The sequence below is a fragment of the Mesoplodon densirostris genome, chromosome 1 (assembly GCF_025265405.1).
Source record: "Mesoplodon densirostris isolate mMesDen1 chromosome 1, mMesDen1 primary haplotype, whole genome shotgun sequence".
NCBI lineage: Eukaryota > Metazoa > Chordata > Mammalia > Artiodactyla > Ziphiidae > Mesoplodon > Mesoplodon densirostris.
The window spans coordinates 202,727,755-203,236,988 of NC_082661.1; the positions used below are offsets into that span (position 1 = coordinate 202,727,755).

General features: G+C 38.0%; 1 protein-coding gene across 1 annotated transcript; it reads left to right on the plus strand.

Annotated features, from left to right (window-relative positions):
* The first annotated feature begins 6,951 nt into the window (after nt 1–6,951).
* Nucleotides 6,952–283,168, plus strand: TLL1 (tolloid like 1). Its single transcript, XM_060093650.1, has 21 exons — nt 6,952–7,120; nt 117,476–117,586; nt 121,199–121,279; nt 122,784–122,936; nt 123,427–123,544; nt 131,333–131,511; nt 143,563–143,668; nt 151,140–151,264; nt 159,614–159,729; nt 206,452–206,554; nt 209,053–209,169; nt 210,354–210,499; nt 220,233–220,428; nt 222,069–222,194; nt 223,305–223,465; nt 225,936–226,116; nt 234,112–234,237; nt 237,036–237,163; nt 274,971–275,184; nt 281,636–281,886; nt 283,034–283,168. Exons 1-21 carry the CDS (start codon nt 6,952–6,954, stop codon nt 283,166–283,168), a joined length of 3,042 nt encoding a protein of 1,013 aa, XP_059949633.1.
* The last annotated feature ends 226,066 nt before the right edge of the window (nt 283,169–509,234 follow it).

The following is a 509,234-nucleotide window of genomic DNA, read 5'->3' on the forward strand; positions in this document are numbered from 1 at the left end:
AGGACTTCATAGCCACAGAGCTCCTGTCAAACACCATGTTCCGTGCTAAGTGATTTATATACCAGATATACGAGATAACCACAGGAGGTTTAAAGGTGAGAAAAATCAAGCTAAGACAGAATGTGTCCAAAGACATCTAATAAATAGAACAAGGATTCAAGGACATTTTCTAATCCTAAGCTCTGCTTTTATATTAAATGTATAGATATTTTAAATTAATTTTCACTTATATTCCAATGTTAAATGTTTCCAGTGATGGCCTATATTACTTGGATTGCTGAAATAGGCTCAATTCTATTTTTGTCAGTTAAAAAATTATTTTGCTCTAGTACATATGTACATGCAAAATATGTGTTTTATGGGATTCATTCATGGGGAAGACATGGTCTAGATGAGAACAATGACTTGGATGCAGACAGAGTAGGCACTTCTGTCTAGAATATAATCTGTAGAGTCAGGAAGGAACAATACAAAGTGAGGTTTCACCAGAGGCCAAAGGAAGAATGGGCTTTTACTGGGGCTAGAGGCTCTTGGCCACTCTTAGACATGCAGTTCCCCACTGCCCAACACTTGTCAACTGAATTAGCAGAACTGCAGGTCCCCAAAGAACAGCCAGCTGAAGGAGCCAGTGGAGGGTCAGAGGTTACGTGGTGACAGTAATATGTTCATGAATGACTCAGTCCTTCTAACTCTTACTCCTTATCTTCAAAAGAGCATAGGATCAGAAAAATGTTTGCAAGTGATCGACCTAGATAATGGGCCTTATGGAGTTTAGGCATTTCTTTCTCACAAGAGGCTGGTACTACTTCTTTTTTATTTTATTTTATTTTATTTTATTTTATTTTATATTTTATTTTTGTGGTACCCGGGCCTCTCACTGTTGTGGCCTCTCCCGTTGCGGAACACAGGCTCCAGACGCGCAGGCTCAGTGGCCGTGGCTAACGGGCCAAGCCTCTCCGCGGCATGTGGGATCCTCCCGGACCGGGGCATGAACCCACATCCCCTGCATCGGCAGGCGGACTCTCAACCACTGCGCCACCAGGGAAGCTCATTATTTTATTTTTAAATTAAGTTATTCTCATTGTATTGAAAGAATATAGTATGTTTCATGGAAAGCTTCAATGCCTGTCTTTTAATCTTCATGAGTAAAGTAGAATGAAATGAAGTACAAATTTTGTTTGATAGGGAAATTGTGTAGGAAAACTTGGAAGACCTACCTTATTGCTCATAATATGAAAATATGAACACAAGATCATATTAGCTAAATCAAGGGGACAGAAAATGGCCAGATGAAAAACGTTCTAGATGTCAGTCACAGAAGTAAATATACTTGTATAAATTGGGGAATTTATAAGCAACACCAGCAACGTCACCTAAATCTTTATTTCAATTTGATAGGTCTTGTATCAGTGGAATTTTTCAAATAAAACTGTCCTAGCTTTATTTAATTTGTAACCAGGTTTGTGTGTGTGCTGAATTTCTTGTCTGACAGTGGAAAAGATCATAATGTACAGGTTTTCCCCATAAATCACTAGGAAAATGCCAATTAATAATAATAACCACCCTTTGTAATGTGTTTATCCCTACTAGAAAGTACATTACACTTATAATCTTACTTAATTCTTAGTCCAACCCTATTAGGTATTTCATTCTTGCTTCAAAAGTCAGGAGAGTGGAGCTAGGGAGGGAACTTGCCCAAGGCCAAACAGCTCCTCAGTGGCAAAGTCATACTTAGAACTCTGAGTTTTATGCTAATGAAGTCTATGTTCTTCACCAGTCTATCCACTGCTTCTCTCCAGCATAACCTTGAATAAGTCACTGCCTTAGAGTTATACCATTTAGGTCAAAGTGAAGGAGAAGAAGCCTGTTTTCAAATAATGTGTTTTAGAAGAGCTGGAAATAGTTTGACTTTTTACAACTTATTTATGATGATAATAGCAAACAAATACCAAAAGTGCACTCTATAGTAGGAACTGTAAGTACATCATATATATTAACTAACAATCTTTATAACAACTCTGAAATACTATGGAATAATAAGATAACCCCTGTTTTATGGATGAAGAACCTGAAGGCACATGAGATTTAAAAAGTGGGTCCAAAATTACCAAGCTATTAAGCAGAGAGCTGGAACATGTATTGAGAGACTACTTCCAAGTGATACACTTGTATCTCCCTAGCTCAGTGCTCAGGGGACAACACTGAAGATTCAGTAAAGACATACATTGAATACATACAGTTGAATACATATGGTGGACTCAAACCTATCAGTCTCACCAGGTGGGAAATGAGATGACCCCCCCACCCCACCCCTTCTTACTCCATTTCATTCCCTCCATTTCTCTTTGGCAAAGCTGATGTCTGAATAAAGAATACAATCATACAATCATTTCCAGGTGCCATTAGGCAATAATGCATGGTTTCTGAACAGATAAGTCAGAGGAGCCATTCTTGAGACTTCTATAGCAAATAATGCTTAAATAAGAGAACAAACCAAAAGTGCTGACAGAAAATACATGCAGCTTCTGTGCCCAAACATAGTCTTTCTGCATTGTGCTACTGGCAATGAGAATGGGTGATAAGCAGGTAGGAGAAGGAATAGACTGCAGTACAGGTGCAATGAATTCAGTTCCTATTGTCCCCCTACCTAACAGACAGCATCGGGTAGGGGAACATAGGAACTGAATTAAATCAGTGTTTATCAAACATCAGCTAACCTTCATGGGCTTCCTATATGGTTGACTTAATTTCATAAAGCGAGTAACTTGTTTTTTAAGCTAAGCATCATTATAAGACATGCATATACAACTGCAAATTTGTTGATTTTTTTCCTAACATACACACACATATGTAACTCTTAAATTTTTTTTAAGTTTATCACTATGTTACCCGAAATGATCTCATGTAGCATGAGTAGCATTTGGGACTCACTTAGAAATAAGAGGTGCTATGTAGAATTGCACAGGACTGAGAGAGAGCCTTAGAAGAAAGAAGGTAAAATAAAGCTTATGTGTTCTGTAGAGGGTCCCATGAGAATGGGGCAAAAGGCAGAGTTAAAAGGTCTGGAGTAGCTAAAAGCCATAAAAACAAAGAGTGTCTCTGTCTTCCACAACAAGGGCAAACTAGTAACAAGGGCAGTACAGCCAATCAGCAAGTACTAAAGAATGACCAGAGACTGTTAAGTCAGTAACCCCTGCTCAGACTAGAATCCACTGCAGAGAAGGAAGTCTCTTTTCTTTGTCTTCATTTCCTGGAGAGGTGTGTGTGTCTTCTTATAAATAAGCAAACACCTTCTGTAACACTTGTTGTGAAACAAACATTGCCTTCTGTTCACTTCTTCAGTCTGTCTACTTGCTACTAGGAAACAGAAATAAGGGACAGATTTTTGACTGAACGCAATATCATTCTAATTATCAAGAGTTGGGAACATACTGCAGTGGTGATGCATGAAATAATGTGATATAAAAAGTCATAGAATGTAAGATTAAAAAAAAAAAAGAAACTGTGGGAGGTAAACATCATTGAGACCCAGAGACTCATCTTCTCATGTAAAAATATTTGACTAAGATGAATATAGATTCAGAAGAACAACATTAATACAGAGTAGAATTTTTTTAAAGCCTTGAAGTACTAGGTTGAACCTTATAAAATTGCCTATATTTGCTGTTTTCAACCAACAGATTAGACAATTTCATAGAGCCAAAATATATGCACACTACTTAGCTAGCCGGTTGACAGGGGTGAAACCAATGGAGAGAAGGAACCACATTTTATTCCATATATGTCTGAGTTATCTCTTTTTACGAGGAACATGAGCAGAATATATTCATGTATTACCTGGTTTCATAGCAAAAAACAATCACTACTAGCTAATAACAAATTGACTAGATTAGGAAATAGATATTTTTAATTGATATTGTCTACAAGGCAAGTTTATTTTAATTACTGTGATAGCAAACAAGATATACCAGTTGCCATAGAGAGTACCTCTTGCTTCAGCTATATTTGGTGGCTTCCTCCCTAGGATTGCTGGGGTCGATGCAGTTCTGCTGCAAGCGGCAATGGTAGTCAGAAGCAGCTGCTGCCAGCTAGAAGCCAAGGTTCCTTCAGCATGTCTTACTGAAGCAATCAGTCTCCTCTTTTATCTTCTAAGGAGACTGGATTTACATAGGGCACATATCTATGGCTATATTCATATGATGGAACACTCAACTCCTTTCTCACATGTATTTTTTTTATGTTTTCTTGCAAATTCTTGCAAATTTATATTTTTCAAGGGCAGGGCAAAATCTATTTTTGTTTGCAATCATACCAACTATAGAAATACAGCTTAAAAGTAAGTATTTTATTATGATAAACTTAGATTTAATACATATTTTAAAATAATATTTAAAAATAAATCAGTGATTTGAGGCCTAGGATACCATGATGTAAATAAGTATTCTCTGCAAGTATTTTAGCTACAAAGAAACATTTCTACATTTTGATTTGAGCCTCTACTATGTCAATCATTCTAACTCTGAGTTACAAATTTATAAAATTGTAAAACTGAGCAACGATAAATTCTGTAAGGAAAATATAATAGGTAGATGTCCCTATATTGTAACATTTTTTCAGGACAAATGAATGAAACATACTTATTACTGCAAAGTAAATGATGTTTAGGCAAACTCCAGGTAAAAACTCTTGCAAACTTACGTGTGATAAAATAGCCTAAGGAAACGTTTGCAAGTCACTTAAATTAACAAGGGACATTTTAAAGGTCTGGGGGTAGGGAGTGGGGACACTGTCAGCAGCTCAAGAGGAGCCTCTAAAAGAAAGCTGTATTTCCTGGGCTTTCAAATAGGCTAAACAAAATACATTCTTGTTTAGAGGATGCACTAGAGGAACGCCACTATTAATTATGCAAACTTGTTTTTGATGGGTAAAAGAATTTGAGAATGACTCAGCAAGAGATTTCAAAACCAAATACTTCTACCTGCTTATTGAACATGTTCTTTCCAGATCTGCTCTCTTTTCTATGACCTGTGGTTAGAAGTTTGAAATTTATGGAAGGGAGGCTCCATTACTTTAGTGGCTTTCTGAGAAAGCCCCAGTTTTGCCAGGAACATGAATCAGTCAGTTCTACCCAGTCCTCCCATCCTTTTACTCTTAGTTTAAGTTGGAAATAATTGATACCTCTTCAACTTTAGCCTCTAATTTTTCTTTAACAAACATAAAACCTAGTCAGATCCCCTAACCAAATACTGGGTCTACCTGTCAAAGGTTTGTGTGTTTGTGTGTGTGTGTGTGTGCATGTGTGTATGTATGTGTGGATGTGTGTGGTTGCCTTCATATTTCCCTCTAGATGAGACTGTATGTTGATGGTAACTCAGAAAAGGGGGAGACATTTAGAAGTCAAATTAAGATGTAAAGGCAACAGAATATTTTTTACAAGTCACTGCTAAAGTGACAGTTCACGATTTAGTTGGAAAAGAGAAGGCTCCCAATCATGAGTCCTTTAAATTTGGGGGAGGAGAAGTCCTCTCACCTATTTTGGAAACTACTTGCAAATGTAGGGAAACCTCTGAATTGCTCACAACAGGGGTTTTGCAGAGATTTCCTCTGATTTTTTTCCTCCCCAATTTCCCACAGCCTGTGTTTGTCCTGCGTCTGCTAGGCTGACATGTGGTTTACCTCGCTAATCCTGCTGCCAGGTTTTACACACTCTCCTCCGAAGTAAAACAACTGAAGCCAGAGGATACTGAGCAACTCTGGGCATGGGCGCCAGAGCTGTCACAGAAAATTTGCTTCCCAAGTGTTCCTTCCAACTTCCCTTCCTGAGCCCGCGTGAGCCACAGCGCAGCCCTTGGCGAGGTCTTCGCGTTTCCTGCTGCTGCAATCTGTAACTGGATTTTGGATATTTTTTTTAACTGCAGTTCTGAGGATCTTAGTTCGTAGCACAACTTTGTTGCTTGGGGGACTTTGAAAGCAGTTTCCTTACCTCGGTCGCGGGGGCCCAGACACTTTTCCTCCCCTCCGGGCTGCACCGAGGCGAAGGCAGCAAAGGGGAGTCGCAAGCTCCTTGTGTATTGGGGGGGGGAGAGGAGGTTTGAGCAGAGTTGTCACCATCCCTCGCCCACCCCCGGTCTGGCGCTCTCGGTTGGCACGTATATCATCTATTAACTGCTGTTCCTGGACGCAGTGCATGATATATTCATTTTTATCTTTAGTAAATTATAAATGGAATTCTCGGCGCGCTCGTGTCTGACTGCTCGTGTAGGGCTACCGAAAGGAGGCGGAGAGGAGGCTGTGGCCCGGATCCTGACCCTGATTGTATGAATAAGTAAGCAGGATGCAAGTGATTGGGTTAGATGCTGTGAAGATTTTTTTTCTTTTCTTTTCTTTTCTTTTTCTTTTCTTTTTTTTTTTTTTAAGTTAGGAAGAGGGTAAAAAGACAGCCGGGGGTGGGGGGGGAAGGCAAACAGTGCATCCCCAAATCCTCCCACTTTCGCCCTTCTCGCAGCCAGTTGCCGTGCTGCTTCTGCGGCTTTTAATGTCTGGCGGCTAAGGGATGTCTGCCCCCCACCCGCGACCGCGGTCCCCACTTTCAGCTCAGACGCGCTGATGTGCAGACGGGTCTCGTCCTCCCAGGGCGGCGCCGGGTCTTGGGTGCGGGACACGCGCGGGGCCTGAGCCCGGGAATCTGGGAGCCTGAGTCCGGGAGCCTGAGCCTGGGGCAGCCGAGCCGTTGAACCGCAGGAAGGACGGCCGCGGGGAGGCAGCCTGGCCGCGCGCCCTCCCGGACCCGCTCCGTACCTGCCCCCGCCCGCCACCTAGCCCGCGCCGGGGGACAGGCCTCCCAGCCCTCTCTCGGCCCGACGGCGCCCCATGTCCCCAGACACCTGAGCGCCGGCCGCGCCGAGGAGCCTCCCACGGGGACAGCCACCGGTGCCCTTCCTCGCGAGGAAGATGGGGCTGGAGACGCTTTCCCTGGGGATGCTCGCGTGGCTGGTGGCCACGGGGGCTGTCCTCTGCGCGGAGCTGGGGGTCTGCGCCAGCCTCGACTATGACTACACTTTCGGTGGCAACGGAGAGGAAGAGGCGGAGGCGCTGGACTACAAGGATCCGTGCAAAGCCGGTGAGTGCCCTCTCGGGGCGAGACGACGGGGGCGCGGCTGGCGCTGGGAGGGCGCCGGGTCTCACCTGTCTCCTTCCCACCCCCTCCCCACCCCGAGGGGCCGCGCCGCCTTCTTTGCCGCAGCTCTGTGCCGGCGGGACCGGGTGCCAAGCTCTGTCTCCGAGTTTGGGGACCTCCTGGAGTTCCTACACCCCCATCCCCCACCCCCGCCCCGGCGCGGCGTGACGAGCCGCGGACGCAGCAGCCAGGGCTCTGAGTCCAGCGCCCGCGGCCCGGCGCTTCTCCGGCGGCGCCGCCCTGGTGCCGGGCGCCCGCGATCCCGCGCTCGGGCGGGCGGACTTCACGTCGGGACACCTTCGCCCCCTCTCGGCCAGGGTCCTGTGTGCGTCCCAGGCGACAAGGGGATGGCGACGCCCTCCAAATCTCCCCCGCTGAATGGATTCAGCGCATTTGCCCATTTCAAGAAACCTTAAAGTCACTTCCAAGTTGCCGTCCCATTTAAACTCGTTTCTCGCCCCCACACCCTGTTTGCACCCTGAGACCTGCGGTGGGACCGAGACGCCCCGCCCGGCCCTTCTCCCGCCGCCTGAGGTCAGAGTCACACGTCCTGGCCCCGAGGCCCTGTTCCACTGAGTTGAGGCCGAGGTGAACCTGGGTCGGTGGACCCACCATTCACTTTGCGAGGAAAGTGATCACGAGGGTGCTGGGGCCGATTAGGTGAGTGTCTGTAAGCAGAAGGCACGTTCTGCCGCATCTCAAGAGGAAGGGAGGGCAAAATCCCCAAAGTAGCTTTGCCGCTCCGATTCTGTGCGGATGGTCTGCATGCGATGTCTTCCTTTCCTTACTAGGTAAACCTCTTTTGACCTCTCTTGGGCCTGAAGTTAGGAAAGATGTACGCAAATGAAGGAAAATGCTGGAAATTCCCTTGTTAACTTGTACCTTTGATGGCACATTGTTCTGACAAGGAGGGTATGTTTGTGACAGGGAGCATATGTGCTCACGTTATCAGATCTTTCTTGGTGCACTCTTACTGCACGTAGTTCTTCAAAACTTGGAGTAGCTTAGCAGAAACACGTCAGTCTGGAATTCAGAATTCTGATTTAATTCAATTTTGCTTATAAGTTTCCTCATCACCTTTAACACTCAGTCTATCCCACCAGAAGTTTCCTAGGCCTTCCTTGACAGTTTAGAGGACAAGACACCTTTCTGCTGTGGTTGGGCAGCCAGAACTCAGTATACAACTCCCTAAACCTACTTTTTATTGAGAAATTTGTTTTGAATAATGTTTGAAACTGGGTGAAAATTGAGGGTTTTCTTGTTTTAGGAAAGGTAGAAATAAAGTATATTATTTCTAAAGATTGTCTACGAAAACACCTATTCTGATGCTCTGTTGTGTGAAAGATTCAGTCAGCTACCAATATAAGAAAATCAGGGCTTATCTATACATTGACCTGATTTCAGGAGCATAAATGTAGTTTTCTATACACATTAAAGTAAAAGCTTATGCTTTAAAAAATCATTAACTTCAAGTATGCATATATTATAAGAAGTATCAAAAGTTAGCTAATTCATTTTCAGAAGTTATGTTGTTTCAGGCTTATCTTAACATTAGAAGTTGTATAGAAGAAGGTTCTGTGAACATGTGTGTTTTTCTATTTAAGAGTGTTTGCAATTTTACAATTTAGTTGTACCATGTGTATTGAAACACATCTCAAGCATAAATGTCTATTTTCCTCAGCACATAAACATCCAGGCAAGATAAAAACAACAACAACAACCTTAAGAGCATTTACTTTTATTTTTCCTTTACTACTTTTTTTTTTTTTTTTTTTGCGGTACACGGGCCTCTCACTGTTGTGGCTTCTCCCGTTGTGGAGCACAGGCTCCGGACACGCAGGCTCAGCGGCCATGGCTCACGGCCCTAGCCGCTCCGTGGCATGTGGGATCTTCTTGGACCGGGGCACGAACCCGTGTCCCCTGCATCGGCAGGCGGACTTTCAACCACTGCGCCACCAGGGAAGCCCTCTGCTGGTTTATTTTTGAACAGAGCTGTCGAGGATAAAACAGCAATAAAACTAAATTTGAATGGATTATTATTCTAATCTCATTTCTTCCCAATTTTTGCGTACAAGAGGCAAACCTGTACATGTGTGTAATGAAAGAGACATAAGAATGGCCCAAGTGGAAGACTGAGAAGTATGGACAAAATCTGAGATCACTTTTAAATGATCAACCCTGCTTTTTTAACTTAGTGAAATGAAAGGCTTTAATTTACCATCTTGACTAAAGATTAGCAAAATCTTAGTCCCTCTTTTTGGCACTGTATAAGACAAATAAAAGTAATAACAGGGAAAAATTAAATAGTGCATTGAAATCCCAAACAAGAGTCAAAAAAAGGTCACTAAAATAAGAAAGATGAAGACAGATATGTGAAAGATAGCCCAAAAGCAAGAGGGGGTGCTCTCCAGACTCCAGGATACCTTTGATCTGCCCTTCCCCAAGAGCAGAGTGGAGGGCATGGCCCAGTGAATAAGGTGCTCTTCTCTAACAGGGGTCCTAAGGTTCCTGAAACTATATAGTGGCTTGATGTCATAGTGACTAGCATAGCTTTATGGTTTCAAAGCACTTTGACTACATGATTTCAGCTCAATGCACAGCCCAAATAGTGGAATTTGTTAATGTTACCATTACCCAGACAGGAAAACAGTTGCTCCATGAAGTCAAACCCATTTGTTAACGTTACCCAGAACTTGATTCCAAGTCTCCTTACTCAAAGTCTGCTTGTATTAAACAATTACACTGTATTCTTAGCTGGCCTTTTGGAGGTCTTCCTTGAAATGCAAACAACAGAAATTTGTCCAGGTTTATCTGAGTCTAAACTAATAGAAGTGCAGTTACTTTCATTAACTGATATGAATGAAATGACTAAACATAATTTCATCTTTGCTAAATACAGTGAGAATATAAAGTCCTTGAGGACAGAGATCATAACTGATTTTTAATGTTTATCACAGGGATGGATTAACATTGTTAGATATCTGGAAAGTTCTCAATACTTTCTCATATCTATAGACTATTAATATTGATCTTCATCCCTCATCTACATCTCATTCTAACCAAGATCAAATGTTACCCAAGGAGAAATATTACTTGTTAAAATTATGCCATCCTTAATATATTTGTGAAACAATATAACTTGTATGCCTTTCAAAACTCTGATTTGAAGTTCATGAAACTATAGGACAGAAAGGAAGACTTTGTGTTAATTTAACTTTGCTTTATAAATACATTTTTGATATAAATAGAAGTAGATAAGTCAGTGTAGCACAGCCTCAGATGTAATTTGTATAGCCAAATCCATTAGAAGAGAAAATAGGTAATTCATCTCTATATATAAACAGACACAAATATGCAGATAATTCAAAGGAATGTCTGTCTTGCACATTAAGGTGTCAGCACAATACATAGTCATCTGAATTTGAAATCAGATTTCTCTTACTTTCTCTAGCTCAGAAGGGTCCTGAGGGATACTGAGAAGCTGATGCTGCAGGAGGTCATCCCAGAACAGAGACTGAGGTGTTCTGTTTCATTGCTGTACTGTACAAGTAGATGTTAATCTGAGTATCTGTGAATATCTGTGAAGAGCCTGGGCTAATTCAGTGTGCAAATTAATCTCTCAGATTTGTCTATAGATTACCTGGAAAAGCAGAGACCTGATAAACCAACTCTGTGTTCTCTCCCTACTCCCTACCTGCTTCCTTCCTCCCTCCCTCCCTCCGCAACCCTTCCTCCCTTCTTTTCTCTTTTTGTATTTAAGGGGGTATCAGGAAAGCACAGGCAATTGGAAATATAATATCTAAAGAGGAAGATTGAATAAATTAGAATTTTGAATGATGAGTAGAGGCTGATAAGACTGATAAGGAAGTGTATCTTTATCCTCTTAAACAAGTGTGAAAACTCTGAAAAAAAGACTTCCCTACCTTTAATCTTCTGAGTAAATGGTTTATTTTTCTTGAAAAAAATCCAAGCATGATTAAAGGTCAATGACTTGCAAGTTTATATCTGTCTTTAGAGTGGCATATGCAAGCTTGTTTATATAGAAATAGGCTTTTGGTATCCTAAAGGATTATTCTTTCTGCTTTTCTTTATAACCAGTGTCCTAATGTCCTAGCATACTAATTCTTGGGGAAATTTTCATAAATTTATAATCTCTCAGTAAGATCTTGTCATTTTTTTGGTTCTCAGTGTTGTACTTTCTAGCTTCATTGGCAGCCTCCTAGGTATGGCATTTTAGAATTTGATGTTGAACCCTATGTCTACTTTATTCCATCATACTAATAAATATCCAAACATATATTTATTGCCTGGCACCTCTTTAGGTTGCCAAACCCTCATGTTAAAAATGTATTTCATAGAGCTGCTTCTCTTAGCTAGTCTCTTCTGTTTTAGTTTTCATTCCTCAGATCTTGATTTTTTTTTTTTTTTCTCCTCCTGCCTCTAGTGCCAACTCAGAGGTGGTCAAAATACAGTTTTTGCAAAAGGGATGGATAAGAATTCTGTATAGTTGAATTCTATTCATCATTTGCCAATAGTAATTCTTTAGCCCTTGTCCTGAGGGCCTACATTGATTTTTTTGGTCCACCAATGGCAGTTACTGATACTAGTTAGGAATAAGATAGTTTTATCTTAAATATATCCTCTCAGTCTAAGACGGCTCTAAAGCTCCTTTTCGTTTGCTTGTTTACACAGTCTCCTGAGATCTTCCCACTTTTTGTCTCTGAAGAGGGTAGTATGCTTTACAAATTCAAAATTTAACTGGCATACCTTCTGTGAGGTAGTTCCTGTAATAATTCATGGAACCTTTATGGTTTCCCCTCAAGTAGGTGCTCTTTGAGCCCTCCTTTCTCTGTTTAGGCCTCCTTAGCCCACAGAGGAACAGTTAAAACTGTGTAAGAGCTAGTGAAGGCTTTTTGAGAAAGTTAATATATAATTCCACAACTTTTCCTCTTGCCCTCATGATGGCTCACTTTTCTACAAAAGTCTAATATATACCATATATAGTTTCTTCTACAGAAAACGTATTTTCTTCCCCCATTGTGTATGTATGAATCTGATTTTTGTACATCTTAGCAACTTTCCCTGATTTAAAATTTAGATTCACTTTTTTGTAGTTACCACTATATTCTTTGTAAACCTTAAGAATATTAGTCACATTAATGATCCTTTAGGCCTCTCAATCAGTGAGTGTACTGGACAGGGGTTAACCCTTCAATGTTCCTAGAACTCAGGTAGATAGTATCAGATGCTAGTGATTTACTATCATTAATTTTTTTTCTTTTTAGACTGTTATCTATTGTTTCTAATAGTATATTAGCACCATCTGCTTAAAATGTTTAAAACTAGGACCTTCCCTAAGCTTTTCTAACAATGCCTGGAAAAGATAGAGGCAAATAATCCATTTAAAGTGCAACCTTGCACATCCTGCTGGGACCATCTGGTGTCTGGGGAGGTGGGGGAAGGGAGCTCTGCTGCTCCCCCAAACTGTAAGGAAGGCCCCCGCCCACAGCATTTTGAGCCCACAGTGAGGCCTGGGCTAGGCCAGGGTTCAGGTGCCTGGCCAGATTCCTGGGGATATGAGATTTCCTCTACTAAGGGAATTTTGAGGACTCTTACAGCTCTTTCATGTTCCAAGATCTGGAATTAATCATGGACTTATCCTTCCTAAATTAAGGTGTAGAGAGTTCTCTCCCCAACCCTGGATACAATAGAATGATTTAGCAATGTGGCTTCGGTGGTTTATTTCCTTTAGTTATCTATTGAAGAATGCTACAAGAGGAGGAACATTAAAAAATAATTTATAGCCTCAAAGCTATGAAACAAATTGCATAGAATGTGTTCTTCCTCAGAAATCAGAAGTGGGGGCTCCTTGCTTATTTATTTAGTTCTTGACAACATCAGCCCTGAAAGTGGGATATTAACTATTAAATTTTGAGACATTGTGGGCTGGCGAATGGAATGCTTGCTTTGTCGGCTCCTTACAAAATGTGTACTAATCCTGTCAAGCTGCATTTGTATTAAGAAGTATCGTAAATTAGGTGTTAATTGAAATTCAGAAAGTGAACCAATGAGGTGTTTGTCTTAATCAGCTCTTCTCCTGCAACTTACATTTATAGTTTAACCTAAAATATTTTCCATTGACCATATTAAAAAAACACAAAACTTCTCAAGTGATAATAGTTCCAAAAAGTTGAAACCATGGTCAGAAATGTTTCCAAATATACTACTTTTCGCAAAGCAAAATCTAATTTTATGTATTAATATGCTTCTAAAGCATTCATCTCAATGTTTGAAAATGACATTTCAACAATTTCTAACACACTGCCCCATTTTACAAATCAGGGAGTCATTACAGAGGTGTAGACACAAACCATGTATTTACTATCAGTGTCTTCTGTGTTGATCAACTTCCTATTGATGACACTTAATTTGTGTGATGAGGGAGGAAGATGTGGAATAGTTTTTGTATTCCTTACATTTCTCACTTTTGTTAAATTTCAGCACATGGATTGTGTGCCACCGGAGCACCTCGAATGGCCCCTAGCCTGGTGGTTGATATCAGCAGGTTCCAGAGTTCTAGTTTGCCATGAGTGGATTTGGAGTGTTAAGATAATCCCGGCCCCTGTGCAGCATTGGAACCACCTTGGCCTTAGTTCAGTCAGTTGACTATCCTGAAAGGATTGGAGCTCCATTCCTCTACCCTGATCTTTCTGATCCAAATACCTAGTAGTTGAAGTTTATGGTTTTGTGTTTTGTACTCAGATATTTGTGTTATTAAGTATCCCTCACTTCATGAAAGCTAAATCCCAGGGAAGAACATCATGCAGAACTAGAAAGTAGCCAAATGGAGAAATTTCCAGAGAATAAATCCTTGGACTCCATATACCTCACATATCTAGAAATTGCCTTCATGATTCATGTCAAAGTAACATAGCTCATATTTTTACATTGTAAAAAGTCTCGTGTCTTCACCACATCCCTATCAATTAACATTATTGTTAACCCTTTTGGACACATGAGGAAACTGAAACTCAGAAGGATCCAGTGTCTGGTCTGCCATCCCAGTTGATAAACAGTGAGAACTTGACCCCAGGTTTGGTATGTGATGCCTCTCTTTTTATGAATCTCCTTTGCTGGCTCTCCAGTCAGTACAAACCTATTAAGACTGGCAATTGAAGTGATGGTGTTTGCGCCATGCGATTCATCCACTGTGATTTTCTTTAGTGAGGATGAATCTTGCCTTCAACGTTCTTATATTTTATAAGCCATATACTGTACTGTCAGAGTAAGGCTAATACTTTCAATTGTATGGAATATTGGTCAGGCCCTACTCCCTTTCAAGAGAGTATTTCCTAAGTGTAGAGTCACAAATGAAATACCTCAACTATGTGTAAGACAAATGAAAATGAATACGACTAATTCTAATAGAGATATATTTGAGTGCAAAGTAGTCTAGGGGAGAAACTGCTATATGTTGCCCCAAGTATATAAATTGTGACAGCAGGCTTTCCATGTTGTTTAAGGCAGGGGTTGAATTGGATTCGAGTAGAATTCAGTCGTTAGTGTCTTCTTCTTGGCACAGGCCCTGGCGTTTTATGTGGTACCCATTAAATTGTTTCACATTTTAGATTGTTCTCTGAGTATTCATTGAATTCCTGCTTATGAGCCCATAAAGAGTGTGAAGAACATCCTTTCAAATGCAGGCTGTTCAGGAAAGTGGTTTACAGTGTACATTATGTATGTAAATGATGTGTGAATGCCTTTGAGAAAACAAATATGCTGTAAGGAAATAGTTAAATAACTTTATCTTTTCAATTCCAACTTGTCTAAAAGCCCTCAGGTCAAAAACTTGAAATCTTTGATGGCTCATAGAGTTAACTAAACTTCTTGGAACTCCAGTCTGGTTTCCTATGAGTAGGAAGTCTGGCACATTCAAATATATACTATGTGTAATATTTACTATATTACAATTTCTTAGAAGAAAACATATTACTGTTAGCAAATTATCATGTTGTCTAGGAGGAAGATTTTCTGCTTGTACTTTTTCTCTAACAAAGGATTAAGAATGAAAGTGGTAAAACAGTTTTTCTAAACCTAAGAACAAGGGGAGGTTTTCCTTTCATATTTACTTTTTAGTCCCAGGAGAAGAAATAATATATATATGGATCTCCATGAAGTGTGGCCTGCAGGCAGTTATCAGGGGAAGAATAATTAGGATTTGCCACGTGGAATGGGGTAACAGAAGTAATGACCTAAAAATCAGGGGCCTTGTGTTGCATTATGTTTCTATGCGCAAAGAGATTGTGAGCAGTTTGCTGGGGAAACAAGTGACCAAGAATTAAATGCAGAAAGAAGATTCTGATTATAGGCTATACCTCCCGTGTGTCCCAGGATTTAAATGTTTATAATAAGAACAGATTTCTCGTGTATGTGAGGGTGGAATGGAGCATCATACACAAAGCTGTATGCTTCATAAACAAGTATCCTTTAATATCCCTTATTTCTGTATTGCATGGCACCTGTAGCTTAGTGTTTTATGATAACATGTGTTATGTTACCCAATGATAGAATCAGAATTTGAATCCAGAATTCTGGATTCCATGTGCTGCCATGATGTTTCTTCCTTTTTCTTCTTTTTCTCCCTCTTCTTCTTCTTCCTCTACCTCTTGCCTTCCTCCTCCTCCTTCTTTTTCTTCTTCTTTTGGTATGAGGGCTTTTTTTTGCAATTTGGGGATGGCTTCAAAAATCATTTTCTTTAAAGATTTCAGGGAGGCCAGAATAGTGCATCTATTAAAATCTTGGGCTTTGGAGTGACATGGATATGAATTCTAATACTGGACACACCACATAGTAACTACACATAGTTTTACATAGTGAGTGGCTTTTGACAAGTTATTTACCACCTTTATGTTTTGGTTTTCTGATCTATAAAATGGGAATGATGTTATAATTCTCATGGTGTGTTTTTTTTTATAAATTTATTTATTTATTTATCTATTTATTTATTTATTCTTTGGCTGCGTTGGGACTTCATTGTTGCACACAGGCTTTATCTAGTTGCGGCGAGTGGGAGCTACTCTGTTGCGGTGTGCTCTCTTCTCATTGCGGTGGCTTTTCTTGTTGCAGAGCATGGGCTCTAGACATGTGGGCTTCAGTAGCTGTGGCTTGTGGGCTCTACAGGGCAGTCTCAGTAGTTGTGGTGCACGGGCTTAGTTGTCCCGCAGCATGTGGGATCTTCCTGGACCAGGGTTCGAACCCATATCCCCTGCATTGGCAGGTGGATTCTTAACCCCTGCACCACCAGGGAAGTCCCTCATGGTGTTATTATAAGAATTAAATGAATGTGAAGTAAAAATCACTCTGGAACATAGTAAACACTGTAATTTTTATTCATAGCATAAATATATAGGAAGTAGAGGGTTTTCTTTAAAATTGCAACTGCTTACATGTAAGAAGACGATCTTTATAAAAACGTTTGTGAGATAAAGTTATTTTCTCTTGCCATATATAAAAATGTATTCATATCTCAAGTCCTCTAAACCTTAAAATTGAGTTTAATCCCTCAGACAGACCTTTTTGTTTGGAAATATATCAGAGGTAACCAATAGAAATATCTTCTATGTGTTGTTCTCCTGGTTATTTGCTCAGATGCCTAATACACTCAAAATATATTCACAATTTTCAATTCATATTGCCTAATGTGTGAGTAGAATCTTGTCTATATAGTCTTTCAGTAATTTCTGGTTCATGTTTTATTTGCCATATGAATTAACTTGAAGAGCTTACATACTCACAACCCTATGTTTACACAGAGCTAAGTTTACACATGGATCTAAGCTACAAATATTCATAAATTCATCAAACCTTTATTGAACAACACATACTTACGGAAGTAGGAAAAATGATACAGTGCCTTACCTGGCATAGCCTTAACTTTACCATTTGTAGGTAGATGATAGTTAATGTATAAAGTTTTTTAAGTTTATTAATCACATATTTGTATGCTAAAGTTATTTCAATTTAGCATTTGCAAATGGATACTATTATAAATTATGATAATCAGAATATATATTCTTGTAAATTTTTCCTGGAATTTTCTTTACTCATGATATATGAAGAATAAAGCTTTGTGGAGAGTGTAACAACTTTTAGGTAACTAGTTTGTAGACTTTGTTACTTGGCAGTGGGCTGGGATAGGATGTAAGCAATTATTTGGATGTAGTCTGTATTGGCAATCATGCTTTCCATTTATTCTTTTCTCAAATATCTTGATTTAAAATTTTCAACTTATTTTTGTCATATTTTTCCATACCAGAGTACACCTCTGTCCTCCACAATATATCCCTTCCTTAAATGCATTTAAAGGTACATGGTTGGGCTTCCCTGGTGGCGCAGTGGTTGGGAGTCCGCCTGCCGATGCAGGGGATGCGGGTTCGTTCCTCAGTCCGGGAGGATCCCACGTGCCACGGAGCGGCTGGACCCGTGAGCCATGGCCGCTGAGCATGCACGTCCGGAGCCTGTGCTCCGCAACGGGAGAGACCACGGCAGTGAGAGGCCCGCGTACAGCAACAACAACAACAACAACAACAACAACAACAAAAAGTACTTGGTTAACTTTTTCTTTGTTTACAAATTAGGAGAAGCAAAAGCAAACGATAAAACAGATGAAATGAATATCTAGATTTTTTTATTTACACTGTTCTACCGTGGTTTCAAAAAGCAAATGTGGGCCTCCCTGGTGGCGCAGTGGTTAAGAGTCCGCCTGCCGATGCAGGGGATACGGGTTCGTGCCCCGGTCTGGGAGGATCCCATATGCCGCGGAGCGGCTGGGCCCGTGAGCCATGGCCGCTGGGCCTGCGTATCCGGAGCCTGTGCTCCGCAACGGGAGAGGCCACAACAGTGAGAGGCCCGCATACCGCAAAAAGAAAAACAAAAAAAACAAACAAACAAACAAAAAAGCAAATGTAAGTTTTTCTTTCTTTACATAATTCTAAGTGGGTAGTGGTATGGCAATTGGAAAACAAACTGGACTGGTAGTTAAGAAATGTAATTTCTACTATTGGTTCTGCTGTTGTATTTTCACGTAATCTTTGGGATGTCCCTTGATTTTTCTTTACCTCAGTCTCTGAGACTTAGAAATCTCTAAGCCTGTTCAAGTCCCAAAGTTTTCAGAATCCTGGTTTCTCTGACATCAGAACAAGAGCTCTTCTGATGTGGTACCAAGAAATCTCAGGGCCAGTGACCCGCACTGTCCACTCAGAGGAAAGGGAAGATTTTACACCTCTTCAGTGGTCAGTCTTGATAAAGCCTGAGGTTTCTCATGGTTCCAACCAAATCATGGCAGCCACCAGGTTGCAGCTGCGATAGGTTGTGCAGTTCCTTGACTTGACTTTGCCGAAACTGGCCTTGAAACCAATTTATGCATAATTTCCCACCGCTCTTTTCCAACCTCAGCCCATCAGTAAAAATCTGTCAGAGTAGTGACAAGTGCATCACATATGTGCTTATCAGAGAATGTTAGTCTCACATCAGCATCAGAATTGAGTGTTGAGTGTTGTTCAGTCAGATTTGTATGTTGGATGAGCAGAACATGGCCAGTGGATGGGAAAAATCCAACTCTTTCAAGTTTGAGGTCAATATTCATAATGGAAAGAACAAGAAATTTAGGCAAGGAAATTGCAGGAAAGTTTTTCTGGCTTTAAGCATTTTTACTAAATACACGACATATTAAAAGACACATTATATTAATCGCTTATATCTGTCCTTGAAAACATTCTTCTGCTTGGCACAAGAGCATGATGCTAATTATCTTCATAAAAGTCAAATTCAAAAACCTCCAGTTTACTGAATTGTCTACTAAGGAACTACTCTTTTCATCATAAGTTAACTTATGTATATATTTTTTAATGAAGAGTCTCAATTCTCAACCAAATCTTTACCAAAGGAAGTTTTCATTCTTGAGCTTTCATAATAGTAAAGAACGAACTCCAATAGAAATTAATAACATGAATCTAGGTAATGTAGTTTAAAGAGCCCTGGATATTGTGTCAAGAGACCTAGGTGTAAGTCTTGACTCTTCTGTGTTTAATTACATTATCTTGGTCTACTTACTGAACATTTCTGAGCCTAAATTCTCTCATTTGTAACATGGGGTTAGTGATACTTAGTCCATAAAACATGTAAGGGTAAAATGCACAAGGTCTTGGTAAACTGTGATGCACCATACAGATGCAAATTAACACAACCAGTATTTTGCAACTGATATGTTTCAGGAAGATGCTTGAGGTGTACAAATAAGGTGTGTTCCCTTATAGTAAGGATTTCAGTATCTGCCAGAAAAAAACAACATGTGTTTCAATTATCAATATGAATGTGTAATAAACAAAATACTGTGGTAACATAAAGGAAGGAATTCATTAATTATATTTGGAATACAGAAGGCTTGTAAGGGAAGGTGGCATTTGAACTGAATCTTGAAGTCTTGTAGTATTTTTCCTGGAGAAAATGTGGTGGAAAACTTTAGAATCAAATAACTAAATAAAAATTGAAGTTTAGAAGATTCATGGACTTTTATGAAAGGACAGTAAGTGGTAAATAATCTAACGTGGGCAGGGTATGTTAGGGTTTGTGCTTTGGCAAGAAATGATTCTGTTAGGTGCAATGTAAAGGATCTTTAATGCCTAACTAAGGGGTGTGAATTTGATCCCCTTGGCAGTGGGATGGGGACTTACTGAAGTTTTGAAGCAGGTCATTAGCTTGATAACAGCCACATGTTTTAAAGATAAGTGAGGATGTGAAGGATGGTCAGATATAGTTGCTGTAGGAAGTAAGGAGCAAGTGGGAGGAGGGAAACTTGCTGGAGTAAGAGTAGAGACAAGTATTGATGAGTGCTTGCATATGCACTGTGTCAGCAGTAGTAGAAAAGCGAGGTTCTATTTAAAAGACCAGTCAACAACTGGATGGCCTTGGGGTGGAGGTCGAGAGATATAAAGAAAAGGAAGAGTTCAAGATGATGTCTTCGTGGCTGCCTACGTGAGTGGCGTGAGAAACTGGTACAGATGAGCCACGTAAGAAACAGGATAAAAAACGCATTTGTGTTTTGTAAAACAAGTAAGTTTGGATCTCTTTGAGTTGCACAAAATTTTTGATGTTTGTTATGCAGGTCTTGGCCTGCTGTTGTTCTTTAGAGGTAGATTGGTTATACCTGGGCTTTTGTATTCTGTATTAACTTTGAAATCAACTCATCATGTCCCACAGTTTGGATTTAGATGAGAATTGCATTGAATCTATGGGTTACTTTACAGAGAATTATTTTTATGATATTGAGTCTTCTAATCCATGGATATGGTATATATCTGCATTTTTAGGCCTTCTTTAATACTCTTAATATTTTTATCTCTAAAGTTTCTTTCTTCATGTTTTGATAGACTTATTCACATATATTTTCTACTTTTGATGATATTTTGATATACAATTTTATAAAATTTCTCTTTTAAGTCATTTGCTTCTCTTGTGTAGAAATGTATTTGATTTCTGATGTAGTTAATTTTTATCCAAAATCTTTTCCAGTCTCTTATTAATTTTAATAATTTATCTGTATATTTTTCACATAGGTAATCAAATCATCTGAAATAAAAGTGTAGCTTTGTTTCTTCATTTACAATTCCTGTGCTTTTATTTAATTTAATTTATCTTGCCTTATGTGCTGTTAGTCTTCCAGTGTTATATAGAAGTGATAACTGAGACCTAGCTTACTCTGTTCCCAGTTTTAAAGAGAATGCTTTCAATTAGTTATCAATTATGCTACTTGGTGTCTTTTTAAAAAATAGATACCTTTTATCAGATTAAGGATTTCTGCCTTTCCTGAGATGATATAATTATCCTCATTTCACCTTTTAATGTGGTAAATTAGAATAATTGATTTACTAATATTAACCCACTTTGTATTTCTGAGATGAACCCAATTTGATCACAAGCTATCATTCTTTATATATCCCTATATTCAATTTGTTATTTAGTTTGGAATTTTTGTTTTATGGTCAGTAGTTAAATTGGCCTGAAACTTTTCTTCTTCTATTGTTCTTGTTAGGTTTTAGTGTCAAGGTATGCTTGCCTTATAAACACTCTGGAACAGTTTGTGGAAGATTGGAATTATTTGTTCCTTTTAATGTATTGACAGAGTTTCTCTTTGTTTCTGTTGGGTGTCTGGGAGTACTAACAATTCAGGACAAGTTTAAACTAAATTTTCTGCTTAAGTTTATTGGACTACCATGGTAATATAAATTTATAATGCAAAGCTACTTTGGGGGTGAGTTTTGCTTGTGAGATTTCAGAGGATATTAGCTTTTCTCCATTCTACTTAGGTTCAAGCTTTCAGAAAATCAGTTTTTGTGAAGTTACCTGAGGTGCTATGAGTCCCAAATTTGGGAGTCCCAGATTTTTGAGGGGTATTCTATTATACTTTTCAGCTTGGATGGACCTTGGACTGTGTCTTCTGTCCTCTGAGCCCTGCTTGACAACAAAATTCAGTAGCCATGTCAACCAAGCTTGGCACATGCCCTCAGTTAAGGGCTGGCTTTATTTAGTCTTCTGCTTATCTGTCTGGATTCCCTCCTTCGCTCAGCCATGAAAATGTTTTACTCATGTTGTCATACATTCAGGGAGATTTTTTAAAGTATTTTATCTAGCATTTTAGTTATGTAGGAAGCTCAGCCCCATAGTACCTAGTTTGTCATTTTGACAGAAACAGCAGTCTTTAAAAGGGACTTTAAAAGTTAAAAAGAACTTTAAAATATTAAACATCATCCAGACATTTTCTTCTAGATTTTAAAAATTATGATGATTAAATGGCTTTATTTAAAAACTCATTTATCATTATTTATTAAATATAACCATAGGTCTTCTATAAGAATATACCATATGTCTACTTTGGTTAATTGGTAATTTCATAATGATCGAGGCACCATTTGTTTTATCTGACCTTTCAGGATAGCTATGCACAAGAACTCCAGAAGTTTCATGAATTTTGTGTGACGACTTCATTGTAAATATAAACATTTTTATATCCTTCACTTAAAGGATTCAATTCAGATTTCACAGGGGAAGAACATCCATGTGTAAGTCAAACTAGCCATTGTGATTTGCAAGGGAAAGATGCACTGCTTGAATGAAGCAGTATACAAGTTATCTGCACTGACTTGCTGCCTTTAGGCAAATTTGATTACTCTAACCTTGCAGGATTATGCTTTTCTTAAACTTTCCAGTGAGGTTGATTGGGAATGTGTTTCTACATCTTTTGATGTTTAATGTATCTGTTTTACTAATTTTGAAAAAATAGAGAAACAACCCACCATCATTCGATATCTTCAATTTTTAAAAAAAATTTTTCTTTTTTATTTAAAATAAGAATAACTTCTTTGGGGCTTCCCTGGTGGCACAGTGGTTGAGAGTCTGCCTGCCGATGCAGGGGACACGGATTCGTGCCCCGGGCCGGGAGGATCCCACATGCCGCTGAGCGGCTGGGACCGTGAGCCATGGCCACAGAGCCTGCATGTCCGGAGCCTGTGCTCCTCAACGGGAGAGGCCACAGCAGTGAGAGGCCCTCGTACCACACACAAAAAAGAATAACTTCTTTAACCTCTTCTCACATGACTATTCAAAGTTTTAATAATACAATTTTAACCTCAATTAACATTTACTCATTCAAAATTTCCTGTATTGCCTTTTTAGTTACAGGACCTCAAATGAAATCTTATTAAGTCATAGAAATGTAGCTCTGAATGTACTTTTAGAGGTTATAACCTCAAACTCCTCATATTAGAGGCACTATAATATTTTGAAGTCCTAACCAATCCCAGTTATCATGCTTAACCTATTTTGGAGGAGATTATGCAAATCGATGGAGTTGGTAGTGGTGACTTGTGTATATGAAAAGAGGTAGATTAGAAAGGTCACTGGCATACACTGTGTCATTCACTGATTCGTTATTGTTTCCTGAAAATATGCCGTTAGTGATTGCTTTGAATTAAGCACTGTTCTTTCTATGCCTCTTTTCTTTTAAAACACAAATACTCTTTGCTGGGTAAATGTTAAGTCATTAACATGCAAATCATTAATGTGAAAGATCAGACCTGTTTCGTAAACATACTAGGAACACAGAAAATAAGAAGGTGGAGAAAGCAGCTCTGAGGACAACCCTAGCCTACTTTACCACTTTGCTTTTGGGTAGCTCGTAGTCTGGGTACTCCAATGACTCTCTTGCCGTTTAAATTTTTGCATTCCTTATATTGATGCCTCTGCATTATGCTCAGCCATTCTTAGTCAGCCTTGATCTGGGTTGTGGTTATAGAGATTTTTCTTCTCTAAAAGACAGTTTTAGAGATTTCATCTTTAAGACAGTAGCCATTTCCTTCAACTTCATTCTTTCTTTTAACTCCAAATTGTATTTGTCATTTTAAGTCATTAGTGAGCATGTAAGCTAGTACTGAGTTTTTGAGTGAGACTATCACTTGATAGTCTTATAAACTTCCATAGAATGATAATAAGTTTTAAAGTGCTTTTTTAGTAAGGTTTTCTAAATGAGTGTTCACTACTTAAATAAAATTTGATCCAAATTTAATGATAATATTTCTTGATATGGGACTAACTAAAATCTTGCTAAATTCAAGCTGTGTAAACTTCTGCTTCTGGCCAGGATGGAGTAACAGGGACCAGATTATCACTGTGCCTAAAACTGTACAAAATATAAGGAACAATAGTTCCCAAGACATTGGGGACCAGGCAACAAAGAAGAGTGGTCGTTGGGAAATAGGAAATAAATGAGGTGAGCCTATGACTGCCCCCAGCTTACTATGTATACAACAGGGTTGGAGAATCCAGGCAGAGACCAGAAGTTTCCCTGTGAGGAGATGGAGCTGGGAGTCCAGAATCCAAAGCAGCTAGAGTTTATGGGGCAAAGTACCAGAGAGGAGAGAGCTGCATGGAGAGAATTTTGGAGACCTGCAGAGAATTCCCAGCAATGTCCAACCCAAATACTCAGCAGACTAGTGATTAGTGCATACATGTAAGAAGACTACCCAATACTCAGGAAATAACTACCCAAAAGGATAAGAGGGGAAAATCCTTGGAGCTCACACAGAGCCGGTAAGAATGTTCTGTTGTCATCCGGGAGAGTGGAAAAACTTCATAATTTACTGGACATCAGATAGAGTCTGAGAAGAGTTTTTCCACAGTATTGGGAATAGCTCTAGCCTAAATACTGCTCTGGTCCTACCTATAAAAGCTTGAAAAAAAGATCAGAAAAGATCCAAGTAATTTAACTGCTTCCCAGAATAAAACTCAAGAGTATTTATAGGAATATAAAGATATCCAGCAACCAACAAGTTAAAATTCGATCAGCGTTGCTTCTGGCATCAAATCAGTTTTGCAGCATTGTTTTAAGAGGAAAAAAAAGAAAAAGATATGGAAACAATGAGAATGTCTAACATTAGGAAAATTGTTGACTAAAATATGTTATATCCTTAGTAAAAAATAAAATGAACATATTGAAAAGAATTAGTTAAAGCATATATGTGTTGATTCAGCTCTGTAAATCAACACATATATGCTTTAACTAATTCTCTATATTCATGATTTAATGAATGAAAAATAAAAGCAAACTTCAAAAAAAACACAAAAATTATATATTTTGTCTATATATTGTTTACATATGAAAAATAGAAAAAGGTATGGAAGAACACATGCCAGGTTTTTAATATTTGTTACCTGAGGAAATGGAATAGGCATAGGGTATAGAGACTATATAATTTTTTCTTTCATATAATTGAATTGTTTTATTTGTAAGATAAGTATAAAGTACTTTGTAATTTTTCAAGCCTTAAAATATTTAATAGGAAAAATTAATGACAAAGACTATGTAGGGATATTAAATATTTTTATAATACAAAATGACAGTATGGAAATATTAGTTGACTATATGCTTTCAGTACAACTGTAAAAATGGGATAAACATGTAAAAGATAAAGACTAGTAAGAATGTGAGAGTTTTTTTTAAAGAATGCTAGATTTATGTATACTTCCCCCTCTTTGTTATGTCTGAATGTTTGCGGGCAATAATAATGATAGTTCTATTATGTAAAGTATGTAAAATATAGATGGATGTGGGTGAAGTGTAGATGAGAAAACATAAAAATGAAAGTTATTAACATGGAAAGCTTATAAATCATTTTGCTTTTTCAATTTCCCCAAATTTTATGTAATGTTGTAATGTATTTATAATAAAGTAACTCAAAATCCAACTGGGCTTGCAAAGAACTACAAAAATATAATTCACAATGAGGAGGAAAATCAGTCAAATAAAAGTGTCTTAGAAATGATACAGATGATGGAACTAATTTGTTTGATTTTTGTTTGTTTGTTTTTTTGTGGTATGCGGGCCTCTCACTATTGTGGCTTCTCCTGTTGCGGAGCACAGGCTCCGGACACACAGGCTCAGTGGCCATGGCTCACAGGCCCAGCCACTCCATGGCATGTGGGATCTTCCCGGACCGGGGCACGAACCCGTGTGCCCTGCATTGGCAGGCAGACTCTCAACCACTGCACCATCAGAGAAGCCAAGATGATGGAACTAGTAAACAAAGACATTAAACTAATTATTATAATGTTATTTCATATGTTCAATAAGCTAGAAGAAAGATTTAAAAAATAATTTTTAGACATGAAGAATATTTAAAAAAAGACCCAAATCAAATTTCTAGAAATGAAATATCCAACATTTGAAATTTAAAATATATTGAATGGTATTACCAACAGATTGTACATTGCAGGAGAAAAGATTAGTAAACTTGAACATAATACAAGAAACTATGCAAGATGGAGCACAAAGAGAAAAGAGAATTTAAAGCACAATAGAGTATCAGTGAGCTGTGGGACAATGTTAAGTGGCTTAGTGTGCAAGTAACTGGAGTTGCTGAAGGAGAAGAGATAAATGGGGGTGAGGTGGGAGAGAACAAAGCCTAGAAAACTATTTGAAGGAATAATACCTGAAAATTTCTAAATCTGATGAAAACAGTAAATGTGTAAATGCAATAATCTAAATAAATCCCATGTACAAAAAGCACGAAAAAATCTGTATTATGTCACATAATATTTCTTAAATCCAGTGATAAAGAGAAGATAGTAAAGAAGCCAGAGTAAAGAACACATGACAGAGGAACATACAAAGGAATTACAGTTTACCCTTGAACAACTTGGGGGTAAGGACACTGACCCCAAACAATTGAACATCTGAGTACTGCTATCTGTTCCTCAAAAACAAAGGAATTGATAAATGACTCACCCAAGGGAAGGAGGCTGAGTCATTTTGGATAGAATCAAGACTCAAATCCGAGTTTTTTTGATTCCACACATTGTGATCTCTAATTGAACACAAACTTTCCTTGACATTTAGTTAATTTAAAGATCTGTAAAATGAAAATACAGATACTATGTTTATTGAAAAAAATCCATGCATGAGTGGATCCTGGCACTTCAAACCTGTGTTGGTCAACGGTCAACTGTATATAAGGAGGAGCAAGGATAGGAATGACTGCAGATTTCTCATTGTAAGCAATGTAATCTAGTAGATAGTAGAGTAACATCTTCAAAATACTGAAAGAAAAACAGTGTAAACTTAGAATTCTTTACCTAGTAAAAATATCTGTCAAGAAATGAAGGTGAAATACTTTTTCAAACCTACAAAAGCTGAAATAATTTATCCCTATCCAACTGACCCTACAAAAAATCTTAAAAGAAGTCCTTCATATACAATGGAATGTTACTCAGCCATAACAAGGAATGAAATCTTGCCATTTGTGACAAGGATGGACCTTGAGGGATAAGTGAAATGTCAGACAGTGAAAGACAAATGATGCATGATTTCACTTATCTGTGGAACCTAAAAAGTGAACAAACAATAAAACAGAAACATAGTTATAGATACAGAGAACAGACAGGTGGTTGCCAGAGGGGAGAGGTTGTGAGGGGAGGAAAGAAATAGGTGAGGGAGATTAAGAGGTACAGAATTCCAGCTGCAAAATAAATGAGTCACAGGTATGAAATATACAACATGAGGTATATATTCAATAATTATGTAATACCATTGTATGGTGATAGCTTGTAACCAGACTTATTGTGGTGATCAATATGAAATGTATAGAAATATCTAATCACTTTGTTGTATACCAGGAATGAACATAGTGTTATAGGTCAGTTATACTTCAAAAGCAAACAAACTCATAGAAAGAGAGATCAGATTTGTGGTTATCAGAGGGGAGGTGTAGGGGGAGGTGGAACTGGATGAAGGCAGTCAAAAGGTACAATGAATTCTACAAAATATTTAAGGAAAGAAACCCACCAATTTTCTAATTTTACTCAAAATTTTCCGGGGAACTGAAGAAAAATCATATGATCATTTCAATGTGAAAAAAAAAATCATCATGACTAAAAACTTAACAAACTTAAGTTTGCTAAGAATATAATGGAAGTTCCTTAATTTAATATACATTACCTACAAAAAATCTATAGCAAATATACCTAATAGGGAACTGTTGAATCCTTTTCCTCTAACATTGGGAATGAGGCAAGGATGCCCACTATAACCACTTCTATTCAGATTGTACTGGAGCTCCTTGCTAGTCCACTAAAGCAAGAAAAATAAAAGACATAAAGATTAGAAAGGAAGATATAAACATAAATGTCATTAGTAGTCAAGAAAATATGAAGTAAACCCACACTTACTAGAAGGACTAAAAAGAAAAAGACAAAACTGAATGGGAGAATGTGGAGCCACTGAAATTCTCATACAATGCTGATAAGATATAATCACTTTGGAATCCGCTTAACAATATCTACTGAGGATGACCATACGCACACCCCATAACTCAGCAATCCTACTCCTAGGTATGTGCCCAACACAAATGCTTATATAGGTTTACCAAAAGGCATATACAATAACGTTCATTTCATAAAAGCACTATTTGTAATAGTTCAAACTGGAAACAAAACAAATGCCATTAACAGAAGAAAGATAAATTGTAGTATATTCACATGATTCGATACTACACATAGATGAGAAGAAATGCCCCACAATGCATACAACAATGTGGATGGATTCCACAAACATTATACTTAGGAGAATAAATGAGACACAAGAGAGAAAAAAAAATAAAGAGTACAAATTTCCAGTTAGAACATAAATAAGTACTAGGGATGTAATGTACAACAAGGTAAGTATAATTAATACTGCTGTATATTATATATGAAAATTGTTAGAGAGTTAAGAAAGGTCTCATCACAAGGAAAAATATATTTTTTCTATTTAATTTTGTATCTATATGAGATGGATGCTCATATTATGATAAACATTTTATGATGTAAGTCAAATCATTATGCTGCACACCTTAAACTTACATAGTGCTATATGTCAATTGTACTTCAATAAAACTGGATGAAAATAAAAGTCCTCCAAGTAGATGGCAAATGACAAGAGATGAAGATCTGAATCTACTCAAAGGAATAAAAAGCATGGGAAATGGTAACTACATTGCTAAATGAAGACTTTCTCTTTCATTGTTTAAAACTTTCCTTCTGCCCTGTATTATATGTCTGATTTCACAAAGGATTTGATGTACTAAATTCTCCTGTTTAATGTGACTTTCCATACTCCATTTAATTCCTATCTTCTGGGCCATATCCACCTTGTCATCTTCTCCCTGTTGTCTTCCTATTCACTGGCAAATACTGCTTGCACCCCCTCCCTCCCTAGATTAAACATGCACACACCTACTTTTATAGAGGTGAGAGTTGGTTAAAATTAGCATCAAATACAACTTTGAAGGAGTCATGGAATAATTATGAGTGATAAATATTAGAAACATTTAGGATTAGGAGCTGAAATGAAGATAGTATCTAAATGTGTTAAAACCAATTTTATGATTCCTAATCTGTTTTCTAAAAGCATCATCAGTTGCTTTTATGACTCATTCCTCAGTCACTCACCAATGAGAGATCCCACAGATGTCCAGTGAGGCAGGTACCCACGTTATAGTCTAAGAATAATTCTGCTTATATTTTTAGAATAATAATGCCACAGCTCATTTCTAGGATAGGAACAGTTTTCTAAACATTATGCCCCAGGAATCAGAAAACTGCTGACTTGATTTTGTAAATAAAAGTTTTATTAAAAAAAAAGCTTTTATTGGAACACAAGTCATTTCTTTTACATCTTGTCTATGGCTGCTTTCACGCTATGACTGTGGAATTGAGTAGTTGCAACCACTAGAGTCACAAGCCTTCTTGCAAACCTAAATTATTTACTCTCTTTAAGAAAATGTTTGCTGACTCCTATAGTTAATTAAAATTAATAGCAGCAAACGCAGAACTTACTATGTGCCAGGTTATTTTAATATATTAATTGAAATATTAATTCTAATATACTTAAAAATCATATGAGGTAGGTTCTCTTACAATACTTATTTAACTGAGGAAACTGAGGTGCAGAGTGGTTAAATAACTTGTCCTTAGTCACAAAGCTAATAAGTAGTAGGGCCAGGATTTGAACAAAGGTGGCTTGACTCCAAAGTCTGGGCTTTTAACAGCTTGTCTCATACTGCTGCTCCAATTGAAGATATAAAGGAAATACAGATTTTTTTTTTTAAATCCAGCATGTGGGGCTTCCCTGCTGGCGCAGTGGTTGAGAGTCCGCCTGCTGATGCAGGGGACATGGGTTCGCACCCTGGTCCGGGAGGATCCCACATGCCGCGGAGCGGCTGGGCCTGTGAGCCATGACCACTGAGCCTGTGTGTCCGGAGCCTGTGCTCCGCAACGGGAGAGGCCACAACAGTGAGAGGCACGCCTACCACAAAAAAAAAAAAAAAAAAAGGAATCCAGCATGTGGAATACATGGTGAATTTATGGCGGACAGACAGCCAATTTAGGTGAAAATCAGGGAATTATTTTAATTATAAGAAAGAAGATAAGATATATTTAATTAGTTCTGGATTAATTATTGCAGTTTCTTCAGGCTTATTCATGAAAGAATAATTGTGAGAGAAGCCAATTTTTAAAAAATTGTAAGTTAATTTTTCAAATTAGGCCCGTATCTCAGTACAGTAATTTTACAGGACAGTAGACTCAGGCTCCTTTTATCAGCTTCTTCATTTCTCGATTTTGTCTTTCTGGTTCAGTGTCATATATGTGGAACTGTTTCACCGAGAAATCAAAATCATTTCCAAAATTTAGTTTCCTAACTTTGAGTTTTCTTTTAACCTGTTTTATATCTTCTGCATCAGTGTAGTACAGAAATCAGTAAACATTTATTCCAGTAATTGTTTGCAACTAAAACTTGTGAAACGAAACAGGTTCAAGAGATTCTGACAGCTTGCTTATTTTCCTAGAAGCTATTTGAGTTTGGATTTTTGACACAGTGGCCTCAAAAAAGTTTAAAAATTATAAGCATACAATTTGGTAACTGTTTCTCCTTATGGAGATTATGCTTGCGACCAGAATTTAGAGTTACGTTTTTATTAAAAAAACATTATGCCACAGCTTAATCTATTTTTGGACTCTAGGGCCATAATAGATAGTTCTTTCAATATGTGAAGCATGAGTTTTGTTCATCATGAGGTGTTAAAGCGATTCCTGTTTATCGTATCAAACATCCACAAAAACGTGTTCATTTCCTTTTAGTAGGTACCTGCAGAATATATGAGGAATTAAAGAGTATTTTGTGGAGAGTGTCATATCCTTCAAACTATAGTCAAACTATATCCTTCAGACTATAGTCTGGTAGGAAGTATTAGAAAAAAAGTATACAGATGATCATAATAAAAAATGCAGAAGTAAGGTCAACTTCACATAAGACACTATAAACTTGTGATAAGTTAAACAGCATTAAAATATTGAAATACTTGTTCAGGAAAATAATACAAGTTGATATGGAAGATAACAAATTTTTGCCACAAACAATGTTATAGGAATTGAAAAGGAAGAAATATTCTTTTACTAGTTCACCTTTGAACTGCTTTACAAAGAGGTGGAACTGGGTTTTAAGTAGATAGGAAGGATTAGATTATAAGAATACTAAGTATTTCTATAGCACTTAATTTTTTAAATGCTTTTTTATATCTAATCTGATTTTATAGCAACTTAATAGAACAAGTAGTATCGTTATTCTAATTTTTAAAGTAATTTGAAACCAAGAGGGGTTCAGTGGCTTCTGTGTACACAGCTGGTATGTGGTGGAAGTATTATTCACTCCCAGGTTTTCCAGCTCTGAATCCTCTTAAGTTCTGTATTGTACTACCCCTTAAAGGGAAGAGTGGAAAGCACAAAGCTAGAGTCAATCTGCCTGGGAAAGGAGGAAAGGAGGTTGGAAATTAGGCTGGGAGGCAGAGAGGGTCTAGGTTCTGAAGCTCCTTAAATACCTGAGAATAGATTTGAGGTGGGAGCAGAGATAGAGAAGATGAGTGGACCATTGTAGGACAGACATGATTGCGGCACAGACCAGGGTATTAGTAATGAGGTTGGAGGGAAGTGTTTAGATTCTGGGTGCATTTTGAATATAGAGCCAACTGGATGCGTGGGGTTTTGAGAGGAAGAGAGAGTCAAAAATGATTCCAAAGCTTAAAACTTGAGCAACTAGAAGAACACAGTTATGGGGAACACTGAGAGACGAGCAGGTCAGAGTTGAGTTTTAGATGTTTGGACTTGTGGAATAAAGATGCCAATTACACATCCAAGTGGTGGTGTCAAATGGGCAGTTGCAACACTTGAGTCTGGAGTTCAGTGGAAAGTCTAGGCTGGAGATAGGAATTTGGAAGCCATCAGAATGTATATAGTGTTTATAATGGTGAGATTGAGTGACATCACTAGAGGAATGATAGTAGATAAGAGGTCTGAGAACTTAGTTCTAGGGTGCTGCAGAATTCTGAGTTCCTGAAGGAACCAGTATGGGGCTTGAGACTAATGCAGTTGCTTTGGAATAATAATAATAAAAACAGAAAAGAAGCTGCTGGATGTGGGAAGAGCTCTAAGGGCATGTTGATCTGTAACTTAAGAGCGACATAGAGAAAATTTTTTCTAGACCATGCTATGGGCCTAATGATAATGTTAGACAATGAATACTTCAAGGAAAGTCCATCCTTAAACACTGTATTGATTAAATATTTTTATTTATTGTATGAAACAATGTTTATTTAGTTGTCACATAACAGAGTAAGAAGTAATAGGAATAATGACTCCCTATTATTCATTTTTATTTTTTTATTTTTTTTATTTTTATTTTTTTTTGCGGTATGCGGGCCTCTTACTGTTGTGGCCTCCCCCGTCGCGGAGCACAGGCTCCGGACGCACAGGCTCAGCGGCCATGGCTCACGGGCCGAGCCGCTCCGCGGCATATGGGATCCTCCCAGACCGGGGCACGAACCCGTATCCCCTGCATCGGCAGGCGGACTCTCAACCACTTGCGCCACCAGGGAAGCCCTCATTTTTAACATGAGGAAACTGGTATCAGAGAAGATGAGTTGCTTGTAGTTTTACAGTTAATAATAGCACTATTTTTGGTTATTAAAGTCAAGTCAATTTTCAATACCTATTATAGTCCCTGCTGCTAATTTTCTAGAGTGATGTGTTTTATAAGAGGGAACCAATTAGAGACCAGAGCAAAGTAGAGAGAAGTGATTGATGTTAAGGAAAATAACAGAAGAACATTTAGAACAAAGCGAGATGATCTACAAGGACATGAAGAATCATGGTGTGGTGAAAAAGCACTAGACTGATAATCAGGAAATTTGGAGACCAGTCCTGGCTGTTAAACTTTCTGGAAGCCTTGAAACTAATTTCTGAGAGTTCTGTATGTTGCTGAGAGCCTGACTTTCATGTAGGAAAGGATTTGTAGGCACATTAAAAAGGTCTGGGAGGACACACCTATCAAGGAGTTACTTCTGCGGAGAAGATTGAGCTTGGAAGGGCAAAGCAAAAGGAGACTTAATTTCCTCTATAGTGTTGTTTGATTTATTTACAATGAACACGTATTACTTAAGTTTCATCAAAAATAAAAATGGTAAAATACTGTAAGAGAAAATTCAATTCAGCAATTTCTAGACATCAGTAGAAAGATGTAGTTCATACCCATTTGATCTCTAAGTTTCTCCTGTAAAATGAGGGAGTTTGACTACAGCCCCCAAAACCATTTCCAACTCTAGCATTCTGGGGTCCTATGGAGAGCACAAATGTTAACATCTGGGGCCTTTTCCTCACTACTACATAAAAAAGAAACTTTGAACTAATATATTCATGAAAATCGGGTAACCAAAATGCTGTGGTTCACCAAAATGCTGAACTTGTAATGTCCATCTATACTAAGTTATTTAGTAAAACAATACATTATTTCACATAACCATAATAATCACTTGAAATAGTTGCTGTTATTATCACCTGTCATCTAATTTTACATATGAGGACATTGGGGCTTATCAAGATTAACTGGCATTCCCATGGTCACACAGCTGCTAAGTGACGAAACCCAAGCCTGAGTCCTACACCTGAAAGCTTAACCATGAAACAGTCTGATTTCAGTTTTTTAGGGGGTGTACACCTTCCTTGATGTGGAGAAGTAATGATTTATTTTAGTTTACAGAGTGGGAAAACCAGTTAGCTTGGTTTTTGTCAAGTACCTCATTTCTGAACCCGCTTTCTTTCAAGTTAATTTTTCAAGTTAACTCAGTTAACTGCTCACATCTCTTTCCAGTGCCTAACATTGTATAACTCTACCCTCATTCTTCAGACATAAATTGCACTGACCAAATTTTAATTTGTGTTTCTGAAACACAAATCCCTTCAAATTTATGGGTCTGTTTAACATGACAGTATTTATTTTTTCTACAGAAAAGTTAAAGGTTTTCTTTAAAATGATATTGTCTCTGAATTCAGAGCATTAGATAATAGACTTTATGTTGGCAGCACTGCTTGCCCCCTTCAACAGCCTACAGACCCACACATCCAGCTGACTGTCTTCCTGGTCCTAACGTACTGTCCTACTCAGATCTCCAGCTTGAGTCTGTGACTTCATTTCTCTCTTAACTCTTGGACATAGAGCACTCCCAGGTCTGACCCACTTCTCTGCAGCTTCCTAATTATCATTCCAAAACTTGATTTGGTTTGTCTACTGTTCTGTTTTCCTGCTCAGTTTCTATGACCTATATGAACGGCTCTCAGACCTATCAGAGCATCAGAATCACCCAAAGAAATGTTTAAATTACAGATTCCAAAGTACGTATCAGAAGTGCTAAATCAGTTGCTTGAGTTGAGAGCTGGAAATCTATATTGAAAAGAATTGCTTTCGTGCATAGCCAAACAGGGAATTCCTGCCCATGTGATATCTTTACCTGAAGCAGGTGTCCATGCCAGTTTTCTCCTGGTTCAATGATCTTTCTTCACCAGGTATGGGAAGTTAAAGAATTAGCTATCATTCTGTCATGGCACCTTGATTAGAAACTTTGTATTTGGGAATTATAATAAAAAGGCATTCTAATTTCCAGGAAAATGGTGTGTAAGCATTTTTCTGGAGATTAGAAAAATAGTTCTAAAAATAGAAATTATTTTTAGAATCATATTACCTATAGAGATGCTCATTTTACCAAAAAAATAAAAACAAAACCTTTTAGGTTAAATCCTTTTTCTCTTTTACCCTCTTTAATGAAACATAAAACACTTTATGCATTGGAGTTTACAAGCAAATTTTTCTTTAAAAATCATCATCATACCATATAAGCTGTGAGGTTATTACATGTTTATTCCAAAGAGTTTTTGAAATTAGAGATTTCAGCCAATTTTCCAATGGATATTTTTCTTAGTTGAATAACAACTCCAGATCACTGATTTTTTTAATCCCTTTTAGTACAAGGTTTTTTTTTGTTGTTGTTGTTTTTGTTGGGTTTTTTTGTTTTGTTTTGTTTTGTTTTGTTTTTTGCGGTACGCAGGCCTCTCACTGTTGTGGCCTCTCCCATTGCGGAGCACAGGCTCTGGACGTGCAAGCTCAGCGGCCATGGCTCACGGACCCAGCTGCTCCGCAGCATGTGGGATCTTCCCGGACCGGGGCACGAACCCGTGTCCCCTGCATCGGCAGGCGGACTTGCAACCACTGCGCCACCAGGGAAGCCCAGTACAAGGTTTTTGTAATTAAAATATTCAATGAAAATAAACCTATTTAGGTTAATTTACTTAGTGAATGTTTAATAAATGTCTACTAAGTACAAACAACCTTATTAGGTACTAGAGACAAACACAGTTTCTGTCTCCATTTTGCTATTATCTATTTTTGTTGTATGAAAAGAGCCTTTACAGAGCCGAGTGCTCTTGTTCGGCACATCATGCTACTTTTCTCTCTGAGGCAGCATATGCAGATTACTTTTTGAACCATGGCTTAATTACAAAGAACTGCTTAAAGCAAAGAAAATGATATATAATTTATTCACCTGAGAAATTCAGGGCAAAGCCAGTCCTGCTGAAGCATGGAAGTCTAGTTGAAAATATGTTAATACTGTGTTCCAAAACAGAATTCCATATTATTGAGTCTTCTCTCCTGCATCTTACACTTAATTTGCAGTTGTGCAAAATAGCAGCTGTCTCATAGTACCACTTAAACTGAAGTACTATGTAAAACACTTTTATTTCAGTTTCTAATTATTTACAGCATACACTAGGGAAGTTCCAAAGATATAAGAAGTTAATGCATTAAGTCTCCATAATTCTCTCCTTCTTCACCATTTTTAGTTGCTTATAGCACCAAGAAGAAATGATGTTTAAACTCTTTTCAGGAATGTTTATTTTTTTATATTCGTTATCTTCACTTGATAGTATTTTGTGTATGGCTTTTATTTTTTACCACGTGTAAAATATTTGTAGGTTTGTTTTTCCATTGCTGCCCCAGAGAACAGCAGGCTCTAGTAAAAAATGTATTTTTGCAGATTTGGAGAAGTCTTGAACTTATTCATGATTTTCCCTCAGATTTTCTTATCTAAATAAACACATAATTTTTGATTCCATGAAATGCAATTTGTACTGCTATTCAAACTCATAGAGTTCTCTGACTTCTGGAGAGTTATTGAAGGCTTGATGTCCAAGCCATTTCAGTGTTACCTGAGGAGAGACTTGGTGACCCCTCAGTTGGAACAGAAGGATGCACGGGATGACAGCGCAGACAGTGACGATGCTCTTGTGAAAAACTGTGAAGGTCTGAGATTCCTGCAGACTACTTGCAGGCTGAGGGGTTCACCGGCCACAGTTTCACAGATGCTGGCAGAAGCTTTTGTTTCTGAGAAAAACAACACCCAATAAAGCAAACAGTATGGACTTCATATTTGTGGGAGTTCTTTATGCACCCCAGGTCCCTCGGGGGTGCTGTGGAGGGGCCGAGTAGTTGGCGCTAACACGGAGGAGCAGAATCACAATCAGAGACCTCAAATGGGCTGCAGCCAAACCTCTCCAAACTCTGCCCTGGAAAGAGATGTTATACTGCTCAGAAAATAAATCTGCCCACTGCCCTATCTGTCTAGACTGTTCTCTATAAAAATTCCTTGAAAAGGTAGTCTAGACCGAAGGACATCAGTACTTACCACAAGATATGCCCACAAGAGACCTTTGGAGAATTGTCTCTCAATAGTCCTGAGCAATGAATATGATCATGATTTAAACTATTCCTATCAGAATTTTATACCCATTCTACTAATTCTGGTTACCTGAGTTTACCTTGGAGTGTATCTTTTTATATCACCAGTATCATAGGCAATATTGATGGTTAACAGTGTGGCTAGAACATAATGCCTAGAAGCACAGATGGAAGGGCAGCTCATCCTAGACCAGCCCCCTTTCATACAGATGAACACGGCATAAGCAGGTTCTAGGAAACATGTTCAATAACAATAGCCCAAACTGGAACTGTCTTTTAAAGAAGATCTGAGAAACAAAAAGGAAATAAGACATGTCAGAGAAATAAGGGCCAGCTATTCAGGCAGGACTATTGAGAACAGACTCTTTCTACAGTTGGAGTTAAAGCTCCTGGTTAGGATTGAGAGTTTAGGGGATGGTGTGATGTGATGAACCACAGGCTATCCTTTCTTTTCTTTTTTTTTTTTTTTATTTTTCCAGGTACTTAATTGCCTGCATTAAGATGTCTCTTTCTTTCTCTCTCTCTTTCTCTCTTTCTTTTTCTTTCTTTCTCTCTCTCTTTCTCTTTCTTTTTCTTTCTTTCTTTCTTTCTTTTTCTTTCTTCTTTCTCTTTCTTTCTTTCAATTGGGTTATAGTTGCTTTACAATTTTATGTTAGTTTCTGCTGTACAATGAAGTGAATCAGCTATACGTATACATATATCCCCTCGCTCTGGGACCTCCCTCCCACCCATCTAGTTCACCACAGAGCACTGAGCTGAGCTCCCTGCACTGTACAGCAGGTTCCCAATAGCTATCTGTTTTATACAAGGCAGTGTACATACCTCAATCCCAATCTCCCAATTCATCCCATGACCCTCCATGTCCAAATGTCTGCTCTCTACCTCTGCATTCCTATTCCTGCCCTGCAAAGAGGTTCATCTGTACCATATTTATAGATCCCACATATATGCATTAATATATGATATTTGTTTTTCTCTTTCTTACTTACTTTGCTCTGTATGACAGACTCTATGTCCATCCACATCTCTACAAATGACCCAATTTCATTCCTTTTTATCACTAATATTCTGTTGTGTATAGTACCACGTCTTCTTTATCAATTCCTCTGTTGAGGGACATTTAGGTTGTTTCCATGTCCTGGCTATTGTAAATAGTGCTGCAACGAACATTGGGGTGATGTGCCTTTTTGAATTATGGTTTTCTCTGGGCATATGACCAGTAGTGGGATTGCTCAGTCATATGGTAGTTCTATTTTTAGTTTTTTAAGGAACCTCCATACTGTTCTCCATGATGGCTATATCAACTTACATTCCCAACAACAGTGAAAGAGGATTCCCTTTTCTCTACATCCTCTCTAGCATTTATTGTTTGTAGATTTTTTCATGATAGCCATTCTGAGTGGTGTGAGGTGACACCTCATTGTAGTTTTGATCTGCGTTTCTCTAATAATTAGTGATGCTGAGCATCTTTTCATGTGCCTCTTGGCTGTCTCTATGTCTTCTTTGGAGCAATGTCTATTGGGGTTTTCCACCCATTTTTTGATTGTGTTATTTTTTGGGTTTTTTTTTTTTTGTATTCAGCTGCATTAGCTGTTTGTATATATTAGATATTAATCCCTTGTCAGTTGCTTTGTTTGCAAATATTTTCTCCCATTCTGAGGGTTGTCTTTTTTGTCTCATTTATGGTTTTCTTTGCTGTGGAAAAGCTTTTGAATTTAATTAGGTTCCATTTGTTTATTTTTGTTTTTATTTCCATTTCTCTAGGAGGTGGGTCAAAAAGGATCTTGCTGTGATTTATGTCATGAAGTGTTCTGCCTATGTTTTCCTCTAAGAGTTTTATAGTGTCTGGTCTTATAGTGTAAAACCAAAATGGTTTTCAATCCATTTTGAGTTTATTTTTGTGTATGGTGTTAGGGAATGTTGTAAGTTCATTCTTTTTTTTTTTTTTTTTTCTTTTTGCGGTATGTGGGCCTCTCACTGTTGTGGCCTCTCCCGTTGCGGAGCACAGGCTCCGGATGCGCAGGCCCAGCGGCCATGGCTCACGGGCCCAGCCGCTCTGCGGCATATGGGATCCTCCCAGACCGGGGCACGAACCCATATCCCCTGCATCGGCAGGCGGACTCTTAACCACTGCGCCACCAGGGAGGCCCAGTTCATTCTTTTATAAGTAGCTGACCAGTTTTTCCAGCACCACTTATTGAAGAGACTGTCTTTTCTCCATTACATGTTCTTGCATCCTTTGTCATAGATTAGGTAACCATAAGTGTGTGGGTTTATCCTTGGGCTTTCTATCCTGTTCCATTGATCTATATTTCTGTTTTTGTACCAATACCATACTGTCTTGATGACTGTACCTTTGTACTATAGTCTGAAGTCAATGACCCTGATTCCTCCAGCTCCATTTTTCTTTCTCAAGATGGCTTTGGCTATTTGGGGTCTTTTGTACTGCCATATAAATTATAAAACTTTTTGTTTTAATTCTGTGAAAAATGTCATCGGTAATTTGATAGAGATTGCATTGAATCTGTAGATTGCTTTGGGTAGTATAGTCATCTTCACAATATTGATTCTTCCAATCAAAGGACATGGTATATCTCTCCATCTGTCTCTGTCATTTCTTCTCAAGTGCACCCGGAACATTCTCTGGGATAGATCACATCTTGGGTCACAAATCAAGCCTTGGTAAATTTAAGAAAAATGAAGTCATATCAAGCATCTTTTCTGACCACAACACTATGATGTTAGAAATCCATTACAGGAAAAAAACTGTAAAAAACACAAACACATGGCAGCTAAACAATAAGCTAATAAATAACCAGGAGATCACTGAAGAAATTAAAAAGGAAATAAAAAAAATACATAGAAACAAATGACAATGAAAACGCAATGACCCAAAACCTATGGATGCAGCAAAAGCAGTCATAAGAGGGAAGTTTATACCAATTCAATCCTACCTCTAGAAACAAGAAAAATCTCAAATAAGCAACCCAACCTTACACCTAAATCAACTAGAGAAAGAAGAACAAACAAAACCCAAAGTTAGTAGAAGGAAAGAATTCATAAAAATCAGAGCAGAAATAAATGAAATAGAAACGAAGATAACAATAGCAAAAATCAATGAAACTAAAAGCTGGTTGATGAACAAAACTGATAAGCTTTTAGCCAGACTCATCAAGAAAAAAAGGAGAGGATCCAAATCAGTAAAATCAGAAATGGAAAAGGAGAAATCACAACTGACACCGCATAAATAAAAAGAATCATAAGAGACTACTACAAGCAACTATATGCCAGTAAAATGGACAACCTGGAAGAAATGGACAAATTCTTAGAAAAGTACAACCTTCCAAGACTGAGCCAGGAAGAAATAGAAAATTTAAACAGACCAAACACAAGTAACGAATTTGAAACTGTAATTAAAAATCTTCCAACAAACAAAAGTCCAGGACCAGATGGTGTCACAGGTGAATGCTATCAAACATATAGAGAAGAGTTAACACCTACTCTTCTCAAACTCTTCCAAAAAATTGCAGAGGGTGCAACACTCCAAAACACATTCTATGAGGCCACCATCACATTGATACCAAAACCAGAAAAAGATATCACAAAGAAAGAAAATTACAGACCAATATCACTGATGAACATAGATATGGAAACCCTCAACAAAATACTAGCAAACAGAATCCAACAGCACATTAAAAGCATCAAACACTATGATCAAGTGAGATTTTTCCCAGGGATGCAAGGATTCTTCAATATACACAAATTAATGTGATACACAATATTAACAAATTAAATAATAAAAACTATATGATCATCTCAATAGATGAAGAAAAAGCTTTTGACAAAATTCAACACCCATTTATGATAAAAACTCCCCAGAAAGTGTGCATAGATGGAATCTACCTCAGTATAATAAAGGCCAATATGACAAACCCACAGCAAACATCATTCTCAACGGTGAAAAACTGAAAGCATTTCCTCTAAGATCAGGAATAAGATAAGGGTGTCCACTCTTGCCACTATTATTTAACATAGTTTTGGAAGTCCTAGCCATGGCAATCATAGAAGGAAAAGAAATAAAAGTAATCTAAATTGGAAAAGAAGAAGTAAAACTGTCACTGTTTGCAGATGACATGATACTATACATGGAAAATCCTAAAGATGCCACCAGAAAACTACTAGAGCTAATCAATGAATTTGGTAAAGTTGCAGGATACAAAATTAATGCACAGAAATCTCTTGCATTCCTATATGCTAACAACGAAAGATCAGAAAGAGAAATCAAGGAAACAATCCCGTTCACCAATGCAACAAAAAGAATAAAATACCTAGGAATAAACCTATCTAAGGAGGGAAAAGACCTGTGCTCAAAAAACTATAAGATACTGATTAAAACTGGCTCTTTCAAAGTGACTTTTGTGTTAACTAGTCATATGATTGAGGTTATTAATGCTGAGGAGTATTTAGTACCCCCCTCTCAAATCAATATTACCAACTAGAAAACTGAGACCCAGGCAGTCTGGGAGACACCTAAAGTTACACAAGAGGGAAGAGCATATCTTCCTGGAGGTCGTTGGTTTATTCTAAAGGAGCACATTGTGTTCAGGTCGAAAATGAGTGAGACAGAGAGGTGGAGACTGACTGATCTCAGTAGGACTTTAATCCTCTATGTATAGAAAACTCCACTGGTCAGTGTAAATACCTACTCAAATTAGTATTGTATTTGGGAACTTGCCAGAATGTATGAAGGTGCAATTCAATTTATGATTAGAGCTCGGCCCTAGTGTGGAAAAATATTAATTGCCATTCAGAATAATTTTTAAAAGATGAATATCTGAAATACAAATACAGGATTGCCTTAAGCACAATAAACAATTAAATCAATTACAATTTACCAGTGAAACTTTCAAGCATTGAGATGTTTAGTGAAAGGCAGAGAATGTCAGACTGGTTTAAATATTTTCATCTGCAGTCAGAGGCATTGGCCATACTGAGCTGGAAGGTATCTTGGCATCTATTGGGATGATTTTCTTCCCTTTAAGGAGCCCCAAGCTCTTGGAACTCTGAAGCAGGACAGAGGGACCCTCTGAGGGTTAAGATCTTCACTTTTACTTATTCCTAATAGAGACACTCTACTTTTACCTGTTTCACAGCTTGGCTTCTGTTATTTAGAAAACAAACTTAAAAAATTGCTTGTATAGTATTTTATATCTTTTATTTTTTATTGAATATAGTTGTTTTATAATATAATATTAGTTACATGTGTACAACACAGTGATTCAATATTTTTATAGATTGTACTCCATTTAAAGTTATTACAAGATAGTGGCTATAATTCCTTGTGCTGTACAGTATATCCCTGTTACTTATTTATTTTATACATAATAGTTTGTACCTCTTAATCCCCTACTCCTATCTTTCCCCTCCTCACTTCCTTCTCCACATTGGTAACCACTGGTTTGTTTTCTATATCTGTGAGTCTGTTTCTCTTTTGTTACATACATTCTTTTGTTTTTAGATTCCACATATAAGTGATAACATAGAGTATTTGTTTTTCTCTGACTTATTTCACCAAGCATAATACTCTCTAGGACTGTCCACATTATTGCAAATAGCAGAATCCCATTCTTTTTTATGATTAAGTAATATTCCATCATATATATATATATATATATATATATATATATATATATATATACACACATATACATATATATATACATATATATTATATACATATATATATAATATATATATACATTATCTATATACTATATATATAGTATATATATCCATTCATTTCTTCATGGACACTTAGGTTGCTTCCATATCTTGGCTATTGGACATAATGCTGCTATGAATATTGGGATGCACATATCTTTTTGAATTAGTATTTTCCTTTTTGTCAGATAAATACCCAGCAGTGGAATTGCTGGATCATATGGTAGTTCTATTTTTATTTTTTTGAGGAACCTCCATATTGTTTTTCATAGTGGCTGCACAAATTTACATTTCCAACAACAGTGTCCTAAGGTTCCATTTTCTCCACATCCTTTTGAACTTTTGGTATTTGTAGACTTATTGATAATAGCCATTTTCACAGGAGTGAAGTGATATCTCATTGTGGTTTTGATTTGCATTTTTCTGATGATTAGCTATGTTGAGCATCTTTTCATGTGCCTGTTGACCATCTGTATATCTTCTTTGGAAAAAATGTCTATTCATGTCTTCTGCCTATTTTTAATTAGGTTGTTTGCTTTGTTTGATATTGAGTTGTATGAGCTGTTTATAGATTTTGGATATTAACTCTTTCTCAGACTTATCATTTTCAAATATTTTCTCCCATTCAATAGGTTGTCTTTTTGTTTTGTCAATGGTTTTCTTTGCTGTGCAAAAGCTTTTAAGTTTAATTAGGTCCTGTTTGTTTATTTTGCTTTTATTGACTTTGCTTTAAGAGACAAATCTTAAAAAAATATTGCTATGATATATGTCAAAGAGTTCTGCCTATGTTTTCTTCTAGGAGATTTATGGTCTCAGGTCTTACATTTATAGTCTCAGGTCTTTAATACATTTTGAGTTTTTTTGTATAAGCTGTGAGGAAATGTTCTAAGTTCATTCTTTTATGTGTGGCTTTTTTCCAGTTTTCCCAGCATCACTTATTGAAGAGACTGTCTTTTCTCCATTGTATATTCTTGCCTCTTGGTCATAGATTAATTGACCGTAAGTGTATGAATTTATTTTCTGGCCCCTTTATTCTGTTCCCTTGATCTATGTGTCTGTTTTTGTGCCCAAACCATGCTTTTATGATTCCTGTAGCTTTGGAGTATAGTCTGAAGTCTGGGAGGGTTATACCTCCAACTTTGTTCTTTGTTTCCTCAAGGTTGCTTTGGCAATTCAGGGTCTTTTGTTGTTCTTTTAGGATTATTTGTTCTAGTTCTGTGAAAAATGTCATGGGCATTTTGATAAGGATTGCATTAAATCATAGATTGCTTTATTTATTTATTTATTTATTTTATTAGTTTCTGCTTTATAACAAAGTGAATCAGTCATACATATACATCTGTTCCCACACCCCTTCCCTCCTGCGTCTCCCTCCCTCCCACCCTCCCTATCCCACCCCTCCAGGTGGTCACAAAACACCGAGCTGGTCTCCCTGTGCTCTGCGGCTGCTTCCCACTATCTATCTACCTTACGTTTGGTAGTGTATATATGTCCATGCCTCTCTTTCGCTTTGTCACAGCTTACCCTTCCCCCTCCCAATATCCTCAAGTCCATTCTCAAGTAGGTCTGTGTCTTTATTCCCGTTTTACCCCTAGGTTCTTCATGACATTTAAAAAAAAATTCCATATATATGTGTTAGCATACAGTATTTGTCTTTCTCTTTCTGACTTACTTCACTCTGTATGACAGACTCTAAGTCTATCCACCTCATTACAAATAGCTCAGTTTCGTTTCTTTTTATGGCTGAGTAATATTCCATTGTATATATGTGCCACATCTTCTTTATCCATTCATCCAATGATGGACACTTAGGTTGTTTCCATCTCCGGGCTATTGTGAATAGAGCTGCAAAGAACATTTTGGTACATGTCTCTTTTTGAATTATGGTTTTCTCAGGGTATATGCCTAGTAGTGGGATTGCTGGATCATATGGTAGTTCTATTTTTAGTTTTTTAAGGCACCTCCGTACTGTTCTCCATAGTGGCTGTACCACATAGATTGCTTTGAGTAGTATAACCATTTTAAAAATATTAGTTCTTCCAATCCAAGAGCAGGAATATCTTTACATTTCTTTGTATCATCTTCAATTTCCTTCATCAATGTTTTATGGTTTTCAGAATATGTCTTTCACCTCATTGTTTAAGTTTATTCCTAGGAACTTTATTCTGTTGATGTGATTTTAAACAGGATTTTATTTTTGTTTTCTCTTTCTGATAATTCATTATTAGTGTATAGTAAAGCAACAGATATCTGTATATTAATCTTATATCCTGCAACCTTTCTGAATTCATTTATTAGTTCTAGTATCTTTTTGGTGGAGAGACTTTAGGGTTTTCTACATAAAGTATCAAGTCATCTGAAAATAGTGACTGTTTTACTTCTTCCTTTCCAATTGGAATGCCTTTTATTTCTTTTTCTTTTCTGATTGCCGTGGCTAGGACTTCTAATTTTATGTTAAACAGAAGTTGTGAAGTGGGCATCCTTGTCTTGTTACTGATTTTAGAGGAAAACTTTCAGCTTTTTACCACTGAGTATGATGTTAGCTGTGATTTGGTCATAAATGACCTTTATAATGTTGAGATACCAACTTTGATGAGTTGGGTTATTTTTTTTATCATGAAAGGATGTTGAATTTTGTCAAATGCTTTTTTCTGTGTCTATTGAGATGATCATGTGATTTTTGATCCTACCTTTTGTTAATGTGGTGTATCACACTGATTGATTTGTGAATATTGAACCGTCTTTGCATCCCTGGAATAAATTCCACTCGATCATGCTCTATGATCCTTTATATGTATTGTTGGATTCAGTTTCTTAATATTTTGTTGAGGATTTTTGCATCAATATTCATCAAAGATATTGGCCTGCAATTTTATTTATTGTAGTGTCTTTGTCTAGTTTTGGTATGAGGGTAATGCTGGCCTCAGAAAATGAATTTGGGAGTGTTTCATCTTCAATTTTTTTGGAATAGTTTGAGAACAATTTATAAGTTGATAGAAGTTTGGATGCATGCATTTGTATGTTTTATTACATTTGAATTTTATGTAAAACACTATAAACAATTAAGATCTCAATTGGAGCATGTTGAAATATTTAGGGGAAGATATACTGATGTCTGTGATTTACTTAGAAACACACCAAAAATAAGGTAGATTGATGGGTAGATATAGGATGGATATACAAAGAAAGTATAGTTGCCTGCTAATGGTAGAATATAGATGGAAGATCTTAGGTGTGCTTCTTTCAACTTTGCTGTACATTTATAAAACTCACCAATATAGTTCAACTCTCTCATTTTTAAAATGAGGAAAGTGAGGTTTAGGGAGAAGAAGATTAAGTCATTGGCAGAGCAGCAATTAGAACCAAAAGAACTCATTCAGCAGCTTGTCTTTACATTCAAATTTGATCATTTGCCTCAAGATTTCTTTATATAAGTGTCAGAAAAATCATGAGTGTTATCAAAGATGAAAAAAGGTATCCTATTGTATTATTGAAACTCTTAATTTTGGGAAAATATCATTTTCCTTCGTTTTTTATTTTTCATGCTTGTAGCATTGAGGCAGTTTTCATGCTTCTTTTTGTTTAGTACATTAGAATCAATTGTGAATTTATATATTCTATGGTATTTATGAACCAACTATCCATTTCAGTTTTACATTCACATACAATTGAATACAACTGGCATTTCCTGATCAATGTATTCCTTTGAAAGTATAGCAGTGAAGGCAACTTCTTTAGAAAAGGTCCATGAACTTTATATAGATTCTCCTAATGTCTTTTTTGGGAAAACAAAAAAAATGGCTTTGCCTCTGGTGTTTGACTGGTATAAGTCGTAATGAAGGACTACTGAAAAATGGCTTCTCCTTGCTCTTATACTCTTCTAGAACATTTAGAGGGTAAGAATCTCTGAAGTCAAGACTACCTGAGGTTTAATTCTTGTGACATTTTTAAGTGTGAGATCTTGGGAAAGTTACTCAAGTTCTCTGAGTCTTTTTCCTTGGGTATAAAATAGGGATAATAATCATACCCTACAGATCAGAGTATTTAATAAAATCTATTATTACAACTTTTATTAATGGTAAGCTTAGAATTTGCTGGTGAATGACTTTCAGTTTTAACATTGTATGTTTATATTTTGTTTTGTTTATTTTACTTTTTATTTATAGCTGACATTTACTTTCATAAGAGATTGTGCTTCTGAATATTTATAGGATTTACATCTTCACTTGTCACGTCAATAAAACATGCACACTGTAATTCTTACAGTTCTTTATACAGAAACATGAGTCATCTATAAAGCACATTATGATTAGGTTTATTTATTCCTTAACTCTGTTCTCCTTTAAGATATTCTTTTTTATTTCTCAGATTTTAGTGTTGATTACTGCTTTCTAGTCTTCTCCCTAAAAATTTCAAAATGTAATAATTATAGACTTGTACAACTCAAACTGTAAGGAATATAGAATTTTAAAAGGGTGAGAAATTAAAATTTCAACCATTAGTGTAACTTTAAAAAATTGCAATGTAAAGATGCTACTTTTGGGCTTCCCTGGTGGCGCAGTGGTTGAGAGTCTGCCTGCCGATGTAGGGGACGCGGGTTCGTGCCCCGGTCTGGGAAGATCCCACATGCTGTGGAGCGGCTGGGCCCATGAGCCATGGCCGCTGAGCCTGCGCATCCGGAGCCTGTGCTCTGCAACGGGAGAGGCCACAACAGTGAGAGGCCCGCGTACCGCAAAAAAAATAAATAAATAAAATAATAATAATGCTACTTTTTCATATTAAGTGGATAAAGATATTCTTAATTGTAGTAGGCATCACTTCAGACTAATGAAAATGTGAGCTGGGATATATACATAAATAAAGCAAATACATTTTATTCTAAAATATTAAATATATTTTATCCACCCCAGCATACATATACATATAAGATAATAGTATATCATTTGAAGGAGAAACAAATGTCAAAGTTTTATGTACTGTAGTTCAGTAGTTGTGTAATGCTTTCTTTGTGTATCATCTCAAATTCTTTTTTTAATCATATTTCATAGTTTTCAACGTGACAAAATGAGCTCACTGTACAGAATCATAAAATTTGGAAGGTTGGAAGGAAGCTTTGAGATCTTCTGGAATTCTAAATTAGTGGTTTTAAATCCTTATTTCAGGAGGTTTTAAAGAATTACTAATGCCATACGCCAGATGCATTAAATTAGAATCTCTGTGAATAGGGCCTGAATAGTCCTAGTTTTCAAAAGCTCCCCTGGTGATTCTACCATGATGTCAATGTCAGAATCATCCATCTGTTTTTGTTTTTTGTTTTTTGGCAACATTTAGAAAGGAAACAGAAGTGCTCTAGATCTTGGTGAAGTCATAGACTATTTGCCTTCAGAATTAAAAAAGAATCTTGGTCTCCTCTTAAACCAGTGCTTTTTCCACTCTCACACACTGCTTTCCTTTGGTTACTCCAGACTGTGTTTTTCTTAATGAGTTCGTGTGGTCCTCAAAACCCTTGGGAGAGATCTATCATGTGTAGTCAGGCCTTGTTTTGGTGGATGAGCCTCACAGGTATCGTACATTTGTATTTTCTGAAGCACTGGGGAATGAGTGAAGATATTGGCTTAGCCCCTAGATACCTGAACTGGATTGGTCAAGCTGCTCCATAAACAGCATTATTTCTGGCCAGGAGAAAGTACAGTGTACTTTTAGTTGGCTACTCTAAATTTTATGCACTACATATTTATTATATTATATTTAACTTTTTCTGTGATAATGTACTATATGTGTAATAGACTAGTTTTAATTATGGGACATATATTAAGTTTAAAGATCATATAATAAAAAATAAATATTTAAAGTAATTCTACCTATTGTAAGATAATTTTACCTATTTTATATTAATTCTTATGATTTTGTTCTCATTTATAGACAACATTATTTATATACTATCTACAGTTAACTTGCCTTCTATGTATTCCAGAATTTTTTTAAAATATGGAGTTACAATATTGTCATGCCATTACAGCTAATTTCCAAAGGAATCAAAATGTGGAAAATCTGTTTATAAACCTTTTTTGATATATCCTTTTGAAAAATACAGTTTATTCTAGGTGTTCATCACCATTTCTTGCTGTGGCGGGATAATGTTATAGTCTCAAGTGACATGTGGCCAAACATGGATTCAAGGGTAGTGCCTCTTGAAGGCCTTGTTTAAAACACTCACTTTGGGATACTACTGTGCTTCTTTACTTCCAGACTGACCACTGCTCTAAGCAGTGTTGGGGCAATGCCTGGGCTGCCCGACCCCTTGAAGTTCAAGAAGAAGCACCAGGACTTCTCATGAGGGGAGGTCAGAATCAATGTAAGTGACTTCCTAACAGGGGCAGCTAAATCCCTTCAGTGATTTAGGTCTGTATGAAGTCAGCCATACGAAAGATTATTTCCAGTGTGTGGTGTTTGTCATCATCATACCCCAAAATTTTGCCTTTGACATAAAATAAAACTTCAGAAGCTTTCCTCAAGTGTTAATTCGTATGTATCTCTGGTGAAAAGCACAGTGCAAAGATATAATGTGTTCAATTTGTTGTTTCCTTAGGATTACCCATCAATATTTTCAATTTCATGAAAATATTACTTTAAGGAAACGAGTTACTTTGAAAATTTCCATCAATGATAGTTTAGAGAAAACTTAGAAAGTCTAATTTAAAATTTTTGTGAACTTTAAAGATGAGCGTAAATGTACTCATAAATGCATAAGTGGGCAAAGCTGCAAGATTTTATCTTTGAGAAAAGCTTTCATTTTGCTGTAATTTGACATTGTTGTTGAGCATTGTTGCTTAGTACAGATTTATTTCTTTTCAGTGATGTTACTTCATGAAATGTCAATCATGTAGGAATTCCCAAAGACAACAGTTCAGTAGATTGTATCAGAAAAAACTGATGTGTACAAATGGATAATAGAAATAGTAGAAATAATGTTCATTTGTGATAAATTATACGAGGCTAGGATTGGATTTTTCCTTTGGGGCAAAGTAAAGAAGTTGTAATATGATGCTTGTATTAAGATGTAGTTTTCATTAAGAATAGAAGAGGAGAAAATGATGAAATAATAGAAAATATCATAATACCATCAAGTTTATTCTCATTAAGTCCTGGGGATCTAAATATCTTTTCAAACAGTTTTCTTCTAACTGTTTATAAGTTACAAGGTTATGGTGTTTAAAGATAATGAGAGGATAATTTTCTTGTACTGTTGAACTCTAGAACTTTTGTGTAAAGTTATAATACTTCATTATATAGAAAGGACAACAAAGTTCTACAGTAAGTAAAGATTCAAACTGGTTTCTGTTCTTCTATCTAATGGCTTGCATCTAACTCTGATAAACAAGTTTAAACTTATATCATATAAAGTGATGTTTCACATATTGCTATTTTCCTTCATTGAATCCAATCCATAACATATTAAAATAATAAGTACTGGAAAATACCTAAAGCAAAAAGTCCCAGGTATATTTTAGGGTTCCCATAATCAGTTTAAAAGAGAGTCATTTAAGTTCTGTGAGTATCAGATCTGATTCCCTTCCCTGTCTACCCTCCTAGGTTGTTGTGAGGACGAAATGAGAGTAAATATGTAAAAGTACTATGTTAACTGTAACAGACTGTAGAAAATTTGTTAATCTTTTGGGCAAGATTTAGAACAAAACATTTAAAATACTCTGGGTATTTTATCCAGCAACGTTAGAGAAGGACATCTTCCTTATATAACTTTTATTTAAAAAGAGTAAGAAGGGACTTCCCTGATCATCCAGTGGTTAAGACTCCATGCTTCCACTGCAGGGGGTACGGGTTCCATCCCTGGTAGGGGAATTAAGATCCTCTCCTGCATGGTGCGTGGTGTGGCTAAAAAAATTAAAAAATTTAAAAGAATTTTTTAAATGTGAAAAAAAGAGTAAGAAAAACAGCAATTAATATATAGTGGGCTGAAATACATAGAATAACAACATCAAAATATTTACAAAAAGCAGCTTTAGCTACCACGGCATATACTGGAATCAGACTGCCTTTGTCAGCCATCTCTCCTCTCTCTCCCCTGCACTCTCTAACTTCTCCACTTCCTTCTCTCCCTTTCTCCACTCTGTTTTCTTCCTACTCCCCTACTTTCCAAGGTTGGTAAGACTTTGTCTCCTGACCTTACGTTTTATATTTTGTGGACCTTCTTTGTCGGTATTACATCACATAGACATCCTGGCAGGTTTTGTAGAAAGAGTTTGGACACCTTTCCCTTGGTGTTTTGTAGTAAGACAAGGTGGAGCTCTCAGCTGTGGACCAGAGAAAAGAGAGCAGTCTTTGGTCCCAGTTAGTAAAAAAACCACAGGCAGTGTTGACAGGAGTGTATGGCTGTACATTAACTGAGACAGTTCTGTGGTTTGAAACTCTTTAATTGTATCTGTCACTACCATTTACAACTAAAGAAAAATTTATTGAATCTCACCACATGTTTAGAATGAAAACTCAGAGAAGGGCAGAACCAGAAAAGTAATGAATAAAAAGGAAAGTAAACAGAGTTTGAGAAGAAATACAAAGAAACTTGAATTGCATAAACAGGATAGCAGTCAAAGGTGAATTTTTCTGTCGGAGATGAGTCCAGGAAGGCTGCTGGATGAGAGAAAGACAGAGAGCTCATTATACCAGGGTTGCTGTGGCTTGTCAGGGCTGATTTCAGGAGAGCTGACTGGAGTTCTGAAACCTGGAGGACAGCACACACCAAGAACACTGGAAGGGAGAAAAACACCAAAAATGAATGGGTAGCAGGAGGTAAGGAACTCATTTATCTTGGCATTCATAGTTTAAACATCATAAACTTAAGAGGAATATGTTTTGAAACTATTTAAACTTATTAACATCAAATACTTCTGTGATTCTTTGTTATTGGTTGTTTATTTTTTGAAGCCTGCAATTGAAAGAGTGGTTTAAAAAGTGCAATATTTGCATGAACATTTTATACCATTCTGTAATTACCCTGAGGTGGAAAATTGGGTTCTCCATTGTTCCCTTTTCTTCATTTATTATAATCATCCTTTTCCTTCCCTTTCTTCCTCTGTCTCTATCTGCTTCCTTTCCTTCCTTGTTTTCAGTTTTCCCACTGCAAGATTTTAGAATGATTTCTTTAGACTTACAGGTCCTCACTGGACAATGGGACATCTCACAAGTATTTTCGTCAAACATATCAATCATAGGCACCATAAACTCAAAGGAGATTAATGTGTCACAGTGAATTTTCAAATTTTCCCTGTTGCATAAAGAAACTGATATTGACAAAGACAACACAGTTAAAAAAAACAGAGCATTACTTCAATAATTTGGGTTATTTGTTAGCATTGTCTTATGATTTTCAGAATTTATATCTGTGTAAAAACTGGAAAATTTGGAATGTGATCTTTAGACAGAGGCTGCTCTTCTCTGAGGGTTAGAATCTGGTAACCAGAACAGGTTTTGAGAGTCGACCTCTGGTCAATTGATATTCCTTCCTCTGCCTGATTTTCTGCATTTGAGGGATTCTCAAGCTGCTGTAGTGTACCTCTGTCTCTCAGGTAGGAATATCATTAACTAGCTTGTATTTGTCTTTGAATAAATTACCAAAAACAGTGCCTTCTCTGAGCAGAAGAATTGCACCAATAGACTCTTCCTTTCAAGTGTGGCCTGGCACAGAGACTGGGCTAGGTTTAGGCCTCCGTGTGCCACCTGGAAACCATCGCAGATGAATAAATAGTACTACAGTTACATGCAGTAGCCCTACCTCCAAGCCATAGGACAATGGGAAAAATGGGAAATTTTCTCTAAACATGATGATGCTTTATATATTATCAAACCCCAAAATACAGCAAAAACTTGTTTTCACTCTTAGTCAATAATCAGAAACTGCTGACTTTTGGAATAAGCAGATTATCAACATTTTATCTGTCAGTTTTCAAAGTTTTAAATAAAGTATTATTTTAAATATTATATAAATAAATATTATTTTAAGTATAGTCATATGATATTAATTATTAGAAAAGTAAATCAGAAAATTGTTTCTATGCTATTCAGTAAGGCTTTGGCATAGAAAAATAATGCAATTTACATGAAAGGTTAAATTTTGAATACTATCATGGGTCAAAGAGTTGATGACAGTAATTTTGACTTGCAAGCCTTTGTAGCATCCCAGATTCTCAGCTAACTTGGGAACCTGTGGGTTGCAATAGAAGTAAGATATCAAATTGTGCTTCTATGTGTGTGTGTGTGTGTGTGTGTGTGTGTGTGTGTGTGTGTGTAGGTTTTTTCTATCCAGCTATCTTTTTATCTGTATCTATCCTTTTTTTTTTAACATATGAATTCCGGTTTTAAGACCTACTCAGGAGATAGCAAGCTGGATGAGAAAGGTTTGCAGTTAAAAACTTTACATTTAAAGCTGTAATATTCCTCTTAAATGTATGTAAAACATGAATATTAAAACCCCAGGAGAAATGAAATTTGGAAATAATGTGATTGGCAATTTACTCTTATCCTCTGGCTAAAGTTCCTATGAGAGAAGGTGACTCAGGGAGGGAAACAGAAGGCCACTCTGTCTCAAGAAACAGAAGGCAGAGGGTGAGTCTTGAATATCTTTTAGGTTCAATTTGCACAATCTAGTGATGAAATCACCTAGTTTTCAGGGATTCCTACTGTTGTTCTGGACATTTCAGCTGGCATTAGTGCCATGCATTCTTTTCATTGATATTTAAGCCAAAGTAGACAGGTGCTACCCAGTGTTACCATACCAGAGCCAGGAGCTGGAAGTCAGACCCCAAGAACTCCCAGCCAGATCGCTGTACTGTCCGACTCTGTTGCTTCACTAACTTCGCAATATTGGAACATTATTGTTTATACAATTGAGCAACTACAGTTTTGGACTCTGTTTATTAAATCATGATAAGGTTTTATTGCACTAGATGAGTGGAGAACACTAGGTTTATGCTATTCTTTTTTCTAAATTAATTCCAGCTTCTTTATCAAAATAAAAAATAATAGCTCTGGCCATTGACTATTCATGTTTGATATTACAGTTTTGAAATGTGAATTTCACATTATATTACTTATTTAGAATCTAGAACAGAACTCTAACTACTGAAGCTACCTTTAAGAATTAAAAAAATAATAATTAAAAAAACAAGTATATAAAAATCTCAGTTGGAAACTTTTGCTTCAATGAAGGAAGGCATGGCCTTTGGAAGATACATACTAAAATCAAGTGAAGGATATTAGCTTACTCTTTCAAACTTTTTATTTTCCTTTTATTTCCTTAGACTGTGTTTTGTAGGAATATTGAATTTGTGATTCTTATGTTTGATACTGATGAAGAGCCTTTAAGCAAGTTCAAAATAAAACTGGAAATTTTAGCTAGTTTTAAAAAATTTTTTTCCTTCTCTAGCTATTGCATTAGCAACCATAGACCAAGTGACATCATTGTTTTTAATAAAACAGATTAATAAAAATGTAAGAAGATTAAGCATTTTAGATTCTGGTTTCTATGCTTAATATGAGAATATTGGTTTGAAGCCAGTACATGCTAATTTATTGGCACTTTGCTTGAAGTAATGTAGAAGATTACCTCCTCTGAGATTGTTCACCTGGGGTAGTCATTCTCAGCCAAGGAGCAATTTTGCCCCCAGGGAACATTTGGCAATATCTGGAAATATTTTTGGTTGTCACAGCTGGGGAGGTGGGTTGCTACACACATCTAGGGAATGGAAGGCAGAGATGCTACTAAACATCCTACCGTGCATAGGACAGCCCCCAACAAAGAATTATCCAGTCCAAAATGTCAAATAGTGCCAAGGTTGAGAAGCCCTGGTCTAGGAGTGTTTATTGCTTCCTCCTATTGCTTTCCTTTTTCCTTTTCCTTCTTTCTTTTTCCATTCGTCTTACTTAAATAGGTATGTGTAGCTTTGTGGAGAAGGGTAAGTGGCTGTCTATTTTGTACTAAATGTAATCTTTTAAGAGTTATTTCCTAAGGTGTGGCTTGTACAGAATGAAAAGGTGGTCAGGAGGCCTGCACTTTGCTGTACAACCTTGGACATGTCACTTACCTCTTTCTTTCTCTAAAAGTCAGAACTGAGCGACATCTGAGGGGTTTTTTAGCCTAAGAAAATCAAAATATTTTGGCTAAACCATTCATTCAACCTCACACAAGCACCTTCTTGCATCAAATGCCATTCTAGGTGCTGTGAGCGAACTGATACAGAAGATCAGAAGATGTAGCTTCTGATTTCTCAATGCCTGTGATTTAACTGGGGAGACGGACATGTAAACAAAAGTGATCACACACTGTGAAAATCATTCTAATAAAAGAGGCTATTGGACAAAAGGAGGAATTTGCCAGATGGGGAGGCAGGGCACCCCATACAAAAGTAATGGCATAGGCGAAAGCTTAGGATTATGAAAGCCCTGTTAGGTTAAGTAATGTTGAAAAGTTTCAGTGTGATGGGATTATGGTTGCTGAATGAAAATGCTCTTCTTGTGTTGCTTTAAAATATCAAAAATTTACAAAAGAATTTGAAAGCTGTGAAAAATATATATTATCACATAGCCCTTGCACTGGAACTGTTGGTTCATGTCCAAAGTGTTCATCACAAGCACAGACAGCATGGATCACAGTCTGAGGATCCCATCAGGTCCTGTCTTTCCTACTGTACTTGTCTTAACTTGTGCCTGATCTGCTGCTTCATTGTTAAAACTGTGAATTGTGGTGCAGAAGAGCCAGGAACAACACATCCAAATTTTAGGAAGAGTCTGCTTTTCCCCTCTATCAAGTTCCCTGGAAATAGTTTAGAATTTTAATAATCCCCTTGGGGCAATGGACTTGGGTAATTAAAACAGCTGATTTAATTCACAAATGTAGGTGGGCCAAATGTAGTGTCATCCCATTCAACCTTCCTAAAACAAGTAGAGGGCATGATGACAGAAATAGTGTCAAGGCTTCTGCCATACATGGACAACAGGCAGCGCCAGTTTTTGGCTTGGTGACCAAACACTGGTCAGCATTGCTGAACTAGTGATTCTCAGCTTGGCCTAAGGCACCATCATACTCAATTTTCTTTTGCAGCTGTGAAAATCAGTATCTTCCCTTAGAGTATGTCATAAAAGAAAATGAGAGTATTCTGAGGGAAACTGATATTTTATCAGCTGTAAAGAAATAGACAAATTTTGCATGAGTTTTGCCTCAGCAAATCTGACTTTTCTCAGGAGAAGGGAGTTTAAGTAGAATAACTCCTTTTGCTGCTTTTCTTTGGAAATATCCAGATATAAAAAGAAGTCATGTAGTAGATATCACAGTGACTGGAGAGTTCAGGAAATCTCTCTTTTCTTTCCAGCCAAGAGCTGACTTTCTATTACACTTAACTTCTTGATGTCTGAACTTCTCCTTCTAGAAATGAATCTAATAGTACCTGCTGTTCTTGGCTCAGGACTTATGAAGTAATGTCTATAGAGTATTTGTGAAGAAAAAGGTTCTATAACAAAAATAAGTATTTTTCCACCCTTGATATCAGTTAGTTTCTGGTTTGTACGACTAAATTCTAAGTAGTCTGACATTTGGCAACCTCTTTTTTTTTCCCCATCAGAATGTAAAATTCATGATTAGCTGCTCATTATGAATTTGTCAGAACTTCACTTAACCTAATAAATATCCCAGAAAGAGTCGACTTGGCTAGAGCTGAATTAGTACAGCTTTGTGAATTTGGCCACTAAGTTAAGCCAATAGTTTTAAATCTGTACTGATCTAAGGAGAAATGTGCAGAAAGCAAGGCCGGGGTGCATTCTCCCAGAATCAGTGGAGTTCAGCTGTCAATCAGGGTGGTTAGAGGAGGAGGAGGTACAGATGAATGTGCTGAAGGTCAACATGTCCCCATTTGGTATGTAGAGACCAGCAGTGGTACTAGCAGAGGGACCATACTGAAGAATTAGTAGGCAAGCAATCCTAAGTGTGACTTACGAGATTTAAAAGTTTTGAGTTCTTAAAGATTGTTCATTATGCCATAGGTGCATGTTCTTTTATGGTCTATTAGATTTTGTTTCCTATGTAAATAATCATCTGCTGCCTGCTTAAGAGACAGCCGCACACGTTCATTTATAGATAGGCTGTGGCTGCTTTTGCATTACAATGGCAAGTTATGCAGTTGCAACAGAGAATTTATGGCCCACAAAGACTAAAATATTTACTATCTGTCTCTTTACAGAAAAAGTATGCTGACCTTTGCTTTAAAGAAATACCTTTGGTAAACAAAAACTATAGTTAAATTCTTTCAGTGTCCAATTCACCTAGACAAATGAAATTATTTTCTTTTGAAGAAATGATAACCCCAAATACTTTCTTTTCATCTTATTTGCTTTATAATACCTGAGAAAGTCTTTTAAAATGTGTTTTACACATTACTGAAATAATGTGTAAAAGGAAGTATGTTTCTTATGATCTATAAGCACTCCAGAAAAAAACATATGCATATAGTAGTATAGTGACTGCAAAGTGATCTCTAATAGTGTTACCAGTTGTATTAGGGAAGTGAATAAATAACATTAACAACAGCAAATATTTATAATGTGTTTATTCTGTATTAGATACTGTTCTAAGTACTTTTAAATTTTTTCTTCAGCAACCCTTTGAAGTAGGATAATAATTATTATTTTTTTAACATCTTTATTAGAGTATAATTGCTTTACAATGGTGTATTAGTTTCTGCTTTATAATAAAGTGAATCAGTTATACATATACATATGTCCCCATATCTCTTCCCTCTTGCATCTCCCTCCCTCCCACCCTCCCTATCCCACCCTTCTAGGTGGTCACAAAGCACGGAGCTGATCTCCCTGTGCTACGCGGCTGCTTCCCACTAGCTATCTATTTTATGTTTGGTAGTGTATATATGTCCATGCCACTCTCTCACTTTGTCCCAGCTTACCCTTCCCCCTCCCTGTATTCTCAAGTCCATTCTCTAGTAGGTCTGCATTGAAGTATGATAATTATCCTTATTTTATAGATGACATTTTTTAGTCATGAATACAGTTGAAGAATTTAACTTGTAAGAAGAACAACTAATAAAATATCATTTATAATATATTTCATGGGTTTATGAATAGTTACATTTCTTGAGACTGTAAAGCCAAGGCACTGACTGTATTACATGACAAATGTATTAAGAATGATGTAGAATAGTTTTAATAACAGGAGAATTGAATTGCAATTTGGTAGTTTTCTGTTCTGAGCTTAATTGAATTTTCTTAAACTTCTAAATTTAATTTTTTATACAGTTAGATTTCTATTGGGTTTATTTTTTTCTTTCTCCAAAGTTAATGCATTCAAATGAGCCCATATTGGAGACTGCAATGGCTGGCTTCATACTCTGCAGAGGATAGTCCTCCATTCAGCAGTTCAGTCTGAGGTACTACATTTACACAAAGAGGAAGTGGCTTGAGGCAAAGACAAGTTCTTAGCTGGTGGCCGGATAATTGATAAGCAAAGGGTATGATCCCCTATATGGCTTTTAGTAGCAAAGCAGAATCTATACTAAGTTGATCATTAAGCATGTCAGAGGAATGACTGATAAGAGTTTGAATGCAAGGAGAGCACTAAATGGGACTTAACTTTGCATGACAGTCAGACAAGGGTTGTACACTGTGGAATAGGTAGTGACATGTTTGCAGTCCAGTATTTCATGCCACTTATCTCTGCTAACTCTGGAACTTGTCTCGGGGAAGCACAAAAGAATACAATGAAAAGACAGAGACATTTGAGATGAGAAACTCCCCAATGTAGTCCACGCTCCACACCCCATTTTCCTGAACCCTTAGCACAGCCGTTTCAGCTATTCAGCATGTCGCCATTTGCTTTCTACTCTAAAAATGTTATTTAACTTGTTCCTCCTGCCACCATCTCTTCTAGATTGTTTCTTTATACTGGGAGATTCTCAACTGAAATATTTTTGTGGGTAGAAAGTGAGTATTGCTAATAAAGTATTTCTTATCCTTTACTCCTACCTTTATAAAGTTCTATCTGTATAGCTGTTTACCTCAAGATAAAGGGCAGATTCATGAACAGAGATAACTTATAAAACTTTTGAATTAGGGACATTCATCCATGTCTGCAGTAACCACATGTCAACTCAGGAGATGAAGCTCAGCTGCCAGGCTCGACATGAAGACCATGTAGTTGGATGTTCTGACATCCATGATTCAGAATCCCTCCTGTTCTTTAGAATTTACTTATAATCAGTTGTTATTGAACAGATTTAGAATTACTTGTCAGAAAAATATTTTAAAACAATCCATTAATAATAATTCTATAATTATTTTGTTTATGTAATGTATAAATCAAATGTTATTATATATTATTTATATAATTATTAAATTATTAATACATTAACCATACACTTTAATACATTAATATCAGTAGTGTATTCCTTATTCCTTTGACTCTGTGAATAAAGCTGTCCATTTTGTATACACTGATTTGAAAATTTAAATTTCCTCTTAGATGATAAGTTTGCTGCACTGCATTATGAATTGTGATGTTGAACTGTTTGATGTATGGAAAAATCTGTGAAAGCTACAGTGTAAATGTTGGTCAGATACACTACTGTTCTTATCAATTGTACAGTACGACACATGTTACCTGGGTATGCTTACAACTTTTGATTAGAATGTTAAAGCAGCCTTAATTATACAAACTTTATCAAAAAAATTCTTGTATGAGGCTTTACAAGTTTACGCTCTACTATATATGCCCCCCAAACCCCAAAAACAAACCAGAAACAAAACCTAAGCATTTTTCTTTTCTCTGTCCTATTTTTCAAGCTTCCACTGTATGCTGGTGGTGGTGTTGGGTGTAGTGATGGGTACTTAAAGCACCAAGTGCTTATCCCACTCTCATTTTGCTTAATTGTTCAGTAAGTTCACCTCCTTGTCTGATCAGTTTTGTCTCATTTACTCCCTGGGATGTTATGTGGGTGCATGGGAGCAGGGGAGAGGTTGTTTTTTGACATCATGGTCTTGGGTGAAAGGAAGCCTCAGATCTGAGCATCGTCCCTGGATTCTCATTGGCCTCTGCTGGGGCTGTGAAGATGCTGCTCTTGTGCCCACTGCTGTTTCCTTGGCTAGCGTTCACTGTGGAAATCAGGGATGATGAACTTGGGTCCCTACTGATGCAAACCCCATGGAGTTTCTCCATGGTTGAAGCTCCCAAGGTCTACAGTCCATTCTGTCCTGGCAGTCTGTCCTTCAGCTTTTCATTTCAGGACCACTTCGACTCTATTGCGGTAACTCCCTTGGAAATCTTATCCAGCACTGTCGATTACCTTTTCATCCTGCGCCGGGCTCAAAGAATATCCGCACCACGTTCCTCACCCCTCGGGGGTTGGGGAGTACTAACTTGCACGACCCCACTTTGGAGGAGGTCGACTAGGCCAGCACCTCCCTCTCAGATCTCCAAATGCTCCCTGCATTCATCTTTCTCTGAGCACCCCTGTACCGTTTGCTGTTTCAACACACGGTGTGGGAGCTGGAACACTTTTCATGGCTGATTCCCCTGCTGATTCTCTTACCTTTCGAATTTCTGTGAGCTTCTCTTATTTCTCTTTTTCTGGAAATACTCGTAGGTCATATCCACCTCCTTCTCAAGGTGGAGTTCATCCTCCCTTTTCAAGTGCAAAATGCGTACTGGGAAACACATTTTGTCATAGAGAAAAAATTTTAAAAATACAGTTATGCTTCAGAATATCATTTCTGTACCCTCTGATTTGTGACTTAAACTGACTGCACTAGTCCTGGCAACCAGAAGTTAGAGGATGAGGCCTCCTCCACATCAGGCAGTGATTCAAATGGAAAACAAGCACAGAAAGTTGTGCTTACAAATCAGACATGAAGATCTTGCATCCAACTTTAAAAGAATGTCCCAGGGAACTGAAGGCAGGGAGAAAGAGATTCAGTTGAAGAGAAAAACAAGAGGCACAGGAATACATTCCCCAGCTCTGCACCATGTGCTTTTTACTGCTTTGGTAGAGCTCATTCCAACAACTTCGGGTCACCTCTAGCCAGTCTCCTGGTGGCCTTATCCCTTTGTTAGTGGCCTCCAGGAATCTGGTACGTTTTAATGTGTTTGTCACCACAGCCACAAGATCTCATAATAAAAAGATGTAATAATAAAAAATAGTTAAATAAAAAACTGTAATATTTCTCATTGGTTCAAAATATGTGGAAGCTATTAATGGGAAATTGAATAAAAATATTAATTCTAACCAAAATTCTGTGTTTTCTTTGTTATGAAACAGTCAGTATTTGGGGCCTTGTTATTTTGTTAAAGTAAATATTAGAATTTCGAAAGTAATTTCTATAATCATAATAGCAGATGGTATTTTTTTAGTATCTTTAAAAACAATAGTATCAGTAATTCGGAATCATTGTGCAGACAAGGAAACTGAAAATCAGAAAGGCTGAGTCACAAAACTAAAAAGAAGTGGGATTAGGATTGAAATTTAGGTCTGTCTGAAGTCAGAACCCATGCCTTGTCAAGTCATTAAGCTTCAGCAAATAGATCACGTTAGAAATAATTCTGTGATGAAAAAAATCTTGTGACAAATAAACAATGTTTAGTGCTTAGTTATCTTCAGAACATGCTGAGGAAGTTATGCTGAAAGAGTTAGTATTACCTGTCTGACATCAGTCTCTTTTGCTGTAACATATATAAAATTAATGTAGTACTAACTTAATGCACATGATCTAAGTTTAATTTTTTTTTAGAACTAAGAATTATAAAATAAAACTCAGGGCTTCCCTGGTGGTGCAGTGGTTGAGAGTCTGCCTGCCGATGCAGGGGATACAGGTTCATGCCCCGGTCTGGGAAGATCCCACATGCCGCGGAGAGGCTGGGCCCGTGAGCCATGGCCGCTGGGCCTGTGCGTCCGGAGCCTGTGCTCTGCAATGGGGGAGGCCACAACAGTGAGAGGCCCGCGTACAGCAAAAATAAAAATAAAAATAAAAATAAAATAAAATAAAATAAAATAAAACTCAGATGTAGGGAACCAGACAAAACAAACATATAGGTTAGTGAATTGTAAGCTGAATACCCTTAGAATCACCATCCAAGTCAAGAAATAGAACATTTCTAGTGGTCCCAGAAGCTATCCATGTGCCCATCCCCTTGTCGTAGGCCTGTTGCATTCTTCATATATAACCATCACCCAGATTTTTATAATAACTACTTTTCCATGTGGTTGTATCAGCTAAGAGTGCATTCCTAGACACCATAGTTTAGTCTGGCCCATTTAAAAATGTGATATATCTTTTAAGTCTCCTTTAGTCTACAGGTTCCCTTTCAATTTCTTTCTTTTCCTTATAATCTATTTGAAGAAGAACTTATACCCTTTAACTGGTATAGATCATCATAAGAGTGTGACTTTGCTGATTTGGAGACTTGTGGTGCATTCAACCTGTTCCATTGTCTTTATGTTTCTCTACTTGGCAGCTGGGTCTAGATGTGTAATCAGACTGGAGTTAGATCTCTCTGCTGGTGGTATGTTCTTTTATCAGGATACACATTATGTCTGGTTTTAACTTTTTAAAGATATTAAGAGCTGTTGATACTTAATGCTTATAATGAGTATTAACTCCTTGAGAGTTACAAAATGATGATATTGTATCTTTTTTTTTCATTTATATAATTAAAAAAAAAAATCCTTCCACTCTTCTATTTTTTTTTTTTTTTTGGGCTACCCAGAGAGAAGAATTAGTTCATACAGGAAAGGCAGGATAAATGTTTGTTTCCTTCCCTTTATTTACACAATTATATAGGCAAAAATTTCATGCCCTGTCCTCCTCTAATGCAACAATTAGTGTTTTAAAAAACCATTACGAACTAATTCAAACATAGTTGATGTGCTTTAGCCTTCTGTGATTATCTAAAATTAGAAATCTGTCATGCTTTATTTATAGTGATTTTTGGTATAGCATTTTTAGTGGTGGCTCTGGGTATTAGAATATTCATATGTGACATCACCTAGTGGTATCAGCATTTTATTATTTTTCTTCTTTTAACATCTTTATTGGAGTATAATTGCTTTACAATGGTGTGTCAGCTTCTGCTGTATAACAAACTGAGTCAGCTATACATATGCATACATCCCCATATCTCTTCCCTCTTGTGTCTCCCTCCACCCTCCCTATTCTACCCATCTAGGTGGTCACAAAGCACCAAGCTGATCTCCCTGTGCTATGTGGCTGCTTTCCACTAGCTATCTATCTTACATTTGGTATATATGTAAAATATAGATGTATATATGTCCATGCCAATCTCTCACTTCATCCAGCTTACCCTTCCCCCTCTTCGTGTCCTCAAGTCCATTCTCTATGTCTGCGTCTTTATTCCTGTCCTGCCCCTAGGTCCTTCAGAACCTTTTTTTTTTTAGATTCCATATATATGTGTTAACATACGGTATTTGTTTTTCTCTTTCTGATTTACTTCACTCTGTATGACAATCTCTAGGTCCATCCACCTCACTACAAATATCTCAGTTCCATTTTTTTTTTATGGCTGAGTAATATTCCACTATATATATGTGCCACATCTTCTTTATCCATTCATCTGTTGATGGACACTTAAGTTGCTTCCATGTCCTGGCTATTGTAAATAGAGCTGCAATGTACATTGTGGTACATGACTCTTTTTGAATTGTGGTTTTCTCACGTTATATGCCCAGTAGTGGGATTGCTGGGTCATATGGTAGCTCTATTTTTAGTTTTATGAGGAACCTCCGTATTGATCTCCATAGTGGCTATATCAATTTACATTGCCACCAACAGTGGAAGAGGGTTGCCTTTTCTCCACATCCTCTCCAGCATTTATTGTTTGTAGATATTTTGTTGATGGTCATTCTGACCGGTGTGAGGTGATACCACATTGTAGTTTGATTTGCATTTCTCTAATGATTAGTGAAGTTGAGCATCCTTTCATGTGTTTCATGGCAATCTGTATATCTTCTTTGGAGAAATGTCTATTTAGGTCTTCTGTCCATTTTTGGATTGGGTTGTTTGTTTTTCTGATATTGAGCTGCATGAGCTGCTTGTATATTTTGGAGATTAATCCTTTGTCATTTGCCTTGTTTGCAAATATTTTCTCCCATTCTGAGGGTTCCCTTTTCATCTTGTTTATGGTATCTTTTGCTTTGCAAAGGCTTTTAAGTTTCATTAGGTCCCATTTGTTCATTTTTGTTTTTATTTCCATTACTCTAGGAGAAGGTTCAAAAGGATCTTGCTGTGATTTATGTCATGGAGTGTTCGTTCTGCCTATGTTTTCCTCTAAGAGTTTTATAGTGTCTGGTCTTACATTTAGGTCTTTAATCCATTTTGAGTTTATTTTTGTGTATGGTTTTAGGGAGTGTTCTAATTTCATTCTTTTACATGTAGCTGTCCAGTTTTCCCACCACCACTTATTGGAGAGGCTGTCTTTTCTCCATTATATATTCTTGCCTCCTTTATCAAAGATAAGCTGACCGTATGTGCATGGGTTTATCTCTGGGCTTTCTATCCTCTTCCACTGATCTATATTTCTGTTTTTTTGTGTCAGTACCATACTGTCTTGATTACTGTAGCTTTGTAGTATAGTTTGAAGTCAGGGAGCCTGATTCCTCCAGCTCCATTTTTGGTTCTCAAGATTGCTTTGACTCTTCGGGTTCTTTTGTGTTTCCATACAAATTTTGAAATTTTTTGTTCTAGTTCTGTGAAAAATGCCATTGGTAGTTTGATAGGGATTGCAATGAATCTGTAGATTGCTTTGGGTAGTATAGTCATTTTCACAATGTTGAATCTTCCAATCCAAGAACATGATATATCTCTCCATCTGTTGGTATCATCTTTAATTTCTTTCATCAGTGTCTTATAGTTTTCTGCCTACAGGTCCTTTGTCTCCTTAAGTAGGTTTATACCTAGGTATTTTATCCTTTTTGTTGCAATGGTAAATGGGAGTGTTTCCTTAATTTCTCTTTCAGATTTTTCTTCATTAGTGTATAGGAATGCAAGAGAATTCTGTGCATTAATTTTGTAGTCTGCTACTTTACCAAATTCATTGATTAGCTCTAGTAGTTTTCTGGTAGCACCTTTAGGATTCTCTATGTATAGTATCATGTCATCTGCAAACAGTGACCATTTTGCTTCTTCATTTCTGATTTGGATTCCTTTTATTTCTTTTTCTTCTCTGATTGCTGTGGATAAAACTTCCAAATCTATGTTGAATAATAGTGGTGAGAGTGGGCAACATTGTCTTCGTCCTAATGTTAGTGGAAATGTTTTCAGTTTTTCATGATTGAGAACGATGCTGGCTGTGGGTTTGTCATATATGGCCTTTATTATGTTGAGGTAAGTTCCCTCTATGCCTACTTTCTGGAGGGTTTTTATCATAAATCGGTGTTGAATTTTTTGAAAGCTTTTTCTGCATCTACTGAGATGATCATATGGTTTTTATACTTCAATTTGTTAATATGGTTTACACATTGATTGATTTGCGTATATTGAAGAATCCTTGCATTCCTGGAGTAAACCCCACTTGATCATAGTGTATGATCCTTATAATGTGCTGTTGGATTCTGTTTGCTACTATTTTGTTGAGGATTTTTGCATCTATGTTCATCAGTGATATTGGCCTGTAGTTTTCTTTTTTTGTTGCATCTTTGTCTGGTTTTGGTATCAGGGAGATGGTGACCTCGTAGAATGAGTTTAGAAGTGTTTCTCCCTCTGTTATATTTTGGAAGAGTTTGAGAATTATAGGTGTTAGCTCTTCTCTAAATGTTTGATAGAATTCTCCTGTGAAGCTGTCTCATCCTGGGCCTTTATTGTTGGAAGATTTTAAATGACAGTTTGAATTTCAGGGCTTGTGCTTGCTTGGACTCTTTATATTTTCTATTTCTTCCTGGTTCAGTCTTGGAAGGTTGTGTTTTTCTAAGAATGTGTCCATTTCTTCCAGGTTGTCCATTTTATTGACATAGTTGCTTGTAGTAATCCCTCAATATTCTTTGTATTTCTGCAGTGTCAGTTGTTACTTCCCCTTTTTCATTTCTAATTCTGTTGATTTGAGTCTTCTCCCTTTTTTTCTTTATGAGTTTGGCTAATGGTTTATCAATATCATTTATCTTCTCCAAGAACCAACTTTTAGTTTTATTGACCTTTGCTATCATTTCCTTCATTTCTATTTCATTTATTTCTGATCTGATATTTATAATTTTGTTCCTTCAGCTAACTTTTGAGGGTTTTTTTTCTTCTTTCTCTGATTGCTTTACGTGTATGATTAGGTTGTTTATCTGAGATGTTTATTGTTTCTTGAAGTAGGATTGTATTGCTATAAAGTTACTTTTAGAACTGCTTTTGCTGCATCCCATAGTCGTGGGATGGGTTGTGCTTTCATTGTCATTTGTTTCTAGGTATTTTTTGATTTCCTCTTAGATTTCTTCAGTGATCTCTTGCTTTTTAGTACTGTATTGTTTAGCCTCCATGTGTCTGCAATTTTTACAGATATTTTCCTGTAATTGATATCTAGTTTCATAGCACTGTGGTCAGAAAAAATACTTCATATGATTTCAATTTTCTTAAATTTAGCAAGGCGTGATTTGTGACCCAAGATATGATCTATCCTGGAGAATGTTCCATGAACACTTGAGAAGAAAGTGTAATCTGCTGTTTTGGGATGGAATGACCCGTAAATATCAATTATGTCCATCCTCTTTAACGGATCATTTAAACTTGTGTTTCCTTATTTATTTTCATTTTGGCTGATCTGTCCATTGGTGAAAGTGGGGTGTTAAAGTCCCCTACTATGACTGTGTTACTGTTGATTTCCCCTTTTATGGCTGTTAGTATTTGCCTTATGTATTGAGATGCTCCTATGTTGGGTGCGTAAATATTTACAATTGTTATATCTTCTTCTTGGATTGATCCCTTGATCATTATTTAGTGTCCTTTGTCACTTGTAATAGTCTTTATTTTAAAGTCTATTTTGTCTGATATGTGAATTGCTACTCTAGCTTTCTTTGATTTCCATCTGCATGGAATATTTTTCCATCCCCTCACTTTCAGTTTGTATGTGTCCCTAGGTCTGAAGTGGGTCTCTTGTAGACAGCATAGGTATGGGTCTTGTTTTTGTATCCATTCAGCACATCTGTGTCTTTTGGTTGGAGCATTTAATCCATCTACATTTAAGGTAGGTATTGATATGTTTGTTCCTATTAACATTTTCTTAATTGTTTTGGGTTTGTTATTGTAAGTCTTTTCCTTCTCTTGTGTTTCCTGACTAGAGAAGTTCCTTTAGCATTTGTTGTAGAGCTGGTTTGGTAGTGTTGAATTCTCTTGTTTTTTGTTTATCTATAAAAGTTTTAATTTCTCCATCAAATCTGAATCAAATCCTTGCTGGGTAGAGTAATCTTCATTGTAGGTTTTTCCCTTTCATCACTTTAAATATGTCCTGCCACTCCCTTCTGGCTTGCAGAGTTTCTGCTGCAAGATCAGCTGTTCACCTTATGGAGTTTCCCTTGTGTGGTAATTGTTGCTTTTCCCTTGCTGCTTTTAACATTTTTTCTTTGTGGTTAATTTTTGATAGTTTGATTAATATGTGTCTTGGCATATTTCTCCTTCGATCTATCCTGGATGGGACTCTCTGCACTTCCTGGACTTGATTTGCTATTTCCTTTCCCATATTAGGGAAGTTTTCAACTCTAATCTCTTCAAATATTTTCTCAGTCCCTTTTTTGTTCTCTTCTTCTTCTGAGACCACTATAATTTGAATGTGGTGCGTTTAATGTTGTCCCAGAGTTCTCTGAGACTGTCCTGAATTCTTTTCATTCTTTTTTCTTTATTCTGCTCTGCAGTAGTTATTCCCACTATTTTATCTTCCAGGTCACTTATCCATTCTTCTGCCTCAGTTATTCTGCTATTGATTCCTTCTAGAGAATTTTTAATTTCACTTTTTTTGTTGTTCATCATTGTTTGTTTGCTCTTTAGTTCTTTCAGGTCCCTGTTAAACGTTTCTTGTATTTTCTCCATTCTATTTCCAAGATTATGGATCATCTTTACTATCATTACTCTGAATTCTTTTTCAGGAAGACTGCTTATTTCCTCTTCATTTGTTTGGTCTGGTGGGTTTTTGCCTTGCTCCTTCATCTGCTGTGTATTTCTCTGTCTTCTCATTTTGCTTATCTTACTGTGTTTGGGACCTCTGTTTCACAGACTGCAGGTTCATAGTTCCCGTTGTTTTGACTGTCTACTCCCAGTGAGTAAGTGTGGTTCAGTGGGTTGTGTAGACTTCCTGGTGGAGGGGACTGGTGCCTGTGTTCTGGTGGATGAGGCTGTATCTTGTCTTTCTGGTGGGCACTACCATGCCCTTTGGTGTGTTTTGTGGTGTCTGTGAACTTACTATGATTTTAGGCAGCCTTTCTGCTAATGGGTGGGTTCTTTTTCCTGTCTTGCTATTTGTTTGGCATTGGGTGTCCAGTACTGTAGGTTGCTGGTCGTTGAGTGGAGATGTGTCTTAGTTTTGAGATGGAGACCTCTGGGAGAGCTTTCACCATTTGATATTACATTGGGCCATGATGTCTCTGGTCGACCAATGTCCTGAACTTGGCTCTCCCATCTCAGAGGCTCAGGCCTGACATCCAGCCAGAGGTCCAAGACCCTGTCAGCCTACATTGCTCAGTAGAAAAGCAAGAAAATAAGAGAAAGAAATAAAGAAATATTTAAATAAATAAAATAAAGTTATTAAAATAGAAAAATTTATTAAAGATAAAAACATTAAAAAGTAATAAAAAAGAAAAAAAGAGAGAGAGAACATAGCAGGCAACCAAACGGAAAAAACAAATCCACCAATGATCACAAGTGCTAAAAACTATACTAAAAACAAAACAAACAAACAAACAAAGGACTGTCAGAACTCTAAGACAAATGGCAAAAACAAAGCTATACAGACAAAATCACACAAAGAAGCATACACATACACACTCACAACAAGAGAAAAAAGAAAAAAAATATATATATATAAAATGAAAAAAGGAAGAGAACAACCAAATCAATAAACAAATCTACCAATGATAATAAGCTCTAAATACTAAACTAAGATAAATGTAAAACCAGAAACAAATTAAATGCAGAAAGCAAACTCCAAATCTACATTTGCTCCCAAAGTCCACCACCTCAATTTTGGGATGATTCGTTGTCTACTCGGGTATTCCACAGATTTAGGGTACATCAAGTTGATTGTGGAGATTTAATCCACTGCTCCTGAGGCTGGGGGGAGTAATTTCCCTTTATCTTCTTAGTTCACAGAGCCCCTGGGGTTCAGCTTTGGATTTGGCCCCACCTCTGCATGTAGGTCGCTTGAGAGCATCATTTGGGAAGTCTGAGGTCTTCTGCCAGCATTCAGTAGGTGTTCTGTAGGAGTCGTTCCACATGTAGATGTAGTTTTGATGTATTTGTGGGGAGGAAGGTAATCTCCATGTCTTATTTCTCCTCCATCTTGAAGGTGCCCCATCAATAATTTAATTAAATTTTAAATGTGTTTCTACTAACTGATTGACAGTTATTTTCTGGAAGAGATGAGAAATTACTGCTAAGATTGCTGCTGAACAATATGACAGAAGTTTTTTATGATATTTGAAGTCTTTGGATGTCTTCTCTCTCAACTTCAAAAATGTAAAGTCAGCTGGAAGAAGACAAGGTGGTTCCGAGCCATAGGAGCAGAGATGGGCAGCAGAAGAAATCTTGTTGCACAGCATTTTACTTCTTAAAAGGAAATGTGAAAACCTCCTCTCCATTTAGGTCTCTTTCCCTCCCCCAAATTTAAATATTTAAATTTAAGTATCATTGTCTTGAAAACTGTATGATATCACTTATATTTAGAATCTGAAAAGCTGAACTCCTAGCAATAAAGACTAGAATGCTGATTACCTGGGCCTGATGGGTGGGGGATATAGGGAGATGTTGGTCCAATAGTACAAACTTCCAGTTTTAAGTTGAATAAGTTCTCAAGATCTAATGTACTGCATGTTGATTATAGTAAATAATACTGTATTATACACTTGAACATTACTGAAGGAGTAAATCTTAACTTCTCACCACAAAAGAGAAATGGTAATTATGTGACATGAAAGAGGTGTTGACTAAAGCTATGGTGACCATCATTTTGCAATATATGAAGTTTCCAATTCAACCCATACACCTGAAAGTTGCACAATGCTATAAGTCAATTTTGTCTCAGTAAATCACTGGAAAAAATAAATATCACTGTTTTGAGTAACAGATAGTATTATAATTTTCATTCTAATCATCAAATATGACTTATAAAACCCATGAGGAAGAGGCCTTATTGTGTACACACCCAAATTCTGCTACTTCTCTTGTTCTTCCTTCCTTCATCATGCTCCAAGATCCTTTCATGTATCATTTGTCATTTCTTGGCCTACTCACTGGAAAAACTATGAAATATCATGTATTTTTAAAGATGAAATACCTGATGTGTTCATTCAGATATTGCTAATTCAAATTTTGGATCTTGGGATTTTCACTTATCTCTTTATTTCATTTTGGTTCTCAAGGACAACAGAGGGTGTTAGAATATTCCATGGTTATTCTGTCTCACATATCACACACAACATTCTCAGAATAACAGTACTAGAACTATTATTACCTATTCTGATTACTGAATACAATGAAAAAAAATGTCTTTGCATATATACATCTATGAACTTCAGAGCTTATAGCCATAACATATAATATTTTCTTCCTTCTAACCTTCATCATTTTTCCTTGTTCTGCAAATAACTACTTATTTAATGCTCCACACCAGTTCTTCTGTTGATGTCCCTCTAGATATTTTTATTGTCTGAAATTTGTTCTCTAATAGATTCCTGAAGAAGGGCTAATAGTAACCACCTTCTGTGAGTTCTTTCCTATTGACAACAGTTTACACTGAAAGTCAGTTTTGTTAACAATGATCTTTGGCTCAAATTTTCATTCTTTTTGAGCATCTTAATCATACTCTCCATTTATTTCTGAAATAAAGCACCACTCTGAAAGACAATTGTTTTCTTTCCCTTATACTTCATATACTCCTTTTATCTCAATGTCCACAGGATTTTTTTTTTCTTTCAAGTCCAGAATTTTACTAGATTATCTGTTGATGTTGGTAGTTATGGGTTGATACTCTCAGGTATATTATGTACTTTCTTAATATATTTTTAATATCTTTATTTTGAGAATTTTTTATTATAATTTTTATTATCTATTTCTGTTTCCTTCAGAGACTAGATATAAAATAATAGGATGATTATAAGGTCTTTTAATTATTTTGATAGTATTGCCTCACTAATTTTTTTAGCATCTAATATTATGTAAAAATTCAGAAGCTGTTGTGATTCCTGTTTTACTGAATGTTTCTCCTTTTTCTGACTCTTTTCATACCAGGTGTTCTGAAATTTCTCAATTATTTGCCTTAGTGTAAGTCTTTGTTCTTTCATTGGGCTAGGCACCAGGTGAAACCTTTTTTATGTAGAAAGTCTGGTTCTTCAGTTTGGGAAAATTTTCTTCTTTTATTTCTATTTTTTAATTGAAGTATAGTTAGTTTCAGGTGTACTACGTAGTGATTTGACATTTTTTTCAGTTAAGCAACAAATATTTATTGATGTTTTAATGCTGAATAGGACAAACATTTCCTGCTCTCCTGGAACTTAGAGTTTTGAATGATATGGAGACAGTAGTCAGTGCCATTGCAAGGGTTGAAACTCATGTGCCTCTTTACTCTTAGTCTAGTATTTTCTCCATTACCATCTTCTTATTTTACCTCTTATTGAAAAATTGCACTCCTTACTGAGTTTATTTTAAATTGTATTTAATTATTATAATACCTAAGGATATTATGAATATCATTCATTGTCTAACTCAGGAGTATAGCTATAACTACCCAATTTCCAGAATTAATACAGCCACTGAAAATTCTGTTTTTGATGAAATCCTTAATGATTTGACCTTTGCATATGTTATGAAATGATCACCATGATAAATCTAGTAACCATCTATCCCCATAAAAACTTACTACCATATTATTGACCATATTCTTTATGCTGTATATTATATCCCAATTTATTTATTTTATAACTGGAGGTCTTTACCTGTTAATTCTCTTCACCTGTTTCACCCAGTCCTTCCCCCCAGGAATCACACATTTGTTCTCTGTATCTATGAGTCTGTTTTCATTTTGTTTTGTTCTTTAGATTCCACATATAATTGAGACCATACAGTATTTGCCTCTCTCTGTCTTGTTTCACTTAGCATAATACCCTGTAGTTTCATCCATGTTATTGCCAATGCCAAGATTTCATTCTTTTTTATGGCTGAGTAATATTCTATTGTATATTTTTACCACATCTTCTTTATCCATTCATCGATTTATGGACACTAAGGTTGCTTCTATGCCTCAGCTATTGTGAATAGCAAACACTGTAGTGAACATAGGGATATATATGTCTTCTTAAATTAGTGTTTTCATTTTCTTCAGGTAAATATCCAGAAGTGAAATTGCTGGATCATATTGCAGTTCTATTTTTAATGGTTTGAGAGACCTCCATACTGTCTTCCATGTTGGCTACACCAATTTACAATCCCACCAACAGTGCATGAGTGTTCCCTTTTCTCCACATCCTCACCAACACTTGTCATTTCTTGTCTTTTTGGTAATAGCTATTCTAACAGGTATGAGGTGATATCTCATTGTGGTTTTGATTTACATTTCCCTGATGATTAGTGTCTTCTATTATTTCTTTAATTTTTCTCTCTTCCCTTTCTTAATTCTCTCATTTTATAATTCTTATTAGTTGAATTCTTGGCTTCCTGAATTAATTTTCTAATTATTTTCCTTTTGTTTTGTAGTTTTCACCTGCTATAGTCTGACTGTTTGTGTCCCCACAAAATTCATATACTGATATCCTAATCCCCAATGTGATGATATTTAGAGATGAGGCATGTGGAAGGTGGTTATGTCATGAGGGTGCAGCCCTCATGAAGGAGATTAGTGCCCTTATAAAAGAGGTCCCAGAGAACTCCCTTGACCTTTCTGCCATGTAAGGACACAGCAAAAAGAAGACTGTCCATGAACCACAAAGCAGGCTCTCACCAGCCAGCACCTTGGACTTCCCAGCCTCAAAAACTGTGAAAAATAAATGTCTGTCATTTATAAACCACCCAGTCTGTGGTAATCTGTTTTAGCAGCCCAAAAGTATTAAGACGCTATCTCTTTGCCTTTTTTAAGAATATAATTATATAATTTATAAAAGCCACGTTTTTCAAGTTTAAGTTTCATGTGCTGACAAATGCATGCAGTCATTTAACTGTCACCACAATATTCCAAACTTTCCTTGTGCTCCTTTGTTGTCAATCCCCTTACCCTGTTCTCATCTCCTGACAACCACCACTGTGTTTTCTATTCCTGGAGTTTCCCCTTAAAATCTCTGTCTTTTTGTTCTCTTTTCTTGTAAATTTCCTGAACTTATAGTTTTTCTAATTACCCTTCTAACAAGAATTTTAATTTAAGCTGTATATTAAATTTTTCTTAACATCTTGTTCTTATTTCATGGCTGCAATGTCATTTTATCTGTCTGTGGATATTAATTAAGGTTTCCTGAAAGTTTTTTCTGCATTTCCTCAGAGTTCCCTTTTCCTTTCTGTTTTGCTATTCTTTTTTTAAAGTTAAATATATTTTTCGGATGTCTGATGGTTCTTAACTATCCAATCATGTTCAGTGTGAAGTGCTGAAAAGCTGATTGGAAGTCTGTGTGCCTGGGTGGGTCTTTCAGGGTTTTGGGCTTCACTGCAGAGTGAATGTATTCATTGTTAACTCCAAAATTATTTGTAAATGTTTTGCTTGGTGTGGTTTGCTACCTCCAAAGAATGAGCCACTCATGTCCTTCCTGATTATTCTAGTCATACAAATTTGGGGCAGGAAAAGGGGGCTGTGGATCTCACTGATGGCTATGAAAATATCACTTAACCATTTTGTTTTGAATGCCACATCTCATCCTGGGTTTATTCTCTGCTTGGTGTTCCTAAGTCTGGAATCTGATTGGCTAAGTTTCTCCAGAACCTATAAAACTTTTTTCTGGGAAGCTTGACAGATCTGGATGAGATAGGGTTTGAGTATCCAAATATCCTTTAAACAAATTTTGAAAAGACCCACCTGTTTTCAGCCCCAGCCTCATCTTAGCCTTCCACTATACTTGGAGCTCTCCATACTTGAACCTTTCTAGGGTTCTAGAGGGTTAATTGGCTTCCTTCCTCTTCATTATTTCTTAAGGATTATCTTTCTTCCATTTTGCTAAGTCACCTATGCTTCCTCTATCTACTTACTATTTAGGTTTAAGGTATATCTTAGTTTCATTCAAGATGGTGTCTAAACTTTGCTTTCTTGCTCTATTTATTGTTTATGGGATGTTTTTGAGAGTAGAAGAGTATGGAAATGTCTTTAAATATCCATCTTGGGGCTTCCCTGGTGGCGCAGTGGTTGAGTGTCCACCTGCTGATGCAGGGGACACGGGTTCGTGACCCGGCCTGGGAAGATTCCACATGCCGCGGAGCAGCTGGGCCCATGAGCCATGGCTGTTGAGCCTGTGTGTCCAGAGCCTGTGCTCCGCAACAGGAGAGGCCACAACAGTGAGAGGCCCACATACCGCAAAAATATATATATATATATCCATCTTGAAATGAGAAGTCTACAGTCTATATCCTTAAATATAGCTATGGACTTCTCATACATAAACTGCAGTCTTTTACAGCATTTGACACAAGTAGCATACTACTCTTTTTTTAAATTGAGGTATAGTTGATTTATAATATTGTGTTCATTTCAGATGTACAGCACACTGATTCAGGTTTTTTCCAGATTATACTCCATTATAGGTTATTACAAGATATTGGGCATAATTCCCTGTGACTTTCATGGTTTTTATTACCTTTATTCTCTTATATCTTCCTTTCTCTTTGTCTATTCTTATGGTGCCACTGTCATCTATAATATCTGTGAAACATGGATGTAATTCAGCATTTTATAATTATCACTTTTTTGACTCTCCATCACTTGGATGATATCTTGTTTTAACCAAACTGCAATTCTGTATGTCCACCTTCTTACTGGGCATTTTCATTTCTGTGTTCTATCCATTTTAGTAAAAGTCAAATATTAAAATCAAAGATATATTTCTTACAAAGCCAGCTTCTCTTCTCTTTCCTACTTCAGGACACTATAGTTTTCCTATGCAATCATGCTTGACATTTTAGAAGTACCTTTAAATACAGCCTACATATATAATTGGAAATTAAATCAATCCACTTGTTTTTCTTTAAAGTTTTATGTGATTGCATTCAACGTTTTCTTTCCATTGCTGCTGCTTAAATCCAGTTTGAGCTATTTTTTCTTTTATTCTAATAAGAGATATACATTACACATTTGTATAACTAAAGAAATCTGCTCAGTGTAAATTCTGTCAAACTGATATAAGGATGTTGAAATTCCTAAAACCTGTACAAAATAGCTCTTTCTTTACACACACACACACACACACACACATACACATACACACACACTGTGTATATATATGTATACACTAGGCATAAAGATAGCCAAATAAATTGGTAATTTTATCATGGACAAATTTGTTGTGTGGAGAGGAGAAATTTATTTCTTAAGTTGGTCAAGAAAATAAAGTTTCTCAATTATATGCACATGTGCAGAGTAGAAATTGTTCCAAGAAAAATACCATGAGATTTTTTTGCCCTCCTAGATATTCCTGTCTGTGTTATTGTTAGGAAAGACATGAAAGAGGATGTGACTTTTACTTATCATATATCATCTGTTTTATTAAAGAGCAGAATGCACATGGCAACCTTTGTTATCTAATTTCTCAACTGAGTACAAAATTGGACAGCATCAAACTTGCTTGCATTTTGTAAGCATTCACCATGTATTGGGATATTTCTCCTTGGCGTTCTATATCCTGCTGCTTAGCTGGAAATGTTATACATTTGCTCAATCTTGTCTCTTAGGATTGCTTATTTCATTCTATATACAGAATGACTTAGAATTTAACGTGATTTTATTGTATCAGAGATTTCATTATCACTTTACATCATTTAGATCTGAGAATAAGATGTATTTTCTATATCTTCAGAGCTTTGTAATTGGATCAAGGTTATATAAAAACCTAAAATGAATGTCTTCTCAGTACATGTTTGAAAGACACGATTTGGTTTTCTGTAACTTTTGTTCTACTGTCTTTACTTCTGAACATAAAGACTTTACTGAATTAATTTACTCCTTATTTACTGGGTTATAAAAGAGAGAGCTTGAGAAGAGGTGATTCCTTTCAGGTCCTACAGAATAAATTGAGCTTGTTCTAATGATGAGGAAAGAATTAAATTTTAGGAGAAAAGTAGAGATAAATTGAAGACAAGAAATTGTTTAAAAGTATAAAAAGAACATATACCATGTATGAATGAAACAAAGTGCAAACCATTTTAGCATAGCTGAGAATTTATGAGGCAGGAAACAGAGGACAGGATATTTAATGAATGATGAAGCTAAGACATATTTTAATAATTCATTGCTGCTGAAATGTATCGACTGATCAAACTTAGCATTACACCTTAACAAAGATTGGGATTTTTATGGCCCAATACCAACATGAAATTGTATTTAAGTTTGAAGTACATTCATTTGAAAAAAGAACTTAAAATTAAGTAGAAAATAGGAAATAATTGTCCAAAGTACTTCCACATATAAGGAGTAAATGCTGTTACCAATAGCTAATTTTTATTAGCTTTCCTTCCTCTCTCTCTCTCTCTCTCTCTCTCTCTCTCATTTATTTATTTATTTTTTCTACATCATAAAACACAATTACTATATTCAGGTTCTCTTTCCTGTTATTTTGCCCTCCTTCCTTGTCACCTTGACTTTCTTTTTTTAAATTCTGGGATTTTAAAAAATTGGGGAGGTTGGGCTTCCCTGATGGCACAGTGATTGAGAGTCCTCCTGCCGATGCAGGGAACACGGGTTCATTCCCCGGTCCGGGAAGATCCCACATGCCGCAGAGCTGCTGGGCCCGTGAGCCATGGCCACTGAGCCTGGATGTCCGGAGCCTGTGCTCCACAATGGGAGAGGCCACAGCAGTAAGAGGCCCGTGTACCGAAAAAAAAAAAAAAAATTGGGGAGCTCTCAAGTCGAAAAATGAGGAAAAACAACACTTGTTGTTTGAAATGTGTTGACTTAAGGTAGGGTTAGAATCAATGACTTTAGATTTCCTCTAATCTGAGTTTAGGCCTCAGCTAGGATACTTACTAGCTGTATGACCTAGGTCTAGCTACTTTTCTTCTGTTAGCTAATAATAGCAAATATTTGAATATGTACGGTGTTCTGGTCATTCTTTTACATTTTGGTTATTAACCCATTTATTCATCACAAAAACTGGAGGTATTATTAAGCCATTTTACAGATGAAGAGATGGGAGCATGGATAATAACTAAGTAGCTTTCCCAAGATAACATAATTCATATTTTCTTCATCAGGGACATCTGATGTTTTTTCCAGTTTCACTTCTGGCCATTTCTCTACATAAGCCTATACTTCCAACACCACTGGCATTTGCAGTTGCCATTTCATATATGTGTGACTTTGTAATGCACTTATCACGGAGGTTCTTCCCACTACCCTGCCCATTTCTCTTCCTGGTTAACTCTTCATCCTCTTCCAAGATTCAGTTCCAACCCTAGCATCACTTCCAGCAGAAAGCCTTCCTTCTCTGTCCACCTATGGCTGTGTTAAAAAAAAAAAAAGATGATGCTGGGCTCCCATGGCATTCCTTGCTTTATCTTTTTACTTTGCTGTATAGTTACTGCTTTATTTGTCTATCTCCATGATCAGGCTAAGGCAAAAATTACTTCCTGTCTTTCTATTACCAGAGTCTAGCTGAGTATCTTTCAGTATGGAAGAACAATTGAGAGAAGAATATAATCTTTTAAATTATAAATTGGTATAGTTTGAATAACTTACTTATTTTAGCTTTTGCTTCTTCAGTTGTACTTCAGTTGGCTTCAATACTATTTCCATCCTCATAGGATAAGTATGAGAAGTGAGATAACATATGTTAGGTGCATACATGCCATGGGAAGCTTACTCAGTAAATGAGAGCTGTTTCTGGATTATTATTAGTGTCCTAGATTATTCACATACATAGGCTTTCTCAGAACACCAAACTATGTCGATTATCACTGGTCATGGATCTTCTTGAGCACCATTTATTTTCACTTCAGACAAATATTTTCTCTGAAAGAGTGTTTCATTTAAAGATTGGAAAGATCAGAAAAAAATCCTTCAGTTATCAAAGGTAAATAGGACATTCAAGTTCTCTTTATTCCTCTCTAAATTTGAAATGTTTGTCTAGGTACTTTAAAGCAAAATTAATTGCACTGCAAGATTAACTTCCTTGTTTATTTGCTATACTCAGCATAAAAGAAAAGATTGCCAGCTCATGCAAATAGAATAATTGCTTTAATGGATTTTCCTTCTTCTTTTTTTTTTTTTTCTTTGCGGTACGTGGGCCTCTCACTGTTGTGGCCTCTCCCGTTGTGGAGCACAGGCTCTGGACATGCAGGCTCAGCGGCCATGGCTCATGGGCACAGCTGCTCCATGGCATGTGGGATCCTCCCGGACCGGGGCAGGAACCCATGTCCCCTGCATCGACAGGTGGACTCTCAACCACTGCGCCACCAGGGAAGCCCGATTTTCCTTCCTTTTTATTTAACAATTTAAAAATTAACTTTCAAAATAATACATTTTAAGCTTTCACACAAAGAAGCAAAATGTTAATTTTCTTAGAAACCCCTTGATTTAAAAAAATCTTACTTTATTAGTTGTATACACTGTAATATCAGTTTTAATTAATTAAAATTAGTTAATTTAATTAGAAATCTTCTTAGAGAGCTTTGAAAGTTCCAAATTTTAAAAGATCATATGCTCTTCTCTCTTGGTAGTATTTTACATTTCTTGTTTCTTTTAGATATTCCTAATATGATTTTTCTTAAGAAGAGATAAAATGAATATAATATAAAAAGGTTTCTTTAAAAGAAAACCGCTTATCTCCTTAAAATTGAACCTTTAAAATTTCATGCCAGGAAGTATTAAGTAAACCATGAATCTGAGTTCTAATCTGTGGCTATTTGGAAATTGTTCCCTTATAGTCTTCCTAAGCCACATGTACTCTTTGGAAAATGTGAAGCAAAATGCTTATTACTGACCTCATCATTAAAGTCATAATAAGGCAAAGTCATGAAAAAGAAAATGCGTGTAATACGTAAAGCTGCTAAGTAGATTGGAGTTGGTTTTTTTTATTACATTGTGCTGTGTATTTTATTTGAATTGAACATTTATAGTTTTTTTATTTATGCTGTATATTGACTTTTGTGCATCATGATATTATTTGGTTAAGCTAGTCCACCTTCCTTTTAGGGACTGACTTCTTTATGCTTGTGTGTATATATTTTTAGTAGTTTCAAATAAATTCTTGTTTCAGACTTTATGAACTTAACTATTTGAGAATAAGCTGATATAACTTCATAAAAAAGGATAAAATGCCCCTTTGGAGGACATTCATTATTTGCAGATACTCTTTTTATCAGTGATCTCAACTGTTGAATTTGAGAGAAAGCCGTTAAAATACACTACATTAAAATTATTTTTATACATTAAATTGTGTCACTCTATTGATTAAACAACACCAAAAGCTGTCCAAAATACTTACAAAATCCAAATTCTTACCTGATTAGGCCTTTATCTGCTCTCCTACTTTATAGCAGGACCTTCTGTTCTGACTCAAAGTGCTTGAGTCTCCATGGCCATATTTCATTTCTTCTGACACAGGGCACTCTTTCTGGATTCAGGGCCTTTGCACATTATCTTCTCTTTGCTCTGAATGCTCTTGACTCATTTACTTAACTGACTTATACTTATCATGCAGGCCTCAAATGAAATATTACCTTCTCAGAGAGGTCTTCTCTATCAACCCCAACTTACTCTTTCTCCCATGTCCCCATGTCATCTGTCATGATATCATTTATTTACTTGATTATACATATATATTTTTTTCTTTTTTATTATCTTCTCTACCATAAATGGTAGACCTTGAAGATCTGGGATTTATCTATATTGTTTAATAGGAGCAGCACTATATACTAAAGGTTAAGAATGAATGATTAAGAACATATTTCTTCCCACATAGAGAACAGTTTATGCAAAGTTCCTGAGTCAGGAAGGAACCTGATGTGTTTCTTAAACTGAAGGAAGACCAGTGTGGATGGAGCATAATGGGTGACAAGATAATGACATGAGATAAGGTTACAGAATTTAGCAGGGCCTGGAAGGCAGTATTAAACTAAATTGGACTTATTTCATAGTATAAAGAGAAATCCTTGTAAGGTTTTGAGAAGGAGATAAAAAGGTCTGAATTTAAAGGAGTTCAGATTCACTGCTCTTGAAGATTGAATTAGGTGTAGGAAAGAGTAAAGCTGGGAAACTCCATTAGGAGCCTTGTACAGCATCTAGGGAAGATGGTAATTTGGATTTAAGGAGTGGTAGTGAAGTTTTAAAAAAATGGGAACTTGAGAGAAGATAATGTTGGTGCATTTTCTGCAGATGTGTAATTCTGGCATTTGTATTATAAGTTTGGCGTAGGGGATCAAAAAGATTTTGGACATGCTGTGTTGAAGATATCTGAGATACAAGTAAAGATGTCAACTAGGAAGGGGGTATGTGAGTTTTGAACTCGGAAAAGAGGTTTTAACTAAAGAAATTAATTTGACAATCTTCAGTATGTAACTGTTATTCAGATACACAGGACTGGATATAATTAACTGGGAGACACTGTTGGGAAGGAAGAAAGTCCAGGGAAAAAGCTTGAGAAATCCTAACATTTAAGAAGTAGAATTTTGCAGAGTCAGCAAATAGACTGGGGAGGAATAGCAAATAAGCTAGGATTGTGAGATGCTGAGAGAATAAGTGTTCTGCCTTGCGTGATGCAGCTGAGAGATTGAAATAAACCACCTGAAGTATTACTAATTTAGCAAGAGAAGCTTTAGTGTTGTTGTGGGAGCAAAAATGGGGCAGAAGTTCGTTAAAGAAGAGAGGAGGTTCTAAAGATAGCAAGCATAGACAACTTTTAAAAATCGTTTTGAATGGTAAGCAGAGAATGGTATAATAGCACTAGGGATATTTGGGGGCAGGAGAGGACTTTGAAAAGAATGATAGGTATTGGAGCAAGTTTGTATGTTGATGGGAGTCATTAGTAGAGAAGGAATGGATGGTGATTCAGCACAAAGCAGAGAAAATTCTCTGATAGGGCTTTCAGTGTGCTACATGTGGTGACGTCATAAAGGGGGATGGAAAAGGACCTGTATAATTGTAAAGTCTATTTATTTTTGCTCAAAGTGGTGAAATTGTTAATTCTAAGTTGATGGTATGAAGTGTGAATTATATATTGTAAGCCTTAGAACAACTGAAGAAGTTATATAAAGCTATGTAAAAGACTATATAAAAGATTATGGTAAAAAAAGTCAAGAAAATTGAAATGGAATTCTAAAAAATATTCAAAGTTATCAAAAGAGAGCAGGGAAGGAAAATCAGAAGAATGTAAGTTTTGTGGGCAGATTCTAAAGATGTTCCCCAAGATTCTTGCCCACAGGTCATTCAGCCAAACACCAGTCCAGGTACTGCTCTGAGAGGACTTTGCAGATGGAAGTCAAGTTACTAAACAGTTGACCTTAAAATAAGGAGATTATCCTAGATTGTTCAGGTGAGTCCACTGTAGTCCCATCAGCTCTTGAAAGCAGGAGACAGAAGAATCAGTCAGAGAAATGCAGTAGAATAAGTCAGAGAGCCCTGAAGTGTAAGATGAATGTGGGAAGGAAACAGCTCCACCTGCTCTTGCTGGTGAAGAGTGAGGCACACAGCTGTAAGGAGCCAAAAGAGGCACCAAGGAAAAGGGATCTTGGGGATCTCTGCCCTATAGCCCTAAGGAAACGAATTCTTCCAACAACCTGAATGAGCTTGGAAGATATGATTCTTCTTCAGACCTTCCGGAAAGGAACGTCACCTTACTGACACCTCAATTTCAGCCTTGTGAGACTCTAAGCAGAGGAACTAGCTGATCCTGGACTTCTGTGCTCGGACTTCTGACCTACAGCAATTGTGAGATAAATGGTGTTGGTTTAAGCCACAGAATTTGTCATAATTTGTTAGAGCAGCAATAAAAGTTAATACAGATTTTGGTACCTGGGAAGTAGGGTGCTTTTGTAACAAATACTTTAAAATGCAGAAATGGATTCGCACTCAGGGCTGTAGACAGAGGCTGAAAGAATTTTGAGGACTCTGATGGAAAACGCCTAGACTTCCTTGAACATGAAAGTGGACATTAAGGATGCTTCTGGTGAGAGCTTAGAATGGAGTGAGGAATGTTATTGGAACCTGGAGGAATGGAGATCATTGTCACATAGTGGCAGAGTACATAGCAACATTGTGTCCTGCAGTTATGTTATAAGCAGAACTTGTAAGTGATGAACTTGGATATTTACTTGAGATTTCCAAGCAAAATATGGAGGATGTTACAAGGTGTATTAGTCTGCTTAGGGTGCTATAACAAAATACCACAGAATGGGAGGCTTAAACAACAGAAATTTATTTCTCACAGTTCTGGCAATAGACATAATTTATAAGATGTTTTCCCAAGATTCTACTATTCTGGTTATTCAATAAAGTTAGTCCAACTACTGCTGCAAAGGGGCATTGCAGTTGTAATTAAGGTGTAACCAGCTGATCTTAACATAGGGAGATTATCCTGTTTTATTTAGATTGACTCAGTATAATCACATAAGACCTTAAAAGCAGAAGAGGAAGGTAAGAGAGTTAGAGAGATTCCACAAAAATAGAAGTCAGAGAGATTTAAAGTGAGAAGTCCTTAACTTACTGTTATTGAAGGGCAAGATGATGAGGAATGCAAGAAACATTAAGGATCTGAGAGGCTCCCAGCCAACAGCCACAAGTCAGCAAAGAAATTGGGACCTCATCTCTATTGCTGCAAGGAACTGAATTCTTCCAGCAACCTGAAAGAAGTTAGAAGCTCATTCTTTCCCAGAGCCTTAGTCAGTTTCAACCTGGTGATGCTCTAAGCAGAGGAACTATTTGAACCACACTGTGCCTAGAAACTCTGATATAATTAATGAGTTATTTTAAACCACTCTATTTATACTAATTTGCTACAGCAGTGGTAGAAAACTAACACAACAAAACCTAAGGAATGAATAGAAAAGTAATACTAAAATGACAGACATAAATCCAACCAAATCAATTATGTTAAAGGTAAACAGTCTAACTACAGCATTAAAGACTGAGGTTATCAGATTAGATGTAAAAGCAAGGCCCAACTATATGCTATCTATCAGAAAACTCACTTGAAACAGAAGGATGGAAAAGATATATCACACAAACTTGAATAAAAACAGAAGCTAGAGTAACTAAAGAATATCAGCTAAAGAGGGCTTCAGAACAAGGAAAATTATCATGGGCAAAGAGGAGTATTATGTAATGATGAAAGAGTCAACTCACTAAGGCATAAAAATTCAAGTAGGTCTTTTACAATAAAGCTTCAAAACATGTGAAGCAAAAGCTAAAAGAACTGAAAGAAATAGAGAAATCTACAATTATATTTAGAGACTTCAACATTGCTTTCTCATTAATTGCTGTAACAAAAAGGAAATTAGCAAATATATACAGAAAACTTGAGAAACGTAATAAATCAACCTGACCTGGTTGACATTTATGGAGCATTCTACTCAACAACAGCAGAATATCATTCTTTTCAAGTGTACATGGAACATTCACCAAGTTAGACCATATGTGGGTCATAAAATAAGCTTTATTAAATTTAAAAAATGAAATTATTAAAGCTATTTTTACTATAATGAAATTAAAGTAGAAATAGATAACAGAAGAATAGATGGAAAATCTCCAAATATTTGGAAATATTATATAATATAAATAACATACCAATAAATAACCCAGGGATCAAAGGAACAATAACAAAGCAAATCAGAAATATTTGAACTGAAAGAATATGAGTCTACAACGTATCAAAATATGCATGGTGTTGCTAAAGCAGTTTTTAGGAGGGAATTTATAGCACTAAATGCTTTCATTAGAAAAGAGAAAAACTTCTCAAAAAAATAACTTGATCTTCTACCTTTAGAATCTAGAAAAGGAGGAGAAAAAACATAAAGTAAGCAAAAGGAAGGAAATCATAAAGATCAGGGAAGAAATCTGTTAAATTGAAAAGAGACAAACATTAGAGAAATATTAGTGAAACCAAAAGCTGATTCTTTGAAAAAAAATAAAATAATATTAATAAATTTCTAGCCAGATGGACCAAGTGAAAAAGAGAGAACATACAAGTTACAAACATTAGGAATGAAAGAGGGGATGTAATTACTGATCCTAGAATTATTGAAATGGAAAACAATAAAAAAAATCCTTTATGCACATAAAATTTGACAGCTTAGATGAAACGGACTGATTCATTGAAAGACACAGACTACCAAACCTCATCCAAGAAGAAGTGGTAACCCAAACAGCCTATATCTATTAAAAATCAAATTCCAGTTAATATCCTTCCAAGAGAGAAAACTTCAGGTACAGGAGGGCTAGAATTTAAGACAAGATGCTGGGGAAAACACAATAATGGGAAAATCAGGCTATGGTATAGGTACAGGCCAAACACAGATTTATTGCACCAAGAGGAAATCCCAGACCCAGCCTGCTGGCAGGAATGGGCCACTGACCTAAGGACTGTCTGGGTCACAATTGGCCCATGGACTTAATTAAGGCCAGGCTTCAGTAGCTACATTCAAGAGGTCAAGGTGGTCTTTGAAGGAGAGAAGGAGTCTCAAGAGGAACGTGTCACATTAAAAAGGAAGAGCTAATTATGTGCATTACCCTAGTGATGCAGTGGGTATTCAGAGAAGAATTTTGACTTGATTGTGCATTACTTCACATTCTGGTGGTATTGGTGGCAAAGATAGTTCCTCTTTTATCATTGGGTACTTCCATAAGCTCCCTACTCATCCACTGTGTCCTGCACTGGAGTGAAGTTTCTTTAGGTGACAAATATAAGCACCTTGCTATACTCCAGATAGTGTTTTAATTCCATTATAGTCATTTGTCCATTTCCACCAAGTCAACCTAATTTCAGGTGTTAATGAATTTTTATTCTTTTTAAGCAGTGTGGTTGATCTTAAAGATCACAGTGCTAGATCACTGCTGATCTATTCTGTATTACATTTTGTGTAGCATTGTGGTTATTTTCTACTTTTGTTATAAATCTGAACAACTGCTCTGTTGTATTTTTTGAACAGGTAGAAATAAAAGGTTGACTTTTGCAGTTACAAATAGTACCTGTTAGAAAATATTTCTAAATGGAGAATTTCCTGCTCATCAAATTATTCTAATGAACTCTACAATTTTGGCCAAGTCAAGGAAAATGTGAAATGATGCTCTTCTAAATATGAAACAAACCAAAAGATTATACTAAATTTCTGTAATATTTCATTGTTAGTTTGTTCATATTTTCCCCTATTAAAATTATGAAATCTTATGACTCAGATATAACTTTAAAATTTTTTGGTACAATCTTGAAGAAACATTTGGAACATTTAAATGATTCTCTATTCTGGTTTTGAAGAAAACTTGTCTGAGAGTGAATTAAAAATTGTGCATTAACTTGAATATTTTAAAGAGTGATTTGAATAATGTAAAAGTGAAGTAGGGAGATCACTGGGCAAGGAATTAAAAACCTGAGTTTTAGATATTGCTCATTATTTAGTGACCTGGGGCTCCTTACTTAATTGTTGCCCTTCCATCTTATAGATTTCTTATAAAGATTGATGAGAATGGGTAGATTTACTTGTACATGAAAATACAAGCAAATAAATAAATGAAGGATTATAGGGTATTAGAAGATGTTGAGTGCCTTCTAAGGACCTACAGATCTACTGTTTTCATGGTTCTAATATATTAATAGTCAGTGGAAGGCACAATGGAATTGACTGTCTGCCAAAATACCAATGTTAACTCCCCAGTTCATGTGACTGGGGAGAAAAAAATCAATATTTTCAAAAGACAAATAGATCCAATAATTTAAAGGAAAAAGGTCTTTTTTTTGTCTTCCAAATTATACTGCACAAAGTGTCCCACACTAGAGAGCAAGAATGAGCTTAAAAAGAGAAAGAAAACTTGAGATATTGTGCAGATTTTATTGCTGACATGTTTGCTTAATTTCCAACTTTCCTTATGTATATTTCCTTAATTATAATCCTGGTAGATTCTTTTTTTTTTTTTACTAGTCTTTCAAAAAGACTTAACATGTCTAAGACGTAAAGTCAAAATGAAGGTCAAAATCAGATGTTAAAAGCAGTTGCTGTCTTGTCAAGGCATAGTAGTATAAGTATTAGGTTTGACATCATTACTACCAGTGCCATGCTGAAATTATGAGTGACTTCTATATTTTGACAATAATCATGGCTTTGGATAATAGAGGCAAGTCCAAGCGAATGTGTTTGGTATTTGTCCTTCATTTTTATTGTTATTGCTCAAGTTCTCACCCAACCTCAGTTTTCATGAACGATGAGGGGCTGCCAGATGGACAGCCTGTGCTTCTCACATACCTGGCTCCCCCAAGCTTCACTTCTCCATCTGGAGTCTGGTTAACTGCGCCAGTGCTGAAGCCCCAGGAACTAACTTCTACCTGCCTTTCCACTGCTGTGTTCTCTCCATGGAACATCTATTTATATATCACCTCATGCTGCAGCACCGAGCTGGTTTTGTTGTTGTTGCTTTCCATTTGCAGAGATGTTAACTGCAGTGGTATTTATTTGTCATTAAAAACGCCTTTGAATAGGTCATCCATTCCCTCTTTGCCATATTTTTGGTACAAATGAAGAGAGTGAATTTCACTCAGTTTAGTCAAGGACACAATGCCATTTATACACTTCTCTTTTAACAGTAGAGCATAATTTCGCTTAAATCTCTTTTTATAACTTTATTAGACAGAAGTTGTTTCTGAATTGGAATGTGAATGCTAGCCTTTTGTAATTGAAATAAATTCCATTGGAAAATCTTTGTGAGGTTCTAGGCCTAAGAAAGGATCCTGTGGCAGAATCACTTATAACAATTATGGTATTTCCTTGAATTTTTACTTACCTTGAAGGGATCTTTGTAATTAAACACAAGTGCTCACCTAATTTATCTGTTTCAAACTCTGGTGGCTAGAATTCTTAATTTGGATTCTATCTTGAAGTTTTTATTTTAAACTCAAAATTTATTTTTATTATATCTTATTTTGGATCTTTATTACTTTAATTCCTCTAATAATTACTGGCTTCTTTCCAACATTCAGTGATTGGATTTGTATAAGAATGTTTCAAAGGGCCACACAACACTACCCCATAAGAGTGAGGAGGGGGTGCCAAGTGCATGGGAATAGGAGGATTTTAAGAATGTCTGAGTAAGATAGACCATAACTACTTTTCTGAAATGCTCAGAATACCTAAACACTTGAGAGGAGTGAAAGGGGTAAATCAGTTACAGGGAGCAAGTGGATTCTTCAAAGGGAAGATTTTTTTTAACGATCTGGAAAATATTAATGGACTCATAAAAATGTAAATGGAACAAATTATGAACACAAACTTAATAATAGTACTGAGGGAAAAAACCCATCAGCCAAGCAGAGTATTGGGGTGTGATAGCAGAAGAAAGACAGAATTCTGAGACCATATTAATATTACAAAGACATTTAAATGAAGCACATATTTGGATTAGTTTCTTTTCATGATGGTCTTATCACTATTTTATGTTTGTCATGTCTCATATTTTCTTTCTTTGTCAGGGTAATTGGGAATATTATTATCTCAAAGCTCAGGGAGCATTGCATTTTGATTCTGGAATTGTAAGATTTTTATAGTGAGGATTGAAGAATAATAGACAAAAGATAATCCATATGAAGGGGAAAATGCATAATATTATTGGAAGACTGGAAGGATTGCAATTGTCTATAATTTTTCATAAACTGTGAGGAGCAAGGGTGAAAGCTCAATAAAGAGTCTCTATCTACATCTGGTAGGAGATGAGTCTCCGTGGTGATGGCTCTGAGGTTTATAGATTCACAGCTGCTGTGCATTCAGCATGAAAATGGATTAAGTGAAAAAGTAAGGTTGGGAGAAATGGAAGGAGATACCAGTGCAGCAGAACATCACTAAAAATATACCTGATCAACCAAATAACATGTGTTATGTGATATCTTTGCTAGAATTGTGTTGTCATTAAAGCCTTAATGAGAAACTTCTATATGCCAGAATTTCAAGATTTTAAGCTAAGTATGGCAGAGTCCCATTAAGATTATAACCCACTGGGTTATATTATATTAAAATAAACATGGAAGTGTTGGCTTTCTGTCAGAGAAAATAGAAACCAATTAAGACACAGTGATAGCCTAAAAGAGGAGTTTTTTGCCAATATTTTTTAAGGAAAAAGATTCAAACCATAATATTTTCTACCAAATATTATTTTTTCCAACCCATGAGATCAGAATTGTTTTATAGCTCATCTTTTAAATTAAAAGTCAGAGCTTTTCCCTCCATGTAACTGTAGCAATAGTTAGAAGGGGCCACATCAGGAGCCGTGACACCTTGGGTCAAAGAAATATCAACTGTGGTTTTGGAAAGCTACTTCCATTATTGCCTGGGTGGTGAAAGGAAAGAATATAAATGTGTATATGTTGATCCTTGAAGAACCTGGAAGTGTTTTGAACTGTTAATCATGGGACCTTCTTATTTGAACCTGGAAATTTTGTCTTGTCAATGTTAAATTGTATTCTAGTCCAGAATGCCTGAGTCCAATTTAAAGTTTTAATTTGTGTCTTGATGGTTGACCAGATAGCTTCAGTCATTACCAGTATGTTTGTATTTAATTATATTGAAATGCTTAGTTAGTCTATCCTACCATTGCATATGTAGTTTTACCTTTATTATTGTGTTCAGCAGACATTCATTTAGAAAGAGTTCAGGACCCTAAGCCATTAAGCACCAAGATTGTCTCTAACTTTATTTGGTAGAGTTGGAGTGCATAATACTGTAAATAGTCATATGTACACACATTTTTTTAAAGCCCTGCATATATACTGTATGTTTTCAAACAGGCTTCAAATTCTAGCTCTAACCCAAATAGGGAGAAAAATATATGGAAAATATCCTCAAATGGATACAACTTATGATAGCAGGAGTATCATAAATTGGTAATTTTTTTGTCATTATTTTAGAGATGACCTGACAGAATTTACTCAGGGTCTGCTTTTCTCTTTCTTTCATGGGTGTGTGGCATTCTTGCTTCATGAAAATAAACAATAGAGCACAGGTTCAGAATTATTCATCACTGTACTTAGAAGGAATTTTTCACATTAAAATATTGAAAACACTAACATCCTTTGAAGAATTTTGTTTTGTATATTTTATCATCACTAGGGCATATTCTTATCATATAAAGTTTATGAGAAGTTGTTATTCCTAACTAGAGTTTTACTATATGTAATATTGTATGTATAATTTTATAGGAATCTGCCATTCCCACACAATTTTTCATCCTGCATAACTCTAAGGGAATTTGTTAATATTAAATACACAAACTAAGAAAGATTCTGAATGTCTCATTACTATATAAGATGTAAATATTGAACTTCTAAAAAGTGTTCTAAGGCCATAGAAGACCACTTTTTGAAAAAAATAAAATTCAAATTTTTAAATTCTCTGTTTGCTTATTAATATTTGTAATTAATCAGATTTTAAAAAATGTTTTTTCACTACTTTTGTGCTTCGAGATATTAGAAGTGAAATATTTTTAGAATACTGTAAACATTGCTCTTTCCTTAAGGAACCCTCTTTTCTTTGATTTCTTTTTTTATATGAAGTATAGTTGATTTACAATATTGTGTTAGTTTCAGGTGTACAGCATAGCGACTCAACATTTTTGCAGATTACACTCCATTATAGGTTATTACAAGACAGTGGCTATAATTCCCTGTGCTATAGAGTATATCCTTGTTGCTTATCTATTTTATATATAGTAATTTGTATCTGTTAATCCCATGCCCCTAATTTATACCTTCCCCCTTCCCTCTCCCTTTTGGTAGCCATAACTTTGTTTTCTGTATCTGTGTGTCTGTTTCTCTTTTGCCTATGCATTCATTCGTATTATTTTTCAGATTTCACATATATGACATCATACAGTATTTGTCTTTCACTGATTTATTTCACAAAGCATAATATTCTCTAGGCCAATCCCCATAGCCACAAACGGCAGTATTTCATTCTTCCTAAGGCTGAATAATATTCCATTGTGTGTGTGTGTGTGTGTGTATCATATCTTCTTAATCCAATCATCTGTTGATGTACACTTAGGTTGCTTCTTTGTCTTGGCTATTGTAAATAATGCTGCTGTGAACATTTGGGTGCAAGTATCTTTTTGAATTAGTCTTTTTATTTTTTCTGGATACATAGCTAGGAGTAGGATTACTGGATCATATGGAAGTTCTGTTTTTAGTTTTTTGAGGAACCTCCATACTCTCTTCCATAGTGGTTGCACCAATTTACATTCCCACCAACAGCATACAAGGGTTCCCTTTTCTCCACATCCTCTCCAACATTTGTTATTTGTAGACTTTTTGATGATAGGAGTGAAGGGATACCTCATTGTGGTTTTGATTTGTATCTCTCTAATAATTAATGATGTTGAGTATCTTTTCATGTGCCTGTTAGTCATCTGTATATCTTCTTTGGAGAAGTGTCTATTCAGGTCTTCTGCCCATTCTTAATTTTTTTTTAATATTGTGTTGTATGAGCTGTTTGTATATTTTGGATATGAACCCCTTGTCAGTCACATCACTTGTACACATTTTCTCCCTTTCTGTAGGTTATCTTTTTGGTTTGTTGATGGTTTCCTTTGCTGATTGTAGTACATTTTGTAGTACAGTCTGAAAACTGGGAGGGGTATAGCTCCAGCTTTATTCTTTTTTTCTCAAGGTTGCTTTGGCAATTCAGGGTCTTTTGTGGTTCTTTTAGGATTAATTGTTCTAGTTCTGTGAAACATGTCCTAGGTATTTTGATAGGGTTTGCATTAAATCTATAGATTTCTTTGGATAATATGGCCATTTTAAAAATATTAATTCTCCCAACCCAAGTGCACAGGATATCTTTCCATTTCTTTGTGTCATCTTCAATTTCCTTCATCAATGTTATATAGTTTTCAGAGTATAGGTTTTCCACCTACTTGGTTAAGTTTATTCCCAGGTTTTTTTTTTTTCAATGTGATTTTAAATAATTTTTTTTTTTACTTTCTCTTTCTGACAGTTCATTTTTAGTGTATAGAAATGCAACAGATTTCTGTATATTAATCTTGTATCCTACAACCTTACTGAATTCATTTATTAATTCTAATCATTCTTGGGTGGAAACTTCAGGGTTCTCTAATTGAAGTATAGAGAAGTATCATGAAGTATCATGTCATCTGCAAACAGTGACAGTTTTACCACTTCCCTTCCAACTTGGACAATTTTCATTCCTATTTCTTGTCTGATTGCTGTGGCTAGGACTTCCAATACTATGTTAAATAGAAGAGGCAAGAGTAGACATCCTTGTCTTGCTCCTGGTTTAAGCTAGAAGGCTTTCAGCTTTTCACCATTAAGTATTGTGTTAGCTGTGGCTTTCTCATAAATGACCTTTTCAATGTTGAGATTTATCTCCTCTATACCTACTTTGATGAGAGTTTTTATCATTAATGGATGTTGAATTTTGTTAGTTGTTTTTTCTGCATCTATTGAGATAATCATGTGACTTTTATCCTCCCTTTTGTTAATATGGTTTTTCACACATATTGATTTGTGAATATTGAACCATCCATGTGATCCTGGAATAAATCCAACTTGACCATAGTGTATGATCCTTTTAATGTATTGCTGGATTCAGTTGGCTAATATTTTGTTGAGGATTTTTGCATCTATAGTCATCAAAGTTATTGGCCTGTAATTTTCTCTTTTTTTGTAGTGTCTTTCTGGTTTTGATATCAGGGTAATGGTGGCCTTGTAGAATTAATTTGAGAGTGTCCCTTTCTCTTCGATTTTGGAATAGTTTGAGAAGTATAGGTATTAGTTCTTTATATGTTTGGGGGAATTCCCCTGTGATGCCTTCCAGTCCTGGACTTTTGTCTGCTGGGAGTTTTTTTAAATTACAAATTCAATTTCACTTACAGTGTTGGTCTGTTCAAATTGTCTGTTTCTTTTTGACTCAGTCTTTACAGGCTGTATATTTCTAGAAATTTGTCCATTTCTTCTAGGTTGTCTAATTTGTTGGCATATAACTGTTCATAGTATTCTCTTTTGATTTTTTCATATCTCTATAGTATTTGTTGTTATTTCTCCCCTTTCATTTCTTATTTTGTTGATTTAGGTCCTCTTTCTTTTCTTCTTGGTGAGCCTGGCTAAAGGTTTATCAATTTTGTTTATCTTTTCAAAAAACCAGATCTTTGTTTCATTGATCTTTTTCTAGTTTTTTGATCTCTATTTTATTTATTTCCTCTCTGATAGGTATTATTTCCTTTCTTCTGTGGCCTTTGGGCTTTTTTTGTTCTTCTTTTTCTAATTCTTTTTGGTGGTAGGTTAAGTTATTTATTTGAGGTTTTTCTTGTTTATTGAGGAAGGACTGTATCACTATGAATTTCCCTCCTAGAACTGCTTTTGCTGCATCCCATAGATTTTGGAAAGTCATGTTTCCATTTTCTTTTGTCTTGAGGTATGTTCTGATTTCCTCTTTGACATCATCATTGACTCATTGGTTTTTTAATACCATGCTGTTTAGTCTCCACATGTTTGTTCTTTTCTTGTTTTTCTTTCTGTAGTTGATCTCTAGTTTCATACTGTTTTAGTTGGGGAAAAAAAGTGCTTGATATAATTGCTATCCTCTTAAATTTGTTGAAGTTTCTTTTGTGACCTCATATGTTACCTATCCTTGAGAACATTCCATGTGCACTTTGAAAGAATGTGTATGCTGCTGGGTTTGGATGTACTGAACTGTAGATATCTATTAAGTCCAATTGGTGTGTTGTGTCATTTAAGACCACTGTTGCCTTACTGAGTTCCTATCTGGATGATTTGTCCATTGAAGTCAGTGGGGTGTTAAAGCCCCCTACTATTATTTTGTTACTGTCTATTTCTCCCTTTATGTCTGTTAATGTTTGCTTTATATTTTTAGATGCTCTTGTATCGGGTACATATATGTTACAAGTGTAATATCCTCTTCTTATCTTCATACCTGTATCATTATATAACACCCTTCATCTTTTGTTATTCCCTTTGGTAAAATCTGTTTTGTATGATAGGATTATTGCCACCTCCACTTTCTTGTAATTTTTGTTTGCATGAAATATCCTTTTATGTCCCCTTGCTTTCAATCTTTGTGTGGCTTTAGCCCTGACATGAGTCTCCTGTATGCAGCATATGGGAAGGTTCTTATTTTTTTTATCAAATCAGCTACCATATGTCTTTTGATCAGAGCATTTAGTCCATTGACATTTAAAGTGGGTATTGATAGGTATGTACTTATTACCATTTTAGTATTTGTTTTCCAGTTGGTTTTTATCAATAGTTTGTCTCTATTCATTTCTTTTTCTTTTTGTTTCTCCCATTGTGGTTTAATGATTTTATTTTATATTATGCTTTGTTTCCTTTCTTTTTGGTTTTTGTGTATCTATTATAGGTTTTTGATTTGTGGTTTCCATGTGGTTCATATGTGTTGATCCATAATTATATCTTTTTTTTTTAATTGGAGTATAATTGCTTTACAAAGTTGTGTTAGATTCTGCTATACAGTAAATTGAATCAGCTATATGTATACATATATCCCCTCCTTCTTGAGCCTCCCTCCCATCCCCCATCTCACCCCTCTAGGTCATCACATAGCACCGACCTGAGCTCCCTGTGCTATACAGCAGCTTCCCACTAGCTATCTATTTTACACATGGTAGAGTATATATGTCAATGCTACTCTCTCGGTTCATCCCACCCTCCCCTCCCCCACCCAACGTCCACAAGTCCATTCTCTATGTCTGTCTCTCTTTTTCTGCCCTGCAAATAGGTTCATCTGTACCATTTTTCTAGATTCCACATATATGCATTAATATACAATATTTAATTTTCTCTTCTGACTTACTGCACTCTGTATAACAGACTCTAGGTTGGCTTTAAACTGATAGTCATTTTAAGTTTAAACACATTCTAAAAGATCTACATTTTCCCCTCCCCCACATTTTGTTTTTGATGTCATATTTTATGTCTTCATGCTTATTCCTTTACTGTTTATTGTAGTTATAGTTGGATTTGCAATTTCTGTCTTTTAATCTACCCACTAGCTTATTTAAGTGATCTTCAATACTTATTATATATTTGCCTTTCCTATAGGGATTTTCCCTTTCCTAGAGATTCTTACTTCTTTTCCATTTAGAGAAGACCCTTCAACATTTCTTTTAGGGTAAGTTTAGTATTGAGGAATTCTTTTAGTTTTTGCTTGTCTGAAAAGTTCCTTATCTTTTCTTCTATTTTAAAAGATAATCCTGCCATGTAGAATATCCTGTTTTTCCCTTTCAGGACTTTGGATATATCATGCCCGTTTCTTCAGTCTTGCAAAGTTTCTGCAGATAAATCAGCTGATAGCCTTATAGGGGTTCCCTTGCAATGACTCTTTGTTTTTCTCTTGTTGCCTTTAGAATTTTCTCTTTAACTTTTGTCATTTTAATTATGATATGCTTGGTGTGGGTCTCTTTGGGTTCATCTTGTTTGGGACCCTCTGTGCTTCCTGTACCTGGATATCTGTTTCCTTCTTTAGGTTTGGGAAGTTTTCAGCCATAATTTATTCAAATACATTTTTGGTACCCTTATCTGTCTCTTCTTCTTTTGGAACCCTTAAAGTGCACATGTTGTCACATTTGATGTTATCCCAGAGATCTCATGTGTTGTACTCATTTCTTTTTAATTTGTCTTTTTGTCTGCTGTTCTGATTTGGTGATTTCCATTATTCAACCTTCCAGATCACTTATGCATTCTTTTATGTCATTTAGTCTAGAGTGCTTCTAGAGTGATTTATATCTCAGATATTAAATTATATATTTTTGATTGGGTCTTCTTTATATTTTCTAGCTCCTTGTTTAAGTGATCTGTGTTTAGATCAATTCTCTTCCCTAACTCAGTTAGCATTTTTATTACTAGTATTTAAATTTTATGCCTGGGAAATTATTTATGTTTCATTATTTTTTCAGGGGTTTTCTCTTGTTCTTTCAATTGGGAGTAGTTCCTCTGATCTATGAATTTAGGTGAAACAGTTACCTATTGTGGTCTTGAAGGGGTGTTCTTATGTGGGAGTGTCCCTATGTAGACTGCATCTGCCCAACCCAGTGGGAGGACCTGTGGTAGAGGGCTGGATTTGATGTGAATGCCAGTCACATCTTTACTCAGGGTGTTTTGGCCACTATCACCTTATTAGGGGGAGTGGTTGGAGATGTAGGAGCTGGAGTTTGTGCAGGTTGTGAGGCAGGACTTTCTCTGCTCAGTGGCTGTCACCACATTGTCAGGAGTGGGGTCTGCTCTCAAGTTGTAGAGTGGAAGCCCTGAGGGTCAGGCTTAAACTGACTCTGTTTCCTTTATGTTTGTAGTTTTCCTTCTCTCTGTACTGGGGGCTTTGTCCCAAAGGAGAGGAGTGCTGAAGCAAGTGGGGCTCATGTACTCACAGAGGTCCAATGCTCTGCCTGTGTAAGTGTCTGAAGTTCTGCTCAGATGCATCCCAAGGCTGTGTTTCTTCCCGTCGTGGCCACTCTAGGTCTAGTGCCACACTGTGCTGTAGAGTGTGCTGTGGTGCACAGCAAGGCAGCTGTGGGAATTCTGGCAGCTACACTGCTTTCAGAAGTCTGGGCTGCTTCTGGGGCACTGCTTGAGTAAGCACCAACAATGACTGCTACCCCACCTGGGCTTTGTCCCAGGACTGAGTCATCTCTGCATCCCTAGGTCAAGTCTTTTCCCAGGTATTGGCTTCCCTAGATCCAGTGGCAAGGTATGGCATGGAGTGAGTGAGGCTAGGGTGTTCACTTGGCTCAGGCTGGGGAGCATGGTGCAGTAGCTGATGATAGGTCAGACCTCTAAGGAAGCACCCGTGTACTCCTCACGAGTGGAGTCTAGGCTTCTCCAGAACTTCTATTTGTCCCAGCAGTTCTGCGAGCAGTGAAAGGGGCTTGTCTCCTATGCATAGGATCCCAGGACTAGGAGGCCCGGTCTGTTGTCCTGCCCACTCCCCAGGGTAAGTGTCCACACATGTGATCTCCCTTTTCCTCTGATTCCCCTCCCAGGGACACAGGTCCTGATCTGATGCTTTTCTTCTCATCCTACTTGATTACATCTATATCTTTCTTACAGCCTTGGTTGTAAAGGAGTCCTGCCAGTTTCCAGTTAGTTTTCTATGAGAACTGTTCCATATGTAGATATATTTTTGATGTGTTTGTGAGAGAAAGTGAACTTCATGTCCTCTTACTCTCCTATCTTGATCTCCCTCCCTTCTTTGATTTCTACATGTATGAAAGAATGAACACAAGAATACATATTCACAATGGCCCTGGAAATGATCCAATGGGAATTCACTACAGTGGATTTACAAGTAACTGAAATATGACCAAATATTATATTCTTAAGCAGGTGAATTTTTTGAGATATTTAAAGTATATTAGAGAATATTACTTTCCACTCAATCTTTTTTTTTTGGAACCAGGTTCATTTATGTAACTAATGTTAACATAGCACTTATTATGTACTCAGCTCTGTATATGAAGCTGAAAATTTAGCATTGAACAAGAAAAACAAGGTCTCTGCTCTAATAAACTTTACAAAGCATAATGTACAATGAATAGTTAAGAAATGAAATAATAAAGAACTAAGACCTACAGTATACAACAGGGAAAGAAAATATAAAAAATAATATATATGTATGTATAACTGAATCACTTTGCTGTACAGCAGAAATTAACAAAGCATTGTAAATCAACTATATGTCAATTAAAAAAAGAAATAAAATAATTACAAATTACTATAAATGTTCAATCTTTGTTCTCTTCTGGTAAGTAAAAACCTTAGGAGGAGGTTGTGTTTCCATTTTAAATAGGAGATACAAGAATGTTAGCATTTAAAGTAGACATTATTCTTTTGACCACATATAACTGGATTCTGAGAATATTTGCCTTTGATTTTTTACCTATTCAAATTTCCTACTCTAGAGTATGCTTCTTAAAAAAGAAATTAACACATTATTTAAGTGATTATAGTTATTCTGTTTCAAAAAATAAATAGTCCATATAAAATTGAATTGGTTTACTGGTGATCCAATATTTTCGTGTGCAATAGAAATTGAAATTCATGAGTTTTTTTTCTCTCCAAGGTCACACCCTGTGGGTTGGTAGTTTTAGACTCTCCTTGGTTACTCTGGGTGGCTTATCTAGTGGATTCACCTACACCAACATCCCTGAGGTCTCTAAGCCACCACTTATGGTGCCCTTCTCAGGCCATGACTGCTGCATTTACAATAAAAATTGGTCAAGAAAGTATGGAGGTTTCTTAAAAAACTACAAATAGAACTACCATATGACCCAACTATCCCACTACTGGGCATATACCCTGAGAAAACCATAATTCAAAAAGAGTCATGTACCACAATGTTCATTGCAGCTCTATTTACAATAGCCAGGAGATGGCAGCAACCTAAGTGTCCATCATCGGATGAATGGATAAAGAAGATGTGGCACATATATACAATGGAATATTACTCAGCCATAAAAAGAAACGAAATTGAGTTATTTGTAGTGAGGTGGATGGACCTAGAGTCTGTCATACAGAGTGAAGTAAGTCAGAAAGAGAAAGACAAATACCGTATGCTAACACATATATATGGAATTTAAGAAAAAAAATGTCATGAAGAACCTAGGGGTAAAAACAGGAATAAAGACACAGACCTACATGATAATAGACTTGAGGATATGGGGAGGGGGAAGGGTAAGTTGTGACAAAGCGAGAGAGAGGCATGGACATATATACACTACCAAACGTAAGGTAGATAGCTAGTGGGAAGCAGCCGCATGGCACAGGGAGATGAGATTGGTGCTTTGTGACCACCTGGAAGGGTGGGATAGGGAGGGTGGAAGGGAGGGAGATGCAAGAGGGAAGGGATATGGGAACAGATGTATATGTATAACTGATTCACTTTGTTAGAAAGCAGAAACTAACACACCATTGTGAAGCAATTATACTCCAATAAAGTTGTAAAAAAAAAAAAAGAAAGTATCATGAGTTTCCCAAGGGAATTAACTGCTGCCAAACATATTTCTCTATTGTGAAGTGTATAACAGCAGCCCAATTCCTCTGATAATCAGGGTCAATTCCCCTTTCAGGATAGTGATTCCTTATCTTACCTGCTGGTGCTTTGGCACAAGAAGGCCAGGCAGCAGTCATAGTTTAAAATTCAATGGGATTCTTGCCTTGTCTTCAGGTGGAAAAGCTCTTTCTTTGTGAACAAAGACTTTAAATGTGCAGAGTACAGAGCTGTGGGTGACTAGAAGCAGAAATTTCCCAGTGGGTTACTGAAAGTGGTGTTAATGGGACCACTTCTATTTCTCCCTGTAGGCTTTTTATTGTGATGCCAGTCCACACTGAGCCTTTAAGAATTTGTTAGTTTTAGATGTTTCCTTCTCATCCAGTTTTAAGGGGTATCTCTTTCCTCATGCTCTGTTTCCAACAGTCCTCAAAATATCTGTGTACAGTTATCCAAGGAAATAGCTTAGGCCTCTGTGGAACAACTGAAGAATCGTTATTGTATATTCTTTTCATGGTGTTACAGGATTCTTCTTCTTGGAACCCTGATTCCTTCTTCAGTATATGGGTTACAGGTCTGAACACTGGTTCATATCCTGAAGCTCAATGAGGTATTTTTTGGAAGGTAAGAGTTAACCACTCTCAATCTTTTCATCCTACAGCTTCCATAATTTTTATTGTACACATTGCATAACACCCTTGGTCGACTGCCTGTTTATTTTGCCATTTGGATGCCACATTCTATGAACTATCTCATAACTCTCTGAGGGTCAGGGTTTCTGCATGTGACTCCAACCTTGCCATGAATTATGATAACTGCCTCTACCTGACTTGTGGTAATTGTTTATGTTAATTGAGCTTTATCCTATGACTTCTATTTTGGGGGGATTCTATCATACCCTTTATTGTCAGCAAGCCCAGTTCTGTTAACACCACCTTCTGCCATCAGTCTTGGCTTTCAGAGGATTATCACTTCTTACTGATGTTGGCTCTTTCACCATTGTGTTCCTTGTGTCCTTGGTAAGTGGTATATCTTCAGGGTCCTGCTATGTAGTATAGTTATCTGGTGGTCTTTCTGGCTGAACATAATATGTCCATTCACTCATACTTACTTCTCTGAGCCTTTTAATCCCTCTGACATTTACAATTTTGGCATTTCTCTCTTACTTAATGTAGGTCAGTGCTAATAACATGTTTATATTATCTTCTGGTGTCCTTTCAAGGGTATTAAAACCTGTATCCCAGGATAGCATTTCCAAATGAATAAACTTCTCTTGTATAACTTCATGTGCCACCCTTAGATTTGAGTCCTTTTGTACTCTTGGCTCCTCCAGGTACAAGTCAGCTAGGTTCTGTAGATACTTTCGGATACAGTCTCTTGCCTTCCATTTTAGACCGAACTCATCCTGGTCAACTTATTTTGTGATTTAACCCCAGTTATTATTAGTTTAGAGGCCAGAAAGGGAGGTGAGGGCAGATCTCATGGGGTGCATTTTATCTTTCAGGGTAGGGTCACTGCATCATCTTTAAATAAGGGGAGAACACTAGTACTTCATAGGATGGAGTAGGCCACTTCTTCAGACTCAGAGGTTTCAGAGAGATCTGGAAGCTCAAGATTTTCAGGTGAATCAACTCATATTTCTTCATTTGTGTCAGGGTACTACTTTTTCCCAAGAAGAACATAACTTTGCTATAGTTGACCTGCTGAGATCAGGAAGAGAGCCCTTCCTTAGAGCTCTATAACACTTGGGACTTGGTCCTGGACCTCATCTTTAATTGTGCTCTGCCATCAAGATGTAGGAGACAAGAGCATATTTATATGCTACTGAGGAGGCTTTCTGGTTTTCACCCATAGCTTTTGATTACTAATTAATTGTTCTCAGTCTTTTGTTAACATTTAACAAACATCAACAGCGTTTAACATTAGCCGCCTAATTTGCTGTCCTTAGAGTTACTATTTCCCCTGTATTGCACAAAACCTGATACATTACACTAGCATTCCCTTATATGGTCTACCATCACTACAGGAGAAAAATTTAACAATTATACTGTTATCTTTTGCCAGAGGCTATTTGTGTTCTACTTACAACCAGTGATGAAGTTCTCATTGCCAGCCAAAAATCTCCATTGCCAAGATATCATTTTAGTGTGTGCTTAAGTGTACCAATATTGGCACAAATTGTCACAGGCTGGGTTGCTCGGGAAGCAGACATGATGATGGACATTAACATGTAGGGGTTTTTCAGGGATAATTCCTGTGGGGAGCACCACTTGTGAAAGGAAGGGAAGGAAGCAAGATGGGCAAAGGAAGATATTGGCCTATAATGTAGTCTCAATGGAGGTCCCAGACAAATCTAGAGCTCTTATGCTAGGATGACTCATCAGAGATGTCCCAAGTTGCACTGAGGTGGGGCTACACCCTTATGTACTCTTCTCTACCAGTTATTGGATGCTGGCTACCTACACAAAATGGGTTTGGCTATGGATGGGGCAAGTCTTCAGCCAAGGGGACTGATAGCTGAAGTTTTACAGTCAACAACCTTTCCAGGATCTGGGAATAAATTCTTCAAACAAGAGGTGGGGTCTCAGCAGCTTATCAAAGCATCCTCTAAAAAATTCCATAGACATAGCAGCATTATTTACAATAGCCAAGATATGGAAACAACCTAAGTGTCCATCACCAGATAAATGGATAAAGAAGATATAGTATATATCTTATATATATATGTGTGTGTATATATATACACATATACATTGTGTGTATGTATACACACACACACACACACACACACACTGAGAAACTACTCTGTCATAAAAAAGAATAAAATTCTGCCATTTGCAACAATATGGATGGACCTGGAGAATATTATGCTTAGTGAAATATCAGACAGAGAAAGATAAATACTGTATATTGTCAATTATGTGTGGAATCTAAAAACAAAACAAATGAACAAATATAACAAAACAGAAACAGACTCACAGATACAGAAACAAACTAGTGGAGAGGAATGGGAGAATGAGCTAAAGGAATGAAGGGATTAAGAAGTACAAACTACCAGTTACAAAATAAGTAAGTCATTGTGATGTAATATACAGCACAGAATATAGTTAATATTTTATAATAACTTTGTATGATGTGTAATCTATAAAAATATCAAATTACAGTTGTACACCTGAAACTGATATAATATTATAAGTAAACTATAATTCAATAAATTAAAAAAAATAACATGGAAAAGACTCTAGTAGTGATACCCATCTCCCAGCCTGCTCCATATTTAGAGAAGCAGTGGAGCGAGGAAACAACTAGGCTACTATTTAGAAAAAACATATGCCCTTAAATGTAGTATCATGCTCAGACATGGGTACAGATCATTTCTGTCAACTGTTTAAGGAATCAATAATCCCACTCTTATACAAGTTGTCTGAGTAACTAGAAAAGAAATAATGTCTGCCAGCTCATTTTAGGAGGTTACTATAACTTTGAATCTAAATGTAGACAGGTGAAAGTAAGAGAAAAATATTATGGGCCAATCTCTTTTATAAATCAAAATGTTAAAATTCAAGATAGGAACATAAAAGTCTTCTTTGACCTAATAAAGTATCTGCCATAACCCTTTAGCTAAAAGCATAGTTAGCAGTAAAATATTACAAGGCTTCTCTTTAGAGATCCTCAAGATGGTGGAGGAGTAGGAGGATGTGGAGTTCATCTCTCCCCACAAATGCATCAAGAATACATCTAAAGGGGCTTCCCTGCTGGTCCAGTGGTTAAGACTTTGCCTTCCAATGCAGACTGTGTGGGTTCGATCCCTGGTCAGGGAGCTAAGATCCCACATGCCTCGGGGCCAAAATAAAACCAAAAATGTAAAACAGAAGCAGTATTGTAACAAATTCAATAAGGACTTTAAAAAAAAAAGAATACATCTACAAATGGAGCAATTCTTACAGGGCACTTGCTGAACATTAGCAGAGGACCTCAGACATCTAAAGTGACAAGAAAGATCCCCATCCAACCAGGTAGGCTGAAAGAAAGAAGGGAAAAGGAAGAGGAGAGGAAGCAGGATGGGACATGTGCCCCTTGCAGGGAGCCGAAGGTGAGGAGAGGTTCCCACATCTGGGGAAACCCCCTCACCAGTGGAGAGATCAGCTGGGGCAGAAGGGGAGCTTCTGGGGCTTGGAGGAGAGACCAGCAATGGTCTGTGACAGGCAGCACAGAGTGAGACCTACACAGATGGTCCATGCCACAGCCCTGTGTTCCCCAGCCTAAGATAGGTGTCCAGCGGTGTGCAAGGGGGCTGGGTCCTGGAATGTGGGGTTTGGAGAGCAGACCCAGGGAGGGGACTGCTATTGGCTGTGAGTAGACAGCCTGAGAGGACAGGAGTGAGGAGCTCCACTATCAGGAATGATCATCGAGGAAGCCTGGACCACCATGGAGACACGCAAAAGGTGGAGCTGCCATTGCAGCATCTCTTCTCACCCTCTGATTCCTGCCTCCACAGGCACTAAGGAAGGCTCCCACTGGAGCAGGCTCATGCGCCCCCGTCATCACCTCCTCCACCATCTACCTCCAGCCTGGGCAACACGCTCTCCTCGATCACCACCTTAGATCCCCCCTCCCTGAGGGGCTCACGCATTCCAATCACTACATAGTAGTGTGTATATGTCAATCTCAATCTCCCAATTTATCCCTCCCTCACTTTACCCCTGGTAACCATAAGTTTGTTTTCTACATCTGTGACTCCATTTCTGTTTTGTAGATAAGTTCATTTGTACCCTTTTTTAAGATTCCACATATAAGCAATATCGTATATTTGTCTTTCTCTGTCTGACTTAACTTCACTCAGTATGATAATCTCTAGGTCCATCCTTGTTGCTGCAAGTGGCATTATTTTGTTATTTTTAGTAGTTGAGTAATATTCCATTATATATATGTGCCAGATCTTCTTTATCCATTCCTCTGTTGATGGACATTTAGGTTGCTTCCATGTCCTGGCTATTATAAATACTGCTACAATGAACATTAGGGTGCATGTGTCTTTTTGAATTATAGTTTTCTCTGGATATATGCCCAGGAGTGGGATTGCTGAATCATATTGTAGCTCTATTTTTAGTTTTCTAAGTAAGCTCTGTACTGTTTTCCATAGTGGCTGTACCAATTTATATTCCCACAAACAGTATAGAAGGGTTCTCTTTTCTCCATACCCTCTCCAGCATTTATTGTGTGTAGATTTTTGATGATAGCCATTCTGAGTGTTGTGAGGTGATACTTCATTGTAGCTTTGATTTGCATTTCTCTAATAATTTGTGATGTTGAGCATCTTTTCATGTGCTTTTTGGCGATCTGTATGTCATTTTGGAGAAATATCTATTTAGACCTTACATTTTTTGATTTTTTTTATTGATCTACATGAGATATTTGTATATTTTGGAGATTAACCTCTTGTTTGTCACTTCATTTTCAAATATTTTCTTCCATTCTAAGAATTGTCCTTTCATCTTGTTTATTGTATCCTTAAAAGCAAACGCTTTTAAGCTGAATTTCCTCCTATTTGTCTATTTTTGTTTTTATTTTCTTTAGGAGGTGGGTCAAAAAAATCTTGCTGTGATTTATGTCAGAGAGTGGTCTGCCTATGTTTTCCTCTAAGAGTTTTATATTATCCAACCTTACTTTTAGGTCTTTATTCCATTTTGAGTTTATTTTTGTGTATGTTGTTAGGGAGTGTTCTAATTTCATTCTTTTACATATAGCTGTCCAGTTTTCCCAGCACCACTTATTGAAGAGACTGTCTTTTCTCCATTGTATATCCTTGCCTCCTTTGTCATAGATTAGGTGACCATAGGTGTATAGGTTTATCTCTAGACTTTCTATCCTGTTCCGTTAATCTATGTTTCTGTTTTTGTGCCAGTACCATACTGTTTTGATGACTGTAGCTTGGTAGTATAGTGTGAAGTCAGGGAGCCTGATTCCTTCAGCTCCATTTTTCTTTCTCAAGATTGCTTTGGGTATTCAGTGTCTTTTGTGTTTCCAATCAAATTGTGAAATTTTTTGTTCTAATTCTGTGAAAAATGCCATTGGCAATTTGATAGGGATTGCATTGGATCTGTAGATTGCTTTGTGTAGTATAGTCATTTTCACAATATTGATTCTTCCAATTCAAGAACATGGTATATCTCGCCACCTGTTTGTGTCATCTTTCATTTCTTTCATCAGTATCTTGTAGTTTTCTGAGTACTGGTATTTTGTCTCCTTAGGTAGGTTTATTCCTAGGTATTTCATTATTTTTGATGTGATGTTAAATGGAATTGTTTCCCTAATTTATCCTTATGATCTTTTGTTGTTAGTGTATAGGAATGCAAGAGATTTCTGTGTGTTAATTTTGTATCTTGTAACTTTACCAAATTCATTTATGAGCTCTAGTAGATTTTTGGTAGCATCTTTACAATTTTCTCTGTATAGTATCATGTCATCTGCAAACAGTGACAGTTTTACTTCTTCTTTTCCAATGTGGATTCCTTTCATTTCTTTTTCTTCTCTGATTGCCATGGCAAGGGCTTCCAAAACTATGTTGAATTATAGTGGTGAGAGTGGACATCCTTGTCTTGTTCCTGATCTTGGAGGAAATTTTTCAATTTTTCACCATTGAGATTGAGGTTTGCTGTGGGTTTGTCATATATGTCATTTATTATGTTGAGGTAGGTTCCCTCTATGCCCACTTTCTGGAGAGTTTTTATCATAAATGGGCACTGAATTTTGTCAAAAGCTTTTTCTCCATCTATTGAGATGATCATATGGTTTTTATTCTTCAATTTTCCATGTGGTGTATCACATTGATTGATTTGCATATATTGAGGAGTCCTTGCATCCCTGGGATAAATCCCACTTGATCACAGTGTATGATCCTTTTAGTGTGTTGTTGGATTTTGTTTGCTAGTTTTTTGTTGGTGGTATTTGCATCTATGTTCATCAGTGATATTGGCCTATAATTTACTTTTTTTGTGATATCTTTCTCTAATTTTAGTATCAAGGTGATGGTGGACTCGTAGAATGAGTGGAATTGTACCTTCCTCTGCAATTTTTGGAAGAGTTTCAGAAGTATACATTATATCTCTTCTCTAAATATTTGATAGAATTCACCTGTGACACCATCTGGTCCTGGACTTTTGTTTGTTGCAAGATTTTTGTGTGTGTGTGTGGTACTCGGGCCTCTCACTGACATGGCCTCTCCCATTGCAGAGCACAGGCTCCAGACATGCAGGCCAGTGGCCACAGGTTACAGGCCCAGCCACTCTGCGGCACGCAGGATCCCCCTGGACTGGGGCATCAACCCATGTCCCCTGCATCGGCAGGTGGACTCCCAACCACTGCACCACCAGGGAAGCCCTGTTACAAGACTTTTAATCATAGTTTAAATTTCAGTACTTGTGATTGGTCTGCTCATATTTTCTATTTCTTCTTGGTTCAGTCTTGGAAGGTTCTACGTTTCTAAGAATTTGTTCATTTCTTCTAGGTTGTCCATTTTTGGGCATAAAGTTGCTTGTAGTAGTCTCTTATGATGCTTTGTATTTCTTTGGTGTCCATTGTAACTTCTCCTTTTTCATTTTTTAATTTTGTTGATTTGAGTCCTCCCTTTTTTTCTTGATGAGTCTGGCTAAACCTTTATCAATTTTCTTTATCTTCTCAGAGAACAAGCTTTTAGTTTCATTGATATTTGCTACTGTTTTCTTCATCTCTATTTCACTTATTTCTTGTCTGATCCTCATGATTTTTTTCCTTCTACCTACTTTGGGTTTTGTTTGTTCTTCTTTCTCTAGTTGCTTTAGGTATAAGCTTAGGTTATTTATTTGAGATTTTCTTGTTTCCTGAGGTAAGATTGTATTGTTATAAACTTCCCTCTTAGAACTGCTTTTGCTGCATTCCATAGTTTTGGATCATGATGTTTACATGTAATTTGTCTCTAGGTATTTTTTGATTTCCCTTTTATTTCAGTAATCCATTGGTTATTTAGTTACATATTGTTTAGCCTCCATGTGTTTGGGGGTTTTAGTTTTTTCATGTGTTTGATTTCTAAACTCATAGTGTTGTGGTCAGAAAAGATGCTTGATAAGATTTCAATTTTCTTACATTTACCAAGGCTTGTTTTGTGGCCCAAGATGTGATCTACCCTAGAGAATGTTCCATGAGCCCTTGAGAAGAAAGTGTATTCTGCTGTTTTCAGATGGAATGTCCTATAAATATCAATTATGTCTATCTGGTCTAATGTGTCATTTAAGGCTTGTGTTTCCTTACTAATTTTCTGTCTGGATGTTGTGTCCATTGCTGTAAGTGGGGTGTTAAAATCCCCTGATATTATTGTGGTACTGTTGATTTCCCCTTTTATGCCTGTTAGCAGTTGCCTTATGTATTGAGGTGCTCCTATGTTGGGTGCATAATTTATAATTGTTATCTCTTCTTCTTGAATTCATCTTTTGATCATTATGTAGTGTCCTTCCTTGTCTCTTTTAACAGCCTTTATTTTAAAGTCTATTTTGTCTGATATGAGTATTGCTACTCCAGCTTTCTTTTGATTTCCATTTGTATGGAATATCTTTTTCCATCCCCTCACTTTCAGTCTGTATGTGTCCCTAGGTCTGAAGTGGGTCTCTTGTAGGCGGCACATATACAGGTCTTGTTTTTGTATCTTTTGAGCCAGTCTATGTCTTTTCGTTGGAGCGTTTAATCCATTTGTGTGCCCACAAAGCCCACAGCTGCTAAAGTCAGACCCATCCCAGCTGCAGGAGCACTTGTTCCCTTTCGGATGTTTCACAGGCGAGGAAGCCGTCACTGGAGGTGTAACTCTGAGGTTCACACAGCTGCAAGGAGAGATTTCTGCTTTTCTTCCCTAGTCACACAGCCCCTGGGGCTTAACTGTGGTTTTAGCCTCACCTCTGTGTGTGTCTTGCCGAATGGAGTCTGCTCTAGAGGTTGCTAGACCACATAGAAGCCCATCAGGCAGGAAGGAGCTGAGGCAGTGATCAGGGAGAGCAGACCACCCAGGTGGGAGGGGCTGGAGGAGGCAATGGCAGGGGCACATGAACCAGGTTTTGTAGGGGCCCTCCATAATACTCCTGTCCCTTCAGACTTTCTTTTCACAACCAACAGCAGTCCCCTCCCTGGGTTTTCTCTCCAAACCACACATCCCAGCACCCAACCCTCATGCACACCAGCAGACACCTGTCTCAGGCTGGGGCACACAGGGCTGTGGCATGGACAATCTGTGTAGGTCCCACTCTATCCTCCCTGCCACAGACCAGTAGCTGGGCTCTCCTCCAAGCCCCCAATGCTCCTCTTATCTGCCAGCTGATCTCCCACTGGTGAGGGGGTTTTCCCAAATGAGGAAACCTCCTTAGCTTCAGCTCCCCACCAGTAATGTAGGTCCCATCCTGCTTCCTCTCCTCTTCTTTTTCCCTTCTTCTTTCTTTCCTCCTACTTGGTTACATGGGGATCTCTCTTGTCCTTTTCGTTGTTCAAAATTGTCTGCTAGTGTTTAGCAGGTACTCTGTGAGAGTTGTTCCATTTGTAGATGTATTCTTTTTTTTTTAATAAATTTTGTTTATTTATTTTTGGCTGCATTGTGTCTCCATTGCTGCAGGCAGGATTTCCCTGGTTGTGGCGAGGGGGGACTACTCTTCATCACGGTGCACGGACTTTCCATTGTGGTGGCTTCTCTTGTTGCAGAGCATGGGCTCTAGGTGCATGGGCTTCAATAGTTGCAGCATGCAGCTCAGTAGTTGTGGCTCGTGGGCTCTAGAGCGCAGGCTCAGTAGTTGTGGCACACAGGCTTAGTTGTTCCACGGCATGTGGGATCTTCCAGGACCAGGGTTCGAACTCATGTCCCCTGCATTGACAGGTGGATTCTTAACCACTCCAGGGAAGTCCTGTAGATGTATTCTTGATCTATTTGTGGGGAGAGATGAACTCCATGTCCTCTTATTCCTCTGCCATCCTGGAAAGTCTCTATCGATTTTTTCTTTTTTTTTTAATCTCTCTTTTATTTATATCCTCTGTGATATTTTATTTCCTTCCTTCTGCTCACTTTAGTGTTTGTTTGTTCTTCTTTTTCTAACTCTTTTAAGTTAGATTGTTTATTTGAGATTTTTCTTATTTTTTGAAAAAAGCCTGTATCATTATGAACTTCCCTGTACTAACTGCTTTTGCTGAATCCTCTAGATTTTGTATGGTGTGTGTGTTCTTTGTCATTTGTCTCAAGGTATTTTTTAATTTCCTCTTTGATTTCATCTTTGACCCATTAGTTTTTTAGTAGCATGTTGTTTAGTCTCCATGAAATCATATAAATGCTTATTTTATGTTGATGAAATAAAGTGTGGACATTACGAAAAGGAAAAATCTCACTGATTAAAGCAAATATATGACAAATGTAGTCTATCAACCCCTTATAAAGCTAAAAGGAAGGTTAAAAGACAAAAGTAGTAAAATCACCTATATCCACAATAAGTAGCTAAGGGATACACTTCAACAAAATGATTTAAAACATGATGTCAAAGAAATTATATATGTGGGGATATTAAAAATACGGGTTTATTTATGACCTTTCTTTACATTTTTCAGACATTGGTTTGTTTTATAAGACTACAGTGACTTTATAATTTTTGCTCATGATACACATTTGGTAGTTTATTTAGCTTCTAAGTTATTCTCCTTTTAAAAATAACTCATCACTATTGCTACAGAGAAACTGGAGAATTTAATGGCCAGTTTTCCAATTTATATCTATTAGCTAAGACTTATGCCAGTTCTAAATATTTAAATTGAAATAATGGCATAATTATTTAATATTGAAATTTAAATAATGATTTTTCTGGTATTTATAAAGATTTTATTTATCTAATATGCATGTATTTCATTTTACATTTCAACATCTATTTCCTTCTAATTTATTATCTAAAACCAGACTTGAAACACTACTGGCAGATTATTCAGTAACATTAATATTGCAACTAGATAATAATCAGTCTTTGCTGTTTTCTTTCCTTCCAGCATGCCAGCTATGATGAACTCCTTTTTTTTTTTAGTAGTACTACTAAAATACTATTTCTTTTGTAGATCACTTCCAATTGTCAGTGAAGTACATCATCTCCATATGCCAATGCAGTCCATCCTTGTTTCTCCCCATCCAAAAACAAAGTCACCTCTTCTCTTCATTTGCCATATGAGACCATCAAGTGGTTCATATGGGGCACCAGCATTACCTCAAATTGAAATTTTTAGACAGACAGTGCTTCCGACTCAGAATCTTTTTTCTCTAAAAAATTACCTAAAGTTAGTGCCAATAAACTCCCAAATCAAATAAAGGGAAATAGTATAATACAGTGGGCAATAAGAGACGGTAAGTTTTTTAAAAAGTAAATTCTATCAGCAGGTTAGTAATATGAATCTATATCCTAGAATTTTCTAAGGCTCAACTGGAATAATATTGATGAGGGTGCTTTATTAACATTAAGCACCATACATTTAATATCAATATAAGTTACTGACACTTGATGGAACTTTTACAAAGTTCAAAATAATATTGACCAAGGATATTTCACAGATATTTCTAATTTTTGCTTGTTTTGGTGTGAATAAAGTTCCCTTTAATTATCCTTTCAATTGTTGAAGGTCTCTGAGACTATGAAGAGAAGGAATAGAAATCAGTATTCAGAGTCAAGTTTTTAGGATGTTAATGAGCTTTTAAATTTTGTAAAGGCTATTTCACTGAGCACATGTTGACTTGAGAGCTGTGCAATGACATAAATTAAGCAAAGAAAAAAAGACTCCAACCTTTGACTTGTGCCCTAGAGAAAATCTTTTACAAAGATGAATAATGGCCAGAAAGGTTAGAATATAACATCTTCTCTCTTAACCTATTATAACAATAGACTAATAAAAATGGAAAGTGAGAAAAAAGATTCTTCTGTTTTTGTGAAGAGGTGACCAGCCAATGGGTAAAACATAGCTAGAATACAGAAAATAACATTTTCATGAATGTCCTTACTTCCAGGAAGGCATCAAGATTTACTCCAAGAGCTAAGGTCAATATTTAGAAAATAAACAAATTTAATTTAAAAATGTAAATTAATTTAAAAAGAAATATCAGGGTGACTCCTACACTGGCCACAGATGTAGACAATTACAAGCCTAAGGGAAGAAAAAACAGGTGTTAGCTCAATTGTTATAAGACGGAGGACATAGGAAATATAAATAAACCAAACCTTGGTAGTGGTTGATTATATATTCATTATTTGAGCAGTATAAGAATGGCAGTTTTTAAAAACTTATGAGCTACAATAAACCATTTTTTTAAATCTTGTGACAGAAAATATTAGGCCATACACAAAATAAGTTTCAATATTTATTTTTATATTTATTGATCAAAGTACTTTTCTGTCAGTGTTTTTTCTTTTGAGTCAAAGAGTTCAAAATGAGTATTTGTGATGTGGTTGACATTTTTTAAATGTCCTGAGAAACCCTATCCATGGACATTGTGGGTTATAAATGCAGACTGACACGGTATTTTAATGGATTTTTTTTGTGGGAAAAAATTTTGTTTTCTGACTTAAAAAGGAAGATACAATTATTTGAAAATTTAGTATTTAATCACATACATATTGTGAAAGTGCATTAAAACAGAAAAAAAAGATTTAAAAAAGATAAATTGCTGCTTCTGTCTGTGTTCAGAATCTATTGATCAATCTAGGTTTATCTTGAAACTCATTAATATCATGAAAAATTATTATCAAATATCTCCATATTCTGGAGATATTTAGATATTCCTTGCATGGTATATATGTACATGTATATGCATATGTTTATTTGTTTTGCATTTCAGATTGAACATTTGATTCTGTGCTGAGACTATATTTTGTTTCCTGATTCAAGAAATAATCAAAACTGTGTTTAAATCGAGCAACAGTTTTGTGTTCCTTGAAGCAACCTCTAAATTTGGAGTATGTTTGGACAGTTTTTTTAAAAAATAATGGTCCAAACAGTTAGCTTTTTATACTGTACCACACCCCTTTCGTCCAAAATACCTGCCCTTGGTACATAAAGGCATCTTGTTTTGTTTTGTTTGGGCGCTACGGGCCTCTCACTGTTGTGGCCTCTCTCATTGCGGAGCACAGGCTCCGGACGCACAGGCTCAGTGGCCATGGCTCATGGGCCTAGCCACTCCGTGGCTTGTGGGATCTTCCCGGACCGGGGCACAAACCGTGTCTCCTGCATCGGCAGGCGGACTCTCAACCACTGCGCCACCAGGGAAGCATAAGGCATCTTGTTTTAAGGCGGCAGATGAGAGTCATATTATCCAGAAGCACCTTTCAATCCAGTTTATCGGAGAAAGATGAGTAAACTATTTTATTTAACTCATAATTTATACTTCATCACGTCACACTTTTTGTAGATTGGATGATTTTGTTCAGCTTATGTGATAGTATATGGTAGAAGTTATAATGCATATCTTGAAAAAACCCTATGAAATATTTTATATAAAGCATTGCATATGATTTTTTAATGAACAACCACTAAAATAACTGGACTACAAATTCTTATTATTAGAAATTTAAGAAAGAGATGTACTACATGAAAAATTTCTTACCCTTTTTTTTTGAAGATCATTTCTGAGAATCTATATAAAAAATATATCTTCATTTATTTTAGTGTTGTATCAAGAACTTTTAAAATGTTAGATAATTGTTTCCCAAACTTGGAACTTAACTTTCATGTTTGTCATTTTGGGGAAAAAATTTATTCTGTGCATATGAAATGCCACCAGAACATTATTTCCTCTTTTAAGTAAGGTAACGTTGTCTCCAAAATATATATATATTGGAACTTTTGCCAAATCTATCTTTTCCTTTGGAATTTGCTTAGTTGTTGTCAATCATGTAAAAATAGTTGACTTTCAAGCCTTCGCTGTTGCCCTTGTCTGAGGAGATTTTCCCTAGGTCTTTATTTTAGCCTACAGCAGCCAAAGTAGCTTTGTCAGGCCTTCACATGACATCATCTTCCTCCCTAAATCCAACATCAATAACAGCATAAAGTTTAAACTGAAAAAGTGTGATAAGCAAGTCCTCTTGGCTATTGTTGAATCTTTAAGTTATCTCTCAAATCCTATATGTCTCAAGATAACTGATCTGTTAGTTCAGTCATGTATTTCCTGAGCATATCATTGTGATGTTTAGGGAGAAAGGATACACTTCCCATAACTACACTTAATAATATATGCTATTGGAATAAAAAGAAAGACAGCTACCTTTTAATTGTTTTTTATTTTAAAGTATAAAACAGTAATTTCCTCTAGCTTGAAAGGATTTGAAATATTCTTTGGAATGGTTGAACACCTAGTATTTGGGGTCATAATGCAAATTTGTGAATTATGTCACATGCCTAGCCTCATTTTTGTTATATACAGCTATACCCCAATTCACTTACTCATTCACATTTTTTGTGCCTCAAAACATATACTGAGGACTACTTTATGTCAGGCACTCTGGCATTGAGTGTTTAAAGATGAGCAACACATCCTTCCTGTGGCCAGTATTTTTAAACATAGGTTGAGGAATCAGACAAGCGAAAGCCTGTTATGAAATCTTGTGTGTTGTAAAGACAGGTAGGACATGGAGGCGGGCAAGACCCCTAAGGGTTAGTTGGGGAAAGGAGCTTCCTGGGGGGGCTTTCTGTAAGAAATGCCTGAAGAGCTCTGTCATCTTGTCTACTACAGTGTACTCCCAAGTAGTCATCAACTATCAAGAAAATATAAGTGTTTTCTTGAGAATATTTAGTTTGTAAGTATTTTCTCCTGAGTGCATTGAAAGGCTCTGCTTTTTGCAAAAGTAGAGGTTCTTTACTTTGTGTGACCCCTTTTGGCAATCTACTATGGACCTCTTCTCTGGAAGACATGTGGTGATTGTGTTTACAAACTCATACATATTTTTTGCATACAGGTTTTAGGAAATCACAAGCTTGAAGTGTCCTTAAAGCTGGTCCCTGGACCCCAGCTTCAGAATTGCAGGACTATAGATCACTGGGAAATTGGGATGTGGGTGGAAGAGACGTCATTTAAAGTTAGAGTATAAGGAATCACAACCTTGGATGGCTTATTTTCACCATATATTCTTTTATAAAATGTGCAGTAAAAGCACCCTGTCTTTTTTTTTTTTTTTTTTTTGGTCTCTGATTAAAAAAATTTTTGTAGTACAATGAATGCAAATAGCCTTTGGGGAAAAACAAAATCTGTGGTTTTCCATGTAGTTTCAAAATTGTTATTTTTGACATTTTATTTTGGCCTACTGGTTAGCTACATCCCCATTTTTTGACTAGAATCTGAGCAGAATTCCAAACAGATAGTAAATACTCTAATTGCACTAAACATTTCCCTAGTATCGTAATTTAATTTATAACCAGTTTCCTATATTGCTTCTGTATCTGATATCACTAAACTCAAATCACTGTGTTAAATGGAGCTAATGACTGATAATTTATAGTTTTTAAAATTAATTAATTTGTTTGTTTATTTTTGGCTGTGTTGGGCCTTCGTTTCTGTGCTCAGGCTTTCTCTAGTTGCGACAGGTTGGTGGTGCGTGGGCTTCTCATTGTCGTGGCTTCTCTTGTTGTGGAGCACAGGCTCTAGGCATGCGGGCTTCAGTAGTTGTGGCATGCGGGCTCAGTAGTTGTGGCTGACGGGCTCTAGAGCTCAGGCTCAGTAGCTGTGGCACACTGGCTTAGTTGCTCCACAGCCTGTGGGATTTTCCTGGGCCAGGGATTGAACCCATATCCCCTGCATTGGCAGGTGGATTTTTAACACTGTACCACCAGGGAAGCCTGATAATTTATAGTTTTTAAAGTATTTCTCTTTAATTTTTGTTTTTTGATGTAAAATAAATAGAAAATACCATATAGAAAGAAAAACAAAAGGCTCCAAAGTGGACTTGAGAATTACAAATGTCTTGGAGCCTATATAAAAAATATATGTTCGGGCCTCCCTGGTGGCGCAAGTGGTTGAGAGTCCGCCTGCCGATGCAGGGGATGCGGGTTCGTGCCCCGGTCTGGGAGGATCCCATATGCCGCGGAGTGGCTGGGCCCGTGAGCCGTGGCCGCTGGGCCTGTGCGTCCGGAGCCTGCGCGTCCGGAGCCTGTGCTCCGCAACGGGGGAGGCCACAACAGTGAGAGGCCCGCATACCGCAAAAAAAAAAAAAAAAATATATATATATATGTTCGATTACAATGCAAATTCTAAATCCATATTAATATAAATTGTCATCGTCCAGCTTGCTATGCCAATGCATAAGTAAATAACATGCAGAAATAAGTCACTTAGACTAAAGTAGAAGGTGAATTAAGGAAACCTTCAAATGTGTGCAAAAAAAATTGTGCATTTTATACTATGTGATAGGTTGAAAATTCTAAGATGTCTATTTTTTGTTGCTGTAGACAATATCAAGATTTAATGGTATATATGGCCTACAGTATATCAAGTCTACACACATACAAATTGGCTTAGTCACTCACTATTGCTCCTGAAGCAATTCATGGTCATGGCATATTCAGAACTGCAAAGTTACTGAGGCTATTAGTTCAGAAAAAATAACAATAAATAAAAAATAGGCTATGTACTCCAGAGCAGTATTGTCTCCTTCGAGAATCATCTTGTCTTATGTTATTCTTATCCCAGAAATAATTTGTTTTCTTCTGTGAAGTGTTATATCAACTTGGACTGCTGATCTTCGTTTGATATAATCCATCAAGACATGAATCCTATTGTATGTGAAAAGTCACTACAAGAAAATAAAAATCTAAAACACATTTGAGTTTTATTTTACTACTACCTTTATTATATAAATGTAGTACAGATGAAATACACTTTATTTGGTTGAATGCTTAAGCTTTCAAGTCAACCAGCTGATTCAGAGAGGAGTAAAATTTATTGTTGGAGAAAAAAAATGATTCTAATAAAGATAATGACAATGATAATTATTTGTAGTAACGGGAGCTTCTTAAAAATGTAGATCTGAGACCTCTCCCCAGACCTACTAAATCAGAGTCTGCATTTTTACCAGATTTGCTGTGATTCCTGGAAAAATAAAAGAGAAGCACTTTTTTTAGTGTCCCTAACTGTCCCCCAGCACTAGGGAAGGAAGAGGCAGACTGAGTCACTGCCAGTTCGTGCTCACAACTACATGCATAGTAAATACATGATAGGAGATTTAAATAACTAGCAAACTTGTATCTACCTTAGAATAGTGAAAAATCTTGAAAAAAGAGACAGTGCAAAATTTATTTATGAAAACGAACAAGCCTTTATATAATTGAAAAATATTTTATTTAGGTAGGCCATCTATTTGTTAGGATGTCTGGCTTTAGGGATTGTGGAGACTTAGCAGTTTCTGCTGCATGTGTATGAAGCTGATTAGAATCTGGATTCAATTTCAGGCATCAAGACCAACTTCTTAGTCAGCGCTATTAACTCTTCTACAGACGCCATTTCATTGACAGTAGGGCAGAAGAGAGGGGTTGATGAGCGAATTCTAATTCTAATGAAGATTTTTTCATATGTTGAACTGATAACCTATCTTGAACTAATTTCTGTTTTCTTCCTTTCTTGATTTACACATAAATAAACCCCTTCTTATCTCATGTCAGTTTTGTATGAGCGAACTAAACTAAGTATACAATTTTATATGATAAACCTTTTTTTTTTTTTTTTTGGCAGTACGTGGGTCTCTCACTGTTGGGGCACGAACCCATGTCCCCTGCATCGGCAGGCGGACTCAACCACTGCACCACCAGGGAAGCCCTATGATAAACCTTTGATCAAAGCCTAAAGCATTGTATAGCTTTCAGGATTGAAGTTTATGGCTTAAAACTAATTTTATTAATTAGTTTTTATAGCTAAAATTCATACATCTTAAGGTTTGAATGTAGTAAAAGTGATTTGAAAAGGATGGATTTTGTCATTTTCTAAATTTTTTTCACTTTTTAACTTGAAATATAGTTGATTTACAATGTTGTGTTAGTTTCAGGTGTACAGCATGGTGATACAGTTATATACATATATATATATATATATATATATATATATATATATATATATATATATATATACAATTTTTCAGATTCTTTTCCCTTATAGGTGATTACAATATATTAAGTAGGATTCTCTCTAAATTTTTTCATGTAAATTCCTCCTCTCCTTTTTGGTTTTGCAGAAGAAAAATCTGAAGAAAAAATTTAAAAAGCAAATTTGTAAACCTGTGTCAAGAAACAAATATCCCAGAATTTACAATGCATTTGTCAATGTTTTACTATTTCATGATTAATTTATTCTCTCTCTTAAATTTGCTACATTTCCTAAAGATATTATATTTTGAATCTGATAGTACAAAAGGATACTTTTGGACTCAAATAAACAAGGAGGCCATTTTTTGTTATGCAAATGTATATTTTTGACCTTAAAAGTGAATTCACTTACTGGTTTAAATACATTCACAATGGTTTATAGAGCTTTGCTTTATTAAGTAGCATAAACTGCTGGGTATAAAAGATAGAGTGTTTCCAGGATCAGGGTAATGATTTTGATGGTCCTAAAAATATGGACAATGTCTTATTTGTCATTAATGATGAAAGGTCAGGACCTGGTCATTGCCTAAATAAAAGTTGACTTAATTTATACATTTTATAGAGACTCAGAGACAATGCCACCTTTAGAGAAAGTGCATTATAACTGTATAAAAATGTGATGAATAAGTTGCTATAACAGCACAATATTCTTTTGTCTCAATTGAACCTCACTTTATGAAGCTATCATAGCACACAGTTTAGTTGCTACTACCTCTTCTTCTACTTGTCAGTGAAGACCTGCTGATCTCAGACATCCATTGTAAATATAGGTATTCTTATCAGATTTTCACTTATTTGCAAATTAGCCATGATTGCTGAATTTTCTTCTCTTAGAACCCACCCACACCCCATAAATCTGAGTCCATTTCATTCAAAGATATAACTTTCTCCCTCTCCCCTCAAACATCAAAGTAAAAAAAGTGGGTTACGTCCTTTCACAGGTGGCTCATATTACACCGAAACAGGTCCAGTAGGTTCAGTTACACTTACTTTCTGAAATATCTCTACATCTTTAGGGACCACATTTCCACATTTTTTAGCAATATTTTTCTAATTAGCTTTGTTTGCATCGATTTTTGCTCTTAAATAATTTATATTTTAATTGAAATTTTGTTTTTTAGCTGTGTTTTGGGGTGACATTGCCTTAGACGATGAAGACTTAAATATCTTTCAAATTGATAGGACAATTGACCTTACACAGAACTCCTTTGGAAAATTTGGACATACCACAGGTACAGTTGATTATTTGATTCAGTTTGTATTCATTTAGAAGAAAATATACTCTTGAAATGCTAAAATACTCTTTAGATCATTTTTAATGTTCCAGTGATCAACTTTGATTTTCTTGATATGAATGATCCTATTTAGAAATTTAAGTTTTATTCATAGTTTTAATTTTATTAATTAATGTATTTAACAAAGATATTGTAGTGTTTACCATGTACCATGTACCGTGCCTGGTTTAAGTACTTTGCAGGTGTTAACTCTTTGAATCCTCATAATGACCCCATGAAGGTAACTGCTTATTGTGATTTACAAGTGAGGAGATGGAGATTTACAAGGTTATGTAGTTTTCTTATTGTCACATAGCCAGGAAATGACTGAGTCAGGACCAAAATTCAATTCTGAGGAAGGTTAAATTTCATAGTCTTGAACATTATATTCAGTTGCCTCCTATTTGGATATTGAGATGCAAAAAGTAAATTATTCTTAGAGTAATTATATACAAACTTATTTAGAAAAATTTATATATCTATTTTTATAATTTTTGTGAAAACCTGGAAGAGAATTTCAGTTTCAACTGTTTGAACATATTTGAATTATGCCTATATGAGACTTGTAATATTTTAAAAGACATTTGGGTCCTCATTTTAAAATATCTGTACTAAAATTTTAAAAGTATTTTATATTATCTTGATACAATTTTTATTCTGTATTTTATTTTGGAGAAAAATTGCAAGGTTAAAAATGTAAAATTTCTTTTTGTAGTTATTGCTAAAACATTTATTCAGTGTCATGCTGTTTGATTTCATTGAATCTCTCCTTCTGTCCAATGCTATTTTTATTTTCTTCTTGTATTCTATGGAAAATAAAACATAGTTCCTCGGTGGTATCTAGCAGACAAATATATTTTAGTCTTAAGAGTCTTTGCCCAATTTACTTTTTTGCAGCTTTTTAATTGGACATGTTTCAAAGATATCTAAAAGTTGATAGGATAATGCAAGCAACAACCATACACCTTGAAGATTCAGCAGTTGTTCACTTTACCATATTTGCTCTCTGTATGTGTGTGTGCATGCATACATGTATAAGTATGTATAAAATATTTTGAAGTGAATTGCCAACAACATTGCTTTTCAATATTAAATAGGTTAGCATGCCCTTTTAAGAATTAAAGACATTATTGTACATAATCAAAATATTATTACATATAAGAAATTTATGTAAGGTAATAAAACTTAAATAATACAGTACTTTAAAATAATATGCTTTAGCCTTTTTATATATAGTGAGTCTTTTCGGAAACATACACCAAATATATGAGGGCAACTGCTTTGCAATGTAATCGCAGATAGTACATTCCTATAGGTATGTTTATTGACAGACTCCAACTACTGTCTCACACTTAACACTGTCACAGACAACGGATTTGGATCAAGAGAGCAATGATATAGCTCAGCAAAATCTTAAATTTATCACATTACATTCTCAATTTTTATTAAGATTTTCTTTAGATTCAAACTTTATTCAGGTCATTTATTTAACCCATTGTCCTCTCTTTGTACTGGGGACATTCATTTTCTGTGATTTAGAACATTTTAATACTATGTAATTTTGTCATTTCATTTATATTAAGCTCTGAAATAGTAACATTTGGAAGTAAAATATCATTATTTAGATAAATAGCATAAAACAGAATTATACTATCAATTATAAAAATCATACTGTAAATATATATATGTGAAAGGTACATGTTTCAAAGTAATTTGCACTATTCAGTTGAATTTCAAACATCATAAAGAATTCTATATTTTAGTTTTTTCTAACTTTTCCCTTTCTTGTTAGTTTGTGCTGAATTGACTATATTTATTTTCTTATTTCAAAATGTATTGTCTTTCTCAAATATTTATTAGGTTTGTATATTTTTATTTAAAAATTTTTTACAATATATGAGAAATAAACACATATTAAGAATTTTCCTTTTTTCTATTTCAATGAACTATTTACACAGAATTTTATTTATATTGCTATAAATATTATTCAAAATTATTAAAACATTATTGACTTTGAGAGTCTTGAAATGTTTTTCCTAGCCTATAATTATTCTTATGCTAATTACCTTAATATTAACTAAGACATTTCTTTTTTCCTCATAATTAGCCTCTTTCTATACCTATTTATATGTGTTTCAGACCTACCTTATATGCAATATAATTGTTATGCAAAGGTCATTTCAAATACATTTTTACTATCTTTTAAAAATGTTTGTTGTAACTGCTTAGGAATGAATGCATTTAAGTATTACCTCATCTTTCTAAAATATTCAATGAAAAAATTTCAAAAATTTTTCTCAAGGGGCACAGCAAAAATGTGACGATGTAATTCAAATAATTAAGTGGATTATTAGTGAACAAGCACTCTAACTTATTTGCCTTATAAGGACTTAATTGATATTTCCTATAAGAGGCTTATATATTAATAATTTTTATTATTGTTTTTGTTTGTTATTAGCTTCAGTCTAGGTAATTAAGTTTCAGTATTAATTTCAAAGGGGAAAAAATATTGGAAGGAAATAGTTCAAACTATTTCCATGCAAGAACCGTTTGTGGTTTGTGTGAATTTCTGGTCCTCTTTCATTGTCTTAGCCCACAGGCTAATGAATCACTTGTTCTGACATCATTAGTGATCAAAATACTTGTTTGCTCAATGATACCTCTTTGTATTTGTCTATCAAAGATTCAAGGAGAAGGCAAAATAGGAGATAAAACTGGGAGAGCATTTTGTTAAAGCCCTGGAATGAGAATCAGAAGATTTGGATTTTTGTCAAATGATCTGCTTTCTGATATGACTTTGTTCTTAAAAATGAAAGAAGACATATTTCCTTATGTCACCCTCTGCTCTACATTTTGAGCTATAAAATTCTTTATATCACCTTTATAAATTTTGCAAATTGCATAACATAACTATGTACTTTGCAGCTGGACGTCTTTTTGGATTCTCACCTTGTGAATTTTTTTAAATTTATGTTATTGGTTTTTATAAATTATAGAAACTAATTTTCAAAATTTATTTGAATACATTATAAAATGTCATATGCTATTAGAAATATCTCAAAATTTATCCAAGCTTTGGGGCAAAAGTTGCAGTACACACTTGCTTTTTTTCCTGTTGCATGGAGAATTTACATACCTATGCTAGTCTAACATTTTTATTTCCATTTGCTTATTTGCCATCTGAAAATATTTAGTTTGTATTGGGAAAATAGCTGGAATGCACTCAACAGGAAAGAACAACTTGCTGTCATCCTATATATTACTATGTGATGTCAAGGTCACAATGAAGAAAAATGTTTCAAATTATCAATAGATGATGCAATTGCCATGATGTCCAAATAAAGTCATTTAGATTGCTCTCTTAATTTCTCTTACCCCCTTAGTTTTAGTTACTAAAATTTGTTATTGTAGAATTTTTACCCTCTTCTAAGATTTATAGATATTCATTACTTTAAGACCACATAAAAACAGATGTGCAAAGAGAAATCAATGTAGCCTATTACTATTGCTTATTTACAAGAACTTTAATTTACAGTGAAGTTAACTTACCATTTTCTTTTACTCTTTAAGGTGGATTTGGAGACCATGGCATGTCAAAGAAACGAGGGGCCCTCTACCAACTTATAGACAGGATAAGAAGAATTGGCTCTGGTATATCAATGTTTAAAGTTTCAGACACTTGATGTACAGTGAATATTATACTCGTAGTAGTTCTGTGTGCCATTAAGCTGCAAATTATGGAAAGGATATATGCTGAGAAAGAGTTCTTTATTCATTGTTATTTTGTTAGTTGATATCCAACGTAAGTTTTTTAGAACTTAATTGGGGACATTTGAAATATTTTAGCTTATTTTCAGCTTCTCTTTAATAAAAAAAATGTATTAGGTGTTTATTTTATTGTTGGTATTTATTTCCAGTAAATTGGTATTTTTATCAAGCATGGAGCTACATCAGTTTTAGTCAAATGTAAAAATATCATGACTGTTTCTTTTGAAATAAAATCCACTTAAAGTAAATTGTCAAACTGATTAATTAGATTAAAAAAATAATTGAAAATATTTTTTACCCTTCCAAAAATATATATAGGAAAACATTCAGAGAAACTGCCTTCTGGCTTAATGACTAGTTAATATTTAAAGTATTGAATTTATTAATCACTATTTGTAGATTTTAGAGTTTATTTTTCAAGTCTTCTGTTCAAAGTTCATATCCTAACATTTCTTCAATTGATTAATACTAATTAAATATTTTAAAGTGCCTGCTTTTAAGGATTAATTTTCCAAAGTGAAGATACTTTGCTCCAGGATATTAAAATGTTAGACATGTTAGGAGCACAGGCATAGGGCGCATACATTCAGTATTCGTTGTGTCTGAAGTGTATGTAAGTGGTAAACTATTTGTATCAACAATGATATATAAATAAGAAAAAATAATCATGAAAATTCAGGAAAAATAAAACAGTGACAAAAAAATTATGAAAGGTCACTAAGAAATGTTAGTGACTGCAGACTTGAAAGCTCTTCCACAATAGACCTCATTTTATGTTGGCCTGTTCACCTTGTGTACTGCTCTCTAAATCTTTTCTGTTGTGTGGATATGAATCCCGAGGAAATTGAAATAGACATAGCCCATTGTCTCAGAATCTGAGACCATATCTGTCTTATTCTATTTCATTTACTATCACTACAGTGTAATATTCACAATTTTAAGCTTTACTACAGAATATCAATTCTGATTTAAAGGACTAGGGATTTAGCAGGAGTAAGAAAGGTTTTGAACATCATAGGACTTTTTAAACATTGTCTTTTTAATTCTAGTGGTGAATTTCTTAGTACTCTAGTAAAGTAGAAAACAAAAGAATTTTTCTGTGGCTTACAAAGTCTACCTGACTTCTGTCCACTGTGGGCTGTTGTATGGAAATTCATCAAAATTTACTCATAGAGCATTACGAAGTAGTATTTTGACATGAACTACTTAATTATTTTAACACTTTTTTCAAGTATGTGATATAAATGAAGTTTTTCTTTAATGCATTTTGACTTCAGGCATATTTATATAAATGTGTAAATAAGACATTTTACCTTGTCCTTTAAGAGTTAAATGATTCTCTGACCAAGGACTTCTGTTTCACAGAATGTTTTAAATGTCACTGCAGGCTTGGAGCAAAACAACACAGTTAAGGAAAAAGTACCTCTAAAATTCTCAGGGCAAAATGAGAAAAATAGAGTTCCCAGAGCTGCTACATCAAGAACTGAAAGAGTATGGCCTGGAGGTGTAATTCCTTACATTATAGGAGGCAACTTCACTGGTAAGATATTCCCAGAGAGTCTATTTTGATAAAGAATTAATAATTATCATATAGATTAAGTGTATATTTTTAAAGAATACTAACATATAAAACATAGTATTAAATGAAACATGAGAAATATTCCATTCACCTGAGTTGTCAGTTAGGATGTCTTGAAATTTAAAAATATATTTAGTCTTGAGTTCTAAGAATCTAAAGAACTATTCTGGTTTTTAAATTGAATTTCAAATGTACCCATTAAATCTGGAAGCTGATTTCAGCTGACAGGAATAATGTATGTCTTGTTCACAGAGCCTTGTACACACATACTTGTAGAGACAGTAAGCTCAAACCTACTGATTATGAAGGCAGTGTCCACTCTCAAGAGTGGCTCACTGCAGTGCTCAGAGCTAGTATTCTTTGGCTGATGATAAAGGTGGTGTCTGACCTGTGTAGCCAGACCTGGGATGGAAGAGCCCACTGTTTTATTAATGTCATGCCATTTTTCCAGGCAGCCAGCGAGCCATGTTCAAGCAGGCCATGAGGCACTGGGAAAAGCACACATGTGTGACTTTCATTGAAAGAGGGGATGAAGAGAGTTACATTGTATTCACATATAGGCCTTGTGGGTAAGTAGAACCAGGGAATTACTTAAGTAAATTTAGAAGGGGAAAAAAAATCCATAGGTAAGATTCACTTTTTAATGTTTGCTTAGTATTTTGCCCATGAGAAAATATGCATTTTACATAAGAGAATATTATATATTAAATAAATATACTCTTTGATCACAGACTTCTGTGCATCCTCCACCACCACAGCTGCCTTTCCTTCTCTTCTAACTATATGGTGGCATTGCCAACATCCCACTAACCTGAGTTAGAAACCTCAGTATTGTTTTTAATGATTGATTTTTTAGTGATATCAACAGAAACATTTCTGCTGATATCCACTATGTCTTATGGTTCCCACTTTTATCCCATGTCAGTCCCCTGGTCCATTCATGTCTTTGTCCTCTCACACCGGCTGTACTCCAACTGCTCTCCAGTCTTGCCCCACCAATTCACTGCCACTAGAATTATCTTCAAAAAATACTCTTCAGAGCAAAATACTACACTTTTTGAGATTCCTCAGTGTTTCCTCCTACAGTGATATTTTCTAGATTTGCTTCTTACAGGATAACAGTACTCTCTTCAAAATAAACTATTCTATAAGTCGTGAAAATGCTGTGTTAAATTTTAATAGGTATTTCTACAAGCAGTGTGCTAAACCTTACTAATATTAAACGAATTGAAAGAAATATAGAATACAGTGTTCCCTAAACTTATTTTAAAAAGGGAACACCCATCTCACCCTGTTAATAGTGAAGAACGCATATCAGTATTCCAGAACACATTCTGGGAAATGCTAGCCTGAGAATAAAGCCTAGATGCTTGGATGTAACATTTAAGGAATGCCATGAACTTACCACAGCTTCCATCTGCTGCTTCTGCTGCCACCACTTCTTTCCACAAATCCCATAATCTAGCCAAGTTACAGTAACAGCAGTTCTCCAAGCAATGCTGTGTACTTTAAAAGATTTTTCGTTGTGAAAACTTTCAAATTTTTTCTCCCTATATTTCCAGTTAGTTGGAACTTATATTTAAATATTTGAGTATTTAAATTGTTTCCATTTTTGTTTGTTTGTTTGCTAAGAATACTTGATAGGGTGTGCTGTCTACTTTACACTGCATCACATCAAGAGGCACATATGCCTGGACCTACCACTTTAGTGATACTGTGATTGATCAGTGGATTCAAATGGTGACAGCCAGGTCCCTCAATTGTAAGTTCCCATCTTTGCAAAATAGTCATTTTCTCATGTTGTTCTTTTCTTTTATTGCTTCTAAATTTATTAGCTGAAATTCTTCTATAAAGAGGAATTATCTTTAATCAACTATAAGTATTTGAATACCCTCCATTATAGTTCACATAGAGAAGTAAAAATAAATGCATAATTCCTTTGGATCAAATAGTTCATGCCCTAATGACACATATTTTCAGGGTGGAGGAAGTATATATTTCACTAGGTATTGGGGGGATTACATCATCTGGCTTTGTTCCACCATATTTTCCTAGAACATTGAAGTTAACTTAAAAAGTAATGAGTTTTAAGTTTGGCCCTACTTAAGTGACATTAGGATAAATTATACATTATTATTTTTCTATATATTTTGATAATTTTTTTAGCTATGACTTATTTAAGCAATGTTTTCTTCTAAATTACTCTAATTACTTACTCTTGATAAGTTTTGGTTACATTTGAAGTCCCTCCCAATTCTTTATATGTATTTAATATTTTTAAATATTAAGGACATTTTAAGGTCCAAATCTAGACTGTCCTTCCTTCCTTCTGATTATCTAATAGGAGTGGATATAGCTCAGATTACATATTTCTAAATATATAATATATTCAAATCAATACATCTTTTCTTTACCCACCCTTCAATTCTGTAAATACATGCAAAGCACCAATCATTTATTATTTTATTGCTCAAATTCTGTTTGTAACAAATTCATATTTATACTCATTTTCTTTTATTAATTTGGCTCTTTTCAAAGTTTTCCATTTCAGTTGTTTTATCCTGCTAAACTATTTTTCCCCATTCACTATCATTCCTTCATATTTGTTTTTGTGACGTTTTAGTTGCTTAAATGTCTTTCCTTTCCTTTTTCATCAGTGGAAATCTTTCACATATTTCATGCTCACCCATTTTTGAGCTGCCTGCAGTGGGACTTTGCTCTACAACAGCTATAATAGCTCCATTTCCACTGTTGGTTCACATGTCTACCTTCATAAATGATGAGGGCAGGGAGCTTACCTCTGTGTCCCTCATGACACACAGCACACGGCTTTATAGGTAGGTGATCAGGAATGTACCAACAATTTACATGTCAGCTAAGGTACATTGTGTGTAATCCTGAGATTAAAAAATGTAAGAATTAGAAGGGGGTTTGAAGAACATGTACTTCATCAATTTAGAGATGTGAAAACTGAAGTTATGACTTTCCCCAAGGTACTTAAATCTGTAGTTAAATTCCTGAAATTAGACTCTTGAGCTTATTTGTGACTGTTATAGTAGTAATGTTGCATTTTGGTGATTTGTTTTGGTGCTCAAAGTTCAAAGTTTGCCCTGTATTATTTTTTCAGTGATAAGAAGGATGATAGTTTTTATAAAATTTGATCATTGGCCTGCTAATCATTCTAATCATTTTGTGACTTCTAAATTTCATTTGAAATTACCAGTATTGTCCAGTATTGTCCACAATTTCATTAAATTATGGTTATTTCATCATTCTTGCTATGATAATGCTGCATTTATATCTCATAAAAATCAATTTAAATTATTAAATAGTTTGACAGTTGGTATTACACAAAATAGGGAAGGCCATCTGGAATAAGATATACTTTGAGTCAAACATTTAACACTCTGTTGGATTTAGTATTGGGTCTTTTTTCCTATAAGAGCTGTGGCATATAATGTATCACATTTAGCAATACCTAGTATAAATATCCATAGAATATGGAGAACTTTTAAGGTGGTGCCATTGATATGGATGACAACATTTATCAGTTCTGTTCCTAGCTTTAATCTAGAAGGCAAATGTGTCTTATTACTTCTTATCACTGTCATCACTTTCATTGTGTTTACCCACTATGTCAGACAACTTGTAGCTCTTGCAATTTTTAAAAATAAAAGCTAAAATAATCTCCATACTTATGGGGGGAATTATTAAATATGGAATCACCTATATCATTTAGAACATTATATTTCCCATCTTATTCTGCTACAGTCAATTTTCATTCAATAAATATTTATTGCGTGTCTAATTCCATATCAGGCCTTTGATAGGTGGGAAAATAATAAAATTTTAAAATGCAAAAAGTAGAAATAAGATCTTTTTGCCCTTTAGCTCTAGTATATTTCCTATTTTTAAGTTGCATTATAATCATACATTATGTTTATATATATATCTGTATGCATGGTTTTAGGTATATGATATCTTTGCTTCATCTGCAGTGGATATAAGCTTTAACCCTCTATATTGACAAAAAGGCTTGAACTGGGCTATACATAATTTTCAATGAATGTCTATTAGCTTCAGTGGCATTTATTTATTTTACAAGATTATTAATTATAAACAGTAAAATGTGAGACCATTTAATAATAGAAGTTGTTTGATTTTATTCTTTGTTAAGTCAGAGATTTATGTAACTGTATTTATTACCTTCATCTATTATATGCTGATTTTTAATGATTGCTAAAAAGAAATCAAACAAACAAACGTAGAGTTAACTTATTTTCTTATTTTCTAGATTTCATATGCTTTAATTGTTTTTAACTTTGGTCAGTTTGATTATTCAGACTGTAACAGTAGTCACTTATTCATCCTTTCCTATTGAATTCTCATTTTGTGTCACTTACTGTACTAACTTTGGGGACTATAAAATTGAATGTAAGTTGTTTTCTCTCTGCAAGGATGTTATAGTTAGGCAGAGGAAGTGTGCTAGCCAGGATTCTTGTTCTCAGGCAACAGAGACTGGCTAACTTAAGCAGAAAAAAAAATAGTTTTTTTAAAGGAATTTATAGAATTATACTAATAGAAAAAGTGGAGAGACAGGCTGAAGGAGGAGTCTCAGCAAGAGCATGTTGAACCCATCACCTTGAGCATTTCCACCACTTCTTTGGATGCTTGCTGCTAATTACTAGAGTCTTAGCTCTGCCCTGCACTTAGGAGATCTGTTCTTTCAATAAGTATTTATTTATTAAAATTTTTGCCTTTTTATTTTTCAAAATTTTTCCAGTTTTATTGAGATATAATTGACATACAACATACTGTTTTAGGTGTATAACATGATGATTTTAATTTGTATATATTGTGAAGTGATCACCACAATAAGCTTAGTTAACATCCATCATCATATTTAGTTACACGTTTTTTTTTTTCTTGTGATGAGAACTTTTGAGATCTACTCTCTTAGCAACTTTCAAATATATGATATGGTATTGTTAACTTTAGTCACTATGCTGTACATTACAGCCTCAGAAATTACTTATTGTGTAACTGGAAGTCTGTACATTTTGACCCCCTTTCATCCATTTCACCCACCCTTAGCCTCCACCTCTGGCAACCACCAATAAGTTCTCTGTAACTATTGAGTTCTATTATGTGCCAGGCTGTATTCTAGGAGCTAGCATTATAGCATGAGCAAAACAGGTACACATTCTGTCCACCAAAAGCTTACATTCTAGGTGGGGAGGAAAAACCCCTGCAAAGATAAATGAAATATAAAATGTTTTAATAAACAATAAATTCTAGGACAAAAAGGAAAGTAGTGTAAGTGGGATGGAAGGACATTTGCACAGAAATTGAAAGAGAGGAGGAAACAAGCCATATGTATATCTGGGAAATAGAGTTCCTGACAGAGAAAATAGACAGTAAAAAGGCTCTGAGGCAAGAGTATGTCTGCATGCTCAGGGCACAACAAGGAAACTTCATGGCTTGAGTGGAGTGACAGGGATGATAATAAGAGATGAGATCTCTATGGTAAGATATTTGTGTGTGAAGATTGTGTAAGATCTTATAGTTTTTTAAAAATAAGTACTTTGATTTTCCTCTGAGCAAAATAGAGAGCCTGTATCAGTCAGCTTAGGCAATTTATAACATGGTAACAAACAACTCCCATATCCCAGGAGCTAGAGCAACAAACACTTACTCCTTACTCTTACTGTATATCCGCCACTGGTCAGCTGTAGCTCACTCCAGAGTTGTCACTATGGTGTCCAGTCTGCTGGAGAAGCCTCTTTTTGGAACCTTGCAGTTGTAGCAGAAAGAATAGAAACAATATGGTCAACCATATTTGCTCTTAAAGATTCTCTCCAGAAATGACACAGTTTGTGCTCACATGACATTGTCCAGAGCAAGTCACACCACTAAACCCAGCAACAGTAGGGTAGGGATGTATAATTATCTCCTAGAGAGGGGTAATGAATACTTTTGAATATTGACACGATTTATGACATAATCATTGGAGAATATTGAGTAAAGAAGTGGAGTAATCTGAGTTTACATTTAAAACATATCTTTATGCTGAGAAAAGACTGCTGTGGGGAGGGCATAAAACTTACAGGCAACTTTCTTTGTGCGTATAGGTTTTGCTCCACCAATCCGAGACCAAAGTAGGGAATAGCGGGTTTTGGATTACCTTCTTACTCTCTATGGCTTAGTGAGGCTTCTCTAAAATTGGTAAAATATTTTCTTGAAAGGATAGGTAGGGCTTATAATGGCCAAGCTTTAAAAGCAGCACTCAAATTTGAAACACAAAATCAAAAGCCATGTACAAGAAAACAGCATCAAACCTGGATGGAATTAGAAAGAAACTCAGACATGTTAAAACCATGTTTTTATAAACTGTGCATATTAAAAATAAACTGTGCATATTAACCTGTCATTCCATACATAATTGTATGTGCATATATTTAGCTATTTAGTCATTTGAGCATCTAGAATTCTTCCATTCCTGGACCTGTAGTATTTCAGAAACCAAACCACCACATCTTTCTTCACAGGACCATTGTAAAAGCCAGTGTGAAATGTATTTTTGCTTTCCATTATGAAACCCCATCTTATTTATTCGAAATTGTTATAGGTAAAATTATGCTAATAAAAGGTGTCTTAGATTAAAACAATCAACCACATTGCTTGACTATCTCCTGGATTTTGATTTGCAAAGTACTTTTTTCTCTGAATATAACCAGCAAAAATGATTCAGTGTGGGTAATTTAGTTGCTGTATAATCCTCAGATATTTCACTTTCATCACTATTGCTTTATGGTAGCAAATATTTCAGTTTAAATCTCTCCAAAATTTGCACATTTTGAGTTTTGCTACACCTAATACTTTACTATTTCAGTATGTAATAAATAACTATGTATGTATAAGTTTAAAAGTCTTGGTAAAAAAAAATCTACCTGAGAGCAAAAATACAATTCCCTAATTTTTTTCCCTACCAGTTACCTCACTTTTCTTTCTTTAATTGATTTATTAAGCTTAATTAACTGTTATAATAGATTCATAAATAATAAGTTGAATTACTTCTTCTAACTGGCATTTAAAGCCTACACAAATAATTGGAATGACAAACGTGCTTACTCTGAAAAGTGAAATTTGTGAAATGCATTTAAAAAATTTGGGCAATTAATTTTGGGCAATTTCCTCTTTTAACTTAATAAATTAGAAAAGGTGTTCAGTGTCCGGCACATTATGATTCCCATCTATTCAAGACCAGTTATTTACTGCCCTCTATTGCTGTCTAGAGGGGTGGCCCTTAGATAAGCTATTTTAATGTAAACCCTAAATTTTGAAGTTTTAAGTGTAATTTTATTTATAACTATGATTGCAGTTACCATATTATACCATTTAAAGCTTATTTTAAAGTGTGTCCCTATGTGTCCACCCTTGCATGTGTGTGCACACTCTCTCATGCACATTGACACACGTGCACGTATGCCCACATACACAAAATGAATAAATGGAATATCTATATTTTGGGTAGAAAAGAATCACTGAATATGTATAAATATCAATAAATTGAAGAAAACTTGTAGGAAGATGCTCTGCATGCTTCACATTCTGAAAGTCCAAGAGATTCTTTCAGAAGGTGAAATGGACTATCACACTAAACATTTGCCTGACCATTTGACACAGTCTCATAATTCTACCAGTTGTTGAATTTCCTTCACCAGTCAACAGTTAACCCTAGATAATTCACCTTTTGAAACTAATTTTCCTTGATTGACTTCTCTTAAAAGTTCTCTTCTTTAAAAAATTTCTCCCATAAGAGGAAAAGTAATTCCTTTTTAAATTAACCAACATTTTTCACAAACTTAATTGTTTTTCTCAAAGAGGAAAAATAAACTTAGCTTTTATTTTTAATAATGAAATAATGGATTATTGTTAAATAACCATATTGACAAAGTAGTTACCTAAATGGGTTTTGAGGATAAAAAATTGTATTAGAAATACATGTTGGTTGATGTCTTGAGTTTAACTGTATGTATAATAGCCATTAATCATCATCATAAGTATTTTATTTTCTGATTTATCTTCTGAATACTCCTAAAAATTATTTAAGGCACATCTTCTAATATATGAATTAGTACAAAGGCACTTCAATAGATTATTTGGGGACTCGTACATAAATCTACTAGGATTACTAGAAATTTTTATTAATGAAATATTTATAAATGAAAAACTGTTCTGTTTCTGAATGTGTTGGACTTTACAGTTCATGACAAATATTTTAAAAGTTTCACCCTACTGTAATTCACTCAGCTTCTCCCTGTCCACCACCATCTGCACTTTCTACTTTATTCCAGATGCTGCTCCTATGTAGGTCGGCGTGGAAATGGACCTCAGGCGATCTCTATTGGAAAGAACTGTGATAAATTTGGAATTGTTGTTCATGAACTGGGCCATGTGATAGGCTTTTGGCATGAACACACACGACCAGATCGAGATAATCATGTAACTATCATAAGAGAAAACATCCAACCAGGTGAGAGGCTTCAGAATGTGTTGGGTTTAAGGATGACTAAATATCTTTTAAATGTATTGTACTATTTATCATTTAATTTCTTAAAAAATGTGAACTGATTTTGTTGATATTATAGATCAACATTTTGCTTGATTTAAAAATAGCTGCTATGTTGTTAATTTTTTCCTGCAGATCAAATGACCTTATGCATTTTTTAAGCTTGCTTTTTTCCTTAAGATTTAGCTATTTTATATCCAAACTTCAGTGCTTTCCAAGAATGGGTGTAGGCGATTAAAACATAAATTAATATTAATAATTTTTTTAAAGTATTTTCTATACTTAATTCTATAATTTATGTTGTTGGGATTTAAAAAGTGTCCAGGGTTTGCCACAAAATGTGCTGCTGCCATACAAATCTATATTATACCAGGGATAATTTCTGGAGAAAATTCCAGGGAAGTGAGTCATTTCCAGGATAGTCCAAATATTTTCTTGAGATTTCCCCTTAACTACACTAAAGACAATTTCTTAAGAATGTTTTCAATAGTTTCAGTAATTCAATAGTTAATATATAATTAAAGTTTAATTTTCTCCAACAATTGATGTGAGATAATCACCTCATTTAGTTTTTCATTTGTTTTACCTTTCATAATTCATAAAGATAAGTACATTTCAATTGCCAGAAGAAAAATCCTGTTGTTTAGAATTGTCTTAGAAAGTTGTGTGTGTTTCAAGCAGAAGCAAAGCAGAAATGTGTCCTTATTTCCTTATTCATGGCCAGTTTTAAGTTACAAACATTTAATTCCTTAGAATTTCCTGTGATTAACAGCATTGCTCTATTTATTTGTTCATAGCATATTTGCTGCCAGTTATTTACTGAGGCACTATTAGATGTTGGAGATACTTCATGAAAATTACAGAGCTTAGTGTATGTATATCCATGTATACCAACAATTGCAAGTGAGTGAGAATAGTGTTATATTGAGAACACAATCCAGTCCAAGCAAGGTGTGACAAAATGTCCCTTGCGAGTAAAGGGAGACATCACAAAGGAACTGAAATTTAGAAGTAAAGGGGTTCTAAGTGCCCAGAAGAGTGATGGAATTTCTAACTGGAAGAAAAAAAAAGCATCATGATCAGAGCTACAATTACAGATAATTGAATCATTTTTATTTGCCCAAATGGCTGCATGGTAAGTTACAAATGAGAGACTAGTTAGTAATTACCAAGGGAGATTAGATCATAGGGATTTTCTATCTGAAGCTAAGAAATTTAGATTTTGTCCTCTAGCTACTGGAGAATAATCAAAGGATTGAGAGCAGAGCAAATTCAGATTTAAAAAAAAGAATTATTGGAGCTGGGGGAAGATGGTGGAAGAGGAGCTGGGGGAAGATGGCGGAAGAGTAGGATGCAGAGATCACCTTCCTCCCCACAGATACACCAGAAATACATCTACATGTGGAACAACTCCTACAGAACACCTACTGAATGCTGACAGAAGACCTCAGACACCCCAAAAGGCAAGAAACTCCCCACGTACCTGGGTAGGGCAAAAGAAACAAGAATAAACAGAGACCAAAGGATAGGGACAGGACCTGCACCAGTGGGAGAGAGCCGTGAAGGAGGAAAGGTTTCCACACACTAGGAAGCCCCTTCGTGGGCAGAGACTGTGGGTGGCGGAGGGGGAAAGCTTCGGAGTAGCAGAGGAGAGCGCAGCAACGGGTGCGGAGGGCAAAGCGGAGAGATTCCTGCACAGAGGATCAGTGCCGACCGGCAATGACCAGCCCGAGAGGCTTGTCTGCTCAGCCGCTGGGGCGGGCGGTGCTGGTAGCTGAGGCTCGGGTTTCAGGTTTCAGTTGCAGCGCAGGGAGAGGACTGGGGTTGGCGGTGGGAAGAGAACCTGAAGTGGTTAGTGCACCACGACTAGCCAGGAGGGAGTTCGGAAAAAGTCTGGAGCTGCTGAAGAGGCAAGAGACTTTTTCTTCCCTCTTTGTTTCCTGGTGCACGAGGAGAGGGGATTAAGAACGCTGCTTAAAGGAGCTCCAGAGATGGGCGCGAGCCACGGCTAAAAGTGCGGACCCCAGAGACGGGCGAGGGACGCTGGGGTTGCTGCTGCCGCCTCCAAGAGGCCTGTGTGCAAGCGCAGCTCACTGTCCACACCCCCTTTCCGGGGAGCCTGTGCAGCGCGCCACTGCCAGGGTCCCGGGATCCAGGGACGGCTTCCACAGGAGAGCGCACAGCGATCCTCAGGCTGGTGCAACGTCACGCCGGCCTCTGCCACCGCAGGCTCACCCTGCACTCAGTACCCCTCCCTCCCCCTGGCCTGAGTGAGCCACAGCCCCCGAAGCAGCTTTTCTTTTAACCCCATCCTGTCTGAGCAAAGAACAGATGCTCTCTGGCAACCTACACGCAGAGGCGGGGCCAAATCCAAAGCTGAGACCTGGGAGCTGTGAGGATAAAGAAGAGAAAGGGAAATCTCTCCCAGCAGCCTCAGAAGAAGCAGATTAAAGCTCCACAATCAACTTGATGTACCCTGCATCTGTGGAATACATGAATACACAACGAATCATCCCAAATTGAAGAGGTGGACTTTGAGAACAAGATATATGAGTTTTTCCCCTTGTTGTCTTTTTGTGATGGTGTAAGGATATGTTTCTGTGTGAGATTTTGTCTATATAACTGTGCTACCACCATTTGCCCCAGGGTTCTATCTGTCCGTTTTTTTGTTTTGTTTTGTCTTTAATTTTTTTAATAATTACTTTTTTATTTTAATAATGCTATTGTATTTTATCATACTTTATTCTATTTTACTTTATCTTCTCTTTCTCTTTTTCCTACCTTCCCTGCTTCCTCCCTCCCTCCCCCTGCTTTCTTTCTTTCTTTCTTTCTTTATTTCCTCCCTACCTCCTTTCTTTCTTGCTTTCTTTCTTTCTTTCCTCCTACCTCATTTCTTTCTTTCTTTCTTTCTTTCCTCCCTCCCTCCCTCCATCCCTCCTTTCTTTCTATCTTTATTTCTTTCTTGCTTTCTTGCTTTCTTTCCTTCCTTCTTTCTTTCTCTCTTTCTTCTACTAATTATTTCTTTCTACTTTTTCTCCCTTTTATTCTGAGCTGGGTGGATAAAAGGCTCTTGGTTCTCCAGCCAGGAGTCAGTGCTGTGCCTTTGAGGTGGGAGAGCCAACTTCAGGACACTGGTCCACAAGAGACCTCCCAGCTCCACATAATATCAAACAACAAAAATCTCCTAGAGATCTCCATCTCAACACCAGCACCCAGCTTCACTCAATGACCAGCAAGCTACAGTGCTGGTCACCCTATGCCCAGCAATTAGCAAGACAGGAACACAACCACACCCATTAGCAGAGACACTGCCTAAAAATATAATAAGGCCACAGACACCCCAAAACACAGCACCAGTTGTGGACCTGTCCACCAGAAAGACAAGATCGAGCTGCATCCACCAAAACACAGGCACTAGTCCCTCCATCAGGAAGCCTACACAACCCACTGAAACAGCCTTAGCACTGGGGACAGACAACAAAAACAACAGGAACTACGAACCTGCAGCCTGCAAAAAGGAGACCCCAAACACAGTAAGCGAAGCAAAATGAGAAGACAGAAAAACACACAGCAGGTGAAGGAGCAAGATAAAAACCCACCAGATCTAACAAATGAAGAGGAAATAAGAAGTCTACCTGAAAAAGAATTCAGAATAATGATAGTAAAGATGATCCAAAATCTTGGAAATAGAATAGACAAAATGCAAGAAACAGTTAACAAGGACCTAGAAGAACTAAAGATGAATCAAGCAATGATTAGAAACACAGTAAATGAAATAAAAAAAACTCTAGATGGGATCAATAGCAGAATAACTGAGGCAGAAGAATGGATAAGTGAGGTGGAACATAAAAGAGTGGAAATAACTGCTGCAGAGCAGAATAAAGAAAAAAGAATGAAAAAAACTGAGGACAGTCTCAGAGACCTCTGGGACAACATTAAATGCACCAACATTTGAATTAAAGGGGTTCCAGAAGAAGAAGAGAAAAAAGAAAGGGACTGAGAAAATATTTGAAGAGATTAGACTTGAAAACTTCCCTAATATGGGAAAGGAAATAGTTAATCAAGTCCAGGAGGCACAGAGAGTCCCATACAGAATAAATCCAAGGAGAAATACACCAAGACACATATTAATCAAACTGTCAAAAATTAAACACAAAGAAAACATATTAAAAGCAGCAAGGGAAAAACAACAAATAACACACAAGGGAATCCCCATCAGGATAACAGCTGATCTTTCAGCAGAAACTCTACAAGCCAGAAGGGAGTGGCAGGACATATTTAAAGTGATGAAGGAGAAAAACCTGCAACCAAGATTACTCTACCCAGCAAGGATTTCATTCAGATTTGATGGAGAAATTAAAACGTTTACAGACAAGCAAAAGCTGAGAGAGTTCAGCACCACCAAACCAGCTTTACAACAAATACTAAAGGAACTTCTCTAGGCAAGAAACACAACAGAAGGAAAATGCCTACAATAACGAACCCAAAACAGTTAAGGAAATAGGAATAGAAACATACATATCGTTAATTAACTTAAATGTAAATGGACTAAATGCTCCCACCAAAAGACACACATTGGCTGAATGGATACAAAAACAAGACCCATATATATGCTGTCTACAAGAGACCCACTTCAGACCTAGAGACACATACAGACTGAAAGTAAGGGGATGGAAAAAGATATTCCATGCAAATGGAAACCAAAAGAAAGCTGGAGTAGCAATTCTCGTATCAGACAAACTAGACCTTAAAATAAAGACTACGAGAAGAGATAAAGAAGGACACTACATAATGATCAAGGGATCAATCCAAGAAGAAGATATAACAATTGTAAATATTTATGCACCAAACATAGGAGCACCTCAATACATAAGGCAAATACTAACAGCCATAAAAGGAGAAATCGACAGTAACACAATCATAGTAGGGGACTTTAACACCCCATTTTCACCAATGGACAGATCATCCAAAATGAAAATAAATAAGGAAACACAAGCTTTAAATGATACATTAAACAAGATGGACTTAATTGATATTTATAGGACATTCCATCCAAAAACAACAGAATACACATTTTTCTCAAGTGCTCATGGAACATGCTCCAGGATAGATCATACCTTGGGTCATAAAACATGCCTTGGTAAATTTAAGAAAATTGAAATTGTATCAAGTATCTTTTCCAACCACAATGCTATGAGACTAGACATCAATTACAGGAAAAGATCTGTAAAAAATACAAACACATGGAGGCTAACAATACACTACTTAATAACGAAGTGATCACTGAAGAAATCAAAGAGGAAATTTAAAAATACCTAGAAACAAATGACAATAGAGACACGATGACCCAAAACCTATGGGATGCAGCAAAAGCAGTTCTAAGAGGGAAGTTTATAGCAATACAATCCCACCTTAAGAAACAGGGAACATCTCAAAAAAACAACATGACCCTGCACCTAAAGCAATTAGAGAAAGAAGAACAAAAATCCCACAAAATTAGCAGTAGGAAAGAAATCATAAAGATCAGATCAGAAATAAATGAAAAAGAAATGAAGGAAACGATAGCAAAGATCAATAAAACTAAAAGCTGGTTCTTTGAGAAGATAAACAAAATTGATAAACCATTAACCAGACTCATCAAGAAAAAAAGGGAGAAGACTCAAATCAATAGAATTAGAAACGAAAAAGAAGTAACAACTGACACTGCAGAAATACAAAAGATCATGAGAGATTACTACAAGCAACTCTATGCCAATAAAATGGACAACCTGGAAGAAATGGACAAATTCTTAGAAATGCACAACCTGCCAAGACTGAATCAGGAAGAAATAGAAAATATGAATAGACCAATCACAAGCACTGAAATTGAAACTGTGATTAAAAATCTTCCAACAAACAAAAGCCCAGGACCAGATGGCTTCACAGGCGAATTCTCTCAAACATTTAGAGAAGAGCTAACACCTATCCTTCTCAAACTCTTCCAAAATATAGCAGAGAGAGGAACACTCCCAAACTCATTCTATCAGGCCACCATCACCTTGATACCAAAACCAGGCAAGGCTGTCACAAAGAAAGAAAACTACAGGCCAATATCACTGATGAACATAGATGCAAAAATCCTCAACTAAATACTAGCAAACAGAATCCAACAGCACATTAAAAGGATCATACAGCATGATCAAGTGGGGTTTATTCAGGAATGCAAGGATCCTTCAATATATGCAAATCAATCAACGTGATACACCATATTACCAAATTGAAGGAGAAAAACCATATGATCATCTCAATACATGCAGAGAAAGCATTTGACAAAATTCAACACCCATTTGTGATAAAAAACCCTGCAGAAAGTAGGCATAGAGGGAACTTTCCTCAACATAATAAAGGCCATATATGACAAACCCACAGCCAGCATCGTCCTCAATGGTGAAAAACTGAAACCATTTCCACTGAGATCAGGAACAAGACAAGGCTGCCCACTCTCAACCCTCTTATTCAACATAGTTTTGGAAGTTTTAGCCACAGCAATCAGAGAAGAAAATGAAATAAAATTAATCCAAATTGGAAAAGAAGTAAAGCTGTCACTGTTTGCAGATGACATGATACTATACATAAAGAATCCTAAAGATTCTACCAGAAAACTACTAGAGCTAATCAATGAATTTGGTAAAGTAGCAGGATACAAAATTAATGCACAGAAATCTCTGGCATTCCTCTACACTAATGATGAAAACTCTGAAAGTGAAATCAAAAAAATACTCCCATTTACCATTACAAGACAAAAAAAAATATATCTAGGAATAAACCTACCTAAAGAGACAAAAGACCTGTATGCAGAAAATTATAAGACACTGATGAAAGAAATTAAAGATGATACAGATAGTTGGAGAGATATACCATGTTCCTGGATTGGAAGAATCAACACTGTGAAAATGACTCTACTACCCAAAGCAATCTATAGATTCAATGCAATCCCTATCAAACTACCACTGGCAATTTTCACAGAACTAGAACAAAAAATTTCAAAATTTCTTTGGAATCACAAAAGACCCTGAATAGCCAAAGCAATCTTGAGAATGAAAAACGGAGCTGGGGGAATCAGGCTCCCTGACTTCAGACTATACTACAAAGCTACAGTAATCAAGACAGTGTGGTACTGGCACAAAAACAGAAAGATAGATCAATGGAACAGGATAGAAAGCCCAGAGATAAATCCTCGCACATATGGTCAACTTATCTTTGATAAAGGAGGCAGGAATGTACAGTGGAGAAAGGACAGCCTCTTCAATAAGTGGTGCTGGGAAAACTGGACAGGGACATGTAAAAGTATGAGATTAGATCACTCCCTAACACCATACACAAAAATAAGTTCAAAATGGATTAAAGACCTAAATGTAAGGCCACAAACTATCAAACTCTTAGAGGAAAACATAGGCAGAACACTCTATGACATAAATCACAACAAGATCCTTTTGGACCCACCTTCTAGAGAAATGGAAATAAAAACAAAAATAAACAAATGGGACCTAATGAAAGTTCAAAGCTTTTACACAGCAAAGGAAACCATAAACAAGACCAAAAGACAACCCTCAGAATGGGAGAAAATATTTGCAAATGAAGCAACTGACAAAGGATTAATCTCCAAAATTCATAAACAGCTCATGCAGCTCAATAGCAGAAAAACAAAAAACCCTATCCAAAAATGGCAGAAGACCTAAAAAGACATTTCTCCAAAGAAGATATACAGACTGCCAGGAAACAGAAGAAAGAATGCTCAACATCATTAATCATTAGAGAAATGCAAATCCAAACTACAATGAGATATCATCTCACACCAGTCAGAATGGCCATCATCAAAAAATCTAGAAACAATAAATGCTGGAGAAGGTGTGGAGAAAAGGGAACACTCTTGCTCTGCTGGTGGGAATGTGAATTGGTACAGCCACTATGGAGAACAGTATGGAGGTTCCTTAAAAAACTAAAAATAGAACTACCATATGACCCAGCAATCCTACTACTAGGCATATACCCTGAGAAAACCATAATTCAAAAAGAGACATGCACTAAAATGTTCATTGCAGCTCTATTCACAATAGCCCAAAGATGGAAACAACCTAAGTGTCCATCATCGGATGAATGGATAAAGAAGATGTGGCACATATATACAATGGAATATTACTCAGCCATAAAAAGAAACGAAATTGAGCTATTTGTAATGAGGTTGTTAGACCTAGAGTCTGTCATACAGAGTGAAGTAAGTCAGAAAGAGAAAGACAGATACCATATGCTAACACATATATATGGAATTTAAGGGGAAAAAAAAGTCATGAAGAACCTAGGGGTAAAACAGGAATAAAGACACAGACCTACTTGATAATGGACTTTAGGATATGGGGAGGGGGAAGGGTAAGCTGTGACAAAGCGAGAGAGAGGCATGGACATATATACACTACCAAACTTAAGGTAGATTAATAGTGGGTAGCAGCCGCATAGCACAGGGAGATCAGCTTCGTGCTTTGTGACCACCTGGAGGGGTGAGATAGGGAGGGTGGGAGGGAGGGAGTTGCAAGAGTGAAGGGATATGGGAACAGATGTATATGTATGACTGAGTCACTTTGTTATAAAGCAGAAACTAATAAAAAATATATTTACTTTAAAAAATTTCTTTCAGCTGTAGGGATTATTAACTGAGAATGGGGATATTGGGGTGGGCAGGATGAACGTGACATCAGGGAAACCTATTAGAAACTTAAATAAATCGTTTATAAGAGATGACTAAGTCCTCAGTTAGTGTGGTGTAGGCCAAGAAGAAGGAGAGGAATAATCTTTCAAAAATATTTTAAGAGGAATATCATGTGAAAGCAAATCTACAAGATTTTATTTTTAGGCAACAGGATGAATGGTGGCACCATCAAATTATCTAAGAAATATGGATAAAGCAACATATTTTTAAGAGGAAGAAAGACAAATAATTTCGTTTAGCATATCCTTGAGTTTGAGAAGCCTTTAGATAGTCCAAGTGGAGATATTTAGTAGACAAAGGAAAGGTGAGTCTAGACTTTAAGATATCTAGAGATAGAAATTTGTTAGTGGATTTTACTGTCTAGGAAAATGTTGGAGGAAGAAGAAAATAAGATTGTGGGTAGAATATGGGGAACACCAATATTTAAGCAACATTTTTTATAATATCTCTCAAAAGATTAAGAAAGTTTGGTCTAAGAAGTAGGAGAAAAATCAATGAATGTGATGTTACAGGGAAGAGATCACTTCAAGAATAAATAAGTAATCTGTAGTGTTGAAAGAGATGTAAATAACATCTATACTCCCAATATAGAAGACTCTAATGCCTGACCAGCTATCAAGGTTCATTTTATACTTTATATCATTGGGAGACAAAGAGAAAATAAGATTTCTGAAAATTCCTCCAACTACCAACTAAATGAAAATTTTTCTATCAACCACAGTTACTGTTTCCTCTATTATGTGGACAAAATAACTTATAAAGGAAGTATCTTCCAAGAATGATTCTTGCTCTTAAATATAGGACTCTGGTTCAACATAAATTTATGTAGCTAAAACAACCTGAAATATAAAAATAGTATGTAAATGTGTAATACTTAACACAATGTTAAACAATTTATGGCTTTTCATATTTTTGAGTCAATATGACTCATAATGTTGACTCATATTTTGAGTCAACATTCAATCTAATAGAAAACAACAATTTATTGCATGAGATGTCCTGAGTATTTAGAACTCCATGCACATTTTGTCATACCTTGTTTGGATTCAACGATAATCTCAACATATGATTATTCTCACTTTTCTCACTCACTTGCAATCATTTGTATGTATGGACAGTTGGCCCTCCATATTCATAGGGTTTTGCATCCGTGGATTCAACCAACCTTTGAATCGAAATTTCTTATTCATTGTACTAAACCATTTTATATAAGGGACTTAAACATCCACAGATTTTGGTATCCAAGGGCTTCCTGGAACCAGTTCCCTGTAGATACTGAAGGCTGACTGTACTATAGCAAGGTAATTCTAGTATGAAAAATTCATATTGGAGAATAATCTTCAGCAAATTTGTGACTTACTTTGGCTCAGAAATTTTAGATCAAGTGTTATTCTAGGGCAACGTCTAATAAGTGTGGACTTTAGCTGCATTTATATGCAAAATTAGTGACTATGATAGGAACCAATTTGGTACAAAGATTGGATTACTTTAATCCACTTTAGAACATGCCTTCAAGAAGGAGGTTGTTATTTTTTTTTAAATTGTTTAGGGTGAGTTCCACTGGTGCTCTCTATCTCTGATCCTCTTCTCTTCTGTTATGAAATGTCTGATTTTCTTTATTTGGACCAAGTATGGCTGTGTTCTTTTTAACTAGCACAAAACACTATGTCACATACATGGTAACTGCTCAGTTATATACATCAAAATGTATTACTGAAGTTGCTTCATGTTCCACTTTCAGAAATTTCTATGAAACATCTTGCTTTAATTAGAGAGTATACTCACATATTGTGCTTGAAATTTGATATCTCTAGTGGCTTATAGATTAATATTAAAAAATCAGCCCCACAGCTTTACAAAAATCTCACCTTATAGTTGGTTGTACTAAAATATACTTACCATGTTTCATGAAGAAGAGAGTTTTTAACAGTTACTTCTATCAAAGGTTGAAGATAATGCAGGGTATTTCCTGAGAATAGATGTAATACAGACAGACAAACCAGAGATTTGTGGAACATGTATTTCACTATATGGTGTGCTTAGTTCATTGAAAACTATGTATTGTGTGAATTCATTGTAAGGTGGACTGAAACACTTTACTCTGGGATTTGGGTTCTGTAACTTCAGGCTGATTGTTTTATCTTTAATGCTCAAGTGAGTATATCAGACTTCCTTATCACATGTAGGAAAGATATTATGCTCTGTGGCATCACTCAGTTTTTTTATTGCCTTTTGGGAAATTTTTAATGTAATATTTTTATATTCAGTTGTAATACGGCAGTTGGAATAAAATTTAAATAATTACATAAGTGTTGTACAATAATAGTTCTTTTTTGAACTCCAGCCTTGAATTTGGAAGCCTAATAACTCAACTTTACACTTTGATGTTTCAAAATGAGCTATAAAAGCAGCCATATTTGGCTGCTAAAATTGTGAAAAATGAATCACTGAAACCTTAACTCTGAGGAAATGCTCTGCCTCTGGAACCACTGATGTAGATCTACACATTTAACACTATGTTATTTTCAAGTTTCAAGAAATAATATTACAATACAGATACAAACAGGCAGTTGAGAAGTCTATTAACATGAAGATGTCCATGAAGGTAAAATAGCAGTCGTGAAAAGTAAAAAATGAAAAAGTAAGTTCCGAAGCATATTCTCTTGACCAAAAAAGCCCTCCAAGTAGAGCCTCCTTTTCATCAAAGAGAATCTTATTTCAGCTGCTCTGGTTTTATCTTTAGTGACAAAGTCACATAGCAAATGCCTGCAATGTTCTGTGTACATACAAATATAGTTTTTATATTTTTCCCAGTGTTTCATAGAATCTAACACAAATAGGAAGGTTTTTTTTTGATCTTGGCAAATATAGTCATAAGAGAAAGGTGGGAAACATTAAGTAAAGCTGTAACTTTTTATAATCACAATTTGTTAAAAAAAAAACCCAGTAGTTTTAAAGAAATAAATATTTAGAGAAGGTGAAAGAGTATACAAAGAAAACAAATCCAAAGCATGCTTTTGGTAATCTACCTTTTTGCCAAAATTAACTTATGAATGAAATTCAATATTACTCTTTCAAGAAGATATTCAAGTGCAAGCAGTGGCACTGGATGTACCATTTTGCGAGTACCTGGGTGTTAGTGTGTAAATACAACATCATGAAGATCAGCGATCAGCATTTGGTAGAGAGCAGATAGAGGCAGGAAGCGCTCTTCTGTTCTCTTTTCTGTCTGTTAAGAGGCTTCTGAAATGTTTTCTGTGCCTAATTCTTAGGTCAAGAGTACAATTTTCTGAAGATGGAGCCTGGAGAAGTGAACTCGCTTGGAGAAAGATATGATTTTGACAGTATCATGCACTATGCCAGGAACACCTTCTCAAGGTTGGAGTCTCAGGTTATACCTTTTGACTTTTAATTCCTTTCCTCTATGTGGCTCCTCACAAAACTAGGCTTAACATTAGAACTAGAACCACTTTGAAATATTGCTGTTATAAATATACTTGATTGGATTTTGTAGCCAACAAGAGGCATTTGAGATTTTAAAAACACATTTTCACATTTCCTATCAAATAAATAGATTCTAAGTAAAAATTAAAATTGTTTGAATTATTTGATATTCTTAAATCTTAAAAAGTTCAAATAAAATGATTACCAAACCAATCAGCATGTTAAATTGGCAAAGCACTATTAATGGAAATTAGGCATTTCAAGTCAAATAGCAAGCTCAGTTGCTGAGTTGGAATGTTATACTCTCCATGTGACTTGTGTTTTTATTGTGTGTTTTCTGTTGCTCAAGTACTAATTTCACTTGAAAAATGCTATAGTAAAATAATTCTCAGAGAACATTTTAGGAAGATATTTTACTTCATATACTTTCCAGTTATTAACCTTAAAATTATTTCATTAGTGACTGAATGCTAATTTTTAAGAGTGTAATAAATTTGGGTTTTGATCTATTTCACTCTAAACAAGATGTCATCAAGGCAATGGTTTCCAGGTAAGGAATCTGAAACTGTTAAAACTGTTGAAGTCATATCTTTTTCCCATTTTATACCCATTTTACACTCATGTCCATTCCACTCATTCTTTTCTGATCACCAGGCCCATTTCACAACTCATTAATGTCTATGTTTAAAGGCAGGGTCAGGAAGAAGACAGTAAATTCAAGTTAATTCCCTGTTTTTTAAAAAAAATTTGTGGTAATAAGTAGAGAAGGGTGTAAACAAACTCTTAATACTTAGATAAATATTTAAATTATGCTTTTTTATGACCAAACTTTATTATTAACATAATTGAGTGTTAATTGTGTTTTAAAAATCATTTTATTCTGAGGTATATATTTGTTCAAATATAATAACTATGCAAATACTTATTGTTTTTTGAATTGAATTGAAGTGTTAGTAGAAATACATCCATAAACTTGGCCTGAAATTAATCTTAAAGAATTATAAAGCTTTGTTTTCATGCTTGGAATTGAGTTTTCTTTAGAAACATGTGAAAAATGAGGATTTGGGTACCAGTTTAGCCAAAGTGCTTCTCTTACACTGTTGAGTTAAATTAGTTAGAAATAAACTGAGCTTAGATTCTTTGGAATAGAGCAGGTACTGGAGAATGGAACAGGTAATTTATTCTTTCTGTCCCTGGTAGACAATGAACCTGTACTGAAGTTTGAAACATACATTTTCCCTTATCCTGTACTCCTTTTATGTCTTTAAATTGTTCCTTTTCCATAAAGCATGAGGTTCTTGCAATTTACAACCCCTACACCTAACTTTGGAGTTGCATGACAACTAGCCTTGAACTATTATTTTCTCTTATTGTTTCAAAATCTACCTATTCACTTTTCCCAAATAAACTTATGTTCCTATAGTGAAAGTAACTGTATCTACCTGTTAGAAGAATTGATCCAATTCACATTATTTTTTTGTTCTGAATTTCATGAGAGGAAATATTTCGCACAGCTCTCAGCCACCACCTCCAAAGTATTTGAATTTTTTTATTATTGTGGTCAAGAAACCTCAATATCAAATTTACTGTATTATCTAATTTTAAATGTACAACTTAGTAGTATTAAGTACATTCACACTGTTGTGAAACAGACGTCCAGAAACTTTTCATCTTGAAAAACTGAAACCCTATATCCATTAAACAACAACTCTCCTCTCTCCCCCTGCCCCACCGCCAGCCTCTGGACCACCTTTCCTCTTTCTGTGTCTATGAATTTGGCTACTTTAGATACCAAGTAGAATCACACAATATTTGTCTTTTTGTGACTGGTTTATTTCACCTAGCATAAAATCCTTTAGGTTCATCTATGTTGTAGCATGTAACAGAATTTCCTTCCTTTTTAAGGCTGAATAATATTCCACTGGATGCATATACCACATTTTGTTTATTCATTCATTTGTTGATAGACATCTGAGTTGCTTTCACCTCTTGGCTACTGTGAATAGTGCTGCCATGAACATGGGTATGCAAATATCTATTCCAGATCCTGTTTTCCATTCTTTTGGATATACACACAGAAGTAAGTGGGATTGCTGAACTGTATGGTAGTTCTATGTTTAATTTTTTGAGGAACCTCCATCATTTTTTCTTAGATGCTGCACAATTTCACAATCCCTCCAACAGTGCACAAGTGTTCCAATTTCTCCATATCCTCACCAACATGTGTTCTTTTCTGTTTTGTTTTTTTAATTTTTTGACAGTAGCCATCCTAATGGGTATGATGTGATATCTCATTATGGTTTTGATTTGCATTTCTCTGATAATTAGTGATGTTGAGCATATTTTTATATGCTTGGCCATCAACATCACCAATTACTAGAGAAATGCAACTCAAAACTATAATGAGGTATCACTTCACACTGGTCAGAATGGCCATCATCAAAAAATCTACAAACAGGGTTTCTCTGGTGGTGCAGTGGTTAAGTATCCGCCTGCCAATGCAGGAGACATGGGTTCGAGCCCTGGTCCGGGAAGATCCCACATGCCACGGAACAGCTAAGTCTGTGCACCACAACTACTGAGCCTGCGCTCTAGAGCCTGAGTCATAACTACTGAGCCCGTGTGCCACAACTACTGAAACCCACACACCTAGAGCCCATGCTCCCAACAAGAGAACCACCACAATGAGAAGCCTGTGCACCACCACTCGCAGCAAACAGAGAAAAGCCCACATGCAGCAACGAAGACCCAACGCAGCCAAACATAAAATAAATAAAACAAATAAATTTATTTTTTAAAAAATCTACAAACAATAAATGCTGGAGAGCGTGTGGAGAAATGGGAACCCTCTTGCACTGCTGCTGGGAATGTAAATTGATACAACCACTATGGAGAACAGAATGAGGTTCCTTAAAAAACTAAAAGTAGAACTACCATATGACCCAGCAATCCCACTACTGGCCATATACTCAGAGAAAACCATAATTCAAAAAGGCACATGCACCCCAGTGTTCATTGCAGCACTATTTACAATAACCAGGACATGGAAATAACCTAAATGTCCATCAACAGAGGAATGGATAAAGAAGATGTGATACATATATACAATGGAAAAAAAAAGAAAAAAATCTCCATTCAAATCTTCTGCATATTTTTAAATCAGATTACTCCATTTTTTTATTGTTGAGCTATAGAATTTCTTTGTATATTCTGGTCTCTTATCAGATATATATATCTTGCAAATATTTTCTCTCCTTTTCACTTGATTGTTTCCTTTGCTGTGCATAAGCTTTTTAATGAAAAATCTAGTCCCACTTACCTGTTTTTGCTTTTGTTGCTATGCTTTTGGTGTCATATCCAAGAAATCATTGCCATATTCAATGTCATGAAGCTTTTCCCCCATTCCCCCATGTTTTCTCCTAAGAGTTTTAAAATTTGGGGTCTTATGTTCAGGTCTTTAATCTTTTTGAGTTATTTTTATATATGGCTTTGATAAGGGTCTAACTTTGTTCTTTTGCACATGGATATCCAGTTTTCCCAACATCATTTGTTGTAAAGATTATCTTTTCCCCATTGAGTCAATACCTTTAACACCATTGCAAAAGGTCATTATATACACTAGGGTATATTTTATTCCTGTTCAATTCCATTGTTCTATAGGTGTGTCTTTATGCCGATATCACACTGTTTTAGTTACTTAAGCTTTGTAATATGTTTTGAAATCTGAAAGTGTGAGTCCTCCACCTTTGTTCTTTTTTTTCAAAATATGTTTGGCTATTCAAGGTCCTAAGAGATTATATATGAATTTTAGAACTGTTTTTTTTCTATTTCCACAATAAATGCCATTTTGGTTTTGATAGAGATTATGTTGATTGTTTTGAGTAATGTGAACATCTTAACAAATAAAGTCATCCAATCCATAAATATAGAATGTTTTTCCATTTGTTTGTGTCTTCTTTAATTTCTTTCAGCGATGTTTTGTAATTTTCAGTGTGTAAGTCTTATGCTTCCTTGGTTAAGTTCATTCCCAAGTGTTTTATTCTTTTTGATGTTATTTTAAATGGAATTGTTTTCCTAATTTCCTTTTCAGATTGTTCACTGTTATTGCATAGAAATGCAACGATTTTTGAGTGTTGATTTTGTATCCTGCAACTTTGCTGAATTAATTTATCAGTTCTGATAGTTTTTGGTTGGACTCACTAGGATTTTATACATATAAGATCGTGTTATCTGCAAACGGAGATCACTTTACTTCTTTCTTCTCAACATGTATACATTTTGACTCTTTTTCTTGCCTAATTTCTCTGACTAGGACTTTCAATACTATATTGAATAAAAATGGTGAGAGCAAATATCCTTGCCATCTTCCCGATCTTAGATGAAAAGTTTTCAGTTTTTCATTGAGCGTGATGTTATCTGTAGGCTTTTCATATATGACCTTTTATGTTGAGATAGTTCCCTTCTATTACTAGTTTGCTGAGTGCTTTTATCATGAAAGTGTGTTGAATTTTGTCAAATGCTTTTTCTGCATCAATTAGATGAACATGTGGCTTTTGCCCTTCATTCTGTTAATGTAAGTATTTGAAGTTTTATAGTTTCTTCTATTCTGAACCCAGATAGTCTATAAAAGTTTTAGTTGTTTTCATCAATATTTCCCATGAGCAGATTTAGGTACTTATTGTGGGAAGAACAGGGTTGCATATAAGGGGCTTTATATGCATAGATAATTTGTAATGTACATGATTGCATACTGGAACTGCCCATTTCTAATAAGAGAATTGTAAAATTTTATGAAGTTTTATGAAAAGCACAGTTAATTCACACTTCTAATGTAGGTAAAACAAATGAAGATTAGTAAGTGACCCCATCTATGGTCTGTCTGAAAGAATGTTCAGGAAGAGCCTACATTGCTTAATGTCCTGGTTGTGGAAGGAGAGAATTGTTAACTTTCTGACCACAAAGAAAGATCAAAAGAATGGGTGACTGACACCCATACAAATGAAAGTCAGATTACCTCCATAGATTAAATGAGCCAAAATTCATCATTCTATCACCTTTGTTTGAATATATCTTCTCCAAGATGTCCTTGACCTTTTAAAATTGAATCTTTTTTTTGAAAACTGGAAAAAACAAGTTTTTTCAAAAACTATGGGTTTTTTTTTTCGAAATAGGAATAGAAAATAGTGAATACTCCATTAGTACTGAAGTACTGCAGAAGTTGTAACACTTCACTAATTTGGACTTACCTACTTAATGTATCTGTTGATTTGTGCATCAAAGTTGAATAATAACTTTTCTCAGTGCTACCCTGTAGCTCAACTTCCCCTTCAGTTGCACTGGCCTAGCTGGAGTTGTATTTTATTAAGTGTGTGCAAGCTCTCACTTTTGATGATCATTAGTTCCCCCTCCCTACCTTCATCTCAGGTAGTATACATATGGAGTTTTGTAGAGACTTAGATTTAGTTTTAAAAGAGTTCCAGTATCTATTTGAGTTATCTGGGTTTTACCTAAAGATCACCACTCCTACCTAGAAGCTAGGGAGGTTAGTCATAAATTACTTATAGATCATGTCACACCTCTGTTTACCATCATCCACATATTAAGAGATTTCCTCAGGTTAAAAGTTAAACTTTGACACTCAAACAAAGCATCCTCCAATCTCAGGGTTTCTGTATTTCTTAAAGTTCTTTCTCTCTGTGACTCTCTACTCCCAGTTACCCATATTTACCTCACCTTCACTTCCTTGATGTTTGGCTAAAATGTTAACTTCCAAGTGAGCTTTTCTTTGATCACTCTTTTTAAAAGCTATCCCATCAGTGGATAATCAATATCCATCTTCTCTTCCTTATTTTCCTCCAAAGTATCTGTCACTACCTCAGTTATTAATCTTTGTTAAAGACTTTCTCCCTCCATTAGAATGTGAGAATCTTAAGGGGAGGAATTTTTGTTTCTTTTATTTACTGCTATAAATTCAGGTCTATCGGTCTATTACAATGCTCAGTAAATTTTATTTATTTATTTATTTTTGGCCACGCCACACAGCATACAGGATATTAGTTCCCTGACCAGGGATCAAACCCATACCCCCTGCAGTGGAAGCGTGAAGTCCTAACCACTGGACCACCAGGGAATTCCCAGTAAATATTTCTTAAAGGAAGAAAAAGTAGAGCTAAAATGTTGTTTGTTTGTTTGTTTGTTTTGCGGTACACGGGTCTCTCACTGTTGTGGCCTGTCCCATTACGGAGCACAGGCTCCGGATGTGCAGGCTCAGCGACCATGGCTCACGGGCCTAGCTGCTCCATGGCATGTGGGATCCTCCCGGACTGGGGCATGAACCCGCATCCCCTGCATCTGCAGGCGGACTCTCAACCACTGCACCACCAGGGCAGCCCTAAAATGTTCTTTTAACCTGCAGTTTAAATACAATTTTTCGTTTAAAAATTTTGGAAAGAAGCTGTCCCATCATTCATCCTATTTTCAAAGTTTGTTTTTTTAATAATTGTATTTAATTTAAAACACTTTTATAAAAAATGTCTCTTTTTATACAATACTTCCTCACCATTTGGAATAGTCTCCCAATCCATTTAAATTTTAAGCTCAGTTACTTTCTTTAGAGCTACAAATGTTAATATTCATTGCAAAATTAGACTGTATCTTTAGTTTACTATATTCACAATTTTTAGTCATGCACAGCAAGTTTGTATCACAACCTTGGGTGTGAAAAAGCTCAGTATCTGTAGCTTAGCATTATTAGTGCACTGCTTAGTTAGGTTTTTTTTGCTTATAAATTTTACCATGAAGTTTTTACACTATATGTATATGTGTGTGTGACAAAATTATTTTGCTTTAAACTTCCTAAAATTTGACACTCTTTGTTTTTCCTTGTTCTTGTAACATATACTGTAATAATTTGACTTCAAAAAATACTTCGGTTAAATTAGTAGTTTAATTTAAAAATATTAACATACTTGTTTTGTTTGACTTTTACAAGTTTAGTAATCTAAAAAATATTTATTATAAGCTGTTCTTAAGAAAATAGATCTCTATGAGGAAGAATTGTTGGACAACTTGGTAATTTAAGTATTTTTAGATCTTGAGTCACCAAAACAAGAACCATAGTGTACTTGATAGGGACTATATAGAATTTTAGATTTTAAAAAACAAATAATATACATTTTTAAGGAAAAAGTGAATGCCATCACTGACTTTATATTAACCATACACATTTAGCACACAATTTTCTACTTTGATGAAAGTATTTTGAAAGTCTGACACACTCTTTAAGTCTTAACACTGATATATTTCTCCTTTGATTGGTTTGAGTTTGAAAAAGAAACATATTTGTAAGGAATATATGTGTCTTAATTTGGTGACTTATGTGTGACTTGCTTCTGATTTTTTTCAGGGGGATGTTTCTGGATACCATTCTCCCCTCACGTGATGATAATGGCATACGTCCAGCAATTGGTCAGCGAACCCGTTTAAGCAAAGGGGATATTGCACAGGCGAGAAAGCTGTACAGATGTCCAGGTATTGCACCACCCAAACTCAGAAGCATAATTGTGCCTGATAGTGCTCTTACAGATGAATAAGCCACATTTTTTTTTTTTTTTTTGTGGTACGCGGGCCTCTCACTGTTGTGGCCTCTCCCGTTGTGGAGCACAGGCTCCAGACGCGCAGGCTCAGTGGCCATGGCTCACGGGCCTAGCTGCTCCACGGCATGTGGGATCTTCCCGGACTGGGGCACGAACCCGTGTCCCCTGCATCAGCAGGCGGACTCTCAACCACTGCGCCACCAGGGAAGCCCGAGCCACAATTTACTCAACTGTTTACTCGTCTCTTTTCATGCTGGCATGTGACTGACATATTCAGTTTAAAGTTGCCAATAATAAAATGAAATAGGAGAGAACTCTGGAACACACATTGGTATAATTAAAAACAAATTGCTAGAGATCAAATTTAAAGAACAGGGATAGTAAGCTTTATTTCTTTTAATTTAATTAGTAAAAGAGAAAAAAACATTGTTTTATAGTTGTTATTAAATTGTTGCATGATTTCATAGTCAAATTAAGAGCTTCCTTGCCAACATAAAAAGAATATCCTTTATTTCAACTTCAGAGTTGAGTCCTGATTGATCTTTTCTTCCAAACAGCATCATTAACAGTATATAAATTTAAATTTAATTAAGTGGAATTTATAACTTTGTTGCAAAAAAATAAGTTCTAACCATGTTTCTAGTGAACTACTAAATATTTGCTATTAGATAAACTTGTGAAAAAAGATTAAAGGAGGGTCTTAATAACAATGTTCCAAGGGAACACTAATGCATTACTGGTCCAAGAAAGAAAAGATTCTGCTTCCAAACTGGAAATACTTATTACTCTATGCACCTCCTATATACTCAAAATGCTTGAAATAGCTTATATCAAAGATACAGGCTTGGTCTTCCCTGGTGGCGCAGTGATTGAGAGTCCACCTGCCGATGCAGGAGACACGGGTTCGTGCCCCGGTCTGGGAGGATCCCACATGCCATGGAGCGGCTGGGCCTGTGAGCCATGGCCACTGGGTCTGCACATCTGGAGCCTGTGCTCCACAACGGGAGAGGCCACACCAGTGAGAGGCCCGCGTACCACAAAACAAAAAACAAAAAACAAAAAACAAAAAAACATGCTTAACTTTGCTTAACACAGCTTTTCCCAAATTTTTTTGTTTATGGAAACTAATACCTATGGAATTCACTTTTTGTTCCAGATACTAAGATCACAAGTGGTAAAATAACTATAAACGTTTTAACTGGCTGCTATTCTAATAATTTGTGCTGATATTCAGAGATAAGATGGGTATATTAATCACTGAAGTTTTACATAGGCTTTGCTTAAATTTTATTTATATATATATTTAATGATTGGGAAGTTATATTAACTAAGTTTACTGTGATTATTGGTACCAGTCCAGGAAACTATCTTTGTAGAGTACAAGAGAGGGCTAGCTGATTCATTAACAAATGTAATATTTGCTCATTAACATATAGAAACATCTACATGGGGCAGAGAATGGTCTTCATCTTCCCTTTATCCCGGTAATCAGCAGTCTGCTTGTGAAAGAGATCCCCTCTGGTGTGTGTGTGAGTGGTGGTGCATCTTCTTCTCTTCATAAATGATTCACTTGTTCTCTTGTTCTCTCTCTTTTTGGGGGCCTTCTTTTTCTTGTGACTCGCATTTTCTAAATGTATTCTTCTCTACTTGGATCTAATTTTAGGCTTACTTTCCTTTTTAATTTCTAAACTCCTGAAGCTGAACTCTTCTTCTAATACAGTCTCTTGTCTTTTTTTGTATTTTCTCTTAATATAGTTTTTCTGTAGTCCCATGAACTTTTGTCTTATAACTACTTCATACTTATGCCAACTGTCAAACATAATATTCTCTCAGTAAATCTTCTTTAATTAAATGTCAAGTAACATAATAAAACTAGGAGAAAATAAAGTACATTAATATCTAAAAATAAAGGAGCTTCTGAGGATTAGAATGTTCATTATTATATAAAAGTGTATGTGTATTCACACATGAACCCACATACAAATCTATGTTTACAAATTTAAAATTGTTGTTAAACATACAGTATATGTACAGGATATCCACGTCTATGGATGCACATCTGTGTGGTTGCAGGGGTGGAAGACTAGTTTCAGTGTTCATGGAATTCGAATACTAGAAACTTTTTAAACACTCATACATTAAAATTATTTTTTAATTAATATGAGGTTCTTTTTAGTTACCTAAAATATTAATCTCTTTAATTCCTTATATAATGCTCTGAGATTCCAGCCAGAATACACTTGATATATGTGCTTATGTACAATTCTTGGTTAAAATATATTGCCAACATGCAGAAAGAATTTAGTTATTTTCCCATTTATTCATGGACCCATTATTTTTCCCCCATAAAACATTCCTTAGTTCAGTTGATGGTACCACACATAGATCTTTCCAAGCCAGAACCTGGAGGGCATTCTTACTTACTTCCTCCTTTCGCCTCACTTTCCACAACTAGTCAGTCCTGCTGCCTTCTTGGTATCTATCTCACATTCTTGAAGTGAATCCCCTATCCTAGGGATCATCATCTTTTGTCTGGATTGCTACAATGCTTCCTAAGTAAGCTCTTCCCTCCATCCTTACATCTCTTTAGTTCGGTGGCCACACTGCTGTTCAAGTGACTTTTCCATATGCAAATCTTACTCTGCTTATTTTAGAATAAAGGCTGATTTCCTTCTCAATGTCTCCTTCAAGATTTTCCCTTGTCTCTTCCCCCAGCCTCTTCTCTAGTTATTTCCCTTACAGCCTAGTTTCTCACCTTTACTTCATTCAGTCCCTGACACTACAATATGCTTGCCTCTCACTTCTTCCTCCAGCCAGAAAATTCTTAACTGCCTCCTGGCTAAATCCTAACTCATATTCAGAATTTGGCTCCTATGTAACCTCCTACTTAAAAACTCGCTGGTCTCCCAGGATTCCCATGTTGATAAATGCTTTATTTGATTCTGGCCTTATGTCTTACTCCTATAATCATCAATTCACTTGTCATTTCCCACATTAGAGTATAATTAGAGTATAATCTTTAGGATTGGAGTTAGGCTTTTTCCTCAGGGTATTCTGAATCAGATATAAGTTAGGTGCTCAATAATTAGTTGTTGTATGAATGAAATAGTTGCTTTAATATGGGAAAAGTACTGCACCAGATATTATGGCCACAGAGAAGGAAGCACAAGTTATACACACAAATAACCAATCATCTGTGGTATTATACAGACATTATTACTTGTTGAGGAAGTAAATCTCATCAGTAAAGGATGCCAAAGCAGTTCTGAGAGGGGTGCCTAAACTGAGCTGCACCCTGGAATGAGGAAGGCTTCTTGGAGTTGGTATTTGTGCTTCATCTTCAAAGATGATTCAAACTTGGACAGGGAGTTACTATTGAAATAGATTTTAAAATATTTCAGTAATTAATCTCACCATTATGGCTCAGATGACTTGGGATTTCTTTTAACATTCCTTATCTTAAAATTTTAAATCTAAATTTTATTTATTACATATAAAAGTTTAAGGAAGCCATGGATGTATGAAAAAGTTAATTAGGTAGTGCTAAGTTGATTAGATATAGTTTTATTTCTTCCCCTACTCTAGAGTTTATCAAGATTTGGGGGGAAGAGATTTATATAATACATTATTGTCTGTTTTATTTAGAGTTAGTAAAATTATAAATGTGTTCTTATAAAAAATGGAAAAAGGATTCTCAACCTTTGATATTTGGTGGATGTTGCAGATATTTGCTTGGGAAAATATCTGTAGATGTAAATATAATCAGTAAATTTAACCATATTGTTAATAACACAAGAATTTGTAATAATTTCTCAGACACACACAATCCAAGTAGCATTTATACAATTCAAACACAATTTTCTATCTTGGAAGAGGTAAGTTACACTAGAATCATGTGATGCAAAAGTGAGATGGATCATAGAATAAAGAACTTTTTATTATTAACTATTTTTTAACTTTGGTTAAACACACATAACATTAGACTTGTCTTATTAACAAATTTCTAATTGTACAATACAGTACTGTTAACTATATACACATTGCTTTACAGCAGATCTCTAGAACCTTTCCAGCTTGCATGACTGAAACTGAAACTCTATACCTATTGAACAGCAGCTCCCTGTTCCTGTCCTCCCAAACTCTGGCAACCACCATTTTACTTTCCACCTCTTTGAGTCTGACTACTTTAGAAACCTCCCGCAGCATTTGTCCTTCTGTGTGTGACTGGCTTATTGCACTTATAATAGTGTCCTCAGGGTTCATCCATGTTGTTAGCACATGACAGATTTCTTTCTGTTTTAAGGCTGAATAATATTCCATTGTATGTATATAACACATTTTCTTTATTCATTCATCCAGTGATGGACATTTAGTTTGTTTCTATCTCTTGGCTACTCTGAATAATGCTTCAATGAATATGTGAGTGTGTGTATTTCTTCAAGATTCTGTTTTCAGTTCTTTTGCTTCAATATCCAGAAGTAGAATTGCTGGATAATTTGGTAGTTCTATTTATAATAGCTGAGGAAACTCATACTGTTTTCCACAGTGACTGCACCATTTTAATTTCCTACCAACAGTTAAAGTGGTTCCAATTTCTCCACATCCTCACCAACACTTGTTATTTCCTGTTTTTTGATAATGGCCATCTTAACAGATGTGAGGTGATATCTCATTGTGGTTTTGATTTGCATTCCCCTGATGATTAGTGATGTTGAGCATTTTTTTCATGTATCTATTGGCCATTTGTATGTCTTCTTTGAACTGTCTATTCAAGTCCTTTGTCCATTTTAAATTTGGTTATTTGGGGTTTGTTGTTCTTTGTTTTTTTTTGCTATTGAGTTGTAAGAGTTCCTTATATATTTTGGATAGTAACCCCTTATGAGATGCATGATTTGCATATGTTTTCTTCCATTCTGAAGACTGCTTTTCACTCTATTGATTCTTTCCTTCACTGCACAGAAGCTTTTTAGTTTGATGTAGTCCCCCTTGTCTATTTTTGCTTTAAAAGCCTGTACTTTTAGTGCCAATATCTGAGGAATCATTGCCAAGATCACAGTTATGGAACTTTTCACATATGTCTTTTCTTCTAGGAATTTTACAATTTTGGGTCTTCCTTTTAACTCTTTAATCCACTTTGAGTTGATTTTTGTATATAACGAAAGAAAAGGGTCCAATTTCATTCTTTTGTATGTGTATATCTAATTTCCCCAACACCACTGATGGAAGAGACTATCCTTTCCATGTTGTATAGTCTTAGCACCCTTGTTGAAGATCCCATTTACTGTTTGGGTGTGGGTTTATTTTTGGCTCTTTATTCTGTCCCATTGGTCTATAAGTCTCTCTTATGCCAGTACCATACTCTTAATTACTGTAGATTTGTAATATATTTTGAAGTCAAGAAGTGTGAGGCTTCCAGCTTTGTTCTTTTTTCTCAATGTTGTTATGGCTATTTAGGGTTTGTGGTTTTATATGAATTTTAAGACACTTTTCCCCATTTCTGCAAAAAACACCACTGGGAATTTGATAGGGATTGCACTGAATCTGTAGATTGCTTTGGGTAGTAAGGATAACATTTTAACGATATTAAGTCTTCCAATCCATGAACACATTTCTTTGTCTCCTTAAATTTCTTTCAGCAATGTTTTGTAGTTTTCACCTTACATATCTTTTGCCTTATTGGTTAAGTTTATTCCTAAATATTTTATTCTTTTTGGTGTTCTTATAAATGGGGTTGTTTTCTTAATTTCCTTTTCATATTGTTTGTTGTTAGTTAATGCAACTGATTTTGTATGTTGATTTTGTGTTCTGTAATTTTGCTGAGTATTACCTCTAACCGTATTTTTTTGTCTGTGGAATCTTTATAATTTTGTACATATAAGATAATGACATCTGCCTAGAGAGATAGAAGTTTAACTTCTGAATTATGTTTCATTTTAGAGTAATTTTGATTAGGAGAGTGATAATAATTTGCCTGTGTATATTTCTTTATGCCTTTTTTCTCTTAAATAAGACTGCATTTTGTAGCTCAAAGATACATTCTAACAATTAAGTGCACAGTCTTCCTACCTGTGTCAGAGGTATCTAAGGGTTAAAAAGAGAACTTTGGGCATTACAATACTTGACCTCTACAAAACAACTTTATGAAGTACATATTAATAAGATAGCCACTTTATACAAGAGAAAACTGAAGTTGAAGCTTTTGAGCCTTGCTTGTATGACATAATTAACAAGGGGTAATGCCATGACTCAACTTCTCTTTTCTCATCCACATAGCTTTCTGAGTAAACGGACAGACTATGTATTTAACTTAGTAGTACCATCTTTCCCTTGCTAATTTTCCTTTAGTTCTTTTAATATTAAAGTTTTTTTTAATATATCGTCACATGAATCAACAAATGGCCAGGAAAATTGACGAAATTTTCTGAAATAGTGATCATGTAGCCTGGGACAGCCACATTTATTGAGGAAAATGCACAAATGATTATCACAACTTGACAATATGTGTTTGTACTTCTTGAATTATAAGCAGGTGCTATATAATAGATTTATTTAATTTTTGAATTATGTTCTTTTTTTACATTTTAGAGAGTTTTTTAATCTTTTTTTATCAGAACCATAGTGTTTGTTTACATTAGTGAGTCAAATATATTTAATTTTTAAAATTCTACTTTAGGAAATCCAGTACCAGCATTCTATGTGGCTTAGTGGAGTTTTCAATTATTTCAGAATTTATTTCTAAACTACTGTAAATTGCAGCTTTTTTTCATTGGAACGATTCAATTCCCTAAATGACTATTTAGCATCTAAACTGATCCTAGTTAGAAGCACATTGTTTGCACTAATAAATCTTAACAAATTTTCCTTTTTCTAAGGGTTCTTGTAATGTCACATTTACCAGTATCCTTAGATGATTCTTGGAAAGGGCTGATTATATATATTTTTACCTTGAGCATTTTTGTTTAATTCTGAAGTTGCTTTTATCTGCCTATTCATCAGAATAAACACTGCTTGCTCTTATTTTAAATTTATTTTGTTGTGCAAACATAATATCTGTGTTTCTAAATAAATATTTATATCTTATCAGACTGTTTTTACAGCTCTATTTTATGTTTTCAAAGCCATCATCTTTGTTTCTTCATTTAAATCAAGATATGCAGAACCATTTATAATTTATTGATTTGATGAGACATGAGTTCACTTGCTGGGGGCTATGGTTCTATAACATGGTAGTATATCAGTTTTTATTTCAGTCTCCTTCAGAGGGAAGGAGCTATTCTTTCAAATTGTTGAGTGAAGGTTATAAACATGTTTATATAAATCTTTATATAAACTGGCTGCAGTATAGGAATTATTCTTGAATTAAGGATACTTAAAGCAGCCTAGGTTCATGTGGCTCATACCATGTCTTGCAAAAACAACAAGAAAATCCATTATAGAATGCTTCTAACTACAAACCTTGGCTGAAACAGAGTTAATTATGCTGTCTTCTTGCCTTTGTTGAAATGGCCTATAGATATCAATCACACAGATCTTGAGGCTGTGTAGCTGATTATTATTTGCTATTTCAATGACTGGTAATCACTTCCAAGAAATTAGAAAGGCTTAGTAAGAGGAAAATATAATTGCTTTTCCAGTAATTTCTACTTATGATTGACAGAAGACAGAGAATAAATAAATGTCTACGTCTTATTTGAAAATTTGAGTCTTCTGTGATGTTTTTATCTTTCAATTTTTTTCCAGTTTATTTTGAAAAAAAATTTTTGTTGCGGGTGACATTTTGGCACCTCTTATTGATTATTTATTCATTATTATATAAGATTTCTTTTTTCAACCTTGATATGGTATTCATTATTAAAATTAACCTCACTCTACACCAAATATACTAATGGAATGTTTCGTGTGGTCCCAGAGCCACATCAACTAGGTATCCACTGGCCTGAAGCTGAATATGGGTGACGTATAAGTTGGCTACTGGCTCCTTGAGAATGAATGAGAAAGGGTTTCCATGAGGAAAAGCTGTGTGGTTCTTCAGGTTATTTATCTCATAATCTTGTTATATAGTTAGCTATAGTAATCTGATTAAGTATACTGAAATTCTAGTAAGAAAGACATAAAGAGAAATTACTGAGAAAGGAAAAGTGCTTTATAAAATACAAATATATATTCTTGTCTAACACCAAAAGACTGGAGATTTTATTTAAGAGGCCAATGTCTTTCATAAAAATTAGAGAAAAATCTTATCTTTTTCATCTTTTAAAAAAATCAAACTTTTTTTTTCTTTCAGCATGTGGAGAAACCCTACAAGAATCCAATGGCAACCTTTCCTCCCCAGGATTTCCAAATGGCTACCCATCTTATACACACTGCATCTGGAGAGTTTCTGTGACCCCAGGAGAGAAGGTAGTTCATCCCATCAAGAGTTCTCCTTTAATCTCAGATGCAAAGGTTCATTTTCTTTCAAATATAATTCACTTTGTTTTTTATTCTTGTTTGATTAAAAAAATAACTCAGAAATTTTATAATGGAAACTACTCAAACTCCAGGAATTTTTTGAAAGATGTAATTTTAAAAGAAATGGTAAATGGTCTAAAAGGGTTGACATAATACAAATTACGTACTCAGACACACTGAAACTAAGTTAAAAGTCAGTATCAGATGGATAACTAGAAAAATCCCACACATTTTAAAATTGAGAAATATACATCAAATATCCAATTCATTCAAGAAGATACTGTGATGAAAATTAGAAATTATTTTCAATTATAACAAAAATACTGAGAATACTAAACCTGTAAGATGCACCTAAAACAGTACTTAGAAGGAAATTCACAGACTTAAATGCTCATATTAGGAAATAAGAAATATCCAAAACTAATGAGATGGACATCCACATAAAGAGACTAGAAAAAGAGCAATAAAATAAATGAAAAAGTACATAAAGGAGGAAGTAATAAATAAAAGATAAAGAAAATATCATGGTATTGTACAAAGTATGGACAAAGTTGGTACTTGAAACAATTTAGAAAAATAGAGAAATGGGTGAAAAGAAATCAAGAGAAAAAAGAATAACAGAGAAAGCACAATTAGCTAATATTTAGAATAAAAAGATTATTATAACCATAGATATTTTAGGAACCAAAAGAACATTTTGAACATTATGCCAATAACTTTAAAAATGTAAGAGAAATGGGCAAATTACTACAAAATATTACTAAGTTCTTATTTGAGAAGAAATAAAAAGCTTGAATGCTCCTATAACCACTAAAGAAATCAAATTACTATTTAATTGAATTATTAGTCAAACTTTTTTCAACAATGAAATCCAGGCTCAGATGGCTTCATCAGTGAGTTCTACCCAACAATCAAATAAGAACTAAGTGTAATCTAATATAAAGTCTTCCAGAGGATAAAATAAAAGATACACTTTCCTATTTATATGGCTAGCAAAACCTTAATAGCCATCCTGATGACAAGAACAGTGTAAGAAAGGAAAATTTTAACCCAGACTCACACTTGAATATGTATGTAAAATCCTCCCAACATTACCAAACCAAATGCAAATATATGTGCCTGTGTATGTATATATGTATCTATCTATCAATCTGTAAATATATAAATTATATATATATATATATATATATATTTCAAGGGCAGATATATGCATGGATATGTGTATATATGTATGATATATTATGTATATATGTTTGTGTGTATATGTATGTGTACATATATACAAGCACCATTAGATGAGTATCTCAATTAAATCAACAAAAAAATCTGTTAATGATTTAACAACAACAACAAAGCCTGGGCAAACTAGGGATAGAAGAGTATTAATCTTATAAAGAGAAGCAACAAATATTCGTGCAAATACCATTATCATTAGGGTAATTCTGAAAGTATTTCCTTTGAGATTGGTAAAAAACCAAGTATGTCCACCAGTCCTCTTCTTTTTTTAACATTTTGGTGGAAATAGTAACATGTTAAGGAAAGAAAATGAAATTACACATGTAAGGATTTAAAAGGAAGACATAAAATTCCTTTTATCATATTGTTTGGTTATAGAATTTAAAATTATTAAGAAGTGAAATGAATAAATCTATTAATTTCTGGATTATGTCTGGAATGCTAACCTTAAAAGTCTTCCCAGACCAAGATTGTAATTATATCAATTTTTGTCTTTTACTAGTTATTATATGATTTTTGTCCTTCACCTTTGACTAATTCATATGGAATGACTCATACACACTTTGAGTTTTGGTGGAAAAGCAAATGCAGTTAAGAAAGTTCAGAAAGAGAACAACAAATACCATATGGTAACACATATATATGGAATGTAAAAAAAATGGAATAAAAATGCAGATGTAGAGAATGGACTTGAGGACACGAGGAGGGGAAGGGTAAGCTGGGATGAAGTGAGAGAGTGATATGGAGATATATACACTATCAAATGTAAAATAGCTAGTAGGAAGCAGCCACATAACACAGGGAGATGAGCTCGGTGCTTTATGTCCACCTAGAGGGGTGGGATAGGGAGTGTGGGCGGGAGATGCAAGAGGGAGGGGCTATGGGGATATATGTATACATATAGCTGATTCACTGTGTTATACAGCAGAAACTAACGCAACATTGTAAAGCAATTATACTCCAATAAAGATGTTGGAAAAAAAAAAAAAAGAAAGTTTCAACTCCCTGATAGTTGAGTGTTGTTACGAGTATCATGGGTATGGAGTTGTCCAGGATGTTGCAATACTCACAATGAAAACTAAATGAAACTCTTGTGTAGCATAAACAGATTTTATACATAAAAAGTTACAACTGATTTGTAATACATGAATGTATACATAATTCTTTATATAGTTATTTTTAAGCATTATGAGTCTATGTTGTACTATAGTTATAGGTGTTGATCAATTTCTGTTTAGATCCTTTGAACAAGCCCCTGAAAACATATTATGAAAATCATTAAAAAGGTACTGAAGAGCAAGATATAAAAGATGATAAAGCTTCAGAGAAAGTTTAAAACTATACATGATATATTTTTTTCAGTTTTTCTTAGTTTTTTTAAACATTTTTTATTGGAGTCTAGTTGGTTTACAATGTTGTGTTAGTTTCAGGTGTATAGCAAAGTGAATCAGTTTTACATATACATATATCCACTCTTTTTTAGATTCTTTTCCCATATAGGCCATTACAGAGTATTGAGTAGAGTTCCCTGTGCTATAGAGCAGGCCCTTGTTAGTTATTTATTTTATATATAGTAATGTGTGTATGTCAATCCCAATCTCCCACTTTATCCCTTCCCCTCCCTTACCCCCTGGTAACCATAAGTTTGTTTTCTACATCTGTAACTCTATTTTTTGTAGATAACTCTATGTTTTGTAGATAAGTTCATTTGTACCATTTTTTAAGATTCTACATATAAGTTATATCATATGACATTTGTCTTTCTCTGTCTGACTTACTTTACTCAATATGACAATCTCTAGATCCATCCATGTTGCTGCGATATACATGAATTTTTAAAATAAAGCATTGTAGAATATGGAAAGTTTTGGCATAATATTAATCAAATTAAATCAGTTTGTAAGAGCAAGATAATACCTGGAAAAAAAGTTTCTCCTATCTAATTGCAGCACCCATACCATCAGCATTCAAAGTTTACTCAGTTTTCTTGTATGTAAGATTACTAATTAAATGGTATTTTCCAAAATGTTGCAAATAGGAAGAAATAAACAGATCTATCATTTTTTCTCCTATTTTTTAATATTGAGTGCAATGATGAGCAAATAAATTTATTGTTATAAGTGGCCAATGAACAATATTAACTTTTTTTATTCTTATATTTTTATTATTTTCTTTCAACATTTAAGTTCATTCTGCTCTTCTTTTTTATTTTATTGAAGTATTGTTGATCTACAGTTTTATATTAGTTTCAGGTGTACAGCATAGTGATTCAGTATTTTTACAGATTATACTCCATTAAAATAATTACAAGATAATGGCTATAGTTATCTGTGCTGTACAATATATGTTTTGCTTACTTATTTTATACATAGTAGTTTTTATCTTTTATTCCTATGCCATGATTTGTCCCTCCTCCTTTCCCTCTCTCTTCTGGTAACTACAAGTTTGTTTTCTATATCTGTGAGTCTGTTTCTGTTTTGTATATACATTCATTTGTATTATAGTTTAGAATCCACGTATAAGAGATTTCATACAGTATCTGTCTTTCTCCATCTGACTTTGTCTCACTAAGCATAATATTCTCTGGATCCATCTATGTTGCTGCAAATGGCAGAATTTCATTCTTTATATGACTAATACTGCTATGTATATAGGAATATATATATATATATATATATATATATATATATATATATATATATATATATGGCACATCTTCTATATCCATTCATCTGTAGATTGACACTTGGGTGCTTCCATATCTTGGCTATTGTAAGTAGAGCTGCTGTGAACGTTGGGGTGTGTGTATCCTTTTGAATTAGTGTTTTCATTTTTTCCAGACATATACCCACAGATCAAATTGCTGGATCGTATGATAGTTCAATTTTTAGTTTTTTGAGGAACCTCCATACTGTTTTCCAGAGCGGCTGCACCAATTTACTTTCCCACCAATAGTGTAGGAGGGTTCTCTTTTCTCTACATCCTCTCCAACATTTGCTATTTGTAGATTTTTTGATTATAGCCATTCTGACAGGTGTGAGGTGATATCCCCCTGTGGGTTTGATTTTCATTTCTCTAATAATTAGCCATATTGAGCATCTCTTCATGTGCCTGTTGCCCATCTGTATGTCTTTTTTAAGAAAAATGTCTGTCAGAAGCTTCTTTCCAGTTTTTGATTGGATTGCCTTTTTTTTAATATTGAGTTGTATGAGCTGTTTATGTATTTTGGATATTAACCCCTTGTCGATCATATCATTTACAAACATTTTCTCTCATTCAGTAAGTTGTCTTTTTGTTTTGTTGATGGTTTCCTTTCCTGTGCAAAAGCTTTTAAGTTTAATTAGGTCCCATTTGTTTACTTTTGCTCTTATTTCTTTTGCCTTAGGAGACAGATCAAAAAAATATTGCTACTATTTATGTCAAAGAGTGCTCTGCCTATGTTCTCTTCTAGCATTTTTATGGTTTCAGGTCCTTCATTTAGGTCTTTAATACATTTTGAGTTTATTTTTGTATAAGGTATGAGGAAATGTTCTAATTTCATTCTTGTAAATGTAGCTGTCCCATTTTCTTAGCAACATTTATTGAAAATGCTGTCTTTTCTCCATTGTATATTCTTGCTTCCTTTGTCTCAGATTAACTGACTATAAGTGTGTGGGTTTATTTCCGAGCAATCCATTCTGTTCCATTGTTCTATATATCTGTTGTTGTGCCAATACCATAATGTAGTTTTGTGTCTAGCCTGAAGTCTGAGAGTGTGATATATTCAGTTTTGTTGTTTTTTCTCATGATTGCTTTGGCACTTTGGTGTCTTTTGTGGTTCTACATGATTTTAGGATTATTTGTTCTAGTTCTCTGAAAAATACCATGGATATTTGATAGAGATTGCATTAAATCTAGAGATTTAATGGGTCTTTTTTACTTATTTTGTCGAGTTTATATCACTAATTTCAACCATCTTTTCTTTTATCATACAAACATTTAAAGCTATAAATATTCCTTTAAAAACTACTTTATCTGAATTTCCCCAGCTTGACACATAGTATTTTTGCTATTTTTCAGTTTTAATTATCTTCTTCATCTTTTATCATTTCTTCTAAGCCCACGTATTTTTCAGGAACATATTTTTTTATTTGCAAACATATGTTGTTTTTCCAATCTTTCTTTTCTTATTAATTTCTCCCTTAATCACTTTTTGGAGAAAGACTGTAGTCTGTATGATATCACACTTTGAAATAGCTTGAGGCTGGTGGTATGAACTTGGAATTGACCAATATTCATTAAAAAAAAATCTTTGCTTGAAAATGTGTTTTGTCCAACAGTTGGCTGCAAAGTTTTCTATATTCATGTTAATCTTCTTAATTGTGCTTTTTATATATTCTCTATATTATTGTTTTTGCTCATTTATCAAATAGTAGAAAAGTATGTTTATATATAATAATATTAAAATATTATTTGTCACTATTTGGTAGATTTATTAAATGATCTTTACAGTTTTAAAATATTTTTACACTACATTATTATATAATGTATACATATAGGTTTAGAATATTACATCTTCCTGATAAATTAAACTGTTATCATTATTTAGGAAATCTCTTTATGGTTTAAGTTAGGTTTATGGTTATGGTTTAGTCATGGTTTAAGTTAAAACTCTATTTTTTTCTGATATTAATAAATCTACACTTTCTTTTGACTAATATTTCTGCCTGGTATATCTTTATCTTACTTTGCACATTTACGCATTCAAGATATACGTCTCAGGTGTGTTACTTTTAGACAAAAAACAGTTTTGTTTTATTTTTTTAATGAATCCATGATGGTAAGTTTTGTCTTTAACTAGAGTGCTTATTGCAGTTACATCTATTATGGTTACTGATGTATTGTTGCTCCTTATTTGCATTCTCTTTGTCCCACTTGGTTTCTTTTCTTCTATATTTTGCCATCTCATGTATTGAATTATGGTTTAGATTTCCACATTTCATTTTTTTCCCTCTACTGGTGTGGAAATTTTAAATGTATATTCTATTATTTGGTATCTTCTTCTACCAGCCTATACTTTTTTTTTAACATCTTTATGGGAGTATAACTGCTTTACAATGGTGTGTTAGTTTCTGCTTTATAACAAAGTGAATCACTTATACATACACATATATCCCCATATCTACTCCCTCTTGCGTCTCCCTCCAACTCTCCATATCCCAACCCTCTAGGTGGTCACATAGCACCAAGCTGATCTCCCTGTGCTATGCAGCTGCTTCCCACTACCTATCTATTTTACATTTGAAAGTATATATATGTCCATGCCACACTCTCACTTTGTCCCAGCTTACGCTTCCCCATCCCTGTGTCCTCAGTCCATTCTCTAAGTCTCCATCTTTATTCCTGTCCTGTCTCTAGGTTCTTTGCATCCATTTCTTATTTTTTTCTTAATTCCATAAATATGTGTTAGCATACGGTATTTGTTTTTCTCTTTCTGACTTAACTTCACTCTGTATGACAGTCTAGATGTCCATCCACCTCACTACAAATAACTCAGTTACGTTCCTTTTTATGATTGAGTAATATTCCATTGTATATATGTGCCACATATTCTTTACCCATTCATCTGTTGATGGACACTTAGGTTGTTTCCTGTCCTGCCTATTGTATATAGACTTGCAAAGAATATTTTGGTACATAACTCTTTATGAATTATGGTTTTCTCAGGGTATACGCCCAGTAGTGGGATTCCTGGGTTGTATGGTAGTTCTATTATTACTTATTTAAGGAACGTCCATACTGTTCTCCATAAGGTCTGTATCAGTGTACATTCACACCAACAGTGCAAGAGGGTCCCTTTTTCTCCACACACTCTCCAGCAGTTATTGTTTTTATATTTTTTCATGATGGCCATTCTGAGCAGTGTGAGATGATATCTCATTGTAGTTTTGATTTGCATTTCTCTAATGATTAATGATGAGCATTCTTTCATGTCTCTGTTGGCAATCTGTATATCTTCTTTGGAGAAATGTCTATTTAGGTCTTCTGCCCATTTTTGGATTCAGTTGTTTCTTTTTTAATGTTGATCAGCTTGTAAATTTTGGAGATTAATCCTTTGTCAGTTGCTTCATTTGCAAATATTTTCTCCCATTCTGAAGGTTTTCTTTTGGTCTTGTTTATGGTTTCCTTTGCTGACAAAAGCTTTTAGGTTTCATTAGGTCCCATTTGTTTATTTTTAGTTTTTTTTCCATTTCTCTAGGAGGTGAGTCAAAAAGGGTCTTGCTGTGATTTATGTCATAGAGTGTTCTACTTATGTTTTCCTCTAAGAGTTTGATGAGGTCTGGCCTTAATTTAGGTCTTTAATCTACTTTGAGTTTATTTTTGTGTAGGGTGTTAAAGAGTGCTCTAATTTCATTCTTTTATATGTAGCTGTCCAAGTTTTCCCAGCACCACTTATTGAAGAGGTTGTCTTTTCTTCACTGTATATTCTTGCCTCCTTTATCAAAGATAAGCTGACCATAAGTGTGTGGGTTTATCTCTGGTATTTCTATCCAGTTCCATTGATCTATATTTCTATTTCTGTGCCAGTACCATACTGTCTTGATTACTGTAGCTTTGTAGTATAGTCTCTGAAGTCAGGGAGCCTGATTCGTCCAGCTCCGTTTTTCTTTCTCAAGGTTGCTTTGGCAGTTTGGGGTCTTTTGTGTTTCCATAAAAATTATGAAATTTTTTGTTCTAGTTCTGTGAAAAATGCCAGTGGTAGTTTCATAGGGATTGCATTGAATCTGTAGATTGCTATGGGTAGTACAGTCATTTTCACAATGTTGATTCTTCCAATCCAAGAACATGGTATATCTCTCTATCTATTTGTATCATCTTATTTTCTTTCATCGGTGTCTTATAATTTTCTGCATACAGGCCTTTGTCACCTAAGGTAGGTTTATTCCTATATATTTTATTCTTTTTCTTGCAATGCTAAATGGGAGTGTTTTCTTAAATTCACTTTCAGATTTTTCATCATTAATATATAGGAATGCAAGAGATTTCTGTGCACTAATTTTGTGTCCTGCTACTCTACCAAATTCATTGATTAGCTCTAGTAGTTTTCTGGTAGCACTTTTATGAGTCCCTATGTATAGTACCATGTCATCTGCAAACAGTGACAGCTTTACTTCTTCTTTTCCAATATGGATTCCTTTTATTTCTTTTTCTTCTCTAATTGCTGTGGGTAAAACTTCCAAAACTATGTTGAATAATAGTGGTTAGAGTGGGCAACCTTGTCTTGTTCTGGTCTTAGTTGAAATGGTTTCAGTTTTTCACCATTGTAGATGATGTTGGCTGTGGGTTTGTCATATATGGCCTTTATTATGTTGAGGAAAGTTCCCTCTATGCCTACTTTCTGGAGGGTTTTTATCAAAAATGGGTGTTGAATTTTCTCAAAAGCTTTCTCTGCATCTATTGAGATGATCATATGGTTTTTCTCCTTCACTTTGTTAATATGGTGTATTCTGTTGCTTGATTTGGCTATATTGAAGTATCCTTGCATTCCTGGGATAAACCCCAATTGATCATACTGTATGATCCTTTTAATGTGCTGTTGGATTCTGTTTGATAGTGTTTTGTTAAGGATTTTTCCATCTATGTTCATCAGTGATATTGGACTCTAGTTTTCTTTCTTTCTGACACCTTTGTCTGGTTTTGGTATCAGAGTGATGGTGGCCTTGTAGGATGAGTTTCGGAGTGTTCCTCCCTCTGCTATATTTGGGAACAGTTTGAGAAAGGTAGGTGTTAGCTCATCTCTAAATGTTTGATAGAATTCCCCGGTGAAACCATCTGGTCCTGGTCTTTGGTTTGTTGGAAGATTTTTAATCACAGTTTCAATTTCAGTGCTTGTAATTGATCTGTTCAAATCTTCTATTTCTTCCTGGTTAAGTCTCCAAAGGTTGTGCATTTCTAAGAATTTGTCCATTTCTTCCAGGTTGTCCATTTTTTTGGCAAACAGTTGCTTATAGTAATCTCTCATGATCCTTTGTATTTCTGCAGTGCAGTTGTTACTTCTCCTTTTTCTTTTATAATTCTATTGATTTGAGTCTTCTCCCTTTTTTCCTTCATAAGTCTGGCTAATGGTTTATCAATTTTGTTTATCTTTTCAAAGAACCATCTTTTAGATATATTGATCTTTGCTACCATTTCCTTCATTTCTTTTTCATTTATTTCTCATCTGATCTTTATGATTTCTTTCCATCTGCTAACTTTGGGGTTCTTTTGTTCTTCTTTCTCTAATTGCTTTAGGTGTAAGGTTACATTGTTTATTTGAGATGTTTCTTGTTTCTTAAGGTAGGATTGTATTGCTATAAACTTCCCTCTTAGAACTGCTTTTGCTGCATCCAATAGGTTTTGGGTAACGTGTTTTCATTGTCATTTATTTCTAGGTATTTTTTTTATTTCCTCTTTGATTTCTTCAGTGTTCTCTTGGTTATGAAGTAGTGTGTTGTTTACCCTCCATGTGTTTGTATTTCTTACAAATATTTTTCCTGTAATTGATATCTAGTCTCATAGTGCTTTGGTCAGAAAAGATACTTGATACGATTTCAATTTTCTTAAATTTACCAAGGCTTGATTTGTGACTGAAGATATGGTCTATCCTGGAGAATGTTCCATGAGCACTTGAGAAGAATGTGTTTCCTGTTGTTTTGGGATGAAATCTCCTATAAATATCCATTAAATCTATCTTGTTTAATGTATAATTTACAGTTTTTGTTTCTTTATTTATTTTCATTTTGGATGATCTTTCCATTAGTGAAAATGGCATGTTAAAGTCCCCTACTATGATTCTGTTACTGTTGATTTCCCCTTTTATGGCTGTTAGTGTTTGTCTTCTGTATTGAGGTGTTCTTATGTTGGGCGCATAAATATTTACAATTGTTATACCTTCTTCTTGAATCGATCCCTTGATCATTATGCAGTGTCCTTCTTTGTCTCTTGTAACAGCCTTTATTTTAAAGTCTACTTTGTCTGATATGAGAATTGCTACTCCAGCTTTCTTTTTATTTCCATTTGCATGGCATATCTTTTTCCATCCCCACACTTTCAGTTTGTATGTGTCCCTAGGTCTGAAATGGGTCTCTTGTAGAAAGCATATATATGGGTCTTGTTTTTGTATCCATTCAACCAGTCTATGTATTTTAGTTGGATCACTTAATCCATTTACATTATAGTAATTATCAATATGTATGTTCCTATTACCATTTTCTTAACTGCTTTGTGTTTCCTGCCTAGAGAAGATCCTTTACTATTTTTTGTAAAGCTGGTTTGGTGGTGCTGAATTCTCTTAGTTTTTGCTTGTCTGTAAAGATTTTAATTTCTCCGTCAAATCTCAATGAGATTCTTGCTGGGTAGAGTAATCTTGGTTGTAGGTTTTTCTCCTTCATCACTTTAAATATGTTCTGCCACTTCCTTCTGGCTTTCAAAGTTTCTGCTGAATGATCAGCTGTTAACCTTATGGGGTTTCTCTTATGTGTTGTTTTTCCCTTGCTGCTATTAATATTTGTTCTTAGTATTTAATTTTTGATAGTTTGATTAATATATGTCTTGGCATGTTTCTCCTTGGATTTTTCTTGTATGGGACTCTCTGTGCTTTCTGGACTTGACTAACTATTTCCATTCCCATATTAGGGAAGTTTTCAAATCTAAACTCTTCAAATAATTTCTCAGTCCCTTTCTTTTTCTCTTATTCTTCTGCAACCCCTTTAATTCAAATGTTGGTGTGTTTAATGTTGTCCCAGAGGTCTCTAAGACTGTCCACAATTCTTTTCATTCATTTTTCTTTATTCTGCTCTGCAATAGTTATTTCCACTCCTTTATCTTCCAGGTTACTTATCCGTTCTTCTGCCTCAGTTATTCTGCTATTGATCCCTTCTAGAGAATATTTAATTTCATTTATTGTGTTGTTCATCACTGTTTGTTTGCTCTTTAGTCCTTCTAGGTCCTTGTTAAACGTTTCCTGTATTTTATCCATTCTATTTCCAAGATTTTGGATCATCTTCACTATCATTATTCTGAATTCTTTTTCAGGTAGATTACCTATTTCCTCTTCATTTGTTAAGTCTGCTGGGTTTTTGCCTTGCTACTTCATCTGTGTGTTTCTCTGTCTTCTCATTTTGATTAATTTACTGTGTTTGTGGTCTCCTTTTCACAGGTTGCAGGTTCATAGTTCCCGTTGCTTTTGGTGTCTGTGCCCAGTGGCTAAGTTTGGTTCAGTGGTTTGTGTAGGTTTCCTGGTGGAGGGGACAAGTGCCTGTGTTCTGGTGGATGAGGCTGGATCTTGTCTTTCTGATGGGAAGGTCCACGTCTAGTGATGTGTTTTGGGGTGTCTGTGGACTTATTATGACTTTAGACAGCCTCTCTGCTAATGGGAGGGGTTGTGTTCCTGTCTTGCTTGTTGTTTGGCATAGTGTGTCCTGCACTGTAGCTTGCTGGTCATTGATTGGAGCTGGGTCTTACCTTTGAGATGGAGATCTCTGGGAGATTTTCACTGTTTGATATTACTTGGAGCTGGGAGGTCTCTTGTGGACCAATGTCCTGAACTTGGCTCTCCCACCTCACTGGCACAACCCTGACTCCTGGCTGGAGCTCCAAGAGCTTGTCCTCCACACAACTCAGAATAAAAGGGAGAAAGAAAACAAGCAAGCAAGGAAGTAAGAAAGAAAGAAAGAAAGGAGATAAAATAAAATAAAGTTATTAAAATAAAAAATAAAAAACAATGATTAAGAAAAAAAATTTTTAAGTAATTTAAAAAAACTGGGGCTTCCCTGGTGGCGCAGTGGTTGAGAGTCCGCCTGCCGATGCAGGGGACATGGGTTCGTGCCCCGATCCCGGAAGATCCCACATGCCGCGGAGCGGCTGGGCCCGCGAGCCATGGCCGCGGAGCCTGTGTGTCCGGAGCCTGTGCTCCGCAACGGGAGAAGCCACAGCAGTGAGAGGCCCGCATACAGCAAAAAAAAAAAAAAAAAAAAAAAACTGGGCAGAGAGACCCCTAGGAAAAATGGTAAAAGCAAAGCTGTACAGACAAACACAGACAGAAGGAAACACATATACACTCATAAAAAGAGAAAAAGGCAAAAAAGTATATATATATATATCCTGGTCCCAAAGTCTAACTCCTCAATTTGGGGTGATTCATTGTCTATTCAGGTATTCCACAGATGCAGGGTACATCAAGTTGATTGTGGAGATTTAATCCAGTGCTCCTGAGGCTGCTGGGAGAAATTTCCCTTTCTCTTCTTTGTTCACACAGCTCCAGTTGTTCAGATTTGGATGTGGTCCTGACTCTGCGTGTAGGTCGCCTGAGCGCGTCTGTTCTTTGCTCAGACAGGACAGGGTTAAAGAAGCAGCTGATTCGGAGGCTCTGGCTCATGAGGCCAGGGTAGGGGGCGTCCGGGTGCAGGGTGAGCCTGCAGCAGCAGAGGCCATCCTGACATTACACCAGCCTCAGGCGCACCGTGTGTTCTCGCAGGGAAGCTGTCCCTGGATCACGGGACCCTGGCAGTGGCGGGCTGCACAGGCTCCCAGCAGGAGACGTGTGGAGAGTGACCTGTGCTTGCTCACAGGCTTCTTAGTGGTGGCAGCAGCAGCCTTAGCGTCTCAGGCCCATCTCTGGGGTCAGTACTGATAGCTGTGGCATGCGCCCATCTCTGGAGCTCCTTTAAGCAGCGCTCTTAATCCCGTCTCCTTGCGCACCAGGAAACAAAGAGGGAAGAAAAAGTCTCTTGCCTCTTCAGCAGCTCCAGACTTTTTGCCACACTCCACCCTGGCTAGTCGTGGTACACTAGCTCCCTTCAGGCTGTGTTCACAAAGCCGACCCCAGTCCTCTCCCTGGGATCCGAGCTCCGAAGCTCGAACCTCAGCTCCCAGCCCCACGTACCTTGGCGGGTGAGCACACAAACCTCTCGGGCTGCTGAGTGCTGGTCGGCACCGATCCTCTGTGCGGGAATCTCTCCGCTTTGCCCTCCGCACCCCTGTTGCTGTGCTCTCCTCCTTGGCTCCAAAGCTTTCCCCCTCTGCAGCCCCCCATCTTCTCCCGCAATGGGGATTCCTAGTGTGTGGAAACCTTTCCTCCTTCACAGCTCTCTCCCACTGGTGCAGGTCCCATCGCTATTTTTTTGCCTCTGCTTTTTCTTTTTTCTTTTGCCCTCCCCAGGTACGTGTGGAGTTTCTTTCCCTTTGGGAGGTCTGAGGTCCTCTGCCAGCATTCAGTAGGTGTGCTGTACGAGTTGTTCCACATGTAGATGTATTTCTGATGTATTTGTAGGGAGGAAGGTGGTCTCTGCCTCTTACTCTTTGGCCATCTTGAAGCTCCAGGCTACTCTTTTAATGGAGTCATATATAATTTGTATCTTTATCCTCCTCTGAAACCATAAAAGATGCTAAAAATGGATTATGATTCACACTGTCACATGCTATTGTTTTGATTTGTTTTCAAGCTTGTTTTCTTCCAGAAACAAATAAGATGTTATTATTGTTTTTTGCACTTAACATTGATCTATGTGCAGATATTTACCTAACATTTTTGTGATAAAAATACATACAACATAAAATTGCTGTCTTAACCATTTTTTCAAAACTTGATTGACTGATTAATTTAGGCTGCCACGTGTCTTCGTTGCAGCACACGGGATCTTAGTTGTGGCATGCAGATCCTTAGTTGCGGTATGCGGACTTCTTTTTTTTTTTTTTGCGGTATGTGGGCTTATCACTGTTGTGGCCTCTCACGTTGTGGAGCACAGGCTCCGGACGCGCAGGCTCAGTGGCCGTGGCTCACGGGCCCAGCCACTCTGCGGCATGTGGGATCCTCCCAGACTGGGGCATGAACCCATGTCCCCTGCATCGGCCAGTGGACTCTCAACCACTGCGCCACCAGGGAAGCCCTGCGGACTTCTTAGTTTTGGCATGTGGACTCCTTAGCTGTGGCATGAAAACTCTTACTTGTGGCATGCATGTGGATCTTGTTCCCCAACCAAGGATTGAACCTTGGCCCCCTGCTTTGGGAGTGCAGTTTCTTACCCACTGGACCACTAGGGAAGTCCTTTAACCATTCTTAAATATACAGTTTAATAGTGTTAAATACATTCACACTTTATGAAACAGATCTCCAGAACTTTTTAATCTTGTAAAACTGAAACTCCATATTTGTTAAACAACTGTCCTTTTACCCCCTCCCCTCAGATCTGATAAGCACTATTTACTTTCTGTTTCTTATGAATTTGACTGCTTTAGATACCTCATACAAGTGAAGTCACACAGTATTTGTCCTTTTGTAACTGACTTACTTTACTTTGCATAATGGCCTCAAGGCTTATTCATTTTGTAGCATGCATAATTTCTCGGGGATTTCTGGATCATATTGCAGTTCTATTTTTAATTTTTTGTGGAACCTTCATACTGTCTTCCATAGTGGCTGCACTATTCAGAATCTCTCCAACACCACACATGGGGTCCAATTTCTCGACATCTTCACCAACATGTGTTATTTTCGAATGTTTTGATACTCACCATTCTAATGGTTGTGAAGTGATAATTGCTTATGGGTTTCATTTGCATTTCTCTCATGATTAGTTATGTTGAGCATTTTTTCATATGATTATTGGCCATTTGTATATCATCCACGAAGAAATGTCTATTCAAGCCTTTTGCCCATTTTTTAAATAGGATTATTTAATTTTTTCTTGCTGTGTTGTAGGGGTCCTTTATATATTCTGGATACTTACCCCTGATGAGATATATGACTTGCAAATATTATGTCCTTTTCTGTAGATGCCTTTTGACAATGTGGATCATTTCCTTTGCTTCACAAAAGCTTTTTAGTTGATGCAGTACTAATTATCTAATTTTTGTTTTTGTTTCCTTTGCTTTTGGAGCAATAACCAAGAAATCATTGCCAGATCCAGTATAATGAAGATTTTCCACTATGTTTTCTCTTCAGAGGTTTATAGTTTTGAGTTTTATGTATAGGTCTTTAATCAATTGTTGAATTAATTTTTATATATGGCTTAAGATAAGCATCTAAATTCATTCTCTTCCACATGGAGATCCATTTTTCTCAACAAAATTTGTTGAAGATTTACCAAATATTTTTATTCAGTGTTCCCTCTCCCATCTCAGACTTCCATCAAATCTCATTTTGTCCTGCTTATAGTTTATATTTTAGATTCATTCTTTAGCTTAGCTGGTTTTGGTGGTATTTTTCCTACATAAATGTGGATTTAAAAAAATTAAAGTATAGTTGATTTATAATATTATATTAATTTCACATGTACAGCACAGTGATTTGATATTTTTATATATTATACTCCATTTAAAGATTTTTACTTGAATTCATGATAATATAGTTTCATTAGATACAATTAGCTATATATTCAACTTGTTAAAAATCAAAGATTGAAGAAATACTTTCTAAAGCATTTCTTAATGTAGAATCCTGGAAATTCAAGTTATTAAAACTGATTTAATGAGCATGAAAAATTTAATAAGTTAATAACCATATAAAATAAGGTGGCAAGTTATTTAGAGTGGTACTGGTTGCTGATGATTTCTCAAAGAAGTTTTTTTCAAATTGTACAACTTTGGATACTTCCCATATAATAAAATGTATTTCAAGTGTACTATAAAATAATGTGTAGCCTCTTCATTTATTTTATTAAACTAGTAAAATTCTGATAGGCATACTCCATACAACACATATGAAAAGATTATGAAGTGCTTCACATACAAATATAAACACATAGCTGTTATATAAATATAATCAAATCAAATCAATCTCTATAATTTATAAAATTAAAAATATTTGATTTAGTAATATGAGAGTAGTTCAGTGTAATAAAATCTGTTTGTCAAATAATAATATCAAAATGGAAAACAAAAATCTAAGTTTTCCCATACATGCTAGTAACACTAGAATTCAGTATGCATATTTAATAACAATGAGGTGAATTATGACTAGAATGTTTTATTTTCAATTCAATAAATAGAAGGAACTAATTCTTATTGAGTGCTTACATATACAAGGTGTTTTGCTGACTTTCTCTAACCTACTCACACCCGACTGAGTTTAGTATTACAATTATCTCCATTTTACATGTAAAGAAAATTAAACTTAAGAAAGAATTGAGTCATCTGCCTAACATGACACAGATTGCATGTGGCAGAGATAATCATTACAATTTTTTTTAGTTGTCCAGAATATCAATTTCCTCTTTTAAAAAATTCAAGAGAATCAACTAGAAACCAAGTGCACAGGTGATCAAATAATAACAAATATATTAAAATGTAATAGATTTTAGAAAACTGAAGACTTTACTGTGGGACTAACAGAACAATATATTGTGTATCAGGATGTAATATAAGTTTTCAGTTTTTCCAAAATTAATGTATGGTTTTAATGTAATTCCATACAAATTTCCAATAGATTTGTTTTATACCAGACCAAATTTTTCTAGAGTTTATTTCTAAAATAAAGGATTTGGAATAACCAAGACATAAATCTTTTTAACATCTTTATTGGGGTATAGTTGCTTTACAATAGTGTGTTAGATTCTGCTTTATAACAAAGTGAATCAGTTATACATATACATATGTCCCCATCTCTTCCCTCTAGCATCTCCCTCCCTCCCACCCTCACAATCACACACCTCTAGGTGGTCACAAAGAAACAAGTCAATCTCCCTGTGCTAAGCAGCTGCTTCCCACTAGCTGTCTATTTTACGTTTGGTAGTGTATAAAGGTCCATGCCACTCTCTCACTTTATCCAAGCTTACATTCCCCCTCCCCATATCCTAAAGTCCATTCTCTAGTAGGTCTGCATCTTTATTCCTGTCTTGCCCCTAGGTTCTTCATGACTTTTTTTTTTCTTTTTCAGATTCCATATATATGTGTTAGCATACAGTATTTGTTTTTCTCTTTCTGAGTTACTTCACTCTGTATGACAGTGTAGAGGTCCATCCACCTCACTACAAATAATTCAGTTTCATTCCGTTTTATGGCTGAGTAATATTCCTTTGTATATATGTGCCACACCTTCTTTATGCATTCATCTGTTGATGGGCACTTAGGTTGTTTCCATGTCCTGGTTATTGTAAATAGAGCTGCAATGAACATTTTGGTACATGACTCTTTTTGAATTATGGTTTTCTCAGGGTATATGCCCAGTAGTGGGATGGCTGGGCTGTATGGTAGTTCTACTTTTAGTTTTTTAGGGAACATCCATAATATTCTCCATAGTGGCTGTATCAGTGTACATTCCTACCAACAGTTCAAGAGGGTCCCATTTTCTCCACACCCTCTCCAGCATTTATTCTTTGTAGACTTTTGATGATGGCCATTGTGACTGGTGTGAGATATCTCATAGTAGTTTTGATTTGCATTTCTCTAATGATTAATGATGTTCAGCATTTTTTCATGTTTTCATTTCTATTCTGTGTATCTTTTTCAGAGAAATGTCTATTTAGGTCTTCTGCCCATTTTTGGATTGGGTTCTTTGTTTTTTAAGGTTGAGCTCCTTGTAAATTTTGGAGATTAATCCTTTGTCAGTTGCTTCATTTGCAAATATTTCCTCCCATTATGAAGGTTATCTTTTGGTCTTGTTTATGGTTTCCTTTGCTGACAAAAGCTTTTAAGTTTCATTAGGTCCCATTTGTTTATTTTTGTTTTTCTTTCCATTTCTCTAGTAGGTGCGTCAAAAGGATCTTTCTGTGATTTATGTCATAGTGTTCTGCCTATGTTTTCCTCTAAGAGTTTGATGGTGTCTGGCCTTTCATTTAGTCTTTAATCCATTTTGTGTTTATTTTTGTGTATGATTTTAGGGAGTGTTCTAATTTCATTGTTTTACATCTAGCTGTCCAGTTTTCCGAGCACCACTTATTGAAGAGGCTATCATTTCTCCACTGTATATTCTTGGCTCCTTTAACAAAGATAAGGTGACCATATGTGCATGGGTTTATCTCTGGACTTTCTATCCTGTTCCTTTAATCTATATTTCTCTTTCTGTGCCAGTACCATACTGTCTTGATTACTGTAGCTTTGTAGTATAGTCTGAAGTTACGGAGCCTGATTCCTCCAGCTCCGTTTTTCTTTCTCAAGATTCCTTTGGCTATTTGGAATCTTTTGTGTTTCCATAGAAATTGTGAAATTTTTTGTTCTAGTTCTGTGAAAAATTCCAATGGTAGTTTCATAAGGATTGCATTGAATCTGTAGAGTGCTTTGTGTAGTAGAATCATTTAAACAATATTGATTCTTTGAATACAAGAGTATAGTAAAGCTCTCCATCTATTTGTATCATCTTTCACTTCTTTCATCAGTGTCTTATAATTTTCTGCATACAAGTCCTTGTCTCCGTAGGTAGGTTTATTCCTAGATACTTTATTCTTTTTGTTACAATGCTAAATGGGAGTGTTTTCTTAAATTCACTTTCAGATTTTTCATCATTAGTGTATAGGAATGCAAGAGATTTCTGTGCACTAATTTTGTATCCTGCCACTCTACCACACTCATTGATTAGCTCTAGTAGTTTTCTGGTAGCATCTTTAGGATTCTCTATGTATAGTACCATGTCATCTGCAAACAGTGACAGCTTTACTTCTTCTTTTCCAGTTTGGATTCCTTTTTCTTCCTAATTGCTATGGCAAGAACTTCCAAAACTATGTTGAATAATAGTGGTGAGAGTGGGCAAACTTGTCTTGTTCCTGATCTTAGTGGAAATCGTTTCAATTTTTCAAAATTGAGGATGATGTTTGGTGTGAGTTTGTCATATATGGCCTTTATTATATGGAAGAAAGTTCCCTCTATGCCTACTTTCTGCAGGGTTTTTATCATAAATGGGTGCTGAATTTTGTCAAAAGTTTTCTCTGCATCTATTGAGATGATCATATGGTTTTTCTCCTTCAGTTTGTTAATATGGTGTATAACTTTGATTGATTTGTGTATATTGAAGAATCCTTGCATTCCTGGGATGAACCCCACTTGATCGTGGTGTATGATCCTTTTAATGTGCCTTTAGATTCTGTTTCCTAATATTTTGTTGAGGACTATTGTATCTATGTTCATCAGTGATATTGGCCTGTAGTTTTCTTTCTTTCTGGAATCTTTTTCTGCTTTTGTTATCAGAGTGATAGTGGCCTTGTAGAATGAGTTTCAGAGTGTTCCTCTCTCTGCTATATTTTGGAAGAGTTTGAGAAGTACAGGTGTTAGCTCTTCTCTAAATGTTTGATAGAATTCGTCTGTGAAGCCATCTGGTCCTGGAGGTTTTTTTGTTGGAAGATTTTTAATCACACTTTCATTATAGTGCTTGTGATTTTTCTGTTTGTATTTTCTTTTTCTTCCTCGTTCAGTCTCAGAAGGTTGTGCATTTCTAAGAATTTGTCCATTTCTTCCAGGTTATCCATTTTATTAGCATACAGTTGCTTGTAGTACTCTCTCATGATCCTTTGTATTTCTGCAGTGTCAGTTGTTACTTCACCTTTTTCATTTCACATTCTATTGATTTGAGTATTTTCCCTTTTTTTCTTCATAAGTCTGGCTAATGGTTTATCAATTTGTTTATCTTCTCAAAGAAGCAGCTTTTAATTTTATTGATCTTTGCTATAATTTCCTTCATATCTGTTTCAGTTATTTCTCATCTGATCTTTATGATTTATTTCCTTCTGCTAACTTTGGGGTTCTTTTGTTCTTCTTTCTCTAATTGCTTTAAGTGTAAGGTTAGGTTGTTTATTTGAGATGTTTCTTGCTTCTTATAGTAGGTTTGTATGGCTATAAACTTCCCTCTTAGAACTGCTTTCGCTGCATCATGTAGGCTTTGGGTCATCCTGTTTTCATTGTCATTTGTTTCTAGGTATTTTTTGATTTCCTCTTTGGTTTCTTCAGTGACCTCTTGGTTATTAAGTAGTTTGGGTTTAGCATCCATGCGTTTGTATTTCTTACAGTTTTTTTTTCCTGTAATTGATATCTAGTCTCCTAGCATTGTGGTCAGAAAAGATTCTTGATGTGATTTACTTTGCATAATGGCCTCAAGGCTTATTCATTTTGTAGCATGCATAACTTCTCGGGGATTTCTGGATCATATTGCAGTTCTATTTTTAATTTTTTGTGGAACCTTCATACTGTCTTCCATAGTGGCTGCACTATTCAGAATCTCTCCAACACCACACATGGGGTCCAATTTCTTGACATCTTCACCAACATGTGTTATTTTCAAATGTTTTGATACTCACCATTCCAATGGTTGTGAAGTGATAATTGCTTATGGTTTTGATTTGCATTTCTCTCGTGATTAGTTATGTTGAGCATTTTTTCATATGATTATTGGCCTTTTGTACCTCATCCTCAGGGAAATGTCTATTCAAGACTTTTGTCCATTTATTAAATTGGATTATTTAACTTTTTCTTGTTGTGTTGTAAGGGTCCTTTATATATTCTGGATACTTACCCCTGATGAGATATATGACTTGCAAATATTATGTCCTTTTCTGTAGATGCCTTTTGACAATGTGGATCATTTCCTTTGCTTCACAAAAGCATTTCAGTTGACGTAGTACAAATTATCTAATTTTTGTTTTTGTTTCCTTTGCTTTTGGAGCAATAACCAAGAAATCATTACCAGATCCAATATAATGAAGATTTTCCCTTATGTTTTCTCCACAGAGGTTTATAGTTTTGAGTTTTATGTATACATCTTTAATCCATTGTTGAGTTAATTTTTGTATATGGCTTAAGATAAGCATCTAAATTCATTCTCTTCCACATGGAGATCCATTTTTCTCAACAACATTTGTTGAAGATTTACCAAATATTTTTATTCAGTATTCCTTCTCCCTTCTCAGACTTCCATCGAAGCTCATTTTGTCCTGTTTATACTTATGTTTTACATTCATTCTTTAGCTTAGCTGGTTTTGGTGGAATTTTTACTATTTGAAATGTGGATTTTAATAATTAAAGTATAGTTGATTTATAATATTATATTGGTTTCACATGCACAGCATAGTGATTCAATATTTTTATATATTTTACTCCATTTAAAGATTTTTACTTGAATTAATGATAATATAGTTTCATTAGATACAATTAACTATATATTCAACTTGTTAAAAATCAAAATTTGTAGAAATACTTTAAAAAATATTTCTTAATGTAGAATCCTGGAAATTCAAGTTATCAAAACTGATTTAATGAGCATGAAAAATTTAATAAGTTAATAACCATATAAAATAAGGTGGCAAGTTATTTAGAGTGGTACTGAGTGCTGATGATTTCTCAAAGAAGTTTTTCCCAATTGTACAATTTTGGATACTTCCCATAAAATAAAATGTATTTCAAGTGTACTATAAAATAATATGTAGCCTCTTCATTTATTTTATTAAACTAGTAAAATTCTGATAGGCATACTCTATACAACACATATGAAAAGATTATGAAGTGCTTCACATACAAATATAAACACATAGTTGTTATATAAATATAATCAAATCAAATCAATCTCTATAATTTATAAAATTAAAAATATTTGATTTAGTAATTTGAGAGTAGTTCAGTGTTATAAAATCTGTTTGTCAAATAATAATATCAAAATGGAAAATAAAAATCTAAGTTTTCCCATAAATGCTAGTAACATTAGAATTCAGTATGCATATTTAATAATAATGAGTTGAATTATGACTAGAATGTCTTATTTTCAATTCAATAAATAGAAGAAACTAATTCTTATTGAGTGCTTACATATACAAGGTGTTTTGCTGACTTTCTCTAACCTACTCACACCCGACTGAGTTTAGTATTAAAATTATCTCCTTTTAAACGTAAAGAAAATTAAACTTAAGAAAGGATTGAGTCATTTGCCTAACATCACACAGATTACATTTGGTAGAGATAATCATTACATTTTGTTTTGTTGCTGTTGTAGAGAATATCACTTTACTCTTTTCAAAAATTCAAAAGAATCAACTAGAAAACAAGTGCACAGGTGATCAAATAAAAAATATATTAAAATGTAATAGATTTTAGAAAACTGAAGACTTTACTGTGGGACTAACAGAACGATATATTGTGTAGCGGGATGTAATATGAATTGTCAGTTTTTCCAAAATTAATGTATGGTTTTAATGTAATTACATACAAATTTCCAATAGATTTTAGTTTTATACCAGACCAAATTTTTCTAGAGTTTATTTCTAAAGTAAAGGATTTGGAATAACCAAGACAAAAAAAACTTTTAACATCTTTATTGGAGTATAGTTTCTTTACAATGGTGTGTTAGCTTCTGCTTTATAACAAACTGATTCAACTATACATATACATATGTCCCCATATCTCTTCCCTCTGGCATCTCCCTCCCTCCCACCCTCACAATCACACCCCTCTAGGTGTTCACAAAGCAACAAGCTGATCTCCCTGTGCTATCCAGCTGTTTCCCACTAGCTGTCTATTTTACGTTTGGTAGAGTATATATGTCCATGCCACTCTCTCACTTTATCCAAGCTTACATTCCCCTTCCCCATATCCTAAAGTCCATTTTCTAGTAGGTATGCGACTTTATTCCTGTCTTGCCCCTAGGTTCTTCATGACTTTTTTTTTCATTTTTAGATTCCATATATATGTGTTAGCATACGGTATTTGTCTTTCTCTTTCTGACTTACTTCACTCTGTATGACACACTCTAGGTCTATCCACCTCATACAAATAGCTCAGTTTCTTTTTTTATGGCTGAGTAATATTCCATTGTATATATGTGCCACATCTTCTTTCTCTATTCATCCGATGATGGACACTTGGGTTGTTTCCATCTCCAGACTATTGTGAATAGAGCTGCAATGAACATTTTGGTACATGTCTCTTTTTGAATTATGGTTTTCTCAGGGTATATACCTAGTAGTGGGATTGCTGGGTCATATGATAGTTCTATTTTTAGTTTTTTAAGGAACGTCCATACTGTTCTCCATAGTGGTTGTATCAGTGTACATTCGTACCAACAATGCAAGAGGGCCCCCTTTTCTCCACACCCTATCCACCATTTATCCTTTGTAGATTTTTGATGATGGACCTTCTGACAGGTGTGAGATGATATCTCATTGTAGTTTTGATTTGCATTTCTCCAATGATTAATGATGTTGAGCATTCTCTCATGGGTCAGTTGGCAATCTGTATATCTTCTTTGGAGAAATGTCTTTTTATGTCTTCTGCCCATTTTTGGATTTGTTTTTTGTTTTTTTAATGTTGAGCGGCTTGTAAATTTTGGAGATTAATCCTTTGTCAGTTGCTTCATTGGCAAGTATTTTCTCACATTCTGAAGGTTGTCTTTTCATCTTGTTTATGGTTTCCTTTGCTGAGCAAAAGCTTTGGAGTTTCATTAGGTCCCATTTGTTTATTTTTGTTTTTCTTTCAATTTCCCTAGGAGGTGGGTCAAAAAGGATCTTGCTGTGATTTATGTCATAGTGTTCTGCCTATGTTTTCCTCTAAGAGTTTGACGGTGTCTGCTTTTCATTTACCTTTAATCCATTTTGAGTTTATTTTTGTGTATGGTGTTAGGGAGTGTTCTAACTTCATTCTTTTACATGTAGCTGTCCAGTTTTCCCAGTACCACTTATTGAAGAGGTAGTCTTTTCTCCCCTGAATATTCTTGGCTTCTTTATCAAAGATAAGGTGACCATATGTATGTGGGTTTATCTCTGGACTTTTTCTCCTGTTCCATTAATCTACATTTCTCTTTCTATGCCAGTTCCATACTGTTTGATCACTGTAGCTTTGTAGTATACTCTGAAGTCACCGAGACTGACTCCTCCAGCTCCGTTTTTCTTCTCAAGATTCCTTTAGCTATTTGGGGTCTTCTGTGTTTGCATACAAATTGTGAAATTTTTTGTTCTAGTTATGTTAAAAATGCCATTGTTAGTTTGATAGGGATTACATTGAATCTGTAGATTGTTTTGGGTTGTAGAGTCATTTTCACAATGTTGATCCTTCCATTCCAAGAGCATTGTACAACTCTGAGTCTATTTGTATCATCTTTATTTTCTTTCATCAGTGTCTTATAATTTTCTGCATACAGGTCTTTTTCTCCTTAGGTAGGTTTATTCCTAGATAATTTATTCTTTTTCTTGCCATGCTAAATGGGAGTGTTTTCTTAAATCCACTTTCAGATTTTTCATCTTTAGTCTGTAGGAATGCAAGAGATTTCTGTGCACTAATTTTGTATCCTGCTACTCTACCAAACTCATTGATTAGTTCTAGTAGTTTTCTGGTAGCATCTTTAGGATTCTCTATGTATAGTACCACGTCATCTGCAAACAGTGACAGTGTTACTTCTTCTTTTCCAATTTGGTTTCCTTTGATTTATTTTTATTCTCCAATTGCTGTGGGTAAAACTTGCAAAACAATGTTGAATAATAATGGTGAGAGTGTGCAACCTTGTCTTGTTCCTGATCTTAGTGGAAATAGTTTCAGTTTTTCACCATTCAGGACGATGTTGTCTGTGAGTTTGTCATATATGGCCTTTATTATGTTGAGGAAAGTTCCCTCTATGCCTACTTTCTGCAGGGTTTTTATCAGAAATGGGTGTTGAATTTTGTCAAAAGCTTTCTCTGCATCTATTGAGATGATCATATGTTTTTTCTTCTCCTTCAGTTTGTTAATATGGTGTATCACGTTGATTGATTTTTGTATCTTGAAGAATCCTTGCCTTCCTGATATAAACCCCACTTGATCATGGTGTATGATCCTTTTAATGTGCTGTTGAATTCTGTTTGCTAGTATTTTGTTGAGGAATTTTGCATCTATATTCATCAGTGATATTGGCCTGTAGTTTTCTTTCTTTGTGACATCTTTCTCTGATTTTGTTATCAGAGTGCTGGTTGCCCTGTAGAATGAGTTTCAGAGTGTTCCTCCCTCTGTTATATTTTATTTTATTTTATTTTCCTTTTTTTAAAATTAGTTTCTGCTTTATAACAAAGTGAATCACTCATACATATACATCTGTTCCCACATCCCTTCCCTCTTGCGTCTCCCGCCCTCCCACCCTCCCTATCCCACCCCTCCAAGCGGCCACAAAGCACCGAGCTGATCTCCCTCTGCTATGCAGCTGCTTCCCACTATCTATCTACCTTACGTTTGGTACTGTATATATGTAGATGCCTCTCTTTCGCTTTGTCACAGCTTACCCTTCCCCCTCCCCATATCCTCAAGTCCATTCTCAAGTAGGTCTGTGTTTTTATTCCTGTTTTACCCCTAGGTTCTTCATGACATTTTTTCCATAAATTCCATATATATGTGTTAGCATATGGTATTTGTCTTTCTCTTTCTGACTTACTTCACTCTGTATGACACACTCTAGGTCTATCCACCTCATTACAAATAGCTCAGTTTCGTTTCTTTTTATGGCTGAGTAATATTCCATTGTATATATGTGCCACATCTTCTTTATCCATTCATCCGATGATGGACACTTGGGTTGTTTCCATCTCCAGGCTATTGTGAATAGAGCTGCAATGAACATTTTAGTACATGTCTCTTTTTGAATTATGGTTTTCTCAGGGTATATACCTAGTAGTAGGATTACTGGGTCACATGGTAGTTCTATTTTTAGTTTTTTAAGGAACCTCCATACTGTTCTCCATAGTGGCTGTACCAATTCACATTCCCACCAGCAGTGCAAGAGTGTTCCCTTTTCTCCACACCCTCTCCAGAATTTATTGTTTCTAGATTTCTTGATGATGGCCATTCTGACTGGTGTGAGATGATATCTCATTGTAGTTTTGATTTGTATTTCTCTAGTGATTAACGATGTTGGGCATTCTTTCATGTGTTTGTTGGCAGTCTGTATAACTTATTTGGAGAAATGCCTATTTAAGTCTTCTGCCCCTTTTTGGATTGGGTTGTTTGTTTTTTTGCTATTGAGCTGCATGAGCTGCTTATAAATTTTGGAGATTAATCCTTTGTCAGTTGCTTCATTTGAAAATATTTTCTCCCATTCTGAGGGTTCTCTTTTGGTCTTGTTTATGGTTTCCTTTGCTGTGCAAAAGCTTTGAAGTTTCATTAGGTCCCATTTGTTTATCTTTGTTTTTATTTCCATTTCTCTAGGAGGTGGGTCCAAAAGGATCTTGCTGTGATTTATGTCATAGAGTGTTCTGCCTATGTTTTCCTCTAAGAGTTTGATAGTGTCTGGCCTTACATTTCGGTCCTTAATCCATTTTGAGCTTATTTTTGTGTATGGTGTTAGGGAATGATCTAATCTCATACTTTTACATGTCCCTGTCCAGTTTTCCCAGCATCACTTATTGAAGCAGCTGTCCTTTCTCCACTGTACATTCCTGTCTCCTTTATCAAAGATAAGTTGACCCTATGTGTGTGGGTTTATCTCTGGACTTTCTATCCTGTTCCATTGATCTATATTTCTGTTTTTGTGCCAGTACCATACTGTCTTGATTACTGTAGCTTTGAAGTATAGTCTGAAGACAGGGAGCCTGATTCTTCCAGCTCCGTTTTTCATTTTCAAGATTGCTTTGACTATTCGGGGTCTTTTGTTTCTCCAAACAAATTTTGAAATTTTTTGTTCTAGTTCTGTGAAAAATGCCAGTGGTGGTTTCATAGGGATTGCATTGAATGTGTAGATTGCTTGGGGTAGTACAGTCATTTTCACAATATTGATTCTTCCAACCCAGGAGCATGGTATATCTCTCCACCTATTTGTATCATCTTTAATTTCTTTCATCAGTGTCTTATAATTTTCTGCATACAGGTCTTTTGTCTCCTTAGGTAGGTTTATTCCTAGATACTTTATTCTTTTTGTTGCAATGGTAAATGGGAGTGTTTCCTTGATTTCACTTTCAGATTTTTCATCATTAGTATATAGGAATGCCAGAGATTTCTGTGCATTAATTTTGTATCCTGCTACTTTACCAAATTCATTGATTGGCTCTAGTAGTTTTCTGGTAGCATCTTTAGGATTCTCTATGTATAGTATCATGTCATCTGCAAACAGTGACAGCTTTACTTCTTCTTTTCCAATTTGGATTCCTTTTATTTCCTTTTCTTCTCTGATTGCTGTGGCTAAAACTTCCAAAACTATGTTGAATAAGAGTGATGAGAGTGGGCAGCATTGTCTTGTTCCTGATCTTGGTGGAAATGGTTTCAGTTTTTCACCATTGAGGACGACGTTGGCTGTGGGTTTGTCATATATGGCCTTTATTATGTTGAGGAAAGTTCCCTCTATGCCTACTTTCTGCAGGGTTTTTATCATAAATGGGTGTTGAATTTTGTCGAAAGCTTTCTCTGCATCTATTGAGATGATCATATGGTTTTTCTTCTTCAATTTGTTAATATGTTGTATCACATTGATTGGTTTGCATATATTGAAGAATCCTTGCATTCCTGGAATAAACCCCACTTGATCATGGTGTATGATCCTTTTAATGTTCTGTTGGATTCTGTTTTCTAGTATTTTGTTGAGGATTTTTTCATCTATGTTCATCAGTGATATTGGCCTCTAGTTTTGTTTCTTTGTGACATCCTTGCCTGGTTTTGGTATCAAGGTGATGTTGGCCTTGTAGAATGAGTTTGGGAATGCTCCTCCCTCTGCTATATTTTGGAAGATTTTGAGAAGGATAGGTGTTAGCTCTTCTCTAAATGTTTGAGAGAATTCGCCTGTGAAGCCATCTGGTCCTGGGCTTTTGTTTGTTGGAAGATTTTTAATCACAGTTTCAATTTCAGTGCTTGTGATTGGTCTGTTCATATTTTCTATTTCTTCCTGGTTCAGTCTCAGAAGGTTGTGCGTTTCTAATAATTTGTCCATTTCTTCCAGGTTGTCCATTTTATTGGCATACAGTTGCTTGTAGTAATCTCTCATGATCCTTTGTATTTCTGCAGTGTCAGTTGTTACTTCTCCCTTTTCATTTCTAATTCTATTGATTTGAGTCTTCTCCCTTTTTTTCTTCATAAATGTGGCTAATGGTTTATCAGTTTTGTTTATCTTCTCAAAGAACCAGCTTTTAGTTTTATTGATTTTTGCTATCATTTCCTTCATTTCTTTTTCATTTATTTCTCATCTGATGTTTATGGTTTCTTTCCTTCTGATAACTCTTTTGTTCTTCTTTCTCTAATTGCTTTAGGTGTCAGGTTAGGTTGTGTCTTGTTCCTTAAGGTAGGATTTTATTGCCATAAACTTCCCTCTTATAACTACTTTCACTGTATCCCATAGGTTTTGTGTTATTGTGTTTTCATTGTCATTTGTTTCTAGGTTTTTTGGGGGTTTTTTGTTTGTTTGTTTCTTGGTGGTATGCAGGCCTCTCACTGTTGTGGCCTCTCCCACTGTGGAGCACAGGCTCTGTGCATGCAGGCTCAGCAGCCATAGCTCACGGGCCCAGCCGCTCAGTGAAATGTGGGATCTTCCCAAACTGGGGCACAAACCCATGTCCCCTTCATTGGCAGGTGGACTCTCAACCACTGTGCCACCAGGGAAGCCCTGTTTCTAGGTATTTTTTTTTCCTCTTTGAATTCTTCAGTGATCTCTTGGTTATTAAGTAGTGTGTTGCTTAGCCTCCATGTGTTTGTATTTCTTACAGATTTTTTCCTGTAATTGATATCTAGTCTCATAGCTCTGTAGTCAGAAAAGGTACTTGATACAATTTCAATATTCTTAAATTTACCAAGGCTTGATTTGTGACCGAATATATGACTTATCCTGGAGCATGTTCCATGAGCACTTGAGAAGAATGGCTATTCTGTTTTTTTTGGGATGGAATCTCCTATAAAAATCCATTAAGTCCATCTTGTTTAATGTATCATTTAAAGCTTGTGTTTCCTTATTTATTTTCATTTTGGATGATCTGTCCATTGGTGAAAGTGGGTTGTCAAAGTCCCCTACTATGATTGTCTTACTGTCGATTTCCCCTTTTATGGCCGTTAGTATTTGCCTTATGTATTGAGGTGCTCCTATGTTGGGTGCATAAATATTTACAATTGTTATGTCTTCTTCTTGGATCAATCCCTTGATCATTATGTAGTGTCCTTCTTTGTCTCTTGTAATAGTGTTTATTTTAAAGTCTATTTTGTCTGATATGAGAATGGCTACTCCAGCTTTCTTTTGATTTCCATTTGCATGGAATATCATTTTGCATCCCCTCACTTTCTGTCTGTATGTGTCCCTGGTCTGAAATGGGTCTCTTGTAGACAGCATATATATGGGTCTTGTTTTTGTATCCATTCAGCCAGTCTGTGTCTTTTGGTTGGAGCATTAATCCATTTACATTTAAGGTAATTATCGATATGTATATTCCTATTACCATTTTCTTAATTGCTTTGGGTTTATTATTGTAGACCCTTTCCTTCCCTTGTGTTTCCCGCCTAGAGAAGTTCCTTTAGCATTTGTTGTAATGCTGGTTTGGTGGTGCTGAATTCTCTTAGCTTTTACTTGTCTATAAAGCTTTTAATTTCTCCATCAAATCTGAATGAGTGGGCTTCCCTGTTGGTGCGGTAGTTAAGAATCTGCCTTCCAGTTCGGGGGACACGTTTTCGAGCCCTGGTCTGGGAATATTCCACATGCCACGGAGCAACTAAGCCCATGTGCCACAAGTACTGAGTCTGAAGCCTAAAGCCCATGATCCACAGCTACTGAAGTCTGCATACCTAGAACCCATGCTCCACAGCAAGAGAAGCCACTGCAATTTGTAGCCCCCACTCGCTGCAACTAGAGAAAGCCCAGGAGCAGCAACGAAGATCCAATAAAAATAAATACAAAATAAACACATTTTTAAAAAAAAGAAAAGAAAAAAATCTGAATGAGTTCCTTGTTGGCTAGAGTAATCTTGGTTGTAGTTTTTTCTTCTTCATCATGTTAAATATGTCCTGCCACTCCCTTCTGGCTTACAAAGTTCCTGCTGAAAGACCAGCATTTAACCTTATGGGTATTTCCTTATGTGTTGTTTGTTGTTTTCACCTTGCTGCTTTTAATATTAGATCTTTTTATTTAATTTTTGATAGTTTGATTAATATGTGTCTTGGCATGTTTCTCCTTGGCTTTATCCTGTTTGGGACTCTCTGTGCTTCCTGGACATGATTAACTATTTCCTTTCCCATATTAAGGAAGTATTCAACTCTAATCTCTTCAAATATTTTCTCAGTCCCTTTCTTTTCCTCTTCTTCTTCTGGGACCCTCATAATTCAAATGTTGGTGCATTTAATGTTGTCCCAGAGGTCTTTGAGACTGTCCTCAATTCTTTTCATTCTTTTTTTCTTTATTCTGCTCTGCATTAGTTAATTCCACTCTTTTATCTTCCAGGTTACTTATCCATTCTGCTGCCTCAGTTATTCTGCTATTGATCCCTTCTAGAGAATCTTTAATTTCATTTTTTGTGTTGTTCATCACTGTTTGTTTGCTCTTTAGTTCTTCTAGGTCCTTGTTTAATGTTTCCTGTATTTTCTCCATTCTATTTCCAAGATTTTGGATCAGCTTTACTATCATTATTCTGAATTCTTTTTCAGATAGTTTGCCGATTTCCTCTTCATTTGTTAGATCTGGTGGGTTTTTGTCCTGCTCCTTCATCTGTGTGTTTCTCTGTCTTCTCATTTTGCTTAACTTACTGTGTTTGGTGTCTACTCTTCACAGGTTGCAGGTTCATAGTTCCTGTTGTTTTTGGTGTCTGTGCCCAGTGGCTAAGTTTGGTTCAGTGGGTTGTGTAGGCTTCCAGGTGGATGGGATGAGTGCCTGTGTTCTGGTGGATGAGACTGGATCTTGTCTTTCTGGTGGGCAGGTCTATGTATGGTGGTGTGTTTTGGGGTGTCTGTGGCCTTATTATGATTTTAGGCAGCCTCTGTGGTAATGGATGGGGTTTTGTTCCTGTCTTGCTTGTTTTTTGGCATAGGGTGTGCAGCACTGTATCTTGCTGGTTTTTGAGTGGAGCTGGTCCTTGGTGTTGAGATGGAGTCCTCTGGGGATTTTTGTCATTTGATATTACATGGAGCTGGGAGGTCTCTTGTGGATCAGTGTCCTCAACTTGGTTCTCCCACTTCAGTAGCACAGCCCTGATGCCTGGCTGGAGCACCAAGAGCCTGTCCTCCACAAGGCTCAGAATAAAAGGGAGGAAACAAAGAAAGAAAGAAAGAAGAATATAAAATAAAATTTTAAAATTATTAAAATAAAATATAATTATTAAGAAAAAATACATTATGTGATAAAAAAAAGATAGCCAGACAGAACCTTAGGACACATGGTAAAAGCAAAGCTCTACAGACAAAATCACAGACAGAAGCATACACATATACACTCCCAGAAAGAGAAAGAGGGGGAAAAAAAATATATATATATATCATTGCTCCCAAAGTCCACATCCTCAATTTGGGTAATTTTGTTGTCTATTCACGTATTCCACAGATGCAGGGCACATCAAGTTGACTGTGGAGATTTAATCCGCTCCTCCTGAGGCTGCTGGGAGTGATTTACCTTTCTCTTCTTTGTTTGCACAGCTCCTGGGGTTCAGCTTTGGATGTGGACCCGCCTCTGTGTGAAGGTCGCCTGATGGCGTCTGTTCCTGCTCAGTCAGGGCGGGGTTAATGGAGCAGCTGCTTCTGGTGTCTGGCCCACTCAGGCCGGGAGGAGGGAGGGGTACAGATGTGGGGCAATTCTGCGGCGGCAAAGGCCAGCATGACGTTGCACCAGCCTCAGGTGTGCCATGTGTTCTCCCAGGGAAGTTGTCCCTGGATCCCGGGACCCTGGCAGTGGCAGGCTGCACAGGCTCCCAGCAGGGGAGGTGTGGAGAGTGACCTGTGCTCGCACACAGGCTTCTTGGTGGCGGCAGCAGCAGCCTTAGAGTCTCGTGCCCAGCTCTGGGGTCCGCGCTGATAGCCGCAGCTCGCACCTGTCTCTGGAGCTCCTTTAAGCAGGGCTCTTAATCCCCTCTCCTCACACACCAGGAAACAAAGGCAAGAAAAAGTCTCTTGCCTCTTCAGCAGCTCCAGACTTGTTCCGGGACTGCTCCCCGGCTAGCTGTGACACACTAGCCCCCTTCAGGCTGTGTTCACTCAGCAGACCCCAGTCCTCTCCCTGGGATCCGACCTCTGAAACCCAAGCCTCAGCTCCCAGCCCCCACCCGCCCTGGCAGGTGAGCAGACAAGCCTCTTGGGCTGGTGAGTGCTGGTCGGCACCGATTCTCTGTGTGGGAATCTCTCTGCCTTGCCCTCTGCACCCCTGTTGCTGCACTCTCCTCCTTGGCTCCGAAGCTTCTCCCCTCCACCACCCACAGTCTCCACCCACGACGGGCCTTCCTAGTGTGTGGAAACCTTTCCTCCTTCACAGCTCCCTCCAACTGGTGCAGGTCCCGTCCCTATTCTTTTGTCTCTGTTTTTTTCTTTTTTCTTTTGCCCTACCCAGGTATGTGGGGAGTTTCTTGCATTTTAGGAAGTCTGAGGTCTTCTGCCAGTGTTCAGTTGGTGTTTTGTAGGAGTTGCTCCACATGTAGATGTATTTCTGATGTATTTGTGGGGAGGAAGGTGATCTCCACGTCTTGCTCTTCCACCATCTTGAAGCTTTCTCCCCCAAGACAAATTTTAAAATAATTAACAAAAGGGAGTGAATTACACTGTAAGATTATGAAGTTTCAATAATTCAAATTCTGTGGTAATGTAAAATAGGCTTCTGGATTAATCTAAGAAAGTCAGAATTATGCCTCAGGGAGGAGAAGACTTCACATATTCATTTATAAAGATGATGTCTCAAATAAACTGGGAAAATATTTTTTCAATAAATAATAATGAAATCATTTAAAAATATTTTTGAAAAAATTAAACTTTTATTTTATAAATTTATTTATTTATTTATTTATGCATGTGTTGGGTCTTTGTTGCTGCATGCAGGCTTTCTCTAGTTCTTTGTTGTGGTGCCTGGGGTTCTCATTGCAGCAGCTTCTCTTGTTGCGGAGCACAGGCTCTAGGTGTATGGTTGCCAGTAGCTCTGGCTTGTGGGCTCTAGTGCACAGGCTCAGTAGTTGTGGCACATGGGCTTAGTTGCTCCGCAGCATGTGGGACGTCCTGGACCAGGGCTTGAGCCCATGTCCCTTGCATTGGCAGGCAGATTCTTAACCATTGCCCCACCAGGGAAGTCCCTAAACTTTTATTTTATATTGCATATTTTTTTCTAAAGAAAGCATAAGTGATTTGTTTTTTATTTTGAAAGAGATGTCGGGTACATAAATTGAAAATAAGAAAATGTAATAAAATAATTTTTAGAGCTATTTACATAAACTAAATATCTTTTATAAAAATGCAAATATACATATTAAAATCAAAATGAAATATATTATAGCACAAATGGATAAGACAACATTGATATTATACATATATGAAGAGCTGTTATAAATTAATAAATAAAGATTTACACCATAATAGAAAATGACTGAAGAAGCAGAGTATTTATTGAAGTATCAGGGTAAATAGATATTTAATCAATGTATGAAATTGTTTACTGTCATTTTTTATCAAAGTAATGCTTCAACAATGTGCTGTATTTCATTCATCAAATTGGCAAAGAAGGAATAGAATGATAATATCAAGTGATGGTGGGAGTACCCAGCTCCTGAAAGTAAACACTGAGATAACATTTCTGAAGAACACTGCTATTCTGTATCACATTTTGCAAAACACTTTATCTTAGAAATTTATCCTACAGCAATTATCTGTTTATATGCAAAGATAGCTATTTAGAAAAATTAAAAATTGAAAACAAAATAAAATTTGAAAACCGAAAGAAAACACTGATTGGTTTTTTTAAGTACTAAATATTCTATTTTACAAAAATATACATAATGGCCAATGCAAAAGTGAAATGTTTATTTGATACTTTCCTTTTCAAATTATTTTTATTAAGAAGGAATAAAACATGGTATAAATGAGAAGACTGTTGCAAAAATTCTCTCTCTGAAGATAATCACATGAGTTATTATTTTAAAATATCATCGCACCCTCATTACAAACTTTTTTTTTTAAAGGCTGTATTTGCTGGAACTAGAGACTATGTTTTCAAATTATTGGTAAGTTTAATAAGCAGGTTAAGAATCATAGGCATGAAAAGATCTAATTTTTAAATTACATATGTTAGAGACAAGATTATAGAAGAATATAAGCATTGTGTTGGTATATACCAACACAATGCTTATTTCTCCCTGGTAGGTTTACAGATAGGTTTTGATTTCTTCTTCCTTTCCTTTTCTACAATAAACGTATGTTATTTTATCTAGGAAACAATATTTTTTAAATAAGAGTGTTGTTGTGCAATAATGTGGATGTACTTAATGCCACAGAACTGTATACTTAAAATGGTTAAAATGTTAAATTTTATGTTTATTTTACCACAATTAAAAATAATAAGATTGAAAATAATCATAATCATAATAAGATTGTCAATGTACAGGTATCTCTTCCTAAGACTGAGCTTCCTATGGTAGAGGCAGTCCTGTTCAATACCAGGCCGTCTTGACAGTGCACAGCAAATGCTGGGAACAGCCCAGAATGTGCCTCTGGGAACGTAGCTGTACTGAGCTGACAGAAGAAAATAATATCGATTTTTTCATTCCTTGGAGTTGATTGACCTTTCAACAAGGGCATATTGCTTATGTCTTGACTAGAGTTAATATTTTTTCTTTTCCTATATAACCCATTTAAAAACTATTATTTCACCTCTTTCATTTTGCAAAACTTTCTTTTTACAAAATCTAATGACTTACATATATGGGGTCGATTTACAGTATAATATTTAGATTGCCAAAGGCCGCTGCTTAAATTTAGCAATTACTATGTAGAAAAATCTTTGATTTTATTAAAATAAATGCATCTGCTGGTTTGTGAAAGAAATCTTTGCCATCAAGAATCTTACAAACATATAACAAGGACAAGGCCTAGTAATATAATAGGCAAACTGAAAAATAGCTGAAGAAAGCAAGAGAGAACTTGTCATGGATTTGCAGAGATAAGAGAGTTCAGATCTTGTTGGGAGATCTAGACATTACTGAAGAGAGGGCAGTATTTATTTCAAACTTTGAGAGATATGAAGAGTTTCTAGAAATAGGAAAGGGGAAAGTAGGATCCCAGGTAGAATTATGTATACCTTGAATAAAGGAATACTAAAATTGGGGTACTTTGTCAGGACGCAATAGCAAGAGTCAGGGATGAGTGGGATGAAGATTCTTTGTTTGAGATAGTGAAACTGAGGCAGTAAAGGTAGGTTATCACATAGAATCTTTGATGCCCAGGCTTAGAAATTTATAAAGATGGATGTAAAGCCACCAATACCATGATAGGAACCCAACTTTACTGGGATTAAAATGATCATGAGTGTAGGATGAATTGGAGAAGAGTTCAACTAAAAAAAAAAACACACACACATCTTGTGAAGCTCTTACATTAATTCAGAGAAGCATGGAGAGCACTGACAGTGACATAGAAGGAGGAGAACATTTTCAGGGGCATTGCAGAGTATCTATAGAAATTGGCAACTGATTAGATATAGGGATGGGGTAAGGATTAAGGAAAGGCAGGTATAAAAAGTGTTCCTGTGGGGCTTCCCTGGTGGCGCAGTGGTTGAGAGTCCGCCTGCCGATGCAGGGGACGCGGGTTCGTGCGCTGGTCCGGGAAGATCCCACATGCCGCGTGGAGCGGCTAGACCCGTGAGCCATGGCCGCTGAGCCTGCGCGTCTGGAGCCTGTGCTCCTCAACGGGAGAGGCCACAACAGTGAGAGGCCCGCGTACGGCAAAAAAAAAAAAAAAAAAAAAAAAGTGTTCCTGTGAATAGTTGGTGATGACAAATAAAAATTTCAAAATCCAGATATTATCATATATACTTAAGCAGAAAAATTATTTTCATAGCCTAATCCAGCTCCTGGTCTTCACCTGCCATCTAATGAATTCCTGATGGAATTATGATCTGACTCATACAACTAGTCTGTTGTAAGGCAGGGGCTTAAACCAAGGCCCCAAGTTCTGCTGCCCATTCTTCTTTAGAATTTAAATTAAGAATCCCTTATTTTAACATGTTTATTTTCCTGGGAAACTTTAATGTTTTTATGTCTCCCAGCAGAGTTAGATTAAGTAAATTGGATTAATAATTTTATTTATTTCATAACTGTTTAGGATTCTTTTTTAACATATTTATTGGAGCATAATTGCTTTACAATGGTGTGTTCGTTTCTGATTTATAACAAAGTGAATCAGTTACACACACACATATCTATATCTATATCTATATCTATATCTATCTATATATATATATATATATATATATATGTTCCCATATCTCTTCACTCTTGCATCTCCCTCCCTCCCACCCTCCCTATCCCACCCCTCTAGGTGGTCACAAACCACCGAGCTGATTTCCCTGTGCTATACGGCTGCTTCCCACCAGCTATCTATTTTACGTTTGCTAGTGTATATAAGTCCAAGCCACTCTCTCACTTTGTCATAGCTTAACCTTCCCCCTCCCCATATCCTCAAGTCCATTCTCTAGTAGGTCTGTGTCTTTATTCCTGTCTTATCCCTACGTTCTTCATGACCTTTTTTTTCTTAGATTCCATATATATGTGTTAGAATATGGTATTTGTCTTTCTCTTTCTGACTTACTTCACTCTGTATGACAGACTTGAGGTCTATCCACATCACTACAAATATCTCAATATCATTTCTTTTTATGGCAGAGTAATATTCCATTGTATATATGTGCCACATCTTCTTTAGCCACTCATCCGGTGCTGGACACTTAGGTTGCTTCCATGTCCTGGCTATTGTAAATAGAGCTGCATTGAACATTTTGGTACATGACTCTTTTTGAATTACGGTTTTCTCAGGGTATATTCCCAGTAGTGGGATTGCTGGGTCTTATGGTAGTTCTATTTGTTTTTTTTTTTTTTTCCTGGTATGCGGGCCTCTCACTGGTGTGGCCTCTCCCATTGCAGAGCAGAGGCTCTGGACGCACAGGCTCAGTGGCCATGGCTGACGGGCCTAGGCGCTCTACGGCATGCTGGATCTTCCCGGGCCAGGGCAAAAACCCGTGTCCCCTGTATCGGCAGGCGGACTCTCAACAACTGCACCACCGGGGAAGCCCCTATTTGTTGTTTTTTAAGGAACCTCCATACTGTTCTCCATAGTGGCTGTATCAATTTACCTTACCACCAACAGTGCAAGAGGGTTCCCTTTTCTCCACAACCTCTCCAGCATTTATTGTTTGCAGATTTTCTGATGATGCCCATTCTGACCAGAGTGAGGTGATACCACAATGTAGTTTTGATTTACATTTCTCTAATGATTAGTGATGTTGAGCATTCTTCATGTGTTTGTTGGCAATCTGTATATCTTCTTTGGAGAAATACCTATTTAAGTCTTCTGCTCATTTTTCGATTGGGTTGTTTTTTAGTTGTTATTGAGCTGCATTAGCTGCTTGTAAATCTTGGAGATTAATCCTTTGTCAGTTGCTCCATTTGCAAATTTTTCCTCCCATTCTGAGGGTTATCTTTTGGTCTTGTTTATGGTTTCCTTTGCTGTGCAAAAGCTTTGAAGTTTCATTAGGTGCCATTTGTTTATTTTTGTTTTTATTTCTATTTCTCTAGGAGGTGGGTCCAAAAGGATCTTGCTGTGATTTATGTCATAGAGTGTTCTGCCTATGTTTTCCTCCAAGAGTTTGATAGGGTCTGGCCTTACATTTAGGTCTTTAATCCATTTTGAGTTTATTTTTGTGTAAGGTGTTATGGAGTGTTCTACTTTCATACTTTTACATGTACCTGTCCAGTTTTCCCAGCACCACTTATTGAAGAGGCTGTCTTTTCTCCACTGTATTTTCTTGCCTCCTTTATCAAAGATAAGGTGACCATATGTGCGTGGCTTTATCTCTGGGCTTTCTAATCAGTTCCATTGATCAATATTTCTGTTTTTGTGCCAGTACCTTACTCTCTTGATTATGGTAGTTTTGTAGTATAATCTGAAGTCAGGGAGCCTGATTCCTCCAGCTCCGTTTTTTGTTCTCATGATGGCTTTGGGTATTCGGAGTCTTTTTTATATCCAAACAAATTGTGAAATTTTTTGTTCTAGTTCTGTGAAAAATGCCACTGGTAGTTTGATTGAGATTGCATTGAATCTGTAGATTGCTTTGGGTAGTAGAGTCATTTTCACAATGGTGATCCTTCCAATCCAAGAGCATGGTATATCTCTCTATCTAATTGTATCATCTTTAGTTTCTTTCATCAGTGTCTTATAATTTTCTTCATACAGCTCTTTTGTCTCCTTAGGTAGGTTTATTCCTAGACATTTAATTGTTTCTCTTGCAAAGGTAAATGGGAGTGTTTACTTAATTTCACTTTCAGATTTTCATCATTAGTGTATAGGAATGCAAGAGATATCTGTGCATTAATTTTTTATGCTTCTACTTTACCAAATTCATTGACTAGCTCTACTAGTTTTCTGGTAGCATCTTTAGGATTCTCTATGTATAGTACCATGTCATCTGCAAACACTGACAGCTTTACTTCTTTTCTGATTTGGATTCCTTTTATTTCTTTTCTTCTCTGATTGCTGTGGCTAAAACTTCCAAAACTATGTTGAATAAGAGTGGTGAGAGTGGGCAACCTTGTCTTTTTCCTGATCTTAGTGGAAATGCTTTCAGTTTTTCACCATTAGGGACAATGTTGGCTGTGTGTTTGTCATATATGGCCTTTATTATGTTTAGGAAATTTCCCTCTATGCCTCTTTCGGCAGAGTTTTTATAAGAAATGGGTGTTGAATTTTGTTGAAAGTTTTCTCTGCATCTATTAAGATGATCATATAGTTTTTCTCCTTCAGTTTTTTAATATGGTGTAACACATTAATTGATTTGCATATATTGAAGAATCCTTGCATTCCTGGAATAAACTCCACTTGAACATGGTATATGATCCTTCCAGGAGACTATTCCATGACCACTTGAGAAAATGTGTATTCTGTTGGTTTTGGATGGAATGTCCTATAATTATCCATTAAGTCCATCTTGTTTAATGTATCATTTAAAGCTTGTGTTTCCTTATTTATTTTCATTTTGGATGACCTGTCCATTGGTGAAAGTGGGGTGTTAAAGTCCCCTACTATGATTGTCTTACTGTTGATTTCTGCTTTTATGGCTGTTAGCGTTTTCCTTATGTATTGTGGTGCTCCTATGTTGGGTGCATAAATATTTATAATTGCTATATCTTCTTCTTGGATCGATCCCTTGATCATTATGTAGTGCCCTTCTTTGTCTCTTCTAATAGTCTTTATTTTAAAGTCTATTTTGTCTGATATGAGAATTGCTACTCCAGCTTTCTTTTGATTTCCATTTTCATGGAATATCTTTTTCCATCCCCTCACTTTCACTCTGTATATATCCCTAAGTCTGAAGTGGGTCTCTTGTAGACAACATATATAAGGGTCTTGTTTCTGTATCCATTCAGCCAGTCTGCGTCTTTTGGTGGGAGCATTTAATCAATTTACATTTAAGGTAATAATCAATATGTATGTTTTTATTCTCATTTTCTTAATTGTTTTGGGTTTGTTATTGTATGTCTTTTCATTCTCTTGTGTTTCTTGCCTAGAGAAATTCCCTTAGCATTTGTTGTAAAGCTGGTTTTGTGGTGCTGAACTCTCTCAGCTTTTACTTGTCTGTGAAGGTTTCAATTTCTCCATCAAATCTGAATGAGATCCTTGCTGGGTAGAGTAATCTTGATTGTAGGTTTTTCTCCCTCATCACTTTAAATATGTCCTGCCACTCCCTTCTGGCTTGTAGAGTTTCTGCTGAAAGATCAGCTGTTATCCGTATGGGGATTCTCTTGTGTGTTATTTGTATTTTTTCCCTTGCTGCTTTTAATATGTTTTCTTTGTATTTAATTTTTGGTAGTTTGCTTAATATGTGTCGTGGCATTTTTCTCCTTGGATTTATCATGTATGGGACTCTCTGTGCTTCCTGGACTTGCTTAACTATTTCCTTTTCCATATTAGGGAAGTTTTCAACTATAATCTCTTCAAATATTTTCTCAGTCCCTTTCTTTTACTCTTCTTCTTCTGGGACCCCTATAATTCGAATGTTCTTGCATTTAATATTGCCCCAGAGGTCTCTGAGACCTTCCTCAGTTCTTTTCATTCTTTTTCCTTTTTTCTGCTCTGCAGTAGTTATTTCCACTACTTTATTTTCCAGGTCACTTATCCATTCTTCTGCCTCAGTTATTCTGCTATTGATCCCTTCTAGAGTATTTTTAATTTCATTTATTGTGTTGTTCATCATTACTTGTTTCCTCTTTAGTTCTTCTAGGTCCTTGTTAAATGTTTCTTGCATTTTCCCTATTGTATTTCCAAGATTTTGGATCAGCTTTACTATCAGTATTCAGAATTCTTTTTCAGGTAGACTTCCTATTTCCTCTTCATTTGTTAGGTCTGGTTGTTTGCTGCCTTGCTCCTTCATCTGCTATGTGTTTTTCTGTCTTCTCATTTTACTTATCTTACTGTGTTTTGGGTCTCCTTTTTGCAGGCTGCAGGTTCGTTGTTCCCATTGTTTTTGGTGTCTCTCCCCAGTGGCTAATGTTGGTTCAGTGGGTTGTGTCAGCTTCCTGGTGGTTAGGACTAGTTCCTGTGCTCTGTGGATGAGGCTGTATCTTGTCTTTCTTGTGGGCAGCTCCACCTATGGTCGTGTGTTTTTGGGTGTCTGTGGTCTTATTATGATTTTAAGCAGCCTCTCTGCTAATGGATGGGGTTGTGTTCCTCTCTTGCTAGTTGTTTTGCATAAGGTGTCCAACACTTTAGCTTGCTCTTCGTTGAGTGAATCTGGGTCTTCGTGTTGAGATGGATATCTCTTGGAGATTTTCACCATTTGATATTATGCTGAGCTGGGAGGTCTCTTGTGGACCAGTGTCCTGACGTTGGCTCTCCTACCTCAGTGGCACTGCCCTGATGCCTGGTTGGAGCACCAAGAGACTTTCATCCACATGGCTCAGAGTAAAAGGGAGAAAAAATAGAAAGAAAGAAAGAGCACAAAATAAAATAAAATAAAGTTATTAAAATAAAACATAATTATTAAGAAAAAACATTTTTAAGTAAAAAAAAAAAAGGACATACAGAACTCTAGGACAAATGGTGAAAGCAAAGCTATACAGACAAAATCTCACACAGAAGCATACACATACACACTCACAAAAAGAGGAAAAGGGGAAAAAATAATATATCTTGCTCCCAAAGTCCACGTCCTCAATTTGGGATGATTCGTTGTCTATTCTGGTATTCCACAGATGCAGGGTACATCAAGTTGATTGTGGAGATTTAATCCACTGCTTCTGAGGCTGCTAGGAGAAATTTCCCTTTCTCTTATTTGTTTACACAGCTCCCCGGGTTCAGCTTTGGATTTGGCCCTGCCTCTGTGTGTAGGTCGACTGAGGGCATCTGTTCTTTGCTCAGACAGGACGGCGTTAAAGGAGCAGCTAATTTGGGGGCTCTGGCTCACTCAGGCCGGGGAGAGGGCTGGGTACGGATACAGGGCAAGCCTGCGGTGGCAGAGGCCAGCGTGACGTTGCAGCAGCCTCAGGCGTGCCATGTGTTCTCCTAGGGAAGTTGTCGTTGTATCACGGGACCCTGGCAGTGGTGGGCTGCACAGGCTCCCTGGGAGTGGAAGTGTGGATAGTGACCTGTGCTCACACACAGGCTTCTTGGTGGCGGCAGCAGCAGCCCCAGCGTCCCACGCCCATCTCTGGGGTCCACGCTGTTAGCCGCGTCTCACACCCGTCTCTGGAGCTCCTTTAAGCAGCGCTCTTAATCCCCTCTCCTCGCGCACTCGAAAACAGTGGGAAGAAAAAGTCTCTTGCCTCTTCAGCAGCTCCAGACTTTTTCCCGGACTCCCTTCCGGCTAGCCGTGGTGCACCAGCCCCCTTCAGGCTGTGTTCACAACGCCAACCCCAGTCCTCTCCTTGGGATCCAACCTCCGAAACCCGAGCCTCAGTTCCCAGCCCCGCCTGCCCCGGTGGGTGAGCAGACAAGCCTCTCGGGTTGGTGAGTGCTGGTTGGCACCGATCCTTTGTGCGGGAATCTCTCCGCTTTGCCCTCCACACCCCTGTTGCTGTGCTCTCCCCTGTGGCTCTGAAGCTTCCCCCCTCTGCCACCCGCAGTCTCTGCCTGCAAAGGGGCTTCCTAGTGTGTGGAAACCTTTCCTCCTTCACAGCTCCCACCCACTGGTGCAGGTCCCATCCCTATTCTTTTGTCTCTGTTTTTTCTTTTGCCCTACCCAGGTACGTGGAGTGTTTCTTGCCTTTTGGGAGGTCTGATGTCTTCTGCCAGCGTTCAGTGGGTGTTGTATAGGAGCAGTTCCATGTGTAGATGTATTTCTGATGTATCTGTGGGGTGGAAGGTGATCTCCGTGTCTTACTCTTCTGCCATTTTCCTCAACTCCTGTTTAGGATTTATATTGTAAGGGGGCTCAAATATGTACCATGAAAATAATAATACATGAGAATCTTAACATTGTATTTAGATTACTTTAGTGTTTTTCTACACATTATCCAATTAAATCTCTCTGATTTAATTCTGCTGAGATCAGCCTGATATGATGATCTCCATTTTATAGCAAGAACATTCATTCAAACTCAGAAAGTTTAAGTAAACTAGCAAACTGAGAAGCTAGAACTTGAACCTACACTTTTTGACTCACAGTCACAAACAACTCCTAGTTGTGAAAATAAATGCAAATTTTCCCTTTATTTTTTATTTATTTATTTATTTTTTGTGCGGTACGCGGGCCTCTCACTGCTGTGGCCTCTCCCGTTGCGGAGCACAGGCTCCGGACGCGCAGGCTCAGCGGCCATGGCTCACGGGCCCAGCCGCTCCGCGGCATGTGGGATCTTCCCAGACCGGGGCACGAACCCGTGTCCCCTGCATCGGCAGGCGGACTCTCAACCACTGCGCCACCAGGGAAGCCCAAATTTTCCCTTTAATATGATATAGGGCAGCACTGAACAAAACCTTAATTATCAATTATTCTCAGATTTGGCAAATCTTTCTGGAGAGGATATACAGTAAATATTTTTGGCTCTGCCAGATATACAGTTTGCTCAAATGCCCAATGCTACCATTGTTTTGCAGAAGCAGTCATAGACAATATGTAAAAGAATGTGTATAACAAAACGTTCTTTACAAAAACTGGCTACAGGCTGGATTTGGCCCATGGGTTATAGTTTACTGGTCCCTGATTTTTCCCCTAGTGTTATTTCTGAGAAGAAAACTGTTGTCTGCCTAGAGAGTTTATCAGACTTGTCCAAGCTGTTTCTGGATGGAGCCCTGAAATCTATTTTATTTTACTGCTTTTAATTCTAATATCTCTTTCTAAAGAACTATTTAATAATATCAGTCTAGTTGACAAGATTTCTATCTTCCCCATCCCCAGCACTATAAGGTATAAATATTACTTTAATTGGTCTTTTTATGGTGTTCATGGAATTAGTTTAGGTAGTCAGTAATGTCTTAATTGTGCTGACGAAAGTTCACTGCTTATATCATTCTCTGGAGACTTCCAGACATCTAGTCCCTTGACTGTTGATTTGCCTTTCTTCAAGATTGTTCACTCTGTAAGATTGTAAAACAAAGTCTTTAATAAGCAAACTCCACAGCTATTGAATCTATTTAATTTGCAGAATAGCTACTAAGATGCTGAACAGATCACAGGATATCTTAGAATTGTTCCTTGTATCTCCCTCAATCCCATGTTCCAGAGGAACTATGATTAATTTTAAGTTGAGAAATGGTAAACTGATACTTAACATAAGAAATAAAACATCTATATAATTGTGCTAGGTAGTTTTTATTTCATCATTCTTTGAAAAAAAGGTGCAATTTATTTATATAGAATAGCATAATATAATATAAAACAATCAAATATTTTTCAAGTGCTTTTGATTTGTAATTCAATTATGGATTCTGCTAGCAACCTTAGTCAAAGGCCAACATTTTACTTCTACATCAGAGCCCTAAGATTTGATTTTCAAAAACCTATCTTTATTACATTTTCTGCTTCTAAAGGACGCTATGTTTTACATTAAAGTAGGCCAGTTTTGTTCCTTCACAGTGCTTGGAGTTTAAAATAGAAGATTAAAAACAAGATAGGAAACTTTTCTGTTTAGAGTTACCCCCCTTCCAACTCTGTGTGTGTGTGTGTGTGCATGTGCACACACGCATATGTGTATGTGTGTGTGTTCCGGACTTCAAATATTAACTATTTGTTAGCAATCCAACCACATCGTTTCAAGTTTGAATAAATTTTGATGACACGCATCCTTCCAATTTAGCTGACTTTTTCCTCATTGAGGAGGAAGTTGCATACCATTATACAACTCCTTTATACCCCAGAGGGAAACTGCAAATGAGCCTTGAGTTCTACTATTTGTGTCTGTATTCTAGTTTTGCCGTCTCTGCTATAATAAATAAGTTCTCATATGATCATATAGAGTTGAAACCCTGGTTGTTGCTATAGGGAGAATACAAATGAAGAATGAAACTTAGTAACAGACAGTGGTAGTATTCCCCATTTGTAGCAGACTTAAAGTAAATATAAAGTTAAGGGGGAAAACCAGAAATTATTTCCCAATTATGTCCTAAGAATAACCTAATGTTGCATTGGTATTCAGAGATGGAAGAGCAAGCATATTGGTAACTACAGGAGAATAGTTTAGAAACTATGTATTTTGATAATCAAGTATGGAGGGTTATTGAAAAAGAAAGGGAAAAAAGGGATTAGTCCTTTGTCCTTTGATATTTTGGAAATTCTTGTAAAACGTTTTTTAGAATATTTAGAATGATAAAATCAGATGAAGAAAAAAAACCAAAGGAAAAAGAAAAAACTATAAATAAGGTAGAAAGAAATAAATGAAGTTTTATTAAACCGAAGCAAATTATGCCATGCCTACTGCATTACAGTTAAACAACATCTTGTCTCTATTTTCACATCCTTGATAGATTTCATCCTCTTGTAATCAAGAAAGTACATGTTTAAAGAAACTGATAAATGTTGAATTTAACGGTGAAATGTTAACACCATTATAAGGTACAACTGACTTTCATTATAGTTAGACAAATTCTTAGTTTCCATCTCTGTGAAATGGTTATTTATATGGGCAATTAAAACCAACTTTGGCATACAATTTCATCAATGATCGTCACGGTGCTGAGATATAAGATGCCATGAGAAATATTTATTGTTATGCTGTATCTTCATCCTAGGAAGAAGTAAGCTAGTTGAGTGAAGATTGATTTGCCATAATGAGTACTTACCTTTCTGTTAAATACTATGCTGAAGAAAGGGGAGAAGTATATGTTTTCTAACACAAAAAAGGTAGTACTTTTAGGGAATATGGATTCAAAATTGATTATACTTATTCTTTTCTTTTTTTCTTCATTCCTTGAGAGTCTTTCTACATTCGAATTTTTATAATGACACAAAAGGATTCTGTAAATACCGTTACAACCTACAGTTTTATATTAGAAGTATGTCAAATATTCATAATTTGTTGCATTTGGCCAAAGTCCATTTCAATTTCTAGATTAAAGAACAGGTTCATTGTACACCTTAAGCATCTTAGATGTTTTAAGCAGAATAGAGTTTGAATGAGTTTTTGAATATAAAAAAGTATTTTCCAAGTGAATTTTACCTTAGCAGATACATGCATTTTTATGTTAGTTTGGCTCTACTTTTTGGTGTAATCAACTAAAAAGAAAGTTAATTATATGAAAAGTAAAGTCTTTTTATAAAGCTGTAAGAAAACTGTCTTTTCTAAAGTTGCTCTTGAATTATCTTGAAAAGCAGCATCATTTCAAAACAAAGTACAGAATAAAGGGTCATGTACAAGATCTTCTAACTTAAAAGGTCTTCGAATACATATTCTTGGATCTGGAGAAACATAGTGACATCTGTCTTTGATTATAGTTACATGGACAAATTTGAATTCTAGAGCTGTATTTAAAACATTTCAACATACACAATGATATTATGTTCCTGGAATATGGCACATGGTGGTTATTTTTAACGTAATTATAGATGTCTGAAATAAATTATTAAAAAGAAGACACTCATAGTAAAATCAGAAGTTCTCATGGTTTGTCATGTTTATCTAAGAAAATTCAAAATAACCTATTTGAATAAAGATTTCTGTTTGTTTCACAATTGTTCAAATTAACTTTACAGAAACTTTGGTTTAATTGCTGAAATGTTTAGTTTCTTTATTGACATTGTGCTTCTAAATTGTTAGACATTAAAGTGAATGAGAAAATGAGTGGTTTTTTGAGGTGTTTATTTTAAAAATATTAGAGGGATACTAATACAGGAAAAAAATTGCTATGAATCTCTTTTCACAGTAGTCCTGGGTTCCTAGACATGTGAAGTTACAATCATTTTTAATCTGTGTATTCTTTTGTTACATTTTGAAGATTGTCTTAAACTTTACTACGATGGACCTATACAAAAGTAGTTTGTGCTGGTATGATTACATTGAAGTAAGAGATGGGTACTGGAGGAAATCACCTCTCCTTGGTAAGAGATTTTTTTTTGCCTCTTATGTGGCTATGCATGTAGTCTGTCTTGTTCAGAGACAATTCTTTCAAGAGTTATCTTAGGGTTTAAAATGTATGAGACCAACATTTTAATTTTTCTTATACTTTTTTCAATCACAGCAAAAATACAGACAGATAGATAAATAGACAGTTCATTGATTTAAACCAGCTTCAATTATGAGGTGGTATTTGGACCTGAACATAATGATTTAGAATAGCTTATAGTGAATAATCATCACATATTCTGTATTTTTAATTTTAAAATCAGAGTTTTAATGAGTAAACCAGATAAATTGTGTATTTGTGTGTGTATGTTGTTTTGCTTTGTTTGCTAAGGCAGTAGAGCATGAGCTGTTAGGTACACATTTGGTTTCTGGCTTCCTGCACCAAGGATATTGGTTCTTATTGTAGACGTCACAGTTTTGCTACTCAGGTTTTTGTGGCTGAGAAGGTGCATCTGTAGTTTGTGTCATAAATTGTAGCTCAGATTTGGTGCTCATGAAAGTATGCTACCAACATTTAACCACAGACCACATCACTAACTTACATGAGGCACTTTCCGTTGCCCTCTGTTTTACTTAAAGGTGAGAGCTGCTGTGAGCATGTGAGCATCTACTCTATTGATTTTTTTTTGAGATTGTACTTCTATTTTTAGAAATAGCTTTACTCAGCTGTGTTTTTGTGCTTACATATCTTTTCTTCTTAACATCTAAAACCTGCTGAATGGACACTGTTGTATTAAAAGTGACAGCAGCATTAGTAAGTCCAAGAGATCTGTAGAAATGCTTAAAAATAAGGAAAAATTAAGATTTGAGCTAATTTGATAAGTCAGGATGAAGAAAACATTGTCTTGAACATTTAGTTCCTTAGCCTAGATGAAGCAATTTGTAATATATTTATGTGTGTTCCAAAGAAAACATTTCATTAAACTCATATTGAAAAACCAGTTCTAAAACTGAAATATTGAGAACACTTTTTAGAGCACCATCAGCATTACACACTGCAGGGTGTAATGGCCTAACAGACTGGCTTAGTTTGACTACAATGTTCATGTGGAAAGCTTTCCCCACTAGTTCCTCTGAGACCTTGTTCCTCAGTGTGTAGCTGTCACACTGGCAGCATCAGAATCAGTTAGAAGGTTAGAAGTGTGGAAATGCAGGTCCCACTCCATACCTTCTGAACCAGAGACTGCATTTTGACAGACTCCCTGGCAATTCATATGCACATTATAGCATTTTCTCTTTTAGTCAGGTTACTTTCTTCCAGTTTCCTTTTTTAAAGAATTGAAGTATAGTTGATTTACAGTGTTGTGTAAGTTTCAGGTGTACAGCAAAGTGGTTCAGATATAGATATAGATATATATTCTTTTTTCAGATTATATTCCATTACAGGTTATTACAAAGTTTTGAATATGGTTTCCTGTGTTTACAGTAAATCCTTTTTGTTTATCTATTTTATATATAGTAGTTTGTATCTGTTAATCTCATACTCCTAATTATCCCTCTCCCCTTCCCTTTCCCACACATTACAGTTTAAGGGACATTGCTCTATTTTACATGCCCCTAATTTACTTTGCCATTTAGGGAGACCTTTTTTCACCTGCTATCTGTTAGTATGAATTTGTTTTAAGTTGACTGACATTTTTCATATACTAAAACTATGTATGACATCATTACCAAGGGCACACAAAAATGGATGACAATATATTATTCTTTGTGGAATTATTTAATGTGCATTGTCATATTTAACTTTCTGTCATCATATAAAATCTTAGAGCACAGTAGCAGATATACAGTAAGCAACGAATATTTGTGGAAAGTTGAAGGAGGGAAGAAGGAATGACAGGCAATAATATATTTGCTCAGTATTATACTTGCCTGTGGATAAACAATCAGAAAAAAATTAGAATTCATTATCAAGTCTTCTGATACTGTTTGCCATTCTGCCTACTACACTACATACTACAGCTTTATAGATGAGATGTATGTAGTAACATAATTCCTTGGGCAGCCTGTGGGTTTCCCTGACAAGTCGCCATTGAACATGGCTAAACAAAGAACTATACTTTGAACTGTCACTTCCTTATTACTGACTAAACTGAAAAGTTGAAGCAGTTTTTCAGGATCACTTGTACTTTTTTCTGTTTTCCATAGAATAATATTCCCCACCTTGATATATCATGTGTCATTTTACAAATAGGACATGTTTTGGGCTAGCTGTTTCTTAATTTTACAGATAATGATACTGACATCAGTCATTTAATCTGAGAGTATGTTCCAATATTCCATAAATAAATATGAAGAGATTTATTTATCCACCTTTATTAAGTAAATATTAAGGAATAATTATGGCTCTAGTTCCTAGGGGTAGATACAGGAACCAAATCAGGTTTTATGCATGCAATTTGTAGCTAGTATGAAAAGCAATTAGAATATAAAGTCATATTTAGGAGTCTCTTTATTCTTTTATTTCTTTTAGGTAGATTCTGTGGGGACAAATTGCCTGAAGTTCTTACCTCTACAGACAGCAGAATGTGGATTGAGTTTCGTAGCAGCAGTAATTGGGTGGGAAAGGGCTTTGCAGCGATCTATGAAGGTAAGTCACATTGAGTTTAGAGATGGCTTCTTCTTAGACCTCTAAACAGAAATATCCTTTCTCTCAATTTCATTAGAATGATATTGTAATTGTATTTTAATTACAAAATTTTCTAAACCTGTATTATAATGTTCATTATGATGATTTTAATAAAAATACTTGGTGAATTTAAACTGAAGAAACAACCTGCTTTCTGGTACCAGTAATGTGGTAACATGTAAATGTACTCATCAGGGATGTGTGGGGAAAAAAAAAACTCATTATAGAGATGTGTGGAAAACAACAGCAACCACAAATGGCGAAAGAGTCCTTAAACTTCGGTTGTTTTTTCATGACAACATTAAAATGTTATGAAGAAATTACCACTTCTCTTTGTGCTGAGTTTGTGTGTATTTGATGCCTGTACTGCGGAAATGCCTTGATAAAGGAAACTGCACAGAAAGTAATTGTGCACAGTTCTGGAGCTTGCTTTGTCTAAATCAGAGAGTCAGCATTCAAGAAGAATTTACTAGAGGCTTTGTTCTATATGTATCTAAAACAGTAAACTGGCATTGTGCTTCCTGGCTTTAAAAACCTTCTTGCCAGATCGTGGGTAGAGAAGATTCTTCTTGCTCCTGCCTCTGCCAGCGCAGGAGTTTAGGCTATTTAGAAGACAGAAGATTTCTTCTTCTCTTAGACTTTTAAGAGAATGGAAGCATTTGTTTTAGAGATTGTGTGGTTGTGAAGAGTATGGTTTGGATGGAGCCACAGATGTTGAGCACGAGGCTCGCTCACAGCCAGAGGCCCAGGGAGTTTTGTGGAGCTTCTCTCCTGATCAGCTCCTCCACTGAGGTAAAAGACTTAAAGAAGCAGTTCAGAGAGTCAAAGAGGAAACTCACATAGAATAAATTACAAAATCTCAAAAGGTTTTTAAAGTTTTTTTTAAATGCTTGTTTTTGTAAAAATGTGAATTAACAGTCATAAAAATCATATATTCCTCTGCTGACTGTTATCTAATATTTATAGTTAAGTGGCTAGGTTTTTTTTTAACCAATTAAATATTTACAACCAGCCAACCTTGATTTTTATAACCTGGTTTTTATGTACTCAGCTCCAGGCACCAAACTAAAATGTTATCTTAGAAGAAAATGAAAACGAAATGGTATGTCTAGGTTTATTTATTTGTTTATTTTTGCTTTCCTCAGCTATCTGTGGAGGTGAGATACGTAAAAATGAAGGACAGATTCAGTCTCCTAATTATCCTGATGACTACAGGCCGATGAAAGAATGTGTATGGAAAATAGCAGTGTCAGAAGACTGCTATGTCGGGCTGACCTTTCAGGCCTTTGAGGTAAAGTCCTTCAGGCAGCCTTTGTGGGGCACATCCTCCATAAATGACAGTGCATTTAATGGGATCCTCATTAAAAAAGCAAAGAACTAGAGAATCAGCTTTTTCATCAACAAAGAAGCAAAGGATTGCCTATAAAATGCAACATCAAGAGCAAAAGAGGTTTTTTTTTCTTCTTTCCTCTTACTGCAGACATTTTCAAGAAGATTAAAGTGAGTTTACATTATCTGTGCTTTTTGAATTAGAATGTTTGAAGTACTGTCAATAGTTTCTTTTGACAAATTCCCAGGCTTGTTTCACAAGAATGCTTGAAGGGTCCATTAAATAAAAAACTTTTATTTCTCTTCTAAACTAAGACGTTAAAGGTAGATTATCTTTTTGTTGTTGTTGTTGCAGTGTAAATCCATTTTTCACCTTTTTATCATTATGCAGAAAATTATTTATATCAAAAACAGGGATTTAAATATTCTTAGGAGCTTTTGACTTCATCAAAAATATTTATTGGGGAAGAGATCAGCACCGACATTGTATTATTAGATGAGGGCAGAATAAACCAAAGGCCAGTCAGAATCCTGGAGCAAAGTCTGCATCTAAAACTACTGCACTAGCTAATGAGTCATTTTTGTGTAGTGGGGAGAATTGAGTGAGGGATTAGAAGCTAAGAGATATGGGAATTTGTCAAGAACTCCTGAGCATGTTTAAATTACAGAATCAGGCTAGAAATTGAGAGCCCAAGGTGGAGTAGGAAGGAATGATGAGGTGCTGGCAGTAGGTCCAGGAAAGAGTTAGAGATCCAGATGCCATTACTAGAGATTATTTCTTTACTGAAATTAGAAGGCTTACTTACTGTCCAAGTGATCAGAAGGCCGGTGTAGAGAACCCCATTCATTGCCAGGATGTGCTGGCCACTGAGTGTGGTGACTGTGTGGTGTCCCAGTCCCCATAGCAGGAGCCCCAGGGGAATCCAGGTGTTACTCAAAAGCCCAGAGAAACTCATACCCCGACCTGTAAACTGTGTAGCATATTTTTTGGTATTGTCTCTACCCCTTTGCTTGTACCTTTTAATTTTCAAGACATATTTCTTTTTAATCATGAAAAAACTCTCTTTTATGCCGTGATCATGATGTTTATGCCCCTGACCCCTTTGCATTTTTGGAAACCTTGGTTCCGAGATTATCTGATTCACATTTATTTTTAAATTTTACTGGATTGCAAACATTGTTCAAATAGAACACTTTATTGTAAAGAGTAAACTAAAATTGGGTAGGATTCACTTTTTAGACCAAAACAACTGGTTCGCTGAAAAATTATCTAATGACCACATTATATGTGTTAATATTTTGTGCTATTGCAAAAATTAAGAGATGAACTGCCTTTCAATATATAATTCAATGTTTTATAGAATTCTATTATAGTAGTGATGTCAGCAAATACATTCATTCCATGCATCTAAAAACTGAGATGCAGAAATTGCTGGCTTAGCTGGTTTGCAGGGTTTTTTTGGTTTTCTGGGTTTTGTTTGTTTGTTTGTTTGTTTTGATATATCAATATAGTAAGAGTGATATTCTTCAAAAATAGGATAATGTAAGGACAAATAAGAAGGATTTACACCTCAGGCACTTAAAACCATGCCTGACACAGAGTAGTCATTTAATAAATACTTGTTGATTAAGTGAATGAATAAATTATTGCTAAGCTTTGGAAATGAGGTAGAGTCATGTCACAGTTTGGCTGATAGTACATTTTATTTATTATCTCTAGTTTCCTGTCCTTTCTTCATTTTGCTTTATTTCCTTATGTTTTTCCTCCTTTATTTATATGCTGGACATATTTGAATGTCTAGTAGGCCTCTCATCTTTAAGTGACTAACATCAAGCCTTTGATTGTCTTGTTTTACTCACACTAACCCACTCACCTTCAGTCTTCTCTATTTCAATATTTAGTGTTTCAGTATGTCACTATTTACTCAAGGAATATCCCTATTCCACTTTTTGTCTTAAACCCCAAGGCTAATTAATCAGCATATTCCATTTGCTTTGTCTTCAAAATATACCACATACATGACCACTTTATATCTACTTTCTGGCCACCACTGTTCTAATCACTGCCTCTTGCTTTGGAACTTTGGTGAGCTCTTCACATCTCTACACTTGCCCTACATATCCTGATATCCACACAACAGCTGGGATGATACTTTCAATGTAATTTATATCAAACGCTCCTCTGCTTAAAGTTTTATCAAACACTACTCCCCATGTGCCTCATGGAGAAAATCTTTGTGTTAGACTTTCAGGCATGCGTTATAATGCTGTTGGCCATGAATTCACTGTTAATGAATTGGAATATCTGTGAAGGTACCTTTAAACAGAAACACACATAAAGCAAGGATAAATATTGATTTGATGACAAAAATTTTGTGACCAGAAGCTCTCAGAAACCTAACTCTGTATTTCTCCAGGAGCCATGAATCAGTATTCACTAACTCAGTGTTTTCAGTGACTTTGTTGAACTCAACTACTGCTAATACTGAGAATCAACTGTATATATTTTTAATTTGGTCTAGTGGTCATTAGGTGGTTTGTTTCAGTTACTCAGTTATCTGTTTATATCAATTTGTTTTTGTTTACATAACATATTTTCAATATACAGCTTATGTGTTTTATATTTAAAATGTATAATTTAAAAAAGATCTTCACTATTTCTCAGTGTTTTGTGTCTTTCTCTGACAAAACTGTTTTTATTCACTGATATCAGTCTTTGACTTTTTCAAAAACTTTCTATTTTTGTAACTCTTATTCCCTATGTCACTCTCTCCCTTTTCAGATAAAAGGGTCCTTAAGATAAGCTAGTTCTGTTGAAATCTACTATAAAGAACTTACTGGCTGTTCATTATTTATGCCTTTCTGTGAATTTATGTCATGAATATTCACCTCTCCTAATGCTACTTAGATTTTAATGTAAGTACAGAAAGAAATCTGAACAAGTGCTTTTGTTAATGAGGGTAATAGACTCCTAATATTTCTGTAATCATCACCTTTGGGAAGATTTTTCTTCTCTAGCAGTTACTGGTATGTTGACTCTTAAGACCAATACTGAAGTGAGTTTCTACATGAATGTAGATAATGTCTAAAATCATTTTGAAGATCTCATCTTCTCTTCAGCAGTGGTATTTGTAAAAAAAACCTCTATACTACTATTTCACTTGAGAACTTTCAGTATGCAGAAATACATAAGAGAAAAAGTTGGGAAGACTTTATAGTACAACTTCAAAGAAATGTCAGTAAAGCAGGAAATAAGTGAAATAAACCCAGAGCTTAATTATGTTTAATTAAAATCCCTACATACATTTATTTAAGTGGGATTACATTTGAGGTACTTATCAATATTTCTACACACTGTGATTTGGTTATACTTTCCTTTTGAAAACCATAGTATATAATAGTCTTTCCCATTATTACTAGCAACATTCTAAACTACATACAAAAGTTTTTTATCTTGGCACAGTTGACCCTTGAACAACACAGGTTTGAACTGCAGGGGTCCACTTATATGTAGACTTTTAAAAATAAATATAGTACCTGTTACTTTCACTTTACAGATCTTTAAGCATGGGGGAAAATTTGTGTTTGATTAGAGATCACAATATATGGAATCAGAAGAATTAGGGTTTAAGTGGTGAACCTCTCCAAACTATTTCAGCCTCCTTCCCTTGGGTGACTCATTTATCAGTTGCTTTGTTTTTGAGGCAGAGATAGCACTTGGCGGTTTTTCAACTGTGCTGTGTTGGCACCCCTAACCCCTACATTGTTCAAGGGTCCACTGTACTTTGTGAATTACCTGATTAAGAGTAATCCTTTAATTCCTTTAAATATTTTATATTAGTTTAAGTTAAGTAGACTAGTCTTTGTGAATGAAGTAGGAAACCAAGACAAGATCTTAATTAGTTAATATTTTAATGCTTGCCCTGCACTATTTTTGGATATTTGGCTAAGAATATATATTGGTTAATGACTATATAAGAGAATATGACTATATAAGAGCTACTATATAAGGTAGCTCTTCAGAATTATAGTTTAGGTTATCATTCTGCTCTGAAAGATTAGATTAAACAAACTTGCCCAAGGTCACACATTTCTTAATTGGTAGACTGTGAGTGATACCAATTCCTTGGCCTGGCACTCTTACACCAAGGTCTTGGTAGCAAAAAGAGGCACCTAATTCTCCTATGGCAATAAATTCTTTCCTATCATAACTATTGTCATTTGTACATTTGAGTTTTTTAATCAATAAAAGCCTGTCAGTCAGGGACATGTCTGTTTATTCATCACTGTTTATATACTATCAAGTATATATTTATTATCTGGTCATCATAGGTTTTTAGTAAATATTTATTAAATTTACGAGTTGAAAATAATTGTGGGGGCTTCCCTGGTGGCACAGTGGTTGAGAGTCCGCCTGCCGATGCAGGGGACACGGGTTCGTGCCCTGGTCCGGGAAGATCCCACATGCTGCAAAGTGGCTGGGCCCGTGAGCCATGGCCGCTGAGCCTGCGTGTCCAAAGCCTGTGCTCCACAACGAGAGAGGCCACGACAGTGAGATGCATGTGTACCGCAAAAAACAAACAAACAAAAATTGTGTCATGAAGGAAAAAAAAATCAAATGGCAACATTGAGAAACCCGAATCATATAAAAATAGACCTAACCCAGCCTTATGGTTTTGATTTTCACATGGTTGAGCATTTTTTTCTCCTCCATTTTTGAGCTCTAATTGCATACGTATCAATATTCATTAAGTATTAAATAGTAATAATAAAACTAATACTAATTAATAAAATATTAAAGATGACAGTGGTACATTTTAAAATAATCATCTATTAACCTTTTATCCTTTTTATTTAAAATTCCTTTTGTCATAGCATTTATTACTTAAATTTACTGTATTTTTCTCATTATTAAAATTAATTTATTTTTAATAATAAATGCTAATCTTGATTGTTTTTGTTAGTCATACTTTTCTTTAACATTTTACCCCAAAGCAAAAAATAATGACTTAGCATTGTTCCAAATGTATAGAATTTTAAGTTATATTATCTATAAAAGTTAAATCATTTATGGTGTTGATAGTATGAATTATATTTTGAAATTACATTCTAACACTCATAGAAGACTATTTTTATTATGGTAAAATAGAAATAACATAAAATTTACCATCTTAACTATTTTTTAAGTGTATAACACAGTAGTGTTAAGTACATTCACATTGTTGTGTAATCAACCTCCAGAACACTTTTCATCCTTCAAGACTGAAACTCTTTACCCAGTAAGCAACAACTTCCCATTTCCCCCTCCCCCCAGCCCCTGGCAATCACTCTTCTGCTTTATATCTCTTTGAATTTGACTATTCTAGGTACCTCATGTAAGTGAAATCATACAATGTTTGACTTTTCGTGTGACTTATTTTTTATTTCACTTAGTGTAATATCCTCAAGGTTCATCCATGTTATAGCACTTGAAAGGATTTCCTTCCTTTTTATAGCTAATATCCCATTTTATGTATAGACCACATTTTGCTTATCCATTCATCCACTGATGGACATTTGGATTGCTTCCACCCCTTGGCTATTATGGATAATGCTGATATGAACATGGATGTACAAGTATCTCTCCAAGACCCTGCTTTCAATTTTCCAAATATAATACCCAGAAGTGGAATTGCTGAATCATATGGTAATTTTATTTTCAATTTTTCAGAGAGTATGGGAGAGCTTTTACTGACACTATTACCTAGAAACTTTGGAGTTTTCAGAGGTTTTTACAAATAAGTATGTATTGCAGTAGATGTTTTTGCAATGTTATATTTATTTGGAAATTTGATTGTAAAATGAAAGCAAAGTGTGTGAATGGCCCCTGAGCCTGGGTATGGTATCTTGCTCCAGGGCTGGCATTCCTTCAGTCTTATAGCTCTCCCACATGCAGTGACCACAAAGCTCTACACGGGTTGGCAGTGTTAGAATGAGAGGCTGACAACTTTAGGTTACTTTTAATTGATTTTAGTTCTTGCTAAGTAAAATAACTCAGTTTTCTGATGCTTCCTCTCTAACCTGCCAGTAAAGACATGGACCCCCCCAACTTAGTAATGAAATGTAATATTAATCCCTTCTGGCTAAGCTTTGTATTTATTCTTCCTTCTTTGTGTATTTGGATTTACTTCCAATATCATTTATATATCAGTTTTCTAAAAAAATCTTCAGAGCTTAATGTCACTTTCACTGTTTTCTCTATATACATATTAGGTCTCTTTACGTTATGACAAACTTGCCACATTCCTATATGGTTTGTGTTCTGATTACCTTAAAGTCTGTAATAAATCAGCATTATCATTACCAAACATATTTATTACATGTCCACGCTTTAAATCTAGAAGACACTGTTTTTCCTTTTCTTTTTTTTATGAATTACTGACTTTGGTGTTCTTTTTCTCATGGTACCTAAGGTTACCGGCATAACATCAATTAACTTATCCACTTTTTAGCTTCAACCGTATTTATTTCTTCAACTATATTTATACTAATTGATAAAGTAATTGATACTGCTGGAGAAAATATTACACAAATAACATAAATAAAATAACTCAAACTCTAATTTTTGCTCACCATCATTACTGTCATGTGGATGTAGTTGAAGAGGTATAATTATAATTAACACCAACAGAGAAGGTTTATTGCTGGTATTGCAGATTTAGTGCTGGCATTGCAATTAGGATTAATATAATTAAACTGGAAATACTTGTAAACAAAGATCATGGAGGTCATTGATATGATATGTAGGTCAACAACCATGGCATTTACCGTGTGAGACTACAGTGACTACAGTGTATATTTCTATTGTTTTATCCCTAATACCAGGTGCATAATACTTAATATATAAGTAATATGTAATTCATAAATAGGTACTGTTGGAATCAATCCAAGAATTGGTCATTTTTATTCATTTTACCCATGAGATATTTACACTTTGTGTACCATATAAAATATTTAATTTTTACTAAGTAACCAGTGAATATACTATAAATTAAAATTTAAAGAGATCTTTAAAGATTTAAAGAGATCTATTGTTTAACTGTTAAAGGAACAGAGTGAGTTTTATATACAGGGAAATACCCATTATCCTATATCCTTTTAATCACTGATCATATGTAATTTTTTTCAACAGTGTCTCTCTTGTTTTCTTCACACTGTAATTTTCAAAAGCAAAAATTTCTTCAAAATAGTAATTAAAAACCCATTTTAATTAACCTTCTTATTTTTTACTCTGGTATGGCTTCTGATATGAAGCAACATGATGTTTTTTCTATTAATTAACTTTCTATGGCAAGCAACTACTTTCTTCATTGTGTGTTCTCACTCCCTTTCCTCTTCTAACTTAGCCTTTCCCCCACTTCCAAAATAATTCATGAGTTGCAAGCATTTCATTCTGTGCTGCTCAAGCAGGTGAAGATAGATAGGTTGACTTGTTGAAACCTTTGGTTATTTTTCCTACAGTTTTGTTGTTTGTTCAGTTTTGCTTACCCTTTTATCAAGTTGTACAACTTGAGAGTTTTAGATGTTATTTTATATGTCCCCTTAACCAATGAATAGATTTTGGCCATCTGGAAATGTTCTCATGTTTATAGAGAACTCTGATTTTGAAGGGACTGTATTAAAGACTGAGAGAAGAAGGTATGTTATAGCTAGTCAGATTGGCCTTGTCACCCCAGTGACTAATTTTGTTCCTAGTGAGACTGCTAGCTCTCCCTCACCCCTCTATTTAACAGCTACTGTCTCAAAAGTATGCTTTAAATAATGAGATATTTTTAATGTTAAGTATTTTCCAATTCTTTACCATAATTCCACACACGTAGAGAATACATTTTTAGGGAAAAAAATCTGGATTTATGAGTCACAGTGAGCTCCTACTAATAGTAGGAGCAATTTAAAATTGAAACCGGGCTTCCCTGGTGGGGCAGTGGTTGAGAGTCCGCCTGCCGATGCAGGGGACACAGGTTCGTGCCCCGGTCCAGGAGGATCCCACATGCCGCAGAGCGGCTGGGCCCGTGAGCCATTGCCGCTGAACCTACGCGTCCGGAGCATGTGCTCCGCAACGGGAGAGGCCACAACAGTGAGAGGCCCGCATACCCCACCAATAAATAAATAAATAAATAAATAAATAATAAATAAATAAATAAATAAAATTGCAACCTTCACTCCCGCTACCCCCACTGCTCATACTTCCTATCTTGTTTCACTCTGTATTCTTCCATAGAATGTATTACTTTCTAATATTTTATGATTATTATTTACCTTGTTTATTGTTCCTTTGCTCTCTACCCACCGGTATAAGCTCCAGCAGGGTGAGGCTCTGTTATTTTGATAAATGATGCATACTAAGCAGTGAGAAGAGTGCACAGCACAGAACCAGCACTGAATATTTATTGAAGGAATGAATGAATCCTGATTTGTGATTGGGAAAAGGGCAGCAGCAAATGCAGTACTTAGTTCTAGCCAAATCTGCTTCAAAATCTATTTTTTTCTGTTTGTCCTTATGAAAACTATCATTGTTAATGTGTTGACAAATCAGGAAATGCCTTCTTCAACCAACTATACCAGAAGTTTCATGCATACAGGTTGTAGTTCATACAATGAATGTGTTCCCTGACATTCGTTCTGTAATAGGAGAATTCCATAAATTGGTGAATTGTATGTTGAATGATGGTTGACAACATGTGATACTTTTCATGGTTTATAATTATAGATGTCAGTGCTTTCCAGCTTCAAATACCTAATAAGTAGTTGACTCTATTAAGACTTCAGAGTTGGACTCATTTTCTATGAAAAAAAAAGCAAGAATTTATTTAGAAATTGTCTTATAATTTATAAAACAATTTGTAAATTTTGTTTTGTTGTTTGTAGAAGTTTAGGGCTAAAACAAAGGTCTACAAACATTCACTTCTTCATAAAGCCAATAGTTTGAGCTAATATTTGCATTTAGTTGTTTATGAAAAAGTTTGAGTACATCCAAGGTGCACAGGTGAGAATAATGTGTTAAGGTAAAAGGCTCATCTAAACATGCCTGTTACCCTGAGAGGGGCAGCCAGTGCTAGTTCTACAATGGAGTAGTCTTCCCACACAAAGCTCTGCTAACTATGGATAAAGGATTTCATAGACTAGGAAGAAATGTAATCCCATGTTATCATATTTTGCTTCAAAAAGATATGTATAACCTAAAATATTTCATTTGTCAATAATATGAATTCAGCTGCTCTATTGATAAAATAATGATTTTTTGATCAACTATGAGCAATTTTTATAACTATGTTTCAGAACAAATTATGCATTGCTTATAGCATATTTAGCTCAGATTTCTAATGAATATTATTAGTCTGGATTCTCTTAAATTCTATTTTCCAAAGAATTACTACTCATATTTTTATTTTATTTTAAAAAGCAGTTAACTTCTATTGATCCTAGTGCAGTGGATGCACTTTTTCATAGATTTTTTCCTCTGTCTCTCTACCAGATTAATACATCATTTACTCATGGACAGTGTAGATATTACCATACACACTCAACAGAAATGCTCTCTTTTGGTATAAGTAATATGGCCATGTTAGTACTATGGCACTGAGAATACATGATACTTTTTTATAGAAATTGTTTTGTCTATTAATGAGATAGATCACATATTTTTACTATTACAGATTGAGAGACATGACAACTGTGCCTATGACTACCTAGAAGTTCGAGATGGAACCAGTGAAAATAGTCCTTTAATAGGGCGTTTTTGTGGTTATGATAAACCTGAAGATATCAGATCTACCTCCAATACCTTGTGGATGAAGTTTGTTTCTGATGGAACTGTGAACAAAGCAGGGTTCGCTGCCAATTTTTTTAAAGGTAATTTGAAATCATTTAAAGTGGAAGCTTTTCTCTGTCAAGGATAAATGTGGTATTTAGCTTTGAGTCAGGGGAGAAATAAAGTAATATTGAAGATTGAAGTATGCACTATTCATAAAGATATTTTGATCGTTTTTGATGGAATAATTTACTGGTTAAAAAACTGGAATTTGGAGATTTGTAGCACGGGGTAGGAACTCCATTAGGATATTCTACCACCTGTTTTTTAGGAAATAGTCAAAATAGCAAAATCCAGAAATATACAGACAAGAGGAAAATATTTGCAATATAATCAACAAAGGGTTCATAACCAGAAGGGGATTACTGATATATAGTTTATCAATTTATTTCCATGTGGCAGCATTTCTAAACCATCCCTTAGAGAATAGAATTCTACCACATTAGAAATAATTTATGGCCTCCTTAGTAGAACATTCTGATCCCTAAAATGTCTTTTTGACATTATTATTGATCAGCTTTAATTTTGAATTATATAACCAAATTTTAGTTTATTTTCATGTCCCATGTTTGGTGCGTATTCCTCAGGTAAAAAGAAAGCTATTTTAGTGCAAATAATAACATCAGATTTGTATTTTGAAAATTCATAGGCACTTAGGTTAAGTGTGTTATTATAGAATAAAATTCTTTTATGGGAAGAGAAAATAAATTTTCTCTATAATAATTTTTAAAGAATAAGTGATGGATTCAGTAATGTATGTCAAAATTTAGTGTGAATAATATCTAGATATTTTCATTATTCAAAGAGCAATACTATAATGGATTTTTCCTGAGCATTACTTAGATGCTCACCATTTGAACTGATAGGCAGAGAACTTTGGCACTTCTACTATATGTGTTCCAAGTATTCATTAAAATGTTCATTTACATGCTTTAAATCTTCTCTATGTTATATTTTACAGTAGAAGAAACATACTATAAGAGTCTCTCATGTGATGTTTGTGTATTTGCTTAACAAAATGCCTAGTCTTTGGATGATGCATAATTTCTCCAGAGAATATTGTTTGCTGTTTTCCTAACTCACAGTAGGTTATTCTTAAAGAGTGAGATTATGGAGTACCTTGTCATATGTGGTTTTTTTTAATTGTATATATTTTCATATGTCTATTTCATATATATTTTCATGTTACCATATACAATTAAAATAGTTTCTGTTTACAAAAATATGGAATTATTGTATTTTCTGGATCAACATATCTATATAAAAACAGTGAATGTTTTCAATTTAAAGAGGTGTAGTAAGTGTCATAGTTTTCCTTCTTTTTAATTTTTAGTCACCATATTTTATTTCTTAATAATGATATTACTTTAAAAGCATTTCTTCAGGCTACCTAGCAAACTATACAATGAAATGAACAGTGAATCCATGTTTTTTCAGTAAGTTTTTCTATTCCATTCTGAAAAATCTCTAGGTTTTAATAATCCTCTTTAACTTTAAAGTCAGAAAAAAACATACTGTGTCTGAGATGAGGTGATCTTCAGTTGGACCAGTCCTTCTGGTTCTTACACAATTCTTAGATTGCAGTGACATGGGTTCTTGTATGTCATCAGTCAAGAGCTTGCAAATTGTTCCTGTTCCTTCGTTGAAGAAATCAATTGTCTAATTGTCGCCATTTTTATAGAGGAAGACGAGTGTGCCAAGCCTGACCGTGGAGGCTGTGAGCAGCGTTGTTTGAACACACTGGGCAGTTACCAGTGCTCCTGTGAGCCTGGCCATGAGCTGGGACCTGACAAAAGGACCTGCGAAGGTGGGACCGGAATTGCACATGGGGTTCCCTGCCTGAAACCCCTACCCATTTCCTTCTATCATGTAGTCTCATTCTCTTTCTATTTTTATGCCTCCTTCTTATACTAGAATAAAATAGACACAGTTATGAAGAAAATACAGTATCTTTAAAACACAGGACATTGTATTCCAGATAATAATGAAGTTATGTGGCTGTTATTTCCACGTGACTACTAAAAATAAATACACTTTAGAAACTTACCAAATATGGTAGACCTGAGATTACAGGTAGTTTAAAAATATATTTATAAATATAGTAATATTTATATTAGTTAACATACATATCCACATATACATACATACACATATATACGCAAAGGCAATTCAAGAGACCACTTTAGCTAACTCTTGACTCCCTAGGAATTAATTAGGAAGTGTGTACAATATGTTCATTTCACTTAACTTGCTTTTGAAACCCTAATTTTCCTAATTTCACCCTAATTTCATTCCTAATATCAATAAGAAAGAGAGGTAACATAAATAGTACCTCTTTTAAATAGATCATCCAAAAGAGAAAGAAAACCAGTTGTTAAATGGAGTTTTTGGAATAACAAATATGCTCTATTTACTATAGTTTACCTTGCCGGCTAGCTCAAGCAACTCTTTCCTTGTCTTGGAAACAAGTAACAAGTTCCTTGTCTTGGAAAAAAAACAGAGTTTGGAGAAATAAATAATTGATTTTGGTCTTACTACATCATGCTGTATTGTACTTTACATATATCTTTTTATTAATTCTCACAACAATAGTGTGGTGTAGATATTATTATACACATTTAAAATATAAGAAATCTGACCTCCAGTTTTCTTTATATTGCTCGCCCAAATTTGAGGTGATCTAAAATGTAAAGCCATCATTTTCTTCGCACTAAAGCTACAAAATAACACTTTATAAATTGGATTAGATGATTAAAATAGTTGTACTAAAGACTAAGGAATAGAGACTGCAGCTTTCTAGGTTTTGAAAAATCCAGAAGGTTGAAATTTAATGCTGAGACGTTTGATTATCAATGGAAAGGTGCTAAGAAGGGGATAGATTTATTAGGGGAAACCTTTCCCTTTTCTTTCTTTCTAGCGGCTTGTGGAGGACTTCTTACAAAACTGAATGGCACCATAACCACTCCAGGCTGGCCCAAGGAGTACCCTCCCAACAAACACTGCGTGTGGCAAGTGGTGGCACCAACACAGTACAGAATTTCTATGAAGTTTGAGTTTTTTGAATTGGAGGGCAATGAAGTAAGTGAATAATAAATATTTTTTTTTATAAAGTGCTTTAGGGATCCCTAAAGGCAATCTGGTAAACAAAAAAAAAAAAAAGAGAGAGAGAGATAGAGAAGAAGAAAGAAAGAAAGGAAAGAAGGAAGAAGGGAGGGAGGGAGGAAGGAAGGAAGGAAGGAAGGAAGGAAAAAAGGAAGGGAGGAAGGAAAATTGCAGTAGTACAATAGTATAAACGTGGTAGTCTTTCTTAGTTCTATTTCTCATTTCTGCAACTGCTTATAATTCCTGTTGGCATTGGATGGTATTTTAGACTGTCTCTGGGAGATTGAAAATTACCCCCCGGCATTTTCCTGATTTATTAAAGTACTATGAAAATATTAAGGTAATGTCACATAGATTTTTCTAGAAAAAATAAACCAAAATTCACTTGTTGAGTCATAACAAGAATACCTTTTTGGGAAAACCTGGTATACTTCCCTTGTGGAAATGGGTATATTTTCATTATATAAGTAGCTTTTCATTATGAGTATGCTTATGGTTCACAGATAAAGTGAGAAAGAGAAGAAGAAAGAAATTTTTTTAACCTCAATAAAACATGTATTTAGATGACACTATCTTTCCTTTGTCTTTATAGCTTACCATAGTAAAGTCCAGTTTTCTGTCTGGTGATCACTTTTAAACAAGTGAAATCATTTTTTTGAGAATTCCTATGTGCTGGTACACACACACCAAATTCAAATGGAATGTCAGGCCTAGAGATGACAACTTTTAGAACTGTGTCTTGTGTGATTGGTCAACATTAGGTCCAGAGAAAATGTAATAAATGTTTGTTCTGTTTCAGCTTTTCTACTTTCTTTTCTTTTCTCTAACTCCCACATCCTTTCTCCCAACAACTTCTTTTTCCTGTGTTTATTTTAAAATGAACGAGATCCAAAGGTATGATAAAATTCACTCAAAAATTATTTTGTCTTTGATGTATATCTGTTGAACACTCACAAAGAACTGAGAGAACAAAGAACAGAAATATAATATATCTGTGCTCCTGGACAATAATTGTTGGTAATATTTGTGGGTTTTATACCGTAATTTTGTCTTTGTGTATGTATCTTTCCTTCTTCTTTTTTCCCTCCTACTTATCCTTCTTTCTTTTAATCATTTTTTAAAAATTCTATTTGTAGTAGTCAAGGCACTTCTATGGTTTTGAGTTAAAAAGAAATGCAGACTTTTGTGTTGCCTTAAAGGAAATTAAAATATGAAGTGTAATGCACTGATATTTCAGAGAATTGTACAATTTTAGAGCTCAATGGACCTTTTGAGATCTTCTTTACATCATGTAAGCTTTATGATGGAAAAGACTGCATTTATATTTCTTACATAATTTATCCACATGAAACATCATTTTTCTTTAATAATTATCTTAAATTTGGGAAATATTAAAATTAAGAACGTATTTTTATAGTAATCTTAGAACAGCTTTCATATGAGCAACACGTTTTGAAAATGGGAATCTCCCTGCCAGTTCTTCAATGTAATGTGAGCTTAGTATTGAATGGCTTCTACTTTCTCAGTTTCCCTAAAGCTGTTGGTTGTGGCAGAAATGGCATTTTGATTCACTAATTGATAGATGTTCCTAAGAAGGATAAACGTTTATGTTTACAAGGAAGAAGGGTAGATGGTTTAAAATAAATGGGGCATTGTGTTTGAAAGCATTTTTCTCATGGTAGCAGTCTTTATTCATGGAAGGAGCCTTTACAAACTCTGTAACATATCCTGGAATTCTTAAACTTATGATGAGGTTACTGTGTGGAATGCTATTAATAAAATTCTGTGCATTTTCATAGTTTAAAGTCTTGAATATTTAAAATAAAAGCATGAGCAAAATCTTGAATTATAGAATACTGGGTTAAGTTATAACTTCATTGTTTTATTTATTTTATTGATATATAAAAGGAAAGTCAGTATCAAACAACTTTAGCTTCGGTAACATTATCCCATCTTGTGTCAGAGCCCTCTCTAAATAAAAGTTGCAGATGTAACAAAGTAGATAGAAAACTTATTTCATTTTTCCTAGCAACATTTTGCTTATTTATCACCTAATTAATATCACAAGAGCCAGTAATTTGAGTTGACATATTGCAAAGTACACATCATGCCCAGAGTTCAACCATACGCTTTGTTAAACAATTATTCATCACAGTTTTCCTTAAGTCTGTATCTTTTGGAAAACATGTATGATGTACATACATATATACAAGCATACATTTGTATATACATCTCTTGGAGCTATTCGGAGTAAAATTCTTCTCTCATCTGTCTATCATGCCTTCTGCTTCATATTTGGACACTTTTCTTGATTTTTGGACCTGTTAAATCCGCTTTAACTACCACAGGAGTAAAGAGGGGAAAACATAATAAATTAATAAAAAATAAATGTCAATCATCTGATTCTCTCAAATCTGGTGATTACAGTAACCATGTTTATTTCTAGGTTTGCAAATACGATTATGTGGAGATTTGGAGTGGTCTTTCTTCTGAGTCTAAATTGCATGGCAAATTTTGTGGTGCTGAAGTGCCTGAAGTGATCACATCTCAGTTCAACAATATGAGAATTGAATTCAAATCTGACAATACTGTATCCAAGAAGGGTTTCAAAGCACATTTCTTCTCAGGTATCAGTATTCTCATTCTACATGTGTATATTACAGATTTTAAAGGTGGATTGGCTTAAATTGTATGCTATCCATTCTTCCCAGTTTTCTGTAAATGAACTTGGAGGTGTAATAGAATGCATGAACATTTATCCTAGTTTAATACTTTTTTAAAATTAGGATATTAATAAGAATGGCCCTGATGAAATGCAGCTCTCAAACACTTAGATCTTACATAAATTCTAATCAAATATTTCAAAGGCTAGTAAAAACAACACAAAATTATTATGGTAATATTTTCACACAGTGACTTTATAAGTGGATAGTGATAATGATAACAGACTTCCAAAAAGTGGCAGACTTTTTCAAAATTATCTTTGCCTTTGGACTATGTGGTCTCATTTTAGCAACATATTTTTTATTCTTACTGCTTAGCAACATGTGTATTATTCCTCTTCTTACTATTATATATTCATTCTTTTTATTAAGCAGACATTAAAAATCATACTTTACCTCATCATTATAGAAATGATTGCAGTAAGAGGCCTAGAAATATGGAAATTATAATTTTACTAAAAATAATATATTATCAGATACATTTAGCAGTTGACAAGTCTACATTTGGAATTTAATGTTTAGTTGAACCAACTCACATTAAAAATTCCCTCTTAAAGAGCTGAAATTTGATTAAAGCTCCCTAAATTTTAAGAAACTAGATAGAAACATCAGTGAAATGCCCTTATTTTCCCAATTTCAAAATTGTTCCTTTTAAAAATATTACTCTGAAACTTCAAAAATAGATAAAATTGTAATAAGCCTTGCTAGATATAGCAATCTATTCTGCCTGAAAGACTGGCAAGCAATGTGAAGCAACTGAATTCCAATTATGTTTAATATCAGGTAATTTAGATTGAGTTAATTCAAAGTCTATTTATTCTAGTCCCCATGTATTTAAGATTAATGAGATTTACAGCGCCTGGGGTTTGTTTGGGGCTTTCAGTTTAATTGAAATTAATGGTTCACAAGTTCCATTGAGGTCCAAGTCATATATGAAAGTACATTCAAAATACAATGGATCTTGGCTCCTTTTTCTCATTCCCTTCCTTCCCTCAGATTTAATTGCCTTTTAAAAGTTCTTCTCAGATATAGAAAACAAACTAGTGGTTATTAGTAAGGAGAGGGAAGGGGGAGAGAGGCAAGAAAAGGGGAGGGGATTAAGAGGTAAAAACTATTATGTATAAAATAAATAAGCTGCAAGGATGTAATGTACAGCACAGGGAATATAGCCAATATTTTATAATAACTTTAAATGGAGTATAATCTATAAAAATATTGAATCACAATGTTGTTTACTTGAAACTAATACAACATTGTAAATCAACTATACCTCAATATAAATAAATAAATAAATAAATAATAAAAATTATTCTCGGGCATTCATTTAAGATTTGTTATTCAAAGTAGCATTTTAATATACTATTTCAATGAAAGGAAGATTTCCTTAGACTTTACTATTCTCTAAATATTATGTAGTTTACATATTTTAGGTGATTCAGTGTTTAGAGATAAGGCTTCTTATCTTAGAACCACTTAAATATTTATTTTAAAAATTAAAATTATAAGGTGAATAGATTTTATTATATTATTAATATTCAGGATCCTATACTTTAATCACTCATTTTATTTAATAAAACTTTTTTTTAAAGATGCATGCTACATATACTGGTGACAAAGTATAAGTAAATTTAAAGTTCCCCAGAGTATTTAAAATTCGTTATCTGATGTTTCTGTTCAGGCAAAACTTCCCAAATTCTAAAGACAGGTTATTTGTCTGTGTCTCTAGGACAATAATATTGTTAAGTAAACTGAACAATGAAGTTCAGGGAAAATTAAACCCCAAACTCTCATGTTGTAGCTATCATTCTGAGAACCTATTATGCAGGCATACATTATCTCTTTAATAACCAAAGTAAAACTGTAATATTCTAAGTGTTCAGTGTCACAAAGTATTTAACCTCAGTTCATCTTGGGTTCTCTTAACCATAAGAGATGATCACATGCTTTGCAAATAGCATTAGTTTTGTGTTATGTTCAACATATCTGTGACCTGGAAAACAACAGATATACTTTTCACTTCTTTATTAGATTATTATTTTGTAAAGTCCAAGATAATTAAGTATAAACATTCAGTGTTTTCTTTTTGATTCATTGAAAAGTCTTGGCAGTTTGTCAGATTCATATTTAAAATACTATAGTCCTGGATAAGTAATTAGATCTATTTCACATTTAAATTCATGGGAGTTTCCGCTAGTGGGGAAGATGTTTGCTCAGGAAAAGGGAAGATAAAAACATATTTGATTTGTACAATAAAGAGATGACAGTGTTACTTAATGTCCTGATTATGATCATCTTACCAAAACATAATTTAATTTACTAAAGATCACCCATTGTAATATATAGATTCTATTCACATTGAAAATATCATTTTAGAGTTCTAATAATGCTATAAGTGTAATTGTGTGGTAAAAGTCTAATAACTCATCCTATCTATTAGAAAGTAGGCATATAAACCATGGGGATATTGTATTTCACAAACAAAATTGAAGGATTTTTTATGCTAAAATTCACTCTTGGGGATTTGATAAAACACATTACTGCATTAATTGTGACAAATTCTTTAGAAATAAATTTAGCATAGGAATCAAGAATTATTACAATGACTAATCTGTTTGCTCAGAAATTCAATTCTTGGGATTCTTTCATAAAGAAATATTTCAAAATCTGGAAGAAGGATTTTCAATATACTGTGATAGTGACAGAAATTTTAAACAACCTTCAAATGCACTGTGTGAGCTCTTCCATACCATAAGGATGGTTTAATGATTTCATGGTGTAAAAAGTTGTATATGATAAAATATTAATGGAAATCTAGGTATAAAGCTATATGTGCACTGTGCATACAGCTAAGCACGTAGGTGGGAACAGATCTGAACGATGCTATTTAAAAATCCCAAGACTGTTTGTGTTAAGGTGAAAAGATGGTGCAGTGTAGTTTCTCCACAATTTTTCTCAGTTTTCATCTGATTTAAATATAAAAGTAATTTTAAAAGGAAAACACACATCATATTTCTACCTATCTTTTACCCCAAATATTTTCTAGATTTGAAAATATTACCTAATAGACTTTGATCTTTGAGAGTGAAAATTTTAAATCCATCTCTTTGTTAATTAGTTAATAAATATTAATGCAAATTAATAATATTAATGCAAATGTTTTGAATTGAGTTAAATCTTCTAATTTTTATTTTTATAGTTAATTTCATAATATCTTAGCGACAATTGAATAAATGTTTGCTGTATTGTGTATGTTAATCCAGAAACATTTGATGGAGACAAACTTTTTTTTTGACATCTTTATTAGAGTATAATTGCTTTACAATGGTGTGTTAGTTTCTGCTGTATAACAAAGTGAATCAGCTATACATATACATATATCCCCATATCTCCTCCCTCTTGCATCTCCCTCCCACCCTGTCTGGAAACTTAATCTTAAGTGGTTCTGTTTATAACCAGTTTTCTAAAAAGTTTAGAAGTGATTATGAATTTATGAAAACATAATGAGAAATATACCATGTTTAGCTATTTTTTCAGCATACTTTTTCCCAGAAATATTATCAAGAAATTCAATTTAAAAAGAAACAATATTTATTATAAGTGATTTCATATATTTTGTAAAGAAAGCTATTTAAAAATAACTTCTAGCTGTCTTGCAACTAAGTGATACGTCAAGGAAGAAAAAACACAAGGAAATGTATTTAGATTTTTAATGAATATAATGAAATAAACTGTAGCATTATTTTATTTTATTTATTTATTTATTTATTTATTTTTTCTTTTTGCGGTATGTGGGCCTCTCACTGTCGTGGCCTCTCCCGTTGCGGAGCACAGGCTCCGGACGCGCAGGCCCAGCGGCCATGGCTCACGGGCCCAGCCGCTCTGCGGCATATGGGATCCTCCCAGACCGGGGCACGAACCCGTATCCCCTGCATCGGCAGGCGGACTCCCAACCACTGCGCCACCAGGGAGGCCCTGTAGCATTATTTTAAAAAATACAATTATTTAATGAAATAATCATACTGAGATTTTACTTATTTTTGCACATATCCTCTGATTTTAAATAAGCACTTTATAGACCTAAGAAATGGAATTGGAAGAATGACACTACGAACTTATAAGCAAAATAATTAATACATATTTCTGTCACTTCCATGCTCATCAAAGTAAGAAATCATCACATAAATTCTTAGTTAATGTCTTAAATTAGTCATGAAAAATGCTGTAGCTTGAAACTCTAGAAGTGATTGGTTTATACAGCAGAATATCCACAAGCTCCTCTATAAAAATTAGTGTCATAGAGTTCTGATATTAAGGGTATGTTATAAAGCAATATAATGAAATAATATCAAAGTAAGTAAGGAAATTACAACTATAAAAGTAAGGCTATTTGAACATGATGTAAAATTACATGTCTATTAAATTTTTTATATAATTCAGACTATAATGGCATAGGCATTTTCTAGAAGAGATCTGGTTCAACAATATAATACTGCTATTTTCCTGGAATGAATGAGGTTTGTTTTTAGATTAACAATAATTACTTTACTTTTATGATAGTAAAACCAAACTTAATTTTATGTGATGTTATATTTGAACACAAGTATACAAATCTGCATAAGTATACATGATACAGTTTACTTATTTTAAGTGATTAAGCAAAATTAACTGTATTCTATTCAGAGCAAAATTACTTTTCTTTAAATAGGTTAAACTTAAAGGAAATATTAGTAGGATTTTATGCATGTAAAAGCAGCAACATTTGGGAAACTGGACTTTTAATTTAATCACACTGTTCATTATTTGGGGATAATGTAACAAATAACTTCAGGCAGTGAGAGCTGCACGTAGACATTCCACCTTCTTTAGGCAACCTGGTAGTGGTGAAAAGACTCAATGATGACTTGAAGGATAACCTCATTAAATGGCAGTCCCCCTCACAGGTAACTTAATGGGAATGTGATCCTTTCCTGATGGACCCAATGACCTGCACAGTAGCAGAAATGCAGTAAAACCCAGATTTCTTGATTCCCAGTTTATTTCTGTCTGTAACAAATATAGGAGTCAGATAAAATGATCTGTCTGATATTTCTACAGCTGTATTCAAGTGATTTCAACTGACCTGCTCCTCATCTTATCTACCTTTCAGTGTTTATAGATATTTCTTTACATTGTTCCTCCTGTACACCATTTCTTTCATGGAATGGTCATAGATATTTTTAGAATAAATTCAACCTGATATTATTCTAACAAAACTTTAAATATTAGTGTGATTAATTTCAAATAAACACAAATAAAGCTCTCCTATGATTCTGAATCCTGTTGCAAGTTTCATGATTAATGATATTTAAATATTTGCATGTTTTAGAAAGAGCAAATTGTCGTTGCTCTCAGTAGTGCTTAGCAGAGCTCTTTTGAAGGTGATTATATTTTCAACAGTTTTGTGTTGAAACCTGTGTGTGTCTTGTATGCGTGCACACATGCATGGGGTGTATGTGTGTATGCACGAGTGTGTGATCTGTTTATTTTATATTTGAGCATTTATTGTAAGTATATCTGCTAATGTGCTTCTGTTCTGGTGTGTGGACCCTTTACTTTTTTTTTCCTACAGAAAAGGAAGCTTTCTGCAAAGAGAAAATTTTTATTTTTGAATCTTGCAAGAACTTGATACAGGTTGCCACTTCAGTCCCATCCAGTATGTATTATTCATAGACTGATGGCCTCTGATAGTCTCAAGGATACTCTGCAGGCCTCTGATGGGAAAATGCCACTTCCTTTTTCCATAATAATGGACCCTTCCTTCATCTAGCATGAAGGAATGGAAATCAGATATATCCATTCCAAAGAAGGAGGCTAATTTCCACCTGCAAAAATTAAATGTTTTGATTTCTACTCAATAAAATGTTTGTTTCTCTTACTAATAAAAAGTATTTTTTAAATTCCATGCCTATAGTATGAAAATGTTAGAAAATTTCAAATGAATCATTGATAGAATTCTCAATTATTGAATTTTTTATGCAGACTTTCTGAGAAATTTTTAAAACTCTGCATCCTCCTTCCTTCTCTCTTTCTTTGGATTTTCATTGTTCAAAATATTAGTAGTTTGTGTCCTAAGAGGAGAAAAGGAAAGAAAGTGAAAACAGAATTATATTTGCTAATAGTTTTTTTTTTCTCAAGTTTGATGACCTTTTATAATAAGTTCAGAATATATTTGTGGAACTCATCTTTTATGATATTAAGTTAAATAAATAGCTTTCTTTGTTTGCATGATATTAAAAAGTCTGGATAATTCCAAGTATTCCGATGTTTACTAAAATTTTGTCTTTTCATATTGACTATTTGGCATATGCCAGCACAATTTTATATGCTACTTTGCTCGGGATGATGACTTTTATCTGTTGCTTTTAATTTCTATTTTGATTTGTCCAATTTTGAATTTTAGCTAAGCTTTAGATTAACCTATACATATATTCTAGCAGTGTATTTGATAACTCAATTTTCACATGACATCACTTGTATTAAGCAATGTTTGTATTAAAAGTGTAATGGAAATGTTAAGGATAGGTAGAGAACACATAAATTGCAGATATATTGATCCTGATATATTCTTTAGAACTTTGGGACTGCCTGTATGTATTATGGAATATTCTGATATTGCCAATGCATGACTTGGCAATATAAGACATAGCATATATGTGCTATGTCGTGTTATCAGTCTACAAAATGGGAAAAATAGTTGCATTCATAAAAATTACTATCAGATCCTTAGATAAAAATGCCTTTCCTAAACCCATCTCCATAGGGGGAATATTGATTTGATTATAAAAGCAAAAATAACATTTGCTATTTGTATGCCACCATGAGCTCACAAATTCTCACTAGAAAAATCAGTTCACAGTGTAAATTTTGAATTCAGCCTGACCTTTGATGTGACTGTTGTGTGTCCTTTTTGCTCTCTGTGCTATGGGAGTGGGGAAGGTCTGAGTGATGTGTCATCATATGTATGTGTCAGGAGCAGAGGCCAGTATTTACTTTAAAGGACAAGCCAGTCATGGAATGACAGCTAAGCAACATAATATGCTGACTGATGCCGCTCACTGAATTGACTGCCTGCTAATATAGTTGGGATTTTTTCCCTGTAGTGAATTTGTTGGCTATTTCTTAAAGCTCATATTTCCTCTTCTAACCTTTACTTCTAGAACACTAAAAGCCCTTTTACAGAATTACTTATTAATAAACTGGTCTGCTAGAGGAGATTAGTTTAAAATATATAAATTGTTTCTTCTTTAGGATAGTCTAATGATGCCTTATTCTGTATTGAAATATTATAAAATGTTCAGATTTATTAATGCTAAGCATAACTACAAAGTTAATGAAAAAAATCAACTACAGTAATTATGCTAAGTGATTCTTTAAAAAACGATTACACACAAATCTTGTAAATGTGTTTAGCCTCTGCCTATACACCATGGTTAATACAGTGAAGGATTTCCCTCCACTTAAATGTCATTATTTGTATTTAATCAAACTACTCACAATTTTTAATTTATTTTAAAAATTCGCTATAAATGTTTAGCATTAGTTGGAAAAAGATTCTTTCATTTCCTTTGCCCTACTCAAAACTTCTCCAGCATAGGAATGAAAGAGGGCTACATGTTGTCACCCTAGTGCAAATGATCTTGGAAACAATTCATGGCACAAGGTTCCAAGCTAAACAAGGAGTGGGTAGAACTAAGATACTATAAATTTTTTGTTTGTTTGTTTGTTTGTTTTATGTTGGGAACATGGAAAACTGAGACTTAATTTACCCTTTGCCAGTGTTAACCTCAACTAAATGATTCTCCTTTGATATCCTTTGTTTTTAAAGCTACTTACTAATCTATGGGGTTATCTCTTTGCTAGACAAAGATGAGTGCTCTAAGGATAATGGCGGGTGCCAACATGAGTGTGTCAACACAATGGGAAGCTACATGTGTCAGTGCCGTAATGGATTTGTGCTGCATGAAAATAAACATGATTGCAAGGAAGGTATGAAAGAAGTGTTCTTTTTTTTGACAACATCTAGAATTTCATGCAGTTTGGGTAAAGCAGTCCTTCCAGGTAGAGTTAATCATATCAATTAGTGATAAATGTTAACTGTTCAAATGTCAAAAATAAAAATACATGCAGTGTTCAAAGATCCAAGTCATATTATTGGAAACCTTGTATTACCTAAAGGTACTGCACTTCATATATGGTTGGAATTAGAATAACTTTGTATAACAGACATAGAAGCTGCTGTGATGCCATCTGGCAGCCAGAAAGGCACTACATTATCCCTCAGTCTTCACAGAACAGACCCTATAACTATCTCCATATTTAAACTTAACTTCTGCTAAATGTTTTACATTTGGTTCAATTTCCCTCCCCAAAATATCTCATATATGTGCTACATGAGTGATGTCACTTTAAATACCAGGAGTATCAAATTCAAATGCCTACCAGAAGAAAGACATTTGAAAATACTGTGCCATTTAGAGTTTTAAGTCATGGTTTTCCCCCTCCCGAGCACAGACACACACAGAAGCATCCTAGTAACTCAATATTAGCTTACCAGTTTTTCGTCCCAAAGTCTTACCATATTGCAAGGTTTTATAAAGATAATTATCTTAATCTCCTGAGCCAATATGAGTTACATGGGAATAAGAAATAGTTATTCAGGCCTTATTTCTTCCCTTATGGGTCTGCTCCTGAATTTTCCATTTAACTTGGATTTATTGCTAAGGCAGGTTTCATAACTAGTCATTAGCACATGTAGAGTGGTGGGTGCCTGACTAGAACCACAGGTAGATAGCACTTCTTTGTATGCACATTCCAATAGTACAGAATACCCTGAATTGACCCTTGTTCCATTCAGTTCCATTCAAATATGGTCATATGTCACATTTTTTCCTCTTTATTTCACAGAGTTAATGACATTGCCCAGAATCATATGCAAGTAGCATTTTTTTCTCTTTTTACTTGCATGTATGAGCATAAACCAATGAGACTGTGATATGTGTAACTTGGTAAAGTATTCTGTTAAATCAATAGGCTGGGGAATAGGCCCAGTTATTTTGAAATATGGAAGGTAATTCAGAAAAAAAAAGAGACAGCTTTTCAGAGTATGCATGTCGCCTGTGACTCACAGGTAGCAAATAAATTTAGATATCCAAAGTCTCTCTTCATTACAGTAAGTATTTTCAAGAAGGGACTTCTTTTTAAATGGAACTGTATCCAGGCACCCCTAATAAATTTCATCTTTACTGTTAGTAAAGGGGCTGGATTTTCTTTCACCACTGCTATAGTACAGGTGCCTTATACAGGTTAGCAGTGAGCCTCTTGGCTTTGTCTTATAAACTAAACTATTTGCCAGATCTGGGAGATTCCACACTTCATATGGCCAAGGCAAGGACAGGGATAATGGAATTTAGGAAACCTTGTCAAGACAGGATCCAGACTTTAAGACTACTGTCTTGCTGCATGACCCTACATTCTTTGAAAGGAGCTGAATTTCACCCTTTTTTGTGTGTGTTCCTTGGTTAAGAATCCAAATCTCCCTATGGAAACCCGGCACAGTTAAAGCAAAGGTCTAGTCGGAGACCATGTGCCAACAGCACAGTAATGTCAGTCATTTTATCCTTACTGTGCAGCCCTGTAGTGCAACAAGTGTTTTTTCCATATAATAAAGTATTTCCCCAGAGATTTCTTGGAAAATTTCACAGAATTTATTGTATTTTAGAATGGGTTACACAATACATAACAAATAATTTCCAGCCTAAGCCAGGATATGCAGGGTGACACTTCATAAATTATACAGAGAGAATACAGTCTGAGCATATTATATGTTTTGGAAGTTTGAAATAAAGAATATTGGATGGTCCCCTCCAAGATGAAGTTGTTTAAATTGTAAGACCTAAAAGAAATTTCATGTTAATTGAATGACATTTTAAAAAATTAACTCAGAAGCTAGTAGTTGTTTACATATTTTTCCTCTTAGTGCTTCATTTCACTGTGGTGAAATGACAGATAATTTACTTTAGCAGCTAAAATTATGGTTTAAGTATTCAAGTGTATACTTTAACAAAGAGAGAGAGAAAATGTAAAGACATGTTTCATAAAGTGGCTTAGTGATACTAGTTAGCTATAAATGATGTTTCTGTTAATAGGGAAAAAAATAACTGAAAACGACATAATCATTTCTGTTGTGGCATAGCATTAAATATTTTGCACATACCAAGAGTTGATATCTTTGTTTTTTTGTCTGTTTTTGTTTTGTTTTTGTGGTATGCGGGCCTTTCACTGTTGTGGCCTCTCCCGTTGCGGAGCACAGGCTCCGGATGCGCAGGCTCAGCGGCCATGGCTCACAGGCCCAGCCGCTCCGCGGCATGTGGGATCTTCCCAGACCGGGGCACGAACCCGTGTCCCCTGCATCGGCAGGTGGACTCTCAACCACTGCGCCACCAGGGAAGCCCAAGAGTTGATATCTTTGATTGTCAATAATGTTACTGTGTTAAAATCTAAACTTACAGATCCAGCAGTTAAAAATAGTTCATTTTCTTGTAGACATTTATCTAATTCATTGTAAACACAATTTCATGTGAACCCAAAAACAAACATTTTCTGATTATGATAATGATTATGCAACAGGTTTACCAAAGCAGATGAATATGATACTGAAGACTAGAGTGATGATTATTTATTGAGGAAAGTCTTTCATCAGGATAGTGTGTAAACAGGCTACTTCCTTGCTGGTCCAATCCTGGGCTAGATTTCCACACTAATTGATTTTATCACTATTGGCACAGCTGAGTGTGAACAGAAGATTCACAGTCCAAGTGGCTTCATCACTAGTCCCAACTGGCCAGACAAGTACCCAAGCAGGAAAGAATGCACATGGGAAATCAGTGCAACTCCTGGTCATCGAATCAAATTAGTAAGTGAGCACATTGTTCTTTTTTCTGTTAAGCTGCCTGCCCATGTCTTGCACAGCTAGTGCATGGAAATAAAATAAATAAAATGAATGTTTATTTAATTGAATTGAATTAGTAGGCAGATGGGAAAGACTTTCTTTCTTATGTTTTCCCACTAACACTAAATAAATTCCTGATTTCCTAGATCAAGGTGATAGTAATGGTAGCCATGTAGTTCTTGTACAGTCTTCTTATCCTAGATGGGATGCTTTAAAAGGCATTACCAAAATTACTACAAAACAGTATGTTCTACTTCCTAATATTTTATTGAAATAATGTTTCCAAATGGAGATATAAATGAAGGAACAAAAATATCAGAAATTCAGCAAGAAAGCAATAAGTATTCACTTCAATGTAACATAGTAAATTCTATCGGTTGTGTTAATTCTATATGACTCATATACAAAGCATATGTATTTTTATAATAAAACTAATTTTGTCTTATGGTTTACAGAATATTATTTTTGCATAACGTAGTTGCCCTCTTTAGATGAGTACCATTATTGTTAGACTTCTTCCAAATTCAAATATGAATGTAATATATGTCCTCTCTCCTGTATTCTATGAATCTTGCATTCTGTCCTGGTCATCTGACAGTACATCTTAAATTTCATTATAGGCTACAGAATACTTGAAGAGTATAATTTAAAGAAATAGAATCATAGGAATATAGAAATTTTAACAATTTTCTGAAATATGCTGTTGTCAAAAGCAGGAAGGAATGCCAACTAGCAAAGTTCAGGACAGTCTAACAAGAACCATAATAAATGACAAGAAATTGTCTTGAGAATGAGGCTACCAGTCCACTGTAGCTTACTGGACCAGTCCAGTTAATTTTGAATGTCTGTTTCAACCCTTTCCTTCAGTGGGTGTTTTTGGCCAATAAAGACATCTTATTCATATGCAACATAATAATAATGTTATTAGAGACTGTCACTGAGATATTCATATTCCTATTATGGAGTTCCTTCCAATCAACGTATTTGTAAGATATCAGTAAATGACTTTTTGAACAGAGATATCAATTCATTTCAGCCACTCTTTGGAAGGATGCTAGGTGCTAAGATAACAGCACTGTAGGATTTGATTGCTTTCCAGTCCTGTTGAAGACCCTGACTGAGATGATCACTCTCTGAAGCTTATGAGCTGAGATGAAAAGGCTGCATTCTTTTCAGCAGTGCAATAGCTAAGGCAGTTGGGAAAATGGATTTTCCTGAAGACTTTTTTTGTGTGTGTGTACATCCAAGTTTCATCTGGTATCATATTCCTTCTCCCTGAAGAATTTTTTTTTATATTGTGTGTAGAGTATGTCTGTGCAGAGTATGTCTTTTATACCCAAAGATATTTTCATTGGATATAAAATTCTAAGATAGCAATTTTGTTTTCCCAGCTGCATTTTAAATACCTGACTCCACTGTTATCTGTCCTTCATGGTTTTTAATGTCTGTAGTAAATCTTAATTTTATTCCTATGGAAATAATGATTCTTTTCTCTGATGGCTTCCTTCAGCATTTTTTTTTTTTTTTTGGCTGTACGCGGGCCTCTTACTGTTGTGACCTCTCCCGTTGCAAAGCACAGGCTCCAGATGCGCAGGCTCAGTGGTCATGGCTTACGGGCCCAGCCGCTCCGCGGCATGTGGGATCTTCCCGGACTGGGACACAAACCCGTGTCCCCTGTATCGGCAGGCAGACTCTCAACCACTGTGCCACTGGCGAAGCCCTGCCTTCAACATTTTTTTATCAGCACTTTGAATATAATGTATCTGGGAGTGTGTGTATGTGTGTGTGTGTGTGTCCATCTGTCTATCTGTTTAGTAATTTATCCTTCTGAGAAGTCTTTGAATTTCTTGCATCTATGTTGTGATGTCTGCCATGAATTTTTGACAACTCTTGACCATTATTTCTTGACAAAATCCTCCTGCATTATTGTCTCTCTTCTTCTGGGATTCAAATTACACATATGTGAGATTGTTTCATATTATCCCATAACTCTTGAAATCTGTTTTTTTTTTTTGCCACTCTTTTTGTTTTTAAGCTTGGGTTATTTCTATGGACTGATCTTCAAGTTCAATGATTGTCTATTCAGCTGTCTTGAGTCTACTTATGAATTTGACAGAGGTATTCTTTATCTCCCTTATCATGTTTTTTTTATTTCTTGAATTTCCATTTGATTTTTTAGTAGAGTTCACGTGTATTCGTCTGCTTAGGTGACCATAACAAAATACCACAAACTGAGTGGCTAAAACAACAAAAGTGTATTTTCTCACAGATCTGGAGGCTAGATGTTCAAGATCAAGGAGCTGTGGGGACTGGTGTCTGGTGAGGCCTCTTTTCCTGACTTGTAGATGGCTGCTTTATCACTGTGTCCTCACTTGGCCTTTCCTCTGTGTGTACATATGGAGAGAGAGAGACAGAGAGAGAGAGAGAGTGCGTGCTCTGGTGTCTCTTCATCTTCTTATAAGGACAGTAGCCCTGTGGGATCTGGCCTCACCTTTATGACCTCATTTAACCTTGATTACCTCCCTAAAGGACTTGTCTCCTAATGCAATCACATTGGGTTTAGGGTTTCAATGCATGAGCTTGGCCAGGATGCACAATTCAATTCATAACACCATCTCTGCTGAAATATCTCATTTAATAGATTAAACATAGGGGTCATATTTGAGTCTGCTCTGTTGATTATTTTCTCTCTTACCACTGTGCTTTTATTCTTGCCTTTTTGTGTGCCATGTAATTTTTTTTTTTTTTTTTTTTGTGGTACATGGGCCTCTCACTGTTGTGGCCTCTCCCATTGCGGAGCACAGGCTCCAGACACGCAGGCTCAGTGGTCATGGCTCACGGGCCCAGCTGCTCTGCAGCATGTGGGATCTTCCCAGACCGGAGCATGAACCCGCATCCCCTGCATCGGCAAGCAGACTCTCAACCACTGTGTCACCAGGGAAGCCACTGTCATGTAATTTTTGACTAAACATCAGACATTTTGTGTTTAACAGTAGAGACTTTATGTCTGGAAATGGTTACGTCTCTTCTGTTAGGCTGTTAGTGAATGTGTGTATATGGGAAGGGATGTTGTTGAGTGAATATAGTCAGTAATTAGCTGAATTTGGGTTGTCTTCTTCCTATGATTACCTTCAGTGAACCATTGGCTTTTAATTTCTTTCCCTTAGATTGAAGGCTGGAATTTCAGATGCATTTTCTCAATGTTTCTCCTTTACCTTTAGCTTCTGCTTTCATCTCTACCACAAATTGTATCCCTCTTCAAACTTTTTTCCCTCAACCAGTGATAGACTGCAGTTACACACTGCTTGGTGCTTGGTAGTCTGGTGGTGAGGACAAGGGGTTCTCTACCTTAGACAGGATCTGTTTCTAGGTCTTAGAAATAGCCTTTCTCAGTGGTCCTGCCTCTTCTCTTCCTGGCAGCCAAACTCCATCTATCTCTTGTTGGTCTTCCATGGGAGAGTTTCTTTTCCCTCTCCCAGTTGTAGCAGGTCTCTGATATTATTGGTGTAGGCTCCTGAGTCCGAGACTTCCCCAGGGTTGGAAGTGTTATTTGTCTGTTTGTTTGTTTAAGCTTTCCTGTGGCTACAGTGGGTCTGCATGTTTGCCCTGGTGGTGACAGGTTTTCTGCTCCTCCCCCAGAGGCTTTTTTTCTTTTCCAGTGAAGGGTTGCAATAGGACTTCATGCTTTTCTCCCAGCAGTGACCATTTCCCCCTCCATGCCTGCAACACCAAGAAAGGTACTTGCCTAACTCCTACTCTTCCCACAGTCTTTCTCATGAGCAGGAGATTGAAGTCCATGGAGAAGAGCCTGCAAGTGGATGCAAACTCCTCTGTCTATAGCTCCTAGTGTGCTATACTTTACTCCACAGCTGACCTTTTCAATACATTACAATTGTAGCTGAATGCATCTAACCTAGTAATATGGCACCCAGCATCTCTTCTAACTGTAGTCTGTCACTGTTGACATGCTCGTGTCTCATCTCTCCTTGGCAGGGGCTGAAAGTCAGTGGATTTGATACTACTTGGTTGACTAGTGACTTTGGCTCTTTGATATCTTCAGCAAAATTGTGATTTTTTTTTACTTTACATAGGTTTTCTTGCTAGGGTGGAAGGAACACTAGTCCCAGCTTTCTATATCCAAGGGGAAATAGAACTCCTAATATACCTTAACTTGAAAAAATGTCAATAATTTATTTTTTCTCAATTATATACCTTTCAGCTTATTGAGCATCCCTTTCAACTCTAGGACAGTCTGCTTCTTTACAAATTACAGGCAAATATTCCACTTGAAGATCAGGAGAGTCTGTTCAACAATGGTCATACATGCTAGTATCCTAAGAAGATAATTTTTAGAAGGAAAGGAGCTTTAATGCAACTATTGATCTTTGCTTTAAGTATTTGACTTTGTGATCTTTGTAGAAGTAGTTACAGTCTAAGCCAGAATATTAACATGCATCAGAATTAACCTGGAAGACTTGTTAAAACACATTTTTGCCACTCTAAGGTTTCTGAATCAGGGTGTAATATCGATTCCACTCTCTCTTATTTCATTAATCATGTTTATATAAAGCCTAACTCACAATATCACTCTAACAATCAGGATCAGTAGAAAGTGTGTTGTAACAGATTAGCTACCAACTTCAAGTGATATTTTAGTTCTATACTTTTTAACTCTTACCATTTTGACATTATTGTTACTTATGTTTACTATTTTTGTCTCCCTGCTTGTAATACAACTGTTAATGAATCTTATCTACTTTAAAACTGAAACCACTATCTGTTATGGATCTCAGCCAATGGACATTTGGCCAGCACTGTTTGTAATATTCAAACCATTCAATTACCTATCTTTATGTTTTGACATTTATTATACAAGAAATTTGATCAAGAAGATATATTGTTTAAAATAAATGCATTTTGTTTGGTTTCTTTAGGATCCTTAATTTTCATGGAGGAACTTGAAATCAAACTAAATTTGGAAAATAGATTCCAAGGAAACGTGGAAAATTCTGAAATCTATTAATCCTGTTAGGTCAAGAGCTGCTGATAGATACTCAGTTCCAAGCTAGTTTCTTTATAGGCCAAGGCAAAAAAGAAAAGACTTGGTGGTCCTGTGTGTGCCATGGAGCTTTCTTTACAACTCATATTTACTCCTCTTACCTTAGGCTGTGTGGAAAAATAAGAAAACATTTCTAAATATTTTGCCTATTCATGCAGAAGCAAAGAAAAAGAAATTGCTCCTGAAGACAATTCTATGACATATTTTTTTAAAACACCTTGTTTATGAATTTTGAGAGTCTTGTTATTCTTTCTAACCCAGATATTCCTTTAACTTAACATAGAGTTGTATTGAGTGACGTGCAAGTAGTGGCTTATGGGTATAAGCAAGCCTCTTTCACTGCATCTGAGATAACCATTATTTTAGTTAATTTGGTTTATTTGTAAGACTACAAATTAATATTATTTAGGTTATTTAGATAATCTTGCCATTATGGAATATAAGAGGAATTACAATAAAATTCAGTGCCCTTTGTGAGATACAAGCATTCTTGTGCATAGTATTTATTTACCATAGTGTGCTTATCTATATCTAGTGTACAATAATTATGTGTAAGGACTGAACTATCAGTAGTGGTAGTTTATTACTGATTTATGGAAATTTAAGACTTCTGGCATTAATATGCAGTTATTACCTTTTATGCACTGTTCTAGTTATCTACTGCTTCATAATAAGCTACCCCAAAACTTCATGACTTAAAACAAGAAGTATTTTATAATATCCCATGGTTTTGTGGGGAAGAGGTCATGATTTGAGTAATGCTTTGCTGGCAATTCTTCAGTTGCCCATGACGTTGACTGAGGTCAGTAAGTGATATTCACCTGGGGCATGGCCTGGTTGGGAGGGTCAAGTTGGCTTTAATTTTATGTCTGTCACCTTGGTAGGGAGGGCTAGAAGGCTGACTTAGCTGGGACAACCAGAACACCTACACATGACCATTCTAGCATGGTGGTCTCGGGGGAACCATACCCTTCACATGGAAGTTCTGGATCCCCAAAAAGAGTGTTCCAAGAAGCCCAGGGGAATACCTAAGTAGCTCCTGAACATTACCTCTATGCATTCTATGGTAAAGCAAGTCAAAAGAGCTAACCAGTATTGAAGGGGAAGAATATTAGACTTCATGACTCAATGGGAGAAGTAGCAAAGAATGTGTAGCCATCTTTAAGCCCACACATGCTTTTAAGTGTATGAGACGGTATATATTTGGGAAAGTAAAGATGACACAAATGAGTTACTGCCTATACTCTCCTGAGTAGTTTTCTCTAGGCAAAGTCCAGAATGTGCAGTCAGAATACTGTTAGGTTGTAATATACAACCTAGTATACAAACAGGAAATATTTAAAGGTATTTTTTTCTAATTCAATACGAAATTCTATCCAATAATATAAAATAGCAATTTGAATACAATAATAACATAATGTCTATATGTAATGAACATACTCATTAATTTTTGTCTTTAAGTTATGAATTCCCTATTATAAAGCAAAATATGAAAATCAAGTAGAATTTTGTGTATGAGTCAATATAGCGGTTCTTGAGGATTTTTTCTATTCTTGTATATACCTTCCCTTATGTTTATAAGACCCTGGAATATTATCTTCATATAAATGCAGTAAGCTAGGGAGCTGGGATCCAGAGACCCTGGGAGAGTCATTTTTTTTTTTTTTTAGTTTCTGCTTTATAACAAAGTGAATCAGTTATACATATACATCTGTTCCCATATCCCTTCCCTCTTGCGTATCCCTCCCTCCCACCTTCTCTATCCCACCCCTGCAGGCGGTCACAAAGCACCAAGCTGATTTCCCTGTGCTATGCGGCTGCTTCCCACTAGCTATCTGCCTTAATTTGGTAGTGTATATATGTCCATGCCTCTCTCTCGCTTTGTCACAGCTTACCCTTCGCCCTCCCCATATACTCAAGTAGGTCTGTGTCTTTATTCCTGTTTTGACCCTAGGTTCTTCATGAAATTTTTTTTCTTAAATTCCATATATATGTGTTAGCATACAGTATTTGTCTTTCTCTTTCTGACTTACTTCACTCTGTATGACACACTCTAGGTCTATCCACCTCATTACAAATAGCTCAATTTCGTTTCTCTTTATGGCTGAGTAATATTCCATTGTATATATGCTCCATATCTTCTTTATCCATTCATCCGATGATGGACACTTAGGTTGTTTCCATCTCCGGGCTATTGTGAATAGAGCTGCAATGAACATTTTGGTACATGTCTCTTTTTGAATTACGGTTTTCTCAGGGTATATGCCTAGTAGTGGGATTGCTGGGTCATATGGTAGTTCTATTTTTAGTTTTTTAAGGTACCTTCATACTGTTCTCCATAGTGGATGTACCAATTCACATTCCCACCAGCAGTGCAACAGTGTTCCCTTTTCTCCACACCCTCTCCAGCATTTATTGTTTCTAGATTTTTTGATGATGGCCATTCTGACTGGTGTGAGATGATATCTCACTGTAGTTTTGATTTGAATTTCGCTAATGATTAATGATGTTGAGCATTCTTTCATCTGTTTGTTGGCAGTCTGTATATCTTCTTTGGAGAAATGTCTATTTAGGTCTTCTGCCCATTTTGGGGTTGGGTTTTTGTTTTTTTGCTATTGAGCTGCATGAGCTGCTTATAAATTTTGGAGATTAATCCTTTGTCAGTTGCTTCATTTGCAAATAATTTCTCCCATTCTGAGGGTTGTCTTTTGGTCTTGTTTATGGTTTCCTTTGCTGTGCAAAAGCTTTGAAGTTTCATTAGGTCCCATTTGTTTATCTTTGTTTTTATTTCCATTTCTCTAGGAGGTGGGTCCAAAAGGATCTTGCTGTGATTTATGTCATAGAGTGTTCTGCCTATGTTTTCCTCTAAGAGTTTGATAGTGTCTGGCCTTACATTTCGGTCTTTAATCCATTTTGAGCTTATTTTTGTGTATGGTGTTAGGGAATGATCTAATCTCATACTTTTACATGTCCCTGTCCAGTTTTCCCAGCATCACTTATTGAAGAGGCTGTCCTTTCTCCACTGTACATTCCTGTCTCCTTTATCAAAGATAAGTTGACCCTATGTGTGTGGGTTTATCTCTGGGCTTTCTATCCTGTTCTATTGATCTATCTTTCTGTTTTTGTGCCAGTACCACACTGTCTTGATTACTGTAGCTTTATAGTATAGTCTGAAGTCAGGGAGCCTGATTCCTCCAGCTCCATTATTTGTTCTCAAGATTGCTTTGGCTATTCTGTGTCTTTTATTTTTCCAAACAAATTTTGAAATTGTTTGTTCTAGTTCTGTGAAAAATGCCAGTGGTCATTGGATAAGGATTGCATTGAATCTGTAGATTGCTTTGGGTAGTAGAGTCATTTTCACAATATTGATTCTTCCAATCCAGGAACATGGTATATCTCTCCATCTATTTGTATCATCTTTAATTTCTTTCATCAGTGTCTTATAATTTTATGCTTACTGGTCTTTTGTCTCCTTAGGTAGGTTTATTCCTAGATACTTTATTCTTTTTGGTGCAGTGGTAAATGGGAGTGTTTCCTTGATTTCACTTTCAGATTTATCATCATTAGTGTATAGGAACGCCAGAGATTTCTGTGCATTAATTTTGTATCCTGCTACTTTACCAAATTCATTGATTAGCTCTAGTAGTTTTCTGGTAGCATCTTTAGGATTCTCTATGTATAGTATCATGTCATCTGCAAACAGTGACAGCTTTACTTCTTCTTTTCCAATTTGAATTCCTATTTTTTCCTTTTCTTCTTTCATTGTTGTGGCTAAAACTTCCAAAAATATGTTGAATAAGAGTGGTGAGAGTGGGCAGCCTTGTCTTGTTCCTGATCTTAGTAGAAATGCTTTCAGTTTTTCACCATTGAGGATGATGCTGGCTGTGGGTTTGTCATATATGGGCTTTATTATGTTGAGGAAAGTTCCCTCTATGACTGCTTTCTGCAGGGTTTTTATCAGAAATGGGTGTTGAATTTTGTCGAAAGTTTTTTCTGCATCTATTGAGATGATCATATGGTTTTTCTCCTTCAATTTGTTAATATGATGTATCACATTGATTGATTTGCATATATTGAAGAATCCTTGCATTCCTGGAATAAACCCCACATGATCATGCTGTATGATCCTTTTAATGTTCTGCTGGATTCTGTTTGCTAGTATTTTGTTGAGGATTTTTGCATCTAAGTTCATCAGTGATATTGGCCTGTAGTTTTCTTTCTTTGTGACATCCTTGCCTGGTTTTGGTATCAAGGTGATGGTGGCCTTGTAGAATGAGTTTGGGAGTGCTCCTCCCTCTGCAATATTTTGGAAGAGTTTGAGAAGGATAGGTGTTATCTCTTCTCTAAATATTTGATAGAATCCACCTTTGAAGCCATCTGGTCCTAGGCTTATCTTTGTTGAAAGATTTTTAATCACAGTTTCAATTCCAGTGCTTGTGATTGTCTATTCATATTTTCTATTTCTTCCTGATTCAGTCTTGGCATATTGTGCATTTCTAAGAATTTGTCCATTTCTTCCAGGTTGTCCATTTTATTGGCATGGAGTTGCTTGTAGTAATCTCTCATGATCTTTTTGTATTTCTGCAGTGTCAGTTGTTACTTCTCCTTTTTCATTTCTAATTCTATGGATTTGAGTCTTCTCCCTTCTTTTCTTGATGAGTCTGGCTAATAGTTTATCAACTTTGTTTATCTTTGCAAAGAACCAGCTTTTAGTTTTCTTGATCTTTGTTATTGTTTCCTTCATTTCTTTTTCATTTATTTCTGATCTGATCTTTATGATTTCTTTCCTTCTGCTAACTTTGGGGAATTTTTGTTCGTCTTTCTCTAATTACTTTAGGTGCAAGTTTAGGTTGTTTCTTCGAGATGTTTCCTGTTTCTTATGGTGGGATTGTATTGCTATAAACTTCCCCCTTAGAACTGCTTTTGCTGCATCCCATAGGTTTTGGGTCATCGTATCTCCATTGTCTTTTGTTTCTAGGTATTTTTTTATTTCCTCTTTGATTTCTTCAGTGATCACTTCGTTATTAAGTAGTGTATTGTTTAGCCTCCATGTGTTTGTATTTTTTATAGATCTTTTCCTGTAATTGATATCTAGTCTCATAGCATTGTGGTTGGAAAAGATACTTGGTACTATTTCAATTTACTTAAATTTACCAAAGCTTGGAGAATGTTCCATGAGCACTTGAGAAAAATGTGTATTCTGTTGTTTTTGGATGGAATGTCCTATAAATATCAGTTAAGTCCATCTTGTTTTATGTATCATTTAAAGCTTGTGTTTCCTTATGTATTTTCATTTTGGATGATCTGTCCATTGGTGAAAGTGGGGTGTTGAAATCCCCTACTATTAGTGTGTTACTGTCGATTTCCCCTTTTATGGCTGTTAGTATTTTCCTTATGTATTGAGGTGCTCCTATGTTGGGTGCATAAATATTTACAATTGTTATATCTTCTTCTTGGATCGATCCCTTGATCATTATGTAGTGTCCTTCTTTGTCTCTTCTAGTAGTCTTTATTTTAAAGTCTATTTTGTCTGATATGAGAATTGTTACTCCAGCTTTCTTTTGATTTCCATTTGCATGTAATATCTTTTTCCATCCCCTTACTTTCAATCTGTATGTGTGTCTAGGTCTGAAGTGGGTCTCTTGTAGACAGCATATATATGAGTCTTGTTTTTGTATCCATTCAGCCAATCTGTGTCTTTTGGTGGGAGCATTTAGTCCATTTACATTTAAGGTAATTATCAATTTGTATGTTCCTATTCCCATTTTCTTAATTGTTTTGGGTTCGTTATTGTATGTCTTTTCCTTCTGTTGCGTTTCTTGCCTAGAGAAGTTCCTTTAGCATTTGTTGTAAAGCTGGTTTCGTGGTGCTGAACTCTCTCAGCTTTTGCTTGTCTGTAAATGTTTTAATTTCTCCCTCAAATCTGAATGAGATCCTTCATGGGTAGAGTAATCTTGGTTGCAGGTTTTTCTCCTTCATCACTTTAAATATGTCCTGCCATTCCCTTCTGGCTTGTAGAGTTTCTGCTGAGAGATCAGCTGTTATCCTGATGGGGATTCCCTTGTGTGTTATTTGTTGTTTTTCCCTTGCTGCTTTTAATATGATTTCTTTGTGTTTAATTTTTGACAGTTTGATTAATATGTTTCTTGGTGTATTTCTCCTTGGATTTATTCTGTATGGGACTCTCTGTGCCTCCTGGACTTGATTAACTATTTCCTTTCCCATATTAGGGAAGTTTTCAACTCTAATCTCTTCAAATATTTTCTCAGTCCCTTTCTTTTTCTCTTCTTCTTCTGGAACCACTATAATTTGAATGTTAGTGTGTTTAATGTTGTCCCAGAGGTCTCTGAGACTGTCCTCAGTTCTTTTCATTCTTTTTTCTTTATTTTGCTCTGCAGCAGTTATTTCCACTATTTTATCTTCCATGTCACTTATCCGTTCTTCTGCCTCAGTTATTCTGCTATTGATCCCATCTAGAGTATTTTTTATTTCATTTACTGTGTTTCTAATCATTGCTTGATTCATCTTTAGTTCTTCTAGGTCCTTGTTAACTGTTTCTAGCATTTTGTTTATTCTATTTCCAAGATTTTGGATCATCTTTACTATCATTATTCTAAATTCTTTTTCAGGTAGACTGCCTGTCTCCTCTTCATTTGTTAGGTCTGGTGGGTTTTTATCTTGCTCTTTCACCTGCTGTGTGTTTTTCTGTCTTCTCATTTTGCTTATCTTACTGTGTTTGGGGTCTCCTTTTTGCAGGCTGCAGGTTCGTAGTTCCTGTTGTCTTTGGTGTCTGTCCCCAGTGGGTAAGGTTGTTTCAGTGGGTTGTGTAGGCTTCTTGTTGGAGGGGACTGTTGCTTGTGTTCTGGTGGATGAGGCTCGATCTTTTCTTTTTGGTGGACAGTTCCACGTCTGGTGGTGTGTTTTGGGTTTTCTGTGGCCTAATTATATTTTTAGGCAGCCTCTCTGCTAATGGGTGGTGTTGTGTTCCTGTCTTGCTAGTTGCTTGGCATAGGTTGACCAGCACTGTAGCTTGCTTGTCGTTGAGTGAAGCTGGGTGCTGGTGTTGAGATGAATATCTCTGGGAGATTTTCGCCATTTGATGTTATGTGGAGCTGGGAGTTCTCTTGTGGACCAGTGTCCTAAAGTTGGCTCTCCCACCTCAGAAGCACATCACTGACTCCTGGCTGCAGCACCAAGAGCCTTTCATCCACCCGGCTCAGAATAAAAGAGAGAAAAATTAGAAAGAAAAAATTAGTAGAAATAGAAAGAAAGAAAGAGAGAGAGAGAGAAAGAAAGAAGGAAGGAAAGAAGGAAGGAAGGGAGGGAGGGAGCGAGGAAGGAGGGAAAGTAGGAAAAAGAGAAAGAGAGAAGATGAAGTAAATAGAATAAAGTATGGTAAAATACAATAGCATTAAAATAAAAAAATAATTATTAAAAAAATTTTAATTAAAAAAAAAAACGGACGGATAGAACCCTGGGACAAATGGTGGAAGCAAAGCTATACAGACAAAATCTCACACAGGAACATACGCATGCACATTCACAAAAAGAGAAAAAGGGGATAAAATCGTAAATCTTGCTCTCAAATTCCACCTCTGAAATTTGGGATAATTCATTGTAAAAAGAGTTAAAGTGGAAAATGTCATAAATCTTGTTCTCAAAGTCCACCTCCTCAATTTGGGATGATTTGTTGTCTATTCATGTATTCCACAGATGCAGGGTACATCAAGATGATTGTGGAGCTTTAATCCGCTGCTCCTGAGACTGCTGGGAGAGACCTCCCTTTCTCTTTATACTCACAGCTCCCAGGTCTCAGCTTTGTATTTGGCCCCGCCTCTGCGTGTAGGTCGCCGGAGGGCATCTGTTCTTCACTCAGACAGGACGGGTTTAAAGGAGCATCTGATTTGGGGACTCTGGCTCACTCAGGCTGGGGGGAGGGAGGGGTATGGAGTGCGGGGCAAGCCTGCAGCGGCAGAGGCCGGCGTGACGTTTCACCAGCATGAGGCACGCCCTTGCGTTCTCCTGGGGAAGTTGTCCCTGTATCCTGGGACCCTGGCAGTGGCGGGCTGCATAGTCTCCCCAGAGAGGGGGCATGGACAGTGACCTGTTTTTGCACACAGGCTTCTTGGTGGCGGCAGTAGCAGCCCCGGCGTCCCACGCCCGTCTCTGGGGTCCACACTTTTAGCCACAGCTCGCGCCCATCTCTGGAGCTCCTTTAAGCAGTGCTCTTAATCCCCTCTCCTCGCGCTCCAGGAAACAAAGAGGGAAGAAAAAGTCTCTTGCCTCTTCGGCAGCTCCAGACTTTTTTCCGAACTCCCTCCAGGCTAGCCGTGGTGCACTAACCCCTTCAGGCTGTGTTCATGCCACCAACCCCAGTCCTCTCCCTGTGCTCCGACCGAAACCCAAAACCTGAGCCTCAGCTCCCAGCCCCGTCCACCCCGGAGGCCGAGCAGACAATCCTCTTGGGCTGCTGAGTGCCGGTCGGCACTGATCCTCTGTGCGGGAATCTCTCTGTTTTGCCCTCCGCACTCCTGTTGCTGTGCTCTCCTCAGTGGCTCTGAAGCTTTCCCCCTCCACCACCCACAGTCCCCGCCCACAAAGGGGCTTCTAGTGTGTGGAAACCTTTCCTCCTTCATGGCTCCCTCCCACTGGTGCAGGTCCCGTCTCTATTCTTTTGTCTCTGTTTATTCTTTGTTTCTTTTGCCCTACCCAGTTACGTGGGGAGTTTCTTGCCTTTTGGGAAGTCTGAGGTCTTCTGCCAGTGTTCAGTAGGAGTTGTTCCACGTGTAGATGAATTTCTGGTGTATCTGTTGGGAGGAAGGTGATCTCCATGTCTTACTCTTCCACCATCTTCCCCCAGGTGTCTGGGAGTGTCATTTTTAAAAATTCTAAAATAGTCACTCTCTTATATGAAATTCTACAAATAAAAATATGAATGTTCTTAAGTCTTCCATTTCTTGAAAATGCTCTCCAAATTGTAAAATGTAGCTTGGGCACATTTGTATCTCTTAAAACTCTACTTAGGCTAAGACTGTGTGTATAGTTCCCAATGGTTTCAAAGTGGTATCTTGTATATTACCTGAAGTTGATGTCATAAATGACACTTATAGGTAAGGAAGCAGTCCCAGGCAGTTTAGATGACTTGGAAAGTTTATAAAGGTAGTAGGAATCTAACTATCTTCAAGCCCAAGCATTCTGTCTCTACAGAAAAGTCTTATTTTTCCTTATAGCATCCTGCATCAGAGAAGAAAGAGATCCATAATTGCTGTGTATACTTATGCAATAATTTAAATGGAAAATAATCATATGTCCTAATATGATTAGGAACATTTGTTAGGAAAACATCCTAACAAAATTACAATGATTAAATAAATGATTAAACAAATATACAGCAGAGACTTGTGTCTAGATCCTAGCACTTCTACTTACTAGTTGTGTTATCTTGAGAAGATACTTATCATTTTACAACAATGATTTCTTCATCTGGAAATTGAAGCTGCTGTTTATGAATTTTGTGTGTATACAAAATGAACTTGTATACAACGTATTTGGCACAGTGTTTTATTAAGTGCCAATAAATGCTGCTGTATGATATCATAATAATAATCATAATTATGATAATAATCTAATTTTTTTAATTTTTATTGAAAATTCAACCATGATCAAGTTTTTGTGTAGCCTTATGAATTTGAAATGCAATCCTTAGTGATCCACCGATTGTTTAGTAGCATATTGTTTATCCTCCATGTGTTTGTGTTTTTTGTAGTTTTTTTCTTATAATTCATTTCTAGTCTCAAAGTGTTGTGATCTGAAAACATGCTTGACATGATTTCAGTTTTCTCAAATTTACTGAGACTTGTTTTGTAGGCTAGCATGTGACCTATCCTGGAGAATGTTCCATGTGCACTTGAAAAGAATGTGTTCTGTGGCTTTCAGATGGAGTGTTCTCTACATATATATTAAGTCCATCTGCTCTAATGGGTCATTTAAGGCCAGCGTTGCCAGATTCATTTTCTGTCTGGATGATCTGTCCATTGATGTAAGTGAGGTGTTAAAGTCCCCTACTATTATTGGGTTACTGTCAATTTCTCCCTTTATGTCTGTTCATATTTGATTTATATATTCAATATTTAGGTGCTCCTATGCTGGGTGCATATATATTCACAATTGTTATATCTTTTTCTTTGACTGATCCCTTCATCATTATGTAGTGTCTTTGTCTCTTGTAACAGTCTTTATCTTAAAGTCTATTTTGTCTGCTATATGTATTGTTACTCTGGCTTTCTTTTGTTTGTTTGTTTGTTTTTGCAGTACACGGGCCTCTCACTGTTGTGGCCTCTCCTGTTGCAGAACACAGGCTCTGGAGGCACAGGCTCAGCAGCCATGGCTCACGGGCCCAGCTGCTCCACGGCATGTGGGATCTTCCCGGACCGGCGCATGAACCCATGTCCCTTGCATCAGCAGGCGGACTCTCAACCACTGCGCCACCAGGGAAGCCCAGTCCATCTTTCTTTTGATTTCCACTTGCATGGAATACTTTTTTCCATCCCCTCACTTTCAGTCTATATGTGCCTTTTTGTTGTTGTTGTTTTGTTTTTGGTCATGCCACATGGCTCTCAGGAACTTAATTCTTCAACCCAGGCCCCCTTCACTGGAAGCACAGAGTCCTAGCCACTGAACCACCAGGGAATTCCCAGTATATGTGTGTCTTTAGATCTGAAGTGTGTCTCCTGTAAGCAGCAAATATATGGGTCCTATTTTGATATCCATTCAGTGACTCTGTGTCTTTTGGCTGGAGCAATTAGTCCATTTACATTTAAGGTAATTATTGATATACATGTTTTGTTGCCACTTTGTTAATGGTTTCGGGGTTGTTTTTGTAGGTCTTTTTTCTTCTTCTTTTTTCCCTTCTCTTGTTATTTGATGACTGTGTTTAGTATTATGTCTTTAGAGAACTTTTCCTTTTTTGTGTGCATATCTATTATAGATTTTTGGTTTGCAGTTAACCACATTTTTTATAGCAGTCTATGTATATATGTGATTGTTTTAATTTGCTGATCTCTTAATTTCAAATGCATTTTAAAATCCATGCATTTGTACTCTCCTCCCATCATGATTACTGTTTTGGGTATCATATTTTACATCTAATTCTTTTGTGTATCCCTTAACTGCTTACTCTGAATACAGATGATTTTACTAGTTTTGTCTTTTAAACTCCTAACTAGCTTGTATGTGTATGATTTCCTAACTTTGCTGTATGTTTGCCTTTACTGGTGAACTTTTTCATTTTGTAATTTTCTTGTTGCTAATTGTGACCTTTTCTTTTTTGCCTAGACAGGTGCCTTTAACATTTATTGTAAAGCTGGTTTGGTGGTGCTGAATTCTTTTAGCTTGTGCTTGTCTGTAAAGTTTCTGATTTCTCCATCAAATCTGAACAAGAACCTTGCTGGGTAGAGTATTCTTGGGTGGAAATTTTTCTCTTTCATCACTTTAAATATATTGTGCCACACCCTTCTGGTCTGCAGAGTTTCTGCTGAAAAAATCAGCTGATAGTCTTATGGGAGTTCTCTTGTATGTTATTTGTTGCTTTTCCCTTGCAACTTTTAATATTCTCTCTTTATCTTTTTGTCATTTTTTAACAGCTTTATTGGAGTATAATTGCTTTACAATGGTGTGTTAGTTTCTGCTTTATAGCAAAGTGAATCAGTTATACATATACATATGTTCCCATATCTCTTCCCTCTTGCGTCTCCCTCACTCCCACCCTCCCTATCTCACCCCTCTAGGTGGTCACAAACCACCAAGCTGATCACCATGTGCTATGTGGCTGCTTCCCACTGGCTATCTATTTTACGTTTGGTAGTGTATATATGTCCATGCCACTCTCTCACTTTCTCATGGCTTACCCTTCCCCCTCCCCATATCCTCAAGTCCATTCTCTAGTAGGTCTGTGTCTTTATTCCCGTTTTACCCCTAGGTTCTTCATGACTTTTTTTTTTCTTAGATTCCATATATATGTGTTAGCATACAGTATTTGTCTTTCTCTTTCTGACTTAATTCACTCTGTATGACAGACTCTAGGTCCATCCACCTCATTACAAATAGCTCAATTTCGTTGCTTTTTATGGCTGAGTAATATACTACAACCCAATCCAAAAATGGGCAGAAGACTTAAATAGACATTTCTCCAAAGAAGACATACAGACTGCCAACGAACACATGAAAGAATGCTCAACATCATTAATCATTAGAGAAATGCATATCAAAACTAAAAGGAGATATCATCTCACACCAGTCAGAATGGCCATCATCAAAAAAATCTGGAAACAATAAATGCTGGAGAGGGTGTGGAGAAAAAGGAACACTCTTGCACTGCTAATGGGAGTGTGAGTTGGTACAGCCACTATGGAGAACAGTACGGAGGTTCCTTAAAATACTACAAATAGAACTACAATATACCCAGCAATCCCACTACTGGGCATATACCCTGAGAAAACCATAATTCAAAAAGAGTCATGTACCACAATGTTCATACCAGCTCTATTTACAATAGCCAGGAGATGTAAACAACCTAAGTGTCCATGACACTTTTTAAATTATGGTTTTCTCAGGGCATATGCCCAGTAGTGGGATTGCTGGGTCGTATGGTAGTTCTACTTTTAGTTTCTTAAGAATGTCCATACTGTTCTCCATAGTGGCTGTATCAATGTACATTCCCACCAGCAGTGCAAGAGTGTTCCCTTTTCCCCACACCCTCTCCAGCATTTATTGTTTCTAGATATTTTCATGATGGCCATTCTGACCAGTGTGAGATGATATCTCATTGTAGTTTTGATTTGCATTTCTCTAATGATTAATGATATTGAGCATTCTTTCATGTGTCTGTTGGCAATCTGTCTATCTTCTTTGGGGAAACGTCTATTTAGGTCTTCTGCCCATTTTTGGGTTGGGTTGTTTGTTATTTTGTTATTGAGCTTCATGAGCTGCTTGTAAAACTTGGAGATTAATCTTTGTCAGTTGCTTCATTTGCAAATATTTTCTCCAATTCTGAGGGTTGCCTTTTGGTCCTCTTTATGGTTTCCTTTGCTGTGCAAAAGCTTTTAAGTTTCATTAGGTCCCATTTGTTTATTTTTGTTTTTATTTCCATTTCTCTAGGAGATGGGTCAAAAAGGATCTTGCTGTGATTTATGTCATAGAGTGTTCTGCCTATGTTTTCCTCTAAGAATTTGATAATTTCTGGCCTTAAATTTAGGTCTTTTATCCATTTTGAGTTTATTTTTGTGTATGGTGTTAGGCAGTGTTCTAATTTCATACTTTTACATGTAGCTATCCAGTTTTCCCAGCACCACTTACTGAAGAGGCTGTCTTTTCTCCACTGTATTTTCTTGCCTCCTTTATCAAAGATAAGGTGACCATAAGTGTGTGGGTTTATCTCTGGGCTTTCTATCCTGTTCCATTGATCTATATTTCTGTTTTTGTCCCAGTACTATACTGTCTTCATTACTGTAGCTTTGTAGTATAGTCTGAAGTCAGGGAGCCTGATTCCTCCAGCTCCCATTTTGGTCCTCAAAATTGCTTTGACTATTCGGGGTCTTTTGTGTTTCCATACAAATTGTGAAATTTTTTTGTACTGGTTCTGTGAAAAATGCCAGTGGTAATTTCATAGGGATTGCATTGAATCTGTAGATTGCTTTGGGTAGTAGAGTCATTTTCACAATGTTGATTCTTCCAATCCAAGAACATGGTACGTCTCTCGATCGATTTGTATCATCTTTAATTTCTTTCAGCAGTGTCTTATAATTTTCTGCATACAGGTCTTTTGTCTCCTTAGGTAGGTTTATTCCTAGATATATTATTCTTTTTGTTGCAACAGTAAATGGGAGTGTTTTCTTAATTTCACTTTCAGATTTTTCAACATTAGAGTATAGGATTGCCAGAGATTTCTGTGCATTAATTTTGTATCCTGCTACTGTACCAAATTGAGTTGGCTCCAGTAGTTTTCTGGTATCATCTTTAGGATTCTCTATGTATAATATCACATCATCTGCAAACAGTGACAGCTTTATTTCTTCTTTTCCAATTTGGATTCCTTTTATTTCTTTTTCTTCTCTGAGTGCTGTGGCTAAAACTTCCAAAAGTACGTTGAATAAGAGTGGTGAGAGTGGGCAAGCTTTTCTTGTTCCTGATCTTAGTGGAAATGGTCTCAATTTTTCACCATTGAGGATGATATTGGCTGTGGGTTTATCATATATGGCCTGATTATGTTGAGGAAAGTTCCCTCTATGCCTACTTTCTGCAGGGTTTTTATCACAAATTGTTGAGCTTTGTTGAAAGCTTTCTCTGCATCTATTGAGATGATCATATGGTTTTTCTCCTTCAGTTTGTTAATATGGTGTATCACATTGATTGATTTGCACATATTGAAGAATCCTTGCATTCCTGGAATAACCCTCACTTAATCATGGTGTATGATCCTTTTAATGTGCTGTTGGATTCTGTTTGCTAGTATTTAGTTGAGGATTTTTGCATCTAAGTTCATCAGTGATATTGGCTTGTAGTTTTCTTTCTTTGCATCATCTTTGTCTGGTTTTGGTATCAGGGTGATGGTGGCCTTGTAGAATGAGTTTGGGACTGTTCCTCCCTCTGCTATATTTTGGAAGAGTGTAAGCTCTTCTCTAAATATTTGATAGAATTCGTCTGTGAAGGCATCTGGTCTGGGGCTTTTCTTTGTAGGAAGAATTTTAATCACAGTTTCAATTTAGGTGCTTGTGATTGGTCTGCTCATATTTTTTATTTCTTCCTGTTTCTGTCTTGACAGGTTGTGCATTTCTAAGAATCTGTCCATTTCTTCCAGGTTGTCCATTTTATTGGCATAGAGTTGCTTGTAGTAATCTCTCATGATCTTTTTTATTTCTGCAGTGTCAGTTGTTACTTCCCCTTTTTCATTTCTAATAATATTGATTTGAGTCTTCTCCCTTTTTTTCTTGATAAGTCTGTCTAATGGTTTATCAATTTTGTTTATATCCTCAGAGAACGAGCTTTTAGTTTTATTGATCTTTGTTATTGTTTCCTTCATTTCTTTTTCACTTATTTCTGATCTGATCTTTATGATTTCTTTCCTTCTGCCAACTTTGGGATTCTTTTGTTCTTCTTTCTCTAATTGCTTTAGGTGCAAGGTTAGGTTGTTTATTTGAGATGTTTCCTGTTTCTTAAGGTGGGATTGTATTGCTATAAACTTCCCTCTTACAGGTGCTTTCAGTGCATCCCATATGTTTTGGGTCATCGCATTTTCATTGTTATTTGTTTCTAGGTAGTTTTTGATTTCCCTTTGATTTCTTCAGTGATCACTTGGTTATTTAGTAGTGTATTGTTTAGCCTCCATATGTTTGTATTTTTTACATATCTTTTCCTGTAATTCATGTCTAGTCTCATAGCTTTGTGGTCAGAAAAGATACTTGATATGATTTCAATTTTCTTAAATTTACCAAGGCTTGATTTGTGACCCAAGATATGGTCTATCCTGGAGAATGTTCCATGAGCACTTGAGAAAAATATGTGTCCTGTTCTTTTGTGATGGAATGTCATATAAATATCAATTAAGTCCATCTTGTTTAATGTACCATTTAAAGCTTGTGTTTCCTTATTTATTTTCATTTTGGATGATCTGTCCATTGGTGAAAGTGGGGTGTTAAAGTCCCGTACTATGATTCTGTTACTGTTGATTTCCCCTTTTATGGCTGTTAGTATTTGCCTTATGTACTGAGGTGCTCGTATGTGGGGTGCATAAATATTTACAATTGTTATATCTTCTTCTTGGATCGATCCCTTGATCATTATGTAGTGTCCTTCTTTGTCTCTTCTAATAGTCTTTATTTTAAAATCTATTTTCTGTGATATGAGAATTGCTACTCCAGCTTTCTTTTGATTACCATTTGCATGTAATATCTTTTTCCATCCCCTCACTTTCACTCTGTATGTGTCCCTAGGTCTGAAATGGGTCTCTTGTAGACAGCATATATACGGGTCTTGTTTTTGTATCCATTCAGCCAGTCTGTGTCTTTTGGTGGGAGCATTTAATCCATTGACATTTAAGGTAATTATCAATATGTATGTTCCTATTCCCATTTTCTTAATTGTTTTGGGTTTGTTATTTTAGGTCTTTTCCTTCTCTTGTTTTTCTTGCCTAGAGAAGTTCCTTTAGCATTTGTTGTAAAGCTGGTTTTGTGGTGCTGAACTCTTTCAGCTTTTCCTTGTCTGTAAAGGTTTTAATTTCTCCCTCAAATCTGAATGAGATCCTTCCTGGGTAGTGTAATCTTGGTTGTAGGTGTTTCTCCTTCATCACTTTAAATATGTCCTCCCATTCCCTTCTGGCTTTCAGAGTTTCTGCTGAAAGATCAGCTGTTATCCTTATGGGGGTTCCCTTGTGTGTTATTTGTTGTTTTTCCCTTGCTGCTTTTAATATGTTTTCTTTGTACTTAATTTTTGACAGTTTGATTAATATGTGTCTTGATGTGTTTCTCCTTGGATTTATCCTGTATGGGACTCTCTGTGCCTCCTGGCCTTGACTAACAATTTCCTTTCCCATATTAGGGAAGTTTTCAACTCTAATCTCTTCAAATATTTTCTCAGTCCCTTTCTTTTTCTCTTCTTCTTCTGGGACCCCTATAATTCGAATGTTGGTGCATTTAGTGTTGTCCCAGTGGTCGCTGAGACTGTCTTCAGTTCTTTTCATTCTTCTTTCTTTACTCTGCTCTGCAGTAGTTATTTCCATATTTTATCTTCCATGTCACTTATCCATTCTTCTGCCTCAGTTATTCTGCTGTTGATCCCTTCTAGAATATTTCTAATTTCATTTTTTGTGCTGTTCATCGTTGCTTGTTTCCTCTTTAGTTCTTCTAAGTCCTTGTTAAATGTTTCTTGCATTTTCTCTCTTCTATTTCCAAGAGTTTGGATCATCTTTAGTATCATTATTCTGGATTTTTTTTCAGGTAGACTGCCTATTTCCTCTTCATTTGTTAAGTGTGGTAGTTTGTTGCCTTGCTCCTTTATCTGCTGTGTGTTTTTCTGCCTTCGCATTTTGCTTATCTTACTGTGTTTGGGGTCTCCTTTTTGCAGGCTGCAGGTTCATAGTTCCCGTCATTTTTGGTGTCTCTCTACAGTGGCTAAGGTTGGTTCAGTGGATTGTGTAGGCCTCCTGGTGGAGGGGACTAGTGCCTGTGTTTTGGTGGATAAGGCTGGATCTTGTATTTCTGGTGGGAAGGTCCATGTCTGGTGGTGTGTTTTGGGGTGTCTGTGGCCTTATGATTTTAGGCAGCCTCTCTGCTAATGGATGGGGCTGTGTTCCTGTCTTGCTAGTTGTTTGGCATAGGGTGCCCAGCACTGTAGCTTGCTGGTCATTGCATGAAACTGGGTCTTGGTGTTGACATGGAGATCTCTGGGAGATTTTTGCCATTAGGTATTACGTGGAGCTGAGATGTCTCTTGTGGACCAGTGACCTGAAGTTGGCTCTCCCATGTCAGAGGCACAGCGCTGACTCCTGGCTGCAGCACCAAGATCCTTTCATCCACACAGCTCAGAATAAAATGGGAAAAAATTAGAATGAAAGAAATAAAGAGGATAAAATAAAGATAAAATAAAATAAAGTTATTAAAATAAAAAATAATTATGAAAATAAAATTTTAATGTAAAAAAAAAAGTAAAACAGAATGGATGGACAGAATCCTAGGACAAATGGTGAAACCAAAGCTATGCAGAAAAAATCTCACACACAAAGAAGCATAAACATATACACTCACAAAAAAAGAAAAAGGGGAAAAAATAATATATCTTGCTCCCAAAGTCCACATCCTCAATTTGGGATGATTTGTTGTCTATTCAGGTATTCCACAGATGCAGAGTACATCAAGTTGATTGTGGAGCTTTAAGCCACTGCTTCTGAGGCTGCTGGGAGAGATTTCCCTTTCTCTTCTTTGTTTGCACAACTCCTGGGGCTCAGCTTTTTATTTGGACCCGCCTCTTCATGTAGGTCACCTGAGGGCATCTGTTCTTCACTCAGACAGGATGCAGTTAAAGGAGCAGCTAATTCATGGGCTCTGGCTCACTCAGGCAGGGGAGAGGGAGGGGTACGGATGCAGGGCAAGCCTGCGGCAGCAGAGGCCAGTGTGACGTTGCAGCAGCCTGATGCGTGCTGTGCATTCTCCTGGGGAAGTTGTCCCTGGATCACGGAACCCTGGCAGTGGCGGGCTGCACAGGCTCCAGGGAGGTGAGGTGTGGATAGTGACCTGTGCTTTCACACTGGCTTCTTGGTGGGTGCAGCAGCAGCCTTAGTGTCTCATGCCCGTCTCTGGGGTCCTCGCTGATAGCCCCTGCTGGCGCCCATCTCTGGAGCTCCTTTAAGCAGCGTTCTTAATCCCCTCTCCTCTTGCACCAGGAAAAAAAGAGACAAGAAAAAGTCTCTTGCCTCTTAGGCATGTCCATACTTTTTCCTGGACTCCCTCCTGGCTAGCTGTGGTGCACTAGCCCCCTTCAGGCTGTGTTCACGCCGCCAACCTCTGTCCTCTCCCTGTGAACCGACGGAAGCCTGAGCCTCAGCTCCCAGCCCCCACCCACCCCAGCAGGTGAGCAGACTGGTGAGTCTTGGGCTGGTGAGTGCTGCTCGGCACCAATCCTCCGTGTGGGAATCTCTCCACTTTGCCGTCCCTGTGGCTGCGCTCTACTCCGTGGTTCCAAAGCTCCCCCCTCTGTGACCCACAGTCTCTGCCCGCAAAGGGGCTTCCTAGTGTGTGGAAACCTTTCCTCCTTCATGGCTCCCTCCCACTGGTGCAGGTCCCATCCCTATTCTTTTGTCTCTGTTTTTCCTTTTTTCTTTTACCCTACCCAGGTACGTGGGGAGTTTCTTGCCTTTTGGGAGGTCTGTGGTCTTCTGCCAGCGTTCATTATGTGTTCTATAGGAGCAGTTCCACATGTATATTTTTTTTTTTTTTTTTTTTTTTTGCTGTACGTGGGCCTCTCACTGTTGTGGCCTCCCCCATTGCGGAGCACAGGCTCCGGACGCACAGGCCCAGCGGCCATGGCTCATGGGCCCAGCCTCTCCGCGGCATGTGGGATCCTCCCAGACTGAGGCACGAACCTGTATCCCCTGCATCGGCAGGCAGACTCTCAACCACTGCGCCACCAGGGAAGCCCCACGTGTATATTTCTAATGTATCTTGTGGGGAGTAAGGTGATCTCTGCATCTTACTCTTCCACCATCTTCTCAAGACCCCCCTTTTGTCATTTTAATTACAATGTGTTTTGTAGTGTTTGGTGTGTTCCTCTTTGGGTTAATCCTGTATGTGACTCTGTACTTCCTGGACTTGGATGACTGTTTTATTTCCCATGTTAGGGAATTTTTCAGCTATTATGTCTTAAAATTCATTATCAGCCCCTTTCTCTTCTTCTGAGACTGTAATGCAAATATTAGTACACTTGATGTTGTTCCAGGAGTCTCTTAAACTGTCCTCATTTCTTTTCATTCTTTTTTCTTTTCTCTCTTCATCCTCAGTGATTTCCACTACTCTGTCTTCCAGCTTGCTGATCTGTTTCTCTATCATTTAGTCTACACTTGATTCCTTCTAGTGTATTTTTCATTTCAGTTATAATATTTTTCATCTCTGGTTTTTGTTCTAACTCCTTGTTTAAACCTTCTAACTTCTCGTTTTGTGCATCACTCTCCTCCCAAGTTCTTTGATTATCTTTACAATCACTACCTTGAACCCTTTCTCGGGTAGATTGCCTAGATCCACTTCATTTAGTACTTCTGGGGTTCTTATTTTGTTCCTTCATCTGGAACATGTTCCTCTGTCACTTCATTTTGCCTAAGTTGCTGTTTTTATTTTTATTTTTATGTATCTAGTAGGTTGGTTACTTTTCCTCATCTTGGAGAAGGGGACTTTTGCAGATGTCCTGTGTCCCAGCAGTGTGTTCCCTTCTTGTCACCCAAGCTATATGCTCTAGGAGTTCTCCCTATTAGGCCTGTGTGGGTCCTTCAGTTGTGGCAGGCTGACTATGTGGGTGGACTGTTAGGCTTGATTGGCCCCTGGTCTGGTTGGTGGCTTGGACCTGTCTTGTGTGGAGGCTGCCAGCTGCTGGTTGGTGGGGCCTGGTCACAAGGCAGCTAGCTGCAGAACCCCGGGGGGTCCCAAGACTAGTGCTGGCTCACTAATGGGAAGAGTTAGGGTCCATAAGACTCCGGGGCTGTTGCCCACACACTGGTAGGTGAAACCAGGTCCTGGTGTTAGTGCTGGACTACTGGCAGGCAGAATTAGGTTCTGGAGTCTGGTTACAGGGCCCAGGAGTCCCAGAGCTGATATAAGATCACTAGTGGGTTGGGTGGGGGCAGTTTCTGAAACACAGGTGGGTACTGGGTCTGGGGTGTTCTGGAGTTTGTGCTGGCCTGCTACTGGGCAGGGTCAGGGCCCAGCTGGTCCCAGGGCAGGGTCTGGCCTGCTGTGGGCAGGTTAAGTCCACAGGTTATGGGATTGTGATTTTCTTACATCTGTTTTCTGCTCCCTGGTGGGTGAGGCTGATCCAGAGGCTATGCCAGCCTTCCTGGAGGGCAGCACTAGGGCCCAGGGGATTCTGAAGCTGGTGCCTTCTCACTGGTGGGTAGAGTTGGGTCCTGGCCATCTACTGGGCAGGACTGTGTCCAGTGGGCTGTGGGCTCAAGAGGTCTTTAGGCAGCCTTTCTGTTGCTGGGTGAGGCCAGTCAATGCACAAATGAATGGACATGGTTGTGTTCCAGTAAAAGTTTAATTACAAAAAAGCAGACTTCAAGACAGATTTCCTATATGGGACTTCATTTCTTGACTGAGCTAATAAAGTTATGGATAAAAGAGTTTGAAATCATGCAGTTATAAGTGTTTGTCCTCATTTCCCCTGAGAATCAGAAGGTGAAAATATTTGGCCTTACTTTCTATGGTAGCAGAATAATGCTCCCCATTCCCCAAAGATGACCTTGTCCTAGTCCCCAGAAAAGTGTGTTGTATTGAGTCACTAAGTATGTGTTAATTTGCTAGAGCAGCAATAGGAAACTAATATATTTGCCTTGTTTTTAGAGTGTGTATTTGTGTGTGTGTGTCTGTGTGTGTGTTTAATCATGAGATGCTAAATGCATGATAACAGTTTTAAAGTAAAAGAAACCTTGGTTGAAAGATACTTGGAAAAAGTCTTCCTACTAGAAGAGGGATAAAGTTCTGAATGAATAAAGGGATAAAGTTCTATCATTCCTGGCTTCATCCTGTCTTGGTTTTGAGAGGCTCAACTGATCATTAAATTTCTGGTACTTTTTTCATATTCTGAATTACTCTTCATTAAAAACAAAATAAAACAAATGAAACAGAAATAAAGTTCTAGGCATAGGAGCACACAACAATAGGCTAACACACGTCATTTTTATTTTATTTATCATATCCTAAAGCTTTGCTAAGTAATATAGTTGTAATTTACAGCTTCATATATGGGATATTTGGAAAACAAAACACCCACAAGTGTTATATAATTCTCCACCATAAATCCATTATAAGTATATTTGATCACTGTTATCGAGTATTCATGGGAAAGAAAGGTCTTTTGACCTTTCTTTTATATTTCTATTTCTATTTATTAATATTTATATTCCACTGGGCCTTTTTTTTTTCCAGTGGCCTCCAATCCTTCCAACATCTTGTGGGAAACCAAATAATAGTTCTCACCAAGGGAGGAAAAGGTGAAAGATGGCTAGAACTCGGGAGCTCTGAATTTCATCTCACAACTGCTCACATTGTATCAGTCTCTTTAATTCTCTTAGTTTAAATCTTAGCTAGATTTTATTTCCACATTAAGCATTATCATTTTATTATCTTGTCCCTTGTGAACGTATCATGTCCCTTGTAAATGTGACTTTGAATGGCCTTATCCTTTAGCTAGTGCCTGTATTTTCAGTAAAAGTACCTCTACAGATGTTCATATGAGGGAGCTGCATATGGAAGCTTGGCTGGTGGCCAGGAAGGTAGATTAGGCTTGCTTGGATGTTCCAGAAACACACAGTTATTCTTTCCAGAGCTTAAAATGAAAGTTCAATTTTATTCCTTTTGAATGAAACTCCTTAAATGCATTAGAATTTCTTACTAGAACTTACTGTTATTCACTCTTTTTAGTCATTCTGAAACCTGGATTATGAACCTTAAAATCATAGAAATATAATCATGGAGTGAATAAGGTTTAAATGTTTGAATACCAAACTTTCTGTAAAGTCTGAGTGTAAACACTTAAGAAAAATAATTAAAAGTCCCCCAAAAAGAAGGCAGTGTTTCAGCAGAAATCAGACTTCCTTAGAGCTCCACACATCAGCTTTTCTGTTCTGTCTCCATTGTAAAGTTGAAGGACTTTGGGTGAATTTTTTGGGGGAATCTAAGTGTCTTCTAGGAAGAGGTTTCTGTGCCATTGGTTCCTGGTGGCTGGAAGTTTTCACATTCTGCATCATTTAGACAGAGATTCATGTCTCAGAATGTGTGATAGAATAAAGTAATAAATTGTGTATCTCACGTTATCTTTGGGGACTCTAAAAACTGTTTTTAAAGATTTTCTATTTTCCCATGGACTCCTATAATACCATTCTATGGCCTAGAAATATTTTCTATTAAGGCAAAGTCACTATATATGGAGGGGCCTCTACGTGGATGTCTCTATGATATTACAGGGCCGATTTATGAGATCTCAGCATGTGAATTTGTCACATTTTGTTTGTGTGTGGTGGAGCATTTGGTTAAGCTGACTTCTGGAAAAGGACCAAAAGGACCACCCAATCTTTGCAGCTGACCTAACAAGCTGCTACTTATTCCAAGAAGAAAATTCAACAGTATTTTAATGAATGCGAGTTATTTGCATCGTTGAGAATGTGTCAGCTACAAAAGCTTTGCCTAATCTGTCTCTTATAGAGTCAGTCTGATTCCATTAGTAATTTGATAAAAAGCTGGAGCCAATGGACTCCATACCAGGTGTCAGCATGCCCCCAGTCCACTAGTTCAATGCCACCTTGTGTTGTATTCCTCTGCTCTGTAAAATATGTTATGATTTACTCCAGAAATCCTGCATTCATTTCATTAGAGAATGAAGTAGCCACTTAGTTATCTCATTCACTTAGTTTTCAATGGGCCAGTCAATGGACTGAACATGTGTGGTCTGTAAATTCTGATCCGATTATTAACTTTTACTTAAAGGATAAGCTTTAGAATGCCATTATCCCCATCATTCTTAAAATTTTCTCTTGTACACAGTAGGTTTCTCTGCTCTTTATATTTATAGATGAATGGTTCTAAAGCCCATTCAAAAGAGACAATTATTCAACATGCAACAGTTTTCAGATATTGTTATATTTCTTTTAAAACAATATTTATCTTATTATTTAGAAGCTTGGTTGCATATTTAGCTAAAACAAACTAGGTGCAGTTAAGCTGATTTTCACTTATTGCTTTCTTAACAGTTACAGACTGATATTAAGACTGTTTATGTGTACACAAAGATAATAGAAGCTGACTGAGTACCATCTTATGAGAGGCAGATAACCAGAAGTTTTGGTTTGTCATGTCTACGTTGTTTCCATTCATGGGATTGGCCATAAACTGGGTTTAGGTAATTAGGTAGATGAATGGACAGCCTTATACAGACATCCAGCCAACAATCCACTCAGTGTCCTTTATAGTCCATGCAATGTGCGTCTACTCTGCTTCATTCTCTGCCACTAGATTACAGAGACTAATAAGTGACAAACCGTTTGGTGGTGGTGTACTTTGAATGTTGTGCTTCAGATTAAATAAACTCTTCTAAACTCTCCTTGTTCACTGTATTTTTCTGAACTGTGTTTGTTTCCACTGATATTCTTTGTGCTGTATTTAATCTTTTTTGAACTAGCCATAGTCATTGGTTGAATGAAGTATATATTCCTTTTTACTCATACTAATTATAGCAAATAGTGATTCACTAATGCTTATTGGTTATAACATTTTTTAACATCTTTATTGGAGTATAATTGCTTTATAATGGTGTGCTGGTTTCTGCTTTATAACAAAGTGAATCAGTTATACATATACATCTGTTCCCATATCTCTTCCCTCCTGCATCTCCCTCCCTCCCACCCTCCCTATCCCACCACTCTAGGTGGTCACAAAGCACCGAGCTGATCTCCCTGTGCTATGCGGCTGCTTCCAACTAGGTATCTATTTTACGTTTAGTAGTGTATATATGTCCATGATACTCTCTCACTTTGTCACAACTTACCCTTCCCCATCCCCATATCCTCAAGTCCATTCTCTAGTAAGTCTGTATCTTTATTTCCGTCTTACCCCTAGGTTCTTCAAGACATTTTTTTTCTTAGATTCCATATATATGTGTTAGCATACGGTATTTGTCTTTCTCTTTCTGACTTACTTCACTCTGTATGACAGACCCTAGGTCCATCCACCTCACTACAAATATCTGAATTTTGTTTCTTTTTATGGCTGAGTAATATTCCATTGTATATATGTGCCACATCTTCTTTATCCATTCATCTGATGATAGACACTTAGGTTGCTTCCATCTCCTGGCTATTGTAAATAGAGCTGCTATGAACATTTTGGTACATGACTCTTTTTGAATGATGGTTTTCTCAGGGTATATGCCCAGTAGTGGGATTGTTGGGTCATATGGTAGTTCTATTTGTAGTTATTTAAGGAACCTCCACACTGTTCTCCATAGTGGCTGTACCAATTCACATTCCCACCAGCAGTGCAATAGTGTTCCCTTTTCTCCACACCCTCTCCAGCATTTATTGTTTCTAGATTTTTTGATGGTGGCCATCCTGACCACTGTGAGATGATATCTCATTGTAGTTTTGATTTGCATTTCTCTAATGATTAATGATGTTGAGCATCTTTCATGTGTCTGTTGGCAGTCTGTATATCTTCTTTGGAGAAACGTATATTTAGGACTTCTGCCCATTTTTGGATTGGGTTTTTTGTTTTTTTGTTATTGAGCTGCAGAGGCTGCTTGTAAATCTTGGAGATTAATCCTTTGTCAATTGCTTCATTTGCAAATATTTTCTCCCATTCTGAGGGTTGTCTTTTGGTCCTCTTTATGGTTTCCTTTGCTGTGTAAAAGCTTTTCAGTTTCATTAGGTCCCATTTGTTTACTTTTGTTTTTATTTCCATTTCTCTAGGAGGTGGGTCAAAAAGGATCTTGCTGTGATTTATGTCATAGAGGGTTCAGCCTATGTTTTGCTCTAAGAGTTTGATAATTTCTGGCCTTAAATTTAGGTCTTTAATCCATTTTGAGCTTATTTTTGTGTATGGTGTTAGGGAGTGTTCTGACCTCATACTTTTACATGTACCTGTCCAGTTTTCCCAGCACCACTTATTGAAGAGGCTGTACTTTCTCCACTGTACATTCCTGCCACCTTTATCAAAGATAAGGTGACCATATGTGTGTGGGTTTATCTCTGGGCTTTCTATCCTGTTCCATTGATCTATATTTCTGTTTTTGTGCCAGTACCATACTGTCTTGATTACTGTAGCTTTGTAGTATAGTCTGAAGTCAGGGAGCCTGATTCCTCCAGCTCCATTTTTGTTTCTCAAGATTACTTTGACTCTTCGGGTTCTTTTGTGTTTCCATACAAATTTTGAAATTTTTTGTTCTAGTTCTGTGAAAAATTGCCAGTGGTAGTTTCATAGGGATTGCATTGAATGTGTAGATTGCTTTGGGCAGTAGAGTCATTTTCACAAGGTTGATTCTTCCAATCCAAGAACATGGTATATCTCTCCATCGATTTGTATCATCTTTAATTTCTTTCATCAGTGTCTTATAATTTTCTGCATACAGGTCTTTTGTCTCCTTAGGTAGGTTTATTCCTAGATACTTTATTCTTTTTGTTGCAGTGGTAAATGGGAGTGTTTTCTTAATTCCACTTTCAGTATTTTCATCATTAGTGTATAGGAATGCCAGAGATTTCTGTGCATTAATTTTGTATCCTGCTACTTTACCAAATTCATTGATTAGCTCTAGTAGTTTTCTGGTAGCATCTTTAGAATTCTCTATGTATAGTATCATGTCGTCTGCAAACAGTGACAGCTTTACTTCTTCATTTCCGATTTGGATTCCTTTTATTTCCTTTTCTTCTCTGATTCTGTGGCTAAAGCTTCCAAAACTATGTTGAATAAGAGTGTTGAGAGTGGGCAACCTTGTCTTGTTCCTGATCTTAGTGGAAATGGTTTCAGTTTTTCACCATTGAGGATGATGTTAGCTGTGGGTTTGTCATAGATGGCCTTGATTATGTTGACAAAAGTTCCCTCTATGTCTACTTTCTCCAGGGTTTCTAATCATAAATCGGTGTTGAATTTTGTCAAAATCTTTCTCTGCATCTATTGAGATGATCATATGCTTTTTCTCCTTCACTTTGTTAATATGGTTTATCACGTTGATTAATTTGCGTATATTGAAGAATCCTTGCATTCCTGGAATAAACCCCACTTGATCATGCTGTATGATCCTTTTAATGTGCTGTTGGATTCTGTTTGCTAGTATTTGATTGAGGATTTTTGCATCTATGTTCATCAGTGATATTGGCCTGTAGTTTTCTTTCTTTGTGTCATCTTTGTCTGGTTTTGGCATCAGGGTGATGGTGGCCTCGTAGAATGAGTTTCAGAGTGTGCCTCCCTCTGCTATATTTTGGAGGAGTTTGAGAAGGATAGGTGTCAGCTCTTTTCTTAATGTTTGATAGAATTCGCCTTTGAAGCTATCTGGTCCTGGGTTTTTGTTTGTTGGAAGATTCTTAATCACAGTTTTAATTTCAGTGCTTGTGATTGGTCTGCTCATATTTTCTATTTCTTCCTGATTCAGTCTTGACAGGTTGTGCATTTCTAGGAATTTGTGCATTTTTTCTGGGTTGTCCATTTTATTGGCATAGAGCTGCTTGTAGTAATCTCTCATGATCTTTTGTATTTTTTCAGTGTCACTTGTTACTTCTCCTTTTTCATTTCTAATTCTATGGATTTGAGTCTTCTCCCTTTTTTTCTTGATGAGTCTGGCTAATGGTTTATCAATTTTGTTTATCTTCTGAAAGAACCAGCTTTTAGTTTTATTGATCTTTGCTATTGTTTCCTTCATTTCTTTTTCATTTATTTCTGATCTGATCTTTATGATTTCTTTCCTACTGCTAATTTTGTGGGATTTTTGTTCTTCTTTCTCTAATTGCTTTAGGTGCAGGGTCATGTTGTTTTTTTTGAGATGTTTCCTGTTTCTTAAGGTGGGATTGTATTGCTATAAACTTCCCTCTTAGAACTGCTTTTGCTGCATCCCATAAGTTTTGGGTCATCGTGTCTCCATTGTCATTTGTTTCTATGTATTTTTTGATTTCCTCTTTGATTTCTTCAGTGATCACTTGATTATTTAAGTAGTGTATTGTTTAGCCGCCCTGTGTTTGTATTTTTTACAGATCTTTTCCTGGAATTGATATCTGGTCTCATAGCATTGTGGTTGGAAAAGATACTTGATACGATATCAATTTTCTTAAAGTTACCAAGGCTTGATTTGTGACCCAAGATATGATCTATCCAGGAGACTGTTCCATGACCACTTGAGAAAAATATGTATTCTGTAGTTTTTGAATGGAATGTCCTATAAATATCAATTAAGTCCATCTTGTTTAATGTATCATTTAAAGCTTGTGTTTCCTTATGTATTTTCATTTTGGATGATCTGTCCATTGGTGAAAGTGGGGTGTTGAAATCCCCTACTATTAGTGTGTTACTGTCGATTTCCCCTTTTATGGCTGTTAGTATTTGCCTTATGTATTGGGGTGCTCCTATGTTGGGTGCATAAATATTTACGATTGTTATATCTTCTTCTTGGATCGATCCCTTGATCATTATGTAGTGTCCTTCTTTGTCTCTTCTAATAGTCTTTATTTTAAAGTCTATTTTGTGTGATATGAGAATTGTTACTCCAGCTTTCTTTTGTTTTCCATTTATGTGGAATATCTTTTTCTGTCCCGTCACTTTCAGTCTATATGTGTCCCTAGGTCTGAAGTCGTCTCTTGTAGAGAGCATATATATTGGTCTTGTTCTTGCTTGCATTCAGCCAGTTTGTGTCTTTTGGTGGGAACATTTATGCATTTACATTTAAGGTAATTATCGATATGTATCTTCCTATTCCCATTTTCTTAATTGTTTTGGGTTTGGTATTGCAGCTCTTTTCCTTCTCTTGTGTTTCTTGCCTAGAGAAGTTCCTTAGCATTTGTTGTAAAGCTGGTTTGGGGGTGTTGAACTCTCTCAGCTTTTGCTTGTCTGTAAAGATTTTAATATTTCCATCAAATCTGAATGAGATCCTTGCTGGGTAGAGTAATCTTGTTTGTATGTTTTTCTCCTTCATCACTTTAAATATGTCCTGCCACTCCCTCTGGCTTGCAGAATTTCTCCTGAAAGATCAGCTGTTAACCTTATGGGGATTCCCTTGTGTGTTATTTGTTGTTTTTCCCTTGCTGCTTTTAATATGTTTTCTTTGTACTTAATTTTTGACAGTTTGATTAATATGTGTCATGGCGTGTTTCTCCTTGTGTTTATCCTGTATGGGACTCTCTGTGCTTTCTGGACTTGATTAACTATTTCTTTTCCCATATTAAGGAAGTTTTCAACTCTAATCTCTTTGAAAATTTTCTCAGTCCCTTTCTTTTTCTCTTCTTCTTCTGGGACCCCTATGATTCGAATGTTGGTGCATTTAATGTTGTCCCAGAGGTCTCTGAGACTGTCCTCTTTTCTTTTATTCTTTTTTATTTATTCTGTTCTGCAGTAGTTATTTCCACTTTTTTATTTCCAGGTCACTTACCCATTATTTTGCCTCAGTTATTCTTCTATTGATCCCTTCTAGAGTATTTTCAATTTCACTTATTGTGTTGTTCATCATTGCTTGTTTCCTCTTTAGTTCTTCTAGATCCTTGTTTATTGTTTCTTGCATTTTCTCTATTCTATTTCCAAGATTTTATATCATATTTAGTATCATTATTCTGGATTCTTTTTCAGGTAGACTGCCTATTTCCTCTTCATTTTTTAGGTTTTGTGGTTTTTTGCCTTGCTCCTCATCTGCTGTGTTTTTTTCTGCCTTCTCATTTTGCTTATCTTACTTTTTAGGTATCTCCTTTTTGCAGACTGCAGGTTTGTTGTTCCCGTTGTTTTAGGTGTCTGTCCCCAGTGGCTAAGGTTCATTCAGTGGGTTGTGTAGGCTTCCTGGTGAAGGGGACTAGTGCCTGTGTTCTGGTGGATGAGGCTCTATCTTGTCTTTCTGGTGGGCAGGTCTACATATGGTGGTATGTTTTGGGGTGTCTGTGGCCTTATTATGATTTCAGGCAGCCTCTCTGCTAATGTGTGGGGTTGTGTTCCTGTCTTGCTAGTTGTTTGTCATAGGGTGTCCAGCACTCTAGCTTGCTGGTCGTTGAGTGACTTTGTGTCTTGGTGTTGAGATCGTGATCTCTGCGAGATTTTCACCATTTGTTATTACGTGGAGCTGGGAGGTCTCTTGTGAACCAGTGTCTTGATGGTGGCTTTCCCACCTCAGTGACACAGCCCTGATGCCTGACTGGAACACCAATAACCTTTCATCCACACAGCTCTGAATAAAAGGGAGAAAATGTAGAAAGAAAGAAAGAAAGATAGATAGATAGATAGAAAGAAAGAAAGAAAGGATAAAATAAAATAAACTAAGATAAAATGAAATAAAGTTATTAAAATAAAAAATAATTATTAAGAATAAAAAATATTTTTAATTAAAAAAAACAGTCAGACAGAACCCTAGAACAAATGGTGAAAACAAAGCTATACAGACAAAATCTCACACAGAAGCATACACATACACACTCACAAAAAGAGGAAAAGGGGAAAAAAATTATATATCTTGCTCTCAAAGTCCACTTCCTCAACTTGGGATTATTCGTTCTCTATTCAGGTATTCCATGGATGCAGGGCACATCAAGTTGATTTTGGAGATTTAATCCACTGCTCCTGAGGCTCCTGGGAGAAATTTCCCTTTCTCTTCTTTGTTTGCACAGCTTCCCGGGTTCAGCTTTGATTTTGGCCCCGCTTCTGTGTGTAGGTTGCCTGAGGGCGCCTGTTCTTCGCTCAGACAGTACAGGTTTAAAGGAGCAGCTGATTAGGGGGCTCTGGCTCACTCAGCCTGGGGGGAGGGAGGGGTACGGATGCGGGGTGAGCCTGAAGTCGCAGAGGCTGGCATGACGTTGCAGCAGCCTGAGGCACACCTTGCGTTCTCCAGGGGAAGTTTTCCCTGTATCACGGGACACTGGCAGTGACAGGCTGCACAGGCCCCTGGGAGGGGAGGTGTGGAGAGTGACCTGTGCTCGCACACAGGCTTCTTGATGGTGGCAGCATCAGCCTTAGCGTCTCATGCCCATCTCTGGGGTCTGTGATGATAGCCACGGCTCGCGCTTATCTCTGGAGCTCCTTTAAGCAGCGCTCTTAATCCCCTCTCCTTGCGCACCAGGAAACAAAGAGGGAAGAAAAAGTCTCTTGCCTCTTAGGCAAGTCCAGACTTTTTCCCGGACTCCCTCCCGGCCAGCTGTGGCGTACTAGCCCCCTTCAAGCTGTGTTCACGCCACCATTCCTCTCCCTGCTTTCTGACTGAAGCCCAAACTTCAGCCCCCAGCCCCCGCCTGCCCCAGGGGCTGAGCAGACAAGCCTCTCAGGCTGGTGAATGCTGGTCGGCACCGTTTCTCTGTGCAGGAATCTCTCCGCTTTGCCCTCTGCCCCGCTGTGGCTGAGCTCTTCTCTGTGGCTCTGAAGCTCCCCCCTCCACCACCCGCATTCTCCACCCACGTAGGAGCTTCCTAGTGTGTGTAAACCTTTCCTCCTTCACAGTTCCGTCCCACTGGTGCAGGTCCCGTTCCTATTCTTTTGTATCTGTTTATTCTTTTTTCTTTTGCCCTATCCAGGTACGTGGGGAGTTTTTTGCCTTTGGAAGGTCTGAGGTCTTCTGCCAGCGTTCAGTAGGTGTTCTATAGGAGTTGTTCCACGTGTAGATGAATTTCTGATGTATCTGTGGGGAGGAAGGTGATCTCCGCGTCTTACTCTTCCGCCATCTTCCCCCTCACCTCAAGTTATAACATTTTAATTTATGTTTTTAAGTAGGGCACAGTGGAATGGGACATGAGAGATCAACCCTCTTCCTTTTCTTTTGTCTCTTCACTCTTTTCTCCTACTCCCTAAGTAATATAAATTGCTTCCTTCATTTCTTCCCTTACTCCTCTAAAGTCAGAAATGAGAGCAGATGATAGTGTGGTTGGGATTGATAAATGTGATCAACAGTGAGGGAGAACCAGTCTTAGTCACTTTTTTCTTTCAAAAATACAAAAGGTATGCTTTAAATTGAGAATTATAATCACTTCACAAAACTGCATTAAAGAAAACATGTATGGGCTTCCCTGGTGGTGCCGTGGTTGAGAGTCCGCCTGCTGATGCAGGGGACATGGGTTCGTGCGCCGGTCCGGGAAGATTCCACATGCCGCGGAGCTGCTGGGCCCGTGAGCCATGACCGCTGGGCCTGCGCGTCTGGAGCCTGTGCTCTGCAACGGGAGAGGCCACAACAGGGAAAGGCCACAACATTGAGAGGCCCGCGTACCATGAAAAAAAAAAAAGAAAAAGAAAACATGTATGTAGAAAGTTTATCTACAAATATTTATGCTGTATGGATTGTAGCAAAATTATTACATTTTCAAGCACATTTTATATTTCCTCCAATTTACTTTAATTTTTTTTAGCTTTGCTCTACAGACTTAAGTAGGAGTGATGGTTTATTTCTTGAATGTATGATCCTTTTATGAGGAATGGAAAAAGCCTTAATTGGCAATGGCAATTAACCTAGAATCCCTGGAATTATTAATAGTTTGGACAATTACTATTTTCAGTCAGTCTCAGTTAAACTTTCCATTGTTATATTTAATGAGTTAAATATTTAATAAACTATTTTTTAAGAATTTGCTACACATAAAAAAGCATACTAAACTTTGCAAGACTCCAAATATTAAAATAAGTGTACCATCTCTCTGAAAAGTTAATTAAAAATAATCTAGCTTAAAGTCATATTAGTGTTTTCTAATAATATGGGTTGTAAGATCTAAATAAAGAAATGTATAATGAAAAATCCCTTTGTGTTATGTATTCTATTAAGATTTACTACATTTAATTTTTGTGAAAATAATTACTTAATTATTTTATGGGGTTTTCTTTTTAGTTTAAGTGCTCAGTGGTATGATGATGCTCAGTAGTTTATGATCATTAACACCAGAAGGAATCATTTTTTAAATATAATTGTTTAAAATTTTCTGATGCATTAAGAATAAAATCAGAATAAAATATAAATTGTTATTATAATCTAAATTCTGGAGTTGACTTAATTGTAATAGTAGAATTAGTTGCAATAGTCAAATAGTACAATAGAATTTCACGTGAAGTTATTACATTGTTTTCTTCATTATAAAGTCTTCCTAGAGACTTTATATTCTATTGATTTCACGCCCCTTTCAATAATGTGCTAGATGGACTGAATCATTTGCATGGTCTGGACATATTATTGTTCTGTATTTCTGCTCCAAAGAAAAGAACCCATTTTGAGTGATATGTGGCTTTTTAATTTTTTTCCTCTTTCTTTCTTTTTTAATAGATCTTTAGTGAATTTGAGATTGAGCAGCATCAAGAATGTGCTTATGATCATTTGGAAGTATTTGATGGAGAAACGGAAAAATCACCAATTCTTGGACGACTGTGTGGGAACAAGATACCAGAGCCCCTTGTGGCTACTGGAAATAAAATGTTTGTTCGGTTTGTTTCTGATGCATCTGTTCAGAGAAAAGGCTTTCAAGCCACACATTCTACAGGTCAGTAAATTAGGAGATGCTTCTCTTTTCTGAGTAAGATCCAAGTTTCTCTTCTAGTGTGTGCAGGGGATCTATAACAGGATTATAAATGAATCAGAAGAAGTCTCATTGAAGCACTGTATGAAATATTTGAGAACCACATAGCGTCCTAACTAAATATCTTTGTAGCTGTTGAACTAATTAAAAGAAACACAATAGTTTGATCTGATTCATGTTCAGTGTGGTATGATCAAGAAGAACTATCTCTAAATATTTATATAGTGTATTCCATGTTACCGTTAGCTGTTTGATTTATATGTTATATTTAACAGATAGAAATCTATAGCAATTCAAAAATTTTGTTTTTGCTAAAATCCTACTTGTTTAGCTAACTTTCACATTAATATATTTTTGTAAACCAGATTTGGAATTTAACTCTCTGTTTTACAGACCCTTATTTTTTTCCCTTTTATTTGGTAGGCAACATAATCTCTTCCCTAATCCTAATCCCTAATTTGATTCTTACAGATTCCAGCTGTAATGGAAGTCTTTAAGAAATAAAATACAATTTAGAAAAATATGGAAAATTTTAAGCAAAAATGTCAAATAACTTTTTTATAATTTGGAGCGAATTTATAATATATTCCATAAATGTCCAGTAAATATCCTTTTCTTTTACTCAGTTAAAAGAAAAAAAAATCAATCATATTTACTGAAATCATTTAGCTTTTAGTGACACCTAGTGGCAGTTCTAATGCCAAAACTATTGAGACACAAATTTATCTTGTAAAATGCAGTATAATAGGCTACAAATTCATCAATGAAACAATTTTAGTGCAGTAATTTTTGTCATGGTTTCCTGATTATTGTTTTCTCCTTTTACTTCCCTTTTATTTTAGAAATCATAACTTTATTCCATTGTCCAATATTATTTTCCACTCTAGTATATTCTATTATGAACATTAGATTTATATTGAAGTCTATTTGTGAGAAAGTCGATATTGTCTGATTCATGCTAGTAATGACTGGCCTCATAAATAATACAAAGTAGTTATTTCTCATTATTAATATAGTCTGGTTTGAGAAAAATCTTTCATGGATTAAAATTTTCATACTAATGAAGGATTTTTTTATACACTTGACGTTTGTTCTTTAAATATTTTCCTGATAACTTGTCACACATTGAAGGAATGGAAAAACTGGAATCCTATGACTTGATCAATATTTTTCTGAAGCACAGAGTTAATGGCACAATTTTTTAAATAATCGTGGCTGTCACAGGTTCTAAGAATGAAGTGTAAAAGTATGTTATCAAAATTCTTGAAATAGCTGATACACTATTTTTAAATTACTTACCTATAAATTCCTCTTAGTTTAAAACCTACTTTTATAGTTTCTCTTTTTATCTTTACCTTTACCTTAAATCTCAAGTTTTCTTGCAGCTATATAACTCCATGACTCCTTAATTTGCACAGCCTCTGATCTGGACCCTATTTCAGTGTTTGTATTACCATTTAGAATCCACTCTTAGGATCTAATTGTCTTATCATAGAGATCATATATTGAAATCCAATTGTATATATAGCATGCACTTGATATTTCAGGCACATACTATACTTAATATAAATTACATACATTGAGTTCTCAAAAGAGCTATATGATGTATGAATTATTACTTTTATCTTCAGATAAAGAAATTTAAAATCTGAAGGATTAATTAATTTGCAGAGACTTCTAAAATAATATCAAAGCCTGGATTTTATCCTAATTCTGTTTCCAATTCTCATGTACTTTCTACTATGGTATATTTTCTCTTAACATAAACATTTTGAATTAGGAAGAAAACCAATACAAAACTGGATCACTGTTCATTGAAACAATAGAGACTGAATGCTTCCTTATTTGTCTTAATCAAATCTTCTGTTCCAACTATCCAACTGAATAGGCTCATTTTTTCTCCCTGTTCAGTTCAAATCCATTCAAATACCCACGTGAGCAGCCTCGATCATAATTTGTAGGCAAAACATGATTCGGTCCTGTCATCTCAGAAATGAGGATTTTGAGACTAAGACTCAAATGAAACCGAAGTATCACAAAAAATAAGTTAGAATTAGAGTCCTATTTTTTTTATTAGTTTCTGCTTTATAACAAAGTGAATCAGTTATACATATACATCTGTTCCCATATCCCTTCCCTCTTGCGTCTCCCTCCCTTCCACCCTCCTTATCCCACCCCTCTAGGTGGACACAAAGCACCGAGCTGATCTCCCTCTGCTATGCGGCTACTTCCCACTATCTATCTACCTTACGTTTGTTAGTGTATATATGTCCATGCCTCTCTCTCGCTTTGTCACAGCTTACCCTTCCCCCTCCCCATATCCTCAAGTCCATTCTCTAGTAGGTCTCTGTCGTTATTCCTGTCTTACCCCTAGGTTCTTCATGACATCTTTTTTTCTTAAATTCCTTATATATGTATTAGCATAGTTTGACTTACTTCAGAAAGAGAAAGACAAATACCGTATGCTAACACATATATATGGAATTTAAGGGAAAAAATGTCATGAAGAACCTAAGGGTAAGACAGGAATAAAGACACAGACCTACTTGAGAATGGGCTTGAGGATATGGGGAGGGGGAAGGGTAAGCTGTGACAAAGCGTGAGAGAGGCATGGACATATATACACTACCAAACGTAAGGTAGATAGATAGTGGGAAGCAGCCGTATAGCACAGGGAGATCAGCTCGGTGCTTTGTGACCGCCTGGAGGGGTGGCCTCCCAACTCCTGCTCAGTTGTGCTCGGCAAAACTTTTGGCATTACCTGTTTGTTTGTTTGCTTGTCTATTTCACATGTAAATTTTTGCTCTCACTTAAGCAGCTGTCTTTGAATTTTCTGGGTAGATTTTATTTACACTGTTACTTTCAAGTCGCCATACATGCTGAAATATTCTTAGGTACTGCTTACTATTTATTTCTTTTGAAAGCTTTCTCTTTAACAACTTTATTCCACAGTCTTTCATGAAATATTTATTTGGTACCTGCTTTGAATAGACACTGTAAAGTGTTAGTAATTCATAGCAAAAAATTAGGAATTTTGTGGGAACTTATGAGAAAACAGAAGGAATTCCTGCCTTTTGACAGCTATAGTCTGATAAGTTAAACTTATGATTTTCAGTCAGTTTTTACCACCAAGACAGCCAAGTCCAGTACCACATCTGTCAATTTATGCTAAATGTATAAAGCATTTATTCATTATTTAATGTTTTCTAGAATACATGTAACTTTTATTAAGGGGCCCTGAAGTATACATTTTAATTTGCTTGAGTAAATTTATATTTCTATATACAATTTTAATTTTATCCATAAGGAAAGCTTCTAATACTATGAAGTTTGAAATTAGGTGAAGAGAAATATTAATATTGCTTTATAGGTTTTTTTTTACAAGTAATACTATCCAAATCATTGGGAAATGGACTTTATTGGGAAAAGTCCCTTTTTCCTCTAAGGGTAGGTCCAAATTCTAAAAGTCCCAATTTATTTTAATCAGGTAACAAATGTTGTTAGGCCAGCCTTAGATAAACTATTGAAGAAAAAAACTCAGTAAAAAAAGTAATAACCTATATATTCTCTCAGAGGATAAGGCTATAATACAGAAAAAGAGGGAGAGTGTGGAGAGAAAATATTTTAAAACATGGCATGTCAGGTAGGACTTTATTCTGCAGCAGAAAGCATCATCCTAATTTTAAAATCTAATAATATATTATTAGGCTCCTTAGAAATTATTTTGATAGAACTTAATTAAATTATAGTGCCTACTAAAAGCATTTATTGCTCAAATTACAGGCCCTCACAGGGATTTAACACTTTACCAGGAAATGAACAAAAGTCTTTCCAAATTAAAACGAGGACCACCCTTTCTGAAACATTTTAAGTCACTTAATTGTAGTTTAAGTCATTTGTTTGGAGTATTGTCATTTTCTAGAAGTTTTCAATAAAATCAAATAATGATGCCTCACATTTCAGATTCACAAAGGCTTTGTGAAATCTCTTTTTTGTTTAAATACCTCATTTCTTTCTTGATTTCTGTTCTGATCTGGGGTTGACAGAGAATTGTCTCCTCTGGATCCAATTTGTTTTGCTACTTTGTTTCTCTAAAGTAGGCACACAGAAGCCAGTGCCTCTCCCACAGTCCGCCCCTTCCTGGGTTGTGGAATAAAAGTAATACAAGTGCTAACAGTTGTAAACAAATCACTCAATTATATCAAACTTTGAGAATAAGTCGAATTTTTAAAATATCTGTAAATAAGATTACACTGGTTTATACATTTATATATTGAATTCAGAAATACTTTCACAAAATATTTTGCTGGCCTTCAAAAATATAATCCTTCCTTTCTGAAAACAGATTAATAGTGCTTTAAATTGTTTTTCAACTTTTCTGGCTTTTCTTTTCATGCCTAAGTGGATCTCTAGGAGTATAGATGGTGGCATTTAGATATTCTGACTAGAAAATAATAACAAAATGATGATTGTGTATACTTATATGGCTTTTCCTATGTGCAAGTTATCCTTCAATTATTTTACATATATTAACCTATCACTCTTCATCTAGACCCTATCATTTGAGTACTATGTATGATCCCCAATTTAGGAATGAAGTGGGGGACAAAATCCCACAGCTGATGAAGCACAGAGCTCAGATTTGTACCCAGGCCATTTAGCTGTGGAGTTCTGTCACAGGGAGAGGACAATAATTCTTGGAATTACTGGAATAAGAGAAGCACCGTCGTGGGAAAGGAAGGATGCTTGGCTTCCAGTCTGTGACACTTAAGAGATGATTCCTAAGACTGATCAGATTTGCAGCTTTCCAGGGTGGTTCTAAGCACATGTGTTTCTTCACATGTTTACATTTGTAATTGTGGCACCTACATCAATAGATTGTGCAAGACACCCCACCTACCATCTGGAAGACAAAGGAACATCATTTAACATGATGGGGAAGCCATTCTCATGATTGAAACCATAGTTGGAAGTGTGACAATGCCCATAGTTTTGGCTGAGCCTACTTGTATTCAGACACATCTAGATGGAGTTCCAGCCTGGGAATTCAGAAATATTTTGTTACTTAAAATCACCAAACCACAATGTGGGTAAATCATATACAAATCTGAAAAATCTAAGAATTTTAGCTGTCCTAATTCACGTTCACTGGGTGCTGCCAAGGACAATCTGGTCACAGATGACCACACCAGGGTTACAATTGTGTTTTGATAACCAGAGGCTTAGCTGTCCAAATCTTTCCTCATTGGATTTTTGTTTTTGTTCCCTCCCAACTCATACCAGTTTTCTTGGCACTTTCCTGGTTTTAGTACTGAAATTACTGTTTCCCAGGAACCTCTCAGTCATTGGCAAATAAGGGCAGAAAAAACTCTACTTTCCCCTGACACTTTTCATATCCCTTTCCTTTTCTCCTTATCCCCAGCCATATGTTTGTATGTGTACTTGGTTGGAGGAGACATTGTAGACTTCCTCTACAATTTATTCTCTAGTCATTGTAAAATCTGAGGGCTCAGACTACAAATAGTTCCTGAGAAAATTTTGAAAATTTTGATTCTCTAAATTACATTAACCGTAAATTTTATGCAGGCTTATATATTTCTTTGGTATGTTTACCTCTAATGACAAAAGTAGTAACTGGTAAAGCCTATATTTATTAATATCTCTCTGAAAAAGCCATAAAAAGAGCATTTAAAATTCCTTTGTTTATTAAAAACACAAAATATAACTGACAATGTTCTGGAACTACAAAAATAACTACAATTAATGATGTGTGTATGCTTTTCCCAACCAAGTTAGATAAATATTTCTACCTAAGTAAAGTAATACTGGTCTGTATATTCTATGCAGAGAGTCCGATATGACACACATACACATACAGGAGTTTCATATATTTTGTTGATCTTTAAGTTATTTCTTATTCCTTTGGATTCTGGGTTCTTAAATTATTAAGATTAAACTCAAATTAAGACACTGACCTTTTTTCCATGAAAACAGTTATTCAAGACTGAAAACAACATGAGATATAACAATAAAAAATGCATTGAGAGCTACTATATGGCAGGTAATATTTTAAGTGATTTTCATGTGTCAATTAAATCCTCAAAACCCACTAAGATTGGTACTATTATTATCATCTGCACTTTACTCTTGACCATTTTACCCTATGGATCAGAGAAGTGATGTCACTTATCCAAAGTCACTGAGCTAGTAGGTATGGAGCTGAAATTCCAACCCAACAGTCTCTTTAGGATCTATAACAGTACCCACTATGCCATCTGAATCTTCAAATATAGGTAACATAACTGATGGTTGAAATGAATACAGAAGTTAGAGAGTGATTAGACTATATTAAAAGAGAAATTTGAATTGTTAAAGCTCATTGAGCTCACTTATTTCATTTTTCTTTCCGGAGCAGAGTGTGGTGGCAGACTGAAAGTGGAATCAAAACCCAGAGATCTGTACTCACATGCTCAGTTTGGTGATAACAACTACCCAGGACAAGTTGACTGTGAATGGCTGTTAGTGTCAGAACGGGGCTCTCGACTCGAGTTATCCTTCCAGATTTTTGAAGTGGAAGAAGAAGCCGACTGTGGCTATGACTATGTTGAGCTCTTTGACGGTCTCGATTCAACAGCAGTGGGGCTTGGTCGATTCTGTGGATCAGGGGTAAATACAGTACGAGCAGGATAGCATAGACATGATAAAAATGCCTATAAATTGGTGATTGATATGTGTAACATATGCAAACCAGCAGTGCTTTTACAAAATGGCTTGACAAGTTATAACATGCCTCTTCTTCCCTTACTTCTCCATCTCTAATGAATTTGCTCAATAATATTGAATAAGACAGATGAACTCAATAGCTATAATTTCTTGTTACTGTCCACATTCTAAATTTTTTAATTCATTTTTTATTGTGCAATAAATATTTAAATGTTTAATTATCTAAAAGCAATATGCCTAAATACACACCTTTGACAATTTTCTAAGCTTCATAAATTAAAGCATAAAGCAAAAAGAATATGCACATCATTGGCATTCCTCTCTCAACAATATATTTGATAAGTGACAGTATCTACCATTGGTGTGGGGGGTTAGCCGGTACTATTGAATGTTGCTCCATTGCAGTGGGCACAGGATGGAGTACCAAACATAGGTCAGAGGGTGTCAACATGAGAAATAAGAAACAGGAACGCTTAAGGTTTTCTCAATGCTTTTCCCCCAGGATTCACTGCATTAATATCAAATGTTCTTCTGAATACATATTTTGTTCTGAAGATATTAGTCCCATTTTTCAAATGTCTACCAGTGACTATTTCTTAAATAATATTGAACTCCTGTCCAAATAGCTACTGAAATGAAACAAAAATTATTCTTGGTACTTAGATTATTAAAGCAAGAAAGAATGGACGATTTGGATTCTGGAAGTGGCTCTGCCTCAGAGCACCTTCTGAAATAGATTTAATGTCCCTTTATCCTCTGTGAACCTCACTTTAATTACTTGTAAATCAAAGGAAATTGGCTTAAAATTTTGGGAAAATTTTAAAATCCAAGTTCCAGAACTTGGAAATAGACTTAATTATGTTCAAAGCTCAGTTATATCACTGATCAGCCTTGTGATCTTGAGCATGTCATCTGTTCTCTGAAACTCAAGTTTTCTCATCTGTAAAATAAAGTCACTCTTATCCACTTTTCAATGTTGTTGGGAGGTTTAAATTATATACCAAAAAAATTCCCAAACATGAATTACATTGAAGAAAAAATAATTCATTCTTGTTGTTTGTTTATTTGTTTTGTTTGTTTTTGTCTTCAGCCACCAGAAGAGATCTATTCAATTGGTGATACAGTTTTAATTCATTTTCACACTGATGACACAATCAGCAAGAAAGGATTTCATATAAGATACAAAAGCATCAGATATCCAGATACCACGCATACCAAAAAATAACACCAAAACCTCCATCAAAACATAAAGGAATGGGCATAATGGAAAGAAGATGTATTCTTTTTTAAATGAAGATTTTAGCACAAAGTTTTATATAATGAGTTTGAGCAGAAGAAAACTGCAAGACCAGAATTATCTCTATACTAAAAGAGAAGTTTCCAAGCTAACCCTGATCAACATTACCAGGATATCTGAACTTCATTCTTGACAGTATAAATATAAATAAAGTTGGTGAAAGGGCATCTCATGCTTCAAAGAAGACTTCACAATCCTTTGTTCACAGCTCACCATAGCTGCTTCACAATTCAGACAGTCTCATTCAGGGTCTGTGACCCTGCAGAGTGTCCTTTTTGACAATTTTTCAATATATGGGAAAAGTAAAATGAACTTGCAGGTCATAAACTGGGACAGTCTCTCCTTGTATCTTAGGATAATTGCTTTGACTTTGCATCTTGAAGACAGTGTAAACCAGACCCATATAAGTTGTTGTGAAGTGGGAGTCTCTTGAGGGTGGTTTATACTTTAAATGTGGGTATGACCAATGCTTGGAAACTGGAATATTTCAGCTTCATTATTTTCACTTGCAGGCTAAATTTACTTCTTTGAAACATAAATGGTCTCGAGACCACTTCCTTTTTGTGACATTCTGACAAGTTTGAAATGTCAATACTGTCTATCATTGCAGTTAATTCTAGATATCATTTATTTAAGTGCTGGAAAATGCCCAGTTGATTGGTAAACTCAGTTCTTTCAGTGAAAGTGCTGTCTTTTCATACCAAATTCAAGAAGCCTTGTGATGTCTTATGAACTTGATGAGACAACTCCCAACAGGTGTGAACAAGATTCTTCTAAGTGACTGCCTGGATGGTTCATACTCAAGTTCCACTGCTGCTATTGTCTTTCTTTTGTTGTTGATCTGTTGTAGTTGTTAACGTTGATGTTGTCATGGTTAATGTATTTTTTTTTTTAATGAAATGAAATGAAATGGAAGTAGGCCTTGTTAGAATTGAAAGGTCTCTTTCTTTCTCTTCCTTGAAATCAGTTTTTTTAAATGCAATGTTGAAAAAAGAGGATTTGTTTCTGAAAGACTTTCCATGGTGCTATTCCATAAACATTTTTTTTAAACAAAGTTTTTGACCTTTGAGCCAACCACCTGTAGACTATGAATGTCTCTGTCTGGCTGGTAGCACTTGAAGACTAAAGACTTAATGTACCAAGAGTATATCATTGCAAGGGCAACACTTGTCCTGTGGAACAACTGCTTATATTGCCTTAGAATTCTTTCACATGATCGAGCAGATCCTCCTAAGAGACACAACTTTTGAAAAGTTGAACATAACAGTGTATGTTAATTAGCATTTCTATGAGGAAAATCTATTTCTGTGACTGAGAGCATTGGATATAAGTATGGTGACCTGCTTTTACTGTAGAAAATGAATTTTCTGCTTTAAAGGCAGGTTTTTTAAAAAAATATTAATGTATATATATGTGAGGTTGTCTGAATGAGTGGAGTTACGAGGAGATGAATAGTAGTGGGTGGTTGAAAAGTTTAAATTTACATGCCAAGTTCTACTAAAATCCTATTTAAAGTAGCACCTTTCATAGAACGTTTCATGGACAAATAATGGGAACTCCTAATTATTATCAACCCCATTTTAAAAAGGCTCCTTCCTTCAGAGAAACTCTATTTTCATATTTTTTGATGTTGATATAGATTGCTATATGAAGTAGCTTTTGTTCTGTTACCTGTCCATGAACATTCAACATTTAATAAAATTGAGAATTTTTCTTCATTTTACAAAATTAAACTATACACACAGATTTAGCTTATTTGTTTTTTTGTTTGTTTTTTTTGTCATTGTTGCCTTGGAAATCTTTTCTTGCATATGAATTTTATTATGTAAATACATTTTTTAAACCAATCTTTTGATCTTACTGAATGTTACTTTGGAAATGTATAGCTAACGCCTGCAATATAGTGAGCTTTTTAGTGGAGCTGATTTATTCCAGTAACTCTTCTATATTTTTTTTCACTAATCTCCAGTTAGCCAAAATATAGGAAATGGGAATTAGAGGAGAAAAAAAGCATTAACACCTAATATACTACACTGTGCCCAGCCCAGTACTAGGCACGTACACTAGCTCTTCTTAACATTTATGCTACCCTTTGAGAACAGTGGTGATGTTCTCATTTTGTGGTTTATGAACTGAGACTCAAAGAAGGCATATAATTTTCCCAGGGTCACAGTGTAAAGTTAGATGTTAAAACCCAGATTGTCTGATATAAAAATCTGTGTTTGTTCTACAAAATGTAGTAGAATCAATTTTGACCTATATAAATAGTAGATATATTTTATGATGAAACTCCTCCACATAAAGTCAATTTTAGAGGTGAATTACAGTAAAACTTTCAGGATAAGCATTGTTCCTTTCAGTAATAGCATGACAATTCAAATATCAACTGTAGATATCTTTAAGAACCACAGGTAGTACTAGAAATGTGAAAAACAAAAAAACTACTATATAGTTTGGAGTTAGTAACTATGGGCCTTTTGTTGAAATAAATATTTTAAATTATTTTATCTGGTGTGGTAGGAGAAATGTAGTGTTCTACTTTAAGAAATATTGTTGATATTCTGACTGACATCTTATTAGGCCACAATGAGCTGCCTTTGACACAACTGAGAAATAAAGTATTTAGAAGGCACACCACAGAGATATTGTCATAACTTAGGTCTTCAATGGGAACATTCATTTTTTATTGTACCTTATGTCAGATATCAGCTCATTGAATATTATTTTTATATTAATTCGACTTTGGCTTAAGTGTGTTGTTAAATTCAAACACAAACAGCTTCATTGTTATTGTGTTAATAATTGTTAATTACTGTTCCAGGCATTTTATTAGTTTTGTAAATTTATTTTCAACCTCTACTCTCTATTTGCCAAAGTTCTAATTCCTATACAATCTTCACTAACTATACATAGAAAAAAACTGCTCCCACTTTATATGATTTTACTAAACTATTTTTAAATTCAATTTTGAATATTAATCTAGTTTATTTAGGAAATCTTGACAACTGAACAAAACAACATTTTAAATGAAATATATGAGAAACAGCAGTTCTATTTCCAAAGTCTCCAAATGTCCCCTGCCTGTATTGGTTGAATTTTTGCTATCTTGGATTAATTTTAGTATACCACAGTTAGCAGATTCAAATTCTGTTCAATTTTGTTTTTAAATATCTTAGTCTCTTTTGTTTGGTTTCTATTACTATATTTTTATAGTAAGCCTCAAATAATGAAATTTTATTCTCACATATAGAAAATCTCTAAAAGCATCTAATTACTCTTCACAAGACTAAAATTTTTTTAAAGAAACATTAAATTACATATTTCTTTAGATTTAGTAAACTATAGCCATGTGTGACATTAAAGATAACTTTTCTTAAAGCAATTAACAAAATGTTTGGAAATTTTATTTAACAATAATTTTATTTAGCAAGAATATTTTGGGTAAAGGAAAACCTTAATACCACTTATTAAATCCTGCATGAGTGGAAGAAAACAGGAAAAATAATTACCATATAAAAATCTATAACTTGAGCTGCAGTGATGCCTTCTGTTTTACTAGAAAAAATATGTAATATGAGCTCATAAAAAAGAAAGAAAAGATGGTCTATGGATGCATTTTTACATCAATGCATAATAAATGGTTACCAATGAACATTTAACTTTTAGTCTTTTAGTGCTATTATTATAAAATTGAGAAATTTTGTCATTAGCTTAGGAAATGATGGAAAGGCTGGCTCTTATACAATGTGAAATATTATTATTAGTCTCCAAACTTTCTTTGACATGTACTTTTTAAATTGTTCAGCTTTCAACCTACCTACATTTCACTCCCCACCAGTGTACTCAAACTGAATTCAGGCTTACCATGTAATTCTAGTCAATACCATGACACCTACTTGGTGCAGAGGTCAACACAAGGTGATTCCAAACAGTGTATAGGGCCCTGAGCATGTCTCATATATATAATCTCCCTCTCGTCCAATATTTTGAATATTCAGTGCAATAAATCTCAACTTCTAACTTTAGAAGACTTGTAGGTAAAATATTACTTGGGTTAAAGCCTATAAAAAGAGAAGACCTAAGCACCAACATGTAGTGTAAGACATGTAGATAGAAGGCCCTGGCAGCTGGGTCTTCTCTTGCATTTGCTGCCAGAGCAGAGGTGGTTGAAGTGGCAGGGAGAGGTCCATTTCAAGGAATGCCCTTAAAATTATTTAAACAGGAGAACACCCAGAAATGACAAATAAAGTGAAAGGATTATAGATAATAAGGCTTAAATATGTAAATCTATCCTAAAACAGTATTTAATGAACATTCCATAGAGGGGTATAATTAAAAATTAAATTGCAGGAAAATTTTCCACAGGGATGTAATAAATTTGTTAAAGTCATTTTTACACCATTGTACATCTATTAGTTGTGTTTGAATTTCATGGAAATAGAGTCTTCCCTATTAATTTTTGTCATTTTTAAGCCAAAAGACATAGACATTTATTTATTCAACAAATATTTGCTTAATGCCTATAATATGCTAAGTACTGTGTTAAATATTAAGAATTTAGTGAGTCTTTAAAAAGAAAAACAATCACAATCTTTTCTTTCTTGAAAGTTAAATTCTAGTTGGAGAGAGAAATATTAATGTTAATTAAAAGCAAATCACAAAAAGGTATAACTGCAATATAAAATGCATGTGCAGAATTCCCTGGCAGTTCCGTGGTTAGGATTCCATGCTTCCACTTCAGGGGGCACAGGCTTGATCCTTCATCAGGGAACTAAGATCCCACATGCCACTGTGGTGCAGCCAAAAAAAAACCATGCACATGCATTTTACTACAATTTTGGGGGCACTCTTCCAAACAGCATTGTTTGGATTTTGAGACAAGTATTAACATAAGCATCCTTTCCTTATCCTTGATTTTCCACTGTCTTCTTACTTACATTTGTGCTTTCTAAAATTTCAACTTTTGTATAAAATAACTTATTTTTGCATCAATCACATATTCTCAGCTTATAAATGAAATTATTTATTCTCATGATGAGCAATGAGAGTGGGATAACATATCAAAATTCTGATATTTATTTATGTAATTATTTAACAAACAAAACTAAACAATGTAATTTTATAAAAAGCACTACCTAGGGAGGTGGCCAAGATGGAGAATCCTAACTTCACCTCCTCCCATGGACACATCAAAATTACAACTACTCACAGAGCAACTCTCTATGAGAACAACCTGAAAACTAGTAGAAAAGAATTTCCACAAAGACATAAGGAAGAAACCAAAACGAGAAGGGTTGGAGGGGTAGAGACAAGACATAGTCAGACCCACAACCCACCAGTCAGCAGACCACAAAAGTATAGAATATCACAATTGTAGATGTAGTCCTCAAAGAGCAAGGAGTCCAAGCCCCACATCAGGCCACCCCACCTGGGGGTCATGTGCCAGGAAGATGAGCCCCCAGATTATCTGTTTTTGAAAATCATCGGAGCTTGTGTTCAGGAGAGCCAGAGGGACATAGGAAACAGAGCTCCACTCTTCAAGGGCACACACAAAATCTCACATGCTATGAGACCCAGTGCAGAGGCAGTAGTTTCAAAGAAGCCTTGGTCAGACCCATTTCCTGATCTTGGAGAGCTTCCCAGAGGGGTAGGAGGCAAATGGAACTCCCGCTTATGATATAGACACTAGCAGCAGATATTATTGTGAGCTCACTCCAATGGAAAAACATTGGCACTGGCAAGCACAATTTTGGAAATCTCCTTCTAGCTTATTAGGGCCATGGACCCAGCCCTGCTCACCAACAAGCCCCACCCTACCCCCAGATCACACACAGATTATCATATTAAAATATCATATTAAAATAATCAAATATATGGGTTATATATGACCTCATGGTAACGACATCCAAATTATAGTAGATACACATGCAAAAAAGTGAAGAGGATCCAAACATAATGCTAAATAAAAATTGTCCTCAAATCACAAGGGAAGAGAGCAAAAGAAGAAGAAAGGAACAAATAAAAATTAGAAAAACTGCCTGAAAACAATTAGCAGATGGCAACAAGTACATACCTATAATTAATTACTTTAAATGTAAATGGACTAAAGGCTCCAGTCAAAAGACATAGAGTGGCTGAAAGAATTTTTTAAAAGATCCATATATATGCTACCTATAAGAGACTCACTTCAGATCTAAAAATACACACAGACTGAAAGTGAGGAGATGGAAATAGGTATTCCATGCAAACGGAAATGAAAGGAAGCTGGTGTGGCAATATTTATATTAGACAAAATAGACTTTAAAACAAAGACTATAATAGGAGACAAAGAAAGACAGTTCCTAAAAATCAGGGATCAATTCAACCAGAAGACATAACAATTGTATATTTATATGCACCCAACATAGGAGCACCTAAACACATAAAGCAAATATTAACAAACATTAAAACAGTAATTGACAGTAACACAATAATAGCAGGGGACTTTAAGACATCACTTACATCCAGCAAGAGCCCCTGCAGCTGTGCCTGACGCCATATTCTCTGCCCCGTCAGCAATCTCGGGGCTGTGCTGGTGGGAGGGAGTGAGGGGCCACGGCTTTGTGGGAGGCCCGGTGTCAGTGGGGCTCTGCTGGACTTTCTGCACGAGTTTCCAGGCTGCCACCTGCTAAAGAAGAGGATGTGTCACCCATACCTTCCGCTGGAATTTCTCCCCGGGCAGAGGTGAGGAAGGAAAAAAGCAGTGGGAGCCGGAACAGGCGGGGTATCCCAGGCAGGGAAATGGAAAGCTTCCAGAAGAGCGCCTGGGGCCAGGACCATCCTGGCTGGCCTGCAGGCACCAAGTCGGGCTGCGTGCTGTTGCTGGTGTGGCTCGACGGCCCTTCCTCTAGGCTTTCAAGTCCTTGTACATATTCAGGTGTTTTACCTGGGAAGGGTGGGAACAGTTCAGCAGCAGCTGGCCTGGGGCTCAGCTCACATTTACTCACAGACGCTTCGGCACGGTCCCCCAGCTTTGCAATGAGGATGATCCTTGCGGGGGGGATGCTGGCTGCATGGGAGATGATTCCCCACTTCTTACCAAGTTCACAATTGTTTACTACTGGAGCAAGTGCTCTGATAGGGTTTTCCTCTGTCTAACTGGTGGGTTCTGTTTTTGTTTTTTTTTTTTCTTTTTTGGTTGAAGGTAGATTTTATTCCTCTTTTATGTATTTATAGATATAAGCATGGAAATAATTCATTCATATAAATACATCTGTGTGAAGGGAAGTACTTTTTTTGTTTTATTTTTAAAATTTATTTATTTTTTTAAATTTTGAAATTTATTTTTTTATACAGCAGGTTATTATTAGTTATCTATTTTATACATATACATGTATACAGGTCAATCCCAATCTCCCAACTCATCCCACCACCACCACCCCATGGCTTCCACACATTGATTTCCATCCACTTGTTCTCTACCTCTGTGTCTCTATTTCTGCCCTGCAAACCGGTTCATCTGTACCATTTTTCTAGGTTCCACATATATGCATTAATATACAATATTTGTTTTTCACTTTCTGACTTACTTCACTCTGTACGACAGTCTCCAGATCCATCGACATCTCTACAAACGACCCAGTTTCATTCCTTTGTATGGCTGAGTAATATTCCATTTTATATATGTACCACATCTTTATCCATTCCTCTGTCTGTGGGCATTTAGGTGGCTTCCATTACCTGGCTACTGTAAATAGTGCTGCAATGAACATTGTGGTGCATGTTTCTTTTTGATTTATGCTTTTCTCTGGGTATATGCCCAGAAGTGGGATTGCTGGATCATATGGTAATCCTCTTTTTAGATTTTTAAGGAAACTCCATACTGTTCTTCATAGTGACTGTACCAATTTACATTCCCACCAATAGTGGAAGAGGGTTCCTTTTGTCCACACCCTCCCCAGCATTTGTTGTTTGTAGATTTTCTGATGATGCCCATTCTAACAGGTGTGAGGTGATACCTCATTGTAGTTTTGATTTGCATTTCTCTAATAATTAGTGACGTTGAGCAGCTTTTCATGTGCATCTTGGCCATCTCTGTGTCTTCTTTGAAGAAATGTCTATTTAGACCTTCTATCCATTTTTGTATTGGGTTGTTTGTTTTTTTTAATATTAAGCTGCATGAGCTGTTTATATATATTGGAGATTTAACCTTTGTCCGTTGATTCGTTTGCAAATATTTTCTCCCATTCTGAGGGTTGCCTTTTTCCATTCCCGTTTTTTTAACAAAAAAAAGAAAGAAAAAGAAGCAGAACACAAATGTGCGTAAAATATGCCTCTTGAAACTGTCGTTTTGAAATATGGACGTCTTTTGAATTTTTTGGTCGATATACGACCCCAGGATTTGTTTTCAGGGCAGGTGTCATTTACAGGCCTGCAATTATTTTGAATATCAACTGAGCATTAGCGCTGGGATTACAGCTGCTGTTGTGTGAAACGGCCACAAGGTCGCAGCAGTTCTCCTTTACCATATCTGGTTACTAGGGCAACAGAGCCTCAATGGAAGTCGTGTTCTAGGTTGTAATTTAGAATGGAATGTGCCAGGAAAAAGCCCCTTAAGTTTGTCTCACTACTTCTTGTTCGTTTTTTTAATTTAATTTTTATTTTTTATCACAGCAAGTTTGATTCCAATGTTTGGCTTGTTGTAGGTGTGCAAGATATGGTTCTTTTACACATATACATATGTCTCTTCTTCCTGGGATCCTTTTCCCACGTACCTTAGAACAGAATGTTGAGTAGTCTTCTCTTGGTATTTCATAGGTCTTGGTGATTATATATTTCACCTGTGTTTGTATATGTCTGTTAACACCAGTATCCTAATGTATCTAATCTTCACACCCTTCCATTGGTGAACCATAAGTTTGTTTAATGAATCTGTGATTGCCCTTCTCTGTGGAAATATCTTCACTGGTATCAATTTTTAGGTAACACTTATAAGTGATATCATACGATATGTGGCTTTCTCTTTCTGACTTACTACAAGTCACATGATTACCTCTAGACTCATCTACGGTGCTGCAAATGGCATTGTGTCCTTCTTTTCCTTGGCTAATATTCTGTCTGTACATGTACCAGTTCTTCTTTGTCCACTCATCTGGTGATGGACTTTTTGGTTGCTTCCATGTTATGGCTATTGTAATGCTGCGGCAATGCACATTTGCCTGCCTGTGTCTTTCCAATTCTGTCTTCTTAGGTTATAGGCCCAGGAGTGGGTCTGCTGGATGATATGGTAGCAAAATGTTTACCTTGTAGAGGCACCTCCATTCTGTTCTCATTAGTGGCTCTTACCAGGTTACATCCCACTTAAAGTTGAGTGTATGCATTTCTCCACAACACCTTCAGCATTTATTTTTTGTAGTTTTTTTTGCTGATGATTTTTCTGACTAGTGTGAGCTGATACCACTTTGTGGTTGGATTTGCATGCGTCTCATAATACCTTGAAATTGAGCTTTCTGGCCTGTCCTTTTTTTCTTCAAACTGTGAGTACAGCTTACCTCTTCAAATTGCTTTCGTGAAGTATGTGTGACATTTAGAAATCTTTTGGCCATTACCTCCCTCAAGACATTTTGAGGGCAGGTTTCATTTACAGCCCTCCAGTACTGGTGCATATGAAGTGACCCTTAGCACACGTTTTGAAGCTGCTGTTGCAGGTAACAGCCAGACGGCGGCAGCATTTCTGCTTTTCCCAATCTGTTAACTAGGGAAACAGACCATCCTGGCAGTGGTGTTCCTCGGTTATATATTGGAGTGGAATGTGCCCACAAAAGGTAATGTCTCCTTACTTATGTTTGTTTTATAAATTGAATTTATATATTTTTTAATAGGAGTCATACTCCATTGTGTACATGGACCACTTCTTCTTTGTGCATTCCTCTGTTGATGGACATTTTCATAGCTTCCAAGTGTTGGCTATGGTAAATATTGCTGGAGTGCAGGATTGCCAGCCTGTGTCTTTTTTTTTTTTTTTTTTTTTCACTACGTGAGCCCCTCACTTCCGTGGACACTCCCATTGCAGAGCACATGCTCCGGACATGCAGGTCCAGCAGCCATAGCTCACGGGACCAGCCGCCCCGCGGCATGTGGGATCTTCCTGAACCGGGGCATGAACCCGTGTCCCCTGCATTGGCAGGCGGACTCTCAACCACTGCGCCAGCAGTGAAGCCCAGCCTGTTTCTTTTTGATTCTCATCCCCTCAGGTGATAGGCCCAGCAGTGGGTATGTTTGATTGAATGGTAGCTCAGTATTTACCTTTACAAGGCACCTCATTTTTGTTTTCATTACTGGCTCTTACCATGTCCCACGTTGAACCAAGGGTAGGCATTTCTCCAAAACCCCTTCAGCATTTATTGTTTGCAGAATTTTTGTTGATGACCATTCTGACTGGTGTGAGCTGATAGGTTTTTGTAATTTGGATTTGCATATCTTTAATTATTCCTAATGTTCAGCATTTTTTCCATGCCTTTTTAAATTTCTGGTACAGAAAAACAGAAAAAAACGGAGAGTACAATTAACCTCTTGAAATTGTCTTCTTGGACGGTTGCCCTCTTTTGAATTTTTTGGTCAATTTTCGACCCCAGGTTTGTTTTTGAGGGCAGGTGTCATTCACAGGACTGCAATGAGTGTGAATATTTAGTGACCATTAGCACTGGGTTTAAAGCTGCAGTTGTGGTAAATGGCCACAAGGCGGCAGCATTTCTCCATTCCCAAATCTGGTTACTAGGACAGCAGAGCCTTTCTGGGACCAATGGAATACAGAAGAATGCATCGTTGAAGTCTAATACAGAATACCATGTCCTGGTGGATGGTAGAATGACCAGCAGGGTGTAGGAATTAGAAACTACTGGATGTATATCCTCGGTGGCTTCACTGAGTTTCCTGACACCCTTTACCAGGTCCCCAGCAGCCCACGGGGCTCTCGTGGTCAGGGCAATGCCGGGTTATGGAGTTCACCTGTGCAACTTCCCATCAACCCACGGGGCTCTCGTGGTCACGCCACTCCCAGGTTATGGAGCTCACCTGTGCAACTACCCAGCAGCCCATGGGGTCTCATGATCAGGCCCCTCCCAGGATATGGAGCTCCCCTGAGCAGATACCAAAGCAGGGCTGGGCACAGAGGAACCGTGCACATAGCCCTCATTTCAGAGCACCCCAGATCACCTGTCTCTCAGAGCTGACACAGAGCACCTCAGAGCAGGACTTGAACTAAGAAACAGCAGCTCCGAAAGGTCTGTGACCCTGGGCATCACTCTGTGTGGCCTCCCTCTGCCTGGTCTTCCAGAGACTTCCACTGCAGCCAGGGCACCAGGCCTCTGTCTCCAACCATCACCCCTCCTCTCCCTGACTCCTGGGTTCCTCTCATTAGGAGAGGGTCTTCTTGAAGTCGTCTCCCACTCATGGGCCAGATAAAATGATTAGAAAACCAGCCGGAGCTGCAGCTCCTTGTCTATCCTCTCAGGAGCCCTACCTGTTCCTTGGACCTGGCCGGTTCAGCGAGGTCCATTTTCTGCAATGTGAGCCCCTGAGGGGTGAGGATTGGCTGACCTGGGCAGCCTGACCCTGCTGGCCAGCCCTCCCCAGGTGTGCCTGGGTTGAGGTCAATATAAGCACCGCTCCAGGCAGAAAGAGCCCCTGCAGCTGTGCCTGACGCCATATTCTCTGCCCCGTGAGCAGTCTCGGGGCTGTGCTGGTGGGAGGGAATAAGGGGCCACAGCTTTGTTGGAGGCCCCGTGTCAGTGGGGCTCTCCTGGACTTTCTGCAGGAATTGCCAGGCTGCCACCTGCTAAAGAAGAGGATTTGTCACCCATACCTTAAGCTGGAATTTCTCCCCGGGCTGAGGTGAAGAAGGAAAAAAGCAGTGGGGGCCTTGACAGGAGGGATATCTCAGGCAGGGTAATGGAATGCGTCCAGAAGAGCGCCTGGGGCCGGGACCAACCTGGCTGGCCTGCGGGCACCAAGTCGGGCTGCGTGCTGTCGCTGGTGTGGCTCGACGGCCCTTCCTCTAGGCTTTCAAGTCCTTGTACATATTCAGGTGTTGTACCTGGGAAGGGTGGGAACAGCTCAGCAGCAGCTGGCCTGGGGCTCAGCTCACGTTTACTCACAGACGCTTCGACATGGTCCCCCAGCTTTGCAATGAGGACGCTCCTTGCGGGGGCACTGCTGGCTGCATGGGATATAATTCCCCACCTCTGACCAACTTCAGAATTGTTTACCACTGGAGCGAGTGCCCTGATAGGGTTTTCCTCTATATAACTGGTGGGTTCTGTTTTTTTTTTTTTCTTTTTTGGTTCAAAGTAGATTTTATTTCTCTTTTATATATTTATAGATATAAGCATGGAAAAAATTCATTCATATAAATACATCTGTGTGAAAGGAAGTACCTTTTCCTGTTTTATTTTTAACTTTTATTTATTTTAAAAATTTTTGAAATGTAATATTATTTTTTTTTACACAGCAGGTTATTATTAGTTATCTATTTTATACATATACATATATACAGGTCAATGCCAATCTACCAACTCATCCCACCACCACCACCCCATGGCTTGCCCCCCTTGGTGTCTATACATTTGTGCTCTACCTCTGTGTCTCTATTTCTGCCCTGCAAACCGGTTCATCTGTACCATTTTTCTAGGTTCCACATATATGCATTAATATACAATATTTGTTTTTCTCTTTCTGACTTACTTCACTCTGTATGACAGTCTCTAGATCCATCGACGTCTCTACAAATGACCCAGTTTCATTCCTTTATATTGCTGCGTAATATTCCATTTTATATATGTACCACATCTTTATCCATTCCTCTCTCTGTGGGCATTTACGATGCTTCCACTACCTGGCTATTGTAAATAGTGCTGCAATGAACATTGTGGTGAATGTGTCCTTTTGATTTATGCTTTTCTCTGGGTATATGCCCAGAAGTGGGATTGCTGGATCAGATGGTAATTCTATTTTTAGTTTTTTAAGGAACCTCCATAGTGTTCTCCATACTGACTGTATCAATTTACATTCCCACCAATAGTGGAAGAAGGTTCCTTTTGTCCACACCCTCCCCAGCATTTGTTGTTTGTAGATTTTCTGATGATGCCCATTCTAACAGGTGTGAGGTGATACCTCATTGTAGTTTTGAATTGCATTTCTCTAATAATTAGTGATGTTGAGCAGATTTTCATGTGCGTCTTGGCCATCTCTGTGTCTTCTTTGAAGGAATGTCTATTTAGATCTTCTACCCATTTTTGTATTGGGTTGTTTCTTTTTTTAATATTAAGCTGCATGAGCTGTTTATATATATTGGAGATTAAACCTTTGTCCATTGATTCATTTGCAAATATTTTCTCCCATTCTGAGGGTTGCCTTTTTCCATTCCCGTTTTTTAAGAAAAAAAGAAAGAAAAAGCAGCAGAACACAAATGTGTGCAAAATATGCCTCTTGAAACTTTCGTTTTGAAATATGGACGTCTTTTGAATTCTTTGGTCGATATTCGACCCCAGTATTTGTTTTCAGGGCAGGTGTCATTTACAAGCCTGCAATTATTTTGAATATCAAGTGACCATTAGCGCTGGGATTACAGCTGCTGTTGTGTGAAACGGCCACAAGGTCGCAGCAGTTCTCCTTTACCAAATCTGGTGAGTAGGGCAACAGAGCCTCAATGGAAGTCGTGTTGTAGGTTGTAATTTAGAATGGAATGTGCCAGGAAAAAGCCCCTTAAGTTTGTCTCATTACTTTTTGATCATTTTTTTAATTGAATTTTTATTTTTTTATCACAGCAAGTTTGATTCCAATGTTTGGCTTGTTGTAGGTGTGCAAGATATGGTTCTTTTACACATATACATATGTCTCTTCTTCCTGGGATCCTTTTACCATGTACCTTATGACAGAATGTTGAGTAGTCTTCTCTTGGTATTTCGTAGGTCTTGGTGATTATATATTTCACCTGTGTTTGTATATGTCTGTTAACACCAGTATCCTAATGTATCCAATCCTCACAGCTTTCCATTGGGCAAACATAAGTTTGTTTAATGAATCTGTGTTTGCCCTTCTCTGTGGAAATATCTTCACTGGAATCAATTTCTAGGTAATACCTATAAGTGATATCATAAGATATGTGTCTTTCTCTTTCTGACTTACTACAAGTCACGTGATTACCTCTAGACTCATCTACGGTGCTGCAAATGGCACTGTGTCCTGTTTTTCCTTGGCTAATATTCTGTCTGTACACGCACCAGTTCTTCTTTGTCCACTCATCTGGTGATGGACTTTTTGGTTGCTTCCATGTCATGGCTATTGTAATGCTGCGGCAATGCACATTTGCCTGCCTGTGTCTTTCCAATTCTGTCTTCTTAGGTTATAGGCCCAGGAGTGGGTCTGCTGGATGATATGGTAGCAAAATGTTTACCTTGTAGAGGCACCTCCATTCTGTTCTCATTAGTGGCTCTTACCAGGTTACATCCCACTTAAAGTTGAGTGTATGCACTTCTCCACAACACCTTCAGCATTTATTGTTTGTAGTTTTTTTTGCCAAAGTTTATTCTGAATAGTGTGAGCTGATACCACTTTGTGGTTGGGTTTGCATGCGTCTCATAATCTCTTGAAATTGAGCTGTCTGGCATGTCCTTTTTTTCTTCAAATTATGTGTGACATTTAGAAATCTTTTGGCCATTACCTCCCTCAAGACATTTTGAGGGCAGGTTTCATTTACAGCCCTCCAGTACTGGTGCATATGAAGTGACCCTTAGCACACGTTTTAAAGCTGCTGTTGCAGCTACGAAAATGTCCATCAAGCTACAAAAATGTCCATCAACAGAGGAATGCACAAAGAAGAAGTGGTCCATGTACACAATGGAATATGACTCCAATAAAAAAAAATATAAATTCAATTTATAAAACAAACATAAGAAAGGAGACATCAGATTTGGGGGCACATTCCACTCTAATATATAACTGAGGAACACCACTGCCAGGAAGCTCTGTTTCCCTAGTTACCAGATTGGGAAAAGCAGAAATGCTGCCGCGGTCTGGCCGTTACCTGCAACAGCAGCTTTAAAACCTGTGCTAAGGGTCACTTCATATGCACCAGTATTGGAGGGCTGTAAATGAAACCTGCCCTCAAAATGTCTTGAGGGAGGTAATGGCCAAAAGATTTCTAAATGTCACACATACTTCACGAAAACAATTTGAAGAGGTAAGCTGTACTCACAGTTTGAAGGAAAAAAGGACGTGCTAGAGAGCTCAATTTTAAGGTATTATGAGACGCATGCGAATCCAACCACAAAGTGGTATCAGCTCACACTAGTCAGAATAAACATCAGCAAAAATACTATAAACAATAAACGCTGAAGGTGTTGTGGAGAAGAGCGTATCCTCAACTTTAATTGGGATGTAACCTGGTAAGAGCCACTAATGAGAACAGAATGGAGGTGCCTCTACAGGGTAAACATTTTGCTACCATATGATCCAGCAGGCCCACTCCTGGGCCTATAACCTAAGAAGACAGAATTGGAAAGACACAGGCAGGCAAATGTGCATTGCCACAGCATTACAATATCCATGACATGGAAGCAACCAAAAAGTCCATCACCAGATGAGTGGACAAAGAAGAACTGGTGCATGTACAGACAGAATATTAGCCAAGGAATAAAAGGACACAATGCCATTTGCAGCACCGTAGATGAGTCTAGAGGTAATCACGTGACTTGTAGTAAGTCAGAAAGAGAAAGACACATATCATATGATGTCACTTATAGGTGTTACCTAAAAATTGATACCAGTGAAGATATTTCCACAGAGAAGGGCAATCATAGATTCATTAAACAAAGTTATGGTTCACCAATGGAAAGGTGTGAGGATTGGATACATTAGGATATTGGGGTTAACAGAAATATACCAACACAGGTGAAATATATAATCACCAAAAACCTACGGAATACCAAGAGAAGACTACTCAACATTCTGTCATAACGTACATGGGAAAAGGATCCCAGGAAAAACAGACATATGTATATATGTAAAAGAACCACATCTTGCACACCTACACCAAGCCAAACATTGTAATCAAACTTGCTGTGACAAAAAATAAAAATTAAGTTAAAAAAACGAACAAGAAGTAGTGAGACAAACTTAAGGGGCTTTTTCCTGGCACATTCCATTCTAAATTACAACCTAGAACACGACATCCATTGAGGTTCTGTTGCCCTACTCACCAGATTTGGTAAAGGAGAACTGCTGCGACCTTGTGGCCGTTTCACACAACAGCAGCTGTAATCCCAGCGCTAATGGTCACTTGATATTCAAAATAATTGCAGGCCTGTAAATGACACCTGCCCTGAAAACAAATCCTGGGGTCGTATATCGACCAAAAAATTCAAAAGGCGTCCATATCTCAAAACGAAAGTTTCAAGAGGCATATTTTACGCACATTTGTGTTCTGCTTCTTTTTGTTTCTTTTTTTGTTGTTGTTAAAAAATGGGAATGGAAAAAGGCAACCCTCAGAATGGGAGAAAATATTTGCAAACGAATCAACAGACAAAGGTTTAATCTCCAATATATATAAACAGCTCATGCAACTTAATATTAAAAAAAACAAACAACCCAATACAAAAATGGATAGAAGATCTAAATAGACATTTCTTCAAAGAAGATGCAGTGATGGCCAAGACGCACATGAAAAGCTGCTCAACATCACTAATTATTAGAGAAATGCAATTCAAAACTACAAGGATGTATCACCTCACACCTCTTTCAATGGGCATCATCAGAAAATCTACAAACAACAAATGCTGGGGAGGATGTGGACAAAAGGAACCCTCTTCCACTATTGGTGGGAATGTAAATTGATACAGTCAGTATGGAGAACACTATGGAGGTTCCTTAAAAAACTAAAAATACAATTACCATATGATCCAGCAATCCCACTTCTGGGCATATACCCAGAGAAAACCATAAATCAAAAAGACACATTCACCACAATGTTCATTGCGGCACTATTTACAATAGCCAGATAATTGAAGCAACCTAAATGCCCACAGGCAGACGAATGGATAAGTTGTAGTATATATATAAAATGGAATATTACTCAGCCATACAAAGGAATGAAACTGGGTCATTTGTGAATGAAACTGGATGAGACGTCAATGGATCTAGAGACTGTCATACAGAGTGAAGTAAGTCAGAAAGAGAAGAACAAATATTATATATTAATGCATATATGTGGAACCTAGAAAAATGGTACAGATGAACTGGTTTGCAGGGCAGAAATAGAGACACAGAGGTAGAGAACAAATGTATGGACACCAAAGGGGGGAAGCCATGGGGTGGTGGTGGTGGGATGAGTTGGGAGATTGGGATTGACCTGTATACATGTATATGTATAAAATAGATAATTAATAATAACCTGCTGTATACAAAAATAAATTAAATTAAATTCCAAATTTTTAAAAATAAATAAAATTTAAAAATAAAACAGAAAAAAGTTCTTCACTTCACACATATGTATTTATATGAATGAATTATTTCCATGCTTATATCTATAAATACATAAAAGAGGAATAAAATCTACCTTCAACCAAAAAAAGAAAAAAAAAAACCCAGAACCGACCAGTTATACAGAGGAAAACACAATCAGGGCATTTGCTCCAGTGGTAAACAATTCTGAAGTTGGTCAGAGGTGGGGAATCATCTCCCATGCAGCCAGCAGCACCCCCGCAAGGAGCGTCCTCATTGCAAAGCTGGGGGACCGTGCCGAGGCATCTGTGAGTAAACGTGAGCTGAGCCCCAGGCCAGCTGCTGCTGAACTGCTCCCACCCTTCCCAGGTAAAACACCTGAATATGTACAAGGACTTGAAAGCCTAGAGGAAGGGCCATCGAGCCACACCAGCAACAGCACACAGGCCGACTTGGTGCTTGCAGGCCAGCCAGGATGGTCCTGACCCCGGGCGCTCTTCTGGAAGCTTTGCATTTCCCTGACTGAGATACCCCTCCTGTCCCGGCCCCCAATGCTTTTTCCTTCCTCACCTCTGCCCGGGGAGAAATTCCAGCAGAAGTTATGGGTGACACATCCTCTTTTTTAGCAGGTGGCAGCCTGGAAACTCCTGCAGAAAGTCCAGGACAGCCCCACTCACACCGGGCCACCCACAAAGCCGTGGCCCCTCACTCCCTCCCACCACCACAGGCCCGAGATTGCTGACGGGGCAGAGAATATGGCGTCAGGCACAGCTGCAGGGGCTCTTTCTGCCTGGAGCGGTCCTCACCCAGGCACACCTGGGGAGGGCTGGCCAGCAGGGTCAGGCTGCCCAGGTCAGCCAATCCTCACCCCTCAGGGGCTCACATTGCAGAAAATGGACCTCGCTGAACCGGCCAGGTCCAAGGAACAGGTAGGGCTCCTGAGAGGATAGACAAGGAGCTGCAGCTCCGGCTGGTTTTCTAATCATTTTATCTGGCCCATGAGTGGGAGACGACTTCAAGAAGACCCTCTCCTAATGAGAGGAACCCAGGAGTCAGGGAGAGGAGGGGTGATGGTTGGAGACAGAGGCCTGGTGCCCCGGCTGCAGTGGAATTCTCTGGAAGATCAGGCAGAGGGAGGCCGCACAGAGTGAGCCCAGGTTCACAGAACTGTCCGAGCTGCTGTTTCTTAGTTCAAGTCCTGCTCTGAGGTGCTCTGTGTCAGCTCTGAGAGACAGGTGATCTGGGGTGCTCTGAAATGAGGGCTATGTGCACGGTTCCTGTGTGCCCAGCCCTGCCGGGGTACCTGCCCAGGTGAGCCCCATATCTTGGGAGGGGCCTGATTACGAGAGCCCCATGGGCTGCTGGGTAGTTGCCAGGTGAGCTCCATAACCTGGGAGTGGCGTGACCACGAGAGCCCCGTGGGCTGCTGGGGACCTGGTAAAGGATGTCAGGACCATCAGTGAAGCCACTGAGGATATACATCCAGTAGTTCCTAATTCCTATACCCTGCTGGTCATTCTACCATCCACCAGGACATGGTATTCTGTATTAGACTTCAATGATGCCATCCTCTGTATTCCATTAGTCCCATAGTCACAAGAAATTTTGGCTTGTGAGTGCCAGGACACAACATAAAACTAAATCAATACTGCTGACCCGTCCTGCCCCAAGGGTTCAAAAATTCCCACACCATCTTTGGGGAATCTTTAGCTAAAGACCTAAAAGTTCTACCTCTGGAAAAAGGAACCCTCCTTCAATATGCAGATGACATTCTGATCGCCAGCCCTACTAAGGAGGCCTCTGAATTTCCTAGCCAAGAAAGGATATAAGGTGTCCAAGAAAAAGGCTCATATATCACAGGCTACGGTGACCTGCTTGGGCTTCATTCTCACAGAAGGTCGGAGAAGCCCATCCCAGGAAAGGGAAGAAGCCATTTGCAGCCTTACTTCTTCTAAAACTAGAGGACAGCTTAGGGGTTTCTGGGGAGTCCGGGGCTTGCTGCATCTGGATCCCTAACTACAGTCTAATACTTGGGCTTTTATATGAAACACTGAAAGGAAAAATGATGATCCTTTTGAATAGAATCCAGAAGCAGCCTTTCAAGAATGGAAAGAGAAGTCACTTCAGACCCTTGCCTTGGAACTCCCTAATTTAGCTAAACCCTTTGACCTTTACATTCCCGGTCAAAGGTGAATCTCCCTTGGAGCATTAGTGCAAAAACTGGGACCACTTGAAATGCAGCAACGCAACAATGCCCTCCAGGTACGATAAACTATGGTCACCAAGGGCTTTGCCCACTGCCCCATCAGGCCAGGATACTGGTGGTATCTAAAAACCTGGAAATCAGCAGCACACAAGGCCAGCTCACTCCTAAGGGAAAAGGACCCCACGTGGTGATCCTAACCACCCACCATGCACTGAAGTTGCAGGGGTCGCTCCGTGGACACACTGACCTCGAGTGAGGAGGCCCTCCAACTCCAACCTCCAGAGAGACAACCGGAGGCAATGGGCCCCCATGACGACTCGTGTGACCATCACTTGACCTGGAGTTTCTCTCAGAAAACAAAAAGAGTGTGCACCGAACGAGCAGACTACTGCTTGCAGGACTTACTGCACCCAGAGGGGAGTTAATAAGCATGGCGGGGAACCGTATATCACACTTTCACCGTAGAAAAGCCTACAGACACCACGGTGACAGCGGCCAATAAGACCGGCTGGACTCCTGGCTACTTTAAAAGGCCATTGACTCAGTGGCCGTCATGGTCCTGGATCACCACTGACCCTGGATTATCTGGGAGTTGAGCGGGCAGGGCTCTGACACATGGTTCTGTTTGTATGTGAATTCAGGGGCCTAATTGAAGAAAGCAAAGACTACTGGTCAGAGCATGTAGGCTGGCAGGAACCATCAGCCTAAGGTGGCCGAACAAATGTGGGGCAGGGTAAAACCTGCCCACCCAGTGTCTCTGCGCATCTCTTTCGTGGACCCTTAAAGGTCATTAGAATCTATGACACTTCCAATGCTGGTGCTAAGGCGGGCGAGCAGTGAGGCAGGAGGCCTGGGGACAATCAACCTCACCTGGAGGCTGCTGGGGAGACCCCCGGGTATGAGGCCTCCCAACTCAGCACGAAGCAGTTACAGAAGAGGGGTCTGCACCCTCAGCACCCCAAGAATGAGGAACGGGACAAAAAGCAGAGGAGGTGTTTGTCACTGGCAAAGCCCATGAAAAATTCCTGGGATATAAAAATAGAATCTGGGCAATAAAATAAAGTCTAACTTTTTTTTTCCCTTTGTGCTCTGTCTAATTTCACGTGCTCCTAGGGTTCCGCATGCAGAGGTCCCACACCGGGCACTTCAGACCCAATTTCCTAGTGCAGAATGGCTGGGTCGACACCTCAGCTCGCGGGGCCCCATGTAGACTCTGCAACATAGAGCCTGAGCTGCAGCCAACACGGCCCTCGAGAGCTCCGTCCCCTCCCTCCTGCTGACGTTGCTGGGATCCCTACACAGCAGCCCAGCCCAGAGCCCGCGGGGGAGCGCACGCTCTCACCTCTCCATTCTCTGATCAAAATATAAAGTTTCCTTTGCTTCTGAACCAAACTCAGTCTTCATCTGTTGGCTCCAGTGACATGGGGCAGGAGGACCCTTGTTGGGGCCCACTCTGGAGGATCAGTAACAGAAATTGAGAACATTGTAACTTCAATGAACGGATGTGTGAGCCAAACTGTAATTAACATAGAGCAGTGTATAAGGCTCAGGTAAAATAAGATGTTTCTAAGACTTCCATTTGATATTTCCATCACTTTATTATAAGCAAGTTCAGTGAAGACGTTTGTCTTATTTGTCAGGTCAACATTAGAGAAATGAAGTGATTTCTTTCCAAGAAAGTACATCTAATACTCTTGGCTGAAGCTTCAACCTTGTTTTGAATGCTTTTCCATTGAAAATGATACCTCTCTTTCAGCTCCCCCATATCTTAGAAGTATAAAATCTTATAATTTATTATTACCAAAGGGGAAAGGTGGGAGGAGGGATAAGTTTGGGATTAACACATACACACTGCTATGTATAAAATAGATCATCAACAAGGAACTACTGTATAGCACAGGGAACTACACTCAAAATTTTTCAATAACCTATAAGGGGAAATAATCTGAAAAATAATAGATATTTTTATCGACATCATCTATCAATGACAGATAAAATGTAACCTAAGGGAAGCCGATGTTGAGTGCTTCTGACCCTGAAGACTTCAATCATCTAAAGTTCGGACTCTGCCTACTTCCCAAGGCCCTTAATGATCATATGTGTAGCCGTAGCTTAAAAATTCCCCAGTTTGGGGTTCAGGGAGACACTGATTTGGAAAAATCCCTGGTGTTCTCCTTACATGCACGGGACCATTCCTACTGCTAAAATATGCCTGTCACACCCAGAAGATGGTACACCATTTGATCGGGAAGAGTTTGGAAAAGGCATCTCATCTCCTCATCTCCTGGTGCTCGTTTCACCCCTCCAGCATCTTTCCTAACAATCTCCTCACTTGGGGATGTCAGCACCGTCAACATCCTGTTGCGCACAGTTTGGAATTTGTCCATAGGATGAAGCAGAAGGATGAGAAACAATGAGAGACAAGTCCTAGGTGTTCGGACAGGCACATGGCACTCTAATTTCCAATCAGGAAGACGAATTCACCAAAGGCTAGGATTGCCCACGGAAACAGAATAGGGCTTGAGGAAATCCCACTGTTTTGTGGTCAGTTTCCAAAAACACAATTTGAAAAATGGAACTCAGGGGCACTGCAATTCACAATCCTGCAGGATTGTAAAAGATACCTAACGTTGAAAAATGGCTTGAGGTAAGCCATAAAAAAGACTTGAAAGCAAGGCAGAATCGCAGGAAGGGGATTTCAAGAGGTAGATGGAATCGCCACTAAAGCACATGGAAAGGGGAATAACTTCTCCAACGATGCCATTGGCCAAAACACACGTATGCGTGTTTCTTGATAAGGAAAAACGCATAAGCCCTTTTTGGCCAACCAAACAGGTGAGGAGTGCAAATCAACACTCCACAGAGGTGTCACTTTGCAGCAATCAGAAGGGCCATCCTCACAAAGTGTAAAAACCAGAAATTCAGGATAGGCTGTGGAGAAAAGGGAGCCCTGTTACGCTGACTGTGGGAATACAAATTGCCAAGGGCACTCTGGAGAAGTGTATTGTGTTTCCTAAAAATCGAAGAAACAGAGCTACATAGCATACGGCACTTCCAATCATGGGCGTATATCTTGGGAAAACCAAAATTCTACAGGACATAAGCAACCCAACGTTTAGTGCTGCTCTGTTTACAAGATCCTCGACTTGGGTACAACTTAAATGTCCTTGGAAGGAAAAAATGGATAAAGAAGATTTGGTACTTTTGTAGAATGGAATATTACTCAGCCCTGAAATCAATGAAATAAGGCCAGTTGCAGCAACTCGGGGGACGTACATATGGTCGTTGACAGTCAAATAAGTCAGTCAGAAAAAGAAACTTATCATAAGATATCACTTATAGGAGGAATCTAAAAATCGCCACACATGAACTGGATTACAAAATGGAACACAGTCACACATTTACAAAACACACTTATGGCTACTTAAGGGGAAAGGTGCGGTGGGGTGACGCACAAACCAAGAGGTTGAAATTGGCACAGATACTGATCCATAAACCAATAATGTAATCGACAAGACGTATTCATTGCTCAAAGAACTGGACTCAGCAAACTCTATTCACAGGAAAAGAATATATCTGACTAGTAGAAACTGGAAAATAATTTTTTGGTGTCTCTCTGTAAGTGAATTAATTGGATGTACAGCAACAAGAATGACAGCATTGAAAATCAGCCATACCCCATTATAAAAATAAATTACGTTTGGTAGCGTATATATGTCCATGCCACTCCCTCACTTTGTCACAGCTTACCCTTCCCCCTCCCCATATCCTCAAGTACGTTCTCTAGTTGGTCTGTGTCTTTATTCCCGTCTTACCCCTAAGTTCTTCATGACCTTTTTTTTTTCTCTTAGATTCCATATATATGTGTTAGCATACAGTATTTGTTTTACTCTTTCTGACTTACTTCACTCTGTATGACAGACTCTAGGTCCATCCACCTCACTACAAATATCTCAGTTCCATTTTTTTTTATGGCTGAGTAATATTCCACTGTATATATGTGCCACATCTTCTTTATCCATTCATCTGATGATGGACACTTAGGTTGCTTCCATGTAGTGGCTATTGTAAATAGAGCTGCAATGAACATTTTGGTACATGGGCATATATACACTACCAAATGTAAAATAGATAGCTAGTGGGAAGCAGCTGCATAGCACAGGGAGATCAGCTCAGTGGTTTGTGACCACCTAGAGGGGTGAGATAGGGAGGGTGGGAGGGAGGGAGATGCAAGAGGGAAGAGATATGGGAGCATATGTATAAGTATAACTGATTCACTTTGTTATAAAGCAGAAACTAACACACCATTGTAAAGCAATTATACTCTGATAAAGAGCTTTTAAAAAATAAAACAAATTACACACACACACACACACACACACACACACAAAACAAAGACAGTGAGAGAGACAGGAATTCTTACAAAGTTCGATCAAGGGCTGTGATGAACCCTGGATTGACCACATCTAGACCCACACCTGGATGGGACCTAAGGCTGAGAGGGGGGCTAAGAAGCATGGTGAGGATGAGTCAGCAAAGGCAGACCCTTTTGAGTAATACTGCCTTGTCTCCATTCCATGGGTTTCAAACCCCCAGGTGCAGGGGTATCTTCCTACAGCTAAAACATGCATGGAACACCCAGAGGATGGTACACCATCTGATCGGGAAGAGTTTGGAAAAGGCACCTCATCTCCTCATGTCCTGGTGCTTGGGTCCCCCCGACCAGCCTCTCTCCTAACAATCTCCCCACTTGGGGAAGTCAGCACCTTCAACATCTTGTTTCGAACAGTGTGGAATTTGTCCGGAGTATGAAGAGGAAGCGGGGGGTGGGGGGGACCAGTCAGACACAAGCTGTAGGTGTTGCACAGGTACATGTCACTATAATTTCCAATCAGGAAGACAAATTGACCAAAGGTTACCTTGCCCCCAGAACCAGAATAGGGCTTGAAGAAATCCTGCTGTTTTGTGGCCAGTTCCCAAAAAGCAAGTTGAAAAATGGAGCTCAAGGGCACTGCCATTCACAAACCTGTAGGGTTGTAAATGATACATATCGTCGAAAAATATCTTGAGGTAAGCCAAAGAAAAGGATTTGCAAGCAAGGCAGAATTGCAGGAAAGGGATTTCAAGAGGTAGAATGGACTCGCCCTTAAAGCACATGACAAGCGGCTGAACTTCACCAAGGACGCAGTTGCCCAAAGAGGCTGTATGCGTTTTTCCGAATATATTCGGAAAAATGCATACGCTCTTTTTGGCCAACCAAACAAGCAGGCAATGCAAATCAGCACTACAAAGAGGTATCACTTCGCATCTGAAAGAAGGGCCATTCTCACAATGGGTAAAAACTAGAAATGTAGGACAGGGCGGGGAGAAAAGGGAGCCCTGTTATGCTGATGGGGGGAATGTAAATTGCCAATGTCCATTCTGGAGAAAGGTATTGTGTTTCCTAAAACATCTAAAAAACAGAGCTACAAAGCATACGGCAGTTCCACTTATAGGCCTATATCTTGGAAAAACCAAAAATCGACAGGACACAGGCTCCCCAAGGATTAGTGTTGCTCTGTTTACAAGAGTGTCAACTTGGGTACAACTTCAATGTCCTTGGAAGGAAAAAATGGATAAAGAAGTGTTGGTACTTTTGTAGAATGGAATATTACTCAGCCCTGAAATCAATGAAATAAGGCCAGTTGCAGCAACTTGGGGGGACGTACATAGTCATTGACAGTCAAATAAGTCAGACAGAAAAAGAAATGTATCATAAGATATCACTTATAGGGGGAATCTAAAAATCGCCACGCATGAACTGAATTATAAAATGGAACACAGTCACACACTTACAAAACAAACTTATGGCTACTTAAGGGGAAAGGTGCGGTGGGGTGATGCATAAACCAGGAAGTTGGAATTGGCACAGATACTGTTCCATAAAGCAATAATGTAATCGACAAGACCTATTCATTGCTCAAAGAACTGGACTCAGAACACTCTTTCACCAGAAAAGAATATATCTGACAAGTAGAAACTGGAAAATAATTTATTGATGTCTCTCTGTAAGTGAATCAAGTGGATGCACAGCAACAAGGAACACAGATTTGAAAATCAGCTATACACCATTATAAAAGTATATTAAAAAAAAAAGTGAGAGAGAGAGGAATTCTTACAAAATTCGATCAGGGGCTGTGATGCAACCAGGACTGACCACATCTAGACATACAGCTGTTTGGGACCTAAGGCTGGACATTCGTGGGGCTGAGAGGATTAGTGAGGATAGGCCAGCAAATGCACCCCATTTAGAGTAATACTGCCTGGTGACCATTCCATGGGTCCCAAATATCCAGGTGCAGGGAAATCTTCTTACAGCTAAAACATGCATGGGACAACCAAAGGATGGTACAACCTCTGATCAGGAAGAGATTGGAGAAGGTACCTCATCTCCTCATCTCCTGGTGCTCGGGTTTCCCCACCAGCCTCCTTCCTAACAATCTCCCCACTTGGGGAATCAGCACCTTTAACAACCTGTTTTGAACAGTTTGGAATTTATCCGGAGGATGAATAGGAAGGAGGGGAACCAAAGAAAGACAAGCCCTAGGTGTTTGGACAGGCACATGTCACTCTAATTCCCAATCAGGAAGATGCATTGACCAAAGGCTCAGCTTTCCCCAGAGCCAGAAAAGGGTTTGAAGCAATCCTGCTGTGTTGTGGCCAGCTCCCAAAAAAGCAAGTTGAAAAATAGGGCTCAGGGGCACAGCAATTCACAATCCTGAAGGGTTTTAAATGATACCTATCTTCGAAAAATATCTTGAGGTAAGTCAATGAAAAGGATTGAAAGCAAGGCAGAATTGCAGGAAAGGGATTTCAAGAGGTAGATTGGACTCGCCATTAAAGCACATGAAAAGCAGCTGAACTTCCCCAAGGATGCAGTTGGCCAAAAAGGGCGTATGCGTTTTTCCTGAATATATTCAGGAAAAACGCATATGCCCTTTTTGGTCAACCAAACAAGCAGGCAATGCAAATCACCACTACAAAGAGGTGTAACTTCGCATCCAAAAGAAGGGCCATCCTCACAATGGGTAAGAACCATAAATGCAGGACAGGGCGGGGAGAAAAGGGAGCCCTGTTAGGCTGAAGGGGGAATGTAAACTGCTAATGGCCACTCTGGAGAAGTGTATTGTGTTTCTTAAAACATCTAACAAACAGAGATACAGAACATACGGCACTTCCACTCATGGGCGTATAGCTTGGAAAAACCAAAAATCGACAGTAAGCTGGCATGCCAACATTTAGTGCTGCTCTGTTTACAAGATCCTCGACTTGGGTACAACTTCAATGTCCTTGGAAGGTAAAAATGGATAAATAAGATTTGGTACTTATGTACAATGGAATATTACTCAGCCCTGAAATCTATGAAATAAGGCCAGTTGCAGCAACTCGGGGGGATGTACATAGGTCAATAACAGTCAAATAAGTCAGACAGAAAAAGAAACTTATCATAAGATATCACTTATAGGGGGAATCTAAAAATCGCTACACATGAACTGAATAACAAAACAGAACACAGTCACACATTTACAAAACACACTTATGGCTGCTTAATGGGAAAGGTGTGGTGTGGTGTTGCATAAACCAGGAGGTTGAAAGTGGCACAGATACCTTTCCATAAAGCAATAATGTAATCGACAAGACCTATTCATTGCTCAAGGAACTGGACTCAGCACCCTCTTCACAGGGAAGGAACATATCTGACCAGTAGAAACTGGAAAATAATTTATTGATGTCTCTCTGTAAGTGAATCAAGTGGCTGTACAGCAGCTAGAAACACAGCATTGAAAACCAGCTATACCCCATTTTAAAGTAAATAAAATAAAATAAAATAAAAACACAGGGAGAGAGAGAGGAATTCTTACAAAATTCGATCAGGGGCTGTGATGCAACCTGGATTGACCACATCTTGACCCACAACTGGATAGACATAAGGTGGACGCTCATGGGGCTGAGAGTCTTGGTGAGGATGAGTCAGTAAATGCAGCCCCTTTAGAGTAATACTGCCTGGTCCTGATTCCATGGGTCCCAAATCTCCAGATTCAGGCAACCCTTCATACAGCTAAAACATGCATGCGACACCCACAGAATGGTACACCATAGGATCGGGAAGAGTTTGGAAAAGGCACCTCACCTCCTCATCTCCTGGTGCTCAGGTGCCCCCCTCCAGCCTCTTTCATAACAATCTCCCCACTTGGGAAGTCGACACCTTCAACACCCTGTTTCCCACAGTTTGGAATTTGTCTGCAGGATGAACTGGAATGGGGGGAACAATGAGAGACAAGCCCTAGGTTTTTGGACTGGCACATGACACTCTAATTTCCAATTAGGAAGAGGAATTGACCAAAGGCTTATCTTGCCCTCAGAAACAGAATAGGGCTTGAAGCAATCCTGCTGTTTTGTGGCCCATTCCCGAAGAAACAAGTTTAAAAGTGGAGCTCAGGGGCACTGCATTTCACAATCCTGCAGGATTATAAAACATACCTAACGTGGAAAAATGCCTTGAGGTAAGTCACAAAAAAGGACTTGAAAGCAAGGCAGAATTGCAGGAAGGGATTTCAAGAGGTAGATTGGACTCACCATGAAAACACATGGAAAGGGGCAGAACTTCTTCAGTGATGCCACTGGCCGAAAAGGCATCCAGTACAAGTCAACATTACAAAGTGGTATCACTTCGCATCAGTCCAAAAGGCCATCCTCACAAAGTGTAAAAACCAGAAATGGAGGAAAAGGCATGGAGAAAAGGGAGTCCTGTACGCTGGCTGTGGGAATATGAATTGCCAAGGTCACTCTGGAGAAGTGTGTTGTGATTCCTAAATAAAGCTAAGAAACAAAGCTACAGAGCATACGGCACTTCCATTCATGGGCGTTTATCTTCGGAAAACCAAAACTCAACAGGACACAGGCAACCCAACGTTTAGTGCTGCTCTGTTTACAAAAGCCTCGACTTGGATACAACCGAAATTTCCTTGGAAGGAAAACATGGATAAAGAAGATGTGATACTTATGTACAATGAACTATTACTCAGCCATGAAATCAATGAAATAAGGCCAGTTGCAGGAACTCGGGTGGACTTAGGCACGATTGTTCTAAGTGAAATTAGTCAGACAGAAAAAGAGACTTCTCATAAGATATCACTAACAGGTGGAATCTAAAAATGGCTACACATGAACTACATTACAAAACAGAGACAAAGTCACACGTTTAGAAAACACACTTATTGCAGCTAAAGGGAAAGGTTGGGTAGGGTGAGGCAGAAACCAGAAGGTTGAAATGAGCATAGATACCATTCCATAAACCAAATAGGTAATCAACAAGACCTACTCTATAACTCAAAGAACTGAACTCAGCACACCCTAGTCACAGGAAAAGAATATATACGACTGGAAAGAATCTGAAAAAGAATTTGATTTCTCTGTAAGTGAGTCAAGTCAATGTACAGAAGCAAGAAACACAACAATGAGAATCAGCTACACCCCATTATAAAAATAAATTACAAAAAAAAAAAGCAAAGACACTGAGAGAGAGAAATTCTTACAGAATTCGTTCAGGGGCCGTGTTGCAACCTGGCTTGACCACATCCAAATCTACAGCTGGATGGGACCTAAGGTTGGACACTCGTGGGGCTTAGAGGCTTGGTCAAGATTGGCCAGCAAATGCAGTCCCTTTACAGTAATATGCTTGGTTCCCCTTCCATGGGTCCCAAATCTCAAGGGGCAGGGGACCTGTCCTACAGGTAAAACATGCATTGGACACCCAGAGCATGGTACACCATCTGATCGGGAAGAGTTTGGAAAAGGCACCTTATCTCCTCATCTCTTGGTGGTTGTCTTCCCTCCTGGAGCCTCTTTCCTAACAATCTCCCCACTTGGGAAATTAGCACCTTCAACATCCTGTTTCTCACAGTTTGGGATTTGTCCAGAGAATGAAGCAGAATGGGAGGAACCAATAAGAGACAAGCCCTAGGTTTTTCAACAGACACATGCCACTCTAATTTCCAATAAGGAAGAGGATTTGACCAAAGGCTCACCTTGCCCCTGGAATCAGAATAGGGCTTGAAGCAATGCTGCTCTTTTGTGGCCAGTTCCCCCCCACACACACACAAAAAAAAAAGTTGAAAAATCCACCTCAGGGGTACTGCAATTTTCAAACCTGCAGGGTTGTAAAAGATATCTATCATCGAAAAATGTCTTCCGGTAAGTCATCGAAAAGGACTTGAAAGCAAGGCAGAATTGAAGGAGAGGGATTTCAAGAGGTAGATTGGACTCACAATTAAAGCACATGAAAAGCGGCTGAACTTCCCCAATGATCCAGTTGGCCAAAAAGGGCTTATGCGTTTTTCTTGAATATATTCAGGAAAAATGTATACGCCCTTTTTGGCCAACCAAACAGGTGGACAATGAAAATCAACACTTCGCATCAGTCAGATGGGCCATCCTCACAAAGTGTAAAAACCAGAAAAACAGGACAAGGCATGGAGAAAAGGGAGCCTGTTTTGCTGATGGTGGGAATGTAAATTGCCAACGGCCACTCTGGAGAAGTGTATTGTGTTTCCTAAAAAATCTAAACACACAGAGCTACAGAGCATACGGCACTTGCACTCATGGGCGTATATCTTGGGAAAAACAAAGTTCGACAGGACACAGGGAACCCAACTTTTAGTGCATCTCTGTTTACAAGAGCCTCAACTTGGATACGACCTAAATGTACTTGGAAGTAAACATGGATAAAGAAGATGTGGTACTTATGTACAATGGAATATTACTCAGCCATGAAATCAATGAAATAAGGCCAGTTGCAGCAACTCGGGTGGACTTATGTACGATCATTTTAAGTGACATAAGTCAGACAGAAAAAGAGACTTATCATAAGATATCACTTAGAGGTGGAATCTAAAAATGGCTACACATGAACTAATTAAAGAAGAGAAACAGAGTCACACATTTAGGGCTTCCCTGGTGGTGCAGTGGTTAAGAATTCACCAGCCAATCAGGGGAAACAGGTTCGAGCCCTGGTCCAAAAAGATCCCACATGCCACAGAGCCACTATGCCCGTGCGCCACAAATACTGAGCCAGTGCTCTAGAGCTGGCAAGCCACAACTACTGAGCCCATGTGCCACAACTACTGAAGCCTGCAAGCCTAGCGCCCGTGCTCCACAAGAGAAGCCACTCAATGAGTAGCCCACACACTGCAACCAAGACCCAATGCAGCCAATTAATTAATTAATAATTAATTAATTTAAAAAAACAAAATGTTACCAGCTGACTTATTGTCTTGTGGGGGCCAAATTTCTGGTTCATAATGTGGGTCTTCTGGTTCTGCAATTAAATGATGTAATGGGCATAAGATCTTTTGTGTGCTACATTTATTAGGTCACTAATCCCATATTTGAGGTCTCTGGCCTCATGACCTAATCACCTCCCAAAAGCCCCACCACCTAATACCATCAACATGGGAGCTGGGTTTCAAAATTTGAAAATTAGAGGTACAAAATGTTTATACCATAACAGGGACCACAGAGTTAATTTATTTTTCCTTTCATGTTAAAGGTTTTGCAAATATATATTTATTATATAATCCTCAAACCCTTGTTTTTTTTTAAGATTATTTTCCCATATAGGCCAGTACAGAGCATTGAGTAGAAGTCCCTGTGCTATACAGCAGGTCCATACCAATACTTATCTATTTTATATATAGTAGTGTGTATATGTCAGTCCCATATTCCCAATTTATCCCTCCCCCACTTATCCCCTGGTAACCATAAGTTTGTTTTCTATATACATGACTCTATTTCTGTTTTGTAAATAAGTTCTTTTCTACCATTATTTTTTTAGATTATGCATGTAAGCAATATCGTATGATATCTGTCTTCCTGTGTCTGACTTGGTTCACTCAGTATAACAATCTCTAAGTCCATCCGTGTTGCTGAAAAACACTTAATTGTTGAGGATAACTCTCAATGTTTTCCAGTATCATCAGCAATTCTTTCTGGCAGACATGTGATAACACTTTTTAAACAGGGATATTGAGACCAAGGCTCCTGACCTGCAAACAAACAAAACATCATTCATATAGTGAAAACTTTGCACATCAAAGGATGAAAGCACTTGGTCTCTACCTTTTTTCACCCACTGCTGACAGAGGGCAGAGGAGTTTGACTCACTAACCTTCCTTACGTGCACTTCTTCCTAATGGGTTATTCCACCTAAAACTTATAAGAAGCAGGACTGCATCATGGAACACACCAATCTCTACTACAGGTTCTGAAGCAGCAAAAAAAAAAATAAAAATAAAAACATGATGAAATCATCCAAAGGGCTCTGTCTACATTGTTACAGTAGTTCCCTCCCACTGTGAACCCTTTTCAAACCCTGTCACTTGAACCTGTTTTTATTTTTTTCAACAACAATAAGGTTAATCTGGAGTCACATGCTCCAGTAATATTACACTATCCCTTGTGCAAGTATATAGGGATTTAAGGAGCTATGGGAGGCTATCATGAGAGGTTGCCTAGAGTAATTAGGACATTTCATTTAATGTTGGCTCTTCTCCCTAAGATGTCTGCTGTCCTCTTCTTTTTGTAGCTACTAGCATCAAGAAAGTGAACAAGATAAGGCCCTTCTCTTTTCCTGCCCATGAATGCAGCCATGATTAACCCCACAGACCTTGGTGCTTCCAGAATCCCCTGAAGCTACTGACCCTCCATGCATGGCATGACATAGATAAGGATGGTGACCTGTATATTTGTATAGAGCATGCTATAAAATTTTCGACTCTTCCCTTCCTCATAATTCCAAAGAACAGATTTCTTTGGATTTCTGCTTAATGCTGCTGGAGTTGGTACATAAGTTGAGGGATGTATAAGCGCACACCAAAAGAGAGGGTAACTGCACAGAAAATACAAGCAGGTACATTTCTGTGTAGTTTCAAGCAGCTTATTTGCTATAACAGCCATGGTGATATGTTGACCCTTCCTCTTTCTACTAGTAGTACAACAAACAATATAAAGGATATTTAGGCTGCTTGTTTTATCCCCACCTCTCACAATTGGTCTGCATTCACATATAGGACAATGAAGGGCCCTTACTACCATCTTACCCAATACTGGAGAACTAGAGAATGTCCAAATTTTTCCAGGGATTATTTTCATATTCCCCAATCAGGCCTATGAAGGAATCTTACCTATTCTGTGTAATGAAGTCATATCTCGCATGACACCCCGTCATCACCAATACTGGAAAGAAATTTGAAGAGTCTTAGATTTTACCATATTTGAAATTCCAATATTTTACCCTGACACATTTTTGGATTTTAGAAAAAAATGTTTTAAATGAGACAAAAAATCATTTTTATGACACAGACAGCAATAGTTTTATATTTTTATCTGTTCCACTTGCACACAAAAGTCTCATGGGGTGATGTAAAGTAGTCCTGTTGGACGTTGTGCATGTGTAAGTACGGATTAAAGCTTAGGAATCTTAAGCTTCAGTCACCTGAAACTTTTAAAGTAGGATGCAAGCAATACTGTCCAACATTTGAACAGAGCAAGACACTGTCTTTATTTTATTTGTCAGGTAATTAATCTGTCTTTTGCCCCAAGGAGAGAAACAACTGCCACCTTCCGTCAATGTGTTCTACAAAAATCTTTGAACAGAGATTGCAAGCAGAGGCTGATACAAGATGTGAGAAAAAAAATGAGAGACCCTTGTGGCATTTTCTCCTAACTTACTGCAATCTCTCATTTAAAATGTGGGAATAATCAATCTTCTGAGGAAAAAGGCCCAAAGAAGGTTTTTGCTTTTGTGGAATAATGAGATTGCTAAAGATTTCAGGAGGTAAGAAGAATTGGTGAGAATGACCACACAACTAGAGAAAGCCCTGTGCAGCAACGAAGACCCAACACAATGAAAAATAAATAAAGTTAAATCTTTTGACTTCTGAGATGACTCATTCACGTGGCTGTAGTTGGAGGCCTCAGTTCCTTGCCACATGAATCTGTCCTTAGGGCTGCTTGAGTGTCCTCATGACATGGAAGCTGGCTTACCCCAGGATGAGTGATCTAGCAGAAAACAAATCAGAAGCTGCAATGTCTTTTATGACCCACCTTTGGAAGCTGCACTTTGTCATGTCTGCAATGTCTTATTGGTTAAACACTCAGCCCTTTTCAAGTGCAAGGGGCCACACAGGTGCATGAAGACTGGGAGATAATTAGGGGATGATTAGGGCCATCTTGGAGGCTGGCTAACAAAGTGGCCGGCTCATTGAAGACTGAATTTTGTTTTCTTCACTTCTGGAGAGAAAATGGTCAGTGAATCCCATTGGTGGTCTTTGAGATGTACCAAAGCTACCTCGTGCTCTCACCTCCCACCGTGTGGCTGAAGGGTCTTAGTGCTCCACCCGGGTGTCAGGCCTATGTCTCTGAGGTGGAAGAGCCGAGTTCAGGACATAGGTGTACCAGAGACCTCTGACGCCATGAAATATCAAAAGGCGAAGGCTCTCCCAGAGATCTCCATTTCAAAGCTAAAACCCAGCTCCCCTCAAAGACCAGCAAGCTCCTATGGTGGACACCCTATGGCAAACAACTAGCAAGACAGGAACACAGCCCCACTCATTATCAGAGAGGCTGCCTAAAATCATAATAATGTCACAGACAACCCAAAACATACCACCAGATGTGGACCTGCCCACCAGAAAGACAAGATCCAGCCCAACCCACCAGAACACAGGCACTAGTTCCCTCCACCAGGAAGCCTACACAACCCACTGAACCAAACTTAGCCACTGGGGGCAGACACCAAAAACAACGGGAACTATGAACCTGCAGCCTGCGAACAGAAGATCCCAAACACAGTAAGTTAAGCAAAATGAGAAGACAGAGAAACACACGGCAGATGAAGGAGCAAGGTAAAAACCCACCAGACCTAACAAATGAAGAGGAAATAGGCAGTCTACCTGAAAAAGAATTCAGAGTAATGATAGTAAAGATCTCAAATCTTGGAACTAGAATGGAGAAGATATAAGAAACATTTAACAAGGACCTAGAAGAATGAAAGAGCAAACAATGATGAACAGCATGATAAGTGGAATTAAGAGTTCTCCAGAAGGAACCAATACCAGAATACCTGAGGCAGAGGAATGGATAAATGACCTGGGAGATAAAATAGTGGAAATAAATACCACAGAGCAGAATAAAGAAAAAAGAATGAAAAGAATTGAGGACAATCTGAGACACCTCTGAGACAACATTAAATGAAACAACATTCGAATTATAGGGGTGCCAGAAGAAGAAGAGAAAAAGAAAGGGATTGAGAAAGCATTTGAAGAGATTATAGTTGAAAACTTCCCTAATATGGGAAAGGAAAGAGTTAATCAAGTCCAGGAAGCACAGAGAGTCCCATACAGGATAAATCGGAGGAGAAACCTGCCAAGACACATATTAATCAAACTATCAAAAAATAAATACAAAGAAAAAATATTAAAAGCAGCAAGGGAAAAACAACAAATAACATAAAAGGGAATCCCCATAAGGCTAACAGCTGATCTTTCAGCAGAAACTCTGCAAGCCAGAAGCGTGTGGCAGGACACCTGTAAAGTGATGAAAGGGAAGAACCTACAACCAGGATTACTCTACCCATCAAGGATCTCATTCAGATTCGACAGAGAAATTAAAAACTTTACAGACAAGCAAAAGCTTAGAGAATTCAGCACCACCAAACCAGTTATACAACAAATGCTAAAGGAAATTATCTAGGCAGAAGACACAAGAGAAGGAAAAGACCTACAATAACAGACACAAAACAATTAAGAAAATGGTAATAGGAACATACATACTGATAATTACCTTAAATGTAAATGGATTAAATGCTCCAACCAAAAGACATAGACTGGCTGAATGGATCCAGAAACACGACTTGTATATACGCTGTCTACAAGAGACCCACTTCAGACTGAGGGACACGTACAGACTGAAAGTGAGGGGATGGAAAAAGATACTCCGTGTAAATGGAAACCAAAAGAAAGCTGGAGTGGCAAATCTCATATCAGACAAAATAGACTTTAAAATAAAGACTATTACAGGAGACAAAGAAGGACACTACATAATGATCAAGGAACCACTCCAAGAAGAAGATATAAAAATTGTAAATATTTATGCACCCAATATAGGAGTACCTCAATACATAAGGCAAATGCTAACAGCCATAAAAGGGGAAATTGACAGTAACACAATCATAGTAGGGGATTTAGCACCCCACTTTCACCAATGGACAGATCATCCAAACTGAAAATAAATAAGGAAAAACAAGCTTTAAATGATACATTAAATAAGATGGACTTAATTGATATTTATAGAACATTCCATCCGAAAACAACAGAATACACTTTCTTCTGAAGTGCTTGTGGAACATTTTCCAGGATAGATCATACCTTGAGTCACAAATCAACCCTTGGTAAATTTATGAAAATTGAAATCATATCAAGTATCTTTTCCGACCACAATGCTATGAGACTAGATATCAATTACAGGAAAAAGTCTTTTTTTCAGCACACCACCATCCCCACCCCACTGCGGTTTTCCCCCCTTGGTGTCCATACGTTTGTTCTCTACATCTGTGTCTCAAATTCTGCCCTGCAAACCGGTTCATCTGTGCCATTTTTCTAGGTTCCACATACATGCGTTAATATACGATATTTGTTTTTCTCTTTCTGATTTACTTCACTCTGTATGACAGTCTCTAGATCCATCCACGTCTCAACAAATGACTCAATTTCGTTCTTTTTTATGGCTGAGTAATATTCCATTGTATATATGTACCACAACTTCTTTATCCATTCGTCTGTTGATGGGCATTTAGGTTGCTTCCATGACCTACCTGGCTATTGTAAATAATGCTGCAATGAACATTGGGGTGCATGTGTCTTTTGAATTATGGTTTTCTCTGGGTATATGCCCAGTAGTGGGATTGCTGGATCATATGGTAATTCTACTTTTAGTTTTTTAAGGAACCTCCATACTGTTCTCCATAGTGGCTGTATCAATTTACATTCCCACAAACTGTGAAAGAGGGTTCCCTTTTCTCCACACCCTCTCCAGCATTTGTTGTTTGTAGATTTTCTGATGATGCCCATTCTAACTGGTGTGAGGTGATACCTCATTGTAGTTTTGATTTGCATTTCTCTAATAATTATTGATGTTCAGCAGCTTTTCATGTGCTTCGTGGCCATCTGTATGTCTTCTTTGGAGAAATGTCTATTTAGGTCTTCTGCCCAGTTTTGGATTTGATTGTTTGTTTCTTTAATATTAAGCTTCATGAGCTGTTTATATATTTTGGAGATTAATCCTTTGTCCGTTATTCATTTGCAAATATTTTCTCCCATTCTGAGGGTTGTCTTTTCATCTTGTCTATGGTCTTCTTTGCTGTGCAAAAGCTTTGAAGTTTCATTAGGTCCCTTTTGCTTATTTTTGTTTTTATTTCCATTACTCTAGGAGGTGGATCAAAAAAGATCTTGCTGTGATTTATGTCAAAGAGTGTTCTTCCTATGTTTTCCTCTAAGAGTTTTATAGTGTCCGGTCTTACATTTAGATCTCAGATCCATTTTGAGTTTATTTTTGTGTATGGTGTTAGGAAGTGTTCTAATTTCATTCTTTTACATGTAGCTGTCCAGTTTTCCCAGCACCACTTATTGAAGAGACTGTCTTTTCTCCATTGTATATCTTTGCCTCCTTTGTCATAGATTAGTTGAACATAGGTGCGTGGGTTTATCTCTGGGTTTTCTATCTTGTTCCATTGATCTATGTTTCTGTTTTTGTGCCAGTACCATATTGTCTTGATTACTGTAGCTTTGTAGTAGAGTCTGAAGTCAGGGAGTCTGATTTCTCCAGCTCTGTTTTTTTCCCTCAATACTGCTTTGACTATTCAGGGTCTTTTGTGTCTCCATACAAATTTTAAGATGATTTGTTCTAGTTCCATAAAAAAAGTCATTGGTAATTTGATAGGGATTGCATTGAATCTGTAGACTGCTTTGGGTAGTATAGTCATTTTCACAATGCTGATTCTTCCAATCCAAGAACATGGTATACCTCTCCATCTGTTGGTATCATCTTTAATTTCTTTCATCAGTGTCTTATAGTTTTCTGCATACAGGTCTTTTGTTTCCCTAGGTAGGTTTATTCCTAGGTATTTTATTCTTTTTGTTGCAATGGTAAATGGGAGTGTTTCCATAATTTTTCTTTCAGATTTCTCATCATTAGTGTATAGGAATGCAAGAGATTCCTGTGCATTAATTTTGTATCCTGCAACTTTACCAAATTCATTGATTAGCTCTAGTAGTTTTCTGGTGACATTTTTAGGATTCTCTATGTATAGTATCATGTCATATTCAAACAGTGACAGTTTTACTTCTTCTTTTCCAATTTGTATTCCTTTTATTTCTTTTTCTTCTCTGATTGCCATAGCTAGGACTTCCAAAACTATGTTGAATAATAGTGTTGAGAGCAGACATCCTTGTCTCGTTCCTGGTCTTAGAAAAAATGCTTTTAGTTTTTCACCATTGAGAATGATGTTTGTTGTGGGTTTGTCGTATATGACCTTTATTATTTTGAGGTAGTTTCCCTCTAGGCTCACTTTCCAGAGAGTTTTTATCATAAATTGGTGTTGAATTTTGTCAAAAGCTTTTTCTGCATCTATTGAGATGATCATATGGTTTTTATTCTTCAATTTGTTAATATGGTGTATCACATTGATTGATTTGCATATACTGAAGAATCCTTGCATCCCTGGGATAAATCCCACTTGATCATGGTATATGATCATTTTAATGTGTTGTTGGATTATGTTTGCTAGTACTTTGTTGAGGATTTTTGCATGTATATTCATCAGTGATATTGTTCTGTAATTTTCTTTTTTTGTAGTATCTTTGTCTGGTTTTGGTATCAGGGTGATGGTGACCTCATAGCATGAATTTGGGAGTGTTCAACAGCAAACAGGGAGGGAAATAGAAGGCATACTCCAAAAAAAAAAAAAAAGAATTCACTGAAGAGAGTTTAATGAAGAGAATGCACAGATAGGGTTAAGGAAACCAATAAGAGATGAAGCAGGCAGAATTCAAGGCAGTAGGAAGCCAGTGTTTCTCCTCCGCCTGAGGTTGTGAGGGGAGGGTGCAGAGCTTTCAGATCCCCAGTTGGACCTGTAGGATTGGGAGAGGGGCTGCCCAATGTGAGATGTGATCTCTGCCAAAAGCACGGCTTGGTAAGAAGGGAGCAGGGAGTAAATAACCTGATCCCTCTTCTTACCCTCTGGTGTTTGCAGTGTCACCCATGGGTACTCTCAGCTAGAAGCAGCTAGAACACAGCTGGGATGACCTAGTCCTTAAGGATGAGCATTTTGGGGGCACAGAAGAAGGAAGAGAAGGGCAACCACTGGATCTAGATGGACACATGGAAGGTAACCAGCAGAAACTTAGCTCATTTAAGTCCCTCCACACCCTTACCAATTTGTGTGTCTAAGGGTACATGTTTCCCCCTAAGTACTATTTTAGCCACATCTCATAAATTGTAAAATGAGGTATATTCATTAATGTTCATTGTTATCTATTTTGTAGATTCTGTTAAGATTTCTTCTTTAACTTGTAAATTATTTAGGTGTGTGTTTCTTTATTCCCAATATAAGGGGCTTTGGTGGTTAGCTTTTTGGTATTGACCTCTAAGTTAATCACATTGTGATCTGAGACTGTGGTCTGTTTGACACTATTTTTCGGAAATGTTTTGAGTCTTGCTTTCTGGCTTAGTACATAGTGTTCTCTGTGAGCTCGAAAAGATTGTGTATTTTGAAGTGTTTTGTTGTAGTAGTCTATACACAGTTGGCCCTCTGCATCTGTAGGTCCTGCATCCATGGATTCCATCAACCTTGATCAAAAATATTTGAAAAAAAGTTCCAAAAAGAAAAAGTTGAATTTTCCACACCCCAGAAACTATTTACATTATATTAGATATTATAAGTAATGTAGGGATGATTTAAAATATATAGGAAGATGTACCTAGGCTAAATGCAAATACAGTACCATTTTATATAAGGGACTTGAGCATCCATGGATTTGGGTATGCTTGAGGGTCCTGGAACCATTCACCCACCAATACCAAGGGATGACTGTATGCGTATTAGTCCTCATTATATCAAGTGTCTTCTTTATTCAAATCTTCTGTGTCCTTGCTTATTTTTGTCTTCTTGGTCTATCAATTACTGAGAGCAGTGTCTTAAAATCTGTCATCATGGTAGATTTTTTTTTCTATTTCTCTTTTCGTTCTGTCAGTTTTGTTAATACATTTGAAAAACATATTAAAAAGATAGAATTTAGAGTCACTGTTTCTTCCTGGAGAATCCCACTCTTTGTAATATGCGTGACCAGCTTCACCACCTGTTTCACTTTTTGTCTAAAAGTCTGCTTTGTATGTGTTCCTCGCTCCTTCAGGAACAACTTTCTCCTCTTCCTTCCACCTTATCAGTTCCTGCTCACCCTCGAGTCTCTGCTCCTCTGTCACTTGCTCAAGAAATCTTTCTCCACACCCCCGACTAAGTCAGTCTTCTGTTTATGTGAAGGATATAACATCTTCTTTGTCTCTTTTCAGGTGTTTTCATGGTCTGTGATTCTGCATTTAAATGACTGGTTTCACACTGTGTCCCTCAGTAGACCATAAGGTCTGTGATGGCGGGGACGGTGTCTGCCTAGTTCACTGCTGTGTCTCCAGCACCTGTGACAGTCCTGGAAATTAGTAAGTTCTCACTGAGTATTTGATGAATACATACATACATAGAGAGAAAGCTGATTGTAGAGGTAGTGCATTCGTTTGTTAAGGCTGCGGTAACAAAGTACCACAAACAACAGACATGTATTCCTTCACAGTCTGGAGGCTACAAGTCCAAGGTCACAAGTTGGTTTCTTTGAGGGCTGTGAGGGAGGGTCTGTCCCAGGCCTCCCTCCTCGGCTTGTAGGTGGCCATCTTCTCTGTGTGTCTCATCACATGGTCTTTCCTTCATGCAGATTTGTGTCCCAATTTCCCCTTTTCACAAGGACACTGGTCATAAGCCCCCCACCCCCCGCCTTGTGATTTCACTTCAACTTGATTTCCTCTGTAAAGACCCCGTCTCCAAGTAAGGTCACATCCTGAGGTGTTTGGGATTAGGATTCCAACCCATGGCACATGGTTAAAGGCTACTTCCTTTCCTGGCCATTGGAGTTTGAGGCTGAAAGGGAAGGTGAGTTTATGATGTATGTGTGTGCATGGGGGAATGTGTTTTAAAGGAACAGGAGCAGGGGAGAGACCAGTGAGCAAGTGGTAGGTCCAGAACACAAACGTTTCCACCTAAGAGAGGTTTGATTCTTTCTATATCTGGATATTTACTTTTTGCTCTTGTGAGATAATGTAAAACATGGGGTTTTGAAATGAAATATAGATCTAGGGAAGACCTCCCATTTTCTAACATAATCTGTGAATAAAAGATTTCACTGTAAAACATGTTTGGGAAACACTTCAGACACTCTTCATCCTCTTAGAGTTACAAGGCACAGGAACACGTAAAAGGCCCTGAGAAGTCTTGTGGTGATGTGGCCTGATTACTTTTTTTTGCCGGGGGAGGAGGGTTATTTATTTATTTATTTATTTATTATTTGGTTGTGCCGGGTCTTAGTTGCAGCAGGCGGGCTCCTTTAGTTGTGGCTTGAGGGATCCTCAGTTGCAGATAGCCGGCACCTTAGTTGTGGCATGTGAACTCTTAGTTGTGGCATACACATGGGAGCTAGTTCCCTGAGCAGGAATTGAACCCGCGTCCCCTGTCTTGGGAGCACAGAGTCTTAACCACTGTGCCACCAGGGAAGTCCCATGATTATATTTTTTAATTCAAAATTTTTTGAAATTATTTTTACCAAGGAATCCCTTAGTTTTTGCCTAATAATTTACTAACGTACTGTATCATTTGATGCAGATAGGTTTGGGAAATGCTGGCCTGGCTGCATCCTTGGGTGGGAGAGAGATGCTCTCCTTGGTGACTTCCTTTCTGCTTTCTTCTCCTTATAATAATAGGACAACTACCTCTCACTTTCTCTTCACATTTACATTTCATCAGTGCTTAGGCCCGTCACATTTAGGTTTTGTACAAATGGCAAATGCCCTGGTTGTGGTTCATAGTTTTGGCTGCTGTCACGAGAAGAGAAGGTGATTGCATTTATTGGTGTAAGCTTGTTTACAAGGAGGTGGGACTTCCCTGGTGGCACAGTGTTTAAGAATTCTCCTGGGGCTTCCCTGGTGGCGCAGTGGTTGAGAGTCTGCCTGCCGATGCAGGGGACGCGGGTTCGTGCCCCGGTCCAGGAAGATTCCACATGCCGAGGAGCGGCTGGGCCCGTGAGCCATGGCTGCTGAGCCTGCGCGTCCAGAGCCTGTGCTCCGCAACGGGAGAGGCCACAACAGTGACAGACCCACGTACCGCAAAAAAAAAAAAAAAAAAAGAATTCGCCTGCCAATGCAGGGGACACAGGTATGAACCCTGGTCTGGGAAGATACCACATGCCATGGATCAACTAAGCCCATGCGCCACAACTACTGAGCCTGTGCTCTAGAGCCCACGAGCCACAACTACTGAGTCCACGAGCCACAACTACTGAGCCCATGTGCCACAGAGACTGAAGCCCGTGCACCTAGAGCCCGTGAGCCACAACTACTGAGCCTGTGCTCTAGAGCCCGTGTGCCACAACTACTGAGTCCACGAGCCACAACTACTGAGCCCGTGAGCCACAACTGCTGAGCCCACGTGCCACAACGACTGAAGCGCATGTGCCTAGAGCCCATGCTCCACAACAAGAGAAGCCACTGCAGTGAGAAGCCTGCTTACCACAATGAAGAGTAGCACCTGCTCGCTGCAACTAGAGAAAGCCCGTGCACAGCAACAAAGACCCAAATACAGCCAAAAATACATAAATAAAATAAAAAAACAAGGAGCTTTACAGGAAATTTGTAAAGAAACCCTCCTTCATTCCACTGCTCTTAGAGACTCTGTGAGCTCAACACGCAGGATCTTTTCTGGGTCTCTAAGCGCCTCAGCCATTATATGCATAGGAGTCATGCGTCTGTTGCAGGCCTTTCTTTGTTAAAATCACAATTTTAAGAGAATCAACAGTATAAAATGTCACTCCTGAGTGGGAGGTTGATTTGAAAATGACAGATGAGAGAATAAAATTTGACAGATGTGAATTCCCTTACGGCTACTGTCACAGGTTTTTGTGAGAACCGAGAGCAGACTTATTCTAAAGCCTCCGCTCCTTCCTACCTTCCTCCCACTTAAGAGTAAAGAGGCGAATTGCTCGGGGAAACCCCCAGGCAGGCAGCTTCCTGGAAATGGAAGGTCAACATCTGGTTGCAATTAGGAAGCAAGTGAATCACTGCATATTGACATCAGCCCCTCACCACCTGTGACAGAGCAGCAGTAGTCACTCCCTTTGGCAGTACCCGGACGTGACTCTTGAAATGATCTACGGGATACCAAGAAGACCGAGGGAAAAATGGGAATTCCCTGGACTTCAGCACAGGAGCTCAGTTTTCCTTTGTTTTAGGTCCAGAAGTATGGTTCTGACCAGGACATCCCTCCAAGCAGATGAGGACTGGTCCACAGCCAATATCCAAGGGGCCGGCTGAGAAGTTGAGGGAAGCTCTGGGGTGAATTTGATCCAGGAAAGAGATGGGACCTTGTGTGAGCAGCCCTAAAGGGTTCTCTTAGGAAGGATTCTCTGGAAACCCCTTGATTTCTTCGATTCTAGGTTCCTTCCACTTAGAAATGAAGTGATAAGAGTAGGAACAGCTGCTGTAGACTGATGGCTTACTATGAGTCAAGCTTGCTGCTAAGTGCTTTACATGCACGATGTCTTTTACGCTGTTAAATCACCTTATGATGTGGGTTCTCTAATTATCTTTATTTTGTAGATGTTGAAACTGAGGATCAGAAGGTAAAGCCACCTGCCCACGGTCACACAGAGCTAAAACTCACACCCAGATCTGCCTGACACCTGAGAGCCCCTGCTCTGGACCACCCTGCTGCTGCCTGCCCTCATGTGTGCATGCAGCACCCTGTGAAGGGACACGCCCTTTCCCGTTCATCCCTTGTCTCTGCTGTGATGGTATGAGGTCTGGCGGGCAGGTGCCAGGTGCGATAACCCCCTGCTGCAGAGGAGGGAACCGAGGCAAAGAGAGGCTGAGCGACCTGCTCAGGGTCCCGAGGGTAGGTGATGGGACCAAGGCTGGATTTGCCCCACCGTCCCGTCCGCTGCTCCTGGAAATCTGTTGTTTTCCAGCCTCTGCTGCTTTTCTAGATGAAGGTGTGATGGGGGGAGAACGAAACTGTCTGAACACAATTAATTAGGAAGAGCACATAGTAAAGCCCTTAGTATGGAAAATCGTTATTTTTGTTGTGTTTAAACAACACCTGGAAACATGCCATAAACAAAGCCTACAGTTTTAGTCTGAAACACAGCTGTCTCACTGACCTGCTCCTTTAACGCTCTTCGATGTGATAACAGACTTGATGCAGTAAAACTCTACTGTAAGTTGCCTAAACAGTCAGTCAGTGTTTCCTTTATGGTCACTCGTGATAACAGAGTGGACACAGGTGGACAGGGAGGGAAGCAAGGAGGGAGAGCAGCGTTCAGTGAGGGCCAGAAAGCAGAGAGCTGAGAGCCTCTGACCTGGAGCCGTGGAGCGAATGACCGCATTTCCAACATGCTTTGTGACTAAACGTTAGAGGTTTAAAACACAAAAACAAAAAACTTGATCCATGGCAGCTTGGCCCAGGTGCTCGTCTTGCCTTTACCTTTTATTGATACATGCTGAATAGTTATAGATGAAATGATACACCTGAGATTTCATTCTGAAGCATCCAGAGGGTGGGGTAAATGGATGGGTTGGGTAACGAAGATTGGCCACTTGTTGAAACTGTCGACACTGGGTGATGATGTGTGCCTGGGGTTCCTTATAACATCAGCTCTACTTTGTGTGTGTTTAACAAATTCCATGGTCAGAGGTTTTACATTTTCAAGATCCTCTGTTTCATTGTAGCCAACTAGTGCCATCCATGGGTGATCTGGGGGACTGTCCCTCCGGGGAGGAGACCCCGAAAGGCTGAGAGTTGCAGAGTGACTCAGAAATGAACCGCCGGCCACTCAGCTACTTCAGAGGACTGAGCAGTGAGCAGCTATGGGCCTGCTCCTAATTTTGGAGTCAGAGGCTTGGGAAGAGCATGAACTATAAACTTCCATGTCTAATTCATAGGCACAGAGCTTAACACGAGATCTTGGCAGGGGTGAGTAATGCTCACGAGTAAATGAGTGTGTGGTTCCCTAGACAAAGCAGTGTTTGCAGAAATTGAATTGGTCATGCTGCAAAATTCATGGGACTGGGGTCCAGAGTGTTGGTTCAGACACACCAGTTACATCAGAAGTTAAGATTTCTTCATCTGCAGAAACAAATCGCCTACTTGCACTTTTTCTTTTCTTTCCTTCTTTCTTTCCTCCTTCCTTCTTTTTTCTGACAACCTTAGCAAATCAAGTTTGGAGATCACACAAATTCACTAGAAATAACTTCTGACATTAGGAGATAATTTTCCTGAAATCATCTCCACACTACTTTTTTCCTAATCCTTTGTAGGCTACTCAGGATCTGTAACAGCAGTAGTTTTCTGGGGTTCAGTGGCTCAGGGTCAGTGTGTCTGCTTTCCTCTCATTCCATTGACGGTCTTCTGCCCAAATAGCCCACTTGCAGGTTAAGCGTCATTTTTAATCAGGAAGACAACCATTTAGGTATCTGTTTTCTCCTGCCTCTTTACCTTTTCTCGTTTTATCCTCACAAACACACTGTCATGTTGGTGTTTGTATTAGTTTGCTAGGGCTGCCAGAGCAAATACCACAGACTGGGTGGCTTAAACAACAGACGTTTATTTCCGTTCTTTCCTCACAGGCCTGGAGGCTGGAAGTCCAAGATCAGGTTGTCTGCAGAGTTCGTTTCTTCTGAGGACTCTTTCTTGTCTGAATTTTCTTGACTTTGAATCCTCCCACAGGGGGACTGGGAAATAGGCAGGGAGGGGAATGACTTTCCCTAGATCCCAGAGCAGACCCAGGCCTGTTTCAGTTGTGTTCTGTGCTATGCCGGCCCTTTATGGAACCCTTCCTTTGCTAAGTCTGGGCAGGAGCTCCCTGTGATACCGGCCCACGGGCTTTACAGGTGCTGTAGGTGTTTCTAGGTCTATACACCTGAGGGCTTCCCTTGGAAGTCGGTGCCAGAATGACCCCCACTGTGCAGATGGGGAGACTGGGAGGCCCTGAGAGGCCCATGGCTTGTCCAGGGCCGCATCCCAGAGGAGAAAGAGAGCCGGGTGTCAAACCAGCTGTGTCCTCAGAGCTGGGGCCCTGGCGGCGCCGAGGCCTCCCCACGGCTGTAGGGTGGTGGCACGCATTGGTGTCATTGTGCATGGACATGGCAGGGGGGAGGGGGGAGCAGTCAGTAGCCCAGAGGTGCCCTTGGGGAGCTTTGTGGAAGGAAGGCACCCGGGCACGGGGACCCCAGGAAGGGACCTCACTTCCCTGTTAATAGAGCGCAACAGAACCTGGCACCTGGGGTACCCGGCATCCACGTCCTCCAGGAGCCCCTACCCGGCTCACTTGCTTGGAAACATCTTCTGCTGCGTGCACAGATCCAGAGGCTGTGGCCTCAGGAAAGGTCAGCACCAGAGTGTCTGGAAACGCTGTCGCCAGCGCTGGGGCAGGTCTCACCTGAGGGGCCTTCGGACATTCTTGCGGAGGAACGCACAGGTAACACAGGGAGCCCCGGGCCAGGCCAGCCCAGGCCACCACTCTGATCCCACCGGTAGCCCTACAGCCCCTCCCTGGATGTGTGGAGGTCGGGGCTTCTGTGGGGCGGGTCCCCCTCAAGAAAGAGCAGGCTGATGAGGGGTCAGAGTCCGGGGGGGCCGGTCATGTCCACACCCCAGGCTCCAGCCCCGTGCTTCCATGGAGCTCAGCACACCCGGCTCTGATCTGGAGCACCGTGTCCACCTTCCCCTGAGTCAGCTGGAGCCCACCCAGGCAGAGCACAAGAGTGAGAAGGCCGGGAGTGGGGGGCATGTGAGTATGCAGGGAGGGGTGAGTGCTGTGTCACACAGGGCGGGGAGTCCCCAGAGGCTGGGGTTGGGCCCGGAGCCAAGGTTGGTCCGAGGCCACCCATCTCATGGGCTGTCTTCAGAGAGCACATCCTGCTGTGAATTCCTGGACTGGGAATTCTCTGGGAAGCTCTGGGAAGAGTTCTGTCCTCGGAAGGCACACGGAAAGGCAGGCGTTTGGGTCATCTTTCCTCCTCTCTCAGCTCCACCACTTCCCCGGAACTTAAACCTGGCTCCAACTCCCAGACCTGTCTACCCGGAGGCGTTAGCCACAGGTGCAGGATCCAGGGACCAACGAAAGGGAAATCCCAGCCTAAGGAATAGCCTGCCAAAGACGCCGCGCCAGGCGAGGATTTACCAGCCCAGCAGGGAGAGCCAGCACGTGCGCCTGCAGGAGACCCAGAGCCAGGTCTCAATTCACCACCCCCCCAGGGAGAACCTGCAGCCACCCTGGCAGGACACCCAGAGCCAGAGGCTGATTTACTACCTCTGTGGGGAGAACGTGCCCTGGCTCCTGCAAAAGCCCCAGAGCCGCACGATGACCACTCACCCCTGTGGGGAGAATGTGCACCTGCTTTGGCAGGAGACCCAGAGCCAGTTCTAGAAACACCACCCCCAGGGGCAGGGCTGGCCCTCCAGCCACCATGCCTGTGGACTCCCGATGTCCAGCATCGACACACACCCCTACCCTAAACTGACTTCCCTTCCCCTGAGGCGGTTTTTACTTGGTTTGTTTGTAATTTTGTTGCTTTCTTTCACATTGTTTATGGCATTCTCTACTTTGTTTTTTAAGCTTAACATAGTACAATGTAGGTTCTTTCCATTGTAAGTTGATTGTGCAATTCAGGAAGATTAAGGACATTTGCAGTGCTGTGCAACCATCACCGCTGTCTACTTTCTTACCCTTTCATTCCCCACCCCCACCCCCAGTAAAACCCTGTATTGAAATCATGCCCTCCCCAGTCCCTGAAAACCCCCAATCCTCTTTCTTTCTCTGTCCCTTTACCTATTATGGATGTCTCCTGTCAATGAAATCATACAAAAGGTGGCTTTTGGTGACTGCCCACATGTTCTACAAGAGGACTGGGGAATTCCTGTTTTGGTTTTCCATTGAAATAGCATTTTGTCATTTGAAAGGCCAGTCCAGGTGGACTAAAGATGTCCAAAACGAAGCCCTTAAGGTAAATATGTGCATAACCTCACGGTAGACACTGCCAGAAGACAGAAGGGAGATGCTGAGGTCTTCCTCTGGCACAAAAATAACCAACCAACCAACAGAACTCAACCAAGAAACACAGCTGGAAAGACAAAGCACACCACCAGCTGGGAAAGCATTGCTCATAACCCATTCACGCAAGAGGCCTTTACGTTCTAGTCCTTTAGAAAGGAATGTATTCAGGAGAAGACTTGGACACTCATTATCTATTCCCAGGGACCAGGGCTGGCCTCACCGTCGGTTTGCTGTTAGCTTGCTGCTGCTGCCGCGTGCGGAGAGAACTCAGCAGAGGCCTGGCGCTCGGTAGGCGGCGCCCTGTCCTTCTCCTTCCTTCTCCTTCCTTCCCTAGGGGCGGCCCGTTGGCGATGAACTCTGCCAGAGTGGTGATGGATGCTCACTTGGCTTTGTGAAGAAACGCTGTCGAGTCTACTCACCTTCAGACTCCAGCACGTTCCACCTGTTCCACCGCCTGCCCAAGCCGTTGCGACGGCCTCCTGATCGCGCCCTCGTCTGCGCTCCAGTCTGCGGCCTCCTGCGGCCTCCGAGGGGCCACGCACCCGCTCCGCATGTTCTCAGCACCGGCCGCGCTCTCTCTCTTAAACCCCCACTGCAGGTACCCGCACGGCTTGCCTACCCGCTCTCTCCATCTCTCCAGTCAATGGAAAGCGTCTCAGCAAAGCTGGCCCAGGCGCCCTCCTGTTAACTCGCCGGCAGACACCTCCTCTCACTGACGGCCCGTTCCTCTTACAGTGTTCTGCGTTGTCCCCTAAGAATTCCATCTTCTTACATGCTACACTGTTTATCTATTTATCAGATTTATTGTTAATTTTGTCTCCCCCTCACAAAGACAGAAATCTTCTGCTTCTTCTCCCCCGGATGTGTCCCAGGGGCCTAGTATCCCAACACTACCAGGGACGTAATAATCTCTGAGTACGTGTGTACAGAAGGAATGAAAGACACAAAGATATCTTCTGTATTAAAAAAGTTATGAAGAGGTGATTTCAGTTTCTGACACACAAACTGGTTCCTTTTTTATTATCTCATTATGCTTAGTTCTATATTGGAATTAATTTATGGGAAAGTGAATTTCCACCAGTGGGATTGCTAGCAGAGAATGGAGTGGTCACACTCAGGTTCATGACATCTCTCTCGACTTTGGGTTCTTTTTGCTCTCATCCTCTCTTCTCAGGGTTAATGTGATTCTGTTTGTGGGCTGTGATCAAATCTACTCATTCCACTTAGATATAAAATTGATCTTGGTGGTCTGATAAAGTTTGTAAACCAGTATTTTCCTGAGTAAAAGAGCCACTGAAAGTTAACTTTAAAAAAGACAATTCCTAAAGCATTTATCACATAATCGGGAAAGAATGTTTTATGTGAGATAAAGTTCTGTTGAATTTCATTTATTTTTTATTTTGCTGCATATAAAACAATTTGAAGATAAAACGTGTCTTAGACATAGGAATGTTTGACTGTGGAAAGTTAAACCATTCTGTAAGATTTCCCAAACAAGCTTAAGTTTGCTAGGAGGAGAAAATGACCATTTGGTAGAAATTGTGAAATACTAAAGGTATGAGTGTGGGTGGATTTGGAAGAGATTTGACTCACTGATCCAGGACCTCTTTGAATAAATCTGTCTTATAGACCAAAACTCTAGAATGTTTGCGATGTAAAAATATATGCTTGATTTGGGGAAGATGGATTTGACAGGCTCTTACCTTTGTTTCTTGGGTATGGGGTACGGGGCCTTGAGGTTTTAGTCCACTGCAAAAATATATCCAGTTTACAAGGTAAAGAAATGGAAGTTTGAAATAATCTGAGAATTTTTTTTGTTTTCTGTATAAAAACATGCATGATAATTACTTATTAATATATTTTTAAATAGAAGAAGATTGCCACTAAATTCCCCAAGAAAATAAGACAAGTTATAATTAGATATCATCTTGTCTAGCTTATTAGAAAGGGGGACAAGGGGTCAAGTTTCTGCCTCTCTTTGGGGAAGTGCTACCATATCTTATCAGTGGAACTTGGCCATGGCCACACCTCTCCTTTCCTCCACCTTCTCTAAGTTAAGAGTAATGAGGCACTGCTCAGAATTCTGAAATTAAATTCAGTCTCACCATAAAATAACTGAGAAGTTAGAGTGAATGATATTTATCATATGGTGTGCTGTACGAATTCAGTAGAAATTTAGAAAAACATCACAGCTTGGTTGATTTCTATTTGTTTGAGTTGTGAACATTTATTTTACTGTTCTTGAAAAGATTCAATTAGTTAATAGGGCCTGCTAAAAAGAAGAGCTTTCCTGATTTTGTCAAAGATTTCTAAAGAGCAACTTTAGTGTATAAGCACTAGGATAATGTGGATATATTATAAATGACATATGATTCATAATGTTTTTAATATTTATAGTTAGTTGATTACATCGACCAAGAATTGGAAGTAAGAATGATAAACAACTGTCCTATTTATAGATCTAATACATAGATTTTTTGGTGGGGGGGAATTGAATATGTAGTACATTATTGAGTAACTTCCACTATTGGTGTCTATTATGTTTAATCTTTATTCTAATAATTATCTCCAAGGAGACACACTGTGCAACCTCATCATAATTGTAAAGGCAGTCAGCATGAAAGGAAACACATGTTATTTAAAAATTTTTAATTCAATATTAGAGTCTCATATTTTGAATGAAAACAAAAAAATCTTGTTTTTCTTCTGCTTCCCTTTAGGCACCATTCAAGTTGATTTGGCCAAATGTCAGACAAATAGAAATGAAAGTTAAGACTGAAGGTGGGAAGAGCAGAGGAAAATGGATGGAAAACAAAACATTCAAAAGAAGCATGACTAAGTTTGCATAACCTCCGTGTAAATAGGTCACACATCTGGCAGCTACAAAGTCTCAAAAGGCAACAACAGAAAGGGCTTCAAATGGTCCTTTTTCTCTTTTCTCTGACCCCTGTGGGAGGAGGGGTGAGAGAATGTGTATCTTTTTTTTTAAAATATGTCCATGAATTGAACTTTTCTTTCTTCCTTCCTTCCTTCCCTCCCTCCCTCCCTTCCTTCCTTCCTTTTGCCAGATCTTAGTTGCAGCAGGCGGTCTCCTTAGTTGCAGCTCACTAGCTCCTTTAGTTTCAGCACATGTGCTCCTTAGTTGTGGCATGCGAACTCTTAGTTGCAGCATGCATATGGGATCCAGTTCCCAGACCAGGGCTCCAACCCCTCATCCCCTGCATTGGGAGGTGGATTCTTAACCAATGCATCACCAGTGAAGTCCCGAGAATGTGTATGTTAAAGAGAGGAAACAGGGTGTCCCTTCTGTGAGGACACACACTCTAGTAAAAAGGACCAGGATGGAGAGGGAAACTATTTCCACTCCATGTTTGGTTACTTTGGCAAACCAGCTCTCTCATACCCTAGATGAGTCACCTCAAAGGGAGACCACTGAAGTTCTTAATCTTCAACTCCATTAAATGAAGGCTCCTAAAGGAAACCAACGCTCCACCCCAGTTTCTTGGGGGATCTTACTGCAAAGATCCAGGACATTGAAAAGATATTGTCACAAACTAAATACTTTGGGTGGCTTTAGCTCTCTGACCAGCCTTTTCAGTGTCCTCCCAATTCTCAATGATGGGGCTCTGAGGAACTATGGGCCTTTCCCATTCACCCCTTTTAATTGGTCTGGAGAAACATTTCTCCCATTTGGGATGAATTACTTCCAGTCTTAACTGACAGCAGAGCCACACTTTGCGTGCTCAACTGCACTACTCTAAAGCAGACCCTAGAACAGTTCAAATAGTAGGGATCTCTAAGGAACCTCAAGATGTTCCTGTCTCTGAACCTATTCCCTTTTGTTTAGGCCGTTTAAGAGACATCAACTCTATTTTCCTTAGTTCTTCTGCCCTGTCCATTTATTAGGCTGAGACTTCTTAGAGAAGTATCATGCCAGAATTTATTTCTCCCAACAGGGGGAAATAATTCTAGAATTTGTCAGTAGTCATCTAAGTTATCTACCAGGTGAATTAAATGAAACTTTGACATGTTTTATTTGTTTTGTCTTTGATGGTAATAGAACTGATTCTGGAAACACTGATCATTTGTCCCTATTGAATCAACTACCATTTTTCTTATGACAAAATCTCCAACTAATATTGGCAAAATTCACAGCACACTTCCCATCAAATTTCAAAAAGACCCCTCAAGACCTCTTCCCAGAATTAATCAATACCCTGTAAGTAAAGATGTCCTTCAAGGCATAAATCCTGTAATAGAAGATTACAAGGCTCAAGCCCTCATTATCCCCCGTACTATCTCTGTAACACTCCCATTTGACCAGTGAGAAAATCTAAGGCCCAAGGATGGAGGTTTGTCCAGGACCTCTGAGCAATAAACATTGTTATCCTAGACCCTCTTGTTCCAAACCCTCATGCATTACTAACATCTATTCCCACCAGACGTAATTGATTTACCCAGTCCTTTCTTTAGTATCCCAATTGAAGGAGCTTTCCAATACTTTTCTGCCTTCACTTTGGAAGAAAAGTGATTTATCTAGGTGGTAATGCCTCAGGGCTATATTAAGAGTCTTTATTTCTCAAAAACCCTGAAGGCTGATCTGGATAACATAAAGTTCCCTACAGGTTCTACTTTCTTGCAATATGTGGATGATTTGTTTCTTTGCTCTCCTTCTCAAGCCTTCTCATAGAGAGATACCATGTACTTGCTAAAGCTTTTAGCCTTAAAGGGAAATAAGGTTGTCAATGAAAAATTGCACTTGGCCCCAACTCAGGTTTGATATTTAGAGGATCTGATGTCAGGACAAAGACTAAACCTAGATCCAGATAGACTTCATGGTGTCCTAAATTTTCCAAAACCCACAACTAAGCACCAACTGTGTGGTTTTCTTGGGCTAGTTAGTAATTGCTGAAATTTGATTCCAAAATTCCCACTTATGGCCAAACCTCTATGAGTTTTACTCCACAACCCCAGCCCAATTTTATAAGAAGAACCAAATGACTTAGCTTTCAAGGACTTAAAGGAGAGTTTGAAGAAATTATCTGCCCTTGGGCATCCCAATTGTTAGATTTCCTTTTCCTTTTTGTATGTAAAAATGAAGTGATTTGCCCTTGGGGTACTCAAAAACACAGAGACCATCATGGACCTATATTACAGCCAGCAACTGGACCCTGTGGCACAAAGATACTCCCCCTGCCTTAGAGCCATTGTAGCCACTTCCCTTTTTGTTAAGGCCACCAAGAAAATTTTTGTGGGATACCTTTTAACCACTTTTGTACCTCATGCACTAGAATCTCTCCTGAGTTCTCATCACACTCAAAGTTTCTCAGCCAGCCACCTCACCTCCTGTGAAATCTTTTTGTTAACTGTCCCTCACATAATTCTTTTACATTGTAATAACCTTAACCCAACTACTCTTCTCTCCATCACCAACAAAGTCCTGCATGACTGTTTATTGCTGATGGGCCACCTCCTGTCTCCTTGTAATGATCTGCAGGAAATTCCATTGAGTAAGGGGACTTCTCATGGTTCACTCGTGGTTCTTATTTAAAAGGTGACAATGGCAAGTATTGTGCTGGATATGCTACTACAACTCCTTTTGATGCTGTTGAGGCAGCATCTTTACCTATGGCTACTTCAGCCCACTAGGCTGCTCTTACATGGGTTTATACTTTAGCCAAGGACAAAACTGCCAATATTTATATGGATAACAGATTTACTTTCAGAGTAGCTCATGATTTTGGAATGTTGTGGAAACGTGGCTTTCTTACTTCCAGTGGAAATAAAATTAAAAATTGTCTCTAAGTTCAGGAATTATTGAATGCAATACTTTTACCTGCCATTTTAGCTGTTAATATTCCAGGGCACTCTAAACCTGACTCTCTGGAAGCTAAGGAAAGTCACCTTGTTGATATTTTCACAAGGAATTATACCTTTAAAGAGACCAACAGCAGTGAAAACTCTGCCATGGTCCAAAGGGATATTTCCCCAAATGGTAATTTAGAAAGTCTGCCTAGGGAGGCCCAAAAATTGGCCTCAGAAAAGAAAAAAAGATTAGAAATTCAATAATCGTTCGTTTGATAAAAAGAGAAAGCTCTAGTTTGAACCACATAACAACCTATTCCTGTTGGAGACTCTAAAATTCTCACTCCTCTCCTCACCACTGTACATGTACTAAACGATTTTCTACTGAAAAACAATGATAGCATTCACGAATCTATATTGGTGGGGAAATATTAACAAGGTCGCAGGAAGTGCCTCACTTTTCCCACTTGTCCAAAACACAACCCATGGAAGCCTGTTCACTCTGCTTCTGGACATTTTAAACTGCCTAATAGACTATTCAAGGTCTAGAAGTGAATTCCATACATTTTCCTCTGTCTAATGGATAAAAATGTGTTTTAGTAATGATCTGTATGTTTTCACATTTCCTTATAGACAGGCCATTGCCTCTTCTGAGGCTAAAGTCCTTTTGGAAAAGACTATCCCTACCTACCTGAGGAACTCCTCTCGAACTTCATAGTGATCAAGGAACCCATTTTACTGGCCAGGTGCTTTAATAAGTCTGTGCTGTTGGCCAGTTTTACAACACTTTCACTGTGCTTACCACGAGCAGCCTTAAGACTCAAAATTTGTAGAGGCCATCCAAATACCTTGGCCAAAAGCATTGCCATCGGTCTTTTTTTTTAATTAATTAACTAATTTTTAAAATAAATTTATTTGATTGATTTATTTTTGGCTGCGTTGGGTCTTTGTTGCTGTGCGCGGGCTACTCTTTGCTGCGGTGCGTGGGCTTGTCATTGAGGTGGCTTCTCCTGTTGGGGAGCATGGGCTCTAGGTGCGTGGGCTTCAGTCACTGTGGCATGGGAGCTCAGTAGTTGTGGCTCGCGGGCTCTAGAGCACAGGCTCAGTAGTTGTGGTGCACGGGCTTTGTTGCTCCACAGCATGTGGGATCTTCCTGGACCAGGGCTCGAACCCATGTCCCTTGCATTGGCAGGCAGATTCTTAGCCACTGCACTACCAGGGAAGTCCCTGTTGGTTCTTCTAGAGTTCAGATCCACCCCTTTTGGAACTCACAAATTCTCACCCTTGAGATGCCCAACGCACTTGACTCCTGCTTCTTTTGACACCAATTGATAAAAGGAGAGATACTCCACTATTGCAAATGCCTAATTCCTTCTATTAAAATTGCCATGTTTTGGTAGAGCAATCTTCTCACAGCTCATCCTCAGAGACAACAAAGACCTTAAGCATCACACCATGCAACCTGGAGATTTTGACTCTTGGAAAATACACTTCCAGAAGTATTCTCTCCAACCTAACTGGAAAGACCCCTATCAAGTACTGCTAACCAATTCTTGTGCCACCAAACTCCAAGGAATAGGTTCTTGGATCCACATGACAGACCTAAAGAAAGCATGAACCCTCACTGGACATGCACCCTCATCTGTTGCCTGAAAATAAAGACTTCTCAGAATTGAAGCAGATGACATGATGAGGCAGTTTTACCAAGATACTTGGGCCAGGCTTGTTGGAAGTTTGTTGCCAAACTTTGATGATGATATAATGCTTCAAATGTTCTCCATAGCATATGGACTTTAGATAAAAAGTGCCTGTGAGTTCTCCCTACTATCCCTCCTTGTTACTTGAATGTGACCCTAATAGGTTCCCTAACTGTGCACTTTCCCTCCGATGTGAGACAATACACCCAGGAATGGTCTTTCCTGACATTGAGGGCAAAAATCCACTGCAGCTAGAAAACCTGATTCTTGATCTGTGATGCTTTCAGAGAAAGATCTTGATCAAAAGGGGGAAATGTAAAAAATTAATAAACAGAAACCCCACTTAAGTAGAGTTGGGAGATCAGAAGGGGAGTTCTCATGCCCTGAGATGATATCAGAGACCAAAAGGAGAAGAATGACTCCTCTCCTTTTCTGGCAAGGACTCAGCCAATGAAAATCCATGGACTATTTACTATAGCCCCCACCTTCCTTTTTCTCTCTATGAAAGTGTTTTCCTTCTCTTGCTATGCAGGGACCTGCATGTGACACACCATGATTGCAGACCTTGAACTGCAGTTCTCTACTGATCCCAGATAAACCCATCTTTGCTGTAGAAATATCTGTCGGTCTATTTGTTTCAGGTCAACACAAGTATTGGGGTCAAAATTTTTCAAGTAAAATGAGATTTAAAAAAAATAGAGTAGGCCCATAGTGTTCTGGAAATTCTTCTCCCCCCTTAGGATTTATAGTGAATTAAACTAAATTATTTTTGAATATCAAGAGGAAAGATTAGCTACTTGAAATCTTTTTTTTTAATAAATGTATTTATTTATGTTATTTTTGGCTGCATTGGGTCTTTGTTGCTGCGCACAGGCTTTCTCTAGTTGAGGCAAGCAGGGGCTACTCTTTCTTGTGGTGCACGGGCTTCTCATTGCAGTGGCTTCTCTTGTTGTGGAGCATGGACTCTAGGTGAGTGGGCTTCAGTAGTTGTGGCACACGGGCTCAGTAGTTGTGGTTTGTGGGCTTAGTCACTCTGCGGCATGTGGGATCTTCCCGGACCAGGGCTCAAACCCGTGTCCTCTGAATTGGCAGGCGGGTTCTTAACCACTGTGCCACCAGTGAAGCCCATTGTGGGAAGACCTCTAAGAAGAGGTTTTATAATTTAATAAAATTTCTTGGTAAACAAAGTAACTTTCAGAAATTCACTTTGGAAAATATATGAGTAAAATCTGTCTCAGTTTATTAAAAAACAATGAGTGTGTTTTCCATCAAATTTTTCCATTTTTACCAACATTCATTGGTAAATCTTGTCTCTCTGCACCTTTGGCTGTGAAAATAAAATAGTGCAACAAGTTTGATGGTGACAGTGCTATCTTCAAATTTACTTAGAATTGAAAATATCATAACAAGCAACTGACTGGAATTTATAACTCAGCTGTTTTGAGTAAAAATAAAACAATGAATATTAAAATAATGTTTTATTTTTATAATTATGATTGCTCTGTGTCTAGATTATTCTGAAACTTTAAAATAGCATTAAAGGAGAGCAATGTATTTTTGACTCTGCTAAAATATTATTTTAAAAGTAAGAAATAAAGTGACATAGAAAATTATTACCTTTTAACTCAAATTCCTTCTGCTTCACTTGCTACTGAGAGTAAAGGTATACTTACAGCAGAATCCCAAATCTAGAGGTGCTCTGAACCACTGTGTACTTGACATGCAGAAAATTGTGTGTTTCTTTTTTGAGACCCTCTCCATTACTCAGTACTCATCCTATGTGCATTTCCTGGGAGGGGGCAAATGTGAGAGTCTGTCTGAAGAGCTTTACTTCCTCTGTTGTGGCATCCATGGTTTTTGCTATTCTCCTGAGCTGCCCCCCAACTCCAGCTGGCTGCCCGCCCTTTTGCTATGTCCACCAGAGATTTTCTCTCTGCCTTGCAGTATGACTCCTGCTTTTCTTCCACCAGCTCTTAGATACGGCTCTTACAGCACAGCTGGTAGACACAGTTCTTTCCTTTATAATACAGTCTTCCCCTTCCCAGAGCATGTAGAGATGGAAACAGGGGACACGAGAGGCTGAGGTGAGACAGGGTCGCCAAGGGAGCAGGCTGCATAGGGTGTTGGCCAGGTTGGGCAAGCACAGTCCAAGTCTGTACCGGAAATGAGTCCCCTTCTCCCCCTGACCCCACAGGATTTATGCCTTGCATCTCAGACTAGCCACTTCATATGGTAATTTGCCCTCCCGCTCTTCCTTCCTTCCTTCCTCCCTCCCTTCCTTCCTTCCTTCTTTCCTTCCTTCTTTTTTTCCTTCCTTCAATATATTCTAAGCACTTATGTGCCAGGCATTATGCAAAACCTTTAATGGATAAATAAAAGCCCTGTTACAATACATGGTCCCCAATCTAAACATATCTGCATCCGAGTAATAATAGCATTCATGTTCTTTTCCACAAGATTTCTATGTCATCCAGAGCTCTAAACTCACTCTAAATTTTAGTAAGAGGAAGCCTCTTATTTTCTCAAACAGCAGAAAATTCCCTTTTGCAACCCCAACAGGACTTGAAAGCAAGAACACAAATCTTTCAAACTGAGGGTCGTGTCTCAGCAAATCTTTCAGTATATCTGAAACACACAGAATATTTTATTTCAGTGACCCAGCCAGTCTGGTCAGTGCCCACAAAAGATCTCTAGGGGGCAGTATGGCTCAATGCTGCAACCCTCATGGATGTTAAACATTCAAAACCTCAGGATGATTTTTATGGATTGGTTTCTCTCTATCTGGCTAATGAAGCGTTTCTAGGGAAAAGGTCACTAGAGGAGAAAGCAAGTGGTGTCATTTTATCTTTCCCTCTTTGTCCTGCTTTTCTGGCAGATGCTAAAACGTAAAGACAGACTTCAAGACACAGAGTTCTACTTAGTTTGGGGAGTAGAAGGAGAGGAGTTAGGACTGATGGCAGAGGGTGTTGACTTCAGAGGAGACTCATTTTTTGTTGTCAAGTCCCCTTGGGGAAGCAAGAGAAAGAAGGACCAAGATTCCTGGTGTTGGTTGAGAGGATGGCTGGGTTCCTTCCCCTAGATTTCAGAGTGAGTTAAAAGCATAGCCTGACTTCGAAAGGTTCTCAGGTGTGCGAGTATTTGCTGTGAGGCATCTGTGAGTCTACCCTGAGGAAAAGGGACTAGTTAGAGGGGATGAGGATCCTGAGCAGAACCAGGCTACTCTCACTGCCGAGACCCAGCACAGAAGGATCTAACGCCTTGTGATGATCTCTGTGGAAACTCAAACACTGTGGGGCATTGTTGGACTGTTATTACAATATGGATATTGTAGATCACAAAATTTTGGTTGATATTGTATTATTTAAGAAATCTCAGACGTTTTTGGAAATAAAGTATAGGCAATTTATAGATAATGTGACTCCTCATAATTCAAGGATTTTCACGCAGTCTCTTTAACTAAGTGTTATGTTGGCATTTAGTGAATGATATTTTTTAAAATATAAGAATAGGAATTGTGAAAGAGTTTTTTAGACAAACTGACACATTTGGTATATGTGTTGGTGTGATATATATATACACACACACATACCTATATGCCTCCATAATGTATTCTAGTATAATCTGAAAGCAGGTGAAATTAATTAATTCTCAGGTATTTAGAACAAAAGGTCTGAAATTTGACGGTGTTTGGAGTTAAAAGTAGTGAAAGGGCTAGCAGTCCTCCAGGTAACAGGAGTAGAAACCATGTCCTCAAGTATGTCGTATTGTCAAGAGACATCAATTACTAAAAACTTGAAGACAGTCGGCAAAATTACTTTGCCTGTGTGGTAAAGATCCCTTTATCTCAGGAGGGCGTTGCTGGTTTGAGTGACCACTGGGCTTCATGGTCTCAGGTCCCTGTGCCTCTCATCTTGGTTCCTGGTGGACCTGAGGGACTGTTGTTCTGTGTGAGGATTTGCTCAGTGATGGAGCCAAAGGCAGGTTTATGATGAAGCTAATGAAACTCAAGTTCCAGCATCTACAGCACCCTCCCCCAAGCCCCTGTGAGAGCTGGGAGCTGCTGGGGGGTTAAGGTGTTCCAGGTGGGATGGTAATCCAGGCCACAAACCAGGAAGCAGTTTAGTGTAAGGAATCCTGGTAATTGCCTATAAAGATTTGAGGAAGAAAGCACCTAAATTTCTCACTCTTCTCTAATTTATTGGGATTAAAAAAAATCTGATTCTAAAAAATTCACTTCTGTGTATTTTGTATTTGTAATTTGTATTCCTTTTCACAAAGCTTGCCTCTAAAAATGTATAAACCTGAGGCTGACAAACCTGGATTGATCCATGACCGTAACAAGTAGATGCAAAATTGTGCAGAAGCTCAAACACCGTGCAAATGTTTTCTTGCTCATGTAATACTACAGGCTAGCTGAATAGGTTGGGGGGAAGCCTTTCTCCATGTCGTCACTCAGAGACCCAGGGTGATGGATATTCTGCATCCACAGTATGGCTTCCAAGGGAGCAGTGGGGTCATCAACATTCCAGGCAGTCGGAGGAGAAGAAACACGCAGAGTGGTGGATTCTGTGGGCCAGACTGGGGAGTGATGTCCTTCACTTTTGTTCACAGTCCATTGGGTCAGTCAGGTGCCCTAAGGAAATTTAAGTGAGACAGGAACATGTCATCCAGTGCGGTGCTCAGGAAGGAGATGGGTAAGTCTCTGCAACAAGCACATTCACTTAATGCTCTTTGTGGACTGTGTACATAGTTTGTACAGATGTCCTGTTTTATACACAACCATTTTGCTGAAGCATGAAAAAGTCTTCTAAAAAAGACATGGCATGAGATTTAAAATCTTATTCTAGCACTGTATTTACCTAGCAATTATTTAATAAACACACATAAGTGTAATACTGACTTACACTCTAAGGTGGACTAGTAATTGAGTCTCCCAAACAGGAGCTGTATATTCTAGACTTTAGAACCTAAAGAGATTGTCCACATTGTGTCACCAGGAACAGGAAGATTCCAGCCTCCTGGCCTCCTTCAGTCATTGAGGTTAGGTGCACACCCAGAACAATAGCAGCACTGTGGTTACTTAGTCACCCATGTACCACTGAACAAGCAGACACCCTATGAAATAGAAATTAGTTGTGTGGTTCCTCTTAAATGTTTTGCCTTAAAATGGATGTGCAAATATAAGGATAGATGGTGTATATGATGAAATCATCTCAAATGGAATGGGCATTTAGAACACACAGAAAATCCACTGATTAGCAAAGAAAGTGATTTTCCAAGCGAATGTTGAAGTTTTTAAAATAACTGTAATGCTTAACATATAGAATTTTTTGAAAATCAAATTAAATGAAATAATGTAGGTAGATGACCACTAATTACAAAGCACTATAGAAATGCAAGGAATTCTTATTGGTGTTTTTAAGTACTGTTCTAATTTTTTTGTTGTTGAGTCATAGTTGATTTACAGTGTTGTGTTAGCTTCAGGTGTACAGCACAGTGATGCAGTCACACATTTACATATATATGTGTGTGTGTGTGTGTGTGTGTGTGTATATATATTCTTTTCAAATTATTTTCCATTATAGGTTATTACAAGATAATGTGTAGAGTTCTCTGTGCTATAAGTAGGTCCTTGTCGATTATCTATTTTATATATAGTAGTGTGTATATGTTCCTCCCAAACTCCTAATTTAGCTCTCTCCCTCTGCCTAAAATTTTCTTTATAATCTCCTCCTAACCTAAACAGTACATGGTGGATGTCCAAAAATGTATTTATCTGAAAATACTTTTATAACTTGGATTTTTTTTTTTGCAGCAATAACCTCTGTAAATTATAACTGTCAATGGAAAATATGATTTGATATGTGTTTGCTTTACACGTGACTTCCATAAAGGGAACCAATGTTTAAGAGCAGAGCAAGCTGACTGAAAGCTATGTTTACTCTTGAGGTATAAAGTACTTCTTGTACCTCAAGTCTTTTTTTCTTTCCCCTTTAAAACTTCTCATCAAAATCAGAGAATCAGTTTCATAAATTAGTCTGGTTCCTATTTTCACTGTTGCAAATTTTCTACTAGATAAAAGTAAGTAATCCTTAAATGTTTTTATTACCACAACCTGGAAGAATGCTCAAAATTCATAAAAGATGGGCAATAACATGAAATTTTAAACAATAAATCATCAGATATTCAAAGCAGCAAATATAAGAAACAGCTTAATAATTACAAAGTCATTACTAAGAATTATATGTAAATAGAAGCTAATAATATGCTGCCTTAAGAGAGTTTTGTTGTATATTTCAATCACTGGTTATTGGTTTGGTTAAGGTGATAATATATGATCAATGTAATTTATAGCTGATTAACAATCCCTGATCCTTTTCATTTCTAGCTGATTTTATCTAAAGCTTCAAATTCTCATGTATAAAATACAAACAGTAACTCAAAGGCAGTTGTTACTGTTTTTTTTAGTGTTCACAATATTTATTAAGTAAACTACCTAATGGATTTCTTTAAGTGATCAGATATATTAGGAAGTTCTGTGCATTATGCTAATCTTATCCTGAAAATTCCAGATTTATTTTTAAGAAGCTTCTATATAGTTAGAAATTTATTTACAGTATAGTTCAGAAACTACTGCATCATTTATATGAAAGTAAATAGGGATTTAAGGAAGTATTTTTAGTAAAATAAAAAGTAAGTGACACAGGGCCTCCCTGGTGGCGCAGTGGTTGAGAGTCCGCCTGCCGATGCAGGGGATACGGGTTCGTGCCCCGGTCTGGGAGGATCCCATATGCCACGGAGCGGCTGGGCCCGTGAGCCATGGCCGCTGGGCCTGCGCGTCCGGAGCCTGTGCTCCGCAACGGGAGAGGCCACAACAGTGAGAGGCCCGCATGCCGCAAAAAAGAAAAAAAAAAAAAAAAAAAAGAAAAGTAAGTGACACAGAAGACTGTAAAAACAAAATCTCTATGAGGTCAAGGAGGTGGTGGGAAAGTCATTAAATAACAAAAGTCACTAGACAACAAGAGGTGTATTAAAGGACAAAATGCATAGTGCAGACAAAACTGCTACAGGAATAGTGAGAGGCCGGCATGGGGTGGGGTGGGAAGGCAGGCATCTGGGATGGAGTCGGTTCCTGCTGGCATCGACACACCTAGTATAGAGAGGAGGAGCACGGAAAGATTTCACATTAAGGCTCAAAAAAGCAATAGAAAAGTTCAAAAATAAGAATTATTCATTATTTTTAAGAGTAAGAGAAAGATTCCTCTACTGTGAAGCAATGAGAAGTGTGTGATATGTAAACTGAGCCACGCTTGCATGCCAGACAGAGCAAAAATTCCTTATTCCTTAAAAAATATAAGCTGGACTTCTGCTTCTAGAGGGATGAAGTAAACATGTTTTTCCTGAGTCCTCCCATCAAGTAAAACTAAAAGCCTGTACCTTTATCTGTAAGACAAACATAAGTAGACTCTGAAAAGTGGAGAGAAGAGACTGCCCAGCCAAGAACCTAAAGACCAGGGAAGAACACAGCCATGAGTGGCTTGGACTTTCTTTTTACCTCGTTATCCCAGAGTTGGAGCTGAAGAAACCAGCCCCGGCAACACCAACAGACAGATAAATATCTAGATAAATCTCCAACAGAAGCCTGCGGTCTCCGGCCGGAGGACCACAAGAGCAGAAGCTTGAAGGACAGAAAGCTTTTAGATGGCAACAGGTCTGCTCCAGCCACTCACATACAGGAGGGCTGTGACTCTGCCAAGAGGGGGTCTACCCCAGCCAGCCTGTGACAAAACACCCATCTCCCTTCCAGGGTGATGTCACAGAGATCTGGGAGGGGACCTGGGCCTGTGATCTCACCAGGCGGTGAGGGGCCCACGTGGTGCTGGCAGTTAGTGGTATTGGCGGGGTTGTTAGCAGAGACCACATAGGGAGCAGTAACAAAGCCCTCTTGTCAGTCCCGATGGGGATTGCCCTGGAAGCCTAATGAGTGTGGAGGTGGCCCTCAACTTGAGAGTCCACAGGGACCAAGAGGAAAACCCGGACATCAGGCCATTTATCCCAGAGAAACAAAGATGTAGAGTCACCCCCAAAACCTTTACACAAATACAGCAGCTTTATTTGAAGCAGCTAATAACTGAAAGCCACTCAGACACCTTTCAACAGGTGAGTGGCTAAACGTACTGGTACATCCAAACGTTAGAATATTACTCTGCAAAAAAGCAAAAGAACTGTTGATACACGGAGCAACCTGGATGGATCTCCAGAGCTTTATTCCGAGGGAAAAATAGCCAATCCCAGAAGGTTCTAGCCTGTAATTCCATTTAAATATCACAACTGAGATGACAGAACTCCATACATGGAGAACAAATTAGTGGTTATCAGGTGTTAAGGAGAGTGTGGAGGTACAAGGAGAATGTATTTGGCTACTAAGGGCAACGTGAGAGATGTCCCTGGCCAGCATGTTCATTATATCAACACCAACAGGCTGTCGGTGACATCACTTTGCTTTGTGTTTCTGCATCACTATTGCTTCCTGTTGGGGACCTTAGATAAATGTCACATGGGATCTCTCTGATTATTTCTTACAGTTCCATGTGAGTCTACAATTATTTCAGACTTAACATGATTTTAAAGATGTGTGGGATTAACAGAGGCAAACTATTATATACCAGATGGATAAACAACGAGCGCCTACTGTAAAGCACAGGGAACTATATCCTGTGATATCCTGTGATAAACCATCCTGTGATAAAACATCATGGAAAAGAATATGAAAAAGAACGTATATACATGTATAACTGAGTCACTTTGCTGTACAGAGAAATTAACACAATGCTATAAATCAACTATACTTCAATAAAACCTTTAAAAATAATAAAAAATGTGGAACGAATTAAGTGGTTTTTCTGCTTTTCAAAAAGACCAAAATTAACTTATCATCCATTAGTCCCCTTTAAGGAAAACCAGCTCATCATACATGTTTCAGTATTGATTCCCTCACCATCATAGTATTTCATAAGAATAGTTGACTCGTGTTAGTGGTATAGGGTTGTAGCTACTACATCCCAAGATACTGCTGTCCTTTACCAAAAAGAGCTCAATCTCCCCTAAGGTATGGTCTCCTGATCTGTGGTATGCAAAACCCAGCGGAATGGGAACACCAATTAAAACACACAGAGCATATTTAGCTGTAGGTCCTTTGATTAACTGCAGCAAGAGCAGAAATGGGATAGTCATTAGAATGATTTTACCATAAAGATATTCTTTTTAACCAACAGCAAGAATATATGAAGTATCTGTATGTCAAATGCCACAAATGTACTTTAAACACTACAGTCTTGATCTAATCTTAAAGTGTGCCAAGATGGTTAATATTTGGTAATTATCTGTGAATTAAAGGAAGAGATAAGGGAAGATGTGAGAAAGGGTTGTGATATTTCAGATGCATAGCATATTTCTGGTATACGTGTATAATTTATACTTGAAAGACAAATTGCTTTGCTATTTGCCTGTATTTGCAACATTCATTATAGTATTAGACATGTGAGTAGTGGATCCAAAGGATTGGCAGAGATGATGGCTTAATAACACCAGGTTACATATGTGTTTACTTGGACATAACAGCTACACATGAAAACAACACAGTTTTCAATTTCACTTAATGGCACTGAGTGGAACACGTAGCATCAAATGTAGGAGATGTGCCATTTCACCTTTGATGTTCAGAAGTCTTCAAGGAGACCAAGTAGAGAATAGAGAAACAAATTAAAATAAAGTACACTTAGCCCTGGTAACTTAAGAAAAACACTATCAAACTGTGGCATGTTTCCTTCTCCAAGCACTTTTCAAGTGCAAATATTTTTGCTTTTTTTTAAAATATATTTTTTATATATTTATTTATTTATTTATTTTAGGCTGTGTCGGGTCTTCATTGCTGCACACGGGCTTTAGTTGCGGCAAGCGGGGGCTGCTCTTTGTTGCGGTGGCTTCTCTTGTTTCAGAGCTCAGGCTTTAGGTGCCTGGGCTTTAGTAGCTGTGGCACATGGACTTAGTTGCTCAGTGGCATATGAGATCTTCCTGGCCCAGGGCTCGAACCCGTGTCCCCTGCATTGGCAGGAGGATTCTTAACCACTGCGCCACCAGGGAAGTCCCTTTTTGCTTTATTTAAAAAATTGATTTATGACTACACATTTTGTATAGTGTTGTGTTTTTTGCATATAAAATTTTGTGACAGATCCAATTCCACCTTCCTTGCCCATCTTCACGTTAGTTCTGTGCAGGGGAGCTGACTCTGGGGCCCAGTTCTGCTTGTTGAGATGTCAGGAGAGGTTATTGTAGGCAGCAGGGAAGATACATTTATTCTGTGTGAAGAGTCAAGCACACAAGGAGAAAATCTTTTGCCACCAAAGTTTACTGTTTTGCCCCCTGCCTTGGCATTTGGTTTTGATGCCTGCTGTAGAAGCCAAATTGTGATCATGTGGTGATAAGTCAAAAAATGAACTGTACGTAACAGAGCAGAAAAATGGAGAGCTTGGGTTTTGGATGTATTTACTGAGCAGCTGAACCAAAGCCAGCCAGCAGCCCCCCTACCTGGGACAAATTGTTAGATGGGAAAAACAAACCACAGTCTGTGGAAGTCACTAGTAATTCGGTATCTGTTACCTGGTACTTGAAGCAAGTGTGGCCCCGAGTGTGATGCATGATGCACGCTACTGGTTAATCCTCACATAGGTAAGTATAAATGCTATGGAATATTTCACAGCAGATTCACCACAGGTTTTTTTTTTTTTTTTTTTTTTTGTAAATTATTGCTCTGGTTTATCTGCTTTTAACAGACTGGAGGTCTTTACATTTTATAGAGAACAGGGAACACCTCTGTGCATACCAGTTTCGGCCTTATATCTTTAGGTAACTTCACTGAAGTGAATTTACTAGTTCAAGAGATAGGATAAACTGTAAGGCTTTCCATACATTTAAGGTAGTTAAGTTAGATAATTTTATTCACATGTTACTGAAGAAAGAATGAACACTTTCAGGGGTATTAAATGATTTGCCTAAATCCACAAAGAAAACCCAGGATTTAAAACCAAGCTTTCAGGTTCTGATTATTTCATCTTTCAAATATCCTGCAGCCCATCACATTGAGATCTAGGGAATAGCACACAGAAACACTCAACTATAGAAGATATCAACTATGAAATGCTTTTAGGACTCTCCACTGCCCTTTTCTGTAACTGCGTCTCCATTTTGCTTATCTCTTGGCCTCCATCTGTCAAGCATTTTCTGCTCAGGCCTCCAGGGTGTCCAACCAGGACCTCTCCGCTCAGGGTCATCTGATAAATTGCATCTCTTTGAGAGTACTAATCTTCTGGAGTAGTTCTCAAACTTTGACCACAGAATTCTAGGACCACAGGTCCCTGAGATCATTTTAAGGGACCCATGAGGTCAAAACTATTCCTATAGTTCATTTGTCTTTTCCACTATGTTTTATCTACAGCGATGGTATAAAAGCAATGAGAGATAAACTGCTGACATCTTAGTGTAAAACAAAGCATTTACACCAAAATATACTAGTAATCACTGTACATTTTACAGTCACAAATTAACTATTTTTTTTAAAAAAGTCAGTTTCATTTGAGTGTTTTTTTTTTTAATTTTAATTTTTGGCTGCGTTAGGTCTTTGTTGCTGCATGCGGGCTTTCTCTAGTTGCAGCGAGTGGGGGCTACTCTTCGTTGCAATCCCTCCTCTTCTCATTGCGGTGGCTTCTCTTGTTGCAGAGCACGGAGTACTGGCTTCAGTATTTGTGGCACGTGGGCTCAGTTGTTGTGGCTCGTAAGCTCTAGAGCGCAGGCTCAGTAGCTGTGGCGCACGGGCTTAGTTGCTTCGAGTCATGTGGGATCTTCCGGGACAAGGGCTCAAACCCATGGCCCCTGCATTGGCATGCAGATTCTTAACCACTGTACCACTAAGGAAGCCCTCACTTGAGTGTTCTTGATGAAGCAATAAACATTTATTTTATTAAATTCCGATCCTTGAGGGCAAGTCTTTTTAACATTCTGTGTGACAAAATGGGAAGGTCCCATAAAAAACTTCTGCTTGCATTCCAAAGTAGAATGGTTGTCTTTAGAAAAAGCTCTTTGTGATTAAGTTGTAAGCTGAACTAGCTGATTCTTTATTAGAAACACATTTTTACTTGAAAGAATAACCGACAAACTATGGTTATTCACACTTGGGCACTTGACAGATATTTTTGTGAAAATGAGCAGAGTGAACCAAACAGTATTGTTGTCAATGATACAATTCAAGATTTTAAGCAAAAATTAGAGTTTTAGAAAACTCAGCACCTGAGAGCTTGGTGCCCTCTTAATTGTTAAGGACTTTCCTGATGAGATTGATGGTGATGTTAGCAAATATGGTGTTCTGATATTGTATATTGAATTTGGAAGATCTTTATAATTTAGCAAACCAATATTTTTCAAATGATCAGTATGTAGGGTTACAAAATAAAGCACAGGAGAAGACCTGTTCAAATTGCAAGGTAGAACAATGGATTTTGATGTATCAAAATACAAAAAGTTATTAATATGACTGACTCCATATTGCACTAGCCTGTAAAAAAATACAAGTTGTTAAGTTTTGGTGTAGTATCAAAAAAAAAACAACCCACAATTATCTTTCCAACTATGTCTGGGGGAGGTCAAATGCTTCAATCAAAGCAGCACATTAAAATGGATGGAACACAGAAGTAAATACAAGAGCTTAGCTGTAATCGATCCAGCCAGACACTGAGGACATTTATGAAATATAAAACAATGCCACCCTTCTCAACAATTTTTTGTTTGGAAAAATATGCTTTTCAAAAAATATGTTATTTCTTAATATCTAACAGGTTTTTTATTATTTAAAACACATTAAGAAATATTTTTAAAATTGCCTCATTTTAAATTTCTAACATTGTATCTATGTATATATCCTACAAAAACAAATGTCTTTGGGGTCCTCAGAAAATTTTAAGAGTATAAATATTCCTGGGATCAAAAAACTTTAAAAACTTGGTCTAGCATATTTGCTTTCCAGGTAGCACTTGTGTTTTTACTACCTCCTTTACTTTTTAAAAAAATCCAAAGTAGAGAATTTCAGCCATCTTTCAAATGTCATGACTGCGAACATGAGGGAAGTAGCTTTTATTAAAGAAAAGTTTAATGGCTCGCTGAAGTGTCTTCTTCTGCAGAAGCATAAAGTGATTCTTCGGGGCAAGAACACCCACAACCCCCTTTTTGAACAAAACCTCAGGTGGCTAAAGGATCTGACAGGATTGGCCTGTTCCTCTTAGAATTTCCAAAAAGAGGTGATAGAAAAGCTGCAGATGGACTTATATCTACAAATAGAAATGCCGCAAATAGAAGGAGACTTAGAGAATTCAGTCCCACTCGTTTGCTATGTAAATAAGGGAACTGAAGCCCAGAAGCGCTATGTGATGGCTATGCAGGCACACAACAAGGTGGCGCATCTCGAACTGGAGACTCTGTCTCTTTCTGTGGTATCACATATTTGGAAAATAGCTTTTTAAAAAACTGTATTTTTGCTTTTTGACATTATGATGGGGTTGACCGTAATCTCATCTCAGTTAATGACTTCATCTTTCACATGATTTCTTGTGGGTAGACTACTACACAATTACTGGTAGTACAGCATAACTTCCAGAGCTATTGTTAACTTGAGATGATGAGTCAGTGCAGGATGACCTTTGCTTATCAAATATAGAAACAGAAGTTCCTCCAGATATTCATGCATTCTACATGCCTGCAGGTCTGCACAAGTTTCGGGAGTCCCCGTGAGTTCGCATCAATGCTTAACTCAAGCAACTTTTGTCTTGTAACTTTTCCATGTCCTTACTTCTTTCTGCCCCATGACGCGGTTGAGACTAAAATGTATTTTCTCTATAGAAGCTATGTCACATAGGGAAAGCATATTACGTTTTTCAAAGTCATGCAGTCTTTTATCACTGAGAATATTTAATGTGCTGAAAAATAAACTAATTTAATTAAAATAAGAATAATCATGCCAGTTGGATTCCTTCCTATATGAATTTCTTTCATTTTTGTTGTCTTGTGACCATATATTAGACCCATAACCTGGAACAAATTCTCACAGAGGCCTGTAACTGATCATAAAGTAAATAAACAAGAAAGTGTGAACAAAAATAAAATAAATATAATGCCACAAGTGGGGAAAAGCAACTCAGAAGAATGTCTCCCAGTGTTTATGTGGCCTTAGCAGCAGCTGTGCGCACATGTAACTGAGTATAACCACCAGGGCGGTAAGTACGCAGCACTATGTGATGTGAACATTTGACAATCACATTTTTAGTTTTATTAGTGTGGACTATCCAATAGTTTAATTCATGAGACAGATTTACTTTGAAAATTAAAAATACCAGTATCTTATGAGTGTGGGTGAAGGTGGTAGTGGGGTATGTGGTATATATACTAGAAAATAGCCAGTGTTTCACCATATGTTCTCAAAACTCAGTTATTTTGAAGAGTTGGAAAAAAAATTCTTGGAACGTTCAGGTAGTCAAATGATTTTCTTACATTGCATCTGATAAATCACTTGGTGCTATTGTGGGCATAACTATATAAAAAATAACTGGCGCCCCTCCTACCTTTCCTTGCCAACACACAAATGCCCATAGAAACTCAATATTATCCTAGGATGAAAACCAACATATTTTCTGGAAGATTATTTGTATTACTTATATGGCCAAAATTTTTTTTGATAAATATCCTTGGTTATTTTTAGTGATAGGCAAGCTCATTCTGTTCTCTGAAAGAATTCTCTCTTCAGAGCTCTGCTATCTCTGTTTGATGGATTCCTCATACATTGGAAAGGGGCAGTAACATTTTTTCCCAAAGTGGAGTTTAATAAAGTTAGAATATCTGGACCTATTGTAAAGGTATCAATTATCCAAAGGATGAATCTGACTTTTTATAAGGGAGTCTCACCCACAGAGTTATAACTAAAGATAGAATTATAGAAACACTTTGAGTACAAGTTAATGTGTGTTTGTCTTTTTTTTTTTTTTTTTTTTTTTTTTTTTGGCTGTGTTGGGTCTTTGTTGCTGCACGTGGGCTTTCTCTTGTTGCGGAGCACGGGCTCTAAGCACACGGGCTTCAGTAGTTGTGACTCGTGGGCTTTAGAGCACAGGCTCAGTAGTTGTGACGCACGGGCTTAGTTGCTCCGGGGCATGTGGGATCTTCCTGGACCAGGGCTCGAACCCATGTCCCCTGCGTTAGCAGTTGGATTCTTAACTTCTGCGCCACCTGGGAAGTCCCTGTCTGTCTTTTAAAAATCAAAATTTTAAAGCCATGAGGATCTTGGCGAACACATTTGTTTTATTATTTAGGACAAAGATGTTAAATAAAAAAGCCTACTCTGACAATAGATCCTTTCCAAGCTTAGTTATCTGAATACCTCAGCAGCATTGCCAATTATTATGTATGTTTATATTTAATATTAATGAAGATGCCTGATATTTGGGCCAGAAAATGATGTAGCTGCTCCACTGGGCTGCTGTTTTGAAGAATGTGTTCTGTCAAACAATGATAGTATTGTCTTAGGTCTTTGAAACACTCACTTTAATAAACTCGAAGGTGAAAACAACATTAAATTTATAAAATTTCTATTCTTTGTCACTCATTCATTTGAGCATTTATTGCCCACTTACTCTGTGATAATTACTCTTTTAAACACTGGAGATCAAATATTGATATCTATCTATGTTTCTATCTATCTATGTATCTATGTGTCTATGTCTCTATGTATCTATCTATCTATTGACTGCACCTCCTGGCTTGCAGGATCGTTGTTCCCCAACCAGGGATCGAACCCGGTCCCCGGAAGTGAAAGCACAAAGCCCTAACCACTGGACCTCCAGGGAATTCCCTCAATACCTATATATGAAAAAAAACAAAGTATGGCCTCTGCCTTTAAGGAGCTTACAGTCCAATAAAATCCAGAGACCATTATGGCTAGGGCGTTAGCTCATCAGATGTCTTTGTTAACGTCTGGGTGTGTGTTACTGTGAATTCTGCTTGGAATGTGTCAAGGTTAGTTGGGAAAATCAGGTTGAAGGAAGGGTAAGGAGGACTGAATGCAGTACATTTATTTCACATTTTTAGAAGGTCTGGCCCTAGCAATAGTCCCTCCACTTTCTTTGCTCTAAAGTTGGTTAGAAAAAGCCAAAAGCCAGAGAATAAAAGCACACTTTAAAAAAACTTATAGCTACGAGAAAGAAATGTATAGCACAACTGCTGGAAGATATATTGTCAGGGCACAATTTGAGAGGATATAATTTCAGTCCTGAAACTATTGCCTTTTAGGAGAGCAAGAAAACCCACCCATTAATGATCTTTCTTTTTAAATTTTATTTATTTATTTATTTTTGGCCGTGTTGGGTCCTCGTTGCTGCCCACAGGCTTTCTCTAGTTGCGGCGAGCGGGGGCTACTCTTTATTGTGGAGTACGGGCTCTAGGTGAGCAGGCTTCAGTAGTTGTGGCACGCGGGCTTAGTGGCTCTGCGGCATGTGGAATCTTCCCAGACCAGGGATCGAATCCCCATCCCCTGTATTGTCAGGTGGATTCTTAACCACTGCGCCACCAGGGAAGTCCCAAGATCTTTGGTATGAGAAAAATTTAAGTCCTCTGAGGAGAGTTTGATGATCCCTGATAGTTTGGTTTACTATCTGAAAGCTGTTTAGCAGTGCCAAACAGGCCCCAAAGGAGGGGGGGCAAGGACTCAACTGTGATGATTGTGATGTCTGAATACCAGTCACAGACACGATCTCACTCTGAGCCTCTGCTGCGATGCAGCCTCAAGAACCTGGCGTGTGTGTTTCTTCCCTCCCAGCCTCCACCCTGGTCACCCCTCCCCTGTGGCTGTCAGTCATCCTTAAAGCAACCGTTTAAGTAAAATGAGCTGCTTGGAAGCTCTCTCAAAGGATTCTGGTTGTGATAATACCTCTGCCTGGGTAGACACTGATGATCTTGAAGAAAATAGTAAAATTCTGAGGGAAATCCATCAGGTATATGCTAAAATCTTGGTGCAGTGACATCACTGGACGAGAAGCAAATAAACACCAAGACTCCCTATTAAGCTCTTGCCTAAAATTAAGAGGGTAGTGATAGCAGTAGTGGTGACCAAGAGGAAGGGAAAAAGGAAGGATCAGACAGTGTTTAAAAAGGAAGAAAACCTTGCATGGAGAACACATGTTTATTCAAGGGGGGTTCAGTTTTCAGTTTAGATTCCAAGCAAAAAATTTCTCATCCTTCCAAAAGATTATGGAATAATCCTAATCAACCTGACCTCTTACTTCATCACAGTGTGGAAGCCCTGTTCTTAGGGGCCTGGGGAGTTTGTAATCTGGGATTCCCATCTACTGTACTTCAGGGGATACAGCACCCTTTGAAATGTGCATATTGTGTGTGTATATTTGCATTTTCTACTGAAAAGGCTTATAGCTTTTATTAACTACTCAAGGGACCCTCTGACTCCAAAAAATTTAAAGTCACTCTTGCTTATAAAACACTCAATCAGAAAATACAAAGGATTCATTATAGATCGAGAGTGTGACAAAATCACCCAACCCACTTGTATTCTGAATTGTATTTTCAGAATACAATTTCCACAGAAATGTCTGGATACAGAGAAATTGCCTAGAAGCTGCCCTATAAACAACACATGAGCAACTTCCTAGACTCATGAGCTCCCAAGCAGGAAGTAGTTACCTACCAGCAATGCACATGAGACTAGAGCCATGTGGAACCCAGAAAAGTAGATAAAAGGTGATCAGATCAAGTCCCTTAGTCACCCTACACTTGGGAGTTTTAAGCTACTATCTACCAGGCATCTACTACATGACAGTTACTGAACTAGACACTATGTATACATTAATTTACACATGTCATTTTCATATAGAACAACAGATTCAGTAACTTTCTTCTTGCTGTTTGGGTGTTTTCTGTGGGTCCCTGGGGCTCAGACCATAAAATACAGCATTGCTATATGAGTCAGCTCAGGCTGCCATAACAGAGTACCCCAGGCTGGGTGGACCTAAAAGCTGAGAACAGCAAGCACTTCCACCCCCCAAAGCAAAGTGTTGGATCACTTATATAAGATGGACTAGGAAACAGTGAATCCAAACCTGTCAGCACTAGCCAATCACTCCCCTCTAACCTATAAAGGGAGCTACGGAGCCCAGGGATGTCAGTGGGCTTATTTTGGAGAGGGTGGCTGATGTGCGGTGGACTTCCCCTGCCTCACCACCACCACTCTCCCTCTCACCAAGTGACAGAGATTCAAGAACATTCCTAAGAGGGCTGGCATGCATTCCCTAGGACTGGGGAGACCCAGGCAGGGGCTGTTCTTCCTAGGAGAGATCTAATGGTAAGAGGCTGCCTGGAGCTGGAAGATCAAGACAGCAAGTTATACTTCCATCCATGGCAGAGCAAAAATGGGTCTTTGCTATGGACCAATTATGGACTTCATGGAAGGGACACAGACTGGAATCATTTTGGAAGGGACCCTACCCAGGAGGACTATCTAGATGTAAGATGGATCCCACAAAGGCAGGAACCACCAGAAGTTCAAGTGCTGAGTGGGGAGTCATAAATCCCCTGATGGATGGACACATGGCCTGCTGCACCAGCACTGCAGTAATCAGTGTGGAATCAATAAAGTCTGCTTGGACATCTGTTTTGTTTAAGGGATACCAACACCATGTTGCAACTATATTAATCAGGAGGGATATTTTCCCCTCTTTCGTGTCTTCTACACTCCACCTTAGAATATACCAAAGCAGTATCACATAAGTGGAAAAGGTGGAGAAAGGGGGAAAAAAAGAAGCCAACCATCTCCCCCCACTGCCCCACCCAACGTAAGCTTCCTGAAGCAGGTGTTAGTTGGTGGAGGGAGAAGAGGAATTGGGCAAGAATTAAAATGTTATTATGGTGGATGGAACTGAACTCAACTTTTATATAACATAAAGGTAGTGTGACTATACATCTTATTTGCATGTGGCAGCCCTAATTTTCACCTCATGCCCTCGTGTAGATAAGAGCCATCCTTTTCACTTTCAACAAGGACATGGTTTGGATGATAAATTATATGGTACCCAATCCAAGAATGACGCAAAAATATATGGCATCTAGTTTGGAAATTTCATCCACAGTTGAGAAGAACAAGTGAATCTTTCAGACACAAAGCAGAGGTGGTAAGAAGGGTGCTTTGTTTCTTACATACGAAGTAAATGTAACAGAACGCTAGGAGAAAAAAGAGGAATTTTGTTCGTGGTATATTTTATACAAATAGTTATAGTAAACTTTGTAATTAGCATTCTAGATTGTATCTTTCTTTCTAAATGCAGTCATACTTAAGAGATTGTTTTACAGTTTTGATCTTGTTTCCAGGTAAATGGGACCTTTTTTTATTGTTACATAGAGTTATCAAGATCTGTATGAAACCTGCTTAACTATTACAATCAAGATTCTGGTTACCAGGGACTTCCCTGGTGGCACAGTGGTTAAGAATCTGCCTGCCAATTCAGGGGACACGGGTTCAAGCCCTGGTCCGGGAAGATCCCTCATGGAGCAGCTAAGCCCATGAGCCACAACTACTGAGCCTGCACTCTACAGCCTGTGAGCCACAACTACTGAAGCTCACATGTCACAACTACTGAAGACCACGTGCCCAGAGCCCGGGCTCCACAACAAGAGAGGCCACCGCAATGAGAAGTCTGTGCACCACAACAAAGAGTAGCCCCCACTCGCCACAACTAGGGAAAGCCCGCGCACAGCAGCAAAGACCCAACGCAGCCAAAAATAAATAAATTTATATATAAAAAACTCTGGTTACCACAATGGACAAAGTAATGTAAGCAGATTGTGTTACACAATTTTTTATCTAAAGGTTATTTCTACCTGGGTGCATTTCTCATTACATAAGGGACAAGAAAACCAGGGAAAATTCTACAAAATTTTTGACCTAAATAATTATACCTAGAAAATATTTCTGTCATTTCAACTGAAAATATCTTACTTTGTATGTATGGCTGTTTTGCAGAAAATTACTTTCAATTAACTGGTTTCAAAATGAAAATATTCCGGCTTCTCTGGTGGCGCAGTGGTTGAGAGTCTGCCTGCCGATGCAGGGGACACGGGTTCGTGCCCCGGTCCGGGAAGATCCCACATGCCATGGAGCGGCTGGGCCCGTGAGCCATGGCCGCTGAGCCTGCGCATCCGGAGCCTGTGCTCCGCAATGGGAGAGGCCACAGCAGTGAGAGGCCCGCGTATCGCAAAAAAATAATAATAATAAAAAATAAAAAGTAATTTTAAAAATTTAATATTCATGTAAAGAGAGAGACATGTAAATATTTTAGCTGTGGGTTACATTGTAGAAGCATAATTTGTCGTAGAGACCATCCTCTTCCATCAAAACAGTCTGAGGAAACAGGTGTAGAACAGATTATACTCCATTTAAAACATTGCTTGCTTTACTGTTTTTAAATAGGCTTATGTGAAACTGTGCCCGCTGGGAAAAAATGAAATCAGAATGAATCATACACCCAAAGGTCATTGATCTAAAAATACAGGTCCTGTGAAAGGGGTAAACATGTTCAAGTTAGTGGAAGTCATCAAGTGAGAGGACTTTAGAATCCTTCCAAACCGTTTAAGCCTCCGAGGTTGTTAATTAATTTATCAGGAACAGAGAAGGCAGCCACTGCCTGTTGCCCTGTGTCGGCGGGGGGCAGAGCAGATGCAAAGTGCCCCTGCCAAGGAGGGACCGAGATCAAGGGGCTCCGCTCCGCAGGGAGGGAGAAGCATCTGTGCGAACACCCGGAGAGCTGCGCCTCGGTCCCCAGGCTTCTCGTGGAAGGCAGACCTGAATGGTGCGCAGGAAGTGCTGTGGATGGTGGCGCTGGGCGGCTGCACTTCCGCAGCAGAAAACTAACTGGTGGAAGCAGGCCAGCGCTGTTGTCATCAGGGCAGCGAACAGAACCCCCAAAGCGAGGAGAGTCTGGCGTCCCTCCTGTAGATGCTGCTACAGTTGTTCTGGACAGAGAGGATACTGCTAAAGGAGCAGGGAGGGGTCTGCTGGTGCGGAAAGAGGTGGCAGGAGTTGCTAGTTTGTCTTTTTTTTTTTAATTGTATTTTTGTAACTACCAAGACGACGTTCTCTGATAAGTATGAGAGAGAATATTAGGTATGATTTCAGAGTTGTGATAGCTTGTGTAAGCAGTTGCCTTGCCTCACAGAAAGCTAACGGGGTAGATCTCTCTTTTACAAATGCTTCGGTAACAGAAAACTGTCTTTGGATGATACTACTTCTTGGTGAATAAGTGTACACAAATAAGGTGGGTTTACCAATGGTGGGGCAGTGAGATCTGTTTACTCTGGGTGCAGGCTGTTTAGGGACATGTCGTTAGAGAGTGAAAAATAATAATAAAATCAATAAAAGTCAGGGTGACGTTTATTATCACTGTGCTGGTGATCATTAACATTATTGGTAATAAAATACTCTTCCCTGTCAGAAAGAACCCTGCCATCCACTGACTTCCTGGTGCTCCAGTTCTTCCTCGGTATCCGCAGGGCACCGGTTCTAGGACACCCGCAGATACCAGAATATAAGTCCTTTGCATAAAATGACCCCCCGGTATCCACGGTTCCACATCCGCGGATTCAACACATGAAGGACCGCGGATATGGAGGGCCGACTGTACGTATATGTCTGTCCTGTACAGAAAAATCTGCAGACACACACACTCACATACAAAGGACCACATGGAGATCTAACTTTATTGAGAAGTTTATTCACATTTAAATTGGCAAAATGACCTTCTCAAGTTCAAATATAACCCGGTCCAGGGCTCAACACTAGTCTGCCACTAAATCCTATTGTCTCATTGAAAGGATAACAAATATATATATATATATCGTTTTAAATTTAATTTATTTTTTTTGTAATAGAATCTCTCCATAGGGTTGGTCCCTTAAGTCTGTGAGGTAAATCTCCAATTAGTAGATGAGAATATCACAGATTGTGGTTAATAATTTTCCCAATGTCATACAGTTAGTAAACTGTAAGGTAGGAAATTTAATTCAGGTCTTCTGAATCTAATACTTTACTATGATTATAATAAAATATTATTTTAGTAAAGTATTTTCATAAATTCAGTGATTTTTAAATTAAAATTTTCTCTCTTAATATAAGTAGATATTTAAAATTCAACTCATTTTCTTTGACACATAGAATCAAGGGAAAAAACTAATTTTATTTAAATTCTAATCAAAGTTTTCTTTGCTCTAAGACATGTGAAGTCTATGAAATTGCAGATGCCGCAAAATAATTTTTTATTTATGAAGACATAAATATAAAATACTTACAATCACAAGTGTATATATATCCTCACATGTGTGGTTGTGTGTGTGTGCATATGTTTTTGCTCCCTACTACACACTTAATCAGTCAATAGCACATGGGCTCTGAGCTGTTAATATTTAGATCTTGTAATGAGTAGAACTCAAGAAATGCATTTTCACAGAGACTACCAGAGGATAATTTCTGAAATACCTAGCTGACAAATACAAATCACTAAAATATTCAGTAATAGTGAATTTGTCTTCAATAGTGAATTCTTTTTTTTAAATTTATTTTATTATTATTTTATTTATTTTTATTTTTGGGTGTGTTGGGTCTTCATTGCTATGTGCAGACTTTCTTTAGTTTCAGTGAGCAGGGGCTACTCTTTGTTATGGTGAACAGGCTTCTCACTGCGGTGGCTTCTCTTGTTGCGGAGCATGGGCTCTAGGTGTGTGGCCTTCAGTAGTTGTGGCTCGTGGTCTCTAGAGCGCAGGCTCAGTAGTTGTGGTGCACGGGCTTACTTGCTCCGTGGCATGTGGCATCTTCCCAGACCAGGGCTCGAACCCATGTCCCCTGCATTGGCAGGTGGATTCTTAAGCACTGTGCCACCAGGGAAGCCCAATAGTGAATTCTTTTCCTCTAAAAAATGAGTCTAATTTAATTAGTTTTAGAATAAGCATAGAGATCATTTTGGATGTATTAAAAGAAGCATTATATAATCACTGCAGAACTGCAGAACTCCATCAGTGTATACAGTAAATGGGGAAAATGGACAAGTAAAGCTACATCTACTTATCCTTTTGTTCAGTGCTCTGTTCAAGGAGCTTTGGCAACATGGGAGAAGGTCGTCCACATCCAATCAGGTGTCATGGAAAGTGGTCTGATCTGGGTTATGAAGGGGAGAGTTTCCTTTCTAAAGGGGGGAAGGGGGAGTAAGAAAACTGGTGACAGAGACAGAGGGGACTGTCATAGATGTCATGAAGGTGTCGTGGAGTATGGTAAGCCTGGGGAAGCAAGTTGGTCATGGTCATATCACAGGTTAATCAATGTAGAGGAGCTGGCACTGGGTGGTGGAAAGTAGACAGATCCAGAGTGTTAAGAAAAGGAATTTGAATTTATTTTCTATCTGTGGGGAAGAAAGGCAAAAGCTGACAATTCTCCAAAATCCTTCTTTCTGGGTCATTGCCTCTCTCAGGACAGGGTGTCTCCATGTGACTGAGTTCCAGTGAATGGAAAGAGTCTGCTCTTTCCATTTCCATCCAGATGTCCCTCCTGTGGGTGTGTCCATTCTCTTTCCTCTGCTGGCCCCCTGGGATGGTGATGCTCTGAGCATTGTTGGATGCCATGTGTTGAAAGTTCCAGAACTTCTATTGGCCTGATTGATGCCACTAACACTTGACCTAGACTATTGCATTACCAATGTGCAGTTATTACGACCAGGCCTAGTTATTAAAGAAGTTTGGACAACCTAACTAAATTGGGAATACACTGGAATATTTCAATCTGGGTTGTGTTATAATCAGACTGTATTTTGGAATTATCTTTAGCAGCAATGATAAGGATGGGAGGGCATCAATTAGGAGGCAACTGTGATAGATTCCATGAGGACCTGGACTCAGAAAGACAGAGGGTTTTATCTGATGGACAGAAAGTTTCCCACCCTAGCCCCCTCCTCCTCCCTCCTTCCCTCCCTCCTTCCTTCCTTCCCTCCTTCCCTCCCTCCCATCCTTCACTTCTTTTTAACTCTGAGAGATATGGTGATATATATCTGCCAAATAAAAAGGCAATGGCAATTAATATAAATGGAAAACGTGCAAACCCAAGATCTTTAGCAGGTGAATCTGTAAGAGCTGGTGATTGACTGGATGTGGTAGATGAATGACACAAAGAAGTCTAGAGTGACCCACAGTATGGCTTGTGTAAGTGATTAGATACTGTGTAGGAAATTTAGAGAAGGACCGTGATTGAGATGCACAGTGAAAAACTTAAGTATTGAGCACATTGACTTTGATTTGGCTCTAAACCACTGAAGAACTGAGGAAGACATGTCTAAAAGATAAGTCGATTTGGAGTTTAGGCAAGAGGTCTGGGCTGTTGATAACTTTGCACTGTTATTTTCGTGTGAAGCAATGAAAACTGCCTAAGGGAATGGCACAGGCCCTCAAACTGGTGATGGGAAATACTGATTTAAAGATGGACAGAAGGAAAACAGATGACCTCAGAGAGTGAAAGGAGTGACCAGAAGGATGGGAGAAAAAGCAAAATAGCAGGGTATGAATCACCAAAGCTAAAGAAAAAGAGAATTCACGGTCCAAAATTCCACAAAGAAATTCAGATAAGGACTAAAAATAGTTCATTAGATAATACATCTCAAAGGTTGACCTTACAAAGAGCAGTTGGCATGCAGTGGTGGTGACAGAAGTCCCAGTGGACTAAGCCGCGGTGGATGAAGGGCTCTACAGGACAGACAGCGACCTCAAACAGCGGATGATTGGATCACAGCCGCAGCGGGATGTTGAGTCAAGGCAGAGATGAGAAGTTTTCTTTTGAATTGAGAACCCTTTACCATACTGACACTGTGAAAGATGAAAACAGTTCTGTAGATCTGGAGGGGGAGGTGCTATCGGGTGGGTTAAGTCTCTAAAGCCAGGGAGGAGAAGGGTGTGTACATTTCCCTTGGGCAGGAAATGATGCCTCTTCCTCACTGAGAGCAAGGAAAGTAAGAGCTGAAGTTTACACAGATTACGTAGCAAGACATTCAGGAGAGACCTCTTTTGAAGGTTTCTCTTTCTGTGATAAAGAAAAAGAAACGAGTGAAGGGAAAATGAAATGATATAGAGAATGAAACTGTAAATGAGGGAGAAGGTGATGGGATGGTAGATTTGGACATTTGTGGGAAAGCACACTGACCAGGGCATAAATGGATTTGCTGGGTTGCACTGAGCACCCGGTTGGGGCTGGATACCACGTCTTTGCAGGGCCACCTATGTCCACTTGTGTGATTTTCTCCAGCCCGGCAGGATAGTTGGGGACACACTACCAGAACACCCAGGTGATGGTTTCAATCCAGGCTGAGGCTTGCAGGGCTTTTTACGTGAATGAACAAGGCAGCAAAAGAGGTAAGTCATGGTGAGTGGAATCTCCGCTAAAATGTCCTGTATGAATGTGGTTCATAATGTCAGCCACTAAATTGCTTTAGATTGTGTTATACACAGTGTGGACATAATGAGTTGGCACACAGGGTGGAAATGCAGTACCAGAGGGACAAAAATAAAAGCCTGCTTTAATGACTGACTTTTAGTCCATAAAACTTTATTTGGGTTGTATTTTACTGTCGTCTTTAAGTGGGCATTTGGTACTGCCCTAAACTAACATTTATATTTCTAACAGCTCTTCCAAAAGATGACAGCTAATTCCATCCTGATGTGCTGGCTCACCTTTCTATAAAAACAGCCTAAGTTCTTGAACTTGAAATGGTGATAACATAGTTTTGCTTTTTACATGTCATGGGTTTTCTTTAGCTCCATCTTGCTCTCAGGAAAGGACAGAGTACCAGAGGAAATACATACCTTTTTGAAAATTGTTCTCTTGGCTTTCTTAGCTAACCTACTGCTCGTGATGCAAAATCATTCTATCTGATATAAAATCGTCAGCGTGCAAAATTTCATAATCAAAAAGAGCATGGTGCTAAATTTAAACTGGGAAAGGACTTTACCATGGAAGAGAGATTCTATTTTGTGCTCTTAGTAATAATGGAGAGTGACACGTCTTTGCCACTAGCTGGCTTTTCCGTGTCGCTTCTGTTGCCAATAGCCACACTGCTCTATGGTGAGCTGAATGGATGGTGACACATATTGCTGCTTATGTTAACATGAATTCTTTTGACTCCCCCTCCCACTTAGGAGTATGGGATGGGATGCAGGTGTTTCTTGTAGTTTTAACTGTGTGCCAAACCAAATATCACTTATGTTCTTACTGATTTATGTGAGAGTCTGTTCACTTGTGTGTTGTGGCTGTTTAGTGTTTTGCATGTTTATAAATGTCTTTGTGGACATACATGTGTGTATATGTAGGTCAGTTTATATGCTTTGGGGCTAAAGGCCTAACGTTAATTACTGCAGTTGATAAAAATAACTGAGCAGTTATTGAGCACTACTGTGCCAGTTGCAGTGCTAAGTCAGCTGCATATGATAGAAACCCAACATTTCACCTTTACTGATGTGGAAGCTAGGAATCAGAGGTAAGGTCACAAAACCATACACTATTGGGTATATTAGAGCCAGAACTGACCCTAAAGTCCAGGTTTTAAACATACACTCAATTATTCTTCTTAAATTATTCTCAAGCTAGCTTTTAAGATTGACTGCAGATAATCAAAGCAAAGAAAATGAATCCCACTTCCCAAGCTGTATATATTTGAATTTTGTAATCTGTGATATCAGATAGCAAAGGTTTGTTAACACTTGTCTGCACCAAGTTATACCATTAACCTTTCCGTGGGAAAAATAGCTATAAATGTAAGCATAATTTAAAGCTATGTTCTTCTCATTTTTAGATAGATTAATTAATTTAGTTATATGTATCACCTTCATTTGCCTTTTATTTATAAGACACATTCTCAAAGGTTAGGAAAATGTACATGAGAATCAAAAGTCAACAACAGTTGGATTATCTAGTCAATTTAACTGTTATGTTGAAGACTATTGTGTGGAGTTCTAAGACCTTCAAAAGAAAGCTACTTTCTGAAAGGGAAATAAGAAGAAGAAGTAATACTTAATCCTTCAAATTGATCAGTAGGGAAATGTCCCCCATAAACTATGATTTATAACTATACTGATGATTAAGATTTGAAAATATAGAAAAATAAGGTGATATGGTTTACGGCCTTCTGACTGGAATGCATGTGGATATCAGTCAGAAACAATGTTCTGCAAAAAAGGAGAAAAACACTTTTATATGTTTGGTTTCGTTGTTGAATTTCATGATCAAAGCTCTGTGAACAAGACATTATTGCTCCCACTTGAGGTGAGGAAACTGAGATTTGAAGAGATTTTCCTCAAGATCATAGAGCAATAATTTGACTCTAAGGTCATGCTTTTAATCCCATATCCATGCCACCTTCCATGGATTATATAAAAAAGAGCATTTGTCAGTAAGGGTGTTTTAATATGTCTTCAGTGCTGTCCATCAAAAGTATTCTAGTTTGCTTGGTAGTTGTACACTTATCACATTAAAAATGCTTGCGTATTGTTTGATGAACTTGATAAAATTGCCTTTTCATAACTTCCCAATCCCATGATGACAAAGTAATTTTTAGATGGTAATTTCACTATATACTTTCCTATTAGGTGAAGGATGCATGAACCATTTACAAAAGTAAGAATTGGAATTGGCTTTATATAACAATGTTTTATAAAATGTCTCCATTTTCCTTTGCCTCATTGCCCCTATGTTAGGTGACAATATGTCTCTTTACCTGCAGAGCTAAGCACCACCTTCTGAACCACCGTGACCATCAAGGGACCACACCCCTGTAAAGGCTGACTTGCACTTGTCCTTCTACTTTTAATTAACTTCTCTGCTTTTTTAAATCAATGGGTCACACAAATTAATAATGAAAATAGATTCTCATTCATTTTTGTTGGTCAAAACCAAATCAAAGGTGTGTGAGAAAGAAGGATTATGGAGAATTATGCCTGAAGTCAGAGGAGCAGGAATCAAAATGTGCAGGACCTACTCCTCTTCAGATCCAGTTATTTGAAACATCAGCTCCTCCAGACCAGAATTTCCCAGGGCAGTGGGAGAAGCTCTTGGTGATAACATACCTAAGCATGTTATTATGGACACTGAGTATCCTTTAAAAATGGTCATTTAATTTCTTGTTGAAAGCTGACAAATTCCATAGAAAATATTACACACTCTTGTTTATCAAAATGCCTGTCCCTCTGCTAGACAAAATAAGTCTCCAACTAAAAGTACAGTTCAAGATGACATTGAAAAGAATTTTTCTTAAAGAGGTTGATGATGCGTGGTATTGATTTACTTTTCATTCTCCAATTATAAATAAATTATAAACAATTTGCATTTATTTTTTCCTGATAGTGGAAGGAAGAGAGTAAAGAAAACTAATTGAGCCATATGTGCTGGTCCATTTTGATTTCAATTAAGCTAACAGAGGGCAGGTTAGCTGGAGAGCAGGGTGGGGTTTCCTAGAATTACCATCCCTAAAGTGAATGGTCAGATTCTTTTAACCCTTATCCTCATTATCCTCTCTCCACCGGGAAAACCAAATTCAGCTACGTTGCAGGGGACGCAGTGGTGCAGAGTGGTGAATCATCCCGGACTAAGTTTCTTCTAACATCTCTGTGCCTCAGCTTCCTCGTCTGTCGGTAGAAATAATACTAGAGGTGTTGTGATTTTTACGTGAATAAATGTTTGTGTTACTTATATATTGGAATCCTACCCCCCAGTGTGACAGTCTTAGGATATGGGGTATCTGGCATTGGTCAGGGTTAGGCGGGGTTGCCAGGATGAAGCCCTCGGGAATGGCATCAGTGCGCTTCTGTTAGGAGAGTCGAGAGAGAGCTGAAGCCCTATAGCCCTCTGCCGTGGGAGGGTAGGAGAGGTTGGCAGTCTGCGGTGTGGACGAGGGCCCTCACCAAAATCCAACCGCGCTGCGTCGGTAACCGCTGTGTAGAAGGCACACAGTCTATGCACTTGGTTAGGGCAGCGACACTGACTAAGACAAAGGGTTATAACGCGCTTAGAACGGTGCTTGGTCCAGAGGCATTTTACCCCTGAATGTGGGATTTTAGCAGCTTCTCTTCACTGAGAAAAGGACAGAATTTGCCTTGTGTTTCCATTTGTCTGATCACAGCACTCTCCCAGAATCAGCTGAGATAAGGAATACGGACTTTCACCGGCGTCCCCTCCTCTGCCGCCCCCTCCCTCTGCGATCACTTTGCTCTTTCCACGGACCGCTTCAAATGCTCCTCCCGGGGCCTTCTCACTACCTATTGCTTATTCCAAGGTGGTACTAGTTTCCAAGCTGCTATAACAAGTCGCTACCAAGTTGGTGGCTTAAAAGAGCAGAAATCTATCTTCTCACAGTTCTGGAGGCCAGAAGTTCAAACAGGTGTCAGCACAGCCATGATCCTTCCAGAAGCTCCAGGGGAGAAGCGTCCCTGGATTCTTGCAGCTTCGGGTGGGTCCCGGCATTCTGTGGATTGTGGCAGCATCACCCCAGTCTTCGAGGCCAGCGTCTTCAAGACCAGCGTCTGTGTTGGTCTTCACGTTAATTAACCCTCTCTTCTCCTGTCTGTGTAATCTCCCTCTGCTTCTCTCTTATAACACTTGCGACTAGATTGAGGACCCACTCACTTAGTGCAGGATAATCTCCCCAAATCGAGATTGTTAACTTAATCACATCTGCAAGGCCCTTTTTCCTGGTAAGGCAGGATTTACACATTCCATTGATTAGTATCTGATACCTTTGCTTTTGCGTGGCCATTATTCGGACCCCTACATAGGTGACCTCTTCTTTAAATCCACAAATGTGTTGATACTTTTCTAATGGCACTAATCTCGTTTTTTAAAATAATGATGTGTCTAAACTAAACATGTGTAATTGCCTGTTACACTGTGCATTGGATGAAAGGAAAAAAGCGTGTCCTTTTTTATATCTGTTTTCTATTTATCCTGCTTAATAACAAGTTCAGAAACTTGCATATGGCTATCAATTTTTATTTAATTACATTTAATAACCTTTACAATTATAAATATTCCTTATGGTGACTGATATCGAAAATATAATTTACTCATTTTTGATGTATTCCAAATCTGCTTTTGTTATATTCAAGTGCGAAGCCTTAGGTTTACCAAAACAAGAAGACCAGGTTCTTATATGCAAAGAGCCCACAGCCTAGCTGGAGAGATGGACCAATGAGGAAATAATCGCAAACAAATGTGAGGATGCTAAATATGCAGAGAAATCGGAGAGAGAGGCCCTCCCCTGGGGTCATATATCAACTCAGAGCACAGGTGGGCCTACAATTGCTTCTAATATACCCTATAGAGGTTACATCCAATTCGCATATTTCTGGTCACTAAATACTAGAATCTTGATTGACAGCCTGAATATTATTCGTCTGAAATGTGTATGATGTGTAATTCAAATCTAACATTTTAGTGACTGTGATCCTAGTTCTTTGACGTATTATGCAGAATAAAGGCCTCCTCCCTTTCTCTTTCCTTCTAAAAACATAATTCCATTTGGCTGCAATGTCTTGTTCTTTGCTGAGATGATAAACAAGCATCTTATATCTTGGTTTACTGACTTATTTATCTGCCTCCATTGTAAAAATAATTGTGTCCTCACAGGAGAGTAGGATTGTCTTACAATGTCTGTTCAACCTTCTGAACTCACCCTCAAGTGAAAATCCAAGTGGGATGAAAGAGCCTTGATCTCTTTCCTTCTGATCCTCTGGTAATTGGCCCTCTGATGTGGGAAATAACAGTAGCTACTCCTCTCGTGATAGGCCTTTTAGAATTTTTTCTCCAAGGGGCCTAAAAGTCATTGACTTTAGTTCAGAGGGATTGCAGAGGTATGGGAATTACATTCTGGTTACTACTATATTTTCATATATGACCAATTTCTCTTCCAATAATTTATTCCCAAATGTATAAACAACAAGGATAATCTTTTTATTTGTGGCTTTCAATCTTAATAGAATTATTATATCCTGATTTTTACTACATTTTATAATACTTTTGCTCCCTTCACTCAAAAACATCTTCCATTCTGCATGTCTCTCCCTGGTAAAAAGTTCTCACTTGGGTCTAGATAACAATAAATACAATAAACCCGATTGTTTTGAACATTTTTGTTAAAGAAAAATTTTCCTTGACACTTCATAAAGACAGTAAGGAAGGCTTTATTCAAGAGGGACTCCTGGGCCTCCCTGGTGGCGCAAGTGGTTGAGAGTCCGCCTGCCGATGCAGGGGATACGGGTTCGTGCCCCGGTCTGGGAGGATCCCATATGCCGCGGAGCGGCTGGGCCCGTGAGCCATGGCCGCTGAGCCTGCGCGTCCGGAGCCTGCGCGTCCGGAGCCTGTGCTCCGCAACGGGGGAGGCCACAACAGTGAGAGGCCCGCATACCGCAAAAAAAAAAAAAAAAAAAAAAAGAGGGACTCCTGAGCTAGAGATCAGGCTCAGTTCCCGATGAAGGAAACGTGAGGACTTAGGCCAGGGCCAGGTAGGGGTCAGTGGGGAGATTACTAAGAGAAGCACAAAGACTGCAGGGCTTCTGGCTAAGCAGCCTGGTGGGATTCTTGTTGAAGGCGGCTCAGAGATCAGATATCCAGGGTGGGGCATGAGGGATCTGATCAGATATCAAGAGTGGATGATTCTGGTTAAACTGACTTAGCAGGATTCTTGCTAAAATTGGACCTTACAAGGCAGGAGCCCCCGGGAGGCTTTGGGTGAAGACAGGTCTCAGAGGAGCAGAACGAGAGTTTGATCTAGAAGAGAATCTGTCTCTTTTCTGAATATTTAGGAGGGCATTTAAAATATCTGGTAAAATCCTTCATCATCCCATCCTGGAAGGTAACCTATGCTTACAGACACTAGATGTTTTGTGTGCACTGCAGGCAGTAGTTGTTGCTCTTCTTATGTTAAAGATAAGAACACAGAAGCTCAGAGAAGCTAGGTAACCTGTCCAAGGTCCCATAGCTAGGAAGTGCTGAAATGAACTAGTTTAGGGTCACCTGGGATCACCAATGCATTCTTACAATGGAAGAAGCTGGGAGCTGGAGAAGGTGGCCACCTGGAGCAGGTCAGGAGAGAGGATGCCAAGTCCCCCCTCCTACTGGGTGGGAGGGGATCCTGGGGCTGCAGAGATCTGGCTCCACCCTCCCCCCACCCCCACTTTCCTGCAACAATGCCCGTTGGCCTAATGCATCAGGAAGCCAGGGGACAAGGGAGTTTTTTGATGCAGTCCACACAGGACACAGCACAACTCAGAGGAGAGGGGAGATGATCTAGGGGAGCAAACAGGAGTTATCCGGTGGAGGGGCAATGGTTGGGGTTAGGGTAATCTGTGTCGTGAGCTCAATTGTGTCTCCCCCAGTGTTCACAGGTTAAAGTCCTAATATCCGGTAGCTCAGAATGTGGCCATATTTGGAGACGAGATGGGGTCTTTATAGGGGTGAATAAGTTGAAATATGCTCATCAGGTTGGGCCTAATCTAATACGACTGGTATCCTTAGAAGAAGAGCTTTGGACACAGACAGGAAGAAAGGGAAGATGATGTGAAGATATGGGGGGAAGACAGCCATCTACACGCCAAGAGGAGACGCCTGGAGTAAGTCCTTCCCTCGTGGCCCAAAGAAGGAACCCACCCTCTTATACCTCGATCTCAGACTTCAGACTCCAGAACTGTGACAGTGAAGTTCTGTTCTTTAAGCCCCCCAGTCTGTGGTACTTTGTTACATCAGTCCAAGAAAACTAAAATATTTAAGGGTCTGACCATGGAAATTATTGGCTGGGGTGGGATGGAGGACAAGTAAAGGTCAAGAACTGAAAAGGTTCTTTAAAGGGTTCCAACCATCATATACGTGGATATTGAAATCACCAAGAATTGGGATGAGTAGGGTCAAAGACACTGCCAGTGAGCCAGGAGCTAAAACGCAGTAGGACAGACTTATGGGGTGGGGGGGCGACGTGGGTGCCCCCGGGGGTGTAGGGGACAGATGATGGTAACAGGGAAATATGGTGATTTTATAGTAGAGGGAGAGAGAATGATGTGGAAGAGGAGAAGCAGTGGCCCCTGGGAGGGAGGGAACAGCCACTGCTGGAAATGACCACAGAGGAAGCATCCATTTATTCACTAACTTAAAAGACTCTCTGAGCACCTGGTCCTTGCTCAGCACTCCTCTAACTCCAGCAATATATCAATGAAGGAAAATTAAAACTCCGGCCCTTGTACGGGAAAGATATAATACATTCACTTGATAAACAGCAGACATAAACAACAATAAATTATATGGCCCCTAGAACATGATAAGTATCATTGGGAAAAGTAGCACAGAATACGGTGAGCTGGGAACACGAGGACAGGGTAAGATTATATATTATTTAAGACTGAAATTTTAAACAATAATTCAGAATGTTAAGGTGCCGAGAGAAGGCTAATTTTGGGTGAAGTGCTTTCCGTTGTGTGGTCAGCTGCCGTCTTATGTGGCTGTGAGCTTGCGGGGCAGGTTCTCATGGGCCAGGATTCTCTCCTTGGCCAGATTCCCTGCATTTCCTATAGGCAGTACCCCAGGGCTTCACCTACTGACTATATTCTTATGACTCCAGAATGTACATTTTTATCTCTTTCTTAAAATATTTTAATGCTGCTTTGTACTTTTTTAGCCATTTCAACTGAAAGTTGAGTTCATTGTTTTTCCCCCAAACCAGTTTCCACTTCTTTGTTATCTATCTATTGGCTTGCTATCTATCCAGGTACCCAAGCTAGATGCTATCGTGTCATCCCAAATCCCCTCCTTTTTTTTTTTTTTTTTTTTTTTGTGGTACACGGGCCTCTCACCGTTGTGGCCTCTCCTGCCGCGGAGCACAGGCTCTGGACGCGCAGGCTCAGTGGTCATGGCCCACGGGCCCAGCCGCTCCGTGGCATGTGGGATCTTCCCGGACCGGGGCATGAACCCGCGTCCCCTGCATCGGCAGGCGGACCCTCAACCACTGCGCCACCAGGGAAGCCCCTCTCCTTTTTTCACTGACATCCATTTGCCTTCAAATAACTGACTTATTAGCTTTAGAAACATGACTGTCATCACTCTCCTCTGCTGTCTCTCTCCATTCTTACTGACAATCTTCTGTCAGAGCTCTAAGCAGCTTTTGGATGCACCTCCGACAAGCAAAGGCAAACTTTCAAAGGCAGATGGTCAATTCAAATATGTTACTGTAATTACTTTCTTCTTCCACCGTGAACTGGCCACCCAAGAACAGAGCTACAGTTTATGAAACACTAAAGAATTCAAAGCAATATTATTAAATATTTTTAATATAGAAATAATAAAAATGACATATTCCTCTTACTGGCAAGTCCTTTGTTTGGTAAATATGAGGACAAAGAAGAGCACAATTTTGAGACCTCGTATCTAGCATTTAATACCTTGCTTACACAAACGCTCTTTAGAAATTTATCTTTCCGTGAAGTCATCAGTTCCAGATTTAGAGTTAAGGGAAGTAAACTGAGATAGGTATTATGACTGGAAACTAGGTGATTTATAATCTTACTATTTAGAAATGCTCTCTGTTCTAAACTCATTTTTTAATCTGATGCTTTACAAAGATTAAATAAGAGAGGCACTCACATTGATACGCACCAGAGGAGAACTGTGCAAACATTTCCCTGGTGCTGGCACTGGGAGCATTTACTTCATTCTAAACATTCAAGGTTGGCATCTCTGAGGATGGCTGGAAAGGCTAGAAGTTCTCAGAACATGGCTTCAGATTTCACTTCTCTTTTACCTTGAAATGAAATCAAACATTGGGGAAAATGCTCCCACAAATAGACCTTTTAACATTTTGAATTAAAAGCATACATCCTGAGGCTAGAAACTGGTTTTGAAATTTATCCCAGGAAAACCATTTGCTTATTTTCAGGACAAGTCTAGAACCAGTTTAAAGTGGAAAAAAAATTTAAACTTCATTACAATAATCAAAGTTTTCTATGTAATTAATTGTTAATCTTTACTACTACATTAATGAAAGCATGTCCCTAAGGTATAGATTTCTATCCAATGGATGTCGAGAAACCTGACCACTTTTAGACCAGTATAAGTCCCAAATAAAAAATAAAATATATACAACTATCATTTAATGCAGGAGAATGTCAGTCCCTCTCAAACTTGTCATTCTCATTTGAGATATCACAAAGAAATACTACTCATAATTTTTTATCTATTGAATACCCTTATAGAGACCACAATATAATCAGCTTAGTAATCAGAAATTGCTGTCAATGTTACAATTATTATTTCAACATTTAGTCCTACATGCTTTTGAAATTTACACGTATGACTTCAAATTGTTTAAAAAACTAAAACTATTTTTTTTTCAGTTTAAAAGAAAAACTCAGGAGGAAAACTGGAGACATCAAATATAAATGACCTTTTGAGAAGTTTTGGCCCCAAAGGAGGAACTAGAAAAAGGAGCGGTGGTTGATGCAGAAAGCGGGGTCAAAAGAAGATTTTACTCTTTCTAACGAGAGAGAGACAACTGCATGCTTGTGTGCTGCTGGAGATCACCCAGGAGCGGGACAAAATTTGATGAAACAGGAACAGAGGGAAGATGGCTGGCGAGCAAGCTCTAGTGCACACGTGGAGGAATGAGCTTTAGATAAAAACACCAGTAGTTCCATAAAGGCTGAGTTCATGGGACAAACGCTGGTGAGTTGGAGATAGAAAAGGGGAATCTGGACTTTCTTTTCTGACAGCTTGGGCTTTCTCAGTTACAGAGAAAGAAGGCTCTCGACCGGGAGTGATGAAGGCGGAGGTGTGCGAAGTCCGAGGCAGGGGGCAGAGAGGGTCCAGCTTGCGGCTCCTGGGGGTCCACGGGCAGCCTGGCTTCGTGTTTGCTGTCAGCCTCGTTCACGAGCTCTGCTGTAAGTGTGAACTGCACGCAGAGCTGGATTCACTGCTCTTATAATGTGCCAAGTGGGCGAAAGCAAGAGAGCTGAGGAAGATTTCATGGGAGTAACTGTAATGACAGTGGAATTTAAGCTGACTAAGGAGCAAAAAGGAAATGAAGAAGATGAAAGGGCGTGAAAAGTGGTCGGACCACAGGATTAGACACTTCGGTGGGCTTTGGAGTCAGAGAACTAATGAGACGTGTAGAAGGAAAGGAAGCTGGTGGTCAAAGAGCTGGGTAAAGGGAAATGAGGTCACAGGAGGGCTGGTTTATTAGTGGTGACCCAGCCGGAGTGCTTGAGACATGCGGAGGGTGAGAGCTTCTGAGGACAGAAGTGAGGGAACGGAGAGCTCAGGGGTTGGGAAGAAGTGCCTGTGCGCAGGTGGACAGCCAAGAACTCGGGCAGGGTCGGGAATCAGGTGCACGTGTCTGAGATACGCAGGCTTGAGACCGGGTTTCCACACATGACGGCCTCGGTGAAGGGTGAGGTTCAACCCAGAGAAGGGAGGATGGATGATCTGAGTCACAGCAAGGGGCAAGTAGAACGCCTGTGCCAGCTCCCAGCGGTGGTAAGAGGCTGCAGGGAAACAAACACAAGCCGTCGCGCCTGGAGAGGTTTCTCAGCGGAGGACACCTAGGAGCCGTAATGCAACCACGATCCTCGGTGATACTGTTAACTCTTATTTTATTTATTTATTTTTTTGCAGTACGCGGGCCTCTCACTGTTGTGGCCTCTCCGGTTGCAGAGCACAGGCTCCGGACTCGCATGCTCAGCGGCCATGGCTCAGGGGCCCAGCCGCTCCGCGGCATGTGGGATCTTCCCGGACTGGGGCACGAACCCGTGTCCCCTGCATCGGCAGGCGGACTCTCAACCATTGCGCCACCAGGGAAGCCCTGTTAACTCTTATAAACTGGGACCAGGGTCCTATAGATTCTATTTTCCTCATAGCAGGTAGCACCGTGCTTTGCGCTTGGTAGGAAGTCTTTGTTGAATGGATTTTAGTTTTACTATGCTATCACTTTGCTCTGCTGCTCAGGCAATAACTCGTTACACTGGAATCAAAAACAAAATGTGAAACTCTAGGATAGGTAGACCTTTCATTTCACTCTGTTAGAAAGACTTAGTAAGCACTGGAGATCCAAAAGGAAGTAGAAAACATGCATCTGAGGAATTTACAGTGAACAATATGGCCGGAACCATTAAAATGGCAAAGCGAGAAGAAACCCCTTGCACAGAAGGACATCTGAAAAGTGTTGTAGGTGGTAGGTGAGTAGGGTGGAGATAAAGATTGACGGAGAATAAACTCCTCCGTGACATGCAAGCTAATTTAGAACTGAATTACAATTTTATGAATCCCAAGGATATTATTACAAGGGGTCAGGTCAAGCAGTGATTCTGATGAATTTGCAAAGGCAAATGCAGCCAAGAACAATCCTCTTCATTTTTGTCTACTGTCCTCCTTACATATTCTTACTAAGTGACTTGAGCAAATCCATGTTATTGTGAAACATCAGTGAGAAATATTTAAATACATGTAATTACATTTTTCTTTTTTTGGATCTTCTTGGAAAATTAGGTGGAGTTTCTGTCCATTCCAATGCTCTAGAGGGTAGCTTCAGTGGCAGCTATTATTGAATGATGGAATGAAGAGGATGCAAATACAGAGGCACAATAAAAAGCCATTTGTGTATAAACTTAGGAAAGAATGAGAAAGTAAAGAATATGATATTTTAGCTTGTTTTTCTGCTTCTTTGTTTTCTCTAAGTTTTCTTTTCACTAGGATGATCAGAAATACAATATAACTTTTTGTCTTTGTGGATTTAATTGTAACAGCTTCATGCTCTCTAAAGGTTTTCTTTTTTATGAAGACATGTGGTGGATTAAATAATGGTCTAAACATTTCCATGTCCTAATCCCCAGAGCCTGTGAATGTTACCTTATATGGCAAAAGGTCTTTGCAGATGTGATCTAGGGTAATCTAAATTAGATTATCATGAATTATCTGGGTGGGTGATATAATCACAGTGGTCCTTATAAGAGGGAACAGGAGAGTCAGTCAAGGAAGGTGATGTGAGAACAGGAGCAGAGATTGGAGCGCGGCAACCTCTGGACCTGGAAGAGGCAAAGAACAGAGTCTTCCTAGGGTCTCCAGAAGGTGCCAGCCCAGCCATCACCTTGACTTTAGGTCCAGAAGTATTTATTTCTGACTTCTGACCCCAATAACTATAATGTGCTGTTATAGGCAGCTAAAATTGTGGCAAGTTGTTAAGGAAACTAATACAGTATGTATTACTTTTAAATCAGAAAAAGTTATTAAAATAAATAAAAGGGTGAAAAGTTTTCTATTCTTTTAAAGTACATAAATTAGGAGTTTGGGATTAATATATAAATACACACTATTATATATAAAATAGGTAACTAACAAGGAATTAGTGTATAGCACAGGGAACTATATGCAATATCTTGTAATAACCTATGATGGAAAAGAATATGAAAAAGACTATGTGTGTGTGTGTGTGTGTGTATATATGTATGTATATATATATATATATATATATATAAATCACTGCACTGTACACCAGAAACTAACACAAAATTATAAGTTAACTACACTTCAATTTAAAAATCTATAAAAAGTAAAGTAGTTTATATTAAAGTGCAACATTTATGGAAAATCTCTCTAAGCATGTTTGCATCTGTTGCCAATTTGACCTACAATTTAAGATTCACTGAATAAAAGGACCAAGATGTCCACCTTTTTGCTCCCATACAAATTGCTAAGCTATTTATTTTAAATAACTTTCTAAAATAATTGCAATAGGAACAGATTGTGTCATTTGGAAAGAGTTTTATCATTAATCAGTTGCTTTTGTAATTTGTTTTCTGATTTTGCATGCAAACATCACATCAAGAAAATCTAGAAGATACTAAAGTTAATTAATTGCCAATTCTTGAGGAGGTGATATCTGTCTGAGCTTAAAAATGACAGTGGTAATTACAAAAGAAAAGGACAGATTTGACTCCTTCAAAACTGAAAAATTTTGTGTGTCACAAAGCTCATAATCAAACATATCCTAAAGCAACAAAAAGAAAACAAAAGAATGATTTAAAAAATCATATGATGAAGAGTTAATATACTTGAAATATAAAAATGGGAAAGTATAAAATTTATATATTTTATATTTAAAATATAAAAATTTAAAGCATGGATAGGTAATCATGTTTATATATTCATCAAGGATACATAGAACTAGTAAAGAAGCATTATTTGCTAGTACTATGATACTAATCAAAAAAGACATACAAATTAAAACATAAATGTGAGAGCATTTTCACCAATTAAATTAACCAGATATACAGAATAAAAAAGAACTAATGCTAGTTATTAGTGACAGTTATATTTTCTAAAATTAATGGTACCTAGCTGGTATAACCATTGTTTGGAAATCAACATTATAATATCAAGAACAATAAAAAAGAAATACTTGACATAGTAATACCACTTCTAGAAATCTGTCCTAAGGAAATAATTACAAACAAGGAAAGTTATACCCACAATAATGCTCATTTTGCATTCTTGACCTACTGTAAATTGTACGTACGTGTGTGCATGCATGTGTATGTATGTGTGTTGTATGTGTGTGTGCATGGAAAGGACAATATGTAAGAGAAAGAGAAGAGGGATAAATGAAAGATAGTTAAAAAATAAATTTGCAACTTTACCATCAATGGGCTAAATTAGGTAAAACATGTATTCATGAAAAAATCAATATGCTTTTTTAAACTTATGTGCAGGTAAGGAACTATAATTTAACTTAAATTGTTTTGTCAGAATACAAAATAATGTATTAAAATTGGAAACCTGAAACGTCAGATTCCTTATTTGGATAATTATGTAAATTATGACAAAGCACAGAATAGAAAAGTAAATTTTGAGTCTTATAAGTAACACATTTGTGAGAGAAATATGAAAAAAAATTGATAAGATAAAAGGCTTATGTGGCTAGTATAATTAATTTATATTTTGTAAAACCAGAACCAATGAAGTCAAGGGAATTAACTCATTTTTAAAATGGCATAAGAAGGTAGAAGGCTGTCAGGATTTTTTTTTTTAATGCATGTATGATAAATACTAAAAAATGTGACATCAGATTTGATAAAACAGATGAGAATAAAAGATATATAATGCCCACTGGTGGGAGTGTGGTGAAATTAGGACTCTTCTGTTGGTAAGAGTACAACTTTGGGAGCAATCTGACAAAATCATATTAAAATCTACATACTCTTCAACGTAACAAGTTCAGTTTTAGAGATTCAGTCTAGTGTTATATACCAACCAGTGTAAAGAATTTATGTATAAGGATATTGTTTTTTGGTGCATTCTGAATAGTTTAATTTCATAATCAGGTGCCTGTATCACCTTAATGATTATTTTACATTATTTTAAATTTCATAGAACCATACAAATTAATATATCTATGTGTATGTTGGTGTTGTTTTGCATTTTATAGTTTTATTGATAAACATTTCATGTACCATAAAATCCACTTATTTAAAGTTTACAGTTCAGTGCTTTTTGGTAAATTCACATAGTTATTCATCCATCACCACAGTATAATTTTAGAACGTTTCCAACACTCACCTAAAACATCCTGTGCACATTAGCTGTCATTGCCCAGGTCCCCATATCCTTGCCCCTGGCCTGAGGCCAAGCAACCACTAAACTACTTTCTATCTCTGTCAATTTGCCTAGTCTGAATATTTCATATAACTGAAACCATAGAATATGTTGCCCTTTGTGACTGACTTCTTTCATTTAGCATAATATTTTCAAGCTTTACTCATGCTGTAGCATGTATCAGGACTTCATTCCTTTTTACTGATACATCGTATTCACTGTACAGATATACTATATTCTGTTTATTGGTTTAGCTGGATTTTAGTATATAATAGAGCACATAGTAAGTTGTCTTCAGCTAATTTAAACAAAGATCTTTTTTATCTATCATACTCACATGTGAAAGGAACATATTTTAAGAAAATCCTTTAAAATAAACAGCTCCCAGAATTTTCTAGATGCCTGAGCTTTTATGAAAACTGATGGGGATAATTTGTGATGACTGGGAAGAAAAGAAGTAAGGAACATGTTGATAACAAGAAGAGAAAGAAATGAAGAAATGATTTTCTCTTATATCTTGTGAAATTTCCATAAAACTACTTCTGGGATTTATTGTGATAGAAATTTACATTTTAATGAAACTATAGTTTTCCCCTCTCCATTATTTCTTTAAGATAATAAAGGAAAAATTTAACATAAATGACATTTTCCAAATAATCCCTAAACTTCTTGGTACACATTTAACCTCCTTCATTGTTGCTAACAAGTTAACTTCTAGCCTCCTTTCCAGCTTACTTTTCAGGAGAGAATTTTAGGAACAATGTAAAAGCCAAACTATAGTAAAGCTTATATGAAAAATGTAAGCTAGGCGGATTCATTTCAAAGGGAATATTAGTTGAATATATTCTCCTTTCAAGTCTTAATTAATGTTTGTAATCCACTAAGTAAATCTAGACTGTATCGTATTATTGACAATTAATTTTCAGTTGGAAACAATGTACTGCCCTGTGCTTGGATTTAGGGAGTAGTATCTGAAGTTCTGCACTCAGTGGGGCGGGTTTTCCTGCACCACCGAGCAACCCTCTGGCACCGGTCCCTCAAGACTGCCCCACTCCTCACTGCAGATACCAATTGCAAGCCCAGGTTGTATTAATGCATTATAGGGTAATAAGCAAGGTAAAAGGGAAATAAATAATTTATGGAAGATAAAGGAAACAATATGGTTGAATAATTTGTGGTCAAAAGTAGCCAGAACCAAAGAACACTCACTTTTTATATTTTAAAACTTCATCATCATCAATAACAACAAAAGTATCAGGTTGTAGACCATGTTTAGAAACAGGCTGAGTATTTGCCAGTTCTCAAAGGCTGTGTTTAATGTGGTAGAACTTACGTTATTCTTCCTTTCTGGCACACACCACTTTATATGTTAGAAAGGCTCTTCATATGGCATCCTCTTCCTATAGTATATGTCTTTTGGGTGAAGATTCATCTTTAGGTGCTCCTGTCTCCAGCTGCCACCCATGTTTTAGTCCCTTAATAAGTGCTTACAGAATAGAATGTTTGTTGTTGTGGAAAGAACTCTGAATGAGTCCTCAAGAGATCCAAGGTTCGGCATGAAATTTTGAATTTTGTGTCTTTGTTTCATTCTCATCATTTCTTTAGTTCCATATCTGAAAAATAGAAGTGTGGACTGAATAATTTTAAGATGCCTTCAGGTTCTAAATTTGAAGCCCTCTTTTTACACTGCTTACATTCTTCTGGAAGCCTTTCTGGACAGACTATTTCTCTTGCTAGCTTTCCCATTGCTTTGGGTACACATATCTTTAAACAAAGAAATGGATTCTGTGTATATATTTTTATCATTTGTAATTGTCTGTGTTTAGTCTCTCATGTGGGGAGCTGGTACCAAAATTATAAGCTTTTATTCTCAGCCTAGCATTTGTGCAACCTATAAGTATGCATAAGTGTCAGTTGCCTTGACGATCTAATTTGTTAGTTACTTTTTTTTTTTTCCAACTAAGGGTAGGTTTGTCTAACTCATTCCCAGGAGAATTTAGTATTTTGGATGACAACTTTTCTGAGAGCAATTTCTCTCCTTTATCACAGACTTCATTTCAGAAAGTCACTGTCCTCAGAGCTTGTTTTAATACTGTTTTAATACTCGTTTAATAGCTGTTTTAATACTGTTTTATATTGACAGGGAGGAGGGTGTGATCCTTAGGGTGGCCCTGAGCAGGTAACCTGATGTTCCTATCTGGCATTGTGATAATCCGTGTAATGGGCATGTGTGGCCGGAGCATGCTAAGAGCTGGAAAGTGCCACCAGGCTTTTCTTTCCACTGATGAAAAAATAAACAATGCTTTCTAGCCTGGTGAAAGCCAAAACTTTTTTTGCATAAACCATATTACCTAATTTTCATTCCACTTTTAGTTATAAACTGTGTGTGAATTATTGAAAGATTTAGCTTACAGTTTAAAAATATAATCACTTTGAATTAGACAAAGGATCAAATTTATATATTTCTTCATCTTCTCCAGGACCTCTGAATGGGTTGGGGAGAAAAAAAAATTTCCTCTACTCTTCTAGGTCCTTCTGGCTGATAATTAAATTGACATGACCCAGATTAACAGGAGAAATTTTAATTTTAATTTCATACACACAAGAGTTTACAGAAATATGAGCCTCAAAGAGATGACCAAAGCAAGTGGTGTTTATAACCTTTTAGATAAAAGAACAATAAATGTGTGAAGAACTGAGAAGACAGAGACTTGGGCTTGGGTCTAATTGGTGAAGAAGCTACACAGAGATGTTTACATAGCTTTCCTGCCCTCAACTCCTCCTGATATCCAGCAATAAGGCTGTCTCTCTACCTCCTGGTGCAAGGAGAGTATCTTTCACTTAGTAGATGTATTTCCTGCTTCCAGGGGGACAGAGAAGAGGGTCAGAGTATCCTCCTTGCTGTTTCCCTAACACTAACCCTATACTTAAAAGTTGAGCTGGTGGCTGTGAAACAAGAATTAGGTTAGTAGCTGAGTTAGTAAATTGTTCCATATCTCATTGAACCGGTCTCAGTCCTGAGAATAGGTTAGTTCCGTTAAACAGTTGTGATTCATAACATTTATTTCTTGCAGGTTAACTCTTAGGCAACCAACCTAATAAATTACTTCATAACATGGCACATTTTAAGGCAGTATTATACAAATAACTCAATCTCACTGCTATGTTTGTGAGCCCCAAGAGCAAAAATTACAGCAAAGATAATCTTAAGGGACCAGGGAATATGTTTTCAACCTTTAATGTGTGCTTGGCATAACTTTATCAACTGCTTAGATGGCAAGTTGAGGCAACTGAGTGATAAGAGCAGTCCAAGTAAAATTTGTTTTCTTAGCAGTTGAAAGAAAATTAAGATGCAGTTTTATATGAGTACACTATTGACATTAAACCTTATTTCAAAAACCCTTATAATAAATTTATTCAATCTTATCCAGCTTGATCACATATAAAACTACTTTCCCAAGATTTCTTTTTCACAAACCTTCTATACATTTTCTTTTTTTGACTTATGGCTGTGTTTGCTGTTTGTTGCTGAGCGTGGGCTTTCTCTAGTTGTGGCGAGCAGGGGTACTCTTCGCTGCGGTGAGCGGGCTTTGCATTGCAGTGGCTTCTCTTGTTGCGGAACACGGTCTCTAGGCGCACAGGCTTCAGTAGCTGTGGGCTCAGTAGTTGTGGCTTGTGGGCTCTAGAGCGCAGGCTCAGTGGTTGTGGTGCATGGGCTCAGTAGTTGTAGCTCACGGGCTTAGTTGCTCTGCAGCATGTGGGATCTTCCCGGACCAGGGCTCAAACCCATGTCCCCAGCATTGGCAGGTGGATTCTCAACCACTGCATCACCAGGGAAGCCCCTTCTATAAATGTTTATGTCCATTTTGGTTTGTCCCTTGTTTTTTGCCTATTCAGAAAGAATAAGCTTTACTTTAAGACAAACTTACTTTCTCTTTCCTCAAAAAAAATGTATCTCCATTCTTCACACCTTTTCTTACCAAAAAATATATTCTACTTTTTTCGGTATACACAGTTGTTTCCTTTATTAATTCTAATAATTATAATTACATGTATTCATTAGAATTCTTTGATCTTAAAAACTTTAATTTCTAGTGATATCTAAGAAGGAAGCAATTGTGAACTGTCAATTTTTTCTATACCAGCATTCTTTATATTGGCAAATTTATGAGTACATTTCATAATTTTGGAAGACATATGCTTCCTTATAGTACAATTGCTCAATGTGGGATAAATTATTTTTACTAAGAGACGCAAATATCTTTAGTCTCTATAATAAGAGGTCAAAAGTTGGTAAACTTAGTTGTATTTAACAACTAAGGTTTCAGCATCTTATCTTATCTGGAAATAATCTGGACTATCAATGACCCCCATCATTTAATTTAACTTGCAAAATTCTAAGGTGGACGTGACCAAAGAGATTTGGGGAACTATTTAAGTAGATATATCATTTAAAAAATCATCACTAAAAATTCACTTTAAAACTCTCATCTTTCTTGCATCTATTAAATTCATTTGTTTTTAACAATTATGCTTATGAACATTTTATAAGACATTAAAGCACTTAGCAATCATCTTATATTATTTTTCTTGCTGACAAATTTTGTAAGAGATAACATGAGCTTACTTGACCTTTAGTAAATCTAGGTAGGATAGTGTCAATTACTATAAATGTGTGCCTGTATGAATTAAACCAAAAAACTTAAGCTTCTTTTTACTTACTAAAAATTATACTACATAATGTGAACTTCAAAAACATTTGAGTTCATTTCTATTATATCTTTGAAATTTAGAAATGCTTAATTCATAAGTGCTTTTTTTTTTTTGCGGTACGCGGGCCTCTCACTGTTGTGGCCTCTCCCGTCACGGAGCACAGGCTCCGGACGCGCAGGCTCAGCGCCATGGCTCACGGGCCCAGCCACTCCGCAGCATGTGGGATCCTCCTGGACCGGGGCACAAACCCGTGTCCCCTGCATCAGCAGGCGGACTCTCAACCACTGCGCCACCAGGGAAGCCCCATAAGTGCTTATTTTTAAGCCAATTAGGGTTCTTTTACAAATTAATATTGACAATACCATCCAGAGGTAGAGAAATACCATAACTATAATGTCCATAGGTAAACATACATATGACGCAAAGATCTTATAGCTTTCATTTAAAAATTTTAGCCACGAGTCAAGTATAACAATAAAAAACTCACAAGCTTATAAATAACAGTTGGAATAAGTTAAGTATATCCATTCAGATGGCTACAGCTTTTTACTATTTGTGGAGAATACATTTAAGATTTGTATTGGTCTTTGACATGTAATCTTAATGAGGCTGTGAACTAGATTTTGGGAAAAGAGCTTTTCCAGCAGTTTGTATTTTTAATAAGTTAGTTTTCTTCTTTTTCTTTTCGTTTCTTTTTTCCCCTCACACTTTGCTGATTGAATTAGCCAGGCTCAGTCTCCGGCAACTGTGAGCCAGGGTGTTTATATTTTAAAAACATGGTAAAACTTACAACTTCAAGGGACAGAAAAAGAATGAAATTTTGGGTTTTTTTTTTTTTTTCCGTAACCACTCTAAATTTGGTAGAATCTTCTGAAGTGAAGGTAAAAGGGCTATATAATTTAAAGGATCTGTTGCTGTCCAGTGGACATAAATTCTTTGTGGTTATGGTCTAAGGCATATTCTCAAGGGACATTGCATAGGAAGGTCTGAAGCTGCCAGGGCCTGATTATAGAGCCCAGAAAAACAAATCTTATGTTTGAGACTTACTGCCTGTTCTGAGTGCTTGTGTTAAATCTATTTCCTGACTTCTAGTATTTACATGAGTGACCTGTATATCCTAGGTTTAAAGATTAGGCTGAGTGCTCTCTGTAAATCTTGTAGGAAAGGAAACTTAAAACAAGCAGCTGGGTGTTTACTGAATTTTCTGGGGAAAATGGAGGGGCTTTGAAAGTTAAGTGGTTCTCCTGATGAGATGTGTTCCGATTTCGAGAAGAGGAACTTATGTTGGATGGGGACTTTAATTTTGTTCTAAGTTTAATTTCTGTTATTTCATCTTGTTAAGAGAGTTCCTAAGGCTAGCCATTACATTTCTTTGTGTCCTCTTTTCAATTTGGACTTTCCATATGTACCAATAAGACAATTTTTGAGGATCAGAGCTCTCTAAAAATGTTTTTATTTCTTTCTTTTAAATATAATCCATTCAAAGGATCTATCATCTGGCCATTGAAAAGTAGGATCTATTAATCTCAATAATGACTCAAACTAATAAGCCCTTTTATGGCTAAACCAAGGGTTCAAGAGGGGTCCACAAGAGACTGCGAGATGTAACCCTCACAAGATCCATGAATTTCACTCCCAAAGAGAGCCTACAAAATCAGAGGCCTTGGTCATACAGGTGGTAAGGATGGTGTAGAGAAAAGAGTGTCTGCAGCCTCTCATGGGAACTTGAAAAGCCTCCAGCTACAGATCAGCTAATCTCTGACCTGGGCAGGTACTATTGGAATGGGGATTTTCTAGACTTACAGGGTGGTCTCTTATGGACTGAGACACTTTAAGACAAATACCCCCCAAGAGCTGGCATGGCCAAACAGAGTGCTGCTTGTGACTGTGTCTCAGAACTCCAGTCTATTTGACTGGCTGCCACCAGTATGTGCATCTTCTGACTTGAGGAGACCAGAGAGAATGTTTTCACAGACACAAAGCCAAACTCTCAAGACAAAGAACAAGGCAAAAGGAAAATTGCATCCTATGGTTTTCCTCCTTATGACAAATGACACAACAGACAGAGACAGAGAAACACAGTGACTATCTCTGGGAGGAAAACGATCAATAGAAAACAAGAGTACTCAAACCAATTTTTTACCAGAGTTCCTATGCCAAGGAAACTAGTTCCACAAACATTTTCTCCTGCTAATCTAAATTTTTTTAATAATTTTTTAAAAATAAATGTATTTATTTACTTTATTTTTGCGTTGGGTCTTTGTTGCTGCATGCGGGCTTTCTCTAGTTGTGGTGAGCGGGGGCTACTCTTCGTTGTGGTGTGCGGGCTTCTCATTGCTGTGGCTTCTCTTGTTGTGGAGCACGGGCTCTTGGCACGTGGGTTTCAGTAGTTGTGGCACGCGGGCTCAGTAGTTGTGGTTCGCTGGCTTAGTTGCTCCATGACATGTGGGATCTTCCCGGATCAGGGCTCGAACCCGTGTCCCCTGCATTTGCAGGCGGATTCTTAACCCCTGTGCCACCAGGGAAGCCTCATGCTAATCTCAGTTTAGCAAAAGGAAAAAACAGCATTCTAAGTACTCTCATTTCCATCAGGCCCTGAAGACAGAGATTTAGGAGGCTGACTTGTAAGAAGCATTACCTTCAGGTGGTGCTGTCACAGGTCCCGGGATTTCTCAGCTGCAGCAGCCGCAGGGCAAAGAGAGTTCAGCCAGTGAAGCTTATCCTGCTTACTGTGCCAACTGTTGGGGAAGAAGCTCTTACTTTCCTAGGTGCTCCTAGCTGGCCGAATAATTAAACTGACATGACACAGATTACAGAGGAAAATCAAATTTGAATTTTGTACTTACAGTTGTTTATAGAAATATGAAACTCAGAGAAATGACCAAAGCGGGCAGCTTTTATACAGTTGATCGAGAGCAGCACAAGTTTTATGTATAGGTCCACTTATACACTGATTTTTTTCAATAAGCATACTCTTGGCCCTCCTTATTCACAGGTTTCGCATCCATGGATTCAACAAACCATAGATCAAAATTTCGAGCCAGGGTTTGTTGAATCCATGGATAAGAAACCTGCAGATGTGGAAGGCTGTCCCATTTTATATAAGGGACTTGAGCATCCGTGGATTTTGGTATCTGCAGGGGGCTCCTGGAACCAATCCCCGTGTGAACAGCAAGGGATACCTCTACCTTTTAGACAAAGAAGTAATAAATTTGTGAAGAACTGACAAGACAAAGAAATTTAGGCTTGGGTACTAATTAGTGAAAGGGCTACGCAGAGTTTATTTACGTAGCCTTCCTAGACCTGCACTCCGGATCTCTAGGAATAATGATGTTTCTCTATTTCCTGGTACGGAGAGAGTACCTTACACATGGGAGTTATTCCTTCTCTCAGGAGGCTAGAGGAGGGTCAGAGTATCCTTCTTTCACTGGCTGTTTTTTCAGTAACTTTAATTCAAAATAACCAATATGCTAAAGTGTCATATTTTGGGGTGGCCTGCTCCGAACCCCATAAAATGTCACTCATTTTCTAGAGATAAGTGGGTCTAATTCTCTTATGTTACTACACAGATGGACGAAAGAGAAGCCAAAGAAATTGCCCTTGATTGCCCTTGAGGGAAATGGTGATGAAAGATGGACAGGAAGAGAGAAAAATAGAGACAAGAAGGTGAGGAAAGAAGGGAAAGATTTATAACTATTTAAGAATATGTGGTAAAAAGGATGCAAGGGAGACATAGCCCTGGGGAAATAACTGCATTCTGGAAGTCTCATTATGGGTAGGCATATATTTATATTCTTCAATCTTAGGGAAATAAGATAATTGCAGAAAACTACTTCTTTCTAAAAATTTCCTGTATCCTTATGTATAGATGACTTATAGTGTTCATACAATATATTTTTGACTGATGATGTCTATAATCATGCTTCTTTCACGAATGCACCTATAACTCCAATTCTGACACTGCTCAAAGTAAAGGTTTGTCATTATTTAAAGCTCACAAAGTGCATACCCACAGTAAGCTTTTAGGTAATACAGAATTGCATGATTTAGTTTAGAAGTACATTTAACTTCCCCCCAAAAGGCCATTTTGATGGCATTATGTTGATATCAATTAGCGTTTCAGGGGTGAGGAAATGATACCTTTAATCTCTATTCCTAAAATGTCAGTCAGTGGGCTTCCCTCGTGGCGCAGTGGTTGAGAGTCCGCCTGCCGATGCAGGGGACAGGGGTTCATGCCCAGGTCCGGGAGGATCCCACATGACACGGAGCAGCTAGGCCCGTGAGCCATAGCCGCTGAGCCTACGCATCCGGAGCCTGTGCTCCGCAACGGGAGAAGCCACGGCAGTGAGAGGCCCGCGTAACGCAAAGTCAATCAGTGACCTAGACTGATGGAGGTTTGAGAAGATTGGCTTGTAGATATCATAAAATCTTTTATCAGAGATAAAAATCCAGAGTGATATGGGATTGCTCAGTTTTAAAGGGTTTGGTGCTATAGTATGTGTTGAAAGAGAGATCATGGTTGTTTGAAGAATACTAACCACTACGTTGTAGAAACTTACCAAGCAAAAAACAATGAGCAGAAGCTTCACTTCATTGTTTCAGAATTTTTATATTCAAAAAGAGCATGAAAGTACATTAAAAATACAAATGAACAAACATGGGACCAAAGAGAATTTTCAATATACCCTTAAGACATGTGTCATAGGGTATTTGTATTATGGTTAAGAACTTATACCTGTTCCTAGATTGTTGTTTTTAAGTTTCATTTGTAAATTAGTATCATCTTCTCCCTTTAGTTTGTTCGTCTGAAGACACCTGACTCAGCGTTTTCCACAGTCTAGAACACAGAGGCCATTTAGAAGCACATGCCTATCAGACATAAACATCTTTTTTAACCATATCTCCTCCTTTAATACCAGAAATCTAAGACAATACTTTGGGGGCAATTGGGTCACTTGTGTGACTAACATTAGAGATATTTCCATATTTTAAGTCAAAAGGAGCCTAATTATAATTTCTACCCTTAGGTCTTCATTTTGCTTGCCAAAGTCATGGAAAATAATTTTTATCCTTCTTCTAGATGACTGTCTTTTAAATATTTGAGGGTAATGGTCCTCTATTTTTATGTTCTATCCACTTATATAGATTAGAGTAATCCTTATTTCTTTTGATCATTCCCCGTATGGAAATTTTCCAAATTTTTACTGTGTCCATCTGGAAAACAGCCCCTTTAGCAGGTGGGGCAGTCAGCACAGATAGAATGTCAGTTACTCTCAGCCTATATGTTTATTAATAAAGCCTGCAATAGTATTTGCTTTTTTGAAAGCTTCTTTATTACAGTAATTTATTTTAAACCTAAAATAAAAGTCTCTAAATCTTTGTCATAAGTCCTACTCTTAGACTACTTTTCCTCACTCTGTATTTATCTCTAAGTTTTTGTGATGTAAATTTAGGGCTATATATTTATCCATGCATTTCCCCCCAGTTTCATCTTCTTTCTTTCGGCTATCATTTCAAGCTGTTTGTTCAGTGATGGTGAATCTGCAATTTACTTCCTACAGTAAAAACTGCAAACCTCCCTGTGGATTAACAGTAGGAGATCATTACCCTTGATTTCTTTGGCCCTCTATGGAGATTAGTGCACTGTTGGTGCCAGCAAGTGTTAGGCAACATGAAAAAATATGAGTCAATTATTTAAAATGTTTGGATACACACGAAAAGTTTCCTGTACAGTGTTATAATTGAATCCACTGATGCTGATAAACATAATAAGAATTTATGAGTTTTTAAGTCTTATCTTTTTCAAGAGATTTTAGAAGAATTTTTATTTCTCATTATTTTTATGAATTTGTCTTGCTAGTCTAATACCCAAAGCTGAATTTTCCACTGTAGAATTATAGGATGGCTTTGCTCGTTTCTGACTCATACCCTAAATTAAGGGATGGCTCCGAATGTTTTCTCAAGGGTAAGTTCTACTTCTGCATTTGAGCTACAAATTAAGAGACAGACTTTGAAAAAGAAGCTGGGGCTTGAAGAATATTTTCAAGGACAGAAGTGTAAAAAGACAAGCTGTTGTTGATAGATTCAAAATGAGATGTAAATACCGGCTTGCAGACAAGTTGTCCTTCACAGGTAAAATGTACAGGAAAAAAAAAATCCTCTCTGATTCAAGCAGACCCTAGGGAAAGTTGCAGCATTTTTTTTTCCTATCTCACTTTCAGCATTTCTTAAATGTCTCCTGGTCCTGATTTTAGTCATATTAATTAAAGCATCTTACCTGTAGTCTTGATTCAGTTTTCTCTGCTTTTGTCTGAGAATTCAAAAGCTATTCTGTGGGAGCAGAGGTTTGGCACACTGTTTTTATATTCAAGCATCTCTGTGTTTAAATCCTTTCTTCAAAACCCAGCAATGGAGGCTTTGGCTACGTTGTTAAATGTAGTCCCAGAAATTTAGTTTTCTCTATGTAAAATGGGTTTTTCTGTGAGTAGAAAAATAACATAACACATATTAGACACCTGAAAGAGTGTCTTATTCATTGCAAGTATTTGCAAATTTTTGTCCTTCTTTTCTAGGTTCAAGAATTCTCACAACATTTTCTCTTGCTATTTTAACCCAACCCAGATGAATAGAAGAGACTTGTTTAAAAGGGCTTGTTGAAAAATGTTAGCAGCCTTACTGTGATAACAGTGAAGACTCCGTTTAAAGTAGCAACAGCATTCCAGTCCATATTTGTTAGATGTTTTTATTTGTTTTGTTATTGTTGTTTTTATTGAATGATTTTGTTTCTCAATGACCAGAAGAAAATTCATCTGTCCCTTTTAAAAATAAAAAGAACATTTTGTCTGACTAGAGGTCTACTTATATTGAAATGATTTAGAAACTGTTTTAGAATATTTGATGGAAGAAAAATACCATCTCCTTGGAGGGAGGAAAACAATAGGATTAATGAAAGGGATTAATAGCAAGGACAATGGCTGCTCATTGATGATGGAAGATGTGGACCGATCATTGATGTGACTCTACGTGGGAAATAAAAATGACCATGGGTTTCTGACACTGTTTAGCAGAATAAAAAAGAGAAAAGGGCTACTGGGTTGAAGTCCAGAAAGGGTAGTCCCAGTAATTGCCTTCCCAATGAGGTACCTACACAAAAGTTTAAAAATAAACTAAAAGTTACTTCTTTCTGAGTCTTGAAATATAAAGTTAAGGTAAAATTAGATGCTGATCAGTGACAAGTGACATTTTGTAAATGTTACTTAATTTGATGGTATAAGTTCTAAGACCAATTACCAAGTCACCTCTATTTTTCTCCTAATATTTTTCATCACCAAAAATGCTTCTTCCCTTGCTATATTTTCTGTCCATATTCTGAAAGCAAGATGAGGCAGCAGTGTATATACTCTGATCTCAACCCATTCAGACTTGTCCTATCCAGGTTCCCAGAAAAAAGTTTCTGTCCATGACTAAGAAGTAAATGAAGTTCTTTACACATCCTCACTCTATGCACAAAAATAAACTCAAAATGGCTTAGAGACTTAAACATAAGACATGATACCATAAAACTCCTAGAAGAGAACATAAGCAAAACATTCTTGACATAAACTGTACCGGTGTTTTCTTAGGTCAGTCTCCCAAGGCAATAGAAATACAAACAAACAAACAAAAAAAACCCAAATGGGACCTAATCAAACTTACAAGCTTTTGCACAACAAGGGAAACCATACACAAAACGAAAAGACAACTTACTGAATGGGAGAAATACTTGCAAGTGATGTGACTAACAAACACTTATCTCCAAAATATACAAACAGTTCACATTGCTCAATAACAAAAACAAAAAGAAAAAAACCCAATTGAAAAATGGACAGAAGACCTTAATAGACATTGCTCCAAAGACGACATACAGATGGCCAGTAGGCACATGAAAAGATGCTCAGCATCACTAATTATTACAGAAATGTAAATCAAAACTGAAATGAGGTATCACCTCATAGTGGTCAGAATGGCCATCATTAAAACGTCTACAGATAACAAAGTGCTGGAGAGAGTGTGGAGAAAAGGGAACACGCATACACTGTTGGTGGGAATGTAAGTTGGTTCAGCCTCTATGGAAAACAGTTGGAGGCTCCTCAGAAAACTAAAAATAGAATTACCTTATGATCCAGCAATCCCACCTTGGGCATATACCCAGACAAAACTATAATTCAAAAAGATACATGCACCCCTATGTTCATAGCAGCACTATTTACAATAGCCAAGAAATGGAAACACTAAAATGTCCATCAACAGAGGAATGGATAAAGAAGAGGTGGTATATCTATACAATGGAATATTACTCATCCATAACAAAGAACGAAGTAATGCCTTTTGCAGCAACATGGATGCAGCTAGAGATGATCATACTAAGTGAAATCAGTCAGAAAGAGAAAGAAAATTACCGTATGATATTACTTATATGTGGAATCTAAAATATGATGCAAATGAACTTATCTACAAAACAGACTCACAGACATAGAGAACAGACTTCTGGTTGCCAAGGGGGAGGGGGGAGTGGAAAAGGATGGACTGGGAGTTGGGGGTTAACAGATGCAAACTATGACATTTAGAAAGGGTAAACAACAAGGTCCTACTGTATAACACAGGAAACTGTATCCAAGCTCCTGGGATAAGCCATAATGGAAAAGAATATTCAAAAAAGAATGTATGTGGACCAGTCCTTCCCATCAGGAAGCTTGAACAAGCCTCTTAGATAGCCTCATCCACCAAAGGGCAGATAATAGAAGCAAGAAGAGCTACAATCCTGCAGCTGGTGGAGCAAAAACCACAATCACAAAAAGATAGACAAAATGAAAAGGCAGAGGACTATGTTCCAGATGAAGAAACAAGATAAAGCCCCAGAAAAACAACTAAATGAAGTGGAGATAGGCAACCTTCCACAAAAAGAATTCAGAATGATAGTGAAGATGATCCAGGACCTTGGAAAAAGAATGGAGGCAATCATAAAAAGAAACAAATTGAGTTATTCATAGTGAGGTGGATGGACATAGAGTCTGTCATACAGAGTGAAGTAAGTCAGAAAGAGAAAAGCAAATACCGTATGCTAATACATATATATGGAATTAAAAAATTTTTAAAAAAGGTTCTGAAGAACCTAGGGGAAGAACAGGAATAAAGATGCAGACATAGAGAATGGACCTGAGGACACGAGGAGGGGGAAGGGTAAGCTGGGAGGAAGTGAGAGTGGCATGGACATATATACACTACCAAATGTAAAATAGATAGTTAGTGGGAAGCAGCCGTATAGCACAGGGAGAACAGCTCGGGGCTTTGTGTCCACCTAGAGGGGTGAGCTAGGGAGGGTGAGAGGGAGATGCAAGAAGGAGGAGATATGGGGATGTATGTATATTTATAGCTGATTCACTTTGTTATACAGCAGAAGCTAACACACCATTGTAAAGCAATTAGACTGCAATAAAGATGTTTAAAAAAAAAGAATGGAGGCAAGGATCAAGAAGATGCAAGAAATGTCTAACAAAGACAAAGAAGAATTAAAGAACAAACACTTAGAAGAATTAAACAACAAACAAACAGAGATGAACAATATAATAACTGAAATGAAAACTGCACTAGAAGGAATCAATATCAGAATAACTGAGGCAGAAGAACGTATAAGTGACCTGGAAGACAGAATGGTGGAATTCACTGCCAGAGAGCAGAATAAAGAAAAAAGAATGAAAAGAAATGAAGACAGCCTAAGAGACTTCTAGGGCAACATTAAATGCAATGACATTTGCATTATAGGAATTGTGGAAGAAGAGAGAGAGAAAGGACCCGAGAAAATATTTGAAGAGATTATAGTTGAAAACTTCCCTAACATGGGAAAGGAAATAGCTACCCAAGTCCAGGATGCACAGAGTCCCAGGCAGGATAAACCCAAGGAGAAACATGCCGAGACACATAGTAATCAAATTGACAAAAATTAAAGACAAAGAAAATTATTAAAATGAACAAGGAAAAATGACAAATAACATACAAGGGAACTCCTATAAGGTTAACAACTGATTTCTCAGCAGAAACTCTACAAGCCAGAAGGGAGTGGCATGATATATATATATATATATATTTTTTTTTTTTTTTTTGCGGTATGCGGGCCTCTCACTGTTGTGGCCTCCCCCGTTGCGGAGCACAGGCTCCAGACGCGCACGCTCCGGACGCGCAGGCTCAGCGGCCATGGCTCACGGGCCCAGCCGCTCCGCGGCATATGGGATCCTCCCAGACCGGGGCACGAACCCGTATCCCCTGCATCGGCAGGCGGACTCTCAACCACTTGCGCCACCAGGGAGGCCCGGCATGATATATTTAAAGTGATGAAAAGGAAGAACCTACAACCAAGATTACTCTACCCAGCAAGGATCTCATTCAGATTCGATGGAGAAATCAACAGCTCTACAGACAAGCAAAAGCTAAGAGAATTCAGCACCACTAAACCAGTTACACAACAAATGCTAAAGGAACTTCTCTAGGCAGAAAACACAAGAGAAGGAAAAGACCTACAATAACAAACCCAAAACAATTAAGAAAATGGGAATAGGAACATACATATTGATAACTACCTTAAATGTAAATGGATTAAATGTTCCAACCAAAAGACACAGGCTCACTGAATGGATACAAAAACAAGACCCATATATATGTTGTCTACAAGAGACCCACTTCAGAACTAGGGATGCATACAGACTGAAATTGAGGGGATGGAGAAAGATATTCCATGCAAATGGATATCAAAAGAATATTGCTATATGAGTAGCAATACTCATAACAGATAAAATAGACTTTAAAATAAAGAATGTTACAAGAGAAAAGGAAGGACAGTACATAATGATCAAGGGATCAATCCAAGAAGAAGATATAACAATTGTAAATATTTATGCACCCAACCTACAAGCACATCAATACATAAGGCAAATGCTAACAGCTATAAAAAAGGAAATTGACAGTAACACAATAATAGTGGGGGACTTTAACACCTCACTTAAACCAACGGACAGATCATCCAGACAGAAAATTAATAAGGAAACACAAGTTTTAAATGACACAATAGACAAGATAGATTTAATTGACATTTACAGGACATTCCATCCGAAAACAGCAGATTACATTTTCTTCTCAAGTGCACATGGAATATTCTCTAGGATAGATCACATCTTGGGTCACAAATCCAGCCTTGGTAAATTTAAGAAAATTGAAATCATATCAAGCATATTTTCCAACCACAATGCTATGAGATTAGAAATCAATTACAGGGAAAAAAATGTAAAAAACACAAACACATGGAGGCTAAACAAGACTTTACTAAATAACCAAGAGATCACTGAAAAATCAAAGAGGAAATAAAAAAATACCTAGAAACAAATGACAATGAAAACATGATGATCCAAAACCTATGGGATGTAACGAAAGCAGTTCTAAGAGCAAAGTTTAGAGCAATACAATCCTACCTCAAGAAACAAGAAAAATCTCAACTAAAAAACCTTGCACTGAAAGGAACTGGAGAAAGAAGAACAAACAAATCCAAAGTTAGTAAAAGGAAAGAAATAATAAAGATCAGAGTGGAAATAACTGAAATAGAAACAAAGAAAAGAATAGCAAAGATCAACAAAACTAAAAGCTGGTTCTTTGAGAAGATAAGCAATATTGATAATCCTTTAGCCAGAATCATCAAGAAAAAGAGGAAGAGGACTCAAATCAATAAAATTAGAAATAAAAAAGGAGAAATCACAACTGACACTGCAGAAATACAAAGGATCATAAGAGACTACTACAAGTAACTGTATGCCAATAAAATGGACAACCTGGAAGAAATGGATAACTTCTTAGAAAGGTATAACCTTCCAAGACTGAACCAGGAGGAAATAGAAAATATGAACAGACCAATCACACGTAATGAAATTGAAACTGTGATTTAAAATCTTCCAACAAACAAAAGTCCAGGACCAGATGGCTTCATAGGTGAATTCTATCAAACATTTAGAGAAGAGCTAGCACCCATCCTTCTCAAACTCTTCCAAAAAATTACAAAGGAAGGAACACCCTCAAACTAATTCTAAGAGGCCACCATCACCCTGATACCGAAACCAGACAGATACTACAAAAAAAAAAAAAAAAGAAAATTAGAGCCCAATATCACTGATGAATATAGATGCAAAAATCCTCAACAAAATACTAGCAAACAGAATCCAACAACACATTAAAAGAAACATACATGATGATCAAGTGGTATTTATCCCAGGGATGCAAGGATTCTTCAATATACACAAATCAATCAATGTGATACACCATATTAATAAATAGAAGAATAAAAACCATATGATCATCTCAATAGATGCAGAAAAACTTTTGACAAAATTCAACACCCATTTATGATAAAAACTCTCCAGAAAGTGGGCATAGAGGGAACCTACCTCAAAATAATAAAGGCCATAGATGACAAACCCACAGTAAACATCATTCTCAATGGTGAAAAACTGAAAGCATTTCCTCTAAGATCAGGAATAAGACAAGGATGTCCACTCTCGCCACTGTTATTCAACATAGGTTTGGAAGTCCTAGCCATGGCAATCAGAGAAGAAAAAGAAATAAAAGTAATATAAATTGGAAAAGAAGAACTGTCACTGTTCACAGAAGACATGATACTATACAAAGAAAATCCTAAAGATGGCACCAGAAAACTCCTAGAGCTAATCAATGAACTTGGTAAAGTTGTATGATGCAAAATTAATGCACAGAAATCTCTTGCATTCCTATACACTGACAATGAAAGATCAGAAAGAGAAATTAAGGAATCAATCCCATTCACCATTGCAACAAAAAGAATAAAATACCTAGGACTAAACCTACCCAAGGAGGTCAAAGACCTGTACTCAGAAAACTATAAGACACTGATGAAAGAAATCAAAGATGACACAAACAGATGGAGAGATATACCATGTTCTTGGCTTGGAAGAATCAATATTTTGAAAATGACTATACTACCCAAAGCAATCTACAGATTCAATGCAATCCCTAACAAATTACCAATGGCATTTTTTACAGAACTAGAACAAAAAATCTTAAAATTTGTATGGAAACACAAAAAACCCCGAATAGCCAAAGCAATCTTGAGAAAGAAAAATGGAGCTGGAGGAATCAGACTCCCTGACTTCAGACTATACTACAGAGCCACAGAAAATATGGTACTGACACAAAAACAGAAATATAGATCAATGGAACAGGATAGAAAGCCCAGAGATAAACCTATGCACATATGGTCGCCTTATCTTTGATAAAGGAGGCAAGAATATACTGTGGAGAAAAGACAGCCTCTTCAATAAGTGGTGCGGGGAAAACTGGACAGCTACAAGTAAAAGAATGAAATTAGAACACTCCCTAACACCATACAGAAAAATAAACTCAAAATGGATTAGAGACCTAAATGTAAGACCCGACACTATAAAACTCTTAGAGGAAAACATAGGAAGAACACCCTTTGACATAAAACCCAGCAAGGTCTTTTTTGACCCACCTCCTAGAGAAATGGAAATAAAAACAAAAATAAAAAAATGGGACCTACCTAATGAAACTTAAAAGCTTTTGCACAGCAAAGGAAACTATAAACAAGATGGAAAGATAACCCTCAGAATGAGAGAATATATTTGCAAATGAATTAGCAGATGAAGGATTAATCTCCAAAATATATAAATAGCTCATGCAGCTCAATATTAAAAAAAAACCCAAACAACACAATCTAAAAATGGGCAGAAAATGTATACAGACATTTCTCCAAAGAAGACATACAGATGGCCAAGAGGCACATGAAAAGCTGCTCAACATCACTAATCATCAGAGAAATGCAAGTCAAAACTATAATGAGGTGTCACCTCACACCGGTTAGAATGGGCATCATCAGAAAATCTACAAACAACAAATGCTGGAGAGGGTGTGGAGAAAAGGGAATCCTCTTGTGCTGTTGTTGGGAATGTAAATTGATACAGCCACTATGGAGAACAGTATGGAGGTTCCTTAACAAACTAAAAATAGAATTACCATATGACCCAGCAATCCCACTATGGGGCATATACCCAGAGAAATCCATAATTCAAAAAGTCACATGTACCCCAATGTCCATTGCAACACTATCTACAATAGCCAGGACCAGGAAGCAACTTAAGTCCATCAACAGATGAATGGATAAAGAAGATGTGCCACATATACACAATGGAATATTACTGAGCCATAAAAAGGAACGAAATTGGGTCATTTGTAGAGATGTGGATGGACATGGAGACTCATATAGAGTGAAATAAATCAGCAAGAGAAAAATATCGTATATTAACACATATATGTGGAATCTAGCAATTCCGGTTTGCAAGGCAGAAATAGAGACAGATGTGGAGAACAAATGTATGGACACCAAGGGGGGAAAGCCAGGGGTGGGTGGTGGTAGGACGAATTGGGAGACTGGGATTGACACTAATAGGTATAGAACAGATAACTAATGAGAACCTGCCATAGAGCACAGGGAAGTACACTTCACTTTGCTGTACCATAGAAACTAACACAACCTTGTAAAACAACTATACCCCAATTAAAAAAAAAAAAAATGTATGTGCCTAGAGGCTGCTCCCCTTGTTCCTGAAGATGCCCCTAAGCTGCATCAACTACTTAACTTTTCAAGGAATTTTCAAGTGCTGTTTTGAAGAGTGAAGTTTACTCTGCTCACTAGTATTTAATATGATGATTTATTTATTGGCTTAACCCAAATAAGTAGTGGTTCTTAACTTTTCTGAGTCATGGACTCTTGTTTAAGGATACAGTGGAAATTATAGACCTTTTCTTAAGAAAAATACACACATATACAAAGACAGTATTGTACTGAATTTCACATTCTCAATGGACTATATAGACTATGTCCAAGAGACTCAAAAGAAATGATGCCTCACAGAGGCCTGGGGAGCCTGGGTCTGTGACAGGCGGTTTGACCAGCTTCCCCTGCAGGAGATGCAGGGCTGATGTGCAGACATAGAGCAGGGCCCACCGTTCACCGTCAGTGTCTGATTTGATTGTCGGGTGTCCGTTCTGATACTGCCTGATTCTGACAGTGCCTGTGACTTTCTATTTTGGGGTGTGTTAATTTTGCCTTTGTATGAGGGAAACATCTTTGCATGAAGGAGGTCAGGGAGAAAGGCCAAAGATGAGAGAGTGTGGGCACCGCGGGGGCTGGGGAGGAATTTGAGAGCGTGTCTCTACTCTCGCTGGCTGGGAATCGCCCCGAGACCCAGCTTGGCCGCGTGCGTTACGCGTTGGGCTTCAGGTCCCCAGGTGGCTATACTGACTGTGAAAAGAGACCTCATTTCCCACTCTAGCCCCACTCCCTGCCATATCCATATTCTTTGCAATGTGATTTTTCTGCTTTTCCAATCATGCAATGGAATCTATTTTTACACTCTTAGAATCTGGCCTGAATTTATGACTTGCTTTGGCCAAGTGCATATGACAGAAATGCCGGTGTGCCAGTTTTGAGGCTAACCCTCAAGCTATCTCCCCATCTCCCCCTCTCTCTTTTGCTCTTGCTCTCTCTTTCTTCCATCCATCCTGCCAGGAAAATATCCTCAGACGAGCTGGCTGGAGGACGCAACCAGGTCAGGTATCCCAGAGCCACTTCATGAAAGAATGCCCACCTGTGATGCGAAAAGCTACCTAGCTAGCCTGCTGCTGACCTCGGATACATGAATGAGCTTTGTTGAATCTAGTTTAGATCCCTTGAGCCACCCAGACAAGTTACAGATGCATGACCTTAAATAAATATTTATAGTGGCTAGTGCCCCTGAGGCTTACTGGTTGTGTGCCATGTGGCATTATTACAGAATTAGATAGCTCATACACCCAGGCTGGTTGGATGTAGATCTAAACACCCAAGAGGATCTTAAAATGGACTCATCTTCTTCATAAATCTGGATGTCATGATCATGTTCCATGGAAAATAAGGAATAGACTTGGCAAGCTCCAGCAGAGCATCCATTCAACACAATCATGCCAAGAATCTCATGGACCTTGAAGATGCAGGTGTTGGGGACATGGCTAGTTCTGGGTTATCTCTGGTGGGGCTAGGGCTTGAATTTACTTCAGGCCTGTAGTCCTACTTTATGGAAACCAATTGTCACACTGTGGACATCTGTGTAACCTCTATTCCCAACCAAAACTGTACTTCACTGGCATTTCTGGAAGATTCTATTGGCAGTAGTTCCAGGTGGGAACAAAATTGTATGACTGTAACCTCTTCAGAAGCTTTACACTTAACCTGAAAGTGAACTCCAGCAAGAAAATCCCTAAAAGTAAAGAAAGAGCTGCCAACTATTTGATGGTTTGACAAAGTTGTGGCTATATTTCTGGGCTTATGATTTATTTACATTTTGTTAGCCCTTATCTTCTTCCAGGTTTTAAGCACTTTGGTGGTGATTCATTTGAGGTCAAATGTTGTTTCTTCCAAAACACAAAACTCTTGGGTGGAAGATGAGGGAAGACTCAGCGCTGGGTTCTCTGATCTTTGATCCAATGTTCTGCCTCAGAGTTGTGTGATTCAGGAGGAATTATTTGACCTCTTTGATCTGGTTTCCTCATCAGAGACATTTATTTGATGATGATTTGATTGCCTCATGCTATTAAGAACTTTGAGAGTTCTGTCTCACTCTAAACAATAATGCTGCTTTCTCTTAAATTAAATTGAGACTTTTTTCCATCTGCAGAAGTAAATGTCATGACAGCTGGATTGACCACCCAGCTCTCATTAGGTAGGGATGGCAGACACACCACACACACATACACACACACCTCTGCTTGCCACTAAGCACATCTACATTCATTTAAATGTTATGTTTATTTTCTTTTATTTGTACTAAGTGTTCTTTTGTGAGTATGAGAAGAAATGTGGAGGGCTTGAGTTTCCTAGTATCCCTCAGTATAAGATAAAAACAGAAGGGGCATGTGTGCCCATCAAAGCAGCACCCCACAACCACTGCTAACGCTTAAAAAAGCAGGATGCTTTGGTTTATCACTGTTCTGAATTTCTTAAATATATAATAATAAAGTTCATTTAAAATGGCACAGATGAACAACGAGTATGCTAAAATGTTGCTTTGTCACTAGTTAACATGCAAACAGCAAAAATAGTAAATCTGGTTTATTACATGTATTAGTCAGGGTTCTCCAGAAAAGCAGAAGCTATAGGCTATACAGAGATATACACACAACAGAAGATTTGTTATAGAAATTTGCTCACTCGATTACAGAAGCTACAAAGGCCCCAGATCTGCAGTCTGCAAGCTGGAGAACCAGGAAAGCCGTTGGTGCAATTCAGTCCAAGTTCAAAGACATGAGAACAGGGAATCCATGTCCAAGGTCAGGAGAAGGTGAATGTCTGAGCTCAAGCAGATAGAGAATCTCCTCCTGTTCTGCCTCTTCCTTCTGTTCAAGCCCTCGGTGTACTGCATGGTGTCCTCTCACATGGGTGAGGGTCATCTTCTTAGTCTACTGTTCAAATGCTAATCTCCTCTGGAAGCAGCCTCATAGCCACACCCAGGAAAGTTTTACCAGCTCTCTGGACACCCCTTAGCCCAGTCAAGGTGGCACATAAAATTAGGCCTCATACTATGTTTTGTCTTGGTCCTAGGAAATGAAAAGCCATTCTTGGCCCAAATTTCTCATCTACAATATGGACTTTGGGCAAGGCATGACTGTTTTTTGCCTTGGCTCTGTTTTGAACTCAGTAGCCATGCATTGCTAGAAAATGTCAGGCTTTTTGGTCTTCTTGTGGTAATTCTTTTCTTTTTTTTTAAATGAATGCACAAAACTCCATTTGTTTATTTTTACAGATTATTACCAAGTCAGCTATAGGATTAATGGATCTGCCATTGCTCAGACGTTCCCAAGCACCCAGCTTCAGTGAAACCCTTCATGTATAAAACCCAATTCACTCCCTGCGTCATAAAAGAAACTTCTCATTTCCACACATCCAAGATCATGTGCAGTTTCACAATTTTAAAATTTAAAAAGATAGCCCAGATTATAAAAATTGAGAAAGTAAAAGCAAATAATATTCATTGAGCCTCCTAAATGTCAAGAAATTTGCTAGGATCTATATATTTATTTAATTTGTGCACTCTTTGAGGCTGATGGCAAAGTTTATTCAAATTGCTTCCTGAAACCCTAGTACCTGGTGCTATGCTTGTAGTAGTAAGGGCAGTGTAAATATTTGTTAAATGGAGGAAAAGGAGAATAAATGAGTTTTGCCCGTCTCACAACATAATGTTCAAGATAAACCTGTGAATAAGATACTACACTCCCAAACATTTTCAGGAAAACATCACCTTGAACACTTCTCAAGATCGCCCAGTCTTGGAGATATAGTTGCTCTGTGATCAATTAGTGCTCCTAAATTCTTTTATTTTATTTTATTAAAAAAATTATTGGAGTATAGTTGATTTACAATGTTGTGTTCATTTCTGCTGTACAGCAAAGTGAATCAGTTATACATACACATATATCAGCTCTTTTTTTAAGATCCTTTCCCCATATAGGTCATTAGAGAGAATTGAGTAGAGTTCCTTGTGCTATAGAGTAGGTCATTATTAGTTATCTGTTTTATATATAGGAGTGTGAATATGTCAATCCCAATCTCCCAATTTATCCCTCCCCCTTTTTCCCCCTTGGTAACCATAAGTTTGCTTTCTACATCTGTAACTCTATTTCTGTTTTATAGAGAAGTTCATTCATACCCTTTTTTTAGATTCCACATATAAGCAATATCATATGATATTTGTCTTTCTCTGTCTGACTTACTTCACTCAGCATGAGAATCTCTAGGTCCATCCATGTTGAGAAAATGGCATTATTGCATTCTTTTTTATGGCTGAGTAGTATTCCATTGCATATAAGTACCACATCTTCTTTATCCATTCCTCTGTTGATGGACACTTATGTTGCTTCTATGCCTTAGCTATTTGTAAATAGTGCTGCTATGAACATTGGGGTGAATGTATCTTTTTTTTAACATCTTTATTGGAGTATAATTGCTTTATAATAGTGTGTTAGTTTCTGCTTTATAACAAAGTGAATCATTTATACATATACATATATCCCCAGTGAATGTATCTTTTTGAATTACAGTTTTCTCCAGATATATGCCCAGGAGTAGGATTTCAGGATCATATGGTAGCTCTATTTTTAGTTCTTTAAGGAACCTGCATACTGTTCTCCATAGTGGGTGTACCAATTTACATTCCCACCAATAGAGTAAGAGGGTTCCCTTTTCTCCACACCCTCTCCAGCATTTATTTTTTTGTAGATTTTTTGATGATGGGCATTCTGACTAGTGTGAAGTGATACCTCATTGTAGTTTTAATTTGCATTCCTCTAATAATTAGTGATGTTGAGCATCCTTTCATGTGTTTTTTTTGACCATCTGTTTGTCTTCTTTGGAGAAATGTCTATTTAGATTTTCTGCCCATTTTTTGATAGGGTTTTGTTTTGTTTTGATTTGTTTTGTTTTGTTTTGACATTGAGTTGTATGAGCTGTTTGTATATTTGGGAGATTCTTAATATTTGACATTAATTGAACTTAAAGAATGTTATATAAATTTTTCGCCATCTGGGTACTTTACCATTAAGAATGAAGGGGAAAATAAAGGGAAAGCAAGAGACTATGTGAAGTCGTTACTTAATCTGGATAAACTCAGTATCATGTCAAATGTCATTCTCATATGACCTTTCTTATTGAACAGATAAACCAATTAAAATTTTACCAGATATGATTGATATTTGATTTCATATTAACTATGAACCATTGGTTTCTGGGTGCTGGGTTCTTTAGCACTTAGGTTTCACACTGTTTTTCTGATCATGAATCAGTTGATTTTCACACTACATCATAACATGTATCAAATATCATGATCAAATATCAGAATTTGTGTTTTCTGAACAGAGCAGCATTAAATTCCACAGCTCCACATAATTTATAATCTTCAGACTCAGCTGAGCACTTAGGACTACTTATCAGTTATGGCGACTGGGAAGAATATTTGAAATCTGGATGAAGGTTACTTCCTAGAATATCTGGGAAGAAGGTCAAAGTTCAGTGTAGGGTGTGAAGAAGAGACAGCTGTCAATAATTCTGGGCTGAGTAACTGAGAGGCCGCCAGAGATCAGGTCTTTTCAGAGAGAGGGTGATGAGTCAATTTGAAACACATCGAATGAGAACGGCTTATGGACACTTACATGGAGATGACCCGTTGAGAGTTAAATATATAAATGTGAAACTCAGAGGAGGGTCTGGGCAACCCTCAGAGAATGAACTTGCCTGCTGCCACCTGAGGACGATAATGGTCACAATCCAGCAGATACACTGAACATGATTTTTCTGTGGGGATAAAATTAGAACCAAAATCACACGAAATTATTCCCTATCTAGCACAACCTACAATTAGAGCCTGTTTTCTGCATTCTCTCTTTTACTCTGGACCCTGAATGGAACAGGAGCTCGGGGAGGGGGCAGGTCTGCTCATCTCCCCTCGGGCTGGAGGGGGCAGAGTTACATCATTCTAGAACCAAGGAGTAGCTTCCTTACTGTCAAGAAATTTCTGAGTTTCTAGTTGCTCATGTAAAGAATGGATTTAAGTGTTCTGAAAACAATAACAACAATGCTTTGGCTTGAAAAAGAAGTAAAAACCCTCCAAAATTAGAGCGCTTTTTATATAGATCTTACGAAGCAGAGGAAAACTATAGCACGGACAGTAGTGATGACTGATATTTTTGAGTGTTACCAGGTCCGGGTGCTATTCTAAGTGTTTAACATATATTAACTCATTTAATCCTCATTACAGCTTTGAGGAGGAGGTACATCATCACTTTATGGAAAGCAAAATAGAGCCAGAAAATCTAAATATTTTACCCAGAGTTAAACAGCTGGTAAGTGATCAAGAAAGATTTGAATTTAGTCTGTCTGAGTTCACAGATTATGCTCGTATTAAGTATTTGCTGTATTAATAAAAAAGCAAACAACTTTGACTTCAACATACCATATAGAAGTTACATATTAGCACAATGTATATAATAAATAGAGTGATAAAATACCACAGAAAAGGCTAATGGAATAAAGAAATACTTAGTGTCTTTTCCTCATTTAATCTAGGTTTTTACTCCACACTTTCTGAGGACAAATCTTGAAATACACATAGAGAATTCCCATCGGTGTTTTGTTTTGTTTTATTCTGTTTCAGCTGTTTCTTCACCATAACGCTGTGCTAGTGATAGAATTTCAGTGAGGCTCACTATTAACACCCCCACCCCACACACACACCTGTTGAAAATGACCTGGTACAGAGATGTCTTCTTTGTATATTAAGGATCATTGTTACCAAGAAAGCTGGATTCTTGTGAGAAATCTACTCATAAGAGGTAGTTGAATAAAGAAGAGCTGTGAAGCAGTTATTGCACAGAGTCAGGGAAAGTTCTTTGAAAATAAGATTAAAATATATATACATTCATTATGATCACATTTATCAAATAACTTTTAGGAAAAAACAGGGGGAAAGCTTCGTGGTCTTGGTAATGATTTCATGGATATGACACCAAAAACACAGGTAACAAAAGCATAACACACCAATGGGACTATATAAAAGAAAAGAAAAAACTTCTGCACAGCAAAGGAAATATTTCCAAACAATATACCTGATAAAAAGTTAATCTTCAAAATATATAAGGAACTTCTACAGCTCAACAGTAAAAATAAAACTAATAGAAAACCAAGTATTCTCATTTTTTCAATCGGCAAAGGACTTTTATGGACATTTCTCCCAAGTAGTCGTAAAAGTGGCCAATAGGTATATGAAAGATGCTTAACATCATTAATCTTAAAAAAAATTAACTTAAATGCACAATGAAATATAATTTCACATTTGTTAGAATGGCCATTACAAAAAAATCCAAAACCAAACAAAAAAATAACCCCACAAAAAACAAATCTAACAAGTGATGACGAGCATGTGGAGAAATTGGAACACGTGCACTGTTGTTGGGATGTAAGGTGGTGCAGCTCCTTTTGAAAAGAGTACAAAGGTTCCTCAAAAAATTAAAAATAAAACCACCATATAATCAAGCAATTCCATTTCTGGGTTTTTACCCAAAAGACTTGAAATAAGGATCTTGGAGAGATACATGCACTGCTATGTTCCTTGCAGCATTATTCAAGATAGCCAAGATGTGGGTTTGCAAAGTTATTAGTATATCAAGCAAATTCTACAAAGCACCTTTGCTAGGTAAAGACCTCATGAAGGGAAGTTGTGTTTCTCAAACTATGTCAACGAATTTTTACTAGTATACAAGTTTTAGAATTTCTCCAATGTAAACGTAATAAACAGATGTATGACAACAATCTAGTTTGGCTGGGATTTAAGCAACTTTAACTTCAAAGCATCATTTTCAGTTGCATTCTTCAGTGTTCTTTCTATTGACCTAGATGTTTTATATATTATACAAAGAGGTCATTTAGTACGAAAAAACTACAAACTATTCAAATAGCTCTTGTTTACTTAAAAGTCAGGCTTCAAAATCATAATTTTTCAAATTAAATGTCAGTGTCCTAAATCATACTCCAGTTCTGTTCAAAAATGAGAGAAGGACTAACCATGTAATGGAGAAAACTACTGGTCCTGTCTAGATGGTCAAAGGAAATTGAAGATGGAGGCTGTATCACAAGCAGTATGCTAAAGAGATGAAAGCAATTTGGACAGAGACTTCCTATTGCTTCCCCAATATCTATGGCACCCTTCTTCCTCCTAAGTTTGAGAAATCAATTTCCAACTGGGCTTATTTTCAGCGTGTAATCATATGACTAAGTTCTGGCCAGTGAGACATGAATAGACATAAATGAGATTTCTGGAAAACCTGCTTATAGAGTTTCTACTTCTAGAAGGGATACTTCTCCAGTTCTCTTAGCTTTCCCATTCCATCTGATCTGCAACCCAGACATGGAAGCTCAAGTTACAGAAATCCTCCTGAATCATGAGGGGGATTTGAAGGGTGCGAACTAAATGGTAGGACAGGAGTGGAAAATGATTGGCACTAACACTCTGGCCAACCTACTTCCAGGCTTACTGTGCTGTTATCTGCCATCTTTACCTGCACAGCAGTGTTCATGCAATTATTTCAACATTTTATTGCTTTCTACTCTCCTTACATATACAAACAGCTCATGCAGCTCAATATCAAAAAAACAAACAACCTAATCAAAAAATGGGCAGAAGGTCTAAATAGGCATTTCTCCAAAGAAGACATCATGGCCAACAGGCACAGGAAAAGATGCTCAATACTGCTAATTATTAGATAAATGCAAACCAAGCTACAATGATGTATCACCTCACACTGGTCAGAATGGCCATCATCAAAAAGTCTACAAATAATAAATGCAGAGAGGGTGTGGAGAAAAGGGAACCCTCTTGCACTGTTGGTGGGAATGTAAATTGCTACAGCCACTATGGAGAACAGTATGGAGGTTCCTTATAAAACTAAAAATAGAGTTACCATATGATCCAGCAATCTCACTGCTGGACCTATATCTGGAGAAAACTATAATTCGAAAAGATACATGCACCCCTATGTTCACAGCACTATTTGCAATAGCCAAGACATGGAAGCAGCCTAAGTGTCCATCAACAGATGAATGGATAAAGAAGATGTGGTGTATATATATACATTGGCATTAGCCTTTTGCAGCAACATGGATGGACCTGGAGATTACCATACTGGTTTGTTTTCAAACCAGCTTATAAGGGACTGTTTATTCTTTGACTTTTGTGTATTACAGTTTTCAAATGAATTTTCAAAAATTCATTATAGATGAAAGCAAAAAACATTCTGTAGTTGCTTTGGAATCCCATGCTTTATAACAGTGTTATGCTCAAAACAAGTTTGAAAATGCCTTCAAACTTAAAAGAACATTTTTTTTTGACATTGAGCTGCACGAGCTGCTTGTATATTTTGGACATTAATCCCTTGTCAGTTGTTTCATTTGCAAATATTTTCTCCCATTCTGTGGGTTGTCTTTTTATGTTGTTTATGGTTTCCTTTGCTGTGCAAAAGCTTTTAAGTTCAGTTAGGTCTCATTTGTTTATTTTTGTTTTTATTTTTATTATTCTAGGAGGTGGATCAAAAAATATCTTTCTGCGATTTATGTCAGAGAGTGTTCTGCTTATGTTTTCCTCTAAGAGTTTTATAGTATCCGGACTTATATTTAGGTCTTTAATCTATTTTGAGTTTATTTTTGTGTATGGTGTTAGGGAGTGTTCTAATTTCATTCTCTTACATGTAGTTGTCCAGTTTTCCCAACACCATTTATTGAAGAGGCTGTCTTTTCTCCATTGTATATTCTTGCCTCCTTTATCAAAAATAAGGTGATCATATGTGCATGGGTTTATCTCTGGGCTTTCTATCCTGTTCCATTTATCTAGATTTCTGTTTTTGTGCTGGTACCATACTCTCTTGATCGCTGTAGCTTTGCAGTATAGTCTGATGTCAGGGAGCCTGATTCCTCTGGCTCTGTTTTTCTTTCTTGAGAAAAATGGGCAGAAGATCTAAATAGACATTTCTCCAAAGAAGACATGCAGATGACCAAGAGACACATGAAAAGATGCTCAACATCACTAATTATTAGACAAATGCAAATCAAAACTACAGTGAGGTATCACTTCACACCAGTCAGGATGCCCATTATCAAAAAAATCTACAAATGATAAATGCTGGAGAGGGCATGAAGAAAAGGGAACCCTCTTACAGTGTTGGTGGGAATGTAAATTGGTGCAACCACTATGGAGAACAGTATGGAGGTTCCTTAAAAAAAATAAAAATAAAGCTACTATATGATCCTGCAATCCCACTCCTGGGCATATATCTGGAGAAAACCATAATTCAAGAAGATACATGCACCCCAATGTTCATTGCAGCACTACTTACAAATAGCCAAACATGGAAGCAAACTAAATGTCCATTGACAGAGAAGTGGATAAAGAAGATGTGGTGTATATATACAATAGAATATTACTCAGCCATAAAAACAAACAAAATAATGCCATTTGCAGCAACATGGATGGACCTAGAGATTCTCATGCTGAGTGAAGTAAGTCAGACAAATATCGTATGATACGTGGAATCTAAAAAAATTGGTACAAATGAACCTATTTACAAAACAGAAATAGAGTCACAGATGTAGAAAACAAACTTATGGTTACCTAGAGGGAAAGGAGAGGTGAAGGTAAACTGGGACATTGGGATTGACATATACACACTACTATATATAAAATAGATAACTAATAAGGACCTACTGTATAGCACAGGGAACTCTCCTCAATACTCTGTAATGACCTACATGGGAATAGAATCTGAAAAAGAGGGGATATATGTATAACTGATTCACTTTTCTGTACACCTGAAACTAACACAACATTGTAAATCAACTATCAACTCCAATAAAAATTAATTTTAAAAAATTGGAAAAAGTAAAATCTTCCAATTGCAAAGAGAAAAAAATGAATTTTTTGAAAGATCTTAAGTGGTATCAAATATTTATTCTTTTGAGTAGGTTTGGCTTGAGAACCAGCCTTCAGTCATAGATCAAAGACAGAGAAATATTACTCAGGAAATCAGACAGGTCTGTTCATGTAGGTATGTACATGGATGTGTCTTGTAAAAGAGCTCTGAAGTTGCCACGAGGAATGAAGGCATTTCTGGAGTTAGTGTCTGGCTCCTAAGATTATTCATTTGAAGAAATGTTCATTTGGTTGTACAATTTACAAATATGGTAGTTGAGTACATTTCATTTCCTTTAAAAAATGCTTTATAGTGCAACCTTTTTGTCTGCTCTACTTCAATGTCTGATTACAGGTCCCCAAGCCTCAAAGACTTTCCTACCTGTGGCCTTCATTCCTTCCCAGTTACATAAGAAGGGTCAGCATCACAAATCTGTGAAGCCTTCAAAATACCATTGGTTAGTCTACCCTTCCGCTCTTCACCTTTTGTCTTTCAGAATCAATCTGACCCAGGATCCTGGATTTCAGAGTTAGCCACCAAAGGGCATATTGTCTGCATTTATGGCTCTGTTGTCCCTCCCAAATGTTGACTTGTTCAACGGATTACACATCATCTTAGTTCCTATTTCTAAAATCTACAACTTTTCATGCACTCCTCTGTATCTGAAGTTCTTCCTTGACTTCTCTGTGAATAAAAGTTCACTGCCCCATTGTATTCATGGCCCTCCTGAAGACCAGAGTCCTGTTCCCACAGCCAAGATGAATGCTGATCATGTGGTTCAAAACCCTAATGGCATTTATTCCTAGAAATAATTGAAGCTCTTTTTTCATCTTCCTTGTCTTTCTAGTTCTCTCTGTTTCCATGATGGTTTGAGGTAAAGAGTTTGTGTCTCATACCATCTATACTGTCTTCTCCTCACTGCTAGTTGCTTAGGCCAGAAAGTCTATGGCTTCCTTTAGAAACAAAATAAGATCCAAGTTCCTTACTAAACTCTACAATCCCTACATAAGGGTTCCTCCTTTCTCTTCAACCTGTCTCCCTCCATCCTTCCCCTTATTCACTTTGCTTCAGCCACTGGGACCCTCTGTCCTGCTGCAGGAACAGACTAAGCTTGTTCTCAATTTCAGGATTCTCCATTTGTATGTCTTCTTTTGGTAATGGTTGATTTTCAAGTTTCCACACGGTTGCCTCTTCTTAACATTCCTATCCCAACTCTTGCTTTCTCTAACCACTGTGGGTAACCAGTGTGCCCCTCATCACTGGTTTTCCTTTTTCACATAAATCAGAGGCAAGCCAGATACTTTCCTTAACATTTTTTTTGGAGTTTTTGTGGCCTCATCCTTTCTTAGAATTCTGAAAATGACAACCTAGCTTGTTTGCTTCCTGTATTTGGAGTTGCCTTGGTTTTTAAAATCTTTCTTGGCTTCGTAAGATGAGCTGAAGTGTCTGGTTCACAGAATTTAGACAATTTTGTTGAACTCTGAACTTCTTTGCTTATAAACACTATGTGGGTTTGTTTACTTGGTTGGTGTGAGCAATCAGACTATACCATAGCTTCAGGAGCCATGCCTCTTTCCCTCCATCCCACTCTAGGCCCTGGCATCTAGCTCCTCAGCTAGGAAGCATGATGAGTCAAATCCTTAGGTGTCATCCACAACCTCTTACTCAGTGCAGGAAATGTCTCTGCCACTTCCTGCTAAGGGGCCATCCAGCTTCTTTGAGCATAACTCTGGTGATCTGAAATTCTCTGTTTCACCAGCCAAGCCACAATTTCATAAAACCCTATGACTTCCTAGAGACTCCGTTCTTGTAGTTTTCTCCAACTGTTTCCTGGAAACCTCTACAGAATGATTCCAATTCTGCATCTTAGATCACATAGAATAAATTCTTGTCACATGCTGGCCATCTGGCTCTGTGGTTAAGTATGAAGAGGATAAATTTATAACAGGGATAAGATCATAAGGAGATAAAGGCATGGAATTGAGAGGGAAGGGGTAAACTTAGATAAACAAGAACAAGCAACTATGACAAGGTCCCAAGTGTCATGGTGCAGTGATCCAGGGGCCCCAGTCTCTTTCCTCACCCTGTCTGCTGCTGCCATTTATTTCCCCCTGAAAGGAGACAGGATTCCAAGAAGCATTGAAGGGTGAAGTGAGAAACACAAAACTTTAAATCTTTCTACAGGTAATTTGTGATAGCCTGAACACCTGCTCTCTTGTTCAGAAAACCAATTACAGTTTAATTTTTCTGTTTCCTACAGGTGGAGCCATACCACCTTGAGCCTCAGTTGTCTCTGATCACTGTCCCCAAAGATTCCCCAATAAATTTCCTCTGTGAGTTCTCACAACGCAGCTTTTGAATATCTCTCAAAAAATCACATCTGTACCTCTCCACCCTTATTCCACTGCTGTGATATTTATTGAGGCTAAAATGTCAAGTTTATGTCTGTCCCTTGTGGTGTTAGTGTCCAGATGTTTGTTGTCTCTTTCCTTCTCTTCCCTCGTGGCGTCTTTCCTGGTATGCAGGACTATTTTTCCCTCAGACAGAGGGGGTTTCAAGATACAACTTACTCAAGAGATAAATGCTAGCACACAGCCTCTGGTCACTCGCTCAGCTTAAAGGGTTTGCACGTAGGAGAGAATCTCTTCTAGGCTAACACTTCTTCCCCCTCCAATGGTTGGTTCCCTGACTTCATTGTCTTGTTAGTTAATCTGTACTTCCACACTGTAGCAAAAGACTCAATTTTTTTTTTTTTTTTTTTTTTTTTGTCTCTTGAAGTCCCCAGAAGAATAAAGTTCTGTCAGGGAGCTTGAAACCCAGGGCAGGTCCTTGAGGTCAAAATGACCTGCCTTCCACAGTCACCTAAATAGTGACGGAGGATAGAATGCCTGAGAGCGTGTCTTTGGCAGTTTTGCTATTAATCTTCTCTCTGCTTTAAGAACAACAGTCTAATCAGTCCAATTTGTAAAATATTTCTAATCTCAGTCATCACATCCTGGATATCTTCTGTCTCATATTTTATTTCCATTCTTCTTCCCACCTTTCTTCACCACAAAACTGCTAGCTCCTTGGAGCAGTGATTTTGCTTTATTATTTTTGAGTTCCAGTGTGCATCCCGGGGAGAAGGTGAATGAATGCACTTCTCAGAGCTCTCAATTGCTTGAACGTCAGCCCCTTCCCGCGTCAGCATATTCTTCCAACATCCCCCTGGGATCTTTCAGCCTCCTTTTCTGTAAAGCACTTGCATTTTATCAAGCTATAAGCACACGTATCAATAGTCAGTAGACTCTGTTTTGTCTGGTTTGATGAGACCTACTTATACCTACACACCTCTACTTCGTTATAATTCCGATCACGTGGATCCAGCCAGAAGGAAGAGCTTCCCCTTCCATCTCTTCCTCCTATACATCTCGCCTTCACTGTGCACACAGTTCCAAAGTCAAAAACACTGAAAGACTAGGGAACAAATTCCATGTAAGTAATGTTTTCCTTCAAGAGTCTAAAGAACTGGAGCAATGTCCTAAGAAACTCACAAAAGATTAGACCCAGGATGTCCTAACAAAACACTTTATCCTCTGGGAATTACAAATCAGTGGTTAAATTTATGATACACCTAAGGCCTGCATCTTGTCACATGAGACATTTCACAAGGAGAAGAGAAATTTTAAAGAAGAAAGTCTCTAAAGCCAGAAGACTTCCGCCAGATGTGAACATGTTACCCTGTCTGTCAGTTCCCAGCTCGGTGTCCCTTAGTTTGCATCCTCTCCATCTTTTCACACTCCCCTTCTTCAGACACCAAGACAAAACTAAACACAGTTACTAAAGCAGCTTTTATTTTGACAGCTTTATTATTTCATGATTATGCCTTCGTTTCAATGGAAAAATGTCCTCCATGCCCTTAACTGAAGACGCCTTTCTCATTAAGCCAAAGTGTTTGCCTCTTCTTACATAACACACATGTACACATCCCACCTGCTTCTGTGTTACTGTCCATCTGTTCTCCAAGAAGAACCCTGTTGCATATAAAAACAACTTTTTTTTTCTTTTTATGGACACTATGTCTCCATGTGAATGGAATTTGTAATCAACTTGGGTTGTCTTTTTAGAACAAAAAAGAGCTTCAGGAACTTCATGAAAACTGATTCACAGAATATCCTTGTTATAAAAGGATAATTATTCTATTTATTTATAAGGAAGTATTTCCAATGGAAAATAGACAATTTAGAGTTTACAATATATAATCACTTGGAACGTAAGCTCAATAAAAAAGGGGAGATTTTTCCTTAATCAGAACTCAGGTGGAGTTGGAAGTCATACAGCCCATAGGTTGTCAGAGCAGTGGAGACTTTGGGAGCATATGGCATGTTCCTAGCCTCGGGGTCCTTTTACGGTCCAAAAAGGAAGCCGTGGACCTATTCCTAGCAAATGCACACGCATCTAGAATTCCTCATTCTCTGTCAGGGGCTCTTGTTTCCTCTGAGACTGCAAATCATAACCTAGGTAAAGAACACTTGATTTAGTCCAACTCTTTTCATTTTCGATGACAAGGAAACTGCAGCTCATAGAAGCTCATTGATTTACTTAGGATTCTAGTTGTTTAAGCCACACTGTTGGTGCTTCCTACCCAGGTTTAAAAGCCTAGAAATCATGTTGGCTATTAACAGAACAACTGCTCCTTACTCTAATAGATTGTGTTTCCTTATTTAAAGAATATGTTTGGCTATTCCTTCTGCTTCTTTTTTTGATGCATACATTTATGACATTAAATTCAATCATTTTTATAGTAAAGGAAACCTTATCCCCAGGGGTTAACTGGTCTTCTAAAAGTCAGTTACTTATGGAGAAATATTCAGAATAGTTTTCAAATAGTCTCTTTTATTATCTTTCCCTTCATGTTTCAATGATCTTGGAATTTAAGCAGGTGTTCATCATTATTATAATTTTTTTTATTTTTATATTTTTTTAGATTTTGGCGGCACCCTGAGGCGTGTGGGATCCCAGCTCCCTGACCAGGAGTCAAACCCACGGTCACCACATTGGAAGGCAGAGTCTTAACCACTGGACCACCAAGGAAGTCCTATAACTATTATTATCATTGTTACATTTACAATTTTGTCATCTTTTAAAATTTTATTATTTTTTTTAATTTAAGTGTAGTTGATTTACAATGTTGTGTTAGTTCCAGGTGTACTGCACAGTGGTTCAGTTATATCTATTCTTTTTCTGATTTTTTTCCCTTATAAGTTATTATAAAATATTGAGTATAGTGTATTACTCAGCCATAAAAAGAATGAAATAATGCCATTTGCAGCAACATGGATGGACCTAGAGATTATCATACGAAGTGAAGTAAGTCAGACAGAGAAACACAAATATCGTATGATGTCACTTATATGTGGACTCTAAAAAAAAATACAAATGAACTTATTTACAAAACAGAAATATATCCACAGACATAAAAAACAAACTTATGGTTACCAAAGGGGAAAGGGAGGAAGGACATAATTTTATTTTATAATAATGAATTTAAAGAGACCACAAGGCCTTCAGATTGATTTCTCCACAGGCAGCGTTGATTTCAATCATCTCTGAAATTGTCTGCTCTACTTTTCACTATTGGATCACATAAAGTATTAGAGGAAAAAATTGTTTGGAAAAGTACTCTAAGAAAAATTAGGTGAAAATTAGAATTTCACAGCCTGTCTCTGTTCCATTATATACATAGTCTAATTCCTGTCTTTCTAACATGTGATTTAGGACCACTTTAATCATTTTAATGCTCTTGCTCAGTTGTAGGGGAAAATGAAAGAGCTAAATTTATGCTAAAAATAAACCTCACGTATTTGCTGGATTGCACAACCTTCAGTGTAAACAACTGTCCTCCCTCTTGGAAAGTTAATCCTGCCTGGCTTTTGACTTTCCCGAGAGATTGTTCTAATAGATTTTTTAAGCTGCATATTGAATAATTGTTTCCACAACTAGCACAGATTGGTTTTCTCAAAAGAAAAAATGAAAATGAAAGTTCTATCCAATTAAAAAAGAGCTATTAATACTCTGCTGGGCTGGAAAGGAAAAGTCTGCTCTTCAAAAGCCTGTGCAGTTTATCACAGAAACAAATTTTCACAGCAGCTGAAAGAGATGGGTGAAAACTTAAAAGATTTATGAAGAACTAGAAAACAGACACTTTAGATATTTTTAGTTGGCACAAAGGAGAATATTAACATCCCTGGCAGAGGGGAGTAGATGCCTTCATAACGGCTCCACCAAGTTTCCACCACAAGGAAGACGGCTCAGCAGGGAATGGCCCAAGTTCACCCTGTCTCTTGGTTATTATACCATATACATACAGTCAGCCGTATGACTAGGTGTCTAGATTTAGAATATTCTTTATGTCCTGATCTGGTAGATCTTCCTTTCATTCAAATAATTTCTTGCTTTGTGAACAATATGCTTTGGAATTTCTCATTATTAGATAATCTAACCATTTAGTATTATTAAACCCAAATCAAGGAAAATGCCTATGTGAATCTATATTCAAACTTCAAGAGTTGGGGTTGCAGTTAAATGGCTTTTGGTGTTCCTGTGAGTCAGTGCACTTCTATTCCTCAGGCCACTTCTTATACCCTTTGGTGCAAACAGACCCAGAGTCCAAGAAGGACAAACACATCCATATCAGTATAAAAATCAGGATGTGTGAGGACATTGTGTCTCATATGTGGTCCCCCAACCACCCGCATGAGACTCTTCTTGGTCTTTGTTTGTTTTTAATGCTAATTCCTGGACTCCATCAAAATCCAAAGAATCAGAATATATGAAAGCAGGTACCAAGAATATGTATTTTAACAAACACACTGTGGGAATCTCATAAAGAAAGGGAGGAATACCACACTCAGGGAAAAGGCAGGAGGGCAAATTTGAGAAAGTACATCAATGTGGACATGCTTTTGTGACCTGCCCTGAGATGGCAGAGGTTTCTGGTGAACGAGGGTCACTAAATGGACCCTGCAGCTCCTGTGTTGTGGTTCTATCATCAGTAGGAATTTTGAATGTGGTAGAAAATAAAACAAAATTGTTTTACCCATTTGGATCTTTATGAGCATTTCATTTTAAATTTATTAAAAAGAATGGAGTGCCTTTCTGATAACTATATCCTTCAAGGAGTCTAAAATACTTTTCAAATTCGAATGTAGGCCTTCTTTTCCTTCAAATTTAGACATTATAAATGAGATCTTTAAATAAATAATCTATTGAAACATAAATAATCATTGTACAAAGTTCAAACGCACAGAGAGTGTTCACCAAGATACTTCAAAGGCTGGACCATGAAACAAGTCGTAGCACATTTTAAATGCCTGAGCTCTTAAGAGTATGTTCTAAAAGGACAGGTGTCTCCTTTATACCACAAGCCTAAATATATATATATATATATATATATATATATATATATATATATATATATATGAAAAATGTCGTTATAAAACCATCAGTGAATACTCAAAAAAGGTGGGAGAGAAACAAGATATTTACACAGACTTATCTCCTTGAATGACTTGTTAGTTATGAAGGGAAACTACTGAATGAAAAATGATGGATCTTGGCAGATACCACACTAATCAGTCACCAAAGTCAACATGTCCAATTAAAGGGCAAAAGATGTGCCTTTTGTTGTGAGGCACAGATAAGGACACAGTCATAGCATGAGTCAGTGAGGGAAGGGGGGGAGTGGAATTGTTTGCTGTGGGTATGAAAGTAAATGGTTATCATGACGACCTTGGAAAATTGCATGGTGCTGTCAATTAAAGTTGAACTAGGAATTCTGACACCCCAGCAGCTTCACTCCTCTGGAAATAGCCCAAACGTACAAGTGGATAAATACATTTAGACAACATTAAAACTGTTATGCCATGAAGTGGTTAATTACTATTACATAAATCAGCATCAGTGCATCTCACCAACATAATGGTAAGTGATAAAAGACACAAAAAACTGTGTTCTATACAATTCAATTGTCATAGGATCTAAAAATCAGCAAAGTTAAGCTAGAATACCAGAAATAAAATTGGCATCTGCTCCGGGGAGAAGGACGCTTTCTTGGGGGTGGGGGATGAGGGAAGTTTCTGGGGTTCTGGTAATATTTCTATTTTTTTTTAATCCAGATGGTGATTACATGGATGTGGTCTCTTTGTAATAATTTATTGAACTATTCACACAAGATGGGCACACTTCTCTGTTGTATGTTACCACAGATAATAAACAAATAGGTAAGCAAATCCATGTTAAAGATTCTATGAAAAGACAAAAAGTCCTCAATAACAGTAGAGATAAACACTGTTTATGATTTGCATAATTTAACATTGTAAAGATGTCATTCTTCTCAAACCAGGTTATAAATTCAGTGTCTTTCCTGGAAATATTTCAGCAGAATTTTTGAAAGAGCTGAACAAACTGATTAAGAAACCACATGGATAAAAATGAATCTATGAATAATAAAGATTATGGGTAAGAAGAACAAAGAGGGAAGCTCACCCAAAGACGTATGAAGACATTTCGCAACGCCATTGCGGTAAAACAAAATAAAACAAAGCAAAATAAACTAAAATAGTATGTTTTTGGCATGGGAAGAAAAAGATCAATGGAATGCAATATAAACACCAGAGTCTCGTTTGTTTAGAAAGCTTTATGGAGGCAATCTCTACTGTCGTCATTAACAACAAAATAGTATTTAGTAGATGAGTTTATGGGATTTCATTATATGGAGAAAAATAAAATGGCAAAACATATAAACAAAAGTAATCTCCAGATGGATTAAAGTCCTAAATTTGGCAGCTAAAATGAAAGAATACTAGAAGACAATAAAGGAGAATCAATTTATGATATTACAGTGGGGAAATGTTTCACTGAGAAAAAGAGGACACCCAGTAGAAAAATGAGTGAATTCACTACACAGATGGTTGCAAAGGGGACTCTTGGAAGGGTCGCCAGTGTATGGGGTGAGGAGCCCAAACACCAGGAGTCGAAACAGTGAAAGAAGTCTAGTCGACTCACCAAATGAGACAAATGTGGAAGTTTAAATAATAAAGAAGATGTGGCACATATATACAATGGAATATTACTCAGCAATATAAAGAAACGAAATTGAGTTATTTGTAGTGAGGTGGAAAGACCTAGAGTCTGCCATACAGAGTGAAGTAAGTCAGAAAGAGAAAGACAAATACCATATGCTAACACATATATATGAAATCTAAAAATAATAATAATAATAAGGTTCTGAAGAACCTAGGGTCAGGACAGGAATAAAGACGCAGATGTAGAGAATGGACTTGAGGACACGGGGAGGGGAGAAGGGTAAGCTGGGATGAAGTGAGAGAGTAGCACTGACATATATACACTCCCAAATGTAGACTAGATAGCTAGTGGGAAGCAGCCACATAGCACGGGGAGATCAGCTCGGTGCTTTGTGACCACCTAGAGGAGTGGGATAGGGAGGGTGGGAGGGAGACACAAGAGGGAGGGGATATGGGGATATAAGTACACGTATAACTGATTCACTTTGTTATAAAGCAGAAACTAACACACCATTGTACTGCAATTATACTCCTATAAAGATGTTAAAAAAACAAATATCCCTGTGAACTGGTAGTTTTCCCCACACATCCAAAGCTGCAAAAATTTTAAAGGTGTTAGTTGCAGCTCTTCAGATCTGGCTCTGGACATCCTGTTGCCAGCTGATCCTGTAGAACGTTGGTTTCCTAAGTCATGGTCATTTAGGCAAATTACCCTATTCCTTAATTTAATAGCTATGAAATAAGCACAATAGTAGTGTCCACTTTAAAAAACTGGAGGGAGGTTCAATCAAATAATTAGTGCACAGGACTTGGCATATAATAACCTCTCAATAAATATCAGCTGCTATTTGTGGATTCTGTTAAGCATATCCTTATTTACCACTTTCCTCTTAGTACCCTTCCCGTATCTGAGATGAATTTATTTATGGTTACCTCTGTGAATCATGCAGCCCTCCAAGCTTCTCCCCAAACCTGAAACAATCTTTCCTAATCAACTCACCCAAGACTTTTTTTTTTTTTTGGCATTCTGTCCCTCATAGTTCTTGGAATTTACTTTTCCCAGGCAGACTTTTTGAAAAGCAAATACAGGGGAACTTTGCAATGTTTGGTCAGTTTTTAGGAAAAAAAACAAAACAAAACAGTTTTCTGATCATCGTCAGTGTATTTTTATTAGTAGTGAAAGAATATAGCAGGGGTTGAATAAAAGCAGCTCTTCCTAGGAAAGGTGACAGTTCCCATAAACACTTTATTACAAAAACTTCCGCACATACGCTTTAATCTGGAAAGTAGCCACATGAAACGGCTGACTAGATTCTTTCTGTCACCTCGTACAGTTGCTTAATGTTCCAAAATCAGAGTAGGAAATGCAAAGTCTTAAGTAACCTGAATCAGAAAGAACTCATTCCATGAAGAGCTTTCTTTTATTTATGGAAATAAACTTGATAGGTGTTCTTGTGGGACAGGAGAATTGTACTATTTTCAGAAACAGAAGGAGTTAAGCATTTTTAGAAGATTTAATAAGGCAAGGAGTATGAGTGTGTTTTAACCTTTTAAAACAAGAATTAGAAGATTGATGCGTATCACCAGAGAGAATTATCACAGCCCACTCACCCAACCACCCAGGGTGGCTTTGTCCCAGTGACTCTGAACTCCTCTGGTGCTATTGAAATCTCTCTGTTTGAGGTGTGTCATTGGTGCAAGCTTTGTCCTTCTGGGGCATTGTATTTGCGCATGGAAGGACACACTGGAAATACCTGTTCTGGGACAGGGTTTGTGTTGAATGGCCCATTGTGGGTGTTTATGTGGACTCGTTTCCCTGAAAAGGCCGTCTGGATAGGGCGTCTGCTGGAAAAGCAACAATGAGCTACATTTTCAAAAGAAACCAACTCCTTGTTCTGAAACACCACAAGTAACACGTTGTGCTAGGATATTTAAACAGGGGATATGCATTCCCTTTAAAAATGGGAAAGATAAAACTGCATTTGTGTACTCTGAATATATGTACCTCCTGGACTTCAACCCTGTCCCTTCCGAAGTAGCCAACCGGGAAAGCCTGGTGCCAGAGGCTTGGCACAGGTTCAAGAAGTTCTCTGATTTGGAAGATCTTGACGGTAGGTCCCTGAGACCCAGGTCCTGCCCTGGTGGAGTCACGGGTGAGAAATCGCAGTGACTGTATTTTGTGCACAGAAGTGTCCAGGGAGGGAGCTGAGAGCAGCACTCCCAGGTCAGGACAAGATGACCTCGTTTGAAGATGGCCACCCGTCAGGAACCAGAGAACTAGAGTTACAGATGTCCACCTCCAGCTCACATCACTCAAAAACTCTTTATCCCTTCTTCCTTTCTCTTTATGTCTCATTACTTTCTGCAGGTGTGTGATTACCCCACTCCTACAATCATCACTCTTCGCTAAGTGCTCCATGTCATGGGTTAACTGTGTCCTCTGGGAAGATAAGTTGAAGCCCTAATCCCCAGCACCTCCACCTATGGCCCCATTTGGAAACAGGGTCACTGCTGATGTAGCAGGTTGAGAAGAGGTGATCCTGAAGGAGGGTGGCCCTAACCCAACATGGCTGGTGTCCCTGTGATCAGAGGATGTGAGGACAGGGACACAGAGGGGAACGGAGGCAGAGCCTGGAGCTGTGCTGCCACAACTCAAAGAGCGCCTGGGCTCCCAGGACCTGTCGAGAGAGGAGGGACCCTCCACGGGGCACTTCGGAGGGGAGCAGGGCCCTGCCAGCCCCTTCTCCAGCCTCCGGCCTCCTGACTGGGAGAGAATGAACACCCACTGCTGTGAGTCGCCCAGATCGTGGTGCTTTGTTAAGGCAGCTGCAGGAAACAAACGCAGTCCCTAGGGAGGGGGCCCGTTAGGACGTTTGCCCTTGGACCTCACTGCCCAGCCTGAGGATTAGGGCAAAGTGATGTTCTGTGCCTGCCTCTCTTTCACTTCTACTAGACTGTAAGTTTCACGAGGCCAGAGATTACGCCCAATTCATCCCAGTCATCCCTGGGGAAGGTGTGCCCCCCAGATGGGCCCTGAAGTTCTGGTTGAATGAAGATATAAAGGGTCTTAAGTTTTATATTTTTCATAATAGTCCATTTTTTTCCAAATAAAGTCCTGGGTAAGTAATGGAAAGAGTCATGCCCAGGAAATCCAATTTAAGTCTATTTACACAACTCCCGTCGTTCTATCCCAGACAGTGGAGAACTTCGTGTTTATTACTGTTCCCAGAATACTGAAAAAAATAGGACAGTTCACGCCTGAGCTGCTCATATCTGTGAGGACATACGGTGTTCTCACGGTCCTCAGCTGGGTCATCACTGGTTAGTGTCTAAACCCTGAAAAGAAACAGCCAAGTTTGGTTTACGTTACGAACCCATTGCTTCCTGAACACCTCTCTTGTCTGCATTAGCCACTTTCCAACAGGAAAGACAACAAATAGCCCTTTTATTGCCATAATGGCTAGCAATCTCAGTGGCACAAGAAGTTTACTCTAAAGAGTTTACTACTCACAAATAATAATAATAAAAAGAACAAAAGAAAACCCCCAAGGATGAGGCCATGCTGCCAACGTCTGTATTATTATTATTCAGAGGACAGAAGCCACAGCTATGCCATTACCATAAACATGTCTCCTTCTTATTGGAAGATGTTTCCCTTAAATAAGCATAATCAGGATTTGGGAAGATTCACCTTGGCAGCAGCTGAAACACATGAATATTCACTAATCTCCTTGTGTCCCAGTTGTTACTCCAGCTGCTCTGGAAAATGCATTTTTTTGGCAGGGGTAGGTGGTGCTGGGGAAGCAAGGCCAGCCCAAGGCTCACGGCACATACAAGCTGTTCACAGCTCCACACGTAGGAGGAAGACGCTCGTGTTCTTTTTAGTTCCCTCCTAATGTACGTACGTATCTCTTTATTTCATAGTACTCCACAACCTCTCCAAAAAGTGCTGGTACTAAGAGGTAATAGCAATTTTATGGTCCAATCACCTTAACTTTGAGTTCCTTGTGCACACACGATGAGTGTAAGGTGATATCATCCTTTAAGTTATCAAAAACTATCATAGGAAGACAGAGAAGCTCACACATTCTCATTGTGTACAGAGTCAGTGGAGTGCATGCATCCCACCCTGATGTTCATTGCAGCACTATTTACAATAACCAGGACATGGAAGACACCTAAATGTCCATCAACAGACGAATGGATAAAGAAGATGTCGTACATATATACCATGGAATATTACTCAGCCATAAAAATGAATGAAATTGGGTCATTTGCAGAGACATGGATGGACATAGGGACTGTCATACAGAGTCAGAAAGAGAAAAACAAATATCGTATATTAACACATATATGTGGAATCTAGAAAAATGGTAGAGCTGAACTTATTTGCAAAGCAGAAATAGAGTCACAGATGTAGAGAACAAATTTATGGTTACCAAGGGGAGAGGGGGGGATGGAGTGATTTAGGAGATTGGGATGGACATATACACACTACTATGTATAAAATAGACAACTAGTGGGAACCTACTGTAGAGCACAGGGAACTCTACTCAGTGCTCTGTGGTGACCTAAATGGGAAGGAAATCTAAAAAAGAGGTGATGTATGTATACGTATAACTGATTCACTTTGCTGTATAGTAGAAACTAACACAACACTGTAAAGCAACTTACTCCAATAACAATTAATAATAATAATAATAAAGAGTCAGTGTGCTGTAGGTGAGGGCAGGGTCTGACCTCAAGGGAAGGGTCTGGAGATAATCCATAAAGAGCCTCAGCACCTCCTCTCTTGGCCCCTCATCCCTGCCTACGCTTCTCTTCTCGGCAGACCACCCCTCTGTGCTCTCTCTTCACAACAGTCCCCAGTGACTTCCCTTATTCCCGAGTCTCTGTACTTCCTGTGTCCAGGGACCACCACAGACTGATGCTGACCTTCTGTGCATCTTAGTCCAGTTTTTGAGTGAACCAATCCCAGCAGCTCAGCTCAAGGACCAGACGGCCACCCTGTCCAAGCAGCGGAGCCCCAAAGCATTCGCTGGCCTGTGGAGGAGAGGCAGGGGTAGGGGAGAAAGGAGGCGTCTGGAGTGAACTTCAGAAAGTGCTCTGAAGATGTTTAGCAAGTCTGATCCTTTCTGGTTGCAAAGTGTTGCAGACATAAGGTGCACATTGACCTGATCACACCATTTGGTTTATCCAGAAATTCTTCATAATTCTGATATAATGCTTCTAAACCCTGGGGAAAAATTTTACATTTTGTATTGATTTATAAATCAGTGAGTAGAATGCTGTTTCCTTTAGTATTATTTCACTTGGTAATTAGCAGTTATATGCCAGTGGTGAGGTTATCTCTGTAAAAACAGATTAGGCATTTCTCGTGATGCTTGACTATTAGGATTTGTCTGGTAGAATTTTCCTGGTCTTACTTCTATAAAAGTCGTAAATTCATAAGTTACTTTACAGTTCCTGAAAAAATTGAAGTTACTCCCCTTAGAAAACTGATTTTTTTTTTTTTTGCGGTGCGCGGGCCTCTCACTGTTGTGGCCTCTCCCGTTGCGGAGCACAGGCGCCAGACGCGCAGGCTCAGCGGCCATGGTTCACGGGCCTAGCCGCTCCGCGGCATGTGGGATCTTCCCGGACCGGGGCACGATCCTGTGTCCCCTGCATCGGCAGGCAGACTCTCAACCGCTGCGCCACCAGAGAAGCCCTGGTTTCTTACCCTTTTAATGTTAGTATCACTCTTTTTTTTTTTTTTTTGCGGTATGCGGGCCCCTCACTGCCGTGGCCTCCCCCGTTGCGGAGCACAGGCTCCGGACGCGCAGGCTCCGGACGCGCAGGCTCAGCGGCCATGGCTCACGGGCCCAGCCGCTCCGCGGCATATGGGATCCTCCCAGACCGGGGCACGAACCCGTATCCCCTGCATCGGCAGGCGGACTCTCAACCACTTGCGCCACCAGGGAGGCCCAGTATCACTCTTTATGTTAGTATGAGAAACATATTTGCTTGTACAATCAAGAAAAGAAGTTGTAATTGGATTTCACAGCAAGCCAATAATTTCTCACTGGAGCAAGTTAATAAATTCTCATATCCTGTCGCATCACTGGAGTGTCCTCAGTAATTCCTAAAGGGTCGGGCAGCGTTCTGCTGGAGACCCCGTGCTGTGCACCTTCCAGACCCCGAGGATGCAGGATCCTCTGCCCTGTGGGCTCGTCACAGTCCACAAATTGAAGTTTCCCTCCCTCAGGCAGAGGGTGGAAGGAGTGCTAGTAATTTCTAGATTTTTTTTTTTTTTGACATTACACTTGACAGGAAACAAAAGCTATGTGGATCCCTTGGAAAATTATGGAAATTAGAGTTTTGGTTACAGAGCGTTCACCTCAAGTTCTGTGTATTAATCACTGTCACTTAAAAGAGCTTGAAACGGTAGTACAACCTCAGTCAAGGGAACGCTAGATATTTATGTTTAGGATGGAGTCAGACATCAGGGCAAACCTGTGCTTCTCAACTGGGGGCAACACCGGCCCAGGGATGTTTTGGAGGGAAAACTTGCAGGTAGGTAGGGCATGGTCGTGAAGTTGGGAGGAGAGAGACTGCTGGCGTTTAGTGGGCAGGATTTATCAATAGTATGTCCTATAACATATAGGACAGTCTTGTTGAGAATACAAACTTGGACTAATATCTCCTCTAGCCACATGATGGTTGGCATTCTTTCTGTACTGAACCTCGGCACAGTCCAAGGAACTAGAACAAGGAGATGCTGACGGAGATCCTTTAGGTCTTTCCAAGTCTTGGCAAACATGGAATGTGAATGGCGCAGGACAGTGCACCATTATATAGTGTATAAAATAGGAATGGAAGAAGGCTGATGCTATCAAAGTATTATTTTCTAACAAGCTGGGTACAGTTACACTGACACTTGGGTAACCCACATCCCTGTATAGCATTTTTTTTTTCAGTGAAAGTTTTTAGGCAGATTCAATGAGTTGTTTTATGAAATTGACTGCTTAAAATCATGTTTGATACTTCTTAGCTACTTTAAAAATCTGGTTTTTAATTTTTATTGTTCATCCCTTACGTGTGGCCCTTGGTCTTTGGGCAGTAGGTGGTAGACAGAAAGCCCTAGAAAAGGTTCTCCAAGCCCAGCATAAAGAGGCCAGAGTGCATTTTACCATGAGGGAGTCTGACAATCTATGGAAGGTGAACATCTTGTGGATAAAGAGTGTATACTGTTGATATGAACAGGGGACAATGCCGTTTAGGAAATAAAATGTACCCTTTACGTGTAAGTGTCGGGAATAGTAATGTTCTAAGTACCAGAGTAATCAAAGACAGTATCCTGCAGAGACACAGTGGGAACCCCTCAGATCCTGCCCGTCAGTCTCTATCTGGATGCAAAGGTTAAAACTGGTGCTGGCAGCTTCCCTGGTGGCTCAGTGGTTCAGAGTCCACCTGCCGATGCAGGCGACACGGGTTCGTGCCCTGGTCTGGGAGGATCCCACATGCCACGGAGCGACTGGGCCTGTGAGCCATGGCCGCTGAGCCTGCGTGCCGGAGCCTGTGCTCTGCAACGGGAGAGGCCACAACAGTGAGAGGCCCGTGTACCGCACAAAAAAAAAAAAAAAAAAAAAAAAAAGAATGCCACTTAAGTCAAGACAATTATTCACATTTTCTTAGGAAATTGATTTCTAACCCTTTTCAACCATTTTTCTTCTCTCTATTTCCACTTTTTTCCATTTCTGTGCATACTTAAAATGTAAAACTTCCAAGACCATTGTGAAGTCTGATAATACCCCCCACCCCGGGGAAGATTCTTTAATGAGCTTTCCTGTTTCATCTTATGTTTATTTTTTATTATTTGTTTATTGAAGTATAGTTGATTTTCAATGTTGTGTTAGTTTTAGCTGTACAGCAAAGTGATTTAGTTATACACACACACACACAGACACATATACACATGTATTTTTTTCAGATTCTTTTCCCTTATACGTTATTACAAAACATTGAGTATATTACTTTATGTTTAACTTACATTTTTAAAAAATCATGTATCCTATCTGTATCCCATGCTTACCCTCAGGACAATGTTAGGTCTTGTTCAAGTAGTGGTCAAATAGAGTCAATATTTTTATTTATGAAGCAGTGGAACCTCTTGCCCTGCTCTGTGACCAGCCGTGTGAACTTTTTTTGGCCAATAAAATATGGCAGAGGTGACATTGCACCAGTGAAGACACCTGAATTCAGGGGCTTCCTGGGTGCGTCCACTCGTTTCTCCAAAGTCTGTTGCGTGTCCAGCTGCCCAGCTGTCCTGCTGGCAGAGAAGAGCCCACATGAAGAGGGATGAGTCATTTGGCTCAGGCCATACTGGACCAGCCAGCTGACTCCAGATGAATGTACAAGCAAGGCATCTGAGATCAGCTAAGCCCTGCCCAGGTCAGCAGGACCACCCAATCCACTTACACAATTACGAGCTAACACAGGCTCATAGTTTTAAGTCACCGTAGTTTGGGGTAGTTAATTACAAAGTGACTGCTAACTGATAGTCTGCTATCTGATCAATCATGACTCTACGTCACGACTGTGCACTAGTCAATAGGCTATAAAGATGAAGGAAAAATGGGTTTGACTCCTGATCACAATCAGTTCACAATTTAACTGGTTTGTGGACACCTACACATTGCAGCATCTATGCCACAAATATGCTTAGATAGTCTAATCCAAAATTGTCATGTGGATTCCCAAAACAAGCACATGCTTTTCTAGCAGCTGCAAGGACAGCATTGTTCTCAGGACAGAGAGTAAGAGATGGAAACAGAGATAGAGACAGAAAAACAGAGACACAAATGACTAATTGCACTAAGGGATCTGGACACAGGTCCACACAGTTGGACACAGACACAGAAAAGAAGTGGGAGCTCATTGAGAAGCAGACTGGAGAGTGTGGGCACCAAGTCACTGAAGACCTTTTATGTGCCTTACTAAGCAGTTATTCCTTAAGACAGTTCTTTCTTCCTTTTCTTTTTTTTTTTTTTTTTTTGGCTGTGTTGGGTCTTCATTGCTGCATGCGGGGCTACTATTCGTTGAGGTTCATGGGCTTCTCATTGCGGTGGTTTCTCTTGTTGTGGAGCACAGGCTCCAGTGCATGGGCTTCAGTAGTTTTGGCATGAGGGCTCAGCAGTTGCGGCTCACAGGCTCTAGAGTGCAGCCTCAGTAGCTGTGGCACAGGCCTGGTTGTTCCTTGGCATGAGGGACCTTCCCGGACCAGGGCTCGAACCCGTGTCCCCTGCATTGGCAGGCGGATTCCTAACCACTGTGCCACCAGGGAAGTCCAAGACAGTTATTTCTAAACCACCTTCTGTGGCACCTTGGGGTCTGCAGAAATGCTTCAAAGGAGTGGGATGTAAAAGGAGGTGGAGCTTGTAACACTGGTCATCCCAGTTACACTCCTTTCCACATTTGCCAATAATCCCAAGCCCCAGACAATTCCCATTCAAAGTCGCTTTTTCCTGTTTCAGATATGGTGGTGAAATATTTGCGGGGTGTGGCTGGGAAGAAGGATGTCTTTCCATCTCCCCGGAGTTATCTCCGTGGCATCTATTGTCCCTTCTAACTTCTGTATAAGCTGCTCTGAGTACCATCCTCTAAAAGGGCCCTGATCCTTTGGCCACATATCACTGGATTGTTGAAACTCTGTCATGCCACACTGTTCTTCTTGACATCCCTTTTTCTACTTTGTAACACAATCACAGAGGCTATATGAGATCCACTTTTCCTGAAAAGATGGGGTAAAGGGAATTCCAAGGTAAGGCTCCTACAGTTTGCCTGGAGTACTGGAGTCCTCTTTGATCACTTTTGCCCTTCTTTCATCCATTCTTTAGAGCAAAATTACATTTCTCAAAATGAATATCATATCATGTCACTTTCCTAATAAAAGCCTTTCCATGACTTTTTGTTACACTTAGAACAAGGTCTATGTTCATTTACTGTCATATAGCAATCTCCTTCTCATCCCTTAAAGTTCACGGCAGCTTTCCTGCCTACCCTGTTCAAAGTAAATCACCACTTGGTCTGATTCATCTCAGCTTTTGTTTGTTTTCTTATTGAGACTTATCATTCGAAATTATTTTGTTTCCATTTCCTTTAGGTTTAACCTCACACCTCCAGACGATATAAGTACCACAACATCTTCTTTGCTATTGTAGCCTTAGACCCTCTCATCATTATAGCATAGAATAGGTGCTTAATAAATATTAGTTCAAGGAATGAATGAAGAAATTCACAGCAAAGTCTTTGAAGAAGGTACTTGTATTCATTAGCTACTCCTACTGTCACGCTGTGTAAAAAATGATCCCCAAACTCAATAGTATAAAGCAAGCATTCATTCACATAATCTGTAGGTTGGCAGGTGCAGCTCAGCTCCATGCTGCAATGGCAGGGGCTCCACTTACACTGAGCCTCCTTAGATCAGGGGCTCCTGGGATGTATCCAAGATTGTGACAGAGGCCTCTGACATAAAACCCATTGCAGAGGCACTTGGAAAATTATGGTTATATCGTGTCAAAGAAATGAGTCACACCACACAATCAAAAGTCAAGGGGTGAAGAATCACAGCTCACCTATTCTCCAACATAATGTCAAAGCTAGGATAAAAATCCATGTTATTCTCATTTTGAAACCCCATTCTTTTTACTATATTACACTTTGTTTTGATTGGAGCAATGTTTTGAGGTAACATTGCCTTCACCATATTGATAACTATTATTATTATTATTATCATTGTCATATTCATTAAAGCCAAGAAGTTGATAATAATGTCTTCTACTAAAATTATGCATTACTGTTGATATGGAAGTTCCACTTGATCTAGTAAAATAAGAAAAATAAAACAAAAGGTTTAAAACCAGAGGCAAAGAAAAATCTTTCAAATCAGTCAGAGAGAAAAGACACATAAGCACAGAAGAACAAAGATAAAAAATGACAGGATACTTTCTGTTGGAAACTTTGCAACCCAGAAAACAATGGAACAGCATTTAAAGTACTGAAAGATGATGAAGAAACAAAACTGCCAATCTGGAATTCTATGAACAGAAGGAAAAAAAAACCAACAACTCAACAATTGAAGGTGAAATAAGGACTTTTTAAGCCATAAAAAAATGGAACAAATATTAACCAGTGGACTTACCAGACATGTTAAGGAAGTCCTTCAGGCAGAAGGAAAACAGTACCAGATGGAAATCTGGATATGCACAAAGGAGTAAAGAGCTAGGGAAATGGTAAATGTATGCGTAGATATAAAATATGTATTTTTAGATCTCTTTAAAGAGTAATTGTTTAAAGCAAAACTAATAACGATATATTCTGAGGTTGTTTTAAACATATGTAGAAGAAAATACATGACAACAGAAGAAAAAGACTTGGTGGGAATCAGTGGAAGCATCCTGATATAAGGTCCCTTTACTGTTGATGTGGTGGAAAAATATTACATAAATTAAGCAAGAAGACACGCCCCACCAGAGATTCAGATATATTATCAATATAAAAATTTTAATAACAGTATGGCAATGATACAATATTAAATTAAATAAATGGAATGAAAGTAGAAAGAAATAGATCAAAGTACCTACAAGAATTTAGTATATAATAAATAGTTCATTCTAAGTTAGTGGGGAAATAATGCATTATCCAACAGATGTGTTTATAACTAGATAATAATTTTGGAATAAAATAATATTTTGGCTTCTTTTCTAAAGTTGTTATTATTCCAGATAAGGAGTAATGATTAAACATTAAAAAATTAAATCATGTATGGGGTAAAGAAAAATATGGACAAGATTTATATGATTGTATTATGGGCAATATCTTACTGAAGCATCCCACTAAAGAAAGAATCTGTAAAGAAAAATATTTTTAATGTAAATTTTATAACTGAACAAATTGAAAGACCAATTTTAAGCTGAGAATTGTTTGAGTCATGAATGTCTGACAGTTGAATTCTTAACATGTTGATTCCTTAGAAAATAATGAGAAAGAGAAACATACCACTGGAAAAATAGGCAAATAATAATTTGCATACACATGTACACACACACACACACACACACACACATATATACAGATCATCCTAACTTATTATGGGGTTACATCCCAATAAAGCCATTGTAAATTGAAAATACTGTAAGTCAAAAATGCATTTAATCCCTAAACTGGAAACAATGCAAACATCCATAACAGGAGAATGGGTAAATAAATGATGATGTATCCATAAAATGGAGCCTTACTCAGCAATTAAAAAAAAAATACATGTTGATACATGCAACATGAGTGAATCTCACAGATATTAAGTTGTGTGAATGAAGAGAGATTAAAAAAAAAGCTCATATTAAAAAAAATGCCTCTCATACACTTAACCTATAAGACATCATACCTTAATCTCAGCCTAAATTGGGGACTGCCTGTGTGTATGTGTGTATGTGTGTGTGTGTGTGTTTGTTTTATATGTGTATTTGTGTATATATATGTATGTAAAACAGATGAAATACTTATAAAAATATTTCACCAGTATGTTTATTGAAATACATCTTGGAAATAAATATAAATAAATATTTAATGATGTGACAGTATGTTTAAAGTGGATTAATAGTGACAAAAATCAGATTACAAAGCAATACATATAATATTACCTTGTTAACAAATACATGTACATTTATGTGCAGGAAAAAAACAGAATAACATTTTAAAAGTTATCTGTGAATGGTGGAATTGTGGATGATTTTTTTCTTCTTTTTATTTACTTTATAAAGTTCTATCATTAATGTATTTTTATTTTATATTTATAAAAATAAAAAAACACAAAGTAAGTATATATTTTTTCTCATTAGCCCTAGGACAAAGGGACTGAGGTTTTGGTAGCAAGAAGAATCTGCTATAATTCATGAGGTGAGGATGTTTTCATTTTCGATGTGATAGGTCCAACAGATGTTGCGACTTACAAGATTCCTCTTCATGACACTAAGCAGATTGGTTTCAACATAACTACTTTCCCAGAATGATTTTCCCCTAAGAAAACTCTACCTACAGCTGTATACACTACTCTGACCCTCCTTGAACAAAATATTAACCTCACTTGGGCATTTTAAAATTACTCAATACTAATGTCACCAAAAAAATTGTGTAAAAATCAGTTCACTAGATATAAAAATAAAATGACAACATCGTTATTGCTAAGGCATTTAATATCAAAAAATGAGACCACTGGGCTTCCCTGGTGGCACAGTGGTTAAAGAGTCTGCCTGCCAATGCAGGGGACACAGGTTCGTGCCCCGGTCCGGGAAGATCCCACATGCCGCGGAGCGGCTGGGCCAGTGAGCCACGGCCAGTGAGTCTGTGCGTCCGGAGCCTGTGCTCCCCAATGGGAGAGGCCACAACAGTGAGAGGCCCATGTACAGCAAAAAAAAAAAAAAAAAAAAAAAGAGACCACTGAATATTTAGTATTATATTCTCTGCTGATTTAAGATTCTCTTCTAAAGATTTTTTTAGATTAACACCATGTTTTCATGTCTAAATAATTCCATTTTTGTTGTTCTGAGAAGGAAAAGGGAGAGTTCTTTTTAAAAAAAAATTTTATTGAGGTATAGTTGATTTACAATGTTGTGTTAATTTCTGCCATACAGCAAAGTGATTCAGCTATGCATATATATAAATTGTTTTTTTAATATTATTTTCCATGATGGTTTATCACAGGCTACTGAATATAGTTCCCTGCACTGTACAGTAGGACCTGGTTGTTTAGAGAGAGTTCTTCAGATTCCCCCCTTTTCTTAGCGACATACACACTACAGAAAATTCATATGAGCCTGAAGACATAAGCTATGAACTTGAATCCTACTTGTCAGGATGAGAGGACAGAGTGGCTCCATCTTGCTTTCAGGACAGCTCGTGATGTGCCAGCTTGAAAACTTCCATCTTTCCATCTGTACAGTGGCAGCCCCCATAGCTGCTTCAAGATGAGTTTCATCTGCAGACGTTTAGAAACGCCATGAAGAAATGAAGACTCCACTTGCAATAGCATAGATGAACCTGGAAAACATTACGCTAAGTGAAACAAGCCAGACACAAAGAGACAAGTAGTTCATGATCTCACTGATATGTGTAATTTAAAAAGTCAAACTCATAGAGCCAGAAAGTAGAGGGGTGGGTGCCAGGGGCTGGGGGTGGGCACTATGGGGAATTGCTGGTCCCAGGGCACAAAGCTTCAGTTACAAGATGAATAATTTCTGGACAGTGAACAGCATGCTGACTAGAGTAAAGAATACTGCATGGTACACTTGACGTTGGTGAAGAGAGTAGATCCTAAGTATTCTCACCACACACACACACTCACACACATACAAAGGTAACTATGTGAGGCAACAGATGCATTAATTAACTTGATGGCATCCTCATTTCACAGTGTACACGTATATTACATCTTCACTGCATACACCTAAAAAGAATCACGTTGTACAACCTAAATATTTGCAATTTTTATTTGCCAATTATACCTCAATAAAGGTGGAAGAAATAATAAAACAAAAAAATGAAGGGGCTTCCCTGGTGGCGCAGTTGTTGGGAGTCCGCCTGCCGATGCGGGGGACGCGGGTTCGTGCCCCGGTCTGGGAGGATCCCACATGCCGTGGAGCAGCTGGGCCCGTGAGCCATGGCTGATGAGCCTGCGCGTCCGGAGCCTGTGCTCGGCAATGGGGGAGGCCACAGCAGTGAGAGGCCCGCGTACCACAAAAAAAAAAAAAAAAAAAAAAAAAAGAAGAATCATGTCTCAGGACTTCCCTGGTGGCACAGTGGTTAAGAATCTGCCTGCCAATTCAGGGGACACAGGTTCGAGTCCTCGTCTGGGAAGATCCCACATGCCGTGGAGCAACTAAGTCCGTGCACCGCAACTACAGAGCCTGCGCTCTGGAGCCCGTGAGCCACAACTACTGAGCCCATGTGCCACAACTTCTGAAGCCTGCGCGCCTAGAGCCCATGCTCTGCAACAAGAGAAGCCACAGCAATGAGAAGCCTGGGCACTGCAACGAAGAGTAGCCCCCGCTCGTTGTAACTAGAGAAAGCTACAGCGTGCAGCAATGAAGAGGCAAAGCAGCCAAAAATAAATGAATAAAATGAATTGTTTTTTTTAAAAAAAGAATCACTTCTCTAAGAGTAATGAGGACCCTAGAGGCGGGAGGGGAGCTGTGTGCGGCACTGTAGTGATAGAAGGGACTGGAATGCCAGGGCAGCATCTGTTAGTTCTGCTTCTTTGTCTGGATGTCAGTTACACAGGTGTGTTAGTGTTAGTTAATAAAAATTCAGCAAGCTGTACACTTCTGATAGGTGCCACAAGTTTTATACAGTGATAGTCACATTAATATTTCAGGAGCTATGAAAACTAACCATTTGCTCAGTTTGCAGCCTAATGTTTTCTTAAGAATGACTTTTGTTAAAACCCATGGATAAAAACACATTCACTTTACCTGTTGAGTTTACCCCATTTTTATCATTGTAAAGCCAAAGTGTTTTGAGGTATATCGATACAACTTTGTTAGATACAAGCTTTATTTATTTGGGGAAAAAATCCTACAAACACTAAAAGAATGCCTAGATCATGTTGGCAATTAAATTAGAATAGATTTCAAAATATCTTATTTAAATGTCTCTGAAGTTGGCATCGTTCATCAGACTAGGTTTGCCATAATCTTGAGACTCATAATTTTTCCTTTCCTGTGTGAAATAATGAAATGCAAATAAAATTATCATACCGTGAAACATCAAAGTGACAGAAGCTATTGGCAAAATACCTGCAAAATGGCTTGAGCTGTGTTAAATTTGTACACCCAAACTGCTTTAGATGAGGCTGAATGAACATGAATCAGAGACAGCTGATGAATCAGGAGTAGGGAAGGCAGATGTAAGGAAACAGTCCCAGAGGTGTTAAGGTACCTGCGGGTCCCTGTGCTGAGCTCCTGGAACACAGAAGGTCGAGTCGCTGCCAGGTCTTTGGCATCATCAGGAAAGATGTTGCGTGACTAGAGTCTTAAATTAACTGAATAAGCGCGGGCAAAACTCCTAATATTCCCTGAGCCTCAGTCTTCTTGTCTGTTGAATGATAACACTAATGCTAACTTTTTGGTTTGTCTGGGGTTAGAGAAAGAGTATATAACACACTTGGCGGAGAGCTTTCCCGTAAACCAGCCAAGGACAAGAACACTGTGGAGGGAAAGAAGAGCTCTGTACAAAGTACTACTGCTGTTCAAATGTTATTTATTACCCTCATTTTATTTAAATGGATAAGCAAGAAACCATTCTAAGCAGATGGATCATTTTAACGCGTATTCATGAGTTATGTCTTATTTCCTGTCATGAAATTTCTTAATCACATACACAATTGTGTGATCAGTTCAAAATGTTGTTGACATTGTTTCTAATCACTAGTCTTAATGTGCAAATTATTTATTCAATCTATCATCATGATGTAGCCCCATTTCTTATGTCTTCAAATGAGCACAGTGCCTTTAAAAGTAAATATCACCCCAGCCCTGAAAGTGGTTTGACCTTTTATGCCATTGTCTATAATTCATTCATTCAACAGATATTTTTTGAGTAATAACTGTGTGCCAGATTGTTCTAGGTGCCCAGAATATAGTAGTGACCAACTCAGAGACCCCATTCCTCAGAAAGCTGACATTACAGTAGGGAGACTGAGTTACCAATAACTGTAATGAACAAATAGTTTAGTATAGTAGTTGGTGATGTGTTCTAAGAAAACACAATGGAGCAGGGTAAGGGAGATTCCAGGGGGATGGGTAGTTCTCATTGAGAAGGTGACAGTTGACACTTGAAGCAGGTTAGAGATTCAGCCCTGCCGTTATCGGGGGAAGAGCATCCCAGGCCGAGGAACAGCCAGTGCAAAGCCCAAAAGCTGCAGGAGGCTGTGTGACTCTGTAGCAGACTGAGCCAGGCTGTAGGTCGCTGGGAAGACCTCAGCTTCACTTGCAGTGAAATGTAGTGTTTAAGCCCAGAAGAAGCATGATGGAATTTGCTGCTTTTTAAAAAATGCAGTTTAGATTTTAAAAGGATCAGAGGATCAGCTGAGGAGGCACCTGGGGAAGACCTGAGGGTAAAAGCAGAGAGAACAGTTGGGAGGTGAGTATCCAGGTGAGAGATTCTGGGGGCTCCAGCAAGACTGAAACACTGGGCTTGGTCGGAAGTGGCTGGATTTGGGATGTATTCTAAAGGAAGAACCCACGGGAATTTCTGACAGATTGGCATGGGATGTAACAGGACATAAACATGTGCTTCTGGTTCACAGAAAACTGTTATGAAGGAAAATATCTCATTTTTAAATTAAAAATCGTATATACATTTGTTTGCTCAAAGTATACGCTTTCTCTCGAATTGTACATAATGAAGCTACACAATGAGAGCGTTGTTAACCTATGTTTCAAAATGCTACGCTGAGTCTTAGGAAGAGAGGTCTCTGCAAGGGAGTCCTGGATGCCTGGTGGGCTTGCCCGCCGCGCCCCTCTGCTTCGGAGGATGCCATGTGGTGGAAGCTGTCAATCTATTTCATTTCCGTCAACCAGAGTCGAAGTGGCATTTCATGATTTCATTAACTGAACTCTGCTGGCTTTTGACCTTGCGGTTTCCAGACTTGCGACCCCGTATTCTTTCTCCCTTGCGCTCTGCCAGGCTGTCTTCAGAAGAATTTCACGTGACTGTCAAGGGAAAATTACCTCTAGTGCCTTCATCTGTCAAAATCCTGTCATCGCTGCGGGTATGTCTCAGTGTGACTCAGGCTATGAGGTGAGGCTCTGATTTTATTGTCACTTTCTTTTCTTCTGACAGTCTGAGAGCTAACTCCCTCCCCTTCGTTGTGCACGTGTGTGCCACACTGCGTATTGTTACATAATTGCTGTTATGCAGAATGTGAGCTGTTTCATCCTCTCATCAAAAAGATAATTCTGCAGCAAAACCTTTTCAGTCCCTAGAGGTTTTATTTGACATTCTCATAAATGGTGGAATATTTGAAATACTTATTAAAAATAAATAAATGTTAAATGATTGATTGATTGATTGACTAATTGATTAGGGAGAAGCTCAGAAGCCTGGTCTTTTTTTCTTAGGCACTCCCAGGATGGTTAAAAAAAAAAAAAAGCAACAACAACGACTGGTTCAGGGGGAAATTTATGAATCTTCCAGCCTTCAGTGAATATAAGATTATCTCTTGCTCGTTTGCATTGTTTATTTTTAACACTTTTTACTTGTTCTTCATAAAGGCAGTGCATCGTGCGTCCTTTGAGCACCGTGGAAATCATTCCTAAATACTGCAGGGAATAAATGATGTGTTAGTTATTTAATTTCATGTGTTAAAATGTGGTTTGGGTTTGGACAAATGTATAATGAAATGCATCCATCATTATAATTACCATGCAGGGTATTTTCACTGCCCTAAAAACACTCTGTGCTCTGCCTGTTCATCTCCCCCAACACTAGCCCAGGCAACCACCTACCTTTTCACTTTCTCCACAGTTTTGCCTTTTCCAGAATGTCATATAATTTGAGTCATTAATTATGTAGCCTTTACAGATGGGCTTCTTTGCTTTGTAATATGTGTTTAGGATTTGTCCCTTTCTTTCCATGGCTTGATAGCTCATTTCTTTTTTAGTGCTGAGTAATATTCTTCATTGCTCCAAGTTTTGACAATTATGAATAAATGTTTACTCTATTAAAATTTTAAGTGTTAACACTATGAACATCTGTGTGCAGGTTTTTGTGTGGACATCAGGTTTCAACTGTTTTGGGTAAATACCAATAAGTTCAGTTGCTGGGTCATGTGTTAAAGAATGTCTGGCTGTGTAAGAAACTACCAAACTGTCTTCCAAAGTGGCTGCACCATTTTGCATTCCCACCGGCATTGATGAGAATTCCTGTTGCCCCCCATCCTTGTCAGCATTTGTGGCTGTCAGTGTTCCAGACTGTGGCCATTCTAAGAGGTGTGTCGTGGTGTCTCATTGTTGTTTGAATTTGCATTTCCCTGACAGCACCTGATGCAGAGCGCCTTTCCACATGCATTTTTGCCATCTGCTTATCTTTTTTCGTGGGGTGTCTTTTAAAAATTTTGGCCCATTTACAAATTGCATTGCTTGTTTTCAATAAATAAAGTGTTAATAAATAAACTGATTTATCCAATGTGTCTTTTGCAATTTTCCCCCAGTCATATCTCCTAATTCTTGATGTTGTCTTTCACAGAGCAGAGTTTTTAATTTTAATGAAGTCCAGCTTATGGACTATTTCTTTCATGAATCACATCTTCAGTGTTGTATGGCATTAACATATTTTGATCTTCCCTCCTAGACTGAAATGACCATTCAGAGATTTGTGTCTCCTTCTCACTGCCAAGACTCACAGTTGTGGCTGGGATGTTCTATGAACATGCGCATCATGATGTCACAGTGACCAAACTCACTGGGTGTGCAAGAAACACTATACAAGACTAACAATCTTATATTCAGAAAAAAAACTTCAGCCAAAGATTTAGATTTCCTGACTCCCTTTATACTCAGAAAGTCCAAGAAACATTGGTATCTACAGCAAAATGATTACATTCATCCAGAAAAAGAAGTCAATGTAATGACAACAGCAACAATTACATCCTTGTAAAAAACAAAAAGTAGAAAAAAAAATTGTAGACTAAAATAAAGACAATGGAAGCAAAGTTCATTATTGCCAGAATACCAAGGACGACATTTCCTAGAGGGGGAAGTGGATACCTTATATAACTGGGATTTTCCTAAATAATATGGTGAAACTATGGGGGGATAAACCTTCAAATTATTGTTCTCAGAGATTCTCTAGTTTCGGGGTGGAAAGATAACAAATGTGGTTTTGGTTCTGACCATTTCTTTCTACAAGGCAGATCTTGCTAGGGTTCTTTCTGGGCAGGATAAGAACAGTCATTTTTCCTTCTAAGCATTGTGTCCCTGACCCAGTGTTGTACCGGAGCTGGACTATACCAATTCCAGGTGGCCAACTAAGCTCATGCTCTACAAAATCCCTTTTCATTTCCATTACGTTGGTGGCTTAAGATCAGAGACGGTGTAGGAGCATTTACACAGCAGAAATTGGCAAACACTTAAACCAGGCCTGCCTACCAGAGTCCACTGTTAAATATTCACCAGCATACCATCGGCCTGATCCTGTGAATTCTGACAGCCAGGTACCACTACTCACTCCATCTTCACAGAGAGACATCATCTCCTTAGAGATGCTGCATGTACAGTGGATAAGCCACTAACCTTTTATAGGATCAGAATTGTAAAATCTTTCCTACAGTATAAGTACATTCCTTCCATAGAGTGAACTAGTTTGCATATTCTTGTACAGCTTACAAAATACATTAACCTTTAGTCTCATTTCCATTTTATTTTCACAGCATTCCCTGGTAGAGTAATTATTATTCCACCTAATGTATGAAGAAAATACGGATGAAAGAGATTGTCAGTTGCTCAGAATAACAGGGCTTAGTTAATTAATTGGCTTTTGATATCTTCTTTTTTCCTGCCTTGTCATTTCATAGAAGAATGGAAATATTATTCATATATAGATATTTTTGTTTTAATATGTTAACTATAATCTTAATCTTTATAACACTTTATCTTTTTTTAACATCTTTATTAGAATATAATTGCTTTACAATGGTGTGTTAGTTTCTGCTTTATAACAAAGTGAATCAGTTATACATATACGTATGTCCCCATATCTCTTCCCTCTTGCATCTCCCTCCCTCCCATCTTCCCTATCCCACCCCTCTAGGTGGTCACAAAGCACCGAGCTGATCTCCCTGTGCTATGTGGCTGCTTCCCACTAGCTATCTATTTTACATTTGGTAGTGTATATATGTCCATGCCACTCTCTCACTTTGTCACAGCTTACCCTTCCCCCTCCCCATGTCCTCAAGTCCATTCTCTAGTAGGTCTGTGTCTTTATTCCCGTCCTGCCCCATGTTCTTCATGATCATTTTTTTTTTTAGATTCCATATATATGTGTCAGCATATGGTATTTGTTTTTCTCTTTCTGACTTACTTCACTCTGTATGACAGACTCTAGGTCCATCCACCTCACTATAAATAACTCAATTTCGTTTCTTTTTATGGCTGAGTAATAGTCCATTGTACATATATGCCATATCTTCTTTATCCATTCATCTGTCGATGAACACTTAGGTTGCTTCCATGTCCTGGCTATTGTAAATAGAGCCGCAATGAACATTGTGGTACATGACTCTTTTTGAATTATGGTTTTCTCAGGGTATTTGCCCAGGAGTGGGATTGCTGGGTCGTATGGTAGTTCTAGTTTTAGTTTTTTAAGGAACCTCCATACTGTTCTCCATAGTGGCTGTATCAATTTACATTCCCACCAACAGCACAGGAGGGTTCCCTTTTCTCCACACCCTCTCCAGCATTTATTGTTTGTAGATTTTTTGATGATGGCCATTCTGACTGGTGTGAGATGATATCTCATTGTAGTTTTGATTTGTATTTCTCTAACGATTAGTGATGTTGAGCATCCTTTCATGCATTTATTGTCAATCTGTATATGTTCTTTGGAGAAATGTCTATTTAGATCTTCTGCCCATTTTTGGATTGAGTTGTTTGTTTTTTTGATATTGAGCTGCATGGGCTTCTTGTAAATTTTGGAAATCAATCCTTTATCAGTTGCTTCATTTGCAAATATTTTCTCCCATTCTGAGGGTTGTCTTTTCATCTTGTTTATGGTTTCCTTTGCTGTGCAAAAACTTTTAAGTTTCATTAGGTCCCACTTGTTTATTTTTGTCTCCATTTCCATTTCTCTAGGAGGTGGGTCAGAAAGGATCCTGTTGTGATTTATGTCATAGAGTGTTCTGCCTATGTTTTCCTCTAAGAGTTTGATACTCTCTGGTCTTACATTTAGGTCTTTAATACATTTTGAGCTTAGTTTTGTATAACACTTTATCTTGATAATGTTTTGAAATGCAAACTATTTACTATTATTTCTTACAGCATTTTTTTAAATTTGTGACATAATGATGATAATAGCTACCTTTGGATACTTATTATATATAGGTTTGCTGTGCTAAGCACTTTACCTATAATCTCATTGCACACTCCCAGGATAGCATAAACATCCATATTGGGCTTCCCTGGTGGCGCAGTGGTTGGGAGTCCGCCTGCCGATGCAGGGGATGTGGGTTCGTGCCCCGGTCCAGGAAGATCCCACATGCTGCGGAGCGGCTGGGCCCGTGAGCCATGGCCTCTGAGCCTGTGCATCCAGAGCCTGTGCTCCGCAACGGGAGAGGCCACAACAGTGAGAGGCCCGCGTACCGCAAAAAAAAAAAAAAAAAAAAAAAAAAAATCCATATTTATATAAAGGAATGGAAGTTTACATCAGTAGAGAATCTGTCCCAGATCGCATAGTGGGAGGCTGGGATCTGAAGTGTAGCTCTGATGCTCCGTCTGCAGGTTTCATCACAGTGCAAACATTGTGGCACCCACCACTTGGTGCTTGCCTTTCTCCTTCTCCATTTAAAGAGTTTTTTTCTTACACAAATTCACTTAAATGCATTTTAATTTACAATCAAATGTCTTTAAAACAATTTGTACGTCATTGTTTTAACTTTCATAATCTTCCTTTCTTCATGGATTTTGTCATTTATATATCAGTTCAATATTTATACAGTGAAAAAAGGCAAGGTCCAGTTTTTAAGTGCCCTGGCTCTGAAGTCAGACTTTATAAAGTGGGACTATTCATATTTAGTTCCAAGAATTGCCTAGAGGATGCCTTCTCGACCTTTGACAAGTCGGGACAAGTGCAGAAAACAATCCCATGTGAGCAGCTCACTGAGGTGCAGAGGCAAGGCTGCCTCAACCTCAGAGCCGTCTGGCTCTAAGTAACAAACACACCTGTCCCCACTCCTACGCCCCAGGGGGAAGTGCCGGCCTCAGGAATCACAGGCAGCCTCGATGGATGCCAGGGAACCCGGCACACAGAAGACGCTGCGTTAGTTCCACTTGGTTAGCTCGAACTAATGAGACTTTTCTGCATTTGATGCAAACTCATGAAAGTGAGGGAGCCTGAATGGTGTCTGCTGTGGGTCACTTGGTCACTGTTGCATTCCAGCATGACTCTTTATCCCATTTCATACCATCTACCTTTCATTGCTGAGGGCCAGGAAATGCAATTATCAAGTGTTTGAAATGATGTCAGCAATCCTAGTGAAGCTAAGCGTGGTGCCCTCCCAGTAGGAACGTGCAGGAAACCAGTGGCGTGAAGAAGCGGGAATCACAGGGAAAAAAGAAAGTCGTGTCACTTCCTCTCCTTGTGCTGGATGCCCCTAGGGGTGGTCCTTCTCTCACACACTCCAAGACAGGCTCCATCCTTTTCTGGATGCTCTCACTGTGAAAAGGCCTGCGGCTTCTCTGCTCCCCAAAGCCAACTCTGTTTAGAAATCAAAACATCTCCTGCGGTGGGACCTCCTCAACTTGAGAGCTGATGCGCGGATAAAGGTCTCGTGTCAGCCTGGCGCTTCTCCAGCTGGACACCTACAGGGGCAGGGGCTGCGGTCACCCTTCTCCCCCTGGCTTCACCTGGGTGCTGGCCCTTTCTCTCTTGGAGCCCGTACAGACACCCTCCACCTCCCACGACCAAGAACTGCAGTTTCCAGGACCCCTTTCTCAGGGCCCCCCAGGCTTGCTGAACATGTCTGGCCCCCTTATGGGGCATCTTCCTGCCCTTTAACACAAGATGCCAGACAATGCCTCCCATCCTCCTCACGCATGGCCCACAGGTCCCCGGGAAACACACACCTCAGAACTGTCATCGTGCCCATGGGTTTCCTTCCAAAACATAGGACTCTGCTATAAAAGGTCTCTTCAGGCAGCTTCTGATAGTTGAGATTTCTCAGCTATAAGCCATTTGTTGCCTTTGTCCTTCAAGTGCACGGAGTCCCTCGTGAGTTCTCTAGGAGGTGGTCTGGAAGTGAGTAAACAGCTCTCATCCTTCACTGTGGCTACAGGACGTGGCTTCACCTTTCCCACCCACTTCAGTTCCAAACCTTGCACATTTTCAGTGAGTGCCCTAGGGTCACGCAATAGGTCCTGGGACCCCTCTTGGTAGGTTCTGCATGGCTAGCTTAGGACCTTACTTGGGAATGCCAGACTGGTTTAATGGTTATCATCGTAAATCAACTACTAAACCAAATCAGAATTACTAGTTATATCTGAATAATTTGATTGTCTAGATATGTGACTTTGTGCAGGTGAAATAAAACTGTCTTAAAACCAGGAAAACTTCCTTTTTAAAAGTCATGGTTCATGTAGAAACTCTCCCAGGGCTGATATGATAATTGGGAGTAAATTCATCAATAGATTAAATCATTAGCACAGATTTTTAAGTCATCCTGAAGAACATAGTTACATTTTAGATGATGTGAAATTAGAAATAATGTTTACAATTTTAGTATGTGAGACTGGCATTCAAGACAACCCTGAAAGGATATTAGAGGGCAGAAAAATAATTATTCCTGTTACTCTAATCCTGGGAGGTTTGCCAGATTCCAGGCGATTATGCTGCCATCAGGACATCCTGGTGCCTTGGTTGCCCAGCAGCCATGCTCCTCCCACTTTTTTCCTTCCAGAGGTACAGAACACCATGGCTTTTGGGATTGAAGTCGGCATATGAGAAATTCAATCTCATTACATCACCCAGGGTGTGTTTGCTGTGGACACAGACTGGGCTTTAATGTCAGACAAATCCAAATTCAAATACTGACCTTGGAAAAGATAATTAAGCTCTTTCGAATTTGCTTTGAAACTGAATACACGTTTCCCTTGCTCTCCTAAAGCAGATCACCCCCGCGAAACCTTTCACGAGCCGAAATGGTGTAAAGCGAAGAAGCAGTTACCTTAGGACACCTCTTGCTGACGGAGGCACAAATTGAATCCGGATAAAGCACAGATGCTGCCAGACACAGGTCAAGGTTCTGGAGGCTTGATGCTGAGATGCTGAGTGTGCTTCTAGGGAAGGGGCCTGACGGGGCCCCTCTCACTGCTCGGGTTGTGCGCTGTGTCTGTAACAGCTCCACTCCCTGCAAAACAAATGTTGAATGCTATTTTCACTTCCCGCCATTTTTTCATAAAAGGCAAAATCCTTTTCAGATTTCTTGCCGTGTGAAAACAGGTACTAGTGCAGATATTTTCTGAAAGCAAAGTGGCATAAAGCAAACTTTCGAAAAGCGGGGAGTATCCATAGTTAGCCAATTCATGGATTCATTTTTTCATTCAAAAAATAGTTACAGAAGAAAAACAAAAACAAAAATAAAAAAACTAGAGACTTCCGTGGTGGTCCAGTGGTTCAGACTCTGTGCTTCCACGGCAGTGGGCGCGGGTTCGATCCCTGGTTAGGGAACTAAGATCCCGCATGCCGCATAATAGTTCCAAAGTGCCTCTCCTATGTTCTGTACATTGTGCTGGGCAGTAGGGGCTTAACAGTGAAGGGGAACGTGATCACTGCCCTCATGCAGCTAACAGTCTAAAGGATGTGGTGACGATACATGAGTAACTAGGAATGAACAAGAAGCTTACAGGCTGTGACTGTTGCCCGGGGGAGGAACAAACAGAGGGTTGCAGGTGGTTAGATAGACAATAACAAGAGGAGACCTACCCCAGGTAGTGAAATTAGAGCAGCTCTCTTGAAGAAGGGACATTTGAGATGAGACCCCAAGGAGCCTGCAAAGAAGAGGCTCTGAGTTGGGGAATGGATCAAAGCCCGAGGCAGGAGTGGGTTATGCCTGAAGGGATTTTTCTATTGGGTGGATTCAGCTGGCTGAGGAGTTCCAGAACACCCAGTCCCCGAGAGGCCCCTTGGGGAGTGGCAGCTCAGGTCTCCAAAGCCCTGGTCTGCAGACGGGCTTGGTGGGGCGCTGGCAACCTGGGAAAATCCTGTCCTGTTCTAGTTCTTTGCAAAGCAAGCCATGTAAAACCCCATGGGAGTGTGCTAGGACCAAGAGTGTTAGCTTACAGTGCAAAACAGTTTAATGCAAACTGGAATCCTCAGTTCCTTAAGAACACAGCTTAAGAGTGATTGTTCTCTGCTAAAGCTCAACACAGCTTTGGGAACATAGAGCAGGCGCTCAAGAAGTACGTGTAAAAGTCTGTGGGACATAAAAAACTGAACGGTCTGGGCACTAAAGAATGACCTAACACTAAACTGTTTATTACATCCACTGTAAATCTTAATTATGGTTTAAAATGATTGCATGAAGCCAGGAAAAAAGATTCTATGACGACAATAACTATTGTTGTTATAAAGTCCACAGACTATAACCACTTATTCGGTCTCCTCGCCTGAATGCCTGAAGTCTCCTTGTTGAACCATTCATTTTTTCATTGTTATTTCGAACTTATTTATAACAAGCAAAATATGACAGTTTATCATTGTTTGTAAAAAGCAAGGAAACTGCCTGTAAACCGAGCCCCATCATTAATTCTGTGACCTGTACGAAGAGAAGGGAATTCTCATGATAAATTAGCAATCATTTCGTCTGGGGGCAGCAAATAAACTTGTGCAGACTGTGTCACAGATTACTGCACACCCTGTCCCTTAGCTTCTAGGAAAGGATGGACTTTTCCCAGTGGACGCAGGTAGAGAGTATTTTTCAAACCTTGGTAACCCTTTTCTTTCTTATGACTTAGAGATCTTTTACCACAAACTTCTGTCATCCCCATGTCACCTCCCCCCACCCAGAGTTATTGAACCTTCAGAACCATAATTAAATGTATCGACTGTATAGATCTTTTTCAAATTCTCCTGATAATAACATACCTTAATGCTTATGTTTTAAATTTAAAATTATTTCCAAAGCCACCCAAGCGAACCAAAATAACTATAGGATAATACTAATTGAATAAAAGAAAAACAATCGGCCCTCTCACTAAGAGATAAATACAGTCTTACCTTTGTGTAAATGTCTTAGACAAACTTCTTCCATTTTGTTTGTGTGCTTACATATTTCATATTTTTTAATGTGATATGCCATCCATGGTTTTCATCAGCAATTTTTTAGCATAACTTATCCACATGTAGATAAAATTATTTTACATTATCTCACTAACCACATATATTTATACACAACACACATAATACATATATCGGAACTTAATTTTATCAATCCCTATTTCTTGACATAGAACTAGTTTTCAACTTTCAATTCTTCTAAAAAAGGTCAAGATAACCCCCTTAAATAAATTTTGCACACACTTCTATTTCTTTTGTATATGGAAATGGAACTTATTAACCAAGATTTTATACATTTTTAGGCATGTAATACCATTGCAAGTTGCCCCCAAAAAATGTCAAAATTTATGCTCTCACTGAGACTGTATCACATAACCATATTCCGAAACTAAACCAAGGAGAAAGTATCAGGTAATGTTCAAAATTAAACTGAGATGAAATTATGTGCTAATTTTAATTAATGTGCAAATAATAATAACTGAAGCATGTGCTAATTTTGAAGAAGGATGACGTCTCAGAATTGCCTTAGAAAAACAGCCACCTCCGCTTGGGCAAATGCACGCACTGTGGCAGGCGCTCAACTCTGACTTATTTGGAGGATGTCTGATTACAATGCAACAGGCCTCGGAGGCATGAATTGCCATGAAGGGCTTCCAGTGGCCATTAGAGAGCAAAGCACAGGCAGGAAATGACCCAGCACAGGAGGCCCTATTTACTTACCACAGTCAGAGACGCAGGAGCTGCTATGATCAGCTCAGAGCTCGTCCAGGCGTGAGAGCGAATAGGAAAAGTGTAGGCGTGTTTCTTATCCTCCAGAATCGTTTTCATTTAAGGGGAAAGATGTGGACAATGGAAGAATTCCACAGCCATACAAGGCAGTATTTGAAAACTAACAGTTGAATTGCACAAGTCAGTATTAAGTTATAGTAGTCTGGGGTAAATGAAACTCTGGCGTAGTTTAATTAGGAATTTATGGGAAAAGGTGAAATGGGAACTGGATACTGAAGGACAGGCAAGGGTGGGGTAGGAAGAAAAGCAACGTAATCCAAATAATCAGCAATGGACATGAACATGGCGTAACAAACTCTAACCAGGCCCTTTGGTTGCAAAAGGAGAAGGCTGGTGCCAACGGTACAGCGGGATGTAGAAAGATTTGTTAGATGAGATGTGAAAGCACTGGATTCTAGCATAAGAAAATTCTGCTCTAACCTATGAATTAGAGTGAGTCATTTGAAGACTTCTGTGCAAGGGCATAAAATGAAGTCCTGATTCATCTGTTCGTGCAGACGTGCATAACAAATATTTACTGAAGACCTACTATGAACCGCACATTAGGAAAGAGAATTAGATTCTTTTTTAAAGTTGCTGTAAGTATAAAGCCTACAGTTTGGGCAGAACTATTCATGGAAACATTAACTTTACTTTGGCTTTGCTGCCATAGACAAATCAGGGAAAAAGAGCTCATGCTGGGAAGATACTATTCCCTTGTCATATGTTCCTGTATTCAGGGACTTGGGCTATAGAAACACTTCTGCTTCCCTATGTGGACTGCAGCTCACCAGGAGAGGAGAAGTCGTTTATCTGCAATGTGGGATCGAGCCCCTCTTGGCTCTGTCCTGTGGAAACAGCCTGTCACACCTCCGCTCATACACACTGTGACCTTTCTGAGTGGGCTTTGCCCCTGCCGAGGGGACCCGGAATGGTCCAACTCCATCAGTGACCAAGTGGGTAAGTGATCCCAGTAGGTGAAGTATTTATGAGCTCACTTGGCCATACATCTGAAACCCCTGCCTCCGTCAGCTTTGCCAGTAATGAAGCTGGCCCTTTGATGTCTCTCGGTAATCTCTGATACCTACCTCTCAAAGGGTCCTGAAAATACACAAGAAAGAAAGGAAACATTTGCCCCTCCCCGCAATGGAGCTAAATTGTGATATGGGGCAAGAAGTAAGAAATACCTAAAGTCGTTTTCTTTCAGGCTTTTGTTTTCTGAAAGCCTGAATTCCGGAGGATATTTTGCAAGTAAGGGTGAAAGAACCCCACACTATGAAAAGAGTGGGGCTCAAGCTCAGTGGGAAATGATTGAGGCCCCTAAGTCTGAGGTGGGGACGGGTCCCCGGAACTTTCGGTTTTGCAGGTCTGTGTCCAGAACCCTGGTAGATTAGAACGACCTGAGGGGTGCATCTCATAAGTCTGGACACTCAGCCCAGAGTTCCCAGCTTCAGGGGACTCCAGCGCCCAGGGCTGGCGTGAATGGGGCTGAGTTCCTGCATGTAAAGTGGGATAACCATGCATGTGAGTTTTCCCGGAACAGCCCTGGCTTATTTCTTGTTATCCTGGAGTAATTTTACATGCTCCCCTTTCACTCTTCAGTGGGCCCCATTTGGGATGATAAATTGTAAAGTCACCCTTAACCTTTTTAAGAGACCAGGCGGGGTTGTGCAGTAAGGATTCTAGTGGTGAACAATGTGGGCAACAGTGAATTAATAAGAAATCCTCAACGAACGATTACACAGATGCAAGCACCTCCTGTGTAACCTAAACATGGCCCTTTGAAGGGGCTGGGGTTGGATCCCATCTTCTTCTTCCTCTGGCTTCCAAATCTTCACCCTCCCAGTCTGTGGCATAGGTCATGCTTCAGATGCTTCCAGAACATCACCGGCAGATTTCTCACCAGGACCCAATAAAATTGGGTAAATAAAATTCAATAAAACCTAGAAGTGCCTGGTATCAGGGACTGAATGTTTGTGTCCCTGCCAAATTCATATGTTGAAATCCTATGTCCAAAAGTGATAGGGTTAGGAGATGGGGCCCTTGAGGGATGCTTAGGCCGTAAGGGCGGAGCCCTGACAGATGGGGTTAGTGGCCTTACAAGAGGAGACACAGAGACTTGTGGCCTCTCTCTGCTCTCTGTCATGTGAGGGAGTCTGTAAACTAGGAGAAGGGCTTTCACCAGAGCCCTGACCTTGGACCACCGGCCAACCGTGGGCAATGTTTGCGCTGAAGCGGTGCTGGAGCAGATAAGGCAGCAGTGCTCATATATTTCAGCAGCTATTTTCTGACATTGGTAGGTGCTAAATAAATATTTGTTGTGAATCAAATGTGCATGCATACCCTTTAATATTGTAATGACATGAAGAATGGTATTTAAGGTGGTAGGACAAAAATCCTGCTAGGTTTATTTGCCCTGCAAATATGTTTTCTTTAGCCTATGTTTACAGAGTTCCAAATGAATCAGTCAGTTGTCTGATTGGATGTTTCAAATAAAAAGTTTAGCTGGATAGGGGCTTCCCTGGTGGCGCAGTGGTTGAGAGTCCGCCTGTCGATGCACAGGACGCGGGTTCGTGCGCCGGTCTGGGAAGATCCCACATGCCGCAGAGAGACTGGGCCCGTGAGCCATGGCCGCTGAGCCTGCGTGTCCGGAGCCTGTGCTTCGCAACAGGAGAGGTCACAACAGTGAGAGGCCCGCATATTGCAAAAAAAAAAAAAAAAAAAAAAAAATAGTTTAGCTGGATAATTCAGGTCTAATACCAAAACTGTAATGTCACTATTACCCAATTTGGCTATTTCCATGCATTCTATTAATAAGAATTTTCTAAAGTCTTCTCAACTTCTGATATTTATTGGTGAGAAATAAAAGAATGTACAGGAAAAGAACAATAATATTTATTGAATGCCTTTCTATAGGCCAACCTCTAGGCAAACACTCTATTCTTCCTACCTATTTATCTGTCTATCTATCCATCCATCTACCTATCTATCCATCATCTATCTATCTACCTATCTATCCATCTATCCATCCATCCTTCCATCTACCTATCATCTCTCTCTCTATCTACCTACCTACCTATCCATCCATCCATCCATCCATCTATCCATCCATCCACCCATCTATCCATCTATCCATCCATCCACCCATCTATCCATCTATCTATCCATCTATCTAATCATCTATCTATCTTAACACACACATTCACACATGACACATGTAAAATATCACCTAAAAGTATCTAGAGAATTAAGGAAAGATAATTTTTCTCTTGAATCATCCAGAGATTTGCCTCAGGTTGACTCCAATTTCTGCTAAGAGAAGCTCTTTGAATATATTCAATTAAGTATTATTTAAAATAGCACCTAAATGAATCCCCTTAAAAGTACTAGTATCCTATGTTTTGTGAAGCATAATGATAAATCTGTCATCTTAATCTGCCTTTCTCTATCATTAGTTATAATGCAGTTATTAGGGTAACAATGCTACTGTTATATAGGGTACACTAATTTTACATTAAGATTAAATGTTAAGGAAAATTATATCTTCCTTCAAGAAAATTATTGAAGTATAAATATAGTATAATAGTGTCTGAATGCCTTTCAGAAAACATTAAGGGAACTGCTTTTTAAAGGGAAAGAGATCACTGAGGACACAGGCACTGAATAATCCAGGTTAGTATAATATGTTAAAGATGCCCAATAATAGTATGGAAAATAGACAATTCTGAGTAATAAAACAACCCTGATGGGACTTCAGGAGTTGTTTACTTTAGAATTCTGGCAGATTTCAATTTCAACTGAAGGTCAGAGATCACTGGAGAATTCAAACACTTAAAGTACTTTGGAGGGGGTGGGATGGACAGGCAGCTGCAGTTCCCAAGCAAAGACGCTTCAGTCTCCTGCCCTTAGATTCCTTCTACTCTCCTAACATATAAGTGAAAACATTTCTTTAGATAACTGCTGGAATGTATGCCTATAACTTTGATCTAAGTCAGTGTCAGCAAACTAAGGTTTGCTCAACTCTGCTCTTGCTGATGAGAAGCTGCCTTGGACAATATAAGTGAATGGGAGGGGCCGGGTCCCAATAACACTCTGACTCAAAACAAAACAAAAAAACTAACTAACCACATTCGGCCCAGGCCATAGTTTGCGGATCACTACTCTGAATAGCAAGTAGTATACTTTAAAGACTTAACAGCAAATTCTTTAAGTGGTACTGTCTACTTCCTAGTAGAACTCATGTGCTTGAGATATTTTTAGATTTTAGATATTTTTAATGCATTTTGAATAAGTTGTTCTTGTTTACACTTGCAGTTATTAGGCAAATATTTATCTGCCCCTGAGTACAAGCCAGCCACTGCTCTAAGTGCTAATGATGCCCTAGTGAATTAAAGGACCAAAGACCTTTGCTTCATGCTACCTACATCCCAGTGGGAGAGAGAAGGAAGAGAAAAATAAACATATAAATAAATTATAGTATTTTCGAAGGTGACACATGCTTTGGAAGCAGAATAAAAGTGGGACAGAGTAAAGGGGGTGAAGAGGGTGAAGTGGGAGATGGTTGCAGTTTGCTTCATCAAGTAGCGTGGGCAGGGCTTCCCTGGTGGCGCAGTGGTTGAGAGTCCGCCTGCCGATGCAGGGGACACGGGTTCATGCCCCGGTCCGGGAAGATCCCACATGCCGCGGAGCGGCTAGGCCCTTGAGCCATGGCCGCTGAGCCTGCGCGTCCGGAGCCTGTGCTCCACAATGAGAGAGGCCACAACGGTGAGAGGCCTGTGTACCGCACAAAAAAAAAGTAGCGTGGGCAGGGCAGAGTTCGTGCAAATGAATTCCAGCCGACTGGAAGAGGCCACGCAGATGCCTGGAGAGAGCAGCCCTGTGGAGGAGAGGCCAGAGCAAAGGCTGTGAACAGACAGGGGCCATGTGGTGAGAGCAGAGTGAGCACTGAGCGAGACAGACGGAGGCCGTGAAATGGAACTAAATCAGAGGCAAACGCCGGGGTTAGGGCCTTGAGACCCACTGGAAGTGCTTTACTTTTGCTTTGAAAGAAACACAGGACCTCGTCGAGATTTTCAGCAGAAGAGTGACTTTAGTCCCTAAACTGGTAATAAAATGTGATGAAGGCTAAAGGTTGAGAGTGGAGCTCTAATGACTCCAGGTATCAAAATATACCCATATTCTGCTCCTTGGATTTTGGAAGCCCACACTAGCTTTTTCCCAGAAACAGAACTGTCCATCTCTCAGAAAGCTCTGGGAGAGAACTCACCACCATTTCATGGGATACACTTTTGCTGCAGGGAAGTAAATTGTTTCCTCCTTATTTCTTCATGGCGGACCTAAGCGTGACCTGCCCACATCCCCACTGAGTAATGCGGTGCAGACCTTCGTGAGTCTTACACAAAGCTGTCTCTGTGACATGTGTTCACCAGCAGATCCCAGCCTTCACGCCTTCATTTATGCAGATCACTTTGTTTAGATAGTGCTTACTGGTAATACTAAGTAATCCTATTCTTGTGAATATTCTCCCCCGAATGCCAATTCATTTATAATGAAAACCACATTTTGAGCAGTGAAAAAGTCCAGCTGATTACCCTGGTAAGACCTTCTCATCTTCTTGAGCTCACTTCAGCGTTCGAAGTATTGCATATGCACGTGAGGCTTTGATTTCCGAGTTCAAGCTGAATGAAACATGAAGTCAATGACCTGCAAACGCCTCTCTCCTCTGCTACCTGAGAAGCTGTTGTCAAGAAAATGCTCTGCTCATAGGAAAAGTGCTCAGAGGCTCTGCTTAGCTATTAATATAATCTCTGATCAGATGAAGCTGCTCAACAGGAAGAAGATTGCAAAACTAACAGATGAGAAGAACTCAACCAGAGAAACACTACTCCAGAAGTGAGACACCCTAAGATACAATGAGCTGACTCCGAGCCGGCCCACCTACATGGCCACTGTTACCTTTCACCCCGCCCAAGCTCCTGCTTGTGGGCATAATGTCATTTGGTGCTGCCGTGTAAGAACCTTCACTCTGTAATTCCCCCAGGACACATGGTCTTCATGGTTTATGGACAATCTACACTTTTACTATTTCTGTTTATCCCCTCAGTAAAAGTACACTGGAACAGAGCTAATTTGGTTCCTCTATAAAATCTTCAAAAAAGGCATTTTGTTAAGGCTTTGTTTTTGTTGGAAGTTTTAGCAAAATCATGTTCAGTAAGAAAGCTATAACAATTTATATCTGGCTTCCCTGGTGGTGCAGTGGTTAGGAATCTGCCTGCCAATGCAGGGGACATGGGTTCAAGCCCTGGTCCAGGGAGATCCCACATGTCACAGAGCAGCTAAGCCCGTGTGCCACAACAACTGAGCCTGTGCTCTAGAGCCCGCGAACCACAACTACTGAGCCCATGTGCCACAACTACTGAAGCCCATGCACCTAGAGCCCGTGCTCCACAGCAAGAGAAGCCACCACAGTGAGAAGCCTGCACACCACAGTGAAGAGTAGCCCCCACTCGCTGCAGCTAGACAAAGCCCATGCACAGCAATGAAAAGCCAACACAGCCAAAAATAAATAAATAAATTAATAAATTAATTAATTTAAAAAAAAGATATCTTTGTGTTGGTGTGTACGTGTGCATTTTTTAAGACTTTAATTTTTAGAGCCCTTTTAGATTCCCAGCAAAACTGAGTAAAGTACAGAGATTTCCCATCTACCCCTCCCTCCACCCATGTCCAGCGTCCCCCCACCATCAACATCCCCACCAGATGGTACATTTGTTATAACGGATGCAGCTACATGGACACATCAGTATCACCCAAACTCCCTAGTTGACATCAGGGTCACTTTTGCTGTTGTACAATTTATGCATCTGGACAAATGTCGAACGACGTGTATCCCTCATTGTTTTTTTTTTCGACAACTGTTTTTTAAGCTTGTTTCAGTTACTTTAGGTCCTTGCGTATCTGTCTGCAACTCTATCCCTCAGTCTACACACGTATATTGAAAACGATTCTCAAAGTTTACAATTTATTCGAGCTTACCAAAATTGAAAAAGTAGTCACACTAATGACCTCTAATAGTCATTAAGAAACTCACATAATAAAGGGACTTAGTCTCTCTGGTTGCCTGGCAGAAACTCTAACAGGAGCAAAGGAAATGCAGACACAGTTAGGAGACAGCATAGTAAAAAGGATAATGTGGATTCAGCCTTGTTGGTGTTGGCTTCAAACCTCAGGTTTGCTTTATAATAGCTTTATTATTTAAAGCAAATCGTTTTTCAAAATTTATTTTCAGTTCTTCACTTATAAAATTAAGTATTTCACCTAGCCCTTGTAAATATAAACCAGTTTATATATTGATACTTGGCTTTTTGGTTATGTAGATCACAAAATATGTAATGAGAGTTCATATCTTTGTATGGGAATATCGCACAGTAGTATTGCATTCTGTAGATAAGCTACTATTTGTTTTTCTGTTCACTACTTGATGGATATTTGAGTTGGTTCTATTTGGGAGCTATTCCAAACAAAGACATAAAAGTCTTTGTGAGAACATGGGCTTCATTTCTAGGAGTTGAGTGATATTTTACTTTTTATGAAATGTCTAAATTATGTGTGAAAGTAATCATACCATTCTGTGTTACCACCAGCAATTTATGACAGTTCTAATTATTCCACACCCTCACCAATACTTGCTATGGTAAGTCTTCCTAATTTTAGACATTGTATTTTACATGCAGTGGTCTAATCAATGTGATTTTAATTTGCATTTACTAACAACTTTGAGAATCTTATTTTTTTCTTGTATATTTTGTGCCTTTTGTGTGTTTTTAAAGAGATTATTGTTAAACCCAAGACCCATATATTTTTCCTCATGTAGTATTCTAGAAATGTTATAGTTTTAAACTCTTACATTTAAGTCTATTTCTCTTTTTAAAAATTTTATTGAAATATAGTTGATTTACAATGCTGTGTTAGTTTCAAGTATACAGCAAAGTGATTCAGTTATATATAAATATATATATATATATACTTATTAACATTCTCTTCCATTATAAGTTATTATAAGATATTGAGTCTATTTCCCTGTGATATACAGTAAGTCCTTGTTGGTTATTTATTTTATATATAGTAGTGTGTATATTTTAATCCCAAACTCCTAATTTATCCCTCCCCCTCTTCCCCTTTGGTAACCATAAGTTCATAGTTTGAAAATATACATAAACCCCTATGTTCATTGCAGCTCTATTTACAATAGCCAAGACATAGAAGCAACCTAAGTGTCCACTGACAGATGAATGGATAAAGATGTGGTACATATGCACAGTGGAATATTACTCAGCCATGAAAAAGAATGAAATTATGCCATTTACAGCAACATGGATGGACCTAGAGATTATCATACTAAGTGAAGGAAGTCAGACAGAGAAAGACAAATACCATGTGATCACTTATATGTGGACTCTAAAAAAAATGATACCAACAAACTTATTTAGGTCTATTTCTTGTCTTCTCTTCTGTTCCACTGACCTGCTTATCTATTCTTGCACCAACACGACACTGTTTTGATCCCTGTATGCTTATAAGCCTTGAAATCACACAGTTTATATCCAATAATTTGTTTTTTATTTAAAAGTTGTTTCATACATTCTAGGTACATTACATATTTGTATAAATTTTAGAATCAGATTATAAATTTCTATTAAAAACTCTCCTATAATTTCAATTGGGATTCATGATGAACCTACGGATAAATTTGGGGAAAATGGACATCTTAACAATATTGATTCTTCTGGCTCATGTACACAGTATATCTCTCCATTAGTTTAGACCTTTAATTTTCTTCAGCAATATTTTTTTAGTTTTCGTGTTTCATTCTTCTACACTTTTTCTTAAAGTTATCCCTAAATAATTTATACTTTGGAGGCTACTGTAAATAGTATTGCTGTTTTGTTCATTTAATTTTAATGAATGATTATCATTGCTACTATGTAGTAATGCAATTGACTATTACATATTGACTTGTAACCAACAAACTTCTTAACTCATTTTTTTTTAAGTAGATACTTTAGTGCCTGTATCAGGGGTCAGCAAACTATAGCACATAGGCCTAATTATCTGTCTTTGTGAGTAAAGTTTTGGTGGAGCACAGTCACAACTTACTCAGTATCATCTTTGCTGCAATAGCAGAGATGAGCAGTTGTAGCAGATGCTGGTCAGAAAGCCTGAGAGATTTGCTGTGTGGTCCTTTACAGAAAAAGTCTGTCAAACTATCTAGTCTATATTATACATCCTTATCACAGTCCACCTTTAAGTAATGACCTAACACTTCATTTAAAGTACAGTCTTGGCCTTCCCTGGTGGCGCAGTGGTTGAGCGTCCGCCTGCCAATGCAGGGGATAAGGGTTCGTTCCCCAGTCCGGGAAGATCCTACATGCCGCAGAGCGGCTGGGCCCGTGAGCCATGGCTGCTGAGCCTGCGCGTCCGGAGCCTGTGCTCTGCAACGGGAGAGGCCAAAAAATCTTTTTTGGTAAAGTACAGTCTTGTAACAAAATACTTCTCTTTCACCTCCCAACTTGGGCTAATACTGTCATACGTTTTATTTCTAAGTGTGTTATAAAGCTCCCAATGATGCGTAACTATTATTTTTGCTTTAAATAGTCAATTATATTTTAAAGAGATATAGAAATCGAAAAAATATTTTATTTTCATCCACATATTTACCATTTCCTCTGCTCTTTATTCCATTGTGTAGATCAAGATTCCATCTGATATCATTTTCCTTTTGCCTGAAGGACTTATTTTAACATTTTAATTTATTATAGTTCATGTCTACTGGTGACAAATTTGTTCAACTTTTATATATCCGGAAAAGTCAGTTTGGGGGCATTCATTTCCTAAAGATATTTTTGCTGGATATAGAATTCTAGTATGACAGTTTGGGTTTTGTTCTTGGGTTGTTTTTTTCTTCCCCCTTTAAGAACTTTAATGACTCTGTGCTACTATTTCTGACTCACATGGTTTCCAACAGAAAGTTCTGCCATTCTTTGCTCCTCTGTACCTAATTTCTTTTTTTCACTGAAGGCTTTTAAGTTTTTCTTTTAATCACTGTTTTAAGCCATTTAATTATGATGTTCCTTGAGATAGTTTCTTTCATGTTTCTTGTACTTAGTACTTTGAACTTCTTAGATCTGCATTTCTATAGTTTTCATTAAATTTGGAAAATGATCTGTCCTTATTTCTGCTCCCCACCTATCTCCTCTCCTCTGGGGACTCCAACTAAATATATTTTAGACCAAGTATATTTTCATCTCTCATATTGTTTTTTCCTCTCTAGAAGTTCTATAAGGGTGTTTTTTTGTGGGTTTTAAAAATGTTTTTGGTTTCTCTTCAACACGTTTCCTCTACCTTCCTGAATATATGAAATAGAATTATAAGTTTACATCTACTAATTCCATCATCTGGGCATTTGTCAGTTTATTTATTTATTTATTTATTTTGCGGTACGCAGGCCTCTCACTGTTGTGGCCTCTCCCGTTGCAGAGCACAGGCTCCGGACACGCAGGCTCAGCGGCCATGGCTCATGGACCCAGCCGATCCGTGGCATGTGGGATCTTCCTGGACTGGGGCACGAACCTGTGTCCCCTGCATTGGCAGGTGGACTCTCAACCACTGTGCCACCAGGGAAGCCCCAGTTTATTTTTACTGATAGATTTTTGTCTTAGCTATGGATCTTATTTTTCTGTTACTTTGTATGTCTCTCACTTTTTTGGTGCCAAAAATTATTATTGATACTATTTTCTGTGCTAGATATTTTTGTATTTCTATCAATATTCTGGTGATGTGTTCTGCAGTGCAGATAAGGTCCTCCAAAACAATTTTTAAACTTTCAGTTTTCTTACTTGGGCCCAGAGTAGCCTATAGTCTAAGGCTAATTTATCTTAGTATTGAGGCAATCCTCTCCTAAGTAACATACCCTGTGGATGAAAAAGCCTCTCTGCTCTGGCAGCTGAGAACACAAGCTCTTCTCAGCAATTTGGGAGCTCTGAGGGTCAGAAGTGGTTATTTCCACGTAACCAGTAAAGCCTTCAAGTGCATGACCTGATGAATATTCAGCCAAAAATGAGAAGGAGACGCCTCCAGCCTCTGTAATTCTCACTCCTTCCAAGGCATCCCCAGGTGCCCGCCTGTCTGCCCAACCCAGGGAGACCACAGGACCCTCTCCTTCTTCCAGAAATCACTCCCTGTGCTGCCTGATCTTAGCCTCTGATTGCCAGTATTTCATATATTCTCTTCTGTGTATTGGTCATTTCTGGTGGGAGAGTAAATCTGGACCATCTTATTTCAATTTGGCTGGACCATGTATGGTTTTCAGAGTGTGTTTCTAACACTTTGAAGTAATCTCTCCATATTTCACTTTATCCGACCTCTATAAGGTGTTTAAAGGGAGTATAATTATATTCACATTTAACCTTTGAGGAAATCCATACTATCTATGATCACCCCACTCCTTTGATGGAAATTCCTGCTCTAGAACCCAGCTCCCTGCATCCAACCACATGTTTTCTCTAGACAACCATGTCAAAAAATAGCACTTGTACTTTGAAAGTAAATAACTTTGGATTAAAAAAAAATCACTTATATATGAGGTGATTATATGCATAACCTTTTCCTTAATGCTTTTGTTAAATTATTTCTTCTAAACACTGTTCCCATTTTCTTTTCACATCAAAGATTGAATCGTATTCATCTGGAGCTAAAAATTTCCAAATGAGTTGGAAGATATATGAATATAGAATTGACAGTATGTTATTAATGTCATCTTATCAAACACACCTTTCACTCTGAACTTTCTGCAGCTATTTTTTGGATTTTTGGTGTATAAATTTACTGCTATGGTTGATGTACCAAAATCAGACAAAATTTCCAAGGTCAATTTTAAAGGAGGAATTGAACAGTAAGTTTGCCAAAATATTATCCTCAGTAATGTTTCAGGAAAAGCAAGTGATTTTTTTCAACAAAATAAAAAAAAATATTATTATAAATACAATGCATCTTGTTAAAAAGATTAGAAAATACAAAATAAAAAGGAGAAAAGGCTAAAATTACCCATAATTTCAGAATCAGAAAACTATCACTAACATTTTGGTAAATTTCCTTCCAGTCTTTATTTTTCTCTATCATATAGGTCTTTGTATATGTACTTTTATTATAAAATAATGTAATTAAATTGTACATATTTTGTAAACTTTCTTTTTTGTTTTAATTCAGTTAACAGGCTTCTAATAGCTTCGATTCTCCCTTTTTATAATTTAATATCAAAGTTATGCTTGCATAAACATCTTTTCTGTTTAAAAGCTAGATGTTTAACACTGGCAAATATTACTAAGCCTAACACTGAAAGGAACAAGTCAAAAGTTTATAAATAGAAAAATAATTTTTATTTATAAAGAAAGGAACAGACACACTCAATATCCAAAATTTTAGTCTGCATTCCAAATAAAACATTCTGGATGAATATTTACCTTTGGTTAGTTATTTCTGGAACCTCTTTGTGGTGGACAATTTTTCTAAAGCTTTGTTTCAGGAACTTGCCCTTTTGGGTTTTTCACAAGGGGCTGGTAAATGTGTTAGGCCTGCCAGAGCCCTAGGAGATGTCACTCATAATGACAGCTCTCACTGTGCGTGCCAAGTGTCACAAGGGCTGAGGCAGGATCCAGGTGGCAGCAAAGCCTGTCAGAGCCCATAAGTGTCCCGACTTTACAAGAGTGAAGAAAACTCCTGTTACTCAGTGATGCATGAAAGAAGACAGTATTCACGACACACTTTCCAGCAAAGATGGAGAATGAAGTATTCTCATAAAGAGAAACACACATTTTTTTGCTTCTGTGTTTCCCAATCAGCCTGACCTAAGCAGTCAGCTGGGGCCCTTGTTAAAAATCCAGATCCTTCTCTGTAATCCAGAACCACTGAATCAAAGGCTCCAGGGAAGATCCTACCTTTAACAAATTCTTCCCCAGGCAATTCTAAAGATGTGGCCAGTTTTTTTTGGGGGGTGGGGGGTGGGGGAAGCAGCACTCTATATGAATTTGCTTTTCTCAAAGTATTAAACTTCAGCAAATAATGTCATCCTAGAGCTGTATTGAATGCATGCATCTCTGCTGGTACAGAAAAGGCATTTCACAAACCTGCTGGATTCCTAAGAGCAGCATTAAGAATACACATTACAAAACTGTTGCAAGAATGTGTTTTATGTTATGTGTCTTTTGGCCACAATAAAAAGAACATACATTATGATGGAATTTTGTAGGTTATAAGAAATAGAGTGTCCTGTTCACCAGATAATTTTTAATAGAAATTCCATGTAAAAATGCTGTTCAGGTGACTTCAGGGTGTCCTGTAGCTGTCACACTTGACTTGATGGTGAGCAAAGCACGGTTGTCACCAAACTCTAAGTTAGCTTGTGTAAATTTATTTGCAGCAGTGACGTGAATCATGCCTTTTGTTTTACCATCTTAATTATTCCTGCCATTTCTTATGAAATAACTCATTACTTTCTTGCTGACTGGAGTCAAAACTCCTTCAGGGAAAAGCCAGTTTCTCTATCAAATAAGGAAGCCCCTGAAGAGAGCACCATAATCAGATTTACCAAGGGATGGAGACAGTGGGAGGTAAAGTAAAAAGGGTTTGCCCATCAGAGTAAGGGAAAGGAACAGAAATACCTGTTGTGAGATAAACACCTCACAATAGTGAAGATGTACGATAAGAACACAGGGAAAAAAGTTCTCTCTCAGGAGAAATTTATCTTCTTCTAAGGCTCCCAAATGGTGGCCTTGGAATATTGTGCCCTGGCAGCCCAGAAATCTGGACCAACTTGTTGCTAGGTTGCCTGGTTACTAACAATTCAGGCAAGCCCAGTAATTCCCGATTGCAATTCACTACTTTTCCTGTTTGAGGATTTTTGGAGTTTCTTTGACCCTTTGATAACCTTACCTATTCCTACGTTTTCATCCTTTCATAAGATTGTTTTCCATTCCAGCCCTTTTAATAATTATATGTCGCTATACAATATAGTAATTAATAAGTAATTAGTAATAAGGGATTGGTAATGTTTTTGTTAAAATTTGCTCCCGTTTATTTTTTAAAGTGCATTTTACTTCGTAATACAAAGAGAGAAGAGCGTAGCCGATTTTTCTTCCAGCAAGGAAGTAGCCGTGTGGATCACAGCATTGGAGCAGGGCAGAGTCTAATCTGTGTAATGTGACATGAGTTGCCAAATTTGGGGACACACGCTTTGAGCTTTCCTTCCTTTAATCAGTAAATTGACTAAAAGCAAGCTGCATATATGGTCCTTGAGATAAGGCTTTGAAACACTGCAAAAGAACAAGGAAGACAAATTCATTAAATGTCATTCCTTGCAGTCTGGCAGACAGATGATAAGACTTCTGTTTTCATGAATTGTAGAACATGTGTCCTGCTCTTGGTTTTGGGAGCCTGAAACAGTCAAAGCTGCCTCTCCATGACATTTTATCCTCATCCTTAAATATCCATAGTTATTTTCATTACCTGTTTACTTTCTTTCATCAATGCTTTCAGTGTAATAGCATCAATGACCTCAGCAGCTGTTTTATATATATGCTACACCAGTAGTTGTTACATTGTTATATTGATACTTAGTATATACACTGGTACATGGTCCATTCTCTCCCATTGCTTCGGGGTATATATTTGTGATATTGTGACTTATAAGGGGAAATATATATTTAGTATTTTGTCACAAAACCTTTGGGATTTCCTAAGTGGTAAGGGCAACAAAGTTGTCTTTTATTTGTTGATGAGGTGGGTTTTGGACCAACCTTAGGTAACCTAAGTGTGAGGACTGGTGGCCAAGAGAGCCCACCTTGTGCTTCGAGGGCTGGAACTTTCAGTCCTACACCCTGGCCTCCAGGGAGGAGGGAGGGCCCGGAGGTGGAGGGCACCAACAGCCAATGATCTAATCCATCATATCTATCTGACAAAGCCTCCTAAAAACTCAGAAGGACAGAGTTCAGAGAGCTTCCAGGCCAGTGAACGTATGGAGATTCCAGGAGAGCGCATGCCTGGAGGGGTGTGGAAGCCCCATGCCCTTTCCTCGCGCCTCGCCCTGTGCCTCTCTCGCATTGGTTGTCCTAGGCTGTATCTGCTTATAACACACTGGTAATCTAGTAAATTAAATGTTTCTCTGAGCTCTGTGAGCTGCTTTAGCAAATTAATTAAACCCCTGGGAAGCTCTAGGTTATAGACAGTCAGAAGTACAGGTAACAACCTGGGCTTGCGGCTGGCAACCTGAGTTGGATGGGGTTGTGGGAACCTCCAGTCTGTAGCCTGTTGGTCAGAAAACAGGTGATGATCTGGGCTTGCAGTTGATGTCTGAACTTTGTGTGTTTTGGGGGTGGGAGGCCTTGTAGGACTGAACCCTTAACCTGCGGAATTCGATGTTCTCTCTGGGTAGATAGTGCCTGAATTGAGCTGAATTGTAGGACACCCAGCTGATGTCCAGACCATTGCTTGTTGGAAGTTCCCCCTCACCCACATGTTGGAATTTGGGTGCAGAACCAATTTTAGTATTAGATTGTGCTCAAGTTTTCAAGGAATTCTTATCTTGTCAGGTATAAGACAAACCCTCGTATATCATCGTGACAGCACATTTTCTGTTAGGAAAGGACTACACAGGCATTGAATCCATTATTTCTACAAAGCTATTTTGCAGTATTATGCATCATAAATTTTGACAAAAAGTAACTCGCCAAACTCAAATGAAACTAACCACATTATTGACCCATACTGGTCCCCAAAGCCTTCCATTAGCGTGACTGGTGGCCAGGGTACGGGTGAGAGAAGTGAGAGCAGGGAGGGCTGGGTTCATACAGGATGAACTGTGAAAGGACCACTAGTTACGAATTCACCAGCAGACCCTGACAAATACCGCCTCACCTGCGAAAGAAAACTCATTCTGAGAGATAGAGATCATTCCCACTTTACTGATAGAGTTTCCAAGGGTAAGTGAAGTCAGAAGACATGGCAGTGCAGGTAACTCTTCTGTGAGAGGGACTGGATCACAAAACTCTCTGCCTTGCACTTACTTATTTTACCAGATCACACTTAGGACATTAAGAAATACTGTTTTCTTATCAAGCCACGGTTATTAATATCCAATACTGTCCCTCGCTGTACATTATGAAATATGGCCATTACCATTTAACTCTCAAAATGTAGGCTCATTAATTTACTTAATTAGGAAAGGGACTCATCCTATCATATCACGAATTACAAAACCACAAATTGGAGTTGGATTTGACATCTCCAGTAGCAGAAGTTGATACGGCCTGCCATGTTTTAAATAAAAAATAAATTAATAATAATATTATATTCACTTCTCTATGTAAAACCAGTATTGTTACCTAGCGGACATTCACATTCAGTGGCATAGTAGAATTACATTATATTACGAATTGAAGTTTGTAATTTATTTCTATTAGGAATTTTTAGGCAGTAGCCTTTTACCAAAAGCATCCAGGTTAAAAAAAAAAAAAAAAAAAAGACTGCCTTGAATATAACTCTGATTTTCTTTACATGAATCATCCTTAAATAAAAGGCACTAGGGTGAATTTTGGATGTAAGTCTTCTGAAAAGTCAACCTAGCAGTGTATCACAGTATTGGAATTCTAGGACTGTTTTTTTTTTTTTTTCCCCTTTTTTGCGGTACGCGGGCCTCTCACTGCTGTGGCCTCCCCCGCCGCGGAGCACAGGCTCCGGACGCGCAGGCTCCGGACGCGCAGGCCCAGCGGCCATGGCTCACGGGCCCAGCCGCTCCGCGGCATATGGGATCCTCCCAGACCGGGGCACGAACCCGTATCCCCTGCATCGGCAGGCGGACTCCCAACCACTTGCACCACCAGGGAGGCCCTCTAGGACTGTTTTTGAAGATATTCCTGGTGAACTTTCCTCTAGATTTAAAGAAGCGACTTCTACCCTGGCTCAACTCACAGCTCCTGGAGGGGCCATCTCAAACACATCTGACCTAGCCCACCATGACCGTGGACCCTCCGTACCCCTCTCCTACTGTTGTCTCCATGTTACCAGGCTTCAGCCGGGGTTGGCCTTTTCCCTCTCCCACCTCCTTCTTCCTCAGAGCCTTTTCACAGGCTGTTTTCTCCGCCTCTAAGGCTCTCCCCAGGATCTCGGTAAGGCCGGTCCCATCTTGCCATGTGCACCTTGACATCACCTCCTCAGCAAAGCCATCCCCTGACCGCAAGCCAGAGAATCTCACCATTATTTATATTACATTGCCCAGTTTTTTTCCTTCATCACACCTGACTTCTTAACAACCCTTTACAGCAATTTTCCACAATATTTCCCAGGAGTAGCAAAAGGTCATAACAGTGTCACAAAATGTAAGAGTTGGAAGACATTATCTACGTCAAAGACCTCAGTGTCAGGTCACGAATCTTAAAGTCCTAGATGCAGAAGTAAGTAGGTAATCAAACCTCACTTTGTTGGTCAGTGTCAGTGTCAGACCAGCAACCAGCCTGCTGCCTCGCCTTCGTAAAGAAAGAGCCAAAGAAACTGCAGCTGCCACCTAAAGGGAGAAAAGGAGAAACAGCCTCTGATGTAAACTCTGCTTTTTCTTCGGTGGTTGAGCACTTAGAACACCCACCCAAAACCCATCAGACCCTATTTATCCTATGAGGAATCCTCTAACCTGTACAACTAGGGGAAAGGGAGAGATTAAAACCCTCAGGAGTGTTAAAAACTGCAGATCATGCAAATGATATTAAAGAAAATATGAAAACTGGAAAACAACCAGCTGCTCCAGATCTGAGTGCTCACAGGCTTCAGGAGTTACAGAGATCTGTCAATGTCAGACCGAAAGAGGAAGGAGAGGGTCAGGACCTAGAGAGAGGGGAGAAGTTTCCTTCCTTGTCAATAACCAACCCAATACTATTTCTAATCAATAGAGTTATCAGGTCATAGAAAAAAGTATATTTTCAAATGTGTATTGTGTTTACAAGGTATATTGAGTATCACAATCACAAGTACAGCTTCAACCTTTCATGAAAATAAAAATAAAACTCAGAAGTAGTGCACCTGCTGATTCCTGTCATTCAAGACTTTTCTGTCTAATTAGACTACATTGGAATCGCTGGACCAGAGTCCACTCTCATGCTTTCGTCAGTTGGGTGACGGGTGAACAGACAGGTGATTCGAGGGGCAATGGGTGACTAAAAAGGAGCAGCTCAGGCCGAGGTAAAACGGGAGGTCCAGGTCCCAGGTCCAGGAGGTGCAGAAGGGCCAGACAGGAGGGCGTGAGCATGGAAGCTGTGTTTGGACTCCCTCGTGGGTGGAGGTGCAGAGGGGTGGGAAAGTCCTGAGCCCCCCGTTCTCCAGTGCTTGCTACCTGCCATGGTTATTCTAAGTGCTTTACAGTTCTCTCTCACTTATCCTCACAGCAATGCAGAGAAATAGAAAACTCAAGCTCAGAAGGCTTCAGTCTCCTGTGTGAAATCCCCCAGGCTGAAAGTGATGGAGCTGGTGTTCCAATCCAGTGGGTGTTCCAAGCTGGTCTTGTGCTTCTCTATTCAACACTGTCTCTCAAGAAAGGAACAAAGAGAGGAGGTTGGATTTTCATGTCCTCAGTGCGGACGCCAACATGGTCTCAGTCAGCAGCCACTAGAAGAGGAAGGAAGGAAGGAAGGAGGGATGCACGAGGACTTGCAGCGAGGAGAGTTAGGGAGAGCCTGGGAGAGCCATTCGGGCAGCACAACCCAAGACAGGGCCACACGCAGGCCCGTCCAGACATAGCTGCTTTCTCATGATCAGGACTTCTCGTCTGGGCCTTAGCTTGCAGATATTTGTTGTTTCTTGCAACACTTATTTCATTACAAGTCTCAAACTCGTGATTTTCTAAGTATCTCATTCTTTTCACAATGATTAGTTGGAATACTTTAAAAAAAAAAAAAAGCAAACCATCAACTGGGACTATTTGGTAACTGAAACCTTTTGAAGGGGAAAAGCAGAAAAAGCTTAGAACTTCGTGCTTCCCAGGTGACTGGTCTGGGGCAGTGGGTGCTTCCTGGGTGCTTTGACTAAGACCCCTATGGCCACCACTTCAGGGAAGCCACTGCAGCCCACCCAGCAGCCCCAGGGAGTCACATCTCTGACTCAAGGCTTTGTGTTGTTAGAACACAAGCCACAGAAGCTGGACGTACCCCTAAATACGCCTGAGGTTTTGAGGCATGGCGGGAGGCGCCGTAACTTTGTGTAAAGCAGGCAGAATAGAGAATTATGGATTCGGCCAAGGCTATAGAAGAGCTGAGTAAACAGAGAGGGCTTAAACATGCTCACCTCCCCATGAGCCGCCCGCATTCTGTGACACATTCATCAGAGGAGCCCCGCACTCTGGTGGCCCCTTGGGAGGGCACCTCAGTCTAACCCTGAAGCCCAAATGGGACCCAGTGATGGGTATGATTTCTCCTTCTCCAAAATCTCCATGCCGATGGAGATGGGAAATGCAGGCCTCCCCTCATCTGTGGAAATACACTTCCATCATGCCTTAGCCCCAGCTGTCGGGAAAAGTGAGACTCTTTTTGTCCTAACAGGACCCAGCGTCTCTTTCTGACGCAATCCCTGTCATTTATAACCACCGATTCACACGGACCTGGAACACCGTTTACGAGATGACAGCATTCTTTTCTGAGTAGCGCTTCCAACAGGAGAGAACGTAAATCCAACATCTCGCCACTGACGTTAGAGTCCTTAAGTCACGCCCTGCTCCCCCACCCGACTCTCACCGTCTACCTCTGTGTCCATCACTAGTTATTTTGAAATAATGAACTTAATCCAATGGATCTGTTCTCAGAGGTGATACTTCTGGCCAGAGATGATACTTCTGGCCAGAGATGATTTTGAACATAGCTTCTGTGTCCTTGTATTAATAAAAAAATAAGCAATTCACAATATTTAAATATCATCCTAAGCTTTTAATTTGAATACAAATTTCAGATGTGGAATCATTAATAATCAAAAGAATGTGGGCTTCCCTGGTGGCGCAGTGGTTGAGAGTCCGCCTGCCGATGCAGGGGACACGGGTTCGTGCCCCAGTCCGGGAAGATCCCACATGCCGCTGAGCGGCTGGGCCCGTGAGCCATGGCCGCTGAGCCTGCACGTCCGGAGCCTGTGCTCCGTGGCGGGAGAGGCCGCGGCAGTGAGAGGCCCGCGTACCACAAAAAAAAAAAAAAAAAAAAAAAAGAATGTACAGGGATATATTTTTGGTGAACCATCCATCTGAATTTTTAGTAACTCCATGCACAATTTAAGGACCTAATCCAAAATCATGGAGCAATTGTGGTTCATAGACGTTTATGTTATTTAACATCTTCAGTTCTCAGTTTCCTCACTTTTAAGATAAAGAAAGAGAATCCTTATTTCCCATGTAACCATGACTCTGTGATCCTCCTGCTTTTATGAAAAGCTTATCAGAAGCTGCATTTTGTATCTGAGCTTAGATGACTATTGTGAAGGAAATGTGAGGTATCCGTTTATGTGGTCTGTTCTCAGAATTAACGGGGAAGACTGAAGGTGCTCACGTTATTCGTTGGAAAGCAAAGGACACTTGGCCTCACTTTTCTATGCTTGTAAGTCCATGCAGGAAAGAGGGCTGGTGCTTGCAGTACAGTGTATGCAGAAAGGACAAGAAGGCAGATCAGCACCTGTCAGTAAAAGGATTTGAAGGGAAATGAGTTTGGGAAGATTTGTAAGTCTTGGTAAACACCACATAGTTTAGGAGACACAAACAAAATTCATCCTAATATGAGTTGTCCATGAAATCCAGACGGCTATGCTTACGTGGGTGGTCGGCAATGTCTTGCTGAAGTTTGAACACGGGCACACACCGAATTCAACAGCTGCCATGCATATGAGCTGTTACCTTTTTCCTTTTTTAAATGTTATTTAATTTTATTTTTTTATTGATGTATAGTTGATTTGCAATGTTGTGTTAGTTTTAGGTGTATAGTAAAGAGATTCAGTTTTATATATAGATAGATAGATAGATTTTAGTTCATATTCTTTAAAAATGTACATGTTTACTTTTCCACATATTATTTGCTTAAGATTTATTAATTTAAAAAAGGCCCCATGTAATGACTATAATTTAATGTCATTAAAAAATTTTTTTCCTCGCAAGAACTAATTACTGTGAGAAACTTTTGTTAATGCTTATCGGTAAATCAGACTAGAAGAGAATGTCATTTTTTTTGCTCGCCAGTGCCAAAATTCCAGATCGTAGATACATGACAACCGTTATGTTCTTATGCCAGAGTTTGAAAATATTCTGTTTATTTTGTTTTCCCAGACTGATCAAGGCCAAGTTCTTCACACAAGAATAAAAGCAACTTGCCGATGATGAGTTTGGGATCTAATGTGTTTTCCTAAATTTGGAAAGACCTTTTACGGACACTGCAATGCCTACAGCATAGAAGTATAGATTATGGATATCCATAAGTGTGTTTTTAGTTCTTTACTGTTAAATCCTTTTAAGATGATTATGAATATTACACAAACCACAGTGAAAATGAGATACCTTTGCTGCTCGTTTGCAATTGCCTTCTCCTCTCCTTTTTTTCCGGAAAGGGACACCTGACATGTGAGGGCAGACGGGAGGGCTCAGGTCTCAGCTCGCGCTCTCCTTGGCCATAAGAGAGGTTTCCCTCTCAGTCCAGCAAGCTTCCTGGTGACAGAGCACAATCTTTTAGCAGTGCTACAGCATACCTGTTCAGCTTGAAACATGCCTGTGAGGTAGGCGCCCAGACTTCAGGGCCCAGGACAGAAGGCCCCTGGGGAGGCAGCAGAGACAGGGACACCCAGTGGGCCAGGGAGCAGCCATGTCATCACAGGAAAGGACTGGCTCCCGGGGGAAAGAGCACAGCTTCAGCCCACAGACAGCTAACCGCTGGCGTCTAACCTCTGCTTCTTTATGCTTCTTCTTTCTTTCCTTTCTTTTTCTCCTTTCCTTTCTTCTTCTATGCATTTTCTTCTTTCGTTTCCCTTCCCTTTCTCCTGAGTACTCTTCCCTTTTCTCTGGCACATCTCCTGAGCTCTTCTTCTTTTTTTCTACTCCTGCTCCAGCTTATTTTCCTTCCTCACAGCCAATTTTCCCTTTCCTTTTCTTCTCTTCTCACTTCACCCACTGTGGAGAAGCTTATGCCTTTCCAGAGACCTGTGGCTCCTCCCAGCAGGTGCAACATGACCAAAAGACATGCTTAGGGTGTCCTAATGTTTCAGTGTGGTTACTGAAAGTTAAAGGTAGATGTCAGAGGATGTAAAGGGTAGGGTTCTAACTGCTATGTTCTGCTAGGAATTTGCTTAGTCCTTTTTTTTGTAACATCTTTATTGGAGTGTAATTGCTTTACAATGGTGTGTTAGTTTCTGCTGTATAACAAAGTGAATCAGCTATATGTATACATATATCCCCATATCCCCTCCCTCTTGCGTCTCCCTCCCACCCTCCCTATCCCACCCCTCTAGGTGGTCACAAAGCACCGAGCTGATCTCCCTGTGTTATGTCCTTCTTACTCCATTAGGATACTAAAGTTTTCTCCACCTGATGCTGTGGAACCTTCACCTTAGAAGCAAACCTGAAGGACATGGGCCATGACTGTTTCTGAGGGACTCGAGGTTTTCCACCAATAGGCAAGTCCTAGAGACCCATCCGTCAAAAGAAGAACTGATGAGGTCTGTTAACTTTAAATTATACATTGTCATTGATACCTTTGCTTAACAAGTCAAGGTATTTCCAACAACAATGCACTGAAAAATTAAACTACCGTTCATCCTTGAGCAACATGGGCTTGAACTGCAGGAGCCCGCTTATATGTGGATTTTTTTAAGTAAAACAGATCTTTATATTAACCAAGGAGGGGGGGAGTTTGCATCTGATGAGAGATCACAGTATGTGGAATCAAAAGAACTAGGGTTTGAGTCCTGATTCTATCCAAACCGTTTCAGCTTCTTGCCCTGGGGCGAGTCCTTTATCAATTCCTTTGCTTTTGAGGCAGACGCAGAAGTTTGCACATTTGCACCTGTGAGGGGTCAGAGTCCCTCATCCCCCGTGTGTTCAAGGGGCATCTGTATGGTAGTTCCATCTGGCACTGACATTGGAAGAGGATCGGTGTGTATGGTCAGAAATGAGATTCAGAGACTGCAAGTTCAAAGCTACTAAGTGAATAGTTTCCTTTACCTGCTTCTGTGTATTCAAGAAGGACAAGATAACAGCTTCATGTTTGTCTCAGATTTTCCATTTAAGGAATATCCTGTTTTAGCACTGTCACCTGCCTCAATATAACACCTACTCTGTGTTGTTATAAAGTTTTTTGGTTAAAGTTAATGTTCTTTAACTCTTTCTTGGCAAAGATTTTAATGAGGAATAGATATTACTCAGGTGGCAAAGAGTAGTTTATACTTCCTTCTAAAGAAATTATATTTTTCACAAGAATGAAGTAAGAATGCAAACCATATAGACTGATTTAATTTTCTTTGACTATCATTCAAAGTACACTTTGCCTTCTGAGGCTTAAATCCCTATACTGACTGAGGATTATTATTTCTTTCTATCTTTACAAAAATGACAAAATTAGAAGTCAATTATCTTTTAAACCCTATGTATGAAGTGCATATAAATGAATTGTACAAAATCAACACACAAAAAGGAAATTGTCAGTCAGATTCTCTTATGAGTTTCACACCTGCTAGAAGAAGCAGCATTCTCCTTTTAGAATCAAAACAGTCCCACCTTCTGTACTTTTCTACTTGATAAGAGAAAAACAGATTCCAGACAGTTAACTATAGAATTCCCCACATTACTTTTCTTCTCTCCACCTAACTAAAATTTTGTTTCTTCCATTTCTCTTAATTGAAGTTATTAATTTCATCTAAAAACATCTTTATACCAGAGTCAATTAGTCCAACCTGAAACTGCGTTGTATGTATTTGAGGCTAATACATATTATAAAAATTCAGATCTTTTTGCACCTTTTCCAGAGCAGTGACATGTGAAGCCAAAATTAAACATACTAAAGGAAGATTTTTAGTACGAAAGTGCCTGGCGTGTTCATTTGCATTAAATTGTTGACCTAGGGTCTAGTCGCAGCTCCACACTCACTGATATTTCTGTTTCCTAACTCATGGAGAACAAATGACAGGCACCCGTGCTTAGCAAGGAAAGAAAACATATCCAATCCTTTCCAGAAACATCCTGAACTTACTAAAGTAGGCTGAATGGTCCATGGGGAAAATTTATTTGCTCTTGGTCAAAGGAACAATTAATCCAAAACAGATTTAAATCAGGGCAGCTGTAAGGCATTGGGTTGGAAAGAGGAAAAGGAAAAGAAAAAATTGTTTTATGTTTCAAGAGAGTTTAGGAGATTTCTTTAGAGTCTAAATATCACAACCCAAAGAACACAAAGCTTAACCAAAAATAACAGCACTACAACTCTTGGCAAAGAATCAAGACTTTTTTCAATAAAATAATCAGTACATCTGAGTGATCTACTATACCAACAATCCAATAATATCTATATTGATGTTGCAATATGGAACAGTGTATATACTGGACCAAAGTTGTGCTAAAATGAGGCAACATAGCACATGTCTGACCACAGATGAGTTATTTTACAGTGTAAGCTTCCATTAATAACAACATTCATGCATATCATCAAACTGACCCTCGAAGTAGATGGAGCAATCGTTCCCACAGTTTGGTTTCAATAATTTCATATTAAGTGGTTCCATTTTAAGTCATTTTCCTACTACACAAGACTATCAAATTAATGTAATTTCATATTTCAAGTAGAGAACATATTACATATTTTATTTTATTTTTGAATCATCTCTAAAGATTCAATGAAACCATGATATCGTGCATGTATAAAAATGCATTAGGGGATTTCCCTAGTGGTCCAGTGGTTAGGACTTCGCCTTCCAATGCAGGGGGTGAGGGTTCGACCCCTGGTCAGGGAGCTAAGATCCTACATGCCTCCACGCCAAAAAAAACCAAAACATAAAACAGAAGCAGGGCTTCCCTGGTGGCGCAGTGGTTGGGAGTCCGCCTGCCGATGCAGGGGACACGGGTTCGTGCCCCAGTCTGGGAAGATCCCACATGCTGCGGAGCAGCTGGGCCCGTGAGCCGTGGCCGCTGAGCCTGCGCGTCCAGAGCCTGTGCTCTGCAACGGGAGAGGCCACAACAGTGAGAGGCCCGCGTACCGCAAAAAAAAAAAAAAAAAAAAAACAGAAGCAATATTGTAACAAATTCAGTAAAGACTTTAAAAATGGTCCACGTCAGAAAAAAAAAAATCTTAAAAAAATGCATTAGGGGCTCTTTGTGTAATGGATATCTTACGTTTTATCTGAAAAATATGATGTCTATAAAAAACATACAAATGTTTGCAAAAATACCTTCTAATATTAACTTTTTTCACTTTGTAAATATCTAAACCATTTGTAAGAAAGAAAAAACTTCTTTGTGCTTTGATAATTATCTATATCAGAATTTCCAAATTAATAGAACAAAATAGGAAAAAAGAACTTGAAGCCATAAGTTATATTTAGTTATTCGTCAAGAAGCCAGATTCCATTGGTTTTGAATATCTGACCCTTTGGCATCTTCCCACATAATCAACCCTTTAACCCAGACTTGGAGTAAAGGGAATAACAGTATTTTTTTCCCTTCTCTGTTTAACTTGGCTTAACTTTCTGTAGAAACTCCTCTTTCCCACAGCCTAATTCCAAACAAATTGTAATGTTCACAATACCCTTACCGTGGTTATTTCTGTCATTTTGCCAGTTAACCTGATGAAAGGCCAACATTACATCATTTCCTTTTTAGGTGAGAAAGTAATTGGGAATTTCAACCTACGATTGACTTGTATTCTTATTACTGAATTTCCTTTTTTTTCTTTCATTGCTTTTGAGCAAAAATTTCCAGTCATGGAGAGATCTTAACAAAAATAACATGAGGGAGATAATATCAAATGATCTAGAAAAATATACCTTTCCCTTCCCGAGTAACCAATAAGTAATAGAATGCTAGAAAATGGGCCACAGACAAACCTTTGAAATGGTCATTTTTCCAGGGTAAATTTGAGAGGGTCAAATGTCATTTTACTTTTTTTGTAGGCTTTAGAGAGAAAATATACAGATTTGAGAAATAATTGTTTTCTAAATCAGGAGAGAACAAAGTAAAAAAAAAATCTGTGATGCTTTTGATAGAAATTAAATAGCTGGGGGCTGAAGAGTAAGCCAGTTTCACCCTATGTGAGGGGGTGGATGTGACTATAGGGACAGATTATTTCAGCTTTGTTCATTTGACAGAAAAGCAGAAATGAGGACATATGAAGAAAGTCTCCCTTGGGCTTCCCTGGTGGCGCAGTGGTTGAGAGTCCGCCTGCTGATGTAGGGGACACAGGTTCGTGTCCCGGTCCGGGAAGATCCCGCATGCCGTGGAGCAACTAAGCCCGTGAGCCATGGCCGCTGAGCCCGCGCGTCCGGAGCCTGTGCTCCTCAACGGGAGAGGCCACAATAGTGAGAGGCCTGCGTACTGCAAAAAAGAAAAAAAAAAAAAGTCCCCCTTCACGGGGCAAATTGGGGTCCAGGGGCTGCAGAGCTGCTGCACACGACACTGGGCCAGCAGCTGGCTGCTCTGTGTCCACGTTTTCTAGGCCAGGGGTCAGTGGGGCACTACAGCCCCACCAAGCACTTACGTGATGGCCACAGTGGTAGGGACGGAAGGTCGGGGTAGCAGCGTTAGTGATTACATATGATTTAGAAATTCGACTAATGCATTCATGGTTTGAACATTTAGTGTTAAATAAATGCTTTAACTTTATCTAATACAGTGCTGCCAACCTTAATTTCAGTAAAGAACTTTCCCTTCTGTCCCTCGCAGCACACACACACACACACACACACACATACACACACACACATCTTTCACAAACCAGAGGACATAGGTGTCCTAAAAAAGTGTGTTTTAGTCAGCGATGGTCTTCGCTGTTACCAGTTGTCTGAACAGAGGGTTGGGCATATTGGTGAAGGATGTTGGAAAATACCAAGGACTTTGGAACTCCCAGGACATATATTCAGCCCTCCTTACCCATGGATTCCTTGTCCTCAGATTCAACCAACCGTGGATAAGAAATATTTGGGAAAAAAAATTCCAGAAAGTTCCATAAAGCAAAACTTGAATTCACCTTGCACCTGGCAACTATTTACATAGCATTTACATTGTATTTGGTATTACAGGTAATTAGAGATGTTTTAAAGTGTACGGAGGTTGTGTGTAGGTCATATGCAAATACTACACTGTTTTATAGGAGGGACTTGAGCATCCATGGATTTGGGTATTTGATGGGGGTCCTGAAGTCAATTCCCTGTGTACACCGAGGGAAGACTGTATTCAGTGGTCTAACACTTGATGAAGGCTAAGCTCAAAGGACTGAAAAATGAATCACGTGGGAGCTCCACATTCAATCATTTCGAGTAGTCTGTGCTGACCAGTAGGAAAATGAAATCTTTTTCTTCGTTCTGTGTATCTAAAATAGGCATCTACCATTCTTACTCAAGGTTGAGTAGACATGGGGACCAGTCTTTAAAGACTTTTCTTCCTTCCTTTGTTTTTATAGTTAATTGACTTTAAGATCACCTCAGGCATTAGATACTTTCTAGAACTGTAGTTCCCCTCCTTTCCCATAGAAAATTAATTTTTCTCATTTAGATAGGATCATAAGAGCAAATACTACCTAACCCTTATTTCAGTCATGAATATTCTTGAATGCAATTGATGTAAGTGGCATTTTTTGTTTAATAGAGGACATAAAAATGAAAACCCGGCCCTAGAAAGATTTATTGGGTAAACCTTGCCTCTTCCTACACACTGTAGGAGGAATAAATGTCTGAAGAAGGAAGAATTGGAAAGATATTGAAGATACTATGATGTAAGGAAAAGTGTAACCCATGAAATCTTTTGAAGGACTCCTCTGACTTGGAATTAAAATATTTTATTGCTCAATCCTGTAGCTTCCAACAGTTATGAAATACCACACTCATAAGCTATTGTTTGGGGTCATTTTATTTTTTATGTGTTCCCTATACTCTGAAGATCTGCAATGTGTCTAGGAAATAGATGACCCTTTTACTAGTAACAAAAATATCCACTCTCTATTGGTGTTGGGGGAAACCAGGGGAAACATACTTAATGTCTTTCTGCACTTAGTATGATTACCTGAATACAGTAGTCACTTAATGATACTGTTATGATTGTATTCATGTCAAATTTAGGAGAATCCTCACCCCCATTGCTGGAAGGTTCTAGGAGGCTACACAGCATAAAAGAAGAAAATAAGGTGCATATAACGAACATTTATTTAGCAGGACTCTGAGTATTAGCCCCTGATTTGTTTCTCTATTAATTCTGCAACTGATATCAGGTCAATTAATCCTTCTGACATTCTGACATTTTCTTTCTGGACTAGAGCTAATATCTCCCATCTTAGGACATGTGGTCTGTGGAAGTTTCATCATGATGAAACATAGTTTGAAAAATGCAAGTTTCTATATTTCTTAAGATAGTATTAAATCATGGCTCTTCCACAAGTTTAGAACCACACAAAATGGCACTTTTTCCTTTTCCTCCATTTTTCTCCACTATATCTCTTGACTTAGTTTGGTCAAATGATAGCACAATTTTAAAAATATTCAGTTCTCAGAACATAAAATCTTTTAAAGGATGTAAAGAAATGTGTTCAGTCTCAAAATCTTCAAAGTCACACATTTCTTTAGGTATAGTGTCCTGGGTCATTAAATGGTAATTGTCATGTACAAAAACAAGTTGCTATTATAAAAATTAGGCTTATTCTAAATCTAAAAAGGCCTTTCTTAATCTAAAAAAAAAAGCATGGCTAATTTTATTAAGAGCCTACAAGACACTTAAGCAAGTTTTTTTAGCTTCAAATATATTTACAATTATGTGTGTGTGATACTATATATATATATATATATATATATATATATATATATATATATACACTAATGCCCAAAGCATCCTGCTAAAAGATTAGCAATCCATGCTAGATGCAGAGATTCTTAATGTTAGTCTGTTTGGTAAAAAAATTTCACAGTTTTGTAGAGATAAAGAGATCATACTTATTCCATCCCTGGAATTTTTGTATAATGAGTTGAAATTACAGAAAAGGGGGCTTCCCTGGTGGTGCAGTGGTTAAGAATCTGCCTGCCAATGCAGGGGACACAGGTTCAAGCCCTTGTCCAAGAACATCCCACATGCTGCGGAGCAACTAAGCCTGTACACCACAACTACTGAGCCTGCGCTCTAGAGCCCGCGAGCTACAACTACTGAGCCCATGTGCCACAACTACTGAAGCCCGCACGCCTAGAGCCTGTGCTCTGAAACAAGAGAAGCCACCGCAATGAGAAGCCCGTGGACCACAACTAGAGAAAGCCCGCGTGCAGCAACGAAGACCCAACACAGCCAAAAATAAATAAATAGAAAAAAATTTTTAAAATACATTAAAAAATTATAGAAACTAATTACATATGTCATGTAATGAAGCTATTTTCTAAAGCTACCATCCACCCATTCATTTATTCACTTACTCACCAATATTTATTGAGAATTTCACGTGTGCTGAGGACAGAATGGTGAGCCTTTCAGAAAGACTAGGGCTCCACAGAGCCATGGAATCCACTCTCTGTCTATGTCCACATATGTTAAGCTTTCTTGTCCAGAAATTAGCTGAAAGAATTAATGTCCCCTTTTGGGATTTGCTTTCTTGTAGACTCTACATTTGATAACTTAATTTTTTATATTCCTTGGACTTTAGAGTGTCCTTACTTCAAATTAATTCAAACTATATTTGAAACGTAAAAGCGAGCAAGGCTCTTCATGGAATAGCTAACAGCAATGTTTCACAGATTTGTTGAAAACTGAAGTTTGCTCAAGATCCCACACACAATATGGCTGATTTAGCTGTGGTAACAGCAAAGGAAGAAGATTAAAGCGATTCTATATGTAATCATATTGCCTCGAATGCTATATGTGACTAAAATATGATTTCTGATGGAAAAATAAATGAGGTCTGCTAAAATGTCAAGAAACCTAATCATTGCATTAAATAATGATTTTCATACACTAGATGGGCATATTTCCCTAATACCAGACAGGGGGTTTTCAGATGTCAAAAGTGTTTCACAATTTAGATATCTGGAAGAACTGGTAAAAATTACCCTCTTAAACAATAATTATCCTGCTTTCATTGATGTTTGGGTTATATCAAAAATAGGTTAATGGGAGCAATTAGTTGGCTTTTTTTCTGGTGTAATGTAATTTATCTCAGTTGTGGTATTGGTACAAATGAGGATGATGATAGTAAAACCCGTCACATTAAAATTTAATGTGTGTAACTTATTCTATTTGTTTCAGTGGCTATAATGCTTCTCTCTCCACCTTTGGTCACCCCATTCCCACCAACCCACTTTGTTACGTGTTTGGTTGATTTACCCCAACTCCGCCGTGTTTGATTTTCTAACAGTGATGTTTGAACCCCACCACTCATACAAGCACACCCTCTACATAACCAAATTTGAAGACAATGATAATTTCAGACTTCTCAAACTCATCTGTATTATGGCCTCCTTTAATTCACCAGCTACTCATTCCCTGACCCCTACAATGTAACATCTAACCTTCCACAGACCATTGAGTCTGACCCTCTTAAGATGTTCAAAGACCTCTTCATCTTTAAATATATCCCCTCCTCCATCCTTGCCACCCCCAGTGCTACTGGCAGAAACCATACCTCTCTAGGCTCCTGGAAATAACAGGAAGTCACCTTCTGTGTCAGACAAGGTGCTTTGTTGCAACAAACTGGTGCCGGCCATCTTCAATAGGACAGAGAGGTCGTGCACCATGATCAAGTGAGATTCATCCCAGAGATGCTGGGGTGGGTTGACATCTGCAAAGTATGTGATGCACTACATTAACAAAACAGAGTGTAAAAATCATACGATCATCACAAGAGATGCAGAAAAAGCATTTAACAAAATTGAGCATACATTGATGATAAAAACCCTTAATAAAGCAGGTGTAGAGAGCAGGTACCTCCACATCACAGAGGCCATGGCATGGCCAGGCCACTCACGAGGGCTGCTCTCTTGTTCTCTGTGCATCCCCTGCCCGACTAGTCCCTGCCTGATCCACACCCACTCACATGCCCCACCCTCCATCTTAATCATAGACCCCAATCAGTAACTGCCTGTATGCTCCCTCCCCTTCCTCCCAGCTAGTTATTGATCCACTGTGATAGTCTATCAAAGGGAAAATATCTGCCTATGTTGGTCCTTAGTGTGAGGGCTATGAGGGACATTTCCCTCTGCTGGTTTCCCTGGAAACACATGAGCCAACCTGATGTCAATTTCCCTTATAACTGGTAACCTCCCTCTCCCCCCAGTAGCAAAGACTGCTGCCATGTCCCGTCCTGCCAGCCCATCCGCAGCACACTGGGGGGTGTCGCTCCAGGACCTTGCTTCATATGTGTAAGATTCCCTGTCCAATAAACCATTGATGTTTCTGTCGCTGACTCTGGACTCTTTCATTGGTCTCAAAGCTGTGCTTGCAGGCCTGCGGAGTGCAACCCAACTGTCATAAGTGACAAGTCCACCATTAACATCATTGAAAACAAAGTATCAGAGAAAAAAAGAAAACAATCCTCTTTACATTTACATCCAAAAAACAAAGCAAAATACCTACGAATAATTTTAAACAAGGAGGTGAAAGACATTTATATTGAAAACTAAAAGACATTAATAAAAGAAATTGAAGAAGACACAAATAAATGGAAAGATATTTCATGCTCATGGGTTGGAAGAATTAACATTGTTAAAATGTCCATACTACCCAAAGCACTCTACAGATTCAATACAATCCTTATTATTCCAACATTGCATTTTTAATGGAAAAAGTAGAAATAATTGGAAAAATTTGTATGAAACCAAAAAAAAAAACCCAAATATCCAAATATCTAGTAATTTACATAGTATGTTACTGGCATAAAAAAAGACACATAGATCAATGGAACAGAAAGAGATCCCAGAAATAAACCCGCTCATATGTGGTCAATTAATTTACAACAAAGGAGCCAGGAATATACAATGGAGAAAGGACAGTCTCTTCAATAAACTTTATTGGGAAAACTGGACAGCCACATGCAAAAGTATGGAATTTGACCACTATCTTATGCTATATATAAAAATTAACTCAAAATAGATTAAAGACTTGAATATAAGCCCTGAAACCATAAATCTCCTAGAAGAAAACATAGGTGATAAACTGCTTGACATAGGTCTTGAAATAATTCTTTTAATCTGATAGCAAAAGCAAAAGCAATAAGAGCAAAAATAAACAAGTGGGACTACATCAAACTAAAAAGCTTCTGCACAGCAAAGGAAACAATCAAAAAAATGAAAAGGCCACCTACTGAATGGAGAAGATATATAAAGAACACATATAACTCAATAGCAAAAAAACAAACAATTTGATTTTAAAATGGGCAGGAGATATGAATAGACCTTTTTCCAAAGACCACCATACAGATGGCCAACAGGTACATGAAAAGATGCTCAACATCGTGAATCATCAGAGAAATGCAAATCAAAAGCACAATGAGATATAACCTCACACCTGTTAGAATGGCTCTTGTCAAAAAGACAAAAAATAGGGCTTCCCTGGTGGCACAGTGGTTGAGAGTCTGCCTGCCAATGCAGGGGACATGGGTTCGTGCCCTGGTCCGGGAAGATCCCACATGCCACGGAGCGGCTGGGCCCGTGAGCCATGGCTGCTGAGCCTGCGCGTCCGGACCCTGTTGCTCCGCAACGGGAGAGGCCACAACAGTGAGAGGTCCGTGTACCACAAAAAAAAAAGACAAAAAATAACAAGTGTTGGCCAGGATGTGGAGAAAAGAGAACCCTCATGCACTGTTGGTGGGAATGTGAATTGGTGCAGCAACTGTGGAAAACAGTATGGAGCCTCTTCAAACAATTACAAATAGAACTGCTGTGTGATTCAGCAAATCCACTTCTGGGTATTTATCTGAAGAAAATGAAAATACTAATTTGAAAAGATCTATGCACCCAATGTTCACTATAACACTATTTATAATATCCAACATATGGAAACAACCTAAGTGCCATTCGATGGATAAATGGATAAAGAAGACGAGGTGTATATAGATATAATGAAATATTATTCAGACATAAAAAAGAATGAAAGCTTGCTATTTGTGACAACATGGATGAACATGGAGAGCATTCTGCTAAGTGAAATAAACCAGACAGAGAGAGACAAACACCAATATCGTTAAGATCTCTCTTACATGTGGAATTTAAACCAAACAACACCAACAACAAACCCAGGGTCCTAGATACAGAGGACAGATTGGGGGCTGCCAGAGGTTGGGATGGGGATGGGAGAAGTAGGTGAAGGGGTTCAAAAGCTTATAAAAAAGTAATAATGATAAGATCAGATAAAATAAACAGATAAATCATTCATATACATTACTTGTAATCTGCCTTAGAAGTTACGGAGACACACCAGAATATTAAGTCCTACAGAAGTAAATAGAGAACTATTTAATACAAAACTCAGATTATTATCAGTCTTATCCTAAGGAAAAAAAGTCAATTTTTAGCAGACTGGGGCCTCATAGGCAATGGGAAGCTGATGAGCACGAGTCCTTGTGGCTAGAGCTGCTCTCATACTGCAGACACTGTGCACAGTTCCACCTCCAATCTTCTGCAGGAACACAGCAAAGTCTTCCTTCTTCAAATAAGAGCGAACCTCTCCCAGTCTACATCTTTTATCAATCTGGACATTTCTTCTTCTTCTCATCTTTTTTTTTTTTAAATCTCCACTGCTTGACAGATATTTCCACTTGGATGAATTACTGTCATCCCAAATTCAATATCTTTAAACCGAAATGCATACTCTTCCCTCTCCTCTTTCCTAAAAATCCTTAATGCCACATTATCCCAGGCACATCTGTACTGTCAGCCTTTTACCAGGCTGAAAACCTTGAGTTATTTTTAATTCTCAGTAAACTCCTACTCTGGTTCCTATGTTCCCATCCAACTTGTCCATCTGAAATATCAGTTTATTTAATTTATTCTCCACTAGTGACCCCATGTGCAGAAAGCCCGGGCTTTGCAACAGGTCCCCTGCTAGGCTTCACTTAAAATATCAACAGCAGTAAGTCCAATGGGGCTCAGAAACTATATGAGAAATAGTCACTGTTAATAGAAAGAACGGAAGGAGGAGGGAAGGAAGGAAGGAAGAGAAGAAAAGAAAAGATGAGATGGTGTAAATAATAGAGCACTCAATAAAAACTTAGGAGACCTGGGCTCTACTTGCACACTTTCCACTAATTAGCTCCAGTAAACCAGTAAACCATTAAACATGCCTTGGTTTTCAGAGTCTTCATCTATGAGATGAGGTATTTCTGTGGCATGAGATCTTTCCTACTCCTGACACTTTATGACTTTTCTTCAGAAATCCCTGTTTTCCAGGTTGTAACATTCAAGCTAAACTATCAGAAAGCCCTGGAGTCAAGTAGAGATCCCAGCAGGACTCCAGAAGTGCTCAAGGCTCCTGGAGGGGAGCCATGAGCATGTGATTCTCCAATTTCCCCTCCTAAGAAATCAGGACCTGAAATGTTGAGCCAGGTCCAGGTGCAGTATCTGGGGGCCTGATTCAAGTACAGTACAGGGCATCTCTCACTTGTGGACTACAAGGTGTGGTACAGAAGAGTAACCCAAGACATCATCTTAGGAAGACTAAATCAAAGCTGACTAGACTGCCCAACAAATCAACAATCTAAAGGGCTTAGGCACCAAGACATGGAAACAGCCTAAGTGTCTATGAATGGACAGAGAAGATGTGGTACATATATACAATGGAATACTACTCAGCCATAAAAAAAGAATGAAATAATGTCATTTGCAGCAACATGGATGGACCTAGAGATTATCATACTAAGTGAAGTTAGTCTGACAGAGAAAGACAAATATTGCATGATATCACTTATATGTGGAATCTAAAAAAATGATACAAATGAGCTTATTTACAAAACAGACTCTCAGACATAGAAAACAAACTTATGGTTACCAAAGGGGGTGGGGATGGTTTGGACTGGAAGTTTGGTGTTAGCAGATGCAAACTATTATATATAGGATAGATAAACAACAAGGTCTTACTGTATGGCACAGAGAACCATATTCAATACTCTGTGATAAACCATGATGAAAAAAATATAAAAAAGGATGTATATATATATATATATGGCTGAATCACTTTGCTGTACAGCAGAAGTTAACACTACATTGTAAATCAACTATACTTTAATTAAAAAAAATAAAGGGCTTATGCAGACAAGAGAAAAATATATATGAGGCAGAGAGAGATTCTAGGAAATTTCTCTTAATAGAATTTTGTCATGGGATGATCATGACCTCATGTTAAAACTGTGACCTGGCTGTGTGTGTGTATGTGTGTGTGTGTGTGTGTATCTGTCTCTGTGTGTCTGTGTGTGAATGTCAGTTTGAATGGAGTATGAAAGGTAAAAGATAAAAAAAAAATGAGCTAAAATGTGAATGAGATATTAGAGAATGAATGTGAACATATGTAAATTATGCTGTTAATGCTTTCAAGACACTTGATAGAGTAAAGGAAAAATATAAGCAATAGCCAGATGAGAGTATAGACTGAAAATAAATATTTGTTGTGAACCTACTGCATGTATGTCACTAAAGAATCAGCAACATATAACACATATAAGGACCTCAAGCTATGCAGTGGTTTTAATGTAAAACTAAAATTATCACAATTCTAGACTAAAATTATACTGTCTAAAATTATCCATCTTGGATAAAAACACACATGATGAAGAAGGAAGTGTGTCCATTAGCCAAGGTAAGGAAGACTGATTTGCCGAGCCTCCTTGCAAAGCTCCTGCAGGTCTGCCTTGGCATTTGTGCTGGAGGATAAACTGCCCTCCGAGGCCGTGGGGTCATCACGGGCATGACTGCAACAATGACATAGAGCACATTCAGGGGATTCATGGGACAAAAGCGTAGCTGAGCTATAATCTATGAATAAAACTTTCCTCCCAGCTCTGTACTCTGCAAATGTGTGAGAACAGAGAGAGAGGCTAGTGCAGGTGAGAGGTCAGTTATGACAGATTTTCTTTCAGCGTTCTATCTGTCACTGCAGCAAAAATCCCCAAGTATCATTGCTGCTCAGGCAGCTCTGAAGCTGATTTGCATGTAAGAACCAGTTTACTCTTTTTTTGTTGTTTTGGGTTTTTTTTTTTTTTTTTTGAAGTATAGTCGATTTACAATATTGTGTTAGTTTCAGGTGTACAGCAAAGTGATTCAGTTATACATACATATATATCAATTTTTTTCAGATTCTTTTCCTTTATAGGTTATTACAAAATAGTAAGCAAAGTTCCCTTGGCTACACAGTAGGTCCTTGTTGGTTATCTATTTTATATTTAGTAGAGTGTATGTGTTAAACCCAAACTCCTAATTTATCCCTACCTCCTTTCCCTTTGGTAACCATAATGATACCAATGAACTTATATACAAAACAGAAATAGACCCACAGAATTGGTTTCCTCTTGACTACTTTTCCTCCATTTATTTAGTTCTCATTCATTCATACAACATAGCTATTGTGGAACACTTATGCACTAGGTACTAAGAGATAGAAATAAAGTGGTGAAGAGCAAGAAGGGAGCTGTTCCCACAAAGAGGCTAGTGGGAAGCAGCCACATAGCACAGGGAGATCAGCTCGGTGTTTTGTGACCACGTAGAGGGGTGGGATAGGGAAGGGTGGGAGGGAGACGCAAGAGGGAGGAGATATGGGGATATATGTAAATGTATAGTTGATTCACTTTGTTATACAGCAGAAACCAACACACCATTGTAATGCAATTATACTCCAATAAAGATGTGAAGAAAAAGGAGTCCACCATCTAGGAGCGGATACAAACAATGACCGAATAACTGCAACGCAGTGAGTGTTATTGTTATGGGGAGTACGGAGTGCTATGGAAACACAAAAGCTGTACCCCATCGAGGACTTAGAAGTAGATTTGAAGAGAATGACATTTCACATGAGACAGTGAATGGGGGGAGTTAGCTGAGCCAAAAGGAAGAAGACTATTGCAGACACATGCATCAGTCAAGGAGGCTAAATCATGCTGAAATAACAGAAAAGACCTCCAGGTCTCTGGGGTTTATGTGTCCATCATGGGTTGGCTGTAGCTCTGAGATAGACTGGGACCTGGGACTTGGAACCCTTTGCTGCAGTGCTGGCACCTGGACACACCTCTCCTGGAGCAACAAAACACAAAGGAACCATAAGGGACTAAAAACAACTGCGTGCATGTGCACTTGGGGCAAATTATGGACAACAAGATACAAAAAGATCAAAAACCCAATGGCCACTTCTGAAGAGCCAAGAGCAAAAACAGGGCACTGCACACCCACCCCTGCACTCAACACCACCTAAGGGTTTGGTGGACCACCTAAGCCCCACCTTTGGCCCAACCCCTGGACACGCCCCTCCCCTCACCCCATGTAAGGAAGCAGCTTGCCCCGCCTCAGGGAGTGAGCAAGGGCCCCTGTTGCTTGTTCTCGCTCCCCACTCCTGCAGCAGGGGCCCCAATGAAGCCTTGCCTGAATTTCTTGTCTGGCCTCTAGTCAATTTCCTTCTTTCTTTTTATTTTTTGCTTAATTAGAGTATAATTATTTTATAATGTTGTATTAGTTTCTGCTGTTCGGTGAAGTGAATCACCTATACATATACCCATATCCCCTCCCTCCTGTGTCTCCCTCCCTCCCCCCATCCCACCCCCCCTCCCATCCATCTAGGTCACCACAGAACACAGACCTGAGCTCCATGCACTCTACAGCAGGTGCCCACTAGCTATTTGTTTTACACATGGCAGTGCACATCTAGTCCATTTCTATTGATTAAGGAGGCCAAGTACCCCATTCAGTATCAGCTCTGCTGTGCTCCCTGCCTTCTTTTCTCCAGGACACAAGTTCACAGGTCATTCTTCATCTGGGACATCGTCTGTCTTGTGGCAGAAGGCAAACATCGTGTTGAAGCACAGAGCTGTCATCCCAAAGTGACACGTGCCACTTCTGCTTACATATCACCAGGCAAAGTAAACCATACGGCCAAGTCCACCAGGCAAGGGTGTGTAATTTCCAAAGGTCAGGGAGGGACACCACATTGTGAACTGGACTTGGTAGCAGAAGAGTGAGACCACCCATCATTGTTGTAAACAAAGCAATAGAATGAGGATAGAAGTTGGAACAGCCTCAGACTTACACTGATTGCAGTGTTGAGTGATCTCACGTGGTGAAACAAAGGGACAAGGATGAAGCCGGGTCACGTAGGCTCTACAGGCCACTTTAAGGAGGGAGAATTTCATCACAGATGTGCCGGGTAAGATTTGCTGGGTGATTGCAGTGTGGAAACTGGATTGGGGAGAAGCCAGATTGAAGGACGTGTGGACCTTAATCCAGGTGAAAATTTATGAGACCTAAATAAAGGCAGGAGGAAAAAGACAATAGAATTTAAGAGGTGTCTGGAAGATTGAATCAGCAGTGGTTGGAGAATTCTTGTATATGAGGGATTAACAGGGAAAGATGTAAAGATGCAGCCAAGTTTGGGGGTTTTTTATAATATTTATTTATTTGGCTGCACTGGGTCTTTGTTGCTGCATGTAGGATTTTTTGTTGCGGTACGGGCTTCTCTCTAGTTGTGGCGTGTGGGTTTTCTCTCCTCTAAGTGTGACTTGGGCTCCACAGCGCGTAGGCTCAGTATTTTGCAGCACGTGGGCTCTCCAGTTGAGGCGCATGAGCTCAGTAGTTGTGGCGCGCAGGCTTAGTTTCCCCGAGGCATGAGCGATTTTAGTTCTCCGACCAGGGACTGAATCCGCGTCCCCTGCATTGGAAGGTGGATTCTTTACCACTGGACCACCAGGGAAGTCCCCCAAGTTTTGTTTAGTTCTGAGAAGAAAGGTGTCAATCCCAACCTAGAAATACAGAGCGGGGTCAGGTTGGGGAACAAGATGGTAACTTCCATCTGGGGAACTTTGAGTCTGGCTCTCCTGGAAGCCATTCCAGCAGAGGCATGTGGTAGGTGAGTATATACTTAGGTCTAAAGTTATGAAGGAAGGGAAATCTGACCTAAAGTTGTATGTCTGGGACTTATCAGAATGTAGGTGCAGACTGAGCTGAACGATTGATGTCAACTGGGCGATGTGTGAAAAAAGAGGGGAAAGGGATGCAAAGATAAGACAGCACAACAGAACCATTTTTCCCGCCGAGATTTTCTTCGGCCTTTATTAAGCGCATACCTCCCCATATTTTTATTACTCTGTCCTAGAGGAAGGGCAATCGTTCCCGAGGAAGAATCACAGGTTTTCCCACCGCCCTCAACATAACATGGTGAGAAGAACAATTAAATCATGAGTCAGGCAACTTGGGTTTCAATTTCCACCTTCACTCCTAGCAACCATGTGTCTGTGGAAAACCTCTTAATCAGCCGTGTCTTAACTTTCTCACCCTGAAACAGGGGTGCTAACACCTTGACCCCCTCCCTTAGGAGATTGTCAGGGCTGGGAAAGCTGCATGCTATGGGTGAAAGCTCTTTGAAAACTGAAAGTATCTTTTAAACACAAGTTGGTATTACAGTGTTCACCCTAGGAGGGGAAATTCCAAAATCTATTTTGAGATCTCATAAAATATGAAGAAAATAGAAAGCCCTTTGCCAAATCTCATAAAAGCAAAATTGACAACATTTTTGACATGACTCATTCTTCCTTTGAAAACCAGCTATCAGATAAGGGTCAGCTCCTTTCAAAAAGAAACTTAAGGAAAATAGAACTTGTTGGAGTGAGACTGTTGTTTTTCACATTAATCATTTTCAAGGTGTCTATCATTATTAACATATGAGTTAGCCTGTGGCCTTAACGCTAACCCTAATACATGTATATTTCCCTTCAGGCAGATACATTTAAATGGTGGAAAAATAGTTAAATTTTCCAATTGGATTTCAGTGATTTTTTTTATGGAGCTCTCAGTGTTAACCAAAAGTTCTGAACATCCACATACTTACAAGAACATTAATTCTAGAAGATTTGTCTAGAGATGAGAAGCCAGGAATCAGAACATTTACACTGCCAATGGTCCAGTGACTCTGTTTTCTATACCTTACAATTTCAGACAGTAATTATGATCCCCTTTCAAACAGTTTTTACTTATTTAAGATCAGAGCCAAACTTCATCATCATTGCTTATGTGCATTGTTCTTGTAAACTCCAATTTAAAATCACTCTAGTGCCCTCTATCCCAGCAGCTTATGGGAAATTTTGGATTATTGGTTGTAGGTCAAGTGTTATTGTAAATACTTTGTCAAGAGTGGGGCTTGTGCTTTCAGCTTTACTACATTTGTTTTATTTTATCTTCCCAACCAAAAGGTGCCCCAAACACAAAAACGTTATAAAATTCATCATATACCACAGAAAGTATCAACTATGATTTAGAGATTAAAAGAACTTAAACCTTCACTGCACATTTAATTAAATTTCTTTAAGTTTAAATGTTGAATATATGTTCAGGGATATATAAGTAATAGAATTAGTTTTGTCCTTGAATTAATTTCTAAGCTATACAACCTCTAGGGGTAATAACTATTAGGTATATGGGCCATCAATCACCACACTCACCCGAAACATCACTATCATTGTATACTTTCTCAGTCAGTCCTCAGAATCTTTCTCAACACAACGCCCCAGGAAGCCCCTTCAAATCACTTACCTGTTTGCCACCCTGAGGCCAGCAGTCTACATAGGTGATAAATACCAATAATAAAATGTATTTCATCTTACTTTATCTAAAGTAGATGTATCTTGTCCATAAATTTTATCTTTGAATGTAAAAAATCTTCCTCAGAACTTAATTTATGCTATAAGCACTAAAGCTATAGGCAACAACCTATTTTTTTACAGGTATTAACACTGCTTATGGAAAGATAAATTATTATTGTCCTACCAGTACTCTCTCTGTCACCCTTCACTACCATCCAAGAATAATGAAGTGTTTGCTAATTGTTAATCACTAAATGCTTATTTAGCAATTATTCCTACACTCATTTCAAGTAAACTGTTAATTTAGGAAGGAAAGAGTAAGCTGATTTTAAATCTTATGCAAACTTTGTTTTATCACTTCCATGACTACAGCCTATTTTCTCATATCTCAGCTAATCTTTTCATCACTGTTTGTAAAGCAGTAATAAAATGGACATTTATTGTGCACTAATGTGGAAAGTTATCATTATTCTTCTAGAACACATCCTTTGCCTCTTACTGAAAGGCATTTTCCTCTTTTTCACATTCTTTTGGACTCTTCCAAATGAAACTTCACTAATTGTATTGTAAAATCGTACCACGTAGCTTTTGAGATCATGCAGATGTGTGTTGACAAAATAGCTATTTCAAACTTTGTACATGGCCTTGAAAAAAGTGTTTTAATGACTAGGAAAGGAGATTTGTTCAAGTCAACAAGTTGACAGTAAGCAGCTGTTTCTGTTTTATACATTCCATCTGTTGGACCACATTTTATATCTGTCCGCTTTTCAAATCAAATTTTCAACAGATTCATCTTAGTTATCATTTAATAGTCAGTGTCTGGTCGGCTACAGTTCTGATACTTGTGATAAGCTGGTTGGTGAGTATTACACTGTATCCCCTGGCTGGGAGCATTTGGCAGCTTTACTGTAGTGCACAGTTCTTAGCAAACAGCATGAAATCGATTTCCAACTGCCATGGAAAAATGCAGTAATGTCTCATTGTCTATAGCACTACAATGTGAGATCTTAAAACTACAGCTCCAGTAAAAACACATCTGAAGGACTTCTCTGGTGGTGCAGTGGTTAAGAATCCACCTGCCAGTGCAGGGGACACAGGTTCGAGCCTTGGTCTGGGAAGATCCCACATGCCGCAGAGCAACTGAGCCTGTGCGCCACGATTACTGAGCCTGCGCTCTAGAGCCTGTGAGCCACAACTGCTGAGCCCACGTGCCACAACTACTGAAGCCTGCGCGCCTAGAGCCCGTGCTCGGCAACAAGAGAAGCCACCACAATGAGAAGCCCGTGCACCGGAACGAAGAGTAGCCCCCGCTCGCCGCAACTAGAGAAAGCCTGCGCGCAGCAATGAAGACCCAAAGCAGCCAAGTAAAATAAATAAATAAACAAACAAATTTATTTATTTAAAAAAAACCCATCTGAAAATATTGGCTTCAGAAGTGTGTTTGGTACCAGCACATAATATGTCTCTGCAGAGAGTCCACACTTAAAACTCACTTTGAATCAAGTTAATAAGTCTTTGATGGCTAATTATAAAAGTCTCTTTATGTTAAAAAAAAAACAGCCTAAATTGTTATTTTTTGATTTTGTATTGTACATGTGGTATAATTGTGACTGTATAGTCATTAAAATATATTTAGACTACACAAATCACTGCTTACACACCTTGAATAACCTTGTAGTTTCTACCATAGAAAATATTCTGCTGGCCCAGAAAGGCTCCCAGGTCACAGGCTAGATCATAGCACTGTCAATCTCTCCTGAATAACCACATATTTCAAATGAGAATTAAAATGACTTATGCTATAACTGTGTGGCCTTGCTGACCACTGGAGAGCTTAAGAGGTCTAACTTCTGTGACTGAAGCACACTAGTCAGGGAGAATGAGAGTTCTGCTCCTGGAACCAGAAATCAATGATTTGAGGTTTTCTAAATTAATTATATGACATGCTGTAAAGATTTTACTAGATAACAATAGAACTATTAAAATGTCACTCCACAGCAATCCTTTAAACAAAGAACTATTTAAAATTTAAAAGTTTTAATATGTTCACAGATATATATGGGTAGACCATAGCTGACAATCTGATTTCCTCTCAATATTGTCATCAAAAGACCATAGACAACTAATCTAATGAATGGACTTAGAAACATCTGGAGTGCACTGTTGGTAAAGCAGTGATCAGTAACTTGGTATTGACACATCACATACTCCCTTAGGAAGAAGCCACATAGACTCTGCAACCCTGAGTTAAACCGTACAGTTGAAGGCTATGTATGACTGGGGTTCACAACGCTTGGAGCCCTGAGAGCCTGTAAAGGACTTAATATCAAGCTTTGGATCAGTAGTTTTGAAGATAGAAAATGCGATAGTATGACTATGATATGACTCTCAATTTTATGTCAAGATTGTCCCTCAGTTTGTTAAGAGAAGATTTACTCAGTCTCATTCAGACAACTTCTAAGTCACGGTTTGTCAAGATAAGCTTTTTTTTTTTTTTTTAAATTTAAAGACATTTATTTTATTGAAGTATAGTTGATTGACAAAGTTGTGTTAATTTCTTCTGTACAGCAAAGTGATTCAGTTATACATATATATACACATTCCTTTTCATATTCTTTTCCATGATGGTTTATCACAGGATATTGACTGTAGTTCCCTGTGCTCTACAGTAGGACCTTGCTGTTTATCCATCCTATAGGTAATAGTTTGCATGTGAAGATCAGTCTTGAAGTGTGTTCAAAATTTTACTTTTTAGCAAAGCACTCAAGTATGTGCAAGATTTGCTTGAAAAATAAGTGACAGTAGATCCAAGAGTCAAGATTCTCCCTACAGCGGTGTCCCTTAATCCGCATGGCAGTGTTTCCTTGAGCGGGAGATGAGCGTGAGCACCATAAGGCTCTGTGAACCAGCGCCGTCTCTGGTCTGAACCTCATTCCTACTAGACCACGAGTGTGTGGCTTGGGGCACGTCATTCTCCGTGTGGGGCAGACAAGGAAAATATCTCTACTCTGAAGAATAAATTTGACGCTCAAATTCAGACCAGTCAAGGGAGCTCAGACCTCAAAGAACTTGTAGTCAAGTAGTGCAGACAGGGGCAAACAAAATGCTGCATTAAAGCATCTAAGTCCTAAAAACTCATATGAGCAAAACAGACAAGACGCAGGCTCAACTTGTGTTCAGGTTTTGGGCGTTGAAAGGGGAGATCTCACACATGAGAGGAAGTGAGAGCGGGCGAGGGAGCTGGGATCCAGGACAGTGTCAACACCACTCTTGGTCTGTCTGATCTCTGGAGGGTGAGAAGAAACCTCCATGGAAGGGTCTGCAAGGTGCTGCGACTGGGGCTGCTCACAACACATCCAGGAGATGGAGATGCCTTCTGGGGAGAAGTACAGATGTATAAGAGAACGGAGTACAAGCAGGGTCCAAAACAGGTGTGGGAACAACAGAACGTGGTCTCTGACTTCTCCCTGGACCACAGATCAAAGTCAGAGGATGTTGTTCTCATGCATTGCCTAGGCCGCCATTTCTCCATTTGGTCTTTTGTCTCTATTCTTTACTCCGTTCTAGTCTCGGTTCTTTATTCCTTTCAGCCTCCACACCAGCTACATTCATCTGCTTTCAGTTCTCTGACATGCTGCATTTCCTGTCCTCAGGGTGCTCACATATACTTTTCCCTCTGTCAGAAACACTCTTCCTTCCCCGACACTCTGTTCGGTTCCCACACACCCTCCATATCTCAGCTCCAGCTTCACCCGCTCTGACCACTACTCCACCTTCCACCTGCACCTGCAAAGATCAGGTTCTCCTTTTCTCATACTTCTCTGCACTTTTTTTTCATAGCACTTGGGCTGTTTTTAATTGTATGGCTGTTGCTTCCCATCTCACTAACTATGGAGCAATCAGCAAAGTATTAAACTGTTTTGCTCACCACTGTATTTTGTTAATGTGTATCTGGTCTCGACTTTATTTAATAAATAAAAATTATCACTGACTCAATCTGAAAAAGTTATCTTTGACACACTCCTCCCCTGTGTCTCCTGTGATATTCCCCATTTCTGAATCTCAGCATGGAATGCTCAAACCAGATGTTTTAGTCCTTTTCCATTGCACCCCCTGTTCTATAATCTCAAATACCCAAAGGGAAATGATCTTGGCTTTTTCAAGAGCAAGACTTAAGGGAAAAATCCTTAGTGTCCACTTTTTCATCTTTGCTGTTCTTTTGATGTATCTAACTTGACAGTGATGATAAAAATTTTCTTCTGAGAAAGAAAAACCCTCTGAACCGCAGGCCTTTCTAATGTGGGGCATAGGAAATCTCTGTCATAAACAGAGGAAGTCAGATGTTTCCTTTTCCATAACTTCTAAGAAAATTATTATTGTTAACATCTATTCTCACCTAAGAATAAAAGTAATTTAATACAAATCCAAGAAAATTCCTCATCACAGAAATTGGTTGGCTCCATCTAGAGAAGCAGATGTTAAACCACAGTCTCATCAGCTTGATGGGGATATTTGCAGCTTGCACACAAGATAGACAAGCATAATTTACTTATTGACAAGACTATGCCATTTTCTGATAACCCAAGGACATGATTTTATATTTATCAAATATTTGGATCTTGTGATGATAACAGATAGTGAGTCTCTGTAGATGAAATGAAGGCATTAAAGTCAAACACTTTTCCAGGGCTTTGTAACTGTAGGTGCTTGAGTCTTCTCATATAATTTATAGTCCAAACCAAGCAGTTTTGAGAGTGCAAGAGGATACTAAAAATAACTGAAATTATATAACTTTTGAAATGTTCATTTTTTTCTAATAAGACAACTTTTGTGTATTATGGAGATATGTATTTTTTCAAAATATGTCTATTTTCAAAACATTTTCTTCTTAAATTAAAAGTAACATATCTGGACAAACTAAATAGGAATGGTATTTTTTTTTTTTTGTATATTGACTATCTTGACTATAACATAAGCAGAACTTTCAGTCTCAGCTCTGACAGCTCTAAAGAACTTAGAAGTTATCACTCCCATCTTTTCAAGAAGAAAAAGCTGAACTGGACCAGGGTGAGTCCATGGTCTTCAAAGTATCCCCACGCTTTTGTGGATTTCACATCTAGGAATCCTGTGAAGTTCTAAGCGAAATGCCCTCCCAGCTGTGGTTGTGAAACATGCCCGGTGTCTTCTCCAGGGAAAAGGGTTCACCTGATCCTTATCTTATCTGGAGGAAGGGCATTCCTCTGACTTCAACCTTCCTGCATAACCCAAGGGAGCAAACAAAAGCTGTGCTACTGGAGACGCACTTGTGCAAGTCCCGTCCCACTACATGGCTGAGATTTCACCCCGAGATTATAGAACACTTCTCTCCTCCACTTCACCACCACACCAACAGGGGTCTTGTACAGCAAGAGTGGATGACAGTTGAAATTTGCTGCAAAATGCAGCCCAGAATCAAGAGGAGATAAAAACAAGAACGCTCAAGGAATTTGAAGTCTCTGGCACCTACAGCTAAAGCAAACACCAAGAAAACCCAATACTTCTCATAACATAAATCCTCACACTAAATGCCTATTATCCTCTGTTTCTATTACTCAGTATAACATGTCCAGCTTTCTCCAAAAAATTACAAGCCATGCCAAAGTCAAGAAAAAAGTCTGAAGAAACAAATGAAGCATGAGAAGCGGACTCAGATATGACACAGATGTTGGAATCATCAGAGCAGGAATTTAAAATAACTAAAATTAGTACGTTTAGTTGTCTAATGAGGAGGGGACAACATGTAAGAACAGGCGGGTAATGTAATCAGAGAAATGGGAACTCTAAGAAAGAGTCAAACAGGGTACAAATGAACTTATCTATAAAACAGAAATAGAGTCACAGATGAAGCAAACAAACTTATGGTTACAAAGGGGAAAGATGGTGGGGAGGGATAAACTGGGAGATTGGGATGGACATATGCACACTACTACATATAAAATAGATAACTAATAAGGACTTACTGTAGAGCACAGGGAACTCTACTCAATACTCTGCAATAACCTATATGGGTAAAGAATCTAAAAAAGAGTGGATATATATGTAAGTATAACTGATTCATTTTGTTGTACACCTGAATCTAACACAACATTGTAAATCAACTATGCTCCAATAAAAATTTTAATGAAAGGAAATTACAGAAATCAAAAAGAGTGTACCAGAAATGAAGAATGCTTTTGACTGATTTATTAGTAGGATATGACTCAGCCAAGGAAAGAATCAGGGAATGTGAAGATTAGGTCAATGGGATCTTTACAATGTAAAGGCAAAGAAAGAATGAACAAAAAGAATAGAACTTTTAAGAACTGTGGGGAAATTTCAAAATGTGTAACATATGTATAATTGGAACGCCAGAAGGAGAAGAAAGAGAGAACAGAGCAGAAGAAATATATGAAGTCATAATGGTGAAGAACATTGCAAAATTAATGACAGACACCAAATCACTGATACAGGAAGTTTGGAGAGCACCAAGTAGAATAAATTTCAAAAAACTGACACCCCGGGGCTTCCCTGGTGGCGCAGTGGTTGAGAGTCCGCCTGCTGATGCAGGGGACACGGGTTCGTGCCCCTGTCCAGGATGATCCCACATGCCGCGGAGCCGCTGGGCCCATGAGCCATGGCTGCTGAGCCTGTGTGTCTGGAGCCTGTGCTCCGCAATGGGAGAGGCCACAGCAGTGAGAGGCCCGCATACCAAAAAAATAAATAAATAAATAAATAAATAAGGTGAACATATGTGCATGGGTTTACCTCTGGGCTTTCTATCTTGTTCCATTTATCTATATTTCTATTTTTGTGCCAGTGTCTTGATTACTGTAGCATTGTAGTATAGTCTGAAGTCTGGGAGCCTGATTCCTCCAGCTCCATTTTTCTTTCTCAAGATTGCTTTGGCTATTCGGGGTCTTTTGTGTTTCCATACAAATTGTGAATCTTTTTGTTCTAGTTCTGTGAAAAATGCCATTGGTAGTTTGAAAGGGATTGCATTGAATCTGTAGATTGCTTTGAGTAGCATAGTCATTATCACAATGTTGATTCTTCCAATCCAAGAACATGGTATATATCTCCATCTGTTTGTATCATCTTTAATTTCTTTCATCAGTGTCTTATAGTTTCCTGGAGATAGGTCTTTTGTCTCCTTAGGTAGGTTTATTCCTAGGTATTTTATTCTTTTTGTTGCAATGGTAAATGAGAGTGTTTCCTTAATTTCTCTTTCAGATTTTTCTTCATTAGTGTATAGGAATGCAAGTGATTTCTGTGCATTGATTTTGTGTCCTGCTAGTTTACCAAATTCATTGATTAGTTCTAGAAGTTTTTTGGTAGCATCTTTAGGATTCTTTATGTATAGTATCATGTAATCTACAAACAGTGACAGTTTTACTTCTTCTTTCCCAATTTGGATTCCTTTTATTTCTTTTTCTTCTCTGATTGCTGTGGCTAAAACTTCCAAAACTATGCTGAATAATAAGGGTGAGTGTGGGCAACCTTGTCTTGTTCCTGATCTTAGAGGAAATGGCTTCAGTTTTTCACCATTGAGAACAATGTTGGCTGTGGGTTTGTCATATATGGCCTTTATTATGTTGAGGTAAGTTCCCTCTATGCCTACTTTCTGCAGAGTTTTTTATCATAAATGTGTGTTGAATTTTGTCGAAAGCTTTTTCTGCATCTATAGAGATGATCTTATGGTTTTTCCTCCTTCAATTTGTTAATATGGTTTATCACATTGATTGATTTGCATATATTGAAGAATCCTTGCATTCCTGGGATAAACCCCACCTGATCATGGTTTATCATCCTTTTATGTGCTGTTGGATTCTGTTTGCTAGTATTTTGTTGAGGATTTTTGCATCTGTGTTCATCAGTGATATTGGCCTGTAATTTTCTTTCTCTGTGACATCTTTGTCTGGTTTTGGTATCAGGGTGATGGTGGCCTCATAGAATGAGTTGGGGAGTGTTCCTCCCTCTGGTGTATTCTGGAAGAGTTTGAGAAGGATAGGTGTTAGCTCCTCTCTAAATGTTTGATAGAATTCGCCTGTGAAACCATGTGGTGTTGGGCTTTTGTTTGTTGGAAGATTTTTAATCACAGTCTCAATTTCAGTGCTTGTGATTGGTGTGTTTATATTTTCTCTTTCTTCCTGGTTCAGTCTCAGAAGGTTGTGCTTTTCTACGAATTTGTTCATTTCTTCCAGGTTGTCCATTTTATTGGCATAGAGTTACTTGTAGTAATCTCTCATGATCCTTTGCATTTCTTCAGTGTCAGCTGTTACTTCTTCTTTTTCATTTCTAATTCTATTGATTTGAGTCTTCTTTTTTTTCTTGATGAGTCTGGCTAATGGTTTATCGATTTTGTTTATCTTCTCAAAGAACCAGCTTTTAGTTTTATTGATCTTTGTTATTCTTTCCTTCATTTCTTTTTCAATTATTTCTGATCTGATCTTTATGATTTCTTTCCTTCTGCTAACTTTGGGGTATTTTTGCTCGTCTTTCTCTAATTGCTTTAGATGTAAGGTTAGGTTGTTTACTTGAGATGTTTCTTGTTTCTTGAGGTAGGATTGTATTGCTATAAACTTCCCTCTTAGAAATGCTTTTGCTGCATCCCATAGGTTTTGGGTTCTCATGTTTTCATTGTCATTTGTTTCTAGGTATTTTTTTGATTTCCTCTTTGATTTCTGCAGTGATCTCTTGGTTTTTTAGTAGTGTATTGTTTAGCCTCCATATATTTGTATTTTTTACAGATATTTTTCCTGTAATTGATATCTCGTCTCATAGTGTTGTGGTTGGAAAAGATACCTGATACGATTTCAATTTCCTTAAATTTACCAAGGCTTGATTTGTGACCCAAGATAGGATCTATCCTGGAGAGTATTCCATGAGCACTTGAGAAGAAAGTGTATTCTGTTGTTTTTGGATGGAATGTCCTATAAATATCAATTAAGTCCATCTTGTTTAATGTATCATTTAAAGCTTGTGTTTCTTTTTTTAATTTTCATTTTGGATGATCTGTCCATTGGTGAAAGTGGGGTGTTAAAGTCCCCTACTATAATTGTGTTACTGTTGATTTCCCCTTTTATGGCTGTTAGCATTTGCCTTATGTATTGAGGTGCTCCTATGTTGGGTGCATAAATATTTACAATTGTTCTATCTTCTTCTTGGATTGATCCCTTGATCATTACATAGTGTCCTTCCTTGTCTCTTGTAATAGTCTTTATTTTGAAGTCTATTTTGTCTGATATGAGAATTCTTGGATTGATCCCTTGATCATTACATAGTGTCCTTCCTTGTCTCTTGTAATAGTCTTTATTTTGAAGTCTATTTTGTCTGATATGAGAATTGTTACTCCAGCTCTCTTTCGATTTCAATTTGCATGGAATATCTTTTTCCATCCCCACATTTTCAGTCTGTATGCTTCCCTAGGTCTGAAATGGGTCTCTTGTAGACATCATATATGTGGATCTTGTTTTTTTATCCATTCAGCCAGTCTATGTCTTTTTCTTGGAGCATTTAATCCACTTACATTTGAGGTAATTATCCATATGTACATTCCTATTACCATTTTCTTAATTGTTTGGGGTTTGTTATTGTAGGTCTTTTCCTCCTCTTGTGTTTCCTTCCTAGAGAAGTTCCTTTAGCATTTGTTGTAAAGTGGATTTGGTGGTACTGAATTCTCTTAGCTTTTGCTTGTAAAGTTTTTAATTTCTCTGTTGAATCTGAATGAGATCCTTTCTGGGTAGAGTAATCTTGGTTGTAGGTTTTTCCCTTTCATCACTTTAAATATGTCCAGCCACTCCCTTTTGGCTAGCAGAGTTTCTGCTGAAAGATTAGCTGTTAATCTTATGGGGATTCCTTTGTATGTTATCTGTTGCTTTTCCCTTGTTGCTTTTAATATTTTTTCTTGGTATTTAATTTTTGATAGTTTGATTAATATGTGTCTTGGAGTGTTTCTCCTTGGATTTATCTTGTATGGGACTCTCTGCACTTCCTGAACTTGATTGACTATTTCCTTTCCCATATTAGGGAAGTTTTCAACTATACTCTCTTCAAATACTTTTTTCAGTCCCTTTCTTTTTCTCTTCTTCTTCTGGGACCCCTATAATTTGAATGTTGGTGTGTTTAATGTTGTCCCAGAGGTTTCTGTGACTGTCTTCAATTCTTTTCATTCTTTTTTCTTTATTCTGCTCTGCAGTAGTTATTTCCAGTATTTTATCTTCCAGGTCATTTATCCGTTCTTCTGCCTCAGTTATTCTGCTATTGATTCCTTCTAGAGAATGCTTAATTTCATGTATTGTGTTTTTCATCATTGTTTGTTTGCTCTGTAGTTTTCTAGGTCCTTGTTAAACGTTTCTTGTATTTTCTCCATTCTATTTCCAAGATTTTGGATCATCTTTACTATCATTACTCTGAATTCTTTTTCAGGTAGACTGCCTATTTCCTCTTCATTTGTTTGGTCTAATAGGTTTTTACCTTGCTCCTTTATCTGCTGTGTGTTTCTCTGTCTTCTCATTTTGCTTAACTTACTGTGTTTGGGGTCTCCTTTTCACAGGCTGCAGGTTCGTAGTTCCTGTTGTTTTTGGTGTCTGCCCACAGTGGCTAAGGTTGATTCAGTGGGTTTTGTAGGCTTCCTAGTGGAGGGCATTGGTGCCTGTGTTCTGGTGGATGAGGCTGTATCTTGTCTTTCTGGTGGGCAGGTCCGTGTCTGGTGGTGTGTTTTTGGGTGTCTGTGAACTTATTATGATTTTAGGCAGCCTCTCTGCTAATGTGTGTGGTTGTGTTCCTGTCTTTCTAGTTGTTTGGCACAAGTTGTCCAGCACTGGAGCTTGCTGGTTGTTGAGTGGAGCTGGGTCTTAGCGTTGAGATGGAGATCTCTGGGAGACCTCTCACCATTTGATATTACATGGAGCCGGGAGGTCTCTGGTGGACCAATGTCCTGAACTCAACTCTCCCACCTCTGAGGCTCAGGCCTGACAACTGGCCGGAGCACCAAGACCCTGTCAGCCACACGGAGGTTCCTGTTTTTTCCCAGCTCTCCCAGGAATCATGAAGTCTGAGAAAGCCAGTTATGTAGAGCTGTGATCAAAATTAACAAGTAAAGCAGTGCCATTCAAATTGAGCTCCAGATACAAATGCTGGTCCAGGAACCGTCTGATTCTGGTCTTTAGATGGCTTGCATGAAATAGATTTTTGGTCAGTTACAATAAGGCAGAATGGAGGAGACTCCTTGCCTGACAGCAGTTTTCCAACAGCTAGATGGAGAAACACATAAGGTGGGGTCCTGAACGAAAGATCTCCTGTCCTAGTGGAGTTTGGGGACCTGCCCAATGGACCTAGGTAACACTTCTTAAAATTCACAGCAGTTAGGTTACTAGGCAACTAATAAAATTTTATTGAATCAAGTGAAATAAGAATTAATTTGTTAATTAATGGAAGCATTAGCATTAAATGGCATTAGTTGGTCTCATGAAATGGTAGAATAAATGTTTAAATGTGTGAACTTAATTAATTAATATGAAATGTAATCGATTGAACTAATGTTTCTATCACCCTTGATGCCTTGAGATTTCCTCATCTACCACCAGTCCATAAGGGGACACCCCCTGGCAGAGCTGCCTTTCCTCTCAGCCACCTCCCCACAGTGTTCTTCTCCAACCTGGTCTTTTCCTAATCCTGTCTCTCTGTGGCCAAACGTCTATTTAATTAACTCAAAACTGGTGGCTTTATTTACAACTTAGATGAGGAAATTTAATATCCTATAAAAAATAATATTGTGTCTGGGAATGGGCCAAAACATACTTGTGCAGTACTTGCAATAGTGTTTCAAGCTTGGCTCTAGGCCAGATGGTCTGTCATCACCTGGGCATCAGCCCCACCCCTTGCTATGGGCTCTTCCGCACCACAAGCAGGGAGCATGGAAACTACGGTTCCCAGAATCCTTCACCAACAGGGTTGAGACCGGCCTGTGATTTCATTGAGGCTTAGACAGCAGAGAGAAGAAGTAGGCATCTGGCTTCACTGACATCTTCCTCCCATCACTACACTCCTCGTCAAGGCCTTCCAACAGCTCTGTTTAAAATGCATCAAGGGTCAAGTGATGTCTGTTTTCCTGCAGAAACACAATCTGACATAGGGGTCATAATAAGACTGAGATATTAAAACAACATCCACAATTTATTGGTTATAGTCAGTTAACTCCCTCCCCTCCCACCTTCCCACCCCCGGCCCATCATCCTTCTCTGCTGTATTTTTCTCACATCCCATACCACCATCCGATGTCTTATAGTTTTGTTTGTTCATATTTTTAGTTGTCTGCCATAGTGGAAGCACCATGAAAACAAAAGTCTTTGTTTTACACACTGTTAAGTCTCCAGTTTCTAGAACAGTGCCTGCTGTGCGATTGGTATTCAATAAAAATATTTTAATGAATGAGTGATTCTAAGGGAACGTTATTTTTTTCTGGTGAGAATTTGTGTTCTGCCAGGCTCCTGCAGTGCTCCCAACACAGGACCACTTTAAACTCAGGGTTCTGCCTGCAGAGTTTCAAGCCACTGAATGTGCGTTTCTAAGCCAAAACTATGCATGTGCAGGAATACTTGGGAGAGACTGTGTTCTCCCCATTCTGAGTCAACACTGAAGAGAGAAAACATGCCTGCAGGAATTCTATTGTGGTATCATTTCCTGTTCCTGCTGGTTCTCTCTTGTCCCCTTGCACCTGCTTCCACTGGCCCAGTTCTCTGTCCACCAGCTACAGGTGATGACAGCCGAGGAATTCCAGCTACTCTGCTTCCTACCAGTGAAGCCTTTTTTCCTCTTTATTCCTTACTGCAGCTTGTTACCCTTTCTGGACATCCGGCCTGCTTAAGCCCTAAATTCGTGCTTAAATTTTATCCAGCACTGCCAAGTGTTCTGTACTAGGGAGGGTTTCTCTGTACATCTCCTGATGTGTTGGAAAGGGAAGCCCCTTTTATCACTTGCATCACTTTTATAATGAGACCAAAGTAGATCCTCTGGAAAGGAAGAAGAATTTGGTAAGACACTACTTCCCCTAGGTCATATTGTCGACCGTTTAAACACAGTATTTTATAAATATAAGAGAAGCACCCATAACTGTCATTTTCAGAAAGTGAGATTTCAACAAGTCTGCCTCTGCAAAATTTGCCTTTCCTTTAGGTCAAAACAGAGTTCTCTTTACGTGGAAACTTGAGTCCGTTTCTTGTTTTGAACCAGGGCTCAGGATATGGTTTTGGGCCCCGTCTGGCAAGGTGATCCCTTAAGACCATCTTAGCCTCCTTGGCAGTTTTGAGGTCTATGTGCTTCATGTTTGCCAGAAGGAGAAGCAAACCTGGAACACTTATGAGCAAGGATCAAAGGAAACATCTTGTCTTTGGAAGTAAAGAGAAAAACAAAAGCGACAGTGGCACCCATTGGTTAGATGTTTCTGGCACAGACTCTGGCTCACTAGTACAGCACATCATCAGGGCAAGGGAACAATAGAAATTATCAGGCCTTCCTCCCAGGGGACTGCTCAGTGAGCGGCATATTATTTTTCTCATACCATATTTTGCAGCTTTAAATTATGCAATATTATATCAGAAGCAGAAAAATGTTTATCTGTTAACAATATTTGAAAGGAGAGAGGGCACTTTATTGACTAGAGTATACCTTTCGTTCCTTTCACTGGTATCTGAAAAGTTGCAAACATGTCTTTCTACACAGCTGGCTCTTTCCCGTAGGTCAGTAGGTCGTGTGGCTTTGGAATGTTTCTCTTAAAACTTAAGGGCTCATAGATTTTCCCATATTTGTATTCACATATAAAAACACTCCTCATTTGGATTAAATGCATTCTTCTAAAAGTGATATTCTTTTAAGGCTGTGATTTTTTTCACTCTGTTTCAATTCATCTAATACAGGACCCCCCTGAAATAGGAGACTCGCACCAGGAGACTCGCATCCTGGCAAGGAAGATGCTTGGGAGCTTCACCTGCAGGAGCTCTGGGGTTACTTCCAAGTCCACTGACCAGACGTGGCAGGTGCTAAGGGATTTTCAGCTCTTTGTAAAAGGCATACACGTAATGGATGCTTATTTTCTAATATGCTTTGCCATGAAGGGAAGCAGGGACCTGTCAAGCTTTATGACATTTGAAGAATTGGGATAAGTTTACCTGAGTGTGATTTACTTAATATTTTCTTTTATAAGCAGCTTTACGAATATACTTCCAATGCTTTGCCTACCTGCTTCAAGAATCTTCCTTCGCCCTTTCCTTCCTCTCTTCCTTCCGTCCTTCCTTCCCTCTCTCTGCCTCAGTCTCTCCCTCTCTTTCATTCTATAAATGCATAAATAAATGGAAATGCACTACAACAGTTTAGTTAACCTTGCCATTAGGAAATAAAGCTCTTGAAACTCATGTTCTCCACTGCTCACATGTAGCTTAAACTAAAGTCAGACAAGGAAATTAAAGGAGTATATAAACAGTTTGAAGTGCCAATGTTGAAAATCCTATTGCATAATGGTGTCGGGAATGTGTCCCCGCCCAGGGACTTCTTCACTAAGATAGCTTTACTACCAAGATATATTTAGTGTTTCTGATCATGATCCTCAAATATCAGAATGATCTACAGATGCTTGTTAAAATGTAAGTTCCTGGGACCTGCCAGTACCCAAAGAATCTGATTTAATCAGCCTGAGCTGGGGCTTTTTGTTTTGCATAATTAGCAAGCTCTTTGCAGAATGACCAGAGGCATTCACACCCAGGGTTCCGAACCAGGCCACCTGAGTCTGAGCCCTGCTTTTGCTACTTGCTAGCTGTGTGATGTGGGGGAAATTGCTTAATTTCCCTATAGCTCAATTTTCTTGTATGTAAAGCCAGATGTAGTAATAGTGCTCAGCTCAAAGGATTATTGGAGGAAAGGAGTGACCAAACACATACAGTGCTTGGAATAGTGTCTGATACATAATTACATCTTGCAGTGCTAACTACTATGGTTCTTTCCTGACAATTAACATTTTAGAACCCCAGAAAAGAATTCATTCATCCTTCTCTTAATAACTTTGCTTGTTGTTTTCAGCTCTCATGTTAATTTTTTTTTTTTTTTTTTTTTTTTTTTGTGGTGAGTGGGCCTCTCACTGTTGCGGCCTCTCACGCTGCGGAGCACAGGCTCCGGACGCGCAGGCTCAGCGGCCATGGCTCACGGGCCCAGCCGCTCCGTGGCACGTGGGACCTTCCCGGACCGGGGCACGAACCCGTGTCCCCTGCATCGGCAGGCGGACTCTCAACCCCTGCGTCACCAGGGAAGCCCTCGGCTCTCATTTTAAAGCCAACTTTATTGAGATACACGTACGTACGATAAAACATACACATTTTAAGTGTAAAATTTGATGAGTTTCGATAAATGCATACACCCTCATTGCACCTACCACAATCATAATGTGGAACATTCTCAGCACCAAGAAAGTCCCTTCTATCCCCACCCTGGGTCCAGGCAACCAGGGGTCTGCCCTCTGTCACTACCAGATTGGTCTTACCCTTTCTAGAATTTCATGTAAATGCAAACATTCCATATGTACTCTTTTGTGTCTGTTTTTTTTTCCCCTCAGCACAATGTTTCTGAGATTCATCTGTGTTGCTCTGTGGGTTAGTAGTTTCTTCTTTTCCTCTGCTGAGTTCTATTTCATTGTATGGATGTACCATAATTTGCTCAGCTACTCATTTGTTGCTGGATATTTGAGTTGCTTCCAATTTGGAGTTATTATAAATAACTCAGATAACTTCTGTGTTGGCAGCTAGTTTAGTTTTTCTACTTAAGAAAGAGTAAAGTCAAGGACTCAGAAAACAGAATCTGTCTTCATATGATCAATTTTGGAAAGCCTAGAAGTCTTGCAAGAGCAAGATGCAGGGGAAGAAAAAGCAACATTGAAAACTACGTGTATTTTTTAACTAAGTTAGAATGAGCACTTAACCTTAGCTGTGGACTTTTTTTTTTCTTCTCTCTTCACAGAAAACATATCTTTGTGTGGCTGAACTGTTTTTTTTAAACTTGGCAGTTTTGCTCATGTGAAATATCTTTTACTGGATAAACATTGTTACACTCAATAAATAACTTTGAACTAGTTTGTCAGATCTTTAGTTTGCAGTATCCATTAACCCATTCATCTTCAGAACTTTTCATGTCACTGTTTCTACCTTATGCTTTCCTTTCAATTTCCTCTAATCAATGCAGTTGTAAGTTATTCCTATGGGGGGAGCACTTTAAAAGCAGCATTAAATATATTGAGGTCTATAGGATACCATTTTGGCTTCCTTTTTTTAAAATTTTTGTTTATTTATTTTTGGCTGCGTTGGGTGTTCGTTGTGGTGTGCGGGCTTCTCGTTGCAGTGGCTTCTTTTGTTGTGGAGCAAGGGCTTTAGGCGTGCAGGCTCAGTAGTTGTGGCTCACGGGCTTCAGTAGTTGTGGCTCACGGGCTCAGTAGTTGTGAACACGGGCTCAGTAGTTGTGGCTCGCGGGCTCTAGAGCACAGGCTCAGTAGTTGTGGTGCACGGGCTTAGTTGCTCTGTGGCATGTGGGATCTTCCCGGACCAGGGCTCGAACCTGTGTCCCCTGCATTGGCAGGCGGATTCTTAACCACTGCATCACCAGGGAAGCCCCTTGGCCTCCTTTTGAAGCACAAACAATTTATGAATACCAGGGTTATGTAATGATATCAGGGCCAAAAGAGTCACTATAATTATTACTCTAGGACATCAAATTAAAATATGGGGATCTGTTGAGTCAATATATTTAACAGATTTTTCAAATATGAGAATTAACAAAACCTCTCAGGATCGCCAAAGCACAAGGACGTTATGTTTACCCAGAAAGGGGTGGTACACCATGCTTAAGCATTCAGATAAGCTGAGGATTTCCCAACTCACCAAGTCCTGGTTCCTTTTTGCTTCCTATCTCTTCCTTCAAGCTATCTCTCTCCTCTCACCTTTTACAATAAGCAGCAAGAGGAAACCAGCCTGTGTCTTCAACACATTGCTTAGAACTTGTCTCTGGTAAATATCTAAATATTCCCTGTTCCCGCATACCTGCGGACTACAGTTCTGCTGAGTTTCTGCCACTGTATAGGGATCTCCTTTCCCCCGTTTTCCAATAACGGGTTCATTTCCAGCTGTGCCTTCACTGGCAGTGCTTGTACCACCTCTGCTTCTGCCAGCTGACCACTTGTGACCTGTTAGGGATTCTCTAAGATGATGGAGGTTTTCTCTGCCGTGCTTCTGACTCGTTGAGGGCAGAGTGAACAGCCGTATGTTTACTAACAGTACACTCAAAGCAACCTAGGCTTTCTAAAAAATCATGCTCCACGAGATTCTTCCAGCCTGCCCCCTCCAAAGCTACTTTCACATTTTAAGGTATTTTTTAGAGCAACACCCCACTTCCCAGGACCAAAATCGGTATTAATTTCCTATCGCTGCTGTAACAAATTGCCCAAATCTAGTTACTTAAAACAACGTATGTGTATTGCTTCACATTTCTGGGAGTCAGAGGTCTGAAACGGGTCTCGCTGGACCAGAAGCAAAGTGCTCACGTGGCTGCCTCTCCTCTGGAGGCTCAGGAAGTAGGGCTTTCTAGCCTCACTCTTGTCCAGAGGATGCGCACATCCCCGGCTACTCACCCCTGTCCACCTTCAAGCCAGTAATCGCTGGGCAAGTCTTCCTTACACTGCATCCCTATGACTCTCTCTGTCTCGGACCCAGACTTTCTTGCCTTCATCCTTCATTTATAAGGACCCTGTGGTTGCGCCCACACAGGTAATATGGGGTAATCTTCCCACCTCAAGGTCCATCGGTTACAATCCTAATTCTGTGTGCAACCTTAACTGCCGCTCGCCATGTGCCACGAAACATAAGCTATTCACAGGTTTCAGGGATCGGGACATGGCATCTTGGGGCCGGGGTGGAGGGCGTGAGGGCATTATTCTAACAACCACCCTACTGAACGCTGACAAACACCATCTGTTTTGAGAAAATATAATGAACTCTATTTCCGTCCCCACTGGAATCTCTTAAAGCCCACGTTGCTTTGTGAACGTGTATATCAGGATCAGAAATTTAGGGACTCCGACCTCCTACGTTCTGCTTTCCTTAATTAAAACCTCACATTCCAAAAGAGACGTGGAATGCTAATGTGGTCCCAGTGATTGATCACAGGTTACCAGGGCAAAAGACATCTAACTAGGTGCGGTTCAAACAAATTGAATGTAAATGACCTTAAGGAGTAAAAAATAATAATAAAGAGAAAAACAAAGATAATGAAGTTTGACAAGTTACCTTGATGTGATAAACAGTATGGGCAATTGTTTGTTTGCTAAGAGGTAAAAAGAAGTTCTACCTCTGACATATTTTTAAAAAGTACATGTACACTAGCGTACAATTTCCTCACATTTCTTCCCTCCCACCCTCTCCTTTTTCTAAATTCCCTTGGTTTGTGAACTTGTGTTTTTTTGTTTATGAACTAGACCAAGAAGCCAAAAGAATGAATCCATTAGTCCCATTAGTTGATTTGAACTGATATGGTAATAACATCCCAGAAAAAAAGAAAGAACCTTGCTCTAAAAATCCCCAGGTTTAAACAGATTCATAAAACCCATTTCCAGGTGGAGCATGCTTTATGAGCCGACTGCAGACCAGTGGTTCCAAAACTGTAATATGCATACGAGTTAACCAGGATTTTGTTAAATCAAGTTCTGATTCGGTAGGTTTGGGGTGAGGCCTGAGGCCTGTATTTCTGACAAGATCACAGGTCATGCTGTTGCTGCAGATACACAGGCCACACTCTGAGTAGCAAGGAGTTAGATCGCACCTCTGATTGCCATTGTCATCGGCAAATGTGAAAAGAATACACAGCTGAATGATGAATGCTTGTGTGCTGTTGCCAATTGTGCATACAGGAAAAACAAAGCATCTTGAGAAGAAAAACTTGAGCTTTTCTGCCTGAGAGACAAAGTTACAGAAAGTCACTTTAAACTGAATACTTGTCCTTGTTAACATTTTGATGAAGTTGTCATGACAACTTTCCTATTCTCAACAAAGTGGAGGCAAGTAGTTTTATTTATTTATTTATTTTTTGCGGTACGCGGGCCTCTCACCGTTGGGGCCTCTCCCGTTGCGGAGCACAGTCTCTGGACACGCAGGCTCAGCGGCCATGGCTCACGGGCCCAGCTGCTCCGCGGCATGTGGGATCTTCGCGGACCGGGGCACAAACCCATGCCCCCTGCATCGGCAGGCGGACTCTCATGCGCCACCAGGGAAGCGCGAGGCAAGTAGGTTTTAACCTACACGTCATCTGTAAGACAGAACAGATCTCAAAGATGATGAAATATTCAGGTGTTCATTTATCCATTCAATGATTTTACCGAATCCCTCTACTGTGATCCACATTCATCACTAAGCACTTAGGCTGGAAAGATTACTTCCCAACATCAAGGAACTCTTAGTAATTTTTCAGGGCATATCAATCATCCAGATTAGAGAATGTCTCTCACAATCACGCTTTGGTGGTTCCTGTACCCCAGGCTGGTTGCTTTTCCCACACACCCTATAGAGAACAGGGGAGGACCACAGGCAGACCTCTTTTTAGTACTTCCCTTTATTGCGTTTTTTTTACAAATGGAAGGTTTGTGACAATCCTGCATCGAGCAAGTCTATCTGTGCCATTTTCCCCGCAGCATTTGCTCATTTCATGCCTCTGTGTCACATTTTGGTAATTCTCACAATATTTCAAACGTTTTCATTATTATTGTATTTCGTTATGGTGACCTGTGATCAGTAATCTTTGACTTACTACTAAGACTCGCTGAAGGCTCATTGATGGTTAGGATTTTTTAGCAACAAAGTATTTTTTTAGTCGAGGCAGATACATTGTTTTATAGACATAATGCTATTGCATACTTCATAGACTACAGTGTAGTGTAAACGTAACTTTTATATGCACTAGGAACAAAAAATTTGTGACTCGCTTTTTTGTGATATGTGCTTTATTTTGGTGGCCCGGAACTGAACTCACTATGTCTCTGAGGAGTTGCCTGCACAGGACACTCTCTACCTGAGAGCTACCCTTGGTGAAACTGGGTAGGTCCTGGGGGAAAGTACTGAGGTTAAATGTACTGCTTACCAAGGAGTCTGTGTGCCTTAGAATTTGAGGCTGGTAAAGGCAAGAATGAATGCGTCTAGCAAGTCATGATCCAGGGCAAAGGGTATGTTGACAGGAGTCATGACAGTACAGAAAAACAAAAAACAAAAAAACAGGTTTTATATGAGGCTGCAATGCATGACAACCAGAAGGCGGGCAGATGAGGCCATCTGGACTCAACTTACCTTTCTACCTCATCTGCTTATACTTTTTTTGGTGTACTTTGCAAAAGACTCCTTTTAAAATTTATTTTATTGAGTATAGTTGGTTTACAATATTGTGTGAATTTCTGCTATAAAGAAAAGTGATTCAGTTATGTATATACATATACATTCTTTCTTATATTCTTTTCCATGATGGTTTATCACAGGATATTGAATATAGTTCCCTGTGCTGTACAGTAGGACCTTGTTGTTTATCCATCCTGTATATAATAGTTTACATCTGCTAACCCCAAACTCCCAATTCATCCCTCTCCCACTCTCCTCCCCCTTGGCAGCCACAAGTCTGTTCTCTATGTCTGTGAGTCTGTTTCTCTTTCATAGATAAGTTCATTTGTGTCATATTTTAGATTCCATATCACATGTGATATCACATGGTATCTGTCTTTTTCTTTCTGACTTACTCTTAGTATGATAATCTCTAGGCCCATCCACTGTTGCTGCAAATGCCATTACTTAATTCTTTTTGATGGCTGAGTAGTATTCCGCTGTGTACATGCACCACATCTTCATTATTCATTCATCCGTTGATGGACATTTAAGTTGCTTCCATGTCTTGGCTATTATAAATAGTGCTGCTACAAACATAGGGGAGCATGTATCTTTTCGAATTATAGTTCACTCCGGATATATGCTCAGGAGTGGAATTGCTGGATCATATGGTAGTTCTATCAGTATTTTTACTTTTTTAAGGACCCTCCATACTGTTCTCCACAGTGGCTGCACCAGTTTATATTCCCACCAACAGTGGAGGAGTGTCCCCTTCTCTCTACACCCCCTCAAGCGTCTGTTATTTGCAGACTTGATAATGATGGCCTTTCTGACCCCTGTGATCACCACTCCCTTTTTGAACATCAGGGTCCTGCCTTCCCACCTCCAA

What these genes read in the sequence shown, in the direction of transcription:
- TLL1 (XM_060093650.1), top strand. Translation starts at nt 6,952, where the DNA reads ATGGGGCTGGAGACGCTTTCCCTGGGGATGCTCGCGTGGCTGGTGGCC. An exon ending in AAAGCTGTACAGATGTCCAG is followed by an intron (nt 151,265 to 159,613) that starts GTATTGCACCAC and finishes TTTTTCTTTCAG; the next exon opens with CATGTGGAGAAACCCTACAA. An exon ending in CTGGTCATCGAATCAAATTA is followed by an intron (nt 237,164 to 274,970) that starts GTAAGTGAGCAC and finishes CTTTTTTAATAG; the next exon opens with ATCTTTAGTGAATTTGAGAT.